The sequence below is a fragment of the Peromyscus eremicus genome, chromosome 1 (genome assembly GCF_949786415.1).
Source record: "Peromyscus eremicus chromosome 1, PerEre_H2_v1, whole genome shotgun sequence".
Lineage (NCBI taxonomy): Eukaryota > Metazoa > Chordata > Mammalia > Rodentia > Cricetidae > Peromyscus > Peromyscus eremicus.
This window is the reverse complement of record NC_081416.1, coordinates 21531564-22055112: the sequence shown is the minus strand read 5'-3', so window position 1 is coordinate 22055112 and position 523549 is coordinate 21531564. Positions and strand designations below refer to the sequence as shown.

The 523549-nt window shown below is 42.8% G+C and overlaps 7 protein-coding genes and 3 long non-coding RNA genes across 17 annotated transcripts in view; 5 read left to right on the top strand and 5 right to left on the bottom strand.

Annotated features, from left to right (window-relative positions):
- Sorbs1 (sorbin and SH3 domain containing 1) overlaps positions 1 to 77753 on the bottom strand; it is a 229348-nt gene extending 151595 nt beyond the window's left edge. The window contains exons 1-2 of the mRNA XM_059258360.1: positions 77643 to 77753; positions 13085 to 13171 (exon numbers count right to left, since the gene is read on the bottom strand). The gene's annotated coding sequence lies outside the window, so the exon portion shown is untranslated. The remainder of the gene's footprint in view (positions 1 to 13084; positions 13172 to 77642) is intronic.
- A 607-nt stretch (positions 77754 to 78360) lies between these two features.
- Positions 78361 to 85208, top strand: LOC131896060 (uncharacterized). The gene is made up of 3 exons (XR_009375352.1): positions 78361 to 78907; positions 82084 to 82204; positions 84881 to 85208. It is a non-coding gene; the product is annotated as an uncharacterized LOC131896060 (long non-coding RNA).
- A 29727-nt stretch (positions 85209 to 114935) lies between these two features.
- Aldh18a1 (aldehyde dehydrogenase 18 family member A1) lies at positions 114936 to 151573 on the bottom strand. 2 transcript variants are annotated; one of them, XM_059258337.1, is made up of 18 exons: positions 151384 to 151573; positions 148166 to 148281; positions 143586 to 143800; positions 141144 to 141293; positions 140952 to 141056; positions 137302 to 137460; positions 136821 to 136911; positions 133869 to 133993; positions 132623 to 132767; positions 131937 to 132010; positions 130545 to 130638; positions 128755 to 128975; positions 126328 to 126465; positions 123543 to 123738; positions 123314 to 123435; positions 119782 to 119968; positions 118688 to 118783; positions 114936 to 116027 (listed from the first exon to the last, which is right to left on the bottom strand). In XM_059258337.1, the coding sequence occupies exons 2-18, from the start codon at positions 148251 to 148253 to the stop codon at positions 115846 to 115848; spliced, it is 2388 nt and encodes a 795-aa protein (XP_059114320.1). In that variant the 5' UTR covers positions 148254 to 148281; positions 151384 to 151573; the 3' UTR covers positions 114936 to 115845. The 2 variants fall into 2 exon arrangements, with proteins under 2 accessions (XP_059114320.1, XP_059114330.1); XM_059258347.1 differs by having other exon boundaries at positions 137308 to 137460.
- A 10712-nt stretch (positions 151574 to 162285) lies between these two features.
- Tctn3 (tectonic family member 3) lies at positions 162286 to 179684 on the bottom strand. The gene is made up of 13 exons (XM_059258305.1): positions 179326 to 179684; positions 179049 to 179172; positions 178673 to 178791; positions 176080 to 176529; positions 175876 to 175991; positions 175382 to 175417; positions 174782 to 174862; positions 173963 to 174088; positions 172880 to 172984; positions 172312 to 172406; positions 171898 to 172051; positions 169346 to 169483; positions 162286 to 162565 (listed from the first exon to the last, which is right to left on the bottom strand). Exons 1-13 carry the CDS (start codon positions 179537 to 179539, stop codon positions 162332 to 162334), a joined length of 1992 nt encoding a protein of 663 aa, XP_059114288.1. The 5' UTR covers positions 179540 to 179684; the 3' UTR covers positions 162286 to 162331.
- A 69-nt stretch (positions 179685 to 179753) lies between these two features.
- Entpd1 (ectonucleoside triphosphate diphosphohydrolase 1) lies at positions 179754 to 292687 on the top strand. Of its 2 annotated transcripts, none has more exons than XM_059258284.1 (10): positions 179754 to 179940; positions 265769 to 265896; positions 274767 to 274884; positions 277974 to 278124; positions 279577 to 279736; positions 280694 to 280933; positions 281998 to 282258; positions 284694 to 284813; positions 288380 to 288517; positions 290847 to 292687. In XM_059258284.1, exons 1-10 carry the CDS (start codon positions 179817 to 179819, stop codon positions 291051 to 291053), a joined length of 1647 nt encoding a protein of 548 aa, XP_059114267.1. In that variant the 5' UTR covers positions 179754 to 179816; the 3' UTR covers positions 291054 to 292687. The 2 variants fall into 2 exon arrangements, with proteins under 2 accessions (XP_059114267.1, XP_059114274.1); XM_059258291.1 differs by lacking the exon at positions 179754 to 179940 and adding an exon at positions 213948 to 214081.
- On the bottom strand, positions 209913 to 214714 carry LOC131907259 (uncharacterized). Its single transcript, XR_009378348.1, has 3 exons — positions 214361 to 214714; positions 213504 to 213643; positions 209913 to 210443 (listed from the first exon to the last, which is right to left on the bottom strand). It is a non-coding gene; the product is annotated as an uncharacterized LOC131907259 (long non-coding RNA).
- Positions 290165 to 294783, bottom strand: LOC131907262 (uncharacterized). Of its 2 annotated transcripts, none has more exons than XR_009378349.1 (3): positions 294574 to 294783; positions 293433 to 293490; positions 290165 to 291325 (listed from the first exon to the last, which is right to left on the bottom strand). It is a non-coding gene; the product is annotated as an uncharacterized LOC131907262 (long non-coding RNA). The 2 variants fall into 2 exon arrangements; XR_009378352.1 differs by having other exon boundaries at positions 290165 to 291320.
- Positions 294784 to 299549: 4766 nt separating this feature from the next.
- Cc2d2b (coiled-coil and C2 domain containing 2B) lies at positions 299550 to 409705 on the top strand. Of its 5 annotated transcripts, XM_059258272.1 has the most exons (35): positions 299550 to 299677; positions 306457 to 306521; positions 311314 to 311371; positions 312311 to 312381; positions 322110 to 322175; positions 322792 to 322875; positions 332601 to 332799; positions 332928 to 333064; positions 333166 to 333294; positions 336834 to 337043; positions 341466 to 341563; positions 343094 to 343234; positions 348956 to 349058; positions 349200 to 349318; positions 354103 to 354280; positions 354854 to 355004; positions 357964 to 358111; positions 360426 to 360564; positions 361272 to 361475; positions 363419 to 363511; positions 365752 to 365843; positions 376839 to 377009; positions 378639 to 378735; positions 379460 to 379569; positions 383397 to 383493; positions 387469 to 387567; positions 390254 to 390436; positions 390607 to 390804; positions 392062 to 392151; positions 395704 to 395817; positions 398082 to 398216; positions 398555 to 398677; positions 403750 to 403808; positions 405024 to 405198; positions 407853 to 409705. In XM_059258272.1, the coding sequence occupies exons 1-35, from the start codon at positions 299596 to 299598 to the stop codon at positions 408039 to 408041; spliced, it is 4407 nt and encodes a 1468-aa protein (XP_059114255.1). In that variant the 5' UTR covers positions 299550 to 299595; the 3' UTR covers positions 408042 to 409705. The 5 variants fall into 5 exon arrangements, with proteins under 5 accessions (XP_059114255.1, XP_059114223.1, XP_059114234.1 ...); XM_059258240.1 differs by lacking the exons at positions 332601 to 332799; positions 332928 to 333064; positions 333166 to 333294; positions 336834 to 337043; XM_059258251.1 differs by lacking the exons at positions 332601 to 332799; positions 332928 to 333064; positions 333166 to 333294; positions 336834 to 337043 and having other exon boundaries at positions 405024 to 405166; positions 407853 to 408008.
- A 2265-nt stretch (positions 409706 to 411970) lies between these two features.
- Ccnj (cyclin J) lies at positions 411971 to 430304 on the top strand. The gene is made up of 6 exons (XM_059258228.1): positions 411971 to 412074; positions 412619 to 412728; positions 417806 to 418016; positions 426300 to 426599; positions 426684 to 426843; positions 427373 to 430304. The coding sequence occupies exons 2-6, from the start codon at positions 412660 to 412662 to the stop codon at positions 427770 to 427772; spliced, it is 1140 nt and encodes a 379-aa protein (XP_059114211.1). The 5' UTR covers positions 411971 to 412074; positions 412619 to 412659; the 3' UTR covers positions 427773 to 430304.
- Positions 430305 to 496885: 66581 nt separating this feature from the next.
- On the top strand, positions 496886 to 507065 carry Znf518a (zinc finger protein 518A). The gene is made up of 3 exons (XM_059258217.1): positions 496886 to 497552; positions 500112 to 500193; positions 500587 to 507065. The coding sequence occupies exon 3, from the start codon at positions 500710 to 500712 to the stop codon at positions 505168 to 505170; it is 4461 nt and encodes a 1486-aa protein (XP_059114200.1). The 5' UTR covers positions 496886 to 497552; positions 500112 to 500193; positions 500587 to 500709; the 3' UTR covers positions 505171 to 507065.
- Positions 507066 to 523549: the final 16484 nt, after the last annotated feature.

The window sequence follows — 523549 nt, the reverse complement described above, 5'->3', positions numbered from 1 at the left end:
CACAATATATTTACTATAAAACATATACACAATGATCTATTCTATATGTAATTTGCTATGAGTTTTGTATGAATGCAGTGTGTGCATGTGGAAATCACACAACCTCAGTTGTCTACTTGTTTTTTGAGACAGTTTCTCCTTCTAGAACTTGTCAAGTAGAGTAGGCTGGCTAGATATTAAGCCCCAGTGATCCACCTGTCTCTGCCTTCCCACGGGTTACAAGCACATGCCATCATGGCCAGCATTTTTTACATGATTTTGGGAGATAAAACTTGCAATCTTTTTTTAATAAAAAAAATTTTTTTCATAGTATATTTTTATCATTTTCCACTCCCCCAATTCTTCCCAGATCCTTCACCTCCCTACCCATGTAACTATATATTCTTTGTCTTTCAAAAAAAGAAAACAAAAACAAAAACAAAAAAAAGACACACACACACACACACATACACACTCCACAAAAATGAAAATCAAAACAGGCAAAAGTCCAACAAAGCAAAAAAAATCAAAACAAAGCAAAATGAAATTAAAAGTTCACAAAAAATACTACTGCGTTCATTTTGTGTTAGCCAACTATTCCTGGATATGGAGCATGCCCTAAAGTGTGCTTGACATACGTAGTGAAACTCTACTGGTGAAAACTAATTTTCCCTTTGCCAGTGGGTATCAATTTTAGAAAGCTTCTTGGTTAAGGGTGGAACCCTGTGTTTACTTCTTTCTCTCAGTACAGGATTCCATCCGGCTAGAACCTGTGCAGGCCCTGTGCATGCTACCATGTGAGTTCATATGTGCATTAGCTCTGTCGTGTCTGGAAGATATCACTTCCGTACAGTCATCCATTACCTCTGGCTTCCACTCCCTCTTCCACATACATCCCTGATAAAGAAACCCCATCTAGGGCTGAGTGCTCCAAAGTCTCTCACTCTTAGCACACTGTCCAGTTGTGGGTCTCTGTGTAAATTCCCACCTACTACAAGAAGAAGCTTCCCTCATGTGGGCTGAGCAAGGCACAGATCTACGGGTATATTACTATGTCATTAGGAGTCATTTTATTACTATGTTCTTTAGCATAATAGTGTATATACTATACATATTCTAATAATAGTAGTAGGTTTTCCCCTAGGCCCATGACCTATCAAGTCTCAGCTTTCTGGCCACTGTAACAGGGCCAAGCATGAGTTCCATTTCACGGAGTGAACTTTAAGTCCAATTTAAAAAAAAAAAAAAATGGTTGGTTACTTCCATAATATTTATGCCACTATCCCATCAGTATATCTTACAGGCCAGTCACTGTTGTAGGTCACAGCACTTGTCACTGGGTGACATTAATAATGACCTTTCTCCTCCAATCTTGTGCAGAGTACCATGAATGTTAGTCAGTAGAGGTGAAGCCTCTGATTAGGCAACAGCTCAATTTTTCCATAGAACTCACATTCTCACGTTCATAAGGTATACACTTTACTAATTGTGCTATCGCCCAAGCCATACTCTGTGTGTGTGTGTGTGTGTGTGTGTGTGTGTGTGTGTGTGTGTATGCACGCGCATTTTCCAGTATTTTTAGTATTCATCCCATAACTGGTAACACAGGCCCATTATATAACACTCTTAGCAGCTTACATTCACTATCCTGTGTTGAACATATCCTACTACATTTAAATTTGCTCTGCTAAAGCCTCTTTATCATTTTTTCTGTTGTTCTGACCTGCACTTTTGTCTGACCAGAGCCAAGAGACAGTATACAACTGACTTTGAACTTGTCACAGTTCAAAGAAATAAAAAGTATCATCCTATATTCAAGAACTAGGTGGCCCAAGTCTCATGAGAACCATGAATATGGGTGAGAATGTAGCATTGTAGATCTATCCATAATTTCAGAGAGCTAAAAGCCCTTCTGCCTGGCTCACTCTTGAACCAGGCTTTCCAAATTCTGCCACAGAATTTCCTTCCTGGGGAGCTATTAAAAGGCTACATCATGAGTTGATGGACAGGAACTCACTACTTAGTTCTTCCCTGTGAGTACTCCAGGTAGCCAAGCAGAAAACGTGAGGAATTAGGGGCTGTCCATCAAGATTCTGCTCTTTTAAACCTGCAAAGGCTGTCAGACAATTAGGCCTCAGGTTTTCCAGAACTTACCCCCACCCTTAAGTGAGAGCTCCACATGAACAAAAAGGCATTTTGAACTAGAAGAGTCTCGTTTTTCTACTAGAAGCAGGAGCACGTGCAAGGCAGGGCTGGGGGTTCCAGGGTAGGTGGAGGTCAGGGCCTCACATAGCCAAGGTGAGAGTTCCAGGCTCCCTATGCCCTGCCCAGCATACCAAGAGTCTGGTGAGCTCTAATTCCCACACTAGGAGCTAAAAATGGAAAGGGCTGAGATGTTGCTTTCATCCTGGCTACTAGTTAGTGTTCAGAGGTGAGTAAAGACCACTAGGGAGGGAAAAGGCATAGGAGAAACAAAACCTCTGGACCATGACAACTCATAAAATGTGAATGTCTTGGAATATCTACATGGTCATCCAGGTTTTAGGCTAGTTCTGCTGTCTTTTCTTATAGTTGTGACTTATAGTTCCTTATAGAAAAGTTCCTTTTCTGTTATCTACTAAACATTGTGGAAAGTGAAAGGTTGCCAAATACCAGACAACCCTGTGTCTTGTTAAAATGTTACCAGGGGCGGGCTGGGACTTAGTTCAGAGGTATGATGTTTGCATAGCATGCATGAGGCCCTGGGTTCAATCCCCGGTACTGTAAAAGACAGATGGATGATGGACAGACAGACAGGGAAATTAAAATGTTGGTAGCAGCAACAGGTACTGAATACAGGTGGATAAAAAGGTAAGTTCTAATGTTCTTTAACAGTAGAGTAACTACAGTTGACAACAATTAACTGAATATTTCAAAGCACCTAGAAGAGAAGATTTTGAATGTTCCCAACACAAAGAAATGTACATACCTGAAATAACAGAGAAGCCAATCATCTGGATCCTGATTATCACACATATCACTCTTTACCCAATAAACCCATACAAGGACATTTCAAATAGAAATATAAATACGACTTTAAAATGGTGACCACTTCTATTGTTCAGTCTTACATTTGTCTGTATATTATAAAAAGAGAAAAATGCCTTAGGACATGGTCAGCCATTTCAAGTTCAATAGTTTATTATAAAAAAAGAGAATGCTAAGAATACTTAAGAGCAAACAATATAATTAGAAACTTTGTACAAATGTTTCCAACATGGTAACTATTTGAGCAAATCAAATTATACAGAGCTCATTATGTTTCAAAACTAATATAATGGCTTCCTATTTGTAAAGAACACTAAAAAGTATTACATTATTGGTTTCTTTTTTTCCTTTCCTTTCAGTTAGATCTCGTTGAGGAAAAGAAGCATACAATTTGCCTAATTATTCCAACTGTTTTGCTCCTGTTGTTTTAAACTGACTTTCTCAATTTTAAAAGCAGGGGAAACAAAACATTTTGTTGACCCTAAAGATCCCTTGAGTTTTCACGACAGGATTTGAGACAAAACATTAAGTCAGGGGTTACAAAAGCCAAGCCAGGGGGATCGGAACAGGTCACCCAAAGGAGGTACAAAGACAGCAGCAAACACTGAGCCCATGCAAGAATCCTGTCCCATACAGATAGATGTTCTTGTTTTTCCAAATCAACTAAAAACCAAATTACGTGAAAATTTCTGACTGGTAACATTCTGGCCTCCATTTCAAAACCTTTAAGATGCTGCTGCTTGTTGGCATCTAGCCTGCAATTGCTATGGAGGATAACATGCTATAAAGATGACAACCTCTGGGAACAACAGTGTCTAGAGCCATGGCTTCTGTTGACTGGTCTCTCCATCTACTGTAATATATATTCATTAAAAAAGAGCTCCCCCCCCCCTCTTGGCTAGAAAAGGGACTGAAAGGAAATAAATGAACCTGGGGGGAAAAAATTTGGCTGTCAGAAAATAAAAATGTCGAAGGTTGTCTCTGTAACAGCAACTTACATAAGAGAGAGTTTCAGCTTTGAGTCCATATTGGAACAATTCTGGAAGATACAAATTGCACTGAAACTAGGCTGCCTTCAGCACAGCTCTATCTAATCAGAAAAGCAATCTTAGAGTGGGTGCCTGCCACTCAGAGGCATCCAGAAGTGGCCACATTTAGAACTGTCTGTGACTAAGCATAACTCAGCAGGGAGTGTCACCTCCTGGAAATGTACAGGAGTTCTATATGCAGATCATATATGTACATACATGCCTTAAAGGGATTCTTGACCCCTCCCCTAAAGGTCCAAGAACCAATACCTAATCAATAACGATGGTGGAAGTTGATTAGGTTAACTTGACAAGCACAAAATGTTCATTTATTCTTTTTAATCACACCTCTACAGAAAGTACTTTTTATTTAACCAAGCTATGATGAACAGAGCAGAGATACTGGGTTTGAGGGAAACACTGAGTGAGTCATCTCTGTTGACAAGGGGACCACAGGATGAGGGCACTACTGTGCTGTCAGCATCAGATGATGCTTAATCAGTTTCCAGAACAATCGGGATGAGTTTGTTCTATGATGAGTGGTAATCACTGGACATAATGTCAACCTCCTTGTTCTAGTGAAAACCTCAAGTACAACCTAATGTTTATGTCCCCAAACTAGGGAAGAAAAAGAAAGCCAAGAAATATTTTCTTTTATCTGTAATTGCAATAGTCACTAGAAGGAAGAGAGGAGAAAATATCCTGTTTCTACACATGGCCAGCAAGTGTGACATAATTTTCCGCTTGTTTAAAAAGTGTAAAATCAAATGTGTAAATCTCTTGGGAAAACATCAATATCTAAGAATGTCAATGCTGCACAAACTGAGTTTTGGCCAGAAAACAGACTTACAAATCTCTGGTAACAGAATAAATTTTGCTGCCCTAAGAAATACTTCTAGACAATGAAGCTACAGAAAGTGCCCAACAGCACACACTGCGAACAGCAGGAGGGTGATTGGCACCTTGGGTTCCAGACACCAAGTTCCACCTCCACTCACACAGGGCTCTCATGTCTTTGCATCCAACTTATGCAAACTAAATTTTGAAGACTTTCCTATGATAGTGGAGAGAGAGAGAGAGAGAGAGAGAGAGAGAGAGAGAGAGAGAGAGAGAGAGAGAGAGAGAGAGAGAGATATGCACATGTGTGTATAGATGTGTGCACATAGGGGTACATGAAGGTCAAAAGACACTGTCAAATGCCATCCTCTATCACTCTCCACCTTTTGAGAGAGAGTCTCTCCCTGAACCTGAAGCATTTTTTCTATGATAGGAGAAGAGAGGGGAGAAAGAGAGAGCTATCTGCACATGGGTACAGGTGCATGCACATACGGGTACATGGAGGCCAGAGGACAGTATAAAGCATTATCCTTTATCATTCTCCACCTTATTCTCTTCAGATAGGATCTCTCCCTGAATCTGAGACTTGTATTTTTCCAGCTAATCTGGTAGCCATCAAGCCCCAGGGATTCTCCTGTCTCTGACCTCAACAGTGTAGTTACATGTACAAGTAAGACACACCCAGCTTGATATGTGAGTTCTGGGATCTGAACTTAGGTTCTGGTGGTCATGCAGAAAGTGCTCTTAGCCATCTCTCCAGCCTGGACAGATTTATAAGACAAGGAAAGAGTTTGGGTTATGTCTTAATTTACCTGAACTCTGAGATTAGAAACCATCAACTACAATAAATTCCAGATTTCAAGTTCTGTTTTACAGTGGTAGTAGATTTCACTCTACACTTTATGCTCTTGCTGAGGACCTAGATTCAGTTCCCAGCACCTACATGGTACCTCATAACCATCCAGCTCCGGGGGATCCAATGCCCACTTCTGACCTACGCAGGTACATGGTACACAGACATACACGCAGGAAAAACACTCACACATACAAAACAAAATAAGTAAATCTGGGTTGTTTTTTTTTAATTTTGTTAAGATTTCACTCTAAGGGGTGTGGCAAAGTTCAGTTGAAATGTCCTTATCTGTGAGCCAGATCATGGCAACTAAACCACACCTAAAGAACTTATTTGCCTAAAGCAGTAAAACAAAATGTTCACTAGAAATACACTTATATCTTTTCAGAAATCAGGAACAGAAGAAGGGAAGAGACTAGCCTGACTGACCTATCCCTATGCATGCAAAACTTTGAAACTCAAATTATAAAAATCCTTGTGATAGATCAGTAATAAACCTGAAGACCAAAAAAAAAAAAAAAAAAAAAAGACAACGGGCACTCTGAACAGGCAATAACCTAAATTAAGATAAACTGAGCAAGAACAGTTACAGACCAAGAGATAAAAGAGCTTAAATTCTTTTAAATAATTAAAATCAAAAGGGATACTACTGTGGCCCTGTTTAAAGGTAGTAAGTAATGGGAAGAACATGAAGTACAAAGGACAGGGTGAAAAGTCCTCTCCCCTTCCCACACCACTGCCCTCCCCACCAGCATGTTCATCCGGAAATGGTCTGAAGTCTGAAGCTCTAAGCCTCTTCCCACCCCCGCAAACGGAGGAAGATGTCACTTTAAAATATTTTTTTTAGGTTATTATTTTGTATGTACATATGACGTATCTATGGGGCCACGCATGTGGAGGTCAGAGGAAAACTGCCATGGAATAATCCTTTTGTACACTGTGAAGATGTGTTGCTATCGTTGTTAATAAAAAGCTATCGCTGTTAATAATTTCACACCTGACTGGCCGATGGCTAGGCAGGATTTTTGGGGTCAGAGAGAATGCTGGGGAGAAGAAGGGGGGAGTCAGAGGAGACATGAGACAAGAGGAAGCAGGATGGGAAGGGTGTACATGAGATAAATGAGCCTTGGGGCAACACACAGATTAAAAGAAATGAGGTCATTTATTATAAGAGCTAGCTAAAAACAAGCTTAAGCTCTCAGCTGAGCATTTATAATTAATATTAAGTCTCTGTGTGGTTATTTGGGGAGCGGCTGACGGGACAGAAAAGTCCGCCTACAGAAAGCTGTAGAGTTGGTTCTCTCCGGTCTTTGAGTGGGTTCCAGGAATCAGGCTCAGGTTGTGAGGCTTGCACAGCTAGTGGTTCTATGAGGTAAGCCATCTTAACACCAGATACTACTGTCTTAAATGCTCTATCACTCTTAATATCCAGGTGCATGGGAAGGTCCCATTCTTTTTTGATTCCTGAGGTCTCTTCCTAAATAACAAAGCAGAGGGCAGAAATCTTCCCCAACAACTGCCAGTGAGTTTAATTGTTACATTTTCATTTAAGTTTCTACTCTGTGAGAACAGAAGACATGAAAATCAGATTTGACATCCACTCCATGAAAGCCACTCCACTGAAGCCTTCGTTGGCTATAACCACTGTCAAAGGCAGCACACCACACAGTCCACATACACTCTCCAGAGACCATGTGCGCCAGAAGCTCACTCTGAGTATTTTCCCTGAAACCCTGACATCTTCAAGCACATGCCCAACCAGTCAGGTGCCTGGGATTGAATCAGTCAGTTGTGGAATGCTGCTTATCACCCTGCTCTCAAAGGCTTTCTATTCAGGCATCTTTCCCACACAAGGCTGAGTAGGCCAAGTCAAGAAAGAAAATCTTGGAGATCTTCAGTAGCCTTAGGGTTAAGGGTAGGGGTATCCTGAAGGCAGAGGGAGGAGGCATACAGGCTTTAAAACACATAATGGGAGGAAAGGGACAAGCAAGATCCATGGAAGCTGGAGAAAGTCCAAAGAAAACATATAGGTGGCCTAAAATAAATAAACTAAAGAGACCAGTAAGATCTTGAGAAAGCTCGGTGGGTGATTCACAGGATATGGTCAATGAAACCAGCACAGAACTCATTTCACACCAGAATCTCCGAAATAAGATGACAAGGTATGGGATTAGAACTGGTTCTCTCCCATGAGTCCTTGGTGCTTTAGGGATACAGATGACTGCAATTGCCATGACACATTGCAGTTATATTTATTCTGCTTTTTATGTTACAACATTTGTTTGGTATTTTGAGGATGCCTAAATGTTACTGTGATCCTATGAAGCACGCTGCCTTTTACTCTTCTTCACTGAATTTTTTAAATGGTTTATTTTTAATCATGTGTACAGGTGTGTTGTGGAATATTCCTTCATACTGTGTGAAGATATTTCACTGTGACTGGTTTAAGAAAAAGCTAAATGGCCAATAGCTAGGCAAGATTTTCAGGGCAGAGAGAACGCTGGGAAGAAAAAAAGTGGAGTCTCGAGGAGCTGCCAGGACTCAGAGGAAGCAGCATGGGCAGTACAGAGTAAAGGTAATAAAGCCATGAGATAAAAAGGAGATTGATTAAAAAAAAAAAGGGTTAATTTAAGAGCTAGTAACAAGCCTAAGCTATCAGCCAAGCTTTCATAATTAATAAGAAGTCTCCGTGTAGTTATTTGGGAGCTGGCAGGTAGGACAGAAAAATCTGCCTACACAGGCGTGTGTCTGTGTGTGGATATGTACATGTGTGTGGGTGCACTAAGAGGTCAGAGCTATCAAATACCCTGGCATTGGACTTACAAGCAGCTTTGAACCTCCTAATGTGAGTTCTGGGAACCGAATTCTGACCCTCTGCGAGAACTGTATGTTTTCTTAACTGCTGAGCCTCTCCAGCTCCCCTTCATAGAATTTTATCACATCTTTCTGTGACAACTAACTGATTTTCAGACATGTTTTGCACTCAGTGGGCTTTCAGTTTATCACTCTTGGAAACCATAATTATGGGATGAAAGAAATCTGAAGTGTATGAGCAGTGAATTAAAGTCAGTCACAAATACAGCTTGTCAAAGCTCCAGTCCATATAAAGAACAATGCAGTTTACAGTTTATTGGCAAGGGATGCTGGTCTTTCTGCTTGCCAGCCAAAGGCAGTCATGTGCCAAGTGCACAAATGCAGCTTATAAATTCTCTCAGCAGACCAGATTTTAAATTGTGCAAATCTAGAATGACTTCTCTTGATTTACAGAAATCACAGTGTTTTAACTTTTTATACAAGGTGAGGCTTTGTTATGACTTTCATATCTTCATCCCATTTGCACAGTTCCTAGTTATGAAAGGTAGAATCATACCATATTCTCTTGCATGTATCCTTTGTTTACTTCTTTAAAAAATTTCATTACATTTATTTAGCGTACATGTGCACATGCACATATGTGTGCACATGTCACAGTATAAGTAGACAGAGGACAACTCGAGAGGAGTTGGTTCTCTCCTTCCATCATATGGGTCCTGAGAATTGATCTCCAGAGCCATCTCACCAGCCTTTGATTTACTTCTTGGATTTTTATGCAGAAAATACACCCTTAGTCATTCTTTTCTCTGTCAAAATCCTAACATCTTCTTTCTCTCCCTAAATGGCCTCATCCAGTCTTAGCTTTAAATAACATTATAGACTTGATGAACCTCACAGATACTATTTCCAGCCTCAGACAACTTTATATCTCTATGAGAATGCTGAATGGGCATCTCAAAATTAATAAGGCTCTGCTGTGGAACAAACATCCATTTACAAGGCTCAAACAAAACTTTTTTTCTGAGGGTCACAGAGTCCAGACTGGCCTCAAACCCACTATGCAGCTCAGCATGACCCTGAACTTATGTCCTTTTACCTCCACCTCCTGAGTGCTAGGATTAAGTGTATGTGGTGCTGAGGAATCAAAACCAGAGTTTTGGTACAGGTCAGCTAAGTACTCTATCCACAGAGCTATACCGCCAGCCTTGAAACCAAATTTTTAGGGTCCCTCTTTGCTCCCCATCCCAATAAGTGATGGCATCATTTACCGAGCTGAAGGTCCCAGCTTAGCTTTGACTCTTCCCTTTGCTCATATCCAACACTGAACTGCAAACTTCTTCAAAGCAGAATCTGAACCTGACCACGTCACATCACTGCTGTGGTCCAAGCCACATCTCTGCCCTCGCCTGGCAACTGACAAGGTCTCCCAAAAGTTACCCTAAGAGTCCTCTTGCCCTCTTTTCTATTACCCATTCAGGATCCAAAAGAACTATTTTAAAGTACAAGATCACATCAACTACAAACTTCTCCAGTAAAACTCCAACTCTTTATCGCAGCCTATACAATCTGGTTCCCGCCTACACTATCGTCCCATTTCACACCACTCCCTCCCTAAACCACCTGCAGCCCAAGTTCAGCCGAACTGGCCACCTTCCTGCTCCTCCACCATGCCAAGTGCAGCCTACACTTGCAAAGGCTTTGCCTTTCCCTTGCTGTTCCCTCTGTGAAGATCGCACCCCACCCCCCAGAGTCCCACTCCATTCAGGTCTCTATAGAAAATGAGTCACTCTTTCTCCCCTCCCCTCCTTCCCTCCTTTTCTCTCCCCAATTCTCTAACCTGGCTTTATTTTTTTCATAGCACATTAGCTGAAATTACATTTTCTACTTGGCTTATCTGTTTGCTCCATTCACAACTGCGTACAAAGTGAGCACCCATCAGGTTCCAGGATTCTAAGGAGTGGGGATGCAGCAGCAAGTGAGACAAGCAGAGATCTCAGCCCTCTTGAAGTTCATGTTCTTATCTGTCGTCCTTGCTCAAGCCTGAGCTCCAAAGAGGAGAAGACACACAGTCCACCTTGTGAACAGCGAATCACCAGTGCCCAGGACAATGTCCTGACATGGAGTAGGAATAAACACACATCTGCTGGCTGGACAGAACAGCCATCGGATTCCCTGGAGACTCCACTATAAACTCTTCTTTCTATCAGGCGAAATTTAAGATGGGACCCAGAATACCCAACATATCCCCTGGGAGCAGTCTAAAAACCAGCCACTAGCCCTAGGCCCGGTTGTCCTGACAGACTGCCAACGGTAGCCCCCAGCAATCTCCTCCAGTGGCTGTGTCATTAGGATTTATCTGACTGGGTCACAAAATGACTCAACCCATTTGATGGACGCTGACCAGACAGCAACATTAAACAGGTCAGATTTTTCTCTACAAAGTGGCCATATTCAAACGTATAGGTCACACAGCTTCCCTGACTCCTGTAGTCCTTGTCCTCCGGAGTTCACAGGACACCTTCAATGTGCACTGGCTATCACCGTGCAACCATTCCTATTTCAGCACTGAGCACAAGGTTGCTAAGGGTGCGTTTCCACTTCCTGCAGCTGCTATGGAGGCAGGACATTTGCCTGCTGCGATGAACAAGTTTCTCCTAGAGAACATTTGAAGAACATGAAATAATTTGACCACAGATAAACATGAAGGTAATTGTTAAATGCAATCCATTCACCTTAGGGAAAACAAAACAAAAAACAAAAAAACAAAACAACAACAAAAAAAAACCAGAGCTATGCAAAAGAAAAATTAGTTGTCTCCAGTTGGGTCTTGCTGGGTATACAAACCACACTCAAGAGCATGCCCAGTGGTAGATGGACAACACAAAGTGAACTCAATGGTATTTTTGGAAGTTTTCTTTGTCTCCCTAATTCTTTCTTTAATTTTTTTTTGGGGGGGTTGTTTGTTTTTTGGGGGGTTTTTTTGTTTGTTTTTTGTTTTTTTAAGCCTTACAGATCTTTTGATTGTATATTACAGTTTCTGACTTTGAGTCTTCACAGGCTTTCTGTGTGTGCTAATGCATATGTCTCTGCATCTGTATGTCTTTCTTGTGCTTTTTTCTTTGGCTCTTTTTTGTTTGTTCCTATTCTAGCTTGATTTTGTTGTTGTTGTTGTTTTAGCTTATGATTTTTTAAATGCCTTACTGTTTTCTAATGGGGGGGGTGAAGCCTGGAAGAAGTTGGAGGAGGGAAAACTATAATCAGGATATATTGTATGAAAAAATATTTTCAATTAAAACGGGAAAGAAAAAAAACATAAAAAAAAAAGAAAATATAGCCAGGCGTGGTGGCACAAGCCTTTAATCCCAGCACTCGGGTGACAGAGGCAGGCAGATCTCTGAGTTCGAGGCCAGCCTGGTCTACAGAGCAAGTTCCAGGACAGTCAGGGCCGCTATTACACAGAAAACCCCTGTCTTGAAAAACCAAAAAAGGAAAGAAAATATATAATGAAAATAAAACAGAGGTAGAGTGGTAGTAACAAATTTAAAAAGAAAAGAAAATGCAAATATCTTAAAGAACCACCCTAGAGGTATCAGAAAACAAGTATTTAAACCCTGCATTACCAACCTGTCCACATGTGAGGGCAATGTCTAGTTATCTCACCTTAATGTGCTAGTTCACTCGGACACGACAGCTTTAGAGCCCTGTCTCTCAGGTTTAGCAAGTGAAGGTAGATATAAGCATCACAAGGCAAAGGCAGGAAGGCCCCATCCAGCCCTGGGCTGCAGTGATCTGGGTACAGCAGCTATTTCTTTCAACATCTGGGATGCTTGAAAAAGCTACTTAAAGTAATAAAGTGTGTGTGAGAGAAGAGTCTCAATGTATCTCAGAACACCACAGTATTACACTATATCTGTCCAACACCTCAATCTCTTTCAAGTGTGTTCACAAACATTATCTCCTTCAGTCTTCAAAGCAAGAAACTCTGCAGTGTGAACAAGACAGGACATACTTTGCTGTTTGGAACGCCAGAAACCACACAATTATTCCAGATTCCTGTAAAAGCGGCAGGACCTAGATATGCCTAAACTCAGCTGTGGCGGTTTAAATGAGAATATCCCGCATAGGCCCCAGGGTTTGACTACTTGGTCCCCAGCTGGTGGCATTGTGTGAACAGGTTTAAGAAGTATGACCTTGCTACAGGACGCATGTCATTGTGGGCAGACTTTGAAGTTTCAAAGCCACATGCCATTCCCAGTTCACTCTCTCCCTTTCCTGCTACTTATGGTTGGAGATGGGAGTTTTCAGCTGTTCCTGCTACCATGTCTGCCACCTGCTGCCTCAATCCTCTGCCATGCTGTACTCTTTTTCTTCTTGAATTATAAGCCCCAATAATCCCTCCCTTCTAGAAGTTGCTCTGGTCATGTGTTTTATCACAGCAATCAAAAAGTAACTAACAAGAGATAAACATCATTATGTGCAAATCACAGTGCACGGTCAATATGTCTCTTCACTGCAACAGGAGAAAAAAACAAAAACACTTATTCACCAGTGGTTTATGGTAGTGGGAAGACACATTGGTCCTGGAGCTCTGGACAGAGAGAGGCTTGCAGATTCTTCCACTGGATGCCAATTCCTGAAATGACACAAAAAACACCATGAGCAAACCACAAACACACTGGCCTTACCCCAGGAGGCTCATCTCAACCCAACTCATCTCAACAGGCACCCCACTCAGACCCAAAGCCCCCATGCTTCTCATCCAGCCTAAATCTCTGGCTCAGCCCCATTTCCCATATAGACCAATAATCTTCAGTTCACACACGGAAATGGCTCCCACAACAGTGACAGGATCTCGGACACAAGAATGCTCCAGAGATCACCTGCAACGGGGTCACAAACTGAAAGCAAAGGGTCGTTTAACCTGCAGAGGCACAACACTACCTCTGCTTCGTATGTCCTGGAACTCCCTGAAGTTAAAACTCAGAAATGTCACATGAAAGCTCAGACCTCTTAGGCCTACAAGGCGGCTCAGCAGACAAAAGTTCTTGTCACACTATCCTGAGAAACTAAGTCCGATCCCCAGAACTCACAGTGGAAGGAGAGAACTCACTCAAAAGTTGTTCTCTGACTTCCACATGTGTACACGCAGACACACACACACACACACACACACACACACACACACACACACCCCAAATTAAGATGATGACGACGACGAGGACGACTATGACGAACCTCACACTTTCAGCTTCTCTTTAAAAGCCAAACAGATCAGAAGATCTGTAAACACTCCTGACATTCCGGTCAGACAGTGACGAACGATTTGGTAGCAAACAGCAGTCACCCTTCACAAGCAGGCTTGCTTGCTCTGAATACCAACGCTAGCATTCTGTATTTTCTCTGCTTTCATTCCCGACCACCCTCGTTTGCCTCTGCGTTTGAAGAGAACCTGGATCAATTCCCAGCACCCACATGATCATTTAAAACCATCTGTAACTCAAGTTCCAAGGGTTCTGAGGCTCTCATCTGGGCTCAAGGTGCACTGCATGCATGTGGTACACATACATACATGCAGGCAAACACTTATAAACATAAAAGTTTAAAGAGAAAACCCAAGGGCTGGGGATGTAGAGCACTTGCCTGGCTTGTGTGGGGCCTTGGGTTCTAGCTCCAGCAGTTTCACAAAACAAAACAAAAAAGGAGAAAACTATATACACGCTTATGTACAAAGACACCAGCACTGTAACACATTAGCAGTGTTCAGCTTAAGATGGTGGGAGTTATTTATATCATTCTCTTAAAGAATTTATTGATTTGCTCACTGAGCTATATTACATACCACACAGCATGAGGTACTAAGAGATACAAAGTCAGCACAGCCCTTAAGTTGTTCTGAGAAAACGGCGGTCTGGACACTCTAAACGGGCATGCTCAGGTGATACAGGGGCACTGAAGAGAAGCACCTAGCGCAGAAGCAGAGACTTCTTCCTAGCACTAACAGAGGACTGAGCAAAACCCAAAGCCTGGGTGGGAGAGGGGCAGAAAAGGGAAGGTGCGGATCCCACCCCAGGGGACAATGTAGGCAAAAGAGGGACATTTGAACAGCCATCTACTTCAGCTTTGTCCGGGTCTCTTATTACCTTGTAGATCTTAAACACCACCACCACCACCACCACCACACACACCCACACACACCCACACACACACTCACACACACACACACACACACACACACACAGAAAAACAATAAAAAACCTAACCCTTGCCTTACATAATGTAACTCAATATCTGTAAGGACTTGACACACAGCACTGCATGTGCGTTCTCATCTGTACATCTCACCAAATGTCCACATCAAGAATACCACCAACTCAGCCCTGGTCCCTGGCAATGCCCATTCATGTCAAGGGACAACTAGTATTTCTCAGAGTCTGGAAGGCCTCAGAAACACCATGGCAGAAACCTTGGGCTTTGGGGGAGGTTTCTAAGAAGGAGAATAAATATGAGTTTTTCTTCACATCAGTTATAAGATTGAGAAACCTATCCCCACCCCAAGGCTCCAAATATCCAGAAACTACTGGCCTTAAGCAGAAATGTTCACAAGAGAAAAAAAAAAAATCTCAGAATACCTGTCCATCCAAATCTCCATGTGGAGCTTTCCCATTTGTCAGAAAGCGATGAGTACCCGCCTGGGCTGAGGCACCAAGAGCAGTTCCAACACCAGCCTTGGCACTGGGGAGATGGACTTAGTTAGCAAAACAACTGCTGCACAGCTCTGATGACCGGAGTTCGGATCCCCAGAACCCATTTGTAAAAAGCCCAGCCTGGCAGCCAGCTTCTATGATCCCAGCACTAGAGGAAGTGGGGTGGAGGAGGAGGAGACAGAAAGATTCCCTGGAATTCACTTGCCAGGGAGACTATCCGAATTGGTGAGCTCCAGGTTCAGTGGGAGATTCTGAATCAAAAAGTAAGGGGGAGAGTGACTGAAGAGGACAGCTAATGCTGACCTCTGGCCGGCTTCCACATGTAAGCACACAGAGATACACACACACACACACACACACACACACACACACGGGGTGGGAGCAGGCATGGGGAGGGGTGTAAAGAGTTAAGAATGAAGGCCAAATGTGAGGTGAAGGCTTAGGTTGGGGTGGGAACAGGTGCAGTTAGGAGCAGTATGAGGACACAAGGCACTGTCCCCCTAAATGGTGGACAGAACTTCACTAGAACCACAAAGGTTTGGCAGGTTCTTGTATCTGGCTGAAAATGAAAATCACCTGGAGAACTAAAAAGACTATAATAAAAATAATCTTATTTTTGGTTTGGCAGTACAAAACCCTCCCACAGGCGATTCTGGCATGAACCTGGGGATGGGTGTACTTTACCAGGAGCGCAGAAGCTCCAGAACAGTCTTTTCAAGGTCATTAATTCAGCATCCTCCAGGAAAGCACCGAGAGTTCTGCTTGGAGATTTACTCATTCTCAGTATGTCCACCTAATGTCTATGCCATCATGATACCCACTGCTTAACCCCATTAAGTAGGTGGCAGAATGCCAGCACCAAGAATGGCCACCGGGTAAGTGAGGCAGGCCTCCCTCTCCTTAGCGGCATTCGCCCAGTCTGCGTGTTTCCAGATGAAACTCGGGCTGCCTAGTCTCAGCAGCAGACCTGCATCTCTGCATACCATGCAGCTGCCCCTTCCAGCAAGACAAAGGATCTGCACCTCTCCAGCCATCAAATGGCCTTCGAGGAACACATTCAGGACATAAGCATTCTGACCAGGTCCCTCCTGCCCATCAAAGGGCAAGCAGTGCAGATGAGTGCAATGTGGTGGACATCTGCCAAGCCAACGGAGCACTTCTCATTGCAGATTTCCACTTTGTGGTCATGTAATGGCCTGAGCCATCCCTAGCCAAAAACGGCAAAGTAAATGCATGTGCCACAAAGATGACAGATTGGAGCAAGCTGCTTCCTGAATGGACCCACCTGAAGAGATCTCTCCCTGACGTCACCAGGTGCTAGCAGGTGACCTTCAGAAAGCCAGCATCGGAGAAATCCACAGCTGGCAAAGGTCAACCTTCTGGAACAAGAGGCCAAGCCACGAGCCTCCCTAACCTCCAACAAAACAAGGAGACACTCCCAGAATCCCAAGAAATCCACAGCTAGCAAAGGTCAACCTTCTTGAACAAGAGGTCAAGCAACAAGCCTCACTATTCTCCAACAAAACAAGGAGACACTCCCAGAACCCCACTTCAACCTAAGTAGCCTCCACTTGGGTAAGAAATCAAGTTTAGAACGGTATGGGGTGGCGGGGAGTTTAGGGAAAGCAGAAGGGCTTTCCCGCTTCTGGCAGTCCTCAATTTTAAATTATTCGTTCATTTTCCTGCAATTCTAACATACCCTGGCCTAATACAAGACACTTCTCTAGTCCAGTGCTTCAAAAGACACAGCAGTTTTTGGTTCCAGGCCCTGTCAGACACGTTAGGGCCTCACTTCCCTCATCTGTATCCTCTTCTCCTCTACTCTATCCCAAGACCACAGTACCAGCTGCCGTCAAGCCATTTCTGATATCCTCATTCCTAACAAACGTCAGCCCACCAGCCAACCCATTCCGGCCTACAGGAGCTCTCATGCCCAGTGTCCTCAGAAGCCTATGCACATCTCCTTCACAGCACAGATTACTTCTATTTTTCCAAAGCATTTTCCCCAGTCCCTAGATGGCAAGGATCTGTATCACTCTGCTTTGCCTTCTTATTGGTGCTGTTTGCTGTTTTCAAGTTTCAAGTTTGACTGCAGGTTACATATCCCAATACAGTACCTCAAAACTCGGGTTTCTGTCAAAATATACCCCAAACTTCATGCCACCCAGCCAGACTTGGCTGTTCTCTCTTTCTTCTTAATACATGGTCCCAAGTTGCTTCCCAGGCTCATGGCAGACTTCTCTCTTCTAGCAGCAACAAATCCAGAGTCCAAGAGAGAAAATGTGCAACCAGCTTGAGGCCAACCAACTTGGGAAGGACACAAATCTGAGTACTTCACCCTCCTGGTTGGTTTTCATATCACACTACATTGGTTATTCTAGTTAAGATCACTGTATACCAGGCAGTGGTGGCGCACACCTTTGACCCCAGCACTTGGGAGGAAGAGGCAGGCAGATCTCTGCGAGTTGAAGGCCAGCCTGGGCTACAAAGCAAGTTCCAGGACAGCCAGGTCTGTTACACAGAGAAATCCTGTCTCAGAAACCAAAATAAATAAAATAAAATAAAACAAAAAAAGATCACTTTACAACTTGCAAAATTAACCCCCTTTGAACCTTGAAAGGATCAAAGGGGCAATCGCCAGTGCCAACACCCTAAGGGACTGAACTCCACTGAAGCTTTCACAGGCTCCACACTAGTGTGGCTCTCTCCGCTCTGATCCCAGTGCCAGCCCATCCTCTTCCTCTTCCTGCAACCACAGGCAGAGGAAATGGGTCTTCGGGAGCTTTTTTTAAGCTCTCCCACCTACTCCACAAATATGGTAGGAGGAAGAATGAATGCTTCCAAGTTCTCTGAATGACACAACACTCAAAGTACAACAGAATTAGCTGGAAACTAGCAAAAAATAATTTTAGCTTCCCTTTTAAAAAAAAATTATAAAAGCACGCCTACTTTAAATGATTCAGAGTGACTCTGTGCTGTATCTTCTACTTGAATATGCATTTGTTTCCCCCAAGCTGATGGTTCCTGCCCCCCCCCACCCCGTCTCCCCCGCTCCCCATCCTAAGAGTGTGTGTAGGTCCAGGCTTCCACAGATACCTATTCTGTCTGACTTGGGGCCCTTGAGAACATCTCAGCAAAGCCAAGCACACACTATAAACGGTCAGAGGCTGCCCCCTCAACACATAGTTATGCTATTTGCATTTACTATTTCTACTGCATTAAAAATAAAACAAATAACAAAAAACTCTTGCCAAGGATGGGGCATTCTCAGATTGAGAGCTCAGAAGAAACATTGACTCTTGACCAAGGCCAGTTCTAACTCCGGAACCTTACTCTCACCAGCAAAGGCTCCTTTCCTAGTAGGCCCGACCATATCATATTTATCCACTATTATATTTATCCCCTTCAAAGGAGCAGAGATCCTATCTGACATGTTCATTTCTATAGCCTCAGCACTACAACAGTCCCTGGCACATTATGTGCGCTCAATATGAGGCAGACGAGCAAGCAAGTGGGCGGAAGAGGGCTGAGGGCTCTCTGAAGATGCTCCATGGCATGACTCATCACGGTCTCTGGCATGAGTCTCCCAATGCCTCTAGCTGTGATTCTTCAATTCTGTCCCTACTTAGATACTGGCTTCAGTGTATACCTCTTCTGTATACCCTAACTGTTCAGACTGGAGTTCCCACGGAGACTCAATTATCAAATTAGTCTTTTCCTACTCTGCCTCCATTCAGTCATACACCATTTGAGAACTTCAGATGTCCACTGCAGTAGCTGACCTGGCTCAAACTCATGCCTGGAACCACACCTTCATAACCCACAATACCCTCTATCACCACCAATGAACGTATAGAGTGGTACTGTGGACCCCATTCTTGAATTCCAAGCCTCCTTCTGCCAGCACATTGCCCGTTAGCTTCCTTCCAACCCTCTAGCTTCCTCCACATGGACTGGGCCCAGTGTCCTTCCCCACTATCATACTACTTATGTCAACATCCAAAATTCATCTTTCATATGTCTGTTTTCCTAATCGGGTGTCCCTTCATGGTCAGCACCCAAGTTAACAGATCCTTGTTGCTCTGAGACTGGCACACAGTAGGTGACCCAAACCACACACTGTTTCCTGCTTTACAACTCCCATATCCATAGTGACTCCTTGAAAAACTTCAACACAGCCGGGCAGTGATGGCACATGCATTTAATCCCAGCACTCGGGAGGCAGAGCCAGGAGGATCTCTTGTGAGTTCGAGGCCAGCCTGGGCTACAGAGTGAGTTCCAGGACAGGCACCAAAACAACAAAGAGAAACCCTGTCTCAAAAAAACAAAACAAAACAACAACAACAAAAGAACCTCAACACAATTAACAAAAGTGCCCTATTGCTAAGCATACTTGTTCAAGTCTCCCTAAAAGAAGTCACAGCACAATCATCACACTGAACACAGAATGAGGAGAGGCAGAGGGCTGTGGCACAAAGGGGTGAGCACTGGCAGCCTTGCCTCCTCCATACAGTCATAGAAACATCATTTTCCCTCTCCGGTCTCAGATCCCTTCCTTGGTAAGATGAAAACATCCAGCCAGAAACAAAAAAATGCATACATTACATGATTCCATTTACAGAAACTGTTCAGAGTAGGCAAGGGCATAGAGACACAAAGTAGATTACTGGATGCCAGAGGATGGGGGAGAGGGGAATGGAGGTGAATGCTGATGGGCAAGGGGCTTCTTTAGGGAGTGCTGGAAAAAAAAATGTGGCAATGATTGCACAACCTGACAAATATGCTAGAATATGCTAAACTGCCTACTTGGAAACGGTTATATAGTGAATTTTATGGAGCATGAATTTTTATCTGACTAAAAAAGAAAAAAACAGCTAGACTAGAATAAAGGTTGAAAATTAGAGACTCATCAGGCCTAGGGCATGTTCTGTGGACCTCAAGTGGGTTTTCAGTTTATTTGGACAAACAACTTAAAAGTCAAACGCGTGCGTGTATGTGTGCGCGTGCGCATGCGCACGTGCGTGCGTGTACACTTTCCGAGTAGACTCTAACATAGTCCCATCAAGGTAATTTGGCACTCACTATGCAGTCCATGCTACATTTGAAATCTTCATCCCACCACCACCACCACCACACTTCTAACATCCATGTGCTGGGATTACAGGCATATGCTACTACTTTAATTGTGGCTGTTATTACACAAATGGTGCACATAATAAAACTGCAAGGGGGTAAAACACACACACACACAAATGGGCACAAATAAACCCCTGTGAAAAGGCGTCTATAACAAAATCTATATAACAATGTGTATACATTGTAGCAATGTCAGCTTCCTGTACTGGACACTGCACTATAGCTATCCAAAATGTTACCACTTGAAGAAGTGGCACTTTGCCACTTCCTATCAGTCTATAATTTTTTTTTTAATTATTAAGCCAACGATTTTATAATTTCACAGGGTGGCTTCTCCTTAAACATAGCAAGATGTGGTAATGCTGAGCCTCAAGGGGCACAGATGTATGGAGCTGGGTAGTAGCCATTTCTAGGTAGTCCAAGCATTTACAGTCATCTGTCCAACACCAAGGCCCCGTGTTGATAGCTGTTTATCATGGATGCATGCGCTGGTTTTCTCTTAAAGAGAACTATTTCTCTATCAACAGGAAAAAGAAAGACCAAGAGTGTCTTATGTCCATCCTCACCCGCAAAAGAAGGCAACCACAACATTTTTGTGAAAACAAAGAATATTCTACCCATTTTTTATCTTAGTCTTCCTCCCAAGTTACCTGCCTGGCGTCTGAGGTGTTTGAGATCTCAAACCCTTGGGCTGTGACTCTGTAGGACCAACTTTCTTAGATTATGGACACATTTTTAAACAAAGCACCAAAGAACACAGCTTAAGTACATAGTATCCGTTCTCCCTAAATACACCGGTTTCTTGGCCTTGCCTTTCCTGGCAGGCTCCTCTGCCATTAATATGTGATCACAACTAGGTAAATAAGAAACTGCAGCTGTGTTTAGCAGGGGAGGGAAAGGATCCTTGGGGTGCACATTCCCTTCCTACCACACCACCATTCCACACCACCATTCCACGCAAAGACAGTGTGTGGAATTCAAGAATCCTTGGAAAGAGGGTAGGGCACAGTCACAGAGAAGCCAAGTAAACTGCCCAGTGAATGTCAAAGGTACAGCCAGGCCCAATTAGGCTGCATAGGAGAGCACTTGGGGCTCCAGCCTGATGGAGAAATTTCAGTATCCCCTTCAGGTGACAGACACGCAGACTGCCTGGGTGAGGTGTTTGCAAATCAGTCATCTGGAAAACTGTGACCCACTGCCACCTGTGTAGGCAGATAAGACACATCTCTCTAATCAAGAGATGCTAGAGCCATACTGTCGTTTAGAGAAACTGCTAGTCCACATGGCTGCAGAGGTAAAACATGGCTGGTATGAGTTGAGGCAGGCCTAGCTAATAAATACACTGGACAATGAAGGCTCAACATTAAAAAGAATATGAAATATATCTCACTGATTTTTTTTGTTTTATTTATTTTGTTTTTGTTTTTGTTTTTTTGTTTTTCAAGACAAGGTTTCTCTGTGTAGCTCTGGCTGTCCTGGAATTCATTCTGTAGACCAGGCTGGCCTCAAACTCAAGAGATCTACCTGCCTCTGCCTCCCAAGTGCTAGGATTAAAGGTGTGCGCCACCACCACCCAGGATTCACTGATATTTTCATATCGCTTACTCATTGAAGTAATTTTTTTAGATACATGGTTAATGAAACCACGCCAAAATGAATTTTTCTACTTTGTAAATATAACTACCACAAACTCATATATTACTTACGTTGCATCATATTTCATTTGCACTGTCAGGCTTGGGAGAAACTCATTCTAGTGTTGAGATCATAGCCATAATAGAAAAGAAGAGAACATCAGCCAACATCCACCAACTACGTGATTATTTTTATTTGTTTGTTTATTTGTTTTTTGGGACAGAGTTTCTTTATGTAGCCTTGGCTGTCCTGAGACTAGCTCTGTAGACCAGGCTGGCCTGGAACTAGCTCTGTAAACCATGCTAGCCTCAAACTCACAGAGATACACCTGCCTCTGCCTAGTGCTGGGATTAAAGGTATGAAACCATCATCTCTCAGCCCCAACTATGTGATTCTAAGCAAGGTATCCACCTCTCAGGTAGTTAACTTTCTCCTTAAGTGGGTGTGATATAACATCCTGTACCCTGGGCTTGGGTTTGAGGTAAAGCAAGTCAGAGAAGGTAACTGAAAGCACTAACTGTGTACCTTCTCACACATCCATCCTTCTTTCTTTCCTGCTTTCTTAAGGAGACAAAATGTGCTCTCTTAGCCATCACCCAGTTCTGCACAGCAGCAGCCGATCATCCAGTGGTTCTCCATCAACAAGGTACACAGGTGTCTTGTGTCTGCACCACACACAAGCAGATCCGAGCATCTTGATACTTTGATCTAGGAGTCACTCACTGCTAAGGAATTGGGACCAGTGCTACTAGGAGTGCCTTGGGTTTCTCTGGCCAACAATCAGGCAGGCCGGTCTGAACAAGGGAAGTATGGCCTGTGCAGAGGGAAGGAACTGTTCACAAGCCTTTCTGTAGCAGAAGACTGTTTGTCAGGATCTTTTAAACCTAGGCAGGAAATAACTATCTGTTCTGGATATTGTTTCAAATGTAAGAAAGGAGCTGGTACTTCCTGTCTTCACACAAGTCCTCACTGTGATCAAACAGTATGGACACAAGGCTGAGTGTATTGCAAAGTAGCAGAGTGTTTACCTCTTGTGTGCAAATCCCTGGGTCCAATCACCAGCACTGCAAAAATACATGCATATATTCTTCATATATATGTAATATATATACTACAGACAATGTCATGGCACCTAATGGCTTGGCAAGCAGGCTGATAATACTGTGTTGTGTGGATCTCCACCAGCAACATACCAGAAGGCTCAGGGTACATGTTCTTTCTGCCCTTGCCTGTGACCCAGTGGCACCAAGCCTTGACAGAGCTCCATGAAGGCCATTCTTCTGCAAAAGTGCTGTTCCTGCTGTCCCTGGAGCCAATGCAAAGGGCTCCACCCACAGACCTGCAAATCCCAGCAGCATGCAGACTCTAGGCCTTTAGCCTCTCAGAGAAGAATCATCATGAAACATGAATGTTGGACAAGCAACATGCACAGATCGATTGGACCCCAGGAGGCTGGCTGCTAGAAGAAAGCACTCTTTTTTTAATCTAAACCAAATGTCCCTGCTCCTTCTCTTTCCCTAAAAACACCCCCACCTCAAACCAGTACAAAAGAACAATCTCTTTTGAGAAACAAGAATTAAAGTATCCTTCCCGAAGAATATTTTTGTGACTAAAATGTGGCCTAGAAACTCAAATTTTTCTTCCTTAAAGCAAGTTTCTTTTCTATTGATTGTAAGCAAACACTCTGAATGAATCAGGATACTCCTTCAACTAAGCATCAAACTGCTTTGAAGATAGGGTATAAAGTAAATAAACGACTAAATATGAAAATGACATTTCTGTGCTTTGTTTCTGTTTTGTTTTTGAGCCAGTCTTGTGTACCTTAGGCTGGCATCCAACTCCTTATGTAGCCAAGGATAGCCCTGGATTTCTGATCTTCCTCTCTCCAGCTACCTGATGACTAGAGTAAGTGGTGTATACCACCAAACCCAGTTTATGACATACTTGGGATGGAGCCCATCTCGTCATGAACACTAGGCAGACACTCTACCCTCAGCCTTGTTACTGTGCTTTAGATTCAGGAGAGTGGCCTGCGGCTCTTCAAGGTGGCAGTAACACAAGCTGACTCCAGCATGTCAGCACCAGGACCTCATGCAGAGCATTTCCAAAACCCACTACTCCACTGTCAGCCTCTGCCTTCCAGAGTGGGCATGGTGGAGAAACCCAGAGACAACCAGGCTTCTGTGTAGCAGAGTCTAAACTCTTGATGCACAGGAAGATATCGTTAGAGTCCTTCATGCATCTCTACCTTCTGTTGGCCTGTACTCCTCCAAGAACTCTCCTCTGCTCTTCACCCACCCCCACCCAGCCTCTCCTCCAGACCCTTCTCTCCCTCCTCCTTCCTTCGGCTTCTGTTTGTTCCTCTCTCACACAAGTACTGAGCCTTTTCAGAAACAAGTACAGCCATTCCTTAACCCATATTCACTTGCAATTCACCCTCTCCACCCCCGGGTCCTCCAATTTCAGCCTCTACTCATCGCTCTGACTCTATATGAAGAAGCCCAGAAACAGCTAACCAAGAGAAAGTTGTCCTTAGAAGGCAGAGTAACTAGGAAAGCTGAGTAATAGGCAATGGAATTCTCCTCAGCAGAGAGAAGTCCATGAACATTCACAGAGGTACGGCACGAGGAAAAGTGAGCTACAGCCTAGGCATGTTAAACATCACTACTCGGACCAGCTCGGGTCCAAGTTCAAGAAAGACGCTCTTTGTATCCAGAAGAGATCTCTGCTGGAGAGAGACCCTGAGAGCAGTCACTAATCAACCATGGTACTTTGGCTTCCAACAGCTTCCTGCTTGGCTGTTTCCACCACCCTACTAAATGGGAGAAAGCGGTATATGGAGAGAGGTCATTCTGGGTCTCAGTCTACAGCAGAGATCTACCCTCGTGTTTGAGAAGTTGGCAATGATCACAGCACGAAGATCCGTGAGCCGCACACCAATCAGAACTTTGGAGATGGGTCTACTTACAAAAGTCCCGCCGTTAAATGCACTGAGACGGTGCAGCAGGCAGTTAGAGGAGGAAGGAGCAACTGTGTACTGACTCAGCCTCTGCTGTCAAGGAAGAAGCAGAGGGGATGAGAGCCATATAAGGTAAAAGTGATTCCCTGCTGCATCTGCTGGTGAAGGGAGTTAAGGAAAGAGATAAAGCCATGGCGCTGGAGAAAAGTGACAATCTGTGCTCTGGTCCTGCTATGGATTGGCTGTGGAGCCTTGGGCAAGCGCCTGCATCCCTGGGCCTGTTTCTATTTCTCCAAAATGGGAGGGCTGATACGGGTATTTGAGTTCTTCTGCAGCATGATATTTCGTAATACTATAACGTTGAGAACACTTGCTGTAGGAATTACGGACAGGTAGGGAGAAGAGAAGACAGGAAAAGGAATATGAAATATGACAAAACCTGTTATTACTGACAATGATTATAGCTCTAAGAAAATATCCACTGTGGCTTCAAACCAAAGGCCAAGCACAGTCAGTGAACACGTCAATTCCTGGGCCCTTAATCTTTAATGGAACTACAGGCACACTATAGTTTTGCTTATGGGCCACACCGAGGGCAGATTAAAGGGCAGTGACTTCCACTCACTTACAAGGCCAGAGCCCATCCTCCTTGACTTATGAAAGAACAGGCTGGCTCAGCCTTAGTCCACAGTGCCAGACTCCCCATGAAATGTGGAGTGCCAATTAGGTCATTGTGTAGGATCCCTGGGGGACAGGGACACTTAGAACCTCACATACAAACTCACCTAACTGTCCTAAGAGGACAGGAAAGGAATCTGATAAGAGAAACCAAAAGCCACCTTTCTTCCCGCCACTGCCCTGACACGCAGGTTGGTCACCAGCCCTGGGGGCCGAGATAGATTTCTATCTTTCAGTCATGCAGGCAGTGACTCTGGAACCACAGTGCTAAAACTGAGACTGAACCATATGCAAAGACACTTGTCCATGGGAAAATCTTCTACCATCTCACTGACTCAGTTTCCTTATCCAGAGAAGTGGGAAAACAGTTAAGACCTACAATTCGTGGAATTATGAAGGAGACTGAAAGGGATAATACACACAACAGTGCTTAGGATAATGTACATCACAGAAAGGCTGTTATTTTTAGGAAAAGAGACCAAAGTTTTCATCTGATACTGAAAGTGCATGATGCAATAAAAAGTATGACCTGCTGCTATTCAGTATCCTGTCCCTGGCATGGATCTAGGACCATCCTTCAGGAAGGAAGTACTTCCCCACATCTCCATACCTATCCAGGAGACAGGAATTAAGACTCTCTGCACTCCCTGAGTCTGCAGGACAAAAGAGGAAGCATTCTGATGAACTGCACCGAAACAGAGCAGGCTCATTGCTGTGGGTGGGAAATGCCTCCCTGCACCACTTCAGGTCCCAGTCCCATAGAAGAACACGACAAAGGAGGAATCCAAACACAACTTCAGTTCCCGTACACACAGTTCCCACCTAGTCTGGCAGAGTGCGAGAGAAGAGCTCCTGGCACACTGGTGTCCAGTCACCTTATCTGCTGGGGACCTGTGACAACTCAGCAGAGTACCGGAAGACAGACAGGAAGGTGAAACGATGCACTGGGATGTTTAGGTGATCCACAGCTGAGGTCCTGTTCTGACTACAGGGGGAAAGGATTAAAAGTGCAGAAGCGGTAAGAGGTGGGAAGCAATTTAAATCTCAGCTCTGCTGCTTTCAAACCTCGAGACCTTGAACAGATCATTCCATGTTGGAGCCTCAACTTTCCTATCAATAAAACTGAGGTGAAGAAATGAACTGTCCCTGCCTCCCAGAGAAGTTGTAAGGATCACATGAGATCATCTGTACTGACACCGAACACAGTATCTGACACATGGAAAGGGCTCACTTGATGAATGCCAGCTAACAGTACAGTGAGGCTGACTATAAGGACGATGAAGAACGAGGTAGACAAAGGTTAGCATGACCAAAAGACTGTTACTGGGTTTTTGGTCGTTAGACATTATTGCATTAAAAATAAAATAAAATAAAATAATAAAGGCAGGTTTATGGAAGAAGCAGCAGCATAAAGGAATATAGAGACCCAGGTTTCAAAACTGCTTTCACTGCAGAGCCTTCAACTTGGGTCCTTGACCTAGAAAGTTCCTCCGAGGTAGCAATGAGGATAGAGGACACATGAGTGTCTAACAGAAAGCCCAACTCAAATATCATATATCTGCCCCCAGCTAAAACAACATCAACTCCACTAAATCGAGTGAGGTAACTCTAACATGCAGTAATATCTACCTTCGACCAGCAAAGGGAGATGTATTACTAATAAATTCTGTTCAAAGCAAAGGGTATTTTGGAGTAAATAGGCGTGAAGTAACAACAAAAGGACATCTCTGATGACAGAAAGCTGGGGACACAGTTCCCATGGCAGCCCTGGCTCCCCATGTCCCTCTTTCCATCTGTCATCCCTCCCATATTCTCCACCTTGCTGCCCCTTTGAGAGACTGAAAATGGACTCCAAAGCACTCCTGATTTCTCAAAACAAAACAATTTTCTTCCAATATAAAAGCAATGTGTGTTCATCACAGAAAGCCAGAAAAACAATGGAAGCCTCAGGATAAATGCACAGATCCACCCATCCACACTAACATGTTAACTGATTGCTGCCCCTGCCCCTCCAGCCCCGGCCTTAAGGCAATTCATTTTTATTGAAAGACAACGTCACACTGTGTTTCCTAAGATGGCAAGCATTTCTGAAGAGTCGATAAAAGCAGTAAAAGTTGGGAACAGTCTAAGACCGGCTGGTGCACGGAGACAATGCAAGTGTCTACTCACTCCCCAGCATGAATGCATGCACACGTGGGTCAGGTATTGCCTCTCAGACCCTTGGAAGCCCTCGGGTTTATACATGACGGGCACTCCTTATTTAAGAAGTTTAACTCTGAGCATCAAGAAAAGAACCCCACCCACTAAAACAATGCTCTTTCAGTATCAAAGTGTCTACCATTTCAAAGGAGCATTTTTGAAAATATTTTTTAAAATCTAAAACCTCTCCTGTGTACATTGGCACAAAGCTGGGTCAGTTCCTGGTCCGTTCCAAGACAGAATTTCAAAAGCTACCTTAATTATTCCTAATGTCACTGATACCGTCCTATCAGACTCCCGTAAATCAAAATCACAGTGAGGAAGAAAAATAAAACTAAACCTTTCTGCAACACACTGGTTGCTTAGAAAACAGGAACTTTGGGCAATTCCATTTGGGGCTATCTCATAAAACCATTTCTGACACAGTTTATGCCACAGGGAAAAACAATTTGCTCACCATTTCAATGAACTGTGCCTTTAGAGAGTTTTCCAGGGGTTCCAAGTACTAAGCTAAATCCTAGGGCAAGCAGGAGAGCATGAAACAGCTATCTATCAGGCTTTATGTTTTTATTTGTTTATGGATAGGCTCTAGAATTCAGCTAAGGCTAACCCCAAACTCAGAATTCAAGATACTTCTGCCTCAACTTCCTAAGTGCTAATACAGGGCTATGCCACCACACAGGCTCAGCTTACCTTTAACACTACTCAGACACATACAAGGATACCTATTCCTACTATTTACAAAATTTGGTCCCCAATGCCAGCCTCATAGTTAATAAGGGAGTAGACCACTGGCACTTAGAGAGAAAGATCGGGTTACTCCAGGGTCAAAGTGAGCCCCTATCATCCTACAAGCCTTTTCTGAACCATTACCTTTTCCCTTCATCCCAAAGCCAAAAACTTCCTTACATCAAACATGGCCTCTTCCTCCTAGAAGATTTCAATTACTAAAATGCACATATCATTACCCATCAATTTCAGACTGTCATTTTAAGGCTATCATTGTATGATCTGTATTTAATACTTTACTTTTAAAGGTTTATTTTCAATTATGTGTGTGAATATGTGTATGTGAGTGCAGGTGCCCTCGGAAGCCAGAGGTGGCAGATTCCCTGGAGCTGGAGTTACAAGCGGTTGTGAGCCGCAGATGTGGGTGCTGGGGACTGATCTAAGGTCCTCTGCAAGAGCCATGAGCGCTAACTGAGCCCTCTCTCTAGTCCCCTTTTCAAATTTTTCTTCTAAAAAGATTTAAAATTAAACACCTACATAGATGGTCACACACAGGGAGATCTGTGAAAATAAAGAGAGATACAAAGAAATGAAAGAGAACCTAAGCCAAACAGTTGGCGGCCCAGACTATTATATATCACTACTTGATACTTTTGTAGAATAAAGGCAGAATGTGGTACTTTTCAACAATGAAATGAAGCTCTGGGAGACAGTTTCCTTAAAATAGGCTAATGCAATGCTCTGGACTAATGGGACATGAGATCCTGTAAGTTCAAATCAGACTAGTGAGGTACACAAGACCGAAGGTTTGACTGACTTATCTAGGTCACACGAGTCCTCTGACGTTTCTTGGTACATTGTAACGCCCATGACATCTCCAGCATGCCTGCCGTTCACCTTATATCACTTCTGCCAGAACACGAAGAACAGTTTCTTAACTAGGAGGATGTTTTTATCCTTCCTAGGTGGATGAAAGTCCCAGAGGAGGATATCCGTTTAGCAGGAAAAAAACTCCCCAAGCAGGGCCATCTTCCAAGACTGAGCTCCTAAGCAGCCAGAGGTGTTGAAAGCAGAGCTATCCCGACTGCACAGCTTCCCAGTGTCCTTACAACTCTAAGATTCCTAGTCTTCAAGTATTTTACAGTGGAAACCACAGGGCATTGCCCCTGTTAGCTTCTCTCATGCCTCAAGAATGAAAAAGATGGTAAGATCACTGACATAAGCCCCAGTGAAGTCTTCTCCAGAACCCAGAAGGGCCATAAATAGACAAGCGAAGGACAGGCAATAGGAGCCACTCAGGAGCCTGGAGGAAACAGGATAAGCCTGGAGGAATGGCCTCTGGAAATGGACAAAGAATTCAGAGATGGCTGGGGGTGGCCCTGGAAACAAAGTGAAACTGTGGATGCTCAGAAACAGCTCGCACGCTCTACCCTGAAGCCTGGACTGTGGGCAGCCTTGTGGCAAAGGTGGCAGCCGTATTAGGACCCCATGCGGATTCTAGCTGGGTCCCCCAAACCTGGCACCTTCCTACAGCTTACAAATCCTGGACACTGCCAGCCAAATACAAACAGAGGCTAGCATTTTGAGAGTATCCTGTAGTTGAGAGCTCAGGGAAGGCACCTTCTCGCCTCCCTAGGCTAACTGGAGTCCAGCAAGCACTTCACTGGGGTGGTGTATTTCTTCTGCCTCTATCTACAACAGTGATAAACTGGGATGTGTTCATAATAATCTGGTCTAAAAAACAACTCCCCCAAGGTCCCCTGACTTCCATCCTAATTCTGACCAGCTCTTGCCTCTCTCCGGTTGACATACTGGTAACGACACATGGTCCGATTCAAACCTGCAACTTAGAATTTTGGAGCAGACTCTAAAATTTTGACTAACAAAATCCCAAGAGGCCAAAGGCTGTGCATGTTCCACATAAGGAACCCTTGTCCCCTCAGAACAGACGTGACACTCATGACTTTCACAAAAGCAAGACAGAGTTTTTCTTCCTCCAAAAACAAAAGGGGGTGGTGTACAGGGAGGAAGAGAAGGAAAGACGCCAAACCCCTCAGGCTCCACAGTGGGAGTCAACAAAATGTCCCCAGAGTAGAAAGGCATCAAAGTTATTTTTAAATGCAGAAATAAAAGTACAAAATAGATATACTTAGGGAATCAAGGTGTTAGAGGGGAGGAGGCAAGGCACCATGGCACTGTAAAAGGATTTCATTCCTAAAACTATGTGCATGTATAACTCTGAGAAAAACTGTGGAGAGCAGGGTGAGTGTGTGACCTTGTAGAGGCCAGCGGAAGGTCTCTGCTCTACACTCTCTTATTTCCTTAAACAGGGTTTTTTTTGTTGTTGAACTTGGGGTTAGGCTGCTGACCAGTCACCCCAGCACTCCTCTTGTCTTTACCCACCATATGCTAGGGTTACTACATGATGAGTTACAGGCTCATGCACATAGCCATATCCAGCACTTTTTGTGGGTGCCAGCATCTGAACTTGGGTCCTTGTACAGCAAGTGTTCTTACCCACTGAACCATCATCCCTCCAGCTCCAGGAAAAACTTTAGAAAAGAGAGAAGAAAAGGGGATGAGCTAAGACACCACAAAGGCAGATGCTTTCTAACTCCAGCCATTGAAAAGTAACACATTAGGTAAATGATATTTAAGCACTGTTTTACTCTATTTTTTCATCAAGAGCATTATATTTTAACTATCCTCCTGACTAAAGTAATATTTTTGTATTGTTTGGAAAAATTAGAAAGTAATCTCCCTCCATGAGAGAAAGATGGGGGACACTACCACATAACGCAGAGGGGTTTCCACTTTTACATGTACATCCATGTGTGGAAACACACAATACTCTTAAGCTCTTTGTCCCAAAACAGTAAGACATTTGTGTGTGTGTGTGTGTGTGTGTGTGTGTGTGTGTGTGTGTGATGAAAGGGGATATTTATTTGGCAGCACATTAAATAAACTGAGCCTTTGCTTCTTATACCATCAGTCAATACCAAGCATTCACTCTACAAGGATAGGCATGTAGAGTTGTACACGGCCCGTCACAAAATAAAAGCTAACAAGCAACAACCAGAAAATCCTTTTTTCAAAGTGATGGTGTGATTTTTTTTTTTTTAAAGAATTCCCATCTATAAATTGCAGCAATGAGGTGGGATCTTTCCGGAGAGTTGGCTTAATCTCCAGCTGTACTACTTTCTGTCTCTGTTAAGAAGCCTCTATCTAGTGCATTTTTTGTCTCTCCCTGCAAAAGTCTCCCTACATCACTAGCCTCCCCTCAACTGCACCCTGATTCCCTGTCTTATTCTCCTCTCCTGTGGGGACCTGTGACCTACCATTCTACCCTGACACACTATGGAGCTAAGGGCATTTTTATTTTGCAGAACAGTTGGATGGCCTAGGGTTTAAAATTGGAATACACTGTACTCCATGCATCCATTTTCTTAGGTCTACCCCTGCCAGCTTGGCTCTGCTTGGTTTTGTTGTTTATTGTTGAGATTTAACTTTAATAGCCAAGGCAGCCCCATCTTGGAGCTGAGTGGGAAACCCTTAAAAGACAAAAAGGCCTAACCCCTGCCTGGAGACACCAGCAGACCTGGGGGATCTCTGCAAATGGAAGGAACATTTTTCTAGAAGAGAAACCAGAGAAGAAGAGGATTAACTAGTGTCAGCCACATTGTACTGCTTCTGGGGCACCAGCCCAGCATCACCCCATGTGGGGAAATCATCAAAAGATCCAGAAGGCAAAGGCAAAGAGGGGCTGGCCTTTAGTGTTTGGGGAGGAGAGGGTGTGGTGCTGAAATTCAGGGTTTGACTCCTTTTCTGACCACTCCACAGTGCCTGGTTCTTTTTTCCCACAAGCTTCTTTCGAAGTCAGGTCATCCTTACCTTATTTTACTTTGTTTTGTTTTGATGCTGGGTCTCACATAGCCCACGCTGGCAGAGAATAACCTTGCATTCCTCATCCTCATGCCTCTACTTACTTCCCAAACAGTAGGATTATAGGCCTGCACCTCCACATTCAGTTTAGGATATTTGAGTAATCTAGATGCTAGACTCCATTTACAACAGCATTTTAGGTCCTAATGACTCTAAACAAATTCATTCTCTCTCTCTCTCTCTCTCTCTCTCTCTCTCTCTCTCTCTCTCTCTCTCTCTCTCTCTCTCTTCCTCCTCCTCCTCCTCCTCCTCCTCCTCCCCTCCCCCTTCTTCCCCTTCTCTTTGTCTATCTGTCTCAGAAATCTGTGCAATTCACATAGCTGCCATTCAGAGCTCCAATGTGTCTCATAAAAAGTCTTGACCGTGACAGGTCCAGGAGTGATCCCAAGTCATCACAAGAAGCCTCCATTAGAAGATGCAAATCTAATCTACTAATTCAGCCAGCCCCAAATCTACCTGCACCCAGGCCCCATAGGCTCCTAATAGGCTCTTCTGGTCAGATGTCACTGTATCAACAAATACACTGTGTTGTCCCTGCAGCACAACCTTCGGTCCATGTCAGGAAAGGACTATGAGACAGGCACAGTGGTACATGTCTGTAACTCTAGCACTTGAGAGGCTGAAGCTAGAAGATCACAAGTTCAAAGCCACCCTGGGCAAAAGGAAAGAAAGAAGAAGAAAAAGGAGGGAGGGAGGGAGGGAAGGAGAGAAGGAGAGAGGGAAGGAGGGAGGGAGGGAGAGAGGGAAGGAGGGAGGGAGAGAGGGAAGGAGGGAGAGAGAGAGAGAGGGAGAGGGAGGGAGGGAGGGAGGGAGGGAGGGAGGGAGGGAGGGAGGTTGGTTCAGTCTAAACAAGACAAGACAGGACTTAGCAAGTTCACACTCCAAGGACTTACAATAGCACACTCTGCTGTGCTGGCAACAGCTCTCAGCTCATCTCCTGATGAAATATACAAAAAGGAGGGGAAACACGAAGGCACACAACAGGGAGTCCAACGATCCCAGAGTATCCCCCCACCCCACCCCCCCGAAAGCCAAGAGATCGTCCTAGCTGAAAGAAATAAGCCATTCCACTTCCAAACTAAGTTTTCCACAGGACCAGAGGTCAGAGAGACCTGATCTCAAAGAGCAGGAAGAAGATACAAGTTTTCATACGGCAGCAAATGTCCCTTCTGGATTTGTTTCAAACCTTGGGGTATGGTTTTCTGATAAACAAATGTTCTTGGATTACAGAGGCCATGGGGTGACCAAAGGGTGAGGACCCTGATGGAAAGAGACTACCACGATTCACTTTCCGGTACAAGAGGCCAGAGCCTCTGCCTGCACCAAGTCTCGACCAGGGATGTGGGGTCCGCACGACCCTAGGTAGTGGGTATGTACAACAGTGAAGTTCAACTGCAGAATGACTGGATGGTTGTGAACAGCACTGAAACACACTGCTCTCTCTATCCAGCAAAGGGCTGGAATGCCAATCCTGGCTTAAACCAGCACCCATAAGCCAGAGAGGGAGGTGCGATGTCCCGAACAGCAGTTGGCCGAGCACGTGTGAGGGAGGTGCAGCTGCCAAGCCTTTCATGTTTACCAGGAAGGGAGAGTGTTGATTTTGCAGATTTTTGATAATGTTTTCACAGCCAGTGTTATTCCCAACCCATTTCAAAATGCAATCTGAGAAACGCTCCATTCCTCATCAGTCTACTTGTACTTCAATGGTCCCATCGACCTGAGGCACAGAAACCCTTTTTCTCTGCTGACCACACCTCCAGGCAGCCAAGAGAAGGACCAAAAGGAAGCCGGGATCTCTGCCATGGCAGTGGAGGGCAAGGAAAATAATATCAAACTCAGATGTGGAACACCATGGCACAGGATCCTAAGGATCTAAGATATCTCCACAGGCCAAATAAGAGCTGTTAAGAGTCTTACAACTACCTTTGAGCCTGTGGTTATATTTACTGCTCTCACTTTTGAGACAAGCCACCTAAATGCAATAGGCCATGAAAATTAACAAAGACTAGCATTAACTGGAAGGTTACTTTAGAGTAAGGGCAAAGAATAGACAAAGCAAGGAGAAATCTTGCCAGCTGGGCCAGGATGCTAGGATAGAAGCCCTCTAAGCTAGAAAAAAACACTAGCAAAAACATGCTAAGACTGCCCAGGTCCTTTTGAAAACAGGTTCTTGGATTCTTTTCTGATAGTTTTGTTTGTTTGTTTTTCCACACAATCTTGAACATTTTGACTATTTTGTAGGAGAGAGATTCAAAAGAGAAAAAATGCGTCCTTGGGAGACCCAGAAAGAATGTTGTTTAAAGTAAGACTCTTTCCTATGTCTCTCTTACACTCACTCAACTAGCCTTAAGAACAATCTGCTGCCATGGCTGATGCCCAGCATATTCTGTCATAGCCAGCAGCCTCTGCCATACACTGATGAGGTGGGGGAGTTGTCTGGTTTGATCCCACCTTGATGCTGCTCTGTGTTGGTTAATACCCTACTTTGGTTATGACCCAAACCTACCTAGAGTCTCCTTAGATGGACTACTGGGAACACTGTTACTCAATAGCTTTCCATCCAAGAAGATCACAACTGAAGGGATCAACTCAGTTTAGATCATGGATTGGTACACAGATCAAATGGAAGTCACTCTAGCTTAGAAACATCATGGTGAACCAATCTATCCATCATCATTAAGGAAATATGTGTAGACCCAGCCCTCTGTAGATTCTACCACTTCCACCATGCTTACAATACATGCTTACAGTACAATACAGTAATTTCAGAAATGAAATCAGCCCAGAGGAAACTAAACAATCAATCACACAAATCAAAACAAAACCCAAACCCTACTGACATTCACCAAGAAGCTGTAAGAATGGATTAAGTGTGGACTACAAAGGCCACCAGACTTCAGATGCATACCAGGTCCAGAGGCAGAAGTAGAGTTTGGATAGCAATAGACTGATAGTAGACATTCCAGCTTTTAACAGACCTCCTTCAAAGTCACAATGGAAACCCTGAGGCTGGCTAGCCACTCAGGACAGCTGTGACAAGTGTGGTACCTACAACAGGTCAGCAGACTGAAAGTGAATCAAATTCTCTTTGGTTACCTTCCTGAGTGTGGTTCTCAGAACCCAGCATTAGAATCCCTAAGATGGGGGTTGGGGATTTAGCTCAGTGGTAGAGCACTTGCCTAGCAAGCGCAAGGCCCTGGGTTTGGTCCTCAGCTCTGAAAAATAAAATAAAGAAAAAAAAAATCCCTAAGATCTCTCTAGGCCTGAGGAATCAAAGTAGTTGAATATGGCCTTAGCCAGCCACTCAACACAATTCCAAAAGTGTAAGAAGCACTGTTAATAGGCTATCTTCTCCTGAAATGGGGTCAATTTTAAGACTTTTATTATATTTAATTATGTGTATGGGGGTACATATAAGTGAAGTCCCCAGTGAAGGCTAGAGATTGCCCTGAATCTGAAATTACAGGCAGCTGTGAGCTACCCAACATGGGGGCTGAGAACCAAGCATGGGCCCTCTGCAAGAGCAGTATGCACTCTTAACAGCTAAGCCATCTCTCCAGGCCCTGAAATGGGGGTAATTTAAAAAAAGGTTGGGTCTCTCAATTAGGGAAGAGATTTAACAAGAAATCACTGTCTATAAGAGAGAGTCAAGTGGCTGGGGGCAATTAGGAAGACTAAGGCTGAGAGCCAGTATGATCAGCCATCCAGCTCCATATGGAAATTCTCCATTCATTCACCTGATAAAGACCATGAGCCAGGTTCCCCCACCCTGGGGTTTGTTGTTGTTTTGGGGTTTTTTTTGGGGGGGGAGGGGGTGGTTTGGTTTGGTTTGTTTTCAAGACAAGTTTTCTCTGTGTAGCCCTGACTGTCCTGGTACTCACTCTATAGACCACGCTGGCCTCAATTTGGAGATCCACCTGCCTCTGCATCCCAAGTACTAGGACAGGGAGCTTTTCACAGGAGCTGGGAACTTGAATTTGGACGACTTGGGTTGCCTTAATAATGAAGGTGCTCACTAGTGTGGACAGGGGTCTGTCCAAACCGGTATAAAGTACCAGTAAGAACCTTCCCCCAATAGCACAACCCAAAGAAAAGCAACTACCTGAAGTCAACCCCAGTTCTCATGGAAGTTGCTTCCATCCCCTTCTGATACAGCCCTGGACCCAGGGTCACCAGTGCCTATTCAGCTCACTCTAATTCAGTGGTTCTCAATCTTCCTGATGCTGTGATCCTTTAATACAGTTCCTCATGCTGTGGTGACCCCCTCCCCAACTATAAAATTATTTTCATTGCTACTTGATAACTGTAATTTTGCCACTGTTATGAACTGTAATGCAAATAACTGTGTTTTCCTATAGTCTAAAGCGATCCTTGTGGGTATGTGTTGACACCCCCCACAAGGGTTTCGATGCATAGTTTGAGAACCATTGCCCTAGCTAATCCAAATCCCTGAGCTGACATCAACACTCACCCAACCATAAGAAAACAAGGATTTCACCTGTCACTTCCGAATGTAAGGCTGTGCTGGAGTAAGTGACATGAGTGGGACTTCAGTAGGTGGGGTCACTTAGCCAGTGACGGTGCTTCACACCTGTAATTCCATCACCAAGTAGGCAGGCAAGTTTGGGGCCACTCTGGGCACATGGGGAAGCAAGCTTGCCTCAATAAACAGAATAAAAGAGTGATTACCAGCCCACCACCATCAACAGGGCACTTGTTTAAAATGCATTGCCTACGAGCTCTTGGGGGAGGGGTGGAAATAATGGAATACGTGTGATATGGGGGTGGGGTGGGGGCTGTCGAGGGAAGGAAAGGAACCAGGCAGAAAAGGGTGGGGGATACGAGGAGGATGGTAGGGGGGCAATTAGAAAGAAAAATAATGACACGTTTGAAAAAGTCATAATGAAATCCATTACTTTGTATGCTAACCAAAAAGATCACATTTTAAAACTGTGTCCACACTGAACGCACATCCTCTGATCCTACCCTAGACACACTGAATTAGAAATTCTGGAGAGAGGTCAGCAACCTACGTCTTCACAAGCCTTCTGTGTGATTTTGACACACCTGAAGTCTGGGAACCAGCGGGTTATGCTATCACTATGACCCACAATGGTAGATCATTTGCATAGGCTTACAGAACAATTGCTAATATATTACCTTAGGGATACCTCTCTGGATCCCAGGGCTCTTTGATTCACTTTGCATCTCAGAACAATGCTGAGATTCAAAACAAGCAGCAGTACTATCCTGCCTTCTAGAGAAGGAGAGTCAAGTGGGGGCTAGAGCTGGTACAAACTAACACTACCCAGGGCCCTAGAGCCCACTCACTCACTGACAACCTCATGCAATCAGAGACTTTTAATTCCAAGTAATTAAGAGTTACCAGCCCACACCATTTTCTTTTCTCCACAGCCCAGAGAGATACTGTCGACAGCAGGAATGAAATGCACTTTCTCTGTACAGAGTCCACTGGCGCTCACCTCCAAGTGACTCCTTCTAAGACCACCATAAACAGTGGTGATGAACCGGAAAAGTGATTTTAAAACCACTAGGAGTCATGCTTAGTCTCAAAGCTGTCCTGACACAGACGACAGCCTCAACTTAGAAAACAGGGCGGGTGAAAAGTTCACTTACAGGTGGAGGGCTGGAACTCACATTGCGTCTTCCTAGGACTTGATGTGGAGGGAGTGGCTAAAAACCCCAGGGCAAGCCACAAAAACCTGTCTGCAAAAGGCAGAGGCAGAGAACCCAAAGGTTCAAATCCCAGCTTCCTAGGAGTTAGCCAGCATGCGACTGAAGCCCACATTATTTAGCATCCCGAGCCTCAGTTTCTTCATCCAGAGCCACAAGACTCACCTTGAAGGAGGGCTGAGAGGACCACATGACAATGTATATAGTCTAGCACACCAACAACACTCAATACATTACTGATTCCAAGAAGACTAAGGGAAAAGAAGTAAGGTGGTAAGTTCCCATGTAGTACCACCATCCCCTGATCCCCTCTGCTTTGGACTTTCTTCAGCTATCAGCTCAACAGTCACTTCTTTGGGAGCTTTCTGTAGCCTCCCAAACAGGGTCAGATCTCTCTAGGATGTGCTTCAGTGCCCTCAAGTACTTCCTCATCACAGCCTCTGATTTGACTCTATCTGACTTAGTGTCCGTCTCTTCTATGACCCATAAGACTCATGAATTACAGGCTCACCGTGTGTTCTCGCTCTGGCACTTTGTCCTATGCCTGGAACACAGCAGGCACTCAAATGTTTGTAGACTGAATCATACTAGAACAGCTGGGCAAGGAAGGGTAAAGGCAAGAGGAAATCATATGTGCAGGGAGCTCACAGGGCAGAAGTCTGTGACTCAGGGCTACCTGGAGCATACAGAACTTTTTCTGTCCCAATAAAATCTGTCTGGAGCTGGGCAGATAGGAGTACCATCAGCAACGAGTTTACTGTGTAGGTATGGAGATCTGGGTTTGAGTCCCACAATCCACCTAAGAAAGGTGGGATCCCTGAGGCTCACTGATGAGCCTGTCTGGCCTACTTGGTGAATTTCAGGCCAATGGGAGATCCTATCACAAAACACCAAGTGGATGACACTTGAGGAGCACCACCAGAGCCAACACGGCTGATTATGAAATATATGGTGATTAAACCCACAGGCATCCTCTTCCAGGGGATGAACACCAATCCAGGTCTTGGTCTGCTCACAAGGTTTGCATTTTGAAATGAAGATGATGCAGGGTGCCACGAATGTTTTAGGATTCTTGCAGCTCTCCCTGTATCTGCCCTGGCACAGCCAGCGGCCTGCAGCCAGGCATGGAAAATGCTGCTGCTGCCAAGTGTGACTACTGAGTGCCTACATGTGCCAGGAACAGTCCTAGGAAGGAGACCTTCAAAACCTGGTGAGATGGGCAGTCACCATGCTACAGAGAAGGAAAATGAGACTCTGGAAGGTTAAGCCAATGTTCATAAGCAAAGTAAATAAGTAGCACAGCCAGAGACTAGAACCCAAACGAGCTGACTGCAAAGTACCTGGGCCACACTCAGCTATCAATCACCAAATGGGATTTCAGTCTTTGCGGAAAGGGGACAATTCCAGTTCAAGTTCTTCCACTGCTCTGTGACCCAGCATAAGCCACCTCACCACACCAGGCTCCGGAGACACTCCCTCCCCAGTAATGTAAGAGTACAGCACATGACCAGTTCAGAGGAGACACAGTGCTATTGAGCTCACGGAGTGCTGAGCAGTCAAAACCTATCAGGAAACGACATCTGCCTGGCCAGGGACCCAGCCACGCAGTTGCTAAGCTCTCACCCAAACAGTAGGTTATTAGAAGCTCTGAACTTTTTCAAAATGACAGGGGCCAACAAATTGTTTACTAGGCCCCTTGAAACCAGCCTGGAACCTGGAACGAACCAACAATAAACAATAAGGGAAAGGAGACTGATTACACACATCTAAATAAATCCAAACCTCCCTTCTACAGTGGGAAGTTGAAGAAAATATACTCTGTAGAAAGAACACATATCCGTCCCCAAACCTCCTTGAGCTGACACTCAGCAGTAATCTTCTCTGCGGCACAAGCCTCTCTGGGACGTGCCCAACATCTGCACAACCGCAGGGACAGCCTTCGATGCCCGGGCCATCCGACATCTAAATCTCCCCAGTTTCATCCCCTGCACTGCTGGGCAGAGCTGGAATTTACAGTCTCTTCTACCAAGCCTTACAAGGTCAAAAACGTCCGTGTTGTGTAATTCCTCTGATGAAAAGGCTGTGGAGCAGTCCAGGCTAAGCGGCCAATACAAATGACACTACAGAAGCCCAACAACCAAAATGTAGAGTCAGCAAGGGGCAGCACTTGAGCCTTTGAGCCCGGTGCTGGCCCGACTTCAGCACACAGGCCTACTCCTGTCCTGGTTCCTACGCCCTGCCAGTTCCCACCAAGAATGTGCACAGCCACCCCCAGCACCCTGCCCTAATGCCTCAGCACCATAATAGGGGACGGAAAAGAGGAGGACCCGAGCCTTCACACTCCACAAAGCCCACAGCAACTTTAATGGGTACAGCAAGGCATGGAGGAAATAGCCAAAGACATCCATCCTGTAAAATGAATCATCAAGAACGTAAGGGGAAGAAAAAGACTATCCATCTTCTTTATCAAACTTCAAACCTAGCAAGACATAAAATATTCCCGGGGCAAGAAAGTAGGGAGAACCAAGAGTAATAAGGAAAGAGAAAAGGGAAGGTAAAGAGGGAGAAAAGTAGTGTACAGAGCAAGGCCCTGGTCAAATCCCCCCATCCTGAAGCTGCCGTATCCTGATCTGTGCCCTCCCTCTCCTAACCAAGGCCCTTCAAAAATGAGGCTTGAAATTCTACCCTAAATATCAAACAGAAAAGACACAACAGAGCCGGGTAATGGTAGCACACGCCTTTAATCCCAGCACTTGGGAGACAGAGGCAGACGGATCTCTGGGTTCGAGGCCAGCCTGGTCTACAGAGTGAATTCCAGAACAGTCAAAGCTACACAGAGAAAGGCTGTCTCAAAAAAACAAAACAAAACAAAAAAGCAAGGCTGAGAATACATCTAACCTATTAGATCCAAAGCCACAGATCTCCAAATGAGGAAAGGGGTAGTCTCAGTTATGGTGATATTTTATTTGTACTGAAATGTGATTTTATTTGTATGTTAATAAATAAAGTTGCCTGGGGGTCAGAGCTAATAGCAAGCCACAGCAGAAACTGGGCGGTGGTGGTGCACGCCTTTAATCCCAGCTCTTGGGAGGCAGAGCTAGGCGGATCTCTGTGTGTTCAAGGATACAGCCAACATGGAGACACACGCCTTTAATCTCAATACCAACCATAGAAGACCTGGAGGTCTCTACAGACAGGCAGTGATGAGGAGGTCATGTGGTTGGGTTTACAACCAATGAGAAGGCAGAATAGAAAGTCCATAAAAAAGGACAAACAGACAGGAAGTAGCTCTCTTGCGGAGAAGGACAGAAGCGGCGGTGAAGGGTAAAGTTTTCAGCTCTTAGTTATTGCTCTGACCTCTTGGGCTTTCACCTTTGCATTGGCTCTGTGTTTCTTATTTAATAAGATGGTTACACCTATACTCAGTAGCTAAAAGGGATTCTACAGGCATTCATGCTGTAAAATTTGCTAAAATGGACATTTCTACAATAAGATACCTCAAGTGTCTTTATATAATCAACACTAATACTCTGAGTTCCACTTACTCTGCAATGGTTGGCTCCTGCTCTATTAACATCCTGAATTCAATTACCTCAGTGATAATTACTAAAGATAAGACAAGAGCATTTATTTCATACCTACTATGTGTCAGACCCAAGGGAACTGTGTACCAGAGTCCTTTCACTTGGCCCACTGTCTCCCCAGTCCTCAAACAGCCATGTGGGTTAAGAATGGAGAAAAAGGACAGAAGGGCACACCATCCTTCAGACACAGTGAACAATTTAAGGCAGAGGTGACATAAACTCCAATCTATCGATGACCTCCTCATCATGGAGACCTGTTAACTGCCATCATCCTTTCTCAAGTGGCTTCTGAGCAGATGTTCCCAGCCTCCAAGCCTTCCTGATGAAGGCAGAAATCTCTCCCTCATGTCACCTTGTTTCTGTTCAGCAATAAAACAAAATCTGAAATTAAACAAGACCTGAGAATGAAGTGATATCACTGACTTCCAAAAGCCAACCACAAACAAATCCCATGAGTCCCCACACCCCAACAACTTCATGTCAATACTCAGAATCAAGAGGCAGAATGTACGTGTACAAAGAATGCAAGAGTAACAATTGCAGGGCCAGAGTTCTTTCTGCATGACCACCTAAAAGACACACAGGAGCCAATTTACAAGGTTGGCACGAACCAACAGGACAAGCAGGCTCCAATATACCATGCACTTGTTTATAGGTCAGGCATCTGACTGGTGCTTACAGACATGCAAGGCTAAATCAATTTTTACAACAAATTCAAGGCCGATTTTATCAGCTCAGCTTAAGGATGGAGGGAAATTTAACCTTAAGTCACAAAATGAATTAAAGGATAACACACACAAAAAAAAATCTAAATCCGGGACTATTCAACAGATACACTTCGTCTCCTGGTGATGGAAAGGAAAGAGGCAGGACCTCAGAATACCTGGACACCCTATCTTCTGCATGTTGATATGGTAAGTGGGAATGAATGCTGGGGTAGGAAACCTGCATGCTAGAAATAACATATGAACAGCTTCTCCATGGCTCTGATAAGGTGGCTCACCTCCTAAAACGTTACCTCACATTGCTGCTCTTGAACATTTTTAGTTAATCTATTCCTGCTACATAAGACTTCAGCACAAAGGAGCAAAGTGTGGCCAAATCAGGCTTTGGGGACAAGGAAACAATCCGAACCATCTTATTCAAGTTCCATCCCAAGATTTGACTAGAGCTTTCAAGTTGCAAAGTGACTACCACTAGACTCCTCTCAGGGCTGGCTTCCCTATTTCATCCTAAGCCACCATGGATGAAAATAGCATGGCGGAGATACAGCTCCAAGCAAACTGCCCCAGCAGGGATCTATTATAGCCAAGCTCTGTACCCTAAGCTCCCCATAACTGAGTGTGTGTGTATGGAATTTGGGGAAACAGTTATGAGAGGCAATCAACTCTTGTTTAGAAAACAAGAGAAACTAAAACCACACTTATCAACATTCCTACCACGGTATTATTTTGGGACATTTCCTTACAGTTGTTCATAAATATCTGGCACATGGTTGTGACCACGGCTTACACAAAATTCTATTTTTTTTTCTTCTAACTTCTATTTTGGCTTAAAAAATCAAGAGTCATAGGTCCTATGGCACCTCACCTGCCAGCCACCCCCCTGTCCAGATGAAACAGACCCCTTCCTGCTGCCACCACCCTCTGAACACATTTGAGTCACACCCCTCTGAACTACTACTAAGTAGGCTACTCAGCAGGCTCTGCCCATGAAGCACAGCCTGACTGTAAGCTTTGATTCTTTCTCTGGTGGAACCAAGACATATGTCAACATGGGCCAGGGTGGAGCAGCAGAGCCATGGCTAATTTGTTTTAGCCATTCTTCCATTTTCTTTTTCAATGTGGTTTCAGTTTTGCTGTAGACAAAACGTAATTTCTCTCATGCATATTTAACTGACTGTAATAAAAGTTTCTTAGAACTACTATTGACCAACTGTAAAATCACATAAGCCAGAAAGAACTCTGAGGACCTGGGACATGGATCAATGCACCATTTTAAAATAGGAAAGTGGATGACCTCGAATTCTACAAATAAATAAGCCCTGACAGCTATAAGCCAATAATGATTCTTGACACAATTACAGACCAAATGATACTGGGGAAAGGCAGTATGAGCACACAAAGACAAAGTCACTAATCATCATCATCATCATCATCATCATCTTCTTCTTCTCATTAGTGATTATCAAGGTGATAGACCAGGTAAGGTGCAAGAGACTTATATTTCAGCAGCATCTAAAATGTTCTACCATAAGGAACTGGAGTGGTAGCTAGTTGGTAAAGGACTTGCCACACAAGCATGGAGACCTGGGTTCAATCACTAGAACTCACATAAAAGCCAAGCATGGTAGCATGCGTAAAGTCTCAGCACTGGGGAGGCAGAGATAGCCAGATCCATGGAGTTTGCTCAGCCACCAGCATAATCTAATCCACAAGCCCCAGGTACCAGTAGGAGACCCTGTCTCAGAAAACAAGGTGGATAGTTCCTGAAGAACAACAACAACAACACACACACACACACACACACACACACACACACACACACACACACACACACAAAACCACATACACAAACATACATACACACATAACATACCTCACCAGAATATACAAGCTAGAAAAACAAGCAAGCAATTTTCACTACTGTCTTTGTAAGCTAGGTGACAGCCACTTCCACTAAATTGTCTCTCCTTTGGGTCCATCACACATATAATATCCCTCATGAACTTAAGTTTGGCTGGGCTACCCATCTGTTTTCCTACAACTAGGAATCTAAACACCATGGCCCAATGTCCAGCCCCAACCCCCCCCCCATTTTTGTAAACATATTCTGTGACATGTCGTCTCTGGCTATTTGGGTACAACAGTGGAAGAGCTGACTTACAACAGAGTACAAGGAACTGAACTTCAAGAAAAAGCTTGCCCACCTCTGCAAGGAGCTGATCCTCTTGCTTCAAGCAGCAAGGTGGTCCTTACTTCCTCTGTGGTTCCTCAGCATTACCACAGTTCCTGGCACACAGTAAACATCTAGGGAGTGAATAGGTAATCACTGGCATCAGTGTCCGCCAGATGACCAGTTAGAAAAAGGTTGCTGGCAGCATGACACAAGATTTGATTCTTAACCACACCCTATCCAGTGTCCCTTTAACAATGACTTGGCTAAAGACACAGGAGGTAGAGTTATCAAGACCTCAAGTGGCACAAAAAGGGTAGAGGAACTAGTGCTTTAGGTAACAGAGTCAAGATTCAGATGATCCTGAGAGCCCAGCCTGTGGGCTAAACACAAAGCCAACTGAGCAAGTATGGGTTGGGACCCGGTCTCAACTTCCCCAAATCCACAGACTGACACAGTGTGGCAAGGTCCATCAGAGCCCACAGTGAGGGTAATACAATCTCCTCCAGCAGCAAAAGTAGGACAGTGTCCAGCTCACAAAACCCAGTACCACTCTCTCCACAGCCTGCTACCTTCAGGTCACAGATGGGGTCTCTGCCCAGGACACCACACTTTTTAAGGTATTTTTAAAAGTCTCCAATCATATGCTTGAAAAGGCACCAAACAGTTCATGGTAATAAGTCCTTACTCCATTCAGATGCCTAATTCTCTCTCCTCCTCTGGTCACTTTGAGACACAGTCACACTATGTAGTCCAAGTTAGTGTTCCACTTGCAGTAATCCTCCTGCATCAGCATCTCAAGTGCTAGGACTATAGTCATATACTATTATTCTGAGCTAAAATATGAGCCATAATCCCTGAATGATAAGCATATACATGCTCTTTATTTTTCCTTTTTTGTGGTCTAGGGATTGAACCCAGGGCCTTGTACATGATAGGCCAGCACTCTACCATTGAGATGCAACCCCCTCAGTCAACATCACCCCTTTCTCATGGACCCTTTTAGAGGTACTATATATACTCAAGCACATAAGTATCTGTCCTCTCCCTTTTAGTACAAAGTGTAATGTACCATATATACAGTTCCAATCCCACAGAGCCTAATGGCTCACTGCTCTCTGAGTCTGCACAGTCCTCCAGTGAAGAAGGTTTTATGCTGATGGACTTTGGGTTACTCCAGTCTTTTGTTACACACACTTCTGTAAGGAACACACACACACACACACACACACACACACACACACACACACACTTTCTCAAATACACAGATATTCTCATAGGGAAAAAAATCCAACAAATGGAACTTTATAATCCAGATAAATATTGTCAAACTGGATGTCACCTTTTAAACAAGAATAATAGATAAAATAAATGAGTGTTTTTCCAAAAGAGGAGGCTGAAAGCTTAGCCTTGGAAGGAAGGCCTAAAGAACTGTAGTGTGGAGAAAAGCGACTGAGGAGGAGAAAGTGACAACTGCCATCTGCAAACCCCACTGACGAGCACCAGCGCTTTCTGTCCTACTGATGTGCTTGACACAGCATTGGAAGGTTCTCTAATCACCCCACCGACAGTCCCAACTACCCTGGGAAGGGTATCTTTATCCTTTCATTATGCGGGTGTGAAACCCAGGCCAGAGTCCTCTTACTAAGACGCCAGAGCAGAAAGAAAAGAACCTAGATTCGAACCAAGCCAGGTTAAGACCACAGACGATGTTCCTCACCCCACCACAACCCTGTCCCCTCATGCTGAGCCCTGGGATCAGAGTGGCATTCTCAGACTTGGCTACAGCAATCTGCTGCCCAGAACCTGCCACAGATTCCCATCTACCTTTTCAAGTGACAGCAGGTATATTTTTAATAACTCCCCACTCAATGAATCCAGTGTGCACATGTTGGTTAATTTGTTGTCAACTTGACACAAGCTAGAGTCACCTGAGAAGAGGAATGAGAAAATAGCTCCATAAATTGGCATGTAGGCAGGCCTGTAGGGCAGTTTCTTGATTGGTGATTGACATGGAAGGGCCCAGTCCACTGTGGGCAATGCCATGCCTGGGCAGGTGTTCCTGGGGTATGTAAGAAAGCAAACTGAGAAAAGCACAATTGGACACAATGCAGAGATCAACAGACTGGAGCCCAGCCCCAGATGAATACGTCTGCAGCAAAGCTCCTGCATCCATGGCTCAGGGACCACTGTGGAAGATGGGCAGGAAAACTGTGAGAGCCAGAATACCAAGACGTCTGCGCTGAGACTCTCCTAGAAACGGCTGCATAAACAAGACCCGAACAAGGGCAACATCAACAGACATAATAACATGGAAGGGGAAAATCTCTCGGGGCTCCCACCACTAGACAAAGACCTAAAGACAACTACTGACTGCTGAGAGAGGGAGAATTAGCCTCTCCCAGGGATGAGTTCCCTAACCGTTTATCCAGTACAAAGTGATCATCCCTGAAACCACATATACACAACCAACAAAAACGGATTCATCAAGTTATATTGCTATGTTGGTGCATGTATACATATACACATGTAAGAATAACTATCAAAGAGACTACTAATTTGGGAAAGAGGGGAGGCCTGAGAGGGGTTGGAGGGAAGAGACATGGGATAGCCTGGGGGAAAGAAAGAGGAGAGGAGAAGTGACATAATTATACTTTAATTAAAAATATATTTCAAAAAAAAGCAAAGCAGCACCTTCCTTGGCTCCTGCTTCAGTTCCTGCCGCCAGGTTCCTGCCCAGCCTTCCCTTCATGATGGACTTCAGCTGTAAGATGAAATAAAGCCTTTCCTCCTCAAGTTGCTGTTGGTCATGGTCTTTATCACAGCAATAGAAACCAAACTAAGACAGCACACAAGGTTGGGAGCTACTGTTCTAACCCACGACAGTTCTCTAACTAGGCCAAATATCAAAAGCACCTACCAAGAGCTTGTAAAACTGATTTGGGGAGCCTCACCCCCTGAGTTTCTGAGTCAGCTGGTCTAGGTGGGGCTGGAGGATCTGCATTTCTAATAAGTTCCCAGGAGATACTGATGCTTTGACCCAGGGACCAGACGAGGCTGTAAGAGCTGCTTACTCCCTGGAAGAAAGAGCTGTCACTACACTTAGTAATTAGCACATAACATTTTACAAGGTGTGTTGTGCCAATGAACTTGCACTGCAAGTCCAGTGGGAGAATGTGCTCTATAAAATGAGGGGGAAACAGGAACATGCATGCAGGGACACACAGACCTGCCCATGGGTGCGTACATGTACACACACACAAACATTAAAAAGAGACAGGTGCTCAAGAGAAATGGGAGCACAGACTGAATTTAGCTCATATTAAAGAATTTGTACTGGGCCAGGGATGTAACTCAGTTGGTAAAGGGCTTGTATGGCACACTCAAGGCCTTAGGTTGGTCTCAGCCCCACATAAAAACCAAGCATGGTGGTACACTTATAATCCCAGCCCTCTGGAGGTGGAGGTACCATCAGAAGTTCAGTCATCCTCAGTGGTGCAGTAAGGTTAAGCCATCCTGAGCTGCAAGAGGTCCAAGAACGACCCTAAACTTAATCCTCCTGCCTCCATTTCCCAAGTACTGGGATTACAGACATATCCAAAAATACAGTGGTTTGCCTAAGTAAGCAGAAAGCTCCTGTCCTGAAAGGAAACAAGGAGACGATAAACAGCTAGGTGACAGAAATGTCACAAGGCACCCATGCACTCCAAGCCAGTGAGGAGCTGACATCCGTCACACCTCTAACATTTTCACAAAGCTATAATGAGTCTGCATATGCTCCAGTAGAGAGGAAGTGCTTTATAAGTCACACTCGATTCTCGGTGAACTAGCCTACCAATAAATAGCTTCATCGCATAAACTTACACCAACTGTTGCACTACTATGCCTCAGTTTCTCTCAACACAAAAGAAAGATGTTGTTAGCCAATCCTTGGGATTAGCTAACCAAGTGACTAGCAAATAGTAAACAACTGACAGGTGTACCAAAGTACTGAAAATGCACACAAAATCTGTCTTTCTCCTCCACAGTTCTCCACTGCAACTAATCCTGTGTCTAACTGATATTTCCATTAAAGCCAAGCTTGCAAAGAACCAAAGGCAAACTCAAAACCATATTGATCCACCCTTCAAGTTCCATGCTTTTACCAGCGGCTAAATAACTAGCATATCATAAAAAGCCATTCTTGGGCCAGCAAGATGATTTAATGGGTAAAGGAACTTACCACAGTGGAGACCTGAGTTCAACCCCAGGAACTCACATGAAATTGGAAGGAGAGAACTGACTCCACAAAGTTGTCCTTTGACCTCTACCCACAAGCCATCGTGTGCATATGTGCAAGGGCGCACACACACACACACACACACACACACACACACTAGTATTTATTTAACATTAAAGCCATTATTCCAACAGCCATTTGCTATGCACCCCCTGTGAGCAAAGAACCATGCAAGATCCTGCAGGAAAACAGAAAGGGCTTGTCTTCTTGGTGCCTCGTGTCTCTAACCACTTTCACAGTTTAAAGACAGCTATGAACTCCCACCACCTGGGTAACGCCAATGGGTTCATCACAACTTACTGGCTGGACATCTGCACTTACAGAACAAGGAAAGTCACAATGCAGAATAATGGGAACAGAGTGAACCAAGACCCAGGAGATGGTTCTTAACTGTTAAAACCAAAGACACAAGGTGTTGAAGGCACTTAGGAAATACCTAAGAGTAATGGATAAGGAACTAGAGAACTCCTGGGCAGCTAAGTAAAGCTGTTGTACATTAAGAACCATTTCTTTGGCCGGGCGGTGGTGGCACACGCCTTTAATCCCAGCACTCGGGAGGCAGAGCCAGGCGGATCTCTGTGAGTTTGAGGCCAGCCTGGGCTACCAAGTGAGTCCCAGGAAAGGCGCAAAGCTACACAGAGAAACCCTGTCTCGAAAAACCAAAAAAAAAAAAAAAAAAAAAAAAAAAAAAGTACCATTTCTTCTAATAAGGAACCACTGGGAAGGGCTCTGTGTGTCAATGAGCAGCCCTGCCACTCTAAAGTAAATGGTTCCTAGCTAGCCTTTTGACAAAGAATAAACTGGTCCAACAGGCTACTTACATGAACGAGAAAAAATGAAAGCCATGGAGGTAAAATGGCTTGCCCAAGTCAAATTTCCTAAGTCCAAACATATCTATGATCAAGTATGACTTGGTTGTCCCCTAAAAGTCCAAGTGCTAAAAACTTGGAGCCTACTGTGGCAGTACTGAGGAACTAGAACCTTCAAGAGGTGGAACCCAGTTAAGGACGATTAAGTCAGGGAGACTTTACTCTCAGAAGTGGATTAACCACTTCTCACTGGAGTTGGCTGTTATAAAGAGCTGGCCGGGCCCCTCCATGGCCTCCTGCTGCCTGTCTCACCACATGATTGTTTTTACTCGTGTGCTCCAACCCTCGTGATACCACCCACCATGCAACCCTCTCCTGATTAGAGCTGATGCTGGGGGCCGTGCTCTTGAGTCTCTGGCACTATGAGCTAAATAAACCTCTTTTCTTTGTAAAGCACCCAGACTAAAGTATTTTGTCACAGTAACAGAAGATGACTTAAGCCATTAACGTCAGATCCATAAAGATCACTACACAGGATCCCCTCTGAGGAAGACTGGTAGGTAAATATCAAGTGGATCAAATAGAGCCCTTCTGTTGCCAGAGAACCCCATCCACACTCCAGTCACACTATTTCCTATTCACCCAACTGAGCACTGGCAGGGCACCGGCTGGACACCAGCCATCTCCATCACAGGGCAGGTCTTCATGAACTTCTTTACCACAGGAATGAATGCTTTACTTCCCTCTGCCTAGAACGCCTTCCAAGACACTGCTGCACCTGGCACACTTCCCACTCAGCCCAGCTCCGACTGCCACCTCCTCTGCCAGGCCCAACCAGGCGCTCCCTCCTCCCTCTCCCACAGGACCCTGCACATGCCTGTTAGCACTTATCACACCTCTTTGTAATCATCTTGTTTACCTACGAGACAGCTCCTCAAGGGCAATGACTTTTGTCTGGGAAACCTCAGCCCCAAGCTCAGCTTGCCATGTAACACTTGCACAACAAATGCTTAGAAGGTGCTTAATGAATGGGACATGGGCAGAAAAATCGGAAGAGGCTAACCAAGTACCTTACCACAGACACAGACTCAGAACCTTACAAAGCTGTGGATGTGTTTCACTGGGCGGTGGGAGGGGTGCCTGTTATATTATTTCTTTTGCTCATATTTGAAAAGTCGAGTTATCTTCTCCCCAGGGCCAGGATGGTCAGACTGTTGTCAGCTGCACTTAGAAAAATGGAGTGCAGTCATCACTATCAACGCCCCCTATACACACCTGTGATCCACCTTCCACGCACAACTCCCTCCTCCTCCTCCTCACTCGTCCACACCCAGCAAAGGACTCTCTAGGACTCTCTGGACACGACCACCATATTCTCTCTCTGTACTCTACATTGAGCACAAGTACTTACCTCTGCTCATTACTTTATCATCAGCTCCCCATGGGCCTCTGGCAGGGTGGCAGTCCCATCCCAGACTCCCCGGAGCACAGGCCAGGGGAGAGACTCCAAACATTCAGAGCTGGAAAGGAGGATTTCAGACAGAGGATTTTACTGTAAAGAGAGGCCAAAGCCAGACTGCTGCCCTCAGCCAGATGTCGTGAGCCCGTTACTCTGTGCAACTGAAAGCTCACAGCCAGGGAGACTGCAGTAGGCTTAAAACATGGCAGTGTCAACCCTGTGCCATGCATGGCACGGCTCTGCGCAGATGGCATGGCTGGCTCCGCCTTCACAGCTCTGATCCTGATCCCTCTGCCCACTGCGCTGCCAGTCTGGACCCTGCTTTGTAAATGTGGGCACTGCCTAGAAAAGAGAGCAATGGAACTGGGGCTCACAGAGAAGTGTCTAGATGCTCTGCCTACTGCTACCATGCTGTCCATATTTACCACGAGTCTACCCAGTCAGCACTGTCTGCTCACCCTCAATCAGAACCTTCCATTTGCAAAGACAACAACCCTTTAGACCTTTCTGAGGGTGTCGTCCCCCCCCCCCCGTCCCTTCACATTTTAACTGCTATATAGAAACAAGATTTCCTGATTCTCTCTTGTGTTTATTGTGCTCAGGATATGTTTCCTAATGCCCTGAGAATTATTCCCATGGGGAACATTCAGCTCCTTTGGAAACCTGTGACACTGAAACCCCCTTTCCTGAGTGCCTTCCTTCAGGGGCATAACAAGGCTGGCCACCACTGATAAGCCTTGGACTGCATGGAGAAGCAGCATGGCCAAGAGGCAGTCTGCCTCCCGAGCTGTGAGCCACCCCTCTGGCCACATCCCTTCTGAGTCTGTTTCCCCATCCATAAAGCACAGACGATACATCTAACCTGAAAGGTTGTTGCACAGATTTGAAACAATGTATGCACAGCACATGGGGCATGAGGGATGGCAGGCTGACCTCCCCTACAAAGCAGGAACTCACAGAACTATTTCACCGTTTCTCACGCACAGTCAACGTGGAGTTAGAGAAAGTGTGGTAGATTTTACTCTTGCCCTGAGGAAGGCCTCCTGCCATGAATAATTACAGCCATGGAAAAGAAGAAATGAAGGGGGCTGCTTTGACCTCGGAGATGTCAAAGGGTGTCTGTTGTCCTAGAACTCATGGCCTCTCTCACCCAACCCCCACGACCACACTGTGGGTTATCTGAGACAAGTCACTAAGCCCCAGTGAGCCTCATTTCCTCAGCTGCAAAATAGAGATAACCTTTCCAGCAACCCTGAGGGCACGGGACATCACGGCAGTTGTCCCTGTTCCCTGGGTGTGCTCGGCAAAGCACCTGTGCACTGGGTCCTGGTGGGAGCCTTGCCAACCTGGGCTCCTGCTTCTCCCTTCCTGACCAAGCCTCTGTTTATTAGGATACTGCTCCTTTTTTACCACAGAGTAAAGCCCACCCGACACCTGCATTCAGAACCCCCACTTCTCCACTCCATGTACAAGAAGTGTAATCCCTGTCCAATAACAATAATTGACTCAAGAAAGGCATGTGACTTAAATCCAGCCTATAATGTAAGAAAGGAAGAGTGTGTGTTGTACTTCCAGAAGCGTCCTAACTCTTGAGAAAAAGTGCCAGCATCTATCTGTAGCCTTCAGGCCTGAAGTGAATGCCTGACAGGTTTGTAGAAAGGCTGCAGCCCTCAATGCTAATGACGGCAAGGGAGGCAGGACCTGGGGACTTGCTGCCCTCAGCCAGACACTGAAATGGTCAACTCCAGGGCCCACCTTATATCTAAAGTCAGAAGGGCACAATTCATAGTGCAGGCCACAAGAAGCCCCTCTTGTTTAAGGACTAATTAGTCTCCCAGTGGCTAGCCATTCTAGCTTAGGTTTTGTTACCTGAAGCTGAAAATATCCAGATATAGCCTGCATAGTCTAGAGAACATGTTAAAAATGCAGGCTTTTACATTCCAATAGGGAATGATACACATGATAAATAAGCACCACAAAGGGTCCTTCTGTTCCCCAAAATTTAGTAGTAACTGATTTCACAGACCATGGGGACTCCAGAACAGCACCTGGCACACAGTCTACATTTGAAACATCAACTTAGAACAGACTTCCCAGAGAAAGACCATCCCACCTCCCTACTTCCTGTGAAAAGTTATTATGGAAAGAATAGATGCGGGGAATCTGAGCTGTTAAACAAATCTCACCTCTTCCTCCCAGAGGCTACTTCTGCACAGAATTAGGAAACCAGCTGTTAACACTTGGCCAAAAGCCTTTCCCATGACAACCCAATACTGCTGCTGCATCTGAGCCACCACAGCTGGGGACATCACCTGGACCTGCTTGCCATGCTAACCACGGTCCACAGCATGGAAAGTCTCAACGCTATACAACTGGTCATCCCCATTCTCCCGGTGGCCTTTTTAACTGCATTAAAAGGTCAATTTCCTGGACTTGCTATTTCTTATCCTGGAATGATCAACCCTGTGGCACCAGGAAGCTACAAAGGAAGCTGAAGTTATTAGATAAAAGGAAGAGCTGCTGGGACACCAGACAGAAGAGCCCAAAGGGATCACAACCATCTCCTTCATCCCAGAGTGAGTGGGGCTGGGCGTGGGGCTCCCCTTTATGCAACACTGTCAGAATGATGGGGAGTGGGTTTTCTCAGGACAGAGCAGCTAATGTGTGGACCGCAGAACAGAGACTGCTTGTGTTGATAAAAAGAGACTAAAGGGAGCGGAGGGCACTAAACTCAGAGGGAGTCTTAGAGGATACTCGTTGACCACATAGACCATGAAGGCCAAGAGCAGTGAAGAGCATCTCACCTCTGCTTCCCAATGTTAATGCATGTGATTTGAGGTTCATTTAACTAATGTGGACTTTTTGTACCTTGTTCAAGAAATGCCTGAAATGCTACTAAATGCAAAACAGCACACCAGCGGCTGTAGTGACAAGACACGGGCCAGAGCGAAAGACGACATACATGTCACAGACCTAACAGCAGAGATAAGGCGAATGTAATAGAAACCAAAGAGCAAGAGCCATCTCAGGAAGCCTCCCCAGCCCTCCCCAGCTCCACAGAGGCCATGCACCCTTTGCTCTGTGCTTCCTCAGCACCCTAGGTCTAAGGTTATCACCACAGCCGCCATGGCACACTGTTCTTGGCTGCTCATCATTCTTCTGACTCTCTGAGCAAAGTTCACATCATTTTCTTCGTCAGTATGTATCTAACAAAGATCTTGGCACTAGGAAGCACTCACTCAACATTGGCTAGTAAAATAGATGGAGGGACAGATGGAGGGAGGGAGGGAGGGAGGGAGGGAGGGAGGGAGGGACGGACGGACGATTGGGTGACTGGAGATTCTAAGGTATTGCAGCCAGTGAGGCAAGAAAGCCTTGCTGAAGGGCTGAGGGAACTGAGCCAGACCTTAATGGTGAGGACAAGTGCAGCTAAAAGCCCACTTCCTCCAAAGTACCTAGAACCATGTTAGATACAAAGTTGCTGTCTAATAATTGCTTCCAATATAAGTCTACTACTGAACTCACTTGTATTTAAAAAAAGATGTCTTAGCCGGGTGGTGGTACCCATGCCTTTAATCCCAGCACTCAGGAAGCAGAGGCAGAAGAATCTCTGTGAGTTTGAGGCCAGCCTGGTCTACAGAGCAAAGCAAGAAGGACAACCAGGGCTACACAGAGAAACCCTTAAAAAAAACAAAAACAAAAACAAAACAAAAAAAGTGTCTTCACTTCTTCACTTCCTACAGCCTTTAGCTTCTTCTTAGATAGACAAATATAACCCCTCAACAGTAATTAATTAGTGAACTAAAGGAAAGACAACTGCCTGCCAGTCTTGACAAACACTGCTCTAATACAGTGTAGCAAAATGAGGACACTTCATTTGTCTTGACATGGAGAGTTTCCAGGACACACTGTTAAGTGATACAAGCAAGTTAGCTCACCTTTCCCCTTTATGCATGAACCTGCCTGCAAACATCTTAGAAGAATACACAAGAAACTAACAAAAAGGATTGCCTATCTGTTGAATAATATAATTACTTCTGAGAAAGAGAATGTTACCAACTATATGCTAGGTCAAAGAACAAACATTGGAATTGTACTGAGAAAACTGGATTACATGCTCACTCTACCTAATGGAGCCTAGGAAGGGGAGGAGACCCAGTAGAGAAGTAGCTACTGCCACCCATGCATTTTTATAGTGCTCTGATTTCCAAACTCTGTGCACATCAAATATTCAATAATAATCTTTTATTAGACAGGGAAAGGCTTAAGAATTTAGCTTCCCAACTTTTCAGATCAAAAGGTTAGGAACACTGCTGAATGGTCACCTTAAAGAGCTCCCCTAGACAGAAAACAAAAATCACCCACCACTCATCACACCACCTCTTTGCAGGGCCCAAGAAAACAGCCTGAGTGGGGAGAGCTGTACATGGCCTAAAAAGGCTGGAGTCCATGTGGGGCTGCTAGGACGGAGGGACAGAGGGGAATATAAACAGTGTGACACAGACATAGAGCAGCTCAGGTTTTACACAATCATGACAACAAAGTGAGATTGATTCAGGACTGAATAAAGCTCTTTATATTGTTTCTACTTAAAAAGGAAATGTATTGACTACAATCCTCCTCGTAGATTTATCTTTCCTGACATCAAGCACATTCATAACCTATTTTAAATTCCAGAAGACAATGGTGGATTTAAGAAAGTGAATAGCTGAGGGTTTTGCCAGGCCGTTTAAGACATTGGGCTGAAGCTTCTCTGACTCTTAATTGTTCAGGAAATGGGCACATTGTAGTATTTCTTTTTCTTATCAATCAACTTCCAGTTAGAAGAATGCATGTTGGATTGCCCAACCTCAAGGCAGGTCTCTCTCTGGAATTGCTGCCAGGACCCATTTTAGAGACTATGCACGGTGTCATTTCATAACTACTCCCTTCCTTCCAGATATCACTGCAACTCCTGAGGCTCAGGCCTGAATTGCCAGCCTAGAGGGCAACTCATCACCTGCTTCTACACTACAACTGGCACTAGGGCCACTGTCCTTCTGAGCCCGCTGTACCATCTCCCACTGTGGAGCCTTCACAGACTGTTCCATAATGCTTCATGGACTGCTGAGCCATAAAATTTATCATCCAAACAGGGACATTTAAAACTGGCAGGGGCACTGTTAGTAATTACACTGGGAGAAATGGTAAACCACCCCAGAAAACTAGAAGGTGAAGCCAGCCAGCCTCCTATAGGATCGACCCAACCACCATACCAGAGCCTGAGTTCAAGCTCCCCACCTTCTGATCCCCTCCACCTTTCCATCTTTTGCATCCTGAACATATCTCAGGGTCACCACCACAGGCTACAGTGGCTCCGCATGCCTCAGGCCTGCTCTCTCTGGACACTTGCTCATTCCATTTCATCTTTCTGCCTCCACCCACTGCCAATCTGTAATGCCCACCTCATCTACCTATGCAGATCTAAATCCTATCTTTCCCTCAAAATACAAATTACTGCATCGATTCAACAAATAAATATTCATCAATTGCCTACTGTGTCTGGCAAATGAAAAACAAAACTAAAACACTTCTACGTCTCAGGAAACTAACTCTCTCTCTCTCTCTCTCTCTCTCTCTCGTGTGTGTGTGTGTGTGTGTGTGTGTGTGTGTGTGTGTGTGTGTGTGTGTGAGAGAGAGAGAGAGAGAGAGAGAGAGAGAGAGAGAGAGCTGCCTACATATGCATATGCGCACACCACAGGAGATGGACAGAGTGATGTGCCAGAATCACACTTCTCACTCCACAAAGCCATGACTCCCACACATGCTAATCACCCTCACAAACAAATACTGAGTGAAAAATTACCAGGAAAGAATCCTACCTACTTAGTCTGAAATGAGTGTGGTCAGTTGGTTTTGTAGTGCTAGGGCTCGAACCCAGGGCCACAAGCAACTCTATACAAGCAGTCTACACTGAACTATATCCCTAGCCTCTCAGACATTTCCAATGGTCAGTAATAAGGGCATTGATTTAATAAAGGAAAGAAAGCACAGCTGGCCGCATCCAAGTTATTTCCATACTCACAGAGAAGTAGCCCAATCAATTCTCAGCAGCCTGGACTGGACCCTACCTCCCTGTCACCTGCTCAGCTCATGAGCAGCCCCGGGCCATATAGGCTCTCATGCCTTGCTATAACTTTTCTTCCAGGTCCCTGACTGCCACCACCATCACACCAGGCCTCCATGGAACAGTGAGAAGCCCAAACTACACATAACCCATCAGGTACGGCAAAAGTTTTTGAAGCTAAAGTTTCCCAGACAAGCCCTTCCACTGACCTGTGCAACTCATGTTGAAAACACCAAGCCCCCAGTGGGCCAGGTTTCTTAACCTCCACATGTTATAAGGGACACTCTTTGCTCTAGAGGGCTGTCTTATACACTGTAAGAAATTTAGGAACATGCTTAGTCACAATGAAATAGATGCCAATGGCACCTCCTAAATTATAATACCCCAAATGTCTCCAGATATTGTCCCCTGTGGGTGCAATTACCCCTAGTGAGAATCACTGAGAAACAGTAAACCCCCCCCAAAAGATGTGCTAACCCATCCTTAAATGGTCAAATCACTGCAATCCATAGTCCAGCAAGATGGGGGGGGGGGAGGCAGTAAAGATAGATAGAGCATTAGATTGAGCAGGCCCAATGCTATATATTTGATCTTTATTCCCTCCTCCTTTTTTTGAGATGGGGTTTCTCTGTGTAGCCCTGACTGTCCTGGAACAAGCTCTGTAGACCAGGCTGGCCTCGAACTCAGAGATCCAGCTGTCTCTGCCTCCTGTGTGTTGGGAGTAAAGGTATGTGCCACCACTGCCCAGCTATACTTAGGATCTTAAAGGCCTAAGTGTTCAAGATTTAATCCCCAGCCTGCAATACTACTAGGAAATGTGGAATCTTTAGGGGATAGGGCCTAATGAAAAGCACAGAGGAATGCCCATGAAAAGGATACTGGGCCCCATACTGTCTTTCTGTCTCCTGGCTGCCATAAGCAAATTTAGCTTCCTTCTTCACGTGCCTCCACCATTCTGTGCTGCCTGGCCTTGCTGATAACAAGGCCACGTAGCCATGGACTAAGACTTCTGAAACTATGAGCCGAACTACACCTTTCCTCCTTGTAAGTTTATTGTCCCAGATATTTTATCACAGTGTCAGGGAGGTGGCCAGCACACTCAGGTTGGAGTCCTGGCTCTGTCTTACAAGTCCTGTGACTTTAGGTAGGTCCCAACTTCTTAATTAGTTCCTTCATCTGAAAAACTATGAGGGTGGGGCTGGAGTACCTACTTCATGGTAAAGCCATGGAAATCACAAAAACAGCACATGAAGATTGCATTCTACAGTCGGTGTTCGATCAATGGAAACTTCCCTTAGCCAAGCCTACAGTTGACTCTTCTATTTCTGTGCCTTCTGATCTTCCCCCTTCTTCCTAGGTGCTTTCCACCTGCTCAAAGCTTATGGTCTGAAGGAATCCTTCGGGCTGGTTCAAAGGCATCTGGGGTCAAAGTGAAGGAAACGCACGGATGCATGCTCACACACACAGAGGACCTTTCAGACAACCCTTACCCACACCAACTCTCAGGACAAAGGTTTCCATTGTTGTCTAAATACAAACTTTTCCACAGGGAGTCTTAAAATAGCTCTAAGGACCAGTCTACAGACTTCCACTTCTCATCCCCATTCTGCCCCCCCCCCCACCTCAGCATATCCTCTCTCCTTTCTGCGTCCCAGTTTCCAAATCTGTACATCAGGGGTCTAGCCATGATGAGCTCTGGGTGCCCCCAGCAGCAGTTACTAGGGTTTTGAACTATCCTAGAATGCTGCAGCATGAACAGGAGCTAAAGCCATGTTTTAGGTAAGTGCTTAACTTGGGCATGAGGGTCACAGAGGCAAGTAATTCTCTTTGCCCTACATTTCCAAGGCAGCCAGCAGAATAACAGGTATTTATTGCCACAGGAGTTGGAAATCCACATAAAATGAAATACCAGGCCACCACTAAGACCCTAGACAAACAGGTTCCTCCCTCCAATCCTACAGCCTTATCTGTGGCACAGGATAATAACAGAGGCAGAAATGATGAAAGGATTATTGTTCTAGTTTGATTTCTGTTGCTGTGATAAAACACCATGACCAAATCCAGCTTGGGAAAGAAAGGCTTCCTTTGGCTTACAGATTAGAGTCCATCATGGAGGGAAGCCATGGCAGGATTCTGAGGCAGGAAACAAAGCAGCAACCATGGAGGAACACTGTTTGTTTACTGGCTTACTTTCCCTGGCGTACTCAGCGACAACCTATCCAGGGGTGGTGCCATCCACCATGAGCTAGGCCCTTGACATCAATCGGCAATCAAGAAAATGCTCAGCAGAGATCAACCTGATAAAAGTAAATCTTCAACTGAGGGCCCCTCACCCGAAGTGGTGTCGAGCTGACAAACAAAATTAGCCATCACCATTACGAAAGTAAGACCAGGAAAGCACTCGAAACAGCTAGTATTCAGAAAGTATGCGGGGCATGGCGGCACACGCCTTTAATCCCAGCATTCCAGAGGATCTCTGAGTTTGAGACCAGCCGGGTCTCCAGGCTAGAAAACAAGCAAACAAACAAACAAACAAACAAACAAACAGAGAGCACAGCCTGCCTGCCTGCCTTCTCCCGGACTCACTCCAATAAGGCCTGCATCCCAGATCCAACTGTTCTTCCCTCTGGAAAGTCTTCCCTCTCTTTCCTTCCACTCCTCATCCTTCAAGGCTTTGCCTGAGTCCTCCTCTGCCAGAAGGCCTTCTCTGCACAATGTTCTCAAGATTGAGGCCATGAGTTGCCCAAGATTAGCCTTGGGGGAGGTGGCGAGTTCAGCAGGTCCTTAACCTAACAATTTCCTTTCTGTGAGTTCAGGAAGATTAACTCCTTCTCTGCTCCACCCCAGAATGGAGCACTTAATTTTCAACACTGGCATACAATGAGCACCCTGACATGTAAGATGATTCAAACCTGGTCACCAGAGCACCTCCCCTGCCTCCTGCCCATTCCATTGAGGACAAGGAAAAAGACTGTGTGGTTTCTTCTCTCACCTCCTAGGGGTGGCCCCACAAGTCCCCACCCCAGAGTCTCCTCTTTGCCCCAGAGCCCAGGACTGTGGTGTCTGAAAGAAGCCCAAACCCTAACAGTGTCTGTCCCAGGCTCAGGAAAGGAAGAACTGAGCCAGAGTCTCCACTGGTTCAGAAGCAAGGCTGGAGTAAGAATAGCCTTTCTGGGCTCTTACACTTGCATTCTCTCCTTTTGAACCCATCTCTCCATCCCCTCTCGCATTGGTTCTTCACAAGGAAGCCTGACCTGACCCCTACAAGACTCCTCCACACAGGCACCACTGTATAACCACCATCAGCCTCCCAGCCAGCCTCCTGCTGTCTGCCCTCTCCCGCCAGGGCCACAGAAGCATGAGCTCGCCAAACCACAAAATGACCACTGCTAACATGGCCAGGTCCCTTCTTCCTCCAACCTTGGCCCTGGCATTCATCCCAAAAATATCCAAGTGCCTCTTGTCCTTGCACTTGAAATTCTCCTTACCTTTCAAAGCACAACTTAAAAAGCACCTGCCTTGTAAACCCCCACCTACCCCCACCATTCCAGTTGTCTTGATCTCTTTGCCTAAAACGTCCTAATTGTTCTCAAGCCCATGTCCCCTTATGTCCTCCCTGAAATCCAGGACTTCTGGTACTGACTCAGCTGGGCCTCCCATAATACCTTGTACCAAGAGGATGCCCACTGAAAGGCTTCCACAGTGAACTGAAACAGAATCTGTCCAGCTCTCGGGCCAGTCTGGGCTCCTGGGTGGCCTCAAGCTCCCTACATCCAAATGACCTCTTACTGTTCTTCCAAGATTGGATTTGGGCCCAGACTGAGTCAAATGACCTCTTATCATTCTTCCAAAATTAGGCTTTCTTCTTTAATTACACCTTATCTAGCCACATTCAATGTGGATTCTAATTACGTAATTACTTCAAGTCCTGGACTTAAAAACAAAAACAAAAAGAAGTGTGAGCTTGATTACACAGGTAAGGAAACATACTAAATACGCACACTCACATAAACTGTACCCTACTTTCCTCTTCATATGCAACGTTGTAGCCCAGAAAAGGGTTCTAAGCCACATTAAAAATTACGCTAGGTACAGAAAAATAAGAACTTCAGAGTGGTCTGATAAAGGTCTTAGAAAAAGGCAACCCCTCTCCTGCACAATGAAGAGAGGGACCTGTGTGATCTTGAGCATGTTTGATTTTTCACAGCACGGTCCCTCCTACCCAACACTGCCATCCCTTGTGAATCCTAGATATTCCTTGTGCCGTGATCTCCCAAGCAAGCTTTGCACACTTCTCTTCTTCCCAACTAGCCCAGGTCTGTCTTGCCCCGCCTTTCCCATCTGGCATTCCCAAACACTCCCAACCAGAGTAGAGGGCACCTAGCAGGCCTTCCTTCCGCCCACACTCCAGCCTTGTTACAGTATTTGCCCTCACTATAAGCCTTCCATACCACCTTTTATTTGCACATGCCAGTTCCCCTCTCTTCTACTGGGAATGCCTTCTGCTAAGCCAGCTCCCACCCTTTCCTGTGTGTCCATATGTCACCCTTGCCTAACATGGTGCCTATCATTCATTGATAGAAAAATGTTTTCATTCGCCTACCTCTTCCTGAGAGCAATAGTCACCAAAGTTTTCCATCACATTTCCCTATTAAATAGCTTTAAGCCTATTTACTTACGAGCTAATTATAAAATCTGGACTACCATAAATAGGAAATCCATGTATTTCTTCTAAAGAATAAACAGAACTTCAACTGATAATCCTTTTTCCCTGTACTTGAGTGGATAGCTTGAGGATCTGTAGAGGAAAGCCCAATGGACTGGCCAGATGGGCAGACCACAAGCCTTACCCAGCAGCTGAGACAAACGCTGTGCAGACTCTTCTGCCCAGAGCTACACAACCATGCGAGGCCAAGAGGTTAGCTTAGTCTGCAGGGTCCAAGGTCTCCCTCCAGCACATGATGCTTCAGGGAGAACTGAGGAGGAGCAGAGCTAAAGCAAAGGAAGGAAACAGTACCCGAGGCCAAGGTACCTCCACAGGCTGAAGCCTTATGGCTAGACAGACAAGCAGTAACACCAGGACTCAGAGGCCAACAAAACTCAATGAATGAACAAGCCCTAGGCTCTCCTCCACTTGTCCAAAAAGTCCACTCCCAACCTCCAACCTCCGAAGGAATGGCTCAGCCCTGCCCTAACCCTAACTTCAAGGCCAATGAGAGCAGGTAAGCTCTAGGTAAAGCACCCACAGACTTTCTACCCTGGCACAGGAACTCCCAAAAGATTCCAGAAAACTATGCAGGTTGCCATACGTACTACTAATCAAAGGCAGGTTAATGAAATGTTAACTACTTTACATATTCCAACAGCAGTCTCTCTGCCGGGCCTACGGTAAAAAGAAACACTATATCCCCAAATTAAAGACTCACTCAAAATAAATTTGGAAGCAGGTGCAGCCCACAAGGTCTACACCCTCTAATCAAGGGTGCCCTGTCCTCCTTGAGGCTTCCTTGTGAGAGCCACTTGTGGAATCCAGAACCTCAGGCCACAAAGCCCCATCTCTGCTGGGGCTGAGGACGGGAAATTATTCACAATGATGCTTCAGGTGAGCATTCAAATCGCCCAGAACTTTAATAATTAAAGATAAAACCAGGAACGTGGACTGTCACGCTGGCTGGCTGGCTGGCAGCTGTGGGGCCTCCCGCAGCAGCTGTCTTGACAAGGCCCATATCTTCTATCAGTGCGCAGGGATGACTAATATTTCCCGTTTCCCCAGGGGCCTCGCCCCCTCACACCTGCCAGCGCCCGGCTCACTTATGCACCATGTCCCACAAAGCAAACACAAAAATGGTCCGAAAAGGCCTACCACTGCCTTGGCCAGTGTTTGTGGACCTGGCAATCTGATTTTCAACAGCCACCACCAAACTGTGCGGAAGCTGAGGCTCTCCCAGCTTCCTCCAGCTACTCTGATTTCGGTCTCTGTTGGGATTTTGTTTTCTCCGGCGCCTCTATTCTCTTTGTTCTGCTTGAACACAGTTCCTACTCTGGCCTTCGCCTCTCTACCCAGATCTCTACTGACCAGGCCACTGGGGCAGCGATTCAGATCTCCCAGCTCCAGTTCCAGCCCTCCCTACCTCACCCCTACCCTCAAGATTGTGCCAGTCCCCTGTCACAGTCTGCCATGCTCACTGTCTAGGAAGCAAGGCCAAGTGCAGGAGAGCCCCGCAGTGTCCGTGCTGCATTGGCCTTGGAGAGATTCCCAAATAACAACACACCGGGGAAATGTCCCCATTTCCAACTCTACTTGCTAAATCAACTATGAGCCTTGACCAGTACCCTGTGCTCACAGGAGACAGGCACCTCACACTGGCATTGCCCTGACTAAAGACAAACTCCAAGCAGAGAGGAACAACCTGCAAATGAATCACCTATTTGTACAACAGAGGAGGAAACTGCTCATGTGTACAGGTACCACACAGACTCGAGGCAACAGGAGAAACTGTTTAGATTCTGCATTGTATGACCTTTCATACTGGGAAACCAAGCTCAAAGGTCAGCCTACAGGCTGCTGTCAATAATCAATGCATAAGGTACCATATAAATGAGTAATGAGCATTCACACTCACCTGCAAAGGGCAACTCCAGCATCTACTAACACCCATTCTTATTATAGCTGCCACATAGAAGCCAGATGCCCACCTCCCACCCAAGATAGAACATCAAGGCAAAAATGGGAATGGGCTGACAGAGCCAGTTACAGGCTAAGCTTTCAGGACTTAATGCTCCTGAGCATCAGCACTCAGGCAACTTGTATTCCTTCCCCTCACTGAGAATTCAGGTTGTTGGGAACAGTCTCCTCACAGGTCAGTGCTGGGTCAGCCATTTATAGACACTAGTTTCAGATACGCGCGTCACTGGACCTGCCGCTTGCCCTACGCTCCCAACTTGGGTGAGACAAGATGCCACATCTTCCACGCATTTCTGAAGTGCCCCTCTTGCCTGAATCTCCCCACTCCTACTCTGCCTCCACAAATAAAGCTATCCTACTTCCATACCAGAAATGCACCGTTTACTGCCTGTCGGGGGAGACGGAGGACCCTACTCTCCTGGTGCGAATGAGGAAATAAACGCATGAGAGTGGAGCCCTGCCTAACTCCCTCAACAACATTGGCTTTAATGAATGAAATGAGACTGTCGTGGTGCTGAGGTTCAAAGCCAGGACCTTGCACATGCTAGGCAACTGATCGACATCCTCCACCACATTAGAGGTTTGTTTTTTGGTTTTGCAGGGTTGGGAGTTTTGTTGTTGTTGTGTTGTTTTGTGTATGTGTGTGTGTTGTTATTTGTTTTGGGTTTTTTTGGTGTGTGTGTGTGTGTGTGTGTGTGTGTGTGAGAGAGAGAGAGAGAGAGAGAGAGAGAGAGAGAGAGAGAGAGGGATTTATGTAGCCAAAGCTGACCTCAAACTGCAATCCAGTTCTGGGGTTATGACTGTGCACTGCCCATCAGCTGTAGGACACTTACTAAAGTTCCATACAAAAGCAGGGCTCTACCTACCATCCCTGAGACCAACATCAGAACTTTCTCTTCATTCAAGAAAATCAGGTATCCCTAGAGCAGTGTGCTACTTTAGTTAGGCCTGCTGGCAAGATGAGGCAATCATGGGAATGACATCACCAAGACCTGAAACCTTGAAGAACAGATCAAGCCCCAACTGCTAAATGACCCAACTTCTGTCCTTTCTCTTATCTGCACTCCTTTGGTGAATATTTCTGTTCTAGCGAGTGATGTGACCCCACGCCTCCCTGAGGACAAGAGATAGAAGGAGGAATCTGCAGGGACAAGAAAAAGGTCAGAATTAGGTGGGGTAAATCAGGAAGAATGAGACAGAAAAAGATCCTGGGGATGAGTGACCAACTTGAGGATTCAAACAACTCTGTGAACATGGGGGCAGTTTAACAAGACCAAAGCAGCCCCTGGCTTTGAAATCTGCAGTTCTGCCCTGCTCCAGGTGGTCAGTGGGTCTGGGAACACAGCATATTCTTTTCCTCATTCTTGTTGAGTGATTAATGGGTTGAGGATGGTGCTCCACTGGAAGAATGCTTACCTAGGATACACAAAGCACCACATAAAACCAAACATGATGGCATGCCTATAATCCCAGACCTGGGAGGTAGAGACAGGAGGATCAGGAAGTTCAAGGGTAGCTTGGGCTACATTTCAACAACGACTATAACCAATATTTACTGTAACAGCTGTGTCCAGGTCCTAACACTTGCATTATTGAATCATGTAATCCTCTCCCTGAAGTCTTCTTGTTTTCACAAGTGAGGAAACTGGATTGCTCTACGGCTCAGGCAAGATCTAAGAAGCAGCAGAACCAAGACGTGAACCAAGTAATCTGAGAACAGAGCCCACCACACTCCTACTCACTCTCCACCCCTGCATCACAAAAGGAAAGAGCCACACTCAGTAAGAAGAGACCTAGTCCCAGCTCAGCCCATCCAACCTCATAACCTTAAGCAAACAACTCTCCGTGCCTCTGTTATCTTCACTATAAAGCAAAGCTAGTCACAGATGTATGGTAAAGAAACTCTAGTCTTAGGGCTGCAATCCAGTCTGCCTGAAAGAACTGCCTGAATCCAGCATTCTAGACCCGTGCTAGCCACAGAACGATCACCAAGCACAGAGAGCCACTGAACATTCAACTGTGGCACATGTGGCTGAGAAACTGAATGCATATCTGTAGTCCATTTAAATGAATTTACATAGTCACAAGCAGCTAATGGCTACTATGATGGACATCTGGGCTCTAGCTTATAAATGCCAGGAGGGCGGGTACCATTTCCCTTTTACCACTATATTCCTAGAACCCAATACATTCCCTGGTGCTCAAAACTACCCACTGAGCAAATAAAAAGCAAGGCTCTTTCCAGATGCTTCAATGATCTTTCATCTCCCTTACAGGTATTGATTCTCAGCATTCCTGTCAGTAGGAGGAAAGCTTTGTCTGAAAAGGTGCTCCAGGCCTCCCCAAGCAATCTGTCAGGGAACCACCCACACCATGAAAGGTCTTTGGTGGAGCCAATCAACCCCTGAAACTTCTACTTACTAGTCCAGGCACGTAGCTCATAGGTTTAAGAAAGCCAAAGTAAGTGTTTTTAAACACTTATCTATATGTAATCCATATCTATATGTAGATATAGATATAGATCTAATCTATATCTACATGTAATTCATAGTTAAGATGACATCCATCTTACATTATAACAATGTGGGGCTTATTGAACAAGTTCATGATTATAACCTAGCTAAAAAAAAACAGTCCTCTAGGGTTAGGGCTGCCATCCTGAACCATTATCTCCACTGACCTCAGTATCAACACATCTGAACTTCTCAGCTGCATGCATGGCCACGAAATGTGCAGCAGGATCCAAACATGCAGACCTTTTCTCTGAGAAAACTCCATATATTCTGGCAGACAGACTTGTATTATCATATTTTTCAAGTATTTCTTGGTGGAAAAATCAACTATTAGTCTAAATCTCCTATATGCCAAGGACTGCGGAAGACATCAAAGATAAAAGGCTGACTGTAATACCTTCCTACAAGACAGCCAGTCTAGAAAGAGTAAGATAAAATATATGAAGGACTTACTCTATAAGACACAGAGCTGAGCTTTAGAGAAAGACACAGAGCCAATGTTATACCACAAAGGATGAACATGCAAAACACTACATGGCTGCCTGAGCAATGACCTCTGGAAGAATCCTAAAACCATGCTGTCTTAGTTTAGGATTCTACTGCTGCAATAGAACACCATGACCATAGGGCAAGTTGGGGAGGAAAGGGTTTATTTGACTTACACTTCCACATCACAGTTCATCACTAAAGGAAGTCAAGGCAAGAACCCAGAGGCAGGAGATGCAGAGGCCATAAAGGGTTGGCCATAAAGGGTTGTTGCAGAAGCCATAAACTGGGTTTGCTCATCATGGCTTTATGGCTTACTGACCCTGCTTTCTTATAGAACTCAGGACCACCAGCCCAAGGATGGAACCATTCACAATGCACGGTGCCCTTCCCCATGAACCACTAATTAAGAAAATGCCCTACAAGCTTGACTACAGCCTGATGTTATAAAAGCATTTTCTCCACCCTCCCTCCCCGCCTCAAGACAGGGCTTCTCTGTGTAACAGCTTTGGCTGCCCTGGAACTCGCTTTGTAGACCAGGCTTGGCCTTGAACTCACAGAGATCCACCTGCTTCTGTCTCCCTAGTGCTAGGATTAAAGGGATGAGCCACCACCACTGGGCTTGAAGGCATTTTCTTAATTCCCTCCTCTCAGATGACTTTAACTTATGTCAAGCCGACATAAAACTATCCAGCACATGCTTTTTTTGCACACAGTAGCTCCTCAGTACAGAGAACTAAGCCAGCACCTGACCAAGTGTGCTGAGTCAACTGAGACCCAGAAAGGTTAATTGACTTCTCAAGGTAATCCATATGGTTACATATGGGGCATAATACAGCTCCTGAGCCTCACCATTCATGACCCCAACATTCCATGATGGTGTTTCATAGTATTTCTCTTTCTACACAGTGTGAGAACAGGCAGGATCTGCTGCCTGGGGTTACATCTATTTCAAAATAAACCATGATTTATTTTGGTAAAATTGCATCGTTGGGTCTGTCTGGAAGTCTAATGACTGTATGCCTACTGTCTTAGAAACATATTCAATTGTTTAGCAACCATCTCAGGCCTGGGGTTACATCACAGTGGTAGTGCACTTGCTAGCACACCCTGAGTTTAATCCACAGCACCCCAAAGGTGTGTGTAAGGTGAGTATCTCTTGGGCATATACTCAGTATCAGGAAGCATAAGCTTAAGAGCTTGGCTACAGAGATGAAATAAATTTCTGATAAAATCAGAAAGCTGAACATTTTTCCTTCTATCTTCTCCACAAATATCACTAAAAGAACAAAAGAGAAACTTGTTTCTTAATGGCAAGAAAATAACAGCACCCAAAATATCCCAGCAGAACCCAGGGATTCACAGTTGATCACCATGCAGCAGCTGACTTGGGATCCTGCTCTGTCTACTCTAAGTGCCAGCTGGGAAAGGAACCACTAAGCAAGTGGCCAACCCCTGGCACAGAACCTGAGGAGTGCTGAGGAACTAGAGGCATCACTGACTTGAACGGGAGAAACAGGATGGGGCTAAACAGCAAGGGTTACTTTCTGAAAGTTCGTAACAGGAGCAATCAGACCCGGGTTCCTTTCTTGAAACTACTCTAGTGGACCCGTCAGTCAGCAGAGGACTCAGACACAGCAAAGGGAGGCATCTCTTAGAAGACAGTGGGATTGAGTGAAAGCCTTCAGAGCAAACAAGATAACTACAGCCCACTCCCCCCATACACACACACACACACACACACACACACACACACACACACACAGAGACAGAGACAGAGACAGAGAGACAGAGAGCACTCGAGTGAGCAGGCTGATTCCTCTCCAGGAAAACCTTCCACAGCAAAGGCCCAGAAATACCTACTGATACCTAGGTTTCTCCATTTGGGGAAACAAATAAAAAGGTACTCTGCTGGATGACCCTACAAGGAAATTAACAGGTCCCTCCTGTGTCCCACAGATGCCTGATGAACATTTAAGTGTCCACCCTTAAAATCCAAATGAACTAGCCAGGATCAGCACACATGGGAAGACGGCTCCAATGGGAAGCATTGCAACCAAAACAAGCAGAAAGGGACACTTGGGAGAAACAAAGACAAGCAAAGATCAGCAGAAATTTCCCAAAAGTAAACAAAAGTAAAAATAAAGAAGCCAGACATTGTGAAGAACATCTGTAACGCCAGCAAGGAGACAGGCTGGAGGATCCGCAGTTCAAGTCCAGCCTAGGACATGGAGGGAAGGGAGGGGGAAGAGAGGAGCAAAAGAGGAGGGAAATGGTGCAGGAACTGGGGCGCTCTTAGGAAGTAAAACAAGGACACATAGTTCATGTAAAAACATGAATATAGACATTTAAGAACTGAAAACGGTTGAAGATAAAGATACTCCTCAAAAATATAAAAATAATAGAAGAAAATACAACTTTTTAAATTATGAACTCAACCCAGGAAGTCTAAGTGACAGGACTACCAAAGACAAAATACAGGAAAACGGAGAAAAGAAGACTGAATATTCATACGTAGGAAATGTGTCAGATTTTGAAGGACGTAGGCCTTCACCAAAAGAGCAAACGAAAGTGCAGCCTAGTATCTTCCCGTGGGTATCTGAGCCTGGGCTTCTCTAGTTCAAGAGCGCCTGGAACTCACTATGTATCTAAAGATGGCCTTGCACTCTTGATCCCCAGGCCTTTCAAGGGCTGAGATTACAAACATGCGCTATCATACCTGGCCTAGACCAGTAATTCTTAAAACAAGGAAATTTCAAATAGAGAAAATGAGAAAACATCCTAAACATTAACAAGTTCCCTATAAATGATCAAACATAAGAATGATATACTAATTTTCAGCCTCAATATTGGCACCTAAAGTACAGTGTAACAATGTCTTTTTAATCTGTATTGGAGGTGTCAGGGGTGTGGGGGGTAGGGGGTAGAGGCAGGCAGATCCTAGTGAGTTCAAGGCCAGCTAGGTCAGCATAGTGAGTTCTGGGCCAGCCAGGGCTACACAGAGACCCTGTCTTAAAAAAATAAAAAGAGCCAGGTGGCGGTGGTGGCGCACGCCTTTGATGCCAGCACTTAGGAGGCAGAGGCAGGCGGATCTCTGTGAGTTCCAGGCCAGCCTGGTCTACAGAGTGAGTTCCAGGAAAGGCTCCAAAGCTACACAGAGAAACCCTGTCTTGAAAAACCAAAAAAAAAGAAAGAAAGAAAGAAAGAAAGAAAGAAAGAAAGAAAGAAAGAAAGAAAGAAAGAAAGAAAGAAAAAATAAAACTATAATAGAAAATGCCATTCAACCAAAAATTCTAGATAAGCCAAACCACCAATCAAGTACTAGTAAAGAATAAGTCCGTGTAGTGTATGCAAGTTTGAAGTGATCAGCTCCCACAAACTCTCTTTCAGAAACTTCTGGAGGAATAAGCCAACAGAGGTCAAAACAGAGGTAGCAACCCACGGATTGATTCCAAGCAGGAGTCATGCCACAGGCCTACAGGTCAACAATGAAGAACAGTGGAGAAGGGTGGAGGGTTCTAGAAAGGAAGGCTGGTGAGGGTATGTGGCAAAATAAAAACAAACACATCAGAACACATAGATGTTTTAAAACTGCTGGGTAAGACTTTGGGGTTAAAAAACACTAACTTGAAGAAGTAAGGCCGTTGTCAGTAAATTACATAAGAAAGTACCACTAAAGTATATTGTAAGTATCAACCATAAACACTATTTGCTCAGTCAAAACAATGCAAGTATTAAGTATCAATGTAACCAAAAACTGTGATTTGCCATATGAAAGGATTGGGAAAGAAAAAGTTGGGGAGAAATATCAGGAGAATTAAACAGTATCAGGAAAAATAATAAAGGTTATAAAGTAACTATCGTGGAAAAAATAATGGTCCCTCAAAGGTGTCCAGAGCCTAAGTAAGCTCTTATACTAGGAACATATTTAGTCATGTGGCAGAGGGGAACTGAGGTTGCAATGGACTCAAGATTGCTAAGCAGGGGGCTGGAGGGATGGCTCACCAGTTAAGCACACTTGCTGCTCTTTCAAAGTAACCAAAGCTCAGTCCCCAGCACCCACATCGGACAGCTTAGAACAGCCTATAACTCTAGCTCCAGGGGATCCAACACCCTCTCTGGCCCCTGCCGGCACCTGCACACACACGTGCATACACACAAACACACATGGGGGGGCGGTGATAAATAAATAAAGGGAAAAAAGAAATTTCTATTTTTAAAAGTTGCTAATCAACTCATGCTAAAATGGGAGGCTGTCCTAGATCACCGAGGCAGCCCACGGCAATTATCAAGCTCCTTAAAGGCGGAGAGGGAATCAGATAGCAATGAGACAGTACCAATCAGAGACAAGCAGTGGCAGAATGGCTGAATCAGCCATCACCAGCACTGGCTGGGCTGGCTAGTTTTATGTCAACTTGACACAAGCTAAAGTCATTTAAGAAGAGGGAACATCAATTAAGAAAATCCCTCCAAGGCAGTGGTGGTGCACATCTTTAATCCCAGCACTCTTGGGAGGCAGAGACAGGCAGATCTCTGAGTTCAAAGCCAGCCTGGTCTACAGAGTGAGTCCAGGACAGCCAGGGCTACACAGAGACACTCTATCTGGAAAAAGAAAGAAAGAAAATCCCTCGATAAGATCAGGCTGTAGGCAAGCCTGTAGGACATTTTCTTTATTAGGGATTGAAGTGGGAAGACCCAGCTCATTGTGGGTTGGACCATCCCTGGGCTGGAGGTCCTGGGTTCTATAACAAAGTAGGCTAAGCAAGCCATGAGGAGCAAACCAGTAAGCAGCATCTCTCCATGGCCTCAGCTCCTGCCTTCAGGTTCCTGCCCTGCTTGAGTCCCTGTCCTGACTTCCTTCAGTGGTGAACTACAATAAACCCTTTCCTCCCCAACTGGCTTTGTGGTCATGGTGTTTCATTGCAGCAACAGAAGTCCTAAGGCACTGGCTTTGAAGATGAGGAAGAAGACTGCCTTGAGTAGAGAATGCAGACAGCCTCTGAAAGATGGCATCAGTAAGCAAGCAGGCTCTTCTCACAGTAAGCACAGTCCTGCCAACACCGTGAATTTTGCCCCGTGAGACCCTTCTCAGACTCCTAAAAGAAGCTATCGTAAGCCTGGGTTGGTGAACATCCCTGAGTCTGTAGGACTTTGTTCCTGCTTCAATGGAAAATACTACTGGTGACTGACTCTAGGGAATGGATTACCAGGATGATACTGCCTTCTTTATAAGTCTTCACATGTTTCTTGTAGCTAATACTACAGTGTCTGTCTGTCTGTCGTCTGTATGTCTGTCTGTGTCTGTGTGTAATGCTTAGGTATAGATTCCTCTCACTTTCCAGATATCACAATATGGGAGAAGAAGACCAAGAAACCAGCAAAAATAACAGAAACAGGTGAACAGAGGAGGAAATGCATGTCTCTCAGATATGAAGGGGTCTGAATAGGAGGCAAAGGCTACTGGTGAGGGAACAAATCTTAGCGTGAGACGAGCCCGGCCTTGAGGATGTAGAAGAGCCAGCAAGTGAGGCTGGAGGGCCATTCTCAACACCAACAGGTCTGAGGTCTGCCCTACTCCTGGCTTCTCCAGCTGGGTTACAGACTCTGTGAACACTTGGAAAGAGCCCAAGGTAAACACAGCATTTTCCTGGTCCATCAATTGTATTCAACAGCAAAGCAATTTAAATATGTTTACACTGAAACCAGCACAGATATTCTTGAGTTGAATGCAAATTTCAGGCAGATTTCTAGTATAAAAACTGGAGACTTCAAGGTACTTTCTTGCTTTTGAGGATTCCTTTAGATACTGTACTCGCTGACCACTGAGCACCAAGACTCAATTTGGGGGCTGGAGAAATGACTCAGCAGTTAAGAGTGCTTTCCAGTCTTGCAGAGGACCTGAGTTCAACTCCCAGTATCCATGTTAGATGACTCACAACTGCCTGTAACTCTGGCTCCCAGGGATCTGACGCCCTCTCCTGGCCTTCAAGGGCATCTACAGAAATATGTACATACACACACACACACACACACACACACACACACACACACACACACTAAAATAAATGAAATTTTTAAAAGACTCAATCTTATAGAAGCACATTATGATGCTCACCGATACACTTCCATCATAACATCTAGAATTCCACACCAGCAGCATGTTGGTGTGTGGCTTTGCCTTAGGTGGGTACAGGATACTCCTGAATTCACCCCAACATTCATGGGAAAGGTGATAAGCATCTTTTTCATTTCAAAAGGGTTCTGCAGCCAGCTACAGCCGGTTGGGTTGGTGTAGCCTGGGGAACACAAAATCATCACACTACATTCTCCCTGGATGCACTCTCTTGGCAGTAGCCTGCCGACTTCCTACCCCTAAGCATTACCAGACTCATATCCACCACCAGTCCCCGCACAGTCTAAGCCTTCTTATAAAACACAGTAATGATAATTCTTCCATTGAAGGAAGTCAAGAAACAGGATATATCTCTTGGGACAGGGTGTCCCTGGTGGTTTACAATATAAGGGTGGAAACTTTTTCTACTGTTATAGCTGGTTTTGTTTTTAAAACAATAACCACATGACAGAGAGCTTGGAGAAAAAATTGTTTTTTTCTAGAAAGAGCCACTACTGACCACAGACAAGGGGGCGGGGAGAAGAAAAATCAATGGAAGGCCACACAGAAATAAAAAGCGATTTAATTAGGTTTGCTTTTTGAAGTGTGTAAAAAATACATATACATTCAAAAAGACTAAACTGCTTTTAAATTAAGAAAAGAGAACATGAAATTTTAATGAGACAATAATACATTAAAACACACTACAAAGATATATTACTAACAGGATGAGGGGAGTAAGCAGGGACACAGCAGGAAGGGAGAAAGAAGAAAGGGACAGAGCAAGGAGATGCAGGGGGAAAAGCCCCAAGAGCAACAAGACACAGGGCCTCGCAACGTATCTGAAGGGGGAGTGACGGAAGAAGCCGTGGAAAGATGTCCTAGCACCTGAGAGCTGGCCAGAGGAAGGTGTACTACTCATGGCTGGTGGCTTGGGCCACAGACTTCAAAGTTATTATCATCTTTTATCCTTGCCTGTGAATGGTTAATGCTCTGGTTATCCACTGCTCACAGCCCTTTAATTGCTCACTGAAACACTGTGAGGCTTAGTACAGTGAAGGTCACAGGCCAGAGCCTCCCCGTCTCCCAAAGATGAGCCACAATTCAGGAGCCCAGTTGTCTCCAAGTCTCTCCTCTGAAAAGGCAGTACATGAAATGCTCTCGTATAAAATGTACGGTGGAAGTCAGAGGAAAAAATGCTGCCTGCATTAAAAAGAGATCCATTCCCTGCAAAACTTTAGTTAAGAAATGAGGAAGAAATGCACACACATCAAAAAGAAACTGGAATTTCAGCAGAACCCGGCCCAATCTCAGCGCTCACCAGCATCACCACCAGCACACTTGACTCCGCGTGGTTAAGTTCTGCCTGCTCCAGCAAACTCACTCTACAGTCAGAGAGTCAGCAAGGAGAATCTAAGGCAGGATCAGGGCATTCAACACCTCCCCAATACCACACACACACACACACACACACACACACACACACACACACACCTAAGTGTGTGCTTCTTACTTCACTCTCCACTCCAAGGACACAGGAATGCTCTACTCTTGGCTCCAAAGGCTGAAGCTATGGTGTCTCCAGCCTCCCTCTTCATCTCTTGTTTCCTCCTCACTTTTCTCCCTCCCTTCTTAGGCTCCTCTCACAAAAGGGAGAGCTTTACTCTAGAGCGTAAGACCCAGATTCACACCCCCATCCGCATCTTGCTAGCCATGACCTCAGACAAATGGCCAAACCTCCCAACACTCACTCCTCAGTGAAGGCTGCTGAATGGATCAGTGGGGTCCCCCTCCCCATGTTCCCAATATTTAAATGTTCACCTGTGCGATCATAAATAAAACATAGATGGGGAGAGAATGAATTACAGCAACGCCCTTTCCTTGGCAATCTGTCATCCCATCCTCACCTCCCCCACACACCAACTCGCTCTGAGGTCTGCTTCTCTCACTCTGGATCATTCTGAATTATTTACGTACTCCAAAACCACATGAATCGCACCAATCAAGAAAAAGGTACTCTGGATCCTACAGAAGCCCATGTTTTAAAGTTCCTTTTCAGTACTGTTGCTAAATACTGAGGATTGAACATCCAACTAGCAAACAGGAAAGAATCTAAAATCGCCATCACAAAATGTACTTGTGACTTTAAATTAAGTAGTGCTACTGGGAACCCTAGAAAGTCACTGCTCTACAGCCTCCCTGTTTACCAACAAGAACATAGAATGAAGCACAAACCCAAGGCCCAGACAGTGCTGACCAGAACCAAAGCTGGCTGTGCCGTCTCTGGCCCAGGTTCTTTCACCAAATCTTTTTTTTTTGTTTTTCTTTTTTGGATCATCCATTCCTCCTTCAAAGACAGGCTAGTTAAATTCTAAACTGCCAGTGGATGCCCTCTGCTTCCACACCCAGAGAAGGGTCCAGAGAGAGTGGAGATGGGGTGACCAGGACATTACCAGTGCCACCCCAGACAAAGCTCTCTTCCCTAGACCCTACCCTTCCACACTCTGCTATCTGCACCCCACTCTATTTTGAAGAAGAAGAAAAAAGAAGAGCCGAATGGGTCTCTGTTCTGCTAGGAAAAAGCAGTTTTCTTTCCTTCTTTGCCATAATTCCAACCCCATCCCAATATTCCCAACCTCTTCAAAAAGTTTACCGAGACTCTACCACTATAGCAAATAAAAGCAGATAAGAGGAAGACAGAGCCAACAAAGGGGGCAGGGGTTCTACAGCAGAGGGCGGTGGTCCTTCACCCCACAGGGTAAAGAGCACTTCATTTAGTTACTAACTGCCCGCAGAGAAGCCGGCAGACAGTTATCACAGACCCTCAAGCTGAGAAATACATCATCTTTGATCCCCTAAGAACTAACCCTTCCCTAACCTCCAAAGACGCCCCGAGCAGCAGTGGCCAACAGACCACCCTTTCCCCTCAGGCTCAAGAAGGAGACCTCAGGGCAGGGCTGGCATGGAGTTATTTAAGGCAGAAGCATGAGGGTGGGGCAGAAAACTGTTGGCAGCATCTTCCTCCTCCACCCCTCCCCCTCACAGCCAAAGAACACCTAACTCTGTAGACATCTCACTCACCAAAGGCTGAAGCTACAGAACCTCCAAATGTGTGTCTTCTGTCATTGACACTGCTGTCTCCTTCTGCTTTTAATCCACCCTTCAATCACCACCAAGCTATCTTTCCAACCAAAACCACATGCTCAAATCTAAACAGAGGCATTCAAAAATCAAAGAAGCATGTGGTCAGACAAGCCATCCCTAGCCTTCACCTAGGAAGAAAAAGGACACACCAGTGTGGAGGGCTGAAGGGTGGGGAGATGCAGTCAGAGGCCTAACATGCCAGCCAGGTTCTATGATGTCTCTAGATGAACCTCCCACCTACTGACAGTGAAATCAATTTGAGCAATTTCAGTAGGTTGGCCCTGTGACAACAGGGGTATCCCAGAGCTCAGCGATTCAAACAAAAATCCAAAGGCTCATCCAGAACATGCTGGGAAAACCCTCGGACTGGATAAAATGAGCCCGCTCAGAGGGATCCCTTCTGCTTTTATGTAGCAATGCATAATAAATTCTGTCTGCCCCGAAAAAAGCATGCACTGATGAATTTCAAAGCCGTAGTACGACAAGCAGAGGCACCAGGATACAGAATTCGACAGCACATCGCCCTTCAAAGGAGCATAATGACTTTAAGCCTCTTTTCCCCTCTATCTTGAATGTCACTACCGCTTATCAGGGAAACCACGCTGGAAAGCAGGAAGAGACTGCCCGGGAAATAGGAGAAAGGAGTAGCTTTCTGTCCCTTTGGCGATGGGCTGCCTAGCGAGAGAGATGCTGTCATTCACTGGAAGGATGAAGGGGCCTGGGCGGTGAGCGGAGGCACCTTATCTCCGGACACACACCCACCACCATACGCGGGTGCAGGCGGGTATGGGCCAGCCGCGTAGTCCTTGCGCCCATCCCGCCGCCCTCGGCTTTGGGATTGGGGGGCGGGGGGTGCTGATGAATGAACACACCTGAGATGCCTCCATCCCACCGCTGGCTCCTTCCTTCCTCCTCTGGCCGCTGCAGAGGAGACCCTCGGTAGTTTCACTTTCCAACGCAAACCCACCCGGGCTCTCCGGTCTCCATCCACCTACACTGCAGCCAGCCTGAGGCGGCAGGACATCCCCTCCTATCACAGGCCATGATCGCACTTACCTCCACCTACCAAAACCCGAAAAGGCATAAAGAGATCTGGAATCCCCCAAGCTCCCTGCGTCCTAGCAACTTTCCTTGAAGGGATGGGGGGGACACACGGAGCAGCCGGGAGGCACGGCTCGGCGGAGGTCCCCCGCGGCCACCCGGGGATGCTCTGGGGGGAGGGGACCCCCCCAGGTCCCTCGAACAGCTGGCCCTTTAAAAGCACCTCCTCCGCGCGCGGAACAAAGGCGCCGCTCCGGGGGCCCGCTGCACCCGCCCGGGAGCCAGCTCGGGAGAGCGCAGCCGCCGCCCGCTTACCTCGCGGGTCTCCGGCGAGGGCTGCGCGCGTCCAGCCCGGCTCGCGCTCCACGCTGCAGTCAGCCCCGCTCTGTTTTTCTGCTACTCCGAGCTGACTTCACCGACACTCCGCGGCCGGCCAATGGGCGGCGGCGACCAGCCCCTCATTAGCATGCCCTGGAACCGTCCACTCCGGCAGCGCCCAGGGGGCGGGGCCTGGCCGGCCGTGACAGGAAGGGGCGTGTGCGCCAATGGGGAGGCGAGGAAGAGCCCGCCGCCAAGCCTGCGTCCCCGGGAGCGGGGCGCGCGCCCGCCCGCCCGCGGATCCCCGCGAATAACGCGCGCGGGCACGCGCGCAGCCGCTAACCCTTTCTGCCCGGGGCTGGGCGCGAGTTCCTCCTGACTCCGGTCCTGTGATCTCTCTAAGGGTTTGCCCACAGGGAGCTTGAAAGGAACAGTGAGCATGAAAGAGCAGCCCACAGTGTGTCCTGGCTGTATATAAATTAGTTAACCCTGTACCCTTTTGACGATCTGTAAAATGGCATAATAGTTCCCCTTTGGTACAATGTAGTGATTCACGTGTTTAACATATGTAAGACGACGTTTGGATCCATCAGATCTTGCTCATGAAGCTGCCACTCTGGTTATATGTCTAATGCTTCCTATTTTTTCATTTGATCTTCACAGCCTTTCGAGAGAGACCCTATTACTAGTTTCTCTTTTTTTAATCTTTTTTTTTTTTTTGAGACAGATGCTCATGTATTCTAGGGTCATCTCAACTCACTGTGTAGCCAAGAATGAACTCTGAACTTTTCATCTTCCCACCTCCACCTCCTGAATTGCTGGGATTACAGGTATGCTCCCACATACACACCCTAGGCCATCCTCCTGACTCAGCCTCTCCAGGGGTAGGATTATAGGCTGCACCACTCTGATAGACTGGCACTGAGATTTTGTTCATGCAACCTATATTCAAGGTTCAGTGAGCATGAATGCATTGAGCCCTGGGGTTACTAAAAAGGACCCTCCCCTTCAGAAGCTAACATTTGAGGGAGGGACAAATAAACCAGATCATTTGTAAATGAGCTCAAGTAATAACCAAGCACAGGCCAGGACAGGCAGGGTATGCAATTTTGTCTTACGACCTTCTCCAGTTCCCTACAGAATAGCAGAAAGGGGAACAGGTAGGAGAGATTGTTTGTGCAGCTTCAATGAGCCAGCAAGAACTAGTCTGGAACTTGTTTCTTCCATGACCAGCTTCCCACATCCCAAGGACATCCCTCAAGGTAGGTGTCCTAGTTAGCGTTTCTATTGCTGTGACAAAACACGATGACCAAAGCGACTTAGTGACTTACACTTCCATACCTTAGTCCATCATTGAAGTAACTCAAGACAGGAACTCAAGCAGGGCAGGAACCTGGAAGGCAGGAGCTGTTGTAGAAGCCAGGAGAGGTGCTGCTTATTGGTTTGCTCCTCATGGCTTGCTCAGCCTGCTTTCTTAGAGAAGCCAGGACCACCAGCCCAAAATGGCCTAATCCACAATGGGCTGGGCCCTCCCCTATCAGTCACTAAGAAAATGCCCTACAGGCTTGCCGGCGGCCCCATATTATGGAGGTATTTTCTTAATTGAAGTCCCCGCCTCTCAGATGACTTTAGCTTGTGTCAAGTTGATGTAAAAGTATCCAACACAGTAGACTAGTTACCCTTCAGGCTGAGCACAACTAATTCTTTTCAGCTGCCTTTGGCAAGAATCTTCAGCCCAAGCATGTTCCCAGTTAGCAGGCTGTGTGATGGGGTAAGGATAGGCCTTGATGACTGCACAGGCCAGGGGAACCCCATCTGTGAAGGGTCTTAGATCAGGGAACAGGGACAAGTCTTTGCTGAGTACCTGCTGTCCTGAACTATGTTGTTTGTTTGTGTATTTTAATTGAAGACTCCTAGCTGTCTGGGAGCTCACTCCATAACCGAGGAAGCAAGAAGCTGCCAGAGAATCCAGGGATCCCTCGGCACAGGGCTCTGCCTCACCCAGACCTTTGGAAAACACGTCCCAGGCTCTACTGTTAACTTGTACCACAGTCTGGACAAACAGCTCTCTGGTCTCTAAAGCAGTAAAACAGAAAGTATTTATTTGCCCGTCTGGTCTACTGTGCACTGCTGTACTTTTGCTAAGAGCTTTCTATGCACTGGCACATACCAAGCCACAAACATAGGAAGGTAGGGGAAAAAAAGGCAGAGAAACTGAGTCTATTACCTACATACCAAATCCAGGCAACAAAAATGTCGTAATAATTCAAATGTTCAGTTTGGATGGATTAGTTAAGAAAATAAGAATACAACCATTTGATAGAATTCCAGGTAGCTATGAGAAATGGGGAAGTATTTTTGGTAATTTAAAAAAAAAAATCAAGGGCTTGGGAGTTGGCTTAGCAGTCCAGAGCACTTATTGCTTTTGCAGAGGACCTGGGTTCAGTTTCTAGCACACATATCATAGCTCACAAGTATCAATAACTCCAATTACAGTGGAACCAATGCCTTTTTCTGACTTCCAAGATCACCAGGCATGCACGTGATGCACGGACGTCCATGCAGAAAAAATATCCATACACATAAACAAATCTTTAAAAAAAAATTAACTAAGATCAGATCTCCCTCTTCTTTCCCCTGGTTGTCTTTGAATTCCTGAGCTAAAATGCTCTTTCTGCCTCAGCCTTCTGATTAGCAGACACTGCAGGCATGTGCCACCATGCCCAGCTGTTGACATATCAACACTCAAAGATACTTACATTATTGAATGGGAAAGTTGATTGAAAACCAATGTGTAAAATCCCATTCAAAATTTTCCTCTGGAATTATGTACAACTATTTTTGTTCATCTTTGCAACTGGGAGAAACAGAGAGAAAGCAAAACCTTCTACATAACTCAGACATCTCTTCCATGAAGACCTGGGCTGTTCACTCCTATGATACCAACACTTGGAAGGCTGAGGCAGAAGTTCAAAGTCAGCTTGGACTATCCAGTGAGACCTTGTCTCAAAGAGTAGCTCCCAAACTGTGGTCTAATAATAGTTCACAATAAAAGCAACCTAAGAGATCATTAGGCTTAATTATACCAACTCACCCCTATCTCCAGCCATTCACTGATTCATCTGGAAGGCAGGCCTGGTGATACATATATGTGACAAGAGTGAGACCTGCCTCCCTGTTGCCCCAAGGTGAGGCCCAAGGAAGCAAAGACCCAGTCAAGTTCATATAGGCTGTGCTGGATAGTTTTATGTTAACTTGACACAAGCTAAAGTCATCAGAGAGAAGGGTACCTCAATTGAGACAATGCCTTCATAAGATTGGACTGTAGGGCATTTTCTTAATTAGTGATTGATGGGGGAGGTCCAGCCCACTGTGGGTGGTGCCATCCCTGGGCTGGTGATCCTGGGTTCTATAAGAAAGCAGGCTGAGCAAGCCATGATGAGCAAAACCAGTAAGCAGTACCTCTCCATGGCCTCTGCATCAGCTCCTGCCTCCAGGTTCCTGCCCTGCATGAATTCCTGTCCTGACTTCCTTTGATGATGAACAGTGATGTGGAAGTGTAAGCCAAATAAACCCTTTTCCTCCCCCAAGTTGTTTTCAGTCATGGTGTTTCATCACAGCAATAGAATCCCTGACCAGAACATGAGCCAACACTTACACTAAGGTCAAGCGTACTACACTGAGAAATATCCCACACTTGCTATGATTAAACTCTCTTGGAGTTCTTTATTTTTATACAAAAGATCCTGAACTTTTATTTTGAACTAGACCCTTGGGTTAGGGATTAGGTCAATGGTAGAACACATAGCACGTGTTGGGCCCTGGGTTTAACCAAAGAACTGAGCCCTATAAACTAATGTAACTAGTCTTGAGAAGAAGAGACATCAAGGCCTAAGGTGTACATCCATGACAGAGCCTAGAGCAGTGGTTCTCAGCCTTCCTAATGCTGCAACCCTTTAATACAGTTCCTCATGTTGTGGTGACCCCAACCATAAAATTATTTCATTGCTACTTCATAACTGAAATTTTGTTACTATTGTAAATTGAAACATAATATCTGATATGCAGGATATAGATATGTGACCCCACAGGTTGAGAACCCCTAGCCTAGAGTTCTCCACTCGTGTCTCTTACGTGGCCCACTCCCATTTCCAGCTCCCCAGGGATATGGGAAGGCCCCTGCTTTCCAGCCCCACCACACTCCTTTCATATGGAACTTAACCATATTTGGCAGGAAGCCGTGTATATTTCTCTGTAGTTTTATTCCTCAGCCCTTCTCTAAACAGATTGCAAATACCACGAGGTCTCAGCTTGTATCTGCTCATCTCAGTGGTGCTTGCTACTGTTCCCCACACACTGCAAAAAAATCCACTGAAGTTTAATTTAATCTTATTAGTAACTCCTCATTTTCTCTTCACGTGCCTCAGATTGTTCCCAGCAGTCTGTCTACTACTGGAAAAAGAAATAAAAATATGAAACAGGAGAGTCAGCCACACAAACCAGAGTCCAGCAAGCTCCAGCATCCCTCGACAGGCCATCAGTATAAGTAATCAAGAGAGGTAAAAAAACAAGGTTTTACCGACAAGCTGGGTCACCAGCCATTCTTCTGTTCCTGAGATCACATAAGTTTAGTGGCAGATCTCTAGATGACAGTGGCAAGTTACAGATACAGAAAATGTCCTTAAAGAATTGATTCTCAGCCGGGCAGTGGTGGTGCACGCCTTTAATCCCAGCACTCGGAAAGCAGAGTCAGGCGGATCTCTGTGAGTTCGAGGCCAGCCTGGGCTATCAAATGAGTTCCAGGAAAAGGCGCAAAGCTACACAAAGAAACCCTGTCTCGAAAAACCAAAAAAAAAAAAAAAAAAAAAGAATTGATTCTCATCCAGATGTGGTAGTACAGAAGAGGGGGAAAAGGAAGCAAAGCCATTAAACGTATGCAAAACACGTGCCTAAAAAGTACAGGGGGACACAGCTCAGGGCCCAGCATGGCAAGCTTCTGGGTTCTGTCCCCAGTACCTCAGAAAGACAAAAAAAAAAAAAAAAAAAGACATTGACGGAATGTCACTTCCAAGAATTCCACATTCTTTGAAAGTCTGTGACCATAGACACTGCCTTAAGAAAACTTGGTGAAATGAGTGGGGATTGGTCAGGACATGTCTATGGAGCCAGATAGAAAATAACAAGAACAACAGGGATGAATACTCAGGATAATATATATTATTATATTATATAAATCACTAACCCTAAGATTCCAGTTATCAGACCTGTGTTTATCAAGCTGCAAACATTTATTCAGATGTGTTGTTCCTTGGGTACAGGCATGCATATACAATGGAACCCCAAGTACTGTATTGTATTTGACCAAGTGCGCAAGGTTTGGCTTGGACACTTTCAGATGCTGTTAGATAGTCAAACTAAATATGATAAAAATGTCCCAAACGGACTTTGGGTAAACACCATAATGCAGTGCTGTCAACCACTGTTGTCTATAAAAGGGTCCACCACCATTGGTCGGGGATTCAGAAGGTTAAAAGACAAAGAGGCCTGCTGAAGGTGTTGCTAGAAGACGTATCTTTTCCGACTGGGACAGGAGAGTCATTAGTTAGAAAATGCTGAGTGTCAGAAGGCTTTCTACTGTAGAGTAATTTAATTAATGGAGTGTTTACTTGAAAAAGCCATGTTTAGGGTGGGTAGCTGCAGCTGACAAACCTCAAAGAGGCATCCTGGTTGAGGCTGGAGAGAGGGGGAGAGAACTCAGAAGGAGGAATCTGGGAAGGTTGGCACAGAGAAAGGGTGGAGAACCCAGAGAGCCAGAGAGACCGTATTAGATGGGCTGGGGGCGGGGGTGAGAAATCCAGCAACCTCAGGAGAGGGGAAACCAGCCTTACTAAACGAATGTAAATTTAATAAGGGTATAAAAAATCAACAGCAATGATGTTAAAGAGAATAACTACCATTCTGGAAGCTGCGGGAGACTTATCAGAGGTAATTGGAAGAGTTCACTGAGGGACTCATTTCAGAAGAACAAATTAAGTCACAAGTTTGCCTTGGGATGGGAAATTCTGCTTCTTGGGCATTTATCAAAAGGAGTACTGGGGGAAAAGAACATAAGAAAGATGGCTAGGGTACCCACAAGATTTCAGTGCCTTTAGTACCTCAGCACACCTGTCCTGCCCCAAACTTGGTTGCCTCGTCCCTACTCAGCAAAGCCTAATCCTTTCATTAACTCAGCCCATTGCCCAGGACAGCAGTTAAGTCTCCAGGCCATGCCTCTTAGGGATCTTACCACCTGCTTCCCTGAGGAGCTGACCCCCAACAGTTCATCTGAGCATAAAGGCGCTCAGCAAGAGGAGGTATGGGAAAGTCACCTGTTTCCAGGGGTGTTTAACAATCAAAGTAAGGTTTTCATGGTCTGGGTCTGCCGCAGGTAAGAAGGAAACAATCAGGCTAGGAATATAAGCTCAGTGAGAGAGTGCTTGCCTAGCACGCCTATAGGGCCTGAAGTTCAACTCTCAGCACCAAAGGAAGGAAGGGAGGGAGAGAGGGAGGGAGAGAGGGAGGGAGGGAGGGAGGGAGAGAGGGAGGGAGGGAGGGAGGGAGGGAGGGAAAAAATCCTGTCCAGTGATGGAGTAAAAAGAGAACTGGGCCGGGCGGTGGTGGCGCACACCTTTAATCCCAGCACTCGGGAGGCAGAGCCAGGCGGATCTCTGTGAGTTCGAGGCCAGCCTGGGCTACCAAGTGAGTTCCAGGAAAGGCGCAAAGCTACACAGAGAAACCTTGTCTCGAAAAACCAAAAAAAAAAAAAAAAAGAGAGAGAGAGAGAACTGGATAGAGATGCCTATCTCTTTCTTAGGCCAAGAGGTCCAAGAACTCTGACCTTGCAATTGAGGTAGGGGCAGAAAGCAAGCTAGACCCAGGTTTCCACAGCCACCTGCAGCCCAGAGAAAGGGGTATTCCCAGTAAGCTCTCCATGGATGAAAGCAAGGGCCCCAGTGGAGCCAGAGGCAGTTGCTTTGCTTAGACTCAGTGCGACCCTAGGCGAGACTGCTGGGTGGATGCTGGGTCAGTGAGCCCCACTCTGACGCTAGAGGTTGCTGGATCTGGACTGGGACTTCTAACAACCAAAGGTCATGAAGGCTGGGAACACAGCCAGACCAGCAAACCTGGGGTTCTGGTAAGAGAACTCTCTGGCCATCTGATTTACAAACATTACACACCTGCCTGCTCTTTTTCAGGTCCTTGCTCAGAGCTGGAGAACCAGAAAATGGGGACCGAGCCTGTCCCTCATGCTCAGTCTAATGGGAAAGAGCGATAGATTCCTAGTCAGCTGCAAGACGGTGGTAGATACTGCAGTCAACAAGCCAATTTGTAAGGTTGTGTGACCATCTAGCACAGCTATCTAATTCCAGAGCACTTTCATCATTGCAAAAAGAAATCCTATTCCCACCAGCAGTTACTTCCCATGTCCCCTCTCCTCTCAGCCCCTGGCAGTCACTACTATACTTTCTGTCTCTATAGGTTTGCCTGAACATCTGAACATCTCAAATAAAGGAAATCATCCAACATGTGGCCCCTTTGCCTGGCCCCATTCATTTATAAGGTTCACCTTTCTAGCATGTATCAGTACTTTGCGTCTTTCCATGGCTGAGTAATAGTCCATTATATAAATATGCTACATTTTTTTAATCCACTCATCATTTGACAGACATCTGTTTGTCTGTTTGTCTGTTATAAATAATGCTGCTATGAACCTTAATGAACAACTTTTTGTATGAACATGTTTTCAGTTTTCTTGGGCATATAAATGGAATCGCTGGGTCATACACTATGTTTTACTTTTTAAGGAACTGACAGGTTTTTCCAAAGCGGCTGTGCTACTTGGCATTCACACAACACAGGAGGGCTGTAATTTATATCCTCACAAATACATGTTATTGTCTGTAGTTACTATGAAAGCCATGCTAATGAGTAGTTTTGCAAACAATATTGAGTATTGCATCCTTCTGGCCCTTTGTATGTCTTCTTTGTAGAAATATCTGTTCAAAGCTTTTGTCTTATTAAATTGGATTATCATTTTATCATGGATTTGTATGAATGGCAGAGGAGAATGCCATTCAAGATGAGGAGTAGAAAGGATGAGTGGAGGGTGCTTACCACAGAAGCCTTCCTCAGGGAGCTAACGTCTAGGATGCCTAGGAAGCAGTAGAACCAGCATTCTTTTATTTAACAACTACTTACCAACGTTCCACCCTTTGCCACACTGTGCTGGCACAAACTGATTGAGTCCTTACTCTTGAGGAGAGAGGCAACTATTTCAGGCTATCCATTGCTTCCGGAGAGCCCCAGGTGGCCTGACCCTGAATCTTCTCGGTTAGTGTAGGTCTTGGATCTCACGTGGGCCTTCCATTCTCCAACCACACTTGGATTTAACCTAATGACCCCATGGGGGAATTTGAGTGGCTGTTTATCGCCACTGGTTGCCTTGGAGCCAGCTGACCAGCCAGCCCTGTGGCACTCAGATCCTTGCTGGGTTCTGGTTCCTGTAAGACACCCTATCTAGGATGAGACTTGGTGCTTTCTAGTAACTCACACACTTCCCTGAGCCAAAAGACTCACTCCAGTCAGGCCTACTGAGGACCTAGTAGGTTCCAAATACACAGGGTATTTTACACACCCAATACATGACAGAAGGAAGCCCTGCTTGGGGCTGCTCCACTATATTACAGCTTTTAAATAGGTTATAGAATAGCATATATCATACTGTCATATTCAAATTTTTATTTTTTTTAAATTATGTATAGTGGGGGATATGTGTGCATAAATGCAGGTGCCTACAGAGGCCAGAGGTGTTGGATGTCCCTGGAACTGGAGTTACAGGTGTTGTGAGCCACCTGATGTAGGTGCTTGAAATCAAACACAGGGAACAGTAAATGCTCTTTTAACTTTGAGCTGTCTTTCCATCCTTCCCTTAATTTTTTAAAATAATTATGTCTGGATGTAAATGTGACAGATACAATTTAATAGAGATTACTTAATTTTTTTTCTTTTTGCTTATCAGTAGTTTCTAAATTTTTCATAATAATGTCATCTTGCTAGTATACTTAAGGAAAAATAAGCTTAGTGCCACAAAATATTATAAGACTTAAACATCACCTTATGTCTCGTTTTATAAATGTAAATTAATTATAAATTAATGATATAATACTCTTGTGATTTGCTCTCCTCAATAGTTCATAAAATCATATCACTTGCTAATTGTGCCACTGATGCTCAGAGTGGTTTAGAAACAGAAGCCCATGGTTGACTACAAAACAGAAAGTCCTCACTTCTTGCACATACTGGCTGCCCAGGCTTCTCAGTCTTAGCACCAGACCTTGGCATTTGCCAGCCTCTATGGGTGTGAAGCCCTGGCCTAGCTTTCAGAGGCTTAGACCAGAATTGCCACAGAAGCATCAAAACAATAGAATGTGATGTCGTGGGCATCCCAGAGGGAAATGAGGCTAGATTGAAATGCATTTTTGCATCATTGATTTTCCCTGCTGATTGAACCCTGTTTATCTCATTTGCCAGATCAGCCTCAAAGTGCATGAACTATTTGTGCCTCATTAGTTTCCAATAGATTGATTTTGCTAGGATTGCAAATTGGCCATCTTGAATTGCAGCCTGCAGAAGCAGCTCTTCCTCACCCACTGGGACACAGACCCATGGGCCCACAACAGGCCCAAGCAACCATTGGCATGGAAAGCCTGGAGAGCTGTCTAAAACCACAGTACAAAGCACCTGCCATCCCTCCTGGGAAGCAAGAAGGCTAAAATACAGACTTATTGCAAACAAGTGTCATATCTCTCCTCTTTCTGTCTCTTATAATCTCATAGTATCTCTTTTCTCTCCTCTCTCTTTAATAATGATTTTACTTTTAATAAGAATAGAGGGGCTAAGGAGATGGCTCATTTAGAAAAAGCTCCTGCCACACAAGCTTGAGGACCTGAGTTTGGATCCCCAGAACCCAAGCATGAACATACCTGCCTGTCATCCCTGGGTGTGGGAGGGGACAGAGACAGGTGGATTCCTGAAATTTGGTGAGCTTCAGTTTCAGCAAGAGACTTTGTCTCAAATAAAGATGGAGGTCAATCTAGGAAAGACACCTGGATTCAACCTCTGGCACACACACACACACACACACACACACACATATACACAAACACACACACTCACACACAAACATACACACACAGGAGCACACGCACATACACACACACACACACCACACACACACACACATATACTATTTTCTTTTTTTTTTTTTTTTTTTTTGGTTTTTCGAGACAGGGTTTCTCTGTGTAGCTTTGTGCCTTTCCTGGGACTCACTTTGTAGCCCAGGCTGGCCTCGAACTCACAGAGATCCGCCTGCCTCTGCCTCCCGAGTGCTGGGATTAAAGGCATGCGCCACCACCGCCCGGCTACTTTTTAAGTATATAAAAGTAAGAGAAAAGGCTAAAGGAAGCCACATGAGTGTAGTGGGGCTTCAAGTGCTGAATATGTGGGTGCTATTCATTTTTACCTTTAAACTTTTCTGCATTTTCAAAATAACCTAAAATGATTGGTAACATATTTTTCCTCAAACTTATAAAAATAAAAATGGGTGAAGCAGCAAAATGGCATGTATGAGAGTAACAAGAGAAACCCATTCATCTCATTCATCATGGGGTACTAGCCTCTGCCAGGTAAAACAACAGAAAATTCAAGCTAGTCCAAATGAAAAGTGTTTGATTAGTAATTAAAATGTGGAGGGCAAATCTGGCTCAGGCATAATTTAGTCCAGGGACACCAGAGCTGTCACTGGATCACTTTGCACCTCTGCTTTGCTCCAAGTATTGGCTGCAACCTCTCCTACTGTAGACCAGACCACCTTTCCCATCTAACAAGCAACCTAGTGATTCCAGATTCACACCCTTCCAAGTCTCAGAACCCAGGTGAAACGCCCCAATAGTTCCAGTGTGGCAAATGTTGTAGGAGACTGTGGTTAAACTGGTTGGGGTCATGAACTACGATAAGTCATCCCTGAAACAGTGTGACAAGGAACTGGCTGGCCTGCATCACATGCCGCGATGGGGATACACAGAAGGATAGAAATGAAACACAAAAGCATTTAAGGAAAAAAAACTCCTAAAACAGAGTTGTCTCCCTTGCAGGAGTATATGGGATACTTAGTTAAGCCACACATAGAAAAGAAAGAAAAACCCATAGAGATAAGCAATAGGTTCCCTGCAACAAAATAAAATACAGCACATTTCAGAACATAACTGATTATCCTGCAATGCCACAAGCAATAAATTCTAGACCAGGCAAAAATGATCCAAGGAAACTTGATGTAAGAGAATAAATAGAAATGTGGGTTAGTACAGTGAGATGGTGAGGTGCGGAAAACACAGAAATGGGAATGTCTGTCAAGACAGGGCATAGCTATGGAGCTGATCAGAATCAGGATGTGAGGGTAAGAACAGGGCATTTGACTATCCCAGCACTCAGCAGGCTGAGGCAGGAGGATTGCTGTGAATTTGAGGCCAGCCTGGGCTCCATAGTAAGACCCTGTCACAGGGTATGTGTGTGTGTTGGGGGGGTTGAGGTGGGGACCAAACAAACAAAAAGAGGTTTTAGGAATGTGAGTAAGTTAGAGGTGTAGTCAAGGTAGATAGAATTAAACTCCAGATTGTGAACTTTTGTTTTAGCCGATGAAGAGTCAGCAAGTGTTTAAACAGTAACTGTGTGATGGAAGTGACACACGGGGACAACTTGTCTGGCGACAGCAATAGCAGGAACTAGTGCCAAGACAGTAGAGAACAGAGCACCCAGTTGAGGGGTGAATGCAACAGCCCAGGTGTGAAGTAATAAGGACTAAAACCAGGGAGGTGGCCAGGGAATGGAAATCAAGAAGCATTTCTTCATGCATCGGTGCATTCATTCAGTTAACAAATAGTTGTTCGGTTGTTCATCTCTGAGAAGCAGAAACTGTGTGCATGAGATACAGGAAAGTGTTGCAAGCCTTGCCTTCTGCTGAGATACAAGAGGCTGGGCAAAAAGCAAACAAAGACCCCCAAGGTAACCAGGATCATGGCATTTGCCACTAAGAGAAATAGGAAGCCTTAGTTTAGGCATCTGAGAGTACATAATATGAATTCAGTTTTATGATAGATCAGATCTGACAGAGGGAACTAGACAGAGACCAGAAAGGAATGTGGGACTTAAGTCAGGGAGGGAGTTGGAGGCAAAAGGTGGACACACAGATACCTCTGTGAGGAGAGGCTTCAAAGCCACTGTGACATGGGGAGGTCTGAGTCAGCCTGCCCAGGCCCCGAGCAGGGAGAGAAGTGGAGATATTTTTGCTTGCCTGCTCAGCATCAGGTGCAAATAGTTCTGTGCAACGCTGTGCCTCTATTTTCTGATTCCTGACACCACAGCCCCGTCAGTGCTACACAAGCTGAGATGATTATCGAGAAGTTGATTGAGATCTCTGATCCAACTCCCATTCTACCCCTGGCTTGAATAGAGTTCTTCTCCCCTCTCTGCTAGGAGAGGGTGTACCACAGCCAGATGGTAAACTGTGGACAGAAATAAACCCTATTCACGTGTAGCAAGAATATTTATATCCAATCCCATAATATCACAGCAGGCATAATTATACCCAATCCTGTTGTGGGGATCAGGCATCAAAAATCACCCCAATATGTTGCAAAGACCAAAGAGATGTAGCTACTGGGACAGGGGTCAATCAGCTGCCTCTGCAAGATGGCTGGGCAGAAACAGAGTGGGACCATTTGGGGATTATCAGGGGCTCTATCAATGGAGGCCAGAGAGGACATGATGGTTTCAGAAACTCATGCTCCTGTTTCAGTAGTATTGTTCCTGTTTATTACGTTTTTTTTTTTTTTTTTTTTGGTTTTTTCGAGACAGGGTTTCTCTGTGTAGCTTTGCGCCTTTCCTAGAACTCGCTTTGGAGACCAGGCTGGCCTCGAACTCACAGAGATCCGCCTGGCTCTGCCTCCCAAGTGCTGGGATTAAAGGCGTGCGCCACCTGAAATTGATGCTTATTCACAGCTCAGGCTTAAAAAACATAGAAGATATCCATAATCCCACAATATAAGCCAACATCAACATTCCTCATTTCATTAAAATATGTGCTGAAAGAGTATTTTAAAACTTCTGTTCATATTCATACAATGGAAGGCTACATAGTAGTTAAAACGAATAAGGAAGAGATTTATGTACAACAAATAACTGTTAAGCCTAATTTTATTTTATTTTATTTTTTTAAAGATTTATTTATTTGTTATGTACACAGAAGAGGGCACCAGATCTCATTACAGATGGTTGTGAGCCACCATGTGGGTGCTGGGAATTGAACTCAGGACCTCTGGAAGAGCAGTCAGTGCTCTTAACCTCTGAGCCATTTCTCCATCCCAAGCCTAATTTTAAAAGGTAATTTGCAGAGATAGATATTTCTTTTTTTTTTTTTTTTTTTTTTTTTTTTTGGTTTTTCGAGACAGGGTTTCTCTGTGTAGCTTTGCGCCTTTCCTGGAACTCACTTGGTAGCCCAGGCTGGCCTCGAACTCACAGAGATCCGCCTGGCTCTGCCTCCCGAGTGCTGGGATTAAAGGCGTGCGCCACCACCGCCCGGCAACAGCAACAACAAAAATCAGACATGAAAATGCAGGAAGGTTTTAAGAATCCTGAGCTGTGGTTTGGATCACCCTGAGCTGTGGTTTGGATCTTAAATGTCCCCTGAAGGACCATGTGTTGGGGCCTTGTTTTTAGGATGGAACTATGGGAAGTGATAGACTCTTTCTTAAGTGGGGCCAAGTGGGTGGAAGGTAGGTCCCTGGGGGTGTGCCCTCCAAAGGGACGGTGGAGCCCAAATCCTGTTCTTTTTGCTCCCTGATTCATCATGTGACTGGTTTTGCTGCATGGTGTACTTTACCATGATGTGATGCTTATGACAAACACAGAGTGGATGCTCCAAAACTGTGGGCTTAAAGAAATCTTTCCTTTCATACATTAATCCTCTCCAATATTTGGTTGTAATGATGGAATCCTGACTAACATGCCCTGTACAAAGTTCCGAATTGCATAACTAAGTTGTTTTTTTTTAAGTGCTGACTGCTGAATATGCCTGTTGTTCCCTAGCAGGAAAGAAAAATGCAGATCGTTTTTAAGAGATAATATCTACGCTAAGGATCTGGATAACTATTTCCCCCAAGGAGGATACATAAGCAGCAAGAAACTTGAAAAATCTACTCAACAGCCCTAGTCATCAAGGGAATAGAAATCAAAACTACAATGAGATTAAAAAAAAAAGTCAGGTGATACTTTGGAATGATGTAGAAAACTGGAACCTTCATATACTGGTAGTAAAAATGCAAAATAGTATAAACACTTTGGAACACAGTCTAAAGCTCCCCAGATAACTAAACCTAGAGTAGCCATGTGACCTAGCAGCTCCACTAAAATACACACACAACAGAAATAAAAACATATGCCTGCATAAAAATTTACACATGAAGTTTGGAGTAGCACTATTTTGACTGACCAAAAAGTAATAAATGATCCAAACACATACCAACAGATGAATGGGAAAACAAAATGTGGTATATACAGAGGGGAGAATATTATTTGACCATGACAGGAAGTACTGACACAGATTAGAGCATGGATGAACCTTTGCCAAAAGTTCAAAGGAATTAGTCATGAAGGTCTACATATCGTATAATGCCATTCATATAAACTTGCCAGAACAGAGAAGTCTATAGCAATATAAGATAGATTAGTGGTTGTGTAGAGCTGAGGGAGGGAGGTGGGCTGAAAGGGATAGACAAGCTAATGGGTCTAGGGTGATGAAAAGGTTGCAGTTATGTATCTGAGATTCCAGCACCTCAAAGCCCAATCATAACAAAAGGCTCCATTCCTCTCACAGTCAACCAGACCATCATCAACCAGGCTTTGAAGGACTTTACCTGTGTGGCGGTGACGCCTTCTCTTTAAGAGTGGTCTTCTCACTGGGCGGTGGTGGCGCACGTCTTTAATCCTAGCACTTGGGAGGCAGAGCCAGGTGGATCTCTGTGAGTTTGAGGACAGCCTGGTCTACAGAGTGAGTTCCAGGATAGACTCCAAAAGCTACACAGAGAATCCCTGTCTCAAAAAACAACAAACAAACAAACAACAACAACAAGAACAAAAAAGGAGTAATATTCTCTAAGTCTTTTCATTGAAATACAAAAGTCTCAAAAGAAAAAGAAAAAGAATCCATCAGGTGGTCTTTTCTTTTGCACTCAGTTCTTTCTTTCCTTGGCATGATACAGGCAGTGGGCTTTCTCATGATGGGATTTGTGAGGAGTGATAGGTAGGCTAATAAATTATTTTTAAATAAAAGACATAAAACCAATTATAGTGAAAGCAACCATCAGAACTCATTATTTTGAGATAATGAATTAAACAATTGACCTTTTCCCCCTCAGAAGGTTTATAGTGTGTAACAGTTTGTTCTCTTTATTCCCACTTCACAACATAGTATAAAATCCATGTGATTTCAGACTGGTGTTGCTATTATTGGTGGTGATAAGGTGTGTGTTCTTTGCACATATGTGTGTAGTTGCACGTACATGCAGAGGAGAGAGGAGGATGTCAAATGTCTTCGTTTATCACTCTCCTTTCTGTTGTTGTTTTTGTCTGTTTGTTTTTGTAGTCAGGATCTCTCACTAAACCAGGCATGTGCACAGCCAGGTTCAGCTTTTGGTGACTGCTGAATATTCTACCTCAGGTTCTCTCGCTTGTACAGCAAGTGCTCTTAACCACTGAGCCATCCCTCCAGCCCCCTTGCTTGTTTTAATATCTGCAGGAATGTTTTGTGGTTTATAACAATACATTTAATGGTTTATGATAATGAATTGGTGATTTAACCAACATTTTACTACAGAACAAGAATTCTTACTGGCTTTGAGTCTCCTCTTACACTAGAAAAGGCTCTTGAAGTCTCCAGGCAACTGAGAACACAAGGCTATAGGGAACAGACTTCGGATCTGGTCACCTAGACAACATGACTGGCCTTCCTTCTGCATCCCCTGCAGCCAAGGCCAAGGTTTATCACTTCTCATCTCAGTGACAAGCACAGTCCAGCACCCAGCAGGCACTTGATGAACATGGGTTGAGCTCATCTGATGTGCTCAAAGCAAGTTACATTGGGGCATCTCTAAGGAAATTCCAGAACCTCTGTAGAGCAAGCATAGCTCTTTCAGGAGCAAAAGAGAGAGCTGGTGCTGGTAAAATCCCCAAGCAGCCACTTAGAAAGCCAGGATGTGGCTGTAATCCCAGAATTAAATGCAAGGGTCGTAGAGAGACAGGAGGATCCCTGGGACTCACTGGCCAGCCATCAGTGAGCTCCAGGTTCAGGGAGAGACCTTGTTCAAAAATAAAAAAGTAAGGTAAAGATAGAGGAATACACCTACCTGACCTTGACCTCTGGCCTCCACAAGTGTGCTGGCACAAGTGCACATGAGCCCCCCATACACAAACACATGCACACATACATACACTACATGCACACAAACAAAACAAGGAGAGAGAGAGATCCTGCAAGGAGGGGCCCTGCTGTGCAGAGCAGAGCCCAAGGGTGCCAGAAAGAGCTGGCATGCAGAGATGGGTGTCTTAAATACTTTTCCTGTTACCATGATAAAATTCTCTGACAAAAGCAATTTAAAGGAGAAGGGATTTATTTTGGCTCAGTTTGAGGGTGCGGCGGTCTTAGGCCACCGTTGCATTCAGGTAGAAAGCAGCTAATGATAAATGCTGAAGCTCAGCTAGTGCCCTCGCCCCCACCCCCTACCACCCACCCTCCCCAACCCGTTTCAGACACAGTCTCACTAACTATATAGCCTTGGCTAGCCTAAAACTCACTTATGTAGACCAGGTTGGCCTTAAACTCATAGGTAATCTGTCTCTCAAGTGCTAGGATTAAAGGCCTGCACTACCACATTAGGCTCTCACTCTTTCTCTCCTTTATATAAAACTATTTAAACTATATTTATTATTATTATTATTATTATTATTATTACTATTATTATTATTATGTGTGTACCTGTATAGTGTACGTGTATGAAGGCAAGTAGACAAGTGTCACAGTACACAAGTGAAGATTGGAGGAAAATATTAAGGAGTGAATACTCTCCATCCACCATAGATTCCAAGAATCAAACTCAACTTGTCAGACTTGTACAAGTAAAAGAAATGACTTTTCCCTGCTAGCTGTCTCAGTCTTTCTCCTTGTGGTGATTAGTTTTAATTCTCAACTTCACACACTCTAGAATCACTTGGGAAGAGAGTCTCATCAACAGATCATCTAGATCAGGTTGGCCTGTGGTTACGTCCAGTGCAATTACCTTGATTACATTGAGGTGGGAAGACACACACCCACCACAGGTGACCCCATTCCCTAGTCAGGGCATCTTAAACTGTCTAGGAGTGGAGAAAGAAAGCTAAACACAAATATGCATGCATCATTACTTTATTCTTCTGAGTGTGGAGGTAAGGTGACCAGTTCTCCAAAGCTCATGCCACTGCAACTTCCCTACCATTCCAGATTGTGATCTAGAATTGTGAGCAAAAATAAACTCTTCCTCAAGTTGCTTTTGTCAGAATATTTTTATCACACCAACAGGAAATGAAACCTAGACACTCCTTTTTACGCGGTCCAGTTGCATAGCACAAGGAATGGTGCCATCCACTTTTAGGAGGCATCTTCCCCTCTTAACCAATGAAGTCAAGTCCAGAGGCTTGTGTCCTCTGTCATTCTGGATCCTATAAAGCTGATAATCAATCTTAACCATCATAGGTGGAGCCAGAGGGTAGTGGGTATGTCTCTGAGAGCAGCCGGAGAGTGGGAAATTCAGAAGCTGGGTACTTTACATCACTGCCTTGGGGCTCCACAGCCTGGAGTACAGGATGTGCTCTGCATACCTGAACATCCTCCCCACCTCCCAGTGGGTTTAATTATACCCACTGAGGACTTGGGATCTGGTACAGGACTTCTGGTTCAAATCCCAAACTCAGTTACCTTTTTCCCCCTTTTGGAGGAATGGCTAAGCCATAATAGCTTAAACCCTAAGAGAGGAAGGTTAAATGAGATTATATTGTGAAGTGCTAAGCAAAGTACCTGCCACTTAGTAAATATTCAATAAGTGTTAGCAATAATGATGATGAAAAAAATAAGACATCTTGCTCTTTTCAGATGCAAGATGACTGGTCACCAAAGGTGTAAGCTAGACAGGCTGAAAAAGCATAATTCTTACACAAGTGTACTTTTACCTGTAGGCCTTGAGCATTTCATAATGCTTGACATGACCTGGATCCAAATGGGTGGAGAACTGTAGGAGCGGGAAATACAAGCAGCCCATTAGATAACTCGAAAGGCATTTGGGCAGCTTCAGTGACTTTTGCAGCTACCTGCCAATCTGGATGTGCGCTCTCTGTGTTTTAGTTTGTTTTCCTGTGTAGCCTCTGCTAGATCCTGGCTTTTGCTCAGTAGTTGAGCCTGGATTTGTGGGTGGATCTTCACACGGCAACGAGGCTCTCCTCCTTGCTCAGCGAGGAGATTTCACTCTCTCAATCTCTAAACATCATCACCCAACCCAGGAAATACACAGATCTCTTCCTTTCATTCTTTTTTTCCAGCAAACTTTGCTCATTCCATCTTCAAAACAGACTTTAGGGACTGGAGAGATGGCTCAGCAGTTATGAGCGCATGCTGCTGGTGCAGAGGACAGGGATCAGTTCCCAGCACCAGCATGGTGATTCACAACCATCCATGACTTCAGTTCTAGAGGATCCAACACCTTCTTCTGAGCTACATGGGTACCAGGCACTCATGTGGTGTATACATGCACGCAAAACAAAACATCCATATGCATAAAATGAAATAAATCTAAAACAATTTTTTTTTTGAGACAGGGTTTCTCTGTGCAGTTTTGCCGCCTTTCCTGGAACTCACTCTGTAGACCAGACTGGCCTACAACTCACAGAGATCCACCTGCCTCTGCCTCCCAAGTGCTGAAATTAAAGGCATGTGCTACCACCACCCAGCTAAAACAATTTTTTAAATAAGGACAGAGTTTAGGTCCCTCTTTCTGTTCTCACCATTAGCATCTTCCTAAAGAAAGCTTCCTTCATCACTCATCTAAGCCACTAGCCTACACACACCTACAGGCTGTTCTTCCCCAGGGACCAGAGTGCATTTTATGAATGTAAATCAGGCCATGGCCCCCTTGCTGTCATGGGCTGAATTCCAAGATGCAGAGCCTGACATAAAGATTCATGGGCCACTGTTTTACTTAGAAAGCATCTCAGGAGATAGACATAAGGGTCTGGGAGGAGACGGCATAGGGGAGAAGACAGAAGGCAGGGAAGAGGCCTGGGAGCCTAAATTCCCAGCGTAACCCCAGCCTGGACCAGATTCTTTTGGGAAATTGGAACTTGCAAATTATATCCAGAGTCTTGTTTTTTTCCCCAAAGCCAAGGGTAGGCTTCCATGTTCTCATTGAACTAGCAAAGTCATGGGCAAAGGAGGTTTTGGGGAACTTTCCATTACTGACAGGTAGATAGCTCAGTGGCTCAGGGCTGTCACTGGAGCAAAGTGGTAGGTGCAAAGAACTACAAACAGAGATGCCAGGGACTGATACACCAGAAATACGAAAGAAACCCAGGAGAACCTCAGCAGAACATTCCAGACTTTTCCCTTGTGCCCTACCTCAGGCCCTTGTTCATGTCCTTGATGCTGTATACTCTGGCTTTTAAGTAACTAGTGTAGCAATCTGTTTCCCTTCTTGTTTGTGTTCTGTCCCCTCCCTCAACAGACATACACTAAAATTAGATATCTGTCTATTATGTTTTGGACTACATTCGCTAGGATGGGTATGGATTCACTACATAAGTAAGGAGAATGAAGAAGTCAATGATGGAATCTTGATCATACACCTTCAGTAATGGGAGCTTCTGCAGCATGGGGCCACTACCCCCCACTCATTTTTGGAAAGCCTTAGCTTGAAGTTTGCCTCAAGACTGAACTTTAATCCACTTCTCGGTCATTTGCTCCCTGAAAAGACTCCTACAGTGATTGCTTCTCTCTGTCAGCCCCTCACATTCCCTGTCCCACCCTTCTCTGACACAAGCTAATCCACCCATCTTCTCTGAAGCTCCTCATTAACATGGATTTTAGGCTCACTGGCATCTAGAAGCCCACTAGTCTTACAAGGTTCTTTTTACTGACCCATACAACACAGCATGCCACCCTGAATCTATCTAGTCTTGGAAGGTAAACGGGGGAGAAGCAGAGAAGTTTCTGGAGGAGTGACTAAAGATTCATTAGCAGCCCAAGCTCCAGAGTCAGCATAGCCAGGTTTAAATCCTAATCCCGCACATCACTGAGGACTGATCTTGGGTGAAATTCTTATTTCTCTAAACTTCAGTTTTCTATCTGTGCTGAGAAAAACCAGAGCACCCACATTTCAGAGTCACCATAATGGTTAAATTAAGACAATTGATGTAAACCACTTAGCAGAGTGTCTGATATATTTCTAAGCACCCAGAGCTTCCATGAACTTCACATCTGACTTGCTGTCCCCAGTAAAATCCAGTTCCAGCTCAGATCCCTCCACATTTCTTCAGTTATGATAAAGCTCCCTAGTGACCTCCTGGCCATTGTTTCATCCCATTTTCTCATCCATAGACTCTTCCCTTAGGATTCTCCTTCTGTCTAGACTCTTCCCCTAGGATTCTCCTTCTGTCTAGACTCTTCCCTTAGGATTCTCCTTCTCTCGTCTAGACTCTTCCCCTCAGGATTCTCCTTCTCTGTCTAGACTCTTCCCTTAGGATTCTCCTTCTGTCTAGACTCTTCCCTTAGGATTCTCCTTCTCTGTCTAGACTCTTCCCTTAGGATTCTCCTTCTCTGTCTAGACTCTTCTTTCCCCTCAGGATTCTCCTTCTCTGTCTAGACTCTTCCCCTCAGGATTCTCCTTCTCTCTCCCACCTCTTACTCCTCCTCCATGCATCACCATTATCCATTCTCCCTTTCTCATTTATTCCTCTTGTTGCTCAATCTGCCTTGGTTTTTATTTTGCCCATCTTCCTTTAAAGTATGGAAAGTTGAATCAGTAAGGCATGTTGTTGTCTATTCTTGGCTCCAGATAGTAGGAAGACACCAATGAGCTCAGTAAGTGCTACCTCTCTTTCCACTTAGGCATCTTAAGCTGTGGCTATTTTACATCTACTCTTTGCCACAGACTAGTAGGTAGAAGTCAGGATGGGAAGTGGACTATTAGCCATAAGGACAAAGGTGAGTTAGAAGACCTGGACTTCTCCTTGCTCTCCTTGAAGCTTCTCTCCCCTCACGTTAGATCCCCAATACAAAAAGAGCTTCCTGTCATGTTCTTCACTGTGACAAAAATTCCTCTGATAGTTTCCTATTAACTGTGGCTCCCCACATTGCACCCTCAATTATGTTTTGAGCTAAATAGTCTTTATCCAACTGGAGGGAACTCTCTTCTATACACCTTCTTAGCTACGATGATAAATAGTTGAGTTTACTAGCCTTGAGTTTCTAGACAGCATTGGAGAACTGAAGATGAGGAAAACAGAGTACCTTCCCAGCAGGTTGGCTGGGAAGTATCCGATGAAAGGATTGAGGACAGGCAACGAGGCTGGGGATGAAGGAGCATCATGTCCTGAGAGACTGTCATGGTACACATAACCCTCACACTTAATTTTTAAATGGAGACATTGCAGCGTAGCTCTAGTGGATTCCTGGGGACAGTAACAGCAAAGCCAGGCTTTAGATCTTATAATCTACTGAAGCAACACTGAATTTTTCAGAAGCATTTTGACTAAAGCTGAAATAGCTGAAACTCTATCTACCTTTCTAGTGGAAGCTTTGCTGGAGATGGACTGATACTCCCTGTCTATTCCAATCCACTCTGTGAAAGCTGTTTCCTGTTCTGCTGTGGGCAAATCAGAAATTGTGGGGTTTTTTTCCCCCTTGAAGAAAATCCAGAAAGGAAACCAAATCATTCCCAACAGAGACAAGACCTGGTCACAGAACTATCTAAAGGGACTTTAAAAGAGTCCAGTGCTGTGGATATCGTTCTGTATAAATAAAACACTGATTGGCCAGTGGCTAGGCAGGAAGTATAGGTGGGACAAGGAGAGAGGAGAATTCTGGGAAGTGGAAGGCTGAGTCAGGGAGACACTGCCGGCCACCGCCATGACAAGCAGAATGTGAAGATGCCGGTAAGCCACGTGCCACATGGCAAGGTATAGAATTATAGAAATGGATGAATTTAAGATATAAGAACAGTTAGCAAGAAGCCTGCCACAGCCATACAGTTTGTAAGCAATTTAAGTCTCTGCATTTACTTGATTGGGTCTGAGCAGCTGTGGGACTGGCGGGTGAGAGAGATTTGTCCTGACTGTGGGCCAGGCAGGAAAACTCTAGTTACAGTCCAGTCCTGGAGAGATGTATCAATGGTTAAAAGCACTTACTGCTCTTGTAGAGGACCGGGGTTTAATTCCCAGCACCCACATGGTGACTCACAACCATCCATAGCTTCAGTTCTAGGGGATCTAAAGCTCTCTTCTGACTTCTGTGGGCACCAGGCACACTTGTGGTGAACATACTTTCATGTAGGCAAAACATTCATACCCATAAAATAAAAAAAAATCTAAATTTAAATAGATAGATAGATAGATAGATAGATAGATAGATAGATAGATAAAGATTTCCGTTTTGCATATGGGAACCTTGGCATCTAAGGTGGGCTGTTGGCTCTATATTGACAGCTTGTCAGGAGGCTGGGGAGGAGCCAGGGCCTGCTTCTGCTGTTCTGACAGGAAACACTATTGGAAGAGATGCTGCTGGTAAAACATTGATAGGGAGCTTATCACCGTGGGAGGGCTCCAGCAAAACTGATAAGATTCCAGAGCAAGTACAGAACACACACAGTCATTTCCCAAAAAACCAACCTGTGCCTGATACAAAGCTGATGAAGGGGGAGACCCTAAGACCAAGTTCCTGTATTCCTTGGCTTTTTGCTACTGTATCAAACACCTGAGACAATAAACTTTAGAGAGACAAAAAGGTCATGTCAGCTCAGTTTGGGAGGTTTCAGTTCTTGTTGCACAGGCAGATTCTCAAAAGCCTCTGGTAAGAGGGAAACATATCACAGAACACACAGAATAGCAAAACCACTCACCTCATGGCAGAAATGAAAGGGGCAAAGGGTGACATGCAAAACAGTCTTGCATTAGGCCTCCCTCCTGAAAGTTTTTCCAGCCCCCAATAGTGTCAAGCAAGGGAACAACACTTTCATATGTAGGCTTCAGGGAGACACTCCAGATGCACCTCGACTGATTGCTTGTCTACCTCTATTACATGCTTGCTCTCGTTTTGTGGGGACCACAATGAATGGATAATTGGTCAACCTGCCCCATGCAACCTAGAGATGACTGCGCATGTCTTCCTTCCTCAGTCACACTCTTAACTGAAGAGAGGAAAACACAGGTTCTGAAACCTGTCATAAATGGAAAATTTAGACTCGACAGCAAAGTGTGAGACAGTTTTGGAATAGCCTCAGAAGGTGGTGAGTAAACATAACCTAGAAGAAAAAGTTGAAGGAGCTGGTATCGCTCGGCTTTAAAAGGAGAAGGTGACAGTCTATTACGGCGGCTGCTTCCAGCACAGAAAACAAGATCATCTGTACTTTCCAAATCTCCTCTGTGCTCAACCAGTGGTGCTGCTCTGGAAAAGCAGTGAACTTGGCCTCCGAAGAGTGAGCTCCAGTTTCACCCTTGCTAGCACATGACCTTGGCAATCTTCTTCTGTAGGGCTCAGGTTCTACCTCTGTAAAATTTAAAAGTTGAGCCTTTTGGGGAACTCCTCCTTAAGACTTCCTTTAAGGTTCCATAAAAGACTAAATGTCTTTACTATCCACACTGTTAATGTTTATTCTTATTTGTAACAGGCTTTTTCTTTGGGGCTACCAACCAGCTCCCAAATCATGACATGGAGACTTCTTCTTAGTTATGGATGTGTTGCCTAGCTTAGGCTCATTTCTGGCTAGCTTTTTTTTTCTTCTTCTTCAACTTAAATTAACCTGTTTCTCTTTATCTACCTTTTGCCTTGGAGCTTTTTACCTCTGTGTCTTCTGGCTGGTGGCTGGCTGGCTGGCCCCAGGAGTCTCCCTCTCTTTCTCCCTTGTTTTTCCTCTCTTCTTCCTCTCATTCTCTCAAGCTTAGATTTCTCCTCCTATTTATTCTCTCTGCCCACCAGCCCCGCCTATCCCTCTCCTGCCTAGCTATTGGCTATTCAGCTTTTTATTAGACCAATCACGTGACTTAGGCAGGCAAGATGAAACAGCAACACATCTTTACATAATTAAACAAATGCAGCAGAAACAAATATAACACACCTTTACACAGTTAAAGTAATATTCCACAGCATAAATAAATGTAACACATCTTTACATAGTTTAGTAATCCACAACAATTATTATTGTTGTTGTTGTTGTTGTTATTTTATGTGCGTGAGTGTCTTACCTGCATGTATGTCTGTGCACCACATGAATGCCTGGTGCCCATGGAGGCCGGAAGAGGGCATCAGGTCCCCTGGAACTGTAGCTACAAATGATTATGAGAAACCACATGGATGCTGGGAATCAAACCTGGGTCCTCTGGAAGAGCAACCAGTGCTCTTAACTTTAGAGCCATCATGCCAGTCCCTGAGATAGAATGCTTTTAAATCATCACAAACCAAAGGCATTAATCCAGTGGTCCATTGGGTACAGAATGCAAGAGGAAACAAAGGTAGTGAAGCAAAGTCACTAAGTGTGAGAAACAAGACTGGCATGGTGGTGCACACCTGTAACACCAGCACTCAGAAGGATGAGGTGAAAGGATTTCAAGTTCAAGGTCAGCCTAGATTACTTAGAGAACCCCTGTCACAAGATATTTTTTTTTCTTATTTTTAGTTAGGAAACAGACTGAAATCACTCTAGAACTGGTATGGTGTTGTGGTTCCTGCATCACCTCAAACTCATTAATCCCCAGCATGTACATCCTTAGCACATAGGGTTAATGATGTACTTGCTGGGGTTCAAGCATATAGGTGTAGGAAGAACATCCAATGGATTTTCCTATACCCATCACCCAGCCTGAAGAATCTTCCCCAAAGGCCACCCTAGCTTTTTCTGTAATTCTACTAACTGACCCTAAACCTGCCTGCAGATTATTCCGAGGCAAGTTCCAGAAATCCTATAATTTTGCCTATAGATATTTCAATGTGGCCTTGTTTTATTGTTGTTGCTTGGTTAGTTTTTGACACAGGGTTATACTATACAGCTCAAGTTGGTCTTGAACTCGTAATCTATTGCCTCAACCTCTAGAATGCTGGGATTATAAGTATGTGCTATTGTGCTCAGCTTCAAGGTATCATCTTAAAAGATAAATATTTGGTAAACACTATACCACCACAATATCATTATCACATCTAAAAATCTATGATGCACTCTTAAATTAACTCAATGTGAACTCAAGTGCTCAGATTTCCATAATTTGCCAAAAAGTGGTTTTTAAAATAATTTGCTTAAATTAAGATTTAAGTTTCTTTACTGTGTGATATGTATACTGATTCGATTAATCTAAAGCCCTACTCTAGTTTGATTAATCTAGAACCCTACTCTACTCTCGGCTACTTTTGATTTACTTATTGAAGAGACAGTCACTTGTATTCCCTACAAACTGGTAGTGAGGCCAAAGGTTGGATGAGGTCCAGGTCCAAATTCTCAGCAAGAAGGTCTCATAGGTAGATTTCTGTATTTCTATAAAAACGTTGAAAATTACTGATCATCATTGTCTAGATACATTATTTCATTAAGAGCAGCAAAATGTTGCTATGGTAACTTAATTTCTCATCTGGAATATATCTATAAGGAAAAGCAAACCTTCACTAACTCGCTGCTTATCTTACACACAGCTAGGAATGGAAGGACAGAATAATGATTGCTCCTTTTACTGTATTTACCTTTTCTAATTGATGGATTGAGAGCTGGGATGTAGTTCATTTGGTAGAGTTTTGTCTGGGTTTGATCTTCAGCACCACATAACCCAGAAGTGAAGGCAGGAGGATCAGAAATTCCAAGTCCTCTTTGGCTACATAACCAGTTCAAGGCCAGCCTAGGCTACATGAGACCCTGTCTCAAAAAAAAAAAAAAAAAGTAGTAGATTGATTCTTTACCATATTTCAAAGCATGACAGATGAGATGAAAGCCATCTCTTTAGGTTTTGCCTGTGAGGAGCTCATGTCCTCAAGGCTGTTATGAGTTTCATGGGAAGAACTATCATGGGGATAACCACTCAGCCAGACTCAGGAGACTAAACAGCATAGCAAAATTGTCTAGCCATCTAAGATCCCATTTGATCTCTTTCTCCATGGTGCACTCAAGTCCCTTAGTCATGGTGGTAATGAGACAAAGAAATATTAACTCAGCAAACAGCAGGCTCCAGTCCCAGATTTCTGGCTTTCTGTGTAGGAATCACTGATGAGCAAAATATCCCTGTCCATGCAAATGGTCTTCCGCTTCTGAGAGTACGCCTCTTTAGAAAATTCCTTCTATGCCGCTTCAATCATTTGGATCTGGTGGAGACTTCCAAAAGGTGACATCAAAATTTCACAACTGGGAAAGTGCAGATATGGACCAATCAGAAGAGACCCGGGTGCAGTGAGAGGATGGGCTGCTAAAGGCCCTGGCTGTCAACTCCCCAGTTGTTAGTCGTGGAGACGTCCCAGTGTGGGCCAGAATGTGGGTAAGGAACTCAGGAGGCTTGGATGAACAGATACATTGGTATGCAAATATTTCACTTAATGAGTTTTTAATTTCAGATATTACATTTTCCAGTTTTTGATGATTATTTGATTCTATTTTCTAAATTTCAATTGTCTGCTGAAATGCTCTTTTACCCTAATGTGTTTCCTTTATTGTCTTTACTATATTGTAATGTAATATTGTAAATTACTATATTGTAATTTACAAATCCTTGTCTGCTAACTCCAATATTAGAACCATTTGTGGGTCTGCTTCCTTTTCTTGATTATTAGGTAATGCTCCTGCTTTTTAACCAATTCTAATTATAGAAGAGACTAGAGGAAGCAGGTACTGATTGATGCTCCTTTTCTTCTGCTAGCAGACGTGGTGAGGGGCTGATCGTGTCAGTCTGGTTACACAGGCAATTGGGTTGGGCCAGTTTCCAATTCTCTTGACCCCAGTACATCTCTGAGTCCTTCTGGTGGTCTGATGAAGCCCACTCACGCTTTGGACTGACGGCCTGGCAAGTCTCTTGTCTTCTCCCTGAAAGCCTCTGGAAGATTCAATTCTGTTCTTAGGAGCTTGAGCTAAGCAAGCTACTTGGTGGCTTACTCCCAAGTTTGGCAAACATCTTGAGAGGCACACTCATCTTATGTTTGATGCAGGCCTCTTCTTCCATTAGGACTTTGTTTCTCGAATACTGCAAGCCCATGGGAAATGTACCAGCCTCTGCTGCTCCATCGGACTCGCTAAGGTAAATGCTCCATGGGCAAACTGTCCATGTGTTCAGAGCTCCCGCAGACTCCATTGTTCCGCCTGGTCACATGAAGCATCAAACTCTACTGTGTTCTCTTTGTCTCAGTAATGACCTCACACTGGGGACATTCTGTAGCCTTGACTGGCACCTGGATTTGGAAGAAACAAAACAAAACAAAAAAAGGGACAAAATTGTCAGATATGACCAGTTCATTCAGAAAGGGCTCATTTCTCTCAAAATTTTTAGTCCACTAGACCTCATCACTGTCAGAGTTCCATGTGTCCTTAAAAATACGGTTTTTATTTTTATACCATACCTAGATTTTACTAGACATTTTAGCAGCATACACTTCCCATGCAGAAGAGGATATTCCACACAGCTATTTTAATATTTAACCATGGTAAGGCCATACAAATGTGGCTGAGTCAGCCCAGATCATACCACAACTTCTCCTCATACCCCACTGCAGTGAGGACCAATGACCCAAATAGACAAGTCAGGATCTTTTTAAACTGAAACGGGGAGAGATGGGGAGAAAGAACCTTCTTATTTTTGCAGTGGGTAGGAAGTGTTACAAAGCTGTGAGAAAAGTCTGGAAGAAGTTAGCCAAGAGCTAGAGAAATGAAGCCCTCACTCTGGAGAGGAGTACAGTTATATCTGGGGAGTGGGGGTGCGTTTGGAGCCCCTGATTCTCCTCACTTGATTTTTCTCTGGGTTGAAGACTTGAGCTACACATTTCCCTTATGTGCCTGAGCTGACTCCAGGCATTTGAGAGGCTGGACCATCTCAATCCATCTTTCTCGTTGGCCCCCCTCCCTCCAGGTTCATATCCTTTTCTTCTTCAGCTATGCAGAGGTGGTTTATGTTACCTGTAACTCGGAGTCTTAACTAAGACTGCTGCTATAGTGACAGACACGTCTAGCTGGGTCTGCGGGAAGGTACTCCCTTACCACGGAGGAAGAGAGAGCATGGATGGAGACGGACGGAGGCCTCGGCTTTATTAGATAATGAGTCCTGGAAGGAGGAGAAATTGGAGCTTCTGGATTCGGGTCACACAACCCCAAGTGGGAGGAGCTTTAGATATGTCTAAGATGTCATCTGAATGTCTGCCTAAGCCAGGCTGTTTCCGACTTTAACCAAACCAGGAGAGTGAGTTCCCCAAGTGGCATCCAAAGATGGGAGGGAAGACAGGAGATTCCTGTGTTTGCACATTTCCCCTAGACTTGGGCCCCCTGGCTTGCAGATGAACCTTGAGTTTACACCAGAGAGTAAACAAGAGAGCTATTTGGACATCACACACCACTTTGCCAGTTTCCGTTCTCTTCAATTATTTACCATCTAATTGTCTACAGTGAAACAGAATCTGCAAGCAGAATTCAAGATGTGGCCTCATGAGTGAGCTGGAGAGGGAAAGCCAAAGTTGAGTGAAGCAGTGTGTGGTGGCTACTTTTATGTCAACTTGACACAAGCTAGAGTCACCTGAAAGGAGAGAGCCTCACTGAGAAAATGCCCCTGTAAGATCTGGCTGAAGGCAAGCCTGTTGGGCATTTTCTTAATTAGTGATTGAAGAGGAAAGGCCCAGCCCATTGTGGGTGGGGCCATCCTGGGCTAGTGGTCCTGGGTTCCATAAGAAAGCAGGCTGAGCAAGCCATGAGGATGAAGCCAGTAAGCAGCACCTCTCCATGTCCACATCAGCTCCTGCTTCCAGATTCCTGCCCTACTTGAGTTCCCGCCCTGACTTTCCTTGGGGATGGACTACAATGTGGAAGTGTAAACCAAATAAACTCTTTCCTCCCTGAGTTGCTTTTGGTCATGGTGTTCCAAACAGCAATATTAGCCCTAAGATACAGTTGGAGCAGAAGTAGGCCACCCCCTCCTGCATCCAATGTCCTTCAGAGGCTTAGGAGTGGAAACAGCACTGTGCAGAGACAGAGCCTGGACTGGAAGGAACCTCAGAACTCCCGTCCAGTCTCTGAGGCCCAGCGCTTTTTCTGCACTGCTTTGGGCTACAGTTTGGACATGGCTCTCAACTGACTGTATCTCCAGATGGCCCTAAGCCCTGGTTTCTTCATCTTCAAAAGACAGAATGCAAAAGGGATGGGAGGGAAAATAAGTCTCTCTTTAGATCAAAAAAAGACTGCTATTACTAATATTATTTTGTCAATCATAGGAAAAATATTAGTAGCTGTGAAAACAAGGAAAATGTCTTAAAGTGGAAAACTTAAAAAAGTAATGATACAAATAAAATCCGCTGCACATTCACTGCTTGTATTAGTTACTTTTCTCGTTGCTCTGACAATATGACAGATGAAGCAACTTGAGGAACGAAGGGGTTTTTTGACTCACGGTTGGAGGGTACAGTCCATTGTGGTGGGGAAGCCATGGCAGCCGGAGCATGAGGCAGCTGGTCACATGTCATCCACAGTCAGGAAGCAGAGAGGAACAAAAGCTGGCAACAGCTCACTTTTCCTTTTTACTCAGGTCACAACACTAACCCATGGATGGTTCCACCTACGGTTAGGATGAGTCTTCTACTCCAATCAACGGAATCCAGAAGCTCCCTGTCAGACATACCCAGAGCTTTGTCTCCTAGGTGATTCTAGTTCCTGTCAGTAATCAATCTTATCCATCACACTGCTTAATAGGATTTTCTCAGGAACATTTTGATAGATTTTCTTTCAGCTTATCTAGACAACTATATATAATACAATTGAGAAATAGTATAATTTTTAAAACTTTTACTTGTGTGGGGAGGTGGGGCTTGTGCTACCTCACGAATGAAGAAGTCAGAGGATAGTGTGTGGGAGTCAGCTCTCTCCTTCCATCATGTGGGTTCTGGGGATCAAACTCGGGTTGTCAGGCTCAGTTGACCGGCAAGTGTCTACCTATTGCGCCATCCTGCTGACCTGAGAAGTATTATTTATAGCCTAGTTTCTCTATTGACATTTTATAATAAGTTTCTTTCCAGTGCCAATAAATACTTATTCAAGCGTGCTTTCTGTTTCTGTAATAAAACACCATGACCAAAGCCAACTTGGGAAGGAAATGATTTATTTCATCTTACAACTCCCAGATCACAATCCATCACTGAGGGAAGTCAGGGCAGGAACTCAAGGCAGGAAGTGAGCCAGAGACCATGGAGGAATGCTGCTTACCAGCTTGCTCAGCTACCTTTCTCATACAGCCCAGGCCCATTTGCCTAAGGACAGTGCTCCCTATAATGGGCTGGACCCTCCCTACATCAAACAGAAATCAAGACTAGTCTGATGGAGGCAATTCCTTAACTGTGGTTCCCTTTTCCCAAGTGACTCTAGTTTGTGTCAAGTTGACAAAAACTAGGCAGCATGACATTCTTCAAAAACAAGATTTTTGATGATGAATTGTTGCATGGTAAGGAGGTCTGTGATTAGAACTCAGTGGACTCATTCAGTCTCACTATAGTGGTAACAATTCAGTCACAGGCTGACAGTGAGGATCAAGAACAAATCTGAAAACTGCTCTTCCTGCTAGATCAACCTCAAGCAGCACAATGACAAACCCCCACACACAAATAACAGCCCCCAAAAAGGAAGTGAGGAAAAAGGAGTTGAGCAATTAAGGTCTGGGGTGTATGTGAGTGCCCAGATGAGGGCCATGCATGAGCCTAGTCATTGCATCTAATCCATCATGTGTCTGGGCCTAGGAACTATGAGCCATTTGCCCCCTTTCTATCCATGTTTCCTTCCAATCCCTTTTCTAAGCATAGGACTCCCCTCCCAACATCCACATAGCTGAAATCTACAGTATGAAAATTTAGCTTTTTTTTTTATTCATGTAAATCCAATCTTTGGGCTTGACTTACGTAAGGCTGGGGTCAGGAAAAGGAAAAGTGTGTTAACAGGAAAAGATGAGTCATCCATCTGCCGCTTTGGGTCCTATCTACACCAGCAGGTGCAACTTGGAGAGTGCAAGGAAATTGCTCCATGTCTTCCAAATGGATTTGGGGGTAGAGAATAAAGGAAGAGGCAGACACACCCACAGGTTAGAGGAGAATGTCACCCCCTTTATCCTCAGGCATCTCGGGGGAGGGAGAGGACAGGGGTAAGTAAAGGCATGTTGCAGAAAGTCAGGGAAGCATCCACACCTGCTCATTATATCAAGTGTCTAGGGACTCCCTAAATAATTAAGATGCAGTTGGCTCCTTCCCAGGGCAGGTGTGGAAGAGTTTCCAGACCAGCAGCTCCTCTTGCAAAGCTGGAGCAGAAATGAGGATCTGATTACTTGAAAGGGGGTCCAGTTAGTAGCTATGGTGACCTCCTTCAGCCTTAGGACTTGTCTTGAAGCTAAGGCACAAGAAATTTCTGGGGAAACTCTTCAGCTGTGCCTCAGTGGAGGTTGAGAGTTCTGAAGTCCACTGTCCCTTGTTTAAGCCCAGGTCCTACTACTTTTCACCACATGACCTTGAGATGTAAACTCAACCTTTCCAACCCTCAGTTTTTACATTCATAAAACAAAGACAGCAATTCTCTGAGATCATTGCAGTATCATATAAAGGGTCCGACTATGCCATCTGAAACATAGTAGCCATGTCCAAAGAACAGCATTACCTCATATCTTAGGAAGGGATGCTTGGAGGTTAAGAGCAATGTCCAGGGCTAAAGAAAATCTATTCTTTAGAAGGACACATCGTAACATTAAACCCATGTATCATGTGCTGAACATGATGTTGAGTGCCTCATGTAGGATCTCAAGAAACTCACTAATGGATCATTATTACAAGAGTTCAGAAATGTTATATACTTTTCCTTGGTTAAACAGCAAGTTAAAACAAAACAAAAAAGCCCATGTCCTTACTGTGTAGGTGAGTGAGCCTCTGGATGCAATTTAGTGATTTCTCGGGGAGCAGACTGGGAGTGGGTGAGAGCTGGTTGTTAGACTGAAGAAAAGCAGACTTACCCAGGTCCATGGGGCTAGACTGCCCTCTAGCGTTAGGGAAGTCCCAGGGCCAGGTGCCTCAGAAGGAGTGAGCTTTAACTCTGAGGTTAGGTGCAACCTCTTCCCCACAGCAAGCGCTATCTGCCCTCATAGCACCAGGGACGCAGGCACACATGGCTACATCAAGGTTTTAAAGGTGGTTCCGGTGGTCCAAACTTAGGCTTCATGCTTGCAAGGAAACATTCTTACCCACTGACCCCATAGGAGTCCTTTCTAAAACCCAAGGCCTCCAAGACAGTTATCCTCCCCCCAACACACACTGTTTAGACTGCCATAACAGAATACTGGAGATCAGGTGGCTGGACAAATAGCAATTTATTTCTGATAGTCTGGAGCTCGGGAAGTTCAAGGTCCAGGATTCAGCTCTTGGTGAGGGCTTGTTTCTTGACTCACAGAAGAGAGTCTCGTTTTTCTGTGATTTTAGGTCGTCCTTCTGTGTTTTAATGATCTTTGGGGCAGTTTGAAGGTATCTGAGGCCCATAAATTCAGTGATGACTAAAGGTGTGTGTGTGTGTGTGTGTGTGTGTGTGTGTGTGTGTGTGTACATGTGTGCGCGTCTGTATAGGAGTGCCAAAGTTGTCGTACTTAGCTTTCAAACGTCCCCTAACTCCCCACAATACCTGAGGAGCAGAGGACATCACATAGGAAGAACTGCAAATTTGCAATTTAGTGATTGAAAGTACATCGCCATGCCTAAATGGGAAAATTCTCTGTCTGTGTGACAGATCTGTTGAATCAGTGATCTGTTTTAATAAGCTCTGCCAACTATTTTTAAGATCTCAAAGTTTGAGGAGCCCCAATTTCTAGAGAAACAGGACAAAGTCCTAACCAAATCATGTCTGAATTATACCTCTGGACTTCTTCAGTTATGTAAACAAATACAACTGTTTTTCTTTATACTAGTTTGAGTTGCACTTCCTGTTATTTGCACATGGAAACATTCCCAGGTGCAAGAGGTCTTTATCACCACAGAGCACAAAATCTTACCTCCAAATCAAACAATATCTGTCCTAGTTAGGGTTGCTATTATGTGATGAAACACTGTGGCCAAAGCAAGTTGGGGAAGAGAGAGTTTATTTGGCTTACACTTCCACATCTCAGTCCATCACTGGAGGAAGTCAGGGCAGGAATTGAAATAGGGACAGATCCTGGAGACAGGAGCTGGTGCACAGGCCATGGAGGGGTGCTGCTTACTGGCTTGATCCTCATAGTTTGCCTAGCCTGCTTTTTTACAGAACCCAGGACCACCAGCCCAGGGATGGCACCACCCACAGTAGGCTGGGCCCTCCCCATCAATCACTAATTAAGAAAATGCTCTCCAGGCTTGCCTCCAGCCCAATCTTAGGGAGGCATCTTCTCAGTTGAGGCTCCTTCCTCTCTGATGACTCTCTTTTATTGCAAGTTGACATAAAACTACCCAGCACACAGACTTAGGGGCATCCGAGTAGTATTGACACAAACAACATCTCATAATTAGAAAAAAAGGGGATTTGATTAACAGAAAGTCTGAGCCAGTTAAAATTCCAGATGACCAAAAATATACAGAAACTTCATGTTTGCTTAGAGATGCAAATTCTGTATTTATTTTATTATTAATTTTCTTGGGGGGAGGACATTTGCACACGCGTGTGAAAGTTAGAGGATAGCTGTTGGGGGTCTGTTCTTTCCTTCCACTGTGGGTTAAGACGACTAAGCTCAGGTTGTCTGGCTTGTGTGACAAGCACTTGTATGCTGAGCGGCCTGCCTTTCTGCGTTTACTCTACACTACACTATAGTGCTCATGGGGACCTAGAAACCTTGTTTCTCATTTTGTCCCCACCCTCTCCCATTCAGCCGTCTCGAGATCACCTCCCCTTTTAGGCAACAGGCGACATTCTCCTGGACACTTGCTCTCAGGTTCAAAATACAATCTCTGTTGCTTCGTGCCCTTCTTGATGGCAGCTGCCCACATTGCCCAGGTGCTCCAATGTCTGGTGAGACTCTAGGCTCTGTACCTTATTCTTCATGGGGTGGACAAGCCTGGCCTTCTGGGGAGCAGATGCAGTAAGGAGAAGAAAGTCTGACTCTTGAATTCATCAGTAACAAGAAACTTCCAGAATTTGTGAACAGCACTGAGCTCGCAGCTCACAAGGAATCACAGAAGTGGCCATCTCTCCTCTCTTCCCAGTGCTGTGCCAGCTATCTACTTATCACCTAAGTAGCAGGCACAGCAATAGTCCCAAGAAGAAAGAAGCTGAACATCTTGCCATGCCACTCAGTTTCCACATGGCAGAGAAGAGACATCAATCCAGGTACATCATCCAGTCTTCCAACACGAAAGAAATAAGAAGCCAGCTCAAGCTAGTTTTGTTTTTTTATTAAACATAATTTCTTGATTCTTTGAGAATTTCACATTATGCACCCTAATTCTGCTCACCTCCCGGTACTCCCATATCTTCCCCTGCAGGGCCCCCCAAAAGAAAATTTTAAAAAATCAAATCAGAACAAAACGAACAAACAAAAACCCCACCCTCTCCACTTCTCCTTCTTTCCCACCTCTCTGACATCTCTTCGTTTTTCCTGGTGGCATTGGGAGCTGCAGTGTGTCATATAGTCTACCCTTTTGTCCAGTCAGCTTTCCTAGCAAATGTTCATTGCAATGAGTCTGGTTCAAGGCCTCTGGTTTCTGGTACACCATCATCAGTGGACCCTCACCGGAACTCCTCTAGGATATCCCGAGGCCACCCTGAGTCATGGAGATCCTGCGCGTACTGTTCCACAGGACTAGTCCCTTCATGCAGCTCAAACTAGTTTAAGCAAAAAAACTGAATGACTTGAGTTGAGTCAAGGAGCGCATTTCAGACAGGTGGAGGGAGCCGGGCTAACTACAGAGCCTCTGGCTCCTCATTTTTTGTTGGATGACTTTCACACATACTCTCCCTAACACAGTAGGCAGACTGGACACAATCAGCTTTCATCTCCTTGAAATAGTCTTTATGGCCCCAGGAGACTAGAGCTTGCTTTTCCTAGTAACTGCATAAAAATTCCACCAACATGCTATTTGGTCAAATGTAAACCACATGCCCAGCAAAGTGCTTGGATTGACGAGGCCCGAATCATGTGAACACCAACTGTAGAAGAGGGGAAGCTGCGTCCTGCTTTGAACCACACCAACTGGTAGACAGGCTTGTGACAAGACCAGGGAGAGACAGGCTCAGGAAGACGAAGGGCAGACATACCTCTCCCCATGCAGTCCTTGCTGCCTATCTAAAAACCATCTCTTTAAGTTGGTATGTCCTATACTGTTGCCATGGGTTGTTATCACAGAAAATCTACAGCCAAGTAGAACTGAAGTTTGAGTAAGATCATGAACTCATATACACCAGGGGGACATTTTTCTCTTTTGCCCCTAGTGGGAACTGGAGGACTCAGGGTTGGTTAGTTTTGTGGCACGTGTGTTGAGGAGTTGGTGGTGGAAGGCAGGACCTCAGGAGTAGCCTCAGAATAAGAGGTCCCTTCCCATAGGACAACCCAGTAAACATTGGGCCACCCAAGTAGGGCCACTTTCAAGACTATGACTGCCTTCTAGTTCCCTTTAGGTTTCTTCATTTTGGATGGAGGAGAGGGTGCTGGTGGTCCGGTCTCTATGGAAATTGACACATTTAGGGGAAATGACCTAGTTGACTAAGTTTTATCTGCCTTTTCTAGGCCATACCCCATCCCTATCCCATGCTGTAAAAATGGGAGTCTCCAAGAGAGATGACATCAACAACAGTTAGGACACATTTTCTTAAAATCTATAACCTGTCCTAAATCAGCAGCCACTGCCCTCCAGACTCACTGGTTTCATCCCCACCCCGGACCTCACTCGTACCAACCTGCTGCCTGCAATCCCTGCCACAGGTCACTCCCAGAACCCATATTCCCCAGAAGCCACATAACCAAGGGCTCAGCTTTTGGGCGGCTATTTCAGATTCCTGGGGCGTGTTGTCTGGTGGGAGCTGGTTGTCTCTTCAGCGGGACCTTGCTTATTGCCTTTTCAGGCAAGCTATGTCTGAACTCCCCCTTCATGGGGCAGGGCAGGCTGGGTGACTTGCCAGACCATGTAAGGGTCTGGATGAGAGGTAGAGCCTGGAGCCAGCCTGGGAATATGATCTACACAACTGTGATTCTTAGGCCCATAAAACTACGCTGAGGGTCAGAAGCAGCATGTCAGTGAATACTTAACTTTTGGAGGCCCTCAAGAAACAAGTCTTTGAAATGCAGACTGTAGAGTACCAGAGCCTGAGACCAGGGCTAAAGAGAAGGGAGTGTGGGGATTAGGACTGTTTAGAGACACTTCCCAGATCAGGAGTGTGAACTTACAGCCACAGTGAACCAAGGACGTAGGCTGTGCCATGGAGTGGATGCCGTGGGGACATGACATGTCACGCACAGCCCCAGACATCAGATCATCCTATAACTAGCCTCCAAGTCCTCCGTGCCCACTGTCCTGCTTTCCTTTCCTCTGGAGGCCGGAGTCCCTCCCTGGAGGGTTTCCTGGCACCAGTTTCACTGAAACTGCTCCCCCCACCCCCAACTTCCAGAGACTAGCATGCTGAGAGCAGGCAGGGGAGGAGGGTCACCAGGGAGGGAAAGGGAAGACAAGGATGAGGACAAATAAGGGAGAAAACTTTCACCGTGCACACGGGCTTTTGTAAGAATTTTATTTCTCAAAAAAAGGGGGAAGAATCCAAAGTATTAAAATAATCCTCTAATCTTTGTTCTGGAGGTCAAGGATAGGACGACAAAATAATTCATTATAAAAAGGTCAGGCATAATTGTAGATCTTCCTCCCACTTGTAGGAACATCTTGAAATTCATACCTCCAGTGTGATATTCAGATTCCAACTACATCAAAGGTACCATGTGTCCCGTGTGTCAGGGACAGACTGCAGCTGTCTGGGATGTACACCCGTAACTTCATGAAGGCCAACCTTCAAGGGATGTAGGTTAGTCCACTTTAGGCACCGTTTCCAGTGAAAATGGTAAAGGTTTTAAGGAGCTGCTCTTCCTTAAAAACTCCCAATCTCCCCTTCTGAAGATGAGCATGTTTGAAAGAAATGAAATTACACATGGAGAGTCGGAGGATGCCGGGGCTGGTCCTGGTCGAATGCCAAGACTTTACCTCACTGAGGTGATACAAGCAGCCAGGACGGTCCCTTGTCATTGATGTGGGATGGTAAGAGATGACGGTCCTTCGTTTCTGAGGGGAATGGACTGGCAAAACCCAAGCCTCCACCTGCAACCATGATGCTCTTACTAAAAGACTGGCCTGTGCGGCTTGGGAGACAGGCTGGCTGGTGATAGAGCCTTTGCCTGGCGTGTTCGAGGCCCTGGGTCCAACCCCAGTAACAGAGACAGAGACGCACAAGAAGCTGGAATGGAATACGAACGTTAGCTAAGACTGGAGACGTCGAGTTGAGCCAGAAGCACAGGTGAACTGTCCAGCAGGCAGACCCTTCTAAGAGGTGGGGACGAGATTGAGTTCTCTCTGGAGATCCTGGAGCAGCCCAACTGTGCCAGACCGCACAGAACAGTCCTGACCGCCTGGTTCCTCTCAGCTGAAATTTCTCTGGGGAACAGGGAGGTTCTCGTGAAGATACTTCAAGCTGCCATGCTCCGAGAAGTCTGAGACCACATGGTCTTGGCCTCGAAGCAGCCACTTAGTAGTTAGCAATCCTTCTAGTCCTACTGGCCCCCGGGCGTGGATCCGTGATGTACTGATTCCTACTTCGGCTCCTAATCAGAGACAAAACAAACAAATCATGGAGCAAGGTGCAGCTTTCCCAGTCGCTGCCGCCTGTATACCTATGAGCCCACAATGGGCATCTTCTCTTTGCTAACTTCAGACTCATCCTCCCTGGCCAGCTGCTGCTGCTCCTCATCCACGTGGGTGTGTTCTCTGTTACTACAGACTGTAATGCCCCTTCTCCCACTGACCTTCATCCAAGCGTATTCGGACAGTTTTACATCAGTTTAAGCATCTCAACTGTGTACCCCATCTTAACATCTGGGCATGTTTTGAAGTGTACAACAATGTCTAGCATAGAGTTCATCTTCCTAAACAGTCTTTTTTGTTTGTTTGTTTTGAGATACAGTCTTACTATACAGCCCAGGCTGGCCTTGAATTTTTCATCTTCCTGCCTCAGCCTCCTGAGTGGTAGGACTTCGGGTGTGAGCCGTTATGCCAAAATAGTATTTATTTTTGAAAGGTTCATTTATTTTTATTTTATATGTGGAAATTTGCATGTATATATGCGTACTACACGCATGCTGGTGCTCATGGCGGCCAGAAGAGAACGTCAGATCTCCCGGAATTGGAGTTGCAGTTGTAAGTCACCTGATGTGGGTGGTGGGAAAAGAGCCCTAGTGCTCTGCAAAAGCAGCAAGTGCTCTTAACCTCAGCTCTCCAGATAGTCTTTATACTCTAGAAAGCGTAGCCCTTAGTACTCCCCAGGAATTTAGCACAAAGGCACCTGCCAGCTACTGCTGATTTCTCTTCCCTCCTGCTCCTGAGACCAGGGATTTCCCTGGGTCTGGCTCAGTGTTCTCCACTGTGTTCAGTAGAGGTTGGGATTCCTCACACATCACAACTTCACCGAGAATGTACAGTGTACCAGGCCTAGGGATGAGGTAGCAAAGAACAAGGTCCTGTTACTGTGAAGTAGATGTTCACTGGGCACGGGAGCCAAAGGCGGGCCAGTTATCACTTCTCTACAGTGTTGGAGTTCGAGGGCTATGAAAGTGAAATCAGAATCCCGATGCAACAGAAACGGCAACTCAGTCAATGACTAAGAAAACTGGTAAATTCCCTTAGAGCCTTCCATAATCAGGGAGAGAGATTTCCCCAGGCAGATCACGTGTTCCAAACGGCTTGGAGGAAAGGAGGTGAGGGTGAAGCTCAGTTACAGAGCAACTGCCTAGCATGTCGGAGGCCCTGGGTTTGACCCCTAGCACCAAAGAGAAAAAACAACACCAACAACAAGGCAAACAATTTAAGGGGATTAAAATTCTCAAATGTTGGCTAGGAGTGGTGGCACAAGCCTTTAGTCCCCACACTTGGGAGGCAGAGGTATGTAGATCTTTGAGTTCGAGGCTGGTCTGGTCTACATAGCAAGTTCTAAGATGGCCAGTGCTACACAGAAAGACCCTGTCTCAAAAAACAAAACACCACCACCACCACCACCAATGCCAACACACACACACACACCCCTACACCTCAAATATTCACAAAATGTGCCACAAATGTCTTATTGGGATGCTTGTGTAATGGTCCCCTGGAAAATCGGACTGTTCCAACAACTCTATGGAGAGATAGAAGTTTTGTAAGTAATGAGAGGATCAGGTGTCTATTTCTAAAGATCACATTTGTTTGTGCCGGTGCCAGGGGTGAACCCAGAGCCCTGCGCATTCTAAGTACATGCTTTAGACTGAATCCCCCGCCTCCCACTTCCTTGCTGGTTCCTGATCGTGGTGCTTAGGCTCTGTGTAGGTAGGTACCAAGTCCAACACCTTCTGTCCTACGTGTGGTTCCTATCTCTGAGGCAACCTGACTGTGGTGGTATTGTGTTCCCCAAAATATTGTGCACCCTAATAAACTTATCTGGGGTCAGAGGACAGAACAGCCACTAGATAGACAGAGGCCAGAAAATGGTGGCGTACAGGCCTTTAATCCTATCACTTGGGAGGCAGAGAGCCATCGGGATCTCTGTGAGTTTAAGGCCACACTAGAAACAGCCAAGCACAGTGACTTACGCCTTTAATCCCAGGAAGTGATGGCAGAAAGCAGAAAGGTATATAAGGTGTGAAAACCGGGAACTAGAAGCTTTTGGCTGGTTAAGCTTTTAGGCTTCTAGCAGCAGTTCAGCTGAGATTCAGAAGCTTCCACTCTGAGGAAATAGGATCAGCTGAGGAACTGGCGAGGTGAGGTAGCTGTGGCTTGTTTTGCTTCTCTGATCTTCCAGCATTCACCCCAATACCTGGCCTCAGGTTTGATTTTATTAATAAGACCTTCTAAGATTCCTGCTGCACCTGACCATGTCACCCAGATCTGCAATGGCATGCTCTCCGGGGACCACAGCAGCTTGTGAACTAAGATAAGCTGTGCCTGCCCGTGCTGCAATGGGGGCACTCGGGCTTGTGCATATTAGGTCTGATACTGTGTGACAACTTACTTGTCTCTCGGTTTCCCCATCTACGGAAAAGGAATGGGGAGCAGCTACCTTCTTCACAGGTGAAAGGTCTACCAACGCCGGTGGGTAAACGGGGTTATTCTCGATGATTCTCTGTCTGTTCTATAGCTAGATCACACACGTGACTGGAGGGTCTTTACTTCACCTGAGTCTTTAGAGCCTGTGGCGAGAGATCCACAGGGGACTCCTTTTCCCTGTCTTTCTTACCCAGTCCAAAGCGGTAGCCATCAGAGAAGCGAGTACTAGCGTTCCAGAACACACAGGCGCTGTCCACGTGCTGGAGGAAGAACTCCGCTGTCTTCTCTACAGGGAAAGAGAGAAGAACCAAATGAGGATGACCATGGAGAACACGCCTGCTTCTGGCCACTCCCTGGTGACAGATCTGACTGCACGTGTGCTCCCCACACGTTCAACACGCAGGCTTAGGAGAGCTCTGACGGGGAAGATGGCAAACCAGACCCCACGGTCGGGGCAGGGAAGGGGCTGCTGGAATCGGATCTCTAGGCAGTTAGGCCTCCATGTGGAACAGCCCGTCTAGGTCTGACCTCCAAGCCCACACATATTAGCTCTGTGGCCTTAGGCAGGTGTATGAACATCCCTGTGATGCATGAGAAGGGAAGGACGTTACCTGGTTCTCAGGGTGAAGCCAGTTGGCCCCCGAGAGCCCTCACCCCAGTGCCCCATGGTAAGTGGGCAGTTAACGACTGCCACTGCTTGGTGCTATGGTTACAGTTGCAGTAAACTGGCTGTGAGTTCCTCAGGGGCCATACGGCCTCCTTCACCACCAGGCCTCAGAGCCAGACACCCTGACATGTTCACTGACATGCTGTTCGGGTGTTCAATGGATGAATGTGCAGTCTGTCCTGCTCTCAGCCTCCAGGCGCTAGTTCCCTCAGCTGTACACTTTTTTGTTTTTCTTTTCTGGACTCAAGGTCTTGCTACGTAGTCCAGGCAGGCCTGCAACTTGTGGCAATCCTCCTGCCTTAGATTCCTGAGTTCTGAGATTACAGGTGCTTAGTCACAATGTCTGGCTTTGAACTGCTTGGTAATGCAGCTGTGTGGGTAAAGACAATGCATCTGAAGCACGGGAAGCCATCTTTAAATGGCGCCAATCATCTCTGCCCCGCCGATGGGGGGGCCCCTGGGATGGACCAACAGACAGATCAGAGAGCACTAGTACTGTCACTGGTCAGTCTGGAGTGTGCCTTCCTGCAGGACCAGAGAGGCTGGGAGGAAGAGCACCAACTATAGGTCAGAGCAAAGAAACCTGGCACCACAAGCCTGAAGTCCTGCAAACTGACCATTTTCTGTGACGATGACATCTGTGTGGGAACTGCCGTATTTATGGATGTGATCGATGGCTTCCTGGACACTGTCCACCACTTCAATGCACACTTCCAGGTCACCATATTCTATTCGGAGTGACTTCACTTCTGAGGGACTGAAGGTCAGGTAGGAGGCAAACTTGGGACCTGCGTGAATTTTTACCTGTCAGAGAGAAAAGCCAATACGTAAACAAGAGAATGCGGCAGCAGCAATAGGAGCCAACAGCGGGGCCTGGCAAGAATCCGAGTCTGTAACGCAGCAAAGCCCTGGCAAGTGGCCGCCAAGCTGCTCGTGGGCCTGGAGGGTGACTTAGCCCTCCTCACACCAGCATGCTCTGCTCTGTGCTAGGCCAGGACTCGCTGGCCACCTTTCTAGCAACAGGCCCTTGAGCAAGCTGGGGCAAGGATTCAAACAGAAAGCCTTTGAATGCTGAATGTATGCGGCACACAAGCCCTTGACTTCTGGCTTTTTACTAAAGGAACCTCTGACCATAAACTCCCATTCTCTATAAAGTGGAACCTGCACTGGATTCGTGAGAACAAAGAGGCCATATATGTATCTTTATTCCCTACACTCCAGGGAAGCCCTGGCTTGGTACTCAAGGCCAAGTACCTCAAACTAGTTACCTGTATGATTCTGGCCTGTCACACCCAGCTCCAGGCTCTCAAACTGATCCTGTTAATGTTAGAGGGACTTCATCAGTCTGACTGTACACAGGCCTTGCACTCTGAGACTACGCAGGACAGGTTCATGGCTTGATTCCTTCAAGCCTTGGATCTAGCTATGACAAGCTTGTATCTGTCTTCCCTGGTGGCTTGAGGCCCTGCTGTGACTTTATTGGGCACTGTCCACAATGTACTGGGGAGCCCCATCTGTGGTCAGGGTCACACCAAGGATTTAGTTCCTACATGCAAAAGTACTGCCTACAGGACACACACGGCCTCATCATGGTTTGAAGCCTCCGAAGGCAGTCCTCATCCTGACACTGAGGAGGCCGAGGGTTTGTCCATTGTAGGATGAGGGGGCTCAGTTCTAGCCAAGGACGGCTTTCTTCCTGTGCAGTGCAGGTGACTGTGACAGCAGGCATCTACGGAAAGCCAATCAAATGGACCACTAGTGGACAGACTTAATGAGTAGTCATGTGTTCCGATTCCCTTTTACTCTGTGGGGTGCACTTTCACTTTCAAAACAGTGATTTCAGGTGCTGGGTAGTGTAGCTCGAGTTTTCCTGCCTGGCCCACAGTCAGGACAAATCTCTATCACCTGCCAGTCCCACAGCCTCTCAGACCCGACCAAGTAAACACAGAGACTTATATTGGTTACAAACTGTATGGCCATGGCAGGCTTCTTGCTAACTGTTCTTACAGCTTAAATTAATCCATTTCCATTAATCTATACCTTGCCACATGGCTCATGGCTTACCGGCATCTTCACATGCTGTTTGTCATCGTGGCGGCTGGCAGTGTCTCTCTGACTCAGCCTTCCACTTCCCAGCTTTATTCTCCTCAATGCCCCGCCTATACTTCCTGCCTAGCCAATGGCCAATCAGTGTTTTATTTATTGACTAATCAGCAACACATTTGCCATACAGAACATCCCACAGCAGGGTAGTTCTGACTGTTAACGTGACTGGGGATTAGTGAATCATACCTGTGATGGGGTTTCCAGAGACACTTAGAAACTGAGGGCTCTGGCCTAATGAATGGATTGGGCCCTTGATGGATCTGTAGTAGGATGGCATTATTGGGAGCGGGTGAAAGGCAGAAAGACAAGCCTACTTGAGGAAGGAGACAACTGGAGACATGTCCTTGAAGGCTGTATTCCTCCATTCTCTGCTTCCTGGCTACCAGGAGGTGAGCTGCTCCCCGTCCATGATGGAATGAACCCTCTGTGAGCTGAGTTAAGGAGTTACAGACGGCACCAGGCTCTAGGGTAACTAAAGGAAGTGGCTGCTTTGACACTTCTCAGGTTCTCTAGCTGCAGCCTTGGGGAAAACACTGGATCCCACTAGGGAGTCACATTTCCCAAGACTTCCACTGACAGCCTCTATTCTGTGTTTCAGACCAGACTGACACCCAGTGCTGTGCTCAGACACAGAGATTCTAGGCATCTGCTTTTCTTTTGTGGATTTGTGTAAATTTTTAGAATTTTATAGTGTGTGTGTGTGTGTGTGTGTGTGTGTGTGTGTGTGTGTGTGTGTCTGTGTTTTGTTTCGTTTTTCCAGACAGGGTTTCTCTGTGGAGCCCTGGCTGTCCTCAAACTCAGAGATCCACCTGTCTCTGCCTCCTGATTGCTGGGATCAAAGGCGTGGGCCACCACACCTGGCTCTTTTGTGGATTTGTATGGCCCTCCATGTAGTCGTGTTTATTTTATAACAATCTTCCTGTAAGTTGCTTTTCCTTGGGTGTTCTGTTTGGCTGTAGTGACACAGAAGCCTAATACAGTTCTTCACTGGGGCCATGGTGTACGGACAAGCATAGTTCCCTTCTAGCCAAAGGATGCCACAATGGGTCACAGCAACAGAGGCCTGCAGGCTGCTTCCCTGCACTGCACTAGCTTATGTAAGCACACTCACACCTGCTACCAAAGCTGGAAATGCAACCAGGCAGGACCTTTAATAGATTATCCAGCTGGCCGCAGGACCTTCTGGTAATTTGCAAATGTGAATTTAGGACAGCATAAATCTGTCTGTATTTCAAACTTACTGAATTTGTTTGTATGTAACCTTGATGACAGGTTATGAGTAAAGTCCAAAAGAAAGCTATCCAAAATGCTCATCCTGAATGTCACTCAGTAGGTGTGTATAATTACATTGGCAACTGAAGACATTTTTGGAGGGGGAGAATGAATGAATATAAATTTTACTCTTGAAAACACTTCTGGTGCTCTATAGAGGAATGGCTCAGCAGTGAAGAGCACTAGCTGCTCTGCCGAGGACCCAGGTTCAAATCCCAGCACCCACACGGCAGCTCATAACTGTAACTCTAGTTCCAGAGGATCTGATGCCCTCTTCTGGCCTTTTGAGGAAACAGGCACATGTGGTATACAGACATACAATGCATAACACTCATATACATAAAATAAATCATAAAACACTCCCCCTGCCCCGCCAAAAAACAAACCACCACCACCAACAACAACCAAAAAACCCTCATCACAAACCAAAACCACTTCTGCGCAATTTTTTAAAAACTGTTATATAAAAGGGAATGTCTGGTCGGAAACATAACTCTGCCACCCAAATAAAACACTGCTGTAAAGATCAAGCTCTGTATGGTGCTTTACGGTCTGTTACCTTTGAACCCTTGCATTAGGGGACATGCTGCACTCTGTGATACTGTCAGCCATCTGTGTATCAGTTCCATCCACCCAGTAGACGGCAGAGGGCAGTCTTATTCACCTCTGTACTCAGCACAGCACTGTACGCACTGTGCAAGTGTAACATACTGTTCTCTAAAGGACCTGGAAGCTGCTCCTGGTCCACTCTTTCCTGCGGGTCTAGTGTACCTGTTCCACTCTCAGCATATCAATGATCTGGTCAAATAAGGGTGTTCTTAGCAGATCCCGGTGGATGAGCAAAGTCTCCAAAGCATTACAGGCGGCTGGATAGTCACACTTAGAGTCTCTGACTGAAGAAAAGGGAGAGCAAAGAGTGAGTTCTGTCTACATGATCCACAGGCACAGAGCAATCACCAAGAATTTCCTCTCACTCCCCGGGAGCCCCAGGCCAGCTCACCGAGTCTGGTGACCTTGTCCACACTGGCCTCGGAATCCACATACATGTGGCAGATCCCTTCGCTGTGGCCCATCACTGGGATCCCCTTAGCAGCTTTCTGGATGTCTCTGACCAGCTGGGAGGAGCCTCGAGGAATGATGAGATCTATTATTTTGTCAAGGCGGCAGAGATCCTCAACTTCTTCTCTGGTATTCACCTGAAGAGGGAGAGAACCAAAGAGGAGGAAGTGGAAACAGCAGCTTCCTCCTTACAGACCAACGTCTGCACTCCCCAGTAACTACCTCCAGCACCGGGAAAACTTATTCTGAAAACAGGTTCGTGACTTTGGAAACTGAAACACTGTTCAGTGAATGCTGGCCAGACTGTTCAGCGACAGGACTGTAGGCCTCGCTGGGAACCATGCCCTGCATTTCAGAGAGCGCAGTCATGGAAGGGAGGACGGTGGGAAGCTAACCACAGCACAGGGCAGAGGACGCTCAGGAGGGGCCAAGTGCTGTGGGTGGGTGGTAAGGAGGCACAGATGATGCCAGGCTACAGGATCACCAAAAGAAGTGGCCGCCTGAGGGCACGCTGGGTCTCATTAGGGGGGTCACATTCATTTTCTTCCCCAAGACTTCCACTGACAGCCTCTATCCTGGGATGCAGACTACACTATCACAAGGGCCTGTGTTGGGACTCAGAGATGCCAGGCATCTCCTTTTCTTTTCTGAATCTGTCGCTGTCTTCCATCTAGACATGTTACAACAGAAATATAGATGTACATGTGCGGGACTATTCATAACTACTTCGCTTCATGAAACCAACGCCTGGACCAAACCAAATGCCCACAGACAAAAAAGATGAACTGTAGTATGTGGCTATAAATGGATGATGAAAAAGGTGACAAAAAAGGACAAAAAACTGCTGGATGCAAAAATACAGGAGAATGCCACCAAGATAATAATAAACAAAAGTCATGGAACAGAAAATTGTATTCTGGATCACTCCATCGAAGTTCAGGAACAGTCCAAAGTAACTGACTGTGATGGAAGTCAAAGAAAGTGGTTACCCTAAGGTGTGTTGGGGTGCAGTACACCAGAAGGGTCGGAGGGGCCCTGTGGTGTGCTGGGGACATGTGGTTAGTGGCCATGCATATCCACACAGACACAGTTATAGAGATGTCTATGTGTGGTCTGCATGTACTACTCTAAGTATGGTACACACTGGCAGGAAGAGAGGGAAGGAGAGAAGGAAGGAGGGAGGGAGGGAGAGAACCCATTCAGCCAGGCTGTGCTAGAGCTGGGCTGAGCTCCTAAGCCTGGGATCCTCTCTGAGCAAGCAATGAGGCAGCTCCACCCACCAGGAGGAAGGGAATCCTGAGACGGTGAAGGGAGGGGCCTTCCATGGGAAAAGAAAGATCTAGAAATTGCTTAAATCAAATCTAAACCCTCCTGTAAACTGGTGAATTTTTGCACCCGAGTCTGCTTTTACCTAGTCCAGAACATGGGCCTATGAACAAACAGCATTTCCTCAAAGGGTTATAGAGAGAATTAAGTGAGATAATGAAAGGGCCTCACATGACTCGCAGCTGTTCCCACTGAACTCATCTGGCAGCTGAGGCCACGTTAGTGACCACAGTAACAGTGGCAGCAACACGGTCTCATCCTTCCATACCACATGATGACAAACTTTCTTAAAGTGATGTAAGTCAAATCTAAACTGTTGGGGAATATTATTTTAAGGTGTGTTACTTTTGTTTATGTTGCATTTGTTTAACTCTGTGAAGCTGTGTTACTGTGCCTGTCTAAAACACCTAATGGTTGAATAAAGATCTGAATGGCCAATAGCAAGTCAGGAGAAAGGATGGGTGGGGCTGGCAGGAAGACAAAATATGCAGGAGGAATTAAAAAATGGAGGAGTGAAGAGAGAAGTAGTAGCCAGAGGAGGAGGACCCAGGGGCCAGCCACTCAGCTACATAGCAAGCCACGGAGTAAGAAACAAAAAAAGGTATACAGGAATAGAAAAGGAAAAGCCTGGAGGCAAAAGATAGATGGGTTAAACTTAAGAAAACCTGTCAAGAAACAAGCCAAGCTAAGGCCAGGCATTTATAAATAAGAGTAAGCCTCCGTGTGTGATTTATTTGGGAGCTAGGTGGCAGGCCCCCCAAAAGAGCAAAACCAAACAACACTAAACTCTACCAAAGACTGGTAAATTCTTTACCCTTGAATCAATTACTTCAAATAACTCCACCAATGAGAGGAACCCAGCCCTATAGTGGGTCTGTCACTCCTATAACCTAATGAATGAGGGTCTGAGGGCCAGGGATATGTATGGCTCAGCAGGTAAAGATGTCTGCCACACAAGCCTGGAGACCTGAGTCCAATTCCTGGGACCCATGTAAAGGTAGAAGGGGAGAAATTACTCCATAAAGTTGTTCTCTGTGTGTGTGTCTCTGTCTCTGTCTCTGTCTCTCTCTCTCTCTCTCTCTCTCTCTCTCTCTCTCTCTCTCTCACACACACACACACACACACACACACACACACACACACACACACCAGTAATAAAGAAAATTAAGTTTAAAAAGAGTGAAGGTCTACTTGATACTGAGTAACCCAGCAGTGCCAGGATATGTCTGTCTGGTGGTAGCTCTCCCCAGCCAACGAAAACCCACCTGGCTCTGCAGAACGGCAGTGTTCACAGAACCTGCGGCCTCTCTAATCGAGCTTACCTGTAGAACCATCTTGGCTTCACACAACCTAATACTTGCTGAAAATGTCCACAGACCTCACCTGGCCCTATGACCTACCAGCTGTACGGCATCCTTGACTCCATGGACGGACAGGGCCTCCTGGGTCAGGAGGTGAAGAACGCGGTTGCTGTGTGCGGCCTCCTTCCCTCCTTTGAGCAACAAGCCGTTGCCACTGGCAATAGCCAGAGCTGCCACCTGCAGGTCGAAGGGAAGACAGGCAGGGTGACAGTGACGTCCGCATTGCCGTGGCTCTACTACAGTGTCTGTCTCACCTTTACCAGCATCCAAGCACATTACAAACTCATTTTATCCCACTTTATACTGAGGCCCAGGAAGGGGGGTGACCCCCAGGCCACACAGCTTACAAACGCAGGGCTGGCCAAAAACTCCGAGATGGCTGACTCTGGGGAACTCAACTACATGGCTTCCCTCCCCGCTCTGGTCACAGTGGCGAGTGGGATGCTCAACCGCCTCCACAGTGAAGCACCAGCTCCACTGAGTCAGGAGAGGCAGGGAGGCACCTGTGGCCGCAGCCTACTGTGATCCTGAAACTGACCCGGGCGCTCTAACTGCCTGATGCTGAGAATCTGGAGAACATGAACTCAAGCCAGCCCTGGATGGTGACAGCAGCCTGCTGGGAACACACACTGCTCAGGGCAGGGGATGATGAGCTATCTCATTAAAGCAGTGGGAGAGGCCGGCTCAGTCATCCCAAGCCTGAAGCTTGATTTTCTGAATACTTTTCAGATAAATGAAAATCACCCAGGTTTGGCAAGGCTACTAAAAAAGGCTACTAAAACTCTTTGCCTGGCCATTTAAATCTCCAGATTAGTGTTTTTTTGGTTTTTTTTTGTTTTTTTTTGTTTTCCAAGACAGGGTTTCTCGTGTAGTTTTGGTGCCTGTCCTAGATCTCACTCTGTAGAACATGCTGGCCTCGAACTCACAGAGATCTGCCTGGCTCTGCCTCCCGAGTGCTGGGATTAAAGGTGTGCACCACCATTGCCCAGCCAAATTAGGGGTTCTCAATCCTTTCTATTTGCTTGAGTTGTTCTTGAGCCCCTTAGGAAGGTTATGCAGACTCCCTGCAGCTAAATGCAGACACACCACGTTCCACACCCAATTTCTAGGATCTGTGTGTTGCCATCCAGGGCTTACACTTCAGGTGAGGAGCCTCAGCCACAGGGGAAACGCCTATTACTTGTGAGGATTCGGGTGGCTGAGAGGTAGCATTTCATGAACAGAGCCACCCAGAGTCAGGACCCATTTCTGCTAGCACAAATGAGTTCTGCAGCCACCACCAGGCTCTTCCACAGGATGAACTTGTGGCCAGAGGGGTAATGAGCCTGGCTGAGGACACACAACCGTGGGGAGGGAGTCCTGTGAGGAACCCGCTGCTGTGAGGTCCAGTCACGGAGGACCCTCCACAGAGAACTGCAGGCTTCACAGTCCCCTATGCTTTCCACACAGAGCAGCCAGCTTTTCACTTTAAAACGGAATTTCCCTTTGAGACCTCGGAGCCAATACAAAGAAAGAGTTGATCTCATCCCACTCACAGCTTAGTGGGGAAATGGTTATCAATTTCTCAGAGTTTAGGGCAACAAGGTGAGGCCGACTTCTACTGTACCTCATGTTTCGGGTGCTTTGTCACGTGCTAACCACATTCCTTCCAGAGGGCTGCATGCTGTCTTCCACTAACTACCCAAAGTGCTTTCTCTAATAGATGTGCCTACAGGAAGCACTCTGGGATGCTGATAATGGAGTCTTTTTGTATGTGGGGGTAGACGGGTGTTAGGTGAATGACTGCAGCAGGCTGGCAGGGATGTGCAGTCTCAGAACAAAGTGCACTGTGAGCCAGGAGAGCTGAGAATGTGCTCTCTTCATCCCTCTGGGGGGTTGATTTGGGCTCAGGTGACAGCTCTACACTTACGAGTGTGACAAGGACTATTAACTTTATAATGCTCAGCTGCATCTCTGCCCTGGGATGGCTGGAAGGATGAAGAACATAAGTCACCTTAGTAACAAACTGACAATACCACGGAAATAGTTATCTTTGGGGTTGAAGAAAAATATCTTTTTCTCTCTTTTTCTTTTGGAGTGTTAATTTTTCTTTCTTTTTCTTTTTCTTTTTTCTTTTTTAAAGATTTATTTATTATGTATACTGTGTTCTCCCAGCATGTATGCTTGCCCACCAGAGAGGGCACAAGATCTTATAGATGGTTGTGAGCCACCATGTGGTGGCTGGAAACTGAACTCAGGATCTCTGGAAGAGCAGCCAGTGCTCTTAACCTCTGAGCCATCTCTCCAGCCCCATCCTTCTCTCTCTTACATACGCACATGTTCATACATGCATACACACACACACACACACACACACACACACACACACACACACACACACATCTTATGGTGACTTATCTCTAGTCCTGATAATATATGCTTCCTCCTCCAACCCATCCCCAATGGCAGGGCCATGGTCACACATACCTGGGGTAGACAGTCAGGACGAGACTCAAAGATCACCAGTAAAACACCTATTGGGACAGTCACTTGCTCTAGTTCTAGGTTTTTGGCAATCCGGGTCCGGCGCAGAACGCGGCCCACGCTGTCCTGGGAGGAGGCTGCAATTTGCCGCAGCCCGATGGCCAGGCTGTTCAGTTTAGATGTGGAGAGGCTCAGGCGCTTCAGTAGAGGGCCTGCAAGTCTCCCTGAAAAGGCAGCAGGACGACATGATAAAGGAGCAATGTGGGCAGGCTTTGGCCACCCACTCTACTGTAGTAGGGACAGACACGGAACTGAGGGTCCGGGTGAGGCAGTGACATGCGGCTTTACATAGCTCTTCCTGGGGGTGGGGAGGGCCTGCTTGACAACTGTGTCTCTCATGTCCCCAAAAATTATCACTTTTCAGCATGCAACAAGTATGTCAGAGCATTTCAAAAATAGGGAGGCCTGGACTCTACCTAAAAATTCTGACAAGAAGCTGCAATATAGTTGTTACACATAATCCACCACAGGTACCGACAAGCTGGGCTATCTGGAGTATGGCATGTAAAAAATGCTAACTGTGAAACATCAAGTCTGTTCATCAAAAATGGCTGATGAGCATGTGCACAGGCTGATGTCTCAATGGCATTAAAAACGACAATTTGTCTACTTTTCCTTTCTGATGTTTTTGTTGTTATTATTATTATTTGAGACAGGGTCTCACCATGTGACTATCATGCCTAGCTGTCTTCCACTGTCTTAAACTGGCAAAGCAGAGAACGGACAGAGAGGACAGAGGGCATCTGGGCCTAGTTATAACTGGTTGTGGGAGCCCAGGTCTCCCACATTTTATGACAGGATACTCTTGACGAGTGAGGGATAAGAAATTTAGATAGAGGAGAGAGGAGAGAGAAACAGATAGAAACACAGGATAGCCTCGGCATGGCCTGGATCCTTATCCACCACCCCTCCTGTCTCTTCTAAAGGGCTATTTATAGGAACACCAAGGGGTGGAGCAAAAGACCTCCCCTCAGCACAGCTAAGTGTAGACCCTTTCCAATCACCTGGTAACCACACACGTGGTCAAGCAATCCTCTAATGCAGCCCTGCTGGGTAAAGCAAGCTCAGATGTCACTAGGAAACCTTTGTGGGCCTCCACAACTGGTCATCTGTGATACGACTTTAGCCATATCATCTACTCTGCCATGAGCACCACACAGACCTCTCTGGATAGCACCTGATGCCAACCATAAAGATAGCACGCTTATTTAATGGCCCAAGAGATATCTCATCTTTCACTAGAAACAACACGAAGCATTTCTGTGGTTCTTTTGTAGGGACAGTTCATCTGAACTGGAATCCTGGGCCCACCACTGGTCATATGACTCTGGGTGAATGACAGCTTTGCTGAGTGAGACTAATAAACAGTCGCTCCCTCGGCTACGGTAGGTTGTGCAATTTAAAGGTGATCCTATTGGAAAGGCCTTGGCACAGTGCCTGCTAGTGCAATGGTCTCCGCTATCATTAGCTGAGCATCCACAGCAGCCAGAGCTCACACGACTCTTGGGAACAGGGAAAGCTCCTTGGAGGGCTGGATTAAAATATCTGGACATAGGGCAGGAGGAAGTACCACAAATAGTTAGAAAAAGCTTAAGTAGCACTAGCCAGCCACCCTCGATAAAAACTACACACAATAATGTACTTTCTTCTAATAATCTTGCCTCTAGACAGACGCAAGAATTACCAGTAAAAGAAAGAACACCACAATGAAAACTTCGTGACTAGCTCCCTACCCTCTGCCTCCTCCAAGTCTTTTTTGTTGGCTAGCAGGATCTCTTCCCGCTGGTCCGTCAGCAGGTCAGCCAGATGATGGATAATTTCTGCTCTCTGCAACAACAACAAAAAAAAAAAAAAAAAAAAAAAAAAAATCATGAAGATACCAGGGAGGTCTAAGAATGCACATGCTTCTTTGTCTACCCTCAAGGTGCCAGGCTTGTCCCTGGAGCCAAAGTTGTCACAGACTGAAGTCCCTTTGCTTTCTTTCACACATTCCTGGTGTTGTCCACCACCTTATGTGTTTCCAGCCTGCTCTCACTTCTCCTTTCTCTTCCATTCCTGATTACTGTCATCATGGGTCCACAGCTCAGCACTGAGGAAAGTTATGTGGTTCGTCCACGAAAAAAGGTGGCATTTAGAATTAGGAATAACACACTCAACTTTACAGATTTTTGTATCAACAGACATTTTATTTCCCAGGTAAGTTTTTGCATCTGGCTTTTATTTAAAATTTTTCTTTGAGATTTTGTTTTATGTGTATGAGAGTTCTTTCTGTCTGCATGGATGTCTATGCACTGTAAGCATGCAGTGTCTGAGGAGTCCAGAAGAGGGCGCCAGATGACCTTGGAACTAGAGTTAACAGATGATTGTAAACTACCATGAGTGCTGGGAATCAAACCCAGGTCCTCTGCAAGAGCAATCAGTGCTCTTCACTGCTGAGCTCTCTCCAGCCTTGGCCACCGTTTTAGGAAATGATCACTGAAGTAGAGCAGAGTGGTCTGAGAGAGGAGCCAGGCTCCTCCTTCACTTTAATTTTCCTTACTTGTAGTCATTCTCTCCTCCCTTCTCAGACCAACGTGCTCCACAGAAGAAACCTGTACCATGGCAGCCACAGCAGCACACCCCCGGCAGCCAGCCCTTTTCACTTGGCCTCATCATCTCCAGCTCTATCGAACTGCTACTGACACTGATTCACCAGGGACCAGGAGGGGACGATTACAGGGCATGCTCTGAAGACCCTCTGTCAGGTGACTAATTCACCAGGGACCAAGAGGGGACGATCACAGGGCATGCTCTGAAGACCCTCTGTCAGGTGACTAATTAACCATGGACCAGAATGGGGATGACTACGGAGCAGGCTCTCAAGCTTCCCTCTGTCAGGTGTTGCAGACAATTCAGCATGAACAGGAGGAGGTAACTCTCCTATGTCCATGTCTGCCATGTGTCAGATCCTAATCTTGTCTTTGATCAAACCATGGTGACAGAAAGAGTTTCTTCAGGCAAAGGGGAACATAAAATTAATCCAGATAATTCTGCTAACACTAGGAATAAACGGGGCCAGCAGACTTGACCATTAACTAGCATGCTTTGTTCCGAAAACCCACCAAACTGTCAGTGAACGTCCTCACCTGTTCAGGCTCTAAAGTGGCCAGCATCCTCCCTCCGGATCGAGCCATGTCTCCCTGCTGCTCCACTGTAGGGCCTGCAAGAGCATGTGCAAGCATCAGACCACGGGCAGCTTCACACTCTCACTTTCCCACCACACGCTTCACTGAACGCAGAAGGAATGCCTGGTGTCTTGGTATGCTTGGTTGACACCCAGAGATCACCAGAGCCAACCAACAACAACCAAAACCACAGACAAACAGATCCACGCCAGAGTAACTCAGGGAAAAATACAGAGACTTCCCGTGCCTGATGTGGACAAGTCTCTGTGTCGTCCAGAGCTCAATTTCATCTTGGCAAGCACATTCCTCATGTGCCTGCATTTGAGTGCAGACAGCGAGCACATCTTTGCGAGTGCTTCAGAGCTCAATCCGTGTCTTAAGCACCTCTGCATCTCTACTGCTCACTCATTCTTAGCATCCAGTGCAGGCCTAGCAAATGGTTCCTGACTTTGGAGCACAGGAGGACTAACAAGGCAGGGTAGATAAGACTCTCACAAAATCCAGTTCTGTGAACTGTTTAAAACGTCAGATTTTATGGTGTGACCGACCACATTGATTTCATGAGAGCTCAGGCTTCAGTTCCATCTAGGCTGGGGTGGCACTGGCTATCATCCACAGGCCCTGGGACTTGAGGGAAAACTACTCACCAGCAGGCTTTACTTCCGAAAAGAAGGTGCCGACTTTTTTCCCCTCCACTATGTCTGTGATGACGTGCCCAGACACCTTTGGGTGGGTTCCGTTGGCAATGACGACAGATGTGCCGCCCTGCAAAGCCCAGAGGGCTGCTTTCACCTAAGGGTCAGGTCAGATCCAAAGAGGAGATTCAGACCTAGTCACGCACACTCTGAACTTGCTCGATGACGTAAGATACAATTTGATTATCTAGGAAACTAAATGAACACAGGGACGTGTCTAACAGCTCAGATCCGGGGAAACACATGCAGCCCACCATCACTTTCCAGTCCAGCGTCAGCATGTACTGCCTGAAGGGGAACCAATGTGTCCTGATTTCTCAGAGACCCACCAGAACTGGACTCCAAATGTGCACATTTTGATTTGTTATGCCTGAACATTTTGATTTGTCATGCCTGGAAGTTTTGATTTGTCATGCCTGGACATTTTGATTTGTCATGCCTGAACTTAGCAACAACTGAACACTTAGAGGAGTGACAGGAACAAGGTCTGTGTGAACAAGACTCTGCTCTTTTCTATCGCTCCTGCATGACGTTTTGCATGAAGGGTAAACAGCTTCTGAGAACAACTGATGGGAGGGAAAGACCCGAGTTGGTAACAGAGGATTTGCTGTGTGGAAATTACACACAAGCCCTGTCCTCTACGGGCTTACAACACCGTGACAGTTAATTCTCACCGTCTACTTGACTGGATTTGTATTTATCATGGAAATCCACTTAGGAATGTCTATGAGGGCATTTCCAGAAAAGGTTTAACTGGAGAAGGGGAACTCTAAATGTGAGCTGGGGTCACAGACTAGGTAAGAAGGAGAAAGTGAGCCGGGCACCAGTACATCTTTATTTCTTCACCGTGGATACAATGTGACCAGCTGCCATGTCGGCTGGGCCGCTGCCTCGACTACCCTGCCTGGAAGGACTGCATTCTCTAGCTGTGAGCCAGAACAGCTTTGTCAACTATCCGGTCATAGCAACCAAAAGCAATGAACACACGCACACAATGTACTGCTTATGTTAAGAAAAATACATCTAAAGACCTGATTAAACACAGGTATACAGCAGTCACGAAACATATTTAGATAGGTGCATATTTAAATGTATGAGTGTGCTATCTGAACCATAAGCTCCCAGACAAGTTTAGCAATAAAAAAATGCTAAAATATCATTTGGGCTTGAAGACTGGAATAGTTCAGTATCAGCTTACCTTGGCTTCCATGCCCCCTAATCCCACTCTAGATTTGGTTCCAAACGTCACTGACTGCTGATCTCCAGGATAGAATATGTCAATAAGCTTCGCATCATCTGAGCCTGGGGGACTGTCAAAGAGGCCTGAAGAGTGACTCAGAGTCAGTAACACGGCACTGACCCAAGTGTGTGTCCCCACAGGCCTCCCCAGGCACTTGCTACTGTACAAAAACCAAACAAACCAACAAAAACAACGAACACACCGTGCCAACACCTGCCTTACCTGGAAAGACAAGGGATGGGTGGAGCCGACCCACACTAAGAAAGAGCACCTTCTGCGCTCTTTCAACCCGCCCCAAACGAATGCCTCCTGACCTCTGAGCAAGGCCGCCCATCCTCAGCACGGTGCCTAGAGCACCAGCAGAGGCCTTCCCTCTGTTATCACTGCTTAGCCTGCTGCACCTCGGGGATATCAGCAACAGAGAGACAAGTGCAGAAACACTACGGTGGCCATACACCATTTGGGCAGGATGCGATGTGAAGTGGGTACTCATTAACTCGCACCATACCCTTTGACTGATAACCGCCTGGTTTATGAGTGAGTGTCTTGGAGGGTGAACAAAGTCAGCAGGAGAGTTATGACTCTCAGCATTCAGGTTGGATTCATTACTATGAAACATATAACCCGTATGCATCTGAGCAGGGGAACACCACAGTGAAGTGAAATGTTATAAGCATACAACATGAGGTTTAAAAAAAAAAAAAACCTCAGGGTTTTACTTTGAAAGCGCAGAGACCCTGGGAGGGGAGAGGAGAAGGATGAAGGGCCTGAGAAAACAGTGTGAAATGAAGACACATATTAAGGAGACACTGCCCACGGCTGGGAACTGGCTACAGGACATTGGGTGGAAATGCTTTTTGGTTTTGTGTTTATGTGTATGTGTGTGTGCAGATACAGTGAGTGTATAGGTATACGCACACACGTGTGGGGGAGGCAGAGGACAACCTCGGGTGCCGTTTCTCAGTTACCATCCACCTTTATTTTACTTTTTAAAGACAGAGCCTCATTGGAACCTCCAAGTGGGCTAGGCTGATTAGCCCCAAGCTCTGTTTCTACCTCCTCAGTTCTCAGATTAGGAGCCCACACCACTAAGCTTGGCTTTTTTTTTTTTTTTTTTTTTTTAAATGTTTGTTCTGTAGATCAAACTCAGGTCCTTGTGCTTACAAGGCAAGTACTCTGCCCACTGAGCCACCTCCCCAGCCGTTTTGGGTTTTAATTGCTGCTTTTCCTGCACAGGATGCCCACATCATTCCAGATCTTTAGGACAATCCTGTTCTGTGTGAAATTCCCCCTTCTCTGGGATCGGGGGAATCGGGGTGCTACCTAGGAGGAAGCAATGATAAGGCATGGGCAGCAGTAAGTGCCCGGCTGGCCTGCACGGCTCAGGCAGCCCCACAGCTCTGGGACTCCGGACAGGGTTCTTCCCAGAAGGTGACCCGTTTTAGGTTAACTGTGTGGGAAAGACTGTCCCATCAGGAGGCCTTTTCCAGAGGCCCTCTCAGAGCTCTGTAATTATTCCTGCTCTTTCCCAGTCTTTCAACCCCACCCTCAGGATCTTAACATGTGATACTGTTCTAAGAGTTAACACTTGATGGTAAAGGCACTTATCGATAAACCTGAGTTTGACCCCTGGGATTCACATGATGCCACAGAGAATCAACTCTCACAGCTGTCCTCTGACCTCAGCACATGCTCCTGCACCCCAATAAATAAACGTAATAGTTGTTTTTAAGGAAGGGAATAAAACCTTCTCATTAGGACGGACATTCTGTGATTAGATTATAACACAGAAAACCACAGAGTAACAAGTAGGTATTGTCAGACAAATTAGAGCCCTCGTGCTCTGTGGGTGGCAATGTCAAATAGCACAGTGGCCGTGAAAAACACCAAGGTGGCTTTTCAGTACCAAGTTAGCACAGGAATCAACAAGTCTTCTCTCTCCTGCTCCCTCCTCCTCACCTCTCTCTCTTAATTGTAGAGTTGGGGACTGGCTCCTAGGGTCTTGTTCTTGCTAGGTAAGCATTCTACCATGGAGCCCAACAATTACACTTTTTTTTTTTTTTCTGAGACAGGGTTTCTCTGTGTAGCCTTGGCTGACCTGGAACTTACTCTGTAAACCAGGCTGGCCTCAAACTCACAGAGATCTGCCTTTGCCTCCTGAGTATTGGGATTAAAGGCATAGGCTGCCACCACCACCACCTGACAACAATTAGACTCTTAGGTGAAAATAAAATACTCATAAAGAGTAGGCTCATGGCAGCATTACTAATAATAGCACAGGTGCCCACCAACTGATGACTGAATAAGTAAAACATGGAACGTCCAGAATGGAATATTATTTGGCAATAAAAAGAAACACAGCATTGGTGGACACGATAATGTAGAGGAACCTTTGAACACATTATACTAAGTGAATGGAGCCAGTTATTACAAAGGACCACACAGTATATGACTCCATTCATAGAACATCTCCAATAGGCAAAGCTATAGAGACAGAGAGTAGACTGGAGGTTGTCCACGGCTGGGGATTTGGATGCAAAGAGGCAGTGACCGCTAACAGGTCTGAGGTTTCTGTCGGGGTGAGGAAAAAAACTTACAATTGTTAATGAAGATGGTTGTACAAGTGTGTGAGTGAGTCCAAAGATCACTGAACTGAAAACTTTAAATAGGTGAATTATGTGGTGTGTGAATATTTCCTTGAAGCTGTTTTAAAACAAACAAACAAACAAACACAAAAGCACCTAAAAATAAAATTTCTGCATTCAAGCTGCATTTTCCAGAAACACCCACCCGAGTCACAGAAACTCTTCGGCTCACATGGCTCAGGAAATAACTCCACAGTGAAAAATGATCAGAAGGAAAACCACGTGCTCACAGGTGTGAACAAAAGAAAAAGGCATTGCTGTGTACCTTCTACATCTGAAAGGACAATCAAGAGGTCAGTTTTCATTTCCACGGCCAGTCGGGCAGCCAGGCTATCATTATCCTTAACACTAATAACCTATAACACAGAAAAAAATGTAGTGAGTTAGCTATGCAGTTTAAAAAGAAAGTCCCAGAAGCAGCCAGCTAGGCTCTGGCGGGCAAAACCCATGATCCAAAATATGCGAATGAGAGCTCAGGCCCCATGGCCTGCACAACACAAAGGCTTCCTTCCAAACATGCATGCCAAACTCCGCAAGCCATGCTCACAGCACCCTCCGAGCCACTTCAGCACCTCACCCAGTGAAGGAAACGCCCTCATTCAGAGGTGCCTCTGCTGCCACGGTTCTGTCATGCCAGGTCTCTCAAGTCCTCCTTTTGCTCATGCAAACGTCCAGTGTTAGTGCAATGCAACACAGCACGTGTTAGTGTCTCCAGCATGCTCAACTCTTAGGACTACTTTACCCACATTTACCCCCTGCAGATCACTGTTGGGCTCAGCTGGGGGGACGACAGCATCGTTTGTGTTGACAATGGGGACGATGTTCATCCGAAGCAGCTCGTGTAGTGTGCCGTTGAGATTTCGGCGCTTCTGCTCATCGTGGAAATCCAAGTTGGTCACCAAAATCTAAAGAGAGTGAACAGAAAATGCAGCGGGGAAGGAAACCGGTGAACTTCCTAGGAATGGCCCAAAAAGATGGTAAACATTGGAGAGCCAAGCTTTAGACTTTGGGAATAAAACACACCTTTAGATACTGATCCAATTCCTTGTTTTATTTTCCTTTTATAATTAAAAAAATTTTGGCAGTGCTAGGGATCAAACCTGGGGTCCGGCATATCTAGCCAGGCATGTTCCCACTAAATTACATTTCTAGCATGCTTAGCCAATTGTTTGGGAGACCCCTGAAAGAACTACAATTGTCTAGAAGATTTATTTAGTGATGCTAAAATCTCTTCTACAGACAAAATTGGAAAACTGATGCACCTACTTTAAAGGAACATTAGAGTGATCCAAGATTGGTTTTAAAAAATTCTTTGTATACTCTAGCATCTGAGTCAGGGGCTGGCCACAGTAGGCACTTATGTGCTAGGTAGGTGGGCAAATGGCTTACCTGTCTGGAAAAGTGCATTCTGCTCTGATGCAGAGCACCGCTGGAGTTAAGATTATGTCTGAATATGTGGGAACAGGAGCTGGAGCAGAAAGAAGGGCTAGACAGAACTTAATTCAGGGGAAAGAATCAGAATAAGGTGCTCACAGGTGGAGAGCTGGGGTGGAAGCTGTCAATGGGTTTTCATTAAAGAATTAGAGTGGGCTGGAGAGATGGCTCAGAGGTTAAGAGCACTGACTGCTCTTCCAGGGGTCCTGAGTTCAATTCCCAGCACCCACATGGTGGCTCACAACCATCTGTAATGTGATCTGGCACCCTCTTCTGTATACATAATACATAAATAAATCTTTAAAAAAAAAATAAAGAATTAGAGTATCTGGCAGAAGGTAACAGGAGAGAAAAGTGAATGAGAACTAAATGATAGCACACTCTGGGGGGAAAAAAATGTTCTCCTGCAATCCCTGACACAGGAAAGGCATGAGGAGGGCGCTGACACAGGCAGAGGTTAAGGCCTGCACCAGGGTCTGCCTAGGAGATCTGAGGACCCTGCAACAGGGCCAATGCTGCACTGCTTATAAGAGGTAGGTCATGAGGGCAGAGTGGGAGAGTGACTGAGGGGAAGAATGCCTGCCTCTCTCAACAAGTTCTGCTGAGTCCTTCTGCAACACGGAACCCGAGCCCAGTCACAACAATGGAGAGCAGACATGCTGACGGTCCGATGCAGTGTAGCATACGCTTTAGTTCAGCAGGCACCAGCCGGGGTCAAAGCGGAAGGCACTGACTCTGGCATGCCCACGTGAGACTGTAGATGAACATAAGCATGCGGGTGGGTACAGAAGGGGTATGGGAGGGGTGAGCCAGAGGGCTAAAGGTCCAGGGGAACACCTGTCACTACAACAGCTTCACAAACAAGGGCTGCAGCTCTAGCCGGGGAGGTAGGGACAGGGGGCCTCCCAGGCGGGGAAGCTGGTGCCTGGGCAAAGGTAATCGGCCAAGATGACAAAACAGACTCATTTCTCTGAAGGAAATACAAGCTGCTGCGTTTGGGTAAGTCTTTAACCTGAGGCCCATGTGGTGGGGTCTCAAACCCACTGATAATGGTCCTCTACACAGGATTCCTGGAGAGAAGAAGGAACCACAGGATAAGGTACAAAGAGCACATATGATAAGCCCCGTTTGGGGGGCGGGGTGGGCAGGGTGGAAGAGGCCCTGGACTGGAGCTCCCTGGGAATAGGATGGGCAGAGCTTTTACCTCAATATCGATGCAAACAGTGGCAGTGACTTCTAATGGAACTGTCACTACAGACAAAGCAAAATAAAAACTGTCCAAAAGCATCAACCCTGAGGGAAAACACCACCACCACACAACAAAAGTGCAGTTCCTGGACCACAGTGTGCTCTCCTACCTCCAGGCACTAAACAACTAACACCATTGATGTTAGAGGAGAAGAGAGATTAGGTAGTACGCGCGCCATAGAAATGGAGATTTTGTTGTATTTACCCTAACTCAGTGGTTCTCAACCTTCCTGAGGCTGCAGCCCTTTAACAGTTCCTCATGCTGTGCCCCAACCATAAAATTATTTTCGTTACTACTTCATGAACATAATTTTGCTACTGTTATGAATTGTAATGTAAATACCTTTGGAGGCAGAGGTTTGCCAAAGGGGTTGGGACCCACAGGTTGAGAACCACCACACTGACTGTAAACTAAATCTGATATTACAGTCACGGGCCATAAGGGAAGAGCTCTGTGCCCTTCTGCTTCAGCACACTTGAGCACACTTGCACGAGAACACAACCGTGGGGGACAGCTACAAAGATGACAGAGAACCAGGAAAAGCAGCAACAGGACAGGAAGACACCAAACCCGCGACGTCTCCTGTCTAAGGTAACAGCCACACAGCTAACAGGGTCAAAGGTACCAGACGGGTGGCAAATACTAACTTCCGGCTTCTTATCGGCGATGTGGCTGCATTTCAGATGTTTCTATTTACTGTATGGCTGGCTGTACAGGTGATCAAAGTCACAATTTGTTGTTGTTTCGAGACAGAGTTTCTCTGTGTAGTTTTGCGCCTTTCTTGGAACTCACTTTGTAGACCAGGCTGGCCTCGGACTCACAGAGATCCACCTGCCTCTGCCTCCCGAGTGCTGGGATTAAAGGCGTGGGCCACCACCGCCCGGCTAAAATCACAGTTTTTAACAAGACATTTAGGTAAAAATGAAATAATGTAGAAAAAAGGCTCACAACATTTAGAGGTAAGTACTCAGCAGGAAGTCCCATGAGGATGGGAAATGTGTCTGGCTTTTGTACCACAGAACCCCAATGCCAGGCAGACCTCTTTGTACATCACAAGTGATCAATAATGTTCACAAGTGTAAAACAAGCCATTCACCGGCATTTCTTCCTTCCATCAACACTCTGTGTACTTACTATAAATGGCAGCCAGGTGCACAGAGAAGCAGGCCCCTGGAGTCAGAGAAGGTAATGAAAGCGAAGCCTAAACTGTCTGTTCAGAAGCCTCTGCACTAGTAGCAGTCTCTAGAGCAGCGGGGGATGCCATGGGGGGGGGGGTCACATATTAGATATCCTACATATCAGATATTTACATTACATTTCATAACAGTAGCAAAATTACAGTTAAGAAGTAGCAATAAAATAATTTTATGGTTGGGGGTCACCACAACATGAAGAACTGTATTAAAGGGTCGCAGCATTAGGAAGGTTGAGAAAAACTGCTATAGGGCTACTACTGCAGTAATTCATGGGCTTGAGGTGTATTACATACCAGATGCTATCTTAAACACTTTTCATGTATTTTCTTCTTGAGCCTTTCCTAAAACCCTCTGAAGTAGGCACTGATACTACCTCCATTTTTCAGATGAGGAAACCCAGGCAGACACTTAAGACTGCATGCTGACACCTGGCTGTGGGGCCTTGCTTGCAGGCTTCTTACTCCACAAGAACCACCCTTATGGGGTCCCACACCCCCAGGGAGGCCCAGTCTCTCACCTGGGCAGCACAGATGCTGTACTGTGTAAACATGGCCTCGTACAAGGCCATCAGCCCACTTTGTCCAGCAGCTGCACAGGCTCGGGCCTCTAAGACTGGAATTGCCTGCAATACATCAATCAGACCCCTCATGACTGGGAAGGAGGGAAGGCCCAAGGACTCCCGGGACGGGGCTAGGGAAGCAGCACTCACCATCTCCTTCAGCTGGTTCTGTCCTGAGTGCAGGGCCTGCCGCACACTCTGAGACAGAAGGATCTCATGGCGCAGGCGCTGCTTGCCAAAGGCAACGGCTCCACTGGTAACCAGCATCATCTCTCGGCCCTGATTCTGCAGCACCGAGACCTAGCACGGAAACAGGAAAACACACAAGTCGTGGTACCACCCTCTTCTCTCTTCACAGGAGACCCAGGCAGGGCAGACCTGAGTGGATTCCAATACTCTTCCAGGGGACAGTGCTCAGGAAGAACTGCTCAGATTGTTTGGTAGAAACAGTCTTACACTGCTTCAAATGTCCGTTCAACAGATAGCAGGCAGAAATGAGATGCTTAGGTGATTCTAGCAGTGCTGGAATCTATAGCACTTGCGATCTCCCACCTATAATGCAGAAGCAACCTGGAGAGACTCTTGAGTCCTGTGGGTCACCCTCACCAGGGGCAGATGCTGACCCCACTCTACTCTGCCCAGGACCAGCCGTGGCCACTTGTGATACCTTAGACAGATCCACATGGAAAACAAAAACAAAAACAAAAGACTCACAATGCAACAGAGTCCGTGCTCCTAACTGTCCATTCCCCTAATGACTCAACCCTATGACCTGCAGAACTCACAGTGGCTGCAAAGAACTGTAACCAACAACAGTTGATTCTGTAGACCAGGCTGGCCTCTAATGCAGAGAGGCCGGCCTCTGCTTCCTGAATGCTGGGATTAAAGGTGTGGGCCACCACTGCCCAGCTTGCAACAGTCAATTCTTATCTTAGAAAATTTCAGTATCGGGGGTTGGGGAGATGGCTCAGTGGTTAGGAACACTGGCTACTCTTCCAGAGGACCTGGGTTCAATTCCCAGCAACCCCATGGCAGCCCACAACTGTCTGTATAACTCCAGTTCCAGGAGATCCAACACCCTCATACAGACATACCTGCAGGCAAAACCACCAATGCACACGAAATAAAAGCAAATTTTAAAAAACTGGGCTGGACTGATTGCTCAGTGGTTAAGGGTACATACTGCTCTTGCAGAGGACTTGAGTTTAGTTCCCAGCACCCACAATGGGCATTTCACAACCACCTGCATATCTGGCTACAGGGTGATCCAATGCTTCTGGCCTCCATGGGTACCTGCATGCATGTGCACATACCCACACACAGAATTAAATATATTTTTTAAAAGATCTTTTGGGACAGGGTTTCTCTGTGTAACAGTCCTGGCTGTCCTGGAACTCATTCTGTAGATCAGGCTGGTTTCAAAATTCACAGAGATCCACCTGCTTCTGCTTCCCAAGTGCTGGGATTAAAGGCGTGCACCATCCCTAACCAGCTGGAAATTTTTTTTTTTAATCAGTATTTAATCAAAGTGGTGAGAATGGTTTTATAAATCACATCCAGTTTTATTAACTCCTCCAATAGCCAGTTTTCCTCTCCAATGAAGCCTCTATACCTCCACCATGGATTAACCTCAATCCCAGTCCTCAGGCATTATGTAGATATCTCAGCAGCAATCATTAAAACCAGGAAATATGCATGTATGCAAAACCATTATCACCTAAGACATCTGAATGGCCTCCTCTGTATCAACTAGCCAGTGCTCACATTTCTGCCAGTTTACTTTTCGCTTGCTCGGACTGCTGTGCCTACATCACAAGCAGTTAAAATACCATTAGAGTCTTTTAATCCATACATTTTCCTCTCCACTGTTTTCTGTTTTGCATTTTTCTGCTCAACTGAGCTCCTCTCCCTTTATGATTTCCCAGCCCTCATTTTTCTGTGTTCACATCCGGTCTCAAGGTTTTGGTTGGGGTGTGTGTCAAGAAATCACTGAGATTTCCTCTGCCATTAGGGTTTGCAATAGGCTAATATTCTAACTCAGACGTTTGGTGACCAAACCCAGGGCCACGGAGCTGCGTCGACAAACCCATCAGTGAGTGTCTGAACTGTTAGGAATTCACGGATTTAAACATCTTACTGCACCTGAGTACTTTTCTATCTACGGCCATTGGATGGCACTTGATGCTGCCTTCTGAATCCACCTAAAATGACCAGATGTCTTGGATAAGACTGTGCATAAGGCCCTGACCCAATGGCTAGAGCCTTTCTAACAGGTCCACAACACCAAAGGCTGAGCGGGCGACTGGAGAAAGCTTCTGCATGCTCTCCCAGCCACTTCATCAAGTCTCTCCTCTGATCAGAACCTTTCATCTCCTTTGAGGTTGAAGTCCTATCTAGACGAGACTCTAGAACCCCACCTGATGTGATGATCACTTTGCTTTCCAGCCTCCCTGATGGTCTCATTGCTGCTCTCAAGCTTGCCTCCTCCCTGGCCCATCTGCTCTCACACACATTATTCTTAATAAGTTGATACACTGGCACCAACTCAGAGACCCTGTTTAGTTGAGCGGAATTTTCCACCTTGACACTTACCTGTTCAACAATTGATGCCAGGCGCCCTAGTGCCAGGCCACACTCATCTCCTCTGGTCACCACGGCACTGCCGAGTTTAACGACAATTCTCTTGGCATGCTTCAGCTCACTTCGGTGAGCAAAGGGCTTGCCATGGGCACGACTGAGGGGTACTGTGATAAAAGGGATGTTGCTCCAAGAACGCACATGTCTGACAGCTGAAGGCTGGACTTGATCTGTATATCCCAAAGTCACAGGCAAGAAAAAGAGATACAATGCAATTTGACAATGAAAAGATACATGTACAACAATTAACCATCTTGGCCACCCAAAATAGCTGAGCTATTGCACTGTGTCTCTAGACCTTAAATGCAAATCCTTTGTTGTTCTGCTTTTGAGTCAGGGTCTCCATATGCAACCCCGGCTGGCCTCAAACTCACAGTCCTCCTGCCTCAGTCTCCCAATGTTAAGATTACAGGCATGTGCCACCATGCCCGGCACACACAACTCTTAGAAAGACCGTCTTATACAATAACACTAAAGAGTCCTTCCCTTCATTATACAGCTATTCTTTCAAGTGACTATGTTTCAGGTTATGCAAATGCAAAGAAGATAGTCTGTCTTTTTGACAACGGGCTTGCAGTCTGGCACCTGGCACAGAGATGTTCACCGAGGCACCATTTGGGACAGGGGAACTGTAGCATCCTCACTGGACCCACAGGTGTACTGTTTTTTCCTTCCGAGGACAGCCCAGGGACTAAAACACTGGTGTGTTTGTTATTGGAGCTGCCTGCCTTCTCCAGGCTAACCAATACAGCTGCCCTCCCTCAGTCTTCAGAGTATTATTCTAAATAACATGTGTACCTACATCTAATATAGAAGTTGTATACCTGATGATTATGCTTTTGTGGCCTGACAGAGAAAAGGGGGTGGGGAGACAGACTTACACTGTTGGGGTTCAGATCTGGATCATCAATGGCTTTTACAGAGGTGGAGCCCTGAGCTCAACCAAGTATCACATGTCCCTTGGGCAGCTGTCAGGACCAGGTCTGTAGGCTTTTTGTCTCTCCTATCTATTACACGGCCTTCCTTATCTTGGGCATAAGGGTATGGCAGCCTGATAGGGTACCTCAGGGGCACAGGAAGAAACAGTATGGAGTCCAGGTGGTGAAATGGCAGAAACCAATCAGAACCCAGCAGCTGGGCTAGCATGCCGATGGTCTGTGATCCGCACAGTCTCTATCAACAGAGAAGCATGGTCTGACCTAGAGTCAGGCAGTCAAGGGCTGTTACGCTTGCAGGCCAACTGGGTCACAGCAGATTAGAGCTGACAAAGTTCAAGAGGGGGTCATAATTATCAGCAAGGTTTCAAGCAGATAAGAACTTAGTCAAGTTCAATGGGGCATTCAAGGGAAGTTTCAAGGAATTCAGGCTTGGGAGTTTCCTGTAGAACAAAACCATCTTATCTTCCCCATCCTGAATGACCCTGCCACTCTTTTTTTTTGAGTTAGGGTATCATGTAGCCCAGGCTAGTCTCAAATTTACCAGGTTGCCAAAGGTGGATTTGAATTCTCAGTCTCCCTGCTTCTACATGGTGTGTGCTGGGAACATAAGAGTACACTATGATACCTGACTTCTCAGAGTATTTTTTATATTCTATAATTTATTTTACTTTTTAAGGTTTACATTGAGGACTGTTATGATTGGACCTTAAACCTCATCAGTGGTCATGTGTGCATGCCTTGGTCCCCAGCCTATAGGGAAGGTGGTGCAATCTTTAGGGGTAGGGCTTAGTAGAAGGTAAAGTTAAAGTTATTGGTGGTGTGTCCTTGAAGGGCCTATTGTGACCCTTGTCCTTCTCTTTCCAGCTGCCACGAGGTAAGCAGTCTTCTGTCATGCACCTCCGAGTGAGGCATTGCCTTACCACAGGCCAAAGAGAAACAGGGCAGTGACCACGTACTTCAAAGACGGTGCGTAGCAGTGACCATGCACCATAGTGACCGTGCACCGAAGTGACCATGCATTGCAGTGACCATGCATTGCAGTGGCCATGCACTGCAGTGACCACGCATTGCAGTGACCGTGCACCGCAGTGACTATGCATTGCAATGGGGCCTCTGAAACTTGAATAAAAAATGTCCCCCACGGGCTACCGTATTTGAATAGGCGGTCTCCAGGTGGTTTGGGGGAGGCTATGGAACCTTTAGGAGGTGCAGACTGCTGGAAGTATGTCACTGGAGGTGGACCTTGAGGGTTTAGAGCCTCACCCCACTTCCTGTCTTCCCTCTCTGCTTCCTGTGCATGGATAAAATGTGTCAGCTAGTCTCTGGCTGCTGCCAGCAAGCCATGCCTTCCCTGCCATTATGGACTGGAGCCTTCTGGAAGCCAAAATAAACCCTGTCCTCCTAAAAGATGCTTTTGGTCCTGGTATTGTATCACAACAGTAGCAAAGGCACACACCTTGTCACTCACTCTGCCTTTCTTATTTCTTGTCTGCTCTTATTTCTCTTGTCTGGGACCCAAGAGAAATCTGGATACAAAAATGAGAAAAGTCAGAGGTGCTTCTTTTTATAAATGTGAATAAATAATATCAAATATAAAAATACTGAATAACTGGGCCAGGTGATACACATCTGCAATCTTAGTCCTTAGAGGGTTAAGGAAAGAGGATTATGAGTTCAAGGCCAGTCTGGGCTACACAGAAAGTTTGAGACCAGCCTGGGCTACCCAGTGAGATCCTTCCTGTCAATAAGTAAATAAATATTTAATATACAGTGGAACTAAGCACACTAGTCACATGCACCATGTCACGACCCTATATAGATTTCCTCAGGTACTGTGTCACAGCGTCAGGAAAGAGACTAACAATCATCATGACCATGATCTTACTGCTTCTTATGAGTTAAGACTGATGTTATTATCCCTATTTTATAAGACTTTAGTTATTATCCCTATTTTATAAATAAGGAAACTTACTCCAGGAAAAGCAGTAATTTACCAACATTACCAGATTTGAAAAAAAAAAAAATGACCAAGGTACTCTGTAACTTCTCCCATCAACAGGTGGGCAGTCTACTGGATGGTGGGAGACCACCTGGAACACAGATGAGCTAGATTCCCAGCAGGAATCCCTGAGCCAGCATTTAAGCCAACAGACACACAACCACCATAAGCTAAACCCAGGCCTAAGAGCCAACCCACAGAACAGCGACCCTGATGGGCAGTTGTTGGTTTTAGTTACTAAGTTAGTTAACTGTGAGCAGGAGAGCTAGTTTTCAAACTCAGGGAGCTGGTTCCAGATCTCATTTTCCACACTTAACACTCTTCTGCATCTGAAAGAACAGAGATTCTCTGAGAAGGGGAAGCAAGCCATCTCCCAAAGAAGCTGGGAAGTTTAGATCTGATGTAACTTGAGACGACAGCTAGCGAAAGCTATCAGCCTTTCAATAATGATGCCAGAGCAGCTGGTATCTACACATAGCTAAAAAGAACTTTGACCAACTCTCATACCCTGTGCAAAAATTAACTCAAACTACTTTATGAACTTAAACATAAAACTTTAAAACTTATGGGGGAAAAAAAACACAGGAGAAAGTGTTTAGAATCTAGGGCTATGTACTGAGAGTTTTTGGACGTGGTCCTAAAGTAAAATTCATAAAAAGAAAAACCAGTAAGTTGGACCACATCAAAATACAAAGCTTTCCTCTGTGAAAGACCTTGCTGAAAGAATGAAATGATACATCAATAAACTAAAAGGACATGCTTGCAGACCATGTACCTCACCAAAGACGGTACCTAGAAGACACAACTGTACTCCTGGGCATTTATCTCAGAGAAATGTAAAAAACTCCTGTGTATGCACATTCAACGTGGCTTTATGCACACCCTCTCCGCATACTCGAGAGGTCAAAGCCCGGATGTCCTTATTGAGAGTGGTTATTCTAGCTATGGTACATCTCTACCATTTTACAACGGTTCCCCTTTACCAATAACTACTATTCAGATAGAGCTATGGGGAATCATGTTGGATTAACGCAACAACAACAACAACAACAACAAACAAACAAACAAACAAACAAAAAACTAGAGCAAAGCAACCCAGAAACTTCAAGTTACACACTTGATGTATTTCATTTATATAGCATTCATTCTTCAAATGGAAAAAAAAATTAAACACAGAAGAGATTAGTGGTGGCCAAGGGTTAGGGCTAAGGGAGAGGAGGGAGCGATAAAAAAGGAACATGAACACAAAGGTCTGATGGAGTATCCTCACTATATTAATGCTAGTATCCCACTGGAAACACTGTTTGAAATTAGGTAAAAAAGATACAAGGGCTCTCTCAGTATTATAAGTATAATGATCTCAAAATTAAATACTTAATTGCAGCCAAAAAAAAAAAAAGAGTCTAATTTGTATATATTTTGGAAGGAATGACTATTAAAAAAACCACATTATTGACAAAAACAAATAAAATGGAGCATCCACCAGCAGGCAGCCTCCTGTACACTTCTGCCAAACTACATCTTTTTTCCCCTTTAAATCCCAGCCTGCGATACACTTTGACCACCACACTTCCCACATACTCATCAGTGGTACATACGAGATCTGGGCACAGCTGCGGACTGGACCCAAGGCAGAAGACGTCGGCTGAAGGGCTGGAACCCAGAGTGGTGCATGTACCTCAGCATGTTGAGATGTGGTTACAGATCCAAACACCTGTGGGAAGAATTTTTTAAAAGGGGGATCATGAAAAACGGTATTAACACATCACATTTCCCTCCATTTCTCCTTAGAGTAAAACTGCGACCCTCTTGGTTTAAACTTTGCTATATTAGAGAAACTACCACCTGCTCAGTGTTACAGGAATAGAAAAGAAAAAGAATAAAGGGCTGTCTTCACTCTTCCTTTTTTTAAAAGAACTTCTTTACTTTTTATATACCAAACAGTAATTAGATACAATGAATATTCTGAATGAACTGCTTTACTTTTTATATACCAAACAGTAATTTGATACAATGAATATTCTGAATGATAAAATATCTTTAAGATACAATGTTTATATGTTGGTATTAAATCTTTGTTACATTGCCCATCCTGTTAAGGACTTTCTAACAGATTAACAAATCCAGCCTCCACAGCAGCCTGCTACTATCTCCCAACTGAACGTGGGGGCTCACAGAAACTGAAATGTCAGCTTGGTTCTAGCCAGCACAAGAGGAAGGCCAGAGTGGGGGGTGGGGGTGGGCTACAGCCAAGTTTTTCTGGCTGCCACAGGAATCTAGGGTAACTCCTGCATTTCTGGAGATCAGGGACATAATGTTTATAAATGGCTAGCATTTTCCTTTATTATTGTATTTATTATTGTGTGTGTGTGTGTGTGTGTGTGTGTGTGTGTGTGTGTGTGTGTGATCTCAGCAATAAGGACATGGTGGTTATGAAAATTTCCTCAGTCTGGGTCAAACCTAAGGTTTTCGACAAAGAATATCACACACATATCCATATATATATAAAACAAAAACAAAACCACAGTAGGAGAGTCATTCCTGTAAGTACATAGACAAGTCTTTGGTTATTGAGATCTTATGCTATAAGGTCATTGCTGTTTCACAAGACAAGAAAAATAATGGCATTTCCTTCGCTGGTGGGCCCCCCTTTAACTTGTGCTCCATAGACTGGTGGATATATTCCAAATCCTTTGTGTGGATATGTGTGTTGGAGGTGAGGTCAACTGAGGTGTCCTGCTCTATCTCTGTCCACCTTATTTAGTTGAGATCAAGTCTCTCACTGAACCCAGAGCTTGCTGTTTTGGCTGGACTGGTTGGCCAGTGAGCTTTGTACCTGCTTGTCTCACTCCCCTAGCTCTGGGGTTACGGGGGTACACTGACACACCCGGATTTTCACATGGGTGCTGGGGATCTGAACTCAGGTCTTCATGCTTACACAGCTCGTATTTTACCCACTGAACCATTTCCTCAGGCCCCCAAATCCCTTCTTCAGAGTGCCTCAGGAAATGAGCATTTAGCTTCACAGCGAAGAAAAGCAAGACACAGAATGTACCATCTACAATTATTCTGCACACAAGCACAGGAATGGAGAGAGAAGAGATGGACAGGATCGCGCTGCAGTAAAACATGGCAGCAAGGAGACAACTGAACTCGGGAAGGGATGGCTTTGCGGACTTCAGTTTCTGCATATGCTCAAGTATGTTGTGGGCCCATGGTCTACGGTCAACACTTAAATAAATCCCTTCAATAACGGCTGCTAAACAATTATTTACACACCTTCTGCAAAATATCTATAAAGAGCCAATAGCAGCATACTTCTAATTGTGCCCCTTTGGACCATCATCCCAGCAACTCTAGCCTTCAAAGATGGACATACTCCCCCAGGTGAGCTGGTTCAGGCACTGTTGCTCTCCACAAATGGGCTACCAACTTCCCTTTGGTGCATGGTACACAGGATGGGGACATGACTTTAGAGTTGGGCAGATTGGGGCATTAGCTCTGTCCTTGCCATGGGTATGCCTTTTGGAGGCTGACTTGAACTTTGTAAACCTCAATCTCCTCATCTGTAAACGAGAGGTAATAACAGTTAATATAGCATGGGATCACTGTGGGAGTTAGACCAGGCAATGCATGGAAAGCGCATGGGTCTGTCTCCCTCCTCTGCCTTTTAAAAGGCACAGGCATGTCTTAACCTTTCCACTTTTTATTTCCTTCACAGACATAAAAAGGTCAAAAGAGCCACTGATGGACAGCTGAGCGTGGTGGCATACTCCGTCAATCCCAGAAGTTGGGGAGGGAGGGGCAAAAGGATCAGAAACTCAAGGTCATTCTTAGCACACAGCCAGTTCTAGACCAGCCTGAGCTCCATAGGACCCTGTCTCAGACTAGATTCTGATCTGATCACATACATATTTCTAGATTGTCTTGTCTAAGTACAGAAAGCTCTGAATGTTTGAAATCCATTAAGCCACCCGGTCTTCCCTTGTACCTTGTCTCTGCCCCCAGGAGGCAGCCCAGTATTCCTTCACTGCAATGGACTGTTCAACCTGGCAATTTACTGTGCCAGCCAAAACCAGACAAGTGATACAAAAGCCCAAAGGGTATGTGTGTCAAGACTGTGATCAAGAGAGAAGTTCTTACATTTTAACTCAGAACATCTCTCAAGTACCTATACACATCTACATTGAAAGCCCTTATCTCACTTAGAGAAGTGAACTTCAGTCTCAACAAACCACCCAGGAAAACACATGCTGAGTTCATGGTTCACCACTTAACAAAAAGACAAAAGCCCAAAGATAAATGCCCCTGCTTCAGGGGGTGGGGAACTAATGCTAGGGTGAGGCGTGGGGAGTGAAAATTCTGAGTGCACCCTGATTATGCAAAGAGATAATTATCAAACGCGGAGGCTCTGGGGATAACCTTGGCTGCAGGGAGTATCAACTATGCACAGGCTCCATATGTCAGGGCGCGAGCCATCTCAGCGAGAACGGCAGGCACAGGCCCCGGGGGTGTGCCGGCGGCTCGTTATACACCAGGTGTATCACTACTTGCAGCCCTGGGGCACTGGATGCCGGTTCGGGATCTGGGCGAGAAGGGGCTGCAGGGTCTTCAGGCCTCGGCTTAGTCACGAACTAATCAAGAGATCGACAGATACCCCGGGGCCTTTTATGCCCCGCACAGGGAGCTGTGCACCAGCATCTCAGAGCACCTGAGCGCCCGGCGCCGCCACCAGCCGCGACCCGCTCCCACGCCCTCTCCCCCGGCCCGCGGCTGCCCCGCGCGCACCCTCGCCCAGTGCCGCCCAGTCGCCTACCTGCTAGCCGCCGACCCCAGTCCCGGCCCACTCTCCGCGCCGGCTGCCCGATCCTCTCCGCCTTTTCTTCCGTCTACGTCCCGGCCCTCCGGCGTTGCGTCAGCCGCGTTAGGGCGAACCCCCGCCGTGGCGCCAGCGCAGCTGACGTTAGGCTACGGGTCCGTCCCGAGCTGCGCCGCGGCAACGGCGCAGGCGCTTCTGAGAATCGCGCCCACGCTCCACGTGGCGGCCCCCTCCCACCCCCAAGCTCCGCGCCCTTAGAGTATAGGGGCGGGGCTCTGGGCACCCAGACAGGAGCCGCCCCGACACTTCCCGGGGAGGTGGAGAAGGGGGCTGGCTCCAGTTGCTGATGGGTTTCACAAGGCGTGCTTGACAGTGATCATCTGTATGTTAGGCTCACCTAAGAAACAGATTGGTTCAATTAAGATTCTTGCCCCCCTCAAAAACAAACACTAACTGGCTATTGAAAAAAAAAACAAAAAAAAAAAACAACTGTTACCATGATGAAGTAAGTTGACACCTAGTTATCCGGAAATAACAGCCCAAGTGTTTTTAGCAAAGGCGGTGGTAAGAATGCTGCATTTTAAAAAGGTGTGTTTAATCTCTGATCACTTATTATTCCAAAACTGAATGCATAAAGAGTACGGGCTGCCTCCTTCCCAGCTGGCTATGTTCTCCTCACCATTGCACCGTTGCACATAGGCACATTGTCTAGAGGAGGTCAGCTGTGGTTAGAAGTTGGCTTTTGTAGTCCTGACAAGGGTGCTGAGCCTATTCATTCATTTCCTCATTCACTAAAGGGGGCTTAATGCTACTTCTTAATCCATGATGCTGCAGTATCCGGAAGAGAGGCCTAAAAGGTTGTTTCAGATCAGGAGGGATCAGGCTCATAGATGCTGGGTCTGCAGAAGCGGTTTCCCCTTCCATTCTTCAGCCATACTAAGGCACCTGGGTGGTCCTGCATTCTGCCGTGTGAGGACAAAATATGAAGTCACGATCAAGCCAGGGCCTTGATCTTGAACTTTCCAACCTCTAGAACCATGAAAAATCAAAATAAGTAAAGAAATAAGTAAACAAACAACTACCCAGACTTTGGTATTCTGTTACAGCTCTACAAAACGGACTCAGCGCCGGGCGGTGGTGGCACACGCCTTCAATCCCAGCACTCAGGAGGCAGAGGCAGGTGGATCTCTATGAGTTCAAGGTCAATGTGGTCTGTAGCTCGAGTTCCAGGAAAGGCTCCAAAGCTACACAGAGAAACCCTGTCTCAAAAAAAATGGACTCAGCTCATTATCATGCAAGGCATTTCCTAGGAGGGGAGTGAAGCACTGGTTAATTCAGTTTCTATATGAGAGAGATATGTGCAACTCATTACAAAATAATGTGATAAACGTGAATGGGTGCCTGGAGAGATTGGGACGGCTTTAAAGAGAGCTGTCATTTGGACTGCGTTATGAAGAACAAGTTCACTGAAAAGACAGGGCCCCTTTGAAAATAGAATTGATGAAACAGGGACTCAGACCTTAGTAGGTCAGAGACTGTAGTTGGAATTTTCCTTGGGCTGCCAACCAGCTCCCAAATAAAGATACAGAGACTTACTATTAATTATGAATGCTCAGCCTTAGCTTAGGCTTGTCCCACTTGCTCTTTTTTTTTTTTTAAGATTTATTATCTATCTATTTATCTATCCATTTATTTAATGTACACTGATGTTTTGCCTGTATATATTCCTTGGGAGGGTGTCAGATCTCCTGGAACTGGAGTTACAGACAGTTGTGAGCTGCCATGTGGGTGCTGGGAACTGAATCCAGGTTCTCTGGAAGAGCAGCCAGTGGTTAACGGCTGAGCCATCTCTCCAGTCCCGCCCCCCCCCCCCCAATAATCTTTTAACTTAGTTTAACCTGTTTTTATTCATCTACATTTTGCCTCGGGGCTTTTTGCCTTTCTTTCATTCTGTATGTCCTATTTTCCTGCTTCCTTATGTCTGTCTGTCTGGCCCTTGGTGTCTCCCTGGCATCTCTTTTTCTTTCTTCCCACACCTAAATTCCTCCTCCTACTTACTCTCACTGTGTGGAAGTCCTGTCTATACCTCCTCCTTTGCTATTGACCATTCAGCTTTTTATTAGACCAATCAGGTGCCTTAGGCAGGCAAGGTAAAACAACAACACATCTTTACATAATTAAACAAATGAAACACATCTTTGCATAGTTAAACAAATATTCTGCAACATTCCCCCTTTTGTCTAAATAAAAAGAAAGGTTTTAGCTTTAAAATAGACTGTATACAATAAGAACAATTATCAAGTAAGAATTATGTTTATAATATCTAGTCCATTTGTATTTAGCAAATTCAGAGAAAATACTCCATTATCTATTCTATCTTGATGAGTCCAAAGTTTTGTACCTAATTTACTTCCTACCCTAACTTGTATTACTAACCCAAAATCATCTTTTTAGACCTCAAAACATTTTCTTAGATAAATAATTTAAGCCTTTATGTTTCTCATAAACTTTGTATCTCTTATGTAAGTTTCTTTTCTGAATTTGGTGACAAGGAAAACTATAACTATCTTATCTTCAACTCCATCAGAGACCTGAGAAGGATATATTACCTGAGTATACAGGAAGTGCAGAGCAAGCCACTTGCAAAATTATAGAAATGACAAAGACATCTGGCTGCCTGGACAGTCACTCAAGTTTCCTCTGCAACATTGGGGCATCCATCTTCAGCTTACAGGTCAGAAATATCTGACAGACTTTTCTGTGAAACAGGAATTTTGAAGGACTGTTCCACCTTGTCTTGGCAAAGTTCAGTAGTCTTTTTCCTTGTGTCCCGCTTGTTCAGTTTGTACAGTATACTGTCAGCAGTCAAGGCAAAGGTAGTTTCTTGCCCAAATGGCTAGCTATACCACAATGAAAGCAAACTCCAAATTGGAGGTTCTTTGTTGCCCATCATCCTTTTATGAAGTAGATTGGTGCTGCCAGGAGCAGACATGTCTCGCTGTCATGAAAAGCCTTAGGTTATTGAAACATCTTAAATGCCATATTCTGTAGGTCTCTGAAGTATTTGAAAAAATATATGTATCTGTTTAACCTTGAAAACATAACTAACTACAAATTTGATTATTATAGATGACTACTAACCTCCATTTCTCAATTATCCTAAAGAGTTTATAATACTAGCTTTCAAGGACTAGAACTTTATATTACATTTTTAAATGAGCTGCATAAGTACAATACCTTAAACAAGAGTAAAAACATATATACGGTATAACAAAAATAACCTTAAATTTGTATCAATATACAAAAATCCATACCAATGTAAAATATTTGCAATGAATAGTTGTTTTTTATTCTATATTCCTATATTCCTACTAAATGATAAAAAACATCTATAACCCACTGAATGACAAAAAACCACATACTCCACCTCTAGGGAATGTGGGTGTTGTGTTCTCTAGACTGCTTCCTGTTGTCTAGGGGTGACAGCATCTCCATGGGACCCTGAGAAAATTGAGATAATGGTCAAGTCCTAAGAAAACTACCTATAACATTTGCTGTCCAATCTCTGTGTAATAGGAAAGTGCAAGGCTTATCTGAAGTTTGGCTAGAATAGTCCGTCAAGCTGGATCATCTTAGCTAGCAGCCTCGAATCTGTTCCGAATTCAGAACTCTCAGGAAACTACAAGAGGCATTCTGAAAGGCTGGATCACCTGGACCACCCATTATCTTTGGTGTCTAGCCCTCTTGCTCTGAAAACAACACAAACTTTCAAAGGTAACATACATATCTGCATTAACACAAGTATGGACTGTGCATTATACACAATCCAGACAAAGATGATTTTTTGTTTTATGTTTGAGCAGGTAAAAGACAACTGTCAACTTTATAAGTTTGTTTGGACTGTATAACCAAACTTCTATCCATGCCCTATGAAAGGATAGCATGTAAAAATAAGTCATGAGGACTCTGTAACCAACAAGATTTATCATGTCTCATCTAGTCTCAGAGCTGTTCCCATGTCAAGGGGTCAGCATATACATCACCTGTCATGTAATTTTTTTAGGTTTATTCTTTAATTAATTAATTAATTAACTAATTAATTAATTTATTTATTTATTTATTTATTTTGAGACAGGGTTTCTCTGTGTAGCTTTGGAGCTTTTCCTGGAACTCACTCTGTAGCTCAGGCTGGCCTCAAACTCACAGAGATCCGACTGCCTCTGCCTCCTAAGTGCTGGGATTAAAGGCATGCGCCACCACCACCTGGCTTAGGTTTATTCTTTATGTCTGTAGCCAAGATTTTCAGGGGTCTCACACAATCAAATCTGGTCTCTGTTGATTTTGAAGGAATCCACAGCCTTTCATTTGCTGTGGAAACAAAAGCATAACCTGTCCCCCAATGCAAAACATTTTCTAAATTCCATTTTAAAGTTAAGACATCCTAAAGTATCTGGCCTGGTTTAATTAAGCAGTTCCTTTTACAATCCCATGTCTCTCAGCAGCTGTCATTCACTTATCAGCATTCAAAAAATTCAAAATCAACAAAGCACCACACAGGATCCAGACTCCCTGTGTGCTTCCTGTTTTTACTGGCATATTCCTTTTATATTACTTTATGCTTTCTTAATGACTTTAATTCTTTTTAAACTACTCATTTTTTCCTATGACTATCTATACCCATTTTCTTTTCTTTCTTAAGCACCCATGCACACTGTAACCTGTTTAAAGTTTTTATTTTATTTTATTTTTTCTGGTCTGGACCTGTTTTACTGTGCACCTGTAGTGTTCTCTGACAGCATGGGCCAACCTTAAACTTGCAAGTGGCAGCTAGGCCCTTTGCTGTGTGGCTCTTGCAGCTGGTTCCACCCCCTCCTTGGGTCCCTGAGAGTAGAGTCTTAAGCCCATGGGTCTGGCCTAGAATTTCATTTAACTAGGAGCTGCATTTAACCGTCCCAGCTCTAGAAGTTGGTGCCCACACTGTGGCAGGTATTTTTACTTAGTTTACTGTTTCTACTGAGTGTGTCAGGTGCACAGCAGCACCTCTTAAAGAAGCCTTATCTGGTTTTCTGTGTTTTGTTTTTGTTTTTGTTTTTCAGCTTTCTCGGGCCCTGTGTGGAAATTTGGGCCCCACACTGGGTGCCATTTACAGTTGGAATTTTCTTTGGGCTGCCAACCAACTCCCAAATAAAGACACGGAGATTTATTATTAATTATAAATGATCAGCCTTAGCTTAGGCTTGTTCCACTAGCTCTTTTAACTTAATTTAACCTGTTTCTATTCATCTACATTTTGCCTCAGGGCTTTTTACCTTTCTTTACTTTCCTGCTTCCTCTGTGTCTGTCTGTCCCCTGGCATCTCTCTGGTGTCTCTCTCTCTTCCACCAAGCCTAAATTCTTCCTTCTACTTATTCTTCCTGCCCAGAAGTCTCACCTATATCTCCTCCCTCACTATTTATTGGCCATTCAGTCTTTTATTAGACCAATCAGGTGTCTTAGGCAGGCAAGGTAAAACAGCAATATATCTTTACATAATTAAATAAATGCAACACATCTTTATATAGTTAAACAAATATTCCACAACGTAAACAAATGCAACACATCTTTACACAGTTAAACAAATGCAACACATCTTTACACAGTTAAACAAATGCAACACATCTTTGCATAGTTAAATATTCCGCAACAAGAGACCTTAGCACAACTGACTTCATGATGGAGGTACTATTCAGGTTGTAAAACTCAGCATGCGGACAGCACCACCTATCAAAACTAAAACACAGACCTAATCCATCAAAGTCCACAGTTCTGGGAAAGTCTCTAAATGTTCTTACCTTGTTTTTTACTTTTGTAGTTCTGCTTCTGGCTACCTGTTCTTGTTAATTGAAGTGTATCAACCCAGGACATGGTTTTTCTGCTTAAATGCTCACCCTGAGAAAGCCTCCAAATGCCCAGTGTAGTCACCTGCCTGCTAATAAAGACTTTCTATTGGCTTAAACCCTTGTCTGAGCATCCTTCTCTGGTGAATACCCCACAACAGATGACAGGAGAGATATCTGGCTGTGAGTGCATCATGTAAAGTATGTTCTGTGCTATGCTAAAGATTTTTAATCTCATGGAGCCACCGTATTAGTAATCCAAACTTTTTAAGGCCTGGAATGATATGATCAGGTTTTTGTGTCAGAAATCCATAAAGAGCTGTAGAAGCCAGGAAGTTGGTTAGCCAGCCTATTGCAAAGGTCCACGTAAGAAATGATGGATGGACAAACGACTCCAACAGGGAGCATGGGAGGAAAAAGGAAGGAGAGCTCATAGCACTCAGCGCTTGCAAGGGAGAGCCCCAGGAAGAGGTGTTCTTTGGAATGTGATGGTACTGCAGGTGAGAGCTAGGAAGAAGATGAGGGGAGCTGTGCTTTGGGAAGAGTGTCAGTGCCAGGCACACGTTAAATTTTGAGCACATTTTGGGTGGGGACGGAGATTCAAGAGAAACAAAACAGCAGGACCTGGTTAGATCTAGTACCTGGGCTTCTCAAAAAGATTCTTATACAGCTAGGGCCCTGTGGACAACTAGACTAAAGGACTGGGGTTCTCTGTAAGTTAGAAGGCTGATTCTGGTTTACCCACACATCACCTGAGGCCATGCTTGTCTGCCTTCCAAGCCTCTGGAAATAAAAGATACTTTGTAAGTATTTGAGGAGTGAATAAATTTGATTTCTTTAGTTTTTTTTTATTTTATTTTAGATTTCTCAAAAAGGAAATTGGAATTGACCCCCTAGTGCCCAAAAGAAATTTGGCTACTAACAGCATCCTTGTTAAGCTGGGCTCATGGGCATGTCTGCAGTTCCAGCATTCCAGAGGCAGAGGTCAGAGGATTGAGACCCTCGACCAGCCTGGGCTATATAAATAGTGAGTTCCAGGTCAGCCTGGGCTCTGCAACAACATCCTATCTAAAAGTGTTTCAAAGACTCAAACATGAAAATCCTTAACATTCTCCCATTTTGATTATTTTTTTTTTTTTTTACAGTTTATTATTTTGCCACTAATGTTCTACTTTGCCATTAGGGAGAGAGGAGTAGGCTAGGTGACTATGGATAAGGGAAAACCAAATCTTAGGCACATAAAAAAGCCTGTTTGTCTCTCTGTGGAAATCAAGGAAGTAATTCAGCAGTGGTATCTTCCTCACAGATAAAACAAATATTCTTTTTTTTTTTTTTTTTTTTTTTTTTTTTTTGCCTGTGGGGGCAGATTTGACTTCTGTTTTAGCAAACGGGAATAAGGCTGAACTTGACCAGGAAGTCATGCACAAAGCAGGACATTTAGAATAGGGCCTTACTACATACATAGCCCTGGCTTCCCTGGAACTTGCTGTTCTTAACTGATTGGCTGAGTGAGTTGGGAAGGGCAGAACACATGGAAGCTCGTTCTTAGCTTCTACTGTGTGGGTTCTTGGAATTAAACTCAGATCATCAGACTTTGCAGCAAGTACCTTTACTTGCTATGTAGAACAGGTTGACGCCTGGGGCCAGCCACCCAGCCAGCCACAGAGTAAGAAGGGAAGAAGGTTATATAGAATAAAGAAAGGCAAAAAGTCCAAAGGCAAAATGTAATAAAAGAGAAATGGGGTAATTTAATTTAGAAAGCTGGCTAGAAACAAGCCAAGCTAAGGCCAGACATTCATAAGTAAGAATACGTCTCCATGTATTAATTTGGGAGCTGGGTGGTGGGTCCCCAAAGAATAAAAAAAATTCAATGACACCTACCAGGAGAGGGGGAATGGGAAGAAGCTGCAAATGAGTTTTTCTTTCTAGGGTAATGAAAAAACTGGTGTTTGTGATGATTGCTGTTGTCACTACACTGACTTACACACTTAGGGGTTTTTCCGGTAAATGTTTTCAGTGTATGTGCATGTGTGTGCGTGCGCGCGTGCATGCATGCGTGGGCGTGCATGCATGTGTGTGTGCACAGACCTGTGGCACATTGGGTCTCTTCAATCACTCACCTTATTCACTGAGGCAGAGTCTGTCAGTTGAGCCTGAAACTCTCTGCTTTGACTAGTATGGCTAGCCTGTTTATTCTAGGGATTCCCTGTCTTTGCCTCTCACACAGAGATTCCAGGCAAGCTGCCATGTCCACCAGGCTTTTTTTTTTTTTAAACTGAATTCTGGGAACTTAAATGCTAGCCCTTACACTTTCAAGGCAAACACTTTACCAACAGAACCATTTCCCCAGTGGTGAATTGTGCACTTTAAAAGCCTGTTTTTTTAGGAGCTGGAGAGACAGCTCAATGGTTAAGAGCACTTGTTCTTACAGAGGACCTGGGTTCAGTTCCTAGCTCCCACACAGTGGTTCACAACCATCATACTCAGGCATGCCTATGATCCAGAGACATACATGCAAGCAAACGACTCAAACACATAAAATAAAAATAAATCTAAAAGAAAATTTCAGAAGGCTCCATGTTAGCTAGATAGAAATTTTAAAGACAGAGAATAGTTTCATAGCCTAGGGGTAGGGATAAACATCTGCACAGAGGGAGAGGGACTGATTCTGGAAAGAACTCGTAGCTCCGGGTTTTTATTATAAGACCAATTAAGATCCATACAACAGTTGGCTCCAGGTGGATTGGGTGTCAGCTAATCCACAACTTAGGACCAGCTATCACATAGGGCTTAACCTTTAAGACCAAATTTGAAGACCCCAAGTACTCTAAACCTAGTGGTCAGAGTGACTACGTCTGGGAGCCAAGGCTACTTCGCTAGATGACATCTGTGTCACGGACTCTATTGAGAACTGTGCTGCCCGCTTCCCAAGCTCCCGACTGTCCTTAGTAGTAACTGCTGCGAGAACTTGGCCCTTTTCAGAGAAACTGGCTATTTGCTAAGGACTCTGGAAGGGAGCAAAATGATAAAGCAGTTGGAGATGGTGTATATAGTCAGCATTTTCTGCTCCTGAAGCAGGATTATAACTAAGTGTCTTATTAAAAGACAATCTGGGTTTTGGAGCATTAATATATGGTAGAACAGAAATCCTCTCTGCCTGGCTTTCAAATTCCCACACAGGGAGCTTCCACCTCTGTTTCATCCATTCAGTATTTTTCCTACAGTAAGTTTAGTCCACGGAAATACCTGGGTCTCCCCTCAGGTTGTCCCAGGTTCCCAGGTCACTTCCCCCTCCCATTCATTTTCCCAAGCCTGTAGATTTTGATGTACATTATGATCTCATTATGTAGTCAAAGCTCATCCCTCAAGAATGTAAGCCCCATTGACTGTCTATCTCCAAACAAATGTGTCTCCAGTGGCACATATCACTCAGAGGGAGATGGTGACTTAGAATTCCATGTTTCACTGGAATTAGTCTTTTACATCTTAACTCTTTATGTTCATGTTTAATGTTAAAGGCTTAATGTTTAAAATAATTAGATATGACATTTATTCCTTCAAAAATTTGCCTTAATTAAAAGGATAGCGTGAATCTTTAAGTTTCAAATTTTCTACTATAATTTTTAACCAATGAGTCTTCACTCAAGAATAGGAAATGACATCTTCAAGAAGTCTCTGTGCATGTTACTGTCTGTGACTTGGCCAGGCACTCAGGGCTCTGTGCAAATAACCAAAGCCTTACCCTTAAACAAACAGATTTCAAATAGATATCATGGGCATAAAATTGGAGTAAAGGAGAGTATTTCTCCAGGATAAAAAAAAAACAAAAAAACCCCAAGTCCCCCATTTGAATACTACTGTACAATTTATAGAATCCCTACCCCCCTTTAAAACCTCATACACGGCCGGGCGCTGGTGGCACACGCCTTTAATCCCAGTACTCGGGAGGCAGAGGCAGGCGGATCTCTGTGAGTTCGAGGCCAGCCTGGTCTCCAAAGTGAGTTCCAGGAAAGGCGCAAAGCTACACAGAGAAACCCTGTCTCGAAAAACAAACAAACAAACAAACAAAAAAACCTCACACACATAAAAATGTTCAGGTGTTTCATAGGGTGTCAACTTCTGCCGCAACGGTGGACTTAGCACATCAGAGTTCTCAGTCACTTTTATTTCTCCACACCACAAAGTAGGAAACGACAGAAAGGAACGGTGGGACCATCTGCTACCGAGAAGAGCTGGGATTCCATTCACTTTGGAAAACGAGCAGAAAGAACTACTTTCCTACCTCGGGTCTGGGCAAGGGGTGTGGCCACACTTTGGCAAAAGAGCCAGACAAAACACAGAGCCAGCAGTTCCCCGGCTTGACTGCCAGCGCTGGTGCAGGGTCCAGCCCTTCTGAGTTCAGCCTGGGCGGCAGCAGAACATGTGCCTGCCAGCAGCTGGGCAGATCTTGAGAGAGACAAGATACGACGTGAAGAGGTGGAGGCTCTGGCCTGCCCAGCTTTAGAAGCAGAGAACCCGGAGTGTACCTGTGGTTCTGGGGAGCCCTAAGCTGAAAGCTATCATGATGAATATTTTTTTTTTTTTTTGGTTTTTCGAGACAGGGTTTCTCTGTGTAGTTTTGCGCCTTTCCTGGAACTCACTTGGTAGTCCAGGCTGGCCTCGAACTCACAGAGATCCACCTACCTCTGCCTCCCGAGTGCTGGGATTAAAGGCGTGCGCCACCACCACCCGGCTTGATGAAATATGTTTAATGGCATTTTTAGAATACCAGCTTGAATTTATAAAAATTCCTGGCTGAGCATGGTGGCGCACGCCTTTAATCCCAGCAGTAGGGAGGCAGTGGCAGGGGGATCTCTGTGAGTTTGAGCCCAGCCTGGTTTACACTGGGAACTCCAGGCCAGCCAAGGTTACACAGTGAGAAAATGGGGAAAACAATTTCCTTTAGTGAGGTTCTGTTTCCCTAAATGTCCTCCTGTAATCATGAGTAAGTGAGGACCTCTTCGGCCAAGACAAGAAGGCCATCTTAGAATTTCCCATAGGGAAAAATGAAACCTGATTATTTTCCGTTTTCACTTAGTCTCTGAGTTGAGAACTCCAAGCAGAAAGATGCACAAGATGAGCACGGGAGGGGCTGAGTTCTGAACATTGGCCCCTCTGCTGAATGCCACTTTGAAAGGATAGAAGAAATCAAACGGCAGTTTCCAGTCCGTTCTAGGTTGATCCCGTGGTGGCACTGGCTTCTGAGTAATGTCCACAAAGTTCACAAGAGTTGTCAAAGATACTTCTATCCCTCTCTGGTGCTCCTATAGGAAGAGAGGCAAGGATAGGTCAGCTCTACTTATATTTCATGGAGTCTCCACCAGAATTATTTTCTTTGGACTGAAAACAAACGTGCTCTAAGCAATACACATCTTCTTGAATGGTCCTGTGTAGTTCTCTTTGTGTGAGATACAAGCAAATAAATTTCTAACAGCCCACGAATCCATAACTGTGAACAGGTACACCTAAGGACTCATTCTCAGAGCCTGGCACACATGTCCTTGGAGGGTAGAGGCAGTAGGATCAGGAGTTTAAGGCCACCCTTGACTACAGCAAACTTGAGGCCAGTCTGGGCTATAGAAGACCCTGTCTCAAAAGAGACTTTCACTGTCTCTAGCTAGGGAGCTGCCTGAGCAGAAAGGGCAGATGACCAAAACCACTGCTATAACATGCTTAGCAGCTCTCCACCAGCCGGCCCGGGAGCTGCAGCCCTAAAACAATACACAGCGGAAGCAGTGAAGATGGCCCAGATTTCATGGAAAAAAAAACAAAGAATTTGGGAAAAACAAACAAAGCCTTACCTCAATTATCAGATTCACAGACTCCTAAATTTAAAAAGATTCCCCAACCATCCACCAATTCAAGTCAAAGAGAGGGGACGCTCCCAGGAGAAATAGCCATGTAAGGCTGACCCCCATAGAGAAATACCCAGGTAAGGCTGACCCCCATAGAGAAATACCCAGGTAAGGCTGACCCCCATAGAGAAATACCCATGTAAGGCTGACCCCCATAGAGAAATACCCATGTAAGGCTGACCCCCAAAGAGAAATACCCAGGTAAGGCTGACCCCCATAGAGAAATACCCAGGTAAGGCTGACCCCCATAGAGAAATACCCAGGTAAGGCTGACCCCCATAGAGAAATACCCAGGTAAGGCTGACCCCCATAGAGAAATACCCAGGTAAGGCTGACCCCCATAGAGAAATACCCAGGTAAGGCTGACCCCCATAGAGAAATACCCAGGTAAGGCTGACCCCCATAGAGAAATACCCAGGTGAGGCTGACCCCCATAGAGAAATACCCAGGTAAGGCTGACCCCCATAGAGAAATACCCATGTGAGGCTGACCCCCATAGAGAAATATCCATGCAAGGCTGACCCCCATAGCTGATCTCAGAGACAGGACTTTTAGATGTGCTAACCAAGTCCAGGATTCGAGAATAAATAATTATCTTGTAGAACCTGGAACAAAACTGTCCTGTTTTCCCTGTGTCACTCTGATGCACATACCTACTATTTGCTGGAGTTCATTTATTTATTTGTGTTTTTAAAGATTTTTTTATGTGCATGGATGTTTTTGCCTGCACATATGCCTGTGTATAATGTGTGTGTGCACCCGCTATCCAGGGAGGCCAGAAAAGGGTGTTGGATCCTCAAGAATCGGAGTTGCTAGCAGTTGTAAGCTGTGATGTGGGTGCTGGTAACTGAACCTGGGTCCTCTAGAAGAGAAGAAGCCAGTGATAATCTCACAGGCTATATGAACTTTTGGGGCTCTTTTGTAAAAACAGCCACACTCACCAGCTTTGGCACGGAACTGGGATACTCAGCCACTTCATCCCAGGACAGCCTGCCTTGGCACAAATGGCCCAAGGAATACAAGACTCCAGCCAGACACTTAAAAACTAGCTGAGACTAACCAAAGAAAATCAGGGCATGTTTAATATGGAAAACTTAAGAATAAGTAATAATTTTTCTTTGGAATTTAACGTATGATAAGGTTTTTTTGTCAGGACCTTAATTTCATCCCTAGGAACTTTAGAATGAAAATGAGGTATATTAAAAAAAACTTGGAAAAACGTGTCATCTAAGAGTGTCATTTAAAGAATGCCCATGAGCTGGCTAGAATGGTCAGAAATACTTTGGTATGGAAAATGGAACAGGGATTGAATTTTCATTTCCAGGCTTGGTGTTGTGTAGGAACTTAGTTAATGTGCTGACTCACTTCAGGGCTTTCAGGAGGAAGACACACTTTTAACTGCCTAGATGTCCTGGGAGGACACTGCACAAAGCTGTGGTTAGAAACGGGGTAGTGGCCTCAGATGGAGATACCCAATCCACATCTACCTACAGCGTGTTTATTAGTAACAAAACTGATTTTTTAGTTTCTACAACATTTAAAGTTTTTTATTTTTATTCCTTGTGTGCATGCAGTGTGTGTGTGTGTGTGTGTGTGTGTGTGTGTGTGTGTGTGTGTGAAGATCAGAGAACAACCTGTGGAAGTCACTTCCCTCCTTCCACCATGTGGGTCCTAGAGATCAAACTCAGGCTTGGTGGCAGGTGTCTCTAATTGGCTGAACCATTCCCTGGGCCCAAAACTGATATTTTAATGTGTACTTGTCTGACTCTCTTTTAAAATTTTTTTCTTAGCCGGCGGCGGCGGCGGCGGCGGCGGCGGCGGCGGCAGCGGCAGTGCACGCCTTTAATCCCAGCACTTGGGAGGCAGAGCCAGGCAGATCTCTGTGAGTTCGAGGCCAGTGTGGTCTACAGAGCGAGATCCAGGACAGGCACCAAAACTACACGGAGAAACCCTGTCTCGAAAAACCAAAAAATAAGCAAATAAATAAAATTTTTGGCTTAAAATTTTAATAAACATATCAATTATATATATGTGTGTATATATATATATATATATATACATATACATATACATATATATATATGACATTCAAATCCTGTATCTGGCTCTTTTTCATTGGTTTCCTGTTGTGGAATATTATTTTAACTGGGCAAAGATGTGTTACATTTGTTTATGCTGTGAAATATTACTTTAACTGTGTAAAGGTGTGCTACATTGTTTATGCTGAATTTGTTTAACTATGTAAGGATGTGTTACATTTGTTTGTGCTGCATCTGTTTAATTACATAAAGATGTGTTGTCTGCCTTAAGAGGGATAGGTGAGGCTGATGGGAAGAGAGAATAAGTAGGAGGAGGAAAAGGAGAGAGGAGAGAACGAGGGAGACCCCAACTGGCCAGACATGAGGAGCAGGGAGAGTAAGATACACAGTAAGAAGAAGCAAGAAAGGTAAAAAGCCCCACGGCAAAAGGCAGATAAAGAGAAACAGGTTAGTTTAAATTAAAAGAGCTAGCCAGAAATGAGCCTAAGCTAGGCTGATCATTCAAAATTAACAGTAAATCCCTGTGTCATGATTTGGGGGCTGGTTGGTGGCCCAAAAGAAAAAGTCTGGTACAGTTTCCAAGGTAGAGGAAAGACTTCAACTCAGAGACTTGAGGTCAGCAAACACCTAGAACTAATTTCCTAGATACCCATGAGTCCAAGAAGGCAACTGTGACACCTGGGTCTACTCAAGAGTAAAGTTTTGAGTGCTTAGTGGCATCTTGATGGCTAAGAAGCTGCACACAACAAGGTGTTGAACAGATTTTAGCTGCACGCAGGACACACTCAGAGCTGCGACTTGACTAGACTTTCAAGATGTCTTCGAAACAACGCATCCAAGAAACAAGGACAGAACCCACCCTCCTTTCACTGAAATGGGGAGATGATAATCCAAGAAAAATGTGGGTGGAGGGAGGGTTTACAGAGGAAATGAAGGTCATGTATGAGCAGATAGAAGTGCTCATTATTCTCATTTGATCATTGCACCTTGTATCAAAATCCCATTCTGTATCCCAGAAACATGTACAATTATTGTGGGGGACCTGCCCCCACTTTTTTCCCCCAGGGTACTCTTGAGGAGTGTGGGATAAGAGATTTAGATAGAAATATAGAGGGGAGAGAGACAGGTAGAAACACAGGACAGCCTCAGGAGGGCCTGGATCCTTATCCACCAGCCCCTTCTGTTGCTTCTAAACGGCTTTTTAAAGAAATGCCAAGGAATGGAGCAAAAGACCTCCCCCTAGCACAGCCAAGTGCAGACCCTTCCAAACACCTGGTAACCACACACATGGTCAATATGTAGCCCTGCTGCATAAAGCAAGCTCAGATCTCACTAGGAAACCTCTGTGGGCTCCCACAAATTATACTCCAATTAAAACCAAGAAAGTCTTTACGGTTGTATGAGGGTTTAGAGTAAACACAGTTCAGAAGACTGCCCAGTTAGAGGGGATGGAATTGTACTCATCAGGTCACTGAGTAACACCAAATGTGGCTGACCATTTGAGAGTGCAGTTTTATTACCACATAGAGAACAAGGCTTTTAGTTATGTTTGATGTACTGAATTGGGATTTTGGTCTAAACTTTCTGTATTTGCATTTTAAAGTTATGTACAGGCAACAAATGTTCAGTGTGTGAGTCACTAAAACACTTCCCTCAAACTCTGCTCGCCTCATTTCTTTTGTTGGGACAAACAATGATACAGCCACAGCAGCACATTTCTTTTTACTATGGTTCCAGTTCTGTTATGTGTGGTTGACTTCACTTATTTCTACTTTAAGTGATGATATTTTATGATGTTTACTTTAGAAATTATTGCCAACACTTCCTGAGGCTTGACGTTTACTTGCTTCACGTCAATCTATAATGCAGCAAAATCCCTTCTTAAATATAAGATTTACTAGCCAGCAACATGAAGAGTTTGGGGTAGGTTTGTTGGCTTTTATAACAGGACATACACCTTATGTATTATATTGCATCTTAGTCAATTTTTAAACTACCATGTTCTCTATCCAATCATTACAAATGAAAACTATTATTAAAAAGCTGGAGGTGCTTCCTCTGACATTGTGTTTTGCAGCTACACTCATGTCTATCAACCAGAACAGACATCTTTGCCCAGAATGTTAACTCATGCCTGAGATACACAAGTTCTTTATTCTACATGAAGAACACCATTAGGTACATATATTGCAAGTATTTCCCTCTGACCTGATTTTCCTTTTATTTTTATTTTTCTTAAATGTCTTTTTGTTGGGCTTTAATGCTTTATCTGGTGTATAATTTATAAATAACATTGATGTGCACTAGTGTTTAGGTCAGAGTTCTGACTGATAAGTGTGTGTTATTCAGCCAAAGCCAAAACAAGAGCTGTAGCACGAATCTTAAAAGGTCTTATTAATAAAAACAAACCTGAACCAGGTATTGGGGTCAACGCTGGAAGATCAGAGAAACAGAACAAGCCACAGCCACCTCCCTTGCCAATTCCTCAGCTGATCCTGTTTCTTCAGTCTGGAAGCCTGTGTCCTCATCTAAATGAATCTCAGCTGAACTGCTGCTCAAAAGCCTAAAAGCTTAACCAGGCTTTAGTTCCTCGTCCTCACATCTTATATACCTTTCTGCTTCCTGCCATCATTTCCTGGGATTAAAGGCTCTTGTTACCACGCCTGGCTGTTCCCAGTGTGGCTTTGAACTCACAGAGATCCAGATGGATCTCTGCCTTCGGAATGCTAAGATTAAAGGCGTGAGTGCACCATTTTCTGGACTCTATATCTAGTGGTTGTTCTGTTCTCTGACCCCAGGTAAGTTTATTAGGGTGCAGGATATTTTGGGGAACACAGTACCACCACGAAGAGCCAGCAGGTGCATCATTTCAGTTCCTCTGTGACCCCTTTTCAATCTTATCACTGGACTAGTTAATGGTTCATGACCAAAACAACAGCTGAAATTTTATTTTCCGCTTCTGTCAGGTGGACTCATTGACTCCACAGTGCTGTAGGTAATGCAAACTAACCTGAAAAGTTAACTGCAAACTACCAGAAAAAGACATGAGATGAAATAGCCAGATAAGAAAGGAGGGCCTGGACGGTGTAACGCCCAGGAGAGTCAGAGACTTTGGAAAAGAAGTAGCACAAAAACAGTACTGTGACAACAGAACTCAAGTTACAGTTGGGAAGCATTATCAGCGATTCGTTGCAGGCTCTGTAACAAACTACATGAGCCTCACAGAAACATGTCCACCTAGAAAGAAGAGGAAGCTCTCAGGGAACTTTCCGATAACCTCCTGATGTTAGCATCACTGATAGGCAGACAACCAGGTTGCCCAACCCTGCGGCTTGGGAGAGTAAAAGTATGTCACGCTAGACCCAGATGCAGTTCCCAGGTTCTTTTCTGGAAAGTAAATATATTGCAACAAACAGAAATTTCAATGTTTTAATTTTCATTAAAAAATAGTATCGTTGGGCGGTGGTGATACATGCCTATAATCCCAGCACTCGGGAGGCAGAGCCAGGTGGATCTGTGAGTTCAAGGCCAGCCTGGTCTACAGAGCGAGATCCAGGAAAAGTGCAAAGCTACACAGAGAAACCCTGTCTTGAAAAACAAAACAAAACAAAACAAAAAAATCATGCCAGATCATACATCATTTCAGCTCATTGTTTCTAGGTTTAAAAGTTAACATACTTTTGAACCTGTAAAGCTAAAGATTACACTCTAAAACCAAAGCAGATGCTAAGCTATAGCACATTATAAACAGCAGACATATTACTACAGATGAAAGGATTTATTTAATGGAGCCTACAGAATCGAGAATTGATAACTACACCAATAACTTTAATCACAATCAACATTTCCAAAACACTATTAATTGAGTGACTGTCACGGTGAACACACATGTGTGGAAAATGCTTTCTGTGATCAGATCAATAGGATTATTTAAAAGAAACTAACCTATACTGCTGAAATGGGGGGTGGGTAGGGAATGGATATGGTTGTCCACTGTGACAAAATACTAATTTTCATAATCATGCTGGAAAGATAGACTTGAAAAATGCATTTTGGGGACTCACTCTAAAGAAACACTGATTGGTAACATATACTCTCAGAAACTTAACAATGCTCTGATTATCAAATGGCTGCTAGGAACATGACTTACCTGTACAGACTTGCATTGGTACAGGAACCGGGCTCCTGCCACATGAGCTTGTGGGTTAGACTGAAGTCCTATATGTGCCCACAACACCTGGATCTCCAGGGAAACTGGTATGAAACAGCAGGAAGTGCAGTTAACAGCCTGCAGAAGGTAAAGAAGCATGCACTCAGTTGCAATCATTTTTTTTAAAGATTTATTTTTATTTATGTGTATGTGTGTGCGTGTCTCTCTTTGTATTCGCACATGTGTGCAGATGTGCATGGAGACTAGAGAGGGTGTCAGAACCCCTGTAGAGAGAGTCATAGGCAGTTGTGAGCTACCAGTGGGTGCTCTTAACTGCTGAGCCATTTCTCAGCATCTCTTGAGCAGATTTTGTTTTTTTAAGATTTATTTATTTATTATGTATACAGAAGAGGGTACCAGATCTCATTACAGATGGTTGTGAGCCACCATGTGGGTGCTGGGAATTGAACTCAGGACCTCTGGAAGAGCAGTCAGTGCTTTTAACCTCTGAGCCATCCCTCCAGCCCCAGATATTGTTTTTAAAGTACCATGTAGTAATACAGAAGGCCCATATGGCTTAGAGGAAGCACAAAACTAGGCCATATAAATGTTCTTAATCTTAAAAAAAGTTGTAGTTAAAAGTTATCAACAGGTTGAAGATTCTTCTGAAAACTAAAGACACATCTATCACATGGTCTGGCTAGTCTACTCTTGGGTGTATACATTCAAGGAAATGAAATCAGCATGTCAAAGAGATAGTTTACTGCAGCACTATTCACAACAACCAAGATAGGATCTCAACTAAGGTTCCCATCAATGGATGAAGAAAATGTAGTCTTCATATAATGGAATAAGATTCATTCATTCATAAAAGAAAGACTGAAATCTTGTCATCTGTAGTAAAATGGGTGGACATGGAGAACATTACATTCTATGAAATGACACACGGGCACACTGTGACACATGAGTGGGAACTGAAAACGTTGATCTTAACACAGAAGGGTAGAATCCTACAGTGATTACTGGAGATTAGTTAAAGGTAGGGTGAGGTGTACAGAGTGGAAGCGGGGGATAACCAGTACCAAGCTGCAGTTAAACAGGAAGAAGAATCTCTCGTGCTCACAGCACAGTAGGGCAGCTACAGTTTCAAATCACCAACTGCTCACAGCACAGTAGGGCAGCTATAGTTTCAAATAACTGATTGTGTACTTTATGCAGAATTTGCAGGTTTAATTTCCAGCACTAAAAGAAAAAAGAGCTTGAAAGAGGAGCTAACCAACTCTGAAGGTAACAATAAGGAGATGACTAAATATTGTATGGATATACTTAAGTTTCACAGACAATCCCTAAATATATACTTATGTTAATTAAAAATAAAACTTCCAAAAAGGCACACAACTTTTTGTTGCCAAGGAGAAACACTCACTAAGAGACAGCTACAAAGTGTCTCCTATGGACCAAGGATATGAAAGGCTATGGCCTTGAGCAGACAACTTGGATAAAGAAAAGGACGTGAACACAGAAGCAATGACAAGTTAAAAAAGACACATTAGGGTCAGATTCTGAAGCCATCCAAACAGTCTGTTCTGAAGGCACCAGGAAGCCATGTAAATCTTCAGAACAGAAACATGGCATATTTAAAGCAGTACCCTAAGAGAAATGATTGTAAGATGTAGGAAGATACATCTTATTTGATTTCATCTTTTAAACCATTAACACGTTAGGTAAATGTGAGAAGTGTGATCTTTATTTGGTGGCATTGAAAACTGAACCCAATTCAAGTATCTGGCAAGAGCTCTCCACTGAGCCACACATTGTCCTAAAGACCTAACCTGTTGCAGTCACAAATGGCCTGCTACCAGCCTCATAATCAAACCTATACTGACCAAATATTTAAGACTGTAAGTGTAGCTGGAAACATGGCTCCGCAGGTAAAGCTTGCTTGCTGCCAATGCCTAGCAACTTGAGTTTGACCACCCCCAGGATGCACTCGGTAGGAGAGGACCACCTCTCCAAGCTGTCCTCTGACTTCATACATATGCACACACATGATAATGTAATGGGAAAAAAATATGAGAATATTTGAAACATACGGCATGGCTTTGAGCCATAAGCAACCATCAGTGGTTCTCAACCTTCCTAATGCTGTGACCCTTTAATACAGTTCCTCATGTTGTGGTGACCCCCAACCATAAAACTGTTTTTGTTGCTACTTCATAACTGTAATTTTGCTACTGTTATGAGTCATAATGCAAAGATCTGATAGGCAGGATGGTCTTAGATGACCCCTGTGAGAGGGTTGTTTAAACCCGGAAGGGGTTGCGACTCACATGTTGAGAACCGCTGCTCTAGATTATCTTCAAGTTTTTTTAAAGTAAGGAAAACAGATTAGCTGCATGTGTAACCTGCAATAGTGACCCCAAACAGTCATAATTCCTTACATTCCCTCTTTATATGATAAATACAGACAGAAGGCGGGCTGGTTTGCCTTGCTATTCATGATTTCAAAGGTGGGAAATGAGTTGCCAGTCAGCAGTGGCTTCCTTCCTTACTGAAACACTGCAGTTCCTGCTGAGGATCCTGGTCCACCCTCCTTTCTGGGCTGGGTCAGCATTACCAAAGATGGCGACGTACTCTGGTCTGGGCCTTCCATGAAGAGCCTGGTAAATCTCCCTCTGCAAATGGCTGCAGTTCACCTCTGTGGGTCTGTAAGTAAATGCCATAGAAGCTGGAGTCCAACTCTAATATGGTTGTGGCCATATTAGCATTCAACATTAAAACTGATGTTATGATAGATTAAATAACCTTAACAGGTACTCCACACCATCAGAAAATACTTAGCAATACAGTAACAGACTATCATTTTCTAAAGTATTATTTAAAGTATTAAACAGTTACTACATTAACATAGTGTCCCTATAAAACACAAACAAAATTGTGGGAAGTGCTCTGAGGCAAATAATTACCTTAACTTGCAGCCAGATACTGTGTTCACTCCAAACTGTATTTCATGTCTCTTATCAGAGCAAAGTCCATTACCGTTGCTCTGCAACAGGGTCATCTGAGGTGCAAAAGTGATGATGGTCAAGGCAATTATAACAGAAATAGGAAGAAGTGGGCAGGGCTGGGAAATTGATGTTTTCACCGTTCCCTAAGCACTATTTGTATTAATTAATATACTGTGCATTGTCGTGATTTTGTCTTTTTTTTCTAACAGTTAAAAAACCAGACAATTGGTTTTTCTAAAAATGATTAACCATATATATGTATTACATATGTATTACATACAAATGTGGTACATATATATTAGCATGTGAGTATCTCATTAAAATAAGCGAAAGTCAGTACAATCCTCACTTTTAGCTAGTCGAGCTGTAAAGCCTTCGGTGGCATCAGCATTCAGAACATGACGTATTTTGGTAAAGAAAGTGCTGAATACTGACGCCCGAGGGAACCTTGAGAACTGGAAAAGCCGAAACATCAGCAGCATGTCTTGTCAGGCTCTGACAGTCTACCCAGCTCCAAAAAAGATACCGAGTGTCCAAAGTCATCAGTTAGCGCCAAAAGTGGCTTCCCGATGAGGTAGCCGGGATTCCCACTTCTAGGAGTAGGAAAAGCAGCCATGGGTTGTTCAAATGCCTGCAGAAGGAAGAAAACAGTTACTCTGCAAATATGCTTCCCCACCGACTCAAGTCTCTCCCTCATAACAGGCCATCTATAAGCTGCACTGATCAATCTTCTCTTTGCCACACTATAGCATTATCTCCACTGTTCCCTTTCTTCCCTCTATAAAATAAATCAGAAGTGAGCTGTTGTTTTGTTTTGGGGAGTACTGAGGACTGAACTTAGTTAGGGTCCTGCATATGCTAGGCAATCTGAACTGAAATTCACTAAATGCTAATTCTGCCAAGGATTAAAGCCAAGGACCTAAGGACCCCTTGATACTACTTCTCACATGTTGATACTGATTTCGTGAAATGTGTGGCCTGGCTGAATCAGGAGTAATTTAATCGTAAATTTAATTTTAATCAGTAACAGGGCTTTGAGAAACACAGTTTGGCTGATCACAGACTTGGAAAGAACTCTGCTCGGTTCAAAAGGAGGAAAGAGGAAGAAGAAGGGCAGATGGAGGACAGTAGTGAAGGCTGCAAACCAAAGACTCAGTGAGAAACAAAATTGTGAATGTCCGAAACAGAGAAAAAAGACTAAAGAGTTCCTGTGTGCTGCTGAACTCATAGTGACTCATAGTGAGCATCTTGAACAAGTTCTGATTTGGGTACCACTCTGGTTGGGCCCAAAAAGAGCATCAGAGAAAATGTTAACGACACACATATAGTGAATACCTGTCACTCTAGTCAAATTAAGGAACAGTAAATGTCAAGACCTCAAATAAGGGCAAAACAGGCCTTAATATTCTGATTCTATTTTGCATGTAGTACAGAAACAGTGATATGATTTATTTTCTATGAAATAGAGTGGCAGATTTTATTAAAGATATTTTAGTAGGAGAAAGAGAGGAGCCCAGAAAGACAGACAGACTCAGTATGGATACTGGTTCTGCAAAGTGCTGTTTCTAGGACTCAGCCCTGAAACCCTCTCTGAGAGAAGGCCACTGACCCTGAAGTGAATGATGAAGTCTTGTTGTAAGGAAGCACCTGGCCTGACAGTCAGGCTGGTCTGTCTAAAGCTCACAGACACTTTCTGGATCCCAAAGGTCCCATTGGTCTCTATCTCATAGATGACCTGAAAAGCAAAAGAAGAATCAGTTAAAACAAACAGTTGTGGATTTACTGTGTTGAGCACAGAAGACTCTTCTGCCTGTATGTTAACTGCTTGCAAGAGACTTAGACAGCAATAAGAAACAAAAATAACAGCATGAAAAGATAAAGATGGCTTGATATTGCATTTGCACGTGGAAGAAAGAGACCAAATAGGGCTCTTAGGAAAAGTTCACAGAAGAGCTGTGCTTAAGACAAGAGTTTTGAGTGTGGGCAAAGACAGGCAGGTGTGGTATTGAGCAAAGGTAAGCACAGAATGGAAACCTGGGTTACTAGACCCTCACAGTGTCTGGAGAGAAATAAAAATAGTAGCTGGGAACAGAAGGGAGCACAGTCCTTAAAAATGATTAAGATCATTTTTACTCCTTTACACATCCATTGACTATAAGAGAAAACTAAAGCCGTCTCAACTCAGACTTTGATGATAACTGTGTCAGCAGATGGAAATGTGGAAAGTCAGTCAGCACAAGACCGTGCGTACAAAGGAAGAGTCTGGACCTGAAACACTGGAGGACAGTAGTGATGGACATGATGGAAATGTAGCAGGGAAGAAGTGATGGGCTTGACCCCAGCAGCTCAGTGGGTCAGTCTAGCCCCTACGGGAAGATGAGGTCCCTCCGGTGATACTGACCGACGTGCACCAGTTTAGAATCCATACCTGGGAAACTATATTCTGACACGTGTTTCCAGCTAACAGAGGAGGACTGGTTTGTGAGGTAAGTGTTACAGGAACCTGGAGCTGGTAAGAGAAAGAAGCAAATCAACAGACATTGAAAATGGCCTTCTCTCCTCTAGCTACATAGTAAGCTAAAATGAACACTTTCTTCCCCCTTGACCATCCCAATTTTCTCTCCCTCCAGTGCCAGACAACTTAAGTCCAAGTCATTCTGAATCAGCACATCTCAACACAAGCTTCTTCGGACACCAGTCTTATTACACATGATACAAGGACCTACAGCCAATCAAATGTAAAGAATACTGTACTCCACCTTCTCTCAATATTGACAATGCCCGTTAGTATATGAAAAGACTCGGAGATGCCCACTCCAAATGCAGCATTTTAGCTGGATTTAACTTAGGTGTTTTCTAGACTTACCAATATCTCATCAATCTTTATCTCATGTGAAGCTATGCCTAGTGCCACGCTTGACTGTGGTACAAAATGCCTACAATCTCTTGCATTATTATAATCTAGAATGAATTGCCCTCATATATACAGAGGCCAGGTGTTCTTTTTTCCTGATAAACAGCATCCTACCTGTGTATTCTGAAGATCAGTCATACCTCTTGGAACCTAGGAAAGGTGAAAAACAGAGGCATGAGGGTGTATATGCCTTTCATAAAATCACCAGGAGTTTCCACTTCATATGACCCCAAAGACATGGTGGGGGAGAAGATCAAAATACTGGTATGGCTTCTCATCTCCCATCTGACTCTCCTTCACCAAATGCCAGAAAGGGGAGCTGGATGCCAGACTGCAATGTCTACCTATCCAGACAGAGCTCCGAAAGCAAGAACTTTGGCGGAACAGGGAACGGTCACCTGCTCCTTCGCTCTCTCAAGTCAACCCATTAGCGAGGACGGTGACAAGGTCTTATGGACCTATTGCCTCTAATTCTTCCATCTTTCTTCTGACAACAGTTTCCATACCCTCTACTTTATATGTCTTAGGAATGATGACTTCCAGCTTCAGGTGACATTGAGAGTGATTTGAGTGAGGGGAGTCTGTAGATGGGGACAAAGGACACCTACCTTCAAGACTCTGAAGTTGTGGTAAGTGGCAGCGTCCAGGGCTGGCTCCGAGGTGCAGCTACTGGCCAGGTCCCTGAAGAAGCGAGTGCAGGTTGTGCTTTTCCTCTCCAGGAAGGCTTGCAACACCAAGAGTGAGACAGGGGTGAGTGAGAAAGCCTAGCTCCAAAACAGCACCAGGCCGGGGGACGCCTGCCCCGGACCCACCTGCAGGATTGCTCTCAGCACAAAACCCCCCAGCTCCCACTGCAGCAGGCTGCCTCAGTAAGCTCACGACAGACCAGCGGGGGTAGTAAGTCAGGATGGGATCCCCAGCCTGAATAAAATAGAGGACAAATTTACTCACGGCCAGGTTAGACTGAACAGCCCAGGAAAAGGAAGCAGAAACAAAAGTTAACTTGGTGGCTTGCTTACTGTCCCCTAAGAGTTGAGAATGGTTAATCTCACTGTAGGAGGGGTACTGCAAAGTTACACTGCCAACTGCACCGTCAGGAAAACCAGACTCTCCCACCCCTTTCTCCAGGCTCACCCTGTAAAACGCTAATGGCGGCTGGGCTTTCGATGTCAAAGTAAAGTACTGGCCTCCAAACTCTGCAGCCAGGGCCTCGAAGTTGGTTGCATTGACTGTTTGGAGCTTCTGGAAATAATTTAGTTTTGCTAAAATGTTTTTAAAAAAGAAGAGAGACTTAGATAAAAATATTTCTTTTTAAGTATCTGACATAAGAAACAACTTTGAAGTACAACACACACACATTATCACATGCAAACGAACATCAAGAGTTTAAGAAAGTACTGCAAGTCAGGTGTGGTGGTGCACGCATTTAATCCCAGCACTCGGGAGGCAGAGGCAGGCGGATCTCTGTGAGTGTGAGGCTAGCCTGGTCTACAGAGCTAGTTCCAGAACAGCCAGTGCTGTTAAACAGAGAAATCCTGTCTCAAAAAACAAAACAAAACAATAACAAAAGAGAAAGTATTACAAGATGGTTTAGCGGGCATCTAAGATTGCCACCAAGACTGACAATGGCCTGAAGTTGATCCCTGGGACTTATATGATGGAAGCAGAGAACTGATTCTCATAAACTGTCCTTTGATCTCCACAAGTGTGCCGTGGTATGTATTCATGTCACATGCATGTATGTGCCCACACTCCCTCCACACACACAGACACACACAGACACACACACACACAGAGTAAATAAATGCAAGTTTTACAGAACAAAGTACTGCTCAGGAACAGATGGGCTGACACCTGGTCTGTGTGTCACCTTCTCTCACAGGTGCGCTGACATCTGGTCTGTGCATCACCTTCTAGCACAGGTGTGCTGACACCTGGTCTGTGCATCACTTTCTTGCACAGGTGCTCTGACACCTGGTCTGTGCATCACCTTCTAGCACAGGTGCTCTGACACCTGGTCTGTGCATCACCTTCTACATCTGCCCTGCATCTCTAGGAGCTGAGGTTTCCAGCTCTGCAGCTTCTAGGAGCAGCTTAACATTTCCTCCAGAAACTGCACAGAAAGACTATTTACTTCACAGCAAATCCAGTTATCACTACCTTTGTAAGTAAAAGTTAAAGTGAAGTGGAGAAAGAAGATGAGGTCAGACAGCCAATATCTATCCATTCTTCCCGTGGCTTTTACAGTAAGAGCAAGTTACCACTTGCCCCTCACTTCAGTACAGGTGTACTGGTGGAATCGGTGACAAGGAGACGACACAGATGAGACATACATGCTAAGGCTATACACATATAACAAGAATATCTCTATCATTCATCTATGTATCTATCATCTACCTATCCTCTCTCTCCCTCCATCCATGCATCCATCCATGCATCCATCCATCTATCCTTGTTAATGTCCACCATTGCATATGACACACCAATACCCAACAGTTTAAAGGTAGTTAGATTCTGATATAACTATGAATGTGAAAAGAAGCCTAGAGACCATCTCATCAAATCCCACTATGACATTTGGCGCCTCAGAGGAAAATGAGTTGCAAGAGCCTCAGAATAACCAGGAGTGGATCACCAATCTCCCAATTCCTGGTCTGTAGTTTTCCCACTCCGACGTGATGTAGAGACCCTGGTAAGAATAGACCTCGATGATCATTGTCAAGGGGTCCTGTCCATTATGAATAAATGTATGGTTTGTCCTTTTAAGGGGCTGACAATTTATCTGGAGAGTCACAACATTCACATAAACTGCTAACAACACAAGGAACTCTACAAGCTCTAAAGAAATGACTAAAGACAAGGAGTGTCTCAGAACTTCTAAGGATGGGCTCACTTCCAATTCGGGCAAGCAACAGAAGATTCTTAGGAGAGCTAAGGTTTTCAAAATGCAAGGAAAAAGGGGACCTCTTTAGTCAAGGAGAAAAGTAAGTAAAATTTAGGGAAATTCAAGGCATATCTTGAGGACAAGGAACATTATTTTGGCCAAAATAAAAGGTCAATATAAAGTCATTAGAGAAAAGCTTGCAAAAAAAAAATAGAAAGAAAGAAAATAAGGGAGGAAGGAAGAAAGAAAAGAAAAAAAAAAAAAGAGTTACGTCAGGTATGAGAGCACCATGATTGCTAGACTAAAGGAGCTGGGCAGTATTTCCAAGGTAATGGAGAGCCACTGGAGAGTTCTGAAATTACTTATGTCCTCTACTAACTGAAAGGAAGAGGGAGTGGTAAGGGTAGGAGAGTGTGAGAGATGGAGATTCAAAAAATGAAACAGACAGGGCAAGTCCAAAGACAAAGCCACCTCTTAACAAATGCTAAGTGACAAGAACAGCCAAACTAGTTTCTACTCACAGTTGTTCACACGGACACAAAACTGTGTAATTCCACTGGAATCCGTGAAAACTCTGGAAGGAAATGGGGAGTTGCTCCTGAAGATAAGAGAGTTGTCGACACACACCCAGCTGGAAGATCTGTGAGGAAAGATGAAGATACTGAGGAGTCACAAGGGGGAGGGGGAGGGGAGGGGCCCCACAGATGTCTGATGCCAATGAGAGGCTCTGCGGGCAGCGGCGGTTCAACACACAGGTTCTGTTTTACTGGATGTCTGGGCTCTACAGAAACAGAAAGAAAGATCACTCCCAGGAAAACCCAAGGGAACACCCTAGGGGAGGAAGCAGGGGTAGGAGGCTCACTCTTATTTCTAGACCCTAAGAGCATGGCAGCTCACCTTACACTACCAGGCAGGCAGAAGGAAAAGACGGTCCTGGGATGGAGAAGATCGCAGTCCTTGTCACAGCAGCAGTTTAAATCGCAGGTACCAGGAGTCAAGTCACAGACGCAGATCGGCAAGGCTGTAAGTGCAAGATAAAGTAAAGCGAGATGAAGCTCCCCAAAGTCTTCCCGTGCGCACGGCCCCTACCGGCTTTGTGGCAAGTCAATTTTGTCCACAGAAGTTTAGGTCTGAGAAGTCAGTATTTCCATCCCATATACCGCCGCATCATCACCTGGGAAGGGGTCTGTGGTCACGTTCTCGGGCATCGACGGGGTCCCGGGAGTAGGGGCCTCAGACCAGTCCGGTGGAGCTGCAGTAGCCACTTCGGGCGTCACTGGCCCCAGGGAGGTGGGCAGAGCCTGGGTTGGGGAGAAGGGCTGAGGTCTGGCGGCGTCAGGAAGCATCAGGATCACCACCATCAGCAGGAGCAGCTGCGGAATGCACATAGGGCAGCCGGGCCGCAGAGGGGTGCGATAGGAACCTCACTCTCCAGATGCGTCCTAGGAGCGCAGGGAGGAGAAGTCGCATCGACGTCATCTGCTTCCATCTGCGCATTGGCTCAGGCGGTTGTTGAGTGCTCTTCTGCCAATGGAAGGCCGTGTTGTTGCGACCCTGCGTATCCTTCGTACTGCGCCCTCCTCCTTGGCGGCGCGTGGCTCCGGTCACCTGGCAACCGCTGGGAACCAGCCCGGGGGAGGCGCCTTTGCTCCTTCCCGCCGCTAGATGGCGGCTGGCGTCACGTTGATGCCCTATGCGGACCTGGAGGAGTCAAGTGAGGTCTCCGTTAAATGGGAGCCCCAGAGGCAGGAACTGGAATTACACGGCTCTTTAGATCCGTTTTCTCAAGGTAAGAGGCCCTTTCTGTGGAAGGGTCATGATCTCAAAAAGAAAAACACATTGGAAGTCACATCCCTTAAACGTGCCAGGAAACTGAGTCCCGGATCACGAGTTTTAGGCCAGCCTGGGCTACCGAGTGAGACTCTGTTCCCTAAAACAAAGACAAACGTATAAAGTCCCCATGATAGGGACTGGAGAGATGGCTCAGCTGCTAAGAACTTTTGTTCATTCAGAGGACTGGAGTTTGCTTCCCAGCACCCAGAGTGTGTCTTACAACCATCCGTAACTCCAGTTCCAGGGCATCCATTGCCTATGCCACCTTCTGACCTCAGTAGGCGTCAGACACCCACAGTACAGAGACACATGCAGGCAAAACACTCATATGCATAAAATCTAAAGGAAAAAATTTAAATCTCTCCACTGTAATACTATGGCATTTTTTAAAAGGACAATAAAAACAGTGCTTATTCAACTCCATGAGTTTCTTTTTTTCTCCTCACCCCCTCCCTTTTTTGAATATAGTTTCATGTAGCCCAGGCTGACCTTCAAACTCAAGATGTGGCCAAGGATGACCCTGAATTTCTGATCCTCCGGGTTGCTGGCATTAGAGTCATGCAGGTCACCACAACATCCCAGAGGTCAAACTCAAGGCTTTGACTTCATGCATACCCGGCAAACACTCTACCAACTTCAATTTTATTACTGAAATAATAAAAAAAAAAAAAAAAACAACTTTAGTAAGTGCATCCTATCTGTAAAAGTGATCTGTATATTTGTTGCTGGGAAGGGTAGTTTCAGTACAAGAGAACAGGGTGGGGAAGCATTGAGGAGCTGGAGAAAGTAAAAATTTAGAAACATATTCTGAGGAGAAAAAAGTAAGATACAGAAACGGAAGTAGCCAAGGAGCTGAGGAGCAAGCTTATTGCCTTTTCCACCGTTTTAAATACAAGATTTTGTAACGCTCTCTAGAATGCAGTCCCTTCTGAGTGTCCGAATAGCACAGGCATTCTGTACTTGCACTAATCTGGTCGGCACAGGCGTGGATGGCTATTGCACATGTGATAGGCACCTAGTGCGCATGAGCTGCTAAATATTTAATTTCACCATTGTGATTAATTACAAGTTAAACAACCTCAGGTGGCTAGTAGCTATTGAATTGAGCAGTTAGATTGTATATGATCAACCCACCTGCCAGATGTTGTCTCCCTGTAGTCACAATTCCAACATCTGCATTAGTTTAATAGTTTGTTTGGAGAAATATAGTAAGTTACCTGACTAAACTCTAGTCCACTTCCTTAAAATTGACTTCTGATACCTCTCTTTTCCAGTGAATTTCCTGGGCAGATAAGATTTGGGACACTTGAAATTGCTCATATGTTGCAAGAAGATCTTAACTTTTATAATGTCTTGAAATTTGTAGCTGAATATATATTTATGCTCTAAATATTCTCAAACATTGTTATGTGACTGGGTGGTGAACTAGGAAATAAATAAATATATTTATGTGGTGTTTGGCCTTAATACACTTATTGGTTGTATTAGCAATTTCCATAGCTTTTTTATTTTTAGATTTATTTTTTCTTTCTGTATAAGTGCCTCTGTGTGTGCCTCATGTTTGGTGCCTGTGAAGGACAAAAGAGGGAGTAAGAGTCCCCTGGAGCTGGAGTTACAGGAGGTTGTGAGCCTCCTTGTGTGGATGATGGGAACTGAATGCCAGTACCCTGGAAGAGCAGAAAGCATTCTTCCACACCGAACTGTCTCTCCAGCCCATATTCCATCATTTTTCAAAGACCAAATTTATCTTACTCAAATTATATGTATCTACTAGAATATAATTTCTGTAGGTAAGAGGTTTTTATTTGTTTTGTTTGCTGATAATATTCTCTTGCCTAGTCATGCTCATATATGAACATTTAAAATGTATATTGATGATTGTTTTGTTGAACTCCTTCATTTGAGTTCTTGGGAGATTATTTTATTTCAGATTGTGCCTATCTTTCTAAACTCTGCTTTATAGCTGATCATAAAATCTTTTAGATCTCAAATTTTAGAATTTGCATTTCCCCTCTCAAGTTATTCCTCGATGATTATTTGCAAACTTGGCTGGCTGAAGTAATCTCAGAGGTAACTGATAAGGAAGTGCTGTTCAGCAACATCTAAGTTGCTTTTTCTTATCTTCAAATTTCAGCACTTAAGGACTGGGTTCAGCTCAGTGGCAGAGTGCTACTCTACCATGCTATAGGCCTTGCACTCTGTCCCTAGCACTGGGGGAGGGGCAGGAGTTTATGTCTCCATCTAATTTTTCTGTAATTTGTAGAGATCTAGGAAAGAGGCAAGAGGAGAGTTAGAATTTGTTCCCAGTCTTCCATCTTGATCCAGTCTGCTATGCTTTCAACCACATATTGAACACTTTTCCTCTCAAACACAGACAGCTTGCTGGAATCATATGATCTAATTTGGAAATCTCTACTTCTAAGGTGATGTCATATTAACCCATCCAAAGACTTGGCTCTATCTTAAAACTGGCATCTGTATGGCACATATGGGAACAAATTTCATTCTCCTCCAAATTATCTTTTAGATTTTAAATCTTTTAGATTTCAATATTAGATCCCCAAAGTATTGAGTTTCTTTTTGTTTGTTTGTTTGTTTTTCTGAGTCAAGGTTTTTCTGTGTAACAGTCCTGGTTGTCCCAAAACTCAATCTGTAGACCCAGGCTGGCCTCAAACTCACAGAGATCTGCCTACCTCTGTCTCCCAAGTGCTGAGATTAAAGGCATGAGCCACCCCTGCCCAGCAAGAATTGAGATTTTTATGTTACAGATTCCAGCAAACAGAAAGTAAGAAGAATTTAGACAAATTTTTGTTCAACTGTCACAATTGGGAATGAATTCTCTATTATAAATCTAAACATCACAGAAAAGGCTGTTAGATGCACAGAGTCACATGCAGACATGAACATACCTTGAAACTGAAAAACAAGAAAAGAGAATTTCGGGGAAGAGATGGAGAGCAGACAGCTGTCCTGTTGTCGGGGCCAGGACAGCGGATTGTCTGAGGAGAGCTGTGAGTAGGTAGGAGCGCAGTGGTGTATTCTGAACTGGTCATCATTTTCCTCAGTTCACTGCATGACCCTGTGTTTTTAATAGTTTTGTGTAGTGTTAACAAATGTGTGCCCTCAAGTTTCTGCCACGACAGAAAAGGCACAGAGCTCCATCTCTTCCCATGGTCCTTTCCTAACCAAATCCATCTCCTTCCCACGATCCTCCCCATGGTGCAGTCTTAACTATCACTAATTTATAATAGACATGATTACAATGATCACCTAAGTTATTTAAAGATGGCTCACAGCAGTGAGTGGTAGAACCTCTAGTCCCAGCACTCTGGAGGCAGAGGCAGGAGAATTTCTGTGAGCTCGAGGCCAGCCTTGTCTACATAGCAAGATCCAGGACAAGCACTACATAGTGTTGTGGGAATTCGCTCCGCCAATGACCTTGGGGTATCTGGCCTGATAGAGGCGTGTTTTTTTTTTTTTTCTGGGTATGTGACTGCTTAAAACTGAGGAGGGGGCACGCGCTCAGTCTCTCTTGAGGTGGTCAGAAACCAGAGGGCTGTTCCACCCCCAGATAGAATGGAAGACAATGATGACGGTTGTTTACTTGTTCTATGTCCGTGAGTGTTTTTCTGCCTATTTTATATCTTAATAAATCCATTGATAACCCTTTAACAGATTCTCGTGGATTCACTTAGCAACATAGAGAGACCTTGTCTCAAAAACCAAAATAATAGTAATAGTAATAATAAATTAGTAATAATAAAAACAAATAAATGAAACAATGATGATAATAATAATAATAATAAAGCAGCTCACAAGCATTTATCTAAGTGTCAAATGCATGGTGTTTATATGTTACCTGGAGACTAAAAAGTTGGATAACTCTAGTAGAAGTCAACCTGCCTGCCCTCCTTCTCTCTTTCTTTTGAGACAGTCTCATTAAATAGCCCAGGGTGACCTTGAACTTCAGTCCTCCTGTACTCTGGGAATACAGGTGTGTGTACTATGCCCTGCTTCAAGTCCTTGCCTTTCAGTGGCCCAGCCATCAGCCACTTTATATATTCTTGCAGTACAGTTAAAATAACTGTCTATCAGCACTAAGACCACACATACTAAACTCTACCTGATGCTGTCTCTGGTCTTCATTGTTTCTGCAATTTTGTCTCTGCCATTACATAGAGCTAGATAAGCTCCAATCTTTCCAAGTTTGGGGTATTGGAACTTTTTTGTAGGTTTTTTTTTTCTTGTATGTTTTTAAGTCAAGAAAGGGAACTATGACCAGTTTCTGTTAGAAGTTGTACTTCTAATTTCCAGTGTCCAGTACATCACAGTGCTGGGGTTTCATATGAACATGGTGAATTGGGTTTGCTTCTGATGTACAAGTCACATGGAAGTCAGTTGAGTCAAACGACAAACCATTCCTGTTTTATTGGTCCCAGCCTTCTGAGCTTGGCTGTCTTGGCAGGACTAGATGGTCTTGGATGACCTCACCCGAGAGCCTGGCTGGGTCATGGTGTGAAGGCTGGGAAGACACACATCTGGGAATATGGACTAGCTATAATTTTTGTTTGTTTTGTTTTGTTTTGAGACAGGGTTTCTCTGTGTCCCCTGGCTGTTCTGGAACTCACTTTGTAGACCAGGCTGGCCTCAAACTCAGAGATCCACCTGCCTCTGCCTCCCGGGTACTGGGACTATATGCATACACCACCACCACCTGGCTCAGTGAGGTTATTTCTGTAGCATCTCAGTCCTTTGGATTTTTATAAGACTTTAGGAAAATGTATGTGTTTTGTATTTTGAAAAGTACGTATGGTAATATGACATAGGAGTTATATGATGACTATATATATTAGTTTACTTTTATTTAAATAGCTGAATTTAGGAGTGATCCATGAGTTCTAAAAAGCCTTAGTTAAATATGAACCTTTTAACTCCCACATATAACCAAGTTCCAAAAGTCACTTAAGAATTTCAGAGAACATAAAACCATATTTATTTTCAACATATACAATCAAGAATTACTAGAAAAATAGGATGGTTGCCAGGCAGTGGTGGCGCACGCCTTTTATCCCAGCACTCGGGAGGCAGACAGAGCCAGGCGGATCTCTGTGAGTTCGAGGCCAGCCTTGTCTACAGAACAAGATCCAGGACAGGCACTATAAAAAAAGAAAAAGAAAAAGAAAAAAGAAAGAAAAAAAGAGGATGGTCATAAATTTTAAGCGGAAAAGCTTGTATTTTGCTTTTATAGTATTAACTCACCAGTTTGGGTTATTGTTTGACAGTGTTTACAAGACACCAGATATTTAAATAAGTTTTAAAAAACCTTGGGGGTTGTAGAGATGGCTCAGTGGTTAAGAGCACATGTTGCTGTTGCAGAGGACCTGGGTTCAGTTTCTAGCACCCACATTGGGCAGCTCACAAGCTCCAGGGGGTCTGATCCCCTCTTCTGGCCTCTGTTGGCAGCTACACACACAGCACACAGACATACATTCACGTACACACATGTGCACATAAAATAAAATACATCTTAAAAAAGACTCTTAAAGACTAATTTACTTTAATTTTATTTAAACTATTTATACAGATAACCTTTATATTTTTGATCATCTTTATTTATAAAGATTTATTTAAACTAGAAATCTAAAGCATTTTGGGAGTAAATCAAGGTGGATTATCTTGAGAATGTGAAGCATTTTGGGAGTGGTTAGTGTTTTTGGGGTGTTCCCATCCATTGCAGGTTTTCCTGTCCAGGGCTCTTCCCAGGCTCTAAGTAGACCAGGAAGAAGCTGTGGAAAGTCCTCTCTTCTCCCTCCCCGCAGTGATACTTGAGGAAGAAGGTGGTGCCTCTGTGAAGTCCTTTCAAACATCTCCATTACAGAACATAAAATTGAATGTACGAAGTGTATGTGTGGGGAGAAATACTACTTGGCTTTTAGGCACTGATGGAATGCCATTGTGGGGGAGGAGGGCTTGCTGTAACTCCACTCTTACCTCCGTTAAATTCCCGAAACTTCACTCAGTCAGGGGAAAGTCTTCGAGGCCACTCAGACAAAGGAGCTTTGGGATGACTTTGAATCCCAGCAGATTAGATGCCTAGTGCAGCCAGAGCAGGAGTGTGGGCCAAGGGTGCAGAGATCTTAGCTCCACCCTGACCCAGGAGCAGAAAGAAGGGAAATTACCATCGACCTATACAGCATATCTACGCATCAGTTTAAACAGTCACAGCTAGTTTGGTTTTAGGGAATAAATCCAAATTTTTCTAGATAAAAATTTAGTGTGTCTATATTTCATTTTCATTGTGTAGTAATGAGATTATCCCAGAGATGAAATAAGTTTTCTTTAAAGTTTAAGCTTAGAAAACTTAGTTTACCAGCTTTTTCCTTATTCCAATTAATGATTCTCAAATAAAAATTATAAAAATTTGTCAACCTTAATGACATGCATCTTATTACTTCATATTAAATTGTCTTAATTTGTAGTTAAAATTTTGTTTTAGGTTAACAAAACTGAAATTAGTTATGTTAAAGAAGAGGGAGACCTCTATAGCCTTATTTTAGCCTATAAAGCAGGATCATATAGTTATAACTAACTCTGAAACAAAACAAAACAAAATATTTTCTTCCAGAGCTCGGTTTGTAGTGTAACCAGCCATGTTTCCTCTTAGAGGCGAGTGGCCTCTGTGAAGTTACCCATCACACTATGTGCACGAGTTACAGTTCTGTGGGAAAGAGGCTGCCTGTTTACTGAGTTTAAGATTATATTGAAAAAAAAAATAGAACGAGTAGTTTAAAACACCTTCATTTATGATATTATACCAAATAGACCCCGTCTGGGAACTAAGTTTATAATCTCTTAACCCTTGCACAGTACTTAGGTTTATTTAGTTATCTCTGTGTTACTTTATGTCCAGCCAGGATTATATATAATTTATATTTATTTTTCTAGAAGGCATTTCAAAAATTATTTCTTTTTCTTAAATTTATTTATTTATTTGTTTGTTTATTTATTTTAACATTTTGAGACAGGATCTCATTACATAGCCTTGGCTGTTCTAGCACCCACTATTTGGACCAGCCTGGCCTCAAACTCACAGAGATCTGCTTGTCTCTGCCCCCTAAGTTTGATCCCAGGATCAAAGATATGTGCCATCATGCCTGGCTTTATTTCTCTCTATATATATTTATTTATTTATTTGGATGTATTTATTTATTATGTATACAGTGTTCTGCCTGCACATATGCCTATACACCAGAAGAGGGCACCAGAGCTCATTACAGATGGTCGTGAGCCACCATGTGGGTGCTGGGAATTGAACTCAGGACATCTGGAAGAGCAGCCAGTGCTCTTAACCTCTGAGCCATCTCTCCAGCCCCTTTATTTCTTTTTTTAAAGATATATAACTTTTACAAAGCTGTAACACAACATCAAAAACAGGATTTTTTTGTTTATTTTTGAGATCGTATTTTAATTACACTTCTCCCTTCCCTTTCATCCCTCCAAACCCTGCCATGTACTTCTTCCTATTCTCCTTCAAATTCATGGCCTTTTTCTCAATTGTTACTGCATACATATATGTATATGCATATATATTCCCAAATATAACCTACTGAGTCCCTATAATGTTACTCGTGTGTCTGTTTTCAGGGCTAATCATTTGGCACTGGACAACCAGCTTCAGTTTTGTTTTTTTAAAGAAAAGGTTAGCCCCCAGATTCTAGTGTACTTTAATAGAATTACCATATGACCCACAATATGCCATATATCATTCCTGTGTGTTTCCTGGAAGAAATTCAAGTTAGTGTGCAATAGAGACACCTACAAGCCCAATATATTGCAGCACTACTCACTATAGCCTGTCATAGTTTAGCTTAGGTGCTTGTCAGTGAGTGAGTGAATAAGGAAAATGTGGTCCCTGTATGTGATGGAATTATATTCAACTGTGAAGAAGAATAAAGTGATGCCACTGGCAAGAAAATAGACATTACTAGAAATCATCACATTAAGCAAAATAAGCCAGTTTCAGAAAGACAAATGATGTGGTTTCTCTCATACGTGTAATCAAGATTTGGGAAGGGGCTCGAAGAGGAGGGAAGATGGGAAAGAAAGGGTGTTGGAAGGGGCAAATATGATCAACGTATGTTATAGGCATGTAAATAAACATCACAGTGAAGCCTAGTATTCTGTATAATTAAAACATGCTAAAATAGTAAGTAAAAAAAAAGACAAGATGGAGTATTTTTAGGTCCACTTTCTTACACTTTCTAAGAATGTGACATTTTGGGTGTCATCTTATGTTTTAGTAAGCCTTGGGCCCAAGTCTTGCCAAAGGATGATGGGAAAGAGAATACAAGAATCATTAATTTGAAATTAAAATTTAGTTTTAGAAAAAAATGACGTAAGCTGTATTAAAGGAGAGAAAGTGTTGTCTTATGTCCTTATTTTAGCCTATAAAAAAGAATCACAACAATATAACTAATTTTGAAACAAAGCAAAACAATATTTTCTCAACATGTTTTCAGGCTGATTCCCGAAAGGGAGAAGGTAGAAAGGTGATGTCAGGCGTCTCTAATCTCCGTGCAGTCATCCCTTTAGGAACTCTTCGTCTGCAGGCTCAGCTCTTATATCTGTGTCAGCATAGAATTATGTATTAGATCATTTGAGCCAAAGGCTTCGACACAGACTAGAAAGACCTATCAGCCATTGAGAACACTTGTTCTTTCAGAGGACCTGAATTTGATTTCCAGAACCCACGTATTGGCTCACAACCATTTATAACTCCAGTTCCAAGGGCTCCAACACCGTCTTCTGACACCGGGCAAGCATATGGTGAACAGACAAATATGCTGGCAGAACGCCTATATATGTAATGTAAAATAAATAAATCTTAACATTTTTAAAAAGTTTATTTAGTGATTATTTTTATTCTCTTTTGATTTCTCCCTGAACTTCACAGTAAATATTTTTTTGTGTGTGTGCACATTATTTAAGCAAAAGTCCTTTTGGTAAGTGATTCATATCCTTTTTCTAAGTTTTTGTTGTTTCAGATTTTACTTTTATTTATATGTATGTATGGGTGTCTATAGTGTGTGTGTGTGTGTGTGTGTGTGAAGAGGCCAGAAGAGGGCATCTGATCCCCTGGAACTGGAGTTATAGGTAATTGCACGCCACCTGCTGTGAGAGCTGGGGACCAAACTCACAAGAGCAGTACACACTCTTACACCATCTCTCAAACTCACAAGAGCAGTACACACTCTTACACCATCTCTCAAACTCACAAGAGCAGTACACACTCTTACACCATCTCTCAAGTCCCTCTTTTCAGTCTTGTAAATCTTTGCTCTTTGTATTTTGTGCTTCTGTTGTTGAGGTTGGATGTTTATAGTTGTTCCATTGTCTGAATGTACTTTAGCATTCTGTTATTTACTTGTTATTATCTGTTAATATTACTAATCATAAAATCTGTTTTGTCTGATACTCAATGGACATTTTATATGGCTCTGTATGGCTCTTATTTACATATTTGTGCAGTTTAACCTACAACGTGTTTATTTTAGACAATACATGGTTTGATATATTTCCCACACAGTCTGTATTAGTCAGCTTTATGTTATTGTTCAAAAACAAACAAAACCCACTTAAAGTAATAGAAGGGCTGTGTACCTCAGAGTTTTGGAGGTATCAATGCACAGTTGGTTGACTGTTACCTTTGGCTCCGTGGTGAGGCATATCTTATGGTGGGAACTCATGGTAAAATACATTTCTTATTTCTGTTTATTTTGTGTATATGTGTATGTTTGTGGGTGTGTGCACAGGGGTGCAGGTGCCCTTGGAGGCCAGAAGGAGGCAAGAATAGCTGGAGTTACAGACAATTGTTGAGTTACCAGATGTGAGTGCTGGGAGCTAAACGGAAGTCCTCTGCCAGAACAAGTCCCCTTAACTACTAAGCCATGTCTCCCACCCCTGTGAATAGTTTTCAAGTTTATTAATATTTGGTGGCTGATCTAGAGATTATAAGATACACGTTTAATTGATGTGAGCAATCAGATGGATGCTGATGTGCTGGTAACAGAATATAACCAATTTTCTCCACCACAGTTGTACTTCCTCCTCTTGCTTTTGTGTTTGGAGAGGCAGTCCTCGGGGTTCCTAACTTTTTCCAGGAGCTCTTGCTAAATGTGCTAGATTGCAGGGTTTACCATCTTCTGACACCAACCTATTCCTGCAGCTAGAAACTTAGTGATCCAAGTGTACTACTGGGGACTTCTCACCGCCCATGGAGGAAAAAGGAAGTTGGCTCCGCTGCTTGCTCAAAACACTTGCACCTTTTGCCTTTGGCTCCTTTCCAACAGAGCAATCCATCATACGTGTGTGTGTGTGTGTGTGTGTGTGTGTGTGTGTGTGTGTGTGTGTGATCGATCTGTGTATCAACCCTTGGGAACTTAGAGGGAAGGTGAGCCTTGCACACATGCTGATGAATTCACAGCTGGTTCTTGCTGTGAATGATCAAAGGCTATGACTTCCAACTCTTCGGCATTTTCCCCTAACAATGTAATCCATCTACATGATGATTCTCTTTGTTTTTATCTTACCTGTGGTTCATCGATGCTTGATTTTCTTAGATTTTTTTTCAGGCTATTTTTAAAAATCAAATCATTTTTTTCCCCTAGCAACTTGCCTGAGATTAAACTCTAGACTCGTTAAACTCTGAATTTTGTCTTCATGGTGTGCAGCCAGTGTGTCTTTGCTCAAGCTTTATTCTTAGGTTTTGGTCTGGTTCCCTATAAATTGCCAAGTGTTTACTATACTTTAATGGAGGGTGCTATATTTGGATGTAGCTTGTCCATGTAAAAACTCAGTTTGAACTTTGGTTGCCAATGTAGAGAATGGTGTTAGGAGGTTCTGTCCTAAGAGGCATTAATGTTTTTTTTTTTTTTTTTTTTTTTTTAACAGAACTGGCTTTGTTCTCAGGGCTAGATTAATTCATATTCATATTAGCATATTGTTATAAAATGTGCTGAACCTCTTTGACCCCTCTTCTCCTTCACATGGCAGAATTGCCACTTTCGCAGCACTCCCATTCTGTGAAAAATGATGTAGCACAAAGCCTCAGCTGTTGTGGCTACCCGCTGGAGAATTTCTCTGCTTCCACAGCCATGAGCAAAAATAAATATCATTTCTTTATAAATCATCCAGTCTCATGTATTCTGTTATAGCAACAGAAAACAAAGACATCAGCCAATGTTTTAGGGGGGAAAAAGTTCTCTGAGTCCATTTCACTCTCTGTCTATAAATTAGTGTGTGTTAGGGCTTATTCTCAGCTCTCGAGTCTGGCTCTCACTTTTGCTAGGTTCTTTTAAATCACTAGCGGAGAGATAGGAAGACCTTCTGTCCATGCAGAGAACTCCAGTAACTTTCTGGATGGTCTGCCTCCAGACCCCACTGGAACTACAGAGCTGTGAGTCTCCCTCTTTCACGCCCAGGGACTGTGCTGTGCCACTCTGTCTGACAAGCCTAGCTTCCTCCTCCCAGTTGGGATGTGAATCAGACTTGTCTGGGAGGAAAGCTGCTGGTCTCCATGGCCAGCCCATACTGGCAGAGCTTCATTTTTGCCAAGCTTGTGTGTTGGAGGTGGGAGAGGAAGCAGAAGACAGTCAGGAAAGCAGGTCACAGTTCCCATTGTCTTTACCCAGAGTTTTGGCAGATTTTCAGAAAGAAATGCTTTCCAGCTTACCTTCTGACTTTGTCTGATTCTCAGTGTCTGGAAATGTATTTGATAGTAGGAACCTTTATCTTCTCTCTTGATAATTTTTAATTATTAATTTTATACTTTAATTATTAATGTTAAAATATATTTATATTAGTATATAATCAAATAATGTGATGATTATATAATTAATAATAAAAGCATTGATATATTTTAATACAATGTATAAATATTAATAAATATTTAATAATTTAATTATTAATCAATATACTTTAAATATGTCCTTTACATACATTTAAGGCATGACAAAACACAAATGCTGTTTTTTTTTCTTCATTCTTTAAACAAAATTTAAAAAGCTCAAGAGGAAAGATAAAGACCATTGTGCTCTCTTGTATTTTTGGCTCTGGTCCCTCTTTATCCTGATGCTCCCCAAGAAATCCACCTGCCTCTGCCTCCTGAGTGCTGGGATTATAGGTGTGGACTACCACCACCTGGCTCTTTCTTGGAATTTAACTCTCTTAGAGTTCATCAACTGTTAGGTCTCTGTGTTCAAAATTATCGGTGTCATCCCATGGAAGAATCCTTTAGAAGTAGACGGTTCTTGCTCAATTCCTCATTTGTAAATTCAGGCCTTGAGCTTCCTCCAGGTTGAAGTGGCATTGTTTCTCTATAGGCACAAACTGTCCAGGTACTGGCTCACTTCTAGCTGCAGTCTATAGCTTCTGATCTAGGAGCTTTCCAGAACGTGAAGTCTGCCCCCCTGCATCGTGTCCCCACCCCTCACTCCACCCCCCACACCCCACCTGCGCTTCTTTCTTTTTTTTTTTTTTTTCCTTTTTTTAGATGTTTTTTTTACCTAATTATGTGACTTGCATGGGTTTGTCCAAAAGCATGTGCACCCACTGTGGAGGCAAGAGTGGGTGTTGGATCCCCTGGAGCTGGAGTTCCAGGCAGCTGTGAGCTTGGGTGTAGAGAACCAAACCCAGCTTCTTTTCAAGTGTGTGTGCTCTGAACTGCTGCGCTCTCCCAAGCCCCAGGACAGTGAAGTTCAGTAGCAGTGTTTCTGCAGTAAGTTAGGCTCCAGCACAGGTTCAGAAATCGGTAAAGACCCTGTTTGTTCTATCTGGTGATGCACCTGAGCAGTCACATCGGGTTGTGAGGCTTATTTGCTAAGACATGGAGCTCTAACATTTGGAAATGGACTCACATTTACTATCCACAGGGTTTCTTGACCTTCAGAATCCAGCATGGCTCGGGTATGTGGAGTTTTCCTGTTTATCTGAGGAGAAGAAAAGGAGAGAGTCATTTAATTAAGAGAGGTTTTCTCTTGACAAACCCGGATGACCACCCGAGCACAGGGCTTCCATCATGTTTGCGTTCAGGAAAATTCCTTCCCCACCGAGAGGAGTGGGCAAATTTAGCCTGGAAATGACCCCCAGGCCCCTTTTCGTGCTTGGAAGTTGTGTAAGAATTCCCTGCAGATAATTTACATGCAATCATTCTTTTTAACATCGTAAAGATTTATTTTAATCGTTACCCATTTTATTCATGGAAAGAATCCTCACCCATCCATCTCTTTTATGAGTTGCCAGTGTCAGAACTTAAAATGTGGGGGAGTATGATTGCTCTAACGCCTATCTCCTGTTTATTGGCAAAGTCAATGCTTATAATCCACATTAATATAAATATTTATAATTCCTTCAAGTACATGCATTTTGTTACTTCAGCCTACAAGTATTATTACTACTAGGTGAAGGTTTCCCTTCTGGTCTTCAGACACACACACACACACACACACAAACACACACACACACACACACACACACACACGGGATGGGACTGGACAGTGACCTGCAGAAGGACTGGCAGCTCATTCAGTTCTGCATTATGTATTTTAAAGAAGATTTTATAAGTATTCTTGAAGTGGGCGGCATATTCATGGAAGTGAGGCAACCTTTTTGGCCCTCCTCAATTACGGTAGATTGAATGTGCCTTTCAGGTATTTCCCTTCGTGATTCTTGTGAAATGTCCACAAAAGAGGCTCAAAATCACAGTGCAAATAGTATTACAATGAAGCCCGGTGCTTTGAGCATGTAGACCTTCATTAGTGTTCACACACGGCCATTAGGGCAGTCTGCCAGGGCTCTGCTGATATAGCGGGAAGAATCCACCTGCAGCTTCAAGGATGATTAGCCACAAGAGGCATCCGATCATCAGGAGGTACAGCTGCATTTCCCTTGATTACCTCATGTCTAACTCCCTGCCGTCCGCTCTCAATATCTGTTGGCATAACTTTTCTCATGGATAATTACAACCAACTGTGAAGTAAAAGCATTCCTTTGCAGTTTAAAAATGTTAGATATTGTGGGGTATGGTGGCACACATCTCTAATTCTAGCAGATGCAGGTAGATCTCTATTAGTTCAAGGACAGCTTGGTCTGTATAGCAAGTTCCAGGCAAGACTCTACCTCAAAAAATAAATACATAAAAACGAAAATTTGATTTCAAGGGTTCTTGCAAAGATCAGAGTTTGATTCCTACCTCCCGCTTTGGACCACTCATGGCCACCTGCAATGCTGGCTCCAGGGGGGAGTCTAGTGCCCTCTTCTGGACATCGTTGGCACTTCTGTGCACATGTACACGGATACACAGTATATACATAATTAAAAATAAAATCTTTTAAAAATGTAAGATATAGGGGACTGGAGAGAAGGCTTAGCAGGTAAGAGCACTGCTGCTCTTCCAGGGGTCCTGACTTCAATTTCCAGTAACCATGTGGTGGCTCACAACATCTATTATGGGATCTGATGTCCTCTTCTGTCTGATGCCCTCTCTGTCATGCAAATAGATACCCTGTTCTGTCATGCAGGCATACATGCAAATAGATCACTCATATGCATCCATAAATACATCTTTAAAAAACAAAGACTGGAAATAGACAAATGGCAGAAGATTTTTATTTTGATAGAGGTTCTCTAAGCAACATCCTCAAGAAGATGCTAAAATAATATCTCCTACCTATGTGGTTGTTTCTAGCAGTCTGATAGTAAAACTATAACCAGGCTGAAGCTTTCATATTTAAGATAATAGTTACATAAACACCATCTTAAATATGAAACATAGACTATTCATCTAGACATTCTGTGTAAATTAAAGTCTCTTCAACCCACGAGAAATTAAATCTTTATGTTAGTTAATCTTAGTTCTAGGTTTGTGATATGGAGCAATCTAGATTGAGAATATAAAACTAATTGCCTTGTAAGGCTAAGTGCCAAATTTATTTCATATTACTTGGATTTTCAATCTTTCTCTCTCTTTATAAACATATATTTTAATTGTAGCACTTAAAATACTGTTCCTACCAGTCTACAGAGAAGCATACTATGGGCCCTGAAAATGATCTCTGGAAAATGACTTGTCTTCTCCTCTTCCTCATCACTAGAGACGTTTTATAGGGTTTCCTGTATAGCCCAGCCCAGGCTAATCTCAAGTTAGCCTCAGACTCAGTCTCCCAAACCGTGTTTTATTGTGTTTTTTGTTGTTGTTGTTGTTGTTGTTTGTTTGTTTGTTTGTTTGTTTCAGGCAGGGTCTCCTGTAGCCCAGGCTGGCCTGGAACTCAGGAGGAAGCTGATGATGCCCTGGAATTCCTGACCCTCCTGCCTTCACTTTTCACATGCTAAGATTATTCACACCTGGCTTGCCTGGAGGTTTTAAAAACTAGTTCCCATCACTGTCACTGGGAGCCTGTGCTTTGCTGGGCAGTCAGGCTGGAGTTGCTGCATCTGTTTGCTACTCCTCAGAGTTCAGGAGGGCAGTGTCCACTTCCTCAAGATGCTGTGATAATGTGTCGCAGGGAGAGGCAGAGATAACAGTTTCACAGCAAAGCCCGGTGGACTTGCTTTACTGCAAAGGGCAGCCCCTTTCCTTCCCTCCATTCTGAGTCTTCCTGCTCCCCACCCACTGCGGGAGACCTGAAACAATGGGGCAGCAGTGAGAATGGCACCTTTGTGTTCGCTCAAGGAAAGTTTGTATTTAGTAATGACATTAACCCTCCACCTTCTGCTACTTTGTCCTGGATGAATAAGAATGGTAGATGCCTGTTTAACCAGAGGTGGCACGTTTACAAAAAGTCTCCCTTTCCCAAAGCTGCTTTCTGAAAACTAGGAGGCCAGCCAAGCCAGGGACTCCACACAGGTTGTGAGCTAAGGCCTATTCAGGATTACTGTACTCTTAGTTCTCCATCTATAATAAGGCAGAGATCTTGAAATCGCCACAGAGAAATAGTGATGATTTTGCTAATTCACTGGCCTTGGTTATTGAAACACCGGTGATGTTCCACTAAGTATTACTTACTATCATCTAATGGTATGTCCATCACTGCTGTACATTTCTCCATTGAAAGGGAAGTGAAAGGAGAAAGGATCATGACTGGAGACATGTTGCTGGACTGTCCTGTCGGTGTTTAGGCCTATGAGGAAGTGGTTGAAAAAACAAAGCACCCTGCAAGGAAACAATGAGAAAAAAAACAACCGATAGCTTTATTGGAAACTGGTTTATGTTGTCGTGGCTGAAGCAAGCCACCAGGTAGAGAAACAATGGAGGAATCTGTTAGAAGCTGACATGTCATTAGGCTTATGTTGCTGTACCCCCACCTCCTATCCCCCCCACCCCCGTGTGCGATGGAATGCAGGAAGGCTCTGTGGGGGGCAGTTGGGCGATGCTCTGTCTTGAGCCATATTTTCTGCCTGGAGTATAAATAGAATATAGACTCTTTTTTATTGGGGAGGGAGGATTAGTGGAAATAAAATAATTATCAGTAAATCCTGCCTTTGAGAAAGTTTTGTGGTGGTAAATATTTGTTTAAGTGTCATCCTAAATGAAAGAAGCAGTGGAGGAAAATTGTCCTATCTGTTTCTCGAATGCATTTAAAATTGGATTTGCTCCTGACTTCTGAACCGGTAAGAGAATACCGACGCTGCACCCTCGATTTTCACAACCCCTGCTGCTGCTGTGGTTGTTGCTGTCCCGCCCCTCCTGCTTTGCCATGTTTGTGGGTCTCTATTATAGGTGTCTGTAACCAGACCAGGCTCACAATGGCTTCTTTAGGTCAATAGGACCCGCCCCATTAGAAGAGTAAGAAAACAGACTTGACTGCTAAGGATTTACCTAACTAGCGTTTTTAACAACTGATCCAAGCCAGAGCTAGAATGCAACTTTCTATTTAGAATTTCTCTTCCAATTGCTTAGACTGCCAGGTAATGCTTCCAAGTTCCTTTCCAGTTTCACTGGTTTTAGCTAACACCTAAAACATAATGTCTGTTGTAGCGACACAGGGCTGTTTGAGGTTTTAAATGTTGAAACGTGGAAATGTCTGAATGCAGAAGCCCTGGGTGTTCGCTGCTCACTGTCTTCTTCCACCTTGTTCCGTGTCCTGGTTGGCTGGCCAGATGAAGTGCATCACGGGAGTTCTAGTCAGGGTGAGGAAGAGAGTGAGATCTGGCATTCATTCTCCACCTCCTTCTACACATCGGCTCTCACCACTCTAACTGAAGGAACAGTGGACCTTGTGGCTCCCTCTCCCACAAACCTAACCTCCCTGTTCCTTATGCTTGATGGTAACTCCTTTTGACTATATTTGGCATTTTCCTCCCAAGGATTCTTTCCAGCTACAAAATCATGCTGAGCCCATGCACAGGGCAGGTCACAGGCACTAGACAATCCAGAGAAGGTCCATGTAGTGATGGTGCAGGTAAATTGGCAGATAAAGCCTCCACTTCTCTTCCTTTGGCTTGGAGCATCTGTAAGCTGGTTCTAGATCCTCTCCAGAGGTCCTGTCAAGACTGAACTTCAGTGGCACTCAGCAGTCTGCTTCCGTGTTAGCCTTCCTCCCCAGGTCATTTCCCCACACCTTTTCCAGTGCCCCCTGAGACTGCCACCACAATGCTCAAATCGAAGCCTCAAGATTGGCTGCGGAGAAGCCTGCCTCAACACAGAAGCCACAGCTATTGTGACATAGCTACCTCCTTACGGCCAGCTGTTGGATTCTGGGAATCTCTACTTCCTCTCCTTGGGTCTTCAGGGCAATGTAGTTCTTCAGGTTCTTCATGGACACAGAGCTGTTAACTGGAGATCGATTCACCGCCCTTGTGAACACAGCCTTGGGACAAAAAGGGGCAGTGGAATCTTTATGTAGGTAGTACCACTGTGCATTCTTTTAGTTAGGAAGATGAAGCTAACAGCTCTGAGTACCTGCTTGTTCCACAGAGGTGCACTTCACATACTAAAACTGTGGAGGTACTGTGGGCTAATCAAATTCTTGGAAGCAACAAGGGGTCAGTCAGGGCAGCAATGGTTGTCATGCAGTCGTAACTATGATGTCAGAAAAAGCTAAGGGGTTGCCTGTGGGGTTTCCTCAGGGCTAGAGACTGCTGTTAGAGGGGAGCTGGCCCTGGTTGCGCTCTTCTGGGAGGCAGAGTAGCTTGGTTTGCCTGTAGCACAGCTCTTAGGTGACGCTCATCCTTCTTAGTATAGCAGAGCTCTTCTACCCCAGGCTGCCTGATCTGCTTCTTTGTCTCTGGTTTTGCTGTGGCAAAAATACTTTTTAGGAATTAATAGCATGTTGGAGGGACCACTGAGAGGGATGTGCACTCCCAAATGCGGTGCTGAGAGTTTCTGGTTAGGACCTTTTAGAGGATATAGCAGGAATAATAAACTGGCCTTTCCCTGTGGAACTTCGGCTCTGGTAGTCATAGAAGACTGGGTAGGAACAAAGGGGAGTTTAAAGTGAGGAGAAAGAACAGCATCAACATGAGTGACGGGCTCCTTTGAGAAGTCATTAATTAGTATGCAAATATATATGGTGATTCGTGGTCGTTTTTTAGGACAGATTGGCTTAGGGCTCACTGTGTGGCCAGAGTAGCTTCAAGCTTGTGGGGGTTTTCCTTCTTCAAACTTCCACATACAAAAAAGATAGCAATGCTTTCCATCATTATACTAATTACAAGGCTACCTACCACAACCTTGCGTCACACCCACACCTCCTCAGATCGCCACTGTTTCTGTGACCCAGTGTTGGTTCCTGGTTCTGTTTGCCTGATTTGGCCTTTACCACTTCATGAGCAAATGGGCCTCAGTTTGGTAGAACATTCTTTACTTGTGCACACAGGGTTCAGAAGTGCCTAGGAATTTATCTTCAACTTTTGCTCCTAGAGAAATGACTGACAGATGCAAAACTATGAAGTTGAGTTCTCTTAGCTCTCTCCAGTATAGTCATTTCAGGTAATTCCATGTCTTTGGTGTTTGGGGCTCTAAAAACAATTCTGGGTATACAACTTTGTTTACATATCCCAGGTATTTACCAAAAGTGGTGTTTCTACATGAAAGACATCCTCCCTGAGTCTATTTGAAGTTGAACTAAGCCACTCTTTACAATGGTAAGATAAAGTAGTGGGCCTTGAGATGTGAAGGAACCAGAATCAAGGACATCTGTGCTTCCTTTTAGCCAATACCTACTGCTGTCCTATGATGTGCAGGAACTTTGTAGGATTGGGTATTAAATGGTGAACAACTGAGCTATCCTGGGCTCATCTAGCAGAGGAGTGAGATGTTAAACGGTGATCTCATATGTAAGTCTTTTCAAATTGAGTAAGTGCCACCTAGGACAAGTGAGGAGCTCTCCAAGGGGGCACCTGGGAGACTAATTTTAAAATTTGACAGCTTTTTTAGGAGAAAATTTGGTTATTAATTTTTAAATTTTTTCTTAATGTTTAGATGATGTGTATAACCCTAAACTCATTGTAAAGAGTTGCTTTTGCACTTAACACTTGGAGTTGAATTTTATTATAAGTAGCAATAACTGTAGAACAGCTTTTTAAAAAAAGGATTTTATTATTTTTTTAATCTATTGCTTCTGTGATGCTGGGAATGGAACCCAGGTCCTTGCTTATCTCAGGCAAGATCTCTGTTCCTCAGCCATGACCCTAGTCCCAGTTACTCATTCCCTCCGAGTTTCTAACTATTCTCTATCTTACTGTTTCTTCCTACATCTTATTTGGTAATATTGTCTAGATGACATATTTTGGCCTATTAGCCACACTTCCTTTCTGGTCCAGGTCCAGTGTAGAGTGTTAGAAGGTGGGTCTTTGGTGAAATGATGAAGAGAAGAGGACCCTTGTGATAGAATGGGAGACATGTAAGTATGCAACATAGTCACATTAGCAGGAAATGCTGAACTCACAAGCCTGTCATGCTACGGTATCTGGAGGCCCTGAATCCCATCCTCACAGTCACTCAAAACTGAAAGCCTACCGGATGTGATTAGCAAGAGCTGGGACTTCTGGAGTAAGGCAGTAGAGGAAGACAGAGAAAATGGAGGAGACCGGAGGTCAGAAGTGGATCTCCCTGCTCAGAAGAGTTCTCTGTACATGGTCGGTGTTCAGGAATGTCTGTTGAATGGATAAATACGTTCATGATGCTCATCAGGGCAAGACTTTACACAGAAGAAATCAAGCCATTATTTTGCATCAACTTCTGCAATACTTAGGTTAATGTAATAGTCTAATTAGAGTTTTTTTCTAATCATTACCTGTGCCTGCCTGGGTTCCCAAATGCTAAGGGTTCAGTTAATAATAGATTCTATCTTTTCACAAGAGGACTGTCAGGTATTAACAAATATGAGGAGAGGCAAATCTATGACCAACAGACATGAAGAAAGCCAGTGAGTGCCAAGCTGAGGCTACAGGGCTGAGTCCCCTGTGCTTGCTCAACCCAGGAATCACTTTCCAAAGGCTTTGGAAACCACATCGTCTCCCAAGTAAAGCTAGGTGCATCAGTCAGCCGGGGTCTGAGAACCCGTTGGAAGCATGAGTCAAAATGGGCAAAACTGAACAGTGACATGCATAACCCTGTTGGTGAGAGGGAGAAAACCTATTTCTTCTCACCTCAAATGAAGACTTGTCACAGGCAGGCAGACCATAACCATGCTGACCTCCTGGGTGTTTGAATGGATAGCTAGAAGAGTAAAATCTGATTTATAATTAGTTGTCCCTATCACAAATTTCAGAGAGATCACAGTATTCAGTGAAGGTCAGATATCAAGTAAAGGGCTAATTACTTAAAGACCTCAGACCTCAGCTGGGCTGAGAAACTCCAAACAGAAAAGTTGACTTGAGTGATAAGACCTGCAGGCTCTTAGGATCCTGGAAACTCCGATAAAAAAGATCAACACACCAACCACCATTGGCATTTACAACATTGAAACTGCAAGGAACACACCTGCTGTTGGAACCTTCCACCCCAAAAGTTCTCTTTTCTGCCCTAGAAAAGCCCCCAATCTCCCTGCATCAGGGCACACAGTCTCCACTCCCATGGAGAGATTGCTGGCCTTCATTGTTCTGATTAAAGGACAAGGTGCTTCCATAGAGGGGAATTTTTTTTGATGATTTCCATGTCTCTTCCATCAATACCAATCTAACATTAAGTACATATACAAAACATTAGACTAAGTGCTATGGGATGTAGGAAGTCTTGATGAAGACAGAAGAAGAATTTGTATTCAGGTCCCAGAACTTCAAAATAAACTCCGGGCTGTATGCATGAAAATATTACTTCTGAAAAGCCAGGAGTACGTGGCCTTACAAGGGACAAGCCACTTGAAACTCATGAGAAACTAATTATAATCTTAGAATTGGAAGGAGAAGGAGATGCTGGGAGACTTGAAAGATTTATGGTTTGAATGAGACCTTAAAGGATGAGCTGGAATAACCCCATAGGCTAAGTGAAAAATCCACAAGTCTGTAAACGTAGTCTCAAAAGTCTAAAAATTGTATTATCTTTCCCTGTACCCGCATTTCCTCAGGCTCTGCTGGCCCTAATATAGAGGGAAAGAGGGGGCCTGATTTTGGCATTTCTCCTTGGCTTGTCACCCCTAGCTGATCTCTGCAAAGGTGGAGGCCTTAGAAGTGACAAGAGAGCTTCCAGCTGGAGCCTGGCCGATGCTATTGTCTTTAGGAGCTGGGTGTGTGAACCCTACTTCTGAGGTCATCAGCATGACTTGAAGGGCCTCTTGTTTCTCAGAACTTTCCACTGCCTCCTAGGACTGTGAGAAGATAGAGACTTATGCCCTTTGGGATCCTGGCTGCTTGGAAAGTCCAGTCCTCTGGCAGTTAGGGCTGGTGAGTGTGGTCAAACTTGAGCGCCAGCTTTCCTGCCGCGGAACGCTAAGTTTTCTGGCAGTATTCCCATATCATTTAGTCCGTCTGGGGAAGCCCAAGCCTTTTCCTTCCTTTTTTTTTTTTTTTTTTCCTTCAAGGCCTAGACCAGCAATCTTCTCCTTCCTGCTCTCCCCCAGTGCGAGTTTCTGACATCTCCCCAGAGACACTCATTTGGAAACTTTCTGAGCCAGTGAAGAATCAACTTAGAGGGCTTTCCTTCCCCTGACCAAAGGGAATATTGTGTGTCATGGAATGGAAAGATTTGAACAGTACTATCACATCGAGGATAACAGGCCACTTGCCTGTTTTGGCACACAGCCCAAGTTTGCTTTGCTTTGCTGAATGTGGATACAATGGGTTCTGTTTGAATAAGAAATCATGTGTAACAGACGCTTTTGCAAAACCCTGGTCACTTAGCAGTTACTTCAGTAAAAATGTGCTTCAGCGATGGGCTTCAGTACAAAAGCTGCATTTGAACTTTTATACAATATTGAATTGAAAACATTGGTAAATAAAATTTCAATTTTAGAATAATTTTTCAATTTACAGAAAAGTCATAATAGTAAGAAAGTTCTCATATATTGCATACTATGTTTCCCCCAGTATTAACATCTTACATTAGTATAGCATATTTGTTAATTAATGAACTAACATTGATTTTTGTTTGTTTGTTTGTTTGTTTGAGACAGGATTTCTCTGTGTAGCCCTGGATGTCCTGGAACTAGGTCTATATACTAGTCTGTCTTTGAGCTCAGAGATCCATTGTTTCTGCTTCTTGAGTGCTGGGATTAAATGTGTGGGTTACTGTCCTCACCTAATATTGATTTTTAATTTGTGTGTGTGTATGTGGGCATGTTCATGCCATAGTGTGCATATGGGGGTCGGAGGACAACTTGTAGGAGTCAGCTTTCTCCTTCCACCATGTGGTTCTCAGGGCTCGAACTCGGGTTGTCAGGTTTGATGGCAAGCACTTTACACACTGAGCCGTCTCCGTGGCCCTGACAACATTATTAAAGCTGAAGTCCGGATCTGTCGTGGCTTGATGATGGGATGCGCTTCACAGACTCACCAACTGAAGGATGTACATGGCCCCAGTCCCTAACGACTCCTCTGCTTCCTCTCATGAGACAAGTAGCTCTGTGGCGCACCTCCACGTCTGTGTTGTTCAGCTTCACCACGCACTCAGAGTCAGTGGTGGTCTATGGACCGAAAACTCTGGGTCCCTGAACCCAAACACACCTCTTCTCCTCAGGCTGTTCTCTGAGCTCTTTGGTCACAAAGATAGAAGAATCTAACACAAGATTTTATTCATAGTCCCTTCACTTTCCCCCCAGATGTTACATATTATTTTTAATCTTCATATATTTTTAGGCTCCACATAGCTGCTAAGATTTCTCAGACTTTATTTTTGATGATCTTGACAGTCTAAAGTAATGCTGGTCAGGATATGTTATGGAGTGTCCCTCAGTTGGGATAGCTGTGTTATATCTTTCTCGTGGTTATCCTGGGGTTAAGTAGCTTTTGGAGGAAGACCGCAGAGATGAAGTTCCATTTTGGGGACATCATCCTGATTGTGTGTACCGCCGACAGGACTAGTCACCATCGCTGCCGACATTCTTTCTTCCTTCCTTTCCATGCTGTGCTCTTTGGAAAGAGGTGACAAAGTGTTTGCTGCCCAGGAGGGGCTTCGCTTCGTCTTGTTGTTAGAATCTGTTTTGTTGCTTAGATTGTTTATGGAATATTGGAATCTCTTTGACTGGCCTCTGTTTTCATTTTGACATACCTATCTTTGCAAGCTTTAGAAAACATTTTTCAAAAATCACTTTGGGGCTGTAGAGATGGCTCAATGGTTAAGAATATTGGCTGCTCTTGCAAAGGACCCAGGTTCAATTCTCAGTGCCCATGTAATGGCTCACAATAGGTTGGAACCTTTTTCTGGCCTCTGCACAGACATATGCAGGCAATATATATATATATATATATATGTTTTTTGAGACAGGGTTTCTCTGTGTAGCTTTGGAGCCTTTCCTGGAACTCACTCTGTAGCCCAGACTGGCCTCGAACTCACAGAGATCCGCCTGCCTCTGCCTCCCGAGTGCTGGGATTAAAGGCATGCTCGACCACTGCCTGGCTAAAAAATAATTTTAAAATAAAAACCCACTTCGTGGCACTCTAAGATACTTCAGACTCACCACGTACATTGCCTGTATCACTCCTAGAATCAGCTATTGCTCAGAATAATTTTGGTTCCTGGTATTGGAGAATGGTCTGTGGGTAAGGCTTGTTGCTATTCAGGCATCTCTGTTCACTGATACTGCCAGTTGACGGTGCAAAGAAATATGTGTGTATTCTCAAACTGATATTTATATGCAATGATAAATATTGCTGTATTTATCCATGTGTATCTGTATTCAGCTGACCATGAACTCACTGACTGTGATTCCAGTCTATTACCACGTGTATCATTTGAGTAGCTTCACCTTGTTTGAAACACCCCAAAGCTGCTACACTGAGAGCCCTGCTTCCTGCTGCCCACCATCCACTTCCTTGTTTGACTCCAGTAGTGTGAACAGTGGTTGTGCAAAAATGAGCTTCTGTGCTCTTCCTTCTGCCCGCTAACCTTACAGCTGCCACTCAGCTCCAGATGGATTCAAGCCAGGGCCCTTTTCCCCTCCAGCCATTCGGTAAGGTTGTTCCCATACTTTAAATACAGTCAGACACCTTTTGTCACAATCTACACTTTATTTTGGGATCCCTTGGCCCGTTGAATGTTTTTAAAAATATATTAAGGTTCATTCTTTGTGTAATAAAGTTTTCTAGATTTGGACAAATGCATATTGTTGTGCAGATACCATTACAGTATCATATGGAATAGTTTTGTGGTACTAAAAATCTTTTGTTATGCCTAAGGGCTCAAATCCTAGTCCTACCAAAACAAGAAGCCCCATACACACAAATTCCCACTCACCTGTTTAAATTGTCCTCTATTTCCAAGAGTCTCGAGCCACCACTGATATATTTGGTGTCTTGATAGTAATTTAATAGATTACGGTTTTAAACTTTAAATTTTTCAGAAGTTCTGGAGCCTGGTCTTGGTTGAATTGTAATGAGTGCTTTCTTTGGAACTGAACACAGTCGACCCTCAAGACAGCACAGCTATTATGCTACGTGCTCCGGGCTGGTCTTCTCATGAGGCCTCCCTTGGGTCACACAGTTCCCTTTGGGGGAAACGCTCTTCTGCAGCAGCTAATGGCGTCCCCTCGCTCAGCATTTCGGGTATCCCTTATTACTGTGGCGTGAGCTTATCATGGAAACAGAAGGACTTGAGACTTAGGTCCTCCTCTTCCTCCTTTTGCTCCTTCTTGTAACATGGCCTCAGTCCCGCAGCTACTGACTGAATCTTTAGGATCACTTTAAATTTAGATAAGGGGAGTGAAGAGACCTTGTGTCCCATACAAATGAAAAGGCTTCTATTCTCAGTCACCTCAGAAGCCCTTGGGTTACTTCTGAAAAATACACAAAACATATAAGTGGGACAAGAGACCTAAGAAAAAGCATACAATGTTGTTCAATACAGATTTAGAGCACAGGTAAAGACCAAGGAAGTCCATGTTTCCTGTGTGCAAGTTGTGTGCCAGGGTGTCTATTAGGGGTCTCACATGCTTTATTTTTATATATTTTTTATATTATTATTTTTATTATATTTTTATATATTATTATTTATACTCATGACCCTATGAAGTAGGCTTTAAAACAAACAGCAAAAACAAAAACAATGAAGGAACCAGGCAATTTATGGTTCGGTGTGTATCCCATTCCTCAAGCAAGCGTAGCAAGTGTAGATCAACTCCATAGCCTTAATTCCTCATCTCCACAGGGTCAGTTATAGCTGGACACCTGTAGTCAGCAGATCGAGAAGTTGTTGATGGCAAAGAAGTACAATTCAGGAAAGTAGAAAGGAAACTACAGAGGAAGAGTGTGAGGATCAGGACCAGGAAGGTGGGCAAGAGGGGACTGGAGGTACTGTAAATATGTGTAGAAATCTTGTAATTAAACCATATATATATATAGCCTGTGGTTGATACACAATAACAAAACTGTCTGAAATACAAAAATACAGTTGAATTAATTTAGTCCCTGTTTAGCTTTTGAGGAAGTGTGTATGTCATGATATACTATCAAAGCACAGTGCCAAAGAGTATCAGACTTGATATGTTTACAAAGCATGTTGGAAAATTTGGTTAGTTGAGTTAGTCATAGGCCATTATCCGATAGCATGGACTTAGAGCCTTGTGTATGGGGTAGGGTATAAGGGGATGGAGCAAGGTTGTATTTGAGGGAACGTAAACATGTAAGACAGAGACCCACACATGGAAGTAGAAAGGGTGCTATCATGGGAGAGGAAGAAGATGGGGAGAGAAAGAAGAAAAGGAGAAGAAAATAGGGACAGGTGTGCCCAGAGTGTGTAAGAAAATGTCACAATGAAGCCATCATCAATGTTTACCAATTAATATACAGTAATTAACTCTTTAAAAAGAAAGGGAGAGCTTGGATTTATTGTTGTTGGGAAAAATTAAGAATTCTCAAGATTGGGTATTTTTATTGCCTCATAATATATATTTCCCCCAAAATCTGAGAGTACTTTGACTCACTATCTCTAAGGCATTGCTACCAGTGATAAAAACCCACTTTTTTTGCCGGGCGGTGGTGGCACACGCCTTTAATCCCAGCACTCAGGAGTTCGAGGCCAGCCTAGTCTACAGAGCGAGATCCAGGAAAGGCATCAGAACTACACAGAGAACTCCTGTCTTGAAAAAAAAAAACAACAAAAAAAACACCCGATTTCTTTTGTTCTTCTCTCACACATTAAGTCCCACCAGCAGTTTCCCTCCTTACTATTCCCAGCCCCCCTCCTCCTGCTCCCCCTTCCCCCAGATCCACTCCTCCTCCTTTCCCCTTAAAACAAACAAACAAAACAGGCCTCCCAGGGATAGCAACTGAACATGGCCTAACAAGTTACAGTAAGACTAGGCACAAACCCTCATATCAGGGCTGGATGAAACAACCCAGCTGGAGGAAAAAGGTCCAAAGCACAGGCAAGAGTCAGGGACACCCCCACTCCCACTGTTAGGAGTCCTGGGAAAACCCATTCTTTTCATACCCTTTTTACCTTAAACAGGGCATGGTGCTTCACTCCTATAAATGCTAGCATTTGGGAGGCTGAGACTGGAGGGTTGCTGCAAGTTCAAAGCCAACTTGGGCTGCACAGTGAGAACCTGTCTCATAAAAACAAAACAAACAAAAAGCAACAAAAAACAAAACAAAAAAAATCCCAAACTAAACAAAGAACACTTCATTAGATCATACTGTTTAAAAAATACCAAAGGAACATACCATTTTGAACACTGAAATATTGCATAGAGTGTTTCATTGTAGTCACTCATAACAAAAGCTGAATGGATAAGTACAGGCATTCTTGGAACTGGCAGAGCAAGCCATTTATACAATAGTTACCCTGGGCGTTTATTTTTATGATACATAAAACTCGAGTACCTCTTTTCATGAGTTTTATCAAAGGACTACTGGTTTTAATGGAGGCTTAGGAATAATATGGAGGTCAGAATGTCCATTGGCCACTCAGTTCAACCAGCTGTTTCCCTGAAACTGTCAAGCCACACTATGCTCAATGCACACTGGATGGTGTGTACAGTCCTTCCTGACTTCTGAATGTTTCACATCGAAAGAAAAGGAGATGTGATGTTGCTTCTCAATTTTGCTCTACAGACGAATTGCACAGTGATCTGCTTCTCTTGCTTACCCTAGTGTATTTTAGCTTTGATCAGCTTATTGCTCAATCACTTTTATTTTTCTTGCAAATGATCTCTTTCATCTGATCATTTGTACAGTGGCATGCTTGGCCTGTTTTTTGTTTTTTGCTTTGTTGTTGTTTTGGTTTGATTTTTGTGAGACATAGTCTCTCTATGTTGCCCTGGCTATCATCAAGATTGCTATGTAGGGCCGGGCGGTGGTGGCGCACGCCTTTAATCCCAGCACTCGGGAGGCAGAGCCAGGTGGATCTCCGTGAGTTCGAGGCCAGCCTGGGCTACCAAGTGAGTTCCAGGAAAGGCGCAAAGCTACACAGAGAAACCCTGTCTCGAAAAACCATTAAAAAAAAAAAAAAAAAAAAAAGATTGCTATGTAGGTCAGGCTAGCCTTGAACTCACAGAGATCTGCTTGCTTCTGTCTCCTGAGTGCTGAGATTAAATGCTGGTGTCACTATGCCAGGCTTGGCTTGTTTTATAATCATCATCTTGCCAGATTACAACTTTTTAAGCTGAACCTTGCCATAGTTGAATATTGCCACCCCTGGACCCCAAGCTAGTGAATCCAGACTCAGTAAACACTGATTCAACTCTCAGTCTCAATTCCACCTTGTAGCCAGTGCATATTATTAATTAAGTTTCCTCTCTTTGTCTCGAATCACTTTTTAACCTTTATTTCAGAAAGTTTCAAATGTTTGAATTATAGAGAAAATAGTACTTCATTTCCTATTTTTTTTTTTTTTTTTTTGGTTTTTCGAGACAGGGTTTCTCTGTGTAGCTTTGCGCCTTTCCTGGAACTCACTTGGTAGTCCAGGCTGGCCTCGAACTCACAGAGATCCACCTGGCCCTGCCTCCCGAGTGCTGGGATTAAAGGCGTGCGCCACCACCGCCCGGCTCATTTCCTATTTTAATAGTTAACTCATCTGTTTGCATTTCATCATGAATCTCCAAAGGATATACTTAAAAATTGTAGCCATAATAACAATATCATGCTTAAAAATGAAACAATAATAAAATAGCCAATCAGTGTTTAAATATTCAACTCTCTTGAAAAGAATGTGTTTAAGAATCACATTGTGTTTCCTAGGCTGGCCTTGAACATGAGATTTTTCCTGTCTCAGCCTCCTGAATGCTGGGATGGCAGGGGTATGCCATCACACCTAGCTCTCTAGAGTGTCCTGGTGTGTTCTGTTGTTCTGTGCCAAATATTTCCCAGGAAATGGTATTTAGGTCTAGAAGCTCATCCTTCTTCTTTCCCTCCCTCCCCCCCCCCCCTTCTCTTACAAGTAAAACAGCTCCAGACAGGATGGGTTATGCTTCCATGAGAAGGTACACGAGGAAGGTTTTGTACCTCCTTTTGTGATGCAAACAGCATTGATGATTATCACTTAAACACACGACTCTTCTAGTTGTTAGCAAACAGTGTCACACAAGTACAGTCAGTGCTGTCTCTCTTCTCTGTGAGCCTTGAAAGAGAACTTTCCGCATGAGCCATTTGGTTGTCTGGTACAGTTTGTACAACAGAGGCCCTGGAGTGTTGATATTCCCCCTGTCATAAACATTGGCCATTTTACATGTCTGTTGGGTTTCAACTCACTGTGGTTATTATTTCGATTGTTGCTTCAACTTTTCCTTCTTTGACTAATGGCGTCTACCTGGGATTGGCCCCAAGTCATTCTTTTTTGGATAGCAGCCCTGCTTTCTGGTGTAACAAAATGCTTCAGACTCATATTCTCACATGCTTTCTGCCTTAGGCTTGGGCTCAGCTATTTTTTCAAAGAGTCTGGTTCATTTTAGTGGGGAATAATAGTGCAAATCACAGTCTTGATGGTAGGATGTATAGAGAGATTCCTTAAAGAGGCAGTGTCCCCAAAGACTGATTGACCAATTAAAACTGCTAAAACTGCAACTATGTGGAGATGTTAGACTATTACAGTTCCAGAGGCTAATTACCTTATTTTAGGTAATTAGCTCCCTGAATAGTCAGCCACTCCTTGCCCACCTGAGTGTTAGAACTAACAACCCGCGACAAAAAGAGCCTTTGAAATCTACTAACTTAGCTGACACTAGCTTCTACCAACCCCAAAGCTAAGAATGCCATCAGATTATATCTTGGGACTCCAGAAAAGTCTCCCTTTCTCTGATGTATCCACCAATGGATTTTACACTTGACTTAGGACTATAAAACTTGATGATATAATTTTTATGGTAGCATGGAATTTGGGGCAACCTAAATCTGTGTTCCTGTACCATAGTCACAAAAATGGTTAAAAAATACATGGTCTCTTATTCGCTTTGGGATGAAAGCTGTGGGTAGTTTGGGATGAAAGTGGAAGCCAGTTGAACAAAACACGCAGGGCGTGCAGGGAGGAGCCCGTGTATGTTTGTGAAAACAGCATTCCAGACAGGAGGAAGGGCAGAGCACACCCTTGAGGCAGGACCAGAAGGAGCAAGAGTACAGTAAATGGCAACAGCGGTGATGGACAAAGGGCACGTAGGGCCTGGTAGGAGTTTTATTTTCCTTGTAGTGAGGTGGATCCATTGCAGGGTTTTCAGCGGGGCAGTGGTAGGCGCCTTGGTTTTATCCTGATATCATGGATGCTGTATCAAGAGTGAAACAGGAGACTGCAGAAGAGGCTGTCACAGTCAGGTGGCAAATGATAGGGTTGGGATGAGTACAGTAGCAGAGGAGGCAGTGAGATCAGCTTCTGGATGTGTTCTGAAGGAAGAAACCACAGAATTTGTTAGGGATTAGACATGGGCTGTAAAGAAAGAAGATTGACAAATGAGTCTAAAGTTTATGGCCTGAGATATGAATGAGACTGTAAAGCAGCATGATATTGTGGTAGCATCCGATGAGGTGAGCAGAGCTCGTGTTTCTACCCATGTCAGAAAGCAAGGGGAAAGAGGTAGGGCAGGCCCCGAACTACTCCATGAGGAGAATTGGAATTTTGCTATAGATTATAAGGAAACTGGGGATTTTAAACACTGGGACAAGATTATCAAGATATACATTGCAGAAAGGCCATCTCTGCAGTGGTGTGGAGAATTAGAGAATAAGATTGACAGCCCCAAACCTGCAGGTACTAATGAAAGGTGGCCAGGGAACAAGTCTGAAGCAGGTAGAATTATAGATAAATGAATGTACTGGGGTGCTGGGTTCAAATACCAGCTCTATCATGTACTACCATTGGTCAAGATACTTAATCTTTCTGAGCTTCTGTCTCCTGGTCTGTAAAATGAGGATAATAACAATACTGAGATTGCTGGGTTATTGGGATGAATGAGTTAATATGCATTTAAAATTCACTCTACAGATTTTAGTTACTTAAGCATCGTTATTGCATAGAGGGGATTGGCCATTGGAAGAATAGTAGCCTCACCTACTTGGGGCATGATGTTAACATGAACAGAGTTTTAGAGGGGTGAAATGTTGTATAGACTGTGTTAGCTAGTACCTAAAGTGAAACAGAAGATCTAAGTCAAGGAGAGTTTATATGTAAAAGGACTATTTAAAAATATACGAGAGTGCCGGGTAGTGGTGCACGCCTTTAATCCTAGCACTTGGGAGCAGAGGCAGGCAGATCTCTGTGAGTTCAAGGCCAGCCTGGTCTACAGAGTGAGTTCCAGAACAGCCAGGTTGTTATACAGAGAAACTAAAACAAACATATATATGAGAGAGAGCCACATGCCATTAGGCTGGAATGGAAGGGGAGATTGATAGCAGCAGTCTAGCTAGAACTAGCTCACAGGGACAAGGAAAGGAGCAGGTACCAAGCCCTAGAGGGAAAAAGTTAAATAAAGCCAGGGGCGCAAGAAGCCTAGCTAACTTAAGGTAATCCAAGAGGTCAAGGAGCTGGGGAACTGACCTTCTGATGTAGACAGCATGTGGAAGCAGGGAGGATGTCTGGAAGGGCAACTCCAAAGCACCGGCACACAAACTATCAGGACTGCTTCTTGCCTGACGTCATCCTGTGACTGGGCTTTGGAGATTTGGGGCCAGGTTTCTACTCTCCATAGGCATTTGATGAAAACTGAATCTGAGCACAGTGAATGGTGGGTTTCTGATACTCTCCTAATCCTGTCCCCGAAACAGAAATGGCTGCTGAGACCGTGGCGTACGGTCACGTTGCCTGATCCATTTGGATTGGGTTCTCAGACTCCTTATTTTAAGGATGCTCAGAGAGAGCAGACATCCTTGTGAAGCAGAGTGACTGAATGTGAGTTTGATTTACTTACATATTAAAAGGCTCTTAACTTCTCTTGTTCCCGACTTGGGATCATGGGACATTGACTTGAGTTGTTCAGGCACAGATGAGAGAGTAGACACTATGGCCGAGGTTACAGAAACGGAGAGGAGACAGATTTGAGAAACGGCAAGGAACAGGACAATAGTATTCGGTCACCAGTAAAATGTGGGCTGTGGGGAGGGGTCACATTTTTAAAAAGCCTTATAGTTTTGCAGAACAAAGAAAGGCGTAAGTCAAGGCAAGTTTAAAATACCTTTGTGGGTACATGAGAGGCAGGTACAGCAACATGGGGGAGGCTTCTCCATAGGCCCAAGATGCTCTCTGATGACATTCTTAGCTTTTGGGTTGGTGGAAGCTGGTGGTCTGCTAAGTTAATAGATTTTAAAAGGTTTTTAAGCTGTTTGCCACAGGTTGTTAGTTATGATACTCAGGTGGGCAAGGAGTGGCTATTCAGGGAGCCAAAGCTAGCCTAAGGTAAGGTGGTTAGCCTCTGGACCTGTAACATCCCAGCTTGCCACATCACTGCAGTTTTAATTGGTCAAACAGTAATTAATTGTTCTTCCAAATGCAAAATCCTATAGTTATGCACCATTTAGTAAGACATAGAAAGTCTTGCTATGCAGTTCTGGATTTATCAAAATATTCAGAATTCACTGCGCACATCCTGTGTGGCAGGAACCGCACTGCACAAGGCAACGGATCTCTACACGGAAATGTCAGCCTTGCCCTGTTACAGACAGGACTAAAAGTGTACAGAGAGTGCATTTCCTTCAAAGCATCTTCAGTGGTCATGAAGTAAGTGATTTTGTGCAGAACTATGTCCTGTGGTGTCATTAGCTTCCGACATGAATTCTCTGCTGATAAAGGAAATACAGAAAAAAAATAAAATAAAAAAACAAAAAGCAAAACGAAACGTGAGCCAGGAATCAGGAGGCTGTGTTTCTAGTCCTGCATTGTTGCTATTCATTCACAAACCAGCCACTCACTCGGTGTTTACCGAGTACCTGCACAGTGGGAGTAACTGGCGTTGGGAGCATGATAGCAAACAAGAGAGGCTCACTCCTGCTCTGTGGCATGTGAACAGGAGCAGGTGGCTTAGTTTCTGTCACCTTGGATTGATGGGATGCCCGAGGTCTCCTTTAAACCTCAAATGCTAACTAAGGTTAGCAGCAGCCTTATAAGGAGAAGCTGTCCAAGTGGCTATGGGACCTGAGGACTTACCTTCCTCCCCGAGGGCCAGCCCTTGTCTTAATTTCAAAATGAGTTCATAGATGGCTTAAAATTTGGTCAGCCTCTCACCTGCATTTGGGTCACTTTGCAAAGTCTGGGAGTGGCTATCCATGTTTATAGGACTTTGGAGGTAGGAAGTCAAAGCTGGGGAAAGGTGGATGATTTTTGCCACTTTACAGGTGGCAGAGGTCCCAAGTGAGCCGTTTACTCTGTGAGGCTTTCCAGACAATAGTGTGGCTTCCCCTGTAGCTGCCCCCTTGCTTGAGTTCTTCTCCAAAGAGACAGAAAGGATTGCTCACCTGGGATAGGAAGTGATCAGCTTCAGGGGGCAGGAACAGCGGCTTGCCTTCCACAGGTGTTGAATATCAGGCTACAGCTTTCTTGCTATCTGGCATCATAATTGCAGGACACAGAGTTTTTTGTTGTTGTTTTTTCTCCTCTTGCAGTAAAAAAAAAAAAAATGTTTTTTTTCAAAGGAGAAAAATGGATTTTTTGTACCAGAGAGGGTGAAGGGTATATAAAAGGACAAGGGGAAGGAGACAGTGAACTTTGAACACACACACAGCTTCGAGCCTAGGAAAAATAAATTACAGCCCATTACAGCCCCAGGAAGCTCTCGAGTAACTACCGCCGTACTACTCTACCAATCTGTATTTCTAGTCAATGAAAAGGACACAGGGTTTGAGGTTCCTTCCGAAACCGGGCTGGCTAATTTAGCCCCTCCCACAAGCCCTAGGGTCTGTTATATCTCTGGTCCGTGAGTACCTCTCTCACAGAAAGCCACCACAGCAGGCAGAGGCAGCAAAACAAAAACACCCAAGACAAACGAGGAAAGAGGAAGAAAACAAAAAGCTGCCCCTTATGGAAGATATAAAGGGTAAGACCAGAACTGATTTGATCCAAACCCTCCAGGGGAAAAAAAGCCCAAATCCAGAGTGAGTTCCTGAAAGAGCCAAAGGCAACGCGCCTGAATGAACTTTCCCACTCTCCTCCTGAGCCAGGCAGAGAGAGCTTTGGGGAGCAGAGCCCAGGGTTGCAGAGCAGAGTGGCTCTTGAGCAGGCTGGAGTCGATGAATATTCATAATTAATTGGTATGCAGATCTGTTTGGTTTTTTTCTTTTTAGCGGCAAGTAACTGTTTTTCAGTCCCCTTGTACCTAAAGAGGCAGCTGCTTCTTCATCTACAGTCTGAAGTCATCTAGTCTCGGTTTGGGTCCCTGGCTTGCAGATGCTGGGTTCTGCGTGTAGATTTGTTTTGTTCGAATTTCCTGCTTCTTTCCTTCTGGGACATTAGCAAAGGCTCCTGCTCCTTCTCTGCCGGGAGTCGGACAGGCAAGTTAATGTGGCAAGAGGCTGTCACAACAGGACCCTGGAGTATGCGTTGTGAAAAGGCTCCAAGCTTCTTGAGCTGTGTGGGGGAGTGCGTGCGCTTGTCCCCGAGAGGGAGAGAGGGGTGGAGGGAGGAAAAGGAAGAGATCCTCTTAAAAGAGCAGGTCACATCTGACTGACCACATTAGATCTTGTCTAGGAAACTACAAGGGCAGACTGGTTTGCACAAATGGTGTGCAGTCTCTGCCTTTTACCTCTTTTGGGCATTTTCTGCCAGGACGGAGAGCCAGCTGCTTGCCAGTCCCTGGGAGCCAGGAACAAAGGGGCAATGTAGGGTCGCAAACCTACTTCATCGCCAGCTTCTAATATGCTCACAGATTTCTATCACATAGGATGCAGAGGGATTGGAGGATAACAGACAGATTTCTTCCTAATTAAAGTAGACGATAGCTGTGTGAGTTAGTACTAAGTCGTTACTGTGTGCTGGGACCTGTGTCCCTTTTAGCATGTGTGCTACGCACCCCTCACATCATCCATACAAGGTAAGTGCTGTCCTTATCATCTCCGGTTCCCCCGGGGAACGGAACGAAGCGGGTAACTCACCTTGGGACCCTGTACTTAGGAACTGTGGATGCAGGCAAGCATTCTGTACTTAGGAGGTGGAAAGCGTGGATGCAGGGGGTCAGGGCTCTTCTAGTCCTCCACACTGTCGCTCTGCTCAGAAGGCTCTCTGGTACACAGATTCAGGGTCACCCGATTCTAGGCTTGTGAATCTCCGAAGCTACTGGGGAAGAGTCCGTGGTGAAATCTAGTCTGTGAAGGAATTTGTATTTTGCAGTCAAGTTTACACCACCAATCTCAGTTGGTGTTAATGGCCATTCTTCATGGGGGAGAGGCAGGCATCGTTATTATGTGTGGTCTTTTACCAGAGGGAGAAATCTGAGGTTGGGGGGGTTAGACCGCGTGAATCCAATGTCTAGCTGTCAAAAAGTCTAGGTCTGAGGAGCGCTCCTGTACTTGTGGTTTCTCTTCTGAACACGTGTCCCCACCCCCAGCTAGTCCTCACCAAGCTACTTTCAGTTCCCCCAGGGAACTGATCTTTCCTCCTGCTCAGCCTGCTGCAAGGCAGCTTCCTCCATCTTGAAGGCCTATCTGGCCTCTTTTCTTTTTTATCCTGGAGCCAACCCACCTCTGTTTGAATTCATTTTTACTGTGAGCCTCAACTTTCTCACCTGTGAACCGAAGAGAATAATACCTGCCTCAGAGGGTTTTAAGGAGAGTAACCATCTACACAAAGTTCCTAGTGGAGACTGTGTGCTCAAAAAATACGCTGTTGCTGTTGCTCCTAGATTTGTCTTGAGTATTGCTCTCCCCTTTAAGCCTCTCCCATACTTTGGCCTAGATCAGGACCTGCCTTGGATGTTTCTACAATACCTCACCTTTAATGTTTAAGACGGCACTCATCATACTCAACTATTTTTCTTGTCTCTGTGTCACTTTCCAACCCCAAATGATAATTTCTGTATTTGTCTTTGGATGTCTGATATCCAGTGCACTCCCCCCCCTTTTTTTTCAGCCTTACAAGTCATGGCCACTTAGTTGTCTGTGCAGGCAGGGTGGTGGGAGAGAGACCTCAGTCATGACAGAAGGGCAGAAGGCAGCTGGGGTGCTCACACAGGAGCCTGAGAAGATGTGGTGCTGGGAGGCATGCAGGAAGAAGCCTGAGCCTGGGTACTGATTTAGTAAGAGCCACAAGACAGTCAGTGGCCCGTGGTTGGGCTATGAGTTTCACCACATGAGGTCTACAACAAGTCCCTAGGGTCCTTATTACGAAACAGCTTAGTGGTCATAAGCCACAAGGACAAGTCCTTGATGTTGATATCATCTCAGAAAAGATGCTGTGCTTTGTCTAGAAGGTGGTATTCCCCTGGCTTTTGTGCCAGTCTAGAAGGTTCTTGTCAGCCACAAGCACCTTGAGCTCCTTAGTGGGCACTCAATCAGTAGCTAATAAACTATTATTATTGTAGTTGTTGTTCATTCAAGAGTCTGAAAGGTTTACAAGGAACCTTTGAGTTTGTAGTAAGGCTTCCCCTCCATTGATGCATCCAACTCCTAAACAGTCCACAGACATCTTTTAGGTAGATACTCTGAAGAACAAAACGCCCCCCACCTCTAGGTGGATGGTCTTAATTGATGATGTGACTTCATGCCAAGGCACCCAGTTTGTCCAGTAGAGCTCTGGATGAATTTCAGTTTCTATTCCCCACTCAGCCAGGGACCAACGTGGAGATTTTTTAGTTATCTCCTAGCATACCTTTGCTGTCTCTTAACAAAACATCTGGTTTGATAAATGGTGTTTCTCTAGCCCCACTTTATAGAACCTTGCTGTCTGAGGCAGTATATTCTGGTAATGAAAGAAAAGCAAACACTGCTGAGTCTGGCCCTGGGTAAAATCAACGCACACTGTTTGTTCCCAGCACCCCTCTTTTCCTCTTCCTGGCATACCTTCAAAGCAACTTCACAAATATTGTTTGTCTGCTATTTGTAAGTACCTGTGCCAGCTCCTTGGGATATAAACAGTTTGCACATGATGTAGTAAGGGAGGGAAACATACGAAACCAATTCTAATGGAAGCCAGACCCTGTCAAGTGCTAATAATAGCTAACATTGATTATTAAGTGCCAGACACTAATGTTTTATATATGCTGTCTCATATAATCTCCACAACAACTCTTTGGGATTGATTTATGCATGTCACAGTTACAGAAGGAAGTCACTTGGCCAAAGTCACATGGCTGCTAAGAGGCAGAGGGGGCATTTTTGCCCGTGTGGTCAGTCTGTAAAGCCTGAACTAAACAGATGAGTCCTACCTCCTGAGAGCCACAAGAGCAGTCCAATGACGGTGCCATGAGGAACACAACTCAGAGCAGTGACTTCTCAGAACCCTTCTCAAAGAATGGGCTGCATTCAGCTGGACTTAGAAAGATAAGTGAAGTCCAGTGCCCACAGAAAGTCCCTTCCTTCCCCAGTCAATAATGCCAAGGGAACTCTTCTTTTTACTAACCCTGGACTGAAGATAGAAAGCTCCCCCTCTTTTCCACATTCTGCACAGGACCTATTTGCGTCCTGTCCTGGAGATTTGAAGGCAGAATTGCGGAGAGTCTTGACCATTGTTGTGACCAGTCCTGACAATTGCAGAGTTTGGGATTACCAATCATGCAATTAAATAAACATTTACGGAGTGATCATCTGCACATGAAATGATGTCCTTAATCATGATTTCCCCTCATAGTTACAGAGTAAGTGCTGGGGTACCTCTGGTGGCAGTGATTGCAATTTGCACGGCCGTTAATTGGCCTAAGCGCCCTTTTCTCCCCTGTGGCCGTACAGTTGCTTCTCCATTCTTGTCAGTAGTTGTGACCAAGGGAGGATTTAATTCAGGTGTGCTGGGCGGCTCGGCCTGCACAGGGTGATGGTGAGGCCTGTGGGAAATTATGTGGAGTTTACTCCTTCAAATATTTTGGAGGGAGGCCCAAACTAAGCCCTTGTGGTGGAGAATCAGCAGGCATTTTGATGATTTGACATAAGGGTGAGGGGAGGCATGAGATTAGTAAAGCGTGTGTGTGTGTGTGTGTGTGTGTGTGTGTGTGTGTGTGTGTGCATGTGCGTGTTTCTGGGATCTTGTTTCTCAGACTTTAACATGCACATGCACCTTTGAAGATAATAAAATTCAGACTCTCCTTCAGAAGCTCTGGGCTGAGGCTGAGGACCTGCAATTCTCCCACAGGCCAGATGGTGATGCTGACCCTCCATGGCCACCTCACTGGCAGTGTCAGAAGGTCATGTCTTAGTCTCAGGGCTTATTTGGTACCCATGGATCAACCCCTCACCCCTTCTTCACCCCACACTCTCTGAGATGCCATGTGGAGCCACTGATGAGCTATGCCATTGCAGGATAATGGGAAGCCTAATTCATTTGTACTCTCAGAGGCCTATATGCCCTGCGATGGGATGTTCAGGCCTCTAGTTTGCTATGGCTTAGAAACAAGGCCACCTTTTCAGCACACAATCTACTGCAGAACAGAAAGGCCTTTTGTTAGAGTTCTTAAATATTTTCACCTTTAAAAAGGTTTGTTACTTTTAATGATGTGAATGTGTGTGTTTGTGTGGGTATAAGCATGTGAGTGCAGGTGTCCATAGAGGCCAGAGGCATCGCATCACCTGCAGCTGGGAGGTACAGGCAGATGTGAGCCGCTGACATAGGTCATGGAAACAGAATGCATGTTCTCTCCAAGAAAGGACATGCGCCTAACAGCCGAGTCATCTCTCCAGGCCCCGTTTTCAACTTTTCTCTGTTTCCCCATAGTCCTCACCTCCCCTAAGCTTCTCTTACTCTCCACTTTCAGCTTGAACAGGGCTGGAAGCTCATGTGTGGCTGCCTATAGAATCCTGTGCTGGACCTAGAAGTCTCAGGGGAGGTGGGGGTTGCAGGGACTCAGGGCTCTGAGATTGGGTATTGTCTACACTGCATATCTAAAGTGGGAATGATCCTAGTTGCAAAGGTAGGAAAGTGGATTCAGAGAGGAATGCTGGGATTTCTTTAGTATGGCTGGAAATTTCTCTGGCCCGGCGTTGTCCAGCAGTCTGGATGAATCTCTCTCACCTGCGGGTCCCACAGTCGCTTATAAAATAATTACTCAGAGGCTTATCAAACTGTATGGCCTATGGCTCAGGCTTGTTGCTAGCTAGCTCTTTCATCTTAAATTAACCCATTCCTATTAATCTATATGTTGCCACGTGGCCATGGCATTACTGGTCTGCTGGCATCTTGCAGCTACTTGGGTGGTGGCTGGCGTCTCTCCCCTACTCTCGTTTCCTCTTCCTGTGTCTCTCTTGGATTTCCTGCCTGGCTATGACCTGACTTGCCATAGGCCAGAGCAGCTTCTTTATTAACCGGTCATAGCAGCACATATTCACAGCATCAGAAAGACATCCCACAGCACTTTAGCTTTAGAAAATTGAGGGGATTGTGAGCAGAAAACATTGTTGGGGAGTTGAAGCTGTGGAAGATGTTTTCTGATGGGCACACAATTTGTATTTTTTCGATTCTGTATTACCAAAGTGACTTTAGAGACCAAATTATAGAACTTGCCCAACATAAAGAGGAATTTCTTTGGTTTTTTAATTTTTATTGTTTTATGTAATAGATTTTTGACTTAGACAAAATGTCTCTTGCGCACACACACACACACACACACACACACACAAAACAAAACAAAAACTAGGCTTGTGATCCTTCTGCCTCAGCCCCTTGGTGTTGGAATATGGGCATGTGTCACCAAGCCTGGCAAGAAAAAAAATGCTTTATAAAAGGAGAAAATAAGTAACAATGACATTTCAAAACAAAAAAGAAAAAAAAAGACTAATGCCCTTGAGGTAGAATACAAGAAAGTAGAAGATGAAGGAATGGAATGTAAGGAATTATTTTTTGTGGTCAAAATTCAAGGAATCATTTCAGAGATGTTTCTCTTGGCCTCATACAGAGTGTGTGTACAGTTCCTCTGTGTCCACGAGGATGCCAGTGGTATAGTGCATACCGTGAGAACTCCCATGTAATCCTGATTAGGGTGAGGACAGGGCCTCGAGAGCTGCGGGCGGGGGCTGCCCCTCTTATGTCGCCTTTACTTGAGTACTACCTTGAAGAAAAATGCTAACACCATGATCATCAAGCTATATACAGCTTTAAAGTCTGGCATTTAGAAGGTGTGAATCACAAGTATTCTCCATTTGTAGCACACTTTTTACAGTCACATAGTAGATTTATCAATTTTCGTCTTTTGCAGAGGAACTTCTTCCCTAAGTAGGGGTGCACTCAGAAGATGGAATCCCAGAAATAGGATTACTGATTTAAAACCTGTAAATATTTTCTGAAGTTCTCTCTCCCCATTGCTAAGTTGCCTTTTCAAGGCCAAGTTGGTTCCAAGGTCAAGTCTGTTCGCAAGACATGGGCCCTTCATTCCACTGCCGCTCCCTGTTTTCTGGCATCCCCAACGGTATTCATGATTGGTCAAAACTAACTGTATCAGCTTTAAAAGTCTTTGTAATTTTTTTAGTTACTTGGAATCTTCACACAGTATGTTTAGTCTTTTGCATAAAGTCTACAGTCTTTGCCCATTTATTACTAATTTGCATTTTATGTTTTTAATTTAATTTCTATGAGTGATTCATTACCTAAAGCTATTTAATTTTCTGCTATACTTTCAATAGTTTTGTGGAATCTGTTCCTAGTGTTTTTTTTTTAATATTTTATACTGTTTTTATGAAGAGATCCAACACAGTTTTTTACATAAAGCTTTGTAGTTTATAGTTTGATACTGTATTTTTATTGCCTCCTTAACCCATAGTAATATATTTTAAGTTCTAAATGATTCTTATTTTTGTTAGATTATTATTAATTTTTCATTTGCTTCTTAATGGTTAGAGAATATGATTTTATAATATCTGAAATATCCCTGTAAATAAACATATGATGAATTTTTATAAACCCATGAATACTTATGAATGCAATATATTACTTTTAAAATATAAAATTGATATTAACCAATTTAATCTCTTTAATTATGTTGTAATTCATTTCCAATTATAATTTTCCCTTATGTGAAATTATAGTGTACATGCATTCACTGAGTTCGAGAGCCTGTTTGTGTGTGTGTATGGTGTACATGTGTTTGCACGTGTATGGGTGTAGGTAGAGACCTGAAGTTCATGTTAATGACTTTCTCGAAAACTGTCCACCTTGTATATTAAGTCAGGGTCTCTGGCTGAACCAGAAGCTTGCTTGCTGGCAGGCCAATCCGCTGTCTATGTCCACCTGTCTCTCCTGCTCAAGACAGGCATTCCCAGCTGTGCCTGGCTGTTTACAGGGGTGCTGCTGATTTAAACTCAGGTCCCCATGCTTCACAGCAAGCACTCTTAACTACTGAGCCATCCCCCTATCCCCAGACCTCAAGTACTTTGAAAGAATAAATTGTCTTGTTGGTGCTAATTTGTGACAGCAGCCATTTTAGGACGCTAATATCTAAGTATTTAATAAATGGATATGAAGTTACTATAGTTACCATACAGATGTATTTGGGTCACACACTGTTCTAATCACTTTACAGATGTTAATTTAGTTTTGAAACAACATCAGAGATTGGTGTTATTTAATTTCACCATTTTACTGATATTTGAGGAGTGAGAACAGTTAAGCAACTCAACTAATGTCTCTTAGTTGGAAACTGTGGAGTTCAGACTCAAATTCTAGGCGTTGGTCTCATTATTATTTGGAGATATGGCTTACATACCACATGACTCATGCATTTGAAACCTACAGTTTGATGGGTGCTAGTATAGTTCCATAATTGTGGACGATTGTCACAATCAATTTGGAACATTTTTGTCATTTCAAAGCCTCTGCACCCATTAATAATCACTTCCCATTTCTTATCTACTCACCCATCCGTCCCCTCTTCCAGACCCCAGGCCAACACAATCCAGTTTTTATCAGTAGCTCTGCCTAGTCCAACTATGTACTGTTTATGACATTCTATGCTGAATCACATTTTAGCTGTCTGTTCATCACTCAATGATGTGGGGGCTGTTTCATATCTTGTTTTTTGTTGTGAAGGATGCTGTTTTGCATATGCCTGGACAAACTTTGGTGTAGACAATACTTTAATTTCCATAGGTATAAACCTGGAGTGGAGTGGTTGGGTCATATCTATGTCTACTCATTTGAGGCACAGCTAGACTATTTACTGAAGTAGGTGTGCTATTTCACACACCAGAGTGTGGTGTTCTAGTGTCTTTACATCATCATCAATACCTGATGTCATCTGTCATTGGTTAGAGCCTTCCTGACAGGTGAAGAGTGGTGTCTTGGTGTGGTTTGGGTCCTGTTTCTGGGTGGCTGATGCAGTTCTTCATGAGATCTCCAGGCAATTGTGTGTCTTCTTTGGAGAAATGGTCCATTTGGATTGTTTATCAATTTTTTTAAGTTTGACTTTTTATTGTTGATTTGCAGTGACTATGTATTCCTTTTGTTCAGATGGATGACTTTCAAGCATTTTTCTGTATTCTAATTCTGTATTCTCCATTTTTTATGATAACTTTTGTTGTACAAAAGTTGTATATTTAAAGACATTTATAAAGATATTATATCTTTGATTTCTTATGTTTTTGATGTCATCTCTAAGAACTCAGTGCCTAATCCAAACTCATGAACTCATTTATACCTGTGATTTTTTTTTTTAGATTTATTTAATTTTGTGTGTGTATTTCGCCTGCATATATGTGTACCTCACGCATGCAGTGCCCATGGAGGCCATAAGAGGTCATCAGACCCCTTGGAACAAGAGTTGCTGATGGTTGTGAGCCACCATGTGTGTGCTGGGAATCAAACATGGGTCCTCTGAAAGAGTAGCAAGTGTCCTTTACTGCTGAGAATCTCTAGCCTCCTATGTTTTCTTCTGCATTTTTATGGTTTTTATCCCTATATTTAGATTTCTGATTCTTTCTATTTTTTCCCTCCTCTTCCCACCCTTCTTTTGAATATCCAGTTACCCCAGCATCCTTTGTTGAGAAAAGTGTTGCTTTCCTTAGTGAATTGTCTTGGCATAGTTGGGAATGAATTTGCTGCACATGAAAGTCTGTTTCTGGACTCTCAGTTTCATGTTCACCCCAGACTGTCCTGGTCAGGATAACTTTGTAGGGAACTTCACAATCAGAAGTTTGAGTTCTCCAACTTTGCTTCTCTTTTTCGAGATTGATTTGCTGTTTTGTGCCCCATGGATTTTCAAATGAATGTTTGACCATCTTGTTAATTTCTGCAAGAGGAGCTGCTTGAGATTTTGATAAGGATTATACATTATGCTGATAAGGATGATACGTTAAGCTGAACATAAATGTATTTGGAGAAGATTGTTGTTTCATCTCTGGCACAGGGGCTGCTCCTTAATCTACTGCTATTTCAGCCATCAGTTGCTACTCCGCAGTTACCAGCCTGCTTCTCTGGCAGTAGCCTGGCTGCTCAGGCTGCAGCCTGTCAGGAATTCTGTTCCTGCAGGCATTGGCTCTGCCACTGCTGCTAAAGGTAGCTTTCACTCAATCTCTATTGTTCTATTTATAAAGGCTGGGGTTGAAACCTGCTCCCTCAGAGAGGTTGAGTAGCACCTAGCTAACCTCTCCCTGCTGGTGTCTCCCAAAAGCCTGGTCCTTCCACTCAACCCAAACAGAAAAACCTGCACCACTCAAAATCCCTCCCTACTACTTCTAGTGTGTCTGTCAAGTGCCCTCTGATTACTTTCTGTCAACTAGCTGCTAACTCAGTCTCCTGACCCAAGGTTAACTTTATTTAATTAACACAAATGCAAACTCCGGGTTCACAGGGTGATCGAATATCCCCCAATAATTGTCATTTAAAAACTATCAAAGCCTGGTCTGTAGCTCTGTGATAGAGTTCTCAGTAAGCTCAAGGCAGTCTGTAGTACTGGATTTTAAATAGATGAATGAATCATAATAAAAATAAGACTTCTTATCCACGAACATTTTTAGCTCTCTTTATATCTGCATCTTTAACATTTTTCAGTAACATTTTATGGTTTTTAGACCACAGGTTTTAGGTTTGTTTTGTCATATTTATTGCAAAGTATTTCTCCCTCTTTTTGATGCCTTTTTAAGAATAATTGGAGCCATATTCATGCTTTTTTAAAAAAGATTTAGCCAGGTGGTGGTGGTGGTGGCGGCGGCGGCGGCGGCGGCGGCGGCGGCGGCGGCGCACGCCTTTAATCCCAGCACTCGGGGAGGCAGAGCCAGGCAGATCTCTGTGAGTTTGAGGCCAGCCTGGGCTACCAAGTGAGTTCCAGGAAAGGCACAAAGCTACACAGAGAAACCCTGTCTCGAAAAACCAGAAAAAAAAAAAGATTTATTTATTTATTTAATGTATATGGGTGCTCTATCTGCATACATGACTTTATGCCAGAAGAGGCATCAAATCCTACTAGAGATGGTTGTGAGCCACCATGTGGTTGAGAGAATTGAACTCAGGACCTCTGGAAGAGCAGCCAGTGCTCTTAACCACTGAGACATTTCTCCAGCTCCCAGACACATGCTTTTAACTGCAGCACTTTTGAGGCAGAGGCAGGCAGAGGTCTGTGAGTTCTTCTTTTCATATATACTGTCCATCTTTATTTCTAATGCATCTATATAATTTTATCAAATATATATATATATCCTTCCCTATTTAAAACACTAGCTTTTGAAATGAATTTTCACATTGTTTTGATGGAGGAATTGAAATAGTCCATATTTGTTTACTTCCCTTTCTCTTTTGACACTGGACCTTGGCTTATTCATTGCTATGACTTCAAAGATGTGGATGATAGATATCTTATTTTTAAATCCATGGGAATCTGAAAAGGAAAGCACCCTTGTTTCAGTGTATCTTAATATTGAAGCAGAAATGAGCAACTTGGATCTTAATGGGAAGAAAGGACTCAATAGCACCTTCTTCCCATGTCCTTTTTTATCTTAAATGTCTAATCTGTGCATATTGTCAACATCAGTACTGGGTGTATAAATAAATTGGTTGCAAAAGGTGAGTTTTGCAACTCTGTGGGTTTTGGTGTCCTGACTACCTGGGGGAGTCAGGCAACACCTTGAGCTGCTTAGGACAGCTCTGATGGCTGAACTGCAAGGAGACAGTTCAACCCTGAAGGGCAAGGTCTCCCGGACACCTCTAGCTGCTCAGCGCAACAGCTCTGCCCTAAAGGTGTCCTGGACACCTGGAGCTGTGTAGCACAGCTCTGATGGCTGAACTGGTATTCAGTGTGATTCATTTCTCACCATGCTGTCTGCATTCTTGAGTTCTTAATCTGGGCTCCTTTCCTGATGATCTATCCTCTCGGTGTAGCAAATTAACTTTCCAGAAAGATGATCATTTCGAAGAAGTGTGACATACCATCTTGAGGACAGAAATTTTCACTGCCATGTCACTGGGAAAGTTCCTCCAGTGTTTCGGGAAGTCTGATGCTGTAAAGAAGTTGATGATGTTTTCAGCTAGAATTGTTTTCTATGCACTGTATCTCAGTGTTAAAACTTTTGCAGCTAAGTAGCTGAGGATAGACTTGCTTTTTTAGATTGGCCTAGGATAACCCTGCTGCTTTCCAAATGCAGCTGTTCTTGAGGGAGTGAGGAAACCCTCCCGGTAGTGCTTTGGTCACTGCCCTGGCCTTTTGTCTTAACTCTCCAGGGCCTTACTATTTGGATATCTTTGAATTTCATATCTCTTTATTTCCTTTTTTATCCTTTCCCCCACTTCATTTATTTCTCACCAAATTCCAAGAGTGTTTTCCTAAGATTTTCCTCTACATCATTCAATTTCCCTTAACTAGTGCCAACATCAAATTTGATTCAGCTGCAGTGATTTTGGCTTGCATGAAATCTTTTAGCTTGTTCTTTCTTGTAGCAAGATCTTCTCCTATCCAGTTAAAATCAAAGATTTCCCTTTCTGTCCTTCTTTATATCAGTTTATCAATGGAGATGACATTCTCCTCCATCTTTCAACTGTATTGCAACATTATTTATTTATGTATGTATGTATGTATGTATGTATGTATGTATGTATGTATGTGAATGAGTGCTTTGCCTGCATCTATGTCTATGCAAACATGTGCCTGCAGTGCCCATGGAGTCCAGAAGAGGGTGTTGGATCCCCTGGAACTGGAGTTACAGATAGTGTGAGTTACCATGTGGGTGCTGGGAATTGAATTCAAATCTTCCTCTGGAAGAGCAGCCAGTGCTCTTAACCACTGAGCCGTCTTTCCAGCCTCATTTAAAAAATAAAGAGGGTGGGAGTTTAAATGGCTTTCACTGGAGATTTATCTCCAGCAAACCTGAGAGATGGTTGGATGGGTGGTTTACCCACAGCTCCCGCGGAGTCTGCTTCAATCTTGTTTAGGATCCTCAAAGACTAGATCCTCATCTAAGTATGGGAGGAAAGCTAAGTCCTCTGGGCAGGACGACTCACTCTGATCCAGGAGAGAAGGCAAGAGTCATCTTGCGTATTTTCATGTTGCAGAAGACAGAGAGACGAGGCTGTCAGAGTTCTGTCACTATTGTTGTCCAGAGGCACAAGATGTCCAGGAAGGACCCTTCTCTGGGACATGTTCTTGCTTTGCTTCTTTCTCTATAACTTCCTCAGTTACAGAGGGAAACTGAATGGAGCCTGGCAATGAGGTCTGCCCTGTGCTTAGCACTTCCCCCACAATGATGCTGTCGTGGGAGATGAGGTCTTTTGGTACCTTAGACACATGGCTGCCGATTTATGGGGAGGGGGTGGGGTAGGAACAAAAACAAGACACCAAAGGTTTCCCCAGACATTTCTTTGTTCCTCCTGTCACACTGGGCTGTATTTTTTCCTTAGTGTGTTCTGTTGTTTCCAGGTGTAGCAGTGTTGAGAGGAGATATGAGTCCTCACTTTACTTGCTCCTGCTCATACCATCTTGCCTTAGATGAGGACATGATGGTCACTACTACAATTTCTTCATCCTAATATAAAGTTGTTTTATTTTGCCAAAACATATTTCCCTTTGGATACACAGGTGGATTTTAATAAGACTGTGGGAAAGTGTGACAAGATATTTTGACCTGGTATTTATGCTGACATCAAGTTCAGTGGTCACAAGATTGTGAGATTACTCTAGGGACAGTCTAAGAATGAACCAACTAGTTAGTGAGCGGCCCTGTGAGAGATTAGCATTAGCATCTGCAGTAATATCTCAGTAAGTGAGGGGTGATGGGATCACACACTAGAGCATGGATAGAGGAATGGACAGGAAGGGCTCAGTTTTGACAGTGTTTCTGAAGTGGAGTTGGAGAGGTAACAGGTTAGGTGGCCTATTGGGAGGGGGAGGGAAGAAGGATGTTAGGACTTATCCTGAGTCACAAGTTAGATGGTTGGGTCAATAAGTATTTATAATCAAGGCCGGGAACAGGTGAGGGAGAGCAGATTTGCAGGACAGATAACAAATATCTTGGACACTAAATTGAGATGTTTATAAGAAATCAGGTAAGGCATAGGTATCCTATTGGTTGCTGGGAATTTGGATGTAGATCTTAGAGACTGAGAGACAAGAGGAGTTGCAATTGAGATGTAGAGTTAGTGGTTGGGAGTACAGGCATGGAGAAGTCAGCCTGTAGTACAGAGAATAAATACAGAAGATAGTGAAAAATGGTACCTAGGGAAACGCCACGTTAAGAAAGGGGCAAGGAGAGAAAGGGCTTAGGAAAAGAATGCCTTAAAAGGTAGAAGAAAGCCAAAGAGATGATTTGGACCCAGTAGCCAGGGGACCAGTGTTCAAGTTTACAGTTGCAGAAAAGGCAAGGAGAGTGGGACCTATGCAGCATCTCTCTTGTACATACCCACCTGCATCCTCCATCCTACCCACAGGGTGAGACTGCATTCAGCATCTCTCTAGCATTCTCACCTGTCCTTCCTACCCACAGCCCAGTGCTTTGAGATGCATTTTATGCTTTCTGCTAAAAACACTTTTCTCTGAAAAAATGAGAACCAGCAAACTGGCTCTATGGGTAAAGACACTTGCCATCAAACCCGACTCACATGTTTAAGAAAGAGAGACAATTACCATGCAAGTTGTTCTCTGACCTCCACATGTATGTTGTAGAATTCAACCGATAAATAAATATATGTAGGGAAAAAAAACCTCTAATAGGGAAATGTAGTGACAGGATTGTGGAATTTGGAACTTATAACTGTTGTTGGTGTGGATAGAATTCACAGATTACTTATCCATAGCAAGAGATTAAAGTATAGGAATCAAGAAAGTAGAAGTGGAGGGCCTTATGTAAGAAGAGAGGTGTTATTGGGAAATTAGTAAGACCAAATGAAGAGTGAATTTGGTTGTATTTGAATCATAAAAGCCAGCAGCTGGGAGATGGCCCAATAACATTCATCAGACTGTACTTATTGAACAAAGTGTGTGTGCAAAATGCTATTCTAGATGCAGAGGATACATCAGGAGACAAAACAAACCCCTTGACTTTTATGGGGCTTATCTTCTAGGTGGAGGGGTTGCAGGAGGCTGACAGTAAACAAAAGAGTAAAGTGTAGGTGTGCTTGGTGACCAGTGCTCAAAAACAAAGCAATCAGGGAATGTCCCGTGGTGGTTTCTGGGATGAACATTCCAGGTGGAGGGGCCATGAGCTACAAAGTCCTAAAGAGAAGTGAGAGGTGTAAGAAACAAGGACTCCAGCATAGCTCAGGTTGAGTAAGGGGTGAGAACTGAGGGACAGAACGTCTAGTTTCTTGAGGGGCACAGAATAGCCTTTGGCTTGTATTCACAGAGAAACGAAACATCACCGCAGTTGTTGAGCACAGATGTGGCTTTGTCTAGTCTGTGTTGTAATAGGGTCACTCTGGAGAGAGACTTGCTAGGATGCCGCTGTAGTGATACAGGACCGAGATAAGGGGAGGTGCCCAGTAGTAGATGGCAGCAGGGGAAATGTCGAGAAACAATTGCATTGTGTCTATTTTGAAGATAGAGGCTGTAAAATTTCCCAATTGAATTTAACAGGGAAGAGAGAGATGGAAACTTGACTTCAAAGATTTGGCACCTTCTGAGGAACTGGAAGGCTGGAGTTGCCTTGAAGTGAAGAGGGGCTGTGGAGGGAAGCAGCTGAGCTGGAAAGATGAAAGCCTGTGTAGATATGTTAAATCTAAGTCTGTTGTTTTCTCACATGGACAAAACACCTGATGGAAGCAATGTAGAGCAAGAAGGGTCTCTTTGGCTGACCGTTTAGGAGATAGAGTTTATCTTGATGGGGAAGGAATGGTGGCCGGGACCAGCATGGTCCAGGAAGTTTGTGGCATAGATTCCTCAGCTGGGCACAGGTCAGGAAGCAGAGGGCAGTTAATCAAGATGCCCTCAGCCACTCACCACCTGCAGCCAGGCCATTCTTAAAAGTTCTTCTGCCTCCCAACATGGTGCCACCAACTGGAAACCCAAGTGTTCAAACATATGAGCCTGTTTGGGGTGCAGTGTGTGTGTGTGTGTGTGTGTGCGCGCGCGCAGGGGAGGGGGCATTTTCCAGTCCAACCACGACAGACATCTATTTTAATATGGAGATTTCAGAGATAGCCAGTAGATATATACAGAAATGTGGAGTTTGGGGGAGAACACTGAGCTAGAGATAATAATTTGGGTTACCAGGAAATACTTAAATTTAGCTGCAATAAGACTAGTTGAGAAAAATAAAAAAAACTAGGTATAGATAGAAAAGCAAAGAGGTTTGGGAATTGAGCCTTGGAATATTCAAGAAGCTCCCCCGCACCCCCACTCCGTGTGTGTGTGTGTGTGTGTGTGTGTGTGTGTGTGGTGTTGGGGTGGGGGAGAGGATAAACTGAGGGAGTATGCTGTCTTGGGGAGCCAAGCAGAGTGCTTCAAGAAAAGGAAATGGTGAGCTGGGTCTGTTGGGCTCATGAGTCAAATTCAGGTGAAACTAGGGGTGAGGGAGTGGTTAGTATGGCATTTAGGACAGTGGAGGCCGTTAGGCGGCCTTTGACATTTGGTGGAGTGCTGGGGGCAAATTATCCATGGAGGTGGTCCTGTTGCTCTCTCATCTCCTCATTTCTATCCCTTTCCTCTGTCTAAGAACTAGGGAAGAATTTATAACACCTAAAGAACTTGGTTGAGGGGGAGGTAGACATGTTTCCTCAAAGGAAATTTTGAGTTCTGGTGCCAGAAGAAGAGGAAATGAACTCTTGGCATTCAGTAACAACACACATCCACTTTGGCTACAGTGTAGCCTGTAGCTACCCACTGGAATCTATTTGTGTTCCTGTCATAAGCTACATATGAAACCATTTAGGATGGAAACTCTTCTGGGCAGGTTTCTAGTTCTTGGGCACCCATTATAACATTTTCTGTGAAAGAAATATCAACCTTAAGAACAAGCCAGTCCAGTTTATCCATGAGTATGGCACACTCTGTGACAAACAGGTGCTCTTTTCCAGCAGAGGAAATGGTTCTTAGATATTGTCTTATTTAGGTTTTCTATTGCTCTGAAGAGACACCATGACCACAACAACTCCTTTTTCTGTTTTGTTTTGTTTTTCGAGACAGGGTTTCACTGTGTAGCTTTGGAGTCTGTCCTGGAACTTGTTCTGTAGACCAGACTGGCCTCAAATTCACAGAGATCTACCTGGCTCTGCTTCCCAAGTGCTGGGATTAAAGGTGTGTGGCACCACCACCGCCACCACCACCCAGGCCATGGTAGCAACTCTTATGAAGGAAAACATTTAATTGGGCCTGGCTTACAGTTTCAGAAGTTTAGTCCATTATCATCATGTCAGGAAGCATGGCAGTGTGCAGGCAGACATGGTGCTGGCGAAGGAGCTAACAGTTCCACATCTTGATCTGCAGGCAGCAGAAGGTCCCATAGCTTAAGCATATGGGACCTCAAAAGCCCGCCCCCACAATGGCACACTTCCCCCAACAAGGCCACACCTCCTAAAATAGCTACTCCCTATAGACCAAGCATTCAAACACATGAGTCTATGGGGGCCAATCCTATTCAAACCACCACAGATAGTCTTAGGGTTACGGATGTTCTTTCCCTTAGTCAAAGATCACCACTCACAGACCATTCGTTGGTAAGTGATTTTTTAAAAAAGTGTGCATATATAATATGCTACAGTACATGTGTGGAGATTAGTAGACAACTTGCTGGAGTTGATTCTCACCTTCCACCTTGCTAAAGCAGGGTCTCTCTTATAGTTTCTGTAGTACTGTGTACTCCAGGCTAGCTGGCCCCCAAGCTTCTAGGCACTCTCCTGTCTTGCATAGGAATGCCTGGGTTACAGATTCCTACATAACATCCAAGTTTTTAAAGTTGGTTTGGAAATCAAGCTCAGGTCATCAGGTCTGCACAGAAAACACTCTTTACCTGCTGAGTCATGACTCTGGTTGCTCTCAGACTGATTTTTTAACCTTATTGGACTTTAGTGCATTTTGTTTCCAAAATTCTCCTTCACTCTATGTGGGCGTCTCTGCAATCACCACAGCCAGCAAAGTAACGTCTGTGAGAGGCAAGAAGGTAGTTCAGTTCAGTAGGACTCAGTAGAGGGTGTTCAAACTTGAGGAGTCTGACCCCAAATAATTTATTTTAGGCACATATTTAAGCACAGCACAATTTGGTGAAAAAAATATCCTAGTGATAAATAACTCAGTGCCGTGTGCACAATAAAGCTTAAGACATGAATGACTACATCAGAACTCTTTGTAAAGTACCTGTGACACTTAAAATAAAGATAGGTTCTGTCGATTGACAAGCTCATAATAAGGGCCTGGAGGAGGATCCGGTGTTGTCTTGGACACACAGATATCACAAAGGTCACCAGGCTCTTAGTCACATCCACTTCTGGCCTTCTGGGTGGGTAACAGTTTATACATCCTTCCTTTTGAAGGGACAGCCCTGTATGTTTAACATTCCTAGCTCCCCTAGTGGTTATCTATGAGCACAAGGACCAGCATGCCTCCTACAACTGTAGTGTTTCCTTATAGGAAGACTATCTTTCCATGTGTTTTACTGATTGAAAAATCTCTTCATCCCTAGCCTACCCCAGTCCTGGTTTACCCATTGACTCACCTTACCCATTTAGCTAGGTTTGCAAAAATGCACCATGAGTTACACCGGAGAGCAGGTTGTACTCTTCTACAGCTAAGAAACCTGAAAGGGAGTGGCAGCTTGGCCAGTTCTGAAGTTACCTACAATACTTTCCTCTCTTTTACAATATACTTATTTATACTATATTTATGGGTTAAACCATTTTAAATAGATGATTCTGTATGTCAAAACTAAATGATTGGCATTTCTTATGAGTCATCCTATTACATACAATTTCTCAAGATATCAAGGAAAATAGTGCAGCTTATCCCCAGGTATGGTCTGGAAGTACTTCTCGTGACTCCCGAGCACTCCAACAGAGCTGCTGTATACAATGGGCATTTTGTGTGGGTTAGCTTCAGGGTCTCTGGATGGTCTAGCATGTAAACAGCACCCTTAGAGTTACACATCATCCAACCTGCACCAAGCCCCTTTTTCTTTCTGAGTCTAAATCAATTGTTAAATCAACATCTACCAATTAATTCCTCAGATACCCTCCTGATTGCTGGTTAGCATGAGTAAGCCTTTTCTGCTTAGTTGCCAGACTTTTAAACAGCATCATTCCACTTCAAGCAGTGTGTGTGTGTGTGTGTGTGTGTGTGTGTGTGTGTGTATGTGTATGTGTGTGTGTGTGTGTCTCTTATTGTCTTTTACAAACACCCATCCTCACAAACTACGTGAATATTATTTGAAGTGTTTATATTGAGTGACAAGACAAAGGAAATTGGCAAGACTCAGGCAAACTACTAACAAGACAGGATGAAGCAACTATGCCAAGCTAGGTGACTGGGAGAAGGGAAGCCAAGCCTGGTGCTTTGTATCTACCACTGTTGCTCGGTTGATTGGCATGCAGACTCTGTTTCCCAGCAATCAAACCACCTGCCCATAGGTGGGCAGATGAAATTAGACCCTGTTAGAGCTCAGCAGCTGGTTTAGGAGTGAGGGAGTCTCAGTGGCTAAAGACTATGAAAAGAATATGAGAATCTCCCCGCTAAAGACTATGAAAAGAATATGAGAATCTCCCCATCACTAGCAAACCAAGACAAGGGCAACAGTGAGGTGCTGTTTTCAATGCCAAAGGGAAGGGTTTCTCTTGTTGTTCTTTTTTTTTTTTTTTTTTTTAATGATCAGGACCTCTGAAGATACAGGGAAATTAACATTCTCACATTGGCCAAAGTATAGGTTAAACTTTTCGGAATGATAGTTTGGTTATAATTATTTAAAGCGTGAAGAGTGTTATTATCCTAATCCAACATAACTACTACAAAAATTGCCCAAGTAAGCTGAGTGTGTGCATAAATGTTCCCTGGAGGACACGCAATGGCACATTGTCTGCAATAGTGAACTGATGGAAATAACCTAACATATAGCTATATTCAAAAGAGATTATGAGAAAGATTTGTGAGAGTAAAGGAAAGTATTGTAAAGAGGAAAACCAGGTTACCAAAGTGAACAGTCAAGACCCATTGGTTAGAAATAGTTACCTTGACGCCAAATATGTACAGAAGGGAGACTAAAAAGGTGAAATATTAAAATAGATTGTTTACATAGATTTTATTTTTCTTTTTGATATTTTCTGTGCCTTCTGAATTTTAATAAGCATATATTATTTTTTCTGCTATAAGAAATACTAAATGCTACTTAGAAATGTCTCTCATTTAAAGTTAAATGGAAAGTTATTAATTTACTATTAAAAATTAATCAGATATGCCTGGCAGTGCTGGTGCTCACCTTTAATCTCAGCACTCAGGAGGTAGAGACAGGTGGATCTCTATAGAGCTAGTTCCAGGACAGCCAAGGCTACACAAAGAAACCCTGTCTCAAACAACAAAAACAACAATAAAAATAAAGAACAACAAAAAAGCAGATTTAAAGGACCATATGAAGCATGGTAACCTGCTTATTAGCCTTATTTTCAATGATATATGCAATTTTTCTACCAGCCTACAAACATACAAAGTCTGTCTTTCTGAGAGTCAATATCATCACAGAGTATCAAGAACTTAGCTATGTATGGCTCGGAAAAATATTCTAGAAATTAAAAGTAAATACATCTGGATTTGAATGAAGGAAAAAGGCAGTAAAGGAACTAAAATGAATACTCACAGTAGGCTGGCTCAAGAAGTCATGTATCTTGATGTAATGTGAACATGAGAAGGGTGGGGCTGCTCCAGAAGTGGGGATCTAATTCTTTTACCATCAGTAGAATAAAGCTCATAGACAATGGAAAAAAAAAGGTCGTGATTTAAAGAAAACAGCTAACAAACTCCACAGTCAGATTCACAGTGGCTACCTCTCCCTGTCCTATTACGAGTCTCCTGCCTGAACAACTCCACTATAGGACACGGACTCCAGTAACTGTTTTAGGGCACAGCAGACCTTAATTCAGAGGCTCTGATAGATGGCTGAGGTATTTTTTCTTATAAAATTATCAGTCTTTTGTGTCAGAGCAATATAAGTACATAACTTAAACGCAAGTGTACTAAGTGATAACAAAGCACAGTGCCCACCCCTCCCCCAATGCCCCGTCTTCCGTTGTCCGGTTCAGAATGGCTGCTTTTAACCTTACAGTGTCATCTGGCCTGTACATTCGTTCAGCGTCACTTAAGATAGCTGTCGCTTTCCTATCATGACGGCCAACTGTTTCACCTCCCAAACCTTCCCACTGCAGGGATGGACAGATGTGGGATCGGCCTGTCTTCCCTGCCTTCCTCAGCAGCTGAGTGAGTCTTCTTTCCGCCTTAGGCTTCCTTTCCTATGTATCCAGTACCCTGCTGCCATTAGTAACGCCTGTTTCTCTGCTTCCTTCATTTGCTGTTTTGCTTAGTAACTGTTTTTTTTTTTTTTCTTCTCCCTAAGCCAAGTTAAATCCAAATTTGATTCAATTTCCATGATCGGTAATCTACCAGGCGTTTTAGCCTTTCTTTGTGGTTTTTGTTTTGTTTTTTTTTATTTTCGCCCTCCTCTTCTTTTCTCGTCTGTTCATTTTTAAAGTCTCCCTTCTAAGACTTTTGTCCTGTTTAGTTCCGGCTGGTTGCTCCTTTGTCATCCTCTCTCTGCTGGCCTCTGTCCCATGTTGACTTTTAGACTAACATCTCTTCCTCTTTCTAGGTTCCCAGCCTCATCTGAGTGGAGCACACCCTTCAGTAACTCCCCGAAAACAGGCATGCAATGGAGGCTTTTGCATCTTTTATGATTTCCAAGTTATGGCTCTTATTCCCGCGTGTTTTTATGTCATTTGTTGCTCCCACCCTACCCTCTGTTTCCAGGAAGGATGTAAAGTATTGTGTTTTATTTTTTTTCCCCTTCTACTCCTTCATGTACTATAAAAGTTTATGGTGATGTGTTTTGGCACACGTTAGTTTTTATCCACTGTGATCCACTTGTTTCGTGTTTTGCCTGGGAGCATCTGTTCCCTCCCAGCCAGACTCTCATCTTCCAGTTCTGCACATCTCTCTCATCTGGTCTCTGATTCCTTCCCATCGCTTTCCTTGTTCTTTCTGCAAAGCCTCCTGAGTTACAACCGTGCTCTCTGACATGAGCTCACTTTTTAGGATATTTCCTTGACCTTACGCTCAACATTTTTAAGAAGATACTTATTTTGGTTATTTTTGTCTAAATTTCTAAAAGCTTACTTAAACGGAACCATATTCTCTCGCTGTCACATACGCACCATCTCTTGGTGTAATGACTGACTTTTTTTGCTTTGTTTGCTCTGTTTCTAAGTATGTTTTATTTTTGTAGATTGCAGGGCGTTTACCCACCAGCCCCACAGTTCTCCAGAGTTTTCTTGAGTGAGAGCAGCAGGAAATATTAGATAGAAGGATTTACATTGTGGAGATAAACAGACAGAAAATACAGGATAGCCTCGAGAGGGCCTGGAACCTATTCCAATGGACCCTGACTGCCTCTGCCCTGGGGTATTTATAGAGACGCCAAGGGGTGGAGCAAAAAACCTCCCCCCAGCACAGCCAAGTGCAGACCATCTCAGACACATGCACTCAGGCCCATGGTCCTAATCATCCTCTATGCGGACCTGCTGGGTAAAGCCATGAGGAACCCGAGAACGGGCTCCCACAGTAGATTTCCATCTTTGATATTGAAGACCTTTTCTCATTCTTATTTAATCTTTGTCCTATATATACCATCCCCCTTGTTTTATAGTTAGTGGATCTTAAAGGATATATCAGTTTTTAATTTTGTTCTTACCATAGATGTTTGTATTAGTTTTCTCTTCACCATGACCAAATACCCAACAGAAAAGCAGCTGGGCAGAGGAGGAGTTTATTTGAGCTCACTGTTTAGAGGAATGAAGTTTTCATGGTGGGGAAAGCATGGAGGGAGGAGCAGTTTGGTGTACTGTGCCAGCCAGCGAGCAGGGGAAGAACACCAGGGCTCAGTGTTTCTCTTTTTTTCAGTCTGAGTTCTGAGCGAGAAGCTAGAACCCTCCATGTTCAGGGTGAGTCTTCATACCTTAGTTCATCTCTGGAAATGACCCCACAGACTCAGCAGATCTGTGTCTTCTAGGCAATTCTAAATCCAGTCAAGTTAACCATGAGAATTAACCCTTACATTGCCTAAACAATTTATCACAGACCAACCAAACCCACAGTTTAGTTTCTTGATCTAGCTGGCTTTTCTACTGAATTCTTAATCTCTCCTCACTCTGTCTGGCTGTCTCACTAAGCTAGACCATTCTGGCTTTTCCAAGTTACATTAATCTCTCTCCCCGCCCCTTCATCTTCCATTGTTAGAGTTCGTTTTCCCCTCTGCACTATAGAAATAAAGGACTTCCGGTGATGTGATTGGCTTCCAGCTTATGGGCTTAGGAAGTAACTGAGTCCTAATCCGTGGATTAATCTCTTGTTGGACTCATAATTCTGTGATAGCATTATTGGGAGGTGGTGAAAGGAGGAAGTGGGAAGCCTTGTTGGAGGATTGGGTCACTGTGGGCCTGTCCTTGGGCAGAAGCAGCGTTTATAAGCACAGAAATCACGAACATTTGTTGCCAAGTTACAGGTACAATTTTCACCAATCAGGAATCAAAGATTAGGGATTTTCCTTGTGTGTTCCCTCATTGTCAACTACACAAAATGGAAGCTTTCCAGTCCAACCAATTAGATTCATTTGTTCTTTCTGTTGTTAGGAACAGCCATAATGTTTTAGAGGACTAAGGGGCATAATAGACTATTTCTATTGTCTAAGGAGGAGGTGGGTCAGCCATTGGAAAGATCTCAGCTCTCCTAGGGTTTGGGAACCTGAACTTCATTTCATCCTACAGGTAAAATGGAGTCTGAGATCAAAATGGCAGTACTTAGGACAAGGTGCTTTTGCCTGCTCCCTTAAAAACCACAATATAAACAGGTACTTTCTAGACATCATATTAAGCACCCAGTTTGTGTTATTTTATTTGCCCTTTACAACAACTTTTTTTTTTTTTTTTTTTGGTTTTTTGAGACAGGGTTTCTCTGTGTAGCTTTGTGCCTTTTCCTGGAACTCACTTGGTAGCCCAGGCTGGCCTCGAACTCACAGAGATCCTCCTGGCTCTGCCTCCCAAGTGCTGGGATTAAAGGCGTGTGCCACCAACGCACGGCTACAACAACTTTTTGATATGAGAACTATTGTTATACCCATTTCATAGATGAGGAATTGAGGCCAGTGTCACACAACTAGGAGGGTTGGGGGTATGATGCAGACCTAGTACCACAGCCTAGTTGTGCTATAACCTAAGGAAGTGAAGCTCTCTCATTGCATTTTATGCAATTTATTACTGACATTTCTGATTTATCTAGTCTAATGAGATGTCCTATGTAGTTCCCTTCAATTACATTTTATGCTAATTATCACTGACATTTCTGATTTATCTAGTCTAACGAGAAGTCCTGCGTATTTCCCTTCTTTAACAGAACATGTTGAAGGTAAAACATTTTATAGGTCAGCATTGACATTTGAGTGTCAATTTTTATGGCCCTTTATATGTTAGTAAATCTGTGGCCCTATGTCTGGTACTGAGTGCACTTCAGGCAATCAGACATCTTCAGGCCAGTCAAACACGTGTGAATGAGGCCGTGGGTGAGGCTGGGAAAGTGCTTTGACTGCAGTAGCTTTTAGAACTGTCTAAACCCTGCACTAGGCTTTTTGTATTTGTGTGTTTGCTCTTTGTATTTTTCCCTTCTTTGTTGTTAGTGTTCTCAATAGAATATTAATAGACACCAATTGTGCCTGAAGCTCTTTGCACATGGAAGAGAGTAAGAGGAAGTTGCCCTGGGCATGCCAGATTATAATGTCAAAGAGACTGGAACAAAGCCATGCTTGATCCAGGCCACGACTGCATGTATTCAGAGACTCTGAGCCAAGGTGTGGGGTCCAGCTGCAGGGTCATCTGGGAGTTTATAGTCTTGGTCTGTGTCCAGGTTATTGGAGCAGGAGAATTGTTCTCAGGGCTTCTGGAAACTGAATTCAGACCCCAGGGGGAAATAGTGAACAGAAACCAGTGGAGACAGCCACCCTACCAATTTGGTCAGCATTCAAGGTTAAGCTTTGGGTCTGAGGGTGGAATTGAAATACAGGTGAGGATCTGGGTAAGCAGACAGAATGTTGGCTATACACCCATTACACACTAGGAAGTAGATGGAGCCAGGACATTTTCTTGGATCCTCCCAAAGGAGAGATTAAAAGCCAAGACCTTACCACAAGCTGGTGAGTAACTGTTTTTCAGATGCCTTCCAGCTAGTAGGGAAAGTCTATCATACATTCCAGGAATTAGGTGGACTGATCCTTAGAAGACAAACTTACTATGTCTTCTATAGGACAGGGAAGGGCCAGCTAAGACAAAATGAAAGACAGATGGCAGGTGGGAGTTCTGTGAGTAGGAGCGTGTAGCTAGAGTTTTCCTGCCTTGCCCACAGTCAGGACAAATCTTTGTCACCCTCCAGTCCCACAGCCGCTCAGACCCAACCAAGTAAACACAGAGACTTATATTGCTTACAAACTGTATGGCCGTGGCAGGCTTCTTGCTAACTGTTCTTACAGCTTAAATTAATCCATTTCCATAAATCTGTACCTTGCCGTGTGGCTTGTGGCTTACTGGCATCTTCACATGCTGCTTGTCATGGCAGCAGCTGGTGGTGACTCCTTCCGCCTTCCTGTTCTTTCTTTTCTCCTCTCTGTTAGTCCCGCCTATACTTCCTGCCTGGCCACTGGCCAATCAGTGTTTTATTTATTGACCAATCAGAGCAATTTAACATACAGACCATCCCGTAGCAGGAGCTGCTTGCCTTCTTGGGGTCCTGGACCCTCCTGTTTGGCAGTCACTGTCAGAATGCACTGTCTGATCTGATGAGGGCCCTGCAGATCTAGAGAGTTGGGGAAGATGAGTGCTGAACAATGACCTTCTCTACCCCGACAACCCCAAAGCAAGTTGCCCATATGGAACATTTCCATCACACAAGAATATCCCTCAAAGCCAGGGTGGTGGAGCCTGTAATCCATGCATTTAAGAGGCTGAGGTAGGAGGCTGCTGAGTCCAAGACCAGCCTAAGAGAGGGAACAGCAAGATGGTGCCAAGCCTACAACCTGAGTTCAATCCTTGGGATCCACATGGTGGAAGGAGAGAATCATCCTTCCAATTGTCCTTCAGCCTCTACACTAGTGCCCACATACAACACATTAACTAACTAACTAACTAACTAACTAATTAACTAGACACATGTGATTAAAACTAAAACAAAACAACAATAACAACAACAAAAACCTAGCCTTGGCTATGTAATAAGACCCTGCCACAAGCCAGTAAAAGTGCTCTTGTGAGTCAATATCCATTTATTCATTTTGCATGGTTTACTGAGTGGAGAAGTGAAACTTGCTTTATTCCTGGTATGTCTCCTTTTTGTTTCTATTTTATTAGTAGTATATATCCTTTTTGTTTCACATTCGAAGTCAGATTTTGACAAACTGCATGGGTCTTGCAGGATGCAGCAAGATCCAGAAACCATGTCATATAAGGAGGGAAATGTGTCAAAAGAGGCAGTGAAAATGAATGTGACTGGGACTAGCATGGTAGCTCTAAGCAAACATTGCAGACTTGCTCCTGGTCCTTCAGAACATTTAATTAAGCATTTAAAAGCTGCTCACATGGACTTGGAAAAAACCAACATAGTGCTGGAGTCAAAGCTGTTGCAGGGATGTGGGAGGAAGCTCTTCATTGTTGTCAGGAGGGTAGGTGGTCTCGAAGAAGGAAGATGTAAAGGAAAAGAAAAGAAATGCCCATGTTGCCTCAGTGGCTCCATCCTTTCTCTCTCAGTTCATCTCATCTCTGTTTTTTTCCTTCCCCTTCCTTGTTTCTCTTTTTCCCTAACAGCCTTTCCATTCTTTTACTAACTTATGAATTGATTATCTAGAAATTCTAAGGCTGCTTTTCAACTCCTGGCCCCCTGGACCACAAATCTTACTGGTTTTAGAATTCTTTAGCGATAGTAGCTATTTTGGGGGTGAAGGCACTGGGCAGATGTCTAGGATAAGGACGCTGAGATGGAAGAAGACATTTTGGTTGAACTTGATACTCAGTCCCTATGGATTCCATATGGGATGGGCGTGCTCCCCTGCTTTAGCATCAGTATTTTTATACCTGTGAAGTGTGCGCGCACGTGTGTGTGTGTGTGTGTGTGTGTGTGTGTGTGTCTGTGTCTGTGTGTCTGTGTCTGTGTGTGTCTGTCTGTGTCTGTGTGTCTGTGTGTGCACAGTGGAGCATGTGTCTTAGGGAGTTTATTTGAAAAATCTAAGAATAGAGCAAACATACACTTTTTGAGGTTGTTGAGACAATCAAAATGTGACATTTTATGAATATTACTGCTCTTGTTACCACACTTCCAGTCACATACCTGGTTTTACCTTGAAAGTGCCCTCACTCACGATGATTTGTATAGTGGGGTCATCACTCACTGTGGGAGAATCTTAAACAGAGACTTTGCCTATGATTTCCCCAAAGTATTCTGTCCTGGATTCACACAGGACTCCAGGAGTGTCTCTGGCTGGCACATCAAGGGTGCATGTCAAAGAAAACAGACAACAGTGTCACTGGAGTTCAGCGCTAACATGCAGTCTTGACTACTCCCTTTCTAACATGCAGTCTTGACTACTCCCTTTCTAACATGCAGTCTTGACTACTCCCTTTCTAACATGCAGTCTTGACTACTCCCTTTCTGTGCACTGACAGCCCCACAGGTCTGCTGTGAGTTACATGTGTGTTGTAGCTTATTGCAATCCATTTTTCCCCCAAGCTCTCTTTTGCGTGTCCCATATTAAGTATAGAATAATCCAACACTCTGTTTTTTTATATCTTCTATTTTAGGACTTGACTTTATTCCTAGAAATTTCAGCTAAGTATTGTTAGACTTCTTATTTCATAGATATAAAACAGGGGGAAAGAACAATACCCATTTATATTTTTCCTGGCATTTTGGTGGTAGGGAAAAATGTTTGAATTTATTTTAAGGCCTAATCACATGGAAGAAATAATAACAAATATTTGTAGTTGCCTTGGGAACTTAGCTTCTAGATCTTCCTGATTATGGAAGCGGGGAACAGATGTAGAGATCTTTGCAAACATATATGTTTCTAGTCAGTTGTTTTCTTGTCTGTTTCTGATTATCATATCCTGCCTTCCTGAGGGAGAAATGGAGTTGGATGCCTTAGATAACCAAATTTGTGTTTATTTTTGAAAAGGAAAAAGGTGGTAATTTGATCTCTTGGTGTTGAAGATGGAAGGAAAAAGAACACAGGAGATCCAGCGCGTCGAAGACTTGGAAGTTTCTTGAAACTGCCTGTCAATCTTGTGATGTGGCCCTGCTGCTCACAAACATGGCTTGCTTAGGACATACAGACTTTATGGAGATACTAAAACCGAGCTAAGGACCGGTTGTTAGCACTTTTAGCACCAGCTCACACCAATGGCTCTGTATCTTGACTCCCTCAGAGGCCTGGAGACTCCTATGAGCCATGTCATTTTGTGTAGAGTAGGAAATAACTTTCTGACTTTGTTCCCCAATCCTAAGGGACACAGGAAGTAGCAGTTCTGGAGGGTAATAGCCGTGTGGCCTTCCAAGTTACACAGTGCTTATGTCTCACTTTTCCCTCAGCAAATATTTAATGTAGATCTGGAATACTTAGGCACCCTTGGAAGGCTTCCACAGGCCCCAGCATTCTTTGCCCTGGAGCTGAGTTGGAAGGCAATGAAGAAAGAGGAATGAGTTACCTGTTGGGAGAGGAAGTTTGGCTGGAGCTTGTGGACGTAGCAGCAGGATATGAGTCTGCAAAACTCCACTGCCCTCCAGCAGACCAAGATGGTAACGGAGGAGTGTGAGTGTGAGTGTGAGAAGTGATGAGGATGGGCTCAGTCGTCTGTGGTGACTGGAGCTGACAGACCATGCAGAGTCAGAACACACAGGTAAAGACTCTAAAGCTGTATGCTGGAGTCTCAAGGAGTAGTTTTTATGAGGGCATAGCAGCCACAGCCCAAATGACCAGACAGCCACTGTGGACTTCCCCTTCCGTCACTCTGTGGTCCTCAGAACTCGGTTCTTCTCTGAGTCTGTTTTTCTCTCTGTCGCTTGCTGCAGTGACTGGACAGCTTTTCTCAGGTTTTATGTCTAACATCCAACAAGGCCCTTGCTTAAGAGTAAAAAAGAATAGAAAGGAAGGAAAGGAGGGAGGGAAGGAGGAAGAAGAAAGAAGGAAAAAAGGGGAGAGAGAGGGAGAGAGAGCAAGAAAGGCAAGCAGAGCGCCAGGCATCCCGATGAACTGGCTCTCAGAACTCTGGCTTCTTTCATACCACACAGGCCACGTTAGCCAGGTAACTTACCTCCTCTAAGCTAGGTGACTTAATTTCACCATGTATCAGTTTTCTCATGTACAAAATGACTTTGATATCTGTCTTTAACTTAAAGCTTTAAATGAAGTAATGGATACAGGTCTGGCCCATAGGTATCCTTGACTCTAGCAGCAGTTTCTGAAATAGTCTGTTTTGGCCAAGATCATAAGGTCACAGGAAATAAGATTGGGCACAAAGCCAAACCAGCTACTTCTGAAGCAGAAACCACCAGTTCGAGTTTCTCAGAAGATGGCTGTGTAAACTGGTTACACTTGACCCAAGGAAGTAGTTATAAGCAGGTGTGAAGAATGGGAAAGAGACGAGTTAAGCATGTGTCAGTTTCTCTTAGAAACAAAATCACAGAACTCCCAGAATGAACCAAGCTTAGGTTCCATTCCCTGCTCTCATATTTAGCATCTGTGTGACTGTGAACACCTTGGGGAGCTTTCTTATCTGGGCTTTGTTCATGTGCAAAGTAGCCTAATGACAGATGGCTGCTGCTGCTGGGCTTCCATGGGCAGTGCATGCCAAGTGCCCCATGAGCAACAAGCATACAGTACATGGTGAAGGGGGACATGGTGAGTATTCTACAGTTGTGTGGTGCTGCACTTGTCTAAGGAGGCTCGTGAGCACTTAACAGTGGTTGCTGGAGAAGTAGCTGCATTTGTCTGAGGGCCTCGTTTCTGAGCCCATCTTCTCCCCCCCACCCCTCCACCTCATGCCCTCCTTGACAGGTGCTGCTGAAAACCTTTGTTCCTACTTCCCTTGGGTTGATTTGCAATTCTTTCCCTTTCTCATGGTGAGTGCAAATCTTGTTCTCCCTGTTCAGCTGGGCCACAGCCAGGTTTTGGTAAGAGGATGATGACACAGTTCTTTTATCTTAAACTCACTGGGATCTTTTTCTTTAACTTTACCAAATGGACAATTAAAAGGGCAAGAAACAATGGAGGATGGAGGGTACCTTTAGCCCAGGACATCCATATCGGCTTAAAAAGGAGCCTGGAGAATAAGCATAGAGGAGAAGGAAGGAGGGGGAAGGTGTGCATGTCCCCAGCCTCCCTGATATGTCTTTTTTATCTGAGATAGTGAACCTTGATTTTTAGAACCTGATGCTAATGCCGTTCTTCCAGCAAAAGGACAACTCAGGATTGGTACCCACCAAGCCAAGGTCTGTTGAATTCTGGGCCCCAAAGCTTACTGTCAGAGGGAAAAGCTTAGTTCTTAAAGCACCAAATCCAGTGAGGAAAAGCATCAGACTTTTATGTGTGTTTGTCTGTGTGTCTGTGTAGCATATGTGTGAAAACATGTTTGTGTGCATGTGTGTGTAAAGGACAGACATTGACATTAGGGTTCTTCCTCTATTATTTACCTTATTTTTTTTGAGGTGGGGCCTCTTCCTGACACCAAAGGTCACTGATTGGCTGGAATAGCTGCCCCTACGTTTGGGGTTTCCCATATCCCTCCCACCTCCCCAGCAGTAGGGCTATAGATGAGTACCCCCAAGCCCACCATTTTACGTGGGGAGCCAGACTCGGGTCCCCATCCTTTTGTGGCAGGCACTTTGCTGACGGAAACATGGTCCTTATTCAAAGGTACTTATTTAAGGAGGGAGAGGTAACATTTATCTCAGTGAAAACCTAGAAGCACAAAGTTGGCAGCAATGCCCAGGGCTTTGGTGAGAATATCAAGGAGGAAGAAACGAAAGGGCCATCATGTAGATGATCCATGCCAGGCAAGAGGGTGCTGGGGACATGGTGCTGCTTTATGAATACAAAGCTGAGGCAAGCAGACAGGCTGTCCCTGGAGAGTGTCAACTAAACTCAAGGAGGGTTTGCTCACTAAATAAACACACTATTATTTCAAAGATGAGTCTTCGTATCAGTGCCATTGCTTAAACTCTATTTTCTTATTTGTAAATGGGATAAAACAGTACTTATCTCATTTGAAAATAGTAAATAAAATTTAAAGATGCCAAATATATTACAAAGCACCAAAAAAGTGCCTCCTTTTCCCCCATCACCTTCACAGACTGTTCTCAGTCATGAAAATTCTGAAACACAGTAACTCTATCTGGATATTAATTCAAAATCCAAATTTCCAAAGTAGCATTTGGGGAACTTTCTTGATTTTTCCTTGCAGCTCTCATTTGTAAAGTAAAGGAAGATGTTAGTGGCCTTTTTCCCTGACTTAATTTTAATTCAGAAGAAAGATTTAGCTGAGAAGGCAGGAGAAATGACTAGGTCGTTTAGACACTAGGAAATGTAAGGTATGCAAATACATGGCCTCAATGAAATGTTTCTGTGCTTGCATATGTGTGTGCACATGTGGAGGTCAGAAGGCCACACTGTGTCTCCCTCTGCCATTCTCCACCTTATTTTTTAAAAGATTTCTTTCAATTATATGTATGTAGGGGTTATGTGAATGTGAGTACAGGTGTCTACAGAGGCCAGAAGAAGAAATGGATCCTCCAGAGCTGGAATTACAGGTGGCTGTGAGCCACCTGAGATGTGAGTGCTGGGAACCAAACTCAGGTCCTCTTTAAGAACAGCAAGTGCTCTTGATTCCTGAGCCATCTCTCCAGCTACAGACTCTACCTTGTTTTTTGAGCTGGGGCCTTTCGCTGAACCCAGAGTTCACTGTTTAGGCTAGAATGGCTGGGCAGCCAGCCCCTGGGATCTGTCTGTCTCTAGTGCCAGGGTTACAGGTATGTGCCACTAGATCCAGGAGGATCAGTTCAAACTCATCTTCATAGTGAGTTTAAGGCTAGTCTGGGCTACCGAGATTCTGTCCCAAGCCCCTCACCCATAAAATGAGAAAAGAACAGATACTTGAGGTCCTTTCACACATGTCACATCTTGGTGGACATCAATGGGACGGACAATGTGGGAGCAAGCCATTACGTTAACATTTAAACAACAACAACAATTCAGAGAGTTGTGTGGGCTAGGCCAGGGCTCCTTATAAAAATCTCATGAGAACTATGGAGGGGTTCTGTGAGAACTACCTTAATCCCTTCTAAAACAGGATGCCCATGACTTAGAATCTCTCAGTAGGCCCCACCTGTGAAAGGTTCTGACAAGCTCCTATGTTACCACACTGGGGACCACAATCTTAACATATGAAACTTTGGAGGGCCTGCTGAAGTCAAACCATAGCAGTAAATGTGACATTATAAAATGGGGTTTGTGTGGTAGGGAACGGAAGTAGCAAATAGTTGAGAAGAACGTTTAAAATCTAGGAGGATTCTTTCCAGCACCACTTGGGCTAAGAGTCTGCTGCAGGTGAGGCAGGAAAAATGCCAAAGATACCGAGTTGTTTTGGTGTGGTTCAGTAGGACTGCGAGCAGAAGATGTTCAGTAAGGATGAAGGATGCAGAGGAACTGGACCCTTAGAAGGACTTCACTTTCATCTAGGAAAATGCATCCCAGTCTGTACAATGTGAGCATGCATCATTGCTCTAGCATGCTTTCTGTTGCTGTGGTAAACACCATACCAAGAGCAGCTCGGGGAAGAAAGGGTTTGTTTCCACTTACACTTCCTGTCACAGTTCATCACTGAGGAAAGCTAGTCAGGCACTCAAGGCAGAAACCGTGGAGTAACAAGGCCGCTTCCTGGTTTGCTCCTTAGCTCATTCTGGCTTGCTCCTGCTCAGCTAGCCTTCTCATACAGCCTCGGACCACCTGCTTAGGCATCGCACAGTGACCTGGGCTCTCCTGTGTCAACCAGCAGTTAAGACAGTGCCCCACGATACAGTTCTTCCGTGGAGGTTCCCTTTTCTCATGTGACTCTTTAGCTAGCACAATAATTGAGTGTTGGGGGAAGGGCACTTGTGGGGAGGCCAGAGGACAGCTGGCACACATGTGGAAGTCAAGGACACCTTTCCCCCCAGGGTTTATTCTCTCCTTCCACCATGGGTTGTGATGATCAAACTCAGCAAGTACTTTGATAGGCTGAGCCCCAAGTCATTGTCATTGATAGTTCGAAACCAAATGCAAGAACTTTACAGAGATTATGTATGCTCTTTAAATTCTGAGAATTTATAATCTACATCACAAAGATGGAAGAGACTAGATTGAGAAAATCTCCCTATGAGCTTAATATTTAGAAAAATATGGAAATGAATATTACCACTTGGAAAAGAAGCTGGCCTGGGTTCACCAAATCAGCTTGTAACAAATTACCATAATATGGCGGACATGCAGGAAGGTGATAGACTAAGAAATTTGGCAGTCTCTCAAGTTCATAGTATATTTTATTTTAACAAGAGACTTAAAAGGTTTTTAGTTATAAGAATTTCAAACAAAAACAAGGGTGGTGTGATAGACTTGTGGGCTGTTACCCATTTTCGGTGATTGTCGGTATTCTGCGAGTTTTGTTTTTCTTTCACCCTTTCCCTGCGACACTCTTTTGTTGTTGATATGGAAGAAGCAGATCTGGAGATTCCATAATTTTACCTGTCAATACTTGAGTCTGAGGAAGATGTACGACAGGATCTTTCATGATGTACCTTAAAGTGAGTTAGAGAAATGTGGCTTGGAGGAGGAACCACAAACACAGGTAGCAAACTGGCCAACAATATGAAGCTTTCAGTGAGGGTCATGATATACGACATAAAGAAAGGGTTACCTTGTAGGCTGTGGAGATGGGGGGCTGACATTTAAGTGGGCACATGAGGTGAGGATCCGGACCTGATGATCATTTGGTGGGGGGAAGATCTGAAGGTTATACCCGTTCAAATGTCTGAGATGACTAGTCACACTGGTGTTAACTTTCAGTTTACAGATGACAGGATTAAGAACACCATCTTCCTGCATCATCTTCAGTCACATCAGTAGGCTTTGAAGGGGTGGTTAACAAGCTAGAGGACATTTACCAGAGTGTAATCAGGGTGACACAATCTGAAAACCGTGGTATGTGAACTGGGGTTTTTGGTTTGGAAGACAGGAAACTTGAGGTACACATACTGGCTACCTTTGAAGACTTGGAAAAAAAAACACATTGTAAGTTGCTTTGATGGTCTAGAGCCGGGTGAGTTGGTGGAAGTTAGAAGGAAACTAAACGTGGGTCAAGATCGGAGCTGCCTAACAATTCCAGGTGTCTGTTGTTAGCCTGGATGACTTTGAAATCCTGTGTCCCATAGGGAGGAATTTACTGCAGAAGTTAAAACTTAGCTCTCAAGAATTTTTCAGCAAGGGATTCGCCCTGTGGCAGCAGTTGGACTGGGTCCCAAGTTTGCAACCCCAGTCGTTCATTAGAATCACCTGGGGATGTTAAACACAACCCTAGCCTGGGCTTTGCCCTGGAAAGGACTGGGCAACTCCCTGGGTGTTCTTCTGCAGTCAGTGGTGGGAATTACTAGAGGGAGTGAATGCTAAGGATCCTTTCAACGTGAAAGAAGCTAACTGCCATTCATGGAATGTTTTAAAAGTCCGAATGGTGGGAAGTCAGGTGCACCTGAGCTCAGGGGAGAACAAAGGAGACTAAAAGTGCCAGAGCCAGCAGGAGAGAACACAGAGAAGATGCCTGCAAGGTTGGCCAAGTACTGGACTGAAGCTGGGTTGGCTAGGATGAAGTGAGTGTGACAGAAGGGCATGTCTTCCCGGGAGTTCTGTTGGGATGTAGGTCTTGCGATATTACAGCTAGGACAAGGCTGGGGAATTGGGATGGTTACCAGCACTCCTCAAGAGGGCAGTCGGGAGAGTTTCACTGTTCTAGTGACATCCCTGCCATCTGAGAGCATCGCCTTGGTGTAATGTGGTGCTCCAAGGCAGAGACGGCCATGTTTCCCCACAGCTGTTTATTCCAGTCCAAGAGCCTCAACTACTGCTTGGACCAGCTCCTTGCCAGTGTGCTGTTCGTGGTTCACATGCTTTTGGGGGATGCCTTGGGAGTCCTTTCCTCACTGAAGAGTTTCTTGCACCTCCCACCTGATACGTCAGCCTTTCTTCCACATTGATGAACAATGCCTAAGTGATTTCAGTAAGCTGGCTGGCTTCAGGGAAGGGGAACTTTTAAAAGTTAGCGATGACTAAAGAAATTACCTAATAAGGAACTGACTAGAGGCATGCTGGCCTTACATACCCTCACAATTTCTTCTTCGAAATGGAGAAGTATGGGGGAGGGTTGGGGCTGTTTACAAAAATAGTGCAGAGAAACCCCTTCTGAAACCACAGGAAAAGGCTCATAGCTGTGCTTTAAAGTATAAAGAGTAAAGTCAGTAGTCTTTACCCACTGTACTTCGGAAAGGCACTCCCCTTCCGCTCTCTGTCTTTATACATTTGTCTCCACCTAGATTTGTGCAGCTCTTTGTAGGTAGTATTTCACCACGTATGTAGGAGATAACACAGAACATTAACTAGGTGGAGGTGGCTGTAATGTCCTATGAACCGGATGGTTTTCAAAGTATGCTCCCTAGACCAGCATCACCATCATCACCCAACACCTGTCAGAAATGCAGATTCTTTGGTTTCACCTCAGACTTGCTGAATCAGAAACCCCAAGGAGCTCACAGCTGCTGCTTTTCCAAGCCTTTAAATGTGCCTGGTGGTCAAGAACTGGATTTTATGACTCTGTTTTTAGAGGACTCCTTTAGAGGAAGAGTTTTCTGGGGCTCACCCTCTGACACAGGTCTGAACAATGTGAACTATATACGGAAGACCCTTCAGTCCGGGCCACTGAGTGGAGTTCACATTTACTTGATTAAGGAGTTTGTGTAACAGGGAAAGGGAAAAGCTGAGAAAGATGAGTGAAATCAGAATGACAAGGTGGTGGTGGTCAAGCCAATTAATTCACATCCTTACAAAGTTAGCATGTCAGTACTGAAGCCTCTGATGTTACTAATACAGAGCTAGACACAGAGGGAGTTGACATGGTGTGAACTGGAGTTTTAAGTGGGTTGTATTCTGTTTCACCTTACTATGAAAATACTCTGTTGTGAAGAATATAGTCCAGAGTCTATAGTTCATAGGTCAAAGCTCTGTATTGACAGGGAAATAGAAATGTGTTGAATTGTAAGAAAATGATTTGGGAGACTAGAGAGGAGGTTCATCAGTTAAGAACATTTGTTGCTCTTCCAGAGTACCTGGGTTCAGTTCTCAGCACCCACATGGCTGTTCACAATTTTCTGTAACTTCGGTTCCAGAGGATCTGATGTGATGCCCCCTGCTGGCCTCTGTGGGCAGGAATCACAGAAGTGAGAAATGTCCGAAGAAAGCTGTCAGGCATGCTGACCTTAGTAACAACTGCATCAGAGATAACAGCAAACCCAGCGGCTCTGAGCAGCACCACCATGTGCTTGGCCTGGGATAAAGCAGGGCAGGCACTCACGATTCTGTAGGCAGTGAGGGTCAAACTCAGGGCCTTGCACATGCCAGGCAAGAGCTTCACTTCTGACCTACATCCCCAGCCATCCCCTTGACCTCCTTGCCAGTGGTTCCCAGTTGTGGCTGCATGTTAGATAGCCCAGGGAGTCATTAAAAAATGCCAAGGCCCAAGCCTTAACCTTGATTCTGATTTAATTCATTCAAGTGGGATCCCAGAATTGATGCTATTTTAAAGCTCTTGCATGAATGTGCCACACAGAAGATCTGGGAAAGGCTGCTTTAATGACACATCTACCCAGAAGACTAAACTATTCGATTATACTGTGTGCTGTGAAGAGTTTAGAGTGCTTCAAGGGCGTTAGAGAAGGAACATCTGAAGAATGCTTGAGGAAGCAATTTGCAGCTGGAATCTGAGGAAGAATAGAAAACAGTTGAGCGGAGAGAGTGGGAGATGAGTAGGAGTTCCAGGCTGAGAAAACACATCGTGCTAGGATCCTATGGCAAGAGACAACTTGATATTCAAGGACTGAAAAGTGACAGAGTGAAGGAAGGGATAATGACAAGAAGGCTGGAGGCTAGGGATGGGCCAGACACAGACCTATGGGCTGTATTAAACACCTTGTTCTGTTTTACTAAGAGCAGCAAAGAGCTATGAAGTGTTCTGAAACTAATGTGCTATATGTGGACAGATGGACACTTTGAAAGGACCACTTCATCTACAGTTGGAAAGCGTGTTGTTGAGAGGCAAGAATGGATGTAGAGACCAATTAGGAACCAGCCCTAGGAGGATGTTATGGTTGGAAAAGAAAGCAGCGGAGTGTTGAAGAGGGATCCATGGCACTGGAATGTTTGGGAACTAGAACCCCAGGATGTAGCAAAGGACTATGCAGCATTTGCTGAGAGAGTGAGTCGTGTGGATGTGAAAAGTAAGGGTGAAGTTGAGAGAGGAGTAGAGGAGGCTCTCCTTGATGTCAGTAACTGGACGAGGGAGGAGCTCACAGAGCTGGGAGTGCTCAGGGAGGAACAAGCTGGGTAGGGAGTGAAGTCTGAATTCTCTTTGACTCGCTCTGCTTGAGGTGATTGTGGGGAATCCAAGCTGAAAGGACAGGTAGGGGGCAGCAGAAAGGTCACACATGCATATGTCTGGACAGAGTGTCTCCTGTGTGGATTGTGACAGATCACAGGGTTGCACAGCTCACTGTAATCACCCCTTTTCCTATGAAGTTTACTCTGTCTTCCTATCAGCTTACCAAAGTAAGTAATAGCTTTAATTTTTAGTATACAAATGAAGATTTAGAAAGATTAAGTAACTTGCTAGTAATAGACAGGGTTGAGATTCTATGGTGCGTTGCTTTTTAAACAGAGTCTTCAACCAGATGACTGATTTTCAGAAACAAAGCATAATTAGTCATAAAAATAAAAATTATTGCTAAGGAATGACCAGCTATGGGTGCATTTTTCTCAATTATAAACATGGAATCTGAGTCTATTATTGTTGGTAATTCATTGGAAAACATATCCGGTGGAGTAGATGACTAAGCCTTGGGATTTAGGCTTGGGATTTACTACCCAAACATCTGTCCCCTTGCTTCCTACAAAACACACAAACTAAAGTTGGGCTCGCATGGCAGCTCACTAAAAATAGAACCTCAGAGTTGAGATGTTAAAGCACGTTTGGAATGGTCAAAGCAACCTCTCTCTCTTTTCTGCGGGAAACATCACATACTGAAAATCCAAATCAACCTCATCCATTCATTTATCCTACTGACAGCAGAATGTGCGGCTGTCCAGACCCTTTGCTGGGCCCTGGAAAGGTTAGGATGTCCAGACTCAAGCAGAGACTGACGCTGGCTGGCTAAAGGTTGCTGTAGCACTGAGGTAGGCCCTGAGGCCAGCAAACAAAGGCTTCTGGGAAGACTTCTTGGAAGCATTACACATAAGTGACCATCCCCATCTTAATTCCCCATTTGAGATAGATTTTTAAGAGGGGGGTTGGAGGGAATGTTTCAGAGAGAAGATAGAAACAGAACTATTTTATTATTATTATTATTATTATTTTACAAAGCATATATGTGTATATGGAAAAAGAAGCTAGATTCAGAGCCTAACATGTTAAGTCCTTGGCTTCTATAGCTAGATGTCAAACTAGCCTTAACATGATTATTAAAGAGTCTGGATTTAGCTAGGTGTGATGACTCATGCTTTCAGACCCAACACTCAGGAGGCAGAGACAGAGGCAGGTAGATCTTAGTGAATTCAAGTCCAACCTGGTCTACATAGTGAGTTCCAGGCCAACCAGGTCTACATGGTGAGACCTTGTCTCAAAAAGAAAAATGTTTGTATGTTATTTTGAAGCTTCGCAGTTTTTTTTTTTTTTAAGATTTATTTATTATATATACAGTGTTCTGCCTGCACGTATCCCTGCAGGCCAGAAGAGGGCACCAGATCTCATTACAGATGGTTGTGAGCCACCATGTGGTTGCTGGGAATTGAACTCAGGACCTTTGGAAGAACAAGCAGTGCTCTTAACCTCTGAGCCATCTCTCCAGCCTGAAGCTTCACAGTTTTAGAGTACCATCATGCTGGCTTTAAAAAGGACGGCTCGGAAAGGGAATTGCACAGATGTGGAGGGGCCCCTACTGAAGCTGCTGTAGGAACCCAGGGAAGAAATAAAAAGAAAAGAAATGGATTTAAGAAATATTTAGTGGATAAATTTAAAAAAAGAATATTTGGAGTTTTGAGGGAGAAGATGGATTCTAGAAAGATGTAGGGGTAAAGGACAATGGACTTAATGAATAGATTTTATAGAAAGATTAAGTTAGACTGGAGAGGGCTACATCCAGACATGGTGAGTTTGCCTGCAGCATACTGAAGCAGATGTGTGTGTGAGGTGTGGCTGTGTTATAAACCCAAAGCTCAGGAGATGGGCCTTGGCTAGTGGCGTGATCAGGGGGTCACAGCCATTGAGACTAGAGAGTTGTAATCATTGAGATTAGGAAGTTATCCCAAAGGTACTGAGGAGCCATCACCACTTAGTCTGGGCCATGTGTATACAATGGGATGAACCAGGGTGCCAACATGGGATGCTATGGGGCAGCAATTCATGGGTATAGAACAAAGAACCAGCAAGCATGGACCAGAGAAGTAGGAGGCTCGCCACAAGAGTCTGGTATCACGGCAGCTGAGAAAGAAGAGTTTAAGAAATCAGTGTTATCAATTCTACAGGAAATGTAAGTGCTGAAATATACCCACTGGATTTAGCAACACAAGACTGTGAGCGATATTTGTGTGAGCAACTTCAGTGTGAATAGTGGGGCAGAAGCTGATGGGCTTAGGAGTGAGTGGTCTGCAGGGATGTGGAGTTTAGGAATGTACGTAGTGTGGAGAGGAACAACAAAAGCCTCAATAGTCAGAGGAGGCAGAGTTGTAAGCACTGATGTTTCAGGAATTAGCTCACTGCTGGTTTGGAATAGCACCATATAAAGTTCTACAGGGCAGTGACCTCACCCCGCTCAATCCTGAGAGAACAGGGGAGGGTGGGTCCGGTGTTGCCTTTGACATCCAAGTATTGTCTTTTCTCACTGTCCCAACCTTAAGGGTAGCTCTGCCAATTTGTCATCCTACAGGTCAGTTCTAGGTAACAGATTTTCCCAGAAGGTGGAATAAAATTTTCCTCTTTGACTCAAGTGCATTTCTCATAGCCCTTGGTCCTTTAGGAGTCTCTGTAAAGAATTCCAACTCTTTTGGCACTCATTTCCTACTTTAGAATCTGTGCTTCCCTCAGATGTGGTATTGTGAGCTTTTGCTAAGGTGGAGACTCATTTCCTTCCACTGAGAACATTATTGTAGTTCCAAAAGGAAAGCAAGAAGGAGAGATCATTCTTGTCTCTCTTGGCCCTCCCAAGAGGACTTCCTGGTCTGACACCCTTCCTACCCCTGTGAGCCTAAGTAAATGAGGACACAGGCAGCCTGAGTGTGAGCAGGAAGCCAGAGGTTGAGCTCCCTGTCATTCATGTGGTCTCCATGTTGTCTTTTCCTGGCTTTGGGTTTGGTTTTTTTTTTTTTAAGCAATCATATTTTATTATGCAACACTATGAACAGAAAATGAACAGAAATACACAATATACTTACCTGTACATGTGAACCTACTTTTTAAGCTACAGATTCTTATTATAGCTCATACTGACTTTAATTTTACAATTCATAACAATGTATAACCTTGTTGCATTAAGGACAAATTCTACATGGACTGTTCACAGGTAGACCACATTAGGCATCACTAGTACATTAAAAAACTGTATCTCAGATGGCCTTTGGGTTTTAAAGGGACAGACAATCTACTGCACTTTGTGGAACAAAAAGAAAGAGAATTCTGTGAAACCAACTTTTGAAAGATGGGCATGTAAGATGTAGTGTCCATTTATTATTAACACTGGCCAACCCATTTTCTACTTTATAGAAAAATTGATCTGGTTGGGTCTGGAAAGATGGCTCAGCAGTTAAGAGCATTGACTGCTCTTCCAGAGGATTTAAGTTCAATTCCCAGCATCCATATGACAGCTCCCTCAGACCATTTTGGAGATGCACTGCTGGTCCTTTTCACTATCTTTATTCCATGCAGTTGGCCCTATCCCCAACATGTTCATATATTCTTTCTTTATCTAGAATATAGTAGTAGTAGGTACCACTTTCTTGGTCATAATCTATATTTGATTAAGTTTCCAAGACATAGGACTAAACACACTTTTTCTTCTTAAGTGTGGTAAATGTGGTAGAAGACATTCTCTCCTGTTGTATTGGTCTTTTTAGTGTTGCTGCCAGAGGGCATTTCTATGGGTTCAGAGTGAACTCATTTGGTGGAATGCTTGCCTAGCATGCCCTGGGTTTAGACCCCAGAACTTCCTCAACTGGGTGTGGTGGGTATATGCTTGTCATTCCAGTAAGGGGGATGAAACTAGGATGCTCAGAAATTCAATGTCATCCTTGACTACATAGGGAGATTAAGGTCAGCCTGGCCTCGAGATTCTGTCTCAAAACACAAAACAAAACAAAACACAAAATGACTACCAACAAGAGAGGACACCCTTGTCTCTGAGTTCCTTCCTCTAACTCTTCTTGCCTCCCTTTCAACTAAATGGGTACAGAAAATATACTTAGAAAAAAAATCTAAGGGACCCTTATATTGTTTCTCTGAGTTATCAGTTATATCTATCACATTCTTGACAGGAAGTTAAGTCTAACTAATTTAAGATTGAGCTCTCCTTACCTAAAAGCTCAGGTACTCTGGGCTGAAAGGTGAAGAGTCAGCTCTTAAATATCATGACCCATGATGAAGTTACCAGGGACATCTGGAAGCTCCGCCATGTCTTACTAAAGGATCATTCCTTTTCTCAACACCAAAGATGCTCAAAGGGACAGTACCACTGTTCTCTCAAAGCTTTGAATCCATCCAAAATAAGATCTGACAGTTCTTCCTGAAAGTATAGACGGCATGACATTGGTCTGGATGAGTGGGAGCCAGAAGTGGCTGCATGAATGAATTGGATTGGCCAGAGGCTGGCAGGACACTAGCGTGGACAGTCTGCAAAGTCCACACCAGACCACCAAAGCACAGCTTCCCATTTACCCATTGCTCACTTTCCTTGTTCACTGCCATTTGACTCAAACCGATAGCCTCTCTATGCTTTCCTCTTCATCTTAAAGCCTTTGTGTTTTTCAGAAATTTCTACCTTTTTGATAATAGAATAAAGTCATTCAGCATATGGCCTTTTGAGTCTGGCTTCTTTCACTTAGCACAGTGTTTTTGAGATGAGCCCATGCTATTGCATTTATCACTAGTGTATTCCTTTCGTATTGCTGAGAATAATTCCATTGTATAGTTGTAACATAATTTGTGTACACTCACCAGTTGGTAGACATTTTGATTTTTCTTTTATTTTTTTATGGTTATAAATAGAGCTCTTAGAAATATTTAGATACTGTTTTTTTAATGAACATCTGCACTTTGGGGACTAAACACCTGAAAGTGTGATTACCTGATCATAGAGTAAATACTTAGAGCTGTATCTCAGTTTCCTTGGAGTATTGGTTCCAGGACACTCTGGGGGTACCAAATAGATGTGAAGTGATATAGTCCTCATCCTCCTGTACTTCACAGCCTCCCTATATTAGTTACAATAACTGATGCAAGGTAAGAGCGAGGTCCCTAGTTGTTACACTGTGTTGCTTAGGGACTAATGACAAGGAGAAAATCTGTACATATTTAGTTTAGATGCAATTATTTTCTCAAGTATCTGTCCTCTACAATTGATTGAGTTTTCAGATGCAGAACCTAGAGTTATGGAGGCCAAGTATATTTAGTTTCATAACTAACTGCCAAACATTTTTCAGATTGGCTGTGCCATGTGTCATTTTGTATCCCCAGAAGTAATATATGTGTTCTGGTTGTTCCTTAACTGACCAACTCTGAGTATTGACAGTATTTTAAATTTGGGGGCCACTCTAGTAAGTACATATTGATAAAAGTGTGAAAAAATTCTACTGGGATACCTCTTGTCTTACTTCTTTTTATCTACATATTTTTTCTTTTTCATTTTCTCTTTTCCTTTTGTTTCTCTTTTTTTCTTCTTCTTTTTAAAACAGGATCTCACTATGTAGCCTTTGTTTGCTTAGAACTCTCTATATAGACCAGGCTGGACTTGAACTTATAGATCCACCTGCTTCTGCTTTCCTGAGATCTGGGAATAAAGGTATGTGTCACCACTGTGACTTCGTTTATATTCCTTTTTTGGGGGGGTTGTTTGTTTGTTTGTATTTTTTGGTTTTTTTTTGTTGTTGTTGTTGTTTTGTTTTGAGACAGGGTTTCTCTGTGTAGTTTTGGTGCCTGTCCTGGATCTTGCTCTGTAGACCAGGCTGGCCTCGAACTCACAGAGATCCACCTAGCTCTGCCTCCCAAGTGCTGGGATTAAAGGCGTGTGCCACCACTGCCCTGCTCATTTACATTCCTTTTAATGAAAGATAATTCTAATACATTTCTCACATTGAGAATCATGTATTTCCTTCTCTTTAAATTACCTATTCATGTTCTTTTTCTACTTTTCTGTTAGCTGGGTTGATGATTTCCTTAATGACTTTAATGACTAATATATTAGGAAACAAAATATTTGATAGTATTGAAAACATTTGCCCTGATTCAGAACTTTAATTTTGTTTACAGTATATTTTTTCCACATTAATATTTTTGTGCAGGCTCTGAGTTTGTGCCTCATGTCTAAAAAATTGGGCGATAGGAATGAAGAATTGACCCATGAAAGATATAGAAAACAAGAGCCCACCAGAGCAACATAGTCTGTGTGAGTCAGTTCATGCTGGTTCCACTGTTGCCCAGGAGACTGATGCATAGCCAGAAAAGATTTTCTCAATGTCTGACTATCTGTCTCTGTCTCTTTCTTTCTCACTGTGTGTGTGTGTGTGTGTGTGTGTGTGTGTGTGTGTGTGTGTGTGTGTTGGAAAATACCCACAGATTGTTGACATATGCAGCTGCTTCTGAGAAAGAGTAGAATCCCCAGGGCACAATTGTTTGATTTCAGATGTGGAGAAGACTTGTTTAGTGGAAGCAATGTGTAGAGACCTCAGATTGTTATGCCTTTTGGCTAGGACACAGGGAATTCCAGTGTGCAGACTTAGTGACATCACTTTGCCGGAAACAGTCCTACTCCCTGCCAACCCTACCCTTAAACGTGGGGATTCCGTGCTAATCACAAAGACCTTTTATGTTCAGTGCAAGCTGTGGGCAAGTGGACTGGGAGAAGGCAGAAGGGGAGTGGGTGAAGAGAGTGGGTGGTATGGTGGGAAGAAGTGAGAAAAGGAGTGGGAAAAGGAACTCCTTTGCTTCCCTCCTCTCCCCACAGAACTCTGTTGGCATCTGAGTTTTGCAGTCATTAGCATTTTTGGAGTCAGGCACAATCATATGTCGTGTCAGTGACAGTGGCTAATCGGACATGAGCACATCCCACAAGAGCTGTTGAGTAGCAGTCCAGGGTTGACTGAGCCTGCTTCTCAGCAGAGCTTGCTTTGCACCCCACCCTGCCCCTACTGCCGGATTGTCCCTAGATAGGCTCCCCGGCTGGAGCCGATGCTTAGAGCATCTGCCAGACGTGGTTAAGAAAAATACACTTATTTTCCAGCTAAAGAGCTGTGAGCTGAGAAGAAGAATCAGCTAATTAGAACTCAAACACAAACTGGTAATTACTTCTCAGAGGGCTTCAACCCTGGAAAAAAAGTACTGCACAGAGTTAATGACTCAGTTCCTCTCTATCTCCTCTGCTATCCTTGTCCCCACCCCTGCCCTTCCTGCTTAGTTTCTGTCTTTGTCTTTTTGTGTCTCTCAGCTCATCGTCATCTTATTTTCCTTCCCCATCCTTTTGCCTCCTGTCCTTTAACCAACTGATCGTAATCAAGTTCCTGCAGTTCGTTTTCAGCGGAATCTGGACTGCCTTCATCAAATGAACCTCGGGCAGGAAAACCCCCACCGAGTTAACTGCTTTATCCTTGAACTGAGTGTGGATTGATTGATTGGAGGAATGTGAGGGACATGAAACAGAATAAGATCTTCTCAACTGAATGGAACTTGGGAACCAAGAGTGGTTGATACTGAGTAATTTCTATAGATCTCCAGTGCAGGGAGGCATTGAAAGCATTGGAGTAGAGTCAGAGGATCCCAGTCAAATCCCTATTCTGCCTTTTGTAACATTTATGACTGAGCACATCCCCAGATATTCTTGCTAATCAGTCTTTGCCACCAAACTGTAAGCTTCTCGTTGTCTGGATCAAAGATGCTGCAATAGTAAAGGGCAGAACACTGGTGTATTGTCCAAGCAGTCTAGTTCTCCCATCATTGTTGCTACTAGTCACTTCCATTTCTGGATGATGGAATTTGCTGCTACATATGACATGATGTCCCAAGCACTGTACAGGACTTTGGAGACAGGGTCTCTCACTGAACCTAGAGCTCACCAGTTTAGCAAATTTGCTGGCCAGCAAACTCCAGAGATTCTGCTATCTCCACACACCCCAGTCCCCCATGGTGCGGTTACAGATGTGCACCACTGAACCGTGCTTGGCTTTTACACAGTGCTGGGGATCTCAGCGCAGGCCCTCACGCTTGCACAGCAAACATGTCGGACTAAACCATCTCCCAGGCCATTCATTAAAGGTCTTGAGATGATGTCATTCCAGATTTAAAAATAGACCAAGATGGGATGGTGATGCTCACCGTTAATCTCAGACTCAAGAGGCAGAAGCAGGTGGGTCTCTGAGGATTCAAGACCAGTCTTGAACTCTACATAATGAGTTCCAGGACAGCCAGAGCTACATAGACCCTGTCTCAAAAACAAAAGAGTAAAAGTAAAAATAAGTCAGTGATTGAGGTTCTAATAAGGGAAATAGACAATAGAAAAGAGGATATGAAGAGATGGGCAGGGATTTGGGTGATGTATCTACAAACCCAGGAAAGCCAAGAATCATGAGGAGCTGGAGTAGACAAGAAAACTATCTCCTCCAGAGCCTTTGAGTGGAATATGGCCCAGCCAACACTCCAATTTTGGACTCTGTCCTTAAAATTGTGAGAACTTTTTATTGTTTTAAGCCACCAAGTCTGTGGTTATTTGTTGGGACAGGCTTAGGAAACTTATGAAAGTTTTATCTACCTGATAATAACAGTATATTTTCTTATAGGATTAAGTGGATTAGTCTGTGGTAGATGCATTATTATTTAAAAGGTTAAAACCTGAATCTGGGCCTTAGAGTTCTTAAGTGTAGGTTATGCTGTGAGCTCACTGCATCTTACATAGCAGCCTTATGAAGCAGATGTCATACCACAGCCATGTTGACACAAGGATCTAGGAGCTCAGAAGGGCTACGCAGGCAAGCACTAGCCTGAGCACCTCTGTGGAGTTGGTTTCTTACTGGTGGTTCCAGTGACTTGAGCTCCAACTCCTGAGGACTCTCTCTTAACAAAGTGCAGAAGGTGTTGAGGAGACGTCCCGAGCATTGTGTTTACTCCTGGACACACCTGCCTGACTGTTTTGGAACAAGCTGCATCTGATGGATCCTGGTCTGGCCACACTTGGCTGTGTAGTTGTCCCATGGCCTGACCTATTGGAGTAGGTATCAGAACAAGAAGCAGGGAAATGTTGCCCTACATGACTACATCCTCATTATGGCCACATCCTCAAGCCCCAAGGACTTCAATGGCCCTGCATGGTGTAGCATGAATCTTAAAAGGTCTTATTAATAAAAACAAACCCAGAGCCAGGTAATGGGGTGAACGCTGAATGATCAAAGAAACAGAGTAAGCCACATCCAACTTCACCTTTCCAATTCCTCAGCTGATTTTGTTTCCTTGGACTGTAAGCCTCTGAATCCACATCCTAATGGATCTCAGCTGAACTGCTGCTGAAAGCCTAAAAGCTTAAGGGGCTTCTAGTTCCTGGTCCTCATGCCTTATATACCTTTCTGCTTCCTGCCATCACTTCCTGGGGTTAAAGGCGTGTGTCTTTCCCAAGCAAGACATGAGATTTCAAGTGCTGGGATTAAAGGCGTGTGTGCCACCATTTTCTGGCTTCTATGTCTATCTAGTGGCTGTTCTGTTCTCTGACTCCAGATAAGTTTATTAGGGTACACAATATATTGAGAGACAGAATATCACCACAGGATGGTTCTGTGTTTACCTCTGAACTGTTGAGCATAAGTCATACAAATCACTCTGGAATAAGTCATGTCTTTCAGAGTAGGGCAGTGGCCTCACAGGGACCTCCAAGGCCTTATGAGCAAAGTGCCATATTACCCATCTGACTGTTTTGCCGTTCCTCCTCTTATCACTCTTCCAGCCACACTGTCCTCCTGACCAGGCACCGTCCTGCCTCAGAGCTATTTCCTATACAGCTCCAGTTCTTAAATGTTCTGATCCTCTTGACTCACTCAAGATCATCTTGAAGGCCTTCCTTGTTGACTCATTCCCCTCTCTGTAACTTTATTAGTACTTATAATTATGTAACATCCTCCAAATTTTACCATCCTGTCTTACTTTTTCTTCCAAACTAGACTATAAGCTCCATGAATGTGGGAACATTTATGTGTTTTGTTCACTACTATAGGACAGAGACACAGGCAAGTCTAGCCCCATAGTGCGGTGTGTTCAATAATTATTGAATACTTAACTGAAAGACTGAACAAAGCATAGCCTCCTAGTCAACAGCTGTAGAACTCTGAAACAAAAGTGATTTAACTGGAGGAAGCACACGAGAATAGACACTACTGGGGCCAGCAAGTTGGAGCAGCAGGGAAAGGTACCCGCAGCCGAGCCTGATGACCTGAGTTCAGTCCCTACAACCTACATGGAGGGAGAGAACTGACTCATGCCAGTTTTCCTCTGACCTCCACACGCGTCATGGCATCTGCGCACCTATGAACACACATACACTAAACAGAGGCAGTTTAAAAATTAAAGAAAATTTTTAAAGGGGAGAAAAAGATATGGAGAGGAGTTTAACCTCTAATTGAGCCTGATTGACAAGAACAACAAAGAAAGAGACTTGGTAAAGAACAAGGAGAATACAATTTCAAATGAAGGCAATATCACATTGAAAAAAAAATTTAAGAATTCAAAATTCGCCAATTTCATTTCCCATGGGATCACAGCTGTGAACAAGCCAGAAAAACAGTTCCTGCCCTCAGGGAGCACGTGCTACTGACAGTGCTGGAATAGCACTCATTGTGATCTTGGACACAGCAGGGAGCAGGAAGTTACCACAGGTTCTTAGTCAGGAACTTCCTGGGTTATAGAAGATCTCTACAGTCATCCAAAAGGTGGATTCTGACAGGGAAGGGAACCAGGAAGTGTGGGAGTCCCTGGAAAGGGCTTTCTGGATCAGTTGAAATGGGAATGTCAAAGGGGTGGCTATATTCAAGGAACTTGGCCCAAAGCCCCCAAACATGATGGTGGCCGAAGTGTGTGTCCTCTGATGGACAAGAGGAGAGTGGCAGAGATAGTGGGAAGACTGACTCAGGAAGGAGGGGAATGAGACCAGAGAATGCCACTGAATACCTGTGAACGTCCCACCCCGTCTGGAAACACAGCCACCACAGTCTGTCTGTCTGTCTCTTGTCAGCACTTGCCCATGGGTGCTGTTTTCTCCCAGGACAAGCCAGAATTACTCCGGATGTGGCCCCCAGGACATTGGATGCAGTCTGTCCCCTCAGTTGTTCAGAATCTCCAGGGGAAATATTTGGCTGCCTTTTGCTGGAGACTCACCACATCTGTCAGCATCAAAAAGCTTTTTATCGACAGAAAAATGTTTGAAAGATTATACTTTTGGTATCATGTAACAGAGATCCTAAGATTTCTCTGTACAGTGACATTTGATAAACTAATTGTGACTTTTTTCACTTTAATAAGATTCTAACTGGATATCTCGAGAAGGAAGAATTGAAGTAGGGAGTTTTGTTTTTGTTTTTCGGTAGCTTACCAGCTTGAAATTAGTGTGTATTTTTACCAAAATTTGAGTTTCTTTCAGAACTTTCTGTCAAGTGAAGAGTGGAGGTTACTACTTGGTACTTGGTTCTTCGATGTTAAACAGAAAAACCTGTTTCCCTGTCACATGAAAAGGAGGAGATGTGAGGAAGGTGCAGCTTTGAACTTTCCAGTATAACAATTCAAAAAAAGCAACACTTTGTGCTTGGATGTTTTTGGTAAAACCATTCCTTGAACTTTTAAAAAGTACCATGTTATGGGCTAGGGATGTAGCTCAATTGGTAGAGTACTTGCCTAGCATGTATAAGGCCCTGCCTGGGTCTGATCTCCAGAACCATATAAAACTGGGAAATGTCACATGCTTGTAAACCTAACTCTCAGACGGTGACAACAGATGACCAGAAATTCAAGAGCATCCTCAACTACATAACAAGTTCAAGGCCAGCATGGGCTATGTGAGCCCTGTCTCAAAAACCAAACAAACAAAAAACAAAAATAACAAAACACACACCACTTTATGTTGAGTGGTGGGAACTTCCTCTCTGTTACCCATGAGTCAGTGAGGTGAGGCTTTCTATGCAGAAGAGAGTCGCTGTGAGTTTTCATAATAAACATAACTGTTTCAGGAAAACCGGATCTGAAAGACCTGCAGGCCAAAGGCAAGAGTGATGAAGGTGGTTCCCCAAACCCTTTTCCCCTTTTCACTCTTGGAAATCGAACCCAGAGACTTCCACATGCTGAGCAAGGGTACCCCTGCAGCCTGTCCTTCCCTTTTCTGCCAGCCTGAACCTCCACATCTAGTACCACTTCCTGTGACATGTCTGGTTTCCTGGCTGTGATCAGGGCTTTTGAAATGTCTGTGAAAGACACAGCATTTTAGTTACTCCTTTCTGGGTAATTACATGAAAAACAAACAGTCATGTTTTCAGTAGTAAAGATTTTGAAAGTTACACATGGAAAATTCGTATCCTTAAGTTCTTTTGCTTATCTTTAACAAGAATAAGAATATGGTGAGGGACTTGAGTATATTCTAGAAATGTGGCTAACATCACAAGAGCTGGGTAAATGTGGAAAGCAGTTAGCAAACATTTGCATAGGAAAAGGGAAAAACCAGTTGCTTTGTCACTACCTTGGAGCTTCTGCAGTTCCTGCACCTTCTTTCTAGAATGTTCCTATTCCTTCTCATAGCTAGTGTTTTCCTATCACCCAGTTCTTAGCTAAAACATCAGAGAAGTTTTCTTGACCTGGAATCTAACACTATCTACCTCAAGCCCCAACTCTACAGTAATCAACTGACCACATTTGTTGGTTTTAGTTTCTTCTTAGCACTTATCATCACCTGAAATCATTTATACATGTAATCTCTTGTTTTGGTTTATCTGTCTCTCTCAATGAAAGGCTAATTCTAAAGAGTAGAGATCATATTGATTTCTTTCATTGTAGTTGTTTAGATGCCAGGAATAATGCCAAAATAGATGTGGTAGGAAAGTGAGTCAGCAAAATTGTCATTTATGAAAAGGAAATAACTGTATGGGTAGTCCTTTTTCGGGAGCCTCAGGAATGGAAAAATAGCATTTAAAGTTCTATTACAAATGACACATATCTACAAAATGCTCCCTATCCACATTATAACCGATCATCCAGAGTCCATGCTTGCTAGCACTGTTTTAATTTCCTAACTTTGGAGATGAAGAAGGGGACTACTCACAGAGACATCCCTCCCAACCCCAGACTCTAGAGTTCTGGCCTCAAAGAGGACAGTTTGTGCTGCCACAGCATCTGCACATGGATGTTTTAGCTTCAGGTAATTAATAGCCTGGCATTGGGTCAAAGTGTAATCTTATGGGAAGATGAGCTCAAGGTTGGTCAATTTAACATCTCAAAATGACCCTGAGGACTCAGGTTCCCTCCATCTCTGGGCTCTGCCATGGTGTCTGTCGTTCCATCCCCGCAGGGCAGTGAGAAGAGAGAATGTGCCCACTCTTTCACTAGTCTTGCCCAAGCAGATGTCATCTTGTCAGGGACGGTGATTAGGTGTCTACCCATTGGAGAGACCCTCACTGGTGGGGCGTACGATCCCACAAACTGGCCCATCCCTTAGCTTAGGGGAGGCAGGCATCTAAACAAGGTGCATGTTTATTCAAGAAGAGAGGATAGAAATGGTGTGGGCTTCAATGCTGTTCCTTCTTTGGAAGTAAGAGGAAATGGTATTGCTGGTGTTTTTGTCCTGAGTTTTGTATCATTTGGCCCGATGAATACAGACTTCTTGAAGACTCTGGGGGGTGGTGCAGATTAGGCACCCATGTGGTCACAGTCTGTTGGGAAAAGTTCAGGTTTCTGCTCAAAAGCATAAGGATATTTGATGGTGTACATGTACAGATGCTTGATATCTCTCTCTCTCTCTCTCTTTTTAGTAGATTAAATAGTTTATGTGTATATTTTAAAAATGAAGAGGTCTGTTCTGTCTTGTGCTAGCTGTTAGTTGTCTTTTACAGACACACCAGACTCACTTAATCAGGCAGCCATGGTACTCTTTCTCATTCTACACCTGTGAGTGGCCCAGGTTTGCTCTTCCTTCCTTCCATGCCACCAGCTTGGCTTAGTCTTCATGGTACAGACAAAACTTTTTATTCTTGAACTATTTCCAATTATTTGCAAGTATCTTGTGCCTACAGATAGGCTTTTTATTAATGTCTCTGATGTTTCTAGATACCCATCATAAAAGCAAACAAAAAGGCAAGGAAAATCATGGTTTATTGATTCCTTACTCATGTTTTGTTTTTTGTTTCAGATTCTAAGGTGAAGAGATTTTGCTCCAAAAATATCCTGATCATCCTCGGTTTCTCCTCTGTCTTGGCCGTGATAGCTTTGATTGCTGTGGGGTTGACCCAGAACAAACCATTGCCAGAAAATGTTAAGGCAAGTGAAATCACAAATATTTGTAATGCAGCCATTATTTTGTTTTATTTTTTTAATTTAAAAATGTAGTACATTTATATATACATTATAAGTATACTAGTTTATGTTTAAGCTGAAAAGACAATAAACATATCTATAAGGGGTCACTTCACATGAGTGGGCCCGTGAACACATATGTATATGTGGGCAATAACATATGCAGAAGTTAAGTCCTGAAACACACATCTTGAAGTATATTCATTCTACTGATGAGAAGATGATGACCTATGAGCCTGGAAAGTCAGATGCATGCCCTGCTTCTGAAACCTTTGCCACCCACCCACATCACTTGCTGTGTAGAAAGGCGTGGGTGTTCCATTGGCATCTGTTTGTTGCCCAAGTTCATCCCGGTTGTGCTGTGTACAGCAGCTGCTTTGTCAAGGCAGAAGCTGGCGCTGTCTTACTGATGGTGGTCAATGTTAGCGGCATTGGTTGGTTCTCTTGGCAAGACTTCACTCGCAGTTGAAGCATCATGACATCTTGGTCTTGCTATTTGTTTACCAGCTCCAAAAGTAAGTGATCGCCTTCTTGCTCTGACCTTTTTGCATGTTCCGTATTGCATCACTGGGGAAAAGGGCTGCTGAGGAGGTACACTTGAGCTCTGTGTTCCCAGTGTTTGCTGTGGTGAGGGCTGACTCCTTCACACACAGTGGTCTTCAAGTCTGTTGTGCTTCTGTTTTGTTACGTTGTTTGGCAAAAGGGAGCCAGGTCTTTGGCATTTATTAAGTAAAAGGTAATAGTATCGAAAGAGCAGCTACTGCCATTGAAGTGAATGTGGAAATGATTCATTTTGTACAAGGATAATTTTACATACAAAAGCTGGACATTTGTTGAAGTTCCTTACTGATTTCAGTAAGATTTCTATCACATATGTGGAATGATATGTTGGACAATACAGGCAGATGTCCACCACTATAGAGGTCTATTGGACATTGCTGCTTTAGAGTGTACTCTCGGATGCCATCTCTGAAATGGTTCAAACCTCAGTTGAATGAATATGGAGTATAAGACAAAATCTTAAGAAACAAAAATGGAACCATTTTTACTGTGTGGTTGATACATCACAGCCTACTAAACTATGTTGAGAAGTTAACTGGTAAAAAGCACAGTTGGTCCTCAGAGTCTATGCGTTCCAAGATGCCCACCTTGAATATCAAAATCTGTGCCTAGCCTTGTGGTCTGGGCCTGGGAGAGCTGGCTCCACTCCTTTCAGGGATGAGGTGAGGCCTGGAGGAGGCCCTGCACCGACCAACTCAGCTACCACCCAGGCCCACCTTGAGTTGGCCCACCCCAACATCTACCACAACTATGAGCAGCTGGAGGACATGATGGGACCAGTCCTCTGGAACCATAGCCACAGGATCTCCATGACTCTGGGCAACAGCAAGATATCTGAGAGGATTTTCAATGAGGGTCCAGTATTGATGGTGTAGTTGAAGCCAGAGCCTTTGAACCAGACCAATGATTCATTGCAATGAACATTTGCAAGTAAAGCTGTTTGGGCAAAAAGGTATACTGCAGGACACACCACAGCTCCCAATGCTACAACGATGAACGAATATGTGATGGAGAGGCAGGAAAGGTAGAGGAGTGGAGTAGTACAAGTACAGAACTGTATGAGAGAAGGTTGTGATTGATAGAGGACCAGGTCATTGCCCAGAGGGGTTGGCAAGATTTTTTCTTTCTTTTTTAATTTTTTTACTTTCTTTTGGGGGGGAGTTACAAGGTCAGTGGTAGATTTGGAAGGACAGGGAAATGAGTGGAATTGAGATACATGATGTGAAATTTCCAAAGAATCAATAAAAAAAATTATTAAAAATTCTGTGGCTAATCAAGCCCTTTATGATAGCCAAAGGGTATCATTTGCATATAACCCATCTGAGGTTCTGAGATATAATTCCTATATATTTTAAATAATCTCTAGATTTCCTATAAAACCCAATATAAAACAATATAAAGTCTGTGCAAATAATTGTCATGCTGTATTATTTAGGGAACAATGGCAAGAAGAAACTGTACAGGTTTAGTATGAACCAATTTTAGGAAATATTTTTGCTCTGCCATTTGTCATATATTTTTTGCCATTCTCCATGAATGCAGACTCCACAGACATGCAAAACTGATTGTATTCACTTCTAAAGTGACTGTGTAAAAGACAGCACTTGTTTGACTGTTGGTTCAAAGACTCTTTGCTGTATGCAGATGATCTAGCCTTGTTTTATTTCTGCTTAGCATGGTTTGGGTTCAGTCTTGCTGAGGAGGTGGTGGCCTCATGCGTGGGGTGCACCTGGCATAAAACAGCAAGAGCACTTTGTTGTGTCCACATACTCACTTGGCCAGCTACTACTCAGTTCTAAACATACTGAGGACAGGGGCTGGGTTTCATTTGTCTTTGCATACATTTTATGTACTCATTCTTTTCATAGACAGTCATTGAACATTTACCCTGTTTGAGGTTCTGGAAATATACCAGTGAGCACCACTGGGAAGTATATACACTGGGAGGAGAAAATAAGCATTGATCAAATAGTCACAGTGTAAGTGTCAGCACACAGCCAGGCCAGCACTTGAACTGAGTGGTGATGCTATAGAAATTTGCTGACTTGGTAGAGTGAACAGGATCTGAAGAAAAAACTGCATCCTTCTTGGACACACTGGTGTTGTGGAGGTGGCAAACCACCAGCCCAGGACCCTCCAGACATCCTGTTTACCCTCAGTGTAAATGTTCAAAAAGAAGGCTCAGGAATCTATCTTCATCAGACATCCTAAGGCATTCTCTGGCCACGGAAGTTAGTGAATTACTGCATATCAGTACTAAGCATGTACTTTTAGATGATCAATCTGTACTTCCAAAAACAAAGACTTCATGTAGTGGACAATCAAAATCAATGTCTAATTTTGTCCTCTAAAGAGTGCTTTTGTCTCCATGAGTCTAGGTGGGGAAAAGGCTTTGAATTTTGCTCTGTCTACCACTCTTTAATTCCCTGCTCATATAGACACTGGCCATTGACATGCCTTTTAGCATGAACATTCCACATTTTGATATGCTAACTAGCCCTATACCAAACCTCAGGCTTGCATTCAAGATGCCCGTACTGTGGAAAGTAGACTCAAGGGGCAGGATATTTTTATTTCAATCACAGTTACAGTGGGTATAAACAGGTGAATTCCTTCCTCTAAACCTTATTTTCCCTACATGTCAAGTGAACAGTAATAACACCTACTTGGAAGATGGGTTGGGATTAAATGGAATAAAGCAAGAGATGGCTTGTCAGAGCATCCGTCACAACCCAAGCTGTGTGTGGGTGGTGGTCCACTGTAGACACCCCTTTACAGAAGACAGACTCCATGGGAGCCCCTTCCCCATTAGTGTGTTGGGGTTTCTGAGCCAACACTCTGCAGTGTTTCTCACTGCTGCTGAAGGGTGGTGGATTTCCCCAAATCTGCTTTTCCAAAACAGACTAAAATGGTACTCTGGAATTGGCATTTGTGATTCTGTCTTTTTATGGAGAATTTGAATGAATTTGCTTTGACTTGCACGCCTAAATGCACTTGGAAAATAGCTGTTGTTATTTTTACTTTACTGTATTTTAACATTCTCCAGTTTTAAAACCAGCACCTGGAAATGGATAGCGATGATTAATGTACAACAATGATAATGTGCTCACCAGCCACTAAAATGGTTCACATAGTGTATTTTGTGATTATGTATAACAACAAAATAAGAGTTTATCTTCAAGAACTAGTAAGTAACTCTGACTAAAGGAAAAAAGAAAAGAATAAATAGTTTATAGATGTTTGTTAGCTCTGCTGGCATCACTTTAACTAGCTTAGCTTGTTTATAGGGATTAGAAACACATTGTAAAAGATAAGCTTTGTTTATATACCCAGGCTCCCTGAGCCAGACCAACAGGGCTGCTGAAGTTACTGTTAAAGCTACAAGACCTTTAAAGGGGCGGGGGTAGGGAGTTGGGGGGCTCGGGGCACATCGAGAGGAGAGGGTTTAAAAAGCCAGTGTTTCTAAAGGGGCCCTGTGACGTTGCTCCTCGTAGCTGGAGTCATAGTCCCTTTTGAACTGCTGTGGCAGACTACCAAAAAGTGTAATTTATGAAGACTGGACATTTACTTTCTCCAACTTCTGGAGACTGGGAAGTCCAAGGTCCATGAACTTTTGTACTTTAAGTCTAGCAAAGACGAGTCTCTGTTTCCAAAATGACATCCCTGAAGCTGCATTCTTAGCAGGGGAGCGCCACTCCTCTTCATATGGCAGTGGGTTAGGAAAAGACAGACCCCCTTCCCCAAGCCCACTTCACTGGCTCACTAGTTTACTCATGAAAGTAGCATTTTCATGTCCTGCACACACACTCCCATCAGGCCCCACCTCCCAGTGTACTCACATGGGGAGTCAGTTCCCAGCAAATTCATGCTGGAGAGGAAACCATTAAGCCAGAGCCCCCGGCTGTGCAGTTTGGGGTAGAGTGTGTACAGCAACCCCAGTGTCACTGCTTTTTATCATAATAAAAGACTGTGGGTAGCTTAGAGCAAGGTCGTTTGCACAGAGAGATCATCACCCTGTGAAAAATGCAAAATATTGGAAGGAAGCAAGGATTTGGTGGTAAAATGATAATGAAAGCATCTAGATGGAATTTTAAATGTCTTTCTCCCTTGTTTTCTAGGTGATATTTAATAGGTCCTTGGCACTCTTAAAATGGAAAATACTATTGAAATAATAATAATAATGATAATAATAATAATAATAATAATAATAAATGATAATAGTAATAGAATGCCAGATTTCTTCCTCACCATTGGAATCTTAATGTTTTTCTTTAATATGAAAGGCATATTCATAGGGGTTTTTAGAAATGCTTTACATATGAGCTACAGGAAATCTTACCATGTTTTTTTCTCATGGTCAGGTTTCCCTAAGGTAGTCACTAGCTAATGGGATGGTGAGTCCAGGAGGGAGGGAGAAGGGACATTCCCCAAACTTCTGGCAAGATTGATTTGCTGAGATCCTATGGCCCTGTGCTTCTTGAAACACACTCTGGAGAATGTGGTGGTAGACAGGCACAAGGTGGGCACTATCTGGGATCCTGGGGGACACTGGAACTACAAGAGGCAAACTCCCCAAATGTGTAGACTGCCAACATGGACTGTCCAGCTTTAGCTGTTCTCAAACCGTGAACTCTTTGTTCTATGAAACAACTGAGAGGCAACCTAAACCAGCCCTCAGTGGGCATGGTTCACAGGTGCCGTGCATGGGGTGAAATGTCTCCCATCCTTGTGGAATGTCCAGTGCCACCTTCTTTTTTTTTTTTTTTTTTGGTTTTTTGAAACAGGGTTTCTCTGTGTAGTTTTTTTTTTTTTTTTGGTTTTTTCGAGACAGGGTTTCTCTGTGCAGCTTTGCGCCTTTCCTGGAACTCACTTGGTAGCCCAGGCTGGCCTCGAACTCACAGAGATCCACCTGGCTCTGCCTCCCGAGTGCTGGGATTAAAGGCGTGCGCCACCACCGCCCGGCTCTCTGTGTAGTTTTGTGCCTTTCCTGGGACTCACTTGGTAGCCCAGGCTGGCCTCGAACTCACAGAGATCCGCCTGCCTCTGCCTCCCGAGTGCTGGGATTAAAGGCGTGCGCCACCACTGCCCGGCCAATGCCACCTTCTTAAACACTTGCAAACAAATGTCCTAATGCTATCATCTCTCCACTGTCTCACTGCGTAGGGCCTTAGAGAAACAGGCTGACAGAAGCAAGGCCAGCTCCTTGGCTCTCCTGGAAGGGAGGCTTTCATGCTGACAAAAATAGACTAGGGCATCCTGATTCTAGATAAAGGCTGCTTGCCACTATCTCGCTAGCTCTTATCAGATGCCACTGTGGCTGGAACATTTTCTGGTAGGAAGAATTCAGAGGCCCTGCTGGGGAACAATGAAATTTTTTATTGTATAACCCAGAGCGCCTGGAAGGTTTCCCTGGGGTCTAAAGGCCCTGGATCCCAGTCAGCATCTCTGCCTGCCCACCGTGATCACCTAACTAAGCCAGTTCTTAGATTCCCATGACTCAGAGGAGCCTTCCCTGTTTGCTTCTTGGTTATGTTTAGAGCAAGTATACAGATATTATTTTTTTGAGCACATGAAGCTAATAATTAAAGAGACCCCCCACACACACACACACACTGTGCATAAGGAGGCAGAGAACACTGAGGAGGTTTTGGAGGGTCAAGCATCCTTAGGAGGTCTGTATATTGGTGCCTCCCAGTGAAATGGAATGACACTAGGTAACCAAGCTAAAGGCTCTACCTTTAGCTATTCCTAGTGGCTTAGGGAGGTCTCTTAAATCCTCACTCCTGTCTTTTCTACCTGTAAGCTCTTAGGTATTAATAGATGAGACAATATGGACTATATAATACAAATGTGTGTGTGTGTGTGTGTGTGTGTGTGTGTAATTTTCAAGTGGAAGACCACCTTTTGAACTGCACAGCTCAAATGGCACCATTCCTCTGCTTTTCTTCTCTTGCTTCCCACTAGAGCTGAGTAAAACCTGCATGTTCTAGGGCTGGGGAGACGGCTCTGATAAAACACTTGCTGGTGAGCAGGAGGACCAGAGTTCTGATCCCAGAACTACATAAATGTTGGAGGGCTTGGCAGCCTGTCTATAATCCCACCACTCAAAAGGTAGAGATAGGAGACCTCCAGAGCAAACTGGCTAGACTAACTATATTGGTGATCCTGCCTCAGTGAACAAGGGGGAGAGCAACTAAGGAAGACTCCTGGGGTCACCCTGGGGCCTCCACATGCACTCACCCACACACATGTACCAACGTGAATACACACACACACACACACACACACACACTCTCACAGGACACCACTTACACATAGTTATGTAAGAAAACAAACTATGTGTGCCATCATGTTAGTCTCACAAAATCCACGGCAGACATCACTAATCAACATCAGATTTATCCCCAATTTAAGAATAGAATCAGTTTATCAAAATGGACAGACACTTGACAGTCTACTCAAGGGGAGAGATAGCTAAAAAAATGTGGAAGCTTTTATTCCATAAACATGAAATTCATGAGACTGTTCAAGACAGCTATCTTCCTAATGGTGTCAATTAGAAATAATCCAACTGTCCATCAACTTTAGAGTAAATAAAAACATAGTATATGCATACAGTGGAATACTCTACACTAATGGAAAAGCGTGAACAAAGGACACAGTTGGAATGCATTTTGCAGTCTAGAGTGAAAGAGATTACACCTAGTGGGTATGCCACGTCATTTCCCTTGTCACAGTTCCAAACAGACAAAAGTCACCTGCTCCCTGGGGAAAATGACTAAGAGGAGCATCAGGAAGCCTGCTGGGGCTAGCGAACATTCTGTGTCTTGATTTTGCTGGTGGTCAGATGAGTGTGCAGTGTGCAGAAGTTCACTGGGGTGCATCCTCGCATCAGCAACTGTGCTAGAGATGTTCTTATGGATTGTCTTTAAGAGAGCATCTCCCCGACGCCTGGCACTCAGCCTTTGCTCCGTGTTCCATGTGTACAGTCTTGAGTCTGAGCCTGATTCAAACTAGATTTTTTAACCTTCTGGTAGTTTCTTATCTATATAGGAAGGATAAAAATAGCCCCTACCTCCTGGCGTTGTTCTGAGTTCAAATAAGATAATTCATATCTACATTCATATCATAAATTCATAAACTAAAACACACTCATGAAAACCAATGTGGGGACTTCCCTCTTCCCCCTTCCTCCTCTAATCGCCTAGTTCATCTTGACGCTGCCTTTTCCTCTTATTTTTTATGTGTTAAGAGCACATGTGTGCATGGGCACACCTACACATGTGTGCACATGCATGGGGTAGGGCCAGAAGGCAACCTCAGGTACCATTCCTCCCCAGGTACCATCTTCCTTGTTCTTTGAACAGAGCCCTCGCTGGGGCCTGGGCCTTGCTGATTAGGCCAGGCTAGCTGACCAGCCAGCCTCAGACCCACCCCTCTGCCTCCCTCCACAGCGCTGGGATTACAAACACACACCACCATGCCTGGTTTCTCATGCAGGGGCTGGGGCTGGAAGCACTTTATTACCTGAGCTACCGCCCTGCGCTCCCTTTCTCCTGGTTCCATTTATTCCTGTGACCTCCCCCTAAGAGCCACACACATGAAGTTTATATGTCTTAAAATACACTGGATACAACTTCACAGTTGTTTTCTGAATAAAAAAAAAAAAAGCAAGCACACTTAGTGTTTCTCTCTCTTAAACTATAACTCCACACTCACTGACCCCAAATCAGATGAATGTATTTGGGGTCTCTGCAGCCCCCGTGGGTTTGCTCAGTGGTTACCAGTCTTGTCTGCACATTAGGGTCCCACAGGATCTTGTGACTATGCTCACAACCAGACCACGTCTAAACCAGTATCTGAGGTAGGACCCGGCCTCAGCCTCTGGAGTTCTCGGGTGATCCCAGGGTGTGGACAAGTTTGAGAAGTACTGGGTTCATTTTCTGTTCCTTCCACAGTATCTCAGCTGCTTCTGCCCTAGAATAACTGAGCGTTTTCTAAATAATCCCATGGCTCAGGCCTGCCTTGGGTGTGGCCTGAATGTGTGTAAAGTGTAGGCTGCATTAGGAGTCCTTATCTAGAGGACCCTGGTCCACTGGTAATCCTTGGATTGGGCTAACTCTAGTCCCCAGCACCAAATGCTCTCCTTGGGTTAGAGTACTTTCTCTTTATGGTTTGAAAATTCCTGTCTTCTCTGTCGACTTCCTTTGCAAGCTAAATATGGAGGGGTGTGTGTCATGCTGATAAGTGTTTTCAATTTGCTTCGCCCTCAGTATGGGATTGTGCTGGACGCCGGGTCTTCGCACACCAACTTGTACATCTACAAGTGGCCGGCTGAGAAGGAGAACGACACGGGCGTGGTGCACCAGTTACAAGAATGTCAAGTGAAAGGTGAGACGGAGGCCAGGGAAGAGGGAAGACCCAAGAGCGAAGGAGCGGGCACCGAGCCGAGCGAGGGACACGGTGGAGCCAGAGTTGCTATTTTACTGTCACTATAAAATGACTTTGAGCCAGGCCTAGTAGCACAGGCTGGTGAGCAGGAGGGTCACAAGCTTCAGGCCAGCCTGGACCACAGAGTGAGTTCATGGTCAGTCCGGACAGCGTAGTAGGACTCTGCCTCAAACAAGTCGTAGATGTAGCTCAGCAGTAGACGTTTGTCTTGCATGGTTAATCCCTATTACTGAAAATAACAACAACAACAATAATATTGAAATCAATCCTTGAAAAATAAGCAAATTTAAAAATAGCTGAAGGTGTTGAAGGTGTGACTCGGTGGTGTTGTGCAGGCTTAATAGTCGTGATGTCCTAGGTTAAATTCCCAGCAACACACACACACACACACACACACACACACACACAAATAAAAAGAATTGAACAATAATAGTTCTCATCAATAGGGCTCTTCTATGTGTTCCACACTAAGAACTCAACACGTGTTTTCTCACGCTCAGGATCGGCTGGGTGGGTAGCAGCAGTCATGCTTTTAAAAAAAATGAGGGCAGCAAGAGTAAGACAGGTCATGCCACTTGTTTCAAGTGACTTAGACTGGCAACTGATGGAGCTGGCTGTCAGACCCACATCTGGGTCAGTGATTCTTCGACCCAGAACTACAGGGTAGGGGTGGGAGGGGGCTCTTAGAGCGTGGATGTAGGGCTCCCTATTATCAGAGTTCCTTGAGTCAACAGATCTGGCCTGGAGCCTGGGGATTTACATTTCCAAAAGTCACCAGGTACTTCTGATGGTATGATCTCCTGCTCACTTCATTTTTAGACTCAGATCTGCAGGTTGGAGGAACATCTCAAACACTTTTGGTCTCTTTAGAGGCAGAGAAGAGCAGACCACAGACTTTTAGGGCTGGGATCATTTAAATCTTGTTTTCCAGGGAAGGAAAAAAAAAGCCTGGAGGGTTAGTGCCCCATGAGTGGCAAGAATCTAGCTGGTGATCCAGGCCCCTAGCTGTGCTGTAGGCCCCAAAGAAGTGTTGCTTTACACGCTGATAACCACCCCCTGCCACCTAAGCCAATTTTAAGGTCGCACCTGGAGGATGGTTGACTGCCCGGCTCCCTGACTTGCTCCATCCTGCTCTCCACCATGCCCCAGACACCACATCTTACCACGATCCCTGTGATCATTGTCTCTTGGCCTTTGGAGCCAAGAACATACTGTTTCTTTTCAAGCAAATAGACTAGATTCCAGAAGAGAACTGGCTTTTTATCTGATGGTCTGGAGCTTCCCCTGATTTTTGTAATTTGCCAAGGGACTAAGCGTGGATAAAGAGAGAATGCCGTTCTGCCTGGAGCCTCTTAGGCCTCGCAGCTGCCATGAGGCAACGCTCCGTGAGTTCCTAGAAGTTCCACCCTTCACTTCGCGGACTGCCCTCCATTTTAAAATAAAACAAAACATTCCAGCAGATGTCTTTCTTCTGAGACTCATCCCATGGGTGCAGGTGCCCAACAAGTACAGGAGTTCTCTTCCAAACAGAGTTAACGAAACAAAGAACAATTTCCTGGGCCAGAAATGAGCTGCTAACACAGCATGGAGCACTTCATGATGTTAAGCAAGCAGGCTGTTTAAAAGCCTATTTGAATAATCACCTTGAAAGCAGACTCTTGCTAGGAAGCACTCTGGAATTCACCTCCGAGTGAGATGGAAACATGGCAGTATTAAACTCAGAAAGCTCAGGAGTCTGGCTCAGTACTCACCATAGCAACCATTAGTTTGCTCTAAAACTGGAATAACAGTCTTAGTAGGGAGGCAGGGTGCCGGAGCGGAAAAGACTCAGGATACGCAGATTCTGTTTCTGTTTATTTTAACAAAGGAAGAAACCACATAAATTTTGGGGCACACTCTATGACATAGCTAGCTGGTGACACGGTCTGTCTTTTCAGGAAAAGCCAGTGTGTCAGATGTGTTATTTCAACGTTTACGCTAAATGTCATCTTCACCTTGGCCCTCTAGGAACTAACATTGCTAATTACAACTCAGTGGCAGGATCATCCAAAAGTGGCTAACAGAGAGGCCACTGTAGTGTCTGAGGATAGTGCTCAATTTTGTGTGAAATTGCACCATCTTGTGGCTAAACTGTTGAACACCAGGCTGTACCGGCAAGGTTTAAAAATTACATCCTAAGCAATTACATCCTTAGCTACTTTTCTCACTGCTATGATGACATTCTTGAGAGAGAAACTTAAGGAAGAAGTACTGACATTGGCTCTTGGTTCTAAGGGAAACAGTTCGTCATGGTCGGGAAGCATGGCCGACAGGAGCTTTTTACATCCGGGCAGATCAGGAAGCAGCGAAGGGCCTCACCCAGCTTTCTCCTTTTCCCTTTTTTTGTTCAGTCTAGAACCCCAGCCCCAGGGTAGAGTGCTGCCCACATCTTTCCCCTCCAGGTAAAGCTCTCTACAACCAGCCTCACAGACACACCCAAAGGGTACCTCATTCATTCACTAGGTACTTCTTACTGCCATTAAGTTGACAATCAATTATTATTATTATTATTATTATTATTATTATTATTATATATTTTTTTCGAGACAGAGTTTCTCCATATAGCTTTGGAGCCTGTCCTGGATCTTGCTCTGTAGACCAGGCTGGCCTCAAACTCACAGAGATCCTTCTGCCTCTGCCTCCTGAGTGCTGGGATTAAAGGCATGCACCACCACCACCACCACCACCACCACCACCACCACCCAGCTGACAATCAGAATTAATCACTATTCCCTCTAAGTAACACAGCATAATGTAGGTCATATGGAGAAGTGTTTCCTTCCATTTTCTTAGCAAGCAGTTTTCTTTGATATGGTCAAGGTATGCCCCACACATACATTTATTTATTTATTTATTTATTTATTTATTTATTTATTTATTTATTTATTTATTTATTTATTTATTTATTTATTTATTTATTTATCTATCTATCTATCTATTTATTTATTTATTTATTTATTAAGATTTTCATCTTCTGTATCTTTCCTTAGGTCCTGGAATCTCAAAATATGCTCAGAAAACAAATGAAATAGGCACATACTTGGCCGAATGCATGAAAATGTCCACTGAATTGATTCCAACATCTAAGCAGCGTGAGACACCTGTTTACCTGGGAGCCACGGCTGGCATGCGCTTACTTAGGTAGGGCAGCATGTAGACTAGGGAACTAGGAGCTAGAGAAAGTGCCATGGCACCTAGGATTATGGGACTTATAGCTACCTCACACACCAGATCCTGTGCTAAGAAATGTCTTATTAAGTATATATAATGGTAAGGTTTAAGTGTCTCCCTTGGGGAAGTCAAAGGGGTCAGAGTATTGAAGAGGAAGATGTACTCCGAAATTCAGGACTGAAGATAGAATCAATCAACATCTGGGAGGAAGAAGGCAAAGGGAGACCCATCAATATCCCAAGACAAGTAATTACAGCTAATGAATTGGCTGGTCACCCCATCAGTATCTGTGTGAATTGTTTACATCTTCTTCCATTCCTCCAGGGTGCTGTGAGTGCCTGCTCAGTCCACAATATGTGAGAGGGTGACTTTCCATGTGAGACCCAGCTGGAAGGTGCACCCTCTCACTCAGGAGCTCTCAGAGTTTCAGAATGGGTCTTGGGAACAATCACATCTTTATATGACAACCGTGAAGACTCCCTTTAGGTTTTAAGGTTTCAAACAGATCTAAAAACCTAAAATGATAAGAAGAGGAAGATTTTCCCAGTCTGGCTTCAGGGGAACTTGGGCATCTGTTACTCATTTCTACAGCCCTAACTGGCATCACTCAGAGTCTAAAGTATAAGCAAGCAGGGGCCACAGTGATGGCTAACACAGCACATCCCAGCTCCCAATATGGCCAGACAACACCAAGCTACCACCACAGCCATTAAAAAACCTCTGATACTGTTTAAGCTAGGGAGCAAAGCCAAACTGGTACTTTGGAAGGATACATCTACTCAATGACTGGAGGATTTGGACTTGGAGGGGCAGAGCCAAAAGGATGACTCCTGTGAAAGCCATGCCCAGGGCCCTTGTGTCTACTGTAGTGTGTTATGTTCTCTAGCTGAAATGGGTAGGTGTAGATGTAACAAACCGTCTTATTAAATAAGAAACACAGAACCAATGCAAAGAAGAAAGCCAAGAGATCAGAGCTAAGAGCCTTACCCTGCAGCTAGCCTCTTAAGCCAAGAGACCTCTTCGAAAGAGACCTACTTCCTGTGTGTTTGTCTTTATATAATCTTTCTGTTCTGCCTTCTCATTGGTTGTAAACTCAAACACATGACTGCCTCGTCACTGCCTGTCTGTAGAGACTTCCAGGTCTTCTATGGTTGGTATTGAGATTAAAGGCGTGTGTCTCCAATGCTTGCTGTATCCTTGAACACACAGAGATCTACCTAGCTCTGTCTACCAAATGCTGGGATTAAAGACATGCACCACCACTGCCCCGCTCTTGCTATGGCTCTAATAGCTCTGACCCCCTGGCAACTTTATTTATTAACATACAATTAAAATCACAATTCAGTACAAATAAAATACCACCATAGGTAGGTATAACTATGAAGACAAAAAAATGATAACTTCATCTCTTCTTTTATGTAGAATGGAAAGTGAACAATCAGCAGACAGGGTCCTGGCTGCAGTGTCAAGAAGCCTTAGCAGCTACCCCTTTGACTTCCAGGGTGCCAAGATCATCACTGGCCAAGAGGAAGGTGCTTATGGGTGGATTACTATCAACTACCTGCTGGGCAGATTCATTCAGGTAAATATCTCACTCCAAGGAGGTGGTTCCTAGAGGGTCAATGCCATTGCTTCTTAGGTAATATTTGGGTCTTTAGCAAAATGAATGATGGGCAGATGAGTGAATAAATGAATGAATATAATCCTACATTTGTAACCACCACTAGAGGTATATTTACTTTACTGTTACTACTGGAGAATATTGAAGCCATGTCTTCATCCCAGGGAGACACAGAGGAAATTAAAATCTGTTTTAAAGATGTTATTTTTATTTTTAAAAATTATGTATATGGTATGCCTCTGTGTGGGTATGTGCACATGGGAACAAGTGCTTTTGGAAGTCAGAAGAGGCTGTCAGATCTCCTGAAACTGGAGTTACATGCAGTTGTGAGCCTCCCAATGTTAGGAAACGAATTCAAGTCCTCTGCAGGAGCAATATGTACACTTAGCTACTGAGCTTTCTCTAGCCCCCAAATCTGTTTCATTGAAGATCATTTTAATCTTATTTAAAGTAAGACTAACTGGACAGAGACTGAGTGAGACTGAGGCAGGAGAATTGCAAGTTGGAGTCCAGCCTGAGCAACATAGTAAAACAACGCAAAATGAAACAGAATTTGCTAAGCAAGGAGTGCTTAGCACTCTTCTCGTGGTGTAGCTCAACTCTCAGAACATCCACGTGTGGCACATTATCACCCCTATTAGCACCACCCCACCCCACCACCCTTGCCAATGATGCTTAAAAATAGAATCTTTTCTGGGCCAGGTAATGTAGCTGGTGACTGAGTGGGGATTTGCTCTCGTTTGTGAGCCATGGGTTTCCTGGCCTTACATTGCTGTTCCCTGAGCTTGGTCTTCAAATCCCTCTTGCTGGCTGCTGATTTGGGAATTCATAGTGGGCTTTCCCCCACTCTCGGACTCTGGACCTCTGTCTTTAGAAGGTAGGATGTCCAGAGACTTCTAGGACTGTCCTTTCTTTCAGAAACAAAGTTGGCGAAGCCTCATCTCAAGAGACCATCAAAAACAGGACACGTTTGGCGCTTTGGATCTCGGAGGCGCCTCTACGCAAATCACCTTTGTGCCCCTCAACAGCACTATAGAGGCCCCAGAAAACTCTCTACAATTTCGCCTCTATGGCGAGGACTACACTGTGTACACACACAGCTTCCTGTGCTATGGGAAGGACCAGGCACTCTGGCAGAAACTAGCCAAGGACATTCAGGCAAGTGCAACCGAGTTCATTTCTGCCCTCCCCACATCTGGTCCTCAGCCCCCACATCCTGTTATCCCCCTTTGTAATCCAGCAATTGGTCTGAAGCTGGGCACTGCACTTTCCAGCCCTTCTCAGGCAGGACACCAAACTACATCTGGTGGCCCCCTGTGATCGTTCCACCAGACGTCCTCTCCCTTGTTTGTTTACTGCACTGTCTCTAAGGACATCACTCAGATCTTTTCTTGGGAATTAATTTCTGGCCCCAGTGGCATTGATAAATGCAAGCTGCACACTAGAGTATTGTTTGGGGGAGGAGTGGCCATTTGTAAGTTTGTCTACACCATTTTTCAATCAGAGAGAATTAAAAACAAAACAAAACAAAACACTGCAGGGAAAATACAGAATTTGTCAATCAGCACTTTAAAAATTGTCCCCAGATGTTTTTTGCGTTTTTGAATTCGGGAATAAATACTTGATGTAATGAGAATACTGGACACACCCTGGCAAATATACACACACAGGGAAGTTGTCACATCCAGCTGTCCTGTCTCTAGGAAAGGATAGTCCTCCACTCTCCCCCACGCACTGTCTTGTTCTTAAAACGATTATCACCAAGACTGCCATCCTGAAGCAGGTGCAGTTGAGAGGTGCCCCCACACCCCAAAGTCCACACTGCTCTTATCCATAGCATCTCTCTTTTTTTCTTGTTTTTTTTTTTTTTTTTTTTTTCATTGCTGGGATAAAAGCCCTGAGGCATCTTCCCATTTTCCTGAAGCTTCCAGTCTGCATGTGGACACAGCCACACCCAGGCTGGAGTCTCTGGACACTTGTCCTTGTGAACCTGCTCCTCATCTGTGTGCTGTGCACTAAGAGCCCATGGACATTCCCAGCTCATGGCATTTCCGGGTTCAGGCATAAATACTCTGCTACATCATATACCGTGCCTGGGGCCTTGTCTATAAACCTTCTTTTAAAAACTTATTCTCAAGAGTGATTGATAAAGGTAGGACAGGGGACATGAGGATGCTGTTCTGAGTATGATCATTTGGCATCCAAGTGCTTCTTCCGTTCAGGTTTCAAGTCACGGGACCCTCAGGGATCCATGCTTTCACCCGGGATACCAGAAGGTAGTGAATGTAAGTGAACTCTACGGCACCCCCTGCACCAAGAGATTTGAAAAGAAGCTACCGTTTGATCAGTTTCAAATCCAGGGCACTGGAGACTATGAACAGTGCCAGCAGAGCATCCTCGAGCTCTTCAACATCAGCTACTGCCCTTACTCCCAGTGTGCCTTCAACGGTGTCTTCTTACCACCCCTCCATGGGAGTTTTGGGGTAAGTTTGTGAAATGATGAGATATGTGGTTAGAGTGTTTGGGGTTACAAGTTGTACAAGATGTGCCTATAAAGTATTTAAATAATATAAACTTCTTTTCTTACACGTAATCATGTCTTGATACAACTCGGTGTTTGTTACTTTGGCCTAACAATGCCAGTATTTAGGCTCACCTTCCCCGTTATCTTCTTGATTTTCTCATGGTGCTAAAGAGGGTGGCTACCGCTCCAAGCATCCCATCTTCACCAGCCAAGTCAAGGTAGGAAAGAGAATGACGGCGAGAGGCTTCCTCTCCGTGCATCTCTCATGCACCAAACAGACACCTGTCAGGGTCTGTTGGCCAGACCTTGGTGAAATGCACATCCTGAAGCCATCTGAGAAAGGGAATTAGTAGTAGGTTTGGCTTAGGTTAATTATTGTTTGTTTCTTCAACCTGGGTAAAATGAGAGTTCCATAAGCATGCTCCCCCAGAGCCGGCTGCAGGCGACGCGCGGCAAACCGGGGCCCGTAGCGCTAAGCACACAAATAAGGCTGTCAGAGCAGCAGCAGCCATGGGATGACTCCACCGAGGGATTTCTTCTCTAAGAAACATGTAGGAAGCAGAAAATCGGGAACCACCAAGGGAGAACTTAAATAAACACCCGTTTCATTAATAATAATTTCAGTAATAATTATAAATTGGGATGAGTACAGCCCCAGCAATGGCTGCTGAGCAGTTGGTCAGCTGTTGGCATCAATTCCAACCTGAAACCTGGCTTGGATGCCGTGTGGCCGAACTGGTACTGGCTTCCTGCCATGGGGTTTTTGGGGGACCAAGGGACCTTCCTTGGCTTGAGAGAAACTTTTAGAAGAGGAAGAAAAGGGACACAAGAGGGAGGCATATGGCTAAGGTCTCTGGAGATGGCCTAGGGTTTTTTCGTTCTGGTTGGAGCCGAGAAGGATAACTCTAAAGGAAAATGAACGGACTCCTGTGGGAAAGAATGCGTTCCTGTTTCCAGAGCCAGTTAGCCCGGAGTTGTGCAGCACAGAGCATTTGTGGAGGGGGAACCTTTGCTGCAACTTTAGTCAGCCTGTATCTCACTGAAAATGCAGTATTAAAATTAGTCTGTGTTCTCTAGTCTGGCTACGCTGTGGTCTTGGCACCTAGATTGAATCTAATGTCAAAGCAAAGTAGAAACACCAAGAGGAAAGAGAGAACATCTGTTGAGAATTACTTATGAGGTAATTTAGAAATTGTTGCTTAAGAACGCTTTGTACAATTTACATAAACAAGAAAGAGCAGAAATAGAGAAGTATAATGAAAGCTCATTTAAAATGCTTTACATGCATGGGTGGTGCCCCGCTGGTCAATGAGCAACACGATTGAAAAATCCACATACAACAATTTAAAAATTACTTAAGAATTTATTAATAGGTGCTTTTTAATTTTGAATCAGCAATTTATTAAGTTGTCCAGGCCAGCCTTTTCCTTGCAAGCCTCCTGCCTCCAACTGCTAAGTAGTTAGTTGGGATGATGGACATGTGCCACCAGATGTTCCTTTCTTCCTCCTCCCCCTCTTCTCTCCCCGTTGTCCTCCTTTTCCTCCTTCTTTGAAAGAAATCAGGTTTGTAAACACTTATTAAAAATTAAAAATGAAATTCTCAAAGAATCTCAATGTGACCAGACATGAAACAATCTAAAGTCTTTCAAGGTGCAGTGAGAAAGGCAAAGCTTACAAAGACACATTTGTTGTTACCGAACAGAGACATCCTTAGGGAAAATGCCCAAAGCCCCATGCTGCCTAGACAGTGTCGTTCTCATTACCTGGTCAAGGGGAAAATCCAACACCTAAGATCTCAGCTTCTTTGCTTTTTACTGCCAAGGCTTCCTGCTCCCCTTCTGTGGTTGGACTATTGGATGTGTAAGACTGGCCGACATTTCCCTGGCTGTCACCCCTGCCCAGCCTCAGTATGCATGGGACCTCAGCTGTTGGACCAGGCGCTGCTGTCCTTGTCATCTTGTGGTTCTGAGTTTTCTGGGCTCCTGTGTCAGTAGTTGAAGTGAGGTGAAACTGACCTGGAGGGGGCTTGCTGGCCTTGGGGCTGTATTAAGCAGACAACGGTTTAAACCGGAAATACAAGAAAAATCAAGGTTAAAAAAATGAAGTCTTCTTCCATACAAATGTACCATGTGTCATACAAATGACTAATGCATACAGTTACTTATTTTTGTTAAGATATGGGTTCTGTATAAACAAAGTTTTTAAAATTATGCATCTTTAAAGAAACTTCCACTGGGTTTATTTTAGCTGAAATTGAAGCAGACAGCCTGTTTACATTACAGGATTGCCAGTAGAGGGTCCCTTGTCGTCAGAGCTGGAGCTGAGCTCTGGGAGGGTTCTAGTCGATGGCCCCGTGTGTTGGACACAGCCTGAAACTACATTCTGCTCCCACAGGCGTTTTCAGCTTTCTACTTTGTGATGGATTTTTTTAAGAAGATGGAAAAAGACAGTGTCTCCTCTCAGGAAAAGATGACTGAGATCTTAAAAAAATTTTGCTCAAAGCCTTGGGAGGAGGTAAGTGACCAGAAATCACAACTGTAAAATTGGCCGCAAAGTCATGGAGGATGTGAACACATACATGACCTCATGCTGATTTGACAAAGGTCCAGCAAATGTGTTAGAGAAGGCCAGAGAGTGAGCCTGGGAATGTCTTTATCATCAGTTCCTGATGATTTAAGCAACGTCCTACATTTCTCACTTAACGCACAGTTTTGCAACAAGCAGCTGCTCCTGTGGAATTAGTAGCTTCTCTAACAGCCATTGCTTCTTCAGTTCAGTTGTCATGGTTGTCATGGATACAGCATGACTGCCAGGGTCTTTACTGTTAGGTCAGAAGAAGGAAGAAGCAGATACATCTATCCTTTTGCAGGGTTAAAAAAGACAATCCCAGAAGTCTCTCATCAAAAATAAAGTCATCCCTTTATTTTATTTTAAAGATTTATTTATGTATATGAGTGCTCTGTCTTTTTGTAGGTTTGCACGACAGAAGAGGACATTAGATCACATTGTAGATGGTTGGGAGCCACCATGTGGTTGCTGGGAATTGAACTCAGGACCTCTGGAAGAGCAACTAGTGCTCTTAACTACTGAGCCACCTCTCAGTAGTTTATTTATTTATTTGTTTATTTATTTATTTATTTATTTATTTATTTATTTTTGAGACAGGGTTTCTCTTGTGTAGCTTTAGAGCCTTTCCTGAAAATCACTCTGTAGCCCAGGCTGGCCTCTAACTCACAGAGATCTACCTGCCTCTGCCTCTCTAGTGCTGGGATTAAAGGCCTGCGCTACCACCTCCTGGCCCCATCCCTTTATTTTTAAAAGTTGACTTTTCTATTGTTTTTAATCTTATTTTTAATTGACACATTTTATGGTATACAATATGTTATTTCAATGTTATATATGTACCATGCACATATCATACAGAATAATGGTCATAATTATCACCTTTAATCACGTACCATTTATTTGTGGTGAGCAATCAACCTTTTCTAAGGTTTTATTATGAATGGCTAACTTTTTAATATTCCATAAGAAGATAATTCAGTATTTGTCTTTTTTGTGTTTGGTTTATTTGACTTAACAAAATACAGGTTCATCTGTATTGTACGAAATGGCAGATTTCATTCTTTATGTGGTGTGCGTGCGTGCGTGCGCGCGTGTGTGTGTGTGTGTGTGTGTGTGTGTGTGTGTGTGTGTGTAGTAGGGCTAACTAGCATTTTATTTTCTGTATAGCTTCATTTCCTTTATGTATTTACCTCCAGATGTAGGTTAATTCCCTATCTGTTCTGTTCTGGATTGTGCTTCAATAAATGAAAATTCAAGTGTTTCTCCGACATTAATTTTATTTCCTTTGAATATTCACACACTAGTGAATTGCTGGGTCATGCAGAATTACTTGGTAATTTTTGAGGAACTTTTGTACTGTTTTCTGTAATGACAATACTGTTTCTGCTCTGTTAACAGTGTGTCAGGGTTCCTTTGATGATATTAGTTATGCTGATCCATGTACTTAGAGGGCTTCCCATCTAGTGTCTTCTTCAGTGTGAAAGTTTTTCTTGCAGTGTTCACTCAGCTTTCTGGTTAGCTTTTTGCTAGGTTGGTTTTTTGTTTGTGGAGGTAACTGTGAGTGGGTTGTTTTCTTGATTATTTTTGTCTGTAAGGTCATTTTTTGATGTATAGCAAAGGTACTGATTTTTTTGTGTGTGTTTATTTTGTATCCTACTACTTTGACTAAATTATAACATCAAAATGTTTTCTGATAGTGTTTGCTCTGTTGAGTATCAGATCAGAAGAACAAAAATGGAATGCTATATTTTATCAAAAGATTTTTAATGTATCTGTTGAGATGATTGTATTTTTGTGCCTGATTTTGTTCATATCTGTCTTATATTTATTGATTTCCATGTGTTGAACCATTCTCACATCTTTAGAATGAAACCAAACTTGATCATGGTACATGGTGTTTGTAATGTTTTATTGAATTTGATTTGCAAGAAAAGCCAAATGATGAATTCTACTAAACCTTTAAGGAAGAACCAAATGAATCACTCCATACAATAAATAGGAAGTGATGCTTCCAAACTCATTCTGCAACTTCAGTGTGACATCAATAATAAAACTAGATGGAGGAAAAAGGAAGGCAGGGGAGAGAGGTACCAATTTTCTTGATGAACACAGATGCAAAAAATGTTCAGCTTTTCTTTCATTCAGTGTGATATTGGATGCTAGTTTGCCTAATAGATGTCTTTATTATATTGGGGTCTGTTCCTTGTATACCCTATTTATTAAGTGTTTTTATTATGAAGACATACTGGATCTTATAGGATGTTTTCCCCTGCATTTATTAGATCACAGTCAGAAAGGGTTTACTGATGGCACATTTCGTTCCTTTGATGGACACGATCTTGAAAACAACGGGCAAGGAAATATTGCATATAGAATGTTCGGCACACTTCTGAGTACACAATACGTGTTTAACAGATGGTAGTTGTCTCTTAGCTCATGGTGGACAGAAGGAAAGGCCCATCTGAGAAATACAGCAGTAGACAGACCCGTGTGCTGAGCTGGTGGTGCCCTGGCCACCTGCCCTCTTGGTAGGAAAGAGCTGAGCCAACTGTGAGCTTTTTAGCTATGTTTCCAGCAGCTAGAGTGGGTAAGGTTAAGGAGTGGCAGGCATCTCTTACTCTCTTCTCTAGAGAAGAGGATGAATGAAAAGATTCAGTGAGACAACTGCTTTGTACAATGTGGGTATGGACTGGAAAGTAAGACCTGAAGACGGAAGGTGGATGTCAGCATGTTCAGTATGATCAGCAAGGTGTTTCTGAAAGTGTCTTCCAAGGCTGTTTCTGTCAAATGTGTGTGTGTGTGTGTGTGTGTGTGTGTGTGTGTGTGTGTGTCAGAGACAGAAATGGATAGATAGATAGATAGATAGATAGATAGATAGATACAGACAGACAGACTGACGGACTGACAGACAGAAACAGAGAAACAGAATCATCAAGTGAAAACATAGATCCTGAGTTGGTATCTCTGGGGTAAAGAATGATACCTTCCTAAGGGATGCTGATGCTGTCTGTGCTCCTAGGACTAACCTAAATGATAAGGCTTTGTTGGACATTATTTCCTTAAGATGCCTCTAGAGGCTCTGCACTAATGACTCGGTGAAAAGTGTGTAAGAAACTCTGCTTAAACAGAGAATAATGCACTTCCTTCAGAGGATACTTTCACAACCTTTAATACTCTAATACAACTGTTGAGTTACTCCAAGCGTAAGGGTTGGAATGAGATGCTGAAGCTGACTGTTTCTGAAACTCCCAGACATAAGGAACTGCTTGTCCCTAGAATACTTACTGTTCTTACCAAGAGCCCTGAGGAAGAAAAGCTTCCTTGGGAGACCCTAACTGAAAACCCTGCACCCTCTAAGTAGTGATGCACCATCCCCACAGCCTGTGGGAGAGCCTGACCCTCAGACCCACGTGAGCTGGGGGCTTCCTTGGCTCTGTATTGGATCTAACAGTGAAAAGGAGCCACAAAGAGAGGCCTGTTCTACAGCTTTGATATTTCCTTCATTTTACTTCTAGGTAAAAGCATCTCATCCTACAGTAAAGGAGAAGTACCTGAATGAATACTGCTTCTCAGGTGCTTACATCCTCACCCTCCTTCTGCAAGGCTATAACTTCACAGGAAGTTCCTGGGACCAGATTCATTTTATGGGCAAGGTAACTTGGGAATCTGTTGGGGTGCAGAAGTTGGGTGGGAGTTGGTGGCAAAGCAGTTTTGAGCTTAGGAAAGGTGGGAGTCCATCTGATTTAAGTTTTGACTTAGTGCCTATTCCACCATCCCCGCAGCTGGCATTGGTGTTAAGGCCTTCTAAGAACAGCAGACAGCTCTAATGATAGGTATTCACATTCTACGTTCCACCTTTCTGCACATACAACTCTAACTGGTTCTCAAAAGGTCAGTTTATTCACTTAATAATATTTCATTACCACTGTCCTGACTTCAGATTTCCCCAAAGGCGCCCCACTGTGATCCAGGTCGTGATGATCCCAGTTTCTTACCAGCCTTGCTAATGGGGCTGTTGCTTGGCAGCCCGATCTAGAGTGAGACCTGTGAAATAACCTCCCTGCTGTGCTTCACCACAGCGCCACCTGCAGGCATCCAGGAGTAAAAAAGCAAGCCACCCCTGCTTGAGGGGAAACACCACAGCATTCTCTCTGTTGCTAGCCCCATGTCTGCTAATGCCTAAAATATTTTACCACGTTTTTAAAATACAGTGATCTCAGACAACCAAAAACACAGAATCAGGACTGTGGCAGCTCCAGGGATACTCATGTGATAATACTGTCTTTCTTACGGATCTTGCTCATTCAAACGAACACTTTCCTTGTTTTAACATCCCAGGCTTCCTTCCATTCTATAAGTCTGTTTCGTTTGTTAGAAGGACCTGCTGTGGGATGTATGGCAAATGTGTTGCTGATTAATCAATAAAACACTGATTGGCCGTTGGCTAGGCAGGACGTATAGGCGGGGCAAGGAGGAGAATAAAGCTGGGAAGTGGAAGGCTGAGTCAGAGAGACACTGCCAGCCGCCACCATGACAAGCTGCATGTGAAGATCCTGGTAAGCCACGAGCCATGTGGCAAGGGATAGGTTTATGGAAATGAATTAATTTAAACTGTAAGAACAGTTAGCAAGAAGCCTGCCACGGCCATACAGTTTGTAATCAATATAAGTCTCTGTGTTTACTTGGTTGGGTCTGAGAGGCTGTGGGACTGGCAGGTGAAAGAGATTTGCCCTGACTGTGGGCCAGGCAGGAAAACTCTAGCAACAAGGACCTATGTTAAATTTGGTTGATACAGAGGGTAGTGTTGATTTATATTCTTGGAATGCTGCTGCGTGATCTGATGTCCCTAAGTCCGAGAGATGACTCCCTTAAATCTGGACACTTCTTTGACATGTGAAGTCAGATAAAGTTTTCATCCCATATGGAGAGGAAAAACAGTCCTTTTACACATTATTGTCAATATGCATTAGGGTTTGGAAGAAAAGGGTATTGTAAGTTGGCACAACCCTTTAGGAGATTTTTTTTTGACAATATGTGCTGAAAGTCTTAAAAATGTGTACATCATTTTGTTCTATTATTCCATTACTTGGATACTAAGTGATTGGTTGGAATGGGTGAAAAGCAGTCCATGCTGGAAGTGATGATACAGAAATATGTTAAGACACTGGGGATAAAGTATTACTAAGTGAATTATCCCAGATACAATTTATTATATACTTATAGAGGACCAGAAGGAAATGTCACCTCAGCAAGGACGTCAGCAAGTCCTGAGTGGCACTGTGTGCTTGCCACACAGGCTTGCCTGTGCTTGCTAATTCTCTGTGTCATCATGAACAGCTCTTATAATAGAACCTTTCCAAAATTATTATTCGAGTATCACCTATATTACTGTAAGTTCTGAGTGACTGGAAATTATTTTTTCCAAAGGCGAGAAGGCCAGGAAATGTCTTATAATTTAATAAGAATCCTTTATCAGCAGTGAGGCACACAGCCTTCCAACTTCATAAAGTTGGCTTGCTGGAATTATTTCTCCCAGTTTTCTCCCATGAGGTCCTGGGTCTATGTGGCTTCTCTGGCCCGGCAAGGATGTAAAAGGCACTAGCTAATCATTATTCCCTCATCTTTTTACCTATTTCCTGTCACCTCTCACTTAGTTCCCTATTGTGAAATAGAAAGAATGTAGACCTCTCTCACGGTCTCTTTGAATTAAGTGCTCGCAGGCAGGTGAACCAGACAGCCGTTCAGGAAACTTCCTGAACTTGTAGAATATAATGGTGAGGCTCCAAACTCTATTTTAATCATTTGCTTTGATTCCCCCTCCCCCACATCATTCCCAATGTAGGGTATAAAGTTAATCTATTGTGTGAACTACACAAAGTGTTCTCTTCCTATTGGCTGCTCAGTGTTCTGGGTAGGGTTACATGAATAATATAGATTATCTTTTTGGATCATGAACAATAAGATTTTCCCTACTTTTTTCAGATCGAGGACAGCAACGCAGGGTGGACTTTGGGCTACATGCTGAACTTGACCAACATGATCCCAGCTGAACAGCCATTATCTCCGCCTCTCCCTCACTCCACCTACATCAGCCTCATGGTTATCTTCTCCCTGATCTTGGTTGCTGTGGCCATCACAGGCCTGTTCCTCTATAGCAAGCCTTCATATTTCCGAAAAGAGACGGTATAGCAGGAGCAGCTGAAATGTGCTGTCTGGAGTGAGACAGCAACTTGCCCAGGGAGTGTGTTCCTCCCTGCAGGGGAGTCCAGAGTCACCTTCCCTGCTTTTCAGGGACAGTCTAGACCAGCATGAAGCTTCCAAGGCTTTTGCTGAAGCCTTTCCTTGGGGACACTCAACACCCTCTGCTGCAAGGACTTCCTGGTGATAGTCTCTTGTCTTTTCCAGCTACCTTCTTTCTCCTTTGTCCTCTGTGCTTCTGATCATGACTTTCATGGTCTGTGCTTCAAAAAAGAACAAAATCAACTTTGTCTCAAAGAACTAAGATTCTTGAGCGCCACACTGCCCGATTTGAACTGGTGAAAGAGGAAACTCAGAAACTATCTGAGTCATAGTTTGGGACTCCCCTTTCCCCCATCTTCTAAGAAAGCCACGCAGTGCCTTTGGAGAGAGGAGACACAAATCCATTCTAAGCCTTCCCTTTGGACAGGAGAATTTTCCTAAGTAGATAAATATGTGCTAAAGCCAAAGAGTTTTTGCAAAGGAGCCTATCTGCTTGGGCAGCTAATGTGATTCATCATCTGCTGAAAATAAGAATGGAAACACATTGTATACTCCTGCATGATGCCAAAACCCTCTCAAGTAGAACACACAGACCAGAGGTTTTTGAAAAGTGGATGCACACATGGGCATTTAGGGGATACTATGTGACAGTAGTGTATGTGCTAGGAAGAAAACTACAGTCACCGCTCAGGACTGAGAAAATATACCCTCTAATACATCTTCTAGAGTTTTGTGTTTTTTTTATGTTAAAATACACAGAACATAAATTTCACCATATTTACATTCAGCTCAATGCAACTGAGTAGCATTTAGTACATTTACAATGTTATACAATTATCATTCTTTTGAAGGTTTTGTTTCTAATTATGTGTATGTGTGGGTCTGTGCACACGAGGACCATGAACATGGTGGCCAGAGGAGGGTGTCAATCCCTTGGAGCTGGAGTTAGAAGCAACCAGTTGTGAGCTGTCCAGTGTGGGTGCTGGAAATGACACTGAGGTCCTCTGCAAGAGCAATATGTGCTCTTAACCTCTGAGCCACCTCTCCAGCTATGCCACTATTTTATAGCATTCTATAGCCAAGAAGTTTGCTGGGGACAAGACCATACATGGGTTTTCTCAAACCACAAACCATTGCATTGATAACTAAGTAGACATGCTCCACAGAGATGGCTCCCTGGGTTTGAAAGCCATACCACATCTTATTGTCCCAAGATTTAATTTAGTGAGAGGTGGCAGGTTTTTGCCCTGTTGTGGTATTTACACATCAAGTGTTGCTACCCCTCTGTTATGCAACACATGCCTTATTTCCTTATTTCATGAAGTGTTTCGTGGAGGTAATGAATAAGTGGTTATGGACTTTTATTATGGAAAACTGAAGAGATCTTGTACCTTTCCTATGAGTATTGCTGCAGGAATTAACTGTTGAGCAGAACTGAGCAGTGATGTATCCTTATCCTATCCCAAGCTGTCTGTCCATCTCTGATCTGGGGACTGACTACTCAGGAAGGAAAGTTCCCCATAAACTAGAAGCCAAGTGCCCCATATCTCTTGGGTAGTAAACTAGAAGCCAAGTGCCCCATATCTTTTGGATAGTCAAGTCATTTCTTCTTTTTGTAAGTCTCTTCTGTTATTCACAGTGGAATGTGCTGACTAGATTGCTGGAGCTGCCACTGACTGAGCATCTGTGGTTATGTTCTGTGCTTAGGTGCATTGTGTCCATCTTCCTCATTCTGTTCTCACAACAGTCTGAAGAAGGTGGTTCTTACAACTTCCAGTGCTCATGGTTGAGCTGTGCTCAAACTCACATCTGCCTGAGTCTATCTTTTTCTTTTGTTTTTCGGTGTTTTTTTCTTTTTTTCGAGACAGGGTTTCTCTGTGTAGCTTTGCTCCTTTCCTGGAACTCACTCTGTAGCCCAGGCTGGCCTCAAACTCACAGAGATCCACCTGGCTCTGCCTCCCGAGTGCTGGGATTAAAGGCGTGTGCCACCACCGCCCGGCTTCGATTTGTTGTTGTTGTTGTTTGTTTTTTTTTCAGGACAGGGTTCCTCTGTGTAGCTCTGGCTGTCCTGGAACTCACTCACTCTGAAGACCAGGCTGGCCTCAAACCCAGAGATCCACCTGCCCCTGCCTCCCTGGAATTAAAAGCATGGGCTATAAGCTTGGTCATTTCCCCCCCTTGTTAAACACTCCACCACCACCACTGCTAATATGTTGGAATTCAAAATGACAAGTTTCTGTCAAAGAACAAAAATCTCTTATGTTTAATTACATTTTTGCCATGTTTCCCAGGTTAAAAAAAATAATAATGGAGACAATGAGGTACAACCTAATCTCAGTTCCATTGAAGTGGAAAGTTAATCCAGGTTAATCTTCTTTGAATCCTTCTGGATGGAGCAGGCAAAAAAAAAAAAAAAAAGGAATCACTATCAATCAATTTTAATATTGGATTACCCATTGGTTATAGTTAATTATTATTCATCTCTAGACTGCTAACCCTGTTCCTTTGCAAGTTGGTGATTTTTCTTCTATGAACCTACAAGGGCAGCCAGTCAGCAGAAATGGGCTCATCTGTATATACAGATGTGAAACTATAGAACTAGGCTTTTATGTGTGTGCACATGGGTGTGTATGGGAGAGAAAGGTTTCAATTCATCCAAATAAGAAATATAATATGATATAAACAAAAGTTTCAAAAACACATTTCATTTTATGTTTTGTTAGCCAAGATCCTACTCCAAAGTGGGATACAAGTCAAGTTTAAGAAAGAGACTAAACTTGAAATATTCTCATTTCAATAATTAATCAATGTAAAAATTATTCATATATGGTTTCAAAATCCCAAGCTTTCAAAATCTAATGTGTGTATGAAATTCACATCATAATGAAGACTACCTACCTTTTAGGTGCCCATCATTAGCTACACGTTGGCATATTGGCACACTTGGAAAATACTTGTGACGTTTACAAGGTAGGGAAAAGGTCATCTCTCACTGACTTTCCTTGGGGAGTGTTACACAAGTAGGTTAGGTAGACTGCAACATCCCGCTGTCCGCTCGTCACACATCGATAGGAGTGCTGTTCCTACACAAGCTGTTCAGATCCCAGCTGAGCATTCTGTTGTGTTCCCATGGCTTTGCTGCCTTTGTCTGACAACTGGGCCAAGACATGTGATGTGATCTTGACAAAATTCCACCTGATTTAAGGTAATTCTTCATGTTTGCCTTTCTCAAAATGTAAATTTGAATGTCAAAATAAAAATCAAAGATCATCTTTAAATCTTAAAAAAAAGTCTTATGTGTATGGGTATTTTGCTTGCATATTATATCTGTGCCCCACATGCATGTCACGCCTAATGAGTCTAACCTGGGTCCCCTAGAAGAACAGACAGTGTTGGTAACCACTGAACCACCTCCCCACCATCGAATCTTTTTTTTAAAGTAGAAAAGTTTGTGTATGGTGATGCACACCTTTGATCCCAGCACTAGAGAAGCAGAGGCAGGTGCATCCCTATGAGTTGGAGGCCAGCCTGGTCTACATAGTGAGTTCCAGGACAGCCAGGGCTATGTAGAGAGACCCTGTCTCAAAACAAAACAAAAACAAAGTAGAAATGCTGTAAATACCGTACATGGAAGGTCCTTGAGCCCCTCCAGTGGCCAGGCCCCTCCCCTGAGGACCTCTAACTGCCAGGTTCCACCCACAGAACACTCTAACTGCCCTAACTGCTAGACCCTGGCCCCACCCTGCAGAGCAAAAAGCCCAATCTCTGAACATGAAATCCCATCAATCTCCACCCTGGAAAGCTCCACCTTGAAAAGTTCCACCCCCTTCCAAAAAGCTCTATATAAGGCTTGTATCCTGTTCAGTTTGCTGCTGTTTCTTGCTTGAGCAGAGGCAGCCACCCTCCTGGTTTTTTCCCTCCCAATAAATCTCTTGCATGAGGTTTGTTTTGCGGTGTGACTTGTGGTATTCCTTGGCTTCCAGCTGCCAGGACAGTTTTCAATCTGAGCTGTAATGCTTACAGTACTCATGTATGGAATTCTTAAAAAAAAAAAAAAGTTTCAGTTTAAAAATAAAAACTTCAAGTTTAATCATATTATCCCTGACTGAAATCAGAGGTGGCTTCCTGTTGCCTACAAGTAAGATTCCCTAGCAACAGCCGAGGCTCCGATAGTCCCGGCTCTGAGCTCTCTCCAGGCTCACACCCATTTCACCTGCTGGTGTTCCTTGTGTTCTGCCCAGGTAGGCTGATTCTGATTCAGCTGTCTTTGCTCCATTCTATCTTCAACACTCAGCCCAGATGTCCTTCCTGTTGCAAAACTATCTCCTAATCTCCAAGCCAGACCACTTCCTGTGCTACCACAGTTCTTTAGAGTTTCATTTAAAAACTTAGACCATTCTGTCCAGAATATGCTCCTTGGGACAAAGTATGTGACCTGTTCCTTTCTGAAAAGCAGGGCTCAGAGATATTTTAGTGGAACCTATGAGAGCAGTTCTAGCCAACCTCCTTTCCAACTTCCAGGCCGGGTAGAAACCTCTGTTCCTAGAGTTTTCCTTTGATAAGACTACACTTCTCCACTGCTCAGCTGACTGGGCAGTGAAACTGTCTTTAATTATTCTAGACACATAGAAATTTTCCTACTGGGAATATGCATTTAGTTTCTGAGTAGTTCACCATCCAGCACTTGACTGTAGATATTAAAATGGAATTGTAAGGATGAAAATGAACCTTAAAAGGCCATGCTTATCAACATTTAATGTCTATACAAATCATCTGATCCTCACAAGTTGTCCTCTGACCTCCACATGCATGCCATGGCACATGCGCAGCCACACAATAAATAAATAAATAAACACATACATAAATACATAAATAAACTTAATAAAAAGAAAGTCCTTGATGGAATGGTGGGTGGTAGAGGCCAGACACTAGGTAAGACAATAACACTCAAGGAAATTCCACCAAAAAAAAAAAAAAAAAAAAAGATGGCTTTTTCTACAAGTTTGGATGTAAAGGGTAAGAAAGAAATCTGAGAATTATTTTTCTTTCGTTGTTGGTTGAGGGAGACGGAACTGGGGCAGTGAGGTGGGGAAGGGGTGAACTGATGATTGAGACTTTGGTAATGACACAAGGACCCCAAAAGGATAGTATGGATGGGACCCAGGACAGAGCAGCTGTGATGGGCCCAGCATACCCGTTCTCTTGGGGCAGGAGAGACAGCTGTCTGCTCATGATAAGTTGGCCTGGTGGTTAGTGTTAATGTCGGAATCTCTATTGCTTCTGAAAAGCAAAGCCAGCTGCTGAAAACTCAGGGTTGACAGTGGGGTGGGCAGGAAAGGACATGGTGGCAGGATTGCATCACGGACCGTGCTGTGTGCTCTTGGTAACAATCTGCTCGTGTGATATTATTATTATTATTATTATTATTATTATTATTATTATTATCTTAACTAATACAATTTAGTGACTTTTTCATGGGCCTGGACAGATGGTCCAGCAGTTAAGGGCACCTGCTGCTTTTACAGAGCACTGGGGTTTGGTTCCCAGCATCCACATCAAGCAGTTCACAATTGCCTGGAACTCCAGCTCCAGGGCACCACACACATATACATACATACACATAAAAAAATTAAATAAAACATTTTAAACTTAGGTGCTTTTTCAGTGAGATGAAAAGCAAATGGCTGGACTAAAGCCACAAAGGTGGGAGAAACCAAAGGCAAGGGGATTTTAGGTCGCCGAAGAGCTTCACCCTGAGTAAACAGATCCAAGCAGCATGGTAGACGGGGATGGATTTCTGATTCTTCCCCAGTTGAGGTATCTGTTGTCTGTGATGGTGTGATATTTCTTTTTCTTTTTAACTTTGGAGAGAGGTCCTTTGGAGGAACAATAAACAGCTGTCACAGACTTATTACTCCTCTGGCTACAGCTTACAATGCACTTCCACACATCACTGTCAGATTCTGCAGTCATCCAGAAAGAAAGGAAGACAGAAAAAAAGCATGGTTATCCAGCCCTTCCCCACTGCTCAGATGACAAACTTGGATCTGACCAAATAGGGATCCCAGGGAGGTCCCAGGTAGATACATCTTCTAAAGCTGAAGTGATGGAGGATTTGCTTTTTGACCAAAACACGGTGTGCTTGTAGCAGATAATTTGCACTTGTGAAACGGGTAATATCATAAATTAAGGTTAATGTTGCTGTTGTTGTTTTAATTGGGAGCAAGAAAAGGTCATAGCTAGGCTGACTGGGAAACTCAAGATCTCCCTGCTTTAGCCTTCTTAGCGCTAAGATTGCAGAAGTGAGTCTCCATACCTGACCTTCACTTAACTCTTACAGATAGTGTTTTAGACTCAAGTGCCCAGGCAGGCTGACACTCTAAGTAAAAGGTGACCAAAACAACGACTGTAAAAAGGAGATTAATGCTGAGACTCAGTGCTGGAGAGCTAAGAAGGCCACTGTGAAATGCCTTGGAGCAGCTTTGCCTATGGAGAACTGGATAGGCCTTCTCTGTGCACAAAAAACAGCTGCAGACCGCTTACCATTGACTACTGCTGCTTGGTGGTCGCCTGCCTGCTAGCCTGTACAGACATGGTTTCATTAAATCTTTGTCAAGAAATTCAAATTTTTATATGAAATCTGATCTTTAGCTGGAACAGCTTAAAAACAACAACAATGGATTGAATCAACAGTTCTTCATGTGAGAGTAGACTGCTAGTTTGAAGTATCTACTGGAATGTTAACACTTTCCCCCACTTCCTCCCCTCTGATAGAAAATGCTCTTGAAAATATCTAGGACTCCTCAACTTCTGTACTATAAACTCTCTAGTAGGAGATCTCAAATCCTATACTACCTCAACTTAGTCATTTGGACAATGTACTTAATATTTATGTATAATAATAATAATACATCATAGTATGCATACACACATACACATATATGGGCATGTGTGCTTTTTAAAAATACATGACACTGGATAATAATCCTAGAAGTTAAGTGTTCTTAAAGTACATCATATTCTGTAATACTTGCAACATGCGGACATATTCCATTTAGTCCAAGACCTCAGTATTTAAGGAAAACATTCTTGACTGCTTTAAGGCTCTGCTGTTGGGCTGTAGACATGGCTCAGCTCACAACCCAAATGACAAGAACTGACTGTCATTGCTCCTAAATGGCTCTACCAGGTGAGCCCTAGACAACAAAGATGGGAGAATCACAGGATTTTATTGGGAATGAGAAGTTGGCCAAATCATTTTGAGCCGTAGACACATTTAACAGTGAGTAGTTTTTTTGTGGGTTTTGTTTGTTTTCCAGATAATGAGGCAAGTGGAACTTCTGAGTTCATTTCTTTGTGCCCCGGGGACCCTACCTAACCTGGCCCGTTACCTTTGCAACAGCTTTATTTCTGTACCTCCCTTTTCGGAAGTGAAGGACGGCCTACGTTTTAAAGACCTCCTACGTGTCTCCAGAATCACAGGTCAAGCATTTAATAGGGGAGGCACAGAACACAGTTCATAAAAATGTCACGTTGGAATGAAGGGACACACACCACTATGTTGAGGCCCAGTAGCAAGCTCCCAACTTTATAAGGCTTATTTAGGTCATTATCTTAATAAGGAGAAAAGAGGCGCGTGGGGGTGGAGGTATATTGCTTTATTTGTTTATTTATTTATTGCCTGAGTACTTACAGTGTAGTGCTCTCTTGGAGGCCACAGTTTTGTGTTAGCTGTCTTCCTCCATCACTCTCCTCTTTGTTTACTGAGGCTTTGGTCTCTCCTGGAACCCAGAGCTTGGCCCAGGGACACCCTACTCCACTCCCAGCCCCACCCCACCTCTGCCTCCACACTTGCCCGGCTTTACATGGGTTCTGGGAATCCGCTTTACTGAACTCACACTGTGTTTTATGTGCTGAGCCATCTCCCCAGCCCAAGACTTCTTATATTTTTTTCCTTAGATTTATTTTATTTTTAATTATGTGTGTACGGGTGTTGAGGATATGTGTACATGTCAGTTCAGGTGCTGCTGACGCCAGAAGAGGGCACCAACCACCCTGGAGCCAGAGTTACAGGTGATTGTGGGCCACCCAACTGGGTGCTGTGTACTCGGGGCCTTTGCAAGAGCAGTAAGTGCTCCTAACCACTAAGCTATCTCTCCAGCACCCGGCCCAAGACTTAAAATATATTAAATTTGTGACATGAATTGCAAGCTCTGAAAATAAAAACAAATCGCTTGAATTGAGAGCTGTGACCATGAAAGCACCCACACCCAGCACCAGCTCTTCTGTCCTCGGTGGTAGGTGGGCTCTCAAGACACCCCCCCCATCCTCGCCCCTCATGAGGAGGGGCACCAGAGGATGACGACACCGGGGCGGGGAAGCAGCCCAGGCTCACGGGGAGATCTCGTGCATGGAGGCGGAGTTGAGACCCAGTAGCTGGAGAGCGGATGGGCAGCGGACAGAACACTAAGACCGGGAACCCGCATTGCGCATGCTCTGGGGCTGTGGGCGTTGGCGGCTGCTCAGGATCTGCCTTCACTTCCCAAGCACATTGAAAGAGCAGTGTCCGTCAGGTGAATGTCCTGCTGTCCCTTAAGGTCCCCACGATGGTCCCTGAACACAGTGGGCATGGAGCCTTGCTCTGTGTGGAATCCTGGGGCTGGGGTAACACAGAGCCGCGCCACCTGCCAGCCATCCCCATTAGGAATAGGGCGGAAAGCTTGTGCATTTCACAACTTCGAAGTCAGTGCGCGATTTGGATTAAGTTCGGTTCAGAAAACTATTTCCTGAGTGGAGGAGGGTGGTCAGCTGGAGTTGAACTCTTTGCTGGGGTAAGCATTAGGGTAACATCTTAGAATCAGCGGAAATATGAGCAGGGTAGAAAGTAAGGACCAACAAAAGGCGTGTATGAGAGCCAGAAAAAGTCCCCAGAAGACTGTAGAATAATAATTAGGCTTGAAACGTGGCATGCAGTCCATTGAGAAAAGTTGCAAAACTCAAAGCAAAAGGGTGGCAGGGAAAATTATTCTTGCCTTAGCGACTATGTGCTAAGTGTGGCCTGAGGGCTTTGTCACTGAGAAGGACCTCTGGGTTGGCTTTCTCCAACTGAGACTAAGTGCAGGCCCAGAGATGGCTCTTCAGGCTAGAATATAAACAGCACAGGACTCTCAGCTGCTTACTGGACCTGGTGACCTGAGTTTTAGCAATGTAAATTAGATAACTCTCCTGATCAGTTTCCAGGTAGCATAATTACATTGCCTTGGATATATTAGATTCAAACCTTCAATCTATATGACAGTGTATGTTACCTGCTTCCATATTTATTTCAATTTTTATTCACCACACTTTCTTCAAATCCTGCATCAGAGAGAGGGGAGAAAAGGATGGAGGTAAAGTCTTTGTCACACAGGAGCAGGCTGTGATTCTTCACTTGGGTTCTAAAGACAACAATTTACAGTTCAGAAGGTTTCTTTTCAGGTCGTGTATTCCTTTGATCCTCCTGTCTCAGCCTCTCCTGTGCTAGGATTTTAGGCATACATCACATTATCAGGCTGAGCCTGGGCCATGATCCCCACTTAGTTGATTCTGGGAAGCAAATCACAGTTAATGGAAAGATGAGAATTTTGGAATGTGTCAGGTAGAATACCCGAGGGTTATGATGCTTTTTATAGAATATAGCTGGTGGGATGCTTTTGTTAAATTCTGCTTTTTCTGTACCCTACTGCTATAGGGTAGCTGCTGCTATATGCTTAGTGGATTTTTATTTGGACAAAATGCTACCCACTGTTTCAATTTTCATTGGAATCTTTTTGGCACAGCATCCTAACACAACTCAAAGAGTCTGGAAGAACGTGATTTAAGAAACACACGTTTTTAAAACCTTCGTGCCGTATGACAGTAGATTTACTGAGGTAAAGAGAAAACCACACTGGACTGGAGTCTGTCCTAAGTGGGAAAGAGGAGACATTAAGATATTTAAAAAGAGGCCCAGTAAGAGCCCAAGGAGAAACACATTGCTGGAAGCGCTCTTAACCACTGAGCCTTCTCTCCCATCCCAGCATCCAAGGGTTTCTAAATGGCAAGCAAGGGGCCAAATCTTTTACTAATAAAATTGCCATCTACTTGTTCTGGGTCATAGTCAGCTACAAGAACTGCTGACTTTAATTCTTGTGCTTTGACAATGGACGCGTAGGGCATCTGATACAGAAATTGTTAATCCTCAGTTCCCTCAACCTTTAGGAAAAGCTTTAACTGCAAAAACAAATGGCAATGTCTGAAAGAGAGGGTCGGCCTTCACCTGCAGCCAGCTTTTAAAGAGAGAATGCCAAGTGCTGTTGGAAAACAGCAAATGCGGGTTTCATCCAGCTCTGCAGTTTTATCCAGTGTCTTGTTGATAACTGTTTGTTTATTTTATATCCTTTATGGAATACAAACAGGCTAAAAACATCTTCAGATTTGAAAAAAGAATTGGTTTAACATTTTTGTCTTCTCTGTTTTATTTAATAAATCATTAATGCTTTGTTATGTAGAGGATGTGTGACTGCTAATGTTTTCTGTAATTTATGGTCAAAATTTGCAGAGGCATCAGAAAACCAAGTATTTGTTTGAAGTTCATTTTATTGTGTTTTTGGTGTTTTGAGACAAGGTCTCCCCATATAGCCCACAAGGGCCAATTTAGGATCTTCTTCTTCAGCCTCCTTGAATGTTAGGGTTATGGGTGTGCACCATCATGCTGGGCTTGGGGTTCATTATAGAAGGTCTTGAAGAATGGGAAGAATTGGTAAATTAGAAATTGATTTCTGTTGTATCTAACCTTGGCACATCAGCCGTGAGAATCCCAAGTGTCCTTAAGCCAGTCATTGAACTGCCCTATCTACTAATTAAGCAAAATAAATAAATAATAAAAAGGGGGGCTGGAAAGATGGCTCAGGAGTTAAGAGCACTGCCTACTCTTCCTGAGGATCGAGTTCAATTCCTAGCAGCCAGATGGCAGTTCACACCTGTCTGTAACTCTACTTTCAGGGGACCCCGACACCCATGGCAAAACCACAAATGCACATTTAAAAAAAACATAAGCAACTTAGACTTGACTCTTTTCTATTCCAAATCTATTCAGTATTTTTCCATCCCGTCCAAGTCTCTGCCCTGAGTGTCTCATATACATCTGTAACACAGTCCGGGGGAGGCCAGCTCCTGAGTACCGCTCCAGGGTTGTGAATAGAAGACCCCAGAGTAGCGAGGGTTTTAGGAAACGTTTTTATCTGAGAGTATTTAGAAATAAGTTTGTGTCTATCTGACAGGTAAATAAGGAAACACACCACTTTCTGATGGCAACTTTCTTTTTTACTTCATCTTAAAAAATCCTCTTTGAAAATCTCTCTTGTTCCACACAGCTACATCTCTTTACATACAGCTACATCTCTCTCTTTACATACATACATCTCAGAATCTCTTCATGCACATCTCTCTTGCTCTCTCTCCTGCCTAGCTACTCATTCTCTTTCCTCAGTTCCCTCTGTGCATGTGTGCATGTGTGCCCACACACACACACACACACACACACACACACACACACACTGACCTCTAGCTCTTTCACACAGCTCCCCTACATAGCTCTGTACAGCCCCCTCACATCTCTTTACATACAGTTATATATTTTTCTACTCTGTTATATTCCTTCACACACTACTGCATCATTCATTCACTCCTTACTCACTCACTCACTCACTCATCATACTCTCACATCTCTTCTCTGCCCAACTTTAGACAATTATATGTTACATTATCTCTGCTCACTCAGCTACATCCCTCACTTAGCACACACACCGACACACACTCACACACTCACTCCTCTCTCACAGCCAAACTCTGGACAATTATATGTTACATTTTCAGGGTCCAAACCATTCTCATAACAAATGATAAGTCACACAGTTTTCCTCAGGCTAGGAAGGTCAAGCTGATTGGCCAGTGAGTAATGCTTGGCCATGCACTTAGCTTTAAGTTGGTGAGGGTTCCTAGACAGAAAGTGAACAGTTGGCTGAGCCTTGAGCCTATAATGTAAACTGAGGCTGGGACTATGTGTAAAAAGTCAGTTACTTCAGGGGGTTATGTCTACCTACCAAGGTTGCTTCAGTTCTGACCTTGATTCAGCATCACACACCTGGGACTTATCTTTATGTATTCTCTGCAGGGGAAGCCAGTCTGTTTTGAATTTGTTCTGAAGTCCAAAATTAGCTGTCTCTGTGAGTGAGAATACTCTTACTTTCCTGTATCAGTTATGAAAATATTCTAGTATTATTAGAATTATAAAGCTTAAACAGAAATCGTCTTCCTGACCATCCACAGCCATAAGTGTGCCCAAAGATGTAAAACACACTATCAATGGGCTGTGGGAAGAACCCCACAGCTGTTCTTTTTAGGGAGGTAAGTGGTGGCCCATGAGAAAGTTACGGACAGAAAACAACCAGTTTCCACAGCCAGTGACCCCATGGACTTTGCCTAGTGGGGCTCCTCAACAGAGTGTTATTTGTCTGGTGGGTCAACCTGTTAACCTGTTAACTACTAGTTGTCACCTGCTGTACACTCCCACAGCCTCCTGCACATCTGTCTCTGCTCTCCATTCCCACATCCATTTCTAAATTCAGTTCTATAGTATTGATTTCTTTTTTTAAGTGACAGCCACCATTTACCATTTTTTAATTAATTAAAAATTTTTTACATATATAGGTGTTTTGCCTTGTTCATACATGTGCATCACTTGCATGCAATGCCTGTGGAGACCAGCAGATCCCCAGGAACTGGAGTTACAGAGGGTTGTGAGCTGCCATCTGGGTACTGAGAGTTGAACCTGGGTCCTCTGCAAAAGTAGCCAGGACTTTTAACCTTTGAGCCATCTCTCTAGCCCCTCTAATGTTTCTTATTAGGACTATTAAAAGTGCTCTGCCTCTGAAATACTTCTATAGTTAATCAAAAAATCCCACTCCTACTGTTGTCATGGAACTGCATTCCTAGGTATTTTGAAATTTTAAAAGTTGATATGAGCCGGGCAATGGTGGTGCACACCTTTAATCCCAGCATTCAGGAGGCAGAGGCAGGTAGATCTCTGTGAGTTCGAGGTCAGCCTGGTCTACAGAGTGAGTTCCAGGACAGTCAGGGCTACACAGAGAAACCCTGCCTCAAAAACAAAACCAAGTTGATAATTTAACTTTTCTATCATACTAGGATATATTTATAACATACTTAGTCCCAGAAGTCAGGAAGCAGAGGCAAGTGGATCTCTGTAATTTTGAAGCCAGTCTGGTCTACACAATGAGTTCTCCAGGACAACCAGGGCTGTCTCAAACCAAAAAAATAAAACTAACCAAACAAAAAACTTTATCGTATAGATAATTTTTATATGTATCTTGTGTATTCTCCTGTTGAAAAGCTTTCTAATTTATGTCTGAAATTGTTCCATTGTATTCCCTGGGTTTTCAATGTGTACATATCTATCATTTATAAAAAATGATAATCTTATCTTCCCAGGAATTGTAACTCTTGTGTGTCTTATGACATCAAGCAGCATTTCTTTTCTTTTTTTATACACCAGAAGTTGTTTTAGTTATTAGTAAAGTAATGGCTTTCCTTAAGACATTTTCATACACACCTCCTTGTATTGCTCATACCTACCTTACTAACGTCCATGTGTCTGCCCCCCACCACCAAGGAGTCTCTTTCCTTCTCCTTTCTACTTTTTAAAAAATTTCTTAGATTTTTGAGGCAGAGTCTCATTGTGTAGCCCTGGCTGGCTGGAACTCACCATGTAGACAGGGCTGCCCTTAAATGCACGGAGATTCACGGTCCTCTGTCTCCTTAGTGCTGATGTTAAAGACCTACACCACCATGCCCTACCCTTGATACTTTCATGCCATTCCTCTGTGTGTGTGTGTGTGTGTGTGTGTGTGTGTGTGTGTGTGTGCATTTGTGTGTACATATATGTGCATGTGTGTTTTTGCAAACTTCATGTAAGAATGTGTCATTTGTCTTTCTTTTTCCCTTCAGTAGTCTCTTGAATCTGCCCATTTCCATTTGATATCTTTCTTCTCCCTCAGTCTCCCTTTTCATTTTATGTCATAAATAGATAGTTTCTGCATATGAGAGAAAACACCCTTGTCTTTCAGAGTCTGGGTTATTTTGTTTAGTATCATGATCTTCAGTTCTAGTATTTTTCCCCTGAGAATGACAATTTTATTTTTATGACTACATAAAATTCTATTGGATGGTTGGATGGATAGATAGATAGATAGAGAGATATGTCACATTCTTTATTCACCCATTTGTTGATGGGCATCTAGGTTCCCTATGTTGGGTATTGTGAACAGTGCTACAGGAAACATGGATGTGCAAATGTCTCTGTGAATATATTCCTTTGGGCACAACCCAAGAGCGACATTGTTGTGTGACACTCTTCCTGGTGAGATGTGAATTCATCTCAGATGGGGAATTGATGACAGACCAAAGGAAGGATACCAGCAACATCTAACTTAGTGAGCCAATGAGTTTGTTGGGGTTACTTACAGGATCAGAAATGACTCAAATTACAGCTGCATTAACAAAAGCCACCCCAGAATGGGTGACATCTCATGAAAGCTGGAAACCTGAAGTATACTGTACAACTTGGACAAGTTGGAGAGCACCTCTCTGCAGTCCTTACACTTATATAAGCTTGGAAAGGGGGAGGGAGCCTAGTGCTTCTGGTCAGTTTCAGGGACTTTCTGAAGCTTTCCAGTTGCCTACTTCCAGAGTTTTAATGAGCTTCCATGCGAGATGGAATATTTCACTTCCCTTTAAAACATTCTGTGCTTTAAGAAGCTACTCTTCAACATGTAAGGTTTTTATCTCAGAGGAAATTGCTACACATCAGACATTTTCTATTAAAGACTAAACAGTGGGAAAATATTAAGCATTACATATTGAAGGTAATAATTATTTGTTTTGTATTTTTATATCAATCTAGTGGCTGGTCTTAGGTAGAGCAAAATGACGATACTTTTCATCTTGCTTTTTGTATCTTTTTGAACTTTCTAATGCCATACTTCTTGTTTTTTAATGTGTATGTGTATGTTGCTTGCATGTGTGTCTTGTGGACCATGTGCATGTACTGCCGGGAAGGCCAGAAGGGGGCCCTGGGACTAGAGTTATAGGAACTTATGAGCCGCCATGTGGATGCTGGGAAATGAAATGTAGGTCCTCTGGAGGAGCAGCCAGTGCTCTTAACCACTGAACCATCTCTCTAGCCCCTACCTTGGTTTTCAATCCTGTCATAATAATCTTGTTTTAATAACGTGGTTTCTCATTCTCACTTATTTAGAAAGCGAAAATAAAAGAGTCATCATGAAAAAGTTCTCAAAGAGAAGAGAAGAGATTTTTAAAAAGGTGAAGTATTAATGGGATTTTGGGGGGCTTTTAAAAAAACAAGTTTTTATAGAATTTTACCAAGATGTACAATTTCTTGAAAACAGTGTTCATTTGCATCCAGTTGCTTTAGTGGTCTCTTGTTATACATTATGACCCTTAAACAGTTTGTAAACAACTTGGATGTAAGAGTATTGGAGAGAAAGGGGCTTATAAAGGTCATTAAAAGCATCCCCTGCCTCCTCCCAGGCAATGGGCATTCATCTTATGAGTTCATGTACTGGAGGCCATTTCTTATCTATTATGAATGGGGGGGGAGGGGGTGGGGTGGTGGCTATGGAGCCAGGTGCTAGAAAAGATGGCCCCAAGGGAAAATGGAGAGGGTGGAACCCAAATTGTTTACAAAAAGGTATGATTGGAGCTTCAGGTCAAGAAACATGATGTCAGTACATGATTCCCTCATGGGCAACACTAAATACTGTAGACTAGGCACATGATTGGGTAACCTTCAAGCTGATTGGCCCAATGGGACATTCCCCTGCCCCCCTCCCCAGCGCCCCAAACCTTGTTTTCTTTATGCTTTTTGTTGTTGTTGTTGTTGTTTTTCGAGACAGGGTTTCTCTGTGTAGCTTTGGTGCCTTTCCTGGAACTCACTCTGTAGACCAGGCTGGCCTCGAACTCACAGAGATCCGCCTACCTCTGCCTCCTGAGTGCTGGGATTAAAGGCATGGGCCACCACTGCCTGGCTTTTTTTATGCTTTAAAAGAGCTTGCTGTTTTTAAATAAATGAGACATTGCCTGACTTGGCTGCATCTGATTGTCTCTCGGGAAAAAGGGAGTATGGGGAACAGGCGAGCGAGTGGCACACTTACCTTTCTTCGGTTCCAGGTTGTTCCTTCTCGGAAGACATAAGTTCCCAGTGGGGCAGGACCCCACAGTGAATAGTACAATGACAGACATGAATGTGCAAATGTCTTTGAATTTTGTTTTGTTTTTTGAGACAGGGTCTTTCTTTGTCACCCTGATGTTCTGAAACTCTCTTTGTAGACCAGGCTGGGCTTGAATTCACAGAGATCCACCTGCCTCTGCCTCCTGAGTGTTGGGATTATAGGCATGTGCCACCATGCCTGACTACAAATGCCTTTGATATGTTGACTTGAGTTGAATCTATCTCCAGGAATAGTGTAGCTGGATTGCATTATCCTTGCATCTTCAGCGTTTTTGAAGACACTGCATACTGATTTCCTAGTGGCTGCCCTGGTTTAGATTCCCACCAGTGCATACAGGTTCCTCTTTTTCACATACCCACAGCCTGAATTCATTGTTGGTTCTCTTGATGATGACCGTTCTGACAGGAATGAGACAGAATCTTACACCAGTTTTAATTTACATTTCCCTGGTGGCTGAGAGTTTTGAGCCATTGATTGGCTACTCACATTGCTTCTTTTGAGAGCTATTTAGTGCACCGTCTTAGGGTTTTTATTGCTGTGAAGAGACACCATGACCACAGCAACTCTTATAAAGAAAACACTTAATTGGGGTGGCTGCCACAGTTCAGGGGTTCAGTCCATTATCATCAGATCGGGGAGCATGGCAGCGTGCGGGCAGATGTGGTGCTGGAGCTGAGTCCTACATCTTGACTCAGAGGCAACAGGAAGTTGACTATCACTGAGGGAAGATTGAGTAAAAGAGACCTCAAAGCCCGCCCCCACAGTGACACACTTCCTCCAACAAGGCCACACCTCCTAATAGTGCCTCTCCCTTTGGGAGCCATTTTCTTTCAGACCTCCACGTGCACTGAGCCTCTTCTGGCGGGATGACTGGGGTTGGTGTTTCTCTTTTGCAGTTCTCTACAGCCTCTGAGCCATCTCTTTCCCGTCCTGGCTGTTTTCTTTGCAGTATAGCAGCTTTTTCAAATGGGATTATGATCTTGTGATCATTTCCTTTTCTGATGGAGTCCTTTTCAGAGTCTTTGCCAATGTTCACATCTTGAAATGTTCGTCTATATTTTCTAGAAAACTCAAACAGTTTATCCAGCAGTTTAAAAGTTACACTGAGGTTGTTGATCCACTTGGAGTTGATTTTTGTATAGGAGAAGAGACGTGGATTGTCCTATACATGAACGTACAGTTTTCCCAGCGTCATTTGTTGATGTTGTCTTTATTGCAATGTATGTTTTGACACCTTTTTCAAAAATTGGGCAGCTCCAGCTGTATGGGTTTATAGCTGGGTCCTGAGTCCACATTGGGAGACTAAGGAGACTGTGTTCTGACGTCAGTCAAGGGTAGCAGTGGCTGTGACAGCAACAGGGCAGATGTGCTCACCAGCAAGGAGAGAAAGAAGCAAAAGCTGTGACTTTGGACTGCTTTGTATTATATCTGGGCTGCTGCTGCGAGGTGCCACTCACTTTTGAGAAGGGTCTTCCCCTCAGTTAATCCTGGGAAACTAACTCCCTCAAAGACCTGCCCAGCAGGTGTGTCTCTCAGATTCCTTCAAGTTGACAGCCAAAGTTAACTATTAAGGGCTTATCAATCTGTTTTTTTCCCCCCAAAGAATCAAATCCTTATGTGATAGATTCTTTATGTTGTTCTTTTAGTCTTCATTTCTATTAATTTCTGCCCTGATCTCTTCTGTGTCTGGTATCTATCTTTACATCTGGCTTGCTTTTCCTAAGACCTTGAAGTAAATCATCATGTTATTTATTTGGGAATTTTCTTATTTAAAAGCCTTAATACCTGTAAATCTTCCTTAGTCATAGCCTAGAGCAGCAGTTCTCAACCTGTGGGTTGCAGCCCCTTTGAGGGGTCCAATGGCCCACCCACAGGGGTCACCTAACACCATCCAAAACCACAGACATTTACATTGCTGTTCACAACAGTAGCAAAATCACAGTTATGAAATAGCAGCAAAGGTAATTTTATGGTTGGGGGGGTCACCACCACATGAGGAACTGCATTAAGGTCTCAGCGTTAGGAAGGTTGAGAGCCAACCTTGGGTGAGTTGTACTTTCATATTCATTTGACTCTAGGGACTTTTACATTTCTTCAAGAATGCACTGTTTCTTCGAGAGAGTACATTTCAGTCTCTAAGTGTTTGTAATTTCTAGGATTTCAGCTGCCGTCAATTGCAGGCTTCATTCTGTGACCTGACGTAAGAAACCACATTGATCCTCTTGTATCTGCTGAGGCTTTAATGAGCTGAAAACGACTAAGTGGCTGAAAATCAAAAGCAGGAATTAAAAATCCAAATATAAGATAAAAAACAAGCCGTGAAAAGAAGCAGCGAATATTCTTAGCAGCCTTCCCTCCCAGTTGGGATGCGTGTTGCTGTTATTGAGAGCTTTGTAGGGGTGCCAGTCCTTAATTCAAACAAGTTAGGTCAGAATGCCTTCCCAGCTGAGGAATGTTTGATGGAATTGTTGGAAATTAAAGCTAGATCTCCCTCTACCAACCTCTTCCCAAGGTCAGGTTCTACTGTGACATCAGGGTCGCTCGCTATCCTTGCTGTCTTGAGTTGTCTTGAGGATAGCATTGGAGGTTAGTGAGAAGGGGGTATATCGGCTCATGGTGACATTATTCACAAGTTTTAACTGTAATACAGGAATTGATGGTAGATTTTGAAATTCTTTTGTAAAGTCTATTGACTAGATTCTTGTTATATCAGCTTTTTTTTTTTAAAACCATGATCATGTTGATAACCTGCTGATTTTCAACAAAAGTCCATTCTTAAATTTTTTATTACATTACTTTATTTATTTGTGTGTGTGTGTGTGTGGGGGGGTGTTTTCATGCATGCATATACATGTCATAGAATGCCCGTGGAGGTTGGAGGACAACTTGTGGGTCTTTCATTCTACCATGTGGGTCCCAGGAATAGAATTCAGGTGGCTGGCATTGGTTCCAAGAATAGAATTCAGGTAGCTGGCATTGGTGACCAGCACCTTCTCCCACTGAGCCATTTCACCAGCCCCGGAATCCATCTTCTTAATGTAATTGTGAAGCTAATATGTATCTTTTTTACTTTTCCCACTCCAGCTTCACACTGTTTTGGTCAGCAGGTGCAACTGTTTTTTTCAAGAGTATATAATAAATTTCAAGATATATAATAATATATCTCAAAGTTTAAAACCAACTCACCCTCCATACCACTAGAATGGGAGAACAGTTACTTTATAGGTTGAGCTTTGAGAAACTGCGAATGTTCATTTTAACATACTGAACTCTTAATGATGGCATTCAGTTCCTCCTTCCAGGAGACAGCCAGATGGTGTTTAATGTTAGGGAGGGAAATCAGACACATATTTGAGCGGCCATGGAGTTCACCACCAAAGCCTTGAGTACATGTGCCTTTCTGTGATGTGTCCACTGAAGATACAGGGGAGAAGATGGCTATAAACAGAAGGCAATGTAGTTTTCAGGAAGGAAGGTGTGTGTGTTGTCAGACACTACGGAGAAGTCCTCAAGCAGTGATACTGCTGTAACATTGGGTTTTTAAAGTACTTTTATTATACGTGTATAATTTCACCAGGCTTTTCTAGAAGAACTATGAGGCCAGTAGTACATAAGCACAAAGAACTAAGTCTCAGTCAGATTTTGTCATTTAAACTTTTTTTTTGATATTACAAAATATTATAAAATCAATCATATATAAAGAATTCACATAACTTACTGAAAAAGAGATTCCAGTTTGAGTAGACAGACAAAGAATATGAACTGATACCTTACAGGAGACGATTTTTGGAAGGTTGATTGACATAAGAAGTGCTGGTCAGTAACTGCCAGATGCCATCTAACCTCTCTGCTTTCCCCCACAGATGTCAGAAGCAGCAATCAGCGGTACAGAAGAAATAACGGACAGGCATCTCCCAAAAGGTTCTCCATCAGTGTGCCACAGCGCTAACATCCTTGGGTTTTAGTTTAAAGATGTAAATGATTCCTCCCGTCCTAGAGCTTCAGCATTCTAGAGTGTAAACATAAACTAGGCTTCCTAGATAAGACAGGATGGGCCCAAGGAAATACACAGGAACTGAACTCATGATGTTCCATTTTCTCCACTACTAACTGTACACGTGGAAGAGTCACTGGTGCCTGAAACTGGGTTAGATCTTAAATATGTGTGGATGCAGAATCTGCTTCAGAAGTCCTCTTGTGACTTAACTCTACTCCTTATCCCAACTTGCACAACTTACAAGTACTCGACGGGAGGGGGAGGGAAAAGCAAACTGCAAGGGAACATGATCAATTCATCCCCCCCCCCTTTTTTTTTAATTGTATTCAGAACTGTGCAACCTCTGTCTTTCTCAGTACATCCTATTAGTGGCAGAAAGTAACAAATGGCTTGGAGTACACACACTTCCTTTCAGAGTCCTTTCTTCCAGTTAATAATAACAACAACAACATAATGTGTCTTCGACATTAGTTCATGCCTCAGGGCATTCTATATGGAATAGAAATGTTCTCAAGGGATTTTTTTTCTAACAAGAAAACAACAACAAAGGTTCTTTGAGTTGTTTTATGTCTTGCTTGTATACAGCAAAGACTCTGGCTGCTCTCTGAGGAAGAAGCAAGAGAGATGAGGAAGGACTGAGAAAGAGTTACAAAAGAAACGCAATTTACTGTAGATAAAACTGTTCCCCTCGAGAAAGGGAGAGCTTGCAGGGTTCTGGGTGCTCATGGGACACTGGCCTTTTTTTCCTGCTCATCATGATGGTTAGGCACAGGTGCAGCTAAGACACACATGAGTGCTTCTGCTGTCCTGCTGATTAATTAATAAGATCGTGTGTACTCTGTAACATTTGTGTCTTGATTTAGATGCAGAAGAAAATCGAAACATAACAAAGACACTGAGAGGCAAAGTAAGAGAAAAACTAAAAAATGCTAAGGTAATGCTTTTAATTGCTTTGTCCTGTTTTCAGAATGGTGTTATAAGTGGAACATGGATCATAATAAACTTTTTTTTAATGTCAAGAAAGAGCTGACATTGTTTTAATATAGCTCAAATCTAAAAAGGTTTCAACTTCTAGCCTGCTTTGTTTTTTCCTTCTTTCCTTTCTTTTCTTCTCTTTCTTTTAGTCTTAGTCAGGGTTATGGCCATCATGGGTATACCGTCTTATTAAATAAGAAACACAGAGCCGATTCAGAGAAGAAAGCCAAGAGGTCAGAACTAAGAGCCTTACCCTTCCTGCTTCAGCTATCCTGCTTCAGCCAAGAGAGCTCTCCGAAAAAGAGGCCTACTTCCTGTGTGTATGTCTTTAAATAGTCTAGATGTTCTGCCTTCTCATTGGTTGTAAACTAAACATGTGACTGCCTTGTCATTGCCTGTATGTACTGCCCTCCAGGTCCTTAAAGGCATGCGCCACCACCGCCACGCACTTGCTATGGCTCTATAACTCTGACCCCCAGGCAACTTTATTTATTAACATACAATTAAAATCACATTTCAGTACAAGTAAAATACCACCACATTTCCCCTTTTCTATTTTAATAAAAAGAGAAAAAAAAAGAAAAAGGTTATAACTAACAAAAGAAAAACTATATACAAAAGTACAATAACTATATACAATATATACAAATAATAAATGTCTAAACAATGTCTAGTCCATTTGTATTTGACAAATTCAGAGATGATAATTTCATTATCCTATTTTGTTAAGTCCAAAATATATCTAATTCACTTTCTATCCTAATTAATCTTCAACTAACTAACCTTCAACTATAACTAACTAATCTTCAACTCCCTCAGAGACCCAAGAAGGAAATAATATTAGCTAACAAAAATAAAAACAGAAAGTGCATGCAAGCAACTTCCAAAAAATTTGTGAGTTGACAGAAACAGCCAACTGCCTGGACAGTCACCTGAGGTTTCTCCGCAATGCTGGGGCATCATCTTCAGCCTATATAGGCTTAGCATATCTGACAGACTCATTTGTGAAGTAGGATGTACACAAGGTCAACAGTTCAACCTCACATTGGGTGAGAGCAGTCCATGCACCAGAAACACCTGAATTCCACTAATGTCATGTCATGATTCAGGATTTTAAATTCTGGAAAATGTTGATGGTTTTTTAGTTCAGCTCTCCATTCTTCTTGGCTGTGTACATATGGCTTCATCTCAGCATCCCGTTCTTCTCCACATCTCTCTATCAAATGCCAGTCTACTATTGAGAGGCGTGAGCTTAGTTACTCTTCAAGAATAACTGTTTCAGCTGCTGTTCCATAGCACATCAGAAGCCATCGGCCCACTGCCTGTTCAGCTGCCTTCGAAGAAAAGGGCACTGTACCTTTTCCGAGTTGCGAAGGCCACGTCAGGGATGGTGCCATATTGTCCTGGCCTCAGAAGATGCCTTTTGATAAAGCCATAACCACGCTTGTTTAGGCAAGAATCAGTAGTCCTTTGTTTCATGTCCTGTCTGTCCATTTTGTCATCAGTTGATTCGAGGATACTTTGTTGTCCAGTGGCTAACTTTTGCCACAATGAAAGCTAACTCCATATGCAGTTTCTTCAATGCCCATATTTTCTCTGAAGTAGATTGGTACTGCCAGGAGCCGACATGTCTCATAGTCATAACAAAAAAGAAAAATTTTCTAAGTTATTAAAACATTTTAAATGCCATATTCTGTAGATCTCTGAAGGGTTTGAAGATGACCTATCTAAAATATATCTGCTCAATTTTTAAAACATATCTAATATGACTACAAGTTCTATTGTAATGTCTAACTACTAACTATCATTTCTTTATATCCTAATGGTAATAATAACATTCAAGGATCAGAAAATTGCATTGTTAAATGAACGATATAAGTACAATTAGAAATATACATATAGCATTTTCTAACAATATCAATTTCAATATATATAATTTGTATATAATATAAAACAATCCAATCCAATGTAAAGTATTTAAAACTAGTAATTGTCTTTTTCTTCTTCTTTCTTTCTCTCTCTTTTTTTTAAATAAGAACCTTAAATCTAATCTGCTTAGTCTTTTTCCTAACCCTTGACAACTTGTAACCAACCCCCCTAAACAATGAAAATTATCCCAGACCCAAAACCCATTAAAAAGACCAAAAAACCACCCACCCCACACCACCTCTTTGGGAATGTGGGCGTCGTATTCTTAAAATTGCTTCCTGCTGGGTATGGGCGAAGTTATCTTTAACCTGAAAGAAAAATTTTAGGTTAATTGTCAAATTCTAGGAAAGGTAACTATATCCAATTGTCAAATTCTAGGAAAGGTAACTATATCCTTCATTATCCATTCTGTGTATAATGCCAAAGTTCAGGGTTTATCTCAAGTCCTTATTCAAGTAGTCTTTGAGACTGGATCATCTCAGCTAGTCATCTCAAAATTGCTCTGAGCACCTTGTAGTTCAAAGCTGATCTGTAGATGATGTTTGTCAGCTTAGTGATGTTATTATTGTCCACGTGGAATTGTTGTTGTTGTGGGGCCCCAACTTCTTCCTGGAGACTTCAGTTGATGTTAGGCCTGGCCGTGAATTCCTGCAGAAAACTGATAAGAGACTCGAACACAAAGACATATATATGCAGCTAATTGAAGCCTTTTTTTTAGAATTAATCAGTACTCTATATGACCATTCATATCTTAGCAAAGTTTAAAATGTATATATATCTATATATCTATATATATTAATCTTGTAAGTTTTGATATAAAATGTATACTTTAAGAAAAGTTTAAAGAATCAGAATAGAATCAAAGAGTTGAGATTAGTAATAAAATAGTCCCTTAATTAATTTGGCTTTTCTCCTGTCTCATAGCAGAAGATGGCTCTTTTATTCTGGCGTGATACAGGGAGTTTGCATTTTCCTTTTAACAACATGCTTGAGTTTAAAGAAGGAGAGAGCCATTCTCCAACTCCAAAGTCAGCTTTAAATTTTAATTGGACTGGGACTATTAGAAGACCAATAGTGTTAAATCTTTAGAGAAAAGCAGAAACAAACATTTAGGAAGACATAAAATTTTTTAGATAATATATACCCATACGCCATTTCACTCTGCTTCCTGGGATAGATGATTTGTCCCTTTTCTTCAGTTGTCTTATTTGTCCAGTGTTCTTCAGATTCCTTAACCTTCATTCTCCTAAAAGACAAAAACAAAAACCTTTCCCCAAGACTAATTTTGGGGATGTTCCTTTTTGGCAAGTTATTATCTGATTAAATGAAAAGACATGTGTTACTGGTATAAGTTAGTTTAAATTGGATGTTCATGTTGGTTGATGAGCTATCACCTCCTCTAATTAAGAGGTTTCTCTTGTTCAAATCGAACCTTTATCAATTTTGATGGTACCCACAACTTATCTTCTCCTGTAGAAACAAAAGCAAAACCTCGTCCCCAATGTAACACATACCCTGGTTTCCATTCTGAGGTCAGCACATCCTTAAAATATATAGGTTGATTTAATTCTGTAGTTTTTTCTATTATTCAATGTCTCTCTGCAGCTGTTGTTCCTTTCTCATTGGCATTAAGAAAATTCAAAGTTAATAGAGCATTATGCAGTCTATTTCTGGGGGTTTTTGTTGCCCCTTTCTGTTTATTTAGCATATCCTTTAGAGTTCTGTTTGATCTTTCTATAACTGCTTGACCTGTAGGATTATGTGGTATGCCTGTAATATGCTTTATATTGTAATAAGCAAAAAACTGTTTCATTTTAACAGAGACATATGATGGAGCATTGTCAGTTTTGATTTGTGCAGGTATACCCACGATGGCCATAACTTCTGACTAAGAAATATTAGAAGGCATTATTCTGAGTGGTCACCAGCCATCCATATTATACAAGAACAGGGCACAACAACTGATGATCTTCCAAAGACACCAACAGCTCTACCTTTAAAATGGTTAACAGACAAGCCTGTATGGGTCCAGCAATGGCCTTTAACAACAGAGAAACTCCAGGCTTTAGAAGAGCTGGTAGAAGAACAGTTAAATGCTCAGCATATTGAGGAATCAACCAGCCCTTGGAATTCTCCTGTATTTGTTATTAAAAAGAAATCTGGTAAATGGAGAATGGTAACAGACCTTAGAGCAATTAACAAAGTAATTCAGCCAATGGGCTCTCTACAATCTGGAATTCCTCTGCCTACTCTGTTACCAAAAGGATGGCCTCTCATAGTTATTGATTTAAAAAACTTTCATTTTAACAGAGACATATGATGGAGCATTGTCAGTTTTGATTTGTGCAGGTATACCCATGATGGCCATAACTTCTAGCAAATGAGTGATTACAGAGTCAGCTTTTTCAGAACTCAAAGCAGTTGCCCACTGAAATCCTGAATAAGTATCGATAGTGTGGTGTACATATTTCAGTTTTCCAAATTCTGCAAAGTGAAACACATCCATCTGCCAGATTTCATTCCTTTGAGTACCCTTTGGGTTACATCCTGCTGGTAATGGTGTTTGATTGTAGAAGGAACAAGTAGGACATTTCTTTACTATTTCTTTGGCTTGTTGCCAGGTTATGGAAAAATCCTTTTTTAAACCTTTACTATTGACATGATGTTTTTTATGACATTCTGAGGCCTCCAGCACATTTCCTATTAATAACTTATCAATCTCATCATTGCCTTGTGCTAGAGGGCCTGGCAGACCAGTATGGGATCGAATGTGAGTTATATATAAAGGATGACTCCTTTTCCTGATTGTATCTTGTAATTGAATAAATAATGAAGTTAATTCTGAAGCATCAGGGATAAATTCTGCAGTCTCAATATGTAATACTACTCTTTCAGCATACTGAGAGTCAGTTACTATGTTGAGAGGTTCTGAAAAATCCATTAATACTAACAGAATAGCATATAATTCTGATTTTTGAACTGAATTATAAGGACTTTGAACCACTTTACTTAAATTTTCTGATCTGTAACCTGCCTTTCCTTGTTTGTTGGCATCTGTATAAAATGTACGAACTCCAGATATGGGCTTTACCCGTACAATTCGAGGCAAGATCCAATCAGCTCTCTTTATAAGATCAAGTCTATCGCTTTTGGGATATTTGCTGTTAATTTCTCCCAAAAAATTACTGCAAGCTCTTTGCCAAGGTTCACTTTCTGTCCATAATTTTTCAATGTCCTCCTTAGTTAAAGGTACGACAATTTCTGCTGGGTCTATTCCTGCTAATTGACGAAGTCTCAATTTTCCTTTCCAAATCAAGTCAGAGATTTTTTCCACATAAGTTTTTAATTTTTTGTTTGGTTTATTTGGTAAAAATATCCACTCTAATATAATATCTTCCCTCTGCATTAATATTCCTGTAGGAGAATGCCTAGAAGGTAAAATAACCAAAATGCAATCCAGCTTTGGATCAATACGATCCACGTGCCCATCATGTACTTTCTTTTCTACCAAGGCCAATTCTTTCTCAGCTTCAGGTGATAACTCTCTTGGACTATTTAGGTCCTTGTCACCTTCTAAGGTTTTGAACAAATTATGCAGTTCATCATTTTTTACCCCAACAATAGTTCGTAGATGAGAAATATTTCCAAATAATCTTTGAAAATCATTAAGAGTCTGTAGTCTATCTCTCCTAATTTGCACCTTTTGGGGTCTAATTTTTTGTAGCTCTATTTTATATCCTAAATAATTAATAGAATCTCCTCTTTGTATCTTTTCAGGAGCAATTTGTAATCCCCAGCAAGGCAAAATTTTCTTTACGTCTTCAAACATTCTTTCTAAAGTATCTGCATTTGAGTCAGCTAGTAAAATATCATCCATATAATGATAAATTATAGATTTAGGAAATTTTTTACGTATCACTTCCAATGGCTGTTGTACAAAATATTGGCACAGAGTTGGGCTATTCAACATTCCCTGTGGGAGGACCCTCCATTGAAATCTTTTAACCGGTTGAGAATTATTATAAGTAGGCACTGTGAAAGCAAATCTTTCTCTGTCTTTTTCTTGTAACGGTATTGAAAAGAAACAGTCTTTTAAATCAATAACTATGAGAGGCCATCCTTTTGGTAACAGAGTAGGCAGAGGAATTCCAGATTGTAGAGAGCCCATTGGCTGAATTACTTTGTTAATTGCTCTAAGGTCTGTTACCATTCTCCATTTACCAGATTTCTTTTTAATAACAAATACAGGAGAATTCCAAGGGCTGGTTGATTCCTCAATATGCTGAGCATTTAACTGTTCTTCTACCAGCTCTTCTAAAGCCTGGAGTTTCTCTGTTGTTAAAGGCCATTGCTGGACCCATACAGGCTTGTCTGTTAACCATTTTAAAGGTAGAGCTGTTGGTGTCTTTGGAAGATCATCAGTTGTTGTGCCCTGTTCTTGTATAATATGGATGGCTGGTGACCACTCAGAATAATGCCTTCTAATATTTCTCTCAGAAACATGTGCTAATTTATGATTTGTTTCTGAGATTGGAGGGATGTTAATCTGAGTATTCCATTGTTGCAACAAGTCTCGACCCCACAAGTTCATAGCTATGTTAGCTACATATGGTTTCAATTTTCCTCTCTGTCCTTCTGGACCTATACACTTGAGCCATCTTGCACTCTGTTTCACCTGGGATAATGTCCCAATTCCTAACAGTTGAACATTTACCTCCTGAAGAGGCCAAGTTGGATGCCAAAATTCTGGTGCAATTATGGTAATGTCCGCACCTGTGTCTACCAGACCAGACAACAAAACACCATTTATTTTTATCGATAATTTTGGTCTTTGTTCATTAATAAAAGTTTGCCAAAAAATTTTCTTTATATTTGCTCCTGAATTTTCTATTCTCTCTGTTTCATCATCCTGACCAGCATGACTTATTCCAATAGGCATTTGGTTATTTAATTGCTCTGGGTAGGGGTTTCCTCCACGACTGCAGGAAAGGTTTGAACTGGATTTGCTATTGGGGCCTGCATGAGGCCCCTCTGAGAGTTTCCCGAAGACTGAGGCAAAGGATTACCCTGTCTGTCCCTTGTTGATCTACATTCGTTGGTCCAGTGTTTTCCCTTACCACACCTTCTGCATACTCCAGAAGGAAGGGGCTTTCTGTTGCCATTGTTCCTTGAAGAAACATTGTTTCTAGGAATGACCTGTTTACAGTCCCTTTTCAAATGTCCTTGCTTTCCACATCCAAAACATCTAACATTCCTCAAACCTTTTGAAATTGCTTCTCCTACCCACGTATCATCATGTTCATGAGCTTCAACATTAACCGTATCTCTAATCCAATCTTCCAAAGGTGCAGATCTTGCCTTTAACGGCCTGATTATTGTTTTGCATGCTGCATTCGCATTCTCAAAGGCCAAAGATTCAATTATTATCTTACTAGCTTCTGAATCCGGGACCATTCTCTTTACTGCTGAAGCCAGTCTTTGTAAAAAATCTGTGAAAGATTCTTTTGGGCCTTGTACAACCTTTGTAAATGACTCAGTTTTTTTTCCTGGTTCCTCAACTCTGTCCCATGCATTCAAGGCTGCTGTTCGACATAAAATTAGGGTTTGGACATCATATAAACATTGTGTTTGTGCTGAAGCATATTGACCTTCTCCAATAAGCTGATCCTGGCAGACTTGTATTCCTTTATCCCTCCACTGCTTTTCTATGTTTTTAGCTTCGTCCTTGAACCAAGTTAGCCACTGAAGCCTTTGACTGGGTTCAAGAACAGCTTGTGCCAGCTCCCGCCAGTCCTGTGGTACAATCCTATTATATGTTGACCAAGAGTTTAACATTTGCTTTACATATGGGGAATGCATACCATAAGATACTATTGCCTCCTTAAACCTTCGTAAATCTATCATTTCAATTGGAGCCCAAATATTTTGTGTAGTCATTTGATCAGGCGACTGCTGTACGGTTACTGGACAAACTAAGGGTGACTGTGTGAAAACAGGCTTTCTTTCTGTAACCCTATGATCCAATCTTGAAGCAGCTTCACTGTTAGTTTCTTCTGTCTGAGTTTTTACAGGTTTAATAGGTTTTTCTAAAGCTGTCATCCTGGCACTTAAATTGACTATCTTTTCAAATAGTAAAATGAGGATAAACATAGTAATAAAATGCATAATTCGATCAACAGTAATCTTCTCATATAGCTGTTCCATTGTCAGACTGTCTAAAATTGCAAACAAAGCCCAATTTTCTTCCAATGTACACAGAAAACCCATTTTTTTTAATGTGGAAAAAAAATTTTCTTTTAAATAGTTTCCTTTAAAATATCTGATATGTTAAGTGACTTACCAAGTCCTTGTAGAACAGTACCAATCCGAGGGAATTTCAAACAGCCACCTAGTGTCTGAGGTGTGAGTCCAGAGAGAGAGAGAGAGAGAGAGAGCGAGCAAGCGTAGCCACAAGTTCTGCCTAAGAGCTTGAATCCAGCCACGTGTTCCCACTTGAGCCTAGTCAAGCCTTGGCTCTGGCTACCTTAAGCTCCAACCACGTGTGTTGGTTTTACAGGCAGGGGCCCTGTTCGGCAGGGCAGGCCTGAGTTGTTTGTAGCACTGGCTTTAAGCAAGTAGCTCAAGGTTAGTCCGGCCTGAGGCCAAGCCGACCTGGGCCCGGGCTAGGGAGCCGGCCGCCCTGGCGGGAAACCAGACCTGCCGGCCGCCCTGGCGGGAACCCGGACCTGCCGCCAAGCCAAGTTAAGCGGTTTTAATGGATTCTTGTCACGTTGGGCGCCAAATGTAGATGTAACCAACCGTCTTATTAAATAAGAAACACAGAGCCGATTCAGAGAAGAAAGCCAAGAGGTCAGAACTAAGAGCCTTACCCTTCCTGTTTCAGCTATCCTGCTTCAGCCAAGAGAGCTCTCCGAAAAAGAGGCCTACTTCCTGTGTGTATGTCTTTAAATAGTCTAGATGTTCTGCCTTCTCATTGGTTGTAAACTAAACATGTGACTGCCTTGTCATTGCCTGTATGTACCGCCCTCCAGGTCCTTAAAGGCATGCGCCACCACCGCCACGCACTTGCTATGGCTCTATAACTCTGACCCCCAGGCAACTTTATTTATTAACATACAATTAAAATCACATTTCAGTACAAGTAAAATACCACCACAGTTTCTGTTGCTGTGACCAAACACCATGACCAAAAAGCAAGTTAGGGAGGAAAGGGTTAATTTGGCTTACATTTCCACATTGCTGTTCATCATCGAAGAAGTCAGGACCGTAACTCAAGCAGGGAAGGATCCTGGAGGCAGGAGCTGGTGATGCAGAGGCCATGGAGAGGTACTGCTTACTGGCTTGCTCTCCATGGTTTGCTCAGCCTGCTTTCTTATAGAACTAGGACCACCAGCCCAGGAATGGCACCACCTACAATGGGATGGGCCCGCCCCCATCAATCACTAATTAAGAAAATGCCTTACAGTTGGATCTTATGGAGACATTTTCTCAATTGAATTTCCCTCCTTTCAAATACTTCTAGCTTGTGTCAAGTTAACATAAGACTAGCCAGCACACACCCCCTGTGATTTTAAACCTAAACAAAGAAAAGTCAATCTGGTCATAGTAATTATATATGACATTTCAGGTAAAGATAAATGTTTGTATGTATGAATACATAAACACACTTTAAAATAGAAAAACATTGATTTTTATTCATTTTGGGCAGAAGACTTGCATGTTCTCCTATGCTTATTTTTTCTGTAATTTGTGTTTCAGATCAGTCAAGGTGAAAAGTCCTCAGCTCAGCTGCTCACTGATAGAAAGATTCATCAATGGTCTAAGGTGAATAACTTTTTTAAAAACATCTTTATGATGGTATATCTTACACAGCAAAAATTTGTCCATTTTTAGCACATAGCATGAGGATGAAGTGGTATGCTTTGTATTTCAAAGAGTCAGAATTGGAAGCATGAAAAAAAGAGGACTTATTTATGAATGAGTCTGTAACTAAGAATATGACACCCAACATTGTGGGAATCAGATGGCGTGTGTGTGTGTGTGTGTGTGTGTGTGTGTGTGTGTGTGTGTGTGTGCGCGCGCGCACGCGCGCGCGCAGGTCCATGAGAACCCTTGAAAATGGGAACATTGACCCGGGGCAGCATTTTGATTCAATTGTGAGATAATCCTCTAACTACTCCGGTTAGCATGACAGGGTAGAGAAGGAGATTTTGGCTTTGCTCTGTTTTGGTTCTCACTGTAGTTACTAAGACACTCCAAAAAAAAGAGTAAGTTATGAATCAAAGCTGAGTGATACAAACTGATAAAATAGCTGCTGTGTTGTTCCATGTTTGCTATTAAGCAGTCATTTGCCCTGTTGTGGAAGTGTTTCTTGCCTTGTGTGTAGACAGTGCATGTATCCATTACAGTAAACACTTGTCTGCTACTGTTTAACCCCCAGAATGAAGTCTTGCTGGATGAAGGTCTTTCATTTTTCCTCCTGAGTGGGGAAGAAGACTCAGCCATGAGCCGGTCTGCACATCAGGTTGGATTTGTTTCTCCATTTTAGATCCTTACTTTCCCCCAAACCAGCTGTTTATTAAAGGCATAGGATGAAAGGGCTGGACAGGAGATGGATCCATGTGTAATGAGTCTTTCTCTGTCCTGCCAGACAGCTCCCAAATAATGACACAGAGATTTCTTGTTAATTATGAAAGCTTGGCCTTAGCTTAGGCTTGTTTCTAACTAGCTCTTATAATTTAAATTACCCCATTTGTTTTCGTCTATGTGCTGCCACGTGGCTTGTGGCTTTTACCTCTCCTTCTATATGTCCTGCTTCCTCTGTGTCTGGCTGACGACTTCCTCTTTCTTCTTCGCAGAGCTCTCTGTCTGGAAGTCCCACCTATACCTCCTGCCTAGCTATTGGCTATTTAGTTTTTTATTAAACCAATCACAGTGACATATCTTTACATAGTGTAATCAAATATCTGGCAACATTCCTCTATATATGTGTGTGTGTGTGTGTGTGTGTGTGTGTGTGTGTGTGTTTGCATTTTGTTTCATTTTGAGACAGGGTCTTTCCCTGTAACCCAGGTTGGCCTAGAGCTCTGGACCCTCCTATTCAACCTCCTGAGTGTTAAGATTGCAGGCATGCAGCCTCATGTCAGGCTTGGAAGATGAAAATTTCATTACTATGCCTTCCTCTTCTCTTGGAGTTGAACTGCTCATTATAATACCTAACGTTTACTGAGTGCTTATAGATGCTCAGTGATACACTCTATTATCCTGGAGCGAGGACCGAACCCAGGGCCTTGTGCTTGCTAGGCAAGCGCTCTACCACTGAGCTAAATCCCCAGCCCCGATACACTCTATTATCAAGATGGATTGTGTTATTCAGTACTCACAGGTGAGGGCTGGGGAGCTGGCTTAGTGGGTAAAGGGTTGCCATGCACATGTGAGGGCCTGTGTTTGGTCCTCAGAAACCAGGTAAAAAAGCCAAGTGTGGTGGCATGCATTTGTAATACTGGTAGCCTGGAGAGACAGACAGGCAGGACCCTGGAGAGCCAGACTAGCCTACTTGGCAAATTCCAGGCCAGTTAGAGACTCTGTCTCAGAACAAAGATGGAGTGCACCTGAGGACAACATCCGATGCTATTCTCTGCTTGGACGTTCGTGTACACACACACACACACACACACACACACACACACACACACTCACACACACCCAAATCTGTGAGACAAGCTTTATTGTTTATATTCTATAGATAAGGAAACTAAGGCGGGAGAGTTGGGCATCCACACAGCAGGGAATGTCGCGGGTATCAGATCCACAGCCTGTGTTTTTTGGTTTTTCTCATCTAAGAAGTGTCTCCTCACATTGTGGTCTCCGTTACCTCCCTCGTCTCTCAGTTTTGGTTCCTCCACAGCCAACTACAGACCCCTCCGTTCCCTCACATCCTCCTGTTCTTTCATGAACTCCTCGGCTGCTCGTTGCCGTGTGCGCTTACCCCACGCTCCATCCCAGATCCCGTTCTCACTACTCTTCCCACCTTCCTCCATCTCTCCCTTTGCTGTTTGCCCTCTTCCTGTGACCTCGAGTTCCTCTGCACCTTTAAGTTTCCTCAAGGCCCTGCCACCCAGAACCTGCTGTCCCCGACTCTCCCAGCCAGTGTCTCTCTGTGTGGCCACATCCTCTGGGTCCTCCTTTCGAGACCCTCTTGGTCCTCCCTGCTCACTTCCAGTTCTTTCCATCTATTTCTGTGTGTTCTGCTGTGGTCCTTTTACTGCTTTTGTTAGTGTTGTGGGTTTTTTTTTTCTCCAGGATAAAAAAATGTTTACCTTCAACTGTTCATAATGGGGCATGCCTATAATCCCACCATTAGAGAGATGAGGCTAGCCTGAGCTGCAGAGTGAGAACCTTTTCCCAAAAACAAAACCAACAAAACCCACAAAACAATAATACAAACTTTATCTAAAAACTTTTTGAACAAATAAAACACAAACACTACTCAAAAACTTAATTCAAAAACTACAAGGGAAAAATAAACACTGTTTGAGATTTTCAGTCCTGAGAAAGTTTCTGTTACCATTTCTCACAATGTTCTCTGTGCTCATGCACCACCCCCAGCTTTATATAAACAGAGAACTCATTCGTAGAAAGAACTAGTACGTGCAGGTTCCGTGAAGTTAAAAGGGAGGTTTATTTGGGGGTTTTACTTACAACAAGTAAAGGGATAGGTTACAGGATCCGGGAGAGGTGAAGTGCAGTCCAACGGTGTTCTCCAGAGAACTCTGCTCGGTCTACCATCCAACCTCTAGGATTACCAGGAACCAAGAGAGCTGGCACATTCGGATCTCGGATCTTAAGGGCTCCGTCTCGGCCCCACCTCAGGGGCTGGTCATAGGTAGGCGTGACAGTTACCAGAAGCCTCATTGGGGGTAGTACTTCCAGGTCAAAGCTGGAACAGCTACCCCCTACAGCCGTACTCGGATCCTGTGTTGTTCTTAGGCCTCACACCTAGTTCATCACAAACCCGTCAGTTTTACTTTCAGGCTGTCCCATCATCAGACCCACGCTCCTCTACCCTCACAGGTACCACCTGGTGTAAACCATCACACACTCTGACCTGGACCGCTGCCGAGCCTCTCTCCGCCCCCACTGTTGCCTCTGGAGCACCACACGCTCACAGCCTGCAGCCGTTCTTTGGCTTACTCCTTGCTAAGAGTTTCTCATTATACTCACAGCGAAAGCGAAGGCCTTTCCGCATTCTCCACGGCCTGCAGGGCCTGACCACGTAGCAGCTGTCTTTGTCTCGTTTCTTCTGCTTCCCTCCTCCATCACCTAACCCCAGCCACACGGCCCTGCGGGTTCCTCCCTTAGAACTCCCTCTTGCCTTAAGGACTTTACACTCACTCACCTGCCTTGAAAGCTCCTGTCTCACATTCACGTTGTGTCCCTCACTACCTCTGGATGTCTGTTTGAGTGACAAATGATTAAAGATACTGTGCCTGAAAGTTCTACCTAAAATAAGAGCCCCAGTCCACCCAGCCCAAAATTCTCTGCCCTGACCCTGCTTTATTTTTCTTCGTAAGTCTTAGTACTGCCCAATACAGATATTTCTGTCTGCTTACTTTCTTCCTGGAGCATACTAAGTACTCAGTGAATATTTGAATATCAAAAAAGATATTTTTCAGTCCTTCCCAAGATCTTAAGTACTAAGCCAGCTGACCTTCCAGCATCTTAAGATACAGGTTAAGGGGTAGGATTTTTCTGGGAAAGGAGAAACTTCTGTCCCTGTTCATCCCATCCAGTAGAGTGCAGGAGCTAGGTGCACTTTCCTTATCATAGAGCACGTATGAAAGAAGTCAAGCAAAGGGTGGCCATGGGCCTGGTTGGGTATCCTGGAGTCCAGGTTAGATGAATGCTACTTGGGGTTACCTGGGGAAGCTATCTTCCTGATGGAAGGCCATGGGAAGCCACTATCCCTGTCAGATAGAGAAGAAATCTATTTTACAGGAGGCCGAATTTGAGTGTGGCCCCTTCCTACTGGGAGAAAGGTGGGTGGTCCAACCTAATCCATGCACCCAGGGTGAAGTCTGAGGATGCTCTCAGAGGGTTCTGCTCATCATTCCACAGTCAGGGAGGGACATTCCTTTGAGATAGTCAGGGACAGCACCTCCCCTTGTCACACAGTAGTCTCTTATGTCCATCTACATCTGGATCGTCTGAGCTTCAACTCCCTGTCACCCAGCAGCGGACAGCATGAGGAATGTTCTGCTGTGAGCTGCACACAGAAGACCAGGAAGGCGATGATTTGGGATAGCAGCTGGATTAGACTAAATGAGAAAAGTTGGACAGGTAGGGCTTATTGAGTCAAGATCAGAGCTTGACCCAAACAGAAAAAAAAAAACAACATGTTAGATAAAGCTCACAAAGATGCCTGTAGGTCAGGGGCCTTCATCAGAGGCCACATTGGAGAGCCCACTATCCTCAGCCATCAGGATTGATTGGCCTGTACCTGTGGTGGTGGTGTAGAGGAACATTGGCATGGAAGCACCAGCTGGGGCAAAGAACCCTTCTTAGTTGGAGGTAAGAATATTTAAGGAGCTCCCCTGTGCGGAGATCCCCGCTCCAAAATCTTGCTTTTACTTGTTAGTATCATACCTTGTTTGAAGCCTTAAAAGAAACCTCAAAGATATCCAGATATAAACTGTTTTTGTGATTCATAGAAAGGATAGGAAGGGGGATGACAGTAGAATGACTTGACGCAAGCCTGAGAGATGCCTGACAGAGCTTCACTTTAGTGCTGGAAGGGCACAGGGGGGAGAGGAGTGAGGAAGAAGGCTGAGAGGAAAGCAACAAAAACTGTGATTGAAAAATGTCATCATGAAACCCAGTTCATCATTAATAAAAAGAGAAGTTGTTGAGCCCCCGGCTCCAAAATACATGCAAAAAATTCAGTAGGATTGATCAAAGAGCAGGTAAAGATCTGTAGTCACAAGATTTCTGTGAGCCAGGGATGCTGGCACACACTTGGTGTGGGTATGCAGCTGGAAGAAGCTGTTGGGGGACCAAAGCAGGGGGTCTTGGGCTTTATTTTAGGCCAAAGTGGGCTACACAGGACTGGCCAGAGCAATATACTGACGAACTCAAAAACCAAACAAAAATAAAAATGATTCTGTGATTCTGTTTTATTACTTACCCTAAGTGTACATTTTCAGAATTGAGAGGATTTGTTTTTTTATTGGATGATATTTTCTTCAATACGTGAAAAAATTAAATTACATAGTATCTGAAACAAGCTAAATGTTTAATTTTTGTGAGTAGGCCCATACTTATGACCATGATAGAAAGATACTTAGCAATAATAATATATCTTTTTATTCCTATACTCAGATTTTTGAACAACTTTTATAAATAATTCTATTTCAGAATTTCACTGTAACCACTTTGCCATAGACTTCTTTCTTTCCTCTTTATTATTTTCTCTTGAATACTTTCTAGAAACTAGTTTGTCCATGCCACATCTTTTTAGGTAGTGCTGCTTTGGGAGTGATGGAAACAAAAAGGGAGGAGTGTTGTTTATCTAAGTTGTTCTATTACCAATAAAGATTCAAGAGTGAGATATTGGGGGTGAAAACCTGAGAGATCAAAAATGTGGCAGAGGAGCCACCAGCTGACCTCTCCACACTTCCCAAATAGCAAAGAGCATTAAATCTCTAAGTCCCATGCTACTCCTTCCTGTGTGTCTTCTCTGTCTCTATTCTTGCCTTCTCTAAGGCTAATTCTAGTCAGCTAGTCACTGGCTCCACCTACTGATTCAAGGTTAACTTTATTAACACAGTCTTGGGGTGTCACAGTGTAGTTAAATATTCCTAAACATTTCCCCCTTTTTGTCTAAGTAAAAAGGAGAGGTTTTAACTCTAAAACAGTAAAACTGTATACAATAAGAACAATTATCAAGTAAGAATTACACTCACAATGTCCAGTCTATTTGTATTTGGCGAATTCAGAGAAATTATTATCTATCATATCTTTGTGAATCCAGAGTTTTATAAAACACTTTTTATCATAACTGGTATTACCAACCTAAAAATATCTTTTTAGACCTTGAAGCATTTTCCTAGAAAAACAACTTAAACTTTTATGTCTCTCAACCTTTATAAACTTTACATCTTTTTTGTAAGTTTCTTTTCTGAATTTGGTAACAAAGAAGACAGTATAACTATCTAGTCTTCAACCCCCATCAGAGACCCGAGAAGGATAAAATATTACCTGAGTAAACAGGAGTGCAGAGCAAACAACTTCCAAAACTATAGAAATGACAAGAGACAACTGGATGTCTGGACAGTCACCCAAGTTTCCTCTGCAATGTTGGGGCATCCACCTTTGGCTTACAGACCCAGAATATCTACAGACTTTTCTGTGAAGCAGGAATTTTGAATGACTGTTCTACCTTGTCTTAGCAAAGTTCATCAGTCACCCTCTTTTGTGTTCTGCTTGTCCAATTTGGACAGAATACTGTCAGCAGTTGAAGCAAGGGAAATTTCTTGCCCAGTGGTTTTGTCACAATGAAAGCAAACTCAATATGGAGGTTCTTTGATGCCCATCATCTCTGAAGTAGATTGATGCTGCCAGGAGCAAGTATATCTCATTGTCACGTAAAGCCTTAGGTTATTAACATCTTAAATGCCATATTCTATAGATTGTAATTGGAATTTGTAGTTGAAGTTTTCCTATGTCCTACCTGGTCCACAGCCTCTCAGACCCAAGTAAACACACAGAGGCTTATATTAATTAAAACTACTTAGCCATTAGCTCAGGCTAACTACTGACTAGCTCTTATACTTTAACTCAGTCCATTTTCGTTAATCTATATGTTACCACGTGTTCTGTAGCTTTACCTGTGTGCCATTACATGCTGCTCCCTGGACGGCAGGCTGGCGTCTCCTGACTCAGTCTTCCACTTCCCAGAATTCTCCTTGTCTGTTTATCCTGCCTATACTTCCTGCCTGGCTACTGGCCAGTCAGCGTTTTATTTATCAACCAATCAGAGCAACGCATTCACAGCATATAGAACATCCCACAGCACCAGATCTCTGAAGTGTTTGAAGACCACCTACCCATCTAAAATACGTGAGGCTAAATGAAGCTTATTTCTGTCTACATCTAAACCCTTACTACGAGTTTGGTTGTTATCTTAATTATTCTAAACAGTCTGTAACAGTAGCTTTCAAGGACTAGAACTTTATAATTTTAAATGAGCTGCATAAGTACAATACCTTAAACAAGAATAGAAACATATATACAGTATGTTATAACAAAACTAATCTTAAATTTTGTATGAGTATACAAAAATCCATACCAATGTAAAATAGTTGAGATTAATAGTTGTTTTGTAGTTTAAAAGTAGATTCAATAATCTACCCTTTTATCCTGTCATTCCTGTCTCTAGCCCCCCCTCCCCCTGGCTTTTTTTAGAAAGAGATTCCTGAATCTAACTTCCTTTGCTTAGTTTTTTTTCCCTGACCATGACCAGTAACATGCAACCAAACCCTCCAAACAATGATAAACATCCAGGGCCCACTGAATGTCCAAAAACCATCCACCCCCACTTCTTGGGAATGTGGACATCATGTTCTTAAAATTACTTCCTGCTGTCTGAGTGTGATGGCATCTTTAGGGAATCCTGAGAAAATTGAGATAATGTTCAGGCCCTGGGAGAGCTGTTGTCCAGTTTCAGTGTGATGGGAAAGTGCAGAACTTATCTGAAGCTCTGGCTGGAGTCGTCAATGAGGCTGGACCATCTTAGCTAACCACTTTGAAATTGTCCTGAGCAGTTTGTAGTTTAAAGCTGATCTTTGGGTGGTGTTTGTTTGCTTAATGGTGTTAACAGAGTCTGGGTGGATTTGTCATTGTAGGGCCCCATCATCTTCTTCAAGACCTCAAAGGTCACTGCCAGGAATGGTCACAGTTCACTGCAGAAAACTTAAACATTTTAAGTGTCATATGCAGCAGATCTCTGAGAGGTTAAAGGCCCACAACCTATTAAATACCTCTGGGGTATACAAACTTATTTGCTAGTTACCTGCTTCAGACTCAAGCCTGAAAACATGTACAAGAAGTTGGATGAAGCTTATTTCTAGAATTAATTAGTACTCTATATGATCAACAATATCACAACAAATTTTATATATATTATTTATATATATATGTATATATAAAATCTTATAAATTTTGAGATAATACTTATACCTTAAGAAAAGTTTTAAAGAATCAAATGGAAACTAAAAGATTATGAGATTAGTGCACTGCAAAAGACTAGTCCCTTAAGTTTAATTTTTCTTCTGTCTCATACCAGGTGGCTCTTCTGACATGAGATAGAGATTTTGGATTTTTCTTTAACAAGCATGCTTGAGTTTAGAGGAGAAAGCCATGCTCCAACTCCAAAGCCAGCTTTAATTTTTAATTGAATTGGGACTACAAAAGACCATTTGCCTTTTATGTTTGTACAGAGCAGCAAAAACAAGCATTGGGGAAGATTTATGAAATTCTACCCTGTTGGAGGCATGTTGTACCATTAGGCCAATTTACTCTTTTTCTTAGGACATTTTCTCTTGATTCGTCCTTCTTCTTCCAATTTCTCATTTGTCCAGTGGTCTTTAGATTCCTTAGTTGGATGCTTTTATTCTCCTGGGAAGACAGAAACAAAACCCTGCCCCAACCCTACTTTTGGGAAGTTCCCTCTTTGGCTTGTTATATTTTTGTTAATGCAAAATGATTTTTGGCAACAGAAAAAGTACTATCTTTTATTAATAAATATTTTCTTTTTCTTTTTTCATAGCTGATCAAATGAAAGGCATTTGCTAGTTTTATAAGTTAGTTTGGATTGAATGACCAAGCTGTTTGATGAACTATCATCTCTCCTAATCACGAGGTCTCTCCTGTTCAACTCTAATCTTTATTAATCTTGATGGTATCCACAGCTTTTCTTCTCCTGTGGAAACAAAAGCAAAACTTTTCCCCCAAAGTAACACATATCCTGGTTTCCATTCTGAGGTCAGCACATCTTTAAAGTATACAGGCTGATTTAATTCCATAATTTTTTCTATTATCCAATGTCCCTCCACAGCTGTTGTTCCTTTCTCATTAACATTTAAGCTTTATTAAGCATATCTTTTAAAGTGAGATTAGGTCTGTGTCTGCAGAAGCCGGTGGGAATGGAGTGTCCCGTGTGCCCATGTAGAGGATTAGCGGCAGCAGAAGCAGTGGGTGTGTGTTGGCCTGGGGGGCTGACACAGAGTGACCACAGCAAGGAAGGGCATGGGGGTGGCAGGAGAAGCCACCTGAGCAGTGGCAGTGGCAGAGAGAAGTGGCAGCTTCAGAAGCCACAGTGTGATCTCATGCCATGCATTGGATGCCAAAATATGTTTATCTAAGTTGTTCTATTACCAATAAGGACTCAGATATTGGGGTGAAAACCTGATAGATCAAAGAAGTGGTGGAGGAGGAGCAACCAGCTGACCTTCTCTCCACACTTCCCAGATCTCATGAGAAATCTCTAAGTCCCACCCTATTTTTTTTTTTTTTTTTTGGTTTTGGTTTTTTTTGGTTTTTTCGAGACAGGGTTTCTCTGTGTAGCTTTTTGCGCCTTTCCTGGAACTCACTTGGTAGCCCAGGCTGGCCTCGAACTCACAGAGATCCGCCTGGCTCTGCCTCCCGAGTGCTGGGATTAAAGGCGTGCGCCACCACCGCCCGGCCCCACCCTACTTCTTCCTGTGTGTCTTTTCTGTCCATATTTCCGGCTTCTCTGTGGCTCATTCTGGTCAGCTGGTCACTGGCTCTGCCCCCTGATTCAAGGTTAGCTTTATTAACACAGTCTCAGGGTGTCACAGTGTGATGAAATATCCTGCAACAGAGGAGGTTTGAAGACCACATAGGTCTTGTATCCCTGTAAGTCCTTATCAATCATGTGTCTGAATCTTTTTCCTAGGGCAGAACGGGCCTAAGTTACTGTTCTGTTTCAGCAATAGTCACTGGAGAATTGAACAGTGAGCTATAAAAATATATAACATTAACCTTAAATGAGTTCCTCTATAGTCAGCAAAACTTACTTTATCAACAATAGATATTATAGTTTTAGCTAGCTCTGGACCTGGGCTAGATGAATTGGAAGGCCACAGTAAGGCTCCAGAATGTATCGTTTATCTGCATACTGGTTATGGGGGGAAAACATGCAGACTGATGTTTATTTTTGATATTCAACAGAAATCAGTAAGTGATAGTTACATCAAACACTCTGCATTTGGTGATAGTTTACAACATGTTGCTGAGGGCCAAGATGAGGATTTATTGGAGGAAGTAATTTTAATGGATTTATTTGAAGTGAAAGCTGCAGAATATGAGGACAATCAAGAACAGATGGAAAAACAGGAGGCAAATATTTTTGTGCCCAGTAGTTCTCCAGGTAACACACTCCCCCAAAATACATGCAGTAACTTACGTGCATGCTGGAGCAGTAAAAAATATTGACCTTATGTGTATTTGTTATCCCACTGTGGACTTTCAAGTGATTATCTGAGTTTTATCATTAAGTGGCCAACCGGCGTAAACTGCCAAAAGGCATGATGCCTCGCATTTTAGAAGACGAAGGATTCTACATTAAGAAAAAGCCAGAGACATATAAAAAGATCTGCAACAAAATGGAACATCGCCTGCTCAGCCTGCAGGAGGCAAGTGTACCAGCTAATGAGTTAAACCAGTGGCAGCTGACATATGCCATTTGTTTCTAGTGAAATAGTCGATTACTATATTCTGTACATATTTCTGATAGGGAAAACACTGGTTTGAAGAAAGTGGAGAAATAATGTCACTACCTTCACCTATTAGACAATCTTGGAATTTTAGGATCAGCGCAAGCAAGGAACCTTTGAATCCAGCACTAAAGACTATACACAGAAAGGTAATCAACAGCGATCTGTTTGTATTCATGCTTGGATAATTATAATTGATACAATTGTAATGTCAATTATAACATGTTTTTATGGTTTTATTTTACGTCTAAGGACACTGAGCCTAGTCACAGAATAGCTAACCTTGGATAAAAATATTAAGCAACCTTTAAGATTATTGAGGTCAATTTAATGGTGGGAAATACTCAAATAAAATGTGAAGCGAAAACCACAATACAACATTTGTATGACCCTCACTTTGTAAAAAGCAGCACCAAATGAATGGTATTCAAGGGGACACCACTGTAACTCCTAGCACTGTGGGTTACTCTTCCTTGTTAGATTTGTCTCTTTTTCATGAATGAAGTCATAGAAAATTACTATTTGTATGCAGCAATGGCTTATTTTTCTTCTGTATAGAAATTGATGGTATGAAAACCCCATTTTATTTATCTGTTCTTCTATTGATGGATATCAGGTGTATCTGGTTGTTGGCCATTGTAACAACACCGCTGAGAAATGTCTGCACATGTGTTCTGACTATACGTGTATATGTATTTTCTGCTGGGTAAATATTACAGAATATAAACGCTGGTTTTAGGTTTGCATGCATTCAGTTTTGCTATATAAATGCCAAAATGCCTCTGTGGTGCTTTGAATAGGAGTGGCCCCTGTGGGCTCATGTATTTGGATGTGTAGTCATCAGGGAGTGGCTCTACTTGAGAAAGATTAGGAGGCGTGGTCTTGTTGGAGGAAGTGTGTCACTGGGGGTGGGCTTTGAGGTTACAAAAGCCCAAGCTGGCCAGGTCCAGCCTTTCTCTCTTTCTCCCTCCCTCTCTGCACTTTCTGCTTCTTTCCCTCTCTCCATCTCTCTTTCCATCTCTGTCTCCCTCCTCCTCCATCTCTCTCTCTCTCTCTCTCTCTCTCTCTCTCTCTCTCTCTCTCTCTCTCTCTCTCTCTCTCTCTCTCTCGCCTTCAGATCAGGATGTAGCTCTCAGCCATTGCTCCAGTACCATGAGTGCCACCATGCTCCCCATCATGATGATGATGGACTAAACCTCTGAACTGTAAGCCAGCCCCGATTAAATATTTTCTTTTATAAGAGTTACCACCGGGTGGTGGTGGTGCACGCCTTTAATCCCAGCACTCGGGAGGCAGAGCCAGGCGGATCTCTGTGATTTCGAGGCCAGCCTGGTCTCCAAAGCGAGTTCTAGGAAAGGCAAAAAGCTACACAGAGAAACCCTGTCTCGAAAAACAAAAAAACAAACAAACAAAAAAGTTGCCATAGTCATGATGTCTCTTCACACAAAAGAACAGTGATGAAAGAGAGTGGTTAATAAGAGAAAGGGTAATTCCTTGGCTTATTAGTTGAATGGTGGACTTTGGTCCTGTATGCCAAGATGGAGAATTCTTGGGAGTGGAAGTTCTAACTTACTATCTCCCAAGATAATTCATTCCTGTGCCCTATAGTTCTAATTGTTTCCAGCTGTTGAATTGAAATCTGCCTCCTGAATGCTCTACCTATTTGACCATTTTTGGCTAAGGAGAGCCCATAAAGCACGTTACTCCCGTGACAGCTGAGCTATTTGATGTCTATAGTCACTCCCGTCACTCCCTCCTACAGCTTTGCTTACGGTGTAAACTCACCCACGTCCTGCTTGTTATCAGAAATTCCTTCAGTTCAGTTACCCTGTTTTAGCTTCTGAGGACCACAGCCAGTAAGTATTGAGTGAGAAAAGACCAGGCAAAGGCTAATGCCTCCCCCTGAACAAACACACTCCAGTGTGTGTCGCAGCCAGCTAGTGCGGCATTCGCTAACGAGACAAGCTTCCTTCTCGAACTTGGATCTCCAAGTTTGCCATCTAACGGTTTTAAACTGAAACTGTTGTCTTTCTGGTGGTTTCCCGGGCAGTGGCCAGCTTACCAGTATACTACTAACTGATCAGTTCCTTAGGGGGACTCGAGTTGGCCATTATATAGAGGACAGGGACTTAACAGATATGGTTAGTAAAAAAACAAGCTTTTATGGCTTTTCTCCTTCCTCCTTGACGCCACTAAGGCTGAGTTACTAACTCAGGAAAAAGCAGGGAGGCAGAGGTTTAGGAACAGTGCTGGTGGCCTCTAGTTCATCCAGTCTGCCATTCCAGGTTTGGGGTGGGACATCGTTTGTTCCGGCATAACAGCAGGGGTGACATCAATGATACAGACTGGAAGGCATTATCTTGGCTAATTTTCTGTTTCAATAACACTATCACCGACTGTGTAAGCTTCAAAGAAGTTTACCGAGGCCCTGATTCTTCTCCGACATAGAGGGACCACATCTCATAATGACCTTGCTGGCAGAGTCCCAAGACAGTGCAGTGTCCTGGCAAGAGGCAGGGCGCATGAGAGACTCGGCAAAACAGACTTTTACAGCTGATGACCCACTCTTGAGGGAACCAGTTAATCCATTTGTCCTGGCTAGGTTTATGTCAACTTGACACAAACTCCAGTTATCTGGGATAAGGAACTCCAACTGGGACAATGTCTCTGCCTGTAGGCAAGTCTGTGGAGCATGTGGGCCAAATAAACCCTTTCCTCCCCAGGTTGCTCCTGGTCAGGGTCTTTATTACAGCAAAAGAAAGCAGACTAAGGCACCATTAATTGCATGCAGCTACTAATTATGTGATCGATCTGTTCGTGAGCAAAGAGGACTGATAACCTCCTAAAAGTCCCAGTTGGCCCTACTCTGAGCAATCAGATTTCAGCATGAGCTTCAGAGGGGTAAAGCCCCATTCAAATCCCAACAGTAGACCTTTTATACCAGATTGATCCACAGAGAGGGCTCAGTGCTGTCCTTCTGAGGTGGATTCAGCCCTGGGAATTAGATTAGACCGTACATGCTAAGGAACTCACCATCTTCCTCAAATAACATCACTAAAAATCAGCCACACACGTTTAGACACACATGCTTAAATTGAAGACAGCAGATGAAGGCATAGATGAACCATTTTGCATGTAACCTAAGACCTCTAGACTGAAGCAGTTTTAATGGAGGTGTAATCTAGTATCCAAATGAGGACAGTCTTTTGTAGAGAGAGGGACGAGGGACAGTGTCCTTAGCCTACTAGAGTCTGGGTTCCTTCAAGGGACTCTTCAGATGAACCAGTATGTTCACTCATAAATAATTTTTTATTGGATAATTCCATTGAACTCTGACTCACAAGACAAAACTCTTAATACAAAAGTTATAACACAATTTGCTATGGTGTCCCTATAAAACATTATTTTGTGTCTTGTAAATTGAAAGTCCAACATCCACATAAATAGCAATGACATAGATGACAATAATTTACAGCATGATGATTAAGATTCTGTGTTAAAATAAGGTGTTGTAATAAAAAGGAAAGTGTAATATAAAATTTCAAAGATGAACCACCACTTGCTGCCCTTATAGTTCTGAAGCTCTGGAATTTAAATGCGCCTGGTGTGTTATTTTATAAGGAAAGGTTTTTTTGTGGTTTCAAAGGCAACAGAATGAAATGAACTTGGACATATTTTTCTTTAAAAGGCAGTGAAACCTGACCTGGGATGCTGTTTTAGGAACAGGATGGATGGTCAAAGGGAAATGTACCAACTGGATCTTAACATCGTGGGCTTGCAATTCAGCCATCACCCACTCTTCAATCAGGAACAAGTCCTGTGTGCCAGGCTGCTCCAACTCTGTGAGTCTTTCCAGGACAGGCAGAAGCAGAGTTTATCTCAGCTGCTCTATGAGAAGGTGAGGGGGCTCCTGTTGGCTTTCTAGGGCCCCACACCAATACTGGAAGAGGACACTCTTGGAATAGGACAGCTAGCAGAGAACATTCTCCCTTCATGCTTAAAGATTTAACCCATTAGAACAGTGATCTGAGACAAATTGGAAGGTTTGGCTTGCTGAGGAGACAGCCTCAAGCCTCCCCCACAGGACATTTGCCACAGGTAAAGTGTGATGATATATTGTGTATCAAATAAAGCTTACCTGAGGATCAAAGGACAGAGCCAGCCATCAGATTAAACATAGAGGCCATGCAGTGATGGCATACACCTTTAATCCTAGCACTCAGGAGTCAGAGATCCATCTGGATCTCTGTGAGTTCAAAGCCATACTGGACTACATGAGATTGATTCAGTCTAGGAGAGGAAACAGGGCCAGGCAGTGGTGGCACATACCTTTAATCCCAGAACTTGGGAAACCCAGTGCTTGAGATCTCATGCTGTTGCTACCAGTATTTGGGAAGCACACATGCCATTAATCCAGCACTAGGAAGGAAGTAATATGGGTGGGCAGAGAAAGGCATATAAGGCATGAGGAGACAGGAATTACTAGAGCCCCTGTTAGGCTGAGGACTCAGAGGCTTTCAGTCAGAGGATTCGTGGAGATAGGATCTTGCTTTCCATTCGGCCTGAGGATTCAGTAATGGTGAGAAGTTTCTCTAGTGACTTTTTCTTTTGTTTCTCTGATCTTTTTAGCATTTACAACATCTGGCTCCGGGTTTTTAATTATAAGACCATTTAGGATTTGTGCAATAGTAAAGCATCCACTAGTCAGTGCTACTTTTGGCCCTATGATGCAAGAAGAGCATTTGAAATTATCATGGTGTCTTAGTTAGGGTTTCTATTGCTGTGAAGAGACACCATGGCCACGGCAAGTCTTATAAATGAAAACATTTAATTGTGGTGGCTTACAGTTCAGAGGTTTAATCCATTATCAACATGACGGGAAGCAAGGCAGCATGCAGGCAGACATGGTGCTAGAGAAGGAGCTGAGAGTTCTTACATCTTGACTCACAGGCAACAGGAAGTGATCTGAAACACTGGGTGTGGCTTGAGCATATCTGAGACCTCAAAGCCCACCTTCCTTCACAGTGACACACTTCCTCCAACAAGACCACACCTACTCCAACAAGGCCACACTTCCTAATAGTGCCACCTGCTTTGGGGACCACAAATGGCTTTAAGAGGCACCACTTTTAAATCTTGTAATTTAGCATTTTGTATTAAAATAAATAGCATTCTTAAACCTTCTGTGAAACTGAACAGTCTTCTTCTGAGGATGACTAATCTAAGTAGTTATCTATGGACATCGTGAAGAGAGTCATAAATTCTGAAGAAGCATCAGAGATATATCCACTGATTATTGTGCCATCTCTCATCTAAGCCTTCTTTGGGTCCCTGGTACCCAAGAATGTTGTTAACTAATGTTCACTTAGAGAAAAAAATTGTAGGTCTCATTCAACTGAATATGCTTGAAATGAAATAGTACAGTATTTCACTAACTACTGAATGTTGATGGAGCCAGCAGGCATCTCAAAAAGTTGTATATGAACTGTACTTTAATGAATGTATGCTTGTTAGATACAAGTGTAGCCTGCTGTGGTGGTACACACCTCTAATTCTAGCTCAGGAAGGCTGAGGGAGGAAATTACTTTCAGTTTGAGACCAGTCTGGGATAGATAGTAAAACCCTCTCTAAAAAAATACTAGTGCAGGAATCCCAGAACTTGGTTCATCTGTTTGAATTGTATGTTATTGATTGTGTGAGAGAATTTAATAGAGGGTAAATAGATTAGTAACATGAGAACAGTCCCCATGAATACCAAAAATCCTAAGTTTTAATGCTGTGTGATCATGGTGTTCATGCACAGAGGAGCTGATTCTGAAGTTGATACAGGCCCCTGAGAATAATTTTATTTATGGGTTTCTGCTCTATATGATGTATCTAACAAAATGTTAATCTCATCTCTATTTTTAAACTTTCTTTTTATATATTCTCTGTGTCTTTCACCTCATGCACCTCAATCCCATTCATTTCCTCGTCCCTTCACATCTGCCCTCTGTCCTTGCAACCCACCCTCCAAAATAAAATTTAAAAGGAAAAAAGAAAAAAAAAGGAAAAATCTCATCATAGAAGCTATAGTGTGACATATATACATATATATAGTGTGAGCCAGGCAGTAAACCCTTTTTCCATATATCTTTACTTGCAAGTGTTCATTGCCAAGAGTCATTGGTCTGTTTTGAGGCCTCTGCTTCTGCTACACTATCAGTGCTAGGCCCTCACTGGAACTCTTCTTGGATATCCTTCTGTTGCCCTGTGTCCTGGAGATCCTGCAGCTTTGGGTCTGCAGCACTGACTGGCCCCTACACGTGCTCCAGCAGATCATGATGAGGTGGAAGTTGGGGTGGGCCATCTCATAACTCTGGTACTAGGCCGGTAGTTGCAGAGTTGACCAGCCCGCCAGCTCTCCCCGATCCTCACTCACCACCAGGGTGAGCTCTACAGCATTGCCCTTGCCAGTTCACCCCTTGCATCAATGAGCAAGGGGTGGGGCCAGTTCTCCTGCTTACATGTCCTCAGGGTCAGCTCTATTGTGCTGCACAGGTGAGGTGTAAGACCCTCTCTCCTGAGTGCTTCAGCCAGTGAGGGGTGGGGCCAACTCTGTACAGCCCTACCCTCTCAGCCCTCAATGGTGTCAGGAGCCTGGGACATCAACAGAAAGGCCACTGCATCAGAGCCATGAACCCAGACATGGGCCCTGGCAGCAGCCCAGGCCCAGACATCACCATGGCCCTGGGTGACAGTCAAGCCGCCCACCTCAGCCTGCTCCTCACCTATTTCACCTCTTCAGATATGCCCCTGTCCGCAGGGCATGAACCACTCTGTCTCCCATACTGTGGTCATATATTGTGTACCCTAATAAACTTTGCCTGAAGATCAGAGAGACAAAAGAACAAGCCACTGCCACGTCTTACCTCTAGGACTCCTCAGCCTGAAAAGCCTCTAGCTGAAAGACCTTTAGTTCCTGTCTCCTCACACCTTATATACCTTTCTCCTCTCAGCCTTCCTAGTGCTGGGATTAATGGCGTGTGTGCTTCCCAAATACTAGGATTAAAGGTGTGAGATCTCAAGTGCTAGGATTAAATGCATGTGGCTCCCAAGTATTGGGATTAAAGTTGTGTGCCACCACTGCCTGGCTCTGTTTCTCTCCTAGACTGAGTCAATCTCATATAGTCCAGAGTGGCTTTGAACTCACAGAGATCCAGATGGATCTCTGCCCCCTGACTGCTAGGATTAAAGGTGTGTAAAGGTGTGTGCCATCACTGCCTGACCTCTGTGTTTAATCTAGTGGCTTGTTCTGTCCTCTGATCTTCAGGCAACCATACCACACCATACATTTGCTCATCATAGTAGTGTCTGGCTGCCTGGCGCCGTAAGGTGCTGAGAGGGCTCAAGCTTTCTCCTCAGAGCCTGAGCTGGACTGCCCCAGGCCTGCATGTGGGATTTCTTGTCCTGATTAGTCTGCCATGGTGCTGGGCAGGACCATGCCTCCTCATCATAAAAAGATCATAATAGTGCCCAGGTGCCTGGCGCCTGGTTCCTATTTGATGTGGAGATATTGCTGGATTCCTCTCGCAGGCTGGGGCTAGAAAGCCTTTGAAATTATCTCATCTTTAAAATCTTATGTAGCAACAATAATTTTTGTCTCCATAGAGTACTGTCTACTAATACATTTCAGAGCAGCTTTACCTTTATTTTTTATACTCATGGCCCTGTACATAAAATAAGCTGTTTGAAATCATTGTTTGTCACATATTTTTTATACTCATGGCCCTGTACATAAAATAAGCTGTTTGAAATCATTGTTTGTCACATATTTCCACATTATAGTCTTACAGATCAATCCTTATTCTATTAACCAAGAAAAATGATCATCCTTTAATCCCAGCACTCGGGAGGCAGAGGCAGGCAGATCTTTGTGAGTTCGAGGCCAGCCTGGTCTACAGAGTGAGATCCAGGAAAGGCACAAAGCTACACAGAGAAACCCTGTCTCTTAACCCCCCCCCAAAAAAAAAAGAAAAAAGAAAAAAAGAAAAGAAAAGAAAGAAAAATTATCATTTAAAGGAAACCGATACTGTCTTTACTGTAGTCTGCTGCATATATTTATGCACTGTTATGTGGATAAGGACCATCTCTTCCACTCACATGTTGGTCTAGTCTTACCTTGTTTTCATTACTAAACACGTACTAAATTGTGAAAGGTAGGACAAACTACACTCGTGTGATTCTGATGCACACATCTGGACTTAGGTCTCTGCAGATGAGTTAAAGTGGCAGTCACCTGTGTATGAAATACAGCCAAAAAATCTCCTCTTGATTGCAGCTGAAGGCACTGACAGATACTACCAAACAAGCCAGCAAAAACCCAGAAACTAACCAGCTCACCAGAAAATCGTTACGAGATTACTATTGGCAGATAAGGTAGGTTTTGAGTGAGTCCTGCATACATCACACGTTTATTAAGCAGATTAGATGACATGCTGTGCTTCCTTTGGGATATATACAATTTGAAAAATAGAACTTCCTACCCTTTAGGAGATTACAGAAACGGTGCCAGTCTCTCCTGAAGACTCATGCTTGTGCAGACAACATTTCATAGAACTACCATGAGAAAACACTCGTAGGTTTAAATATGTACTGATGAAAAGTTTCTTGATGAAAAACTTGGCAAACTTTCCAAAGAGAAAGTCTGGAGCTGGAAAGTAGAGTAACTGAAAAGGAAAGAGGACTTGGTTTAAAAGTAGGTTTGAGCAGGCAGAAAAGTCAGTGAACTTCAAGATAAGAGCTTGGACAGTGCTGAGACTGTGAAACAAAATCACAGACTGGACGACCCGGGAGCCCTTACTTAGACTGACACTCATCGTAGGAGCTCCAAAAGGCTGTGACAGACCTGAGGAAGCTTGAAGCCATGGTGCAGGAGAATGTGTCAGAGGAGGATAATGACCTAAGAGCATGCAGACAGGAAGCAGAAAGAGAGGAAAGGAAAGGGGAAGGTCTAGGTGCAAGATGGAGCCATTAAAGTCATGCTCAAGTGACCTACTTCCTCCAGCAAGGCCCCACCACCTACCAGTGGTACAACCAGATTATGTATCCATCTTTTAGTTAAGTTAGACTCCTCATGATCTAGTCACTTAACAGTACCATCCTTGGAGTATCCAAATGGGTTGTTGATAACAGTATTTGGAGATGGGACCTTTAAAGTTGATTAGGTCCATGGTCATGGGTGGTGGGTTTTAATGGCTTAATAAAAGGGCTTTTGGGAGTGAACTCTGTCCACCATGGAGATGATACAGGTTGAATACTGAATGGCATTTCTATACCCTCAAGTATTTTAAATAATAGTTCTTCCCCAGCACCTTCCTAGAATTAACTGATACTCTAGATTATCCTCATCACTACTTCTCATCAAAATCTCCGGAGATTCTGAGACCTGAAAATATCTGAATTGTTCCTAAATTAGTGGCTGCAGGGCTGCTCAAATAGAACTTAAAACTTACGAGAGGACACCATTGTATCAGAGCAAATAAAAGCATTCACTGGTTTACACTGTTTGATCATAAATAGTAGAGTACCAACCAGAAATGATCGAAGTGTCACATAGATAGCAGAAACATCACAAAGATGCCAGGGCTCCCAGCCCCTTTCTTTACTGTCCCTTTTTTCCAGCATCTTTTGTCAATTCCTTTTGGATCTCTCCTCAGCTACGAGATTTCCCTTTTTCCAGAAAGCCCATTTTAGCAGAGTGCTTTTGAACAGTGATTAAAAACCTTTGCAGAGTCCATTTCTATTGGGTTTTCTGTGGATAAAAGAAATGCATCCTAAGATAGAGGTTCCAGATGTGGGTTAAGGAGGAGGAGCAGATTGGTTCAGTCCAGTATGTTCTTCTAGTGTTCCAGGTGACTTACAGTTCTAACCTAGCAGCCCATTCTTGGTCTGCAATTATTTTCACAGTGACACAAAGCGGCTGTATGAGGCAGAAAGGGAAAAGGACCACTCCCTACTGCACAGTGTTTTACAGACTTGGAAACAGATGAAATCTCTCCGGCAAAAGCAAGGATTTACAAGCACCCCAGTAAAGCTGCAGTTTTATAGGTAAGTGGTCACTCTATTTGTGTCCATTGGTCTCTGAGGAAGTGCCTGTGAATACAGAGAATTCACACTTTCTGGGAAAAGATGTAGAAGAAGCATAGTTATTCCATGTACTCGGTAAAGGCCTGTGTCTTGAATAAATAAACAAATCTTACAAATCAGCTAGAGGGTAGCTTGAATTGAAAGTGGCCAAAGGGTTTGGACAGATGCACCCCAGGAGGTAAGTGGATGGGAGATGAACACATGAAAATATGCTTAGCAACATGCCAGAGAGAAATGTCAGTTAAAGCCACGGAGAAACATTATTAACATACCTGTCCAAATGGCTAAACACAAAAAGTCATTAACAGATGCTGCCAAGGATGCTGAGGAGCAAAATCTCCACTTGTTGCTGAGGGACACAGAAGTGGTCTGGCACTTCCTCACAAAGTTGAATGTGGACCCCAATCATACTCCGTATATAAAATATGGTGAAACATATTTTAAATAATTAGATTGAGTCATAAAAGTACATCTATATGGGAATTCTAATTTGGAAATCATGTAAGCTGTTTATGAACTCCAGAGAAGTAACTAGATTCCCTCTTAACAACTCTTTGTCCTGAGTCCATCTTTTTCAAACTGGTAAGGGTGAGTTGTTTCAGGCAACTAGGGAAGGCACGTTGCCCTGCTATGCAGTAGCTTTTAACAAAAGCGCTTCTGACAGTTTCTAAACCCAAACGCAGGAATTTCATCTTAACCTCCCAAATCAATTCAAGCTTGAACTTGCTTTTCGTCTTTTAAACCACTTGACATACCCATGTACCATGAACTCTAAAGGACAGCTACAGATACTACAAGGCTATTCAGAATTGTGGCCTTGAGCACATAATATGTGTTCCCCAAATCTTGTTTCCACTGCTTTGAACTCCAGTCCTACCAGAGGCCCTCAGTGTGGGCTCTTCCTGGCATTCAACAGATTTGGGCTGGGATTTACCACAGTGCTCTTCCTTTGAAACTCCTGAGCTAAATCCCAGAGTGTCAGTAACTAGGCTGGTCCTAGCAGGTCTTAGCTCTAGTGATCCTGAAGTATCATTCAGATCAACTAGAAAAGCAGCATGTTCAGTGCTCCTGAGAATTCTTTTTCCTGGACAACTTTACCCTACTTGTACTACCACCCAACCTAGTCCTGGTAGATCCTAACTAAACAAGATGGTAGCCACTTTTCAAGAAAAGACAACTTGTGACAAGGAAGCTTGGCACCGATATGCTGCCTCCTTCTCGAGTTTTGTTTGGGGCACAGAATCTGATGTTCCCTAATAATATTCTTAAGTGAGGTAGTTGAGTGAACAGCTGCATGTATGTTTGAAATAAAAATGTGGAAGCCGGTAGCTTAGTTGTAACTACTAATGCCACCAGTGTCCATGATATTCCTTAAAGAAAGGGGAGACAGTGAGATTAGGAGAGGCTCAAGAACAGATACTTGAGAAATAGCTTTAAGTGGCTTAGAGGAGGAGAGACCAAACACAAGACAGAGGAACATCAGTGAGCACTTTATGTATGTACAGTAGGAAAGAAGGTCTGACCATGATGAATGCTTCGGAGATACTGATTGGCTTTCTGACATGGAGGAGATGATAGTCTCAGCTAAAGCATGTTTTATAAAAGTAGCAGTGGCTGACAGGAACTAGCAGGAAGTTGAAGAGAAAGCTGATCATCTCATTCAGGCTAGAAACTCACCTTGTCAAGTGTGAGCATCACTTCATTCAACTCAGAGAGACCTGGGCTGGTGAGATGGCTCAGTGGGGGACAGCATGTGCTGCCAACTGTGACAACCTGAGTTCAGTCCCCAGGACCCACATGGTAAAAGGAGAACTGACTCCCGCAAGTTGTCATGTGTGCCAGGGTGTTCCTGCGTGTTGTATCCAGAGTCCCCAAAGACCACCAAGAGATCAAATCCGTGCAAAAGCAAAGAGCCTTTTTAATGTGTGTTAACTCAGGCCTCTCCATCTTTCTGACACAGCAGCAGAGCAGGAGAGACCCAGAGTAGCAATGGGGCAGGGTTTTTATAGGGTGTTAAGCAAGGGAGATTTTGGGGTCTACAGACTGCATAATAACAGACTCGGGATTGGTATACCTCCCATTCAGAGGTGCTGTCCTTGGCTTAATTAGTCAGCTTGCAGCTGCAGGAAAACTCTTATCTCTTACAGCAGTTGCTGTGGTTACTACATTTTTTTATTTATTATAAACTGGTTAGTTGTAACTTTTAATTTTTAACTTTTATCATATGGGGACATGCTGTGGGATGTTCTGTATGCTGTGAATATGTGTTGCTCTGATTGGTTGATAAATAAAACACTGATTTGCCAGTAGCCAGGCAGGAAGTGTAGGAGGGGCAAGCAGATGAGGAGAATTCTGAAAAGGGCTGAGTCAGGAGTCGCCAGCCAGACACAGAAGAAGCAAGATGTCAGGGCATAACTGAGAAAAGGTACCAAGGCCATGGCTAAACATAGATAAGAATTATGGGTTAATTTTAGTGTAAGAGCTAGTTAGTAATAAGCCTGAGCTAAGGGCCATACAGTTCATAATTAATATAAGCCTCTCTGTGTTTACTTGGGTCTGAGCAGCTGCAGACCAGGTGGGACACAGGAAAACTTCCAACTACAGGGACATCTGGTGGAGTTTTGTTTTGTTTTTTTTTTAACTAGTGCTAGGCCCAAGGTCAGGGGCTCAAGGGCACATTGTGCTGTGCCAGGGGCCTACATCCTATTGGGTCTTTTCTGCAGCCTGTCATGGCTGCAGAATGGCCAAAGCAGGGGTCTGAGCAAGGGCTTGGGTTCCTCAATGTGTATGAGCCACTCCCCCTACCTAAATTAATAAATACATGAAAATATATATGTACATTTCATATATAGACACATATATGTACACACACACACACACACACACACACACACACACCCTTTTTAAAAGGTAGAGAGAAACTGTCTGAGCCACTTGATACCAGCTACTGTATCCAAACCACAATACTGGTAAATATAGGGGACTCAGGTTCATGTAGATATGTCTTCACTTATGGTCTCTGTTGGTTACTACTACCTGGAGGGATTCAAATCACTAAGAAGTGCTTAAGATGAGAAGGTGTGAGAAGGTAAATGCAAGCCACACAGGGGAGACCCTACACTTACAGACTAACCAGAATCTTGTCATTTTCCAAATGGTCCAGAATAAAAAGGAGTCCACAAACCCAAGATCACTCTACCTCAATAACTGTCCCAAAGGGATTCTAGATTGAATAGCCTCAGGACACATGACTAATGACACCCAGTGTGGGAGCCAGTTCTCGGATTCCTCGTGGCTTTACCCAGCAGGTCTGCATAGAGGATGATTAGGACCACGAGCCTGAGTGCAGGTGTCTGAGATGGTCTGCACTTGGTTGTGCTGGGGGAGGAGGTCATTTGCTCCACCCCTTGGCGTCTCTATAAAAACCCTGGGGTAGAGACAGTCAGGGCCTGTTGGAAAAGGTTCCAGGCCCTCTCGAGGCTATCCTTTATTTTCTATCTGTTTATCTCTGCAAGATTCTCCACAATAAATCCTTCTATCTAATATTTCCTGCTGCTTGCACTCAAGAAAACTCTGGGGAACTGTCGGGGTGGTTGGGTAAACGCCCCACAATCCAGTCTCTAACTTACTAATAACACTGGTTCTCCAAATTACTGTCCAGTAGGATCACCTGGGACTTGTAACAACCACCGTTCCTATTTAATTGGTATGGGGCATGGTCTGAGCCCAGGAGTCTTAAAATTGAATTTCCCTAAGTAATTTAATATGTTATAAAGTTTGATCCATTGCATTGAAGTACAATAAGTCAGCTGATTCCATATTGATGGCTGTGAGTCAGAGAAAAGTAATAATGGCTATCCTTTGTCTTACTGCAAATGTTTGGCCGTGCACTTTATTTAAAACGCCAACTGCATTCGGCCTTCACATCCACCTGACTCTCAGATGAGAGCAGGCCTAGAGTGCTCCAGTTATTTGTCTGAATTTTGTAGTGCTGTTAATGAGGCTGGGTTTTCAATACATGTACCCTGGTCTCAAGCCTGGACTGGTATTATACGCAGTGGTATCCCTGTGTTCTGTTTCAGAAGGACAAAGCATATAATATTTTAAACAGCTCTACTAGGATATACTTCACAGTTTGTCAATTTTTAAGTATATTCCAAAGTCTTAGAGCACTTACATCCCCCCAAAAGAAACCACCATCCTGTTTGTGATCATTCCTCACATGTATGGATAGGTTTCATTTCTCCTGTCACTGCATCTTACTGAGGAATTGCTGGGTCACATGGTAATAACCTGGTTAGCATTCTGAGGAACCTCCAGACTGCTTTCCAGAGTAGCTGTACCCTTTTACACTCTGAACAGAGCATACATTGTCTCAAACAACTCCCTCCCTAAAGCTAAAAGATAAAAACTGAAACTTTGAACTGAAAAGCACAAAACCCCCCAGTCAAGAAAATTCAGCTCAGTTACTTTCTGAAAATGTTCCAGATAAGTGGAACTTTATTGAATTGTAGTAGTGCCCACTGCCCATGGCTGTGCGGACTGAGTCGATGTGTATCAAGTACTTAGGGCACACATGCTCAGTAAGTATTGGGAGTTAACCAATGCCGATGGTGGCAGAAACAGTCGTGGCACTGTAAGCTCCTTGCTGTTAGCGCATCAGCCCCAGAGACCAGCTGGAGTGTGGACCCGCTATCCCTCCGGTCCCCAACCTTGGTCACACCAGGTCTTGTTTGCATAGCTTAAACCACGAGAGACAACGAGATTCCAGACGCAGGACCTTCAGTTTACATTATCCCCGTTCTCCTGTGTAGCTCTTACTCTTACATTTAGCCCATTTCTATTAATCTTTACTTTGCCACATGGCTCATGGCTTACTGGTACCTTACATCTTCCTTGTCCTGGCGGCGGCTCTAGGCAGTCTCTCTCCCTCAGCCTTCCACTTCCCAGAATTCTTTTCCTTGTCCCGCCTATACTTCCTGCCTAGCCAATGGCCAATCAGTGATTTATTTACTGACCAATCAGCAACACACTTGACATACAGACCATCCCACAGCACTTCCCCTTTTCTTTTCTTAAAAAGGAAGGTTTTAAATTTAACATATAAGAGTAAGAGTAAGAGCTAGACAATAACAGGCCTGAGCTAATGGCCAAGCAGTTTAAATAATGTAAGAATCTGTATGTTTATTTTATAAATGGGCTCTGGGACTGGTGGGACTTGATGGCGGGAGCTGGAGAGAAATTCTCCAGCAACACTCCTGGCTGCTTTTCTCAGCTGAGGAGAGAGGGATGGCCTTCGAAAAGGCTGCGAAAGCTGGTGGCAGATTTACCGATGAGGAAGAAACCAGTGATGATGGCAGAAAAGCTTAGGAAGTTGGTTTTTTGGCTTTTTTGTTTGTTTGTTTTTATTTTTATTTTATTTTTTTTTTATTTATTTTTTTTTTTTTTTGGTTTTTTGAGACAGGGTTTCTCTGTGTAGCTTTGCGCCTTTCCTGGAACTCACTTGGTAGCCCAGGCTGGCCTTGAACTCACAGAGATCCGCCTGGCTCTGCCTCCCGAGTGCTGGGATTAAAGGCGTGCGCCACCACCGCCCGGCTGTTTGTTTGTTTTTAATTTATCTCTTACAACTCCTGAATACCTACATTACTTCTGCTCTAAACTATTTTATTTATTGTTAATTAGGATAAAAATGAACACATGGGATGAGCAGAACCACGCGGAAATGTCAGGAGTATCTGGGGAAGAAAGTAAAGAAACGCCATTTCAGAATGAAGACACACAGGAGGTATGTAGTGTGCGCGATGACCCCGGCTGTCTTAACTTGCTGGAGGCTTTCACGGCTTGGTACGTGCAACAGATACCAGACAAATGCAAGCGTCAACAGTTTACGTGGTAAATTATACGCCCTTCTGTTTTTGGTTTCCAGAGACTCCCCTGTCCAGCTCCAGACCCGGAAGGAACGGCAGTGGAAAGAATAAAGCCAATCACGCTGGTGCCACAGCTTTCTTTCACAGCAGAATTAACACACATATCCAAGTGTTCACTGTAAGCACCCCAGAGAGCTGTTTCTTCCTCACCAGTTACCTGCTGGACTGTTTCCAGTAACGGTGTCAGATTTCTTGAGTCCCAGGTGATGGACACTGCTGCATTTGCATATATTTGTTTTCACATTCCATTGTCCCCCCTGCTCTATGGAGTGGGATGCTGTCCTCATCTTGGACGTGGGGGAGTTTATGCTAATGGAAGGTAAAGTTGCTCCAGGCCACAGATCAAGTCCGTTCCTGAGGAAGGACACAAACCATTTGAACTTGCAGTACAACCTACACTGTCTTTACCAGCAAGCCCCATATATTAGTGAGTTTTACAGTTTGTCATGGTGGAAATTTTTATTCAGGTAGAGATGGTGGATGTAAAGACACTGTTGTTATATTGTCACCATGCTCATGATGGAACTCCTATCGTTTATGAAAACTGTTCATATCGAGAGGGCCCCTTGGACAGCTCCTTTCTTTGACAGATTTCTTCCTGGTCCTTACCTATGACGTTATGCATACAGAAATATACCCGTTTCTGTCATCCACTAGGCTTACAGATCCCATTTCCTGTAAACAGGCTATTGCACCTTAGGGCACTGACCTGCGTCTGGTTTTCTACTTCTTAATCCCAGAGGAGGCAGGACAAATTCATCATTGAGTATTGTGAATGCATCATTTAGCACCGAGTTGGAACATGGACGATACCCCAATAAATACTCACACTTACAAGCAAGTGGATGGATGGTAATATAAAAAAAAAAACAACACAAAGAATAGCAGACAGAAGGACACGATTAGCACCACCCTCTTTCTGAGCGAAGGTGCAGCAGGAAAGCAGCCTTTTATTTGTCCTTTAATGAGGGCCTAAGATAATTTATTAGGTAAAACGTGTACAAAATACCCATCAAAAAGAAGGAAGGGAAATGAACCAGGAAAAGAAATTGGAGGGCATCTGGGCCACAGTGAGGAAATGGCCAGCATGACCATTCCATTTGGGGGGAAGGTCTTTATCGTGAATAAGAGAGAGAAAATATCCAAAGGCATCTGGAAGAGTCCATGGTGGAGAGAAGGAGGAATGGACTGGATATGGCCAGGGCTGTCTACGAGAGGGGAAAGAGCATCAGAGAGCAGATAGAGTAGCGAGATACACAAGAGAGCAGAGGTGGACAAATGGTGCGGATTATAAGGAAGGTGATTAGATTAAATTATAAGGAGGCTAGCTGGAAGGAAGGACTCCTCTGGGTGATGGAAAACCCAAGTTCCTGAGGAATGCTGGCTTCTGTCTAACGGCCAGACATCCTTCTGTAGTCCATTGAGCTCATTTCTAGACATATGGAGAACCTAAGACCTGAGGGAAGGAAAGAAGAGAGAGGAAAGAGGATCCTCTGTAGCTAGAGTTTTCCACTGGCCAATCAGTGATTTATTTATCGACCAATCAGCAACACAATTGACATACAGACCATCCCACAGCACTTCCCCTTTTCTTTTTTTCTTTCTTTTTTTTTTTCAAAAAGGAAGGTATTAACCTTAACAAAGTAAAATTACATATAATTTGGGAATTTGGGTGTAGCTTCTCTTACTACTTCCTGCTGGAGGGGGGTGCTGTATCTTATGGGGACACAAAGAAAATTTTAGGATTATGGAATAGTCCATGAGGGTGTATCATCTGAGCCAGTTGCCTTCAAACCATTCTGGATGTTGGATCATCTGGGCCATGGTGTCATCGGAGACCTTTCAGGGGGTCTTGGCTGGTCAAACCTGATGTATCTTAATTTGGAACAAATCTATAGCCTTTGGCTTTCTGTGGGAACAAAAGCAGAGTCTCCTTTCCAAAGCAACACATCCTTACATCCAAATTTTGAAGTCAAGGTATCTTTAAAATATACATATTGGTTTAACTCAACATCTTTTACGATCAAATGTTTTTCTGCAGTTAAAAATCCCAAAGACAACACAATCCAGATTCTCTGTGTAATATTCATCTTCACGTGGCTTATTTTTTATATTAATTTTACTGTCTCTTTAAAGATTTTATTTTTTAAAACTATGTATTTGTTTATATAACTGTATATATCACCTTTTTTGTCTCTTTCAAGCCTATGTATATTTTACACACATTGTAAACTATTACATCTGAATCTGTCTTATTGTGAATCTATTGATTTAAACTGCAGCAGCTGTGGCTGCTGGCTCCGCCCACCTCAGCTTCCCAACATGGCTACGTTTACCTCCAGCTCTGGGAGCTATCGTGGGTCTATGCTTTTATCCAAGCAGCGTGTAGCCCAGAAACCTCTTTTTTTGTTTTGTACTAGCAAAGGCTAAATCCACCACACAGCTTAATGTGCTGTTTGCAGAGTCCTCATTCCCACCATACTGCAGGTCGAGCGTGCACGCCAGGAACCAACAAGTACCTCAAAACGGCAGCTGCTGCTCATTTGAGAGAGACAATTAGGAAGCTGTTTTTAGCTCCGTTTTAGAATCTTTTCTCAGTTTTTAGGTGGAAACTCTTGCCACCACGTTGGATGCCATTTGTAGCTAGAGTTTTCCTGCCTGGCCCACAGTCAGGACAAATCTCTCTCACCTGCCAGTCCCACAGCCACTCAGACATGACCAAGTAAACACAGAGACTTATATTGCTTACAAATTGTATGGCCGTGGCAGGCTTCTTGCTAACTGTTCTTACAGCTTAAATTAATCCATTTCTATAAATCTATACCTTGCCACGTGGCTTGCGGCATCTTCACATGCTGTTTGTCATCGTGGCGGCTGGCAGTATCTCTCTCAGCCTTCCACTTCCCAGCTTTATTCTCCTCCTTGTCCCGCCTATACTTCCTGCCTAGCCAATGGCCAATCAGTGATTTATTTATCGACCAATCAGCAACACACTTGACATACAGACCATCCCACAGCAATCCTCCATGTCAGAAAACCTAGAAAAGGCTTAGTGTGATTAAGGCAAAAGGAAATACAGCGTCCAAAGCCACGGCTGTCAGATAGTGTGGCTGGCTGCCGATTTACAGATGAACAAAATCGATTCTTTAGAAAGGAGTAAAATGTACTAAGGCCAGAAATGAGAAGAATACAGAAACAAGGGAAGGGGTAAAGATGGTTTACAGTGGAAGAAAGGGGACGCTGTTTCCTGACGATAATATAATTTTGAATTGAAACATTTTCTTAACATAGAGAGCATGGTCTATGATCTATAAGGCCCTCAGCAATTAGGATGTCCACACAAGGTTTGACTTTCAAATATGCTTAGTTTATTCAAACAAACATTCCTTATAATGTCACGATAATATAAAAAGTCAAAACAGATATCTCAAGCAGGAATGCTGCTGTAGGCTTTCCCTGGGGAAATCTTCTCTGGTGAGACACTTCTGAACCTTGTAGGTTTTACCCACATCTGCCATGAAGTCCTTCAGCTGTGGCAAGTGGAAGGATGGCATGGATGGAGGTCCAGGAAGTTCTCAAGAATGCTGGCCAGCAGCCTGTGTGAGCTGAGTGACAGCGCCAGAAGTCCAGCAGCTACTGAGGCCAGAGCCACAAAGAGTCTCAAAGACTTCTCGCTGATGGGTATCAACACAGAGGCTGGAAAAGCCCTGTCTTGGGAGCACGGCATTGTGATCCTAGAGACCATTCCCAAAGTTCCAATTGTATCATGCCATTGTGTGGTTATCAGGGCTCTCCTCTACGGGCTGGTTCACCAGCACACTGACCCACCTTGGGGTCAGTTCATTAGCATATCAAGGGTTGTCCTGAGCTAGGCTATTATCTGAGCTGTGGGGTGGCCACCCAGGGGCTTGCTGCTGAGGCCTACATTTCTGGTGGCGATCTTTGCATCGTATTTCAAGTCACATAAAATGGCTTTTGAGTTACACAAAGTGGTTTTATACTTATGTTCCTAACGCATAATCTATTTGTGAGTAGGTTGTTAAGACTGCTTTCAGAGGATAACACACAGGGCAGCTTTCTCTGGGGTGATTGGAAAGGTAGAAGGGTCAAAGGGGAGGTAGAATAAGCATTGTTTGTACCCTGACCTTCTGAGAGGGTTACAAGAGGGGTGGATAAACAATGGGAAGAGACTATAAATTGATTATGGCAGAGGGGAGAAGGGGGTTCAGCCTGTGTCTAGGGTTTACCTCCTAAGAACAGTTCTAAGATCAAGCCTTAATCCTGACTGGGTCAGTTGTTCTGTGGCTGAGAAGACAGAAACTGGCTAGGTGAATGAACAGGCATAGGGAAGACTGGGGATTTCCTGTCACTAACTGGATGACTTTATGACCAGCATGTGTTTCTATGGAGACCTCAGGAGAGTGGCATATCGTCTCACCTATGGTGGTGAAGCCTAAGGGATTTACAATTCTTCTAATAGAAAAGAACGGTGTGTGTGTGTGTGTGTGTGTGTGTGTGTGTGTGTGTGTGTGTGTGGTTTTGTTGTTGTTGTTTATGTAAACCCTCCACTCCCATGCCAAAGTCTCCCCCTTCCCTCTCTTATAAGACATCTGGTGGGTGTTATAGTCTCTTTAAGATAGGACTTGGCAGAATTAACAGCCAAACCTTGATTTTAGTTCCTTTCTATTTTTGAATGTGCATATTTCTTCAAAAATGATTGACTATAAAAAGGATATTTTTATCACACACAGGCAGGTGCTATTTGACTTAAAGACAGAATTTATCTTTTGAAATAATCATTTTTTTTAACATCCTAAGGTAATTTTGGGGAAAAAATAACATTTTACATTGTCTCTGATTTTGTGGGTCATCTAATGGTTTGTTTGATTTTTTTTTTTTTAGATATGAGCAAAAGAGGAGAGCCAAAATTCAGAAGCTTAAATATTTTATCAAAATACTTTACAATGATAAACAGGTTTCCTGCACTTCCATATCTCCCCTACAGTTTGATTTTAAAGTCATGTTTCAACAAATTTTTAACATTCAACTCTTATATTGGCCTGAAACAATCTGCTTGGAGGTATGCCGTTTTCATTTATGTTTCTGTCTTATTTTATGCCAAATGTGTCATTTTTTTTCCTGTCAATGCCTGTTATATACAGTAGTTTATTTCTTTATAGAAGGAATGCCTTATTCCTACAACTACCCATGGATTTACAATTAGTAAATGCATAATTTACCTCTGCTATGGTCTTTCATGTCTTAAGTACAAAATTATTTGTGCAGACCCCTGATCTCAGAGGCTCACATGTTTAAATACATAATCCTCAGTTGGTGGCACTGTCTGGGAAGGCCGTGGAACCCGCAGGGGGTAGAGCCTTGCTGGAGGAAGTGAGTCAATGTAAAAAACCAAACTGAGGTGTTCTAGCTGGCCCCCACTTCCCGTTCTTGCTGCTTGGTGAGTGCAGTCGCAGTGTGACCTGCCAGCTTCCTGTTGCCACCTTAACTCTGCGAGTAAGACGTAACAGAACAATGCTATTTTCCTATAGCATTTTTCAAAAATGATACAGATGTGTTATTGAGAGTTCTTTTGTTTTTCTGTTGTTCCTGTTTTGCATTTTGGTGAGTTCTTAACCATATATTTTATGTTTAGGTTTATGAAATAAGTAAAAGGACAAGTTTACTGGTTAAACTCTATCTGCCTTTACCCAACAAGACAGAGCTGAAAGACAAGACTGTCCTGGAATATACAGAATTTAGTTCTGATAAACTGGTCATACCTGTGGATGGAGGCGTAGGAAGCAGTGAGTGTTTCCAGTCTCTCCCCTCGCTTTCTTCATGTGTACCAAATCCTAAACGAACCTGGGTCGTACTCCTGAGTAAAGAATCCTAGCTTCGTGTTCTGTGACAAAACCTTTCCTGGGAAGACACAACACACATGTCTACTCACCCCAGATAGGGATCCCACGACAGACCTAAGTATGGAGACCACCAGAGTCCAACTTTGTGAAACAGTGAGTTTTGTTGTGGTTACTTACAGGAGCAGAGAAGACAGCTGCATCCCCAAAGCCCACCCTAGCATGAGTGACAGCTCACAAAGCTGGGAACTTGGAGCACACCTGAACAGCCTGCACTCAGCTCAGCAGGTTGGAAGGCGTCCTTTCCGGGTGCCTCAGTTGGTCTAAACCATGTCCAGGCAGCCTGGCTGGTCTGCTTCTTTCAGGCAGCTGGTCTGGTCTCAGAGTCTTCTTTGAAGCCCAGCTTCCCTTCCTCTCAGAGGGATTCTCAACTTTTATTGCTCATTCTGGCAAGGAAGGGGTCTAGTGAATCTGGTCAGTTTGAGGGACTTCCTGAAGCTGTTTTGAGTTGTTTCTCTGCAGGGTAGAATGTTTCACTCTGGAGGTAATTTACACAACCCTGGCTATGATAGCACCTGCCTGTAATCCCAGCTCTCGAAAGGCCCTGGAGGATGAAGAGTTCTAAACCAGCCTGGGCTCCATAGCAAGTCTCAAAACAAACAAACAAACAAATAAATCCCATTTATAGTATTTGGTTACAAAAAAAAAAATTACTCCAGGTGTCAAAAACTAAATTGTTTAAAACTTGTCTTGAATTAGGTCTTTGGGAAATTTAAACATTGCCATGAACACCTGTATGTGCTTCTTCTAGTCCTATGGAGCAGGAGCATTGTGGGTTCTGGAATGTGAGCTCTGGAGTGTGGGGGTATTTGTGTGGTATGTGTGTGTAAGTTTGTGTGGGGTGTGTATATTTGTGTGGTATGTAGTGAGTGTAAGTGTGTGTGTGTGTGTGTGTGTAATTGTGTGGTGTATATTTATTTGTGTGAAGTGTGTCTATGTAGGTATGTGTGTTGTGTATTCGTGTGGTATGACCTTGTGTGTGCAGGCCAGAGGTGGATGCTGGTTATCTTTCGTCAGTCATTCTTTACCTTATTTTGAGACAGAGTCTTTTACTGAACCTAGGCAGGCTGGCCAACAAGCTCCAAGGATCTGCTTGCCCCTAACTCTCAGTCTAGGATTGGAGAGGTGTGCCCCTGCCTCCCAATCTGGGATTGGAGAGGTGTGCCCCTGACTCCCCAGTCTGGGATTGGAGAGGTGTGCCCCTGCCTCCCAGTCTGGGGTTGCAGAGGTGTGCCCCTGACTCCCCAGTCTGGGGTTGCAGAGGTGTGTGTCACATGCCTCCCAGTCTGGGATTGCAGAGGTGTGCCACTTGCCCAGCTTTTTACTTGGGTGCTGGAGAACTGAACTCAGGTCCTGTTCTGAGCTATCTCCCAGTCCAGGGCTTTGCTTCTGACTTCCTCTCTTTTAATGACTGTAGGGATGCTACAGGATGTGTCTGCTATTCTTGAATCAATATAAAAAGTAAAGAGAAAAGGAGAAAAAAAGAGACTCAGAAGAGAGATGAAGGAAAGAAGGGCATTTTCTATCCCTTTGTTATTCAATTACTTCACTCATCTTGTGCAGCTAGATTAGTTGTCACATCTTTGAGAACCCAGAACAAGCCCCGCCCCCAGATTCCTGTCTTTCTTCTTCTCAGGGGCTTTGCCTCTATTTGAGCCTATCAGGTGTAAAGGAAGGAGGTGTGAACAGATGAGCCAGGAGAAAGCTGAAGAAAATGTGAATCAAAAAGCAAATAAATAGGAAGGACAGGCTGAAGAGCACAGTCTTCTTGGGTCCATAGAGACCAGAAAATTCTTTTCTCCTACAGAAACCTTGGAGCTACGACTAAGGACACAAAACATATGGGAGCATCGCAATAGTTTCACGTAGTGGTGGTAAAATGCTGAGGTGGGGGAGAGAAGATGCAGGAATATAAAGAGAGAAAGTCTGGCTCCTTTTTAAAAAGAGTTAGTGTGTGTGAGGTGTGTGTGTGTGTGTGTGTGTGTGTGTGTGTGTGTGTGTGCATGTGCCCTCATGCCTACTCACTTAAGCTAGAAAGAGGTGGTGTATCCTTTGGAGCTAGTTACAGGCATTTGTGAGAGGCCCAGTGTGAGTTCCGGGATTCTAACTCTGGTCCTCATGATTGAGTGGCAAGTGCTCTTAACCATTGAACCACCCGTGCCCCCTACCCACCAACCCCCCACCCCGTCTGCCTCTATTTTTTTTTTTTCTGCTAATGAATCTTTCTTACTGGAAGAAGTCCCGGGAAGAATGGTTATAAAATCTCAGGCATAAGAAATGGAGAGATACTCATCTCTGGTTGACTCAATGTTTTCCTCTCATTTGCAGTCTGAGGCAGTCCTCCTTGTGATATCTTAGAGGGGAGGTGAAGAGAACCAAGATGGAGGCCAGAGGCTGCCATTGAGTAACTTCTACCATTGTGCTCCACCCTATTGTTTTTGAAACTGAGTCTCTCCCTGAACCTGATGACCATCAGTTTGGCAAGCCTGGCTGGATAGTTAACTCCAGGATCCACCTGTCTCAGCCTCCCCAACTCTGGGGTTACAGATAGCTTTCATATGGGTTCTGGGGATGCAAACTCATCTCCATGCTTGCACAAGAGGCATTTCTGTTTGTTTGTTTTGGGAGACAGGGTTTCTCTGTGTAGCTTTGGAGCCTTTCCTGGAGCTCACTCTGTATCCCAGGCTGGCCTCAAACTCATGGAGATCTGCCTGCCTCTGCCTCCCAAGTGCCCGCCTGGCTCATAAGAGGCATTTTACACATGAGTCATCTTCCCGGCCCCTCAACTTGTGAGTTTCTAAAGCAGTGATGTGTCTAAATGTGTTTAAATGTCTTTTGTAAACAGATGTGCCTTTTAATCTCGAGGGGAGTGAGAATGAAGAGCTTTGTCTTTTAACCTCAGGGAAACTTAGCTATTCCCTCTCGTGGGCTTTGGATGAAAACGGAATCCCTTTGACGCCTGTCTCACAGTCGTTGCGATCGGCATACTGCAGGTAATAAACGTTTCCTGTTTGAAACAGTTCTGCATCTCAGCCAGACACCCCATAAGATGTGCATGTAAAGGGGGTGCAGACAGCAGTCGGCTGCCGACTTTCCGTTTGACTCTTCACACTGCGGCAGGGTTTTCTGTGCAGGGTGATGTGTTTCTTCACTGCTTAGGTTTCCAGTCACGCGGACAACTGGAGAGGCATTTCCTTGACTTACAGACAGAGGCCCAGACTCCCAGAGTTCGTTTCTGAGGACTTAAATTTTCCCAGTCATTCCAGATGGCTTGGTGGAAGGAAAGTCCTAGAATTCTCGAATGTCCTTCCAGTGCTCCATCTACACAGTGTGAACTTCAGCTCTCCAGCTGGCCTTGAGCCAAGAGACAGTGCGGCTGATGTGGTGTTTGTTGGTGGAAATGGTTCACTGCTGATGGGGACTTCGCCTCAGTTGAATGCCAGTAGGGTATCTAGGGAAGTCACTGCAACGTGGTTCTGAGGTCTGTGATATTTGATGAGGCAGATGTCATGGGACTCTGTGGAATCCAATGACAGCTTCCTTCCTGAGAAGGTAACTTGTATAAGTTTCTCTTTACAGTCTACTTGTGAACATTCAAGTTTTGTCTCAAGCTTTGTGTTCTGGGGCACGTGGGCTAACACTGTCCCAAGAGGAAGGAAAATTCATTGCAAGATGTCAAGGGTGTCAGGTCTTAGAGATCTTTTGTAACAAAGATAGAAAAATAGTTCAACTTCAAGTTCAGAAATAGGAAATAAAAGGAAGACTGGCCCGGACTCCGCCTGGCACGTCTGTGACTTCGTTCGCAGCCACCATGTCCTGGGGTGGGTCAACCACAGCTTGTTAACAGTTGTCAGGGAAGTGAGAGGAGACACTGGTAAAAGGAGACTATACCAATGGACATCACGCTGGGGCTAAAACATTACAGAATCTGTGTCCAAACTGCAATTCTGAGACCTCAGTTGACAGATGGGATCTGTTCTTAGGTGCTTGCAAGAAAAGTGAATGAAAAGGAAAGAGAAAAATAAAAAAAGAAGCCATGATTGCTCTTAGGTATGGGGGAGGAGAAGGTTTATTGTAGATGTGAGGGAGAGCATAGCCAGAGGCAGGGACATCTGGGAGAGTCTGGAGTGGGCATGCCCCTGAGACAGGGAAAGGAAAGGGGACTGGTAGCAGACCAAGAGACCAGGAGAATAAAGGGTAGACAAAGGGCCAGGTAACCAAAATGGCTGGATTATATAGAGAAGGGCAGCCCAGGTCCTGGGATGGAGAGCTGTGAGGGCACAGCATTTGCCAACCGTACCCTGTAACAAATAGGGACGGATGGATGGTGGACTGAGGGATTCTGAGAGAACCTGGTGGCCAGGTCTGCTTTGATATTTTAAATAGGTACCTCAGCCATCTGTCCCAGGTTTGAGACCCAACAAAAAGATCTTAGAAACCTATCCAGATTCTTCTAATTAACTTATCTATGAAGACACCAAGTTACTTGACAACTCCAGGCACATACTCTAGGGTTGCCTTCTTTCTGCTCTTAGTCTATTGCTGAGACACTAAGGGTATATCATGAATCTAGCTTATTTTTATAGCCCCAGTGTTTGAAGATGGTTGTTCATGACTAAAGACACTCTCCTGGCCTATACTGTCTACTAAATCACGTTGCTTTTTGTTAGATTTCAATGATTACAATACAGCCTAAAAATGTTTTATGTATGTATTTTATTTTCACATTTTTTACATATACGTGCTGCAGTGCCCATGGAGGTCAGAGGACAACTTAGAAGAGTTTTCTCCTTCCGCTATGTGGGTTCCGGGGATAGAACTCAGGTTACCAGGGTTGGTAGCAGACACCTTGACCCACTGAGCCACCCTGCCAGCCCCTTAGGCTCACTTTTTACATTGTGTGCTTTCTTGGTATTTTACAAACAAATATTTGGATTAAATTTTCATATTGTGCATCACATAAAATATTTAACCCAATATTATGTTTGGAATTTATAGACTACAACCAAAGAGTACTATTCACTTAAGCACCCAGCTCCTCTGCAAATGGAGACAGCACAGATGAGTATCTATAGAGTTTTATCCTTAGCAGGCTGATTGTCTTTTAAGTAGACATTTATCAGAAAGCTAGAGTGAAACTAGACCGTGAGGAGCACCAGGGGATCATAAAGGAAAGTTCTGTTTCATCCTTAAATACGGGATGTGGGTAGGTTCACCTCTGGGTTCCTATCGTGGGTGGGCTTTAGTCTGTGTAATGTGTAACCCGCATACTGTATGTAGAGTCACAAAATGTTTTCTCCACATTAGTGTGCTAAGAAATGTTGACGCCAGAGGTGTTCCTGGACTCCCGTGGCCCGTGAACTCACAAAAGCTTTGTGACTGGGCAGATGACATCAGGATTGATCCAAACAATCCGGAGTATTCTGATATAACAGAACTTATTATGGTAAGTTTTAGAAACCATCAAATGTATTTTATTTACTCATGTATCTCATACACTCCTCCATTATTTGCTGTGTATTTTTCTAGACACTTAGGGTGCATGTAAAAGTGGAATTGAGAGCACGTATGATTTCCAGTCAGTTTAGAGCATTGGAAAGGCATTAGCAATGCATCTGCTGAAATGACTACTTTAGACCTGACCTGATGGTTGTCAGGCTGACCTTTAGGCTAACATCTGTTACACGCCAACTATATTATTAGGTACTGAATCAAGAGGACTTAAAAATGCACTCTTGCACTCAGCACCATTATCTGGTCACTCGTACTTGTCCCTACAGCCAATTGAACTGCTCTGTGTTCCCAGCAGGCTTTATTTTGACCTCCCTTTGTCAGCGTCACACTGACAGTGGCTGTCATACCCACACTCCGGGTCTGGTGATCACAGTCCATCCGTGTGCCCCTTCCCGCCTTTTGTTCATATACAACATTGGCATTTTCTCTTTCTGTGTAAGTACTCATCAGGCAGGTTAGAAAGCACATCTGTCAGAGTCTGTATGTCCACAGGTTGCATGCCTCTCCAGGTCCAATGGCTCCATCCTACTCAGACTGCAACAGACCTCACTGATGATGGAGCGAAAATAGTGTTCTGAAATAATTTGTGAATTAAAAATAATCTCCTAAGTAAAGACTTTGCATGTTTGTGTTTTACAGTATTTGAGACACAAAGGGCAGGAAATCCCAAAATATTTCCGTCTTGAACAGTTGCAAGATGAATTTAACTTTGTGTCTGAGGAAGAAATAAAAAGGAGCAAACGCTTCCAGCTGTTGCAGCTGAGAAACGCAGGCCAGCTGGATTTCTTCCTTCTGCAGCAGATGCCCCTCTATGACAAAGAGATTCCAGACGTAGTCTTCCAGGTACTCGGCTCTTATTCAGACATAGCTCATTGTATGATAGAGTTAATATCCTGCTGCTTTAAATCTGTCTTCATTATATGTCTGTATTAATTTTGGTAACTAAAAATGCACAGATCCTTCCTTTCTCTTTAGATAGTAAATGTGCAAATCACCTAAGTCCCATCATGTCCTTAGCATGACTTTACAATGTAGTATTATCCAAACTACTTAATAGCCCAAATCCTTTAGGTGTATTCCAGATTGATGTAACTGGCATATTTTTGTTTTCATAAAATATATCACCAATTTTAACATTGGTTCCAGGGAGGAGTCAGGAAAGGAACACAGCCATGGTGAATGTAGATATTAGCTGTAACATATTTCGATTCAGATCTTTAGAATCTGGAAAAGGGACAAGAGAAGCGCTGGTCTTGTTGGGTTATATGCTGCAGCCAGCTCAGTTCAACCAGTGACAGTCTGTTACACATGTCCCTTCCAAGCCACACCTGCCAGGAGTTCCTGGTGGCTGCCATCCATCTGCAGCTGGGGGAGTATTTGTGCCATGGAATAGTAAATGTTCCAGATAGGAGCTTCTTCTCTTCCTACTTCAAAAGGACCCGCTTTTAAATACTTTACCAGCACCTCACCAGTCTCGTAGTAAGGGACTGTAAGAGAGGAGGGCTATGAGAGCAGCCAACTGTCAGAACCCTACACTGGAGCTTTAAGAGATAGTTCAAAAACAACTGTTTCCCATCTCTGAGGAAAATCCCTGTCCAGTGGAATTACTGCTGTGGGGTGATAACAGCCAGCTTGGATAAAAATGCCAGATTTGGTGGTGGCGTACACCTTTAATCCCAGCACTCCCGAGGCAGAGGCAGGTGGATCTCTGTGAGTTTGAGGCCAGCCTGGGCTACAGAGTGAATTCCAGGAAAGGCACAAAGCTACACAGAGAAACCCTGTCTCAAAAAACCAAACAGGCCGGGCGGTGGTGGTGGTGGTGGTGCACGCCTTTAATCCCAGCACTCGGGAGGCAGAGCCAGGCGGATCTCTGTGAGTTCGAGGCCAGCCTGGGCTACCAAGTGAGTTCCAGGAAAGGCGCAAAGCTACACAGAGAAACCCTGTCTCGAAAAACAAAAACAAAAACAAAAACAAACAAACAGGCCGGGTGGTGGTGGCGCACGCCTTTAATCCCAGCACTCGGGAGGCAGAGGCAGGTGGATCTTTGTGAGTTCGAGGCCAGCCTGGTCTAGATCTAGGAAAAGGCGCAAAGCTGCACAGAGAAACCCTGTCTCAAAAAAACCAAAAAAAAAAAAAAAAAAAAAAAAAACCAAACAGAAAAACAACTACAAAAAAGACATATTCTGATGTCCTCTCAGTCGTTTAGAAGCTACACAAACAAAATTACACAGGACTCATCTCATCATATTTAGAATTCAAGTTGTAGTGGGAACATGCTCACAGCCCAGTCAGGAGTGTCATGGCAGTTCCTTAGGCGTGGCTCAGAGGGGAAAGAAGGAATGCAAAGCGATGACTTTTCTCTCCATTTTCAGAATGACAATTTTTCTTGGCCATCACTGTAAGTTAGAAGATCAGTGGGCCTTTCAAATGATTAAGAGGATAAAGGTACCTGCTACCAAGCCTGACAATCTGAGTTTGATCCCCGAGACCTACATAGTAGGGGGAGAGAACCCACTCCTGCAAATTGTCCTCCACCTGCAGGTGCATATACCACACAAATTAATACAAGTAAAAACCGATGACTCATGCAGAAGAAAATGGACACAGTCATAAACTGGTTTGAGCCAGTTCTCAGTGAGAGAATCAGAAGAGGGAGGTTCCTCCTGAGGAGTGTTTGCCACCAGCCTTGTGCGTGGACAGAAACAAATGACTGTAATTTTGTTGGAACACATCAGATTTGATCCCCATGTTACACTCAGACAAAACTAACCTAATTCTCTGTTTAGGAGTATGAAAGTCAGGCACAGAAGGATATATCCATTTCAGATGTGAACTCTATCACTGCACAAAGGATTAATTCTGTCAGTTTTCTGAGGAAGGTAATGACAGCTTGATATTGTCGATGTTTTTGATTTTCTTGTGTGAGAACCCATCTGCTGGGCACGCGGCAGATACTGTTGGCAGAGAGTTAGAGGGACAACTCTCTTCAGATCTCCTTTTCAGTTTACTTCATCACAATGAACTCACTGTGAGAGCGCAGACCCAGCTCCTGTTTAAGCAAGAAAGTTACAGCATCATCCTCTTACCTCATTCTAATTAACACTGCCTTTTAAAAACAAGGCTTAGGATGTGCCCTCATAACGAGTTTGCCATATTGGAAAATAGAGAAATGTGCTTGCTCCTGAGAAAAGAGAACTCTTATCATTTTACTCCTTCTGGGCCATCCAAGAGGGAGGTGAGCTGGTTCTACCCAGGGCCAAGGGAGTAATTGCTGAGGATGCCTGAAAGGCATAAACCAATCCTAGGAAGGAGCCTTAAAAAAGCTGTGTGGCTGTGTAGTTAGATGTAAACCTGTGCCAAGACTGCCATCCGAGGTTAGTGTAAACCTACAAGTTTGGCAGGTTCACATAATAGTACTAGAGTTACAGATAATGGAAAATGTTTACCCTGGAGACCTATTAGGTCTATAGATTCTTAACCCTTAGCCTCATCGGAGTGTCTGACAGTGTTTGCTGTGTGCTGTTGAGGATTATCTGAGTTCCATGGGACATGAGTTGTGTGCACTAGGTTTTTACCGTTGAATTGGCATCAGTGGTAGCCAAGGCTGGGGCTACAGCTGTAAGGAGTACAGTCCCAGCTAGCTCAAGCATCACTAGGTCATGTTTTGCTGAAACGATAGCATCTAAAAGGCTAGTGCATTCTTCAGAGTGGTCCTTCAGTTTGTTTATTCTGGGATCATTACCGAGTATTTGCTATGAGTCTTGACCTCCCCAAGTTTATATTCTAGAAGAAGCCATATAATAAAAATAAATCATATTTGAAAGAATGAAACATGTTAGGGAAAAGAGTAGAAATTGAGGATATAAGGTTCTCTCTCCCTGTCTCTCTCATGCGTGTGTGTGTGTGTGTGTGTGTGTGTGTGTGTGTGTGTCTGTGTGTGTGTGTGTATGTGTGTGTTTGGGGGTGCACTTGTAAATAAGGTGGCCAAGAAAGGAAGCCCACGGGAAGGCAACAGTTGGATAGTAACTCACTACTTGTTTATTTAAACCTGAACTGGGTGGGGGAGACAGCCATGGAATTTTCTGGAAAAGAACATTCCAGGTAACAGAAATCTACATGTTTGAAAACTCAAGTGAATCCCATCTGTCTTATGGGAGAAGCAGCAAGGAGCCCAGTGTCACAGGGTGCCAAGGGAGATGAAAGAGAGGTCTGGTTCAGTTTCAAGGGAACAGTTTGTTGCCTGTGTGGCAGGATATTTTACCCATTCTCTGCCACCACTCTGTTCCCTAAACAATTCAAGCAGGTAAGCAAGCTTCAGGTTGCATTGTCTCCAGAGTGGTGTGCAGCAGGACAGAAAGCTGAGAGTTGCCAATCCTACTTTCTGGTTTCTTGTCTGAAAGCCTAAATCTATTACAAAGACTTAGAGTTCAAGGAGAGGAAAAAGTTTCCTGAGACTTCTGTAGTCTTTAAAAGAATAGAGACTTGAACTAGGAATAGTGGTACATAACTGTAATCCCAGCACTTGGGAGGCTGAGTGAGGATTGCAAGTTCAAGGACAACCTGGGTCACTTACGATCATGCCAGCCTATGCTGTATACTGAGACCCTGACTCAAATTCTAAAAAGAAGAAAAAAATCAAGGTTTATAGCAGCATCAGTGAAGCTTTTGGCTCTGACTGACTTGCTTGCCATGCTGGGGAAGAGGGACTTACAGTTAGCATGGAATGGGCTTGAGGGAAACACAAGTGCAGGGTTCTCCTGGTCTGTGGGTCAGGGTGATTTGTGTTGTTCCCTAGGGCTGTTGTAGAGATGAGTTCCCAGGACTGTCTTTTTTCTTAGCAAAGACTCATTCTGGCACCACAGACCATGAGTTAGGTGGGAAAACTGAGCAAGGAATTTGGATAAGATGAAAGGAACAAAAAAGGAAAGGGTGTAGAAGGAATTTGCTTTGGCATAACTGTGTTTTGAGGATGATTTTAATAATAGTAGAAATAGCCATATTTCCACTTACCTGACTCCCTTCCTACCCACTGTTTGAAAAAATTGAGGGGCAAAATTGTAAATACATAGCCTTAAAACAGAAACACTCCATTTCTTTCAACTTCTGGATTTTTCTTTAGGTGAGACGGTTGATAATGAAAAGAATCATCAAAGTCAGCAAATTTAACTTGTCCGATATTGTAGCTGACTATGAAGAAATTGTATCTACAAGGTACTTTAGAATTATTAAATGTGAAATTAAAGCCTTAAGCTACTATCTTCAGGATCCTCTGGTGTGGCGATATATTGTGTACCCTAATAAAATTTGCCTGAAGACCAGAAAACAGAACAAGCCACTAGATTAAACATAGACACCAGGCAGTGATGGCACACACCTTTAATCCAGATGGATCTCTGTGAGTTCAAAGCCACCCTGGACTACATGAGATTGATTCAGTCTAGGAGAGGAACAGAGCCAGGCAGTGGTGGCACACACCTTTAATCCCAGCACTAAGAAGGCTGGGTGGAGAAAAGCATATAAGGTGTGAGGAGACAGAAACTAAAGCTTTTCAGGCTGAGGAGTCCTAGAGGTAAGATGTGGCAGTGGCTTGTTCCTTTGTCTCTGTGATCTTCAGGCAAATTTTATTAGGGTACAATATATCACCACACTCTGGGTTCTCTATAGTTTACAAATATTATGTCACATGTCAAAATGCAGTGATGTGTTTATCTAAGTTGTTCTATTACCAATCAAGCCTTGGAAGTCAAATATTGGGGTGAAAACCTGACGGATCAAAGAAGCAGCAGAGGAGGAATGACCAGCTGACCTTCTCTCCACACTTCTCAGATCAAAGAGACTGTGAAATATCTAAGTCCTGCCCTACTCCTTCCTGTGAATCTTCTCTATCTGTATTCCTTGCTTCTCTATGGCTAATTCCAGTCAGCTAGTCACTGGCTCCGCCCCCCTAGTTCAAGGTTAACTTCATTAACACAGTCTCAGGGTGTCACAGTGTAATCCAATATCCCACAACATTTTCCCCTTTTAATCTAAATAAAAAGGAAAGGTTTCAACTCTACATAGTAAAGCTATATGCAATAAGAACAAGTATCAGGTATTGTCTAAATAAAAAGGAAAGGCTTTAGCTCTAACACAGTAAAACTATATATAATAAGAACAGTTGTCAAGTAAGAAGTACATTCACAATGTCCAGTCCATTTGTATTTGGTAAATATGGAGAAATTACTTATTATCTAGTCTTGATGAATCCAAAGTTTTATACCTAAATCACTTTCTATCATAACTTATATTACCAGCCAAAAATATCCTTTTAGATCTTAAGACATTTTCTTTTTTATTTAAATAAAATAGTTTTATTTATATTAAATTGCTTTAAAATGCCAGACATTTACTAGATGCTAAATAAACAGAACAGGTTGTTGGTCTAAGTCTCTGGTGATAAGAATGCAAGGTTCAGCTTGGGCTGTTTGGGAAGTAAATGGGGACCTGGTAGGACTCTCCTCCTCCATCTGCAATGCTTTATTCTGGTGCATGTCTTGGTTAGGGCAGTTAGCTCTCAGCAGGTGTAAACTGTTCCTCTGGTTTGCAAAGTTCCCCTTGCTTCTCCAAATGCTGTGTGCCTGGGACATTTTCTTAGATAAACAACTTAAGCTTGTATATATCTCAAACTTATCAACTTTAGATTTCTTTTGTAACTTTTTTCTGAATTTGGCAACAAAGAAAATTGTAACTATCATCTTCAACCCCATCAGAGACCCAAGAAGGATAAAATATTACCTAAGTAAATAGGAAGTGCAGAGCAAACAACTTCTAAAACTATAGAAATGACACAGACAGGCATCTATCTTCAGTCTACAGGCCTAGAATATCTGACAGACTTTTCTGTGAAGTAGGAATTTTGAAGGGCTGTCCTACCCTGTCTCAGCAAAGTTCATCAGTTGCCTTCTTTTGTATCCTGCTTGTCAAATTTGGACAGAATTCTGTCAGCAGTTAAGGCAAGGGCATTTCTTGCCCAGTGGCTAACTTTGCCACAATGAAAGCAAACTCCATATGGAGGTTCTTTGATGCCCATTATCCTTTTTTGAAGTAGATTGGTGCTGCCAGGAGCAGACATATCTCACTGTCATAAAAAGTCTTACGTTATTAAAACATCTTAAATGCCATATTCTGAAGATCTCTGAAGTGTTTGAAGACCACCTATCTATCTAAAATATCTGTTTAACCTTGAAAACATGTCTAACATGACTACAAATTTGATTGTTATAGATGATTAACTATTAATCTGCATTTCTTAATTATCCTAAACAGTTTATAATAATAGCTTTCAAAGACTAGAACTTTACATCACATTTTTTTTTGAGCTGAGGATCGAACCCAGGGCCTTGTGCTTGCTAGGCAAGCGCTCTACCACTGGGCTAAATCCTCAACCCCACATCACATTTTTAAATGAGCTGCATAAGTATGATACCTTAAACAAGAGTAGAAATATATATACAGTATGTTGTAACAAAAATAACCTTAAATTTGTATCAATATACAAAAATCCATACCAATGCAATTTCTTTGTGACTAGTAGTTTCTTTTTAGTAGATTCAATAAATTACCCTTTTATCCTATCATTCCTATATCCTCCTTTTTTTCCCACTAGATAGGAGAGAAAGAAGGATAGAGAAAAGAAAAAGAAGAAAGAAATCCCTTAATCCAACTTTTTTTGTTTAGTTTCCTCCATGACCATAACCAATAACAACTTGCAACTAACACCTCTAAAAATGTCAAACATACATAACCCACTGAATGACCAAAAACCACCTACCCTACCTCTCAGGAATGTGGGTATCATGTTCTTAAAATTACTTCCTGTTGTCTGGGAGTGACAGCATCTTTAGGGGACTGTGAGAAAACTGGGATAATGGTCAAGTCCTGGGAGAGCTAGCTGTATCATTTGTTGTCAAGTCTGTGTGATGAGTCAGTGCAGGGCTTACTGAAGTCCTGGCTGGAGTAGTCTGTGAGCTGGACCATCTCAGCTAGCTACTTTGAAGTTGTTCTGGATGCAGATTTTTTTGTTTGTTTTTTGAGACAGGGTTTCTCTGTGTAGTTTTGGTGCCTGCTGTGGGATGGTCTGTATGTCAAATGTGTTGCTGATTGGTCAATAAATAAATCACTGATTGGCCAGTGGCCAGGCAGGAAGTATAGGTGGGACTAACAGAGAGGAGAATTGAGAGAACAGGAAGCTGGATGAGGGAGACACTGCCAGCCGCCGTCAGGACAAGGAAGATGTAAAGTACCGGTAAGCCACAAGCCATGTGGCAAAGTATAGATTTATAGAAATGGATTAATTTAAGCTGTAAGAACAGTTAGCAAGAAGCCTGCCATGGCCATACAGTTTGTAACCAATATAAGTCTCTGTGTTTATTTGGTTGAGTCTGAGTGGCTGTGGGACTGGCGGGTGTCAGAGATTTGTCCTGACTGTGGGCCAGTCAGGAAAACTCTAGCTACAGGTGCCTGTCTTGGATCTCACTCTGTAGACCAGGCTGGCCTCAAACTCACAGAGATCTGCCTGGCTCTGCCTCCCAAGTGCTGGAATTAAAGGCATGAGCCACCACTGCCCGGCTTGGATGCAGATTTTTGAGGAAACTGCAACAGAGTCATTCTGAAAGGCTGGATCACCTGGGCTATGTTTGAAATAAAAAGCATATGTTGACTTTATAAGTCCCTTTGGACTGCATAAACAAACTGTGATATAAATCTCCATCCATGCCATATGAAAGGATGGCATGTAATAATAAGTCATGACGACTCTGTAACCAACAATATTTATCATGCCTCTTTCAGTCTCAGAGCTGTTCCCATGTCAATGGATCAGCATACACATCACCTGTCTTGTAGTTTTTCTTGGTTTCTTCCCTTATGTTTGAAGCTAAGATTTTCAAGAGGTCTTTATTAATTATGAAAAAATCCATAGCTTTTCATTTCCTATGGAAACAAAAGCAATACTTCTCCCCCAACATAACACATATTTTGGTTTCTGTTCTGAGGTCAGCACATCTTTAAAATATACAGACTGATTTAATTCAGCAGTTTTTTTCTAGTATCCAGTGTCTCTCTGCAGCTGTCATTCCTTTCTCATTAGTATTTTAAAAAATTAAAGTTATTAAAGCACAATGTATCTATTCCTGGGGGGTCTTCATTGTCCCTTTCTGTTTATTAAGCATATCTTTTAAAGTGGGATTAGATCTTTCTATAACTGCATTTCCTGTAGGATTGAGTGGTATACTTGTAATATGCTTTACGTTGTACTATGCAAAAAATTTTCATTTTACTAGAGACATATGCTAGAGCATTGTTACTCTTAACTTGTACAGATATTCTCACAATGACCATAAATTCCAGTAAATGTATAATTATAGAATCAGCCTTTTCAGAACTTAAAACAGTTGCCCATTGAAATCCTGAATATGTATGTATGGTATGGTACACATACTTTAATTTTTCCAAAGTTTTCAAAATGAAACACATCCACTTGCCAAATGTCATTACTTTGAGTACCCTTTGGGTTACTTCCTGTAGGTAGTGGAGGTTTAAATCCTCTTATTTCTAGGATAATAGGAATTGAACCTATACCTGAGAATTCAAAATTCTCCATGCCACCTAAACACCTTATTCTATCTTAGTAAGGTCAGATAACTAGAGTTTGGTTATACAAAAGATAAGTAGGATATTTCCTTATAATTTCTTTGGCTTGTTGCCAAGTGATAGGAGAATCTTTCTTCAAACCATTACTATTAACATGGTGTTTCTTATGAAAATCTAGGGCTTCTAGCATATTTCCTACCAATAACTGATTAATTTCATTATTTCTTGTGTTGGAGGGCCTGGTAGACACAATTGGGATCTGATATGTGTTATATACAAGAAACAATTTCTATTTCTGATTATTTTTTGTAATTGAATAAATAATAAAATTATTTCTGAATCGTCTAGAATAAGTTCAGTGGTTTCCATACATAAAACAACTCTCCGCATATTGAGAGTCAGTAACTATATTAAAAGGTTCTGAAAAATCTAGTAATACAATGAGAATAGCACATAATTCTCATTTCTGAACTGAGTCATAAGGGCTTTGAACCATTTTACTTATTTTTCCTGACTTATAACCTACCTTTCCTAATTTACTTGCATCAATATAGAATGTAGGGGCTCCAGAAATTGGTGTCCCCTTTATTATATGAGGGAGAATCCAATTAGTTCTTTTATAAACTGAAGTCTCTTACTTTTTGGGATATTTGTTATTAATGTCTCCCAAAAAATTACTACAAGTTCTTTGCCAGTGTTCATTTTATGCTCATAAGAGGAAATTTCAGCTTTATTAAAAGGTACCACAATTTCAGCTGGGTCTGTTCCTGCTAATTGGTGAAGTCTCAATTTTCCTTTCAGAATCAATTCAGAAATCTTTTCTATATAGTTCTTTAATTTTTTACTCTGTTTGTGTGGCAGAAATATACATTATAAGATATTATCTTCTCTCTGCATAAGAATTCCTGTGGGAGAATGTGTAGAAGGTAAAATAACCAGAATACAATCAGGCTCTGGATCCAAGCGACCCACATGTGCATCCTGTAATTTCTTTTCTACTAGAGCCAATTCTCTCTCAGTTGATAATTTTCTTGGACTATTTAAGTCCTTATCACATTGTAAGTTTTGAAATCAATGACTTAGTTCTTGAGTTGTTAATCTAATTGTGGGCCATAGCCAGTTAATATCTCCCAGCAATTTTTGAAAATCATAAAGAGTTTGTAGTTGATCTCTCCTGATTTGTGTGTCTGACTTTCTGTCACTGAATTGTCTATCTTATACCCTATGTAATTAATAGAATCTTCTCTGTATTTTTTCAGGAGCAATTTGTAATCCCCAATAAGGCAAACTTCTCTTTACTTCATCCAACATTTTTCCTAAGGTATTCATGTCTCAGATATCATCCATATAATGATAAATTACAGATTGAGAAAACTTTATGAATTATTTCTAACAGCTATTGTATAAAACATTGACACAAAGTGGCAAGACCCTCCATTGGTATCTTCTAACAGGTTGAGAATTATTATAATAATTCTGTGGGCACCATGAAGGCAAATTTTTCTCTATCCTGTTCTTGTAAAGGTATAGTTAAAAAAAGCAGTCTTTTAAATCAGTCACTATAATAGACCATCCCTTAGGTAATAAGGAAGGCAATGGAATTCCAGGCTGTAGAGCCCATTGGCTGGATTACCTTATTTACAGCTCTCAGATCTGTTACCATTACTCTTCATTTTCCAGATTCTTTTTAATGAAAAATATAGGAGAATTCAAAGGACTGGTAGAATCTTCAATATTTAGACCATTTAGCTGCTCCTGGACCAGATGTTCTAGTGTCTGTAATATTTCTGATGTCAAAAGCCGTTGTTCCACCCAGACAGGTTTGTCAGTTAACCATTTTAAAGGTAGAGCTCTTGGTATCTTTGAAGACCAACAGCTGTTGTGTCCTGCTTATGTACAACCTGAATTGTCAGTTACTATTCTTGATAATACCTTTTAATATTTCCCTCAGGATCATTCTTTATTTTATAGTTTGTTTCTGAGATTAGAAGAATGTTAATCTGTGTTTTCCATTGCTGTGACAAATCAAATCCCCATAAATTTATTGCTATGTTATCCACATATGGCTTTAATTTTCCTATTTGTCTTTCTGGACCTATACACTCAACCTACTTTGTACTTTATTTTACCTGAGATAAAGTTCCAATCCCTAGAAGCTGAATATTTACTTCCTGAAGAGGCCAATCAGGATGCCAAGATTTTGGTGAAATTATTGTTAACCTCAGCACTTGTGTTTACCAAACCTTCAATTACAATGCATTTATTTGTATTTTTAGCTCAGTTTTTGATAATTTATAGAAGTTTGACAAAATACTTATATTATGGTCTTTCCTGAATTTTTTGTTTTATCTAATGAAGTTGTCTGTAATCCAGAGCAGTATGGTTTTGAAACAACAGGCATTAAGTTTTCTAATTGCTCTGTGGATGAGTTTATCCAATTCTGACAGGGAACAATTGAACCAAATTTGATATTGGGGCCTATGAGAGGCACCTCAGTGCATTTCCCAGTGGCAAAGGGTTACCTTCTTGTCCCTTGTTGATCAGCATTCATTAATCCAATGCCAGCCTTTGCCACACCTTCTGCACACTCCAGAAGGCTGGGGCCTTCTATTTGGATTATCTCTAAAAAAAAAAAAAGAAAAAAATTGTTTCTATGAATGCCTGCCTACAATCCTTTTTCAGATTACCATGTTTATCACAATTAAAACATCTGACATTTTGATTTTTCTTAAAATTTTTAGAAGTCATGTCTCCTATCCAAGTAACATCATAAGCGTGAAATCCAACATCAGCTGTATTTCTAATCCATTCATCTATTGGTGCTAATCTTGCCTTTAAAGGCCTCATCACCCTTATGCATTATGAATTAGCATTTTTAAAAGCCAAAGATTCAGTTAATATTTTTCTAACTTCTGGATCTGATACTATTCTATTTCTAGCTCAAGTCAATCTTTGTAAAAAAAAAAATCAGTAAATGTTTCTTTTGGGCCTTGTGTAATTTTAGTAAATGACTCAGTCCTCTTTCTTGATTCTTCAGCCTTGTCCTAAGCATTCAAAGCTGCTGACATAGGGCTAAGGCATGATTATCAAATCCAAACTGTTTTTGCAAATCAGCATACTGACCTTCACCAAGAAACTGATCTTGGGAATGTCCATACTTCTAGCCCTATTTCATTGCTCTATGGCCCTAGCTTCCTCTTTCCACCGTTTTCACCATTGTAACTGAGGACCAGCTTCCAATATTGCTGTAGCTAAATCTTTCCAGTCTTGGGGGATAATTCTGTTCTGAGTTGCTGAATGTATACCCTATGAAATGACTGCTTCCTTAAATCTCCTCAAATCCAACATTTCTATAGGATTTCATTCAACTTCTGCATAACCTTGGGGGTACCTATTGTTTCCTGGTCATTCTTGGATAGTAACTGGATAAACTGAGGTTGGATTTCTAATAACCTTGGGTTGCCCCTCTTCAGTTTCATTATGCAGTGGTATGGTAGGTCTTCATTTAAATTCCTCTGCCTGTGTCTGAAGATTTTTTCTTATTTTCATTAGTAGGTCTTTCTAGGGCTTGTATCTTATCAATAATAAGTCTTTCTAAGGCTTGTATCTTATCAGTCAATTTTTCATATTGGCACAGTTATCAAATCACTTTTTAAAGGATAAAACATGAATTACCAAACTGATAGTAATTATAATTGACATTATGTCAATCCCAGCTAAGTCAGTTATCCCTTCATTTAATTTTTTCATTTTCAAGTCATCCATTGTGGCATATACAGAGTCCTAATTCCCTGCATTGTGATATTTCCCATTCTTAATGGGGGAGAGAATCAGTATCACTTAACTCCATTCTTAAGCACTTCCCAGGTGTCTCACCAATTCTGCTGACTTTTCTGTTTGTCCACAACAGCGGCGGTGGTGATGGTGGAGCTGTGCAGGGCAGCCAGATGCAGCAGTGGCACTTGGGGCTAGGGGATGGGGGAAAATGTGCAGCAGGGTGTCCAGGCAGCAGGCTGGCATGGTGGACTCTGGGGGCTTGGGGAGCAGCGGGAGGTAAGGGCATGCCAGGAGAGGGCGCGAGTGCGGCCATGATGACAGAGCTGGTGGCAGGTGGCTGCAGCTGCAGCTGTGTGAAGGAATGGAGTGACCAGTGTGCACATGTGGAGGAAGCAGCAGCAGCCCAAGCGGATGTTGTAGAGCAAATGGGAATTGTGTGGCAGGTCTGTGAGGCATCCACCTGCAGAGCTGAAGCCAGGCAACTGTGACAGGAAAAGCCAGACCTATGGGGAGGGATTGGGTATGGTGGTGGTGATGGGAGGAGCCACCTGAGCAGTGGCTATGGTGGTGGGGAGAAGTGGTGGCTTGCTGTGCATTGGACGCTAGATGATGTGTTTATTTAAGTTCTATTACCAATAAAGACTCAGGAGTCAAATATTGGGGTGAAAACCTAGTAGATCAAAGACGTGTCAGAGGACCCACCAGCTGACCTCTCCACACTTCTCAGATTAAAGAGACTACAAAATCTCTAAGTCTGTCCTTACTACTACCTTCTTTATCCATATTCCTGGCTTCTCTATGGCTCATTCAGGTCAGCTAGTCACTGGATCCACCCCCTGACTCAAGGTTAACTTTATTAATACAGTCTCGGGGTGTTGTAGTATGATCAATTATCCCACAACACTACAGTTTCAGAGTGCAGAGTAAGGTTTGAGGACAGAACGTATTTGGTCCCTTTAGGTCATCTACCTGACATCATAGCAGTTGTCCAGTACTTTAGAGGAGGTTGGCTTCTCTCTCCTTTTGTGTGGTCTAGGACAAGACAGAAAAAGAAGAGAACATCTCTGTCCTGTTTCTTTTGTTGTTCTGAGGTTTTCTTGCAAGACTGCTACTGGATGAACCATTGTCAGTAGCAACAGCAATAAGCCCATCATCTCCCTCGGCAAACCCGAGACTCCTCAGTGTTTCTTTTCCATCTGATTAGCAGCTGCACCTGAATCGACTGAAGTTTTAACTACTGTCTGCAGCCCCACAGTCTGTGTCCTGCTGCTCAGGCCACAGCCTGGCTGGATTTCCAGTCCCACTGGTACTGGTTCTGCCACTTCCACCGAGTCTCTATCATTCTGTTGGCCAATAAGGACTTGGGAGTCAGATGTTGTGGTGAAAGCGGCTGTGGGGTGGATGGTCTTTCTGTACGCTGTGAATATGTGTTGCTACCATGGGTTAATAAAGAAGCTGCTATGGCCTATTGCTCAGGCTTATAACTAACTAGCTCTTAAAATTAACCCATAATTCTTGTCTATGTACCACGTGGCTTGGTACCTTTTCTCAGTCCAGCACTCTCATCTTACTTCCTCTGCATCTGGCTGGCGACCCCATCTCTCCTTTCCTCTTTCCAGCATTCTCCTAGCCTGGTCACCCCGCCTACACTTCCTGCCTGGCTACTGGCCAATCAGTGTTTTATTAAACCAACAGGAGTGACAAATCTTTACAGTGTACAAGAGGATTATTCCACAGCATTTCCCCTTTTCTGTTTTTCAGAACAAAAACCCTGAATCTAATCTCCTTTGTTTAGCTTTTTTCCTGACCATTATCCATAACAATTTGTAACCAACATTCTAAACAAAGACAAACATCCATAATCCATTTTTAAAGCTGCTAGCTCAGAGAGGCTGAAAAGCAACCAGACCACCCTCCTTTTTGGCTGGAGAACCAGCAACAGAGCGTCTCTCCAACTCTCTCAAACCAAAAAAGACTGGGAAACTCCCAAGTTCCTACCTACTCCCTCCTGTGTGTCTCTTTATCTTTCTTCCTGGCTCTTCTGTGCTCTGTAAGGCTAATTCCTGTCAACTAGTTGCTGGTTCCACCCTCTGGTCCAAGGTTAATTTTATTAACACATTCTCAGGGTTTCACAGTGCAATCAAATATCTCAACATCTCAGTGGTGCCAGGGCCCTGAGCTGCACAGGGGCAAGTGGTGGAGCCTTTGCTGGGTTATCCCCATTCTCCAGCACCCATTGTGAAGGCCAAGGGGAGAGTCAGGAGTGGGTCTGATCCCCTCCAGAGGCTACATGCAAATTCTCAGCATCACCAGTAATGGTCTGACTGCTGTGGGATACTGAAATCCACTGTCTTGTATTTTCAGACCTTGAACAGAAACTGCCATGACTATCAAACTGTAATTCTGTGGATTTAGGTTGTCAGCATGGGCAAATAACTGATTCAAAGCAGTGGAGAATATGGGATATTCAGTCATTTTTGAGAAAGTGCTTGCTTTTAAAAGTAATAATAATCATGGTGAAAGATTTTTATAGCTTCATCTTGCTGCTATAAAACTTTGGAGTGTGTAACCAAAGAGCTGGAGCAATTATATCCCCACCCAGCCTCAGGGGACCTAGCACCACTTCCTTTCTAAGCTCAGGAAGTAATTTCTACTTTGGGTTGAAAGAGCTCTGTCCGCTTCCATAATGGGCACAGTGTGGTTCAGAATAGTGGACTTATTAGCAATTGTCGTAAACACTAGTGTATTTAAAACGGTGTTATTCCGTGTATATGGAGCTGATCACTTTTTACTCCTTAGCCAGTTGACAGATGCGATTTGTAAGTTCATTGAACCACGAAGGAAGTTAAAGCCTCAGCGGAAAGAAAGAAGAAAGGTCACAGCACAGACTGTCTCTGATGGAGATATCAAGATTCTGGTCAGAATCCTGAGGGCCTACAACATTCCTACCAGAAAAAAAATATCTCATAGGTAAAGTGACAGGCTCCAATGTCTGCAGTTGCCAAAGATCTCTCTTACATATGCTAAACATCCTCATTACTTCATCTGTGAAACTTTGTATTTCATTAATGTTTCAGGGTATAATGCCTGGAGGTGTGTAGCACAGTGATGGAGCACCTGCCTGGTACATGCAATGCTGTGGGTGTAATGTCTAACACACACACACACACACACACACACACACACACACACACACACACCCATACATACAAATCACATGCATAAAATGAATAAACTTTCAACCCCTCATTTGGATAGTCAAACCTATTCTCGATGTCACGTAGTAAAAGTTTCTGTAGTAGCTCAGAGGTGGAGTGTTTGCATAACGTGCTCAAAGCCCTGGCCCAAAACAAACTGCCCAAACCAAACAAATAGATTTCAGGGGTGTGAGACTCCCAAAGTAACCTCAGTGTATGCCTTGGAGGCACTTGCCACCCAAGCATCTTCCGTGTCACCAAGTGAGTTCTTCTCGTTCCTGATCCCTACTGTGAGTTTTAGAAGTTTCTGCTGCTAACCGTTTCATTCACTGTCACAGCGGTGTGCCCTCAGTGTCAGAATCAGAAAGATGGGAAAAGCAGATGGGACATGCATTTTGTTTCAGGGAGTCTTCAAATGTGGAAAGGTTCGTGTGGTCAGAGTCAGTACAGCTACAGCCTGTTCTGCTTAGGGTCTGTAGGTAACTCCACCAAAGTGGGATTTCACCTCTCTTTCCTGTATGCACCAAGTACATTTTACTTATATTTTTGGGGACCAAAATAGACATTACCTACTAAAGGCTGGCCAAATGTTGGCCTTGTGAATATTGAGTACCAATTTCATTACATGTATCCTGGATATTTAGGGTCAGGGATGACTGATAAATATAAATATTACTACCCAAATGTCCTAGGAATAGCAGGTATTTCCTCTTCCATGTTTATCATATATGGTCTCTGCTTACTTTTTTTTTTCATCTTAGTACAACTCATGGACTCTATCTGTGAAAAACAGACGTTTTTCTTACTGGCTGTTAATTTATATTTAAAATCTTTTAGAGGTTTTTACTTTGTTTTACAAACTACAACCTTATTCCTTGACACGGCTAATTATTTTCACAACCAATGCACATCTTAGTGGCTGTTTGTGAAGAAAGGACATAAAATTTCTGTCATTTTCTATAGCCATCATCCTGCAGAAGAAAATATTCTAACACCAAAAGAGAGTAGGAAGGCTCTATTCCCCAAATATCACTTAGCTCACTGTTCCCTTGGTGCTGAAAACCAGTGATCATGTTACCACAGACTAGATCAAGCTTGTACTTCAGTGGTTAGGAGCCAGCCACTCCACCAGAGCAGTGATGATCGCCAACGTGATGAGACCAAAAAGAAAAGAAAAAAACAAACCACAAAAAATCCTTCTCTAAGATCCAGAGTAATCCTCATGCTTACCAACACTAATATTTTTTGTTTTGTTTGTTTTTTGAGACAGGGTTTCTCTGTGTAGCCCTGGCTGACCTGGAACTCCCTGTAGACTAGACTGGCCTCCAACTCACAGAGATCAGCCTGCCTCTGCTTCACCAACACTAATGTTAAAACTGTCTCGATGTTGTTTTTCCTGAAGAACTTTGGATACGCTTACTTACTCGAGGTCATCCATGTCTTACCGCAGACATCAAGAAGCAATCAAGTGCGTAGCCTCGAATGACTTCTTAAATGAGGTACTTAACATCTTATAAAGCTCAGTATTGGCTGATTGCTCTCAGTTGCACCTGGGTCTCAACTAGTCTCTTCATATCTACATTACTCAGATTCCAGTTATTTTCCATTAACAAAATAAAGGTATTATTTATTAATGCAATTCATATTATCTCGTTCTCTGCTCTCAGGCCCTGTAGAACAAGGCATAAGCTCCTGACTCACACACAGAATCTTTGATAGTCTATCTCTTTTTCTGCCAGCCATTCTCATGTCTGTCCACTGCACAGCCATGTTGTCTTGGCTTCCAGTAGTTGTTCCCTTGGCTGGGAATGGCTTCCACCCATCTCCATTGGCTTAGCCAGATAAGCACAGCAATGTTTCAAAGCCTGAGCTCAAGCCGGATTTTCTTTGTGATGTTCATCTGGTCCTCACCCCAGAAACACACCCATACCCTTTCCTGAAACACACAGCTGCAAGCTGGTTCTCTTGCTGGATTGCTCACATTTCACGGTACTTACTTGCTTGCCTGTTTATTTTTCCCTGGCAAACTTTCAAATCTTTAAGGAAAAAATCTATTTGCCTTTGGATCTTTGAAGAGTGCCTGACATAAAATAAGACTAATAGTTGTTCATTAAATTAATGACTAAACAAGGAAACCAGTTGCCAAATAATCTCTTAACTTTTTGCTTTTCTCCATCATGTAAGATATTGCAAAAATCCAGTAGTGTTTACTCTGCATTTCAGTATACTGTGCACCCTTTCATAGAAGTTTCTTTTCAACACACTGTATATCAAACCAATACTGCGAGTGGATTCCATCCATGCTGGAATGAAGAAATCAAAGTAGATTTTATGTAAGTTGGAGTCCATTTTCCTGCAGTTCCTAGTCAGAGTAATTCTATGGTGTGGAAGCATGTTCATGTATGCTTGAGTGAGTGTATATGTAGAGTTAGTACCATCCACCTTATTCCTGGGAGGGGGTTGTGTGAGGCTTTTTTTAGGGAGGCACAAACAGATGTCTGACCATCCCAGATAGGGAACCAATGACAGATAGGGACCAAAGAAATAATTCTACAAAAATCCAACTTTGCAAACCAATGAGTGTATTGTAGCTGCCAACATGAGTACAGATGAGGGCTTACGTACAGAAGCATGGATGACTCAAAGGCAGCTGCATCACTAGGAAACACACCCCAGCCTGGATGCCAAATCAAGAAAACAGAAGTCCTAGAGTGCTCTGCAGAACCTGCAGGTAGCTTGATGGGTCAGAGTCTGCTCTTCTCATCAGTCCTTACTGCTTATATAACTTCAGAGATGGGACTTGTGAATCTAATATGTTTCAGGGACTTTCTGAAATTTGTGAGTTGTTTACTTCATGAGTCTTAAGCAGCCTCCCTCTGGGATAGAAATGTTTCAATTTCAAGGATATCACTATAGAACACAGGGTATCTCATTGTCCTAGTACTCACCAGCCCTTATCAGTGAATTGATACTGTTATAGAAAGGTGGAGCAGGCTGGGCTTGTAGAAGTGGGTTTCTCTATTGAGCTATGTGAAGAGACCTCAAGACCCACACCAGATACTGCATAGGTTCTATATTCCCAGATTCCAGAATTGTGAGAGAACAGTCTGTTCTTTACAAGTTACCTTGTCTCAGGTGTTCTACAATTGCATAATAGACTGACAGTTTCACCCCTTTATTTGAACTTCTGTATAATCTTCTGTTGAGTGAAAACACTATGATTACTTAACCCTTTCTTGTCTTCACACACACACACACACACACACACACACACACACACACACTTATATTTTTGCCTTTGCAAACAGCGCTGTTCTGTACATTCCTGAACTTGTCTTCTGAAGCACATGGGTTTGAGTTAGTGACTCTCAATTTTTGTGCATTGTAGTCCCCTAGACAGCTTCTTAAACATAGATGTCTGGGCCCACCTTCTTGTTTCTAAGTTTGTAGGTTTAGGGCAGAGACCAGTAATCCCGCATCTATCAAGATTGTGCAACATGTACATGCTTAATCAGCAGTGGATTTCCTTCCTTTAAAACTTCTAGTGACTTATATTAATGTTTTAGACTACTACATTTTGTCAAGAATGAGTAAAACCACATTACTCAAAAGACTCCTGCATGTAAAAGGCATTTTAATGAAAGTTAATAAGTCAGATTTCAACTCCCAGAAGAAATGTGTCCCCATATTTCTGCTTGCTTCAAAGAAGGAAAAATGAATTTGGGCTCAAATAATCTCATAACTAAGTGTGTTTAGAAGCAGCCTACACAGAACCCAATAAAAATAGGCCAAACTCCATGTCTACTTTCTCTGATATCTCTGTGTTTTACTGCTGGGCACATGTTTACTGTTTACTTCATGATCAAGTGTCCATAGCTGCTAAATACCTAAACATTTTTCAAATAACATAATTTTATTTCAAATAATAATAATATTTTATTCAATTTTGGGAAAATTGAATTTCTATTCCTAAATGTAAGATCATTATCTATGAATCTTTTATATAATTTCATAGTCCATATGACATGATAATCATTGTATATGATTATTTATATGATTCGATATTATTTATATGTTTTATCTGGTTCCCATGTTAACATATAGCCTCTTCCAACAAATGCTAAGGAAATGCAGAAGAACTGACATAACGCTGTACATGCTCTCTATGGTAACATTGTGCATGCTTTGTGGGCTTTCTTACCCAAGATTCCTCTCTCAAAGTGAAAGCTACCAGACACTGACCAGGATGTGTGAGAGAAATGCGGAGAAGGAGGGAGAAGGAGCAGGATGGGTGGGAAACAATGAAAAGAAAATGTATTTGCTGGAAAAGTTTGTAAAGGAAGGTAGATGATCATGTGTGCTTGAAAATACTTGGATTATTAATTCGTTTGTTTGTTTGTTTAGACAGTTTCTTGCCATGTAGCCCAGATTGGCCTAGATTTCACTATATAGATGAGGCTGGCCTTGAACTCCTATTCCTGCTGCTTGAGCATTCCAAGTGCTTGTATTATAGTCATGTGCCAGTGTTCCTAGACGGATATACTACATTAAAGTAATTTGATTAGGAGAACATAAAAAGATCAGTAAGGAAAATAAATTTGTCAGTAAACTAAAGGGGAGACTGTAGATGCTGGTTCTGACGGTGAGATAAGCCAAAAATGCAGTGGGAACCAGACAGTCAGCTAAGGATCCAACTATTACTTTTTGTTGTCTGTGATAGAAAATTCTGACCCAACTCCTTGTTCCCTGTGACATTCTAGTGATTAAAAACTATATGCAGGACCATAGAGTGCTTCAGTATTTGCAGTCTACATGAGGCTCTGGGTTCAATTCCTAGTATTTGAAAGGAAAAAAAAACCTATATGCAAGTGTAACATATAGTGCCAGCACATAAAGAATAATTAGTGAGCTCTACTTTGGAGGAGGAATTGCAGCAAAATTTGAGGTGAATTTGAATATACTATATAACGTAAGGTAGTGCAAAGGACTTGGTAATTTAAGGTGTACCAAATGGGCAAATTGAAAAGTGTTTCGAAGATATTCTTGTCCTTAATTGTGCTAGTAGAGTGCTGTAAAGATACATAGCCTCCCCTGCCTTGGCCTAGGCATTCTTACCATGAAATGAAACCCTAGAGGAACAAAGTAGGAGAATTAGCTTATTTTATTTCTTGGAAATATAAGGAGTATTCAATTTAAAATTGTCAAGGAACTCAGCCAGTGTTTTTCGGTGGTCACTGCTGCACCTATTATCAGAAAAGTATGGGCATTATTCGTTGAAGTAGTACTTCCTTCATTTAAAAGAAAAAAAGAGAAAGCTTTAATAATGTCAGTAGCAGTGGCAATTGTATGGTAAAAAGTGAAAATATTACCAGGCAAGGGCTGGACTGCTAGCCACTCAGAAGCCAGTAGTTGGAACCTCAGGGTTGTGGGCATCCTGGGATGGGGGAGCTGTCATCCTCAAAGCTCTATCTTGGGGACAGAGGTACAAAGGGCTCTTGAAGGTGGGGAAAGGAGTAGAGTGAGACCAGGAGCAGGAAGGCTACATGCTGGGCAGAGCCATCATCAACCAGGGCAAGCATTTCCTTTTTATCTGCTGCCAGGACATCTCAGTTGACCTGGACCTCCTGGAACTAATTCCTGAATTTCTTCAGTGAGGCATACTACCTTTCTACAAGTTAAATCCCACAGCAATGCCCATGTTTTGTATTAGTTGTTGCACAGAACTGGACTAAAGAAGGGTGGTACACACTCTGGTGTAATGTGGTGATCACTAGCTGGTCTGGGAATTGTTAACTCCAAAGATGGACTGTCTGTCTGGAGTCTTGGTCATTTCGATGAGTCTTCTCTTTAGGATTCACAGTGCCAAGCATTGTCTTTCTCTGCCTAGCTCATTTCCCTTAACATGATCTCCAGCTGGACCCATGCTGCTGTCTATTTTTATTTTCATCTTAAGAGAAATGTAAGGTAGATTATAATACACACATTAGTTTTAATGAATAGTAGAAGCCAGGCTTCAAGGCATATAGCTTTTTCCAAGTTTAAACTTTACAAAGGAAAAGATCATAGTCAATTTATTATACTTTATCAATTACATGCTTAGAAAATAAGTGGATTTTGAAAAAAAGCCTTAAACATTCAAATGTGCTTTTCTTGTTTTCAGATCACCAGGACATGATTACAGCTTCTCTAGTTTATCAAAAATAAAAGATAATATTCATATCAATGTTTTTGATGAAGTGGTCATTGAAAAACATGAGGTAATATAGGAAAATGTCTGGTTAATGTTGAAATAATTATGAGGTCAAACTGAATGAGATCTTGAAACATGTTTGTGAACTTATTTTGTTGTCTGTTTCTGCGACAGGGGCTCATTGTGCAGCCTAGGCTGGCCTGAAGTCACTGTGTGTCCCTGGCTGGTCTTGAACTTGTAGCAGTGCTATTATGAGTATATGCCATCAAATGTAATTTGCTTTTAATGTGATATATGTAATATTTTCTTAAAAGGGTTTGAGTCAGTGTGCAATAAAGTTAGACACATGACAAACCACTCTAAATATAACAAATCATAGTAGCCTATAAGGAGAAGGATGGTGACCAGGCCGGGACTTGGGAGAAGCAGATGCTTATGACTCAACATTACATTTAAATATGAACTTTTTAGTAGTAAATACAGAAAGATTGGCATAAAACCTCAGATATTTTTTATTTTCTGATCAAAGAAAACATACCACTTCACACAAGACACCAAATTGTTTTAGGACCAGAATTTTGTTATGTTTGTTATAATTTTTAAAATTAAGGACTGCCTTCCCAGTACATTAGTGAAAAGTCTTAACCCAAAGCCTAGCACCACAACAAGCTCTCTAGTAAGTGTTAGTTTCCTTTCTCTTAGCTTGACATGAAAAATGTAAGATGTGTGTCCACCATAGCTGCCGTCTCTGGGTAGGCAGGTTAAATGCTTTTGTATAAATGGCTTTAAAATCATTGGAACAGTTACTAGGGTTAAGGTCCACCCTGCTCACTGTCTGAGAGCCAGTATTCGGTAGATGGGAGATGGTAGAAAGGAATCAGGATTACTCAAGAGCCTTCCTCACCTCAGAGTTCATTCTTGAGGCACTCAGGTATGCAGAGGGCTTTATCAGGAAGGAAAGGATACATAGAAGCACTCTGCTGAGGACAACACCCTGAAGAACTGGCCCTGTTACCACAGTTTGTTGAAAGGATAGATGATTTTGTCTGGGGGAATGGAGGCTCTAGGTCAGAGAGGATGGATGAGACCTTGCAGTGTAGAGCTCAGGATTGGATCATCAGAAAAAAAATCTTAGCAACAGTGTCTTTAAGCCAGCTTTCCAAGAGTGAAAAAACATTCGTATTAAAACTTTAGCCGGGTGGTGGTAGCACATGCCTTTAATCCCAGCACTCAGGAGGCAGAAACAGAAGAATCTCTGTGAGTTCGAGGCCAGCCTGGTCTACAGAGTGAGATCCAGGAAAGGCACAAAGCTACACAGAGAAACCCTGTCTTGGGGAAAAAAAAAAAAAAAAAAAAACAACTTTAAATGAATTCTTAATAAAGGCTGAGGGTAAGGTCTTAAATGGCCATTTGTTGATGGCTTACATCCAAGGATTTACACTGAGTACTTTTCTGATTCTATCTCAGAGACTGGTTTAACAAATGGGAATAAGTTGATTGACACTGAACTCTTATAAGCGCTTTGCCTTGTTATGGGTTCAATCTACATGTGTCATGTGTTAAGATGTGCTTGGGACAATGTTGGCACTCTAGTTAGAAGAGGAAACTGTCCATATTGGTCTTTCCTCATGGACTGCATTGTAGGTAACTGTAGACGAAACATTCCATTTTCCCATAAAAGATTAGAACGAGTGACAAGCATCTATTTGAAAGACAGTTTGGGTTTATTATTGATCACTATTCTGTTCACAAATGCCACTTTTCCTCTTTTCTCCTATGTTTTTTCTTCCTGTTATTAAATGTTTCTTACTCCCCATGGCTCTCCCCTTTGTTATACGTCTCACAGAAACATCCCAGATTCTCAACCCTAGAGATGGCGGAGCTGTCGTGAACTGCATTTGGAGCTGGGCTGGGAACTCCAGGCTCAGAGCTTGGGTTAACTAAAACTATAACATAAACATGATAGCCACAGAAAGAACTTAAATGAATCCAGTGTTCAGATGATGGTCTAAATACTTAGGAAAGGAAATTGGGGTGTGGGTGGGGGTGTGGAGAGAGTACAGGGGAGAGGAGAAGGATTGAAGGATGAGAAGAAAGGATTCTTTTGAAAGATTTCACATCATTAGTATATCATTATCAGTAGTCTTCTAATCTTTAATATTATACTGTTAACTACTTATCATTCCTGACTTTAAGTGCTTCTATTTTTTCTTCTGATTTTATTGTTTGTATCTGTTTTTAAAAAGATTTATGTTACTTTTTATTTATGTGTCCGTGTATATTTATGTGCATGTGTATGCAGAGGCCAGAGAGATGTCAGATCCCCTGGAGCTGGAAGTTGTAAGCAGCCTAATGTGGGTGCTGGGAATTGAACTCAGGTCCCCTGGAAGAGCAGCAAGTGCTTTTGACTACTGAGTCGTCTCATCTCACTAGCCCCTTATATCTGTTTTTTAAGACAAGATCTTAAAATGTTGTTCAGACTGTCCTAAAACTCACGATTCTTCTTCCTTAGTTCCCCAAGACGGGGAGAACAGGTATGCACCAGCACACTCAAATTCTTTGAGATCAAGGAGCTATGAAGTAAAGGGGTCGGGCTTATTTAGCTATAGCGGCTTCTAGTCACAAAGGGTCCTCGGGCAAGGTCCTGCAGCAAAGCCTGACAGCAGTTGCAAATACGTCAAAAGGACCTAAAAGCCAGGACATTTTTATAATGAAAATGTGGGCTAGGAGAGCATAAGTCATTCACAATGAACTTACACTGGCTGTAGACAAGGGTGGGAAAAGCCGAGACAGGAGGATAGTGCCTAATGAGAGAGACTTGCTTCTGCTCGGGTGGCCCTTGTCAGCAGGATGTGCAGCACGTGGTGTTGATAGGATAGAGCCATAACTCAGGCCTTGGTTCTGTTCAGCCTGTGTCTTGTTAACTGATGAACATCCCTGATTTTCCTCCTCCTCTGACCCTTGGGCTAAAATTTAGAACTTCACGGAACTTCTACCAGATTTCTCAATCTTTTTGAAAAAATTATTTGAAGTTTATACTTATTCTGTATTTTCTGTTTCATTTATTTCTGCTTGAAATTTTATTACCTTCTTCTAATGTCCTTGTGACCATGACTTCTGAATTTATTTGGGCAAATGTGTTCAATATCTGTTTATTTGTTTGTTTGATCTCTGACTCAATCCTAAGTAATAGAGCGGTTCTAAAACTATGCCCTCATCTTCAAACTGTCTTGGACTGCATATTTTCTACCTGATTTACCTACTATTTTTAATTTGCACTATTTTCTGTGTATTTTTTATTATGTATTCTTCCTTAGTCTGCAATTTTTGTATATTATGTTTTTACATTTTCAAATGTTTGAGAGGTTTCAGTGTAAACTTTCAGTTTTAAATTGTAATTGCATCATTGAGTTGTGTGAGCAATCATATCATTTACTTCCTTGTTTCCAGTTTCGTGGAGCCACTGGTCCTGATCTGTGGTGGCCCTTTAACACACCCTAATAAAAAGAGAAGGCTCCCACTGGGCAAGCTAGGTTACAAAGAAACCACATCCTAAGACAAAAAGAAAAGGATTATTTTGCAAGGATTATGTGCTGAAATGTTAGCATTTGAAAGTGTTCAACTGTCTCTTTGAGAATCTGCCTCCTCCTGACCCATCCTACCAGACACAACAGACTCCTAAACCGGTCATCTTAAAAATCAAATTCTTAGCTGGGTGTAGTGGTTCAGGGCTGTACTCCCAGCACATGGGAGGTAAAAATGTGAAGTTCAAGGTCAGTCTCAACTACATACCTGGGTTCATGGAGAGATCTTGCCTCAAAGAAATAAGGCAAAGTGAAAGAGAAGAACACCCAATGAAATAGGCATGCAAACTGCACCCAAATACACACACACACACACACACACACACACACACACACACACACACACACGGGACAGGGGAGCAAAAAAGAATAGTTTGTTAAAGCTTCCTATGAGTTTGTAAAAGTATCCATCTTATCGGAACCGTTCTTATGAGTTTAACTTAAATGTGCTTTAACAGGACCATTGTCTCAAGAGCTGCAGTGCTCACTCTTACATACAGAAGAACTGGCTGGGCTCCATCAGCTTCCCTTTCTCAGCCCTTCTGCAGCAGTCTGAGGTAACAGAAAAGTTCTTTGCTAATTATTCCAAGATGTGTTTCTGCCTAATAAAAGCACTTTCTGATGTTTTTGAGTCACAATGTGTGACTGACAGGTTACAAGGTTATTAAAATGACCCTATATTACCAAGTTGTGGGGTTTATAGTACTTACAGAGTGCAACTGTCTCTAGGAGATACCTGTAAACTTCTTCCATTTTTAAAATGTTTACTAAGACAGAAAAAAAAAAAAAAGCGCTAGTCCGAAGACAGAAAGCAAAATTCGTATTTGTATAAAGACCTTTCTAAGGCCAGACCCAGGTGCCAAGAATTTCGTCTCCTAGTCGTTTATCAGTTATACCATGATGATGAGCTCTGGCCTCTGCAAGACCCTCGGAGGCTCCGCTGTTTCGGTTCAGTAACAGCAGTGAGCCTGCATGACCAGCTAGTGTGAAACTCTAGTCTAGGCTCCCCTTTAGGCTCAGTTACTTCCTTACTGAAAGATCTTAAGCCTGGTACCTGATATCCCGGAAGCTATGCCAGACACCAAGGATTTGAAGAGTCAGAAGTGAATTTCCTGCCTTAAGTTCATTGTCTGGGGTGGGAGGGGATTAACATGTGGTGCAGTGTGGTATGCTGTAGTGTTTCTGTGGTGCTATGTGATGGAGGATTAACATTTTGGTGCAGTGGTATGCTGTAGTGTTTCAGTGGTATATGGGATAGGTCTTGTGAGTGTAAAGAGTAATAGGACCTCCCTCTGCCTGGGCCGCTGGGGCAATGGAGGTGTAGGATAAGAGGAGAAGAATGTTTCAGTAATTTGTTTGGTTTTGTTGTGGGATATTTGTACACTGTGTGAAGATATATTGCTGTGATTGGTTTAATAAAAAGCTGAATGGCCAATAGCTAGGCAGGAGGTATAGACAGGACTTCCAGGCAGAGAGAGGAAGTAGGAGGAGATAATCGAGGTGCGGAGGAGACACTAATGAGACATGGAGGGAGTTGGACATACAGAATGAAAGAAAGGTGAAAAGCTACATGGTAAAACGTAGATTAATAAAAGCAGGTTAATTTGTTATAAGAGCTAGTGGAACAAACCTAAGCTAAGGCCGGGCTTTCATAAATAATAATAAGTCTCTATGTCATTATTTGTGAGCTGGCAGCCCAAGGAAATGTCTGATTACATTTTTTCTTTCTTGTTTGACTTGCTGAAGTAAATATTTCAATGAATTCCACAAGCACTTTAGGGCATTTGAGTGAAAATGAATCACGTGTACATAACTTAGGCCTTGATTAGGCCAGGTACAGCAGAAAACCAACCATGGCTGATGTAAGTCAGGGGTCTACTCCCCTCCCCAGTAAAGAAGTCCAGACGCCAGGGGCAGCTGCTCAGGGATATTGTCAAGAACCCAAGCTATCTTTATCCTTCTGCTCCACTGCCCTCATTATGTGTTCTTTATCCTCAGAGTGGCAAACTGTTCGCTACAACTCCAGCTTCATAGCTGCGTTATGACCCGAGGCAGGGAGAAAGAGACAGCCACTCCCTGGGTCAGGGAAGGAGTTCCCCAGCCATCCAGACTTCTGCTTGCATTTTAGTTATGTGACCACAGCCCTTCTGTTATGGTACCAACAGAAACCGTTGACTTTTTTTTAAAGAAAGAGATCACAGATAATAGCTGAAAGATAGAAAGATGTTATGGGCAATCACACGAAGCCATGATGGAACATATTACTGATAGAGATCCCAGAGGTCAGAGGCACAGGGCTTCCTATAGTTGTGAGTTTCTTTAGATATCTCTCAGCCTTGGACCAGTAGTTAAAAAGTGTGGGTTTCAAAGATGAACAAATCTGGATTATAATCCTGGCTCTACTATATTCACTAGTTCTGTGATCTTTCACAAATTACAACAACTCTCGGAACCTCAAATTTAATACTTTAAGTAAAGGTAGGGGTGGTAGCTGCCTCACTGAATAGAACAATCTTCACCAGCACGTGGTACAGGGCCTTGCACATAGTAAGGGCTTGGTAAGCATCAGCTGCTGCTGCCACCATGATTCATGGCTCCCTCCTCCAACTTTCTCACTTGCATTCCTGTGCCCTGTTTCCTTACTCAGCCTTACTCAGGGCTGTTTTCCCTGCAGTTACTTCCCCCCCTACACACACACACACACACACACACACACACTCCAGACTCAAATGCAGAATGTAACATGATCTTTCAGCTTCTTCTTTGAGCTAAATTAGATTTTCTTGTTTTAAGGTTTGTTTTACTTTAGATTCTGTATATGTGTGTGGGTATGTGCTCGTGAGTCCAGATGAGGGCATCAAAGCCCCTGGAGCTGGAGTTACAGGCTGTTGTGAGCCCCCTGACATAGGCACTGGGAACCCCACTAGTCCTTTGGAAGAGCAGCATATACTCTTAACTACTGAGCCATCACTCCAGCCCCTTAAATTAGATTTTCTAAGAGTTTTTATCACTGTGGTGTGGTAACCTGCTTCTTTGGTTCATCCTTTTGTTACTTTTTCTCTCTTTGCATAATACATATTGGTCAGGGATCCAAGGTGTCAAGAGTGCCCATTGATCACCCCAGAGAGCCTGATTATTCCCCAGCAGGAGCCCATGTCCCTGTAAGCCAAGTCTTTCCTGGGGAGAAGATTGATCTGGGATATAGGTTTGACTGATGTTGATTCTAATCACGTGTTCTTTCAGATTAGCGGGACATTTCAAGTGAACATTCCACCTACTTTGCTTGGGTACACCTGGAGTAACACTTATGTCCCTCCTAGAGAAGACTGCAGTGGGCAGAACCCAAAAGAATGCACCTTCCTGAATATTTTTGCTACAATTGAACCTCAGCTATCATATATCACGTTCAATCCGAAACTAGATGAGGTAGGTTTCACACTGAATTATTCTGAAACAAATCATCAAGAAAGTATAAACTGTTTTTTAAAAACCAGTAGTAATTTCAAAGTTATCAGAAGTAAAACACTGGTTTTTCTCTTATCTCCTAAGGGGGAAGGGAGCAGCACAGTGTTGAACTATTTTAAATCTGATTCTAGTTTTCAGATCAAACAGACATTTTGCAGAGAGCACAGACTTTTACCAAGAACTGTAAGGCCATGTTTCCCAACCGAAGAGTCGTGACCACTGTTTTTAATGGTGAAGGGATGCAGGTCTTTGTCACAAGATACATCAAGGCGTTAAATCCACCACAGCAACTTCTGGATATATTTCTTCATGACTCGAATGCAACCCTTGTGAGTGACTTTTTTTTCTTTCAGTTATTGTTTTTAGCAGCTTCATCAAAATCATGGCGCATGTGTGAAGAATCAGGTGTATCTTTTATTTGGGGATCAATCTAGGTGATTTGTTCTCTTCAGACAATTTATGTTATTTGTGAGTTGCAAAGCTCTCTTAACAGGAGCTAAAAATCAAAGTCTGGATTTAGGTTGCTTTTTACTGTATGTGGAATATTCCTTTACACTGTGTGAATATATGTCGCTGTGATTGGTTTAATAAAGAAGCTGACTGGCTGACAGCTAGACAGGATAAGGTAAGGAGGGAGAACCAGACTAAGGATGCTGGGAAGGAGGGCAGAGTCTCTGGAGTCACAAGCAGACACAGAGAGAGGCAAGATGGACATGCTGTACTGAGAAAAGGTACCAAGCCACGTGGCAAAGCGTAAATTAAAACACGAGTTAATTGAAAATGTAAGAGTTAGCTAGTAACAAGCCTGAGCTATTGGCTGAGCATTTATAATTAATATTAAGTCTCTGTGTCGGTTATTTGGGAACTGGCAGGTGGGAAAGAAAAGTCCACCTACAGCTATACTCTGCTTTTCTGTTGCGGTTTCTTCATGCTGCTTGGTCTAACACCCACTGCCCTGGAGAGAACAGTATTCTTGTGTGCTTGTGGAGTATTGTGGGGTATGTGACTTAGCCACATGAAGTCATCAGTACAAAAAGTCACAGCTGGGCATGAACAGCACTTGTCACACATCACTTCCAATGTTAAACAATTTTCTGTGTTGTCATCCTTCCTCCTTTCTTACCTTTGAGTCTTAGTCTGCCACATTCTAGTGGGGAGGGGGATCCCCAGTGTGACTTCTGTTGTGGAGGAAGCAGGTCACAGCTGTCTCCTGCCGCAGCAGCTTAATACAAGTTTATAAGAAAAGGAATTCGGAAAGAGTTTGAAGCAAAAGCAACTCAAGCCTCCGCTGCTTCACACCTTTTAAAAATGTTGACCTGTTGATGCAGTGTTATAGTATTTTAAATTCTAACAATTTATTACAATAAAACATAGCACCTAGCAAGTGCTCTCTGGGTCAGGCCATTTGGGCCCGATCGCCGGAGACTCATGTAGCATATCTTGGTGAGTCTGAACAAGTTATTTCATCACTCTGAGCTTGTTCCTCGGTCCCCTGAGAGGCCTGTAGTGTGCTCTGAGAGAATGCTCATAAAGCACTGTGCTGGACAACGGACATACTCAGTGACTGTCAGTTACTGTTATTCCAGGACCGCATTGCTCGATTTGTATCTTTGATTCCTTTTACGACAGAAACATTGGATGAAAATGATGGTTTTGACATATGGATGACATCAGAGGTAACAAATGACACTTTATAGTCATTTTAAATGTATAATGTTTCTCACTTGTCTTTCCTCTTAAGTAGCACTTCTTATCCAGTGTTCTGCCTTGTGAACTATGAAAGTATTTGATAACTTGTGTATACTTTCCAGCTCCCTAATAATTTATGGAAATAAATCATTAAGATGATTTGTTTTCAAAATTCAAAGTAATTCCTCATGAATATTTTTATTCCATGGGAATTTTAGCAGTGAGTATTATGACATCCTCCAGAGAGCAGTGGATTGTCTCTGTGGAAATGGCCAGACTGATATCTACAGATGTCATTTCCCAAAAGTGTTGCCAGTCCCCTTCTCTGGATGGGGAGCTCCTGCAACTGTGCTCTTCCTTAGCATCCATTTCTGGTTCTTTGCGGACAGATTGCCAAGTGGAGTACAGGACCCATGCAGTATTTGTCACATACTTAATATTATCTGGAATTTACATTTAACTGGGATTCTGTAATTTTTTCCAAACCTGGAAACCCTAATTTTAGTATTTCTTCCATCCTACCTTAGCTTTTTATTGAGTTGCTTTCAAATTGACCCCACACTCAAATTGTATAAACATCTATCTCAGGGATGATCTCTTTGAAGCAGAGGGACACTTGGTTTTTATTTCTTCTCATATTTAAATTTAGCAAACATCCAATACATATTTTCAATTGGATAATACAAACATAAAAAAGATCATAAGAGAGAGTTGGGTATGGTGTTATTTGCTTTAATCCCAGCACCGAGGAGGCAGAGGCCAGCCTTGTCTACATAGTAAGTTCCAAGACAGCCATGGAAATGTAGTAAGACTCTAACAAAATAAATAATTTAATTAATTAATTAATTAATTAATTTTTTAAAAAAGAGAGAGAAGGACACTTTGATCTGAAGCTGACAGTTCTGCTGGCACTTACCTAGATTTCTTGAAGGGGCTGGATTTGGGCTAAAGCAGACTAGGACGTACAGAACTAACTTAATACTTGGCTTCCCTGCCTTCCACTAAGTGAGACTAAAGTGGACATATGCAGGTGGTTTTGCTCCAGGATCCAATGATTGGTAGTAGGTTTTCTGTACCTCAATGGCAGGTTTCTCCACTGATACAGTGAGCCTGATCAAGCTGAATTGAAAAAGTAAAAGAACAGGTTTATTTTGAGCAAAGCAACTCCTAGGTGAGTCCTCCAGCTCCCAGAGATCGAGATGGGAGAGGGGGCAGGAGAAATCACATGCCCAGACTAAAGGAGGGAGCTTAAATACCCTGTAGGCAAGGGGTGATGATGTGTCCTCCGTAAGCTGGACTTGTGCCCAAGTATGGTATGCTTTTAGGTGGGATCTTGGGCCACTGGCAACTTCAAGGGAGGAGTTATGGGTAGCCACCAAGAAGGCAGAACTGGGCTTTTGGAGCCTTTTCAGCCTCTGAGAGGATGGGGCTTGGAGAGAAAGAAATGGGGCTTTCCAGATCAAGCAGAAGTGAGCTGGAGGTTCCAGCCAAACAATTGGAACCTGGCAGAAATCAGAATGCTGTTATTTAGTCTAGATTCTTTTGAGACTGTCTAATCAAAACATGTTCAAGGTTATTATGGTCCTGTTGAGCATTAAAGAAACTGAGCTGAAAACAAGCATTCAGTCATACCCTGAGCACCACCTCCCCAGCCCCAACCGTGAACATAAGGTGTTACTACATGCTTGAGATTCCTCTTGGCCAATGTTTCTCCTTACTGTCTCTCCTAGCCCTGTCATCTAGTGTCAGATGCAGCCAGTACACATTGGTGTGGTTGTATCTCTTGTTATGCTTCCGTAAGATGTTTCCATGTTGTTGAATAAACAGTCGATGCCAGAAGCCTGCCAGCATCCTCATCCCACCCCATCTGCCTGGCCTTCTCTGGGGCTGTAATGATCTGGAGAGTATGTGTGTCGTCTGCATGTTATCACTGCTACTCAACAAAAGATTGCTACTGGGTCTGAGGGTGCACAGTAAAGAAACTGCCTACATGACCACCCCATGATATGGTTAAGGTTTTTATTGTAGATATGAGAGAGAGAACAGCCAGAGCCATCTGAAGGAGCTCAGGACAGAGAGAAAAGGAAGTAAACTGAACATTGCCAGCCGACTGGACATGGCCAGGGCTGTCTGCAAGAGAGAGGAGAATAGCAGGACATAGAGAGTAAGAGAGAGAACAGTGAAAATAAGAGAGAGTTAGTGAGAGTAAGAGAGAGAAAGACGATAGCAAGAGATAGAGAGAGTACGTACATAAGAGAGAGAATAGTGGGAATAGCAGGTAAGAAGAAGGATGAATAGCCAAGGGGAGGGAAGCCTGAGAGCTGGAGGGAGCTTGGGGTGAGGAAGAGGTGAGAAGGGCTAGGATGCTAGTGTGGACTTTGTAATGTGTGACAGGTACTTGTGATACTGGGGAGCCTGGGGGCCAGCATGTGCTCTGATGACGTGTGGTAGGTGCCACAGGTAGCCATAGGTCCCTTTTGCCAGAGGTAAGAGAAATGCCTTTTTTTGGCAAATGGGAACAGATTTCACAAGTGCCCAAAGAATGTGGGCTTTTATCTACGCACCAAGAATCCTCCTCTAGTCCAGTCTGAGCTCATTTCTGGGTATTTGGACAGCCCGAGAGACCTAACAGCTATCATTTGAACATTTAAGCCACATCTTTAGATTTTTTTTCAACAAAAGCCAGAAATTCAAAGTTTTACACAAAATTTTGCTTTTAAAAACATTATAGGGACTAAGCCCAGGCATGGTGGCACATGCCTTTAATCCTAGCACTCTGGAGACAGAGAGAGGCAGATCTCTGTGAGTTCAAGGCCATCCTGGTCCATGTAGCAAGTTCCAGGATGGCCAGGGCTACCCAGAGAAACCCTGTCTCAAGAAATAAAACAAACTGTAGGGACCAAATCTCCTTATGATGATGAGTCTTCGGCCACTGGCTGATTTCCCTGCTGTCCCCACTCCTTCTTGCTATACAGTCTTACTTGGCAACTTGTATTTGATCTCTTACCTGTAGCTCAGCGTTCAGCTCTTTAGGGTACAGAAGTTTCTATTACGCTTCCTGATTGGGCATCATCTAACTCATATTTCTTCCTTTCTTTGAGTCAAATACTATATTGATAAAGGATAGACTGTAGCTTCGGAGCCCCAAATATTGCTTTCCCCCCGATCTGTGTGATTCCTTATCAGATACACTTCCTTGGAAGCTCAGGGCAGTATACTACTTGTCCTGAACAAAAGTGCCTCGCTTTGGATATAAATTGTCTGGCCACTCTGTGTAATGTTCATATTAACTGTCCCATCGTCAGAGTGGCCTGGTGCTCCAAGTTATTGTTCTCCTCTTCTTCTGCCTCACCGAAGCCAGAGTGTTAGGTTGTGTTTTCATAGTAGCAACTGGTAAAGTCAGAACACTAAGACTGAAGGGAAGTGTAGGGCCCTAAACGTGTTGCTTACTCTACTGGACTTTCCTTTCTTCTCCTCTTCTTCCTTTTCTCCACCTTTTATCTATATTGTATTATTCTTGTTCCTCCTCTTTTGCCCAGTGCTGCATTAGTTTGGCTATTGGAAATAAGGAAGAGCACGCCATACTTCTCTGTAATTTCTTCCTGTATTTCGGAAAGAAGGCATTGGTGCTCCTGGGGACCTCAGTCCTAGAGGTAAGTGCTGGGAAAATGTGGACAAAACTAAACCAGATTTAAGCTGCATATTTGGTAGACTTTCAGTGACCTAGAGAGTCTCAGGGGCAAACATTTGTGACTTGAGGATAATGGTAGTTCACCAAAATTTTTGCAGTGCAAAGAATAGCTTTTTTTAATCCTTGTAAAACAGTGCTGCTTTAAAGACCACTGGGGCTATTAAATTACATCATTCAGCAGCAGCTGTTTATGGCACGTGTGCAATGAATGGGATCGGGGTTATGCAGCATCAGTGCATGGAGTTGTCCTCACCCACCACCATCATTCTGTGTTTCAGATACATTGGAAGTCCTTGAACAAACACAACAATAGTGTCTTCCAGGATTTAACCTTACAAGAATGGATGTGAAATACATCCTTACTGATAGGAAACATTTTACAACTCGATTTATATACTTGTGAATATATCCCTCCAGAAGCTGTCCTTTGTAGCTGCTCCTAGCCCTGCATGGATATCTGTCCACATGTCAGCATTTCCAGTCTTAGGTCTTTTGTTGTTGTTTTGTTACTAGGTCTTATTTCCCAGTATCCTTTGCCATTGCTTAATACTTGTCAAATTTGTTAATGCCCCATTTGATCCCCTGCTGTAGTTGTGAATGCCACTAGGTGGCAGTAAACACACAACTAGGTCTCAATAAATACATTAATTTGAATCCACGAAGGAACACCATAGGAGGCCAGTTTCACCTCAATTCTGTGGTTGGGGTGAAGCCCCTTCTTCACTATGGAGAAGCATAGTGAAGAATAAGAGCTCTGGGCCAGAGACTAAGGATGTCAGGGTACACAGAGCAGGGTTGAGACTGGCTGGGTTGGGGACAAGGGTTAATACCCAGCAGCTGCATTTGGGTCTGAGCTCAGCTTTGTTTACCTCTCAGATCCTAACCTCTGCCCAGAAGTGCAATCCTGCCTCTCATGGTCACTGTAGTCCCTTAAATTCTGATTTCTCATGAAAGAGGGGCAAAATAAATGTTCCCACCTCACAGAATTGAGAGTGAACTAAAAAATTAGTGTGAGTCTTAGCCTAAACAATAAATGTTAAATTTATCATTACTTGAACTATTTATTTTTCACTAAGAAAGTGTCACCACTAAAAAGAAACGTGTAGAGCAAAATAATTATTTTTGAAAAACTTTACAATTGTATTTATTATTGAGGAGGCACATGGCACAGCACACTTGTGATGGTCATAGGAAAACTTTAGAGTGCCTTCTCTCCCACCTTCACACAGGGTCCTGGGGTCAGGCCAGCAGGCTTTTACCTGCTCAGCCACCTCACTGGCCCCATAACCAATTCTTAGTATCTTTTCTAAGTAAGTATTTATTATTATTAGCATGTAAGGGGGGGCAGCATGCCAAGGTGCACATGTGGAGGTTACAGGAGAACTCTGTGGGGCTGTCCTTGCACTTTTACATGAGTCCCCAGGATCAGGTCACCAGCCTTGCATGGCAAGTGTCTACCCACGGAGCCAGCTCCCCAGCCCTGGCTTCCTAGTCATCAGAATGCCTTCCTGTATCCTTCAGCTTCTAATTCCAAGTCCTGCTCTCGATTTTAATTTAGTGGATTTTTAAACTCCTTTAATGATTCCCTCTTAGCCATAGGCCAGTCTCTCTCCCCTACTCTGCCGGGTGTTCAGTCTCCAAGTATGTTCTAACCAAGTGAGTCCCCACAGCTCTTTTGTGTGAATAGGCAAAAGTGACCCTGTCACAAAATGCTTTAGAACTGTTAGAGAGTCATCAGAGCATATTGATTTTGTCGAGTAACATATTTTATTGCCATCAATGTACCCTACAGAACCTCCAATGGTGGCACTGGGTCACAGGGTCTCTTGTTCTAAATCTTCATACTACCTGGGTCTCAGGATTTCTGGAACTTTCTAGATTTTGTTGTTGTTGTTTTCAGAGTTTTTTGGTTTTATTTTGTTTTGCTGCTAGGTTGTTTTTCCTTAAAAAAAAAAAAAGAAAGCCGGGCGGTGGTGGCGCACGCCTTTAATCCCAGCACTCGGGAGGCAGAGCCAGGCGGATCTCTGTGAGTTCGAGGCCAGCCTGGTCTCCAAAGTGAGTTCCAGGAAAGGCACAAAGCTACACAGAGAAACCCTGTCTCGAAAAAACAAAAAAAACAAAAACAAAAAAAAAAAAAAAAAAAAAAAAAAAGAAGCAAAATTTTTTAAACCCCCAAAGAAAACTTTCAAAACTCAGAATAATGACTGAATCCTTTTCCCTATGTAGGGGCATGTGGCTTATGTATTAACCCAAGAAACTGGAGAGTCTTTGCTTTGGAATCCATCAACAGGGCAGTGTCATAAGCAGTTTGACCCATTTTGCCCCTTGCAAAGTGTGGACTGTTTGTTCAATGATAGAAATGTAAGTATATGAAGGAAATATTTTGAGTTATTTCTTCATGTCATCCTGAACACACATTAGAATCACCCAGGAACTTTGAAGTGGTGGTACTCAGAAGTCTGTGGTGTCAGGGATCAGGCCATCTTTTATCCTTAAAGCCAGTCGGGAGAACTTCCAACAGTGGCACTACCAAGCTAATGCTGCCCTTGCAGCACCCTAGAATCGGCTCCTCCCTCAGGCCTCCCTTGGCTTCGGCCACTTTGTTGAGTACCAGGCTGTAATATTTTGCACCACTCTTACCCACCATGAGTCTTGTGTTTCCGTGGGCTTCCACTGACTTTTTGTTAATGTCTTTATAGGTCTGGTTTAATATTCAACAAAATAACACACCAATGGCTGTACATTTTGACTATTCAAAAGAAAGCTTCTGGAAACAGTTGCTGCCAAAAGACTTTCAGGGGACAAAAGCCCAAAGTGTACAGGTAAATGAATACTCTTTCAAGTGTGTCTGCGTAAGTGTTAGTATTGCTTCTAATCTTTGTTAGTTGTGGCAGCCCCTGGTTGTTGAATTTCTCGGCATTGTTCACCCAAAATGAATCTTCTCTGCCGTGCAAATTGCATTTGGGCTAATTTGACCCCGTTCCTGGATCTGCAGAAAAAAAAGAATTTGAGGGAAAAATGTAATGTTGAGTGTTATTAGATCTTATAACCTTTCCCCATCAGAAATATAGCATGTAATGTTCAACATGGCATAGTAGGTTTTTACATCGGTGATGATCAAGTATAAAAATGATAAATAAGCCGGGCGGTGGTGGCGCACGCCTTTAATCCCAGCACTAGGGAGGCAGAGCCAGGTGGATCTCTGTGAGTTCGAGGCCAGCCTGGACTACCAAGTGAGTCCCAGGAAAGGCGCAAAGCTACACAGAGAAACCCTGTCTCAAAAAACCAAAAAAAAAAAAAAAAAAAAAGATAAATAAGAGTGCTTCTCTGAATCACAAACCATAGCAGTTGTCTTGCAGAATGAAAACAGGACAGAAAGAGTACAGTGGGTGGGGCTGAAGCAAGGATGGCAACGAGGTCTAAAACCACTTCAGCAAGAGAGGGAGCTAGAGCAGGCAGCCCTTCTGAAGCCAGGGACTACGATGGAGCTCTCCTTCTCCTATTTTCAAATAAGATGGGAAGAAAAAGGTGTTCAGGAGGCAGGAGACCAGAACTGACCCAGGATCTAAATGTTATGGCCAGCAGATCTGTGCTGTGATCAGTTAGTACTTTCTGGATGGAGGGCTATGGAGAGGCAGAGTGAAGGCAATTACAAAGTCCACAAACTAGGAGCTGTGGGCCAAGAGAAAGGGAGGGGGACAGTGAGGAGGAAAGAGGAGGAAAAGAATAGACTAATAGGCAAAAGACAATTCATAGAAGCAGACATTCAGATGCACAGCCTCACTTATAATGGGGGAAATACAACTTGAGGAAAAAGATGTGTGATCAACCAAGTGTTAGCAAAAAGCAGAGAAATGGGGGAGGTGTAAACTGCCTAATAATGTGATAAAGCTGAACACGCTCAACTTGTGATCCACCAGTTACACCCTCTAGCTGTGTGCCCTAGAAAACGTGCACAGGGAGAAGACCACAGTGGCCAGCAGAGAACCAAATGGCATGGATGAACAGAATGAACTAGCGAGGAATTAGAAACAGTTCACAATTAAAAAAATAGTCTGTGAGTTGTGAAATACTCATACAGTGAATTCTTCCACAGCCCTGGAAAATGTTTGAACCAGTTTGCAGAAGTTCTCCATCTGTGCATGAATTATCATAGACTATATGGGTGAATCTGCCTATCAGTAGTTTTTCAAGCTCCCCAATTCCAATTTCAATTTCTAGCCAAGGTTGAGAAGTGCTGGCCTAGAGCTATGCATATCAACAAGAATGATTTTAAAAGGTGTAATGTAAATAATGTACAAAGTATAAAACCACTTAAGTTTGAAAACACATTGTGTATATATGTATTATACATATATACACACTTTTATATACAATAGAGTTGGAAAGGCATTTATAGGAATGCTAAATACCAACTTCAGGTTAGAGATTACCTTTAGACTGGAGGGGTTTAGAACAATATCAGAGAGCAGTATACATAGAAGGATATAGAGAGAGCTTAGTGTAGCATGAATTGTTAATAGTATACATATGTGCTGACTCTGAGGAAACACTTCCAAAAGATTTCACCTCAATGACGCTGGCCTCTTCTTAATCACAGCTGGTTCTTCAGCCCCAGCTGACCAGAGTCCATTGTCCCAGCAAAGCAAAGGTTTTACTTTAGTGGTTCTGGTCTCTTGTTAATCACAGCTGATTCTTCAGCTCTAGCTCATCGGACACCATAGCTTCTTCCCACAAATGGCCTGGCAGTCTTCGCTTCCCTCTGAAGCTTCTCAAGCCAAGGCTTTCTCATCTGCATTGTTTTCAACACTCTTCTCTTCTAAGCTCTCAACACTCAGTGGCTTTTCTAGCCCAAAGTTCCAAAGTCCTTTCACAGTTCTTCCCAAAACAACCTGGTCAGGTCTGTCACAGCAATAGCGCACTATCCTGGTACCAGTTTCTGTCTTAGTCACTGTTCTATTGCTTTGAAGAGACACCATGACCAAGGCAACTATTACAAGATAATGCATTTAATTGGAGGCTGGCTTACAGTTTCAGAGGTTTACTCCATTATCATCATGACGGAGTATTACAGCATTCAAGCAGACACTGGAGCAATAGCTGAGAACTACATATACATAAGGAACTATCTTGTCTTTGTTCTTTTTTTTAAAATCTAAAGTAAGGACCAAGGATGTAGCTCAGTGGTAGAGCATTTTCCTATCATGCACGAGGCCCTTGGTTTGATTCGCAGTACTGCAAAATAAATAGATAAGTAAAATAAAAACTAATGAATAAAAATCTAAACAAATATAGAGGAAGGCAATGATTATATATAGCCAAGTGGCCATATGTTGGGTATGTATTCATTATGTCTTTCTCCATGATTGTCTGTGAATTCAAGACAACTCATAGTAAAAGGAATACATAACCCCAGGGGGGCGAGTTAAGAATACCAAGGAATATAGAATTTTCCCCACCTTCAAAGTCTTTTTCCCCATCTCCTAAGAAATAACTACTGTCCACCAGTTCCTTGTGCATTCTTTTAAACATTCTCCACACAGATCAAGCATATGTATGTATTTTTATATTTCCTGTTTGAAGTGCCATTTTTAAAAAAGGGAAATGTGCTTATCTTTCTTGAGCAAACCACATGTACAGTCTGCGTCCATGCTTCCTCTACCACCCTCTAGCCTGGGCCACAGCACGGCTGCCTCCTAGAAAGAATAATCTATTCTGAGGTTTGTGTTTTGTTTGTTTGGGTTTTGCCTGTTTAGTCATTTCTTGTCTAGTCAGATGGTGTTTAGTTGGATATAGCTGCCACAAGGTAAAATACACATTCCTAATTTTTGACGTATGTTTTCAAGGAGGAAAAACAAACAACTGAACCCCAAGCACTAGCCCTGGGGGTGGGGTGGGGGGTAGGGGAATGGGGGGGGATGGTGAGTGCTGCTGCAGAAGTCATGAATGTGTGGTTTTGTTTGTTTGTTTGTTGTTTTGGGGGAGCTCTGGGAGGAGGAGAGAGGAGAGTTCAGGGGCTTCAGGAAAGTGAGTGACAAGCTAAGTAAGCAGAACTTGTCTCCTTGGAATTCAGGGAAAAGAATGGCCTCCAAGGGACAGCTAGCAGCACGACCTGCAGTGGCCAGGAAATGTCTTTCCAGGAGCTTTCAGAACATTTTGGTTGCTGCATGAGCAGAGATGGGTCGAGGGATGAGCAAGTGCTGGTAGAGACTTAAGCTTTAATCGACAGGGAAGTCAGAAGCCAACGTCATACAGGAGGCCATAATCAAATGTAGTTTTTCAAAAGCTTCTGTGCTGTTGGACTTGACTATCTGTTGACTTTTTATGGTGCTTGGAGCTGAACCCAGGGCTTTGTGCACGCAAGGCAAGCAACCATTGAGCTGGATCTCTCTCCAGTCAGTCTCCTGCCTTACCACACCCATCCCAGAATAAGCCACTCACTGACCACTATTTTACATGATCAAGAACACACCTTTCATTGTGTAATACAAGCACACCCAGACACCCAGAGCCAAAATCAACAGGCAACCTTTTTGTAGTTTTGAGGAAGTTTTGCAAGTTCTTGCAAAGAAAGGTACCGTCGGCAAAACTGGAAAGCTCACAAAACCCCTCTCAAAGGATTTGCCAAGTCAACATACTCAGGCCAGAAGGGGCTCACTAATCCACAGGAATTCCTCATGGGCAGAAGATGGCCGCCAGGTCAGGGAATCAGTCTCAGTGCTCTGTCTAGAGTAGCTGCAGCCCCCTCAAGGTGTCTCTGGAGTTCAGACTCGAACTTGTCCTGCTGTGTTCAGTGGGCCTGAGCCTGCTCTTTACAATAGTAGCTGTCTAGCCACAGCAGGGATCAGAACCATCATGGAGACTCGTTAAAGCAAACTAGTTCCTGATTCGGTGGGCACGAAAGCAGAGCTGAGGATTGGCGTTTTTCACAAGTTCGTATGTCTGGGGTTGGTTCTGGGGCCACGGTTCGGGAACTAAAGGCTTATCAAGTGTTGTTTCCTTTTTGCACAACTTTCATTCCACTCTGGAGATCACTTGTCCCTCTCCCTCCAGCTGCCTCTATTTCCCAGTTCAGAATACCCCAAGTAGCAGCTGTCAGAACCCAACCCCTCAGAACAGCCCTTGTGAATCTCACAAGGAAGGTAGAGCTGGGTTAGGCAGGAACTTCAGAGGTAAACCCTACCCAGGACAGGAAGTGAGCAACATGAAGAACACTGCTCCCTACTGTTGGCTAGAGGTGTGAAATTGAGCAAAGGTTTGGAGATGAGAGTGTGAAATGGATTCTCTGTGTATTTAAGTACACACACATATGCAGGTACATACATACAGACACGAGGAATTGGTTCCTGCCAGCTACAAGAAATATAGACCCAGAAAAGGATGGTTATAAACCATGTCAGAAGAGTAACAGTATTAGCTGATGTTTATTGAGCATTCCATAAATGCCAGGCTTTACATGTATTGCTTTATTTTAAAATAGTTCTAAGACTTAAAAGCAGTAAGGCACAACTATTGTTCCTGTTCTAATGATCAAAGTAACTGAGAATCAGAAATTATATTATGTAACTTTGCCAAAGTCACCATAGGTATGAGACCAGTGTTGTGAGACCATTTGGTGATACCAATAAGCATGCCAGATACTTGGCTAAAAAAGAAATGAGAATAGCAAATGTGTCTTAGCCATGAAAAGTATCTCTTTTATAACCCTGCCCCCACGCTGAGTTAAGTAGTGTGGAAATCAAAGTAAATGTGTGGTCTTTGTGTGAATCTGAGATTGCTTTTACCGTGAGAGACTATTTTGGGTCCAGCCTTCCCAGCCTCAGGACTTAAGGGGTGACTGGGATCTAAAGGTGGTCTCTAGAATGTTCCTAACTTTCAGCTGTCTGCATTTCAGCCTGAAGAAATAGTTTATTCCGATACTAACAAAAGCATGGTAGAAGATCTGAAGAGCAGGTACTGTGTCCTCGAGCCCATCTCTTGCCCCACCCTCTAGTCTTTACCCAGCCTTTCAAAGTGCTCCTTAGACTTAGAAACAGAAGCATGAAAGGGGAGATTACACTGGCTAGTCCTACTGAACTATACTCTCTTGGTGTTAGCATTGATAAATGGTCTCTCCACCAACTAAAGAATCCCTTGAAAGGACAGTGTAGGTTAACTCCAGACATCATAGGCCATGGTTGAAACATTCAGTGTAGATAGTTGGTAAGCCTATGGTAATAATCCTTCTAGAAGGATAGGAAGGTTAATGGCCATGACCCTGGTTGTGGTGAAAACATCTCAGTTGGATAGTACAAACTATCCAAACCTCACTGTCAATCCTGGATGTCTCCCAAACATATACATTCACTGCCTTATGGAGAGCCTCAATCAAGTCCCAAATGGGCCGTAGACTAAATAGTAGGCTTCACTTGTACTCCACGTGTGTCAGCAGCTTCTGAATCTGACTTCCTGCAGGGGCTCACACTCACACAGCAGGCTGGAATGTAACCCACTGTCAGCCAGTCAAAACAATGAGACCAAATTCATTTTGTTACTTCCTTTTCTTGATAGCATACCAGCTTACTCCATCCCCAGCCACCATTACTACCCCCTTTTTGAGATTAGAAAAAGAACTATTAACATTTATATATATATATGTGTGTGTGTGTGTGTGTGTGTGTGTGTGTGTGTGTGTGTATTTACCTGCATATGTGTGTGGGTGTTTACCACATGCATGTCTGGTGCCCACAAAGGCCAAAAGAGGACTTCAGCTCCCCTGAAACTGCAGTTACAGATGGTTGTGAGCCACCACACAGGAGTTAGGAATTGAACCTGGGTCCTCTAGAAGAGCGGCCAGTGCTCTTAACTGTTGAGCCTTCTCTCTCCAGCCCCCATTTCCCTGTTCTTAACAAGGAATAAATGCAGTAGGGAAAGGGTTCCCAACTAGTTTGCATTAGAATTGCTTCCCGGACTACTTAGACTACAGGCTCTAGGGGCCCAGACTCCACTTGCATCATTATCAGAAGGTGAAGCATTCTGATGTCAGCTCCCATTGAGACCCACCCTCACTGTAAATGTCTGGTTCCCTCCTAAATCTCCCAAGTTTCTTTCTCATTCCTGAAGTGACACAGTCCTTGTGACATTCACTGAGTCACAATTTGTCATGGAGTCTCTGCACTCTCACTGTAGGCTGGAGAGGACGCTGAAATGTAAGATGATGGAATGGCGACCTAAGCACCCAACACGCTGGAATCGACAGTGTACTTCTGTTCTGCGGCAAATCCTTCCTAAGCTGGAGTTTTACACGGGAAGTTTTGCTTCATTTGAAGACAGTGAGTTAGAAAGGCTGCTACAGTTTTACTGGGTTTGTATATGATTTAATGTGCAAATGACATTTGGTTTTAACCTGTTGTTAAAATAACAGCAAATCTGAACTGTCTCTGAAATGCCTCTTTTCTTGGTCACCAGACAGATGAGTTGGAAATCCCAAGAGTGAGAATCTCTTGCTCCACCATCCAGGGGGCTACATATCTCCCAGGAGATCTCTCCGACAGAAAGAGAGATCTGTTAGGACCTGAGAACCTCAGCAGTCAGGGAGGGGTCTGCAGGTACCATCCATTCAGGAATAAGGAGGAAGTTTTTTCTTATTTTTCTTTGTTTTAATAAAATTTGGGATTAAAGAGATAAATAAAATATAGTTAAATATAAGCCAAGGTTTAAAGTTAGAGTTTCTATGTAAAAAATATCAGACTAATAATGGATAGTAGACAATAATTAAGTCAAGATTGAGCCCTTCAGCCTGGATTCTATTTACATATAGACCAAAAAGTTGTGATGTAATCAACATTACATGCATGGCATTTTCTTAGAACCAACTGTATGTTTTCTGACACATAAATGGTGAACTTTGAAAAGAGACATCCACTCTGAAACTAGGAAATTGAGAAATGATTTCTAATAACCTACTGGATTGTGTCATTGCTTCTGGGCAGGAGAAGTCCAGGAAACTTCAGTTATCTCTGTATGCAAATTACTGCCAACTTCATGTCAGACTGGACCTTGACACTCAACCTCACCTTTCACCATCATCAGTGCATTGATGTCTCCCTGGGTAGTAAAAAGGCACCTCAAGTCCAGCAAGTCCATAAACACATGAGGTGGACATCTGTCAGTCTTCTCTTTTCTTAGTCTAGCACCAGCATTCCTTCACATACCCCACCTGTTCTCTAGTAACTGGTCCATCAGATTATTAGAAACCCCAGTTTTCTAAGAGTGAGAATCTCCCCCTTCTACCACCCAGGAAGCTAGATGTCTCCCAGGAGGACTCCCTAAGAGAAAGATCTGCTAGGAGCTGAGTACCTCAGCAGTCAGAGAGGGTCTGTAGGTACCATCCATTCGAGAATAAGAAGGAAGCTGTTAGCCGGGCCGTGGTGGCGCACGCCTTTAATCCCAGCACTCGGGAGGCAGAGCCAGGTGGATCTCTGTGAGTTCGAGGCCAGCCTGGGCTACCAAGTGAGTTCCAGGAAAGGTGCAAAGCTACACAGAGAAACCCTGTCTCGAAAAACCAAAAAAAAAAAAAAAAAAGGAAGCTGTTCTTATTTTTCTTTGTTTTTAATAGAAGTTGGGATTAAAGAGATACACAAATAGTTAAATAGTTAAATACAAGCCAAGGTTTAAAGCTTGGAGTTTCTATGTAAAAATATCAGACTAATAATGCATAGTAGACAATAATTGGGTCAAGGTTGAGCCCTGCAGCCTGTAGTCAGCTCCTATTTTGACCATTCACTGGTTTCAGCCTAGGTGAAGTCATCTAACCCATCTATACCTTTTGTCCCATTGGATAATGGGGGTAAAATAGTTGTCTGTTTTGTGATTGTGGTGAGGATTAAGTGAGTTTTATACTTAGTACTGCACTCAACATCTCGTGCTTAGTAAATGCCAAACATTGTTTCTGTTCTGTGCCAGGACCTAGGCTAGACATTGGAATTATGGCAGTAAACAATAGAGACACAATTGAGTGCATTCACAGAGGTCACGGACTAGAGGCAGATCAGAAAACACTAATGTTGAAATCTTGTTAGGTGAGCTAGAGAGAGGACAGTGCACACAGAAAAAACATGTTAGCAGATTTAAGGATGAGAAAAATCTTCCCAAGGGAAGCAGTAGAAGGCTGTATAAAGGGTTCATGGTTGTCATCTGTGTACTATTATGTAACATTTCTTAGACCCACATTCCTTCAATACTATCACACAGTACTGACTTAATATAAACATAATTATTGCTGAATAAACACCTCAAAAATTTTATTTACAGTCCTCCTATGTTTCCCCAACATTTCCTTTTTTGGCAGTTTGCTATCTAGAGGGTCTGTAGTCAGAAGTTTTCCTGTGTCCTGCCTGGTCTCACAGCCGCTCGGTCCCAAGTAAACACACAGAGGCTTATATTAATTACAAACTGTATGGCCTATGGCTCAGGCTTCTTACTAGCTAGCTCTTTCATCTTAAATTAATCCATTTCTACTAATCCATATGTTGCCACGTGGCTGTGGTGTTACCGGTCTGCTGGCATCTTGTTCCTTGGGCGGCTGGCTGGCATCTCTCCTGACTTCACTCTTCTTCATCTCCATCTTTCGTTTGAATGTCCCACCTAACCTTATTCTGCCTCGCCATTGGCCAAACAGCTTTATTTATCAACCAATGAGAGCAACACATATTCACAGCGTATAGGAAGGCATCCCTCAGCAAGGGTCCAAGTTTGTTATCTATCAACTGTACAGATTTTTGCGTCAAACAGCCCTGGTTGTTCTCTAGCCAGTCTGTAGAGTGGGGGTGATGACAAAACTTACCTCATATGGTTTTCTGTGGCTTATGTAACACTATCTGGAATATCACAGTCCCTCACAAATGCCAGTTGTTGTTAATACTGCCACATCACGAAGGCTTCTGTGATCTTTCTGCATATGGTAATTCCAAACTTCTTCTAGACTGTAATGTGCCATTGTGTTGTTCTCTTATCCAGGTCACAGGATTTCCCATCCAGATGCCCTACACAGATGTCCAATCAGTCATTGATGCCGTGTACCAGACTGGAATTCACTCTTCTGAATTTCCACAGATGGAATTTGCTTTAGCTGTATACATTCATCCATACCCAAACAACATACTATCTGTGTGGGTCTATTTGGCTTCCTTAGCCCGATATCAGTGAAAGGGAAGAAGGGAAAAGGCAAAAAGTACTATGGTCTCCTAGATCCATGCTTTCCTGTCACCTGGAGATTTTTACTGCTTATTTTTGAGTTCACCAATGCTAGGCATAATTTGGAATCCTGAATAGAGTTGGGAACTATGGAGACCACATCAGCACCCCTTTCTCAGGCTTTGAGGATGAGTCTGGATACCTCCTTACCAACACACCTCTTCTGGAAGACCCTCGGGTAGCCTGGCTGCTTTGATTCCACATTAGAGCTCATCCTGGAAAAGAATCAATTCTGGCCTGCTCCCTAAGGTCAATCATGGAAGTCATGCCACCTCCACCAGAGCTATCCCGAGAGTCTTAGTAAGAGTGAAGATTCCAAGATCTACTCAAGACTTCCTGAATCTGAACACTGAGAGGAGAGCAGCCTTGTTTTCAACAAGCTCCCAGGCAACTGTGATCCCCTGTTGAGTGAGAGCCTGACTTTGCAGGATGTTGTCAGCACTAATGAGACATGGGTACATTTGATGCTCCTTCTAGTACAATTCCAGGTAAAAATTCCTCAGAGGGAACCCTGGGGTCATGTTCTAGTCTGAAAGCCAGCCAGCTCCAGGTGTAAGAAAAGCCTGTTTCAGTTTGAGTCAAAGGGCCAGAAAAGACCTATGTCCCAGCTTAAAGAAATTAAGCAAGAGGAAATCCCACTTACTCGACTGAGGAAGGGCAGTCTTTTAAGTCTACTCAAACCTCCATCTGACTGGATGAGGACTACCCACATTCAGAAGGGCAATCTGCTTTACTCAGCTTACCAAGTCATGTATTCTCCAATCCACTGCCTTTACATGTATATCCGGGATGCTTCATCAGTGGGTATCCTGTGGCCCAGTCAGGTAGATAGTAACAGTCTATGTCCATTTTAACCAGAAGTAAAAATGTATGTAAATTTTTAATTTTGGAGTCTCACTGGTAAATTACATATTCTAAATATATGCAAATTTTGGCCCCTATTTTAGAGACTAGCATAAAGACTGTCCTTAACATTCTGCACCATAGTGGCTTGGAAACATCATTAGGATCTTCCATATCAAGTTCAATTACAGGTGTGACCTACCTTCCCTCAGCCTCTCCAACTGCCAATTGTCAAATATTTTCGAGAAGGTTGACAGGTGTCAATGCATTAAGACCAGTAAATGAGCTTATCCAAATCTAAGTGGGAGACGATGGTACTGTAGGCAGAGATACTGGGTGGGACTTAAATAGTACTCAGGTGTAAATTTGTACCAAGGAAACAAATCAGGAACAGGGCCCAGGGCTTCTGGCTCCTAGTGTTTTGTATCCACAAGAATTGGATGGAGCCCGAGAAGATCCTGAATGTTCACTATACTAGACTGTAGGACACAGACAAGGTGCACAATATACTATGGAATGAGGTACCATTTTACACCCAAAATGAGGCAAGGGGGGTTGCATTCATGTGTTGACATGAAGATCTGTGTATTTCTGGGAAGGTACAACAAAAGACACAGTAGTCGTGGTGCCTCTAGGAGGAAGTGGGGGCAGTGGAGAAAGGAATCTGCTGGTTATTATGCTTTATTTTATATAGATTGAATGTTTTGTCTTCTGCATGCATTTACTTAAAAGTGTTTCATTTTAATTAAAAGCAACTTAATTTTTCAATTAAATTTATTTTTTAACATTTGAATGCATTTTATGTATTTGGTTTACAATGGTGTGTTTGTGTGGTACTGCACAAAGCCACCCAAGGCCTCAGGTATGCTGGGCAAGCACTGGACTGCTGACTCTCTCCCCTAGTACTCAGCATACAGCATTTGATGGACACACATTAAGTATAGAAAGCTTCATGAATAATCTCCTCTGTGTGTTCTGGTGTTAGTGTCTAAACTGCCAGAGTATGGCGGCTTCCTACTGCCCAAAGTTCCCAAAGTTACAAAAGCTTTGCAGAGAACCTGGTCTCATCCTCATCTCTTGCCAAACCTCTTGTGCCTCAGGCCGCAACCCAATTCTAGTTCCCATTCTCTGCGGGGTGGGTGCCTTGCGCGTTCACTTTTCGACCTTTGCTGGTCACTTGCTAGGTTTGGAGTATCTTTACCCAAGACATAAATCGTCCTCCATTTTCTTCCAGATGTGTTTTCTCCTGAGAGCCCTTCCACATTTGTTGTCCACCTCTGTCTGGCACACCCGTCTACCAGCTAGATACCGGCCACTTACTTCCCCTCAGGCCTTTGCATGGCTCCCCATGTCATAGAACAATGTCCACCTCTCCACCCTCTTACCTTGTTTCCCTCACACCACTTGTTACCATGTGGTATGGATTTATCTTTCATTTATTATGATTCTCTCTTTCCAGTAGAATGTAAACTGCGAGAAAACGAGTTCAGATAAGTAACCGCTTTGTGCCCAGCTCACTCTAAAGGAATAAAGAAATAGTAAAACTGAAACTTGCCTCTTGGGAATGTATAATCTAAGACCACCAGAGACATACACAGGCATTAACAAGAATGAATACTGCCATCTTATAATGAGCCATCTGAGTCTAGAAAATAATACATGATTTCTGAACAAATATCTCCCTGTAAACAAGGTCTTCAAAGTAGAGACCATAGGACAACCCGCTTATTACAGGATCACACAGACGATTACAGCGTGTGGCCCACTTTTCTGAAAAGGTCAAGAAAGGCCTGGACTCTTAATCATTTGGAAGCCAAATTATCGCCATAAACCTGCATAGTAGTCATAAACTGGAAATGGACGACCTGGGTACTATTTAAATACCATAAATGACATGGAAATTTTAAAGCCTGATGCCCCTTCTCCTCTGCTAGCAGCCTCTTCCTGAACTGCACTGGGCTAGGCTGGGCCCTGCCAACTTTCATTTGGATGCTTCTCTTTTCTTGCTATCAGTTCCTGAATCCCTACTTTCCCCGGGCATTAGCACTGTCACACACAGGTCAGCAGCGGTTCTTCCAGGATGTATGCAAATGCCAGTCAGTGCGATAAGCCCGGATCCCGCAATGTGCACTCATCATTCTGTAGTAGCCCTTTATCACCCTTCCTCTTTCTAAACAAAATATCCAAAGTAAGGGGTGTGGTCTCATGATTTATGTTTAAAAATAAATTGAAGTCGCTGTATACACTCTGGAAATTTGGGGGACCACTGTCCCAGCTGACCACCTACTTCTGTGGTGGTCCACCAAACACTTTCAAGTACAATTGATAGGGCTTCTGTTACTCACATTCCAGCTCCAACATCACCTTAATCGACGCTGGAGTGTTTCCACAGTTTGGGGTTTCTTCCCTGACCACCGCAGATGCACAATTACATTCATTATGGATTCGACAAGCCACGTTACTAAAGATGTCAATTCCATTCACAACTCCTGAGAATCGCCCGAAGCAAAAGCCACAAGAAGAACTGAATTAGACTGCTCAAAGAATCCTGGGTTTAGAGGTGGAACTGGAGCAGAATTAAACAAGCCAAGCGGCTTAGGGGACTGTGGGAACAGCTAAAGCCTATTTGGGAGGCCGGGGAGACCCGGGAGAGCTGCCCCACCAAGTGAGAGACAGCGGGCCAGATCCGCGCTGCCACGGTTTATCCCTGGGCTGGGGCGCCGCAAACTTTCTTTGCCCGCACCCAGGACCCATCGAGGCAGGTTCTTCTGCAGGTGAGTGGCCCGCGGGCACCGACAGACGCCAGGGGCTGCAGAGCCAGACAGCCGGGCTCGCCGCGCCGTCCAGGCGGGGGCCCCGCAGAGCCGGAGCGGCACCTGGCTCGGCCCGGCCGCCGATTGGACGGCGCGGAGCGACCCCGCTGTATCGCGAGACGAGATTGGCAGCGCGGGGCGGCCCGTGCCCCCGCGCTGGCTTTGTACGCCGAGCCGCCCGCCGGTCCTTTAACAATGGGCGGCGCGAGCGGCCCGGTGCTGGGCCCGAGCTGAGGCGGGGGCTTGGCGGGCCGACCGTCCGCGGCATGAGCGCTGCCGGCGCCCCGCGCACCGCGGCCGGGCTGGGGCTGTGAGGGCCGCGGTTCCGGGTAAGAGCCTTGCGCGGGCCGGGCCGGCTTGGCCGGGGAGGGCGGCGAGCATCGCGAAGGGAGGCGAGGCGCGGAGCACGGCCGGCCGGCCGGCCTTTTGTTCGCCGCTCGCGGGGGGGACGCGCCGCGGCCGGCGTACCTCGGACCCCCGGGGCGGTAGAGCGCGCCCCGCTGTCCGCGCGGACCTGGCCTAGCGCTGCTCACGCTCCATTCCGGCGGCGTCCGGACGGTGTCAGGGCTCCCGGCGCGGGCCGCAGAGTTCGAACCCGGGACTCGATGAGCCGAAGCCCGGCCGTCCCGCCCCGAGGTTCCCAAGCTTACACCTTCCTGCAGCTCCTCCAGCTGGCGATTGCAGACTTAAGCCCGCGCCTCTCGACTGGGTAGATCGGGCCTCGCTGGCGTTGGAGGATGGCTTGGGGTCGGGTCAGGTGAAGATGAGCAGCCGAGCGGGGTGACCCGAGGTCACAGCCCTGGTGACGGGGGGCGCGGAGGGTCGTGGAGGGGAAGTTGCTGGCGGTGACCGCGTCTGGGGCGTGTCTTCCAGACTGAAGTTGAGGCGTCTGGCCGGGCGCGTCGCCGGCTTCCATGGAGCTGGAGGGGCAGTGGTGGCGAGGACAGCTGGCTGCGGATATTCACCAGGCGCTTCGGTACAAGGTAACCCCGAGGCCCGACCTTCCTTCCCATCGCGGCTCTCGTGCTTCCTGGAGAGGCCAGTTAGTTTTTTTATTTTTTTTTTTTATTTTTTATTTTTTTTTTTGGTTTTTCGAGACAGGGTTTCTCTGTGTAGCTTTGCGCCTTTCCTGGAACTCACTTGGTAGTCCAGGCTGGCCTCGAACTCACAGAGATCCGCCTGGCTCTGCCTCCCGAGTGCTGGGATTAAAGGCGTGCGCCACCACCGCCCGGCCAGTTAGTTTTTTTGCGCTCCACTTTCCAGGGCAGAGAAGGCGAGTTTGCTTATTTGTCAAGGTTAATTAACTTCTTCCTTGGGCTGCATCAGAAGAACCTGAAAATGTGGAGAGGAGTGGGGCGTGGTGGTTGGGAGAAGGAAGGTGGAAAGCGATGTTCCAATGTTGCCGGTGGATCATGGATTTGATCTTGGTGTGTGTGTGTGTGTGTGTGTGTGTAAAATGCTGAATTTGTATCGAATGAACAGCCGTTCTTGCTTCTACTTGATGCTGCGTGCAGCTGTTTAAGCCACAGTTAATACATAACTCAGTTCTCAAACTTGCTGTGAGACTTCAGACTACTTAATTCTCAGTTTCTCCGTTTCCTCGTCTTTAAGAGGAGAAATAAATAAGCTGGAGCGTTTCTTATGGGCTGATTGTGAAATCTGATGTCTGTGCTGTACGCGGACTTAGAACAGTGCCCAGCTTATAGTAAGAGCTGTGTGTTAACTTACTGTTACTTGGTCCTTCAGATTTGAGGCTGTTTGAAAAGCCTTAGGGTGGAAGGAAGGAGCTGCTCTTTGGTACTATCATGTGTAGAAAGTAGATGCCGGATACTTAATAAACACTGAAAAAAAATACACTCTTTTTGGACCAAAGTCTGTGTATTGTTGCTTCTTAAGTAACGATTTACTTGGAGTGTCCTAAGTTGGATTTATGGGATAGCCTGCTTCTCTGACATCCAAAGGAGAGCTCTAGAAAGATCTCTAATTTAACTCAGTTTCACCTTGACCCTAAAAGAACCACCTTAAGTGTAGAAAACTAAGAATCAAAACAGCTGACTCTTCAATAAGACACTCATGTAGCTTGAGGCTTAAGGGTCCCAGGATAATAGATTTGTATCTTGTGTATCTGACCATATTAAGTACCTTGGGACCTTGAGTTCTGGCTTCATTTGTTAAACGTGCACCCTTTTCTCTAAAGCTTGAAATTTCTAAATGTTCTTTACTAATCCTGACATTCAGTCTCTTCCCCTGAATACACCCCAGACCCGTATGATACTGCTCTACATAAATGTCCCAACTATGGAATGATTCTTAGGAATGTGAGGGGGAGAAGTTGTCCCAATTCACTTTTGATTTTGGGGTGAGATACATGGATTTTCTAAGTGTCAGTCTTTTTCTCTCTCTAGTAGCAAGCTAGTTAGTTGGTATAAATGGTACTTTTTTTTTTTTTTGGTGGATGGGAAAGTTTAAAGACTTTTTCCATGGTGATCCTCATGATTTTTAGTTCTAATATTTTATGTGTAGGTAGTTTTAATCCTGAGTAATTGTCTGAATTAGTTTTGCAGGTCATCTTAGAAGTAGAATTTTCCTTTTTTTAATTAGGATTTGTTGCATGCTTTTGTGCAGTCTCTGAAGGGCCCAAGGAGCAAGACAGACCTGTAGTCAGGTGGATGTGAAGGATTTCTTCTGAAGCCTGTCTCAGGCCACCTGTTGCAGACTACTCAGGGTTGCCTTTATGTTGTCTTTAAGCTCAGTGTAGACCATAGTCCTGATTTCAGGTAATGGTAACATAAAGGATGTGCATTAATTAATAGGGCTTGAACTTTACAACTGGAGAGATCTCTATTTATAATGCACTGGAGTCAAGAAGTTAAATTTTTCTCATTAAAAACGCTAATATTAGCTGTCAGTGATTTTGTCATTTGTTTATGCAACATGTTCAGTACGTAGTATATGCAAGGTGTTAGAGCAGTGACTTAGTGCCACAGGTCCTTGCCTGCACAGACTCCAACAATCTGCTTTAGAAGTTAAGGGCATCTGAATGTAGCTCTTCCCTGGGGCAATTGCCATTCATTTGCTGTGAAAGATGGTCCATGTTTAGACCTCCAGTTTTTAAAGAAATAGTTGATGTGACCAGCATTGTGTTTACTGGGGAAGAGTGAAATAAGTGAACGCCAACTGTACTACTTTTGTAAATGGAGTTTCCCACTCACAAAGACTTCCCAGGCACCTGTCCCTTAGGTGCTTGTCTTCTGTCATTTTGCTCCAGGGCTGTAACTCTGTGGAAGGAAGCTGAGGAGCTGTAAAGGCAAACGGAAACAATTGTAGTCTTGTGAGAAACACTTCCTGTAGGTCTTTATTTCCATCCTGGCTAGAGAGTTAGGGGTAGGGGATGCCAGTCTGGGTAGGGGATGGCATTTGAAGTGGTTCGCTGGTGAGGACTTAGACTTACGATGACTGCCCTGTGCTTTGGTCCTTTGGATTCCTGAGAAGCCAGTCAGAAGAAGAGTGTGCCATTCTAAGGGGCTGAGAAAAGCTAGCAGAAGAAACTTGTGGCTGAGGAAAGTGTAGCCTCTTTTCTGTGCCTGCGTACCTGTGCAAGGAGAGCCGGCTCGGACAGTCATCCGTCAGCACTTGTACTTTCCCACTGAAAAAGACAAATGAAGTTCATTGGATATATTATTTAAAACCTCTGGGGCTGGTGAGGTAGCTCAACAGGTTATGTGAGATATTATGGGATAGTTCAGCGAGTACTTGTGATTGAGGTTTATCCCTAGAGTCTACGTAAAGGTGGAAGGAGAGAACCAACTCGACAAAGCTGTGCTCTCCATATGTACAGCATGGCATGTGTGCCTACCCACAAATACCAGGTGCTCACACACTAATAACAGTGAATACAAATAAAATCTCGTATTGATGGCCCTGGGGTGTTTTTACTAATGTTGGTAAAATTAACATAGTTAAAAATAAAGTCCACCAATATTTTCCAGGTGTGATTCCTAGTCTTTTAATGTAATATTCAGGCCTCATTTTTTCTACAACTCCTTATCCCATGGGCCAAGCGAGGTCTTCTTTGGTGTTCTCAATGCCCTGTGGTGTCAACAGTGTATTGTAATGATCTCTGCATTTTAATTCACCTGCTAGAAAGAGACTTGAGACAATTTCCACTGTTTATACCTGGGGCTAATGATAAGTTTTCATCTTGCTAAACTAAAACTCTGTACTCTTTCCAGTTTGTCTGTCACCTGACCCTGATAACCACATTTCTACTCTGCCTCTGTGACTTTGACCAAATACTTGGTGTAAATGGAATCCTATTAATATAAGAATTGTCTATTTATGTGACTAGCATATTATCTTTAAGGTTCATCCATGCAGTGTATGTCACAATTCCCTTTTTAAAGTTGAAGTGTGTGTGTGTGTGTGTGTGTGTGTGTGTGTGTGTGTGCATGCATTCATCCCATAAGCATTTGGGTTGTTTCCACATTTTGCTCATTGTGGGTAATTATGGACATGGGTGTACAAATACCTACCTTTCTACTTTCAAATATTTGGGATGTATAATTAAAAGTGAAAATGTAGAATCATGGGATGACTCTGTATTTAAGTTTTTGAAAACTGTCACACTGTTACCTACAGCAGTTGCATCATTTTGTGTTACCATTAGTAATGGGTAAGGATTCTAGTTCCTCCATAGCCTTGTCGATGCTTGTTATTTTCTCTTTGGGGCATTTTTGGGGGCGGGGTTGTTTTGATAATAGCAATCTAGATGGGTATGAAGTGGTAGCTTGTGGTTTTGGTTTGCATTTTCTTAATGATTAATGATGTTGAACATCTCTGCTTGTTGGTTACTTTATGGTTTTTCTCTGTGTTACTTTGTACTTTTGTATGTATGGTACATGTACGATTGGATATCTTCCTCTATCACTCTTCCATCATACTCCCCTGAGAAAGAATCTCCCACGAAGATGGAATTTGTTTTGGCTAGATTGGCTAGCCACCAAGCTCTGGGAGTCTGCCTGCCTCTGCCTTCCCCTTGCTGGAGTTAGAGGCATATGCAGCCGTACCCAGCTTTGTGTGTAAGTGCTGGGGATTTCACAGAAAGCTCTCCTACCCTTTCAGCCATCTCTCGAGCCCCTGTTTGTCTGTTTGCTTAGGGAAAATGTCTGTTTATTTTCCCACTTTAAAATTGAGTTGTTTTATTGCTTTTGAGTTGTAGGAATTCTTTATGTAATTTGGGAAGGATTGGGGATGTAGCTAAGTAACAGTGTGTCTTGAGGAAACTTAAAAAGTAATTTGCTACTAACGTCTTATCGCATGTATGATTTTAAACGTTCTCTCCATTCTGTGGGCTGCCTTTTTCACTCTGATGGTATCCTTCGAGATACAATTTACTTAGGAAGTCCAGTGTACTTCCCCCTTTTTTGTTTTTGTTTTATTTCTGTGTGCTTTGGTATTTGTGTTTCTTTTGTTGTTATTAGCTGTCAGGTTTATTCTTGGTGATACACTCATCTTACAAAATAAATTTGAAAGCTTTCCATATTGATACACAGTTGAACTCCACCCCCACATGTTGCTGAGACCTGAGCCCAGGGCATAGCACATGATAAGAATATACTCTATAACTAAGCTACATTCCCAACCCCAGAATCTCTTAATACAAATTGTATAATATTGTCCTGAGAGTGAATACTGATTGATGATTTTAAAAAAATGTTATGTATATGAAAGATGACAAAGTAAAGATCCTAACTGATTGAAGGGGAGTAAGGTTAAAAGATACTGATGGATAAGTCCTGGTCTCTGTATGAAGTATTGCCTGCACAGTTCCAGGAGCATACTCACTGGTCTGCACCTTGGAGGAAGGGTTTGGAGTGTGGTTGGCTTTGCGTTTTGTTTTTCTTAAAGCCATACACCCTCTTCCCACTCAACTTTATTTCTACATTCCTTTCAAGCAAATGATGTCTTTAAACTCTTCCAACACAGTATGTTAGAAAAACAATGTTAAGTCTGTATTACGTGGATATTTCTATAGATTGAATATTCTTCCTCTTGACGTAGGAGCTGAAGTTGCCTTCTTACAAGGGCCAGTCCCCTCAGCTGAGTCTCAGGCGATACTTTGCGGATTTGATTGCCATCGTGAGCAATCGCTTCACTCTCTGCCCTTCCGCCCGACATCTTGCTGTCTATTTGCTGGACCTGTTCATGGATCGTTATGACATCTCTATTCAGCAGCTGCATTTAGTTGCACTTTCCTGTCTGCTTCTAGCAAGTGAGTATGAATCTGATTTACATGACTCAAATCTATATTGTTTATATGATGAAACTAGAGAGAACTCAGTGAATTATTTTCAAATCCCAGTCATTTCAGTTTATTGCTTTTAGGAAGTTATGTACTGTGGTTGTTAGTTAGGTATTAAAAAGTAATTCTGACATTTTTTTAAAAATCATATGCCCAAGCCCTACATCCTGAAGATTTGATACAAATACAAATTCTAAGCACCACAGATCTACTGGTTAATCTTCATTGTCAACACGATTTTGAATCACCTAGGAGATACACCTCTACACATATTTGTGTGGGAGTTTCCAGAGAGGTTTAACTGAGGAAAGACTTAACCTCAAATGCAGATAGCACCATCTCATAAGTTGGGGCCTGGCCTAAATAAAGAGGGGAAAAGGAGAAAGCCCTTACATTCCCTTGTCTCTGCTTCCCAGTCAGCACTACAGATCGAGCTACTGCTGCCACTGTGTCTTCCCCACCATGATAGACTCCCTTTCTCTGAACTGTGAGCCAAAGTAAATCCTCTCCTTTAGCTTACTTCTGTTCAGATATTTGGTTACAGCAATGAGAGAAGTAATTAATATACTGTGCCAGAATCTGAATAATAGGGACTGGGTATTTTTATTTTTTTTTTACACTTTAAAAATTCCAAAGGTAATGTTGATGTACCATTTTGATTGAGAACCACTGTTTTTGATCAGTGATTGACAACCAGAAGCACCTTAGGAAACATTACAGTATCTAGTGTGTAGATGTTTTGGATGCTGCTAAACACTCTGTAATTCAAAGAACAAGTCCTTGGAACAAAGATGTTTTGATGAACAAACATCAGTGTAGCTGGAATTGAGAAACTCTGTCGTAAAGGTGCTGCACGCTTTGTCTTGGCTACATGGTGTAGGTTTAATCAACTGATTAAACCTGCAGCTGATAGGGAGTGACTTCAGTATATCATCTGATAGACTTACTTATTACCCATACAGAATGTGCTGGTAGGCCTCACCTTGTTGTGTGCTAGTGTCTACACTGAAGAGAGAGGGCATATAAAAGAATTAAAATTGAGTTTTTCTTCATTCAACAATGTAAAAAGATCACATTTGATATGAAATTGAATTGATAATTGTTTTTGGTATTGTTTTTATATTATCCATATCATTATTAGCCTTACTTCAAAGTAGCATATGGTTGTTATCGTCATCCTTGACCTCTGATCTCATTGAAGGTTGGCATCCAATGTGGCTACTATGATAAGAACATTCCTCTTAGGCTGTGAAGCTAGTAATCTTTCTAAAACACCTTTTTGCTTAGACAACTAATAAACGTATACAAGTCAGTGCATTATTAGGTGGTATCATTTCCAGATCGGAGCCTCTTAGATTTTATTTTCATACTCCAAGACTTCTACTTGAATGACTTTTTAAATTATTTCAGATCCTTTGTGAAACCAGATGAATGTAAATAAAACACAACCATAATGATGGCTTCCATTGCCTGTGGGTTAGGGTGAGATCTGAACAGTGAAGCATTAGAACTCTTACAGGTCAGCTGTTGGTCTCCTCCTGAGCCAAATTCTTAGCAGAATGCTGTAGACTTCCTGAATATCTTTATTTCCCCTTTAAAATCTAGACACATAGTCCCCCCTCCCCACCCTGAAGCCAGAGTAGGACTTACACATTTATAATTAACTTAAAGTTTTATGTTCATAGGAAATCACGTATAAAATGCTCCATTTGTTTCATCACTGGCTATGAAGCCCTTTAGAGTTTGTCTATATAAGATTGGAAAAACCCGTACTTGACAGGTCAGATGTATAAAAATCCATAAGAAACATGTTGGTTTGTTTTTAATCCCATAGAATATTAGGTTACAGAATTAGCTCATACTAGAGACATACTCTGGCCATCAGACAGAAAAGCAATGCTACTTTAAATTTTAAGATCATTCATGAAAAATAGTTTTATGGCCAACAATGCCTATTACTGTCTTGCCAGCTTGCTTTCTGTGGTTCTTAGAGTGTTCTGAAGCAAATAGGAAGCTAAGCTTGAGGGATTGTAAATAATGAATGATATTAGTGTAGTTTCATAAAATAATTTATATTGTGACTAAAGTTTGCTTATTAGTAACTTACCAAACTAATTAGCGTTACTTGTATTACGCTGCACTACTAAAGTCCACTTTGAGATCTGGTTGGTTACTGAGAATTTTAAGCCAGATATGGTAGACCCTACATTCAGGCAACATGGCAAGACCCTGTCTGCAGGAAAAAAGTTTTTGATCACCATATAGTGTTTGCCATCATGATGCCAGGTTCCTGTACTTTCCTATTTCCCTAACAGAGGAAGGGGACTTGATTCCTGTAGTGTCTTAGGATGATTAAAATGGAGTTTTCAGTTCTTGTTTTTAATTATTGTGATCCTTTTATTCTATGGAAGATTATTTGGTGTAATTACTGTGGCAATGTGTAATTTTTAAAGCTTGTTTTCTAGTAACAAGGTGTAGCGTTCATATTTGCTGTAGTTCAGATAGGAATTGCTTATCGCTGTCTTAGTTACTTCTCTACTACCATGACAAAGCACCACGACTCAAGTAACTTATAAAGTCATCTAATGGGGCTCACCATTCCAGAGGGTGGTAGAGGCCATGACCGTCATGGCAGGGAACATGGGAATAGGCAGGCAGGAGTGGTGCTGGAGCGATAGCTGAGAATTTAACATGTTGAGATGACAACCACGAGGCAGAGAGAACCAGCTGGAATGGTGGAGGCTTCTGAAATCTCAAAGCCTACTTCCTGTGGCACACGTCCTCCAACAAGGCCACAGGTCCACCAACTGGGTCCAAGCATTCAAATATGTGATCCTGTGGGAGCGTTATCATTCAAAGCACCACAATCACTACTGCCGCAAGAACCAGATACCTCTTCCCTTTGTTCTGCTGTCACCTTTGACCCCCTGTTCCTGAGAGAGACTTGCTTTTACATTCTTCCTTTTCCAAGGTAGAGTGGGTATGTCTAGTGTATGCATCAAGGCCTCAGCCCTCCTGAGTAAATGATAGGTAAGAGTTGGAGCAATTGTCCTCCACTAGGTCAGAATTGAAGAGACTGGAACTTAGCAACAGTTGGTCCTCCTCTCAATCTCTAATACTTTGTCAAAAAAGCTTAGGATGCTTATAAACTGATAGTCTGTTTTCATTGGATGATTCATGTTACAAATTTGTGGTATGTAGTATTTATTGTATTCTTTTTCTTTCTTTTCTCTCTCTTTTGGTTGATGTGTTTGTTTGTTTGTTTGTTTTAGACAGGGTTTCTCTGTGTAGCCCTGGCTGTCCTGGAACTGGCTCTGTAGACCAGGATGTCCTTGAACTCAGAGATTCACTAGCCTTTACCTCCCAAATACTGGTATTGAAGGCATGCACTACCACTGCCTGGTGGAGTCTACTTTTATGTAATAATTGGATGCTGTATGTAATTTGGCCAAAGACAGATCACAGTTTGTATGTTCTTAGAGGTAATGCTTATCTACCTACCTGGGTAGCTGCACTACTGGAAATGGGAAGGAAGGGCCTGCACATTATCTAATTTGTAGTATTTAGGAGTCAGAGTGTCGTGATTTTTTTTTTTTTTTTTTTTTTTTAGGTTTGAATCCCTAACAGTACAAATTTCAATAACCCTTGGGTCCCAGGTTAATTCTCTATAAAATGAAAATAAAGACACTTGACTTTGCTTTTAAAGTTGTTGTTAGGAGAAAGTAGGGCAACATAGGAAACTTGCAGTATAAAAAGTTTAGCATAATACTGGCCAATTCCCCTAGTATGCTGTTCTGGAATCTCTAGCCTGGCTTCTTACTCCTAAAGAGTCTGGTTTTTCTAAAGTAGATTTGTTTGTCCAGAAAAATAACTTCTTATATTTCACCTGTTTTTCCTGGCTTGCTTCAGCTTGTTTGAGCAGCCTTGAGTTTATGGGCAGTTTGGAAGCAGCGTTGGAGATGAGGCTTCTGATATACACTCATGATCTTGGACTCAAGGTGAAGACTCTTAGTCACAGGCTCTTAGTGCTACTGTTAGTGCTAATAATTTGTAAGAAATGTTTTTTTCTGTTGGCTCACGAATATTGACTTAAGTTTTTTTTTTTTTACTTTATTTTTTTATTTGGAGAAAAATTAAATCTCACAGTTGGTTTGATTTACATCTTAATTTTTAATGAGTTTAGCCTCCCCGTCCCCATAGGTTGCCTTTTTCTGTTCTTTCTCTATTTCTCTATTAAATTAATGGTCTTAGTAATTTGTGAGGATTCTTTTATACAATATAGATGACTTTTCTATTTGGTAATGAAAGAATAGAATGTTGACTGAATTCCAGATGGCATCATCTGCTCTACTCACTATATCATCTTCTCTGCCACAAAGTTACCATTTGTGTTGAAAATGTGTGGTTTCCATGGCTGATCTGTACATTTCCTGTAAAGGAAAGACGACTTGGTGTTTTGTTTCTGGCCTCTAATTCTTTATTTTCTGGGAAGCTGATATGAATTTCCTTTATCCTCATTTCCTGTTTTGGTCCTTTATCAATATAATCATATGGCTTCTGGTATTTCCTTTCAAGTGAAAAAAACCCTGATCTTTGTGATCTGTGTGTATGAACAAGTAGATTTCAATTGTACATAGCAGTTAACACAATCATGATAGATGTGAATGCATGTAACTCACTGATGTTTTCACACTTTTTGAAATTCTTCCACGTAGTTGAGTCTGTACCACTATCTATAACAAAAAGGTTCCCAAAAACATAAGACTGAATTAGAATCTCAAATGTGGTTATTGATGCGGCGTGTTGTTTATTTATTTTTTAGACAGGGTCTTACTATGTAGCTGGCTGGACTAAAACGTCCTGTGTAGACCAGACTGGCCTTAAATGTACAGAGAGCCACCTGCTCTGCTTCCAGGTGCTGGAATTAAAGGCCTGTGTCACCATGCCTTACATGTAATTTATTTTATCTTTATTTTTATTTTATTTATTTATTTTTGGTTTTTCTGTGTAGTTTTGGTGCCTGTCCTGGATCTCACTCTGTAGACCAGGCTGGCCTTGAACTCACAGAGATCCCCCTGGCTCTGCCTCCCGAGTGCTGGGATTAAAGGTGTGTGCCACCACTGCCTGGCTTATTTTGTTTTTAGATGATTTATTTTTATTTTATATGCCTTGGTGTTTTGCCTGCGTGTTGTCTGTATGGGGGTGTCGGATTCCTTGAAACTGGAGTTGCAGACATTTGTGAGCCGTCATGTGGGTGCAGGAAATTGAGCCTGGGTCCTCTGGAAGAGCCAGTGCTCTTAATGGATGAGCTATCTCTCAAGCCCCATGCAGTTTATTTTTTTTTTAAGATTTATTAATTTATTATATACATAGTGTTCTGCTATGCAATTAATTTTTAACTTTGAAAATGAGCACATAAACTCCTTGACATTTGTTTAATAGCTAAATATTTATAAACACAAATACAGAAGTCTGTCATTCTGATAGCTGTCCCCATATAGTCTGGCATGATGTTTTGGTTTAGAAATGCAGATTTGAGAATATAAAAGTCTTCTTTTGGCTCCTGTTTTTGGTATCACTCAACTTACTTGACCTTGGGTGAACTGGCTGATGTTATGTAACATCTTGATTTCTTGAGCTGTGAAATTGACCATAAACAGTTTTAGTTTTTAATGATGAAAGTTTCAAGGGGAGAATATGAAACACCCTTGATCTTTGAATTATAGTGAATTATGGTGTATTAATTTCTTCAAAGGAATTTAAAGCATGATATAAATAAACTCATTAATTTTTATAACATTCCTTTGAAGTGTGCAGCTAGTACTACTGCTACACAAATGGCGAGGTACTTGAAAGCCTGATGATTTCATCTGGAGGGACTGGACAACTGCTTGCCTCGTTTTCCTTCTGCAGAACTTCATGTTAGTACTGTGAGAACAGTAACTTCCTTTCCTCTTCAGTTGGTGATGCTGATCGCTGTCATGAAGACCCGTGGTGTTGTAAAATGCCATTCTTACATGACTAGAATTAGAAAAATCTATCTAGATTCTTAAAGTCCAAATAACATAAGCTTTGCTCCTCTCTACAGTAATGTTTTGAGTGGTTTTGAGCTGGGGACAGGGTATGTCTGTAATCCCAGATACTCAGGAGCTTGAGCCAGGAGGATGTCAGGTCTCAGACCAGTCTGGACACCTTAAAACAGTGTTTGAAATTAAAATTGTATAGCGGTTGCCTAACCTGTAGAAAGCTTGCACAAGACCCAGTACCTCAACAAGTGGTTTGCTTTTAAAGAAGTTCACAGTCTCTAGAGCAGGAGTAACCACTAAGTTTTTCTCAAGATAGGAGCTTAGAGTCTCCTGGCATCAAGGACAAAACCTCCTACCCCAGTTCTGTTCCCTAAGCGAACTCCTAGGTAGGGAGCAGAGCTTTTTCCAGCCCCAAGATGAGCCAGTGTGAGCAAAGCCCCACTGGCTACCCAGCTGGTCAGCTGACTGGCCCTGGCCTTTGCCGTCTGTGGTAGCAGCTCTAACCAGTGTTACAAATCAGCCCCTCAAGAAGAGAACCTTCACCAGGAAACGTTGGTGTCCCTGCTTTGGTGGTCTCTCTTACCTTTCCCTATAAGTTGTTTATAAATGGGTAGAATAAAATTACAAGGTTTCCAAGGAAAGCAAGTGATACTGAAATCGTTATCCAGTTTTAAAACAATTTTATATATAACAAGGTGTGCTTTTGAAAAATAACTTTCTAACAATAGTTTTGAACAAGAACTAATGTAAAATCCCTTGTGAGAAATCTGTAATTTCAACTTTTAAACTTCATTGTAAAATAGAACACAGTACTGAAAGGTAGGCTGCTTTAGACCTGATCTCTGTTCTTCTGTGGACTGCCATGTCCCAGAGACAGGCCTGCATTGTACAAGTACCTAAATGCATGCTTTATGTGTAGTAATGCTTGTTTAGAAATTTAAATGTAAGTTGGTTCATAATCTGTAGAAACAGTTTTTTTAGGTGGAAAGACAATCTTGTTCCTCAGTGAATAGTTGGAACGTTAGATGAGTATTTTCTCAGAAGTTGATGCTTCCGGTAATGAACTTCTATCGTGTCACCTTTACTCCTGTTCTGCCTTGAGTGAGGAGATTTAAGAGAAGATAAGAATCTTCCCCACCACCCCTTTTGCTTTAAAGCATTCTTATTGGAAGGAAGGGAAACATGTACTTGTACTTGGGTGTGCATACTGTGTGGAGATCAGAGGACAACTTTGTGAAGTGTGATCTCTGCTTCCACCCTTGTGGGTTCTGGGGATTGCACTCAGGTGTCCAGACTTGCACAACAAACACCTTCACCTGCTGGGCTGGGTTCTCACTGTACAGCCTGTGTATAGCCTCACACTTACTGTCCTGCCTGAGCCTCCCAAATGATCACAGGCACATGTTGTCATGCTGCAGGCTCCACCAGACCTAGCCCCCTTCCCTTTTTGAAAAATAAATTTAGAGAAGAAAAGAGATAGAGGTAGGTTTGTTCTTTGTGTATTTGTTTTTGAAATAGCAGTGCCTGTATTAAAGTAATTTACTTAGTTTTTCTTCCAAATTTCCTTTCTCTCTGCTCTTGAGATTATGCTAAAAATTTGCCCAGATTAAATACTTGAAACTGACTAGTTTTCGGAAAAAGCTAAGAACTACTTCAGGGTGTAGCTCAGTTGTGGAGCACTTAACCAGATAAAGTTTTGATGTTAAATTCTTTTTTTGGTTTTTCGAGACAGGATTTCTCTGTGTAGCTTTGTGACTGTCCTGGAACTCAGTCTGTAGACCAGGCTGGCCTCGAACTCATAGAGATCCGCCTGCCTCTGCCTCCGGGCGTGCTGGGATTAAAGGCGTGCGCCACCACCGCCCAGGTGATGTTAAATTCTTGATGCTCTAAAATAATTTTCTTTAACCAACTACCACCTGCCCACAAAAAGAACACTTTCTAGAAAAAAAAAATCCAGTAGGTAGTTACTGCCTCATCAACATATATGACTATTTCCATTATGCCGCAGTATACTATTCAAATCTATGCACATTGTTTTCAGAGAATGGTTCAAGGTCAAGGGTGGGGAAGTACTGGGAAAGACAACATGCAAACATGGAAGAGAAGAGCCTTCTGATGTAGCTAAAAAGGAGACAGTGCTAGCAAGACAGCAGGTCCTATTTAACTGGCAAGGCCTCCAGATATCACTGTTCTAACATTTTCTCCACCCCTTCCCCTTCTTTACAAGGTAAATTTGAAGAAAAAGAAGACAGTGTGCCTAAGCTGGAGCAGCTCAACAGCCTGGGGTGTATGACTAATATGAATCTAGTGCTAACAAAGCAGAATTTGCTGCATATGGAACTGTTACTATTAGAGACCTTTCAGTGGAACCTCTGCCTTCCTACAGCTGCCCATTTCATTGAGTATTACCTCTCTGAAGCAGTGCATGAGACAGATCTTCATGATGGCTGGCCAATGATTTGCTTGGAAAAGACTAAACTCTACATGGCCAAATACGCAGATTACTTCCTGGAAGTATCTCTGCAAGGTGAGTTGCTAAGAAGACCCTCATGTGACTGCACTGGTGACACATGTCTTCTGTTGCTTAAGTTCACTTTTGGTGTCTCCACAGATTATGCCTTTCTAAATTATGCACCTTCTTTAGTAGCTGCTGCATGTGTGGCTTCTTCGAGGATTATCCTTCGTCTTTCTCCAACATGGCCTACAAGACTGCATCGTCTTACTGCTTACTCCTGGGATTTCTTAGTGCAGTGTATTGAACGACTGTTGGTGTAAGCCTGTTTGCTTTTGCATTTATAATTTCTAGGTAACATTTTCCTTTGTGTATAATATACCCCAAAAACTACTTCTCAAAGGCTCAAGGCTCTTAGGGTACTTCTGTTAGTTGCTCGCTGCTGTGAACAAATAGTGTTTGCAGCAAAGGAGCATCCTTTGCCTGTGAGCCAGGTAAGAGTTGACTGTTGTTGGTATGACCCTAAGTAGCTGACTGGGAAGGGAGCTGTTCTTGTATATGTGCAGGCCCACAGTGCTTAGGCAGATCTCACCCTAACCCATCTCCATACTACTGAATTTTAAGGGTCACTAGGATGTGACCTCAAATTCCAAGTTGTAAAGAACTCAAAGCTCCAGCAGTGTTTATACTGAGATAAATCACTTGAGAAAGACACAAGGAAAGTATCACTGCTGTTAGAATGAGGAGACAGTTGTGGCAGTTTGTGAAATAAGCTATGGTGGAGGTGGGAGTGGGACGTTGCAGCATTCTTGCTAGGTAATGCTTTTGTTTCCTGTCTCCTGTCCCAGTGCTCATGATAATGATGTGAAAGAAGCGAACAAACAGAGAGGACAGTCAGCTCCTCAGTCAGCACAGCTGGGTGTGTTCCAAACAGCTCAGCCCTCACGGCCAGTTCACTTCCAGCAGCCTCAGTATCTTCATCAGACCTCGATGCAGTATCGGCATCCTGTGTCAGAACAACCAAGCCGCCAGCAGATTGTGTCTACTACACACACCTCATCTTACACCCTTCAGACTTGTCCTGCGAGCTTCCAAACTAGTGTTCAGAGCCTTGGCCACATGCAGACTGGTGTTGGCATGTCCCTGGCAATACCAGTGGAAGTTAAACCCTGTCTCAGTGTTTCTTACAACCGGAGTTACCAGATAAATGAACATTTCCCATGTATTACTCCATGCTTTGAGAGGTGATGACATACATATCATAGGTCTTAACCGACCAGACTGTTCTGAGAGGGATAGCTCTGGGGCAAGCTCTTTGTACTCCTCTTCAAAAGGAAAGGAAAACAAATAGTACCAGAATGCAGCAGGCACCAGCACCAAGAGACTGAGTATCCCTTCAGTACCTTGAATACCTACGAGGACTTGGCAGATACTAATGTGTGTCAACCCCTGTGACTGAAATGTTCCAGCCCTTAGCCAATGGTCCAAATATTTCAAAATGCTCAGTACAGCTGAAAATTTGCCATTCTGAGATTTGAGCCATGGTAGGCTTTGGGTCTTATGCCGGCACATACATCAAAGACTTACTGTTTATCTGTGGACTTGCCAAACCACCTTTTATGAAGGAAAGTTAACAGTATTAATTTTTGAAGAATTGTTTTAATCTTTCAGCTCAGAGTCTTTTTGGCCTGCTGGTGGGTTTCTAAGTTCAAACTCACCAGTTGCCAAGTATACTAATCTGTGCAGTTAAAAAAAACACAGATGATTTTATATAACTTCCTATCATAAATAATATACATGTCTGGATTTATATACTAAAATTAGGGGCTAAACAGATACATACCTTGAAATCATGATCATAATTTTTATTTTACTCTGCTGGTTCTCCCCCCTAAGTGATCAGCCCCTACTCTTCAGGATTAAGCATATTTAACTCAGGGAACTTGTAGTACTTGGAAACACTTAGCTGTAACCAACATGCTTTGGGAGTGTTAGGGTGTGAACCACCTGTGTACCATAGGCTGCAGTGCGCCTGCTGGGATGAGAATCTAACGTAGCACAGGATGAGTGAAGTGGGTCCTGTGGTGCTCATGCGTGGACAGGTTGTGCGTCACCCAGTGCAGTCCGTGGTTTATATTCAGATTAGTTGTCGCTCTTTAATACCGTTTTCAGGAGAAGACATACTGTAGAGTATCAGTACTAGAGTGGAGTCTGGTAGGATTATTCTCAAATTGAGGGTGGCCAGGGTAGTACTCAGGTTGGGCTAATGCAGCACTTTGTTATGGGGAGGGTAGTTCTCTAAGCAACCTTGGAATCCAGCAAGTCAAGCTAAGCAAGCAGGGGTACTGATTATAAACTTTCAGTAGCCATTTTCATTGGATGGGCTGTGCAAATGCCCTGGGACAGTTCATTATATTGGTAGTGAGTGAAAACAGCAATAATAGTCATTATAGCAAGGGCAACCTGGCCATAAAATATTGGGGGCAGGGGAAACAGATAAACTTAAAAAGTAAAAAATAACTGATAAACTGTGTACATTGTGCTCTTATCCATGGAAGAAGAAAGACTTGGTGGAGGGAAACTTTGTGTTTTAAAATTAGTAAGGTGTATCTATGTTTTTATAAGATAGCACTTGAATAGAAGGGAAACTGTGGCAGATGTGAGACTACCACAGTGTGTGTTGATGAGAACTCACTATAAAGATGTGGGTATGCAGCAGGAGTCTTAGTATCCAGCCAATGGCCTTTGTTGGGAAGAGGAGAGCTCCACAGCATGATGGACTGATAGAGATGGCTTTCCAGTGGGTAAGTGCAGGTGGGTAGCTTCTGCCAACAGGAATTCTTAGAGAAATGGCCCTTCCTTAAAAGGAGGCTAACTTTCATATTTCGAATGCAGAACACATAGTGTGGACTTACTGGTCTGGTGATGAAAACCACTCAGGTAAGATCTCATGGCAGTTTTCAAGCATGAAAACTGTCCTATCGCTTTTCCTCTTTAAAAAGGCTGCTAATTGGATTTTAGAATTCTTACCTTAAGAAAACTTGAATTATTAGGAGAAAGTAGGTTCAAAAGATGACAACGTATCTTTCAAATTCACAGACAGAGCCCAGCAGTGTGGAGTCCAGTTTTCAGTATTGTAACTACCTCAAGTAATGCTATGAATGTAAGCTATTGGGATAGAAATCCTAACTTGAAACAACAGCCAGTGCCTGTGGTAATTTAATGTCTTGTCAAATGCTTTTATTGATTAGTTCTGTGTCATTCTTGTTGTCGAAGAATATTTGCCTTTTTAAAAAGCTTATTAACACTTTTTCCAGTTTATATTTAAAAAGCTAAAGAACACTGGATTAATCCTTTTGGGGGGGTAGAGTCAAATAATTGATGAGTATTGCTGCATACCCATGTGGGGGAGGCTGGAGAATCATGACTTTTTTAAAAAACATTAGAATTCATTATAAATGTAACTCAACAACAGTTAGCTTGGGGGTTGGGGAGACTGTTGGGTTTTGTTTTGTTTAATTTATTAATTAGTCTTAAGAAGTTTTTTGTTTTGTTTTGAGATTACTGGACCATCATTAAATGTGTACTGTGAAAAGATTAATGATGTGTAAAAAGGACTTAACCAGAGTCCCTTAAATAAACACTATCAAGTACAAACTGCAAACCAAAATATCTGTGCTATGACTAACTACACACAGTGAGTATGGTGCTAAGTCTACACAGCAGGATTAGATGAGTGCTGTGCACTTGATGTGAAAATAAACGTAGTTTTCACTAAAATGGTCTTGCCGCTCTTGTTTTCAATACAGGCTTGTCAGTTGTAACCTCATTGAGCCATGCTGTCATGTGTGTCCGACTTGCAGTTACAAATGCATTCACCAAGAGGCTCCAGATAGAGAACGTTGCCAGAGTGGCAGGAAACATGTCTCCCTTTGTGTATTATATCCAGATCAGTGAAGCCCATTAGAGTATACCAGACAACTTTGAGCTTTGCCTTTTAAGTGTAAAATGAGTTGTATGTTAGTAAACACTTTTTTTTACTGAAAATACTTTTTTTATAAAATATGTTTTGATCAGTTCCCCTCCCATCTAACTCCATGCCTCTTTCAATCTTTAGAAAACAAACAGGAAAAAAAAAAAATAGAGAATAGAACAAAACAGGAAGAAAGCAAGCACATAACATCCAGAGACATGCACACACACAGCCCATGAAAACACAAAATTAGAAATCAAAATATATAAGCAAAAGGCCAGTAAGGGGGGGAATGTCCATACAAAGCATTATGAGACAGAAATATTCCCAAGGTACCACTGAGTTCATTTTGAGTTAGCCATCTGTACAGGGCATGGGGCCTGTCCTTGAGTGTGGCTTCTACATTCAGTGAGACTCCATTGGAGAAAAATTTCCCTTTGGGAGCTGTTGTCTATTGGAGAGCATGCCCACTTCCCCCTCTCAGTTTGGGGACCCAGTCTGTCTTGGATCTGTGTAGGTCCTGTGCATCCTGCTACCTGCTCTGAGTTCGTACCTTCATCGGTCCTGTGGTGTCTGGAAGACCTTGTTTCCTTGGTGTCTTCCATCCCTACTGACTCTTAGACTCTTTCTACCTCCTCTTCTGCAAAGTTCCTTGAGCCCTGAGGGGAGCGGTTTCATGGAGATATCCCATTGAGGACTGAGCATTTCAAGGTCTCTCACTCTGCACATTGTCTGGCAGTTAGTCTCTCTATTTGTTCCCGTCTACTACAGGAGGAAGCTTCTCTTGATGATGGCTGAGCAAGACATTGACCTATGGGTATAACAGTATGCCACTAGGAGTCATTTTGTTGATAATATTTCTTTAGCAGAACAATAGTATTTGGTTTTCCCCTAGATCCATGGCCTATCTAGTCCCACATTCTCAGCCACCTGAGCAGTATCTATCGGACGTGGGTTCCATCTGGAATGGGCCTTAAGTCTAATCATGTGTAACTGTGAGTTCTAGTATCTTAACAGCTGGTGCTTCAGGAAGCCTGAAATCTGAGCTCTTGAGAAAAATCAAGACAAAATGTTGAGTGACATGAGAGAGTGTCATCAATGAGTAAGCCTGTGTTCACCTCGGTATAAATACCACTTGTTACTTAATTCAACTGAAGCCTTAGCAGGTTTTGATGCAGCATTAGCACCTGCTCTCCGAAGAGTTAGTATGTGGTGTGCTTTAGGGCTGAATTAGGAAGCAGGAAAAGGGGCAACAAGTGTTCTAAACGGGGGGCTAAGCTTTACACTGTGACTCTAACCCAGGAAGCAAGTTACTAAACAGCTGCTTCTGAAGCAGGTGGTGAAAACCCCACCCACCACCCACAAGCAGCTTCCATCTACCTCCATAAATATGGCTGGTACGCTAGAAGCAATTCGATGGAGAATCTGAGACTCAGTTTAATCATTGGGTGGGTTAAAATCCTTGTTTCCGTTTTTAAAAGTAACAAGTATAGTCAGTTGGTAGCATAAAGACTGAAGTCACGCCCTCTGGGAAGAATATGTACTGCTGCCCCCCCCCTCACCCCTGGCCCTTCCCCACTATCACTCTAATTTTGTCCCCAAGACACTGTCAGACACTCACTGCCACCCTAAATTAGAGGAGTTCTTAACCTGGAGTCCAGGACCTCTGGCTTGGTATGCAGTTTAGAGAAGACATCCTCTGTCCCTAAAGTTTTATCAAATCGGGAAATCTGGTTTAAAGGTGTGCAGCACCATTTTGTGCATTCTGTCGACTTGCTAACCGTCCTCTAGTAGGATATGTTCCTTTTCCTTTTTAATAACCTTTCCTTTTATAACAGGTTGATTTCCATGTGTCCCACACCCAGTTTCCCCTCTTACCCATCTTACATTGTATGTTACATTTGTCACAATGAACCAAATGGCACATTAATGGAAGTCTGTACTTAAGTCAGATTTTTATGTTACATGTTCACATGTTCACATGCATCTATATGTGAAGGCCAGAGGATTATGTCAGGTGTCGTCTTCAGTTGTTCTATAACATTTTTTTTTTTTAAATTTGAGATGATCTCTAACTAAACCTATAACTCATTGGCTAAACCAGCTAGCTAGCAGCTCTGAGAATTCTGTCCCTACCCCACAGTGCTGGGAATATAGGCTTGCATTGTTGTGTCCAGCTCGCCTGCCTGCCTGCATTCTTTCTTTCCTTCCTTCCTTCCTTCCTTCCTTTTCTTTTTATAAATTTGTATGTGGTGAGTGGGGCACATGTGTGCATGCACAGTTAGCTAACCACCTTGAACTAGGGATCCTGTATGCCTTCTGAGTGCTGGGACTATAGGCAGGCTTCCATAAGTGTTTTTTTAAGTGATTGCTGGGGATCCAGACTCTGGTCCTTATGCTCACACAACAAGCACTTTTTCCACTGAGCCTTCTTTCCAGCCCCACCTTTACTGATTGATTGATTGATTGATTGATTGATTAGCGTTTGTGCTGAGGAATTGAACTCAGGTCTGCATGCTTGCCCAGCAAACATTTTACTAATTGAGCCATTTTCCCAGCCCAAGATTTTCTTAGTTTTTCCCTCTTGTGATTCAGATTACAAATGTCTCCCAAAGGCCCTGTTAAAGTCTTGCTTCCCTGCTGCTGATGGAACCCTTATGAGATGGGGCCTATGGAAGGAAGTTAGGTCATTGACAGCGTGCCCTTGAAGGGTACGTTGGGACCCCTGGGCTCTTCTTCTCTCTCTCTCTCTCTCTGCTTCCCCGCTGCAACAGAGCAATGAAAAGTTGCCATCCCTAGTATCTATCTCTCTTCCAGTTTCCTACCCCAGCATACCACATTTAGATTTTCTTTTAGACAATTCTGGATTGCAACAAAATCTCAGTGATGATTTTGACAGCTTGGAGTGAGTGGTATTCCTTGGCCAGGTATTTGAATAAGTTTCTCATGGGCAGGACTTTTGTTTTACTTATCCTTTCTATGTATAATAGGATACCTAGAATGACATAGGCTCTTGGAACTTTGGGTAAACAGTCTTGAAATGGTCCATGGCTACTAAATAGACTTATGCCAATTTAGAAGAAAGAGTATTCTGATCATAGTAAGGGTGAGGGTAGTTAGGATAACACTGAGATAAGGAGCTTTGAAAGCCACGAGCGAATGCAAGTGTCATGGGATATCCCATATCTCAGGGCTTGTGATGTAGTGCATGTGAATTTATGAAGAAGAATGCACCTAGAATGGTAGGTTAGTGAGAGGAGACTACAGTCCAGAGGCTTCCTGCAGTAATGGCATGAAGAAGTGGAGGTATATGGGTACTTATTAGTACAGATGCAAACACCAAGAAAGACTAGAATTGATAAAATTGGGAGATGGAGATATACTAATCCTACTATTCTTTACAAAAGTGAATTACAGATACTAAGGTGCTGGCTAAATACATAGAAAGCAGGCTATGATACAATCGGTATCCCACCGATGTAACTATGAGAACAAAACTGCAAATCTTCCTGATTATTAAAAAAAATACAGAAGAAAACAAACTACCCAATAAATATTTTTTTTAAGTTTAAGAGCTGGGAGTCTAACAAAAGATAGCAAAACTTAAGTCCAAAAGTAACATATCAACACAACTCAGGTCAACTCAGCTGTTAAGGGACAGGTAATTTCAGAGGAGAGGACAAAGTGACTAAGGGCACCTGCTGTGCAAGCATGAGGACTTTAGTTTGAATCCCCAGGACTCTCTTAGCCAGGCATAGCTATAGCGGAAGCACTGGAGAGTGGAGATGAGCAGATCCCCAGAGTTCCCTGGGTAGCCAACCTACCTGAGCAGGTGAGCTTCGGGTTCATTAAGAGACTCTCCAGGGAACAGGAGAAAAGAGTAAGAGACAACACCCAGCATCTTCCTCTGACTTCAGCATAAACTTGCATACACATGCACATATAAGCATATGTCATACATAACACAACAACATTAAAAAAATTTACCACTTGCAAAGTGGAATCATACATAACTCAATGTTGTATGGAAGATATAAAAAACTATTCAGAAAGGCTGAACATAAAAATATTAAGAATTGCCATTAAAAACTCAGAGAAAAAGCAAAGATCAACATTTTAATAACAAGCCAGGCAGAGTAACTCAGTCTTATAATCTGAGCACTTGAAAACTGAGGCAGGAGGATTGGCATCAGTGCAAAGCCAGCCTGATGTACATAGTGAGATCCTGGCTCTCTAACAGGACAGCCTTACTAACAGACACATAGTCTAGTGTCAAAAGTTGTACCTGTAATAAGGATGAACAGTTAGGAGCAGCTGGGAGCAAACCATTTAGCAACATTGAGCAGAAACTACATTAGAAACAAAGGACAAACGTCAGCGGCAGGCACCAATTATGTAAATATAAGGTAAAGGTCTTAGCGTATCATTTTGGTAATCTGACAGTTTGCACAGAAGTTCTGAGAAGGAAGGTGGTACAAACCTGGCATTCCACAAAGATGGCAGCATAAATAAAGGACACTGAGTGACACCTGGAGACAGCCTGTCACCGTACCATCAGCAAAACTCAGGCTCCCCAGGTCTTTAGACAACTGAAGCTTCTTTATTGGCCTGGCTAGGTGCCTAAGGTTAGAATGCGGCGACCTGCCTCTTAGCCCGTTTCCAGCTACTGTAGTTTTCCTCAAGGAGAACAAAATTCTGGTTTCTAAACTGCTTTTTAAAACACTCACTCTTGGCTTTATTCAATGAAACCAACCCATTACCGATTCCCACCACACAGAGTGAACTAATAATTGACTATATATCTTCACATTTCCTTCGATAAAGTCAAAGTAATCCAAACTTGAAAAAACCACGAAAAGCATCTGATTGTGCCTACAAAAAAAAAAACTGCAGTCAAGTCCAAGGAATAGAATTAATGTAGAAAACACTGTCATGAAATTGCAGCTAAACATCAGGTGGTGTAAGCACATGTCTGTAATCTCAGGACTTGAGATGCTGAGGCAGGAGAGTTTGAGGCCAGCCTGGGCTCTGTAGAGGGCTACCCCCACCCCAAAACAAACAAAAGCCAACAAGCAAAACAGACTGCACCAATAAGAAATAAGTAGAGCTGGAAGGTAGCTCAGTGGTAGAACACTGCCCTGGCGTGTTCAGTATCCTGGCACCAGAAAAAAAAGAAAAAAGAAAAAGACTTCAATTTCAGTCTTCAGCAGCTCAGAAAATGAGGGGGAACCATAGAATTGGTGAACTAATCACTCAGTTTGGCTTTTCTATCTGAGGCAGTAAAACTTAACTCTCTGGGGCCGGCAAAAAAGGGAAACACACACACACACACACACACACACACACACACACACCTTTAGGGTCTTTCTATCATCTCTCTCTATTCTTTCTTTTCTTACCTCTATCCAGATGTATCCCTTCTGTGTCTTTATTTTTCCCTTACAGCTTAAATACCCCAGCAGCCTCTTTCAAGCAGTATAAAAATTACGATGTGGTTACACTCTTATTTTTTAAGTGAATGATTACAATGAATACAAGTTTAAAAAAAAAAAAAACATGTTTCCCATTTCTCTTACATGATTAAACATTTTATGTACTACAGGTGAAAAGCAAATTATTCCCATGAACACACATTCATGTCCAAGCAACTTGTCGTGGATTAACAGTGTATAAGCAAGCAAGGTATTTTTCTCAGCCAGTTCTTTTACTAGCAGGGTGCATTTTGCAGTTACAAAGAAAGGATCAATCGCTTTATTATTTATATCAAAAAGTAATCATAAAAAAATCTTAAAAGAATCACAAATCTAAACTTTTATAGATGAAAAACAATCAGCTCTACTTTAAATCCTCAGGGTGCAAACCCACTCATCAACAGTTTTTGATATCAAGAAGCTGAAGGCATAATCAGGTACAAGGAATTAATCATCACCTTTGATCACCAACCCATTCTAGCAAGAAAGGTACATCAGCCAGCAACAGCCAGGCTGTCATTGTTTTTGTTCCCTGACTTCAATGAGTCCCTCACTCAAGTATTAAAAGTGTGCCTTTCCAAACTTTAAATTGTTCCCCAAGATATTCTACCTCAAAGCCATTAACAAAAACATCTTAATTATTTAAAGATTTGTTTTAGCTATGATAAACACCGAAACCTGTGAACGTATCTCCCAACATTAAGATTAAAAGAACTTGAGCTAGCCTAGTCTCTGGGGCTCAGTTGTTTTCCCTAATCATTAACCCAAGCCACAGTCTCTACACTGCTCCTCAAGAGAAACTCCGAAGTCCTAGCTTTGTGACACTTCCTTGTTCCTATTTGCTATCCTCTGCAGCCCTTGCTTTATCAGGAGCCAGGGTAACACTTTAAACAGTACCGCTTAAGACAAAATCATCTTCATAATAATCCACAGGTAAAAATGCCCAGTAGAACGGGATATTTCCATGAGATAATCACACTACATTAAAGGTAGTGGGAACTCCCATACACACACTCATTCACACCATGCCAGATACCAGAGAAAAATGGCAGTGGCAAATACGTAAAGGCACAGCAGTAGCAAGAGACATTCTGGAGCCGAAGCCCTCAGGGCCTTGCATATCTGAGATTCACTCATCAGTGCCTTATGTTCTGATAGGCTCAACACCTGAATTCATGTGCCACTTGCTCCTCTGACGTGGCCACCAGCACATTAGTTCAAACAAAACAATCTAAATTGAAATTAAGGATAGCTGGAATAGTCACTATAGAGAAATTTCTACATATCATGAACTCTGTGATAAAATCATAACAGTGCTCAGAAGAAAATATCCAACTGAACATGTTAGGAGGGAAAAAATAAACCAAACAAAATCAGAAGGAAAGAAAGAAAAGAAAGATGGAAATTAATGAGTTATAAAAGAAAAAAAGTACAAATATGGTAACGTTTACATAAACATAGAGTGCAGCTAAATAACAGAAAAGAAAATACTTTGAAATTGGAATGAGGGAATAAAATTACCACTATTTGCAGATAGGAATGTATAGATGGAAATTGCAATAGAATCACTAAATAAAAGCATTACTAGCCATAAGCTAATTCAGCAAATCAGTATGGTTCATAATTAAAGTGTTTTTCATGTATTCAAACAAAGACAAGATAGACTTACTGTAAGATACACTAGTTAAATGGCCTCCAAAAGAAGATGAATGGCCTAGCAGTAAATATTAGAAAGACTGTAAAAGCAGACGTTGTTATGAGTAGTGTCTTCTATACATGGCAGGGAGTTGTACCCATGAACTCTTAACAATACACTGTCTCGGTCATTGTTCTATTGCTATGAAGAGACACCATGGCCACAGCAACTCTTATAAAAGAAAGCATTTAATTGGGGTTTGCTTACAGTTTCAGAGGTTTAGTCCATTATCAGCATGGCAGGAAGCCTGGCAACACTCAGGCAGTCATGCCGGAGAAGCAGCTGAGAGTTCTCCATCTGGATGTGCAGGCAGCTGGAAGAGACTCTGGACTTAGCAGAGACTTCAGTGACACACTTCCTCCAACAAGCCACATCTCCTAATCCTTCCAAATAGTGCCACTCCCTGGTAACAAAGCAGTCAAATCTATGAGAATATGGGGGCCATACTTATTAAAACCACCACGATCACCAAAACCAGACCTGCACAATGACACCAAGGCTGGATAACCTGGAGTACATAGCAGAAAAAATCAAAACAAAAGCCGTCTCAAACAGTTATTTCATAGAAAAATCAATATATGGTTGTTAAGCTCTTCCAAAGAGATTCAACTACACTCAGAATTTAGGAAATAAAAACCTAAAAGTGAAATATTTTAACTTATGTCTGCAAGCATGAAATCAATTGGTCACAAGCCCATTGTTTGGAGAAGTAAAAATACATGTTTACTAAAGCATTTGTAATCATTTCAGCATATTAGAAAATGCTTAAAATATGTCCCATTCATAGAATTTATTCTGACAACCTTTCTAAATATATTTTGGATATGTGTGTGTGTGTGTGGGTGTGTGTGTGTGTGTGTTTTGTTTTTGTTTTTTGAGACAGAGTTTCTCTGTGTAGCTTTGGAGCCTGTCCTGGAACTCACTGTGTGGACCAAGCTGGCCTCAAACTCACAGAGATCCGCCTGCCTCTGCCTCCCAAGTGCTGGGAATAAAGGCATGTGCCACTACTGCCCTGGTTATATTTTAAATTTATGAAAAGTTGTGCTAATCTATCATTAAATAGAAAAAGTAGAGTATAAATTATGTATTTAGTATACAGGTCATGTAAAATATATGTGATCCTGTAAGCACCAGAGTAAGGATATCTCACTCCATCTTTGATATATCTTGGAGGTCAGACATATCTATCTGTAATACAGAAATACTTTATTATTTTAATGACACTTTAATAGCAAGATAAATCCCTTACTAATGAATGTCAGTCATTTGTAATATTTTATTATTATCAAAAATAATGAAATAAGCAGTCTATCCTGTCTTGTTTCACATCTGTATAGCTCTGTAAAAAGTTCATCACATTTAGAATTCTTATACACATTTAGAAAGGTTACATTTTTTTTAAGATTACAAAATAATTCTTCCATTGATTTCCTTAGGTCAAAATTTAATTTTTTTGAAATGTGAATCCAACTTTATTTATTCCAGGTGGTTACCCAGTTGACCCAATTCGATTTTTATAATGATCCGTATTTTCCTTCACTAATTTAAGATGTCATGTCTATCAGATATATAATAAATTCTACATATATTGGTTCTGAAAATTTCTATTATGTTTCATCTTGTCAACTTGTTGGCCAGCATCATCATTCATTGATTGTAGGTGTACAGTAATATAATCTAATCTTTAATTATTCTGTTTTAGAATTTCCTGGGTTATTCTTACTTATTCATATGAACACTGAGACTTTGTAAGGTTTAAATATTAATTTTAGGATACTTGATGTAGTGGTTTGGAAGTAAATGGCCCCCAAATTGGAGTGGCACTATTAGAAGGTGTGGCCTTGTTGGAAGAAGTGTGTCACTGCAAGGGCAGGCTTTGAGGTCCTTTTTTACTCAGACTTCCCTCAGTGTGACAGTCAGTCGACTTCCTGTTCCTGTAAGATGTAGGACTCTCAGCTAGTCCTCCAGCACCACATCTGCCTGCACGCTGCCATGCTCCCCGCCATGATGATAATGGACTGAACCTCTGAAAGCCCACCCAATTAAACGTTTTCCTTAAAAGAGTTATTGTGGTCATGATATCTTTTCACAGCAATAAAAAACCCTAAGACACGATGTGGTTTTTTTTTTAACACTTATTATTATTGTTGAGAATTTTATATATGAATACTGTCTTTACATAATTTCCACCCTCCACTCTCTCCTCTCCAACTCCTCCAGTGTCTCCCTCATTCCCTCTCTACTTCATGACCCCCCCTTGTGTGTGTGTGTGTGTGTGTGTGTGTGTGTGTGTGTGTGTGTTTATGGGACGGCCACTTGCCTTGGAGAAGACTGATTCTTCTTTTCGCAGTCATTAATTATCTATAGCTCTTTGTCTAAGGTTGGGGGCTTGTGAGATTTCCTCCATCCACACTGGAATGTAAACTAGGGATTCTTTTGTCTTAGTGTCCCATCTCACCACAATAGAGCTGAGATTACATTTGCCTGCACTATGTAACCAGCTTTTATGTGGGTTCTGGGGATTGAAACTGAGGTCCTGATGCGTGCATAGCAAGCATCTGTACTCAGCCATCTTCTGATGTATTTTAATTGACTTTTGTATATATTAAAGAATGATTATTTTTAGAACACATTTTGTTTTCAAGACTTTTTCCTTAAATACATGAGTATTTGCTTATATTTAAACATTCAAATGAATTAAAATTATTTAGAACAAAAAGTGAGCTAGTTTATTATATATATTGGGAAAAATATATCTTTTTTATTTTTAGAGAAAAGCTTCTCAGGTCAAGAAGTGAACCAATTCATTACACCCCAAAGAAGATTCCAGATGGAAACTTCAACAGGTATTTGTGCAGATTTTTTTTCCAGTTTGAAGAAACCCAGGTGTCTTTGTATTAAAAGATTCATTTCTAGAAGGTTTACAACTCTTTTTAGGAAAAGGTTTATTTAATATGTCTGTGTATGTTTGTGTGTATGTTTGTACCCTGTGGTGGTTTGAATAGGAATGGCCCCCATAGGCTCATAGTTTTGAATGCTGAGTCATCAGGGTGTGGCATTACTTGAGCAGGATTAGGAGGTATGGCCTTGTTGGAACAGGTATGGCCTTGTTAGAGGAAGTGTGTCACAGTGGGTGGGCTTTGGGGTTTCAAAAGCCCATGCCAAGTCCAGAGTCTCTCTCTTCCTGCTGCTTGTGGATATTGATGTAGAACTCGCAGCTACTTCTCCAGCACATCTGCCTGAGTGTTGCCATGCTTCCCAACATCGTGATAATGGGCTAAACCTCTGAAACTTTACACTAACCCCAATTAAATGCTTTCTTTTATAAGAGTTGCTGTGGATATGGTGTCTATTCACAGCAATAGAACACAAAGATACACCATTATGTGTAGCTGTATTTACAGCCCATAAAAGGGCATCGATCCCCTGGAACTGGAGTTACAGGTGGTTGTGAGCTGCACAATGTGGGTGCTGGAACTGGGATTCTGGTTATAAGCACTCTGAACCATTGAGCCAATCTCTCCAGCCCCAGTTGTATCTAGAAAGTAACTCTTTAATCTCTGTTCTGTTTTACATGGCTCTCTGATGCCTGTGTGAATTACCAGTCATGCCCAGCATCAACATTCCACCCTACTATGTCTCCTCATGCTTCTGCTTTCTTCTCTCTTTTCTCTTCTCTTCTCTTCTCTTCTCTTCTCTCTCTTCTCTTCTCTTCTCTTCTCTTCTCTTCTCTTCTCTTCTCTTCTCTTCTCTTCTCTTCTCTTCTCTCTCCCTCCCTCCCTCCCTCCCTCCCTCTCTCTCTCTCTGCCTCTCTCTCTCTCTCTCTCTCTCTCTCTCTCTCTCTCTCTCTCTCTCTCTCTCTCTTCTCTCTCTCTCACCCAGGGCTTTACACATGCTAATCAAGTGTTCTATCACTGAGCTACATGCCCAGCCATTTTATTTGTTTAAAGACAGGGTCTCACTATGTAACCTAGCCTAAACTCAAACTTGTAATCTTCCTGCCTCAATCCCAAATGCTGATATTACAGGCGTGAATCACCACACTTGGCTTGAGTGTAGTATATAAATAACAGAATGTACTCTTTCAGTAAGTTTTGGCAAATATAAACCTCTGTGATAACCATCACAATCAAGACTCAGAACATTCCCACTGTCCTAAGAGGTCTTCTGTGTCCCTTCCCACTCAATCCTCTGTGTGACCAAACCCAAGGTCAAGGCACCCATCAGGAACATCACCATGAGGTGAGGACCTGTTGATGTGTAAAAATTTATTTTTCCCAGATGCAGGGAGCCAGACCAACCCAAGACTTTCTCAGAGTCCTTGATAAAAGGACAAAGGAAACTTTAATTCTGTGTCCTTGTCCAGGAGTGGACTTGGCAAGGCCAGTCTAGGGCTGGAGCCAGTGACTCAAGAGAGTCAAGGTTGCAGCTTCTGGAGACCTGATTCTTCCTCCTGGGCTGTGGTTATCAGTCCTTAGGCAGCTGTGTCTGAGGTATCCCATGTTCTCTTTGCCAACATTATCGGACTTAACTCTCTGACAACCTTGGCTGTTCCCCCCTGTAAATAGTATATATGATGCTGTACTTCCTAATAAACTTGCTTGGCATAAGTCATCAGCTTATGCGAGATCCCTGGTTCCCAGCTGTTGCTTTTGTCTTCTTTATTTCTCATCCTTGATCCTCCCATGCAACCCCTTGCTGTTCAGGACCCTTATTCCTACTGGTTCAGGAAACCTAGGGCTTGCTTCAAACAAAGGAATCCATACAATTTGTTCCAGTTGGGGCTGCTTTCTTTCATTTGCCGTCCTGTTTGAGATTCACCATGTTGTTGTTTTTTTTTTAACTTTTAATAAATTTATTTGTTATTGTTGTGTGTGATGTGTGTGTGGGCCTGGCATCACTAGGCTTGCATGGCAAGATCTTTACACACTAAGCCACCTTGTCAACCCAGTTTACTTTTATTTCTGCATAGTATTTTGTTTCTACTTTGAAACAAAAAAGAAGAAATCATCATGTTAGAAATTAATAATAAATGGTATTTCGGTTCATTAGAGCCTTCATTCATCCACCCATACATCTTGTCTTTGTGTGTGTGTGTGTGTGTGTGTGTGTGTGTGTGTGTGTGTGTAAATGCACATCTGTGCACATGTGTGGAGATCAGAGATCAACACCAACTGTCTTGTTCGTCTCCACCTTAGTTTTTGGGACAGGATCTTTCCCTGAGCCTGCTGCTCACTAGTTTGGCCAGTGGCTGGCCAGCAAGTCCCAGGGATCCTCCTGTCTTCCTGTCTTCAGCACTAGGATTATAGAACCCATCCACCTTTTCGACCATTAATTTTTCCCTTATTTCACAAACATTTTTCTGAAGCATCTATGTATCAAGAAAGTGTCAGCCACTGGTTAAATGCAGGCCACAAGCCACGTGTAGTAGCACATGCCCTAGAATTCTAGTACTTGGAATACTGAAACAGAGGGACCCCACCTTGAGAGCTTGTCTCAAAATAAAAATAAAAACATATAAGGTTCTGGATTTGCATGTCACAGTTTGATCTTTAGGAAAATGATCTTTTGAGATAAAAATTTATCAGTACCTTTTATCCAGCCTTTATGCAGGAGTTGCAAAGACTGTGGATCAGTATTTAAAGTGATGAGGTACCAGAGTCAATGCTCTTTGTAGACTTCATGAGTAATGTATTGCGTTCTATCATTAGAACAAAGTCAGATGGCTGCCACAGCCAAGATAACATGACCATGTTCCAGGCAGGAAGAGCTATATATGTCACTTTTATTGGAAAAGCAAGAGTCCTCCCAGAAGTCCCAGAAGATTTCTTATTTTATCATCCAGAAATGGGTCTCAAGGCCATCTATAGACTTAGGGAAGTTAATGAGGCTCTTGTAAAATGAGATAAGATTGTTGTGACCGACACATACCAATTTTGACACAAGATTGGCACTGTATCATCCCAAACAAAGCCAAGGTTCTAACAAAAAATACACACTGTGTCTGGCTATACTGTGATGGCTGCTGGGAGCCTTGGGGAAACTTCAGCATGGGCATGGTAGTGAGAATATACTTCAGCACATGTGCAGAACTCTTCTTTACACTCACCCAGTGAGGTCTCTAAAACAGCACCCAAAATTAGCACATCTACTCTTGTTATGTCCCAGTCAGAGTTATGACTGTGTAACTGAGCCCGTTATAAAGCAAGATACAGATAGATAATGTTTACAGGTTCCTCTGAAAAGGCTCCCTCAAGCCTCAGAGCTGAGGAAAGCAGTTTCTAAGGGAATCTAGAGTCAAAACCTTCCTTTGCTGTATTTCCCAGGCATGCTCACTGCTCAGCTCTCTACCCTGTCTCTGGAGAGAGAGAAATTCAATTTAGACTCTAAGTTAGGAAAGCTCATCCTTGGCTTCCCTAAATATGGAGAAACCAAAGCCAATTCATGCAGAGAAATATAGTTAAGATAAAGAGCAAATTGCCAGCTTTAGAACGCAAAGACTCTGACTTAAGGACACGCCTCTGATGTGTTAGCTCCACGGCCATTCAAATAAATATATAGATTTCAGTATTCTCAAACAGAAAAGCTGGGCAAGACAATTGTAGGCCTTCCCCACCAGAATAGGCTTACTGTAATAATCCTCCAGCAGGTATGAGCAAGACATACCTTTTCTGCCAGCTAGAACGTGGGAAGGGGAGAGATTGTGTTCTTGTTTCAGAAGTGGACACATGGTTGATTTGGGGCCAATAAGACATATCGTCTGATTCCAGGAGAGGCTGTCTAACAATGTACAGAGAACCTTGCCAGCTCTGCATGGGATGCCTGGAGCTGTTGCAGCCAAATGCTGCAGCTTGATACTCAAAGTATGACCTTTTAACCCAACAACTGTAACATAAAATGCAACAGAAAGCTGGCAGTGTAGCTCAATGGTGTAGTGTTTGCACAGTGCCCCATTACACTGTGCTCAGTCCCCTGCAGAGTGTATGTGGGGCACATGTGGCAGCGATGGGAGAGACAGTGACAGAGACAGTGGAAATAACCCATTTCTTTAATGACATCACTGTAAATAGGAGCAGCCCACCCTGAACCTGCACCCAGCCCCTTCCATCTGGAGTTCCTGTTCTACAAGTAAATTGTTATCTAACTGTCCTATTGCTATGAAGAGACACCATGACCACAGCAACTCTTATAAAAAAAAAGAATTTAGTTGGGGCGGGGGGACTTGCTTACAATTTCAGAGGTTTAGTCCATTGTCATCATGGTGGGAAGCATGGCAGCATGAAGGCAGATATTGTGCTGGAGAAGTAGTTGAGAGTTCTGCATCAATATCCACAAGCAGCAGGAAGAAAGAGACACTGGCCCTGGCTTGGGCTTTTGAAACCCCAAAGCCAACCCTCAGTGACACACTTCCTCCAACAAGGCCACACCTACTCCAAAAAGCCACACCTCCTATTCCTTCTCAAATAGTGCCACTCCTTGAATGCTACTAAGCATTCAACTCTATGAGCCTTTGTGGGGGACATCCTTATTCAAACCACCACAATTATACTAATCTTTGACTCTGGGTTTCTGTTACTTGCAGCCAAAAACACTATAGCTAATACAGACATTTTTGTATCTTTCACATCTCCAATGTGGCCAAGTACATTCCATTATGTTCTCCTAAAAAATACTATCCTTTGCTTATCTGAACAATCTCAGTTAAAAGATTCATTACACACACACACACACACACACACACACACACACCTGCTTGCATGTGTATGATGCCACTCTCTATCTGGTTTTCTAAATGGAGTGTTTATTATTATATCTCTTAGAGGAAAATATATTGTCTTCAAGGCTCATACCTCCACCTTCACTGCTAGTGCTGCTAAACCTAAAAGGCTTCATATGCACGAATACTTTCTATAACTAACATTCTTAGTTCACTACCGAAAGAAATACCCCAAATCCAGTTTCTGCTAAACTACTGACAAAAAAATTTATATTCAGCCTAATCCATCCAGCATTCATATCAAAAATAGGTTACTACCAATTTGTTCTTCTAAGTGTCCCCCACCACTACTGAGAGCTACTGTTATCTAACGCTTGGATGGCTGCTCCTCTGGGACTTCTCTTCCCACTGAAGCCCTTTGTGCAACTGCAGCCACGAAGATCTCCAAGTGCAAAGCTGTCTTCAACATCATCTCCTCCTCACTCTCTCCTCCAGCCCTTCCTTCAGCTGACTGTTTCTTCTGGAGCTGGTATTGTCCATGTCAGCTCTCTTCCCGGGCATACTTGATTTCCCTCTTCCAGTTAACATTTCCTCATGTCTTCAGATTTCAGCTGAGCATGACCTTACAAAGACTTCCTGACTCCCCGACACAGTCCAGTTCATGTGTTAGTTGTACTTCTTGGTATATACTTTCATTTTTGTATTGGTCTGTGATTAGGGGTTACCGGCAATCCACTACAGCAGAGCCTAACTGTTTGCTCCTATGCAGTAATCTCTAATGAAACATGCATCTCACTCTTTTTTTTCTTTTGTTGTTACCAATGTCCACAGGAAACCTACTCTGAGATCCTTTCTTTAAATAGTACATTATGCCAGGCACATAGAGCTGGGTTGTCTTAGTGCCCCCTCAACGTGAAGGGGTTAGTGAAGTATGGAGGACATACAAGGATAATGCCTAGGCTACAAATAGCCTATCACTTGGGACTGCAAGATGTCAACACCAGGATCATTGCTTGTCACTGGACATGACTTCATATAGTAAGGAATTACTCATCCCCCTCTATAACCCCTTCTCTGTTCTGGTAGAAGGTAAAGTACCACTCGACTTCATCTCGGAGTAAAGGTAGCCTCTCTCCATTACTCCATTTTCTCTTTTTTAATGACTGGCTGAGTTGTATTCTTGTGACAAATCAGAGAATATATGAGAAGGAGGAAGAACCTCGTATTCAAAGGTATTAGGTTGAGAGAGGATCCAACTGAGGCTTCCCACATGCCGAACTATACCCTTCATCCCAGGCAGATCCAACCAAGGGCCTCACACATGTTAAGCTATACCCCCACCCCAGGCTTCAAGCTTGAAGAAAGTGTGCAATGGCTTTGATATTCCTCTCTTTGAGGAATAGCTGTCAGGTCTAAAGGAAATTCCAATGCCCCAAATTCTGGATCCTGTTCCCTTCTACCAAAGGAGTCATTTCCTTATCACTGTCAGAAGGGACAGATGGCTATCATGGTTCCTATTATCATACCAAAGTGCATCCTGGCCTCCAGGCTCACTCAGTACCTGTTGCTCTTCTCATCCTGCTCTCTACCCGAAACTCTCCAGCTCAGGGGCTCTACCTCCCCAGCTTCTCATTCCCTTATAACCCTACCATTTCAGCTATGTGCTCTCTTGGTCTCTCTCTCTCTCTCTCTCTCTCTCTCTCTCTCTCTCTCTCTCTCTCTCTCTCGTCTTCTTCTGTTGTCCCACAGCCCCACACCCCCACATCCCTAAGACCCCCACTTCCCCATCTCCCACCTCCCACCACTCTCTTGGTCTCCTTCGCCTGCACTCTCTCCACCCCACCCCCACAGTCCACAGCCCGGTCCAATCTGCTGTCCACGTTCAGTGTACTACTTTCTCCCCCTGCTCTGGGCCCTTCGAGTCTCCTCTGGCTGTAACCTCCTGCATGTCTGTAGTAAAAATTTCCTCAAACATACCTTAGAGCAGTCATGTCCTCAGTTTACACATCTGCTGCCCAAACCCTCAGTTTACACAACTGTCTTCATTTGCACTTTCCATGAGCCTCCTTTTTTTCTCAACTTAACCTTTTTCCTTTTGCAAGACTGGGGATCTAACCCACAGCCACCTATGTGTGAGACAAGTGAACGGTCTCCGAGCTGGAGCCTAAACCCTAATTTAATCTTCTTGACACATTTTTATTTTTAGTATGTATGTATGTGTGGTATGTACAGATGTGTGTGTGTGTGTGTGTGTGTGTGTGTGTGTGTGTGTGTGTCTGTGTCTGTGTCTGGAGTTGATGTTAGATGTTCTCCACTTTTTTTTTTTAATTGTGGCCGGGTCTCTCACTGAACCTTGAACAAGCAAATATATAGCTATTCTAGACAGCCATCTTGCACTGGGACCTCCTGTCTCTGCCTCTGGCATGCTGGAATTACAGGTTCCTGACTTTTCCCTGGGTTCTGGGGATCCTAACCCTGGTCCTTGCAACCACTTTATCTGCTTAGATATGTCCCTAACCACCCCACCAACTTTTAATGTTTCTGTAAAAGTTTCTACTAAAATAGGGTATAGGTCTTGAAGCAACATTTTTTTAAAAAAATCTAGAATGAAAACAAACACATATAACTGTAAAACACTTGAAAACACCTGCTAAACTTTGAATATATGTTACGGAAGCCCTTTCCTGGAGAGTCTAACTACTGCAAAAAAATGTTTTGTTTTGTTTTTTTCTCAGTCTCCAGTAAGTAGTATATCATATAGCATGTGACAGATGCTTTATGAAGGTATAGAAATGAAAATAAGCAAACAGATGAATGAAGGTGTTCTAGAAACTCAAGGAAAAGTGACTAGAGAAAGGGCTATTGGCTGCCAGGGAACACCGTCAGTGAGGTCCAGGGAAAAGCTTTCAGGAAAAAAAGCATGTTTAAGGTGGCTTCCTTAGAACCTGCTAAGGCAGACAAGTCCTAAGAAGTACTGCTGAGTGTAGAAACAGCGAGGTAACTAGTGACTTTAACACTGCTTCACTTGAGTGGAGGTAAAACATGGCTGTTGGCCAAAGAATTAAGAGGAAGGGCAAAGTGAGAAAAAGCAAGTAGAGACAATGTTTTCATGAAGCCTGAGGGTGAAAAAAAAAAGTGCAGCACAGAGTGGAGAAAGACAAAGTGCTGGAAGAATGTTTAATTTATTTTCTTCTAAGGCAAAAGGGGTTTCAGAGGTTTCAGAGGACCCAACGGACAACATGAAGGAGCTACGAGAACTTGAAAAGGCAAAAGTTCTAAAAACCAGGACTGGGAAGGCCACAGACCAGGAAGGACACACAGATGAGGAAGGACACACAGACCGGGAGGGCACACAGACTGAGAAGGACACACAGACTAGGAAGGCCACAGATTGGGAAGGCACACAGACCAGGAAGGACACACAGACCAGGAAGGCCACACAGACCCACAGACTGGGAAGGCACACAGAATGGGAAGGCCACAGACCGGGAAGGACACAGACTGGGAAGGCACACAGACCAGGAAGGACACACAGATGAGGAAGGACACACAGACCGGGAGGGCACACAGACTGAGAAGGACACACAGACTAGGAAGGCCACAGATTGGGAAGGCACACAGACCAGGAAGGACACACAGACCAGGAAGGCCACACAGACCCACAGACTGGGAGGGCACACAGAATGGGAAGGCCACAGACCGGGAAGGACACAGACTGGGAAGGCACACAGACCAGGAAGGACACACAGACCGGGAAGGACACAGACCAGGAAGGCACACAGACCGGGAAGGCCACAGACCGGGAAGGTCACAGACTGGGAAGGCACACAGACCAGGAAGGACACACAGACCGGGAAGGACACAGACCAGGAAGGCATTCAAGTAAAAGGAGGAAGGAGACCAAGGAACGAATGCATAGCATCAGGGAAATGCTGGGGTGTTCCGGTGGTACTAATGTGAGAAGCCCTGTTTTACAGATTCATGGATTCTCTCTTCCCTGAGAATTGTAGAGATAATCTACTGTGAATGAAGAACGGGTGGAGTGAGGGTGGGGGGGGGAGCAGGAGCTTTGGAGGAACAGGAAGAACTGAGGTGAGCAGATGTTAGAGAGTTCTTGAAGTTCTTGAACCAGAGCAGTGGCTGAGTCCCTATAGTCACAGCTACTTGAGAAGCAAAAACAGAACTGGAGGCCAGTGTGAGCGAACAAGTCCCTATCATATTTAAATGAGGAAACAAAGTCTCTTATGGAGATGGGGAAACAGAATGGCCAGGTGAAGTTACTTAGTTTGCACTGCTCCTCTCCAGCATTTGATCTTCTCCTCAGGGAATCTTTCAGGAAGAGAGAGGCTTATAAGAAAGCTCTCTCTCACCACAGGCTTTCTTTGCTGGTGAAATTGTCTCAAACTCAGGTCAGAATTGTGGAGAAGTGTAAGACACACAGAAATTTTGATGTTTGCGTTTACTCATGTTATTGTTCTCATTGTTCTGAAGAAGCCCTAACAAAAGCAGCTTAAGGGGGGAAGAGTTTATTTCAGCTCACAATTTGAGACTACAATCCATCATGGTGGACAAAGCTTGGCAGCGGGAACATGAGGCGGCTGGTCACACTACATGCCTAGTCAGGAAGCAGAGAGAGATGAAAGGTGAAGTCTGGTGGTCAGCTCTCTTTCTCCTACTTCATTCAGGCTAGGAACCCCACCACTGATGGTGCCACCCACAGATAGGAAGTCTGTTTAAGTGATTCTAGATTCTGTCAAGTTGGCAATATCAGCCATCACAAGGGGAAAGAGGAACAGGTAACCTTTCAATTATATAGAAGAGCAAAGTTTGCCTTCTTAAGAACAGCAACAGGGATAGCTCTGTTGCACAGAGAAACTAGGAATGTTCTCAAAGTGAGATCAGAGGGGCCCAACTCCCCCCACGGGTGTTTGACTTTTAACACTGTTAAGTACTACTGAGAATGTTAACTTCACAGTAGATCTTTATCATAAGGATCCTTGAATATTTTTTCTTTCAAGTAGCCCAACTGTTAGCAACAGTCATACCAGCCGCTTGATTGACAGCTGCCTTCACAAGGGAACTACAGATCAAACAGTTCTTTCCTAAGCTACAGGCTGGACTGCCATCATGGCCACCTAGCCATTTTGAGCAGTGAACACTTCACGAATCCCACGAGGAAACTACTCCAGTGCAAAGACAGTTACTACCATGGCTGTGGCTGAAATCATGGACTTCAGCTGCAGGAGGCCTTGCTTAACCATAGCAGTTCCAGGCAGCTGGTCCTGGCTCCAGGAGACTTCACCACAGCCGTGACAAGCTAGATGACCCCACCTATGTTGTAGTTATTCTCATTAGGAAAAGGGAGGAGCACTTCCTTCACTGACTCAGGAAAAGCTTGTGATTGGTACACATTTAAAACTTGTGATTGTTGGACCTAAAAACTGTGCACAAGCATTCCACACCCTTCTTCGGATTTTAGAAGCCATGTGTTTTGCAGACTCCCTGGGTCAGTCCAGGAGCCTTCTCATCAGGCACTCCTCCCTTGCTACTTCAACAGTAGGCTCCAGTCAAAGTTTCTCTCAGATGACCTTAATGATTAGTTGTGCCCTTTATCCTGGGTAGAGTGTGATGGCTGGTAACACAAAACATAGACAAAACCCTGGCTGGCTGCAGTGGACAGTTGCATCTAAGGCCTCATGACTTCTAAGCTATAGTCCCTCAACTCAGCACCTAAGAAGAGGCTGAAGAGTTCCAGAGTGTGGCTGGGAGGAGGGACTGTGGAACCACAGATGACTGTGGCTGCTAAGAAGCCGCAGAGCGCTAAGATCATGGAAGGTAAGAGGGCATGAAGGGCCACTGGAGAAGTTCCAGAGAGTCACCAAAGGTCAAGAGCTGGGGCCCAACACCTGCAGCTTGCACTGCTACTCCAGCTGCTGAGTGTGAGGCTACCGGCACTCAAGGCCTCTTGCACTACTTACTTAAGTATGTCCAGCTGCAAGTCTGTGGCTTTGAAAGCCCTTCGTCTTCAAGGCTTCACTCTAAGTCTCTGGGCTCCAGGGCCTGCCCCCAAAGTCTCTGGAGCTCAGAACTGCCAATACCAAAGGCATTGCCTAGTTCCAGCTGGATAGAGGAAAAACAAAACAAAACCAAAAAACAAAACAAAACAAAAACAAAAAAAGCCAAAAAACAAACAACAAACAAAAAAACCCAACAAAAAACAAACAAAAAACTTCAATCAGCCCTTTTGTGATAAAAACAAAACCCTAAAATAACTTATTAGAAGGGTCCCTTAGGTGGCCTATTAGCCAGAATAATCAGCTTTCCAAGCTTTACCATTTCACTTCAAGTGACAGTATCAGGGTCAAAAAGATCAGGCCAGAAAGAGTGAAATTAGAGAGAGAACACAGAGCACTCAGCAGATTATCTACAGAGAATAGTCTACAGTTTACAGTAATTCCCAAGCCCCCTTGTTATGGGAGAAAAAGGAGATGCAAGATGGAAGAGAAGTAACGGCATGTGATAGGATGCAGATTAATAGAAATGAGTTAATTTAAGTTATAAGAGCTAGTTAGGAACAAGCCTAAGCTATAGGCTGAGCTTTCATAATTAATAAGAAGTCTCAGTGTCATTATTTGGGACCTGGCTGGTGGGACAGAAAAAACTGGTTACATCCCCTCCTCATTCAACAGAAGTACAGACCTCATGAGGCACACTTTAATAAGACTGGAGCAGTTTCTCTGGCTACATCATCCTACTCTCCTTCAACTCCAAATTTGAACACTTCTCTGTCTGTTCATACACTTTCAAAATATCTTTCAATTATCGTTTTGAAAAGTCAGAACTTAGAAAACCTCAATGCTATTTTTAAGTTTATACATCTTCATAATACAAGAATTTAATAAGCTTTTCTTACCATGAAGCTCTTTAGCCAGTTTAAAAATAAAATCAGTTAGGTTTCTTGTTTAAGTCTGTATATACCAGCATTTTGATTTTTACAAGACACCTTCCAGGGACAAAAGATGCTTTATGTTATCAGGATGAAAAAAAATGCTACCTGGGAAGGTGACTCAGTCGGTAAAGTGCTTGACACGTGAGCTTTGAGGACCTGAGTTTGAATTCCCAGCCACCACAGAGGAGCTTCACATAGTGGTATGCCCTGTAACCCCGACACTAGGAATCCAGAGACCACTGGATCCCTAGAGCTCACTGGTCAGTCAGTCTAGCTGAATCGGTGAGAGATGCTATCTCAAAAATTAGGGTGGGGAATGACCGAGGAAGACATCTGACTTCAATTTGTGCCTTCACACACACACACACACACACACACACACACACACACACACACACGAGAGAGAGAGAGAGAGAGAGAGAGAGAGAGAGAGAGAGAGAGAGAGAGAGAGAGAGAGAGAATGGAAGAATGGAATTTGGAGATACTGTTTCTTTTTGTGTGTGTGTCTGTACTTGTGTGTGCACATATGTGTGAAAGCTGAGTGTGACCTTGGGTGTCATTCCCCAGTCGCTGTCCATCTTGTTTTTAGAAACAGGATCTCTTACTCTCTTGGACCTCACAAAGCCGGATAGATGGCTGGGATCTGCTTGTCTCTGCCTCCCCAGTGCTGGGATGACAAACACCCAACATCATACCAGCCTTTTCCACGTGGATTCTGGAGATGAGGCTCAGGTCCTCACTCTTGCAAAGTACAATTTTTTTTTTTTTAACCAACTGTTCTATGGCGTTTTCCTCAGAATCAACACATTCCCTTCAGGAGGAAGGGAGAAGCTCAGGAGACTAGGTCAACAGAAAGTCACCTGTCTGGAAGAACAGAAACTTGGAAGAAAACAGGGGTAAAACAACTGTGGGGGAGGGGACCAGCCGAACTGTAGGGAGTGATTTTCTCTCCAGCATTTTACAAGCTGTCCAGAGGGCACTGCAGCTTCCCCCAGTCCCCTCCTTGCTGTGAGGCAGATGCCTTTGAGTCAGCCCTGCTCCTGTAAATAACCCCTCACCCACACTCCTGTTAGCAGCCCCAGGAAAAACTCAGTGCTTCACCGTGTTGAATACCGGTATAATCGTTTCTGTAATCTACTGTGAGTTTCCTTTCTGGAGTGGGCAGATGCCTGTGTGTAAGTATGAGTGTGAGCATGGCTGTGTGTTGTGTCTGCCCAGGAAAAGTCAGTCACATACGACCAGTGGAGCTATCTCCCCAGTCCAATGTGTGTTCTCTAAATGAAAAAACAAAAAGCAGCAAGATACTTTCTGCCTCTCCTCCGTTAGGACCCCTTCTTTAGGACCAGTGTTAAGCTAGGAAAAATTGAGACTACGTATCTAAATAGTCTAGACTGTCTTTCAATTCACCTTGAGCTTGCAATGCTCGTGCTATAGCTTCTGGAGAGCTAGGGCTGTAGGCCTGTGCTACTAGGCCCAGTTACGTCTGCACTTTTGGTACACTACATATAAAATTGAAGCCAAACGTAATTTTAAAAAATGCATTTGTAATATGAAATGAAGAGTTGCTTAATTCATTTAGCAATTGGGGAGGGGGTATTTTTCAGACAAGGCAAGACTGGGCCCTAGCTTGCTGTGTGATCCCCTGCCTCCACCAATTTTGGGGTGCCAGCCTGTGCCTCCAGGTTTGCATCTGACAAATGTTTACCTAGAACTTACTGCATGATAGACACTGTGTTAGCGTTTACTTAGGAAAATAATAGAAATGCTTCCTACTTTCCCACCACCAGGAAGCGCTTGTTTTGCTTTGCTTTGCTTTGTTTTTGAGACAGAGTCTTGTTATGTAACGAAGGTTAGCCTGAACTCTAGTAGCTCAGGCTAGCCTTGAACTACTACCATCTCTGCCTCTCAAGTACTGAGTTACAGGCTTGCACCACTATGACCAGCAAGAGCTTATAGAATTTTGAATTCTATTTATCAAAACCACACAACACAGCAATAAAATGCTATAAAGATGTAGATAAAAATTAGGGTGGAAAAGCTGCCCAGAGCCAAGATGTATATTCTTTCAAACTTAGACATCTCAGAAATTAGAGACATCATACTTAGGGTGCTGTCAGACTGCAGTAGGTGGGGATACCATGCCCAGAGATGCAAAGAAATCTGTGCGAGGGCTTAGAAGAAAATCCCAGATTTAATAGTAAAAAGGTCCTTTTAAGAATCCTGGATGACTCAAGATCTGAAGAAACATAAAAGTTCAGCCAGGTATGGTGGTGCACATCTGCAATCCTAGCACTCAGGAAGCTGGGGCAGGAGGATTACCATGAGTATGAGACTAGTCAGGGCTACATATCAAATTCAAGAATTGTATGAGTTACATAGCAAGAAATTAAAATCTCAAAAAATTAAAACAAATTAAGATTAAAGGTAAGTAAGGTTCAATGGGTTAACTTACTAAATATGAGAATAATGAAATTCAGAGAATTTAAATTATTTGCCCCACAGACATATCAGGGTAAGTAAGCTGAGTCTAGGTCTGTTTTCATTCTTTTACCAAAGTATTCAGTTTTGAGGAAATGGATGTCAGATAAAAGAAGTAAGTAAACATTTGCCTAGTATGTTTAATTAAAGCTTTGGGTTCAATCTGAGAAGTAAGACAATAAATCCAAGAGACTAGTAAAAACAAAGCAGGTTTGAATATACCGCTCTACAGAGAGAAAACGCAAAAAGAGCTGATTTGGTGGGAGATAATGATTTGAAATGTCCTTCAGTCATGGGAAAGTCTTTTTTTCCTTTTCCCATAGGCCAGGACTTGCCCTCTTCCCAAGTTCCACATCCTATTGGCTTAGGACACAGAGCCTAATTTAAGGAATAATTTGGGGCTTGCAATTTCCCCCTTCTCTGATCCTGGGCTCAGTTAGATAGCAGATACCTGTAACTTTCCAACTCTCTGAAACAAGCAGGCACCAGCTGCCGACTAGGGGACAAAGAGCCTAGTACCTCCTGCTACCTGTAATTCTATGAACTTTAAGTGAAAATAAACTGTAACAATTTATGTCTTCCAAATCCCCAGTACAGCAGGGGAGGGAGGTACATAAGAACATGGCTCTAGTCTTGTGACCATGGGCAAATCCCTCTTTGCCTTGTTTCTCCACCTGTTAAAACACCACTTTACAGCATTGGCATAAATATTAACTAAATACTACAGTACCATTAACAGAGATTGGCAGATGGTAAGTCCTCTATAATGGCAAGTCCTTATGATCAAATTTTACTTTTAGCAGGAAATTATTTACAGTAAGCCTTGATTACCTCACAAATAATGGTCATTATATGAGGCCTGCATTGGACTACAATAATGGAAAACTGAATACAATGATTAATGTTTGGACCAAAGCAATAAAAATGACAATTTTAACACTGCTTTGTCCAAAAGCTAAACCATGGACCCAGAAGACCTGCATTCAAGAAACCATACAAAGAGTAAGATTTTAGGAAACCTATGGTCAAATTACTAAATACTTTATTAGGCACAAATCACAGTCTTAACACATGCAAGGAACAAAATACAGTCTGTAAACAGATACTTCAGATACTCTATAAGAAACTGAAACTAGACAGGTGAGGTGGCACACACTTTTAGTCCCAGCACTGAGGCACACAGATCTCTGAGTTCAAGGCCAGCCTGGTCTATGGAGTGAGTTCCAGAACAGCCAGGGAAACAGAGACATCCTGTCTTGAAAAATAAAACAGAACAAAAATACTGAAGCTAAGTGTGTATGAGTATATGAAACACACAATTCCAAAACCAAAATGAAACACAAGTTTTGGTAATTAGTGTAGCAGGACATGTACTTTGGTCAGAAGCATAATAACTGATTATGATTTTCTTAGCCTGTTTTGAAGCACTTTCTCACTCATTATCAACTTAGTGCTTTGCATATAGTACATAATTACAAAAAGAAATCTAGAAGGCTGAGGCAGGAGTATTGCTGTGAATTTGAGGCTAGTTTGGGATACAATGAATTCCAGACTCCCCTGAGCTATAGTTTAAGATTGTCTCAAGAAACCTTCTTTTTCAAGGTGCTTCTTAATGTCATGTTGTTTTATGTTTAAATAATGGGATATTCTGAAAATGGCCATGCTTCTCATTCCTCTCTTCTTGTACTGTTATTACTTTTTAAAAGCACACCCAAGCTAATTGTGAGACTTTAGGTGACAGTCTAAGCTACCGCACTATCAAGTGAAGTCAGCCTGCAGCAAGTACTAGCGTCTACATTTTTGTTTCTATAAATGCAGCAGCTACTTCTCTGTTTTATGTTACATATTTCAGGCAAGTAAATAGCTTTAACTGAGTTTTTTTTTTTTAATCCTATTGGTATTAAGTTAATTTTAACTACTATGAAATGTCAATACATCAATTCACATGTTTGTTTCTGTTTACTTGGTGACAAGATCTTTAGGACACCCCCAACCCTCCCCATACCCTCCCACAAGGAAAAAGTAACTAAAATTAATGTACCTACAATATTTTCAGAAACTCTGGCAACAACTGTATGAGCAACTCTGTTGTCTTTCCTCCTCTTACAACTCACTGCATAGTGGCCAAGTTCAGTTTTCCTAAAAGTTCCTACTTATTTTTGTTTTACAAGAACACTAGTGTTTTAAATCACATATTAATATGATCACGACTCAACATGTGAAACTGTTTACGAATTCTGAATTCTAAACTTGTATTATTTTGTCTATATTTGAGGTTTTTTGTTTTTCAGAACTCTGAAACGAATCACACTGAAATCAATAGCCATCCTTGAGACTTTACACTTTAAAAGTTTGAGAGTTCCCATCCTCTTGAGAAGTCTAGGGCGGGGCAGACTGGTTTGAGTGTGGCTGGGTCAGCAAACAAGTGCCCCACAGTGAGGATAATCTTGGCTGAAAGGACAAAGACCTGACCAGGACCCCCGTGGGGGCGGAGGCGCCTGGTCGCACTTAGTGAGAGGTCCCTAGCGCCGCCGGGGACAGTCCTCAGCGCCCCCACCTCTTCCGGGCGTCCTGCACACGCCTTTTCCTCCAGGTCGCCGCCGCGATGCCTGCCCAGCGCCTGGGCTGCGACGGGATCAAACGCTCGGCTCACAAAGACAGGCTGGGGCGGGCCGCGGCCTCGCCCTGCCAAGGGGGGCAACTCCTCTAGAAAGACCCGACAAGTCGACAGGCGCACGGGGGCGCAGTCTGGGGGCCGTCAGGGGCCATCCTGCCTCGCGGGAGTCTCTTCTGTTGCCTCTAGGTGGCAGGCTTCGAACCCCCCCTGACTTCCAACGCCTTAGGGGCAGCCCTTCACTCGGTGTCCATTGCGGGCGCTCACAGACGGCAGCCATGACAGTTGCATCCGGGTATGATCCGGAGCCACGTCCTGAGTCTCCCGGAAGTGACGCGACGCGGAAGGATACGCGCTCGACTGAGGGAGACTGAGGTGAAGTGGTCTCCGGAAGTGGGTGCAATTGGCCGCTGCCGACGGGACAGTGCTGTAGGAGGAGCGTGGCCTTTTACACAAACCTCGTCTCTGTGCTCAAAGCCAGCCATGCTGTGCCTCATTCAACAATCCGAGAGACACAAGCTGTTATCCTTTGTATTTCATATATATGAAGAAACTAAGACTGAGAGAGGGCAAGCGATTTATCTAAGACCACACCAGGAGTATTTAATCTAAACCAGACCCCATGCCCTCCGTGTTGATTCCCTTTTGGGAAACTTAAATTCATATTTCTTGTCATTATAGACTGTTAACCTCCAAGCAAGCATTTCTTCAGCTCAGTAACCCAAGGAGTGGTACTAAGCCACACCAATGATTTTAATCAAGGACCAGACTTTTTATTCTGATTTCCTGGGGAGTGTAGTAGTTTTCTGTGCTGGGAACAAACCTTGGGAAAATGTAGTTTTAAGCAATTTATTTCAGACTTGGCAAAATAACTTCATCTTCTATCAGCATACTTCACTTTCACTATTACTTTATTATGTTGGTTGGTAACATAACAGGATAAGAACTGAGAATACTGACAGCAGCATTATAATGCAGCAACTCTGGACTGCTGAAATGAGATACTGGCAAAATACATGTTTCCAAAAGAGATTTCTTTATGTTAATCTGACTCTCCGGGGTGGGTGTGTGGGGAAATGAGAGTAATGCACAAGAAATATTATAAAGGGAACACCTATCACAGAAAATGCGGGAGAACCAGGGGAGGCTCAAAGAGCCATCCCATGGTCTGAAACAGTCAAGGAAGGAAGGACAGAGGCCAGGGAGGTTGGTGAAATTGTCCTAGACTGTTAACAGTCTAAGTAAGTTTCAACAAATCAATTGGGGATCTTCAATCCAAAATCTGCCATCAGAGGAGACCTCCCTGGAACCAGTTTGCCACAGCAGTCCAAGATTGGTTGGAAACATTTACCAATATCAAGTCCCCCTCTGCCCCACAGGGTCCTGTTACATAGTCCTGACTGAACCTGGTATTCTATAGTCCATGGTGGCTTTGAACTTGCTGCTATTCTCCTACCTCAGCCTCAAGTTTTAAGTCTTAAGAGAGGATATTAGAGATGATAAGAGTAGTAGTTTTTAGAGTGTTGTCACACTTCTCTACACTGCTTCATGTCCAGTGACATGAGACTCAATGGCATTACTCAGAGAAGTGCCTATGTATTGTCAGGGCTTTTAGAGATACTATGCTATTTTGACATACATCTGAGAAATTTCAAGAATAAGAGCAATAGGCTAGCAAGATGTTTTGGTAGAGGTGAAGGAGAGTCACTATGTTAATACTGTCCATTTCTACCACAGTGTGTCAAGGCAAATGATGCATCAATTGTGGACCACGTGAGAGAGAGTTGGGTTAGAGCCTTTTTGACATGCCTAAGAAGAGAAATGAGACTTTAACAGAGAAAGTCTGTGTAGCCTGGATTAGTAGGAAATCCAAAGCAACGGATAGGTGGAGTATTAATAGAGAAACTGAATGCTGCTTGTCTAGGGCAATCTGCTTATTCACGTTTCCTTGCGGTTCTTGCTTCTTTAGAGCTGGAAGTCCCAAGTCCCTCTTCCAGGGACACAGCTTTTAACGGCCTTTCATGGTCTCATGCAGCCATGTAGGATGGCCAGAATACAATAGTGAATTTCTAAGCAAACTACCTCCACCTTTGGGAGTGCTAGGATTCCTCAGACTTTAATTTTTAACTAAATTTGTTTGTTTTTTTTTTACTTTTCTTTATGGATCCAATAAATGTGTGTGTGTGTGTGTGTGTGTGTGTGTGTGTGTATGTATGTGTGCACAAGCATGCACATGCCCATGAAGCCAAGCATCCCACTCTGTTATTCTCAGCCTTACTCCCTTGAGAGCTCTGACTGAACCCAAGTTTACCATTTTTTTGGCTAGACTGGCAGCCAGTGAGCTCTAGTGATCTTCCTTTCTTCCTCCAAGTACTGGGGTCCATGCCTCATTTTTCAATGGGTGTTCAGGATCCAAACTCAGGTCTTCATGCTTGTGCAGAAAGATCTCTTACCCAAAGAACCATTTCCTTAGCCTCAGTAAACATTTTCAAGCATCTGCTTTGTGTCATCCACAGTGTTTAATCCTTGAGGCACAGAATGGGGAACAAATACAATAATACCATAAACAATAAAATATTAACAAAAATTCAAGTGCTATAATACAGATATCTCATTTTTAGAAAGGAGATGTCCTTGAGGAGGATAAATACCTCCTGTTTTACTAATTGGGAATGTGGAACAATCCAAAAAACCAGCTATTTTGTTTGGCTACACATCTCTGCCCAACCTGAAAGACGGTCAGGGAAACTTAGCAGGGGAAACGTAGGTGCTTGCTCCTGGGATTGCTCTCCACCTTCCCAGGATGTTGTAACTGTTACAAAGGCCCTTCAGTGGGGTTTCTGGGAGGATACCCAGGGTGGGACCAATGAGGGAGAAGGGGAAGGAGTCTGGAAAGGGGAGGGCCCCTCAATCCTGTAAATCTGTACCCAGAACCCCATGGTGGACTCACAACTCTGAGGCTCCTTCCGTGCTGACAGGAGCTGTTTGTTCTAATACAATTTGTCATTTTTCTCCTCCCTTCTCTGTGGCTGTTTCTTCTGTTTCCCCATGGCTGTGGCTCTGTTATTCCTGTCTGTAACTTTCTCTTTACAGGCACCAGTGCCTTTCCGGTATATGGCCCTGGCACTCCCACCTGTCACTTTTGCTTTCTAAGCACCTGTGATTTTGTCTTCTCTCCTGACTGTACAATTATTTGTTCATGTTGGTACCTCTAGGTGACCACCCCTCACTACAAGACCCTCATAACACACCCACTTCTGGTGGAAACAGACAGCAAACCCTCCCAAGTTGCTTTCCCTTCTTTTACCATGAAGACCTCACTAAAGACCAGCAAGAACTCACAACTGTAAAGGTAAGTTCATAGTCAAGTTTCAGTAGACACTTAAGGACCATAAACTATGGGAAAAGGTAGCAAACAGGGAATTGATAACAAATTGATAATGTATAAAATGCATGTTCCTAGCTTAAGGTCATAAACAGATTTAATACATAACAAGTGTAAGTTATTTTGTAAGTCAGTTACAGGTCTTGGAAATGAAAGACTTAACTGTTGAAAAGTGTAGTTGAAGATCAACAAGGATAAAACAGATCAAAGAGACCAAGTCCTCCTAAGGGGTCTGTGCTAAGGGGTTCAGCATTATTAAATACTATTAAAAATCTTAGTTTTGGGCTGAAGAAATGGCTCAGAGGTTAAGAGCACTGACTGCTCTTCCAGAGGTCCTGAGTTCAATTCCCAGCACCCATATGGTGGCTCACAACCATCTGTAATGAGATCTGGTGCCGTCTTCTGTATACATAATAAATAAAAAAAAACTTAGTTTCTTAGATCTTTATTGTAATTCTTAGGTCTTTAATTTTCTTCTCCCTGTGGCTGAGCAAGAGTCAAGAATGGGCCATCTAGCCACTTGCAGGAAAGCCTGGCTGCCCTGACCTTGCAGCTGTTAGTCCTTGGCAACTAGCTGACTTGCCTAGGGAAGTCCAGCCTTGTTGAACACCCCATGATGTTTAGCAAACTCTATTCCAGCTGCAAGGACCACTATAACCATGACTGCTGCTAGAGAACTTGCTCCAATCACAGCCACTCCAGGCAACTCATATTGGAATTGGAAGACTCTAGTGTGAGCAAGACAGGCTTCAGGGAACTCTAATGATTCTGTCTACCCTGCAACTGTTCTTATTACACATAGAAAGGGGAAGCACCTCCCCAAAAGCCTGTGATTGCTATGTAAGGCTTCTAATTGCTTCATAGATGAGGTATCTGATAAGTGTATATGTAAGCTATGGGTGGTTAAACTGGAAGCTGCTCACACATAAAGCTGTGTAAGAATTACATTTTTCTGATACTCCCAATCACCCAGTTTTCCAACATTTGGTCTCAGGAAAGGCTTCTCTCAAATGTGCCCCATCTCCTTAATAGGGATCTACCATGTAGCCCACACTAGCCTTGAATTCATCTTCCTCTTATCTTAGTCTCCAAATTTGCTGATATTACAGGTGTATACCACTGCACTTGGCTTCTGAACATTCTTTTATTGATTACTTGCAGTCTTTTTTACAGGTAGGGTAGGTAGGCTCTTGAGCTGGTTATATAAGGAAAACCAGAGTTCCTAGGGATTTTAGCCCAAAACCCATTGACCAGCAGTGAGAAGGCTGCTGAAGAGTTCAGGAGTGAGTGAAATCTGCAGAGCTGGGACCAAAAGAGGGCAAAGAGGCTTTAAGAAAATACAGGCAAAAGCTTCCAGCCCTACCTAGTTTCTGGAAGAATTCTTGAAAGCCAATAGTAGTTAAGAGCCAAGGGTCCCAAAACCCACAACTCTAGGAGCTGTCACGTTAGCTGAAGGGTGCTGGGCTGCTACCACTCAAAGGCTAGAACAGCCAATAATCTTCTGAGCTGAGCTGCTAGAACTGTAAGTCTTTACCTTTCAAACCTGGCAGCAGTAAGCCTCTAGGTTCTCTGGGCTTAAAACCATAAGCCTCTGGGTTTGAAAGCCCAGTCTGTGAGCTTCTGATGCTTGAGAGCTCAGGGATGCCAATGCTAAGGGAGCTGCTCCATGCCTGTTCATGATTTCCATCTGAATGGAGCAAAGGGACCCTTGCTCAGCCATCTGTGATGGTAAATTGGTATGTTAGTGACAGAAGGGAGTAAGAGGAGAGATAAGAATAACTGGTGCCTGACAGTGCTTACTATGCTAGCAGTGGTACCCGATACGTATGTATATAAAACTCCTAGGATTCTCTGAGCAAGCCTGTCAGGAGTCTGCTGTCACTATTTGTTTTATTCTTTTCCTTTCTCTTTTCCCTCCCCCTTTCTTTTCTTTCTTTCTTCCTTCCTTTCTTTCTTTCTTTCTTTCTTTCTTTTTTTGAGACAGGATCTCTCTGTAACAGTCCTCACTGTCCTGGAACTTGCTATGTTGACCAGGCTGGCCTCGAACTCACAGAGATCCACCTGCCTCTGCCTCCTGAGTACTGGGATTACAGGTGTGTACCACCATCGTCCAGCTTATTCATAAGAGAACAGAAAGCCCAGAAAGAATCAACATACCAGCCAAAGTGACATTCTCATTCTGAACCTGAAATCCTGGAGTCCACAAACCTTTCAAGTCAAATGATGAAACAGCATGTTTTAAGGCATTTCAAACATTCAAAAATATATCACTGGCAGGAGGCCTCTGGAAAGAAAAAGAATGATATCTGAGAAACAGGATCACTTGTTGTTTAAGGAAATACTGCTTACAAAAGTTTTCTTTTAAGTTTTTAATTTTTAAATTAATTTATTAAAAATTCCATTCAATATATTTTGATCATACTTTCCATCCTCCAGTTCCCCCCAGAAACTCTCCACCTTGCTGCCCACCCAACTTCATGCTCTTTCTCTCTCTCAAAAAAGAAAAGAAAAATAAAAACATGAAAATCAAACAAAAGAAACCCCAATAAGATGAAACAAAGAAAAAACACACTCAACAAAACTATGGAATCTATTTTGTGTGGGCAACTACTCCTGAGCATGGGGCCTGGGGTTAATATACCCAGTGACACTACATTGGAAAAACTAATTTTCCCTTTCCCAGAAGATATCAATTGCAAATGACTTCTTGATTAGGGGCAGAACTTTGTGATCACTGCCCTTTTTTCATTCTGAGGTTCTGTCTGGTTTGAATTTGTGCTGGTCTTGTGAGTGCTGTCACAGTCTCTGTGAGTTCATATGTACATCAGCCCTGTTGTGTCTAGATGATGCTGTTTCTTTGGAGTCATCCACTACCTCTGGCTCTTACAATCTTTCCTTTTTCTCTTCCACATAGATTCCCTGGCCCTTGAGGGAGCAGTGTGATAAAGACATCCCATTTAAGGCTAAGTGCTCCAAAGTCTCTCACTCTTTACACATTGTCCAGTCATGAGTCTTTGTGTTAATTAACATCTATTGCAAGAAGCAGCGTCTCTGAGGAGGGTTGAGCAATGCTCTGATCTGAGTCCCAGCCTAGTGTTGCAGCTGCTCATCCCTGGTTGAGAGTGATTATGCGGGTCAGCAGAGTCATTTCTTCCCTTTGAAGCGGGAAGTTCATACCAGCTCTCTCATGGCAAAGTGCACAGAGGTGGTATCATGTGACTTCTGAGGGATCCAAAATACTGCTTCTGTCTAACTCTCTTTTATTGGGAAGTTTATTCTGGGAAAACCAGCCACCATGTTGTAAGGAAGCTCAAAGTAATCTACAAACAGAACTTGCCTGGAGAGACCCATAGGGAAAGAAAAATGAATTTTCCAGCCAACATCCACCACCAGATTACTACATGATAAGATCTCAAGTGACTCCAAAATACAGGCTCTCAGTCTTCCAAACAAGGATCCAAATACCGTAGAGCAGAGATGAGCTGTCTCTATGCTTTGTTTGCCTCTTACCCACACAGAATCCATAAGCATAAAATTTGTTTTATAATATTGAGCTCAGCAGTAATTTTTTACAGTCACAAAATCTGAAATACATTAATATGATAGGTAAGTTGTACAAGGAAAATATTGTCATATGTAAATTGACTAAATATCAGTTATGAACAAGACTAGAAGAAAGTAAGTTTAGGAACTGGCGAGATGACTCAGTTGATAGTATGCTTGCCTCACAAATCTGAAGACCCTAGAACCCATGTAAGATATGTAAGGTGTGGTGACACACGCTTACTAACCCCAGAGACAGTGAAATGGGAGGTGAGACAACCAATCCTGGAGCTCATGGCCAGCTAGTCTAGCCTACTTGCCTGAGTCCCAGGCAGGGAGAGGCCTATCTCCAGCAAAAGGCAGACACCTAAGATTGTCCTCTGACCTCCATGTACACACACGTACATTCCCACACACATGTGCACCCCACAGGCATACATACCCTCACACACAAAAGAGTAAGTTTAAGTCTAATAAAGTATCATAATCATTTAATGATAAACATTAGATGAAAAGCCTCATATTCAGTTCTTAAAATTCATCTTCAGTGTTTTTATGAGAGACATCTTAAAATAACACTATAAGAGGTGAAGATTGAAGAGAAAAAAGAATATCCCAGGAGACCTTGTCTAGTAAAGACACTATTTTACAAAATAACTTTCTGGGAAATGACTAAGAACAGCAAAAGAGACAGTGTCATACTATAAACACAGCAGTCTGTCATCAAAATCATGAACTTCGCTGCATATAGCTTCATAGACTCAAAGTACAAGTTTGTGATTTATAGAAAAGAAAAGCTAAGTCGGAAAGAACCAAGAGCTTGGGTCGTAGAGACAGATGATTTGGAATGAGTCTAATTAAAAGCTCTTTTATTGCCCAGATATTTATCAGAATTGTGTAGACCATGTGTTGGGCCCATTTCCACCTTGTGAAGCTAAACATCTATAGCAGTTCCCCTAGGCCTTCCCTACCCATTCTCTATTTGGCCTGGAAAGTACAATTTGTCTTCTTAGTTCACATGACTTCATATCAACAGGGACAATACCCAGGAGCTTTCAGTTTGTTTGTCTTTTGTTTTGTTTTGATATAGGGTCTCACTATGTGGCTCTGGCTGTCCTGGAACTCACACTGTAGACCAGGCTGGCCTCAAACCCAGAAATCTGCTTGCCTCTGCCTTTCAAGTGCCAGGATTAAAGGCATGCACCACTACACCTGGCCCCAGGTGCTTTTGTTAAGGATCTCACAATAAAGCCTCAGCTAGAGCTGTGTAGCCACTTGTAGCCATCTCCTGTTAATTGAAACACGCCCTCCTGGAGTGAAGAGTTGGGAGTCAATGAAATTTACTAGAGTCACAAGGCCCCACCTGCAAGATTACAAAAGCAGTAAACAATTTCTGGGCAGAGGAGACCTTTTTGCCAGCCAAGCCATCTGCAAGTTATGGGAGAAACTCCATGAGTTGTCACCCATGCTGGGATAGGCTGTGCACCTGGTCTGAGTCACCTACACTCCTTGAAGTAATCTCTTACCTATGTTTCTGTAAGTAATCATGGTGAGCTTACTATTACTAATCACTTCAATGATCTGTCTTAGGTACCCTTTCTGGGCACTCCCCAAGACAAGTCATAACACCTAGGTATAAAATTGGGGCCTTTGTGCTCATACTGTGCTGACACATTTGAAAGTGACTGTATTTCCCATATGAGAGGGACATGAATAATTGGGGGAGAGGCACATGGTGAAATGTAGTGGGTAGTCACTGAAGTGGTGTCCAGTGATTTTTGTTGTTTAATAGTAACAGACTCTCCTGTACTGAAACATTTGATCTCTGTAGCCAAAGCAACATAGTGGAAATGAGGGAGGAGGACAACCAAGACTATGTAATAAAAGGCAGGTAACTTCTACTTTGCATTCTCTCAGATTAGTTGCTGTGGTGGATGCCAGCTGCCATGCCAGGGTACATGCAACAGCCTGGTGGAGCTATGGAATGCTTCAGGGGGGCCACTTGCCAACAAGCCTGCTAGGCACAGAAGACATCTGAAGGCAGATCATTGACTATAGTCACGCTGTGATTGTACTTCTAGTGAGCACCCAGACTGCTACTACCTCTATGACAACACAGTGCCTGAGACACCTTGCCATGATGCTTTTGGGTCCTTCATGCACACAAACTATAAGGAAATAATAAATGATTGAGTTTATTTGTGAAGCTTGAGGTAACTGTTAATGTAATATTAATTGCTAACATAGGAATTTCTCCCAAATATGAAGCCATATTTTCCTGTAAAAACTATAAGTGCTATGCATATTTCAAAGTCATACTAGAGATGTAAGAGCAAAGCTGCTGGAAGAAGACAAGTAGAAAATTTTAAGAGCAAAACTCATGCTGGAGAGATGGCTCAGTAGTAATGATGAGCACTTTCCCATCTTCCCAAAGGACCCAAGCTCAGTTCCCAGCACCCACACAGTTACAACCACCTGTAACTCCAGTCCAAAGGGATTTGATACTTTCTAGATTCTGTGGGCACCTGCACATATGTTGCATTCCCTCACACAGACACTTAACTCACACATAAATAAAAATAATAATTAAAGAAGCCATATATCTAAACAGAAACAAGAGATGATGGAAGATAACTTCCTTACTGTGCAAGAAAACAACTGTCAACCTAGATTCCACACAAATCAAAAATGAAATAGCAAAGGTAAAGCAAATACATCTTTAGACCAATAAACACTGAAAAAATTACTTGAAATCATATACTAAAAGATATATAATCAAGGATATATTTTCACGCAAAAGAAAGGAGACCTAGATAAAAGCTTGGAGTTATAAACCATTATGAAGTCATGTGAAAGTGAGTCTGAAGTGATTATTTATGTCTAAAACAGTAATAACAATGTTGGGTTTTTGAAATGCGGAGAAAATTAAAGTACATGAAAGATAGGATTAAACAAAATAACATGTTCTTTTCTCATTGACCAAGAAAAGAATGAAACACTAATTATACCAGAAGTTAATAAGTCAAAGATGAATTATATATGCTGTAGATAAGGTACTCAAAGACAAAGAATAGATCACTACCAAGCTGACAGAATAGACAGGAGTAATAAAACACTTTAAATCCAAAAGAAGGGGAAAAAAGGAAGAATGTGAACATAAAAAGATAGGAAAAACATTTAAGATGGTAGTTTTAGGTTCACATGTATTCTTAGTTACATTAAATGTAAATGATTGTGTAGTTCAGCTGGAGGTAATACTGTCCCTACCTGGAAGAAAAGCAATCCACTATTGAGAAGAGACACATTTGAATGACTGGCATGTCAACACTGACTTAAAGACAGCTCTTGTAAGTATGTTATTACAGAAAAAATATATCTTAAGTAAAGATGTATTACTAGAAATAGCCTCACTTCATAAGGAAAAACATTCGGTTTACTTGGAAGATATAACAAATTGTATGTATGTAATAACATTGCATCAAGCCGGGCGGTGGTGGCGCACGCCTTTAATCCCAGCACTCGGGAGGCAGAGCCAGGCGGATCTCTGTGAGTTCGAGGCCAGCCTGGGCTACCAAGTGAGTTCCAGGAAAGGCGCAAAGCTACACAGAGAAACCTTGTCTCAAAAAAAAACAAAAAAAAACATTGCGTCAAAATGTATGAAGTAAAAGGAAATAACTATAAAAAAGACACATCTACATTCATAATGGAAATTTCATTATTTTTATCAGCATTTATTAACTCTATACATATTGGCAATTTGAGTGTATTTCTTTTTTAACTTTTAAACTTTATTGGTTTTTATTAGTGTGTGTGTGTGTGGGGGGGCATATCATAGAACACGTGTAATAGTCAGAGGATCATTTTGTGTAGTGGATTTTCTTCTTGCAACATTTTGTGGATTCTGGGGATTAAACTCAGGCAATCAGGCTTATGTGGTAAGTGCCTTTATCTGCTAAACCATCTTGCCAGCCCCTATGCATGCACTCTTAGTAAATAAGAGAATAGATTTTTTTTTTTAAAAATAGAGATCTAGACAAAAACAATGATTCAGATTTACCTAAGTGACCACTATAGATCTATAGACCACTATACTCATTACCTTATATGAACATTATTGTGAAGAGCACACAAACTATTTATCAATATTGACTATATTGAAGACTGAAAAGCAATCTCAGCAATTTAGGAAGGTTTGATATTGTGAGAAATATCTTTTCTGCTCACAATGAAATTGTGCTTGAAGTCCATAACAAAAAGCAGCAAAGAAGAAAAATAAAAGAAACACCATGGGTTTAGATATTAAGCTATGTATTTCAAAGAGATCTCAAGGGTTAAAGAAAAAACTCACAATAGAAGGTAGAAAATATTTTGAAACAGCTAACGCAGTGTTTAGAGGGAAATTTACAGGTTTACGTGCATGAATACTGAGAAAAAACTAACTCAGTTAGTTCAGGGATTCACTACAGAAGTGACCAGAAGCAGAAAACAAACAAGTTCAAATAATTAAAGGGAGGAAATGATATGAACAGCAGAAATGTGCAAAATATTTGATAAAGAGGATAAGCAAACTTAAAACTTTGGGTGCTTAAGACTGGCGGGGCGGGGGAGATGACAGTTTATATCAGCAAAATATAAGGAGATATAAAAACATCTACAAATAGGAAAATGATAAAATCATGACAATGAAATTAGCACTTGAGAAAAAAATGACATGTTCTAGGTAAATATATAGAAAAAATGAACACAAAAAGAGGAAATGAATGGCTGGAAAATGTACGCATATGATTCAATGACGTCACTATCAATACACTTTTTTTCTAAGATTCTATTTTTTCCCCTTTTGATGGTAGGAATCTGACCTAGAACCTAGTGCAATGCTAGGCAAATACTTTGCCACTGAGCCTCCTCCTCCAGGTAAGATTGTACTTTATGAAAAATCCATCAAATATAACTATATATCCAACAAATATAACATTCATTTGATGTTTTTCATTTTAAATTTTATCCTTTCTAGGATATATTGCCCTTTTTTTTTCTTTTGTCTTTCGAGACAGGAGGTTTCTCTGTGTAGCTGTGTAGTTCTGACTGTCCTAGAACTCACTCTGTTGATCAGGATGGCCTTCAACTCAGAGTTCCACCTGCCTCTGCCTCCGGAGTGCCGGATTAAAGGCGTGCACCACCACCTGTCTTGTGCTTCAAAGTATTTTTGTTAATAGTTTAAAAACTACACTCAAATGACAAACATTAATGTTTCTATTCTTACAAATACATGCTATTTATATGCTATTGCTGTGTCTGAAATGTTTAATGTCTAGGGTCCTCAGTTGTAGACTATGGTTAATATTTAAAGTGTTAAAGAAAGCTCCACTATGTAAAATAATATATAACTATTTATTTATTTATTTATTTATTTATTTATATATATATATTTTTTTTTTTTTTGGTTTTTCGAGACAGGGTTTCTCTGTGTAGCTTTGCGCCTTTCCTGGAACTCACTTGGTAGCCCAGGCTGGCCTCGAACTCACAGAGATCCACCTGGCTCTGCCTCCCGAGTGCTGGGATTAAAGGCGTGCGCCACCACCGCCCGGCTTATTTATTTATTTATTTATTTATTTATTTGTCCTGATCTTGGAATAGTTTGCATGGTATAAATTCTAGGAAATATGCTGAAACTCTGCATCTTAACATTTATCTCAAGAGTAAAGAGGGAGGTAACGGAATGGAATAAAATATTTGCTAAACTATTCATCTGACAATCAAGCCCCATTCTATGTATTTTCAAATGGGCAATGGATTTGAGTGGAAACTTTTCCAAGGAAGAAATTCAAGTGGCCAATAAATATATTTTAAAAATGCTCAGTGTCACTAGCTGCAAGGGAAATGCAAATCAAAACCACAATGAACGCTTCTGTCACCCTGGTTAGAATGGCTACTTAAAAACAAACAAGAAACTGAATTAGCACATGTTAGTGACAATGTAGAGAATCTTCAAATAGTGGTGTGTGGTCCAAGGAGATGGTTCAGCAGGTAAAATGTTTGCTACACACAAACCTGGCCACCAGAGCTTAATCTCAGAATGCACACAAAGGTGGAAGGAGAGAACTCAGTTCCACAAAGATGCACTCTGCCCCTCCCCATGCACACCTAATAAGAATAACATTTTTAAAAAAATTTTAAAAAGTACTGAATATAAGCCGGGCGGTGGTGGCGCACGCCTTTAATCCTAGCACTCGGGAGGCAGAACCAGGCGGATCTCTGTGAGTTCGAGGCCAGCCTGGGCTACCAAGTGAGTTCCAGGAAAGGCGCAAAGCTACACAGAGAAACCCTGTCTCGAAAAACCAAAAAAAAAAAAAAAAAAAAAAAAAAAAAAAAAAAAAAAAAAAAAAAAAAAAAAAAGAAAGAAAGAAAGAAAGAAAAAGTACTGAATATAAAGCAGTACTGTTATTAGGGAGAGCAGTACAGAAGTTGCTTCAAAAAGTGCAAGTAAATGTGTTATGTATTTGTTTACTCCACTTCAGGGTGTAGAAATCCAGGGGAAATGAAATCTACACACCAAAGAGGTATCTGAACACTCATGTTAATTGTCTCACTGCTCACAGGTAGCTTAAGGCAGGAAATTAACATAGCTGTCCATCAACAGGTGACCAAATGAAGAAAAGTGTGGTATATACACACAGGAGAGTATTATTTGGTCATTAGAGAAGGAAATCCTGTATTCTGTATCAAAGTGTATGGAGCTGGATAAGATGATGTCGAGTGAAGTAATCCAGACACAGAGAAGCAGTTGCTTCATATTTCTCTCCTATGTGGAAGTTTTAAATAAAGTCGATCTGAATGTAGAATAGAGATTTTTAGAAGCTGTGAGTGGGAGAGCACGAATGGAAGGAAGCTGAATGTTATCTTGCACGTGGCATGCATATACTGACACATTACACAAAAACTCATTAGTGTGCTCAAGCAATATATAGCAATAAAAATAAAACTGCATTTAGCTGGATGTGATCATGGTTCACAGTTAAACTCTAGCACTTGAGAAGCAGAGGCAAAAGGATGGCAAGTTCAAGATCAGCATGGGCTGCATAGTGAGACTATCTCAAAGTGAGTTCAAATTTGTGGACATTCCACTTATCCGTGCTCAGTTTAAGGGTAGTAATATGTGAAGGAGATCCAGGTTGATGTTTTGTTACACAAGTCTTCTATACCCCAGTCCCTGAAGGATGTGTGCTAAGATTCCTTTTGATTATGAATCACTCAGTTGTTTTCATTTTGCTTAAAAAAAAAATCTTACGTGATGTACAAGTTCAGGATTGTGATACTTTCTTAATGGGTTTCTTTCGTTGTTACTCTTGAGTGAATATTTCTTCATCCCTATCAAAGCTCTTGTCTTTAAATGATACTTTGGACCCATGTTAATAGTTTACCCTGTTTTCCTTCATTCTTTTCTTGGTATGTCTTTCTATCTTTTGCCTTCAGGTTTTCTGCATACTTTTATTTTAGGCTTTCTCTTGTACACAACTCAGAGACAGCATTCCTTTTTGGGGTTCAGTATCAGAATCTATCTTTCATTATCTAAGCTTAATTTGTTAAAATGGTTATTGATACCTTTGGATTATTTTTTATTTTAGTATGGTAGTATTATTAGGTCTTTATGTTTTCGCTTTCTCATATTGGGTAGAAAACATTCATCACTTTTTTTATTTTCTCCTTGATTGGAAACTGTGGGATCTGTGTCTATTCTTTTAGTAGTTATCCTTAATGCTTGATGTAATCCATATATATATATGGATTAATATATAATTATATGGATATATAATAATATATATATTAGCAGTGTCCATACTCAATTTTCTTACCATTATTCTGAACATAGTAAGGTGTTTACCCACTAAATGCCAAGCCTAACTCCAAAATATTTTAACTGCTGCATAGTTTTAGCATCCAGTTTTTTTTTTTTAAGATAAAGTTTCCTCAAAGAATTAATTTTCTGAAGTATGTTGTAAGTTTCAGAAATCTATAATTTATTAAATCTATGACCTTCCTTCCAGGGTGACTTACCTTCTGGCAAAGTTCAGCATGTTTAAGAAGGTGATATTAAGTTTGTTTACTCTTCCTATGTGACAAATATCTTTTTTTTTTTTTTTTTTTTTTTTTTGGTTTTTCAAGACAGGGTTTCTCTGTGTAGCTTTGTGCCTTTCCTGGAACTCACTTGGTAGCCCAGGCTGGCCTCGAACTCACAGAGATCCGCCTGGCTCTGCCTCCCGAGTGCTGGGATTAAAGGCGTGCGCCACCACCGCCCGGCTGTGACAAATATCTTATTCCACCCTCCTTGTACTATTATTCTAACTAGCTGTGAAGTCCTAGTTTGGTAGTAATGTTCTCTTTACACTTAACAAATTAAACACTGTCTTACAGCATCTGTGATGCTACTGGGGTGGGGGCTTTTACTCTGTCGTTTATTTACATCTTATCTCTTTTCTTGATCTTTTCTTGATAGAGGCTTAATTTTTTTCTTTGCTTTTATTATTTTACAACATCACTATAGTATGCCCAGATGTTTTTATTACCTTACTTGGTTCTCATAGATTTTTTTAATGGAGAATTATAATATTCAGAAAAATGCCAAGGCTGCATCTTTTCATATACTGTTTTCCCACACATTTGTGTACTTCTGGTTGGAAACTTTTAGCCTATTTTCCATGCTCTTAGCTGTCCTGTGTTTTGCTATATTTCTCTCTCTCTCTCTCTCTCTCTCTCTCTCTCTCTCTCTCTCTCTCTCATTCCCTGCATTTCAAGGCAATTCCTTAGTACTGTTTCCACATGTATCTTCTTTTCTATGGTAACCACAGCAGACTTTTCCTAGTTTGTTCATTTAAAATATTTTAATACTGTATTTTTCTTTCAATATTTAAAATTGCTATTATTTTGTTATTATTATTTTTTGAGACAGTGTCTCATATAGCCCCTGGCTGATCTCTAACTCAGGAATGGCCTTATATCTCTGATCCTTCTGCCTTCTCATGTCAAGTGTTGGTATTATAGGAATGGGTCATTTACACATGGCATTCAGTTGTAATTCTAATGGATTATTCTTAATAATAATGGCAAAGTATTGATAGTTTAAAATATCAGCCTTGTTTTATTTCTGACCACCTCGTGATTCATTGCCTATTCTTTTCAGCATCATTCCACCATTGACCCTTGTGAAGAAGCTCTGTTTCTTCTAGAGTAAATTTTTGTTCTGAAGCCGGGTTTTACTGACTCCTTCCCTAGGTATATTACTTTTAATAGAGGTTGGTGGTTCAGCTGGACAGATAGCTTGTCCTGCCTGTTACTTCTCTTGTTCTCACTCTCAAACTTGCTTGTGGTTCACCCTTCCCCATCTAATTGTTTTGAAACTGTCTCTCTCAACCCACTTGGCCTCTGATCTTGAGTAAACTGAGGCCATCTCAACTCTATAGGGCTAGTGGGTGATTTTTGTGTTGCCTTTGGAACCTCCTTTTAATATCACTCTGAGATTTTCTTGTACTTCATCTAGAGTTATAGCTATTATTTTTAAATTTCTGTGTTTTGGTCTTTCTTGGTTTAGTTTTAGGGAACCATTAACTATCTTAGAAGGATTGTTAGGTAAAGTTCAGAGAATTTCTTTTTCTGAAAATGTCTGAATTCTATGCTCATGTTTAATTAACCATGTATCCCAGCACAAAGACGAATCAGAAAGTGTCTACCCCCTCGTAATGTGGAAAACCACTTTTATAACCAGAAAGGCAAGAAATAACCTACAGAGATTACCTATTTGATGTGTTTTAACATTGTTTTATCTGGGCATAATTTGATAGCCTTCTGTCTGGGATTGCCTAAGGGGCTAGCTTCTGGGATTGCTGGAATTCTCTTCCATAATTAGTAGTCTGAATTCTCAGATCAAGCTTCAACCTACTTGTACATCAGCTAAGTCATAGTTCACTACATGAAGAGGTTTCTTTGGGCCAATTCCTGTGGAGTATAGTTTGATCTAATATATTAAGGTTAACCACGTTTTGATGATAATTGCTTGAAAGTCTTTGTCAAGGATCTGGTCTTTTTCAGTGGCAGTTTCTGGTTTATTTGTTTGTTTGTTTGTTTGTTTGTTTTTCTCCCCTTTGAATGGATCATACTTTGCTACTTTTTGTATGCCTTGTGACAGTTATTTTAAAAACTGGGCATTTGTGTCTAATGATGTGATAACTCTGATCATGAGAATACCTAGAACTAAGCAGCAGCTTGCTCCAGAGCAAAGATGAGGCTTCCTTCACCTCCTCCCAGGCTTGTTGGTTTTTGTCATTTTGTTTGTTTTTTATCTTTGTAGCCATGCCAAGGGTAATCCTGAGGAACATACAGTGTTAAATGTCCACACAGGTATTTCTGAGCTCATGCCTTTCTTTAGGAATTTGAAAGAAGATTATAATTTCCCCTGAATGTGTAGTTGCTTTTGAATATACGACTCCTCAATGTCTGCTTCCCAAAATGGGGGAAAGAGAAAAATGAAAGGAAGGGAAAAAATATGGGCCCTTTAAATGCCCTGGAAGTTGCTTCAGCTTGCAGAGGAGGGTATTGCAACCTTGTCCTGCAGCATGTTTGTGTGACCGTTGTGCAACGATGCCTCTTCCCCTTTATGTCAGTACCTCTGTGATTAGAAGTAATTATCAGTAATCCCAATACAGGGCCCGGTTTGGGATATAGCCTTGGTCTTGCATGTGAACCACTGTGTTCCCAACCATTACTGCCATAAAACATAACAAAATGGAAGGAGAGGAGGGAAAAGGGAGAAAAGAAAGAAGGGGGAAATTCAGATTTTTTTTGTATGTGTAGAACAAACACTTGTTTCTGGAACAAGAACCTATGTGTTTTCCTGAAGGAAACACAGAACTGGGCGTGAGCCATGAGCTGAAATGGACTAAAATTACTAGCAGTCAGTCTAGACAAGACTTCCTCTGGAAGTTGTAAGCCTTCGGTGGACTTCAGAGTTCCAAAACAGTTACATCAGACAGACTGTGATAAACCGCTCTTGATTAGGTAGTGAGATAGACACCTGGCACTTTATTGCCATCTTGCCAGAATCATTTCTAGATGCCTCTCTTTTTATAAGTCTTCTTTTGGATAAAGGTGAAATTTATATCCACTGCATGAATTGTATTTATTTTAAATGATTAATTTGTAATTAATTTTTCCATGCCAATAATTGTCTAGGTAAAAGAGTCTTCTAAATGCATGATTTTTCAGATAAGTGTTTAAATCCTTCTGTTATACTTCGAGCTAAGAGTGGGATGCTAACAGTATGTATGTTTTCTAGCCACTTAGCTGCTTTGGATTTTTGGAGAAGGCAACAGAGGTAATCTCAGTCTCCCTAAGAACCTTTTTTTACTTAAATCTGTTGAGTTTCCATCTGTTGCCTTGAGATGAAGCTCCTTCAATGCAGCTGGTTCCTTGTCTCTGAGGCATGAAGGCTGTTTGGTGACTTGGCCAGTTAAAGTGAAGACTGTGGGGGCTATAGGCATCTTTTTTCATTCTCAGTTGACTTATGTAATACTGATTCCCTAGACAATCTTTTCCTTTTCTTCTTTTAATTTTTTTTTATTTTTTAAATGTGTATGGGTGTATATATATTTTATATACTTGTATGGATGTCTAAAAGAGCATCTGATTCTCTAGAAATTAAGTTACAGATGGTTGTGAGCTTTCATGTGGTTGCTGGGAATAGAACCCAAGTCCTCTGGAAGAGCGACCAGTGCTTCTAACTGCTGAGCCATCTCTCCAAACCACATCACTTCCTTTTCTGCTACAGTCTAGTTTTCCCTTTCTGTTAGGAAATCAGTGAAATACAAAATGACCTGAGCATAAGTCATTCAGCTTCTCTCTTCCCCTCTATGCCAAATGTTAAAATATAAAAGAATTTTTAAGTGTCTTTTCTGCCTCATTCTTTAGGGTCAAGAATTATCAACTCAAAGCCAACCATTCCATCTTTCATATATATCCTTTCCTATGTGATTTCCTTTTACTTGTGAACTAAATCTCTGATAAACTATCACCTCATCTGTTAAAATGCAATATATCTCTAAGTACCATACTTTTGAAACCCAACAATATATATCTAAAAATACACTTAAATACTGACAATTCTCTCTATCCAATATCTTGTCTTCAAGCTTGCAACTGTCCCTTATCCATGTTTGCTTGCTTGAATCAGGATCAGAGTAGCATCCATACTCCCAATTCTTTCACAAAATCTTTCTCTCTCTCTCCCTCTCTCTCTTCCCCCCTCTCCCCCCCCCCCCGTGGGTGTGTGGTGTGTGCGTGAGTATGTGTGGGTCTGTGTGTAGGTGGAGGCATGAGGCTGATTTTGGATGACTTTCTTCCACTGCTCTCACCTTTAGTTTTGAGACACGGTCTCTCCCTGAACATGAAACTCAAGGGTCCTGCTAGGCCAATTCTGCCTATCTTTTCAGAAAGGATATGCTTCTCGGTTTGATATCTTTCTGTTCTACTTGTTAAATCTTAAAGAAGCTTTGCTCTTTCTCTAGATCAGGTTGAAAATGAAAGTCCTTTTCAGGTTGTCCTTTGTTGTCTGAGTTAAAAAGAGAGAAATGATAGAAACTCAGAGCTGAGAGACCAGAACTCAAAAAACCACTGCAGATTACTATTTCCATGTCTACCCACACCTCGCTATAAAGAACGATCTCCTTTTGATTAGCCTTAAGTTCATGATAATAATTTTTGCTTATGTGTGTACTTCTTCCTATGAAAGAGTTGTTTCCTTTCTCTAGGCCATAAGTAAAGTAGACCAAACATTTGAGATTATTATCACTTAATGAAAATTTCAGTAGTTTTCTTTTATCACTCTAGTGACCATACAATTATCACTTAGATATGAACTTTTGTACAGAGTGAGCTAGGGATAACAGGAACAAACCAGGACTTCCATAGACAACAGAGTCCTGTGAGCCCTTTATTTACCATTTATTTAACCTTATATACCAGGAGCAGAAGTAATGTCATGTAGCAGAAAGATCTTTGCATATTCTGGCACATATATATATATTTTTAAATTTGGGTCACTCTTGCAATTTATATGGCAATAGCACCATCTATTCTTCTCCACCTTGCTGAGATTTTCTGAAATTTGTTTATATTATCAATCCCAGCTGTCTTTGTATATTTTAATATAATACACGTTTTCATCTCTATGGCACATAAATCAGTGTTCAAGAGAATTTCTCATGAAAAGATATCAAATGATGAACTTTGAAAATGACATTGGGAGCTCTTTGCTAAGACAGCCCCATCTTTTCATCCCTGAGACACAACGGTAAAGGTTGAAGTGAACGAATTTGGCCACATTGAGTGCCTGGTTACTACGGCTGCCTTCAACTCTGGCAAAGTGAATATTGTTACCATCAATGACCCGTTCATTGATCTCAACCACATGCTCTACATATTCTAGTATGACTCTATCATGCCAAGTTCTACAGCATAGTCAAGGCTTAGAATGGGAAACTTACTATTAATGGGAAGGGAATCTCCATCTTCCAGGAATGAGATCCCACCAACATCAAATGGGGTGATGCTGGTGCCGAGTATGTTGGTGTCTACTGGTGTCTTCATCAACATGGAGAAGACCAGAATCCACTTGAAGGGTGGAGTCAAAAGGGCAAAAGGATATTCATTTCTGCCCCTTCTGCTGATGCCCCCATGTTTGTGATGAGTGTGAACCAGAAGAAGTATGACTACTCATTCAAGATTGTCAGCAATGCCTCCTGCACCACCAACTGCTTAGTGCCACTCCCAACCCCCACTCCTCACTGGCCAAGGTCATCCACGACAACTTTGACATCTTGGAAGGACTCAAAACCACAGTCCATGCCATTATTCCACCTAGAAGTCTGTGGATGGATGGCCCCTCTGGAAGCTGCAGTGTGATGGTTATAGGGATGCCCAGAACATCCTTGCATCCACTGATGTTGCCAAGGCTGTGGGTAAGGTCATCCCAGAGGTGAATGGGAAGCTCACTAGCATGATCTTCCATGCTTCTAAATTTAGTGTGTCCTTTGTGGATCTGACCTGTGCCCAGAGAAAGCTGCCAAGTCTGATGATATCAAGAAACAGGCTTTGGAGGTCCACTAAATGGCATCTCGGGCTACACTGAGGACCAGGTTGTTTCCTGTGACTTTAATAATGATGCCTACATTTCTACCTTTGGTGCTGGGGCTGGCATTGCTCTCAGTGACAACTTTGTAAAGCTCATTTCCTGGTATGATGATGAATACAGCTACAGCAACAGAGTGGTGGATTTCATGGCCTACACGGCCTCCAAGGAGTAAGAAGCACTGGACCACCAAGCTAGCAAGAACATGAGAGGAAGAGAAAAACCCTTGCTGCTGAAGAGTTCCTGTCCCAACTCAGGCCCCAACACTGAGTTTGCCTTCACAGTTTTCATCCCAGACCACCAGAGGATGGGGAGGGGCTTAGGGATCCCTGCTCTCTTGAATACCTTCAGTAAAGTTCAGTGCACACACACACAAAGGAAGAAAGAAAGAAAGAACAGAACAGAAAAGAAAAGAACATTGGGAAAGATACCACCTGAAGCTCAGCTACTATTTTATAGATTGTCATTAGTGACCAACCCATAATATCCTTGATCAAGGGGTCTGGCCACTTTATGTTAGATCACCCAGGTTCTTTATGTCTAATTTGTCCACATCCAGATGCACTGGATCATATTTTTGGGGCTGGGAGCATGGGCTTGAGTTGAAAGAGCAATAGAAAGAGATTCAATTTTAGGAGATTCTTTAAACTAAACATCTTGCTGGGCAGCAGTGAAACAAAACTTTAATCCCAGAACTTGAGAGGCAGAGGCAGGTAGATCTTTGAGTTTGAGGCCACCCTGGTCTACAGATCAAGTTCCAGGATAGCCAGGGCTACTCAGAGAAACCCTGTCTCAAAAAAGAAAAGAAAAGAAAAAAAATTAAGCATCTCATTTTTTTTTTTTCATTATGGTTGCAGGGCTTATGGTGTTCCAAGCTATGCTCACTTTTCTGTGAATAAAAGCCTGTGGCCTTTATTATGATATGATGTTACACTATTCAGAGGACAGAATGCCTAAAATGAAATGCATTATATCCATTGGTTTTTAGGAGCAAATGTCATTGTTTTACATTAACATGTTTTATGGTACAATGTTCATGAATTAATAATACATTTAAAAAAGATTTGTAAGCAGAAAGGAAGCTTTGTGACTGTCATCACTAGGTTTACTATGAGAAGCTCAGAAGTTATTACTCCCTGTTAGTTTATAGCAGGTTGGTCTTCAGAGCAGCCAACCCCTGAAAGCATGAATATGGACATCCTATTCCATTAACTATCCTTCTTAAGTGTGAAACACTATAGAATGCGGCTTTTACATTTAACTATCTCCTCATCCTTTCACTTTCGTTAACTTCAGTGTTCAGAACTTTGAAAGAACATAGAATGAGAGCTGTTTGATAGGAATGGGGAAAAAAAGGGCAAGGGGAAGAGCTCAACATTTTAGCTTATTTAGCATGTACACTTTGAGTCTTCTAGTATAAATGCAGGTTTTCAAGGTTTTACACACACACACACACACACACACACACACATATATATATATGAAATTTTATGGGCATGCTTCAGGGCATGATGATGCATCCCATCCCCCCCCCCTGCCCCCCCCCCCCCCCCCCCCCCCCGCTTCCTTTTTTTTGCTCGAGACAGGGTTTCTCCGTGTAGTTTTGGCTGTCCTGGATCTCGCTCTGTAGACCAGGCTGGCCTCGAACTCACAGAGATCTGCCTGGCTCTGCCTCCCAAATGCTGGGATTAAAGGCATGTGCCATTGCCGCCCGATGGATGCATTTTCTTGATGTAAAATATAAATACGATAACAAACTCTACCCATATTCTCAACTATCTTTTTTTTTTTTTTTTTTTTTTTTTTGCTATTAAAAACAAACAAGTCAGGCGGTGGTGGAGGCAGACAGATCTCTGTGAGTTCAAGGCCAGCCTGGTCTACAGAGACAGTTCCAGGACAGCCAGGACTACACAGAGAAACCTTGTCTTGAAAAACCAAAAAACCAAAAACCAAAACCCTAAAACCAAACAAGCTATGTTCTTCTCTCCTCAGCGATGTGTGTCCTTCTGTCTGAAGCAATAGGAATATTGTGCTGTTAAAGAGGAAATATTCCTCATTATATAATGCCCTTTTGATAGTAGTAGATTTCTCCTTTGGTTTTGTATTTGTACTACTTATGTCAGTTTCAGCTTGCCTTTTCTAGGATTGTTGTACACCAACGTACGTACCACTCAAAACTGAGGGGTTCTTAGTGTGGTTATTAATTAAAGGGTAGAGGAAAACCTTCTTGGGACGACAGGTCAACGTGTTCAGAAGCACAGTCTATGAGAATGGAAAACACTTAAAAGTTTCCAAGTTGTTTTTTAAAAAAAAACTTGTAAGTGCCTGGCATACCTAAAAACAAATAAACAAGAAAAATCTACGGTACACAGTCCAAGCCAAAATTCTCAGTTTCGCTTTTTAATATTTTGATATATCCCTCCGCCTCGTGTTTTTGATGGCCGCTGTGCTTTGACGTATTTTTTTTTTTTAAAGTAAGGTAATTATTTACCAAGTGAGCTGAGTAGGCTTCTGAAATGTTATGAAAGAGAGGAGCCATGTATGAACTCTGTACAACTCTTGTGTGACGTGGGGGGGGGGGGGGCGGATTCTTTTGTTGGGGGCAAGGATTCCACTTTTGAGACTGTTGTGCGTGGGCCTCGGGGATTCCTTCGCTCAGACGACACCTCCCTGCCCTGGGATGAGGACGTCTCGCGCGTCGTGGGGAGACCATCCCTCACAGTGTCGTCTAGGACCCCACTTTTGAGCTCAGTGTTGGCTCTCTGTGGGCCTCAGCTTCCTCCATCGACTAAGACTGCAAGGGATACCAAAAGTTGCATGGTCCGAGTGAGTAGTGGGGAGACGCCATTTGCTAAGACGGGGCTGGTAACAAATTCTCTGTGTGGAGGCCATTTCCTGTCAGCCAAGGCTTGCCAAGCGCACCCAGCTTCTGGTGTCTCCTTGGAGAGAGTACAGAGTGGCCGTTTCCCGCTCTTCCACCGGCAGTAGGATGCCCGCGGCTGGGGAGCGCAGGGCGGGTAGTGAGGGAGGACCCTGGGGGGCGCCTTCCTGCGGGTTCACCCGTGGACTCGGCGCCATGGCCTACTCTCGTGCGGCTGAGGCGCGGGCCCTTCCGGCCGCCGTTCTCTTCCGCTCGCCTCAGGTGCAGCGCGGATCCCTCCGCCGCAGCGTGCGCTGCCGGCAGCGCGGCGCTCGGCTTTCCGGCAATACCCGGATGGACGGGTAATGGCCGCCATCTGGGACTCGCAGGCAATGGGGACCACGACAGGTATTCCCTGTGTGCGGAGCCGCCAAGACCGGTTAGGATGTCGGGACGCACAGAAGGACAGCAAGGGGCAAAGGGAGAGTTTGAGGGTTGTCAGGGCGCCCCCAAAGGTCTAGGGATCCGCCTCTTGTGATAGGAAGCTCATGTTAAATAGTCCCGTCCATTCAGCGCTTCCGCCCAACTTGCTGCAAAGTTTTTCTAGAGAAGCCAATGGTTTTTAACCCCGGGCTTTTGCCAGCTGTGAGAGCTGGCCATTCTCGTCTCAGCTCGGGCTTGCTGTAAGTTTGTCTGTGTCCACTCTCCACAGTCTGAGAGCCCCGGACTTGGGCGCGAGCGCGGCGACAGTATACTTCCGCGCGCCCGAGGGGCAGCGGAACTCCGGGGAAAGGGGCGGATCGGGCGCGGCGTTTGGGGGCGACACGGGGCGTTTGGCGCGCGAAGCCGTCGCTAGTCGGGTTCCGCGGCTGGTGGAGACGGGATGGGCGTCCCTCAGCCCGCACCCCTCGAGCTGTAGGTTCGCTGGCCCGCCTCGACGGCATCCCTACTATGGGCCCAGTCTATGGCTATTGGGGGCTGCTCCTTGCAGAGACTCCCCACTCTCTGGCGCACGCACCCCGCGCCCTCTTCAGAGTTGGGCAAAAAAGTGGTCCTCTTTGCAGACTCCCTCCCAACCACACCCAGTGGCAGATGGATTTCTTTGTGACTGGCTTTTTTACTTGTAGGGTCCATCTTGAATCTGTTCTTAACATGGTGTCCTCTTTGTTAAGTGTGTAGTCTCTGAGTAGATGGCTTTGGTAATTCAAAGTATATGGGCTGAATGCGTATATGATAATGTGTTTTAACTCTTCTCTAGACCAATGGAACAGATGGAGTTTCGAAGTTTAGAAAGCAAAAGTTAAGGGTTAGTTTTCTCTTTAGGTTTAAATTTGGGGCATTTAGGGTTGGTGAATTATTTTTTCAAGTCTTGAAAATAGGGGGGAAAAGTCAATTTTTTAAGGAATTCATGAGAATGTTGAACTGTCTGTGATTATCTCAGGGATGCAATGTGAAAATAACTCAAATCGTGGTAGGAGTGTCATTAATTTGAAAGTCTACTTTTTAGGCACTCTTTATTAATACTAATTGAATTGCTCTTTTTCTAGCAAAACAGATCTGACTTGAGTGTGCTCTAGTATGGTCAGAGTTAATAGAGAACATTTAAGGTGACTCACTAGAATTCCCTAACATTTTTTAAAGTTATTCCTGCAATTCTGTGCAGATGGGTTTATTATCCTTCAGCAAAGCTGTTGTGTGTTTTTTTTTTTTTTTTGAGAAATTCATAGAAGGCAGCTCATATGAACACTTTTGGGGTATTGGCATTCTATGGGGTGGGTAATCACATAGACCTTATTGTTTTCTTTCTTTTGCCAAATTATGATTACCAATTCAAAACATTATGTGTCTGGTGTTTGAAAGGATAAATGGGCAGTAATTACAATGAATATCTGCTATGTGATCTCATAGTATATAAACTTTTAACCTGAGGATTTTATCTTTGCATACTTCATATCTTCTATGTCTTTTCTGGAAATAGTATACTGTGATTCCAAAAGCTGCTGTATTTTGAAATATTCTGAATGAGGAATTTTTTTTATCTAAATATAGTTTGATTTAAAAAATACCATACAATGCCACAATGTCCTTTTAATGTACTTTTATTGCTGCTTTTTGCAGTTGTTTGGGATTGTTCTCACTGAAGCATTGTGCCCTATAGAGCACTTAAATATGACCAGTCTTCCTATTTTCCTTTTTTTTTTAAGTGCAAAGTTTGAATCCTGCATTTCTTCAGGTGTTCTAGTAAAAGGTTTTTTGCAGTAAGCAGAAGAAAAGGGTTATTACAAAGTTTCAAATTGTTGTTGTCTGCTCTCATTTGTGGACTATGAATTTATTCATACTGGCTTCACATGGTGAACAATTTTCATGGGATGTTAGATACCAGCACTGAGCATCATCGAGATGCTTTTGTAGTGGTCGCATAAGTGGTTCAGAATCGGATGCAGTACTAGTTCTGTTTTTCTGATTTGGGTGGGGCAAGAACAGTTTTCTTTTTATTGTATTAAATGATACTAATGCATTAGATAACTTATTACACTTTGAGTTGTGACTTTTGTGTTATACAGGTTATGACATGTTATCACTGGATATCAGTGATATGCTTATGCCTAAGTACAGAGGATCTTAAAAACAAACTTAATATGCCTAAGTTAAATATGAAGTGTAATTGACAAAGGAGATTTTACTTTTGCAGTCAGAATTTTAAAATCTTGATTTTTCATTTCCAGATATCATCTCTTTTGATCACTGTACCTGATTATGGCATTGTCCAAGCATTAAGTTGTGTGCCTTTGGTTCCTGGGAGAAAGGTATGATAAGGATTGGAGTACGAGAGTAGATAAGTCTATCAAGTAGTAAGTTCACATGTTTTAGTACTGGATTAAATAAACTGAATGGTTATATGTATGTAAATTTTCTAAGTGACCTTAGTGTTTTATTTTTGACCAGAATAGAAGGGACTTCTACAGAAGTTTTCATTTTAATGTAAGCAAAAAGTAATTTGGGTTTCATAGTTTATTTAATGTTTTGTAATATGTCACAGTACCAGTAAATACAGAGGTAGTGCTAAGGGCTTCTAGATAATGACCAATAAAGATAAACATGGTAGAAACGTGTTTCAAAGCTCTATAAATGGCCAGAGTCTATGCTTTAGTTTAGCAATACTACTCAATGCACCTAAAGAAAGACAGTAATATATATTTACATTATAATTAATGATATCTACTTTGTTTGAAAAGGTAGTGAAGAATCACTAAAGAATTATGACTGGTTTCCTGGGATAAACATCTGAATAACCTGATATAGACAAAAAGAATGGCAAAAACTGCCCACAAATTCTAAGAGGTATAAAATTGTAGTGGAAAATATTGTGCCCTTGTACAAAAACATGGTTTAATCTACTCTTGACACAAAGATACCTGCCATTTGTTTGTGTTAGTTAGGTCGTGATGTCTTTAAAGTGGGTACCACAATATCTTTTAATTCTTCTCTCCAAATGCATTAAGTATATACTAAATTAGCTGAAGTTGATTATACTATTTTACATTACTTGGTAATCATAACCATGTTCTTATTTTTAGGGCCTTTTTTCACAAAGGCATAAATTTTTATTTATTTAGACATTAATGTCTGACAGCTATATTGAGTAGAACAACAAAGTTGAGTTGAGATACCAAGATATCATTTATGGTCCTTCCTTGAGTAACTTCTTTTTATATAACGTGTTTGACACCTTGCCAGATTTGCATGGTACTTTGTTCCTTAGTAAAATAATGATGAATTAGAGAATTTTCAAAATTGCGTTTGATGTGTACTGTGTAGAAAAAGTGACATCATGAATAGTGAAAGCATCGCATGAAGTGAAGTAAATAAGAAATTGCAGCATGATTACATACTAAAATAATTTGAATTATACATGTTGCAGAATTGATGCTATGAATTGGTATTGTTACATGAGTGTCAGAAAAATAGACTGTATTTGAGTTTGAAAGCTTAGGCTTCACAGGGGTCTCATTTCAAGAAGTAATAATAGATAAAAATAAATATTAGCTCTATAGACAGTTATTAATGCCATTTTGTTGATGTTAAATATAAAGTATACCTAAATGGTATGAAGTTATCCATTTTGGTAAAAGCCTTATTGTGTCTATCTTGAAAATTTAAAATAAAAGGTCATCGGGCTAGGGCTATAGCTCTGTAGTAGAGCGTTTGTGTAGCATGTGTCAGGCTCTACATTTAGTTCTCAGGCTCTCAGTAAACAAATGGTCATAATTAACTTGAAATGCAATTCTGTTTCTTAAATATAACTGATTTTTTTTTCTTACCTCACCCTTTTTGAGAGATCCTTTAGTAACAGACAAAAACTATACTTCTTTTAGAGATAAAACTAGTCAAAGTGATGTGGCAGTAGATAACAAAACAGTTTGATAGACAGGATAAGGAATGAACTTAAATATTTGATTACTTGTAGAATGAATTTCCTGAAGGGCATGCTGGGACATGCCTTTGATCCCAGCACTCAGAAGGCAGAGTCAGGAGATTCTCTGTGAGTTCCCAGGACAGCCTGGTCTATAGATTGTGCTCCAGGTAGCCAGGCCTACACAGTGAGCACTTGTCTTGTACTAGGAAGGACGTAAAAGTTAATGAGTCGCTTGCTTGTTAGATGCTGGTGTTGTCTAGGATCATGTATTCTTTCCTCATAGCCAGATTATGTACCTTCACATTTAAGATATAATAGTTTAAGTGTACCTGTGTTTGCAAACTTTTCTTATAAACAAACAGAAAACATCTTAGATTTTGTGGGCCATATGGCTTCTGTTACTGCTATCAGCTGTCATTGTCATATGAAAAGTAGTCATAGACAATATGAAGGTGAACAGACGTAGCTTGTGTTTCAGGGTAATTTATGAAACAGGCTGTTGACGAAGTTTATCTGATAGTTTGTTATGGTGATATTTTATTTGTACTGAAATGTGATTTTATTCATATGTTAATAAATAAAGTTGCCTGGGGGTCAGAACTAATAGCAAGCCATAGCAGAAGCTGGGCAGTGGTGGTGCACGCCTTTAATCCCAGCACTTGGGAGGCAGAGCTAGGCAGATCTCTGTGTGTTCAAGGATACAGCCAACATGGAGACACACACCTTTAATCTCAGTACCAACCATAGAAGACCTGGAGGTCTGTACAGACGGGCAATGACAAGGAGGTCATGTGGTTGGGTTTACAACCAAGGAGAAGGCAGAATAGAAAGTCCATAAAAGGATAGACAGACAGGAAGTAGGTCTCTTGCTGAGGAGGACAGCAGCTGCTGTGAAGCGTAAAGTTTTTAGCTCTTAGCTATTGCTCAGACCTCTTGGGCTTTCATCTCTGCATTGGCTCTGTGTTTCTTATTTAACAAGACAGTTTGTGGTTTGCCAGCCTCTGTGGTGGTAACTTGATGGACATTGTGTTCCACAAGCTCTCACAGATTTGTCCAGCGGCCTGCAGTTACTGTAGATGAGTGGTCTGTTGTTTCCTAAGGATGATTTTGATTCACTCTCAACTCTATCTCTTCTGATCTACTCAGGGCATTGCTCCTACATTGTTCTTCTATCCTCTGCTTAAAAAAATTCTACCAGATCATTTTCATAAATATTCATTCATACTATAGTTTTGCTTATTAAAAAAAAAAACCAGACACTTCAATTCTACCTGTAGATCTTTTGTGGTAAACTCTCTGAAAGAGTTGTCCCATTTTTCTCTTAAATCTATACTGTTCTAGCTTCTCTATTAACTCCTTCAAAACTATCCTAGCCATTGTTGCTGGTGATTGTGACCTTAAAACCAGTGGTAATTTCTGTCTTATCTCATTTAATAGAATTGATTAATCTCATTTTCTTCACCTTGCTTTTAGAATACTGTTATTCCTAGCCACTTCTGGAGTCACATGACTGCACATGCGCTGTCAGCAGTCAGGCAAAATGCTTACACACTCCAGGGCCTTTTGTCCTATGTAATCCGGGCACAGCTTGGTAATGTAATCTGCTCGGCAATGTGATCACGTAATCTATGCACATGTGTGGCAAAGCTACATAAGCACATACACTCATCCACGAGGTGACCTATAAAAGCAGACTTTGCCTGCTCCCTGCTCTCTCTCTCTCTTTCTCTCTCTCTCTCTCTCTCTCACCAGAGGTAGCGCATCCCCTCCCCACCCCTCCAACTCCCCCACTCCCACACCTTTTCTGTAGGCCTACCCACCTCCACCCTTTCCCTTCCCTAATAAAAACTCTTATAGTGTGTTCCGTTGTACCTCGTTTTCTCGCACCTGGTAAATAATGCTGAGAAATAAATAACAAATACCACATTCTCACTTAGCTTTAGTCTCAGTGGATGTTCCTTTTTTACCTCACTTACTATTCATCTTTTCCTCCTAAATACTGTCATTATTTTTTCTTTTCTTTTCGCCCCCAACAGTTTCTCTGTATAGCCCTGGCTATTCTGGAACCCGTTATGTAGACCGGGCTGGCCTCGAACTCATAGAGATCCGCCTGCCTTTGCTGGGATTAAAGGCATGCGCCACCACTGCCCAGCAATACTGTTATATCTTGAGACTTTAGGCTTTGAACTTTTCTTTTACTTATGCTTTGGTGATTTAATTGTGTCCCAAGTACATAAATACAACCACAGTTATATCCTGGTGACCACTGAAATTTTATCTTTTAACTGGAACTCTGGATATTTCATGCAGTACTCATTATACAATTCTGTGGCACAAATCTTAAAAGGTCTTATTAATAAAGTCAAACCCGGAGCCAGGTATTGGGTTAAAGCTGAAAGATTAGAGAAACAGAACAAGCCACAGCCACCTCACCTTGCCAGTTCTTCAGCTGATCCTGTTTCCTCAGACTGGAAGCCTCTGAGTTCGCATCCAAATGAATCTCAGCTGAACTGCTCAAAAGCCTAAAAGCTTAACCAGGCTCTAGTTCCTGGTATTCATGCCTTATATACCTTTCTGCTTTCTGCCATCACTTCCTGGGATTAAAGGCATGAGTCACCATGCCTGGCTGTTTCCAGTGTGGCTTTGAACTTACAGAGATCCGGATGGATCTCTGCCTTTGGAATGTTAGGATTAAAGGTGTGTGTGCCACCATTTTCTGGCCTCTGTATCTAGTGGCTCTTCTGTTCTCTGACCCCAGATAAGTTTATTAAGGGGCACAATATTTTGGGGAACACTATCACCACACAATTCCACTTCAATGTCAGATGTCCAGAATTGTGAGTGGGTATAATTGACCTTTTGATACACTTCCTTGCTATTTCTACAGCTTTTTTTTTTTAATCTCAGTAAATGTTTGACATACATTCTAATTATATTAGAATACGTATGGCTTACAGTAGAGCATAGTTCTTTCAGTTACTGGATTTGGAAGTTTTAGTTGCTTTTGATAGATCTCTTTATGTCAGAGAAGATAGGTCAATACATTCTGTAGGTGCTTTCTTCAAAATCAATTCAGAACCCAACTATGCCTTCTAGATTTTGCTATGTCACTATCATCTTGTACAAGATAATTATAATAACCTTAAATTGGTCCCTTAATAACTTCCATATCTCTCCCAAATCTTCTATTTTTTTATATAATAACTCAGATGGTCTCTTAAAAAGCAATTCAAGGGCTGGGGATTGTAGGTTAGTTGGAGTATACTTGCCTAGCATGTCCAAGGCACTTTGAAGGAAGAAACAAAAATAACAGTTCAGTTCATGTCTCATCTGAAGTAGCTTCCTGTCTCATTCAGAATAAAACCAAATTGCTTATACCTTCAGGCCCTATTTCTGTCCCCAAATTATATCTTTGATTTTATATTACTTGGCCTTTCATGCTTTCTGATCCAGTGATACTGATATATCCAAATATGTTAGGCATGCTGCACACTCAGGATCCTGGCACTTACTATTTCTTTACTGAGAATGCCAGCTCTCTCAACTTCTCCTTTCTTTCTTTTTGTTTATTATTTAGAGGCAGGGTTGTACTGTGTATCACTGGCTGGCCAAGAACTAAGGCTGGTCTCATACAGAGATCCACCTGTCTGCTTCCTGAGTCCAGGAACTAAAAGCAAGTGCTACCACACCGGTGGCTCTGTCTCTACATTTAACTTAACTCTTCTTTTGGCAGTGCTGAGGATTGAACTCAAAGCCTTATAGACAGTGCTAGACAAATAAATATCACTGAGCTATACCCCAGGACCCCATAAGAACTTTTGAGTGAGATTTTCCTGATACTATGTTAAAGTAATAGCACTCTGGTTCTTCCTTTCTCCATTGTTTTATCTGCTCTTGCTCCCTTTGAATAGAGTATCAGTGTTCTTCATTCTCTAAACAGTAGAATATTAGCTCTACAAAGGGAGGGATTTTTATCTGCCCCCCTACCCCTATTGTACTCCTGATACTTAGAGGAAAAGACTAGTACTGTTCTGGGGCACTATGTTGATGGAGCAGCAAAGAACATTATAGGTACAGTCCTTATTTGGTTCACACCGTAGTGTAGAGTTAGAACATATAAATTGGCAGATAGTTAAAATATTGCCAACACATTGTAAAAGTCTAATGAAAGCCATAAAAGAGAACTTTTAATTTCAAAAAGACATAAAATAGAGTTTTTATTTCTTGTTGAGAAGGGGGGTGATTTGTAGGTTAAGAGAAGGCTTTGCTGAAGTGGGTACATTTGAGCTCAACCAGAAGATGAAATGAATGTAGCCCTTTGAGATAGAATAGTTCAAGCAAGGAGTAACAAATGCAGAGGCAAAGTGAAGAAAGGAATATCTAAGGAGTTAGGAGACCATGGTGGCTTGCTAGAGTCTGTTTACAGATGGCAAATGTGGTATGAGATGAAAGTGAAGAGAGGCGATAAGGATAAGGTGTGGTTTCCTTTTTTAATAATCACAAATAAAGATTTGTTTTTAATAGTTTTAAATTCTGTATAGGTGTGTATGTGTCTGCATGTGGGTATATATGTTGCTATGTGGGTTCTTCTCTGTGTAGCCCTGGCTGTCCTGGAACCCACTGTGTAGACCAGGCTGTCCTCGAACTCACAGAGATCTGCCTGCCTTTGCCTCCCGAGTGCTGGGATTAAAGGTGTGTACCACTACTGCCTGGCTATAGTATCCTATTATGTAGTATCCTGAGATCAGCCCAATGGACTTAAGGTTTAAGTTAGGGAACATTGTGACTTGTATTAGTAGATTATTTGACTCCTGCTTGGAGAATGCATTTTACTTTTATTTTATTTCAATATTATATTATTTTTTGCATGGTGTTTTGTCTGCATGTGTATCTTTGCACCACTTGTGTGTAGTGCCCATGGTAAGGAGAAGATCCCCTGGGACTAAACTTCCAGGTGGTTGTGAGCTGCCATGTGAGTGCTAGGAATTGAAACCTGGTCCTCTGGAAGAGCAACTATTGCCCTTACCGGCTGAGCCATTTCTCCAGCCCTAGAGAATGTATTTAGAAGAATGTAATAGATAGATAGGAAGGAAGCATGAACGACACTTAAGAAGACTGTTACTTTCCCTCAAGTTAGAGCTGACAGTGGCTGGACTAAGGTGAAGACATTGAATATCGAGAGAAGGGGAATGAGGATACAAGATACATTTTGAAGATAGAATAGATTATTATTACTTGAGGGTTATGAGGTTGTGGTGGCTTGAATAAGAACAGCCCCAGTATGCTCATAATATTTGAATGTTTAGTCATCAGAGAGTGGCACTATTTGAGAAGATGTAGAAGGATTAGGAGGTATCCTTGTTGGAGGAAATGTATCACTGAGTGTGGGCTTTGAATTTCAAAAGCCCAGGTGTGTATGTGCACTCTCTGTCTTTCTATCTGCCGTGGATCAGGATGTGTCAGCTACTGCTCTAGCGCCATGTGTGCCACCATGCTCCCCATCGTGATGACAATGGACTAAACCTCTGAAACTGTAAGCAAGCCCCAATTAAATACTAAATGCTTTCTTTTATAAGACTTGCCTTGGTCATGGTGTTTCTTCACAGCTACAGAACAGTGACAATATTTAGTAAGAGAAAGGATAATTCCTTGATTATGTGTTGAATAATAGGATGGATTTTGATACTGTGTACCAAGATGGAGAATTCTTGGGAGTGGAAATTCTAACCATAGAAAAACATATGAAGAAAACCAGTTTCTGTTGTTTTGAGGAAGCTGAGGGGGATGAATTATGTGATCATACATGTTTTCCCAATCAAATAGCAATTTGTCTTTTGAGCCTCTTCTCTGGCCTCCTACATTTAAAAGTCTTAATATTTGCCAATTCTCAATCACAACCATAATGTACAGAAGAAAGGCATCAAAGATTAGTATTTATTCATCACATACTGTATTGAGTGATCATTTGTTTCATTTTTATACCATTAGTTTTATGGTATTACATATTAAGATTATATTTCTGATTTTTAATATTTTAAACTAAACTCAAGATTATTGTAAAGCAAGTTCACATGATCTCTAAAGTTTGTTATAAAATGATTTCATCTGAAATCCTAGAGAGTCAGATACAGGAATTGAAAAGAATGAATCATTTAAAAATGTATTAGATGCATGTGTTCCCAGTCTTCTTGGGTTTTGTGCAGAATGAGAAATAGGAAGTAGAGCCTTGAACTTGTTTGAGAAATTTGTAAATCATCTGGGGAAGTAAAAAAACAAAACAAAACATAACTTCAAAGAGATTTCAGTAAACTGGCGAGCAGTGGCTACTCTTTATATGAATATTCTAAGAAGAGATTAATGTGTAGAAGTTCTGTACTGAGGAGGTAGAACTTGAAAGGGTGTTTGACCAGTTTTAATTTAGATAGAGGGAAAGAGGATGATGAGATGCTTGGTTGAAAAGAAACAGTCTGAACAAAGGTAAATGTATTGGGCATAGTGAGGAATTAGAGTTTCAGAAGATACAAAGTTCCCCGAACAAAGAACTGCACCTGTATTTCAATTTTAAAGTCCTTTATAGCTGCCTTGTTGAATGGTATGTTGTCATATATGCATTAAAATTTTGGCATTTCTAGATGAATAGTAGATTGATCACATATACTTTATGTATATGAAGACAAAATGTTATGTTAATCCTCTATTTCTTATTTTTTGTATTTAATTTACTTATTCAGGTCACATTGATTGGAAATAAGCAGGCTGTAGTTAGTTTTATATTTATATTACAAAACCTTTCCTTGTTATAGTACAATAGTCTGAGTTCCTTAGGTAGACATTTTAAAATTTTACATGATTACTGAAAAAAAAAGAAAGCAAGCTTCAGATACTTTTTTTTTCCCCAAATCATAAAAAGACAGTATTTTGAGGATATTAATGTAAGATCTGCTTTTAAAGAAATAGACAAGGTTTTTGTTGTCGCTTTTATTTTTGTTTTTCTAGTCTTAGGCAAAATAATTAGTCATTTTTTTTCTATCTTAATGCTACTTTTTTTGTTGTTTTCTTCAGTCACTTGTGTTCGTATGTCTGTTTGCACTTAGCTATCACTACAGAAAACAGATTGAATTATTGTTAAGGAATGCAGTAGTTATAAAGAAAAAAGTCATGATAATTATTAGCTTTCTGATCTGCACTGTGAGGTTACAGAGCTGTGTGTTCAGTCACAAGCACTGCTAAGATTAAAACTATAGGTCTTTTTGTTATTTGTTATTTTTTATTAACTGGAATCTAGTGATTAACCACAGTTTTTCATTCTTAGGCTCTGCAGAGTCTCTTTGCTCTTTGCTGTGTTGTAGGAAGCAAGAATAATGCTAGGAATGGTACCTTGTGATTCTCGCTCTTTTGGGATCGCCTCATCCTTGGCATTTTGCTGTGGAATTTCTCAGTCTTTGACCCACTGTTTGATTTCTAACCTGTGCCAACATTGCTGCTTTCCTGGTTTCTGACTTTTTAAAAAATGATTACTGCTTTTTGAGATAAGGTCTTGCTGTATAATGGCCACCCATGAAATCAAAATCCTCTTGCCTCTGCCTCCTAAGTGCTGGAATTATGGGTGTGCATTACTATAACCCAATCTTATTTTGTTACTTTGCTCTTCTGATTTTTTTCCCTGTATTTTTTAACTCTTCAATTTACCTTGTTTTCTAGTGCCATCTATTACTATTTTGGAAATGCTGCTCTTACATTTTCTCCTTATTGACTAGCCATGCTCTGATGACATTTCATATAAGTTCATGGTTGTCGTCTGTAGTCTTGTTCTTCCTTAGCCTTCTCTTAGGCAGTCTCTTTGAGCTCGATCCTGCAGTACCTTTGGAGAAAAATGCTTCTCATGTTTCTTGTTCTTCCGTCTAGATTGCCTTTTCAATCTTTCTTGTATGTTTAAGTCCTATTGTTCTTCAAAGGTTTTTCAGAAAGCATACCTTTTTGTGAAACAAGTACAGTTAACATTGGTTTGTCCATTATATGTCCTAAGTGTGAGCCTTTAGTTACATTTACTGGAAGCAGTATGAGTTGGCTTAAGGCAAAAGAGAGACTTACTTTAAAGATTGAGGAGTTCCAGAGTTCAAGGGCAGGACTACATACACATATGTCCCTAAAGGCTTGTAGTAGTCGTGTTGCCCTTTGGTTGCCATCTACATACTTAGGGGGGCAGAAGAGTCTGCTGATGGGTGTGTTTTATTGTAGAGGACATGCTGTCATTGAAAAAATTCATCTGCTATCAGTGGTTTGGTGAGTGTCTTTCTATAGATTTATTTGCCTTTTAGGTTCTTTTTCCTGTCATACAAATGATGACCTTTCCTCCTAACTTGAAAATACATGGTATGATTTAATGTACAACTTCCTTTTTTAATTTAAAAATGTTATACAAACTATCTTTCCCAATTCAATCACACATTTTTCTGTCTTCTGTATAATGTTTTCTTGTTGATATTTTATAATTTACTTCATCATATTCTTTTTGATTTTTCAAGACAGGATTTCTCTGTGTAGCCCTGGCTGTCATGGAACTCGCTCTGTAGATGAGGCTGGCTTTGAACTTGAACTCGATCCACCTGCCTCTGCCTTCCAAATGCTGGGATTAAAGATGTGTGCCAGTACTGCCTGGCTATCATATTCTTATTAACCTATGTTTGGGTGATATTTATACATACTCTTTTTGTAAGGTATATCCTTTTAAAAATTTATTTTTAATGTGTATGAGTGTTTTGCTTGCATGTGTGTATGTGCACTATATGCATTCGGTACCTGTGGCACCAGAAGAGGACACAGAATATATCAGTTTAAGGAAAAGGTTATTGTGGTTAGTTAACTAGTACAGAGAATATGACATGGTAGACAGTATTCTAGGTCATTGTTCAAATTCTCTGAAATGTCAAAATCCACACTCTTAAAGATAGCATTAAATTTTTTAAATAAGGCCGGGCGGTGGTGGCGCACGCCTTTAATCCCAGCATTCGGGAGGCAGAGCCAGGCGGATCTCTGTGAGTTCGAGGCCAGCCTGGACTACCAAGTGAGTTCCAGGAAAGGCGCAAAGCTACACAGAGAAACCCTGTCTCGAAAAAACAAAAACAAAACAAAATAAAACTTTGTCAGATCAAATTTCAGGACTTTTCTTAAGGAATATGTTGAGATGTGTTTGTACCTAGAGCACTTACCTAGCAAGTATAAGGCCCTGGGTTTAATCTGCATCATTCCCTCTCCTTACCCCACTCCTAAAAAAACCCAAAACAGTATTATGCTGGGCATGGTGATACACACCTTTAATCTTAGAATTGGGGAGACAGAGGCATAGATCTCTATGAATTGGAGGCCAGCCTGGTCTATTTAGTGAGTTCCAGGACAATCAGGGCTATGTCTCAAAACAATCAGATAAACAAACAAAAATTAGTATTCTATCTAATATGGGCTTCTTAAATTTTTTCCACTCATTGACCCCCTTTTGCCCGAGGAATTTTTTATGTAACTATGGGTAAATAGGCTTATAAAATAGGTATACAAATAAAATATTTATTGATAATGAATCGTAAAAACTTGGTTTAAAACAATTATCTGGTACACATATAATTTTATAACTTAGCAAAGGCTAAAGCAAGTTTGCATACTTATATGATGGATGTGCCTTTTTTTTTACATTAAAAAAAATTACAGTTTGTGTCTCCAAATTTCACTTTACTTCAGCTTTCCTACCTGCTTGGTGCTGCAATTCCTGGGTCTTCTGAAAATTCAGAGTATAAGATGGATCAGTTCTTAACTTTATCAGTCATTGGTCAGAGATTAAGTGCTCTTGGTCATTTATTGCCTATTTGCTTTCCAGCATCTAACATTTTCTTTTTATAATCTCTGCAATGGGAACTCACTGTTAATTTTTCCATAAGAACTTCTTACGTATTTGATGTTGTATGTGTTTCTTTTCTGCTTCCCTAATTATATATTCTATGTTGCAGATTTTATTATATAGTCTCTGATCTTTGTACATTTCTACTCACTTGAGAGTTTTTATTGGATATAGAATGCAGTCTTGGGTTTCTCCTTTGCCCTGAAAACTCCATAAATTTCGATTCCATATTCCATATCTCAGCATTTACAACTGGGTAGTATTGGTGTTGGGTATAGCTACCTAATTAGTTGATGCAGTTAATGAAAACTTTAATCCCATTTAAGATAACTCCAATACCATATTTGGATATAATTTTATTTTGTCTTTTAAACTAAAATCTTTTACTAGATAAGTTGTAGGTGTTGAGTTTTATATTCTCTTCCTACTAGTAATTTGCCTAACATTTGGAGGAACTTTGATTTTAAAAATTCAAATCTCTTTTTTAAGAAAAATTACTGTAATTTTTTTCTTTTGACTTCAAAATTATTTTTCTCATTTACTTTGTTCTCTCTTATATAACATTAGCTGTTTTTTTTTTCTTTCTGTAACCTTGAATCTCATTGTGGTTGCCAACCATAGAATTCTCTCATTTTCAACAGACAGTGATACTCTGAAGATGGTGAATAGAAAAGTCCAGAAATAATCAGTTCATATGTTTTAATTGCATGCTACTCTGAGTGGTGTGCTGAAGTCTTATTTCTGCACATCCTGGGATATGAATTATTTTTGTCCAGCCTGCCCACATTGTATATGCTACCTGCCTGCTAGTCACTTGGGAGGTATCTTAGTTGTCAGCTTGATGTTCATGGCATCATATTTCCCAGTGTAGTAGCTCAGTGCTATACTACAGTGTCTGTATCATTTATCTTGGTTTGGGAGCATTGTATCATCAGACTTCACACCAGAAGAATGATGAATATAATACAGTTACATACTTTTTATTATGCATATTATCCTGTTTTATTATTGTTAATCTTTTACTCTGTTATATATATAGTAATAAGTTAAACTTCATCGTAGATGTATGTAAGAAGATAACTATATATACAGGATTTAGGTACTTCTGGTTTTAGGCATCTACTGGGGGGTGAGTTCCCTGCCCCTGATGAGGTCAGGGATACGGAGGAGCTATTTTATTACAAGATCTTTAAAAGAAGTTTTCTTTGTTTCTTTGTTTTGTTTGTTGTTTTTTAAATGGCATAACTCATTATAGTCACCTCTGGGTAAGAGAAAGAAAAAAAGAAGGTTCTCTGAATATTTAAATTGTTTCTTTCCCTCCTTCCTCCCACCTACCCATCACTTTATCTAGTTATTTGTACATATCTTTTTAGTTTGTTTATTGTTTTTCTGTTTTTCTTTGACTCTACTGTGTATCCCTGAGCAGCCTGGAACTCACTATATGCCCCAGACTGGCCTCAAACTCACAGAGATCCCTCTGCCTCCCAGTGATGGGAGTAAAGGCATGCACCACTATGTCCATCTCCTGCTTAACTTTTCTAATGACATCACTAGTTGAGATGAGATAAAATAAGATCTCTCAGTTTTTGAATTAGAAGGCGACATAGGCATAACTTAAGAAAAGACGGTACTAGGCAGAGGTAGATAGCTGTTAGTATACCAAGGTTCATTTGTGTTCAATAATAATTTTCCCTTTACATCTCTCCTGACAGTTGATACTAGCAGTTCCTATTCTTCTTGGCTTCTGAACTCAGCTGGAAACTCCAATTCCTGTCCTCTTATATATCATCCTGAGCTGAGCCTTCTGTCACCCAAAGAGCTCCAATCTGATCTTCCATTCAGGTCTCCATCTTTCCCAAGGTATGGTTAATAGAGGGGGCAAAATTTTGTCACTTCCTTACCTAGGGTGTAATTGATATTCATTAAATATTGGTTGAATGAGTGTCTCCTAATGGACTTCTTCCTCTTTCAAAAAGGTAGTTTGCATCTGAATATTATGCTTAAGCTGGTGATCCCAGCTACTAGCTCTCTAGCTGAGATGGGAAAAATTGCTTGAGCCCGGGAATTTGAGGCCAGCTTGGGCAACACAGCTAGACCCAGTGTCACTTACAAACAAACAAATTTTTTAAAATGATGGTTGTTAGTAGGTCAGCATTTGTCTTTCTCACCAGGTCATTTCCTGTCAAATGTTTTATAATATGTTTATGGAGTTTTGTTTGTTTGTTTCTAGACCTTTAAAATTTTTTCTCTATTAAGTCTTTTTGTTATTTCAGTGGTCAGTTGGTAGAGGGAAGAAAACCTATAGTTTTATTATCCATCATGATGTAGGAAACTCCAGATTATTTTAATACTTTTGTAAAAGTGTCTTATTTCAGTAATTTAGATTGCTGGTAAACTTAAGAGTTAGTAAAACCATAGTTTAAATAGCCAGTAATCTTTGTTGGTGGAGATGGAAATTGGACTGTATATAAAAACTAGTTTAATAGGTAGGGGTGAAAATTATGATAAAATTTCCTGTTCTGTGTTACCTGAGGTATTTATAACATAGTTCTCTTCCTTCCTTCCTTCCTTCCTTCCTTCCTTCCATCCATCCATCCATCCATCCATCCATTTTTCAACCAAAGGTGGCAGCTCTAATATAAGTTGTTCTCTGATGGCATTACTTACACACTTAAAAGGTAAACATGCTTCAAGATCAGGTAGATTTTCCAGGTAAAGTTGAAATTTGAGATCAAATTACAAGCCCTCTGTGGTGATACATTGTGTACTCTGATAAATTTGCCTGAAGATAAGAGGACAGAGCAAGCCATCTCTTACCTCTAGGACTTCTCAGCCTGAAAAGCTTTCCTCAGCCAAAAGACTTTAGTTCCTGTCTCCTCCTGCCTTATATACCTTTCTCTGCCCACCCATATAATTTCCTGTCTCAACTTTCCTAGTGCTGGGATTAAAGGCATGTGACTCTCAAATATTGGGATTAAAAGGTGTGTGCCACTAGTGCCACTACTGCCTGGCTCCTGTGTTTAATCTAGTGGCTTATTCTGTTCTCTGATCTTCAGGCAAATTTATTAGGGTACACAATCTATCACCACAGCCTTCAGCTACCTGAAATATAAGAGCTCCTCCCACACTGTGTTGACATTCTGCATTAACTGACAATTATCAAAGTTAAGTAAAAGCGAAGGGCATTTTTATTTGTAAATTAAGCATTTCCCTAGCTAGTCATTATTGAGTCATCTTTAAGTTCCATGTGGATGAAAGAGAGCATTCATTTAGACATCCCAATATCCTGGCTTTCCAATAGTTCTAGTCAATTTCAGTAGCTTTTCTTCTTTTAGGACCACCTGCCCTTCATATGACCTTCACTGTTTTACACACACACACACACACACACACACACACACACACACACACACCCTTTTTGGTAATACTAAAATTTTAAAGATCTAATTCTAGGTTCACTATTTCAAATATTTATGAGTCAATAACTTAATTTGCTTTCCTAAATGGGCTTATCAGATCAAATAGTGACTTGGATGACAATTGTCCTTGTTGATAACCATCATTGAAAATCTTGCTTGGAAATTTAAATATAATGTAACAAAATAATTGATAGGAAGTTTGCTTACAGAGTTTTTTTTACTTCTTTATGTTTTGAGTTTTTAGTATTTTGTCATTTGCAACCAATAGTCATTTCAATTTAAATCCCTTTTAATATATGAAGAAAAGATAAATATACATTTACCTCTGATGTTATTCATAGAACACTTTGTCTTCTGTTCAGAGAGAAGCACAAAAATTAAGTCTGTAATTCTTTCATAATATTTCCAGTATAGGTTTTAAATTTTGTTGGATATAAGGAATTTTTAGAACTGCAGAAGTGAACATTAGAATGAAAACAAATGCATATCTAGATATCTTTCAGAAATATATGTATAAATGTGACATGAATAATAGTTACTGTAGCTGTCTTTGGTTTTTTACTTGTTTGTTTTTAGCTTTTAAAAGGAGCTTTTATTTATTTATTTTTTTTAATATGTGCATTACAAGAAACAAAACACAAGAACAAAGTCACCTAGTCACGAGCAGTTCAGCTTAATGTGTCCTTCTAGATCTTGTTCCCTGGTCAGAGCCTATAGCAGCCTTTGTAACAGGGAAAGAGTAGGAGTTAAGTTCCACCAGCAGTAAGAAATAGGCTACAATACATCCACTCTGAGATGTTCTGTAGCCATTGGAAGAGGGAACTTAGATCTGTTTGCATTTGTATTCTTGGAAAGAAGTTAAGATGTTAAAGTCTTATGTAATACTCTATTTATGCAAGAACAAATAGAAAACCTTGTGTGTGTGTGTGTGTGTGTGCTGCTTTTGCATTTATCTTGTTCATTCCTACTATCTGGTAATAATGCTCTGATTTTCTTCTAGGGAAGCATCCTCTAGTCCTTAATGTCAGTTCATGCTTGATGGTGTTCTATGCCTCTGGCTCCATGTGTGGCCTGTAAATCAGGTATGGTCATTCATAGAAATTTGTCTTACTGTAGGGAATGACACTTAAGAAAATTGGGGCCAAGACTATGTCCTGCTTTTGGAGGAGTGATAATGTTTTTTTTTTATTATTATTATTAAGTTGTACCTTGAAGGCTGCTAACTGAACTTGAACAGTCATCTTGGCACCATCTAGAGCCTGACCATGAAGCTAAGTGAAGAAGAGATACCAGAAGCTAATTGCTTCTATTGATAGATGAAGCCTCCTCTAAACCTGGGAGTTCTTAACAGATCGGCTCTTTGTGGTTTTAGTATATGTGCTTGATTAGAATTTCTGCTTTGTTGAGTCAGAATAAACTTAGACATAAGAAATTTACTTTGAATTTTAAAATTTCAATTCTTTGTTCAATTCTAGGTGAATTGATTTGAGGGAAATCCTGGTTATTTTGAAGATGTTGCAGCTCAGTATTGTTTTGTGTTTAAGTCACAAATAACTTCACAAGTTTTCAGAACAAAAGAAACTGATTTTTTTTAAATCATGCCATTTGAACAGACACAGCTATTTTGTGATGAAAAACAAACTGTTTTGGAAAAAATTGATACAACAAATGAGATAGCAGATACCATCGAATCAATACCTACACCAAAAATTTCAGAAACTAATTTTCATTACAAGCTAAAAAATGTGAACATCAGTTTGCCCAAGATAAATATTCCAAATGAAATCTTAATGAAACATGAAGTTGAAAAGTACAGAATATTATTTCAGAGTAAACCACAGACTGCACGGAAATCTATCAGTGTGAAAACTGTAAGCTGTGCTGAGGAGTGTGTACTGCTTTGTAAATCTGAACGAGCTGAAGAAGAGAGTGTAAACATGTCTGCAAAAATACTCAACTTCAGTTGTTTAAAATGCCAAGACAGTGCTCAGTATAGTCCGAACGATTTGCAGAAACACTTTGAAATGTGGCATCATGGTGAGTTACCTTCGTTTCCTTGTGAAATGTGTAGTTTTTCAGCAAATGACTTCCAGATATTTAAGCAACACCGAAAAACCCATAGGAACACTTTTGTAAAATGTGACATTTGTAATAGTGAGCGTTCATATACTTTATTGGACTTGACAAAACACTTCACATCTAAACATTGTGTTAATGGTAATTTTCAGTGTGAGGAGTGTAGATTCTTCACCCAGGACGTCGGCACATTTGTTCAGCACATTCACAGACATAAAGAAATGCATTATAAATGTGGGAAATGCCGTCACCTCTGCTTTACCAAGGGAGAGCTTCAGAAGCACCTTCGTGTCCACTCTGGTTCTCTTCCCTTCACTTGTCACTACTGTAGCTATGGTGCCGTTCATAAAGACCAACTCGTCAGACATGTTATAACTTTGCATAAAGAACACTTATATGCAAAAGAAAAACTGGAGAAAGACTCGTATGATAAAAGAGTGGCAACGACTACAACAGGCCTTAAACTAATACTCAAAAGATACAAAATAGGTCCAACAAAGACATTTTGGAAACGTAAAACAGTTACCAGTGGGAATGATGAAAGTATAGGAAAAAATGCTCAAGCGTTTAATGCAGTGAACAAAACACAGACTAAAGGTGAAGACCAGAGTCAAGAGCGGTTAACTGAAGAAAGGGGTGAAAGACTGCACTGTGAGAATGGTGACAAACCCACAGACTCTGAAAAGTCACCTCCGCTGTCCACTGGGCAGCAGAAGAAAGCTGACGAGGGAGCAAATGCTACTTCAAGTTTCTTGAAGAGTGGTCTACAGGGGCCTTCAGTGTTACTGGTGAGAAATAATAAGATAACAATTCCTGCTAATTACAGTGCTAAGTTTATGGGCTTCAAGTTGGTAGACGGGAGACAGCATATTGTAATAAAATTGTTGCCTATCAATAAACAGAATCCACCTGCACCAGCCTTACAACCAGACACAGAAAAGGATAGTACAGCTAATTTGCCCCCCCAGGCTTCGGACAACACTGGATTTGCAACTGGAGTAACTACTGAGGTGACTGACACAGATTTTGTGAAAGCAGCTCCACTTTCACATTCGTCTCCTGTGCTTTCCAGGAAAGAAATTTCTGAAAAAGAAATCGCTTTCATATCTGAAAAGAACGATATACTTGAGACGGTAGATAACAGTAAAAGTTTATCTTCTTTGCCAACAACATCAGAATCAGTTACTGCATCAGTGAGTTTAACCACAAAAGTTGAATCAAGAGATAATGTTGACTTGTGGGAAAATCATACCACTCAGAGTCATCCAGATGCATTAGATACCACCACCATTAAAAGTCCAGATAAAGTCAACCTTACCACTAAGCCAAATGCATACAGTTGTGGAGATATGCATAACTATTGCATTAATTATGTCAGCTCTGAGTTACCTGATGAATCATCCAGCTATTTTGAGTTCTCCAACCAAGGATCTTTACCTTTTCATAATTACTCAAAGGTGGATAATAAGCGTCGTAGGTTTTCAAGAACAGCAGTGTTTGAAAACCTTCAGAGGGACCCTTCGAACAGAACAGTTACTCAGGAATCAACTAGTGATAGTGATACACTTTCACCACTACCAAAAAGTGAGAGCTCCAACTCAGATAGCCCGTTAGCATCTGTCAGTCCATTAAATGGTAAAGATGGAACTTTCAAGACGAAAGCTGAAATTGAAGAACCATGTGAGTTAGAAGAAAGACAAAACTTTGAAAAACAAAGCCTCTTCACTAATGAAAACCAAAATTTATTAAGTGTGACTGAAGAAACTAAATGGAATGACATTCCCAGTGCTGGCTCCCCCTTGATGCCTAGAATCACATCTGTTTTCTCTCTCCAGAGCCAGCAGGCTTCAGAATTTTTGCCACCAGAAGTAAACCAGTTACTCCAAGATATATTAAAACCAAAATCTGATACAAAGGAAAACTCTAATAACATTCCCAGTAAAAACCTTCCACTCGATTGTGACCAAACATTTAAAAAGGTTGAGGAAGAAGAAATGATAGTAGAATCTTCAAAAGACTTGCAAGTGCAAGACATCTTCCCAGTTCCGTCTCCCAGTGTAGGTGTTAGTATGCCTACAAATGAACCGAATTTAAAATGTAATGGGCAAGAAAAACAAGTGGTGTCAGTATTACAAGATGTGAGAGATTCTGAGGTGACCACTAAAATTCCAAGTATGGTCACATTACTTAAGACTCAGTCAGATGCAATAATAACACAGCAGCTTGTAAAAGACAAACTCCGAACCAGCACACAAAATTCAGGTCCTGTATATATTCAGAATCCATTTCTAACCTCGGAACAGAAAAGTCCTGTGTTTTTTCAAACTCCAAAAGGTTTTATTATACCACTGCATGTTGCTAACAAACCTGGATTCCATGTCTTTTCTGGAAGACCACTTCCTTTGGTTAACACACAGAGTGTACCTGCTTCTCTCCTTGTAAACAAGAAACCTGGAATGCTTTTAACACTTAATAATGGGAAACCCGAAGGTGTTCCCACTGTCAAAACTGAGAATGTTCAAAGTTACGGAACTATAGCTACAGAACCTTGCAAAATGCCTCTTCTGAAAGTAGAACAAAACAATAACTGTCTTACACCTATACTTTGTTCCAGTGTTGGCAGTTGTACGAACATGAAAAGTTGCCCAGAGAATACATGGCCCTTGAAGGGTCCTTACATTATTAAAACATCAGTAGGTTCTTCAGTGAGAGCTGTTCATTTTCCTAACATTCTACCTGAGCAGCAGGGCCCTAAGTTGAATATCTTGAATACAGGAAAGCAACAGAATGAAAACTTGCCCAAAGCGTCTCTGTATACCCTCATGCCTGATGGTAAACAAGCTGTGTTTTTTAAGTGTATGATGCCAAATAACACTGAACCTCTTAAGCGTAAGTTAATCAGAAATGGTCCTTACCAACGTATTCAGCCAAAGAGACCTGAAGGAGCACCACAGAAAATACTGGTAAAAATTTTTAATCCTGTTTTAAATGTGAGTGCTGCTAATAATCTTTCAGTTAGCAACTCTGCATCTTCATTCCAGAAAGAGAATGTACCATCTAAACTAGCAGGTCTTGGAGAGCAGAAAGAGCCAGAATCTTCTAGAGATGCCTTACCAGTCTCAGATGGTTTGATGCCAGCAAATGAAATTGTCCTTCCTTCTACTGCAACATGCCCAGAGTCTTCTGAGGAACCAGTATGTATCAGTGAGCATTCAGAGACAAGAGTATTAAGGTGTAAAGCGAATTGTACAGTTGAGACAAATTTCAGTAAAAGAAAGACTTGTAAAAATAAGTTTGCAAAAATTAAGACTCGTATAAGTCAAGATTCTGAAACCACTATTGTATCTAGAAACAGAAGCTGTAAACGAAAGTACATTGATAATTACCAAGAACCTCCAAGAAAAAAGTCAACATTGCATAGAAAGTGTAGAGAAAAGGCTAATGCTGAAGATGTCCAGGAAACGTATGGATTGAGCAGACCCAGGCTTTCAAAGGATTCAGGTAGAACTTTGAGACTTTTCCCTTTTAATTCCAAACAGCTGGTGAAATGTCCTCGGAGAAACCAACCAGTTGTGGTTTTGAACCATCCTGATGCAGATGCCCCAGAAGTAGAACGTGTAATGAAAACTATTGCGAAGTTTAATGGACGTGTACTGAAGGTTTCATTGTCGCAAACAACTATTAATGCTTTACTGAAACCAGTTTATTTTAACACTTCTGAAACAATTGACAATGACTTTTCCAAGAGACACAAAATGCTTAAGCCTGTTAATTCTGTGAAGGAAAGATTTGTGCTAAAACTAACACTCAAAAAGACAAGCAAAAATAATTACCAGATTGTAAAAACTACCTCTGAAGATGTCTTGAAAGCTAAGTTTAACTGCTGGTTCTGTGGTAGAGTTTTTGACAATCAGGATGTGTGGGCTGGCCATGGGCAGAGGCATTTAGTGGAAGCTACTCGGGATTGGAATATGTTAGAATAACTTACTGTGATTGCCAAGGAAAGATACTTAAAAAGAAAAGAAAATGGGCTAAGTTACCATAAATTAGGCATTTTCTACATCAATATAGTTTTTGAACATTTTAAGAGTTGATTATTTTCTGTGGAAGAACAAAAGCTTTATGTGTGGTACTTGAAAATGCTACAGTTACACGTGTTTTGAAAGAAAGTAATTAGCACAGACCTTGATTTAGTTGTCTAAAGATGAATCTGTGGGAAGGTAGGGCTAAGGAAAGTTTTGATAAGAGTTTTCCCAATTGGGTTCAGAGACTGAATAGAGGGTAATGGTGGATAGCCCGATTCCCTATCTTCTCCCACCAGCCTTATAGATCTGACAGATGAGTTTCTCTGGAGATGTAGAACCCTTTCATACATGAGTTTCTTGCTACTTGTGAAGATAGACTGAACTTGGAAAAAGTTATTTTCTATTATGTTACAGTTCATTTGAATGGTATTACATTCCTTTGAAACTACATCTTACTGGACTGTAGTTAAACATGAAATAATGCTTGAAGAGTTTTGGGCAAGTAAATCCTGTTGCTCTGCCCTGTGTCAGATTGGAATACCCTCCCAGAATGATTCTCTTTTTTCTGTGACTCTCTCAACCATTGCAGTAAATGGGGCAGTCTCCAGAGGAGGGAGAAACTTTCTCTAAAATCCATTTGAAAGTCAACATTTTCCTGAGTTTGGTTCTGTTCTCCAGTGATCCCCTTGTACAGAACTGTGCTTATCTGATTAGCAATGCCCATAACCAAATGGCTTTTCTTCCTTGATTGGCATCCCTTCAAAATGAACAGAAAGAACATAGAAACACTTCAAAGGGAATGGCTTTTCTTGAAAATTCAAAAAGTTTATTTTTACAAAGATAATATTTTGAAGCAAGGTTAGCAAAGCAGATCATATTTTTGCTTGTGTTTAGTTACTGTTCTTACCTAAACACTTCTACATTAGGTCAGACCATTTTCATTAGTAACTTTTCAGGATGACCAATAAGACCCAAAATCGTATTAATAGCTGGCATTTGAAAATAGAGAAGCAAGCATTAATGCTGGACTCAGAGCAATTCATAAAACTTTAAGAAAAATTCCTAAGAGACATGCCCAACACTTTCAAAACAGACATTTTCCTAATAATCCATTGATTTTAACTTTACCAAACACATTTGTATCAATTTTTTTTTCCCCATTGGATAATGGAGTTCTATTAACAAATGATGTACAGTGTAATTTTTTGTTGTTACTATACATATTATGACATTTTCATTGATTGGATCAAAACTTCAGGGCTTCTTTTTTGTATATAACAAAAATGTACATATTTTTGTACTTGATTATGTAAATTTGCACAGAAAGTTTATGACACAAAATTATTTTCTTTCAGTTCTGTGCATGCATTAATAAAAGTGGGTGATTTAAAAAGAAGACTGTACCCATGTTATTTTCTTGTTTTTTTATTTCTGACTTTTTTTTTTATTTGGGGGACATACATTTTATTTTTTTCAGGGATTAAACACTATTGTTAGCAAGTGCCTAAAAATGATGTAAACAGTTTACATATGTCAACTGTAACAGTAGGTCCTAAGTGGGCCCATTCCCATGATAGTTTTGATTTAAACAAAGCCATAAATAGATGCTTCAAGCTATATTGCTATGCACATTATACTTGTACTGTTTTTGTGCAGTTTATCTACTTTCTTAGTGAAGTATTTTTTGTATAAAACCTGTTACAATTGTGTTTCTTGAATTGAGCCTGGGTGGAGTTGATTGGAAATGCACAGTATATATTAATAATGTACAGATGTTTAAAGAATGGTAAGGATTGTTAATTTCCTTGTTTGTTGTTAATGAAGGTTTTCAATTAAACTTAAGCTTGTGTTTACATGAGAGTTCTTTATTTTGTTTTTGACTGAGCTAAAACCTACTGGAAATTCTAATGGGAAATAGCTCCCCTTCTCTCTAATGTCTGAAGACTACAGAATAAATATGGGACTTTTCTTCTTCCAAAATTATAGATGAACTTTGAGAAAGGTCACATTTGTGGTAACTTATCCTTGGCTCTGCTGGGAAATGCTTTTGATCTTCAGCACCTTAGTAGCAGTAGAGTTGAACTTTGTTGTTACGGATAGCTCCATAAATAACATATGTTAACATCTGTGAATAGGAGAGAAGAGGCTACCCTGACAGTCTTGTAACATTCAAAATGTATTTCAGGGGCTGGAGAGAGGCTCAGGTTAAGAGCACTTGCTGCTCTTAAAGAGGACCCAGCTTCAGGTCCCAGCACCCACGTGTTGGTTCACAATCCCTTGTAACTCAAGTTTCATGAGTTCTAACTCCCTCTCCTAGCCTCCAAGGACACTGCATGCATGTGAATAGATGTACATGCAGACAAAATACCCATACATATGAGATGTTTTCTTTTTAAGAGAGAAAGCAAAATGAAAATATATTAGAGCAAGCTTATTAATTGAAGATCATTGGCTTTCATATCCTGAAAATTTTAAGGTGTTGGATTCCTAAACAAAAAGGGCACAAAGTAATCTGCAAGACTCATCTAAAGGAAAAACTAGTCTAAGAAATAGGTAATTTCTCAGTGGACAACCATCTGTATTAAACTTCGCTGACTGCATTTTCCTCAGCATGGCCCTGACTATAACTCCTTACCCAACATCTAGCTACATAAGCAAAGATTCTGTTCAGAAGAGGGCTAGAGTGAGCTTCAATGACTAGCGTATTGCCTCTTTCAAGGGGTCTATAGGGTTCTCTAGAGGTGGGACTAACACAAAATACAGGTGTACATGTGACTTCGGTTGGAGGGACTGGCTTCTGCGATTAGGGAGTCTGGGAAGCCATATAGTCTGCAGACTAGAGACTCAAGGATGCTGGTAATGTGGCTCAGAACAAGTCCCCAAACCTGTGAATCAGCATGATTCTTTAGTTCAAGATCAAAAGCCCGAGAGCCAGAGGACTTGAGTTCTGACATCCAAGGGCAGATGAATGTCCTAGACTTTAAAAAGGGAGAGACAGCATACCCTATGCCCACCTACTACACCACAATCTTTGAAAAAAAAAAAATCAGTTCTCAGGGTATTCTTTAATCCAGTCAAAGTGATGCCTTAAGCCCATTACTGGTCATGGTTTTATGCAAAACATGAGCAGTTTGTATCCCAGAGTATTGCTAAAAGCAACAATCAACAAGAACGTAGGGAAGACCAACAGTTGTGGATCATACCAGAGGTACCACCCAGGTGTTGAAGGACAGGATCAGTGAAAGTGGGACCTGGAGAAAACCAATACCCCTTCTAATAGAGTATGCATATGCTGCAAGCTATAACCTCCAAGGAGTGACCAGAGGGCTTCTGGGTTTCAAGTTCTGGCTAAACACAAGCAAATCGGTAGACTCCCTTAGCAGTGAAAGCTGTCTTTATAAACACATGGATCTTGTACCAAAGAGGTACACCTCACAGATAAAGAGGGCTGACCACTAAACATATGGACCAAGAGCAACTCCTGGGAAAGTGAGGCTTAGAAAATCAGGGGTGGGTGCTTGAATAATGACATCTGAGGCAGAACTAGGCTTCTGATTTAGCCTACTCAAATCACTACAAAGTAATATATCTGAAGTGTGTGTGTGTGTGTGTAAGATGACAGGAAGAAGGGTCAGGGTGCAAAACATGACATAAAATGCAATTTCAATACAAAAATTAGGAAATAGAGAATTAAAAAGGTGATTAGGGAAAAACACTAGGAGCCTTTGAGAGGTGTACCAGGTAAATGATGAGCAACATTGATAAGTATGTTCAAAAACTAAAGGAAGCCGATTCAAAGAACGTAGGAAAGTTTAGTAATTCCGCATCCATTAGGGAATAATAATAATCTGTTTTAAAACCCCATGAAAATTTTGGACCCAAAGCCAAAGCCAAATACTAGCAGCTTAACAGATGTTTGAGCTGGTAGAAGAATCGAAAAATTTGAAAATTAGAGACTTTGCAACCTGAAGCACAGCAAAACAACAAAGCGCAAAATCTGTCAATAGCTGCACAATCCTAGATTTAAACGTAAGCAAGAAATGTAAAACACAAGATAGAGGTAAATAATCTGTGATTTTCATTAAGGCAAATGCCTCTTAGATACAGCACCCAAAGAAACAAAAATACACTCTTACAAAACAGTCCTTCATGTAGGAGGTTGTAGTGTTGACCTATGTTGTCACATTCAGATTAATTTCGGTTTCAGTAACAAAACGTTTGCTCTCTACAGCTTAATCACTTCCCATGCTATCCTTGTCACAAAATGCATCTAAATTGTGTGTGTGTGTGTGTGTGTGTGTGTGTGTGTGTGTGTGTGTCTGTCTGTCTGTCTGTCTGTAGATTTATGATTGCTTTTTGGAGCTGTCTCAAGTCAGGAGGGGGGAAAACTTACAGAGAAAAATGTGTTTACATTGTCGTATGTACTTGTGTCTGTCAGTTTTCATTCCTTTGTGTAGGTTTGACTTCTTTCCATTGTCCCTTCACTTCAGCCTGAACAACTGTGGTATAGTTTGGATCTGGAATGCCCCCTCAAGACCATGTGCTAAAGGTTCCATCAGCAACCTATGCCTCTGCTGCGAGATGATGGCATATTTAGGAGGAGGGGACAGCAGAAGGAAGTTGTCATTGGGGCATGCCTTTGAAGAGAATATTGGCTTCCCTTCTCCCCTGCCCCTCTCCCAGCTTTCTCTCACCACATGCTTCAGTAATGACAGTCTGCCTTACCACAGGCAAAGGACCAAGTGGTCAATAATTCCTTCCTTATAAATTGATTTGTCTTAGGTATTTATAACAGTGTGATAGAAATCTAATGCTAGGTCCCTTAATTTTTTTTTTCTTTTTTTTGGTAGAACATTTCCATTTGTGTGTGCAGATGATGTGGATGCATATGTGTGTGTGCACTCAAATTTATGTGGAGGCTAGAAGACAACCTTGGGGGATATTCCTCAGGCTATCTTTTTTTCTGAGACATCACACTGGCCTGGAACTCACTTGTCTCCACCTCCCCTGTGCTGGGATTACACATGCAGGCACCATATCACACCAAACACACAAAAAACCTGGGTTCAGGCTGGAGAGATGGCTCAGAGGTTAAGAGCACTGCTTGTTCTTCTGAAGGTCCTGAGTTCAGTTCCCAGGTACCACATGGTGGCTCGCAACCATCTGTAGTGAGATCTGGTGCCCTCTTCTGGCCTGCAGGGATACGTGCAGACAGAACACTGTATACATAATAAATAAAAAAAATTAAAAAAAAAAAAGCACTAAAAAACCAAACAAACAAACAAAAAAACCTGGGTTCTTCTGGGGATGAACTCAGGTCCTCACTTGGCCTGCCAAGGACTTTCTGGACTGAGCATGTGTCTCCTCAGCCCTGGTACAGCATCTTTGTTAGCCATACATTCTTCATTAATCTGTGAATGCTTTTCTTTTTCTTTCCAGGGGATAGTTTTGCTGGAGATAGGATTCTTAATGGGTAATTCTTCCCATCTAGCACTTTGAACATGTTCCTCCAACTTCCAGCCTGGTGGAGTAACTGTCCTTCCTCAGCACTGTTCTCATTACTCAGTGGGTGACAGAAGGTTTCACAAAGGAAATTTGGAAATATTTTGAAGTAAATAAAAATGAGAAAATCATGTCCTAACATCAAATTAAATCTCCTAAGCTTCCATCTTAACAAAGTGTGTAAAGGAACAAATTACACTCAAAACAAGTAGAAGGAGGGAAGTAATAAAGCTATTTGTGGAAAGCATTGGCTGCAAAATAAATAATTTTTATTTATTTAAAATAAATAAATCTTTAATTACAGCACTTGGGAAACAGAGGCAGGTGGATCACTGAGTTTGAGGCCAGCTTGATCCACACAGAAACTTTCAGGACAGCCAGGATGCCATAGTGAGACCCTATCTCAATAAATAATAAAAGTGACTCAATATTAAAGTAGATAAAGCGTTTGAGTAGACACTACATAAAATGGAAGTCTTCTTTCTTGCTTATTCTGTTTTAAGTATTGTCCTTGAAGTACTTTGTGATTAAAGTGTGTTGTATGGGTCACCTCTGAAGGAGACATTTCTCTCTTGGTCAGAGGACTTCATTCTGTGAATCATCCATGTTTGATACACAGGAGTCCACAAAGCCTCTGTTCTCCATATGTAGTCACTAAACTTCCATGTTTTTTATAGGCCCCCTCATTACTACCATTGTTTAGGCCTCTGTCTCCTCACAGAGGTTATTAGTGAGAGCCTTTGAATTGTATCCTTTACCTCAAGACTTCCACTTGGTGTTGTTGGCTATTTTTTTTTTAACTCTTTGCTCTTTGGGGGACTGCCACCCAGCTCCTAAATAAATCACAAGGAGGAGACTTATTCTTTCTTATGAATGCCCAGCCTTAGCTTGGTTTATTTTTTGCCAGTTTTTTTTTTTTAAACTTTAATTATCCTGTCTACCGTTTGCCTCTGGATTTTTATCTTTCTCTATTCTTTTTTTTTTTTTTTAATTTTTATTTTGCAATACAATTCAGTTCTACATATCAGCCACGGATTCCCTTGTTCTTCCCCCTCCGCCCCCCTCACCTTCCCCCCAGCCCGCCCCCCATTCCAATCTTCTCCAGGGCAAAGCCTTCCACACAGACTGAGATCAACCTGGTAGACTCAGTCCAGGTAGGTCCAGTCCCCTCCTCCCAGGCCGAGCCAAGCGACCCTGCATAGGCCCCAGGTTTCAAACAGCCAACTCATGCAATGAGCACAGGACCCGGTCCCACTGCCTGGATGCCTCCCAAACAGATCAGGCCAATCAACTGTCTCACTCACTCAGAGGGCCTGATCCAGTTGGTGACCCCTCAGCCATTGGTTCATATTTCATGTGTTTCCGTTCGTTTGGCTATTTGTCCCTGTGCTTTATCCAACCTTGGTCTCAACAATTCTCGCTCATATAAACCCTCCTCATTCTTGCTAATTGGACTCCCAGAGATCCACCTTAGGCCTAGCCATGGATCTCTGCATCCAGATCCCTGAGTAGTTGGATGAGGTTTCTAGCTCGACAATTAGGGTGTTTGGCCATCCCATCACCAGAGTAGGTCAGTTCGGGCTGTCTCTCGACCATTGCCAGCAGCTATGTTCATATCAGCATTGTTTGTAATAACCAGAACATGGAAACAACCTAGATGCCCTTCAACTGAAGAATGGATAAACAAAATGTGGTACATATACACAATGGAATACTACTCAGCAGAGGAAAAACAATGACATCATGAGGTTTGCAGACAAATGGATGGATCTAGAAAAAATCATCCTGAGTGAGGTAACCCAGACTCAGAAAGACAAACATGGTATGTACTCACTCATAGCAGGATACTAGATGTGGAACAAGGATGACTGGACTGCTACTCACATCACCAGGGAGGCTACCTGGAAAACAGGACCCTAAGAAAGACACAGGGATTGCCCAATGACAGAGAAATGGAATGAGATCTACATGAACAGCCTGGACATGAGTGGGGGTAGTGAAGGGCAAGGGTCGAGGGAAAAGAGCTTGGGGGATCGGGAGATCCCAGCTGGATCAACAACAGAGAGGGAGAACAAGGACTAGGAGACCATGGTAAATGAAGACCACATGAGAATAGGAAGAAGCAAAGTGCTAGAGAGGCCCACAGAAATCCACAAAGATATCTTTCTCTATTCTATACATCTTTCTTAAATCTTACTCTATGGCTTGCTATGTAGCTGGGTGGCTGGCCCCTAGTGTCCTCTCTCCTTTTTCTTTTCTTGCTCTGTGATCCTTTTTTTTCTGTCTGCCTGCCAGCCCTGCCTATCCTTTCTCCTGCCTGGCTATTGGCTGTTTAGCTCTTTATTAGACCAAACAGGTGTTTTAGACAGGCAAAATAACACAGCTTCACAGAGTTAAACAAATGCGATATAAAAGAATGTAACATATCTTTGCATCATCAAAAAATGTTCCACGGCATAAACAAATGTAACACATCTTTAACTAATACTCTACAACAGCTTGGGTTACTTGGGCCTTCATCTACAATGACTCTGTGTTTTGAGAACTGACTTTGTTCCAGAGATTTGATAGCCTCATAAAAACCCTCAAAGGCAAGTGCAACAACAAACTCATTGAATAGCTTGTCAGGGACTATACAGCAAGCAGTATTTCAGTCTTGGTCTAAATGTCCTACTTATGAGTAAGAAGCCAACAATGGTAAGATTTTTACAAAAGTTTATGGTTTGGGGGGAAAAGATGAGACATTGCAGTTGAGGTAACAAGTGTTTATTACAGAGTATTTTTATTTTACTTACATTTTCCCTTCAAAGATGTTATTAGGGGACATTCTTTTTTAAATTATTTATTTTACACCCCAATTGCAGTTTTCCCTCTCCCTCCCCTCCCAGTTCCTCTGCACCACTTTCAGTCTGCCCTCCTCAATCCTCTCCTCCTCCATTCTTATTCAGAAAAGGGCAGGCCTCCCATGGATAGAAACAAAACATGGCCTATCAAGTTGCAGTAAGACTAGGCACCACCCCTTGTATTAAGGCTGGGTAAGGTAACCCAATTGGAGGAGTAAGGTCCCAAAAGCCAGCAAAAGAGTCAAAGACAGCCCCTATTCCCACTGTTAGGACTCACACATGAAGACCAAGCTATACAACTGTTTTATATATATGCAGAGAGCCTAGGTCAGTCCCATGCAGGCTCCCTGGTTGTTGGTTCAGTCTCTGTGAGTACCTATGAGCCTAGATTAGTTGATTCTGGGGGTCTTCTTGTGATGTCCTTGACCCCCTGGCTTCTACAATCCTTCCTCCTCTTCAGCAGGATTCCCTGAGCTGGGCCAAACGTTTGGCTGTGGGTCTCTGCATCTGGTTTCATCAGCTGCTGGATGAAGCCTCTCTGATGGCAATTGGGCTAGGCACCTATCTGAGTATAGCAGAATATCATTAGGCATCATTACATTGACATTTTTTCCTCCAGTCCTCTTTGGTTCTATCCTAGATCTCTAGATCATCTAGCCTCTGGGTCCTGGTGCTCCAGGCAGTGGCTGGGTGGACTCATTCTCATGGCATGGGAATGAGGCTGGAGCAGTCATTTGTTGGCAACTCCCACAATCTCTGTGCCAACTTTACCCCAGCACATCCCATAGGCAGGACAAACTGTAGGTCAAAGGTTATGTGGTTGTGTTGGTGTCCCAGTCCCTCCACTAGAAGTCTTGCCTGGTCGCAGGAGAATGGCCAGTTCAGGATATCATTCCCTGATTGCTTAGAGTCTTAGCTGGGGTCATCCTTGTAGATTCCTGGGAGTTTCCCTTGTATCAAGTTTCTACCTCACCCCAAGATGCACTCCCTTTCCAATTCTCTCTTTCAGTACTCTCTCTCCACTCTCTGCCTGTTCCTTCATGTTCCCATCCCCACCTGCCCCTAGTCTACCCACAAAATCTCTTCTATTTCCCCTTCCCAGGGAGATCCATGAATTCCCCCTGTACCTTGAGCCCTCCTTGTTACCTAGCCTTTCTGGGTCTGTGGATTGTAGCATGGTTATCCTTTACAATTAATACTCACTTATGAATGAGTACATACCATGTTTGTCTTTCTGGGTCTGGGTTACCTCACTCAGGATGATTTTTTTCTAGTTCCATCCATTTGCCTGCAAGTTTCTTGATGTCATTGTTTTTGACAGCTGAGTAATACTCCATTGTGTAAATATACCACATTTTCTTTATCCATCCTTTGGTTGAGGGACATCTAGGTTGTTTCCAGGTTCTGGGTATTACAAATAAAGCTGCTATGAACATAGTTGGGCAAGCGTTCTTGTAGCATGATTGACCATCCTTTGGGTATATGCCTAAGAGTGATATAGCTGGGTCTTGTGGTAGATTGATTCCCAATTTTTTTGAGAAACTGCCATATTGATTTGCAAAGTGGTTGTACAAGTTTGCACTCCCACCAGCAATGGAGGAGTGTTCCCCTTCCTTCACATCCTCTCCAGCATGAGCTGTCATTTGTGCTTTTGATCTTAGCCATTCTGACAGGTGTAAGATGGAATCTCAGAGTCATTCTGATTTGCATTTCCCTGATGGCTAAGGATGTTGAACATTTCTTTAAGTGTTTCTCGGACATTTGAGATTCTTCTGTTGAGAATTCTCTGTTTAGGTCTGTACTCCATTTTTAAATTGGATTATTTGGGGTTTTTGTTTGTTTGTTTGTTTTTTATGTCTAGAGTTCTTTATATATTTTGGAAATCAATCCTCTGTCAGATGTTAATGAATTCTCTGCAGGTGCCTACCTTGAAGAGATTTCTACCAGGGTCCAGAACAGATGCTACAAGCAACTGAGATACTAATTTGAGGGATATCCAATGAATCTAAGCACACTGAGCTCTTAAGTTCATTCACTTTATTCTTTTCAGTCGATTCTATCTACGAAGCTTCTTTTCTGTTCTCATACTTAGCTTCTCTTTGTCTCTTCTCTGTTCTCTCATTATTCTATCTAGTTCTTTCCATCCCTGTTCTCATCTTTGTTCCCCCAAGTATATATAACAACTTGTTAGTAAAAACTACAAAGCAAACTCTCAAGGACAAGTATAAGAGTCACTCTTGGCAAAGACTTGGTCAGCTTAATTGGTGATTGACAACAGCTGTGGGTTGTAAAAATTTCTGGCTATCTCTTAAAGGGATAGCTACAAGATTTACAAGGGAAGAAATTAAACCAATGAGAGATTTAAGGAAAAGGCAAACAATACATGTACTATTTTATGTGATTAATAATATCCAGACATGGTTAGTAAGTTAACAGCCTTTTTCTATTAATTACCTGAATCTCAGGACCTATAAATAATTAGTCTACTAAGCCTAATATCTTGCATTAAAAACTGGTGTAGAAATAAATACAAAGCATTAATTGTTTTTTGAGTCAGAGTGGGGAGGGGCCAGTGGAAGAAGCTTAGGGCAACATAGGTGCTATTGATCTCTCAAAGGACCAAGACACACTAAGGCCAGACACCTGTACTATCACCTCCAGTTCATCACAATTCTCCTGAAGGGTTTTGGTCCAACAAGGCCAGGCACCTGTAATTCTGCTCTGTGAAAGCTCCAAGAGGACACCCTGCCCAGCCAACTCTGCCTTGTCAGTGGCCAAGGATGGAGAACAAGACCTCCAAGTGTCCACAGTCCACATGGAACGACAGACCTAGCCATGAAGCACATACCAATATGTCTCTAATCATAAAAACTGTACAGTCAAAAAAGAAATCATCTTCTTGACTATCCACAATCACGTGTGCTTACAAGATCAATATGCAATCATGAGACCACATGCACACACCACATGAAAATGCATGGTAAATGTGGAGACACCACAGTTGCCACTGCACAAGAAGTTGACAACAAGAAACAGTCAACCCATTCAAAAGGCAGCAACTCCACAATGCACTGTGTGATAGCCTCCTCCAACAGAACCCCTGGCTCTGACAGGCTGACCCTCTGAACACCAGCTGCCACATGTTGCACACTCTCATGGTCTTCTGCTGCCAGCAGCTCCCAATAAGATGTGGGGTTGGCAAAAATCTTTTCCCACTCTGTAGGCTGCTATTTTGTCCTATTGATGGTGTCCTTTGCCTCACAAAAGCTTTTTAGTTTCATGAAGTCCCATTTATTAATTATCAATCTTAGTGCCCACACTACTGGTATTCTATTCAGGAAGTTGTCTCCTGTGCCAATGTGTTCAAAGCTATTTCTCACTTTCTTGTCTGTCAGATTCAGTGTATCTGGATTTATGTTGAGGTCTTTAATCTACTTGGACTTGAGATTTGTGCAGGGTGATAGATATGGATCTATTTGCATTCTTCTACACACTGACATCCAGTTAGACCAGCACCATTTGTTGAAGATGCTTTCTTTTTTCCATTGTTTAATTTTAGCTTCTTTATAAAAAATCAGGTGTCCATAGGTATGTGAATTTATGTCTGGGTCTTCAATTCACTTCCATTGATCTACCTGTCTGTTTTTATGCCAAAACCATGCTGTTTTTATTACTATAGTTCTGTAGTAGAGCTTGAAGTCAGGGATGGTGATACTTCCAGAAGCTCTTTTATTGTACAGGATTGCTTTGCTATTCTATGTTTTTTGTTTTTCCATATGAAGTTGAGTATTGTTCTTTCAAGGTCTGTAAAGAATTGTGTTGGAACTTTAATGGTCATTGTGTTGAATCTATAGATTGCTTTGGACAAGATGGCTACTTTTACTATGTTAATCCTATCGATCCATGAACATAAGAGATCTTTCCATCTTCTGATATCTTCTTCAGTTTCTTTCTTCAAAGATTTGAAGTTCTTGTCATACAGGTCTTTCACTTGCTTAGTTAGAGTTACACCAAGATATTTTGTATTATTTGTGGCCATTGTGAAAGGTGGTGTTTCCCTGGTTTCTTTCTCAGCCCCTTTTTTGTTTGTATATAGGAGGGCTACTGATTTTTTTGAGTTAATCTTGTATCCAGCCACTTCATTAAAGGTTTTTAATCAGCTGTAGGAGTTCCCTGGTAGAATTTTTGGGGTTGCTTATGTATACTATCATATCATCTGCAAATAATGATACTTTGACTTCTTCCTTTCCAGTTTGCATCCCCTTGATCTCCTTTGATTGTTTCATTGCTCTAGCTAGAACTTCAAGTACTAATTTAATAGATCTGGAGAGAGTGGATAGCCTTGTCTTGTTTTGATTTTTGTGGAATTGCTTTGAGTTTCTCTCCATTTAATTTGATGTTGGCTTTTGGCTTGCTGCATACTGCCTTTCTTATGTTTAGGTATGTTTCCTGTATCCCTGATCTCTCCAAGACAATTATCATGAAGGGGTGTTGGATTTTGTCAAAGGCTTTTTTCAGCATCTAATGAGATGATCATGTGGGTTTTTTTTCTTTCAATTTATTTATATGGTGGATTACATTTACTGATTTTCATATGTTGAACCATCCCTGCATCTTTGGGTGGGATGAAGCCTACTTGATCATGGTGAATGATCTTTTGGAGGGGGCAGTTTCAAGAAAGGGTTTCTTTGTGGAGTTTTGGTGCCTGTCCTGGATCCCACTCTGTAGACCAGGCTGGCCTCAAACTCACAGAAATCCATCTGGCTCTGCCTCCTGAGTGCTGGGATTAAAGGTATGTGCTACCACTGCCTGGTTATAATGGATGATCTTCTTGATTTGTTCTTGGATTCAGTTTGTCAATATTTTATTGAGTATTTCTGCATCAGTGTTCACGAAGGAAATTGATCTGTAATTCTCTTTCTTTGTGTCATCTTTGTGTAGTTTGGGTATCAGGGTAACTGTGGCCTCATAAAAATAATTTGGCAATGTTCCTTCTGTTTCTATTTTGTGGAATAATTTGAAGAGTATTGGTGTTAGCTCTTCTTTGAAAGTCAGATAGAATTCTGCACTAAAAACATCTGGCCCTGGGCTTTTTTTGGTTGGGAGACTTTAATGATTGTTTCTATTTCCTGAGGGGTTATAGGTCTATTTAAATTGTTTATCTAATCTTGATTTAATGTTTGTAAGTGGTATCTAACAGGAAATTTGTCCATTTATTTTAGATTTTCCAATTTTGTGGAATACAGGTTTTTGAAGTATGACCTAATGATTCTGTTGGTTTCCTCCATTTCTGTTGTTATGTCGCCCTTTTGTTTCTGATTTTGTTAATTTGGATATTCTCTCTGTGTTTTTTGGTTAGTTTGGATAAGGGTTTATCTATTTTGTTGACTTTCTCAAAGAACCAACTCTTTGGTTTCCTTGATTCTTTGTATTGTTCTTTGTGTTTCTATTTTATTGATTTCAGCCCTCAAGTTTGATTATTTCCTGCCATCTACTCCTCTTGGGTGTTTTTGCTTCTTTCTGTTCTGGAGTTTTCGGGTGTGCTGTTAAGTTGCTAGTTTGTGATCTCTTCAAATACTTTATGCAGGCAGTTAGTGCTATGAACTTTCCTCTTAGCTTTCATTGTGTCCCATAAGTTTGGGTATGTTGTGCATTCATCTTCACTGAATTGGGGGAAATCTTTAATTTTCTTTCTTTATTGCTTTCTTGACCCAGTGATAACTCAGTAGAGTTGTTCAGTTTCCATGAGTTTGTAGGATTTCCATGGTTCTTGTTGCTTAAACTCAGCTTTAACCCATGGTGGTCTAAAAGGATGCAGGGGGTTATTTAAATTTTTCTTGTATCTGTTGAGACTTGCTTTGTGACTGAGTATGTGAGTAAATTTGGAGAATGTTCCATGAGGTGTTGAGAAGAAAGTGTATTATCTGTGTTTGGGTGAAATGTTCTGTGGATACTTCTTAGGTTCATTTAGGTCATAACATCTATTAGCTCCTGTATTTCTCTGCTTAGTTTTTGTGTGGATGATCTGTCCATTGGTGAGAGTGGTGTATTGAAGTCTCCCACTATTAATGTGTGGAGTTCGATGTATGATTTAAGCTTACTTAGTGTTTCCTTTACAAACATGGGTGCCCTTATATTTGGGACATAGATGTTGGGAATTGAGATGTCATTTTGGTAGATTTCTTTTTCCTTTGATGACTATAAAGTGTTGTTTCCTATCTCTTTTGATTAATTTTGGTTTCAAGTCTATTTTGTTAGACATCAGAATTGCTACACCAGCTTGTCTCTTAGTTACATTCCTTGGAAAATATTTTTTCAACCCTTTACTCTGAGGTAATGCCTATCTTTGTTATTGAGGTGTCTTTCTTGTATGCAGCAGAAGGGGATGGATCTTGTTTTCACACTCATTCTGTTAGTCTCTGTCTTTTTATTGGGGAATTGAGTCCATTGATATTGAGAGATATCAATAACCAATGATTGTTAATTCCTGTTTTTTTTGTAGTAGTAGTTGTTGATGGTGGTAGTGTGTGTGTGTGTGTGTGTGTGTGTGTATGTGTAGTCCTTCTTTGGGTTATGCTGGTATGAGATTATTTACTGTCTGTGTTTTTGTGTGTACAGTTAACTTCCTTGGGTTGGAGTTTTCCTTCTAGTGCCTCCTGTAGGGCAGGATTTGTAGATGGATATTGTTTAAATTTGACTTTATCATGGAATATCTTATTTTCTCTATCTATGGTGATTGAAAGTTTTGTTAACTATAGTAATCTGGGCTGGCATCTGTGGTCTCTTAGAGTTTATAGCACATCTGTTCAGGCCCTTCTGGCTTTTAGAGTCTTCATTGAGAAGTCAGGTGTAATTCTAATAGGTCTGACTTTATATGTTATTTGGTCTTTTTCTCTTGCAGCTTTTAATATTCTTTCTTTGTTTTGTGTGTTTAGTATTTTGATTATTATGTGGCAAGGGGTGTTTCTTTTCTGGTCCAATCTATCTGGTGTTCTGTAAGCTTCTTGTACCTTTATAGGCATGTCCTTCTTTAGGGTAGAAAATTTTTCTTCTATGATTTTGTTAAAAATATTTTTTTGGGTTTTTGAGCTGGGAATCTTCTTCTATTCCTATTATTCTTAGGTTTTTTGTTTTTATGGTGTCCCAGATTTCCTGGGTGGTGTTGTATCAGGAATTCTTTAGATTTAACATTTTCTTTGACTAATGTATCTGTTTCTTCTATCAAGTCTTCAACATCTGAGATTCTATCTTCCATCTCTTGTATTCTGTTGGTAATGCTTGCATCTGTAGTTTCTGTTCGCTTATCTAGATTTTTCCATTTACAGAATTTCCTCAGTTTATATTTTCTTTATTGCTTCTATTTCCATTTTCAGGACTTGAACAGTTTTATTCATTTCTGTTAACTGTTTTTTCTTGGTTTGATTTCCTCCAATTTTTTGATTGTCTTTTCCTCAAGATCTTTAAGGGGTTTATTCATTTTCTCTTTAAGAACCTCTATCATCATTATAAAGTTGGTTTTAAGGTCATTTTCTTGTGCTTCAGCTGTGTTGGAATATTCAGGGCTTACCATAGTGGGATGGCTGGGCTCTGGTAGTGACATATTGTCCTGCCTATTGTGTTTTTGTTTGGTTTGTTTGGCTTGGTTTTGCAAGCCAGGGTTTCTCTCCTGGAACTTGCTCTGTAGACCAGGATGGCCTTGAATTCACATAGATCCTCCTGCCCCTGCCTTCTGAGTGCTAGGATTAAAGGCATGCGTTGTCACCCCACCACCCAGGTGTTGTTTGTGTTTTTATATTTAGGTTTAGGCATCTGGATTTGGAGTGATTATAGGTCTAGGTGCTAATTTCTGGATTTGTCTTTGTTGGACAGGTGTTTTCTTTCTTGGTTTCTGTTTTCTCTCTGGTCTTCTGGCTGCTGCGGCCTGTGTTTGAGTAAAGGGTCTCCACCTGCGTTAGGGGCTGAACTTTTGAGGCTTAAATGGCCTCTGGTCAAGCAGGTGGTTGCTGCCCAAGTTTGGGGCAAGAGTTCTGGCTGTGTGAATGGTCTCTGATATGGCCAGGGGTCTTCTGAAGCACAGGATCCTGGGCGTGGCTTCTGGTGGGATAGGAGACTTCTGCCTGATTTTCAGGGAATTGGCCTGGTCTCTTGGGTTCAGGATGCTGGCCTGGTCTTTGGTGGATAGAAGGCTTCTGCCAGAGGTATGTGTGGGCCTAGCTAAGGTAACAAGGAGAGGAGGGGCACTTGGGATTAAGCTGGGTGGCTGTAGGCAGGGCAGGGGGTGGGGGAATAACTTCCCTGGTTTTCAGGGAGATGGCCTGGCCTCTGATGGGATGGAAAGCTTCTGCCAGAACTGTGGGCAGGGATATGGTGATAAGAAAGGAAGGGCAGTTGGAGTTACGCTGGGTGAGTGCTGGTAGAGTGGGGGGCAGTTTTACCTGGGGTTCAGGATGCTGGCCTGGCCTCTGGTGGAAGAGGAGGCTGCTTTTAAATACAGTAATTCCTGGATTAAAAACCCTGCTTGATGCTTTTATAAAATGAGAACTCTAGATTGAAGTATCTGAGTGGTTATTTGGGTGCCTCCAAAGATGTAAAATGATTTGTTTCCACACTTCATGTGCCTGACATGTATACTGACTGGCACGCAACAGGCTCAGTGACTGTGGGCTGGTTATAGAAATGATAATTCACACTCCTGATTTTTACAATTTTAATATACTCTTTGAACAATCCTGTAAGATAAATTGCATTATGTTCTCCATTTCATGCATGGGCAAGCCAAGTTCACATAGGCTGTGGAGACAGAAGCTGGGGTTGCATTTGAAGCATCGTCACTCCAGAGGTCCTTTACTAACTGCCCCTCCCCCCACACCAGTCCTCCTTCTCTCTCACTGAAGAAATTATGTTAGGCTTGCTCGGGTCTTTAGTGTATAATATTTCACCCATTTGGTATATTAAAGTTTAAGAGGGTCTCAGTCTATGGAGAAGCCCTCAGGGTTTCTAGAGACCTAGAGAAAATTGTGTATGTATCTAAATGAACTTCTGGGGCAAAGACCAGTAATGGCTTTCATGAGATTCAAAGAACTTTGTAGCTACTAAAAAAAAAAATTTAAAACCCACAGATACAGAGAGAAATCTTAGGGGTCCTCCTGATATGTAAACAAAATAAGTGTCCACAAGCAGTTTTAGGCAGGTACATTTGAGGACTTGTTCAGAGATCAGTTTTTATCTCTGCAAAGGAGATTTTAGCTTAGGGGCTGAGAGTTAATATTTAATAGGCATAACTAAGTTGTAGGTATATTAAAATGTAGCTTTGTTCACTCTGTGTCACTTCTAGAAAGAAGCTGTTCCACGTATGTAAATGCTGATGCTAACATGGATAAGAAAGCAGTAGATCTCGGACACCAGCCCTGTCTAGCTCCGAAGCCAATGCTGTCTCACCTTGTTCTTAGATGGAGCCACTGCCAGGGGCACTTGTTGTAACTAAACTTCAGAGAGCAGACTTTTAAATTTTTTCTACGCATCCTCACCTATAAATAAAGGTTGAATTATATATCATCTTAAAGTCATTTTGAGCTTGGTCCAGTGTAGCATGAATCTTAAAAGTTCTTATTAATAAAATCAAACCCGAGGCCAGTTATTGGGGTCAATGTTGGTAGATCAGAGAGACAGAACAAGCCACAGCTATCTCACCTTGCCAGTTCCTCAGCTGGTCCTGTTTCCTCAGACTGGAAGCCTCTGTGTCCTCATCCAGAATGAATCTCAGCTGAACTGTGTTGCTCCAAAGCCTAAAAGCTTAACCAGCCAAATGCTTAACCAGGCAAATGCTTCTAGTTTCTGGTCCTCATGCCTTATAAACCTTTCTGCTTTCTACCACCACTCCCTGGGATTAAAGGCTGCTTTCTGGGATTAAAGGCGTGAGTCACCATGCCTGGCTGTTTCCAATGTGGCCTTGAACTCACAGAGATCCAGAGGGATTTCTGTCGCTGGAATGC

Bases quoted from the DNA above. Each gene is read 5' to 3' on its own strand.
- Aldh18a1 (XM_059258337.1), bottom strand. From the start codon at position 148,253: ATGCTGAGGTACATGCACCACTCTGGGTTCCAGCCCTTCAGCCGACGT. The intron at 136,912-137,301 runs GTGGGTAAAGTA...TCTGTGTTATAG, and splicing joins GTGATCTGCAGGGGGTAAAT to GTTATTAGTGTTAAGGATAA. The intron at 133,994-136,820 runs GTACACAGCAAT...GTCACTCTTCAG, and splicing joins TGTCCTTTCAGATGTAGAAG to GCCTCTTTGACAGTCCCCCA.
- Tctn3 (XM_059258305.1), bottom strand. From the start codon at position 179,539: ATGTGCATTCCGCAGCTGCTCCTGCTGATGGTGGTGATCCTGATGCTT. The intron at 176,530-178,672 runs GTGAGTAGAAAC...AAAACATTTTAG, and splicing joins TTGTGTCCGTGTGAACAACT to CAAAACTAAATTATTTCCAG. The intron at 175,992-176,079 runs GTGGGTCCGGGG...TGGTGTTGCAAG, and splicing joins TGCTGAGAGCAATCCTGCAG to CCTTCCTGGAGAGGAAAAGC.
- Entpd1 (XM_059258284.1), top strand. From the start codon at position 179,817: ATGGCGGCTGGCGTCACGTTGATGCCCTATGCGGACCTGGAGGAGTCA. The intron at 280,934-281,997 runs GCAAGTGCAACC...TCTTCCGTTCAG, and splicing joins AACTAGCCAAGGACATTCAG to GTTTCAAGTCACGGGACCCT. The intron at 288,518-290,846 runs GTAACTTGGGAA...TACTTTTTTCAG, and splicing joins AGATTCATTTTATGGGCAAG to ATCGAGGACAGCAACGCAGG.
- Cc2d2b (XM_059258272.1), top strand. From the start codon at position 299,596: ATGCTCTGGGGCTGTGGGCGTTGGCGGCTGCTCAGGATCTGCCTTCAC. The intron at 383,494-387,468 runs GTAATATAGGAA...GTGCTTTAACAG, and splicing joins TGGTCATTGAAAAACATGAG to GACCATTGTCTCAAGAGCTG. The intron at 398,678-403,749 runs GTAAATGAATAC...TCTGCATTTCAG, and splicing joins CAAAAGCCCAAAGTGTACAG to CCTGAAGAAATAGTTTATTC.
- Ccnj (XM_059258228.1), top strand. From the start codon at position 412,660: ATGGAGCTGGAGGGGCAGTGGTGGCGAGGACAGCTGGCTGCGGATATT. The intron at 418,017-426,299 runs GTGAGTATGAAT...CTTCTTTACAAG, and splicing joins TTCCTGTCTGCTTCTAGCAA to GTAAATTTGAAGAAAAAGAA. The intron at 426,600-426,683 runs GTGAGTTGCTAA...GTGTCTCCACAG, and splicing joins CCTGGAAGTATCTCTGCAAG to ATTATGCCTTTCTAAATTAT.
- Znf518a (XM_059258217.1), top strand. From the start codon at position 500,710: ATGCCATTTGAACAGACACAGCTATTTTGTGATGAAAAACAAACTGTT.